The following is a 576,716-nucleotide window of genomic DNA, read 5'->3' on the forward strand; positions in this document are numbered from 1 at the left end:
GAGATGGACAAAGCATACTGGGAAAAATTTATTTTCTATTACTAACTTCACATTTATTTTTCAAACTATGAGCTCGTCTTTCATCACCTAACCAGCTCCACCTTCTAAGTGAAGTATTTGATCATGCCAGTCCAGAGATATCACTCTTCTCAACTCCTAAGCATTCATTGCCTCTACACATTCATACTTCCTTATGATAATATTTACTTTTTCCTCCCTTAAAAAAAATTTTTTTTGGCCAGGCACGGTGGCTCACGCCTGTAACCTAGCACTTTGGGAGGCCGAGACGGGCGGATCACGAGGTCAGGAGTTCGAGACCAGCCTGGCTATCACGGTGAAACCCCGTCTCTACTAAAAATACAAAAAATTAGCCAGGCGTGGTGGCAGGTGCCTGTAGTTCCAGCTACTCGGGAGGCTGAGGCAGGGGAATGGCGTGAACCCAGGAGGCGGAGGTTGCAGTGAGCCGAGATCGCGCCACTGCACTCCAGCCTGGGCGACACAGCGAGACTCTGTCTCAAAAAAAAAAAAAAAAAAAATTTTTTTTTTTTTTTGGACTGAGCCTAGCTCTGTCGCCCAGGCTGGAGTGCAGTGGCGCGATCTCGGCTCACTGCAACCTCTGACTTCCAGGTTCAAGGGATTCTCCTGCCTCAGCCTTCTGAGTAGCTGAGATTATAGGCGTGTGCCATCATGTTTGGCTAGATTTTGTATTTTTAGTAGAGACGGGGTTTTACCATGTTGGCCAGGCTGGTCTCGAACTCCTGACCTCAAGCGATCCGTCCACCTCGGCCTGCCAAAGTGCTGGGATTATAGGCGTGAGCCACCGCGCCAGGCCTACTCCAATTTTTTTGTATTGTAGTAAAATAAACATAAATTTACCATCTTAACCATCTGTATATGTATAGATCAGTGGCATTTGGCACATTAACAGTGTTGTGGAACCATCACCACCACCCATCTCCATAACTCTTTTCATCTTGCAAAACTGAACCGCCCAATCACAATTACTTTTTATGAGGCCTAAACAATTTCTTATTACTCTCATCACTCCGACATTGTAAGCCCTGTGTATGGGGCACCCATGTATTAGTTATAACATACACATAGGTTATCTACTATTAGGCATTGCTCTAAGTGCTTTGCAAATGTTAACTGGCATAATTATTTATCTTTGTATGTTCTGCAGGATCTAGCAGGTGCTTTGCACGTGAGAGCTAAAATATATGAGGAATGAATTTCAGTACCACTTAAACATTTCCCATTGACTCTGGCTGTTACTCTGGTTGGCAAGTTAGGAAAGGAGCAGGTAACTTGGGGAAAACGACTTTCGAGGCGTAATCTGATATTAGGTCGTAAGTTTAAAGAAGTCCTTTATTTTAGCCACATTTAGGCCAAGTTTCTAATAAGGGAAGCTAAGAGGGAAGTTATTCCTAAATGATAGAGAATATAGGAAGTGACTCAAGGCAGTTAAGGTCTTGGCTTTCTAGTAGCATCGCGTTCAACTCCAGGAAGACTCAGGCAACCGGGAGACCCAGAGCTGGGACAGCCTGGTAACTGTCCGCCGGGTAGCGAGCGGGGGCGGGGCTTCGGGCAGGGGCGGGGCCGGGCTGGGCCGGCCGGGGCGGGGCGCGCGACTGCTCCGGGCGGCGATGGCGGCGGACGGGGACTGGCAGGATTTCTATGAGTTCCAGGAGCCGGCCCGGAGCCTCCTGGACCAGGAGAACTGTAACGCGAGCCCCGAGCCCGGGGCGGGAGGGGGAGCGGGGGCGGGGGCCGGGGCGGGCGGGGGCGCCGACGGTTTCCCGGCCCTGGCCTGCAGCTTGGAGGAGAAGCTGAGCCTATGCTTCCGCCCCGCGGATCCGGGCGCCGAGCCCCCGAGGGCGGCCGTGCGGCCCATCACGGAGCGCAGCCTCCTGCAGGGGGACGAGTGAGTGCGGGCCCCGGCCGGGAGCGGGCGGGAGCCTTCCCTGCCCCTCGCCCGACCCGCCGGCCCTCCGGCCGCAGCTTCTCCCCGTGCCCTCCTTCCCCCTCCATGGACGCGGGATTCCCCGCCCTCTCGCCTCTCTCCTCGGGCCGTCGGCTTCGGCTAGCCCAGCAATTTAAATCCCCTGCCCCCCGCCGCCACGCGCCCTGAAAACCTCCGCCTCGGTCCCTCCCGTCCTTCTTCCTGCAAACCAAACCCTCGTTTGCTTTAGAGGGGAATCGCCCATGCAGAACCCGTAGTTAGAGACAGCACCTCCTGGGGCACGTGTGTCGCCATTCATTCACTCAAGTCGCATTTATTAAGCACCTGCTGAGTGCCAGGCGCTGCTTCGCACAGGGAACACCAAAACGACTGGGCACTGTCCCTCCCACTTAGGACACAACGTAGGATGGAAGATAGATTTGTAAACAAATATATGTATGAATGTAATTAGCGCTGCAATGGTTATATGTACCAAATGTGGGAGACTTAAAAGCGTGTGTCTTGGGGAGAGTCAGGAACGACTTTATAGAGAAATGTGCGAACGAGATCTGACTGATGAGTGGGAGTGTGCCTGGCAGGTGGAAAAAAGTCTATAGTTCTAGGTGGAGTATATTGCCTGTGCATAAGTACCAACGTGCGAGGCAGCATTTAGGGCACAGGAATCTGTGGGACCCACCCGAGAGCCCTGGTAGAGTGCGAGCCGCCACAGAGACGAAAACGAAGGGCCCTGCTTACTGATGGTAACGATCGCATGGTCTGGTGGGGAGACCAAGGCATACACAGGTAATATTAATAATTACGGAATCACCTAAGAGCAATGATAGGAGGTTCACGGGGATTTATCACAGCTGGGAGAGGGGAGGCGCAGAGTTCCTGAGGGCACTTTTTAAACCACCCTGAGCCGCAATTATAATTTGGTTAAGTAAGAGTTGTAATTAGGTACCATGGTTTTACCCCCAAAAGATGGTAAATAGGAATGGTGAGAGTAGGGACTTGAGCATGTTGTGTATATAGCGGGGAGAGGAGCCTCTCGAGAGGCTGAAGGTAAAATGAGCGGAATAAGATTGGGCGCGGTGGCTCACACCTGTGATCCCAGCACTTTGGGAGGCTGTGGTGGGAGGATGGCTTGCCTCCAGCAGTTCGAGACCAGACTGGGCAATATCGTGAAACCTGGTCTTTACAAAAAAATTTAAAAAATTAGTGAAGTCCGGTGGCGCATGCCTGTGGTCCCACGGACCCAGCTGCTCAGCAGGCTGAGATGGCAGGATGGCTTGAGTCCGGGAGGCGAAGGTTGCAGTGAGCCAACAACGCACAACTGCACTCCAGCCTGGGTGACAGAGCGAGACTTTGTCTCAAAAATGAGGACATGGGAAGGAATGGATTTTTAGAGCATTGATGGGATGGAGAGACTCTTAAGAGGTTAGGGAAGAATTTTTGAGAGACAGGGCAGTAGTCAAGGGCACGGAAAGGGGTTTCCAGCCTGGTTGTCTCCTTTCCTTTGTGAAACAAACAGATTTATCAGGAATAAGGTAGGAAGCTTGAAAAGACAGCTTTGGGAGTGGGGCCTGTAAACATGGGTGAGCAGTGGTGCAGGCCCACCTGTGTTTGGAGACCATCTCCTTTTATTGGTTCCTCTGTACAGTGTTCTGCCCAGGTGTAGAGAAGGGAAACATTTCTAATTGGATTTTATACACACATGCATGCAGTCAGTAGCAAAAGATGACATTTTTGGAAGCCTGTTCCCAAAGAGAAGATAATTTTATGTATATGTAGATTTAGATACTCTGAATCACTAAACCCAGGACACATTCTGGATTTAAAAATTAGTGTAGATTTATTATGTATTTGGGTTTATCAAGAGTAGCTGACTTAAATCAATTAGAGGATTGTACGTAGATCGTTAAGAGTCTTTGTTTCACTTAGACGTCAGGAAAGTAGGTTATTTTAGCCTTTGCTTAAAAATATTTTGTTGCTCTTGTTAATGGTATTTAATAGATGATATGATGGTAGTAATGCATGTCTCTTGACTTGGGAATGCATATGAAATCTGTTTTTTTTTTCGGGAGTTGGGAGCTGGTTGTCACTGGCATTGTCCCTTTTATATTACAAAAACATACTCACCATTGCTTGCTCCCTTTCCCTAGATATAATTGATAATTGTTTTACTCAGATATTGCTGTGCTTTAGGTCAAGGGGTCCCCAACCCCTGGTCCATAGACCGGTACTGGAACTGGGCCACACAACAGGAGGTGAGTGGCTGAGTGAGTGACCAAAACTTCATCTGTATTTACAGCTCCTCCCCATTGCTTGCATTACTACCTAAGCCACCTCCTGTCAGATCAGCCACGGCATTAGATTCTCATAGGAGCTGAACCCCATTGTGAACTGCAGAAGTGAGGGTTCTAGTTTGTAAACACCTTATGAGAATCTAATGCATGATGGTCTGTCACTATCTCCCCTCTCCCCCAGAGAGGACCATCTAGTTGCAAGAAAACAAGCTCAGGGCTCCCACTGATTCTACATTATGATGAGTTGTATAATTATTTCATTATATATGACAACGTAATAATAATAGAAATAAAGTACACCATAAATGTAATGTGCTCGAATCAACCCAAAACCCTCCCGCACCCCTGGCACTTTAACTTCTCTGAGCCTCAGCTTTTGTTTTGGTTAAATATGGATTGTATTTACCTACTGAGGTTTTACTTATAAGAGTATTGTGCAGGATTCAGTGTTGGCAGGACTTTGACCTCCTTGCAAAAGAGCTGTCCTGACCGTTGTTTACGACTGGTTGTAATACTTTATGATAAAGATGAAGGCAGTTCATATGTCTTGACTGCAGAATTCTAGAAATCTTTCACTAGAGTTGCCTCTGTGTCCTTCCAGCTACCATTGTTTTGACCTTGGTGGAGACTGTTAGTTGGCTTTCATTTTCTTGGAAGATCAAACTCACTGACAGGCACTTCTAAGTGAAGTATTCCATCCCATTTGCCTTTTTCTTATAGCCTTGTTTAAGAAGGAGCAAATAAGCAGACAAAGCAAACTCCTCAAATTCTGGACTGTCTTCACCTGCTAGTGTATCCTCCTTAAGTGCCTGACCAGGATTAGGTCTATAGTCAGTGATATGGTTTGGCTGTGTCCCCACCCAAATCTCAACTTGAATTGTATCTCCCAGAATTCCCACGTGTTGTGGGAGGGATCCAGGGGGAGGTAATTGAATCATGGGGGCTGGTCTTTCCTGTGCTATTCTCATGATAGTGAATACGTCTTACAAGATCTGATGGGCTTATCAGGGGTTTCCACTTTTGCTCCTTCCTCATTTTCCCTTGCTGCCACCATGCAAGAAGCGCCTTTCGCTTCCTGCCATGATTCTGAGGCCTTCCCAGCCATGTGGAACTAAGTCCAATTAAACCTCGTTTTCTTCCCAGTCTTGGGTATGTCTTTATCAGCTGTGTGAAAATAACCTATAGTAAATTGGTACCAGTAGAGTGGGGCGTTGCTGAAAAGATACCTGAAAATGTGGAAATGACTTTGGAACTGGGTAACAGGTAGAGATTGGAATAGTTTGAAAGGCTCAGAAGACAGGAAAATGTGGGAAAGTTTGGAACTTCCTAGAGACTTGTTGAATGGCTTTCCCAAAATGCTGACAGCAATATGGACAATAAAATCCAGGCTGAGGTGGTCTCAGATGGAGATGAGGAAGTTGTTGGGAACTGGAGCAAAGATGACCCTTGTTATGTTTTAGCAAAGAGAACTGGTGGCATTCTGCCCCGGCCGTAGAGATTTGTGGAACTTTGAACTTGAGGGAGATGAGTTAGGGTATCTGGCAGAGAAAATTTCTAAGCAGTAAAGCATTCAAGAGGTAACTTGGGTGCTATTAAAGGTATTCAGTTTTATAAGGGAAGCAGAGCATAATAAAAGTTTGGAAAATTTGCAGCCTGACTATGCGATAGAAAAAAAAAAACCCATTTTCTGGGAAGAAATTCAAGCTAGCTGCAGAAATTTGCATAAGTAGCAAGGAGCCTAATGTTAATCCCCACAACCATGGGGAAAATGTCTCCAGGCCGTGTCAGAGACCTTCATGGCAGCTCCTCCCGTCACAGGCCTGGAGGCCCAAAAAGGAACAAGTTGTTTTGTGAGCTGGGCCTAGGGTCTGCCTGCTGTGTGTGGCCTAGGGACTTGGTGCCCTGTGTCCCAGCTGCTCCAGCTGTGGCTGAAAGGGGCCAAAGTACAGCTCAGGCTGTGGCTTCAGAGGGTGCAAGCCTTGGCAGCTTCCATGTGGCGTTGAGCCCGCAGGTGCACAGAAGTCAAGAATTGAGGTTTGGGAACCTCCTCCTAGATTCAGAAGATGTATGGAAATGCCTGGATGCCCAGGCAAAAGTTTGTTGCAGGGGCAGGGCCGTCATGGAGAACCTGTGCTAGGGCAGTGTGGAAGGGAAATGTGGGGTTGGAGCCCCCACACAGAGTCCCTACTGGGGCACTGCCTAGTGGAGCTGTGAGAAGAGGGCCACTGTCCTTCAGACCTCAGAATGGTAGATCCACCTACAGCTTGCACCATGCGCCTGGAAAAGCCACAGACTCTCAACACTAGCTTGTGAAAGCAGCGGGGAGGGAGGCTATACCCTGCAAAGCTACAGGGGCAGAATTGTCTAAGACCATGGGAACCTACCTTTTGCATCAGCGTGACCTGGAGTCAAAGGAGATCATTTTGGAACTTTAAATTTTGACTGCCACTCTGGATTTCGGACTTGCATGGGCCCTGTAACCCCTTTGTTTTGGCCAATTTCTCCCATTTGGAACAGCCGTATTTACCCAATACCTGTACCTGCATTGTATCTAGGAAGTAACTAGCTTGCTTTTGATTTTACAGGCTTATTGATGCAAGGGGCTTGTCTCAGATGAGACTTTGACTGTAGACTTTTGGGTTAATGCTGAAATGAGTTAAGACTTTGGGGGACTGTTGGGAGGGCATAACTGGTTTTGAAATGTGAGGACATGAGATTTGGAGGGGCCAGGGGCAGAATGATATGGTTTGGCTGTGTCCTCACCCAAATCTCAACTTGAATTGTATCTTCCAGAATTCCCACATGTTGTGGGAGGAACCCAGGGGGAGGTAATTGAATCATGGGGGCTGGTCTTTCCTGAGCTCTTTTCGTGATAGTGAGTAAGTCTCACGAGATCCGATGGGTTTATCAGGGGTTCCTGCTTTTGCATCTTCCTCATTTTCTCTTGCTGCCACCATGTAAGAAGTGCCTTTTGTCTCCCACCATGATTCTGAGGCCTCCTCAGCCATGTGGAACTGTAAGTCCAATTAAACCTCTTTTTCTTCCCAGTCTTGGGTATGTCTTTATCAGCTGCATGAAAATGGACTATACAGTCAGTTATTCAGTGTTTGAAAATTTCTTATCCAGGAAGGTATGAGCCAGAAACCCAGCAAGTTTAGCAGTCCACAGACATTGCCTCCAATTCTACTTCATTGGCATTAGAGGAGATATTCCAACAGAGAGGAGAATAGGAATGGACTGTGCATATGGGAGCTTTGCTGGGTAGATGAGTTCTCTAGAGCTTTTTGGGTTCACATTTTTATTAAGGCTAATTTTATTTATATATTTTTAGAGACAGGGTCTTGCTCTGTCACCCAGGCTGGAGTACAGTGGTGCCATCATAGCTCAGTACAGCCTTGAGCTCCTGAGCTTAAGCAGTCGTCCTGCCTTACCCTCCAAAAGTAGCTGGGACTGTGGCACATGCCATGGGCCTGGCCAATTAAATTTTTTTTTTTTTTTGTAGAGATATGGGTCTCCCTTTTGTTGCCCAGGCTGGTCTTGAACTCCTGGCTTCAAGCAACCCTCCCATTTTGGCTTCCCAAAGTGCTGGGATTACAGGCATGAGCCACCAGGCCCATCCCTAATGTGCATTTTAAAGCCAAACATCATTTGGGATGTTATACTTTTAGCCGTTGCAGTCCTATTGCTGCTTTTTAGCGCCCAATCCCTGTTTGTTAACTATGTTATGTCTGTATTTTAAAATTTTCATTCTTGGGCTTAATGCCTAGATGATGGGTTGATAGGTGCAGCAAATCACCATGGCATGTTTGCCTATGTAACAAACCTGCACATCCTGCACATGTACCCCGGAACTTAAAAAAAAAATTCATTCTTATGTTTATGCCCCAGCCAGGATTGTTTTTGTATCCTAGTGTCTTACACTTGGAAAGAAAGGCTATTGCTTATTCACAATTAGATACCTAATAAACATTTTAGGGTGTTTTTTCTACATGACATCTTTGTGTATACCTCTAGCTAGTAAGTAGCTCATATGTTTAGTGTTTGACTTTACGTATCCCAATTAGATTTCAAGTCACTTGTATCTCTGAACTTTAGTTTTTCATAAAACATCGTGTTTTATTGTGCTGATTATTACTTTGGTATTGAAACCTGAATTTTGGTCATGAAATTTGAGTTTAGTGTTCTTATCTGGTCTGGTTTGGGACTCTCTTCAATACAGCTCATTTGAATTAATGCTTAGAGTAATGGAGCTGGAAGGAGTGTCTGCTTCTTGTCCAGGTCTCTCATTTATAGAAGGGCAGAGGATACCTAGGGAGGTTAAGGGGCTTGGCCAATGACTCGTTGTTTGAAGAAGGGTGGAGATGAGAGTTTGTTTCCCTAGTCTCAGTCAAATGCCCTTTCCATTTTACCCTTTTGCCTCCCTGTAATGCTGTTGGGTAATAAGGTCAGGTAACTGCATTGGATAGAGCCTGTGTGCGTTTTATTGTGAACTCCCTCTCTTTCTCCTTTTCGTTGTATCTTTATTACAAATTAGATTAAATCCTGTTCCCACATTGAGAGCGAATTCTTTCTCCAGAAAGGATAACAAACCTTTTGTTTGAGAGAGATTTTTCACTTTTTGAAATGGTCTGTGTGTTTGAAGTTACAGAAGAAAAATAAGTGTAATGCACAGTTGTATTTATTACTCATGTGACCCTGGAAATATTTCTTACCTGCCCTGTGTTTCAGTTTCTTCATCTGTGAAATGATAATAGTGGTTCCCCCTTCTAATGTTGTTTTTGAAGATTATATGAGTTAATACATGTAAATTGCTTAGAACAGTGCCTAGCACCTAATACAATGGAAGTGTTGCCTATTGCCTATTGGGAGTTTTCTGTACGCCTTCACCTTCCCTTAGGACTTCTTGTCAGCCCAGTTATGTGATTTTTCACCTAGTTTTTCTTTAGGAGACTCTACTTTGTTGATGTTTTTCTGAGAAACAATGTGCTTTCTGTTTTTCTCTGTTTTCTTTGACATTTGCTGTTCATCTTTCACTGAATATTTGTTTAAGAAAGACATACAGAATGTTAATTTTCATTGATTGTAGCTTTCTTCTTTTTAAGGATTTGGAATGCCCTGACAGATAATTATGGGAATGTGATGCCTGTAGACTGGAAGTCGTCGCATACTAGGACCTTGCACTTGCTTACTCTGAACCTCTCAGAACAAGGGGTAAGTTAGGAATTGAACCAATAGTGTTTGAATAACTGATGCTGATAATAGAACTGAAACAGTAGCATTTCTGCTTAACACAGATTCATTGACCTGCCTCTCATTTCTGAAACTTTAGCAGTTGGGGTGGCTCTGTCTTGCTGTCTTGGCTCTAGGGCCATCACCTTGCTGGCACGTTCCTCCAGTTCTTCTCCAGCACACTCACTTTTGTATGTGTAGCTAAATTTCCATCACAATTTTGTTTTTGAGATGGAGTCTCACTCTGTCGCCCAGGCTGTATAGTACAGTGGCTTACTGCAACCTCTGCCTCCCGGGTTCAAGCGATTCTCCCACCTCAAACTCTCAAGTAGCTGGGATTACAGGCATGAGCCACCATACCCGGCTAATTTTTGTATTTTCAGTAGAGACAGGGTTTCACCATGTTGGCTACGGTGGTCTCGAACACTTGACCTCAGGTGATTCACCTCGGCCTCCCAAAGTGCTAGGATTACAGGCGTGAGCCGCTGCGCCTGGCAGTGATGATGCACTGAAACACTCAGTAAAATTTTGATGCACTAAAGCACTCAGTAAAAATGCTAGCCTTTGGTTTAATATACTGAGGGTATTGGAATCTCAACATGGAGTTAACTTTTTAATGAGTGTAGTGCCCTGCTAGACATGAAATGTTGTCAGGAGACTATGTATTCCTGTGAATAGTGGAGAACCTTTAAAAGATATTTTAGTTCTTGGCTTTTAAAATACGGTCTTGGCTAACTTATCTTTCTTGGGGGCTCCTGTGTACGTCCTGGTATTGTAAAGTGAAGATGCCTTGACTAAGAAGTGTGAGCACGAGTGATGGGACAGGTAGGGAGGCAGAAAAGGGTTGAGAATTACCTGAAATGGAAAATCACAGTGTTAAGCTTGTTTAAATCTGATGAGAAACGTAGCCAAATTATCTAAGTTTCAGGGCCAGGCTGTTTAAGTTCCTTATCAAATAATAATGTAAACTCATGCCAGATCTTCTTGCATGCTCTATATTTCATTAAATGTAATTATGTGATTATTGGGAGTGTAGTGCAGTAGGCCTGTCAGTATTTTAAATAGTATTGTTAATGTTTTGTTAAAAGGATTTTCTTACATATGTGATCAGAAAAGCCTACTGTTATTATTTTCTAGTAAAATGTAGAATTCTGGCTATATTTCCCAGTATTCAGTAGCTATGGAAATCTTCCTGACTGTGCCAGTCATTAATCCCATTAAGCTTTGTAGACTGACTTGGCATACATTTAATGAAAAGGAGCAAAATGAGGGATCTTTTGCTCTGTCTTATGTTTACTTAAGTCCTGGCTATCATTTTGGGCTTAGTTCAAGTTTCCCTTCCTGTCTGAAGCTTCCTATTACTGTTTTAGCCTTTGCTGATCTCATGGAATTATACAATTTTAGAATTGGAAGGGGCTTTAAAGGACACTTAATCCAGCCTCTCACTTGGGGGGAATCCCCACCTCCAGCATCTTGACAGATGGTCATTTAGCCATGGCCTAAATCCCTGCATGGAAGGAAAACACACTCCCCTCTGGGGGAACTGATGGCACTTGTGGGGTTGTGAACTTGTTATCTGTGCCACGGGGTTTAGCTTTGCTGTCTCATGGGTGCTAGTCCCCAGATCACTTTGTCCCTGTCTCTAAAATTACCACTGCCTTCTCTTGTTAATCGTATGTTTCTGGGTCTGTCACTAGATTGTGACTTCCCAGCGGGTATTTATATTTGTCTTTATAGTAACTACACTGTTCCTGGCACATAGTAAGTATGAAGGTACCTGTTTATTGAGTGAATAAGTGAATAGCCTTGTCGGTGAAACTGTAGGGCCAGAGATGGTGATAGAAAGGTTTTAAAAAAATATTTTCTATATTATTTAAAATCATGCAGAATGCACTGAAACCAGTCCATGGGTACTACTTTTTTGACATATTAAAAAATAGCATAGAAGAGCTTTCATTCATAGTTTCAAAGACAGGCCCATTAGCAGCATGAATGAGACATTTTAGTCCAATTTCGTTGACTAAATGTACAGTGGGCCCACCGTATTCTCTGGTTTCACATCTGCTGCTTTAGCCAACTGCGGTGGCTCACGCTTGTAATCCCAGCACTTTGGGAGGCCGAGGCGGGCGGATCACGAGGTCAGGAGATCGAGACCACGGTGAAACCCTGTCTCTACTAAAAAATACAAAAAATTAGCCGGGCGTGGTGGCGGGCGCATGTAGTCCCAGCTACTGGGAGAGGCTGAGGCAGGAGAATGGCGTGAACCCGGGAGGTGGAGCTTGCAGTGAGCCGAGATTGAGCCACTGCACTCCAGCCTGGGCGACAGAGCGAGACTCCGTCTCAAAAAAAAAAAAAAAAAAAAAAAAAAACTTGAAAAAAAAAAACTCACAATACAATAACAACACAATTAAAAATAATGACAATAAAAAACCGATACAATGTAACAACTATAAACCATTTACCTTGTGTTAGGTATTATAAGTAATTTACATATAATTTAAAGCTTACAGGAGGATGTTCACAGGTTATATGCAAATACTACCCCATTTTATATAAGGGACTTGAGCATCTGCAGATTTTGCTATTGGGGTGTCCAGGAACCAATTTCCCATGGATACTGAGGGACTGCTGTATATCTTGTATTGTTCTTAGATTGCATCTTGGGAAGTCGCTCCCTTTTGCTGCCTTTTGAATGTTATTTTCAATGCCAGGGTAAGGATATATAGCCAAGGTAGTGATTAGTAATGCTAGTACTGACATTAAAAAGCTTTACCTGGCCGGGCGTGGTGGCTCATGCCTGTAATCCCAGCACTTTGGGAGGCCGAGGTGGATGGATCACCTAAGGTCAGGAGTTTGAGACCAGCCTTACCAACACGGCGAAACCCCGTCTCTACTAAAAATACAAAATTAGCTGGGCGTGGTGGTGCATGCCTGTAATTCCAGACACTTGGGAGGCTGAGGCAGGAGAATTGCTTGAACCTGGGAGGCAGAGGTTGCAGTGTGCCGAGATCGTGCCACTGCACTCCAGCCTGGGTGACAGAGCGAGACTCTGTCTCAAAAAAAAAAAAAACCAAAAAAAAACCCAGCCTTACCTGGAAAAACTCAGCAGATGAAAGTGAACACGTGATCATTCACCTATCATCTCTCTGTTGTGACACGACTATTCTGGTGATGAATAGAATTGAAATTAGAACTCTTGTTTCTCAGGGAGGATTAGCACACACTGAGGTTCTGAAAAACAAATGGGCAATAAGGACTATGTAAGAAGCCACCACGTCATTCTATTACATGGTATATAATTAAACTTTTTTTTTAACCTGGCAAAGTTACTGTATTTACTGTTGTCACCTGGTGCTCTATTCGTGCCATGACTAAGCTATGTAAAATTTCCCTTTTGAAAGCGTTCTTTAGATTATTTTATTTATAAAACAAAGTCTATAGAAATTTTTTTTTTGACAAAAGAAGAATGTTTTTTGCATTAAAAAGAAAAACATTCAGGAAAACCAGTTTGCTAGATTGCAGTTTTAAATTTTTCTTTGATTGAAGATTAAGATGGCACACTTCTAAATTTGATAGGTCTTTTTTAGAGTAAGGCAACTGATATCTTTCAAATTCTTAACGTGGGCACATTTTTTCCATTTGATGTGTCTTCAGTTTTATACAGGGAAACAGTGCCACCAGGTCTGTATCTAACCCTGGCATTGGAAGGAGTGATGTGAATGCTTGGCAAAGAGAAGGCACATTTATGCCGAAGGGAGGAGTGAATAATGATACCCATGACAGCCAGGGCTAGTTTGCAAAGCCTGAAAGATATTCTAGCTCTTAGCATATGCCATCTCTGTGGGGAATGGACTTGGACTCCAGAGAGAGGTCTCTCTGGAAAGATGATCTGGGATCATTTCTGTTGTCATGGAAATTTATTATAATAGTTTACTGTTATTACTCATGTGTTTTGGCCATAACCCTATTCTAAATCTGGTGCCATTCTTGAATATACTTATATGATAGAATGCTTCTCATTCATTTCAGCTTAAGAACATCTTCTGTGCTGTATTTCTCCTTCCATTTGCATTTCTTTCAGGACAGGGACTTTAGTATGCGTCTTTATACCTTTAAGAGTAGAAATAAGAAAAAGATAATAATGTCTTCCATAGAAGCAATTTGATTGATTGATTGATTGATTGATTGATTGAGAGAGTGTCTCCCTCTGTTGCCCAGGCTGGAGTACAGTGGCGCCATCATAGCTTACTGCAGCTTCCAACTCCTGGGCTTAAGCTATCTTCCTGCTCCAGCCTCCTGAGTAGCTAGGACTACACACGAGCACTGCCATGCCTGGCTAATTTTAAGAAAATATATTTCTGTAGAGATGAGGTCTTCCTGTGTTGCTCAGGGTGGTCTTGATTTCCTGACCTCAGGAGATCCTCCCACCTTGGCCTCCCAAAGTGTTGGGATTACAGGTGTGAGCCATGGCAACCTGGGCTTCCTTAGGAGTAATTTTTTTTTTTTTTTTTTTTGAGACATGGTCTGGCTCTGTTGTCCAGGCTGGAGTGCAGTGGCGCCATCTTGGCTCACTGCAACCTCCACCTCCTGGGCTCAAGTGATCCTCCCACCTCAGCCTCCTGAATAGCTGGGACTACAAGTATGTGCCATCATGCCCGGCTAATTTTTTGTAGAGATGGGGTTTCACCATGTTTCCCAGGCTGTTCTCAAATGCCTGAGCTCAAGCAATCCACCTGCCTTAGCCTCCCAAAGTGCTGGGATTACAGGCATGAGCCACTGTCCCCACCCCGGATTAATTTTAAAATTAAAACTTTTAGTATTTATAAGCCAGAAGGGGAAAAATAAAACAAAATCATGGTCCTCAAGCTGCAACATAGGAAGAGTGACTGGGAAGGGGGTGTGAAGTGTTGGAAGTGTAAGGATCGAAGAAGCTAATCGGTAGGTCTACTCCATGGTATCAACACGCCTTTGTGATCACAGTGTGCCACATTTTCATCTTCCACAATATTGAAATCATACATCCCCTCTCATCAAGAGCCTAGTCTCTTGATCTTTCTCCTTCTTTAAAAAATTAAATTATTAAAGGAACAGCTGTCATAGTTTAAAAAGTAAATTAGAATTATAGGACTTAAATGAAAAGGCAGTCTGTGCTCCACTTACCTCATCCTTGATTTCTCCTTACCAGAGGTGACCACTTTAAATGATATTAGCTATTTCTTTTAGCAGATAACATGCTCATGCCATTTTACTTGATATTATTTTCTCAATTTTAGAAATTTTATTTATTTATTTTCTACCCAGAGGGTGAAGGTTTAGCTCTCTTACTGTCCTTTGCCAATCCCTGACACCATACCCTCCCAAAAACTTCCCTTTCTCTGTCTTCCCAATATAATTACATAACATCTGGGGTTGAATTAATCTTCATCATTTATATTTACTATTTTAATGTGCACAGTTGACCCATTTTGATATATTATGTTTACATTTTCTCTTTTTCTACTTACGTTTTTCCTTAGGATACTACCTGCCTTTTTGTGGTTTATTTAGTTTATAATTAGCTGACCAGTTCAGCCTCAATAGAGCCGTAGAACTCATTTTAGTAAATGGACTGCACTAGGTAATCTATCTAGTCCTTCTGCTCTCCCTCCCCACTCACCTCTCCCTCTTCTCCATGCTCTCTGCGGTAACAATTCTAATCTGAATGTTACTCTCTAGTGTAGCTTTACAGTCATCATTCTGGGATTTTCACTTTACTATCATTATGAGAATTCTTTTTGTCACTTGTTATTAGACCACACGTCTTTTTTCTTTTTCATTTTCCTCCTGGTAGCTTTTTGAGAAAGGTATGAGAGGTAAATTTTTTCAGAACTTGTATGTCTGAAAATGTCTTTATCCTAAGCCCCTGCCTACTTGTTTTAGCTGGATATAGGATTCTAGGAGGAAATTTCTCCAAACATGGAAGTTACATTGATTATTTTCTAGCATCTATTGTTGCTATTGAGAATTCACATGACATTTTGATTCCTGATCCTTTTAATGTGATGTGCTTTTTTTTTTTTTTTTTCCAACTCCCTGGAAGCTTTTAGATTCTCCTTTTTTCCACACAGTGTTCTGAGTTCGTGATGCTGTGTTGAAGGCCATGGCCAGGTCTTTGCTAGGCTGATGGTGCAGTAAGAAATAAAATGAGAAGGGATGTCGTCACTGTGCAGGAGCCTGGAGTTGCACTATAGGGTTGTAGGTGGACCCTGCAGTGTTGATGGGGCCCTTCTCCCAGCCTCATGTTGGAAAGTCAGCATGCCAGTGCTTCTTCCCTTGGCCCTTCTCACGTTTCTTACTGTGTAGGCTGTGTTCACCTGCAAACTTCAGATGGCTCATGTTATGAAGAACTAGGGAAGCAGTAGGGACCTACATCCACTCCGTTGTGTCCTCAGCTTTAGATATATATCCTCTGCATGGATAAATAATTTTGCCAGGTAAAATTTTATCATTTTAGTTCTACACTATGTAATAGAATGACATGGTGGCTTCTTACGTAATCCTTGTTGCCCATTTATTCTTTGGAAACTCAGTGTGTGCCAATCCTTCCTGAGGGATAGAGTTCTAATTTCAGTTCCATTCAACACCTGAATAGTCATGTCATGACAGATAGGTAGATGATAGACAGATGTTCACTTGTTCATTTTAATCTGCTGAGTTTTTTCAGGCAGTTTTTACAATCAGTACTGGTACTAAACTCTAAGTCAGTATTAAGGGGCTGTTTATATTGGTGTGGGCAGGGTTAAGGGAAACTAACTTGATGTGGTGCAATCCCCCAGGGCTGGCAACAGAAACTGGTACTTTAGCAGTCCTGGGCGTGAAGAGGTAAGGAGAAGGAGAGATTACCAGAAACTGTTGAGATTGGCCTTGTGGGAGACGTCTGCTAATCAGAGCTATGGCTTTGGTGAAGAACCATAGTCAACAAATGACAGTCTGACAGGGAGGAAGACAGCAAAATACATGCCCAGCCGTCACCATCCCACCTTCCAGTCTCCCAGTGTCTGCCAATGGGGTTTAACCCACCTGGAAGCCAGACGGCAAGGGCATCCTTTGATGTCTTCCATAAAGGTCATCCTCCTGGAGCACAGAGCAGGGTGGAAGATGGTGAGGAGGTGGGTGGTGAATCACCAGCTTAGTTAGGTTTAAAGATGTTCTTGGAACCCAGGGTTATTATTTTTTGTTAAGAAGGAATGTGCAATTGGAAGGGCTAAATGTGACACTCATGGACAGATCTCGCCTTTCAGGGAGTTGATTATCTTTTCCTCAAATATTACAAGTTAGTTTGCAAGTAACTAACTTTTATGTTTTCTTTAGAATGTTAACGTCTACCAATCTTACTGTGTGTTGCTAACCCTGCCCATATTCTCCCTTCTATTCACTGTAATTCCCTATGACTTGTTAACGAATATCGTATTTTTTTCTGCATATCTGTCAGCTTTTATAGCAGTCTTATGCAGCATCTCAGCGATTTCATATTTATTCTACATTCTTCTCATTTCTGTTCAAGATGAATATGTACTCATTGCCTGGTACAGAGTGACTGTAATAATTTCTCCCTCTTGAGGGAAAGCTCTCAGTAGTTGCTTTTCTCTGCAGCCTCTTTTACTCAGAGCTGTTAACTTTGTTTTGATGAGGATGTCCTGCTTTTGATGATAGGTATTTTTGTTTTTAGGTAAGTGACAGTTTGCTCTTTGATACGTCAGATGATGAAGAGCTGAGAGAACAGCTGGATATGCACTCAATCATCGTCTCCTGTGTTAATGATGAACCCCTCTTCACGGCAGACCAGGTATAGAGGAGATACTCAGCAACGCAAGGAAAGGAGACTCTAGAGCTGAAAAACGGCTTCTTATTATGACAGTAAATGACGGCTGTTGGTTTATTTATCTTTCCTGTTTCTTTCTGGTTATATAGGCTTAATAGTTAACTCTTCCACAGAGAAAAGTAAGTATTTGTGATCTGAAGCAGAAGGGATTATGTTAGTTGGGAAGGTTTGCAACAGAGGCCTTGTTGAAGAGTATAGCAAGGTACCAAGGAAAGGTTGTTGCTTAACCCCAAACCAGAAAAATATTGTGAGTTTCCTTGTTTCTTTAGATTTACCCAAACACGGACAAACTGTAAAGTATTTGTGTAGAAATTATTTAGTATCTTTAAAACCCTGGATAAAAAGCATTAGCATGTATTAAAGTAACATATTGTGTGCCCCAGAAAGAAGTGAGCATTATTCCCATGGAATGTGCTAATAAGGTCAACCCTGTATTCACTTCAAACCAGTCGAATCAGCTTTCTCATTTTCTGAATACTCTTCCCACCTCTGTTGTATTGTTGAAATGTGATGCCAGAACTTCTTCCTGAAATAAAATGTTCCATGGCTACTCGGACTGTGAATTCTACCACACTCTATTTTTAGGCTGGAAAGACGAGATCAGTAAGGCGATATATTATGGCAAGCTTGGGAGGAGTACATTAAAAATTTACATTAAAATTGTGTTATTTGGATCCTCCTTAGTCATACTTGTGGTTGAATTGTTCTAGGCGTAGGAAGAATGTGGTGCTTAAAAAAGCAAGGTAATAGTAGGTTGGAAGGTTGTTTTGAGGTAGAGGGTAATCTAGGGATAGACATGACCTTGAGAATTCATTGTTCCCTCACTGACCTGCCTAATACCATAAACTCTCCCTTTTTTTAAGAGTGAGAATAACAGATTCTGTAGGATCCTTGGGTGGCTCATTGTACCATATTATATTTCCTGTTTTGGAGACTCTTCTTATAATTAATGTAATCCCATCTCCTTCAGATTTGCCTTTGTTTTTCCTTGGTGGAAATCTTACCTGTTAAGCTGGTTAATTCATAAAGCATGGAAATATGCTCATGATGTCTTACTCCTTCATTTAATTGTGTTTAATTTTTTTTTAACTTTAGGTCCTTCTGTCTAACTATTGAGTAATTTTCCTGGGTTTCCTTTACATTTTCGCTGAGTTCTATATCCTTCTCAACTTTTAGAATCTGGAAAAGGGCAAGATACTGTTGTAAGATTTGAGCAGCACTGCACTAGACAGTAGATCATTGTTTAAAGGCAAATGGATTTCTGAAGTTTTTCTGCTTTTCACAGCATTTTTCTCTTTGGACTTCTACTTTTTAAGTAATTTAAAAAATCCCTTTTTTTCATTGAATTAATGTATAAAATTATTTTTCTGCTGTTGAAAGAATATTTTGCTGTCACAGAGGTAATTTCCCATTTATATATACTTTTTTTGTGCTATTGTATTTTATAAATTTTATGTCAGAATTTTTGATGAGATACCTTTAAATTGAGCACTTGTATGTCTATGGTAAATTTTCTGTTATTTGCTTTCTTCTAACGATTACTGTATGATCTGGCTCTAGTGTGTCTGACGTAAATTATTATGTGTTTGTGGCACGATTTCCTAGACTTTGCAAGACATGTTAGGGCCTTCCGAATCATGATGGACATAGTAAATCCAATTCTATTTAGGTTTGTGTTTAGTATATTGTAATTTTTTCTTGATAAACCATGTTCACTCCTACAGTCAAAATTTTGATTATGTGGAGCATCCACACCTGAACACCATTGGTTAATGGAGAATTCAGTGCATTTCTGCTCTGGGTGCCTTAGGTGAGCACCGTGTTCCAGATAGATCATTTTCCTTTTGTATATTTGATTAAAAGTGGTATGTGTGTTTTCGAAGGTTATTGAAGAAATTGAAGAAATGATGCAGGAATCACCGGACCCAGAAGACGATGAAACCCCTACACCGTCAGATCGGCTTTCAATGCTTTCCCAGGAAATTCAAACTCTTAAGAGGTCTAGTACCAGCAGTTATGAAGAGAGTAAGGGAGCCTGCTGAAATCAATGATTTCTGTGCTTTTTGTCTATATCAAATGTATAGTATGATCATCTCCAGATAGCTTTGATTTCGTCCTCCTTCTGTTTGTGTCTGTGTCCAAATTTACTTTTTTGTTGTTGTTGTTGAGACGGAGTTTCACTTTTTGGCCCAAGCTGGAATGAAGTGGCATGATTTCAGCTCACTGCAACCTGTGCCTCCCGGGTTCAAGCAATTCTGCCTCAGCCTCGCAAGTAGCTGGGATTACAGGCGCCTGCCACCACGCCTGGCTAATTTTTATATTTTTAGTAGAGACGGGGTTTCGCCATGTTGGCCAGGCTGGTCTCTAACTCCTGACCTCATGATCCGCCTGCCTCAGCCTCCCAAAGTGCTGCGATTACAGGCGTGAGCCACCGTTGCCCGGCCCCAAATTTCCTCTTATAAGGACAGCAATCATATTGGATTAGGGTCTATCCTAATGACCTTATTTTAATGTAATTACCTCTTTAAAGACCATATCTCCAAATACTGTAACATTCTGAGGTACTTGGGGTTAGGACTTCAACACATGAATTTTTGGAGAGGACACAATCGAGTCTATAACAAACCCCATCATATTTGAAGTGTAGAATAGATATTCAGTAATTATTTGTCAAATGCAATTCCGGTTTGTACAAATAGTCTTGTGTGTTACTATGAAGAATTTTGGGAACCATGGATCTGTTTGACATATATGAGAATAATGAACTCTAGAAACTCTACAGTTGATTTTCATGAAAAATTTCTGAATAAATGTAACCAGCCTGTGAATAGCCTGAGGCTGATTGGAAGGTGTGTATCTAATCATTGCCATATGACTGGTCCCCTCCTTGAATAGGCACTGATGGGGTCTGTATCTGCTCAACTCGTGTTGTCACCTAGTTTTATCTTTATGGCATGCCCAGTCCGAAGCTTAATTACCTAAAGACCTTTGGGTTGTATGGCTTCAACATACAGGTGGTCAGACAGACCAAATTCTTTCAGATGGTCTGATTTGACCATGCTCCTGTAGATATGGGCTAAACAGCGTTAAGGTCCTGACTCCCAAATAACAGTCCTGATAGCTGATACAGATACTAAAATCTGTATTGGTTTGCTAGGGCTGCCAGAACAAAGTACCACAGAGTGGGTGGCTTAAACAACAGGAATTTATATTCTTACAGTTCTGGAGGCCAGAAGTTTGAGATCAAGGTGTTAGCAGGTTTGGTTTTTTTCAGAGGCCTCTCTCCTTGACATGCAGATGGCTGCCTTTTCCCTGTGTCTTCACGTGGTCTTTCTTCTGTGTCCTGATCACCCTATTTTATAAGAATACCAGTCATACTGGGTTAGGGCCTATCCTAATGCCCTCATTTAACCTTAATCTACCTCTTTAAAGACCCCCTCTCCACATTCTGAGGCCCTGTGGGTTGGGACTTTAACAGTGTACTATCTGTCACGGGGGGAGAAGTGCTGAGAAAAGACTGAAATGGGGTTTCAGGGAATATTGTTCCCTTTTGTCTTCCCAGTTTTTTTAGTCCATTCTTGCACTGCTATAAAGAAATGCCTGAAACTGAGTAATTTATACGAAAAGAGGTTTAATTGGCTAATGGTTCCACAGGCTATACAGGAAGCCTGGCAGCATCTGCTTCTGGGGGGGCCTCAGGGAGCTTTTACTCATGGTGGGAGGCAAAGCTGGAGCAGGCATCTTCACATGGCTGGAGCAGGAGGAAGGGGGCCGGGGGGAGGTGCCACACGCTTTTAAACAACCAGGTCTCATAAGAACTCTGTCATGAGAACAGCACCAGGGGGATGGTACTAAACTGTTAGAAATTGCCCTCCTGATCCAGTGACAGCCCGCCAAGCCCCACCTCCAACATTACATTTCAGTATGAGATTTGGGTGGGAACACAGATACAAACCATATCACCAATTTCAACAAAATTCACAGATCAGGACGTATGTAATTAAGTGTGTATTTAGTTTAATTCTTTCAGATCAACTCCTTTCCTGTTCAGAGATATGCCAGAGCCCTGCTGAATGGCTTGCAGTTTCTTGTCAGCAGGTGGATTCTGTACTTTCCTTGGGCTTTTGTGTTTGTTCTTTTCCATGTACAAGCCTTCAGAGTCTTGACTGAAGTATTATTCATGGAATGATTTATTTGCACAAGTAAAAACTTTTGTTAGACTTTCTTCCCAGCAAGCTGAGAAGTGACTCACCTGCCCACTTAACCTCTACTCAGATCTGCTCTCCAGAAGTTTTAGAATTCTGAGAAGATCACACACAGTCAATTTAATTGCTTGGAATATGATTTTTGCTCTTTGGCATTGATTACATAGGTGTTTATTTAGTCATTCCTAGTGACTACTCTGTTTTGCTTCCTTGAAACATTTTTGTCTTAATATCTGCTGTATTTTGTTTTTGGTCACAGGAGTGAAAAGGCTCTCAGTGTCTGAGTTAAATGAAATCCTGGAAGAAATTGAGACTGCCATTAAGGAGTACTCTGAGGAGCTGGTGCAGCAGTTGGCTTTACGAGATGAACTGGAGTTTGAAAAGGAAGTGAAAAACAGCTTTATTTCTGTTCTTATTGAAGTGCAAAACAAACAGAAAGAGCACAAAGAAACAGCAAAAAAGAAAAAGAAACTAAAAAATGGCAGCTCTCAGAATGGGAAGAATGAGAGAAGTCATATGCCCGGCACAGTAAGTGATGTTTTGCAGGAGGTGTCAAACACTGGAAACAGGTTCTGTGGTAGTCCCAGCTTTTGAGGCTGGTGGCAGGTGTGACAGGTTGTACATGGGCAGGAGTGTTACACTTCTAATCAGAGCCCAGTGGGATTTTATTCCAGAATACCACTGTGCTCAGCTTCTTCAGAAAGTTGTTTTCTTGACTAGGGTGTCCTGATTATCTGAATAATACTAAAATGTTTAGCAAGGAAGTAAGTGGAAGGAAGAGGGGGCAAAAAAGGAGAACGTCTTAAAGAAAAGAAGCTTTAGCAAGTGACCATTTTTACCACATCCAAATGTGAAGAATGGTTATGTATATTTGGCTAGTAGTTTTTTTCTTATTTTTGCTGAACTCTTATGAGTTTTGTGATAAGAAATTAGAAGGGGTTTATTTAGAGGTAGCAGAACTCTGCTCAAGGCACAAATTGTTTGTAAACAGGTTCCTCCTGATTTTTCAGCGAGGTTGGAATACAAGAAGGTAAGTGACATCAGCCATTTGGCCTAGTATTTGGCAGACTAGACTATTACTGACTGGTGAAAACAAGTTTAGAACATCTGAAACGCTGACCCTTTGATAAGGTTTTTTTGTGTCGAAGTCTTGTATATTCCCACCTTGATTTTGTTTGTGTGTGAAGAAATGTTGGTTTTATTTTTAGAGTATAATGGCTGGGTAAAGGGATCCCTTTTTCTAAATGGAACATCTCTTTTTAATTTGTGATATCAATAACATGGTCTTACAAATCACAAACTAGCTATTATGGCTAATAGTATGGCTAATAATATGAGTTCTGTTTTTGATAAAGTCTGATTTATTTATCTAAAGAATACTTAGCAGAGAAATAGATCTCATTAATTAGATGCTGATGGAATCCTGGAAATACAGTTCTAGGATGGTGGGCCACCAATAAGCAGTTAACACAAAGAGAGTCTTACCATGTAGCTCATTTATTATGCTGTTATTAGCCTATGAATAAATCCATATTTTTTTAGTGTAATGTTCATTTGTATCTATTTTGAAAGGACATCGCGGCCGGGCACGGTGGCTCACGCCTGTAATCCCAGCACTTTGGGAGGCCGAGGTGGGCCGATCACCTGAGGTCAGGAGTTCGAGACCAGCCTCAACATGGAGAAATCCCGTCTCTACTAAAAATATAAAATTAGCTGGGCGTGGTGCTGCATGCCTGTAATTCCAGCTACTCTGGAGGCTGAGGCAGGAGAATTGTTTGAACCCAGGAGGCAGAGGTTGCGGTGAGCCAAGATGGCGCCATTGCACTCCAGCCTGGGCAACAAGAGCGAAACTCCATCTCAAAAAAAAAAAAAAAAGAAAGGTCATCGCTTATACATTGACTTTGAAAAAAGTTCTTAGATATCTATTACTTTTAAGAAATGGCAGTATTGATTGAATAGGTGTTTGTTTAGTCATTCCTAGTGAGTACTCTGAAAAAAACCCAAAACCAACCCACATTTGTTTGAATATACAATCCTAGAAAATTTGCTTTAAAATATTAGGGACACTATTTTGCATTTGCATCTCATATTTTTAGAACTGGCACCCTTTAACTTGCCCTGTTATGTAAGTGAGATTAAATAAAATGCTTAGTTAAAAAGTCATAGTATGGTTGGTAATTTCTGCCTATTTGCTTTTAGGGATTACATGTAAATCCTCCATTTATTGCTGTTAACACTTGGCTGAGAAAAGTAAATTTATCCCTAGAGGGGTTTAAAGGCTTCGTTTTGTAACTCCCATGTAAAAAGGGTTAGAGTAAATCCATTGTGTAATTTTACATGGCATTTATATTGAGAAATGGATTTGGCAAGGCAGCAGTTAGGTCTTACTTCAGCCTTCATTGGTCTTGAAATAGATTCATAGTAACAGTAAATATTTTTCATAATATTGGAACTTTTGAAGTTGCATTTTGCCTGATTTACAATTTGTGTCAAAAATTTTAATCAGTTCAGTAATGGCGTGGCTAAGCTTGCAGTACTAGTTTCCTGTAGCCTTTTAAAGCCTAAAATGCGGCCGGGCGCGGTGGCTCACACCTGTAATCCCAGCACTTTGGGAGGCCAAGGTGGGCAGATCACCTGAGGTCAGGAGTTCAAGACCAGCCTGGCCAACATGGTGAAACTCCGTCTCTACTAAAAAATACAAAAATTAGCTGGGCGTACTGGCGCATGCCTGTAATCTCAGCTACTCGGGAGGCTGAGGCATGAGAATTGCTTGAACCCAGGAGGCGGAGGTTGCAGTGAGCCAAGATTGCTCCACTGTACTCCAGCCTGGGCAACAGAACGAGACTCTGACTCAAAAAAAAAAAAAATAAATAAAAATAAATAAATAAAAAGCCTAAAATGCCAGGGAAAGACCATCCTATCTGTGACACAAGTAGGCTGGAAGTGTGGTAGATTGCTCAAAAGAAACCCAAAGTGAAATAGGCAGTTGGATAAACAGATTCCAGGAGCTTGCCAAACATTTTACATCACATGCAGTCTTGGCAAGACCTGGTCTCTATGAGTTTGCTATTATCAGTGATACTAATTCCTAAAAAATGGTGACCTCCTTAGAATTGTCATATGTTACCTGTTTTTCCAATAACATCAGTCACTTTTTCTTTTTCCTACCTGAGATATTTTTGTTTTATTAGCAGGACGTGAGGTTTTTCATTAAGTATAGAATAGCTTCCTTCTATTTTTCTTCATGTATGTTTCACTGAAGCAGTACATCAATTTGTAATTGGCATACCACTTAATCTAAAATTGTTACGTTGTTCTCTTTGGTCCAAAGATCCTCTAATGAAATATTGGAGTGGGTATAGAGCAGAGTTAAACTGGGAGACAGATTTTGTTTTAAATATTTGTTGTGGTGAAAAAAAAAATAGAGGGCATAGGGATGCTATTTCGAGCATTAGAAAATTTCATTAGACCATGAAAATATGTGAAATGTTACAGAAAGTATTATCTTACAAAAGTGAAATATGATTTTGATTGGAGTTTTAGGTTTAAAATAACCATAATGCTGTATGTTGGGTAAGATGAAACAGTATTCATTCATTCAGCAAGGATTTGTGGAGTGCCTTCCTGTGGCAGGTGTTCTTCAAGATACAGTGGGCAGGATGACTCATGATGGTAATTCTAGGACTTTGAGAGGCTGAGGTGGGAGGATCCCTTGAGCTCAGGAGTTTGAGACCAGACTGGGCAATATAGTGAGACCTTGTCTTTACAAAATAAAAATTATAAAATTAGCCAGGTGTGGTGGCATGCACCTGTAGTCCCAACTACTTGGGAATCTGAGGTGAGAGGATTGCTTGAGCCCAGGAGGTTGAGGCTGCAATGGGCCATGGTCACACCACCCCACTTACAGCCTGACCCTGTCTCAAACAAAAAACAACAACAACAAAAAAAAAGAATAGAATAGATGAGGCCCATCCCATGCCTTCCTGGAGCTTATAGTCTAATGACGGAGAAAGGCAATAAACAAGGAAAAAATGAATAGATGATGGAATTTTAGTAGTAAATAAAGGCCATGAAGAAAACCAAAGGCTGGGTGAGGCGGTAGATAGTGATGCTGTTGGGAAGCTGTTTTGGAGAGTGTCACTACACCACTGCTTCTCATTGACAAGGGAGGCTGCCTAGTCCCTTTCCAATTCTCCATTTGAAGAGGAGGTTAGAGGAGTGGACCTCTTTGGGAAATGCAACTCAAGAGAGTGGCAGGCTTTATATTTCCTCTGTCCTTTTTTGCAGCATCTGGAGGAGCAGAGGATGGGGGTTAGAGAGTGGTTAAATGGCACTGTCCAGTTATCACTATGGTGACCTACATGTATTTCTTTGTCCTGACCATGCTGTTTTGGGTGACACTTCTTTATATTCAATGCTCTTCTTCTGGAATAAAATTCCTTACCTGCTTCTTCTGTCCACTTGGGGGATTTTTTTTTCCACTCATCCTTGAAAATCATGGCCAAGCATTGTCTTCCTTTCTCAGAACCTTCCTTGATGACTCTGTCTCCGATGCAGAGTTGACTACTCTCTCTTTTTAGAGGGGTTAGTGTTATTCCTCTTTAGTATTTCTATTATCACTGTTGTATCATACTGCAATTTTTTGTTTTCATGCCTATCTCTGTTTTGTGTCCCTAAGGATAAGAAATTTAACTTTACTTTCTTGGTATTCGTAGATCCAACCTTAGGTACCTAATAAATTTCTGCTGAATGAATGAGTGAATGAAAGATAAACTTGCAAATGTATATTTCTATCTTGGATCTTTCTGCCAGGTGTCAAACCCATGGACGATGAATAGAATATTGACTAAGAGCTTTGGGTCCCAAGTAGTTGGGACTACATACAGACGGCTTTGAATTTTGGAGAGATTAAATGAAATAATGTATGTAAGATTAGTAAACATAGCAAACACCATGAGTAAATGCTAATTATTATATATGTCCAACTGCCTACTAGACAGTTCCCTTTGGATATCTTGTAGGAGTCTGAAATTTATACTATTAAACCGAAGTTACCATTTTCCTAAAATTGAATTATTTTCTTTTGTTTAGCAAAACTAGCTTATCCACTCACTGAAACCGATAGAATTTCCCAGTCAAAGAATATAGAGTTTTAAATGGCTTTAAATGACCAGCTTTTCAAATTATTCTGTAGAAATGTAGCCCAGTAGAGCATAAGAGTGACCATTTTCCCACACCTCCTGCCAACAGTGGATATTAAGAGCTTTTGAATATACACTGCATAGGCAAACAATGGGTTTGATCTATTGACCATTTGTATTCTTTTATAAGTTGCCTATTATATTTATATGCCTGTTATGAGATGTTTTCATACTTATTTGTGAGGGTACACATACTTTTGATATTGAAGTACCACACTGTGTTGTAATCATTGGCTTAAACCTCTCTTCTAACAGAGTGCAAGCTCTTTAAAGGCTCATTCACACTGCTTTCCCAGCACCTCACCTAATTTCTTGTTCTTCGCACATCACTTAATGCATGTTTGTTGAATTGAAACTTCAGTGTACAGGAGATTGAATCCCGGAGGATTTAGATTTGTAGTATTTGAATTATTATTGTTCTATTGGAGATTTTTACTGGGGGAGCCAGGCTTCTGTTATATCAAACATTCACAGGTCATTGAATTTCAGTAGCAGTTCTCATGAATACAAGAATAGGTTGAACAACACCAGATTATGTTGTAATTTAGTAGTTGCTATTCATCTGGTGTTATCTGAAGTTGTCTGGGCATTATGGCCTACCTGCTTAGCATCATAACTTAGTAAACTTATATGTATGAAAATGGAATACTTACTCTCTGAGTATCTAGTAACAAATCTTTGAATTGAATGTCACATGTAAGGTTGTTTATGCTAAGTCTTATTGAGAAGATAGGAATCGATAGTCTTTGCTGTTTTTCATAATGACATTGAACTTTCAAGAGAGAATTTCTACTGTGTTACACTCATCACCATCAAAAATGCATGACTGCGTCAGTCAACCCTGAAAAAGTTTATACGGACAACTTTTGGGATATTAGCAATCAGTGACTAATGGTAGTAGAGAAAAGGAAAAACTGTAAAACGAATCACATTACCCTAATTTATTGCTTTTCGGGGATTAGGGAGAGAATTGCTTAAGGATGGGGGAGAGCTAGGGCTTAGATGATATACACTCTTTGTTGTATATATTTTCTTTCACAGATACATTGCTCCGTTTCTGTGACTCAGCTCATGTTATAATATGACTGATAGCCTTTATTTGGGGCTTCTGTTTAAAACAACATGGACCTGGCTTTTTCCCCCCTTCTTTTTAATTTGGAATTTTTTAACAGCACATTTGCTCAGATGATTTAGACCAGGGATTGTCAAGGCAGACTACTGTCCAAGGGCTAAATCAACTCTTCACCTGTTTTATGAATACAGTTTTACTGGAACACAGCTATGTTCATTCATTTATGTATCATCTGTAGCAGCTTTGGGGCTATATGGACAGAGTTGAGTGGTTGCCGTAGAGACTGTGTGGCTTACAAAGCCTAAAATAATTAATGCCTGGCTCTTTACAGAAAAGTTTGCCAATCTCTGATTTAGACTTAGTAAAATTAAAAAGTAGAACAAAAAGTTATGAACTCCAGTTAAGTGAGTTTGCATAGATAAAAAGAGTACTGTAATGTGTCTAAAATTTGTATTTAAAAGGTTACTTTGTTTTATCTTGAGATTATGTTGAATTGTTCCTTTTCTTGGGGCCCCTTCAGCAGCAGCCTGAGCGATAGTGACACCTTGGCCAGCCAATCTCCAAGCTACGTGTGGCAGCTTCTTGCCTAACAGCAGACCTCTGTGCTGTGTGTGTCTGAATCCCGGTAGCTAGGTAAAGAGAGCGAGCAGGTAGACCAGTGTTCTCTAAATATGGAGACAAACAAAAGGAATAAAAATGTTGTATTATACACAGTGATAAAATGTGGTTTTAAAAGAATGTTAGAGGAGAAGTGGAAAAGGCACTGAGTTTTTTTCCCCTTTATCTTTTTTTTTTTTTTGAGACGGAGTCTCACTCAGCCACTCATGCTGGAGTGCATTGGCGCGATCTCGGCTCACTGCAACCTCCGCATCCTGGGTTCCAGCGATTCTCCTGCCTCAGCCTCCCGAGTAGTGGGATTACACGTGTGGGCCACCCCGCCTGGCTAACTTTTGTATTTTTTTTTTTTTAGTAGAGATGGGGTTTCACCATGTTGGCCAGGCTTGTCTCGAACTCCTGATCTCAGGTGATCCACCTGCCTTGGCCTCCCAGTGTGCTGGGATTACAGGAGTGAGCCACAGTGCCCAGCCTTTTCCCCCTTTATCTAAGCAGTGGTGCTTGAGATACTAAATTCTACCTGATATATTCTTTTTTTTTTTCTTTTGAGACAGGGTCTCACTCTATTGCCCAGTCTGGAGTACAGTGGTGCCATCTGGGCCAACTGCAGCCTCTACCTCCTGGGTTCAAGCGGTTCTCCTGCCTCAGCCTCCTGAGTAGCTGGGATGACAGGCGCCCACCGCCACGCCCGGCTAATTTTTGTATTTTAGTAGAGACGGGGTTTCACCAAGTTGGCCAGGATGGTCTTGAACTACTGGCCTCAAGTGATCCGCCCACCTCGGCCTCCCAAAGTGCTGGGATTACAGGCGTGAGCAACCGTGCCCGGCTCTGATTTACATTCTTGAATGTAAATATTGACACATTTTAACAATAATTTGTTGGTGATATTTGATAGTATCTTGCTGCATTTTCTTTAGTGCAAAGCATTTACTAAAAATTACTATTAGCATGATAGAAGGTCATTGTAGGGTGGAGAGAAACTTGGATATATAATGGCTATTGTTTTAATAATTCAAACCTATGAATTATGAATTACTTTAGATGTGGAACAAATTTGTTTTTTGAAAAATAATATTACCTAGAGAAATATATGTCGTCATCAGTTTTCGATATATTTTTATCATCTACTCTTTGTTTTCTGCAGTGGTTTTTGGTGGTAGGCTGGTAATAGTGAACTTTCATGATCCAGCAGTTAATGTAGTAAAAATCAGGAGTCCATTCTTGACTTCTTTATGTCTTAGAGAGGTCATTGTTAATATAAACAAGTTCACATACAAGCTGTAATATGCCAGGAAATTGTATTCTTCTTGTATACAGTCTTGTGCCACATAGTGATATTTTGGTCAGTCATGGACTGCGTATAGATAGATGATGGAGTCAGGATTATAATGCTGTATTTTTACTGTACTTTTTCTATGTTTATCTACATTTAGATACACAAATACTTACTATTGTGTTACTGTTGTCTGCATTATTCAGTACAGTAACAGGCTGTATAGGTTTGTAGCCTAGGAGCAGTAGGCTATATACCATGTAGCCTAGGAATGGAGTAGGCTGTACAGTTATGTAGGTTTGTGTAAGTACACTCTGTCATGGTCTATACAACAACAAAGTTGCCTGACTCATTTCTTAGAATGTATCCTCGTTTTTAAGCAGCACATGACTGTACTTAGAGTATTTATGTTTCAGGAAGGAATTTCTAAAATTGCGAAGATCAATTATTATATTCTGGTTTTAGTGGTTTTGAAAATATTTGGCAATAATTAATTTAGTTTCCACATTAATATTAAGTTACATAAAAAATTTTAAAAAGATCTTCAAAGATAAAAATTATTTAATGCTAATTTTGAAGATCTTTGTATTATATTTTTTTCTGCCATAAAAATAAACTTATATAACAGGTGTTTAATATTGAAGATTTTCAAGTGTGTATCTGCTTTGGTATAACGTATATTTTCTAATTAGATCTGTTTTTTTAAAAAAAAATTTTGGTAAAATTTGCTTTTATAACTGCTTTATAATTCACATTAAAATTATTTGAAGTATTAAAACAAGATATTACTTTTACAACTTAAATAATATCTTAACTATTTGAATATTTTCACTCTAAATTTTTTACACTTGTTTCCTTGTTTTGATTATTTTAATTTATTAAAAATTAAACCTACTGTTTTATAAATTGATGTTTGAAAATCATATTCAAGCTATTGAAAATGACGTGATTTATAAGGAACAATAATTATGTTTTCATTTTGCTTTCGTTTGAACCTCCTGAGTATAAAGAATATTAATGAAGTAAGAGTAGATTAGCGTAAGAGTCAGAAATAGATGAAAAGCATTCCTTGATTGCTTTTTCAAACCTTTTTTCTGACATTGAGCTTTGATACTGAGATTTTTAGATGATTTCCTGGCCAGTTAGAAATCTGTACCAGTTGGTGTCAGGTGAGGCTGAGAAACAAGTTTGGTAGCAGGAATAGTGTAAATTTCCTGGGCCCTTTGTTATCTTGCTGTTCCCTGTCTTGGATGTTGCTTTCTGTGAAGTTGGTTGAACTGGTGAATATGCTGTGTGTAGAATAAGCTGATATATTTAGGATACCAGAGAAGAACTAACAAACTATAGCGCTGTATCTGATTCTTGTTCACTTTTATGTAGCATAGTGTTCTCTAGCTCTTTTCTTTTTTTTTTTTTTTTTTTTGAGATGGAGTCTCGCTCTGTCGCCCAGGTTGGAGTGCAGTGGCGCAATCTCGGCTCACTGCAAGCTCCACCTCTCGGGTTCACGCCATTCTCCTGCCTCAGCCTTTCCGAGTAGCTGGGACTACAGGCGCCCGCCACCACGCTCGGCTAATTTTTTGTATTTTTAATAGAGACGGGGTTTCACCGTAGTCTCGATCTCCTGACCTCGTGATCCGCCCACCTCGGCCTCCCAAAGTGCTGGGATTATAAGCGTGAGCCACTGCGCCCGGCCGCTCTTTTCTTTTTATTGTTCAGAAAGACCGAATTATTTAAATGTTAACTTGTTTTCTGTTTAAGCTTTTTTGCTGATTCTATGCTTAGTCATAGATAGTAATGTCTCTTCTTTATGTTGTTTTCAGTCCTATCAGCTAGGAACTATAATCGGGGATTTATTCTTTCTCAGCTGCAATTTTATTTATATTAGAAGAACTTGAAATGCTGTTTTTGCTGTTCTGGAGAAAAGTAGAAAGGTGTGGTTATTTCTCTTTGGGAGTTGTGTCTAAAATATTATTCTAGCCTTTTTATTTTCAGGAATTATAGCCAATACTTTTTTGAATATTGATATTTGCTGAGCACTTTGTTACGTACTTGCATAGATTATTCCATGTAACCTTCACAACAACTCTATAAAGAAGGTATTGTTATTATTTCCATTTCATAAACGAGTAAACAAAAGCTTAACAGGGACCTTAGCTCACAGAACCAGCATGCGCTGGAATGAGGATGTGGAGTTATTTAGAGGTGGATGGAAGGATCCTTGGCTTGAATTTTCCTTTTCTGAGCTTTGCAAGGATGTTGTAAATGGGCCTTGGGGATCTTGGCCCATTTCTTTGTCTTTCAGATTTTGGTGAATTTTTATAAATCTATATCCTATATACATAGGATACATTGTTGCTACTGGTTTTGTCTGAGAAAAGTTTCCAGATAAGGACTGATTTTGAGACTTTCAGTACATACTTACGCCAGGGAAGGAAACAACCACGAGGCAGTGGTGAGTATTCTCAGCGTAAATACTGGTGATGAAGCTGTGTATTGAATACCCTCTTCCTCCGTCCTTGCCACATTACTTTGGCATTTGTCAGTAGTGAGGGCAACAATGAAGTAAATACTGTAATGCTTAATCATTTTCCTGCTCACAAATAGGCTCCTATCAAAAATTCCATTCTGAGAGGGGGCATTTTATAGCACTATTAACTCCTTCCTAAAGATGTAGTGGGAAATGGATGAATCAATTACAAAATAACTTCAGACTCAGAATTTTCACCAGCTCTTCACTTTGAATTTGAACACTTGGATTCTTTATTTCAAACTTGGAAATGGTAGATTAAATGAGGGAGGACTGGGTTTTCTGATATACTGCATTATTGCAGTTATTTAAATTAAACTGTAACAAATTGTTTTTTCTTTTAAAAATTATTTACTTATTTATTTATTAACAAATCTTTAATATCCTTCATTTCATTCAGCATTCATAACCCTGAGACTTAATTCTGTTGGTGCTTTGATATGTCTGTGGTACTTTAACCTTGAGAAATGTTAACAAAGAAATGCTTCCCTCCGTTCCCCCTCCCACTCTGTCTCCCTCCTCCCCTACCCCTTCTGTCTCTCCCTCTCCTTGTCCTCCTACTTATAAAATTTAAGCATAGAGAAAATCTTCCCTCTGGCCCAGTTAAGCACCATAAGCACCTAATAATACCGCATCTGCTCTCAAGGTTGTAAATGTAGTGTTTCTAAATGAGGTGACGTTTACTAAAAAGTATATTTAACCTGCCTCTGAGGTTTTATCTTTTTAAAATTCATTTTGCCTTCCAAAAGTGTGTATTATTTTTTGGAATTCACAGGGCAGCTATAAAACAGAATGCACAGTATGCTCTACACAGCTCGTTTCCTGTTTCTTCCTGGTCTCACTGCCCTGGTCTCTATTTTCCTTTATCCTTCTAGTTCACTGATCTTCTACTTGCTACTCTTTGATTATCCTAGCTAGGGGTTTGAGATTTCTTTCTTTTTTTTTTTTTTTTGAGACAGAGTCTCGCTCTGTTGCCCAGGCTGGAGTGCAATGGTGTGATCTTGGCTCACTGCAACCTCCGCCTCCCGGGTTCAAGTGATTCTCCTGCCTGAACCTCTTGAGTAGCTGGGATTACGGACACCTGCCACCACGTCCGGCTAATTTTTGTACTTTTAAGGAGAGATGAGGTTTCACCAGGTTGGCCAGGCTGGTCTCGAACTCTTGATGTCAGGTGATCCACCCACCTCGGACTCCCAAAGTGCTGGGATTACAGGCGTGAGCCTCTGTGCCTGGCCAGGGTTTGAGATTTCTTAGTCACTCCATTGTTTTATGTTTTACAAACTGCACCAACAAGATTATTTCATTAATCTCATCTTACTTTCCTAGACTAGATTCTTCAGTGGACTTTTCCAGAACTCCATTGTTCACTCTTCTGAAAAATAACTTGATGTTCTGTCGTGTCATCTTTATTCTGTTCATACTGAACTTATTTTGGGCCTTTTTTTTTTCTTTCTCCCCTGCAAGAAGTCAAGACACCTCATGATATGGTGAAAAGATCACAGGCTCTAAGGCTCTTGGGTTCTGGTGTTAGGAGTGTCACAACCTCAGCTTATGAGACGTTTAAAAATGCCTGCTATGGCCCAGGCACTATGCAAGCTGCGGGGATGGAGAGATGCCTAAGACCTGTCTCTCCCTTCAGAATGTAGTCATTTCCTCATAAGAAAATGAAGCCACTGGACTCTGAATGTATCATCTGGCTGTGCAGTTCTGCCATCTGGAGCATTCATTTTAGTCCTATAGAGAGAGAGAGAGAGAGAGAGAGAGTGTGTGTGTGCGCACACACGCACGTGCGTGTATCTGTGCATATGTGTGTGTTTTTAATTTGCTTTCTTAATAATGGATCTTTTTGATTGAATTAATTCATAGCCTCATAGGATTTACAAATAAGAAGACATTTAAAGTTAATATGATTTAATCCTCTGTTTTACAGGTGAGGAAACAGGCCTTAGCAGTAAAGTGACTGCCCTCCTGTCACACAATTAGTGGCAAACTGGGAAAGAACCCAGATCTTCGATTTCTAATTCAGCACTTTTCTGTCCAAGTTGACTGTTTAAAAATTTTCTGATTCTAAGACTTTTGCCTTAGATATTATTCCTGATTTCATACAGAAATCTGGAAGTGTCCCACTGGTATTGGTAATGATCGCTGTAGCATTTTGCAGGTTAAGTCACTGTGACTATCAGTCAGATGCCTCCTACATACTGAAGTCTGGTTTTTGCTTTTTGGAGCATATGAAAGAAGTATCTGACTTTTTTTTTCTGTCCTTAGGGATTTTGAGAACTTGAGTTGAATTTATGAAAAATTAACGTAACCAGAATTTTCATTTTTCTTTCTTTATTGTTTCTCTTTAGATCTTGTGCCCTCTACCTCCCCATTAAAAATACCTTGATTACTTTTCTTTTTTTTTTTTTTTTTTTTGAGACAGAGTCTCGCTCTGTCGCCCAGGCTGGAGTGCAGTGGTGCTATCTCGGCTCACTGCAAGCTCCGCCTCCCGGGTTCACACCATTCTCCTGCCTCATCCTCCTGAGTAGCTGGGGCTACAGACGCCTGCCACCGCGTCTGGCTAATTTTTTGTATTTTTAGTAGAGACGGTGTTTCATTGTGTCAGCCAGGATGGTCTTGATCTCCTGAACTTTTCTTATATTATTAGGCAAACATTAATTGATCCACAGTTGTGTCCCCGGCATGGGTGTTAAGGTTGTAGAATCAATTTCAGTTTTCCAGGAATGTGCTGCCCATGGGTTGCAGATTGAGATGATGAACCATCCAATGTGCTTTAGTGCGGTGATTCTCAACCAGGCCAATTTTGCCCCCCACGGGACATGAGTCAATGTCTGAAAACATTTATTGTTGTCACAACTGGGCAGGGTAGGGAAGGATGGGGGTGGTACTGCTGGCATCCTGGTGAACAGAGACCGGAGGTGCTAGTAGAGATCCCACCCCTCTACACTGACCCCTGTGACAAGAATGATCTGACTGGAAATGTCAGTAGTATCAACATGGAGAAACCTAGGTACAGGGTGTGATAATTGCTATATTCAAAACAACTACCATGTTTTTAGTGTTTTCTGAGCCTGGCTTTGTTCTGTGGTCAAGGTGGACATATATTACTATTGCCCCTAGCTAGGTTTAGGGGTCTGGGAAGGCTGAGCTGCACCCGGAGGTCAGGTAGAAGGAGGAGGGAACAGGCACAGACAGCAGAGGGGGTGGTGTGTGCCACCATTTGGAGAGGACAGTTAGGGACATCTGGGGAAATGAAGGCTGCTCATTATGGTGAAAGCTAGAAGGTGAGGGAGCAAGAAACTCAAGAAGAGGCTATGGAAATTGCACAGTGGAAGCTGGAAAATGGCTGGCGTTGTACGACATTCTGAGGCACCTGGTTTTTGTTTAAAGGCTGTAGAGAACCAAAAATGGATTTTAGGTGAGGTAGTTACATGTTTGGGTTTGTCTGTTTTGGAAGAGAACTTAAGTGGTTTCAAGGAGAACTAATTGGAAGGAGGCAACTGGAGATATGTTAATTAGGAGGCTGTTGCAGCCATTTCATGTAAGAATTGAGCCAGGGAAGTGAAAGTAGGGATGGAAATATAAATAGTTGAATTTCAGAGATATTGGTGAGGTTGATTGGTTCGGACACCAAAGAAGGGAGGAGTTAGGGTCAGGTCATTGATTGTTGATGAGGGCAAGCATAGATAAAGCACATGTGCCCCTTCCCCAAAGGGAGGTATGTAAGTCTTGTCAGCAGTACCTGCTTCTAGCTTCAAGCCCAGCAAATGAGGGGATGTCTCTCTTTTCCGTCAACCTATGGTCTGAAAGTTAAGCCAGCCATTGCAACACATTGGCACACAATGAGGGAGAGGACAGGGTTGCTGCAATAAAATCTTATAAAAAGGAGGAGAGAATGGACATATTCCATAGATGCTGTGTTCCATCCCACTGAATGAGAATTGCAAGACTCCTGCACACTAGCTGTGGCGTGAACTCCCGAGTTGGCCAGGTTGGCTGCTTTTGGTTTTGTTCTCTGAGAAGATCTCCCTTGTCCAGTGTTCTTTGTGGCTTATCTAGGATGGGTGTATAAGTCATATTTCAGCTCAGATGTCATCTCCTCAGACAGCTTTTCTCTGACGTCCGAGTAGAAAGTAGGCATCCAGTTTTTAATCGCCTTGTTGGAGCTAAGGATAGGGCATGTGTTAGTTATCTGCAGCATTCAGTTCATTTACGTGTTGTGCTTTTTGTGCCCCCTTATGCTGGAATGTAAGGTCAGGAGGGTGAGAGGGGCCTTGGCTGATGTGTTCACTCTGAATCTCTAATACCTGGAATGGTATCTGGCTCAGGATGTTTTTTGAAAGAAAGAGGAAATGAATGAGAGAGGAGAATAAAATGCTGAAGGAGGAACTGGTTTTTAAATTTTTTTGTTTGTGTATTGGGGGAGAAGAGGACATTGAATTCAGTTGGATATGAGTTTTAGAAATATTGATATTAAATATAGACAGGAACATAGGCTTGTCAGTAGGCCATTAAACATACAATAGGTACAGATGTCCAATTGGCCATTAAACCTGCAGAGTGAAGCTCAGGGAAATTACAGTAAAGATCGCTAACATGTACTGAGCTTTGCCATGTGCCAGTCTCTGTTCTTAGCACTTTACTGATCTTAGTAATGTGGAGCTATCAGTTTATCGAAGCAGAAGCTGACGGTATTGAGTGGTAATGCCCAGAGGGGGTGCATGATAATTAAATAGGGACAGAATCCAGAGGCACAGCAGCATCTGAGACGTGAGTCAAGAAAAGAGGCACAAGATCCTAGGGAACACTGGCGTTTAAGGGATGAGTGAAGAAAGTGGCCCCTCTTTGAAGTAGCAACTAGAGAGCAGGAGGGTTGGGGTGAGGGAAATCTGGGAGAGTGTGGTGTCTCTGAATCCAAGGAAGCAGTTCAGGGAGGAGGGATTCCTGGATGTCTCAGATCTGAAAAGTGGCCGTGGTCTTCCGGATCGAATAAATGATGTTGGGAAGAGCTGTGTCAGGAAACCCTTGGGAAAGGAAATAGGTTGAGGGTTTGAGAATTTCGGGTTGCTGTCAGGAAGGAGCTAGTAGAGAGGGAGAGTTTGGAAATGCAGTGGAGGGAGAACATTGATGCTGCCTGACTTCTGGGGAGGTGGGAGTTGATGGCAACTGAAGCGTTTGATGGGGGGACGTTCTCAGACATAGATTTTAGTGTTTTTTTTTTTTTTTTCCTGTAGAACCTTCTGATTTCCTTGTTCTGTAATTTTCCAACGGATCAAGAGGCGATTGAACTGTACATGCTGCACGTTGCTTCCCTGGTTCATTGCCAGTGAAAGAGCTGGGGACAGTAGGGCCTTGTCGGCTGCAGCCACTGACTAAGCAGCCATCAGCAGCAAGGACAGAGGTTCTGCTGCATTCCTTACTTTACCTTCTTTCACTGGCATCAGCTGTTAGTTTTGTTTTTCCAGGTTACCTTGGCTTCCCATGATTGCATTTTCACTAATTTCCCCTAAGCCTAGAATTCTGGTGGCACAAAAGCCATCTTTCACAAGTAGTCAGGCTATCAGTAGTGAGATGGCTCAGTAATGTCTGCAACCACACATTTAATAAAGAAAACCTAAATTACATCTGCATCTTACAAAATTGAAACTGTATCAACTTTTGTTTTTTCTAGTGACAGGAATTGGCTTTCTGATTGGAAAAATAAAGCTAGTGTTTTTGGAATGTGCTCTCCAAATAGAAAGTGTGTCTTAGTTTCCTGATATGTGGATTCCGAAACTTTTTATCTTGCTTTAGATTTTATGAATTTGTATCTAGCTTAAACATGCCCATAGATAATGGAGCCAGGTAATACAGACTAAGTACTTAAAAACAAGTACTTTTCTGTTTGCCACATTTGAAAGAAAATATATTTTATGAAAATAATTACAAAAAACTGACTTGGTTATTTGAAAATAGTTTCTCATAATTGTTATTATATACTCTGAAGCCTAAGATGTCATCTCATTTGATAATCTGTTTAAAAAATATGAATGAATTATGATAGCATTGGAAAAATTTACAGAAATAGTTTTCTGTAGGTTTTTGTTTTATAACTAGCCTCCTCCATCAAAGCTAATAGTTATGCTTTCAGTGAAGTGAAGAGTAGTCAGCAAAGTATCTTGACTAGACGTTTGATTCTTGCTGAAGCAAAACTGGCTTGCAAATCTGGGAAAGGCTAGGTAGGGAAGATGGATGGTTTAGGAGGAGAGGCATATTTGTACAGTCTCCTGTAAGGTAGTAAAATTTGGAACTCAGATTTTCAGTAACTCCACAGAGTTACGTGACTGATAACAGAAAACAGAAGCACATAGCTCCCTCAGTGATTCAGCCTGTTGGCATTTCTTAGCTTTTTGTTATCAAGACTTCTTTACACTCTTAAAATTTATCGAGGACCCCAAGAAACTTAATATTTGCTATGTTACAAATTAAAAGTGATAAAATTAAAAATATAAATTCTTGAAAAATACCAAAAATAAATTCATTATAAAGAGCATATATTTAGGAACAATAATATTTTACAAAATCATGAAAAAATATCATTGCTGTGCATTTTTGTCAATCTCATTAACATCTGGCTTGATTAAAGACAGCTAGATTCACAAATGTGCTTCTGCATTCAGTCTGTCATTTGGAATATTTCACTGTAATTCATGAGAGAATGAGAGTAAAAAAGACAACTTATGTTTTAGTAGTATTAAGAAGACATTTTTGAACTCCTGAACTCCTGAGAGGATTTCAGGGACCTCTTGGCAGGAGTTGGGTGGGAGGGGGTCCCTGGACTACACTTTGAGAACCACTGGATGAAACTACATGTATTTCTTGATGACATTTCCTTGGTTTCCTTTCTTCTGCCCCTTGGGGCCTGGTAAAATATTCTTTATGTTGACTCCTCAAATGTGTTTACTGATTTAAATTTCCTCTATAAAATTCCAGGGGAAGGAACCATCCAGTGAATCAGGCCTTCACTTCCTTTTCACGATGCCTTTCCCCTTAATTAGTCATGCTGTAAGAATCCATCTCATTCCTTTGACTCAGCCGCCATAGAGGTGCCACCAGACGCCTTTTACTATGCCTGATGACATTGTAGACTGGTTACAAATCAAGATAAGTTGTTTAGGAAAAAAAATACTCCCTTTTCAGTACAAAGAATTCTAGGAAGTCTTGAAGGTTGCTGGGAGAAAGAAACTAGAATTGTTTCCTAGCAACGGAGTGGAAAAGTCTTTGGAGAAGTTTTTGGGGGCCTAGCTGGCACATGGGATCCACTCTGCTCTCCAGGAAGCGTATGCCATCTTCTAGTTCGCATTTCTGCACCAAGGCAGTGGCAGGTGGCCCGAAGAGTGAGTGGGAAGCAATAATCAGCTCTCCAAGTAACAGCATTTTCATTTGCTAAATGTTATGTTAATGTTCTCCAAACTGATGGTAGAATTATACAAACTTAGGCTGAAAATATGCATACTGTTCATATTACGTTTTCAGACTTCTGATAAAATGTAGGTAAATAATATCAAAAAGTATCTTAAAAATTACACAGTAAATTTTGTATAGAACAAATATGTGTACAACTTACAACATTTACATTGGAACAATTTTATTAGCTACATCAGAAAAATGCCTGCATGAATATAGTAGCATAAAAACAGTTGCTTTTGCATTTAACTTGCAAAGAAATGGAAGCAACAGCATTTTAAAAAGAGCATGAGTTTGTGTGCTTTATCTGGATAAGTAGTGGCATTTTCTAACTGCTTGCCTCTCGGGCACATAAGTCATCATGGTACATTCTTACTAATAGACTTTGAACTTCTTTCTCTGTCCTTTTCTTCTGGGCCGTATATTGCCGCCTTTAGCGCTTCAGCATGGAAGGGATCTCAAATGTCATTCAGAATGGCCTCCGCCACACCTTTGGAAATTCAGGTGGAGAGAAACAGGTGCTCGGTTATCCTTATTTTCCTCATTCTCTGCTTTTTCATTTTCTGTGTAAGTGAAGATCCTGAAAGCTGGTAGTTTACTAATTTACTAAGACCATTGCTTAACAAGAGAAATAAAAGTTTATTATAAAAGTTCATTATATTTATAGTCTTGATAATGAACAGAATTTCCCTTTGAGGAAAAAGCATTTTTCAAATTGGACAGTAGATTAAATGCATTCTTAAGACATGTTTTATAGCTCCATTTTTCACTCTTAGTTTTAAACAAATAGACATTAACATTTTAACATAATGTATTGCATGTGTAGAAAATCTGCTTGTGAAAATAACTAAACTAAAATATGTGACTCTAATTCTAAGAAGCAAGATGTCATTTTTGGGGGAAGAAGGCCAGATGTTGGTATGTTTGAGACTAGAGTTCTAGGTCAAAAATATGTATAGAGTATATCTTACCTCCTTTAAATGAAGTTCATGTGTTTTTAAGGTGTATTGCATAGTCAGCCAACTCAGTTTTCTGCCAAACGAGGCATGAGACATTATTTATACAAAATTATACATAGATATGAATATATAATCAAGTATCTAGCAATTTGCTTTTTATTCACATTTTTGTATAATGATTGAAGGAACATCATGAACATGGGAAACATTCACATTAATGGGTATGCTTAAAATTACCTTTCACTATATGAAATTTTCACTTTAAAAAAGAAAACTCTTTAAGTTAGCTCTTCTGTGCAGATTAAGAAGGTGTATAAAATGTAGCTTGTAGGAAGTTTAGCAAAAGAACGCCTAGTTCAAATGCCTGGAGATTTTACTGCAGGTAGTTAAGTGTTTCTCGAGAAGGGAGATCATTCCTATTAAAGAGGGAAGACTCACACTGACATTTGCAGCTCATCAGTGAGCTCCATGAAGGGATGTTTGAATTTTTGTTTTCATTCCAGTGCCTCTCACCTCTCTCAACCTCACAAGAAGGCAAGGAATCTTCCAAACTGTGAGTGGAGCAGGGAGGCCTGAAGATGCATCCAGGTAGCCAGAGAGCGGGCCAGGGCGCAGCCTCATGGTGCCTCTCCAGGTTGCCTGACATGTGCAGAGTGAAGCCAGGAACACATCATTTCTGGCCTTTTGTTGCTGTTCTTTACAAAGAAACATTCGATTATACAAGTGGGCATCACCTGCAGGAAATCTACATCAAAAAGACGGTGGAACACTTAAGTGTCTCAAAGATTGAACTATGCAGTTTTACCACTTTTCTGGACTTAGGGATCCAGTTATTGTAAAGCAGCTTTCTTTATCCTGTTTTTCAGTTATGGGCAGGATAAGATCACTCAATGAGGATTAGCCACAGAGCTGAGATTTAGGGCACGAGGTTAAATAATGGGTGGAGCTAAGAGATTCCAGGTAAAAACCACTGGCTTTCTGTATGAGCATATGTGAAATGCACGGAACTATTTTTTTGGTGGGATGGTAAGAACAGGAAAATCTGGACAATCATTTATGGATTATGCTTTCATGGGATTAGTTATAAGACGTGGCGCTGTTACTTGTGAGCCTTTACAAGTAGTGAACTAGGAAGTTTGTCTCAATTTCAGACATTAATTTTCATTATTCATTTCCCCTTAGGCCATTCTCAACTTTTGCTTTTCTCCTTTAATACCTAAAAACGTTTACAATGACTTACCCAATAATTTAAAATAATAGTAATAATGCATTTCTAAAACGATTTAAGTGTGTCTTTGTTAGCTTCTGAAAGAAGCTAGTGTGTGTTTTTCAAAGTTGTCATGTTATATATGTGGACCATTTGTTCAGCCAGAATAAAAATGGTCTGAAACAGAATTATTTTGCTGTTGGAAATTACTTTATTGTGCAGAACTGTTAAAACTATGTTTTCAGTTTAAATTGCTATTTTTAAAATGTGTTGAAAAATAATGCAAGTAGAATGTGAGATAATACTTCACTTCAAAAATGAACAAATTGAGTAAACCATCCTCAGACTTAGTCCTATGAAATTTTCAATAACTGAAATGCAAAAAGGTGGTTGTTTCTGTTTACACTAGGTTTGTATGAAGCAAATAGAGGTGGGCAAAAAAAAAAAAAATGAGCTCCATCTGAGATAGTAAGATACCTTTATTCCCATACAATACCTGTGTTTTCATTACCAAAGTAGTTTATGTTTTATGTTATGAAATAGACCTTCTAGTGACAGTATCAAATTTTTTGCAGATAAGGTAATTCCGATTTAAGTGACACATTTTTTTTTTTTAAACTTGGCAGTATTTGACTACAGTCATTCCTTATGAGAAAAAAAACGGACCACCATCTGTTGAAGATCTTCAAATATTAACAAAAAGTGAGCAAAGACAAAATGAAACTATTACCTGATTTCCTTTTGCTGATCGGTAAACACCTGACTTTAGTTGGCTGATTTTGTTGTTAGTTTTGTCAATTTAGGATATAAATGATGCATATAATTGTTTATTTTTATAAGAATGAAGCCAAAAATGGCTGTGACATTAAATACAACAGTAACTCTAGTGTTGATTTGTAGTTTTTCTGTTTTTCTTACCTTGAAATATTTATAGTTTTTCTGTTTTACCTACAAATATTTGTAGTTTTTCTGTTTTTCTTACCGTGGAATATTTATAAGCTAAAATTTTGGGAAAAAGCATAACTTGAATCTCCATCATCTCTTACATGTTTAAGAACATATCCATTTATCATAAATGAAATTCTTTATGGATCTTATATATCTATGACTGTCAGTAACTGAATAGGAAAGACTTAGGGTAAACACTTTTTATTTCTTACGAATGTAGAACCCGAGGGAGTAGTTACAGGTAGAACATAAATTGACAGTGATGTTTTAAGAACATGCATTCATTCAGCAAATATTTGGTGAAGGCCTACTCTGTACCAGGCCATGATCTGGGCACTTGGGATACTTTAGTGAACAAAGCAGACAAAGATAATGTACCTTCAATGGGCTTGTCTTAAAAAAAATTGTTAGATTTAAATATACATGATACTGAGTATCTCTTATAGCCGCAAATGAGCCCTGAATTCTGGTTCTCTCCCTGTTATTTTCAGGGATATTCTTGGAAGTTAACTTACTCTCTTTTGCTCACATTGAAAAACTAGGATAAAAAATATTTGTTCTATTTACCTCACAGTAAATAGATTAATATATGTATGATTTTGGCTAAGTTACTATCAGTTAGCCGTTAAAATGGAGGGATTGAATTTGCTGATCTGTTAGGTCTTTGATGGTAAATATTTATGATACTTGCTAATTAGGAGGGAACCAAATGAAAGAGCATCACATGGATGAGTATGGATGATGATATTTATTTTGGAAATTTAAGAGGAATGGGCAAGGAAAACCTGAGTAGAAGCAAGTGTCTTATTTCTTAGCTCCCTGCCTTCTAACTTGGAGCTTTTATTCTTTCCTTTGGTGAATAATTCTTTAAAAAGTTTTATATTTAAATATGGATAAATCAAGTGATGCCAGCCAGTCTGAAATAAAAAATCAAGAGATTAACTGGGTAGCTAGCCCTCTTATTTTCAGGAAGAACTTACGAAGTTATGCGTGTTCAAGATCACACAGGGGGATGGTTAATTACAGAGCTGGGTCTCTTAATTCCCAGGAAATTATACTTTTAATGATGCTGGTTTTTGGTATGTGATTTTATATAGAAGTTAGAAAATATTTTAAACATGATTGGAAGCAGAAATACTGCACATGGTAGCCCTCTAAAGAAGGGAACATAAATAAATATTGCTCACAAGCCAGGAATTACTGGCAGGCCTCAGATCAAGAACAAATACTTCATTGGTCAAACTAAAGTCATCATAATTCCAGCATCGAGATGTCTTTATAGGTTGACACAGTTTGGAATCTTTGGACATATTTGTGTCCAAAGCTCCTTTTCTTTCCAGAAGAAGAGCCCTGTGGAGACAGTCACAGTGTTTATGGATATATAGTCTTCCTCATAAAAGCTATTAGGGGATTCTGGGTGCAATAATAATAATAATCATTTAAATAATATTGTTACAGTTAATACAGAGCATGCACTATGTGCCAGGCACTATGATATGACCTTTCTATCTGAATTAGTAGCTTAGTCCTCATAACAAACCTTTGAGATTAAATCCAATTATTATTCTCATTTCACAGATGAAGAGCTTGGTGCAAAAGTGGTTAAGTAGCTTGCTCAGCTTCACACAATTAGGAAGTGGCAGAGCCAGGGTTTAAACCCAGGAAGGCTGATGTGACAGTTACACTATTTTGCCTTGTCGTATCAGTGGTGAAAAACAGTGAAATATTTTTACCAGGATGCTTTGGAGAAAATTTGAGTTGGGAATCTCTGTTAAAGTATAATATTTGTGAGTTTATCTCAACCTGAATGGTCTAGCTTAAAAAAGAAAAACATTATACTAGGTGGCTGTTTTTTCTATTTTAGTTTTTACTTAGAAGATAAAATTGTCAAATTAGAATGAGGCTAATTCTCCCAGGTTCCTCCGTAGTGCAGAGGCGGCGACAGCCAGGCAGATGCCAGGTGCTGCTTCATGGAAGTTGTTCTTCATTTGGGTCTTTTCTTTGAAAGTTTCCAAGGAGTCTGACAGATATGCTTGTTGGAGGGTATAGCTAACTGTCCATTTCTCTAAGAGCTTCTCTAGTTTGCTTGATCTACAGCACTGAGGTCTTCTTGCTGCACAGAGTTCATTAAGGTGCACATTGCAGTAACCCACTTTCCAGTATTATTACAGAGCGAAGGCTCCTTGTAAATAACCCAATTCCTCTTTTTTGCCTCCACTGTTTGGAAATTTTAAATCAGGAAAGCAACTCTCGGGTAAGTGGGATATTCTTACCTAAAATAAATTCTTGTGGACTTACTCCACTAAAATAAATTATTGGGCCTTTATTGTTGTATCCCCTTATCAGGAAAATCACATATAATTTGTATGAGTCAGTTATATCCTATAATTAAGGAAGAGTAAGGCCACAATGATTGAAATTAAATAATACTTTTGATCTAAATTTTTAATTGTTGTCTTTTTTCCCCTCTTCCATTTTGCAGTTCTTCGTGCCATGAAGGAGGACAGTGAAAAAGTTCCGAGCTTGTTAACTGATTATATTCTGAAAGGTGAGTTTTATAATGGTATAGGTGCGATGGCTGGGAGGTTTGGTTTAGTCAGTAAATATATCACCTTGCTAATACATTAGACAGTAACTTCCCAAAGCACAACTTTCATTAATCTTATTATGCAGGGTGAGGATTAGATACATGACTGACTTCTACCAACATTATATATTATGGTTTTATAAAATTTAAGTTTTATTGAGGTTCTGGGTTGGAAATAATCTCTACAGCTAAACTATAAACATCAAGGGAGGTAGTAGATGAAAATTAGTGAGATGGCGCCTAATCATGTGGGTATCAGATGTTGGCAGGTTGGCACTGGGAAATTTGAGAAGGGTGGTCTCTGTCATCTTGAGGACAGTGGAAAGGAGGACAGATCATTAGTGAGGACGGATGAAGGAAGGAAGAGTCACATCTTTGAATGGTGCCAAAGGGAATACGAAAGGGACTGATGTAAGACACAGGAAGGGAAGCGGGGAAATAAAAAGAATGGACTTGCGTAAACCCAGGACGGTGAAAAAGCAGCCACAAATCTTAGAGGCAAGGTGAGGCTCACACAGGATGGGAATATTGATGAGGCAAAAGAAGAGTGAGAGGTTGAGTTACTTTGCTGAGGAAAGAGCAAAGTTTGGATGATAAAGAAGGGACTGGAGAACTTAGAGGCAAAATTAATACTTTTCAATGAAATATTTTTTTAAAGTAGCAGGTATTCATGGACCAGATTTTGAAAGCATCACAAAGTGCATCTTGTAGTGTTTGACAGTTTTGAGAGCAATCCTCTTCTAGTGACAGTCTTCTTCTCTGGGTTCTCTCTCTTCTCCACTAAAGTTAGCTGAGCACAAGGAAGATGAAGATTTCTGAGACATTAGAAACCTCAGATGGTCTTTTCTTAAACCATAGTGTCATGAAAGGGAAACCTCAGTAGTATACACAGGGTACTCAAAGTGAATCACACGTTTCACTTGTAAGAGTCTTGATGCGGTGAGAGTAAGAAGCACGGGCTAGACACTAGTGGGTTAACACTGGAGTAGAACAGACTGAGTTGACATTTTAAAAAATAAGCTGTTTTTCTGATGGAGGACTTTTTCTCCCTATAAAATTCTGAATTTTTTTTTTTTTTTAATACCTGACATCTTTGTTTGCTTTTGTGTTGTGCTAGCATTGGTATGAAAGCTGGATTGTTCTGAGGTTTGTTCTTCTAGATGTGAAGCAGGAATGAGACGAACATAAAGAACATGTCTTAAATTTTGATTATAGTGGGTTCCTAGGCCTCTATGAGGGCCAGAGATAGAATGAGCTTCTGAAGCATTCTCTAGCTATTTTAGCATTTAACTGCATGGAAGGATGTTATGACCCAAAGAACAGAGTCCTCTGGGGAAAAATGATTTTTAATTCTTTACTCTGAAAACCTAGGACTGTAATTGTGAACCTACCTATACCGCATGCCTTAGGGAAGCAGCACCCATCTAATTCTGCTCCTCATGCTCGGGCCGCTGGCTCCTGTCTGTAAGCCCAGTTCTATCTATACTGTACCTGCTTCTGATGAGCTGTCTGTGTGCATGTGCTGTGGTTTTGTCTTGGCTTTGTATTGTGAGGACTGGGTGGAAAAGAAGCGAGGATTTAAGACTACAGCGGAGACTGTAGTCAGAGAAAACGAAGATGGGAGTGTAATGCAGAGATGTTATTTACCCAAATGTGTGTGGGAAGGTGGTGAAGTGGGGTCATTGAAAATGCTCTTTTCCACCCATCCTGAAAGTTCACAGCTGGTTAACTGTTCCTCTTCCTTGGGGACCAATAAGAGGACACTTTGCCTGGGAGGGGGATATTGCTCAAGGGGAGAATACTCCTTCCCCTTTTTTTGGCTAGTTTGTTGTTGTTTTAACACAGATGAGAGTGTGGCTTGGCTGCCTAAATACACCATCTTAGTTTTAATGCAAATGTCAGAAGTGAAAGAAGGTAGAAAAGTGGTCTCATTTGGCCTGAGAAAGGGAGTAGGGTGGGCAGTGTATGGGCTAATTGAGATTCTCTTTCTCGCACCTGCTTAATGACCCCACTGCAGCCTGCCGCCACTGCTGCCTTGACAGTAGTACCCAAGGCTCATTCTGAAGTAATGTACGTGTGGCTGCTGCCGTGGTAATGCTAGTTAGGAATAAAAATGTGTGCAGAAACTTGCACCCTTCTTTGACTTCCCTAGGGAGTCTGTTTGCTGTGTCACAAGCCTCATGGTATAGGGCAAATGTTAGGGGCTTCTATCTCCAAGTGGCACCCTAAGAGACATGGCCTTTTGGTGTCTCATTTCTGGGAAATTCTAATGTGTGTTGAGAGAACTCATCCTTGTTGGGTACAGCCTCTTAAAACCTTTAAAAAAGTGCTACTATAGATCTTTGCATTAACATTTAGTTCTCATTACTTAATGGTGTTTTTAAATGTACATGTAAAATGTATGTTTTGTGTAAATGTATACAAAATATACATTTGTAGCTAAAAGTTCTCTTTTTCTTCTAGTTCTGTGTCCTACATAGAGCAGCAACTTTATCTGCGGTGGGCTCCAAGCTAGATTTCCTACAGCATTATTCTGAAAGCTGGCTACCATTACCCTTCTTGCTATTGGAAACTCAGCACATTTGAACTTGGGTTTGATTCAGTATTAACAGATCTTGACTACACTAATTCTTTATATTATAGAACCAACGGAAATATGGGCACTATTTTGAATTCTAGAGATGGTTTTTGTTAAATCTACTAATAAACTGTTCTCTTAGTAGATTGAGAGAAGTATTAATTGTGCATGTGCAGTTATATTTCTTATTAACTGACAGTATGCCCATTTGTTTTTATGGCTTTCTTATGTAAACTGCACTGATGAACTAGATTAAAGCCTTGGGAGATTTATACTATAAATTCAGTGATGGCAAGAACCAACACTGTTTTTTGTGAGAATTGTCAGTATAACTATTACCTACCAGTATTGTTCAGAGATACTGAAACAGAATAAACTTGGGCCGTTCTTGAAGGCAAAACCAGAATATGCATTACTTTGGTTTAATACTTAGTGAACGTTGAAACTGTTGGTGATGATGGATTTTGTAGCTTGCTGCTTGTTTCACCATTGGTCAAATTTTAACCATTAAATTGCCATTCACTTTTAGAATCTTGTATTTAACTTTTGATTTTCAAATGTTCTGCTTCACGTATCTGTGAAGAATTGTACTTTAAAAGTTTGTGTCCTCTGAGGTGCTTGAGAAAGTGTACACTGCAGAACTGCCCATTCTCATTACTGTGTCATATTTTATTCATGCCTGTGTGTTTTTCTTAAGTATGAATTCTAGATATAGCCACTTATGGATTCATCAATATCATGAGCACTTTTGCTGGTTCCAATCAAATCAATGGCATTTAATAAATTTTTTAAGAAGTAAAAATACATGTTTGAGAGCCTTATATTTGGGAGTTTTGTGTTGTATTTTTTTTCCCTTACAGTGCTAGATTGTTTCCCTTAATTCCACACAGCCCATCGCTACAATATGTGAGCAGATGAAACCCTGATTCGTCCCAGAATGCTACGAAGGGGAAGAGGAGGACGTTTATTAGAGTATGCTGAACTGCTGTGGAATGACGGAAGTCCTGCTCTTTTTCTGGGGCTGTGAGACATTTCAAAAACAGCCATGCAGCCCCCTCCCATAGACGACATGAATGAAGTAAGAGTCTATATGGGACCTGCTACAGGAGGCTTTCACAATTCCACTTAAACACCGGTGAGCAAAGAAACAGGGCTATACATACTCCTCACTCCACTCAGCAACTGAGACACCATGACTGCAAAGGCAGGGGCCCGGTTTGAAGTTTAATGCCTGCTTGGCATTTCAGCTGTCATCTCTAGGGGTATGAGAAACTCGAGATAGTTGCCTTGTTTTATTAATGTTCTTATGTGGAACTTACTGGCCCTTTCCCCAGATACGTATACTTACACAGTAATATTAATAATTTAAATTAATTTGATGTGAATTTGTAAAAATGATGCCTTGTACTGAAGAAATGTAGCTTTAAAGGGTATATGATAGAGTAGAAAGTCCTTAGGGGATATATTTTTTTAAAGGAGACTCAACATTGTTCTGTTTACAGCTCATTCTTAAATTGATGATTCTAAAATGTATGAAAATATACCTATTTTTTCCTGTCAGCTCAAAGTCTCTTTGCAGTTAGGCTTCCCCTGATTTTGCTTGGTAAAGTCTTTCTTCTTCAGCATTGAACCACTGTAGGGTTTCCCACCACAATCCTCCTGTGCGTAGCAAGTTAATTTTGATACTAGTTATGAGCACGTTTCTGACAGCAGGTAGGTTTCTTGTCTCCCTAAAAACAGCACCGCTGTACTGCGTACTCTGGGAGACACTTTTCTTTTTGCAAGGATACCTTGGGAAAGACCCGCCTAATGACAAAGGCACGGGGACTTCTTGTGACACCAGAGGTTCATTGGACTGATAACCTTAAAGGGACAATTATTTGTCTTTTGGATCCCAGAGATGGAATCTTTTTGCAAGTTACACTGTGTGATTTCAACTCAAAATGTTTATTTCCTGCCAAGAATCAAGTTGCAGATAATTCTCTTACAGCTTTGTTTTTTGAAGAAAACAAAAACAAACTGTAGAACTATGGTGCACTCCAAGTGCCATATATCTATTTTATTCTTCAGGAAATTATATTTGTTTTTCTTTTACAAGAGCACAACAGGAACCAAAGTAAAAGAGTAATAGATACAGCACTCAGGATAAATCATATCTTTAAAATAATAATAAAAAAATTTACACCTTGTCCTATATCCTGTTAGTATTTTCATAATATGGCCATGATTGAAAAAACAAAAAGCAAGCATCTACAATTTTTTTTGATAAAGACTTTTTATGCCAGGAATGGATTAATTACCAACAAAATTTATACTAATCAGGCTGATGCCAATCTATTTTGGTAATGTATCATTAACAAATTTATTTTGGAAAAAGATAAAAATATTGCCCCTTGATAATAAATCTTTTTTTCCTTTGATGCAAACAGCTAGAACACCTTTTTCTTTTTCTTTTTGATATTCTAAGACAAAAAAATGGTTAATCTTCAGATTAATAAATTAGGTCATTATAATAATAAATTAATTTTTTTTAAAGTTCAGCAACCTCTGTCCAAGTATTTACAACAATACTTGAAAGTTCCTTTACAAAACAGAACACATTTTCTTTTCACATTAAGCATACTGGGTATCTGTGTCTTTCACAACAAGCATTTTTAAAAGAAAACTCAATGCACAAATGGGTTAATTAGTATAAAAGTGCTAAGGGCTGTTTGAAAAGTTAACACTATAGTATACAGTCAGTTATATTTGAGGCATACTACAACAAACTTCCAGCTTATTGTGGACAATATTCCAGTAGTTGTTTCAAACCATTGTTTGAAAAAAAAAAAAATCCAGGAGCTGATTAGTGATGCAGATAAGAACTGCCATCAATGTCTCTGGCCAGTGAGCAAATTGAAAACCAACTGAAAGCAAATCCAAATGAGGAAGATTTTAATAAAGGAATACCCTTCTCCATAGCAGGTGCAATGCTGACTGCTCAAGGCGTGCGTGCACACAAACACACACATACATACTCTCACACACACATCTTTCCAATTAAACTGCAGGTAGAATGAGATTTTGTGTTATTCAAAAAATTGGTAAGTGATCAAAAGCACGGATATGGAATGCCTGTTTATCTGCCTTTGTTCTGGTTAAAATCTCATAAAAATACATTCAACAGGAAAACATAAATTGTATGTGTATAAATATATATGTATATATATATTATATACACATGCACACAAATACTTTTGTTTTTTGAAGCATAAGATAGTTACATAAATACTCCTATAATTGCTAAAGTTTAAAGAGGCATCATTTTTTTTGAGCTTCAACAAAGGTGCTTGAATAATATACAATTAAAATGAAGTAGTTTCTATTTTGTAGAATCAGTATATAATAAGGAAAAAGAATCCCCAAACAGTCTTTTTAAAAAAAGTTTCTTCTTAAGCTAGAGCTTCAGCAAAAACTATGAACAACCAACAATATAACAGAACAAAGCAACAACAAACAGTGAAATATAGCCCCTGGAAATGCCTGGTGTTCGTCACCCTCTCCCTCCTTCCTGTCACGTTGTTGTAAGAAAAGCTCCAGTGCTCACATCAAGAAATGACTTAGATCTTGTTCATGTGCTGACTCTGCTAGGAACTGGCTGATTGGCTTGGAAGAAAATAAAAGCAGCAAAAAGTATAACTGTATATATCCTTAATAACCCGCTTTAGAGAAATGTCGCTATCGCATTTCTCTGGCTTCCTCACTGCCTACTGCAGTTGTGACTGTATAGAAAAGAAACTTGTGGCTTTCGACCTGGGATGGCTGTCAAAAGGTTCTGATGTGCTCGTCTGGTAGTTCTAAGGTGGTTATGGCAGCTGGGTCGCAAGGCCTTGTTTGTTTCCTGCTCATTCAGGCCTGAGCTTTGCAGCAACCAGTGCAGTCTTCAGAGCATAGGAAAAAAATATCCTCTGGGCCACTGAACTGCTTTTATGTTACCAGGTTTCTCCCCGAGCCAAGCTGACCAATTTTTCTTCCCGACACCACCCTCCCACCCATTTCCCCATCCAAACTCACTGTCCCCACCCCAAATATCTCTACAGCTATCTTACAGGCAAATATATCTTAGCAACTTTAAAAACTTTGGTTCTAAGAAAACACTTGGTCAGTTATCTTGAGGAAAAGTGGGAATGCTTGTTCTGCACATTGCTGTAGACAGAGCCCATCCCAGTAAGGTCTTAGCGCTGTACATCAAGTCACAATCCAATACAATCCACTAAGCAAGTGCACAAATTCTAGTTTACTTTTTAGAGCAGATTTAGTCGTCTTCTGTCTTTTGAAACCTCATCCTAGTTGCCTTTCTTCACACTGTTTGGTAGAAATTGTCTGCCTGTAGATGGTTCTGTTTTTGCATGCTGTAGAAGCCACTGAATCTTGCATCTGGTTCTGCAATTCTTAGCATTCTCTGGGAACTGTCCACCTGGACTCTGGTTCCTTTCTTGCAGTCCACAGATACTAGCTGATTATTTAAGGAAGAAGGCTATTTAATGAGAGGAGGAATAAAACCACAAAAAATTAGTTGCTTTACGTTATCTCAAATGAACAGAAATTTACTACCTAACTCAGGTGAGATAACAGTTTCACAATTCATTGGTAGACTGTATGCAGATTATCACATCTTGTTCTATACTTTTATGAGGGACACTGACAAACTGTAATTTAAGGTGAAATGTCAAGAAACTGTCAAATAGGAAGATAAAGGAACTGAAAAAAAAAAAAAGACTGGTGAAATGATTTCAAATCCTTGAAGTGCAGACCTGTGTTTAAAGGGGGTTGAAGAATGAGTGGAAGGTAGGCAGATTTTAAAAACAAAGCGATGATTTCTAACCACTCAGACTGTAGAACACTATCATAGGCTGGGCCAGCCCGTGTGTTTCTAGTCACTCCATACGTTTTATGAGCGGGTCTGTTTCCTAGCTTTGGACACAGGCAACTGTATCCCGACCCAGCATAGAGCCTGTGCCCAGTGTACATTTGTTCAAAGAAAAATTGGAGGCAGGATAACCGCAGGACAGAATTTTTACATGGAAGGGTTAACCAGATAGTAAATTATATTACATAATTGTTCAGGCTGTTTCCAATTCTTAAGGTTTATGATTAAAATAAACCAACTCAAGGCAAAAGGTAGAATTAGAGTTGGAAGGGATTATGATTTATTTCCCTTAATACAGTTTTTTCTTGTCTTTAAAATAGGCAGATTTAGAGGCCTTTTATATTTGTACTGAAAACAAACATACATCTTTTCTCCCTCAGTGTGAAATCTGCCTCTCCCTACCTTGTCTACTATTACTTTCCACCACCTCTTCATCTTCTGCGACCTTTCCATTTGGTGCTTGCCTTTGATGCATTGACCTGTCCTTTTGCCTTTTGTATACCCTCATGATCTTCCAGCCCTCTCCTGAGTATTATCTCCCTCCCTTTGCGACTTTTTTTCTCTCCCAATTGTAAGTTGACTGATGACTGAGAAATGCCAGGTGATCATGTTTTAATGTCTAATATAAGCAATGATTTAGGAACAAATCCAGAAGTATTTGTTCATTTGAAAACTTCAGAGTACATCCAGAAAACTGGATCCATGTAAGGTCAGGATTCATTAACCAATGGATAATGGATAATTCACCTTGTGATCAGTCCAGCCCTGGGCAAGTACTACATATTTGATTCATACTATAGCCTGGTATGGATTTGAGGCTATGAATAGCAAAGTAAAAATTTCACTGGTTAAGACACAAGGTTTCAAGCAACTTCAGTATGAGTGTTAAGTTTTCCTAGAGTCATCATTTAAGAAACTAACTTTTGCAAGGCAGTACCTTAGTTGGTGTTCGATACCAGCAAAGCAGTGGTATCCACTGTTTCTTCTGATTGATGAATAGGAATGCTATTATAATAGAGAGGCATATAATTATGGGAGCCACAACTGAGGCAATGGAGTCCAGTGAAGAATCTTCACTTGGGTGCAGCCTGTTATCTCTGTAATCTACCTGGAGGTGACCCATGTCTAGGAGAAAAAAAATTACAAGCATTTATTACCTAAACCAGAATTGTTAAGGATTATTTTAACGACATTGCAAATAGAGATCAGCAACTTGGTTTTATTGCTTCTCAGTTTTTTGAGGCTAAAAATGTGATTAAAATCTAATGTTGATCCAAAGAGCTCTTAGTAGAGGGCAGAGTGCTTAGGGATGAATGTTAAAAAAAAAAAAAAAAAATCAGAGTGAGAATCTTAATAATTGGGTAAGATGATGCCGGCTCTAGCTAATCAAGAAAATAAGAAGGTGCTTAGGTAGATTTTGAAAAAGTGAATTAGACCATTAAAATATTTTGATTACTATTAACATATACGGTCTTCTCAGATTTTGAAGGAGAAACATTAGCTGATCTCCTTGCTTACTGGCAAACAGGAGACTAGAACAAAGTATATTCTTTTACCTACTAATGTAATAGCTAAGACTAATTAGATCAAAACTAATCAGAATCAGGAGGTTGGTCTTTTGGTTGATACTCTGGTTCACTGAACTCTAAGCAATATTGTCTTACTTTTCATAAACTAGTTGAAAATCTTGCTTAGGCCTATTAGATCGTTTTTCTGCCCTAATGAATTATATTGCATAGGTGACTACATTTAGTTTTGCACTTATGAATGATGACCTTTATGTTCTTTTAAAATATCTCTCTTACAACAATGAATGTTGCAGACAAAAATAAGGTTAAACACATACCAATAGGGGGCACTCCCTAAAGTTTCCTTATTTTTATTCTATTTTCTTTCAAATAAATCATTGTAGTCAGGTGTTCTAAATGCATTAAAAATCAGTATAGTGAAAGACACATGACACACAATAACAAAAGGAGTTACTCTTAAATTGTTCTAGAAATTCAGCTCATGAAGTGACCAAGCTTTGTGGTATGTAAGACTGTGTTTAAAACTCAGATTTTAAATGATATGCTTTTGTGTGTTCTGGAGGGGTGGTGGGAGCAAGGAGGAATGGGAGGTAGAAAACATTCCTAATCATTTTAGCCAGTGCAGATAGCAATAAAACTTTATAGAAACATATTTTCCAGCATCAAGAAAAATGTCAAAGAGTAACATTTTATTGATGAATTCAGATTTTAAATACACAATGAATAAAAGAATGAATTTTAATTTCCCATATTCCAAATGAAATATAAAGCAGTTTTAGGAATATGTGTCATACAAGAATAAGAAGATATAAATTAAGGAAGGTCTTGGTGAGAGAAAAATGAAGCTGCAAGTGAGGTCTGTTTACAAAATTCAGTCTTCCAGTGCTGTTTCTGTGCTAAAACCAAGCCATAAAAGTTGGCTTTGAGCTTTGTAGCAGCCAAAGCCAAAAATGGAAACAACTATCAGTCTTTAATAGGATTCACAATGTCTTTTAGGTTAAAACAAATCAGTTGCCTAGGAGAAGCATACATTTTCTTGCTATTGACACGTAAGAAAATTTATCTTTAGGGGCTGTATAACATAGATACTATGCAATGCACAGGTCTTCAACATACTGTAAGTATGGCTATTCTTATGATCGAAGTCTAGCCTCTAGAACAGGGCCTGGCATACAGTAGGCACTAATAGTTATTGACTGAACGAATGTAAGCGTAATGCTAAAGCACATTCAGTTAGAACAATTATACAGAGAGCCAAAAACACTAGGTCCAGGAATTTGGCTTTCTGGTCATCAGGCTTGATCCAAGCGTAACGTTTAGAATATCTAGAGTAACAGACAATTAATCTCTCAAGCAATGAATATTGCTTCTTCCAAAAGAAATATACATTATATAGCAATGATATGGAAAATATGGTTGGAGTAGACAGGAGGCAGTATTGAGTCACGGCTAAGAGCAAGTTTATACTACTGATCAAGAAGAGGTCTACTTTTATAGAAAAGGAAATATTAACAGCTATTGGGAGACAAAATGACATCTTTATTATGCACAAACTGAAAGGATAGAGCAAGAAAAAAAGGCATGGAGTAAACCTGGTGACTAGAAAAATCAACATAGGTAATAAATGTAACTCACATGAAGTGAAAACTGCCCAGAAGTAGAGGGTAACCTAATGTATAAATGCTCAGTGCAGAATCTACAAGAGACAGTGACTAATTCATGATTACTCTCCTTATAAAGTTTATATATACATACGTTTGAGAGATGGCTTAGAAGTTCCAGATACCAAGCTCTTACGACTAGGAACATATTTATTTCCATCATCACAAAGTCTCTGAGCACAGAGGGCCAGGAAGGAGGCATTTAATCCAGTTACCTGCTGACTTATTTTATCAATGTGTGGTGTAAATATGTTTCAGCCAAGCAGGTCTGCCCGGGAATAGTTATTTGAATTTACTTCAGCAAGTCATTTTAAAAGTTACTCATAAGAAATTTTAAAAATTAGAAAAAAGCCAAGTAGACTACATAGAAAACTAGCAGATCTCACCTGCCTTCAATGCTTACCTCTAGGGAGATGGATGATATCATTTTCACTAGGCGTGGGCCACAGGGGAACCTCCAGGTCAACCTCTCCTCGATGGTTTGTCTTCTCAATGGGTATATTGGTTGGTTCTGGGACATACATTTCTAAAAGAAGGGAACATTTTTCCTAAGAGATGATGAAGCTGCTGTATTGTTGGCTTTTGTATTCTCAATCCAAATGGTGCACTCAATTCAAGACCACATTTCCTGGGACATGAAAGATGCAGTTTCTGCCATTTACATCATTCATCATTCATGCTAGAGAATCATGAGCTTTGCAGTGAGGAGAAACATGTCTTATAACATTTAAAAAACAAAAGAATTCTCTACTCCGCCAGGGTCGAAAACTGCTTTTTCCTGTCAAATGGTGTTGGTTCTAACATTTTATGGAAACTGAAGGGGACTAGCTGAAGTGGAATTATTTTTTTTTTACTTTCCAGCAGCTAATAAATGTTAGTGTTTAATAGCTGCTGCTCTTTAATATAGGGGTATTGAATAACTTACATAAAATATGTTAGCAAAACTTGAAAAAGTTAAAGCATTGTCCACTTCTTATGGACTTCTTGGCCATTTCCTCTCCTTTCCCTTCCCCTAAATGTAGGCAGACCTCATGAATATAAGTCTCAGATGTCCATTATGTTACCACTGGAACCAGTTAGATTAGAAACTGATCTTCAGTAAATATATTTACATTATCCAATTTGATCAGATAGGTATTATACTACAACATAAAACAAACTGAGAAAAATATTTATCTCAAATATCGTCTTTTTTCAAAAAAAATCATAACTTTTCTCAGCTCCTACAAATATTTCTTTATATTTATACTTCATCCAGCTAACGACAACTAGCCCCACATTTTAAAGCAATTAATTCTTGAGAACCTGTTTTCAAAATGTGACAATAAAAGTTTGTGTCATGCACATATTTCCTTTTGGTCAGATCCTGCCATATTATTCACTGATTTTTTATAAAGCAATTACTCAACACGTAGGATCCTACTCACCATAGCCTAATTTAGACCAATATAAAATATACGGTATATAAATTAAAATAGGATTAATAATCCCCTCTGCTCAGAGTGATCGTTTTCTGTCTCAAAGTTACCAGCTTTTGAGAAGTAAACCTTAAGATGACTTTGAGAGAAGAGGAAAGTGATAGAGAAGAGAGTACTTGCTAAGCTTCCCCGATGAGTTAAACGAGTACCCAGCCAGGGAAAGAAACCCAGAGAGGTTAACTTAAATCGCTCAAAATTATGCATCTAGTAAGTGGTAGAGCTGGGATTCAAATGCAGTTCTGTGATTCCAAAGCCCAAGTTTTCTTGCTGCCTCCAAGAATAGTCTTCTGCTTTCTTAGTTATATTATAAAGCCTTTAGACATAAAAAGAACTGGGAACAATTATAGTTTCTACAGGTTCAGTGCATCCCTGCAAACTCGAGAATTAAAAATAAAAGTTACTGAAAATATTACCATTTGCAGGCGCAAGGGCCTGAGCACAAACCAGTGACTCTCAAATTTTTTAAAATCATATAAGAATTACCCAAAGAGCTTAGAAAATGTACTGACTCTCACAGGTCCTGATTCGGTAGGTCTGGACTAGGTGATTCCAGGAGGTGTGTGTAGGGGGATGGTATTTAATCCACCCACTGAAAAACTCTCATGTGTGGTATGAATTTCCTGGGTGAATATGGGCAGAAAAGCCATGTCGCCATTTACTTGACACCTTTCAGTGCCACACACCCTTCTGCCCCTCCCCTGCCTAGTCCAGGGCTTCACACTGAGCCTTCCTATGACAACAGGGGCCGAACTACCACTGGTTTCTGAGGCCTCAGTGTAAAGGGCAAATGCAACACCAATTCCACCAAACCTGTAAATGTCAATGGCTAAGTAGTAAAAGTTTCTGCAGAGGCCCCAGAGCTGGGATTGATTCAGTTCCACCTCAGGTTTTTTCTTGAGTGAGAGAGGGAGAGAAGTAACTTTGGAATTCTTTTGCCTTGACCCTGCATATGGGTAGATTTCAGGTGAAACTCCACTAAGCTGAGGCATGACAGTGAGTCCTCTTCCCACAGAGGCTCTACTTGGAAACAGCAGGGAAAGTTAGAAGGATCTGTCTATGGTGAAGGAGGATGTCTCCTTCAGTGATTAATTGTATTACCATTTGTTCAACAAATATTTCCTGAGCACTTCCTACATGGCAGGCACTGGTTTTGGGCATACAGTTTTGAGTGAGACCAATCCTGGCCCCCATGGGTCTCTCCTGAAGAGTGATGCCTGACAGCTACTTCCTACTTCCAGCAGCTCATAACCTGTCCTGTGTGTTAGCTCACTCCACCACTCAGTTCAGCTCTGATTAAAATCCACCCACACCTCCTCCTTTATCACAAAACATGCACAGCTCCAGTTCACAGTCCTCAAGTCCAAGGGAAGAGAGTCATTTCCCTTTAATTTGAACATAAAAGGGAAGCTGCCTCTGAGCAGTTTTGCCAAAAAGAACAATTCTTTCAGTTAAAAAACTGCTTGTTGAAACGAAAAGAAGTGGGAATGCTATTTGCTTCCATGCCTAGACCCAGGCCTTCTTCTATGGCCAAAGACCGCCTTCAATCCAAGACTCTAAAATATAACCCTTCTGGTATTTACTAGAAGAGCCCTTTATAGCTGTTGGCATAACAGACGGACAGTGCCAGGGAGACTTACACAAAGCTACATCCAGCCCTGCCACGAAGATCATGGGCACATGGTCACAATCACTCCCGTGCTCATACTTGATCTGTGCTTTGGAGGAACTCAAGATAATTTACTGGGGATATGTTTTACTTTCAGAGGCATCTGGTCATCTGTAAGGGTTGCCTTCCTTAAAATGTCCTCTTCTGGAATATGGGGCGAGGTGCTTGGTGCTTATAAGCTGAGGTCAGCATTCTTTTGGGAGATGGAACCTGAGGTCAATTTAGGAGCAGGGGTCTCATCCTCTGCTAACCAGCTGCATGACTTTGGATAACACTCTTAACTTTCCTGAGCCTCAGTTTCTTCTGTAAAATGAAACAGGTGCTAATCACCTAACAGCTCATAGGTTCTGTACTCATCCAAAGATGGTGAAGGTGGAAAGTGTTTTGTAAAGAAAGAGGATATTCAGAATGTTAGTTGCTATGTCTAAAGGACAAAGCAAGGTTCTTGTTTGCTGGACAGACCGGGAAGTGCTCCCACACCATCATTTCTGAGATGGTATAATCCTCACAGCATTTCTGGGAGGTGGCATGTGCTATCCAGATGAGAAATGGAAGCGTGAAACTTTGGTGGTGAGTCTTGACTAAGATCACACAATGAACCGATGCAAGAATGGGACAGCAATACAGCCTTCCTGGCAGCCCATACTAGATCAAACTGAAGGTGGCAAAAGCTCAACTGATTGCAGTATTTGCTTAAAGATGGAAAAATGTTTCATCAGGAATACAGCAGATGCAGAAAGGAGAGTTAATCAACAGAAATTAAATTTCAACCCAATAGTAAATCTTAACTAAGTCACTGGAGAAATCTCTAATGATGAACAAGGATGTTAACAGTATCTGTACTCTCTCTTATGAAACTCACAAACCAAGGAGAATGAATTGACCTCTATTTCTACCACCACTACCTGAATTTGGGTCCTTGTTATCACACGTAGGACATTTGCAGTGCCTGTTACAGCTGTCCTGGCCTCTGGTCTCTCTCTGCTTTAGTCCTTCCTGCACACCACCCTGTTACACAAAGGTTACCCCAAAACATCTTTGTGATCATGTCATTCAGCTGCTCAAAAATAAGCCTTCCCATTCCCTATGAAGAACAAAAGCTACACTCTTCGTTTGATAATTAAGGTCTGAAAAATCCTGGCCAAAGCTAGTGTTTCTGTCCTTACCTACTGCTACTAGAACTCACAGCTCCAGGGGCACTGGCCTTGACTTTTCCCATCTCAGGTCTTGGTCGGGTTATCCTCTTCACTCCAATGAAGACAGCACATCTGTCCTTTAAAATCTAGCTCATGTCCTTTCTCTGTGAAACCCTCCAAGGACCCTCAACTTCACAGTCCGTCTTATTCATGAACTTTGCACTTATGGTCTGCATGAGAGTTGCATAACCATAACTCCCAATGGGAGAGGTGAATTGAATTCACCTCTCCCATTCTTTTTTGAAACCACTCTGATTAGACTTTGCCTACACCACTGTACTTCTGTGAAGTTCATTACAGCAGTGCTAAGTGCAGAAGTCCGTTCCCACATCACATCTTACTTGGCTAACAGTGGCGCTTGATTGAGCTGTTTGCTGTTTACTCTTTCCTACCAGAAACCCTTTCTCCACCTGGCTTCCATGTCACTGACCCTCTTGGCTTCCTCCTTTATTCCTGGTGCTCCTTCTCTATTTCTTTTGCTAGGCCCTCTGCACCTGCTCAGTCTCCAAAAGTTAGAAGGTCTCAGGGCTCAGTCCTGCGCTCTCTTTTCTTTTCTATTTATTCTTACTCTTGGGTGCTCTCATCTAGTCTCAAGGCTTAAAAACCTTGAGACTAGAAACCACCTATGGCTGACAACTTTCAAATTTGTAGATCTACTTTCAGTTTCTTTCCTGAATCCCAGATTAGATACTGTCTATTTATTAGCTCCACTTTGATGCTGAATGACTACTTCAAGCTAAAAATGCCCCAAACCAAAATGTCGTAGTCATCCTTGGCTCCTCTCCCACTCACTCCCCACATATATTCAAATCCTACTGATGCGACTCATATGGCATAGTCAGAACCTGCCCACTTCTCCCCACCTCCACGGCTACCACCCTGTCCAAGTCACTGTCATCTCTCGCCTGGATTCTTAAAAAAGCCTCCAAGTTGGTCTCTCTGCTTTCACTCTTCACTTCCATGCCTCACAGTCTATGTTCAACCCAGCACCAGAGAAATCCCATTCAAAGGTAAGTCAGATCCTGTCGCTCCGTGCTCCAAACCTTCCAAGGTTTCATCTCATTCAATACAATCTTGCGCTCATCTGCGAGACCCTTTGTGTCTGGCTGTGGCTGCCTCTCTGCCCCACCTCTTACCTCCTCCATGCTCACCGAGTTACCTCCACATAGCTCCTCCTGAACATGCACCTTGAACAGTGCTCTACCTTGAACGCGCACAGCACGTTCCCACTCCGGGGCCTTGGCCCTGGCTATACCAGAGGTTCTGCCTCTTCCCCATGAGAACTGCAATTCTGGGTCCCTTCATTAAATCTCATCTTGTTGGTAAGGTGCTCCCTGACCATTCTACATAATACAGAACAACCTGCCTGCCCCACTTCTCCCCAGCCTCTTTGTCTTGCTATGCCTTTCTCCAGAGCCTGATCCCCATCTTAGTGGCTGCCTAGTTACTGTTTACCTGTTAGCTGCCTGGCTTCTCCCTACTACAACGTAAGCTCCGTGTGCACTGCTATTTGGTTCACTGCTGTGTCCCCAGTGCCTAGAACAGTGCTTGGCACATAGAAGGCATTAAATGACTCTTCGTGAAATAAATAAGGTCAAGTTTCATCATTTATATCATTAAAAGCATATTACTGGGGAAATTGGTAGGAAATTTGTGAAATATAGGTGAATATATACTAGGTAAAATAATTCTAGTGGAAAACCATATATTTTTTCTTATTCTCATTTAAAACACTTAAGACTTGTTTTTTCCATACACACAGCAAGTGTGTATGGAGAACTATAAAGAGAACCCAACTGAAGGCTCTGAAAAATGGTTCCACCCCCTTACCTGGCAGAACATCCTATCCTTTTTAGGAGATAAATGGACATTTTTAGAAATGATCAATTGGGGCTAGTCTGCACAACGCCTAAACCAAAGGCCAACATGTGCAGAGCTCACTTAAACTCTTTGGGTTTAACAACTGCCCTATCTTACAGCTGCATAGTACAGATGCACTTGTGAATTGGCATGGTTCCCAGCTCCCTGTATTGAACAGAACAAGGTTCTCTAATATAATGCTACGAGAAAACGTGAGAATCGAGGTAAGACAGAAAAGCTCCTGACTCGCTCAGGACCTCAGTGAGATCCTTAGAGTGAGCCTTCACTTGGGTCTATGTGGCCTATACCACCTGGGAAATCTGTGTGTCTAGGGGTCAGTCCCCAGGGAGAGGGCTCAGGTCTTACATTTCTGGGATTAGACACAGGGGAAAGAGGAATTTGTTTTGGTAGGAGACGCAGACATGGAAACTAGGAGAAGGGCTAGGGGAGGCTCTGGGCAGCTGAGAAGGACTTAGGTTTGAAACTATGAGAGGGATAATGCAGCAGACACGAAGAGTGGGGTGTGGGGAAAAGATGCAGGCACGGGGATTCACAACAGCCAGCTGGGGTATACTCAGTGGTTGCGTTACGTGTGGAAAGAGATGGGAAGTTCAGCTGAGGGCTTGGGAGAAGGCTGCATGGATGGTATGGGTACTGGCTGGAACTGATGAACTAAAAAAAGAATGAACCAGAACTACATTCTTTAAATACAGGTCTTCCACTTTGGTTCTAATATATTTTCACAGTGTAATGGCTTTTAAGCATCTTCCCTTCTGGGTCCCATCTTGGACCGTCTTCTCTAGGCTAGTCCAACACTGCACTAAAACTGTGCTACTCTAATAGGGCAGGTGTCATTAACAGGTTGGTTATACTAAAGTTTAGAGAATGCAAATGAGAAGAAAAAAACCAGAGCAATTCTGGCATGGAACTAAAATCTGCCCCTCATCTGGATGGTCATAGTTTTCCAAGTTACCCATAGGGTCTTTGGGTGGAGGTGCTAACTGGTCCTGACATGCTACTTGGGCCATGTGAACTAATGAAAGAAGGGGCCAGGTCGATCTCTGCTTCGATTTCATCTTACATCAACATTACAGCTTGACAAATGGAAGGATGGTGGCTTAGATACCTGGACACATTGGGCAGCAACTTCCTTCCACGTTGATGGGCTCAACACAGGGCAGAGGGGGGCAGCTGACGGTCGAGCAGAGGGTCTGGCCCTGCAGGCAGTAGCAGTGGGTGCAGCTGTCAAGGTCCCACCGCTCCTCGTCGGCATAGGCCTTCCCACTGAAGTGGCACACCACCTTCTTTGGAATTGTGTCTTCTAGTGAAAAGAACAGCACATGGTGGAGTCGCTGATGTGACAATGCACACGATCTTATTATACGTGAGAGATCAAGGGAATAGCTTTGTATAATCACAGTATGCTTTAGGACTTCTGGAATTTGGTGAAACTTTTGTTTCCCTAGTCTTTCATTTTCTTAGGAGGACCCTCAGGGCTCTCATCTTGTGGCCACTGAGGCTAGCACAGGGTGGTCACTACAACAACCCGCAGGGAATGGTACCCGTTAAATAAGTGTCCTTAGATTGTCATCTAGAAAGAGATAAAGAGATTGATAAGAAGTCCAGCTGAGTTTATTTACAGAGGTGGATTCAAGAAGTTCCTGTTTTGTAAACAATACAGGGGAATGGTAAGGAGTGATAATGGCAACATCACAAGGAACTAGCAGGTTTCCTCTGCAATCCTTGAGTGGGAGTCAGCACCGAGATAACCACTTCCTTCATTTTCCAGGGATGCTGCGTAGATTTCTCTCACCTACAAGGACATTTCTCCTTTAAAAACAGCTTCATTTCACTGCAGTCTTTTTCCCCCAGAAAACTGGTTTTTGAGGAAAAAAGAGCTAGTTGTCTGTACAGTATATACAGGGATTTCAGTTTAAACATTCTGCTCCTTCTTCCCATTGTCCCTTGTCACACTCATTTCCTCCCTCTTCCAACCTTCTCCTTGAAGTTTCTCTGGGACTCAACGCCTTTTCCTGGTGTACCTGAACTTACTGACTCCCTAGTGGCCACACTTCACACACAGAAATTTCCCTCTAGCACACAAGAATGCGATTCAGAGTGAGGCCCCAAGGACCAGCAGATCCAGCAGCAAAGCAGAGATGGGCAAATCGAAACCCGGTGGTGGGGGTGTGAGCACGAGACTGATAACTGGATGACACCTACTAATCCGGGGACATTTTATGTTCAGATTCTAAAAGCAGCGCCACTCACTACTTGTCACTTAAACATGAAAAACTACAAAGGCATCTAGAAGGAAAGTTCCTCAGGAAGGCAGTCGTCCCCAGGGTTCTTCCTGGAAAGCATCTGGGAAGCTCTTGAAGGGTCAGAATTCATTGAATAGACACAAGAAACAGAACCCAGCACATCTCAGGGCACAATGAGAAGCCCATAATGGCATCAGGAGCCATTTTCTCTGAGCAGCCCCAAGCTTTGCAGCGACTGCTCTAAGGCAGCTGGAAGTGGCTCTCTATGAAGACCCAGTTTGTGCTTCAGACTGAGCTTTTCCAGAGGAAGGTCACAGACAGAAATGCTCACAGATCTGTGGTCTCTACATTTTCTTCTTACCAATTACAATTGTCCCTTGGGAGACTGGTTCTAGGACCCCCATGGATACCAAAATCCAAAGACACTCATGTCCCAAGTCCCTTATATAAAATAGCATAGTATTTGTATATACCTACTCACATCCCCCTATATACTTTAGGCCATCTCTAGATTACTTACAATACTTAACACAATGTAAATGCTATGTAAATAGTTGTTATACTATATTTTGAAATTTGTATGTTTTTAAAAATATTTTCAATCTGTGGTTATGGATATGGAGGGCAGACAATACTCAAGCATATGCACCTTTATAAATGGCACTAATAATGGCCTAATATTGTAAAATTTTTACTCCATAGATATAAATCTCAATCCACTGGGGAGTGTTAGAAACAAGCCCAAGTAAGAAACTGAGATCGAGTTTTAAATGCATCATCTCTTATGTTCTCAACAACTTTTCTCATTTTTCTCATTACTGCTGTCTAAAGTTCAACAAGGGGCATCAAGTCAAGTAATCATGGAAAGTTACAGTTGTAATCAGAAATCAATTTTTCAGTGTCTATTAAAAAATGCACTTCCCTATGTTTGTAGATGCTCCACAGAAATTTTCTGGCACACTAATTATTAGGCTAAAAACTCATTTGGAGGCATTCAAAAGAAACTCATGATAGAAGTTCTTGATAATATGGAATCCTTAAAGGAGGTGACTTCACTAAGGTATCCAAAATGCACATGTCAAACTGGCTGAACAGAATCATCCAATGATGCCTAATTTAAGTAGTACTCTGACCTTCCTTTCCCCTCTCTCCTTCCCCCTCCCTCACCTTCCTTCCTTCCTTCTCCCTCCGTCCGTCCTTCTCTCCTTTTCACCCTCCCTCCCTTCCTTCTCTCCTGTCCTCCTTCCTTCTGCCTCTCTCCTTCCTTCCCCTTTCCTCCCTCCCTCCTTCCTTCCCTCTCTCCTTCATTCCTTCTTTCCTTCCCTTCCTCTCTCCACACACATGAGAATAATGATGGGAAGAACTTAGACTGAGCGTGGACCTAAAGCACCTGGCCATGACGTGTGGTGTTTTCTGAATGATATTGACCTACGTAGAATAATTTCAACTGATGTATCAAAACCACAGAAGAAATATCAAAGATCAAATACTGAGCTACAGCATAATACAGGGTTTATGTAAATACTCATTCAGTAACTGTATGAGATCACTGTCTAAAAGAATATTTAGAAAATGATATTATGAGAAAGAACAACCACTCTGAATGCCTTGTAGGCAATGGGAAAACCAGTAACTTTTTTCTTTTTCTCAAGAGACAGGGTCTCACTCTGTTGCCCAGGCTGGAGTGTAGTGGTGAAATCATAGCTCTTTGAACTTCTGGGCTCAAGTGATCCTCCTACTTTAGCCTCCTGAGTAGTTAGGACTACTAGTATGCACTACTATGCCTGGATAATTTTTAGGGTTTTTTTTTTTTTTTTTTTTTTTTTTTTTTTTTGTGGAGATGGGGTCTCACTGTGTTGCCCAGGCTGGTCTTGAACTCCTGGCCTCAAGCTATCTACCTGCCTTAGTCTCCCAAAATGCTGGTATTATAGGCACGAACCACCAACACCTTGCTCAGTATCCTCATTTCTTTTCCTAGATACACTGTCTCCTTCAATGACACATAGGGACCCATTTGCGAAAACGCCATCAGGAAGTTTTGGAAGCTACCAGGTTTAAAGGGAGACGTGGTGGCTATTCCATGCAATTCGGGGTTCTATAAATTAAATTAATAGTCACTGTAGTCTTTTGGGGGAAACAACATAATCTAATTGAGATTACATATAAATGTACTTTAAGCACTCAGCCTGAGGAGGGATGTAGAAATAAAGACTGGGAATATCCAACTAAAAATAACCAAAACAGTTTATGTTTGGCTATCAGGGTTGTGCCATTTAACTCTAAAGGCTACATTTATTACTCCAACTGGTTTGCTTATTCTGACAATTAAGTTTTGTTCTTTGATATCTAATAATAATTGTAACTTCCACTTACTGAATGCCCACTACGTACCAGGCCCTGTGTTAAGCATGTTACCTGCGTCAATGCCATTTGATCTCCACTGCCCAATGGGACAGGGTATTGTTTCAATTCCACAGAAAAATGAGGCACAAGATTAAGTCAGTTGTCCAAGATGCACAGCTAGGAAGTGGCAGGGCGAGGAGGGGAACCACAGCGGGTCTGGCTCCACAGTCCACCAGCACCTCTGCCTGTCATGTGCCAAGCCGGATAACCCATGGAAGGGCCACTTGCCCGGACAAGATCAATCAGTGCCACACAAACAAGCTGTTACTTCTCACTGACTCTTGAAAATGGGGACTCGAATTTATCTTTGTCTTCAAAGATAAATTGTCCTTCACCTGACTGCGTCATACGTCACACAGTGCTATCAAGGAGTGGAGATAAGGAAGCGGGTTATTTAGGTAATTTAGGATTCCTGATCCTCCTTAGGAAAATCTCTGTTTAACACTTCTCTCTCCCCTCACAATCTCTCCCTCCCACTCTCTCAAAGAGGATTAGAGGAGAATGTTCCAAGGAAAACATGAGGTATGACACTAACATAATAAAGTTTATTTTTAAAACAAACAAATCAGGGGTTATATATCCAAATAAACATGATCCCCTTCTAAGGAGCCCTGGTAGGCTGTAAACGTATTGCAATGGTACTGCCGCTGCTGCACAGCTTTGGAATTTTCCTCTTGCGATGGCATCCAGGGCCAATTTTGAAACGTGCAAAGAAGATGGTTACTATTTCACAGTTACACCTTGGTTTAGATCAGCTTTGCTACTTATTTTTCTCAGCTATGGCCCCTATCTTATCCGTCAGATTCAGCTTGAAATGATTTTTGGCCTCTTTCAGAAACAAAGTCTCTGTAAGAGAACAAAGATTTACTTCTGCCATCACCATCAACTATGTCAGGGACCTGGAGCCCTTCGCTGGCTGCAGCGGGTCCTTCCATGGGGTTGCTTACCTCATGGGATGCTCAGACAAACATCTTCTTTTCTTTTGGGATTCAAATATGAGCAATATTATCTTGCATCACATATGATTACAATAAAAATATGCAATGTCTTTCAGTGGTAGAGTCTGGAAAATTCAGTGTGGGATCCCCCCTGCCTATTTTCCCTCAATTCTGGTTCATATCACAAGAGGAGGAAGAAGTGGCAAGGCCTTGAAATGCTAACTCCTTTCCAGTTAACTTCTTCAACTGTTTAAACTTCGTTATCTTACCTCTTTTTAAGATAAGAAAAGAAGTCTTAACAGGCTGTTAAGGCTGGACTTTGTTTTTACTCTTGAGCTATTTTAATTATGCCATAAAACTAATTAACAGCTAGGGGAAAATCTAGAACTGTGTTATTTTCTTCCTCTACAAAGATCCAATTTAGTATTCCAGGAGTCACTGAGGTGGTGGCACAGCCCTTGCTCTGAAACTGACCATGATGCAGGATATACATGAGCCTCTGGAAAAAAAAACAAACAAACAACAAAACAAAAAAACCCAAAAACGCATCTCCAGATTCTTCCTCCTCTTTCCTCTGTGGAAGGATATAAAAACCAAAATGGACTCTAACCTATGTTATAGTTGGATTTCTTGATTTCTGCCTAGGAGGCAACCTCTTACACAGATACTTCAATTTCTAAATCTGGTGGTCATGAAGTCAGAGTCTTGGTGTGGGAGTAACTTCCTGGGAGGAAGTCAGGCTGCTTTAGAAATTGCATCAGTTCTTTCAAATCTCCTGCGCTCTATTTAGAGTCCTGAAAAGTAATTTACTCTGGGATCCTGGTGGCCAAGAAGCTAAATGCAGCTCTTAATCTCAGAGTAAGTCTCACTGCAAAACAAGCCAACACAGTACTATAACGGGGGCATTTGTTCTTTCCACACATTGAGATCAAGGCCCCCTGACTGTCATCCTAAGTGCTGGGGATGCAGACGTGAACAAGGCATTCAAAGCCTTGGTCCTCAGGAGATGCTCCTGCACCCAGAGGGTCTCGTCAGCTTTGTGGGAGTCCATATCCAAATGGATGAGCTCAGTGTCTGGAAAAAGTCGCACAGATAGCTGGTCCTGCTAATAACATGAGATTTCAGTTTAGGTTCTTAAGTTTGAGGTTTGAGGGATTTACAGAAAACTTTAGTGAAGTCATTTAGGCAGGCATACAAAGGGGCCATGTATACGATGGGTAACATGAGATTTAGAAAAGGGAGTGGTAGAAAAGGCAGCCAAGTATTACCAGTGACATAGCTGACCTGGGCAAGAATAGGGAAAGTACTTCTAAAATGTTAGTTTATACCTGTAACAATGCATTACAGCACTCTCTAAGCCACAAAGGAATAAAATACCACTTCCATTTCACTTTCTAAGAAGACACTGAAATCCCTGGCTTGTCATGTGCTTTTCATTCTGTATTGTCGATCACATGCTGGGCACAAACTCCACACTTGGAGAATAACTGGAATGTGAGCACCTCCCGTTTGAGAAACTAGCTTCACTTGTTTTTTTTAAAAAACATAAAGAAGAGACTTAAACACATGAAAATTGTAATGATGCAGGAATCTGAGAAAATAATGTACAGGCCACTAAGAACTCATAGACAGAAGATGATGACTGATTTTCAATATGCTGACTCACCAGGCCTTTACAGACTGTAAAAGAATTAAAAGATGGAAGTCAACTGAAGTCTTGCTAAAAACAGATGCAGGGGGCCTAGACAATTTCAATGAGGCAGAGATCTAATACACAGTCATTCTGTCAGGAAATGATTAAAGAATTCTGGTTAAAAATGCAACAAATGCTTACTGATTTAATTAAATCTTTGAGTTCTTTTACTTTATAACTTTTAGCTTCCAATAAAAAAAATCTGATCTTAATCCATCTTTATTTTAAAAAAATGAGGTAAATGCTGTCATGTCGGCTGACTCCTACCTCTCCACCCTGCCTCAATCTTAATTGCTGTGAAAGCAGATTTGGCCACAGTTTAAGGCTTTTCTTAGAATTCCATTTTTGTTTTATTTTATTTCATTTATTTCTTAGGGTAGGAAGTGCAAGTGTATTTATAAAGGTTAAAAGAGCCTATCAGATTTCTTCAACATACTAGAAAGAAATAGGTGATTGCTCAGGCTTCCAAGTCCTACTTCTACAAAAAGAAATCTCACCAAACTAGTAAACACAGTCACTTTTGGCTGAGAACCAGTGCATGGAAAGAGGACACAATTTCTCAGTAATAGAGCTTACTCCTTGTGTTAAGCATTTGTTATGGGTTGATTAAGCACTTCATGGATAGTTGTTGAAGGAAACATTCTCAACTTTAAATGTGGTCTCATGTCATAGTAGGGCCTACAATCCAAGATGCATCTACAGGTACATGGACATTATTCACAGAAATAATTTTGGAAATATAAAAATGTCATTTTAAAAGGCAGGCAGAAACAACTAAAGATCAAGGTGGCCCAAATAAGGAGGAAGAAATACAACTTCTTTTAGGACTTAAAAGAAGCAATCCATGTAAAAGTCGGGGTATACCATCTTGTTAAGAAAACCTTAACGTAGAAGCCACTGGACCTTCCAGACTGGCCAGTTTCTGCACCTATAGAAGATGTTTTATCTGGTCACAGTCCAAGTCCTGTTAAGAAGACTCTGCCAGCAGCCTCCAGAGGGTTCTTCACAGGTGGGCCCTCTTGTGATGGGGTCTTCCCCCATATCCTTGACCACTAGACGGTACAAAATCAGGTTTGGCCTCCTGGACCGAAATAAGAGGAAGGCAGATGCTGTTAGATCTCTCTGGAAATAGCAGTGCAGCCTCCTTCCGTGCAGCAGAGCTCTTTAAATTAAGAATGTGGGCCGGGCGTGGTGGCTCACGCTTGTAATCCCAGCACTTTGGGAGGCTGAGGCAGGCGGATCACGAGGTCAGGAGATCGAGACCACGGTGAAACCCCGTCTCTACTAAAAAAAAATACAAAAAATTAGCTGGGCGTGATGGTGGGCGCCTGTAGTCCCAGCTACTCGGAGAGGCTGAGGCAGGAGAATGGTGTGAACCCGGGAGGCGGAGCTTGCACCCGGGAGGCGGAGCTTGTAGTGAGCCGAGATTGCGCCACTGCACTCCAGCCTGGGCGACAGAGCGAGACTCCGTCTCAGAAAAAAAAAAAAAAAAGAATGTGGGGCTGGAGCAGAGCACACCTAAAGACTACGTACGCAGCTTAGGGGTTTTCCCCAAGTTAACCAGAACGACTTGAATTTCTGTTTACACAGCCGGGGGCCTGGAAAGGATACTGAAGTGAGAAGAGAAAGCTGCTTACGGAAGAAGCAAGATCAGTTGCTTCCTAGGGCATAGGGTTAAGACCCAAACAAACTGAAATCACACGCTGCTTATTTTTGTTGTGATAACTTTAGACCAGTTCCAAAGTTAGCACGGTGCAAGACAACCAGAATGTTTTCATTCTTATACTCTCTAAACAATACAGAGAAAATCATCCTTTCCCCTTCTTTTAAATCACACCTTTCATCTTTCGTTTCAATCTTTTTAGCACTAACTGTGACAACCTAGGCCTCCATGTAGGGCCACAGTAACAGACAGCTCTGAAGAATGTGCAGGAGGTATGCATCTCCTCCCAGTGAGGGTGCGCCCTGATGATAAATGCCACGTACACTGTTCCCAGGAATCACAGTGGATCATGCACAGTAAGTTCAGACTCTTCAAATGGGACTAGCCTCTCAACATAAACAAAAATAAATGAGCCCTATTTTCTCACTTCTGATAATGTCTAGAGGTATGAAAGAACAGTGCGGTTTGTGGGCAGGGCACTGTCACAACACAGCTGAGCTACAGAAAGCACACTGTTTCTACCTGGGTTACAATGGAGTGACCAAAGTGACATGGGCTTTTTAAGATGAGAGTAGGCAGGATGAGGTACACTGCCAAAACATTATCTAAGATATTCTCGGCCTCCAAAAGCTCATCACTGAGATGTTATATCCAGGCATTTCTCTTGTAGAAAGCCAGCTGCTACATTTAACAGTGAGATACTAGAATCTATTTGATAATGTTACTCAGATCAGCTGCAATCTGTATTACAAGAGCAGCAATTCTACTGAATCAATATACACTTAAATTGTGTTTACTGTTTATAAAGTATTTTTGCATATGTACATTTTGTCATTTAATATTCTTGGCACTTTTGTGAAGCACAGGACAATATTATTATTGCCACCATCCTATAGATGAGGAAACTGAACTAGGGTTACATCAGATCACCAGGACATAAAGCTAGAGTGTGACACAGCTGTGATTGTAACGCTCTGGCTCCAAGGGAAGTTCTCTTTCCAATGTGCAGAAGCTTTTAATTTTAAGAAAATACACTGGAGAAGCAGCGGTGAAAAATGTTCCAATGAAGGTGGGCAGTATCATATCATTATAGTTTCAAAATGCATAACATTAAGTTTCATGGGTTGTATAGCTTAAAGATGCCTGAATTAAATATTTACTATATTTGATTCTTGGGCTGAATTAAATACACAATGATCAACAGATGTTCCAAAGAGATGTTATATATCTCTAAGACACCAGTTTAGTAGTTATGTTTAAATAAACAGAAATCTAGGCAAAAGGAATAATGTATAATAGATTGACTTGATATAAGGTACAGACATTTCCCTATTAAGGTTAAATATTATTTAATCATTTGCGAGTTGAAGATCACTATGGAGATCACTATACAGTGAAAGTATCACAGCCAATTGAGAAGAAATACAGTCACAACACAAGCTAAGCCAGCTCCATGTGAAAGTCCCATTTCAAATATTAGTAAATATATACATATAAAAATAGCTAACTTCTAATCATACAGAGGTATTAATACAACCTGTAAGAAATTTTTAATGTACCATCTACCTATAATAGAACTCATTTTCACAGATCCTTAAAGATATATGACACTTAAAAACACTTCAATGATACTAGATGATTAGAAGGCATGTAATCAGAACATTTTAACTTAGTTCACATGGAAGTTATGAGCCACATATATACTTATATTTATTTTATATAATGTATAAGTAAATATATATTATATATAATAAACACAAATCAATCATCCAAAATTTCTGAAGTGAGAAAGATACACTGACTCAAGAATTTCTAGCCAACAAATGACTTTAAAAATCTGACCTTGAAATATCTTCTAAAATAACACATAGTTACAAATTCTTGCCAAGTCATAATTTTCAAAACAATGTTCTACGTACTAACACTTAAGACTTGGCCAACACATGAGCTATTTATTCAACATCAGTCCTGATCACCTAGAGTGGCTTAACTGGGGGACATACCTGAGCATCTTGATTTCCAAAGTCAACGGGTATGATGCAGCAGTGAAGTGGGCTTGAAATTAACCTAAGATAGACTTTATGATCAAAGTCGTACTTTTTCTTTGTAATGTGTGATCAGGAATGACTGACCCTTGGACACACGGAGGTTCCATTGAAAAACTCATGGTCCCCCCTCCAGAAGCTGCCAGAGTCTGGCACTCAGTATGGGGAGAAGCGTCACCAACACGAACATTAGAGCAAGGGTGATGTGGTCAGGGCTCATATGGAGATATGAGTATCCCCACAGGCATGAGTGGTGTGGCATAAGGGCTGCTAATTTACTTGTCTGCTATCCTCCTTGAAGTCATGAAATAAAGACTTCATTGAAGCACTGAAATAATTTTTGCCCTGGCAAGGTTTGAGAAAGGCATGTAGCATGTAATCAGTGAAATGGCCATGGGATGCTTTAGAAACCAGTACACTCTTGCATGGCTAAATAGGTCATAACAGAGGCATTTGCTGTTTACAAGGAACCACATATCAAATCTCTTTTCACCCATTAGAATTCCCACCAGATCTTTTATCTCCACCTGATTCATACTTGTCAACTTTTGATTCTTGTTCTTCATCCTTTAACCCTTCATTATAGGCAGCTTATGAAAATAAAATCTAAGTCTGAATGTATTTACTTAGAAAACCAGAGTACAAAAAAAATTAGGGAATCAGAAGATGTTCCATTAAAATGAATGGGTAATTACTACTTAGTTTCTTTCTAGTAGAAGAATGAATTCCCTAATGATGGGTATTATAAGAAACTAGACAAAGCTGTTCACTTTTCAAAATTAATCATCAATCCTATTAATTATGTCTATATTACATCCTATTAAATTAGCACACATAATATGAGGCCTTCACACATCAAAAGAGAAGCATTATCATTGCTCATTAGTGACTTGATAATTTAACAAAAGGAACACAAATACTTGTTATCAGAAAACTATTTTTGGTAGAATCACCACTTTTCATTTTTCTTACAGTAAGAAAAAAGGATACTTCACATGCACACTTTTTTTTTTTGACCACTAATAAAAGAGGTCCCTTAATTGCGAGTCTGAGGTTTTTAGAGATCTGTATTTGACTAATTAGGGAGAACATTCATCCACAGAAGAGCCCTACAGCCAAGGTGAGGTCAGCACTGTAGGCTGGGGTGAGACAGTCTGTACATTCTAACAGTGAGATACACAAGATCCTGAGAACAGACGATAATCTGAGTTAAAACTGAGAAAGCCTAAAACAGGAAACAATGCAAGCACTGGTCTTTGGTGCCCACTGGAAAAACAACTGGGTGCTTTAAGACATGCCGCCTGATTCCGTGTTTCCATTTGCTCAGTGATCTCTGGATGGTGATAAAGGCTCTGCCAATGAAGCACAGCTGGCAACTGCCTTTGGGTGTGCTTGTGCTGGCCAGGCTTGGCACCCTTATATACGGACCAAGCTGACTGGAAGACAGGACTTCTTACTTGATAAGAGAACAAGCCCAAATGCAAACTGGAGAGTCAGACAGGAAATCCCTATATCATAGTAGTGAACTTGACTTCATATGTTTAGACACTGCAGGGCTAGATGAGAAAGGATGAAGGCCTAACAATGCTACTTGCAAAGTAAATATGATGCAGACAGCAGAGGGCTTAATGACTATTTCAATAATGCAACAGCACATATAAATTATTAAGATGAACGAGTGAATAAGGCACACGGTTACAGTTCATCAAATGTTAAGTCTTCCCAACATGGTCCGCTGAAGGTAAGTCATAGGCTTATATGATAAAATTATACATGCATCAGTTTGGGAGGGGGAGGGAAGTTGTGGGGGGAGATAGATCAGAATCAAAATGTCCACTATACCATTATGAGCTCATATGAACCACAATTTAGCAAAAGTGCTACAGTCCAACTTAAAATCAAAATCACAAATTTGAGCCAAACTGGTCCTTTTTTCCTACACCAATGAAGAATGTATAATCTAGATGCAGGAATTGGAATAGAAAGTATGAAGGCAAAAAATAAAAAATAAAAAGGAAGACTATAGAGTACTATGATTTGCAGGTTTCTCTTCATAATTTTGAATTTGTTAAATTGGTTTTGTGAGAGATGATTATCTACTACCATATGAAAACAAATTTACTAGTTGAATAATTTACTAATTACAAATTTAACAATTAAGTAGCAAAACACAACAATAAATTTATACAAAACAATCTGAGAATTTTCAACACATGAGAGATCTGCTGTTACGTTTTTCCTCTGAAGGTAACATGGAATTCTCAGACCTCCTGGGCCCTGGTTTCCCAAGTATGACACAAGTATCCCTGGTTGACTTGTGAACCATTTCCTTTAGTACTGAAGTTTTACTGCACTTGTACCTCTGAACTTAAAAAGTTAAAAAAAAAAGTTTTGATATATGACTATGGGGATATTGGCTATACTTTCCCCTTACCCAGCCTGAAATAGTAGCCTAGTTATAGCTTTCCTTTAGATCTCACCAAACGCAGTGCCATTCTGTCGTGTGAATTTTGGTCAGCTCTTTGAAAAGTAAGTAGCACTAAATTGGATACATGCCTTGATAAATTTTTGGCTCCACTTAGGAGCTAGAAAGCTTATGGGTAGTACAGAGAAGCCGGTGCTAAAATGCAGGGCTACCACATATCCAATTTGCTTGGGACACTCCTGATCTATGACTATTGTCCCATCAGAATTATTAACAGCGCCCTTTTCACTCTCAAAAGCATCATGGTTTGAAGAATAAATTATATGGATGGTAACCCTATTAAAAGAGAGAATCTAGCTTTTAAAACAGAACTTTTATTACTCTTCGACCATTACAGTAAGAAAATCTGTGTAAAATTCCTAAGAACAGGCATTTCCATCTCATAGACCAACATGCAGAGTAAAAGACTCAGAATGGCTCTGTCTAGGGGCCAGAGGTCACAAGACAAGGACAGAGAGATGTCCTCATGAGCTTGAGTTATGGCCACCATTCCTCAGCTTATCCATCAGAAATGCCACAAAACTCTGTAGCCAGATCTCCTTTATTCCCCATGTAGCACTCCAGCTATATGCAATGACTTGTGTTTAGAAAACGTGCAAAATCCCCAACAATAAATGTACAATATGTGCGATTAGTACAGACTGTAACATTTTTCATTTGCTACTCTGATTATAGGTTCACTATCTGAGACGTGTCATTGTCTTTCATTTGGCTTTGAGCTTTACTGGATACAAAAGCATTAAAAGAGAGCGAAAGCCCAGGGAACAGGGGCTGTCCTTGATAGAACTGCCAGCTGTCTCACCTTTTGGACCTCAGAACAGCATCTGGCTTATGTCCATAGGACTAGTTTTGGTCCAGATGTTAGGCGCTAATATACATAGATCCTCTGCTCACAAAGATGCATCACCACCACGGGTCACAAGAAGGAGAGGGCTCTAGAGTTACTCAGGCCTCACTCTGTGTGCCTAGGCCACTGACAGGGACAACCACGTGGCTGAAACAGAATCCATTAAGTGCCAGAAGACAGGAACAACTGGGAGATTAAATTAATATCTCATATTTAGTTGATCTCAAGGCAGCAGCAAGCTTTATACACTAAGTGGACTCTAATATGAGACATGGTATTTCTGTCTGGAAAAAAACACCACTGTTCCCGTCTCTACTAAAATACAAAAATTAGCTAGGCGAAGTGGCAGGCACCTGTAATCCCAGCTACTAGGGAGGCTGAGGCAGGAGAATTGCTTGATCTGTCTAAAAAAAGAAAAAAAAAACCCACTGTAAAAAACAGGCTGGAGAAAGAGAGTTCTGAAATTGAAAACCCTGAACTGGCAAGGGAGCCTGATAGAACATGACAGTGCTATAACATTATGACACTCTCAGAGAACATTTCTTTCTTCTTTTTTTTTTTTTTTTTTTGAGATGGAGTCTTGCTCTGTCACCCAGGCTGGAGTGCAGTGGCGCAATCTTGGCTCACTGTAACCTCTGCCTCCCGTGTTCAAGTGATTCTCCTGCCTCAGCCTCTGGAGTAGCTGAGATTACAGGTGTGTGCCACCACACCCAGCTAATTTCTGTATTTTTGGTAGAGATGGGGTTTCACCATGTTGGCCAGGCTGGTCTTGAACTCTTGAACTCAAGTGATCCACCTGCCTTGGCCTCCCAAAGTGTTGGGATTACAGGCGTGAGCCACCACGCCTGGCCTCATTTATTCATTCTTAAGGCACCTCCTCTTGGGAGTACATCTTCCATACCTTTCTTCTGCTCAATGTTGCTACACTGGATCTGTGTGACATGTCAAGCAGGAAAAAAAACAGTTTCAAAAATATTAATTGATCTAAGCAATTGGCTGTCAATACAGATTTAGTGACAACTGGCAGAGATGAAGGATTTTTTTTTCTTGGTCTTACCTATGCAGTAGGGACAACACTGCCCTTTTCTCAAGACAGGTCTTTCGCAGGATACGGAAGGGCAGGACTCAGAGAAACAGCTAATTACGCTATCGATGCAGATGCAGCTGGTACAAACGTCAGGCTTCCAGGACTCAGCTGCCAGGAATATATCCCCTTCATCATTTTTGCAGTAATTAGGTACGCTGTTATTGCGGGACAAGGCTGGCCGAAAAGGTTGATCTGGAAAAATGAACATATAGCTCAGCAAAGAAGATGCTGTTGGCCAGCAACTATGCAACATAGTGTGTTTCAAAGCACACCCAGTCATGATGGCTTTGGGTGCCTCCTTAAATAAATGACGCAGTAACAAATCAGAAAGTCTGATTCAGGAAGGGTCTTAAATTTTTAAACAAAATAACAAAGATCAAAAAAGAGGTGTCACAGTTATTCTGTTAGTTGCTTACATAACATCCACTCTTTCTTCCTTAGCTTAATGAAATCCTGGTTTTCTTTGGAGTAGTCCCAGGACTTGGATTACAATGCATGTAAGGGACAATCCTGTTCCCTGCTTTCCTAGGCTCCCTTGAAACTAGGGTGGCCCCGTCATCCAGCTGTAGCTAGTGGGACCTAATGGCTAACAAGGGGATTTCTGGGAAAGCTTTCACTTTCTTCAAAGAAGGGTAGATATGTTCTGCCATCATCCTTCCACATTCTTCCTGCCTTGATAGGAGTGCATTGATCACGGCTGTGACACCCCTATCAGAAGAGAAAGGCCTTGACCCCACTGAGCCACTGAATCAATGCTGATTAACATCTGCCTCCAAATGTCTTGTCATATACGTAAAATAAACCTCTATTTACTTAAAAATTGTAGCTGAATTTTCTGTTACTTGCAGCCACATGCAATTTTGACCAATCAATATTCAGACAAATTCTCACTGTACCAGACTACCAAAAACCACCTATATGCAACATTCCAGTGTTCAGGAATTCACATTAATGGCTGAAAGATAAGAAATCTAAATCACTCATAAGGATGCAACCACAGAGAAATCATGTGCAAATCATCTGTGTCTTTGCTATTTAAAGACTGAGACCTGAAAGTCCCCAGATCTAGTTACAACTTGCAACAGAAAATGTCACCAGAAAATCCAGATATCACTTTGGGCATTGGTTTCCATTAAAATCAATGAAAATTGTAACTTCAAGCAGCAATATGATTGAGATATCAGAAAGGAAAATGTAAGTGGGTGCGGTTTCTAGTTTAGAAATGTCATAATCCCACTGATAAAAGAGCACTTCTAATCAACTTCACCACTCAAGAGTCTAGACAGCCACGACAGTCCTACCTAGCAAACCTCTAAGAGGGCCACATTTTCTTAATGCATACACAGTCGAAAGAGTTGTCGTATGTTCTTCCCAGAACCAACTTCATGAGCTCTGTTATTTTTAGCCAAGAACCACAAACAACTGAGACATGTAGTTACCGTATGATCCAGAAGCTCTACATGCCACTTTTTCCTTCTATCCACCTCATGAATATACCCTACAGCCAATAAGTAGGATGTGACAAGAAGGGCCTTTTTGAGGACCAAGGCAGTTACTTCATTGTGGACCTTCTCCGAGGGACAGGGAAGCCAACATAATGGGATCGGCCCATACCCTCTCCTTTAAACTGGGTAACTGTATCTCCTATGACTAGTCCCAAAGACAGCAGGCATAAGTTGAAGAACAGCCATTGGTTCCACGGCTCCATATGTACTCTAAGTCCTATTTCAGATATGATTCCACAGATCCCATCCACATAGGTTAGAGATGGCAAGATGGGATGACTTTCTCAATGACCTTTTTGTGGTTATCTATGTCTAGGGATAATTTCTTCTTTAAGAGACTGACCATTGCTAACTTTTGCTTTGGCTAGAAATAAGGACAACACTCTCTTGTTCGCACTAGGCCCTGCAAATCTCCGTGAGGTTTTTGTGACTTATGTTAACTTAGCTCATGCAAGCATTGCCCAACCTTGTGTCTAAAAACTGAAAAGAACAAGAAGGGACAGCAGTGATGAAGCTATGGAATGACAGTGAAACAAATAGCCTGGAATCTGCAGGGCTCTCACTGAAGCCTGGAAAGAACCCAGAGGACATCAGGATACCCTGGCGGTGACGGCATGAGGGCTGGAGCCGAGGTAGAGTCTGCAGGTTTCCTTCCACCAGGCAGGAGGCTCCTGGCCCAAGCCTGAGCGACAATGTCATTTGGAATCTTACCCATAGCATCTCCCTTCTTTGGGCCTCTTTTCTCATTTTTCCTGCCCTAGACCCTTTTCTTTACACTTCTGTTTCCCAATGTTTACTCCTTTATTTGATCTTTACCAGTGTTTTCACTGGTGTTCTTTTATTCTTTTTATTTTCTACCTCCCTCTCTCTTCTCTGCCATGCTTTTTTCCAACTCTAAAAATAAAGGAAAAAAAATTTTAAACTTATGGAAAGAAACAAGTGCTATTTTACCCTCTCCCTTTTGTATGCTGGTGAAGTAGCTTCACTTGCAGTGATGTGCAATCTTTCCTCATTTCCTCACCATACCTTGCTTTAAACCAGGCCAGGGAAGAGGGAAAGCTGAAGAGAGGAAATGACAAGGCATCCTACAGATGGAAGCATCATGAGGGATATGACCCTTTGGAAGCTGTTATCCCACTGTGGAGCTACGACTTTTGGGCCATTTTAGAATGCAAGTGTCCTAAGATTAGAGATGGTATTTTTCTACATGTGTAATATGCCACTTATCAATGCCACTGTTGAGAATTACTGTGATGGGAAGAAATTGATAATTTGAGTTTTAAGGCTTTTTATTTTTTTATATCTCAATACAACTATGAATGAGAAGGCCCAGAAACATCCATTAGTTATAGGTAAAGAAAAAAATCCAGGCCTAAGTTAATGAACGAGAAGTCAAAGCCAGGCACGTGAGGGGTTGCCTGTTCTTTGGAAAGATGGAAAGGAATGCAGGAATACCACTGCCTTGCTTGGCTAGAACCCATGGGCCTCTGCACATGCCACCCACGTTAGCATACTCAGAGGTTCTCATCTCCACATAGCTCTCCTTCTCTTTATGGGTTGAACCTCTGAGTTCAGTAAAGTGTCCCATCAATGAATTTGAGCTAGTGGTCCTGGAGGCATTTCCTCCCCCAGTGCCACTCCCTTAGTCAATCCCTAAGTTCATCACTCAGATCCTAACACAAATAGCACCCAGGGTATTTGCTGCTTTAGTTTCCCGGATTGCCTATGTTCCTGAATCTTCCCTTTCAAGGCACGCCTCTTACTTTATCATTATTGACTTAATGTGGAATATTGGATTGTTTGGCTCTTTTTTTGGCTATTGCTCCAGGACAGGAATCATGTCTGTTTTCATTAACCTTGGAATCCCCATAGCTCAATTCAGGCATTCTACAAATATTTGTAAACTGAATAGCTAAAAGTATATAAATTCATTATCACCAAGGAAAAGATCACTCTAAGTAGTTTCTACCAAGGTGATGTAAGTAAAGTCACTGCTATATATTAACAAAAAACATCAGTAGGGTTTGAATCTGAGTGAATTGTGAGGACAACAAATTGGGAAATCATAGGTCATGCATATCCTAAAAATGTAACACATATGAACTATTTCTTATACTAGAAAAGATGTAGTGCTAATTAAGCTTCTCAGATTAACAGTTCTGTACTAAAATGGTAATACTTGGGCTGCCGTGCATGATGACAACAGCCAGTAATGTGGCTATCCCTATAAGTTCATCTGATCAATTCCAAAAATGCCATCAACATAAACCTATAAAAAATTTAGACACTGATGATGCTGCACATAATGACGGAACAACAGATTCTGGCCAGCTGACTAGATAATACAATGTAAAAAAAAAAAGTAATAAAATACAAGGGTTTATGTTTTGCTGAGCAGAAATGCTCTAAGAATATATGTTTAGAAAGTAAATGGTTATTGATTTAAGTTGAAATATGGGAATAAGAAGCAATAACAACAAAATAAAACTAGTTGTTCTGTCAATTTGGTAATTTTATATTTAAATATCTTTTGAAAAAGTCGCATCTAGTGTTAATTAAAAGTACTACTAAAGTTATATAAAACCAGTAACTTATGATTAACATCTTGACAGGTTTCCTTCTAACAAGTTTCATGGCCATACATTTACCTGCTAAGGTCAGATTATCTGAGAAATAAAAAGTAGAAAATAATAGCACTCCTTATACATATGCAGTGCTAGTCACTTAATGCTTTTTGGCATTAACTTACTAATCATCCCAACTTTGAGGGGGTGGCATTATGCATATTTCAAAGTCTCTTCACCACCCTTAGATTTCAAAGAATTTTATTTACAAAGAATTTTATTTACATCATTTATCAATAACTGTTCTTCCTATTTGTTACATACAGATGACTTTTCACATTAACAGAATCGTTTGGTTAATTTGGTGCAGTGGGACTTTCTCTACTTAGGTATACTCCTCGAGTTTGAGATGTAGGGTTAAGGAAAAAAAATGGTGAGAGAAACAGTCTCCTTTTTTGTTTCACAGTCATCTCAGGTGTGAGGCATGCTGACTGCATAAATAGGTGGTTGATAAAGAGAATACATGCAAGAAGCAGGCTGCCAGCTGTTCCTGATGGGATACTGGGTTTGGCACACTCCGATATGGGGCTGATCCTGCCCTGTGGGTCCCAGAGAATGACAACACCCAGAGCTGCATCCTTCCCCACCAAGCACCCACAAGGCAAGGTGTCACTTACCTGTACACTGTGGGCAGCAGGAATCCTGGGTGCGTGAGGGGTTCTGGCAGAGCAGCGGTGGGCACACCTCTGTCTCACACAGCACCCGTCCGCTGTGGCAGGTGCACTGAGTACAGGAGTCAATGTTCCACGTTTCTCCTTCCACAAAGTATTCTCCTCCAGGGGCGTGGCAAATGGAGGGAGTACTGAGCTCTGGCTTTTGCACCACAAAGTCATCTGGGGAATGACACAAAATCAGAACACATTATTCATCTGCAATCTTTCCAACTCTTGAAAGCCTGGTGCTGTTTGCTTTAAGGGATAGAAAAGATGAACTCTGAAGAGCATCTTGCTCTATTCTTATCAACAGAATAGTGAAGAAAATATTCCATGCATGGAAACAGAAGACAATGGCAAAAGAGCTAATATTAGGACGTGAGGTTCAAGTGGTTTAAGTCCGTCAACAGTAATAAGAGAATTCAATAAGATCATTAAATTACAGGGAGGGGACTCCCACTCCAGAGATGAGAACAAGAGCCTCTTCTGGCATTTCTGTGAATGTGGAGGAACTGTCTCGAATTCAGATCTCTCATTTACGGAATACTTGCTATGGTTCAGTTATTTCCATGCTAAGCACTTCACATGAGTTATTTCATTTATTCCTTACAGTCACCTTATTTTATGCATGAGGAAACTGAGAGCTCAGGGAGAGACGAGGGAAACTGCAACCCAAGTCTATGGTTGTTTGGATCATGGATATGTCTCCAGATTAAATAAAACTTCCAAATGATCGATGCCCTATCTGCTTTATTATTTCTGGGATCCTGAGTACTTTTATGCTTGGAAATATGTCCTGCTGTCGAGCAGGCCACATCCCAATCTAAGCCAGCTGCCAGCAAACTGAGCAGGAATGCTCCTGTAGAATCAACAGTCTGAAAACCCTCACCTGAGACTAAACATGTGCTTGGCAATATCATCATCAAGAGAGGTAAATGCTGGGAGCTGGTGATAACTATCATTTCTTTGCCCAGAGAGGTAGTTTTGGTCTCTTGGAGAGATGACACTGATAGAGAGGGAATTTAATGTTGAAAATGTCTGAAGAGGGGCTGGGAGTTGCCCTCAAGTTTTGCTGGGGAAATGAGAAGTATGAAGACATTAACCATAGTCATGTAATCCAAATACAACAAGCACTTCAGGAAGGTGTTGACAGTGTTGAATCCCGCTGAGAAACAGTCTGGAGACATCACGGCTAGCTCATGCTTGGAGCTCAGTGGAAGTCATGCCCCAGAATGGGCCCATATATGCAGAGATGCTCAGAGCTGAAATCTCCCTAAGAGTGAATTGGGGCTACGACTTTCAAAGTGGTGGTTAGCATGACAGTCAACAATACTAATGAAATTAAGTGATGTGGGCTGATTTCCAGTTAAGAGGGTAACAACTTCTAATACAGCTTTATCTCAAGGGAATTACTAAAAAGGCTGGAACTTAGACCCAGGGACAGTATCACAGAAAACTGATACTCATCAATCAATGCTTACATTCACAAGCAACTGTAACCAACTTTCCAGTATAAGAACAACAGAGAGGAAGATAATTACAATGAAAACTATGCTGAACAAGATGGTAAATGTGCATTTGTGGTTTACACAGAAACAAAAGTCACAAAGAGTATCAATAAATGAATATAGTAAAAGCCTCCCTTATTGCTTTCAAAAAGGGCTTAGAGAGGACTGACAATTACTGCCTTGTTAAATGCTGACATGTACGGAAGTTGTCAGAAGAAATCTGATGTGCGTGTTCGCAGGTATGCTTTCTTGCTCACCTTTTTGCCATAAGATGTGCCTCAAGGCAAAACACAAGAGGGGCCAGAGACATGGAGACAAAAGAAAAACTCAAATGTAGAGTGTATGGAAGACAGAAAATCTGAGAGACACTACCATTTCGTAAATATTCATTAGAAGAGTTCAGGAGATACTCATTTACCCCAAGAAGAAAAACAGCTGATCTTGGAATGAAGAGGGCAGAAAAATATTCTTTAAAGTAGGAGTCCGTGAATGCAACAGCTCTGGAGTCTCTAATCAGAAGGAGGCTTATGTGGCAACATGCTAAAGATTTGTGGAAAAAATTTACCTCTACACATCCATATACATAAATGTGTTTTCATACACGTATGTGGGATGTTGACACACCCACAATAAGGTATCAACAACAACTTCACGTGTGCTTACATAAGAACTTTCCATGACTCTGTAATAGAGAAAGATCTTTCTGGTTCTACTGATTTTCGGTTCTCAGGTCAATTATCTATTCTTAACGTCTTTGCATTTCTACCAATCTAGCTGTTAGAATTCTTCATTGAGGACATGTTTAGTAAAGACCCAGTACAAATCTCTCCTCTATGCATTCACACCTATAATTAAAGCAGGGGTCTTCATGCAAACACATGATTTTTCCCTCCCCAAAGAGTCAACACAGAGTTCTATCATATTAAAGTCCTCATCTACCTTCTTATGCAGGGGACTCTAGCAGTTTTTCACATTTAACTGGCAAGATATCGGAAAAAAGAAAAGAGTTCTGATATGGAGCACCTCTAACTGAACTACAGGAAACAAAACAAAATAAAAAGTCATATCTTCTGCATTGTAATCTGGTTTTCTACAAGGTATGGGGGCTGCCTGTCACTCTGATACTGTAGCTATTGAGCTGTGCAGAATCTCAGAGCTGAAAGGGACTTCAGGTGTCCCTCTCCCCCACTCCCCAACTACGGCGAACAAGGTCAGCTTCCCTCCCAGGCTAGTCTTGCTGCAAAAGGACCAGGCCTCAGGCTCCCGGCTACACCTGTTGCACAGGTGGACGCATGCACAGGGAGATATAGGACCCGGACTGACCAGAGGAAAAACAATCATCCTCCAAAATCTGACAGTAGACTTAACTCTGAAAGAAATCTGATACAAGATCTGAGAGACTTCATTTCTCCCAGGCCTTTTGGTGGACATACTATTTTACTCCGGGTAAGGGAGTCAATCTTTTTGTGTCTGTTTTCCAAATGAGAAACTGCCTCATTGTGTTTTTCGCTAACTCAAAGTGGCCTGCACAGAGAGGGAAATAATAGATACAAGACTGTGTTGAGCTCTTTGGATAAAAGGTACTAGATGAGGTTTATGGTTATAATTACTGTTATTGACAATCATAATTCAGATCCCCTTGAATTACAAATCTCTTCTGGTTTTCTAGTAACTTGATTACCATGATTATGATTTTAAATGTTTTGGACGTGTGGTCACTCTAAATCTCTCCATTTGGCAAGAGTGCCACATGTCTATTAATTTAAAAAAGAGCAATAGCCACAGACTTCAAAAAGTTTCTCCCTCTCAAACATTACTTTATATGTGATAAGGTTTTATGGGATAAAACTAGTACCAATCCCGTCATATTAATGAGGACATTCGGACTTAATATGCTATCAATAAAATGGAGAGCTGGAATATAAGTACATCAGCCCACAAACCTTTACAAAAATATAGTCCAAAGACCTTATATAACTGAGTCAATCATTCAAAAAGGAGGAGACCCATTTCTAGAATGATAGAATTTTCTCTGGTCTTTGGTTCTTCACTGATAGTGCCCGGCTGATTCTGTGGTGGTTGTTGACAAAAACCACACAGCGCTGAAAAGTGTTCCAGAGGTCGCCCCCTCCAACCTCCCCAGAGTCACAAACTCCTGCAAGGCAGAAATCATTTGCTTATAGAGCACACACATGGCAGCCAGCTTTTACCTGCACATGATGGGCAGCACTGTCCAGGGTGAATGGTGGGGTTGCCACAGGCAGGCACCGGGCAGGTGATCAGGGCACACATTTCCCGTCCATTGAGACAGTAGCATTCCCGGCACCCATCGTGCCAGCTCTCCTCATTTTTATGATGATGACCGTCCACGGTGAGACAAGTGCCCGACAGGATGGGTGGCCCGGCTGACGCAGAGACCTCTGGACAGACAAAAGGCAGCCTGGTAAAGAAGTGGCTGCTGCACAGGAGAAACAGCCTGCAGAGTCTGTACAGGGACTGGACCCCAGCCACCAACAATTATGTCTACACAGGACAGTTTGTGACATGGGACATGTTCATGAAAATAATTTAAGTCAATATGCTCTTGATTTTGAAAAAAGCAAAGAGAGAAAAAAGCCTGCAAATAGTTTCTCTCCAATTGGTGGGATGATAGCTGATTTTTTATTCCTTCCACTCTACTTTCTCATATTTTATACAATAAACAAGCACTGATTTTATAACAAATGTTACAAATATGTTGAATGTATTCAGAATAATCGCTCTAGAAGCTTCCTCCAGTGGGGACATCCTGGGCCCCTTGCAAATAACAGAGTTTTATTCAGTAGAACAATTAAAGCAGTTTACTCCAACCCCTTAGAAACACCATTAAGGTGGTAACTGTCCAGTTTTGAAAAATCATAAAACAAAGTTTAGGAATCTTTTATAGTTTAATCTGTGGATCATGCTGACAAGTACAACATACAGGGATAGGCAGCAGGGCTGGAGCTGGGGTAAGGGCAGAAACGGCAGTCAGGGCGCATGCTCAGTGGCTTCAAGAAGATCCCTGCAGAAGCCTCAGGCAGCAGGGATATCCAGGCTCTGTGCTTATTCACAGCTGTGGGCTGGCATGTGCTTATTCAGCCAAAGGCTAAATTCTCATGGAAAACTGTTAACTGGAAATACAGGAGCTAACTTTTGAACTATACCCACCCTCTAGAACTTTGAAATGGGGCTATTTACTGTTGCAATTTTATGAATCTTACTCCTAAACAGAGAGAGGCTCTATAGAGGTTGAGATAATTGTGCTTTAGGCTAAAGTTCCTCAAACAAGTAAAAAGAGCTAGGAAGTGATTAATTTAGTCAATGTGCTTGTCCATCATATGCTTACTTTACATTCTATTCTGAGCTTTTACTTCATAAAAATGAAAGGAAAAGGGAGTCCTGTGGGACGGTCCCACAGAGACTGACATTTGTGTCAGAATAGGCAACAATCATCGAAACCATTTCATTACAGGGTGTCCTTCTGTCCTTTGTTTCAGTGCCCCTGGCTGCTTTGAGGGGGAAGGGCCATGTGTACACACTTACCTCTGCACTTGCAGGTAAGACAGCCGTGACTGTCCTGCTGGAAACCCAAGGGGCAGATCTTACTGCATGAGAGCTCTGGACATTTCTTACAGCGACAGATGTCACAGCCGTGCTTATTCTTCCTGGGTAATTAAAATTTTGTCAGAGGTCAGAAAATCAAAAAGTCTCAAATGATGCCCAAGCACTCAGACCAAGGGTCAATAAAGTGGTATTGCTATTAAACAGAATGACTTGACTTTTGCTCTCAAAGACTCCTGGCGTGATGGGTAATTAGGTCCCTGTGGTCATTACCACCACTTACTCATGACCAAGGCTGAGAGTTGCCCAAGCACTTACGTGCTTCTATGTGGCTCTCAGAATCTCAATGACATGACTGTTGATTTAATTAGGAAGAGTGGTACACCACAATAAAAAGATGAATGTGCAACTCCATGATAGGAAAGTGAGGAGATTTTGTTGGTTTATCTGTTTATTCATTTGTTTCTCCATCCATCCACCCACCTACCCACCTACTGATCCATCCGTCCCTCTCTCCCTTCTGGAAGTATCTGCTGCATGCATAAAGTAATTCTTCAGTCAGCAGGTACACAAAAGGAGCACCAACTGCTGCCTTTATCCTGACACTCCCACGTGGTGTCTGGCCAAAAATTCTCTTTTGGTGCGTGTCCTTAAAATGTGTTCTAGCCAGTATAATATTCAGTTGTCCAAGGTGTCCAACTCGGTCCTCCCTGAATGTGCCCACAGCAATACAAAGTGAAATCTACAATCTTCTAAGAGATTTTTCTCCAACATGACGGTTGGATTTGAACACAGCCTTGATTCTGAACTGTCATGATACTGTAGCAAGTGGTTGAAGCTACTATTGTGATACAACTACCTCATTTGATATTAGCAGTTAGGCTAAGACACAATACTCTTATTGGCATCATATTCTTATTTTAGGATTAAGAATGATGATGATTCATTATTTTATTTGGGGAATTTTTAAGGAACAATGTTGCCAATTTAATTATCCAATGAAAATTATAAAGAAGACCTCTCCCAAAACTAGAATTTTTAAACAAAGAATGAAAAAGATGACTGACAGAAGATGAGAAAGAGATGATGGGTCTAAGTCCCTTATAATTACTAGCACTAGGCCAGGCACAGTGGCTCATGCCTGTAATCCCAGCACTTTGGAAGGCTGAGGTAGGCTGATCGCTTGAGCCAGGAGTTCCAGATCAGCCTGGGAAACATGGTGAAACCCCATCTCTCCAAAAAATACAAAAATTAGTTGGGCATGGTGGCACATGCCTCTAGTCCCAGCTACTTGGGAGGCTGAGGCTGAGGCTGAGGTGGGAGGATTGACAGCCTGGGAGGGTGAGGCTGCAGTGAGCCATGCTTGTGCCACTGCACTATGGCCTGGGTGGCAGAGCAATACCCTGCCTGGAAAAAAAAAAAAAAAAAAAAAAAAAAGAATCTAGCACTACATAAACATATCAAATTGGAAAGACGGATTGAAATCAAAGACAGCAAAGGAAAAAATATAAATTAAGGTGATTTTTCTAAAGGCATCAACTTGATATAAAGGCAAATATAGGTGCTTACACAGACACAAAAGAAACAAATTATCCCCCCCGGAATAATCTAGATTCTCATGGGGTTTGACTCAATAAAGTACATTAAAAAATAAAAGTAATAGCCCTTATCTCCAAGAAAATTCATAAAATCTAACACTAGATAAAGAAAAAAATATGAAACGCTGACTAGTTCCAAGGTGAGACACCTAGGCATGGCAGGTAAGGATGCACTGTATTTCAAGTGAGTGGGGGTCGGTCTTCAATTGATCTTAAAGTATGTGTTAAATAAATGATCACAAATAGACCCTGGGACAGGTGTGAAGAGTTGTAGCACTTCCAACACTGGGACCTCACAATTCCATTTCCTAATCTTGCCAGCAGCATCTAACGGACTCTGCTATGGGAAAGTCTCATATAACAGGCACAAAGGATGTGTCTGGCCCATCTCCATAAAAAATAAGAGTAAAACTTATTCTTTTCTTTGGAGATACAACCTTTTCCCTGCTTTCTGAATCACCTAACAAAACAAGTATAGACATTCTGGGCTCAATACACCATAGATTAATTCACAAACAACATATAAAACAAAATGTGTAGAAACATTTCACCAAGTTGCACTTCATAATAGCTTTTCTGAATTAAGAAATACGTACAGCAATCCAAGTGGACAATACTTGTCACAGATTATGGGTCTGCACTTCTTGGGCCTTGTGCGGCACTCACAGATCTCACAGTTTTGGGCATCAGTTAGGAAACCGAAGGGACAGTCCAAGGTGCAGCCTTGTTTACGTTCTGAGCATAGTTCCTCGCCTGTGAAGACACAGAGACGGCATGTTTCTTCCAAAGATGAACAGAGCAGAACACTTCGATGCTAAAATACCATCCCTGAATCCTCCACTCTTCCACAGATTTCAATTTCTCAGCTCCACCATGGCACTGGTTATCGTTAAAAAGCATAGACTGTGTTATTTCATGGTTATCACATGACTCCATGTTTTGGTAATAATAAACAAAATAAAGTCCAACTTTCAAATGCATAGATTTCTAAAGTGTACTCAAATCTGTTAGGCTCTGAGTGAACAGCAGGCTGATAACGATTACAATTAATGCCTGAGATCATTTTTCCACGAACTTTATAAATCACTTCAAACCACTGATGACCATTTATGTTATATGGGAATTAGAAATTTACAGTTCAATTTTCATTATATGTTTTATTTCTATTGCATGTCCATAATAATGCATGTCCTTTATTCTTTTCTTTTTTTTTTTTTTTTTGGAGACAGAATCTCTCGCTCTGTCACTTAGACTGGAGTACAGTGGCGTGATTTCGGCTCACTGCAACTTCTGTCTCCTGGGTTCAAGCGATTCTCCCACCTCAGCCTCCCAAGTATCTGGGATTACAGGCATGCGCCACCATACCCAGCTAATTTTTGTATTTTTAGTGGAGATGCGGTTTCACCTTCTCTACTAAATGTTGCCAGGTTCTTCTTGAACTCCTGACCTCAAGCGATCCGCCTGTCTCAGCTTCCCAAAGTGCTGGGGTTACAGGTGTGAGTCACTGCGCCCATCCCATAATGCATGTTTTTAAATATCCACATGATAATTACTTTTATGGGTGTTAGATGCTATCATATAATACTGCATATTGTATGCAGCATAAGGGATTTCTTACTATTCCTTTTAAAAAAGTATATCTTTTACAACATGATAGTAATTAAAATATTCAGTGTTACATTTAGATATGTTTTTTCTCTATGTGCTGACAAATACTCCTATTTGGATATACTTACATAATAGGCTTTTTAGTTAACAGGCTAAAAAATGTGTGTGTTGAAAAAATACTCATATTAATGTTTAAGTAACCACTATTTGAAGTGTTCAAAGTATCCCGTTAGCAGAATCTGGAGTGATATTTAACTGTCCTCTGCTAGTCAGTTACAATACTATTTTAGAAGAACAAAAAAGGAAAGTAGCAATGGTGACTAGCAACATTACCGAAGTTATTAGCTTAATAGAAGTCTTCTAAAATGATTTTAGAAGGTTATATAGGGCTTACGAGAGAAAAGGGAAATAGAAATGTTTAAGGTTAAAAAGAAAAAAGCATGCTTAATTATATAAAGCAAGCAAGTTGAGACCTGTGTGAATTAAATGTAGAATTTGAAAGACAATCAAATTTAAAGAGGGGAAGTTAATATGGTGATGGCCAAAGTACGGCAATGTTTGAATATTGTTCTACATGGACTGGTGAAATGGGAAGCAGAGTCTAATTACTGGAATGATGAACAAATTTTTATTTTATCTGGACATCCTTTAAGCATGAATATTGTAATAATACATAAGTCACTGGGAAAAACAGAACGCATCTGTCCCCTCAAAACACACTTATAATCTAAAATTAAACCTTAACAACAATGAATAGGTGAAATGGGTCCGTGTTTTACATAAATATTTCCAGATAGCATCTTTTGTGAATCTTAGTTGGCAATATTTGCATATTTAATTTGCTATCTTTTAAAAAGGAAAATGTGATTTACGGTGTAATTTTCTACTCTGTCATTATCATAAACCTTTTATTACACATATAAATATAACCTCATGGGCCTGTATTACACTGTAAAGCAACTGATTACTAATTTGCATCCTTAAAAGAAAAATTCTAAATGGTTCATTTAGAAATTTGTAATTATATGACTTGAAAGGTCATAATTTTTCATTCCCCATTATTAAGGGAATGGTGAAAAAAGAAGACTTTATTAGTCACGTTTCTCTAACACAGATCTAAATTGTGAACCCATTTTTCTGTCACAAGAATGCTTAGGTCATGACTACAATGGATTATGCTGGGAAATAGATGAATTAAAAACACCCTGAAAACTTCCCAGAGTCAGTCAACATCCTTTGGGATTAAATTCCCTGAAATTTTGGAGCCTGAGCACCTTGGTGCCTTTATTTTTCTGGTCCTGCAATAAAGAAGGAGTTTTTCTATAGACCTTGATCTAGAATGTGCTTCACCTTTAAAGAAAACTGTTGTATCTCCATTCAAGTTTAAACAATGTGATAAAAACTAGTCTGTAATCTACCTCTGCTTTGCAATGGAATGGAATTTCAAACAAAGGCTGGTACATTTAAATAAAAATACAGGACATTCATTAGAAGGAGACTGGCTATGCCTCCTAGGAGTGGGATGCTCTAGTGCTGCCCTGAATTGGGACCATTCTCCTGCATGTTATGCTCTGGCCCATCTACATTCGGCTTCCCAACAGAGGGAGCTCTAGGCCCAGGCCCTAGTATCTTTAGGCACACTGTATAGGGACTACCATGGTATTTGGTACAGAGTGGGTATTCAACAACATTTGCTAACTAAATGCATCAATCAATGTTCTTGTTACCTACTCCTCCACTGTCATCAAGACTGCTATATTATCAGAGAAATGACAGCATGAAAAAAACTTACTCTGATAACACTGAAATTTTCCTGAAATACTAGCACTTGCCAAAACATCTCAAAATACCATCTTCTAGTTCAGAAATAGACAATATTAAAGACTGGAAGGTAGTCCTAAATCCACATATGTCAATTATGAAGTTTTCTTAAGAGAAGTGCATCATCATGGCAAACATTTAAATAAAGAGCAGACTGACTGTGGCTGGCTCGAACCTGTAATCCCAGCACTTTGGGAAGCTGAGGTGGGAGAATTGCTTGAGGCCAAGAGTTTGAGATCAGCCTGTGCAACATAGTGAGACCTTGCCTTTGCCAGAAAATAAAACATTAGCTGGGTGTGGTGGTGAGTGAATGTAATCTCAGCTACTTGGGAGGCTGAGGCAAGAGGATTACTTGAAGCCAGGAGGTCGAGGCTGCAGTGAGAGCTATGATTGCACCACTGCACACCCGCCTGGGTGACAGGGCGAGAACCTGTGTCTAAAAAAAAAATAAATAAAAACATAGAGCAGAAAAATAGTATTCATAGAAGGGTAGGGGTTTATATGTTTGTTTGTAAAGCCTAAGTACATCACTTGAGGCAACCACGCAGAAAAAGGTGGCTTTATGTTCATAATTTTTCAGCATTATGACTTTACCGTGATCTAAAATTGCTTTCTAATCCATGGGGAGAAGTTACTATTGAAGAGAAAGTGATGAATGATGGCAAAGTACAGGGCCTGTACAGCATGGCCGGTCAATAGCAACTATGTAGTAAAACTCTGTTCATTCTGGAAAAAAAGAAATGTTAGCTCCTATGCTCAAAACGTGACACAGCTGTCGGGGGCGCCATTCATTATATATAAACACAATGTAACCTCCATGGAGAACACACTGTAGATGGTGTCCCCTGGAGAAGTGCTGCATACTTCTTTGCTGTAGTACAGCAGGTCCTCAAACAGCAATGGTTTTGTTCAACATCATTGTGTCATAACTTTTACGAGGGGAATAAAAATCAGTTCTCGGTTGGGGCCACTCTCTGTGTGGAGACTGCATGTTCTCTCCATGCTGTGTGGGTTTTCTCTGGGTACTCTCACACCCCAAAGATGTGCACATTAGGTGAACTGGGGTATCTACGTGGTCTTAATCTGAGTGTGCGTGTGTGTGTGTATGTGTGTGTGTGTGTGTGAGAGAGAGAGAGTGTGTGTGTGTGTGTGTGAGAGAGAGAGTGTGTGTGTGTGTGTGTTTGTGTCAGTGCACCCTGCAGTGGGATGGTGTCCTGTTCAAGGTCGATTCCTACCTTGCAGCTTGCAGAGCTGCTGGGATGGGCTGTGGCCACCCTCAACCCTGGACTGGAATAAGCAAGTTGGAAAATAAATGAGTGAATAAATACAAATTCTTATAAAATAAAAATTTGTTAAAGCAGGCGATAATCACACAAACGTACAACAATAAACACTGCAGGACAAAAGCGTTCAGTGAGCCTGCCACACTGGGTATTGTATGTATTTGAACTGCATGGCAGAAGGAGGTGCTCCTTACAATGTTTGCTTTGCAAACATTTATTCGTTGATTTAACACAGCACCACTACAACCACTATCACTCACTGATTCATTAAAAATGGGGAATCATCATTGTACTTGTTTTTTGTTAATCTTTCTTAAATGTATATATAACTCATGCTTACTTTAATTTTTACTATTAGAAATGTTTTAGGTCTTTATTTAGAAGCTTCATGATGTTTTCGTGACTAAAAATATACGGTAGGAACTTAACTCTTGTTTATATCAATTAGCCTCTGGTAAAACTGGTTTTGTTACATGTCATTTCACATAAAGTCATAGTTTCCAAGAATCTATAGAGTATGTTAAGTGAGGACTTAGTGTATTTTAAACTCTTAGATACTGGCAATTCCTACAAACCTATTACCAGTTCAGGATGGCCATGAAGTTCCCAAGACTATTAAATAAAGAAATGCAACATTACAAATGGTGGTCCCAATTTTGACCCTGATAGGTGTTGGTTTAGAATTACAGTGAAATAAAACAAGGAGTCTGCCTCCTTATATTTGATGCTGCAACCTTCTTGTGATGTTTGATTCAGATACATATTTCATGAAAAATATGAAGGCTCTTTCCTCTCTGCTGACTGATGCAGAATTCTACAAGTCTGCATCAGTTTCTAGAAAAAGCATTATTAACATCTAGAATTAAAGAATGTTAAAATTGGAAGAGAAGTTATAAATAATCTGATCAAATCCACTTGATTTAAAGATGTGTACACTAAGATGCCAAAAGACTGATGCTACTTAATTCATACAGATGCCTTTCATACAGTTTATGTAGTAAGCAGGTATATTATGTCTATTAGCAAAAGACACTGGTTAAAGAGCAATGTTGCTAAAAGCTTGTATCAATAAAGTGTTAGGTTACTAGTTGCTTTATATCATTTTAAAATAATTTTAGTTTTAAACTTTTGTTGCTATCATACTTTTAAAAACATTTTTTATTCTAAACAAGTTTTTGAGGAACTGAGTCAGGGATAATGTAAACTTTCTGTATGTCCTGGAGTACTACTTTTCTTAGTGTTACAAGAATGTTATTTGTTACCGATTAAAACAGCAAATTACATTATGTTCAAATGAAAGAATTCTGTATCATATACTTGCCACATACTTTTGAAGGACATGTTTCTACAGGGTTTTGATTTCAATCCTAATGTGATTGCCTAAAATATGCTAGATTATGTTGTCTCTTTACAACATATTAACATACAACTAATACTACCAACAAATTACCAATGTGAGTCAGGGGTAAGGGCTACTTTTAATCTTCTTTAAGATATAGTAGGCACTCAACAAATGCTAGATGAATAAAATAATGAGTGAATGAACAACAACAAATCAATGAAGACAGAAGAAATATTTGTGGGGTGCTGGCCTTGTTTTAAGAAATCTTGAAGGGCCAGGTACGGTGGCTCACACCTGTAATCTCAGAACTTTAAGAGATCGAGTCGGGCAGATTGCTTGAGGCCAGGAGTTCGTGACCTGCCTGGACAACGTGGCAAAACCTTGTCTCTACAAAAAAATACAAAACAAATGAGCTGGGTGTGGTGGTAGTGCCTGTAGTCCCAGTTACTTGGGAAGCTCAGGTGGGAGGATCGCTTGAGCCTGGGAGGTCGAGGCTGCAGTGAGCTGTGTTTGCACCACTGAATTCCAATCTGGGTAACAAAGCAAGACCCTGTATATAAAAAAAAAAAATCTAGAAGCCAATGGAAACTAGGCCTAATCCTTAAGAGAAAACTTAGGTATAAATGCTTAGGACTACTGTATGTGAAAAAGGTTTTGATGGGATGCAGAAAAATAATGTAAGGGTGAATTTGGGACAAAATAAATACCTATATAAAGCAGCTGCAATAGAAAAAAAATAACATATTATTCCATAGTTGGCTATAAGAAACTCCCTTCTCTAAAACCAAGGAGGAGAAAGATAATATTTAAGGGTTAAAATGAAATGAAAAAGTAAAAGGAAAGCTGTTGGTGCGAGTGTCCTTAGATGGCAGGAAGAACTGGAGGTAGGCTGATGGGGCAGGAACAAAGGGGGGCAGGGACGCTGGGGGCTTTCCATGTCGGCTAGCTTGGGCTGACTCAGAAGATGCTATAAAATAGTTACAGTGCAGAGTAAACAACGGCCATATGCCAGCCAAAGAGTTAGCTTTGCATTCATTCATTTATTTAGTCCTCGAAATAATCCATTAGTTTGTTACTATTATTTGCCCTTTACATATGTGGACACAGAGTCCCAAAGAGTAAAGCAACTTGCCTTTATTACCCATGTGGAAGTCAGCATAATTTGTGGTGGACCCAAGATTGAAACCCAGGCAGTCTGACTCCAGTCACACTCTCGGCTTCTGTGCAACACAAAAGCTGCTGTGCAGAGCCTGAGAGGAGAGTTGCATACGATTGCAAGAATCTGACAAAACCCAGGACCTGGAAATTTGGTTTGATTTGACTCACATCCCAAAGATGTGGCTTCCAAAGTTGCCAAATAACCTGGATTGCTAATACGAATTGGGGAGGTGACAGCAGAATGCTGTTTGTCTAGACTTCTGTATAGGACAACTGAAAAATTCCAATTAGTATTGAAGTAAGTCTTTAGGTATACGGTGGGGCAGTGAGTGAGATGACGAGACTAACTTTAAGAAGAATCCAAAATGAGATGGATATATTATTAGAATAGCAAGACTTCAAAGGGAGACCTCAGGCAAGAATGATATCCAAAGGCATCTCTGATCCTGAAGGTTTCCTTTTTATTCACTCAGCCAATATCTGCTGAGCACCAAGTAGAGCACTGGGAGACGGGCAGTTCTTTCCCTACTCTGGTGTGAACATAAGCCTGGGTTCTGCTGAAGGACCAAAGCTTCCTCTTAAAAGAATTTACGTTTGTACGTTATAGCCTTTGGCTTAAAGTAGTGATATTTCATGAGTGTTTATGCTACAGAAGACTTTTTTCCTTAGGGAAGGTCTTGCATTTTAGTCATCTTGGTGGCCTTAATACCTAGTATACTACCTAGAGTGTGGCAGGTGCTCTGTTTATATTAGGTGAAGAAAGAAAGGAAGGAAGGCCAGCTATCTCTATAAATGGGTAAAATTTGCAAATAATAAATTTATTGATACAAAATGCAACAGTCTCCTCCTGTACGTTTTTCTTCCTAAGTGTGAATGAAACGGAGGTGCACTCAGGTAGCACATGCTGATGATCCTTTTAAAATGCCAAACAAAACACTAACCTAAAGATAGGGTAAATATGCATCCTCCTTATAGTCTCAACTTGCCAAATGACTATTTGCCAGTGACTATTTGCCAAGGGACATATTTTGACTCTTCCTTCAAAGGCAGTTGAGGGAAACTGCTTCTTTGAACTTAGTGATGAAAGATTCTGTGTGAAGTGACCGAAGTCTTAGATAAGCATGACCAGGTGGCCAAGATTTCACAATAGCAAAACCCAGGCGCAAGTGTAGGTGAGGTGACTGGACACAATGAAATCTGTATTTTTAGACTTTTTAAAAACTCAGAAAAAATGTATTAATATATATGATCTCATGTTAAGAAAGATATAGCTTTCTTAATGTAAGAGGCATTAGAAGGATTAAAATATAAACACTTCATGACAATTACTAATTATCTTGTTCAAAAAACAAGGTTGGCCATTTTAGAAAACTTGGGCTGCCAAGGCAACTCCAGTGAACTTGGCTTTCTAAAGGGAGGTATAAAAGGCAACAGGGACTGACCCTTCCCCGAACAGAATCAAGTGTAGGAAGTCAGAATACCCCCAAATGGGCAGAGGCTTATAGGAAATTTAAAGATGGCAGTAACTACAAGCTCAACAAGAGTTTTTTTTGTTTTTTGGAAAAGGGTCTTGCTCTGTCACCCAGGCTGGAGTGCAGTGGCACAATCACAGCTAGCTGCAGCCTCGACTTCTCGAGCTCAAGAGATCTCCCCACCTTAGACTCTTGAGTAGCTGGAACTACAGGCCCTCGCTATCATGCCTGGCTAGCTTTTGTATTTTTTTTGTAGAGATGGGGTTTTGCCATGTTGCCCAGGCTGGTTTCAAACTCCTGAGGTCAAGCAATCCATCCACCTCAGCCTCCCAAAGTGCTGGGATTATAGGTGTGAGCCACCATGCCTGGCCAACAGGTGTTTTATAAACTCAGTTTTAGCACTAATGCCACTGCAGATAGTGTGATGGTCACATGTAACTGAGGAAGCAGAATGGCTTAACTCCTATTTTGTATCTTCTTCAAAAATATTTTTATAAAAGTGACAAATGATTAAGGTTAAGTGGTATGTTAAAGCCTGAGATAACTGATAAATCAGAAAGTGAGCATCTGTCTATGTGAAGTCCAAGCCTCTGAGCCATGGTAATTACACCCACAGGCCCACAGAAAGCCTGCTTATTACAGAACTACTACTGTGTTTGAGAGAGATCGAAGAGAATGGAAAGAGATTTAAGAAAATAGGCCAAATGTCAATTCAAAAGGGACAAAGTGTTCTAAAAACTACATAAATTGACATTCACAACTGAAAATTCTTCAGAAATAATTGTTAAATATATGATTTGTGACATTTAGGGGAATAAAGCACTGACTGCCAGGAGCCAGTACAGATTCTGGAAAAACAAGCCAGGCCCCTATAACTTCAGCTCATTTTAAAAATAGGGTTTCCAGCAAAGGAACGCTCTGATGTATTTTATAATATATTTTGACTTCAGACAAGATACAGGCGAAGTGTTTTTCAAGATTTCTTGTGGAGACATATGTTGTCAGCTAAATAACTCTACTCAAGGTATAAATGCTTAGGACTACTGTAAGCAGCTATGTTCAGCATCATTCTGCAGGTCTTTGTCCTTGGTTCTGTGCAGTTTATTTTAATTCAGTGATTTAGATAAGGAAATATAAGTTGTGCTTATTTAATATAAGCTGGGAGGCATAAAGTATAAGATCACATTATCGAGATTCAAAAATATCCCAACCAGTTAGAAAATGGTTTAAAATGATTCGGATAATTTCTTATTATATTTGGCCGGGTATTTATATCGTTTAAAAAAAAATCAAATGTTCTATTACAGAACACATGAGAACGACCTAACAGCAGGTGATGTAAAAAAGTTCCTAGTGTTTTTAGCTACTTGTAACCTCAACATCAGCCAACGAAGTGCAATTCAAGGAGCTAATGCAAACTTAGGCCACACAGTAGCACTGTACTCAGCAGACCAAATTCTGGAGTACCTTTTTCTGAGACAGTGCCTTGTGCTGTCATCTAGGCTGGAGTGCAGTAATGAGCTCTCAGCTCACTGTGACCTTTGCCCCACCAGGCTCAAGCGATCCTCCCACCTCAGCCTCCCGAGTAGCTGGGACCATTGGTGCATACCACCACACCTAGCTATTTTTTTTTGTATTTTTGGTAGAGACGGGGACCTCGCCATGTCGTCCAGGCTGGTCTTGAACTCCTGAGCTCCAGTGATCTGCCTGCCTTAGCCTCCCAAAGTGCTGAAATTATAGGCATGAGCCACCATGCCTATACCTGGAGTATGTTGATTGTGGGCCATATTTTATGTAAAGACAGTGACATATTGTGTGTCAAAGGATGGAAAAGATCAAGAAAGTTCTAGAAACTGTCACCCGAGGAATGGTCAAGGAGAATGAGGATATTTATTCTGGCAGAAGAATTAGAGGAATTCAAAATGGTTTTAACATATATGGGGGTGGGGTGTGTGTGTATTATTTTATTTTTTTCTGGAAGAAATACAATATATTCTTCTATACTCTAGAGGGCAGGGCCTGGACACATGATTGGAATCTACATGGAGGCAGAGCTGGGGTCAACAAAGTGAAGCACAGTCTAAGGATTATGGCTGTCATATGTGGAATGTGACACTGTATGTATGAGTGACTTCCTTGTCACTGGATGACCTGGCAAGTGTACTAAAGGGAGGGCCTTCTGGGTGGCTGGAAGGATGCACTCCAAAGCCACTCCAGGTTGCACTCCTGATGCAACTGGCCATCAAGGAAACAGAGACAAAAACCACAATAAAGCAGCAGCTCCTTTCTCCCAAATGACTATGTATTTGTTTGTGTTAAAAATAACTTTTTTCCCCTTTTTTTCAGGTTGTCAAGGGAATGTCTGAACAGAAGTGAAAAAGATATTCAATTACATAATATGCTTTAACAATATCATATTAGGCCTCAGAAAAAACTTACAGTCGTCTGTCTACTCACTGTTTATGCACTGACAGGTCCGACAACCATTGTGATCGCGTTTGAAACCATTAATGCAGTCCTTCCCTGTCAGAGTGCAGTTTGATAACTCCCCACATGCAGGTGGATCAACTGTGATGATGGTTGGTTCTAATAATAAATAGAGAAAAAAATAACCAATGAAACATATGATTACCTTTTAGATGCTATTCAATTTTTGAAATTCCACACCATAATGTTACAAAAATCGAATCAATAATTGTCATTAAATCCTAAACTTTTATGCTCTAGTAATATCTTTAACCCCTGAAACAGATATATTTGTGTTCAGATTTTTGAGAATGTGAACACTCTATTTCTTTGTGTTTGAGCAATTCATGCAGTTTTTGGTACCTTCACACAATTCTTCTCTGATGGTCACCACTACTGGAAGCAGACGAGAGAGGTTAACATGAACTCCATTTAAACTCTTAACTGCTCTTCTATTTCTTCCTGATGTTTTCCGGTTTATTTTTTGTAATAATCAGGATACAGCTGTCAACTATCAATTATCTCATTCCCATTCTGTAATACTTCTGAAATCGGTTACTTTTTTCCAAATTAATAAATCAGTTTTTGAGACTAGCTTAAAACACCTGGATTTCTTTTATCTTTTATGTGGCACTCCCTCACTTATGATAGATGATACGACAGATAACTACACACTTATCCTCAGGGCCCAGAGACTTGTGGGAGCAGAGGGAGATACACACATTCAGGAGAAAGGGTGAGCAGCCACGCTCGGAATAAAGGCACTAAACAAAGCAAGACCAGAGGTGATGCTTTACCACATTAATAAAGAATTGCTTTGGGTAATAACTACATATACTTACATAAAGCATATTATGTGTTTATATAAGGTTTAAAGTGCTGTTCATAAATGCCTTCCAGCTTTACCATATTCCAATGAGGTGGGTGCTATTATTATCCTCAATTTACAGATGAGGAAATCTAGCACACTGACTTGCCCATGGTTACAGCATTAGTTTGTGGTGGACCCAAGATTCAAACCCAGGCAGTCTGACTCCAGTCACACTCTCAGCTTCTGTGCAACACAAAATCTGCTGTAATGGTACCTGTTTCTCAACGCATCAATAAGGAACAGTTTATATAATGCCAGGTTGTGGGAACGGTGTTGCCAAAGGGAACAGAGGCACTGACATACTTGCAACATCTTTTCAACCAAAATATACTAACGTCTTCAAAGTAAGCTGTCGCTCACAATATCTTTGTGAAAGAGCTGAGTACAGAATGTCTCTACCTACATTTTCACAGATGGAAAATACGAGGTGCAGAGAGCGTAACTGGCTTATCTAAGTTTACACAGTAACCCGGTAGCAGGCTGGGAATAGAACAGAACAGAGGTTCCTAACCTCCTGTCCAACACTCTATCCATTAGTCCACACTGTCTTCTCGAGTTTCATCTCCTGTTACCAGGGAAGAGAGATCAAAATAAGTGTTTTAGCTGCCACTGCTGAGATCAAGAGTTCTAAATTTTTATCCATCTACTAAAAGGGGACAGTGATTCAACTCTTCACAGGTAGCAGGCAATGGTGACTTACTAAAGAGATGCTTAGATCAGCATTCTCCCAGTAAAAATATGTATCAAGTGAGTATAGCACATTCTCTATTCTTATTACAAAGAAGAGCATCTTACTGAACAGCATCTTACTAAAATTTTTATGTAAACTTTTCACTGCTATAGTTTCTAATTTCCTTCAATAGCCAAGGTATTCTTCCTGACAGATAACTGTAAACATCAAAAAGTAACTAAAGTTTAGCTGTTTTAAGACATCCTGAGTTAGACACAGTATTGCTGCTCCCCTCCATTCTCTTAAAATTTACTGCAAACATCTTCATAGCTCTCAAACCTATTAGTCTTTCTTTTATCACTACTTTTATTAGCTACCCCAAATAATGATTCTATTCCAATCTTCAGTCCCAAGACTGCCAATGTTTTATCAAAATTACTCTAACCACAAATATGAGAGAGCGCAGAAGGCAAGTATCAGGTTTAAGTAAACCCACCACAGGTTATCTCAGTGAGAAAGGACTTCTATGTTCTAGAGTGATTAGGCTAAAGTTGAGGGAAGAATTCTGAACGCTATGCACGCTGCTTTCCTGGACAGCTTATGGGTGAAGAAATGTCTTAAGCATATCTACACATACCAAAATCTTCTATTCTTTACTGACATTTAAGATGTGAAATTTATGAGAAATTTTTGCCTTCAGAAAATATACTATGGAAAAGTATATATTGAAGAAGATTAAACTGACCTTGAAAAATGTATAATCATCATAGGGTAGTATGGAATTTTAGCAGCAGTGAATTTTAGGGATTTGCTTAGAGAATCCATTGTCCAACTTTTACAAAGATGATCTTCTACTTCTAAACGATACTTGCTCTCAATAGTGATGTATGTGCTTTTTAAAAAATATATTATGACTAACATGCGATTAAGGTTGTGATCTGTGGCTAGAAAGTGAAAGGAACAAATGGACTGGGTTGTTTGAGGATCAGAACCACAGTGCTGACTTGGGCAGCCCCATATCAGTCATAGAAACCAAATGGCTTCAACAGTTAGGTACACAGTCACAGATGTACACCTAACACACATTTCTCCAGGAGAGGAAATATGTTCAATATGTTTTCCTAAAATATTCAGTATAACAGGTTTTGTTCACTTGAACAAATAAAATTGCATAAAAGGGCCGTTCAGTATGTGCTGGTCTTATAATGTGTGTGTTAAATATTTCAGGTAAAACAAGTCTTATGGGATACCTTCCAAGCCTCAATGCTATAGCATGCAAGAAGCAAAAAATCATTTTGTGCCTCTGAAGTTAGTATTTTCCCATTCACTTATGACCTATATTAGATGAAAGAAACAGGGAAGTACAGCCATTTCAAATTTTTACACCCTCAACATTTAACATGAAACACAGAAAAACACAACAAAATCTTTTATTCATGAAAACTTTCAATTTACTTTAGAACTATTCAATTTCCCCTCAATAGATTAGGCTGAACACAACAATAGTCATTGTGATATATTAAATATAGCTAGAAATCTAGGTTTTCTTAAGAAGACATTTTAACACTTGGCATCTCATTTTATTACATTTAACAAATACATCTCATTTTCCTACTCAGATACAAACTGGAACAAATTTTAAAGGTTTTTTTCCGGGTGGTAACACATGTGTCTTGGGTCCTTACTGCTAATACCCTATGTAATTGGCGTAACCGTTGAGTTGTACACATTTGCAGGCAACTAGTTGTTTCCTGGCATTTCAATTGAAGTCATCCATTACAGTCATTTTAGTGCTTGGTTTCCTATCATGTGAGACCATAGCCAGAGTAGTTAGATTTCCGTGAGAACAACATTACAACAAAAATATGACCTGTAAGTATATATAGATTATCTACCTATTTATAAATTATCTACAAAAAAATCTCATATTATTGTTAAACATACTTGAGAGTTTGCTTCCAGTCCAATATATTATTATATAATCTCAGAACTGGTCCTATTACTAATGTCAGGGCAACTTTTTGAGAAACAAGTGCCATGAGACAACTGAGATTCAGTTTCTTATGCTAAATAATTAGCTCCAAAGTGAGACATATTTGACACCGTTCTCAATTAAAGCATTTCAAATCAATATTATATTTATAGTTCTTAAAGAATAATGACCAAGAGCTGGTCAGATTCTTAACATAGCTTTTATCCAAGAGAGTTCCTGGTGGGAGAAGAGGTGATTCATGGTATCTCAGTATGACTGTTTCTTAACCAAAAAAATAAAGAAGCTTGAGGGAGTGTCAACAAAGTATGTGAGATATACATTCTGCTTGTCTAAAAGTTAGAGCATCCTGAAATTTGCTCATCAGGAATTGTTATTATCCCAGACTTTTCTCTAGTCTATGCAACAGTGCTTCGAATATGGAAAATACCTGTCGTGTTTTGGTCTGAAGACCAGAAGATTCTCATTTAAATCCTACATTTCTGTGCTCCTATGTTACATGGGGTATGGCACTGAAATTGTGTGTCAGAGAATACAAGCCTTTCTAGAAGGATGATGGTGATCCCCTATCTTTGGCATGTTTGGTAAACAAAGTTCAATTGAACGGAGGTCCTGCTAAGATTTCTGGAGGCACTGATGCATCCCTGTACGTGATACTCGTTGCTTGGGGCAAAGAAAACTGTCCCCCTTTAAAATGGCTGGGTAGAGATGTGTTAGTAGGCCTCTTTCAGAGGAGATAAATGGTCTTAGATTTCCTCATTTAGGAGAATGAGGAAATGCTTGTATAAAGGTGGGGTTTTGGAGAGGGGATATTCAGTGAAGTACTGTTTATAGGATCACCCTGAAATTCTATCTCATCTTGTATTGAATCAGCTGAGGAATTAAAGAAATACCTTAATGTCCTCCAAAGGAAGAAGGCTTGAAACAGCAGGAATTCACTGTCTTTGGCTACAACTATTTCTAAAGGGAACCCTCCAACAGCTTCCTTGTGGAGAAGAATTCTAGAAATAGTCTGAGCCTAGAAGCAATAAAGAACAAAAATGGGTGTTTGTTATGTCTACATCGGTTTGCTGTTTCCTACTCAGCACCTGAGTGGGAAACTTTACTCTCCTCAACCTGTTGTTTTCTTGAACAATTTTTAGAGACCCTCCAAGCACCTTACACTGTCCAGAAGAGCTATTTTTAAAAGAACCCTTGGGATTGTGTCAGGAGTGCAGATGCTCAGCCATCAATTCTTATCCCAAGTCTTAGAAAACAAAATTCTGAAAGAAAATATCTTATAACATGCAATAACATACACAAACACATGTAGATTCTCTATTTTACATTTATTAAAAATTTAGGGTTACTTCTTTCATATCCTAAAAAGCCTAACAGATGTCTTGTCAGTAAAAGTATTTCCAGGAAAATGTTAGTCTTTTTTACAAATTAGAGAGCTTCAGACCCTGTTATTGAAAAACACCATCAGTATTTTATATTGATGCTCACGTATTTCCTAGGAGCAATTTTATCTACTCAATGGCAAAATTAAGCTACTGGGATCACAATTAATTTGATTAAAAATATAAAGTTAAAATGAAAATCATGAATCTAACTTTAAGGCCATGGTACTAAACCATAAATATATATTCAGTTATTCAGGTGTTATAAATGTGTTAAGCAAATCTAAGCTCTCCACTTTCTTGCCTCTTGTTATTTCATTTTATGAGAAATTCTCCAAAAAGTGGCCAAAGAAGTAAGAAGCTGAAACTCAAATTCAACCTTTTAAGATGCTGGTATAAAGTTTTTAGATCAGTCTTATCCTCACATTATATAGTTCAACAACTCTGGGAGAACAATAAAAATGAACATATTTTGATCCTCAGTTATTTTAAAATGTATAATTATGTATATTCACTTCTGAAACAATATAATAATTAGTTTTTATATTTCAGGTACATGTAGCCTAAATGTCAATGTTAATAGATGCTTTTAACTTGCTGTCTAATCTGTATTACTCCACTGAACTTCTGGTTTTGAATTAATCCATACAAGGTTCTTAGATAGATTACTAGGAGCTGGTTCTCTCTCATAAATAATATTAATTATCTCCATTGAGAAATGTGTGAAGCACTCTTTCTGATTAGCAGCCTTGGGAAAGCTGACAACCAATTAGCAGCTCTCGAGTATGGGTGGGTGACTCTGTAAATGTACAACTGTGCAAGGCATACACAGCCATCCCTGTTGGGTCTGTGTGTAGCACTGTCTTGTCAGGAGGGTAATTAACTCTGTTTCCTGATTCTGATTGTCTCTAGGACTGCTGCCTCACTGTGCTGTCCTCTGGTGAACTGCAGGCCTGGCTGTGGAAAGCAGCTGTCTGCCAGCACCCTCCGTTCCTATGCATTCATACGCACACACACCCACACACTAAGAAAAGTCTTTCTGGAAAAACCTCTTTGTAGGCAAATTTCTAGAAAAAAATGCTTTTTTTTTCCCCTTTTTATTTTTCTTCTTCTTTTGAGATGAGGTCTCACTATGTTACCCAGTCTGGTCTCGAACTCCTGACCTCAAGCAATCTTCCTACCTCAGCCTCCTGAAGTGCTGGGATTACAGAAAAAGTACTTTTTAAAGACAGATACATTCTTACATTTCTTTACAAGTGAAAAAAAATTCAAGTAGAAGTATTAAGATAAATGAAGCTAACAATTCCTATCTGTCTCTCGTTTCTCTTATTACCTCTTCTTTCAGGCTTTAATAATGCTTTGCAGATTTCACATAGCTCTTCTTTGTAAATTCCCAAGCCTGCTTATTTGATTATGAGAGATAAAAATGAACAATTATGCTTTCTTTTCAGACTTACTTCAGGCGCTCTTTCTTAAGGTAGTTTTATTTTTCTATTTTGGGCAGGGATTGGGGGGTTGGAGGGGGCTGAACTTGGTTAAGCAATGTGAATATCCAATGAGTAGGAAAATTCCAAAATGTCACTGACTTTACATGGCAGTTCAATGGCTAAATATATCAGGTCTCCTAGACAGGGCCATAAAACTGGAGATAAGACTGGCCAAGACAGTATCAAAGCTTGTCTGTTTTGCTGTATTTTCATATGTCATGCTGTCAACACAGATGCTTTTCAAATGTGACCCATAACTGGTCAGAACACCTTTCAAATAAATCACCAAATTGTCAACATAATTGCATCTTGGGAAGGAAAGTACAGTGAAGATGAAATTTTCCCAAATGAAGCTAGAGGGAAAACTCTACTAAAGCAGACAATAAGAAAAAAAAAAATCGAAGATATAAAAATTCCCTAATCTGGAAGTGGGAATTTCCGTAGCGTTTGAATGTGTACTTAAGAAAGCCTCATTAAGTCATGGAAAAAAGTCTCTTACGGTTGGAGTTTTCAAATTCTTTTAGCCGCTACACATTTGGTTATCCTTTTCCCCTTTGTACACTTCTCATAACAACACCTACATCCTTGTAATTTCTGAAGTACTTATCTCAGAGCAGTTTATTTTATTTTAAAACGAACAGTGTGCAAATGTTCCCAAGATTTGTATTATTTTGTGATCGGAAAAGGAAGCAACCATGTATTTATTTTAGACCTATTTATTAATTTTGTATGCTTTTCCCAAGGAATCTTGGCTGTTAGACATATTAATATTTTTCTTCCTTTACCAAAACCATATTTAATAGGAAAAGATGGTAGTACTATTGAGATTATTAAAAGACAAATTAAAAAATTTTTTTTATAGAGTGGGGTATCTTTTTCCAGGAATCCAGCTTGAGACAGCTCACAAAATTATCACTGGATTCCAAGAATCTAGATCTTTTATACTTGTCTTACATTTTATTCTTACTCTTTTTATTGCTAATGTTCATAGGAATTATATTTTGGTAGCTTTAAGTGGAAATAATGTGTTATATTAACAGGTATGCGGGTTTGTGTGTGTGCACATTTAAGCAGCTATTTTCAACTTGGAGGGTGGGTCAGGCGGTCAGAATTTTGGTAACTGGAACCTAGCCTTCTGGGAAATGGTTGAAAACCAGGGAGGAAGGGTCTGCACGTTAGGGACAATACTTCATTCATTGTTTATAACCTCAGCACCTAGTACAGTTTGGTCTATAGAACTGCTCAATGAATGAACAAAACGGGAAAAAGAAAGACATCTAAACACCTAAAGTCACTGTACATTATTTGGCAAAGAAGAGCTCCCATTCGAAATTGTCCTAAGAGGCTGCTATCTCTAATTTTCTAACTTTTAGAAGATTAGACAGTAAGTTCCTTAGGGTCCACACCACTGTGGCAGTCTTTTGCACATAGGAGGTACACAATAAATGAACTCCACTGAAGCAGAAAGCCAGATCTGAAGGCTGTTGTAGACCTGACACACTTAATAATGGTGAAAATGGAGTGCAAATCCCCAAATCCAAGCCGTCTAAAATGAGATTACTCAGTGATGACACTCGGTTTCCTGAGATGGGTTAAAATACGATCATATGATCTGCATCTTTGGCTTAAGAAGGCAGAAAAGTACACAAAGCATTATAGAAGGCCTCCCATAAAATTCTTAATGTAAGATCTGACATCCCAAATTTTTAATTATCTGGAGAATTCACTTCTGGAACTACCCTACTCCTTGATGATGCCAAATAAAAAGTGTTATTAAAATAATTCTGAAAACAGCTAGGCAGTCATTCAACTCAGGAGCTCATCTTCTACTGCGTGAAGTTATGGGCACTTTTGCTGACTACTTGGCAAACTGACAACTGGGTTAATTAGAGACTGACAAGAACCACAGAAAGAAAAGGAAGAGTGCAGAGCAGAATGCACACGCGCTGTTGATGGTATCCTGGTGCCTGGCAGACTGATGGAGGCTGAGCAGCTCATGTACTCAGTGGGGACTTAAGTGCCAATGGTTAGGGCCTGGGGCCTAGAATTTGGATGGATATGAACAAGAATGGGCAGAGGTCAAGCCTGACAGGATGGGAGAGTGGGTCGGGGCTCTTGAGTTGAGTAATGTCCCTAGGTGGGAGGATGCAGGAATAAACAAGTAGAAGCAGAAAACAGATCCAGCTCTCCCAGAAGTCAAACGGCAAGGTCAAAATTCCAGTCAGAGGCTCATGAGAAGAACCCTGGATCAAAGGCTGGGCCACAGAGTTCAGAAGAACAGTAACTGGGTCTCAGCAATGGGGATGGAGCCAGGAGTGAGACTGGCTTTTGAATCTAAGCCACAATGATCAAGTACTTTGACATTCATCATCTTATTTTCCTCATCCTGTCTTCTCACAATGATCAAGTACTTTGACATTCATCATCTTATTCTCCTCATCCCGTCTTCTCACAATGGGGGTCTACTGGGAAGCAATGCCAAGGTCATGGATTTGGAGTCAGAAAACATAGCTTGAGTCCCTGCTCTCTCATTAAGCTAACATGTTATGATGGACCTCTCTGGGCTTCTAGAAAATGGGAATACTCATTATTTCTACCTCACAATATTCCTATAATGCTCAAACAAGATTGTCAAGAAAAGACTCTACTGTAAGGGTGACAGCAACATTACTTCTTGTTGTAATTATTGATGTCATGCTGATCTTGTCTGCTCAGAGCTACAACTGGTCTCAGATGGCTAATTAATGAATTCTTAGCCCTTTCACAGACCTCAAATGTGCAGCTGATCAACAGTATGGCAATTGGTTCAGCATTCTGAACCCTGCTTGTTGTAACTTAAGCATCATTTTTTATCTCCACTGATAACGTGAAAAGCATCTGAGATGGTGGGTGGGTCTGTGCTATCTTTTCACATGGTCTGGTAAGCTTTGGAGCATGTTAGTGACCAGCCAGTGGCGCCTTTCACATTTGCTGAGTAGCAGTCTGATATCATTGTTCTACATTTTGACTATGTCTATGATGTCTCCAAGAGAACAGAAATCTCTTAGTAATCAGCTAATCCAATGTCGGTGGAAACAATGACTCTGTGTGCCTGGCCCCTGTTCTTCCTCTCTCATGATGGGGGCCTGGCTAGATCTTTAGGGACAAGGGCAAACTCATCACAGAATCATTTATACTACTTTTTATCTTTGCCAGTGTTTCTGCCACTCTGAAGTTGAAAGATACAGAAGACCTATTTCCAAAAATTGTCTTTAATGAGCAGATCTCAGTGTTAGGAAGTCAGGGATCTCAAACATATGTCAACAATAAGAGAAAGTTCAACCAGTACTTTCATAACAAGAATTGTAGGGGCTCCTCACGCAATGAGTCATGTTCTTAGTATCTCTGTCACAGGACTGTGGAGCACACCCCCTGTGGAATTCGTCTAACATAAAATCTTCATGGAATCTTTTACAAACTTGATTCCCAGAAAGGATGAGAGATTTATGGCTTTGAAAAGATCTGAGCTTGCTGGCCCTCTCAGTATGCAAGGCCCGAGGCCATCCCAAGTGGATAGCTTATTATCTCCAAACATATTATAGCTTCCCTAACAAACAGAGACTCCCTGAATTGTTTAAAAGTGAGCTGACATGCAGGGCAATAGCTGTCCAATTAAGGTGAAAAAGAACATGATCTCCTGTCTTCCTACTGACAGGCAAACTAAGAGGGTTCAACCACCATGCAAGGCACAAAGGCACAGGCATGGGCAAATGGTAGGCACTGAATATACATAAAGGAGCATATAAATATACCTCATTAGATTATGTAATAGATCCAAGGCAGTCTCAAATTATATCATGAATGAATACTTTTTTAAAGTAAGGAAATGGGGATCCAGGTAAATTTTAGCTAGAAAAGAGTAAGCTGCAGTCAGGGATGAGGTAAGCACACAGAATGCACGCTTTTGAGTTCTGGTGCTGGTCGAGTGGTGGCTTGCAAATCAACTCTCAGTTTGCTCCAGCAGCCAATGTGAAAGTTACATGATTCACAGGGTCCACAAGGATCAAGTACTTGGCCTTAGAATCTTGAGGATTCTTAGTTGTGTTTCACTATGCTGCTGCAAAGTAAGAGCTGGAGCCTGGGACTGCATCTTTTTACTGGCAGCTAGCATTAAATTCTGTGATCTCAAATGGTCCATATACCTGAATTAGGCTGTGTTTCAAACAAACCAGATAAATCCAGCTAATCTCTCAGATGCGAAAGTTAAACTCCACTGAAGTGTAAACAGGTATTCTGTAGATATAAACGGTAAATAAAAATTTGGTCAAACTGCGGATCAACTTAAACTCAAAATATTTATAAAACAAAATGCATGCTTTCTGGCAAATTTCAAAAACATGTTACATGTCCCGTATTGCTCAAAGCACGTCAAATTTAGATTAAACTGATGGTATGACCCCTGGACCAAGATCTGGCTTTGCTGAGTCCCCTGGCAACAGATTTCCCAATCTGCATTCTGGGAGCTCATGCAGGGAAGTATTTGGGAGTCTCAAATTAAGAGGCTGATAGGTGGGTATGATGCTGCTCCTGCCACCACATCAGCCACCTGTGATGGGGAGACCCACACATGCGCAAGAGGCGTTCTTTAGTGGACATTTCCCCTTTTTGAATCTGTCCTACGATTTTAAAATAGTATTGCAACAGACGGTTTATATGCTTGTGTGACACTGTATCTTCAATAATCAGATAGATACAGCACAGAAAAGTTCTAATGGGGGTTTAACAGTGACTCACTGGATTTTTCACTATCTTCAATGCTAACCCTCATATATTAAGCAATGTGAAATCATTTTGTTTTTATAAGATATACTTAAGACTATACCAGGAAACAGTCTGGTATAATTAGAAGTGGAATTAGACAACTAAAATACTAAAAATAAATTATATTAGAATCACCACCTATTTTGAGCTGTTTCTATAGGCAAATTATTTTAGTCTAATTTATTTGAAAAAAATGTTGGAATAGAACACCTGCAATTTCAGAAAAATGTTGTAATACAGTATATGACCATTTTAACATATGCCTCTAATCCCTAGAAGTCATAAAAATACTATGTAGTAGGTGAATTGATTTTTTTTATAAACACACCAGGAGTTATACTTACAAATAAGTATTATTGATAAAAGTACTCACTTTTAGAGGCTATATTCTTATGCCAAAATGCTGTTCGTGTTAAAATTCTGTTTGAAACCTCTTCATAGTTGCTTTCAGAGCAAATTACTATGTCATAGAAGAGAAAGTGCCTTTATTTTACTGTCACTTTTTGCTTCCTCTAACGAGTTTTACTCAGCTAGATCAGCCACCTTTTTTTTTTAAACCAGACTTCAACATAAATGACTTTGGCTATTTCCTAGAGTCTAATAAACCTTCAAAGTCAAGGGTTTAACAAAGCTTAGGATATTCAAAAGGATGTGCTATGATCTCTAAAGTCAGTTTCAAAAGAGAGGCACCAAAAATATTCTGAATGACTGTATTCCTGAAGTAAGTATACATTTTTCCCATATAACTTGTGAAAGGAAAAACACTTCACTTGAATATGTAGATTTCAGTATGTTTAAAAATAATTTTATTATCTGGTGGGACCTTGTATTGGTGGGAATAAACAAACATGCTTCATAGGAAAAGTGTAATAAGTTGCTTTAAATACAGGAGTGTTGAGTCCAATCAATTCCTTGGAACTGAGGCAAACAGTAGAAGGAGATGAAGATGAGGATTTTAAAATAAGATGGTCTAATATAGCCATGTTAGGTAAAATGGTATCTTTTGAACACTGGGCAGTATGATTACTAATTAAAATGTTAAATTCTACTGGGTAGACAAAAGCTAAAAGTAAACCAATTCTGCTATTTATCAATGGTTGCAGCATAAAGAAGATGGAATCTTTTCTTTTTAAAGTCTGCAAGCCTTTTCTGAAGGGCATGTCTCTTAATAACCTTCATTAACTTCTGTTTGGTTGCCTAAGAGTTGTCTCATCCAAAAAAAGTTTAGCACAGTCTCAAAAGAGATTGTGTTTATTTAAGCTTGTTGGAAAAACATTCCTATCATTTCAAGAATGACTAAATATTTTTCATTCACATAGTTAGCATTCCAGACTATGTTTTCCCGCCTCTGTTGATTAGATGAAAATTAGCAGGCCCAAGTCTGATCTATTAGATGCAATTATTGTCTTAGTAGGAAAATTATGAGACTCCCAGCAATAATACCCTTTTAGGTATGGGAAGTAGACAGGAGAGGAAATAAAGAGCAACCCACCCCCTTGCACGCCACTTCAACAGGGAAATACTTAACAGCTGAGCTCTGTAAACTCAGGGGCAGAGGAATTTCTAATCATGTGTTTCAGAATTAGCTCTCAAAAATTCTGAACATTTAAGGCATTGATCAGTTTGGTCATCTAGCAAATTAAGAGTATAAGACCAACCTTCATTTTTATTTGTAAAACTTGGTTCAGTATGGCAGTCTTACTCAAAATCAAGTACAAAGTGCAAGGCATTACCGACACAAGCAAAGACATGCTGGACTTGGAGAACCAGTAGCGGAACTCCCAGGTATAAGTAAGAATAACCATTTCTTCTCTATTAAACTACTTCCACAACATTTATTTCTATACTTGTTTAACTATTAATGTAAGTGGTGGATCTAACATGTAAAGAAAGCCACTCATATAATGTACCTATTTCTATATAGCTGTGAAAAATCACAAAATCTTGAAAGTGATATATTAAGGCTGGATATGAGTGTCTTTTACATTTATTTTACCTATATTCTAGTTTTATTTTAAATATGTAAATATATTTTAAATGATCAGAGAAAAACAAAAATATGACAATGTTCATCATTGAAAAATTTCTGATGTTTATGTTAAAGACCTAGGTTAACAAATGGTCATTTGCTACGCATTTGTTACCCAACATATGACCTTATTTGGACAAGCAAAAAATAGACTGTGTTATATTTTAATTTCCATTTATGGAACCAGTATCCAGGACGTTTAGAGTTAAAGGATAAAACACATGCCTAACAGTCTTTAGGCTATTACGAATATTTTATTATTCTTGGCTTACTAATAATAGCATAGTATATGGCACTGAAGCAATACCACCCATAAACTGAGTTTTGATCCCTGTTATGTACCAGAATGTTAATAACATGTGACCCTATGGCATCTTTGACTTCACTGCCTCTTGGGGTCAGCCAAACTATGTTTGACTCCATGCCACAAAAGCAGTAGCTTAATCATTTGAGATACTGTTCAGTGAGGAAGCATTATGGGCAGGGCTGGAAACATTTTTTCTTGTTTCAAAGAATTCCCACCCAGATATGTGCCTGGTACAGACTTTTCTGGCAGCCCAGTAGAAATCTCATTAGAAGGGCAGCTTGATTCAAGCTATATCATCAGCCTTCAGGGAGAGAATATAGTGCTTCTATAAATTTGGGATTGATGAAGAAGACGACAGTACATTTGACAGCTCACAGAACTCCAGCCTTTTAGAGGAGCGCAACTTACAATATTGGGTGAGCTGAGACCGAAGTGGCTTACTAAATCCACATAGGTCAAGACATGCCTGACATCCAGTCTTCAACACTGTCCCAAGTAGGACCAAGATTCCCTAAGTAAGAGATCCAAGAAAGCCAGGTGGCAGGAAGAAAGATAGTCGATTTTTTGGTTCAACCACATTCCATCCTAAAGCCAGAATGAGAAAGAATCCATGCACAGTGAATCTCTTATTCCTCTATCCTCTACTTCAAGAGTTAAGTCTAGGTTAGCAGAATTATTAGGCCTGAAATTCAGCTGGGTATCTGATAATATGTCTGCAAATAGCAATTTTAACTTTTTATTAAGAAGAAAACTTAAAAAATACTGAATGCTATGGACTCTGATATACCTCTCATCCAGCTTTAACAATCTACAAATAACTCTTTGACTTCCTGTCAGAGATAGAACATGGATTTTGCTTTGTTTTCAGACAGACAGAAATGGTAGAGGGGAAACTACCCATTTGCCCAACCGCAAGCATGGAATTTATTTACTGGCAACTTGAGTATAATTCTGAATGCTACCTTTTAAAATATTACCTAAGTTGTTCCTAGTTCTTGAAAAGTGATACTCTGGTGTTGGCTTCAAAATCCCTAAGGTCATCAAAATCATCAGCTCCTCCCTGCAGGAGATGGTGCATATAAGGAGGCCTGAAGAACACTCAGGTCACAGTGGCCACCTGGGCAGGGTCCAGCTGCAGCCCAAGATGAGAGGGCAGATCAGGTCTGACATCAAGACTTCAAAGTCCCCAAGAAGCTCTAATCTCTTGCATCAGGTGTCACAGCTAAGCTGGCCACACACCTGTCCACATCTCTTGAATTTTTCTTATTGAGTAATCATGGGAATGTTATAGATGTCATGTAGCCAAAACTTCCCTCCCCAATACCTTATCTTACCTTCAATTACAAAACAGATTTCTAACGGAAATGGCAACCTGTCCTCAGGATCCCTCTGACATTAAGAATCAGCTTTGGCAGCATTTATACTTGGTATTATTGAAAAAAAAATTAGCAAATTATTCTCAATACCTAATGACAATGTAAAAAAAATCCTTGCCCGTGTAAGTAACTGAAATGCAGTGGCACCTACACCATGTACAAGGCGTCTTAAAAACAGTACATTAACATGGCAGCAAGCATTAGCCTTATAGGGTCTGGGAAGCCCCACTTAAACTCTGTGATTCTGGACGTCAGGGGCTGAACTGGGACAGAACCACAGAATACACATCAGTCTTGGAAGGCCCATGAGGCTGCCACAGGGATGGAGCCCAGAGCTGAGTGCCCATCGGAAGGGTGAACCATCAATGCAGGAAATTGGTCCAACAGGCCTGCAGACATGTGGGCCCACCTCATGTCACACACTTCCACAACACTCTTACTTATGTTCTCAAAATGTGTTTTCAGTGATAAGCACCCTGACATTATTCTTCCTTTAACTAGTAGATCAGGGGTCCCAATGGCCATCAGCTTTTGACACTCTCGTTAAGGTAACCCTGTATCAGGGTCTGCTCCCTCACTCAACTAAAAAGATCTGCAAGAAGGGTCTGGCTGGGACTTCCTGCTCCAGTCTTTCTTTCCTCGTCACTGCCCTCACTTATTATTTACTCATTTAAAAATTTTGAGCATCTACTTACACATCAGAAAGATGCCAAATTCTTTCTTTACAGGGGGATGGAGCCTCTTTCAGGGTAAAATGCACTGGAGTGCAGAGGCACTGTCCATTCAGGGTCCAGGGGACACACTGTGCTGTCAGTTATGAGCTGTATGACCCTGGGCAAATTACATGGCCTCTGAACTTTGTGTTCTCTGAAGGCAAACTGGGATGACAGCACCCATACTGAAGGGATGCTGTGAGGATCTCAAATTAGTTGCTCCCCTTAAAGCACTTAAACCTGACACATAACAATTGTATGAAATGTTAGCCACTGTCATTAAGGGTTACAAATAACAGTGGCCCTGCAGATGAAGACCTAATTCTGCTATCCAGTCTCTTTTTTGTTTTTAGTTTTTAAGGAGATTAAGGCCATGTCGTCTATGTATACCCTTCAACTGAAAACTTTATATGCTATTCCACACATTTCCACCCTAGCTCTTACAGGGGTCAGAAAATAAAAATAATGAGATCAATAAACAAGAGATATAGAGAAAAGCCAACAAAGCAAAATGTGAGAATATAATCAGTTACAGACTAGAAAGGCTTATCTGTATACCTGAATTGGGTGTTGACAATAACTTGCTAAGAATTCATCATGAGAGTACTTAAGTGCCAATTTAAAAAGCACTTAGGTACTTGTGAATCAAGTTAGCTGTCAAGTAACAGCCTGGTCTTTAAGGGCCCCCAGGTTCATGTCCCTAGTCCTCCAGGAGTAACCAAAAAGCACATTATCTTGTCATTTGGAAGGTATGTGTCTCCAATAACAACAGCCACAATAAGGTTCTTCCTCCCTGGAGGTCCTAACACGCCATATTTAGTGATGCTGTTAGTTTACTTAGAATTTAAAACCACAATCCTTGTGTGGGGTCCTTTCATCTAATTTCACACTCTGACGATGTACCTAGAGACTGTAGCTAATAGGGTAAGGGCCAACACTGGTTATGCAACTGTGCACAGAGGATTTTATTGTGTGTATAAACTAGGTAAATACCAGTGTTTCTGGTTTTCCTCTATTTCTGGGTGATTGCTTATTTATTGCACATTAACACCTTGCACTTTTTCTTATTTCATACAACCCTTTTGCTATTCTGAAATCATCTGAAAGTATATTTAAGTATGATACTGAATGACTGCTGAGAAAAAATGTCTTCAAATGATCCCAGAGACTTTCTTGGACCCTATCAACTAAGCGGTAAGATCCATTCACCTTATTTTGTAACTTTATTATTAGTAGCCATAAATAACCCTTTAGTATCATTATCTTAAGCTGTGCACTGTTTTTTAATCCTATACTAAAATAATCTGTTTTCTTATTATTAATACATCTTAAAATGAAAGCGTTATTGGAGAGTAAATACATTCATATGAAACTCACTACTCAACTAAGTTAAAAACAAAAACAAGAAAAGCAAGATAAATTATTTCTGAGAACCAAAAAATAAAATATTCTGAAAGGTTTGATGAGAGATCAGAGCCACAGCATGAAAGAGACAGAGAGGAAAAAAGGCCAGCAGAACTTTACGGCTGAAATGACAAGGATGCTGAGCTCTGTTGAGGTGGAGGGGGCTGCCCGGACCTGAGGCCCTAGAAGTGAACTCAGGGATGCATCTCAAAGGCATCTTTCCCCTGAGGTCTTCAAACTGCGAGGAGACAGTAGGTGGACGATCACATTCAAAATACCTGGAGTAGTTTTCAAACTGCAAATGATTTCCTCCCTTGCCTCCGCTGACTGCCCTCACTCCTCAACAGAGCCAAAAGCCAGAGGTGAGTAGAGATGGGTGAGGACACTAGAAGCAGGGCATGAGTTAGGCTGGGATGCTGTGTGGGGCAGGGGAAGCAAGCACAAATGGAGCGGAATCTGACAGACTTCAGCTGATCCTCACTCAGCCACACAATGGCAACTACACCCTTTGGGGAAATGATCTAAATCGCTCTAAATCTGAATGTCTTCATCTCCAAAATGGGATAATAAAGGCTTCAGCAGTGTTGCTGTGAAGGTTAAATGAAATTGGGTACAAATGTGATGCACTTACCCCACCATACCTCAATGGGGACATTCCCTTTCTCCCAGTTTAATTTAAAACTCAGCCTAAATAGGTTCTTCAAAGTTAAGGGTTATCTCTTACTTATCTTTGTGTCCAATGCGGTATCTGAATTCCAGGAGGTTCTTAATTTTTTCAAATTAATGGCTCACCAAAACTGTAACTCTTTTTTCAAACAGTAGATGATTAGATTACAACTCTAGGCAGATGTTGCAGAGACCAAATTCTAAGTGACCACACTAAGATTCACTCCTTACCCAAACATCAATGTGCGCTAAGAAAATAGTAATAAATGAGTTATATATATATTTACCTGTTCACCAACTGCCTGCCTTCTCCACTCTTCATGATGGATATGCTGATGAATGCAAAAGGTGGGTGCAAAAGGATCAGCCTTCCTTTCATTTACTTCCAGAGGAAAGGCTCTTTTATTCTTCAACAAGTTTTTAAAGTTTTATTTTGAATTTATGACACAAGACCCATGAGGTTAAAAGGCTGTTTCCTGGATTATGAATTTATGCTTTTCATATTCCTTACCGTGTGCCCCAAATATTCGTAATTAAATATTTCAAGTTGGCAATAGATTGTCCCTAATTCTTAGGGACAGACATTCTTATCTTCATCTGCTTCAGTAAGGCACCCTTTCCTGTAAGGCCGACTATACAACCATCATATGTATTTCTACATGCTTTTTTTTTTTTTCAGCACTGAAATGCTGCCTTTAGGGAATGGGAGGAGCATATATACATGTAGGGGTGGGTGACTTCCACAAAACTGGTCATCTGGAAGCTATAAAGTTCTGGAGTGTGGCAGCTGCATTCTGAGTACAGTAATGACGAGGGAATCGGTGATGTCAATGGAAATAGAGTCCTCAAGCTTAAACTTTTATATGATTTTTAAGGTCTTTAATAAGTCTAGCCCCTCAGAGGCTGATGAAGCTAGTCAGGCAAACTCTGGAGTCTCAGTTTATTAACATTTCGGTGGAAGCACAAGATTTCTTCGTACTTAAAAAGACTTAGTCTACTTAACTGACTTTCTGGAAAGATAAGTCCATTTTTCAATATCTGTTTTCAGAAATTCTAGAAAGATCCATCTTCTACATGGATTAATTTTTAATCCACATTAGTTCATTTTACTATGCAAATGTACTTCTTAATGCTGGACACCCTCCATTAGAAATGTCTGTATAAATGCCATCCCCATCAAGCTACCAATGACTTTCTTCACAGAATTGGAAAAAACTACTTTAAAGTTCATATGGAACCAAAAAACAGCCCGCATTGCCTAGTCAATCCTAAGCCAAAAGAACAAAGCTGGAGGCATCATGCTACCTGACTTCAAATTATACTACAAGGCTACAGTAACCAAAACAGCATGGTACTGGTACCACAACAGAGATATAGATCAATGGAACAGAACAGAGCCCTCAGAAATGATGCCGCATATCTACAACTGTCTGATCTTTGACAAACCTGACAAAAACAAGAAATGGGGAAAGGATTCCCTATTTAATAAATGGTGCTGGGAAAACTGGCTAGCCATATGTAGAAAGCTGAAACTGGATCCCTTCCTTACACCTTATACAAAAATTAATTCAAAATGGATTAAAGACTTAAATGTTAGACCTAAAACCATTAAAATCCTACAAGAAAACCTAGGCAATACCATTCAGGACATAGGTGTGGGCAAGGACTTCATGTCTAAAACACCAAGAGCAATGGCAACAAAAGCCAAAATTGACAAATGGGATCTAATTAAACTGAGGAGCTTCTGCACAGCAAAAGAAACTACCATCAGAGTGAACAGGCAACCTACAGAATGGGAGAACATTTTTGCAACCTACTCATCTGACAAAGGGCTAATATCCAGAATCTACAATGAACTCAAACAAATTTACAAGAAAAAAACAAACAACCCCATCAAAAGGTGGGCAAAGGACATGAACACACACTTCTCAAAAGAAGACATTTATGCAGCCAAAAAACACATGAAGAAATGCTCATCATCACTGGCCATCAGAGAAATGCAAATCAAAACCACAGTGAGATAGATACCATCTCACACCAGTTAGAATGGCCATCATTAAAAAAACAGGAAACAACAGGTGCTGGAGAGGATGTGGAGAAATAGGAACACTTTTACACTGTTGGTGGGACTGTAAACTAGTTCAACCATTGTGGAAGTCAGTGTGGCGATTCCTCAGAGATCTAGAACTAGAAATACCATTTGACCCAGCCATCCCATTACTGGGTATATACCCAGAGGACTATAAATTATGCTGCTATAAAGACACATGCACACATATGTTTATTGTGGCACTATTCACAATAGCAAAGAATTGGAACCAGCCCAAATGTCCAACAACGATAGACTGGATTAAGAAAATGTGGCACATACACACCATGGAATACTATGCAGCCATAAAAAGTGATGAGTTCGTATCCTTTGTAGGGACATGGATGAAACTGGAAAACATCATTCTTAGTAAACTATCGCAAGGACAAAAAACCAAACACCGCATGTTCTCACTCATAGGTGGGAATTGAACAATGAGAACTCATGGACACAGGAAGGGGAACATCACACTCCGGGGACTGTTGTGGGGTGGGGGGAGTGGGAGGGACAGCATTAGGAGATATACCTAATGCTAAATGACGAGTTAATGGGTGCAGCAAAACAACATGGCACATGGATACATATGTAACAAACCTGCACATTGTGCACATGTACCCTAAAACCTAAAGTATAATAATAAAAAAAAGACAAAAAAAATAATAAAAATAAAAAGATTTTAAAATGGTAAAAAAAAAAAAAAAAAGAAATGTCTGTATAAATATTCAAGCCCTTGTCTGCACTAACAGACATGGACACAAGATTAAAAACTAACATGAGTTAACTATGCAGAGAATCTTCCCAGGATGGAGGAAATGAGCTGGAATAGGAGTCGGGACAGGAAAACTAGTCCAGGATGCCTCAGGCTTCCTTCCACTGAACAAGAAGAGAGATAGCAAATGCAGGTAACCACGACATAAATAACAGCACTAGAGGAATTGCAAAGCCACAGCCACTGGGATATGAGAAGCAGAACAGATACTCAGTGATGGCACTAGGCAGTGCAAATTGCCTTTGATGGTTCCAGTCTTTTCTTCTAGTTGCCAGGACCCTTGGGCATATGGAAGCGTCACAAGTCAAACCTGCTAAGATTGACTCATCGGTCTCATTTTCAATTTCATTTCGTTAGGTTGACCTTTGGGTGTTAATTAGGTTCAAAGTGAACTTAATTAAAATGTATATATTCTTATACTGTAAAGTATTCAGACACGCATATTTGCAATGGCAAAATAACGACCACACTATTCTCATTTTACATGTGCAACATTTCCCTCAAATCATTAGTTTGAGCTGTTTGATAAATTTGTCGGCAACTGGTAACAGCGTGAAGCAGACATTATGCCCAAGGAAATAAACAAACAAGAACATACACTGGTAGAAGCTTCTCCAACAGAAGACATTCGCCAGGGACTCATTAGCATCTACAAGATTTACCTTCGCACACGGGGCAACACTCCCCAGGCACTTTCACGGGGTTTGTGCAGGTCTGTCCGCAGACGGTCGCAACGCAGTGGCGTTCACCGTTGACGCACTGGCAGAATGTGCAGTCGTCTTCCCGCCACCGGTCTCCGTGGGCAAGGATCAGGCCATTGGCATAGCAGCCAGCGGGATTATTAAAAGGATACACTGGATCTAAATGAGGACATGAGTTCACAGTTAGACTGAGCATATTCTAAATCTTATCTCTGTCTGCACGCAGAGACATTTTTTCCCTGGGTTCTAGTCATCAGCAGTTCTATTCCCACTGTGATCAACAGAAGCTCAGGGTTGCATGAGGAGTCTCTGGGGGTGCATGCAAACTCAGCTGTCACACTGAATTTATGTCTACTCATCCTGACACAGCAGTCCCAGAGAAGAGGATCTGTAGTCTAAAAACCAACGTGCAGGTGTTATCACTCTGTAAAGTTGGGAAGCTTTGTGGCAAGAGCTGTGGATTGGTAATTAGAAAACATGACTCCATTTTAGGCTCTGACAATGTCTTTATAGTTGTAGACATAAATGTTTATCAAACCTCAATTTCCCTACCTGTAAAGCGGAAGGAACAATGCCCTGTCTAAGTCAGAGTGATATTGTTACTTCTAGAACTCTATCTCATGTGCCTGCAGGACCATGTGGGCAACAGTGCCCTTGCTGTGGACTTGTTCATGACAAGGCTGGTCTAGACATACCATGGGTCACTGTGCCTTGGAGGAGGGCTGTGAACTTAGGCCATTTTTTCTCCCATAAGCTGGGAAGCTAAGCTGCAGCCCCAGGTGGGAGACAGAAGTAGCCAAAGCTACTGTAAAAAAAAAAAAGTTTCTGAGGTTATTGACAAGTATATAAATACTGCATATGAAACCCTCACTTATCCCTCTATTGAGAGCAACCAGATAAATTACTCAATTTTCTTTCTCAGAAATACATAAAAAACTGGCTTCAACAAACAACGACTGCTGTCCTGGGAGAGGAATCCAGACAGTTTAGAGTTTGGTCATCATTATTCTAAGGACATAGTAGGGCATTATAATAAAGTTAGTTAGAAGGTCAACATTTAAAATAATGCCATCACAGCGTTAGGAAGGCAGTCTGCCAGAGAGGGAGGTGGCCAATGGACCTGAGCAAGATAAGATTTTTTAAATTCCTGTGTAAAAAGTATTAGAATACATATTTTTCTACGTTGAGCCTGCATCTGAATTCCAGGAAGTGAGACATAACCGGATCCATGCCCAGACAACTCATTATGACGACTACACAGAGGTTCATATCTACATTTTTACAGCATCAACTGCTGCACAGTTTCAGAACTATTGCAGACTGGGAGCAGTAGGGAACAAAGCAATTAGGAAGGTTAAAAATTTGAAGTAATTCTTTTTAATTGTCAACATCACCTAAAAAATAAACTACTTTTCTCCTATGTTGGCTAAAATAACCTCTAATAGGGAAAAGGACTCACTGTTATGAACTATGTTAGGAATGCAATTTTTACACTTTAAACATTTTCAGATCTTCAATATTATGTTGCAAATATAGCTCAAATATCAAAATGAGAAAATTTTATGAAAATGAGGAAGTATGGAAAGTGGCATGACACTGTGCCCTCCCACTTTGTGCAGAGATCAGGCATAAGATTAACACATGCGACTTTAGATTGAAGATCTGGGGCCTGGTTAGGACAGGAAGGCTCACAAGACCTTCCTTTCTGGGGAAACAGTGTTGTGTTGTCAGAAGAACACTACAGACACAGTCAGGCATGGGGTTATTGTTACCGGCTGCATTATAAACCCAGGCAAGTGACTTTTCTCTTCTGAACTTCAACATCCTAATCTGTAAAATGTGTGGGTTGCAGCAAGTGATATTCAGAGCAACTGTTTTGAAATGCTTATTATTTATGAACATCAGTGATGGGAAGATGCAGCCTGTTGAAGGAACATGAACATATTACTTCTTGGAGAGAAGAGGGGAAACCAGAGAAAGCAGATTCCTGAGAGTCACACCTGACACCTGGCTGGGCCTTGAGCTGGTGTCACCACCACCTGATACCACGACCCTATGTGAACCACCACATATTTTCAGAGAAGCAGTAGCAGGTTCCTGATCTCCCTGGAGGGTCCTGGGTATTACGACAGCGGCAGAATTAGTTCCTCTCTGGGCTGGCAGGCTGAGACTGTCAGGGTGAGGCCCACATTATCCTAACTGAGCAATCTGAGGTGAGCAAGTGGAGAGCTCTAATGCCAGAGTGAAGATAAAGCTGTGCCCTAGGACTTGCTGAGAAATTGCTAGAACTGCAGGGGAGGAACGGAAAACATCTCTGGGACACCTCATTTGCCTGTGGAAAGAGGTGACCCATTGTCTACACCCAGGCATAGCTTCCTTTAGGGAAGTATTTCCACACACTACCTGGCTTTAACATGCTAAAAGACAGACCACGGTGTCCTAAAAAAGGCTAAAAAAGGAACTTCAATATTCCTTTACTTTTGGATGAGAATGAATTAGGAAAATTTTGATTTTAGAACTCTATACCATGTATACTCCTGTTAATCTGTAATTAGCACCTTTTCTTACCTTCACACACTGGGCAGCACTCTCCTTCGGGCACGTAGTACCGCTCGCAGTTTATCTCACCACACTGGGCAGTGAAGCAGATGGCAACGCCCCCTTGGCATCGACAGAACCGACAGTTGTCCATTCGAAACATGTCTCCATCATAATATTCCACGTTGTTAAATACGCAGGCTGGCTTTGTATCTGAAAAGAGTTAAAACAAACAAGACATATTTGTAGTCATTTTTTAGTTGTGTCCTTTGATGTTTTTCAAAGAGCATCTAGAAAATTTCTAATAGCAGGAGGTTATAAGTTGATGGAAATGTACTAAACTCAACTTAAGTTCATGTAACAGAAAACAATAAAGCGAAGCAAAACAAAATAAAATAAAACACACTGTTATCCAGTTTACACCAAGGAATAGAAATTCCCCCTAGGAAAATCTACACTGACTTCCTTCCATCCCAGACAAAGCTAAACTTTACGACCATGACACTCACATATCTGGTATGTACTTTAAAGTGATTCTATTTGTTTGGTTAAATCATTGTCTATCTCAAATGAATGATCCTGCCTCCACATTAGGTTTTGTTCTGCTTCAAAAATTTTATTATGGTCTTTTTTGAAGTGGTGATATTCTGTTCCTCCAGTGCTCCCTCTTAAATTCTTTTTCTCTATGGTATAAACACGTATAATTTTAATAGTGTTTGGCCTTTAACAAAATACTCTCTATATGTATCACCTCACTTAATCCCCATAATGAAGGTCTGACATAGGTATTATTATCCTGAGTTTAAAAGTGAGGAAATCCTAGGTAGTTTACTCAAAGTCATACAGCAAACAACAGAAGCCAAAACAGTAGCTCTTCAACTGAAACCTTGTGCTCTTTCCATTGTGCTTCAGGGTTATGTTCTGCTAAGGACTCATAGTCCCATATTTAGAAGTCTCATCATGATATCAATGATTTTTAAATTTTTCTCTGCCTTGAAACACTCTCCCTCCATTCATTCTTTAATTTTAGTTGATTTAAAATAACTCCCACCAAGACAAGAAAACACAACTACAGATCAGTATATTATAAATGTAGACACAAAAATCTTAAAAAAAAATTACTAGCAGACCACATCCAGCATATATACCAAATATAAACCACATATAAACAAAATTATACACTATGACCAAGTGAGACTTATTCCAAGAATTCAAGGATGGTTTAACATCCAAAATATTAATGCTAATACAACATGTCACAGAATAAGGAAAAAGAGCAACATGATCATTCGATAGACACAGTTTTTGGCATCTGACAGAATCTAATATTCTTTCATGATAAAAATGCTCAACCAACTAGGAATAGAACGGAACTTCCTCAACTGGATAAATGGCATCTACAAAAATCCTACAGCTAACCTCATACTTAATGGCAAAAGTCCAAGTGCTTTCACCCTAAAATCATGAACAAGACAATGAGGTGTGCTCTCACCACTTCAATTCAATATAGTAATGAAAATTCTAGCCAGAGCAATTAGGAAAAATAAATAAATTAAAAGCATCCAGATTGGAAAGGAAGAAGTAAAACTACCTCTAATTGCAGATGACATGATCTTGTATGTAAACAGTTTTAAGGGATCCACTAAAAAACTATCAGAATGTATAAACAAGTTCAACAAGGTTGCAGGGTACAATTGCAACTCCCCAAATTGTGTTTGTATACACTAGCAATGAACAATCAGAAAATGAAGAAAACAATTCCAATCACAATAGCATCAAAAAGTATACAATACTTAGGAATAAATTTAATAATGTAAGTGCAAACTTGTATTTTGAAAATAACAAAACATTTTCAAAAAATTAAAAAGGCCTAAATAAATGGGACATCCCGTGTTCATGGACTGAAAGACAACATTGTTTAAATGGAAATATTCCCCAAATTGATCTACATGTTCAATGCAATCTCTATCAAACTCCTAGCTGGCTCTTTTGTAGAAATTGTTAAGCTGATCATAAAATTCACATGAAAATGCAAGGGACCCAGAATTGCCAAAACAATCTTAAAAGGGAGAACAAAGTTAGAGAATTCCTACTTCCTGATTTCAAAGCATAATACAATGCTATAGTAATCAAGACTATGTGGTACTGCCACAGGGATAGATATATAGTTCAATGGAATTGAGAGTTCAGAAATAAACTATCACATTTACAGACACTTTGACAAGACGGCCAAGACTCAATGGAATTCAAAGTCTTTTTTTTTTTTTTTTTTTTGAGATAGAGTCTCACTCTGTCACCCAGGCTGGAGTGGAGTGGCGTGATCTGAGCTCACTGCAACCTTTACCTCCTGGGTTCAAGTGATTCTCCTGCCTCAGCCTCCCGAGTATCTGGGACTACAGGTGCGTAACACCATGCCCAGCTAATTTTTGTATTTTTAGTGAAGACCATGTTGGCCAGGCTGGTCTTGAACTCCTCTGGCCTCAAGTGATCCAACCACCTCGGCCTCCCAAAGTGCTAGGATTACAGGTGTGAGCCACCATGCCAGGCCTGAGGTTGAAAGTCTTTTGCATTATTTACATGCAAAAGAATAAAGAAGAAAACCCTATGTCTCACACCATATACAAAAATTAACTCAAAATGAATCATAGAGTTATGATCTAAATACAACAGCTACAACTATAGTGCTCTTAGAAGGAAGCATAAGAGTTAATCTTTGTGTCCTTTGATTCGGGAGTGGTTTCTTAGATGTGACATTCAAAGCATAAGCAACAAAGGAACAAAACAGATAAACTGGACTTCATCAATTTTGGGACTTAAAAGGACACCATCAAAAAGGTAAAAAGACAACCCTACAGATTGGGAGAAAGTATTTGCAATCATATATCTGATTTAAAAAAACTGGTACCGAGAACTCCCGTAATTAAACGATAAAAATAATCTAATCAAAACGGGCAAACCTTTGAACAGTCACTTCTTCAAATAAGACAGAAATGGCCAATAAACACATGAAAAGATGATCGAATCATTAGTCACTAGGGGAATTCAAATCTAAGCTGCAATGAACACCATTTCACACCCACTATGATGGATATAATTAAAAAATAGTAACGAGCACTGATGAAGATGTGGAGAAATTGGAATTCTCATAGATTTTTAGTGAGGATGTAAAAGCACAGCTGCTTTGGAAAACAGTTTGGGAGTTCCTTAATTTGAGTTACCATATCATCAAGCAACCCTACTCCTAGGTATATACCCAAGAGAAAAGAAAATATATACCCACATAAAAGCACTATAAACAAATGTTCCTAGCAGCCCAAGAGCCAAGAAAGAAAGAACCTAAATATCCATTAACTGATATATAAACAAAAAGTAGTGTATCTATACAATAAAGTATTACGTGGCCATAAAAAGAAATGAAGTTTTGATATGCAATATAACATGAATAACACTTGAAAATATTATGCTAAGTGAAAGAAGCCAGTCACAAAAGACAATAATGTATTAGTATTATATAACTCTACTTATATGAAACATCCATCATAGGCACGTCCATAGAGATAGAAAGTAGATTAGTGGTTGTCTAGATCTGAGAGCTTTGGGGGAAAATGGGCAGTGACTGCAATCAGTTCAGGAGTTTTCTGACGGCTTGATGAAAATGTTCTGAAACTGATTGTGTTGATGATTGCACAACTCTGAGCATACACTGAAAACAATAGAATTGCACAACTTAAGTTGGTAAGCTGCATGATGTCTCCTAAAGCTATTTTTAAAAAAAGTACTCCTAAGCTGAAGAAAGTTCTCCTGAGGTGATGAGCCCTGCTCAATCTGCCAGTGAAAGCTGGATGATGATATCCCCATCTTTCATGGGCTTTTCTGTCCGTCCCCAAATCATTTAATATGTCACCTTGCATGTCTAAAATACTTTACCGCATTTGAAGGATATTTGCATCTGCATTGTACTCGAGGAAAATTACTTTATATTTATTTTATAACAACCCCGCTAAGAAGACAGAACGAGTATTATTAATACCAGTTTTTTCGATAATGAAGATGAAACTTAAAGAGATGACATGATTTGCTTAAAGTCACATGAATGAGACAGTGATTTTATGTGTGCACAACGTAGTACATGTGAATGTTTAAACTCCTTCCTCAGTGCTACATGGATACAACATTTTTTCAGAAAATTAATGTTAAAAAAGAATCATCTTACCATGGCTCAGAATTCTTCTATATACTTTTAGCTAACAAACTAATCTGAGTTGGGATTGAAAGGAACTGTGCAGCTAGACTATAAGTTCCAAAAAGTATAGAAAACGGAGTACTTTTATACATTAAATTTGCAGGCTGTGGAGCGAGGCAAAATACTGTACTCTAACAAAATGAACATCCATGGAAACTAAGAAAAATAGACGAATCAATATTAATTATTTGGTTGAGTTGATCAACCACAGCTCCCATCTGGGTGAAGCCACAAACCCTGGTGCATGATTTGAGGAAGTGTGGAGGGCAGGTTCTGGTTATGAATAAAGCTGCTTCAAGTGGACTTGTTTTTATGGTAGGGTGGGCAGAAGCTTAAGCAGGAGGGGATGGGACTGACGAGAGAACAGTGGCACTTAGGTTTCACTAGCAAAAGCACAAGGATCAAGGGAGTAGAAGTGAGAAAGATGGAGAATCCTAAAAACACAGCCTGGAAACACAATCAATCTTTAAGGGTGAAAAAAGTCCACAACACAATGAAATCTGTTTGATGTTCAGAGAGATTTATAGAGGCTCTTCAGAAAAGTATATGATAAAAAGGCTACCTGTGGTTTTTGTGGAGCAATGACCAATTACTTCTTCACCTATCAGGGGTAGATGTGAATCTCAGAACAGTGTGGAGATTGTCACAATCTCTACAAAAGGATGATTTAAGTGGATGTGGAAGAGAAAAGTGTTATGAAGAAATAATTTACTGTGTAATTTGTACTTCCCAATATGAAGCACAGAAGTGCCTTTTTGGTGATTTTTGTATGTGTTTTGCATCTGCAAAATTAAACTTTATGTTTCTAAGTTCTGGAATCTTCCCTTCCTTCTTGAATATATTTCAGAACTCCTAAAAGAGAATTTTGTAATATAGACTGTTAGTACATGCTACTGCCTACCAAACTACACTGATTGGTGGACGGTGATAGACACACCTCAAAGATATTGTGGGTTCAGTTCCAGACCAGCTCAAGCAAGTCACACAAACTTTTTGGCTTCCCAATGCATTTAAAAGTTACGTTTACACTGTACTGTAGTCCAAACTTGTCTAACCTGCTGCCTGCGGGCCACATGAGGCATAGGATGGCTTTGAATGCAAACTTTCTTAAAACATTGTAAGATTGTGTGTGTGTGTGTGTGTGTGTGTATGTGTGTGTGTTTAAGCTAATCAGCTATCATTAGTGTTAGTGTATTTTACATGTGGCCCAAGACAATTCTTCTTCCAATGTGGCTCAGGGAAGCCAAAAGATTGGACACCCCTGCTATAGTCTATTAAGTATACAATAGCATTATGTCTAAAAAACAATGTACATTCCTTAATTTAAAATAATTTATTGCTAAAAACTGCTAACGATCATCTGAGCCTTCAGTAAATAGTACTCTTTCTGCTGGTGGAGGGTACTGCCTTGATGCTGATGGCTGCTGACTGATAAGGATGGTGGTTGCTGAAGGTTGGGGTGGCTGTGGCAATTTCTTTAAATAACACAATAATGAAGTTTGCCACACTGACTAACACTTCCTTTCACGAAAGATTTCTTCGTAGCATGTGATGCTGTTTGATAGCATTTTACTTACAGTAGAACTTGTTTCAAAACTGGAGTCAATCCTCTAAAACCCTGCCGTTGCTTTATCAACTAAATTTATGTAATAGTCTAAATCCCTGGTTGTCATTTTATCTGGTGAAGATGTCGTCACAGCATCCTCACCAGGAGTAGATTCTATCTAAAGAAACTACTTTCTTTGCTCATCCATAAGAAGAAACTCCTCATCCTTTCAAGTTTTATCATGAGACTGCAGCAATTCAGTCACATTCTGCAGCTTCCACATTTAATTCTAGTTCACTTGCTCCTTCTACTACATCTGCAGTTACTTCCTCCACTGAGGTCTTCAGCTCAAAGTCATTCATGAGGGTTGGAATCAACTTCTTCCAAACTCCATGTTAATATTTTGACACCTTCCCTGAATCACCTGTGTTCTTAATGGCATCTAGAATGGTGAGTGAATCCTTTGCAGAAGGTTTTCAATTGATTTAGTTCTGATCCATCAGAGGAATGACTATCTACAGCAGCTAATCTTATGAAATGTTTTTCTTAAATAACAAGACTTGAAAGTTGAAATGACTTCTTGGTCCATGGGCTGCAGAGTGGATGTTGTGTTAGCAGGCATGAAAACAACACTAATCTTGTACACCTCCATCAGAGCTCTTGGGAGACCAGGTGCACTGTCAATGAGCAGTAATATTTTGGAAGAAATCTCTTTTTCTGAGTAGTAGGTCTCAATGGTGGGATTAAAATAATCAACAAACCATGCTGTCATCTAGGCTTTGTTGTTCCATTTATAAAGCACAGGCAGAGCAGATTTAGCATAATTCTTAACAGCCGTGGGGTTTTTGGAATGGCAAATGAGCACCGGCTTAAACTTAAAGTTATCAGCTGCATTAGCCCCTAATAAGAATCAGCCTATTCTTTGAAGCCAGGCATTGACTTCTCTCTTGTTATGGAAGTCCCAGGTGGCATCTTCTTTCCATACAAGGCTGCTTCCTCTACACTGAATATCTGTTGTTTAGTGTAGCCACCTTCATCACTTTTCATAGCTAAATCTTCTAGATAACTCTCTGCAGCTTCGACATGCAGCTTGTCCCATCCCTCCACCAAAACAAATTAAAACCAAAGTGAAAAGAGAAGGAATATTCATAGAAGATGTTCTCTCCATCTATTCATCCAGGCTAGTGTTTTCAAAACTCAGGAGTTTTTGAGTTCTGTGTGTTTTTAAATCCTTAAGTTTTCCCTTTATTGATTATACTGATGACATGTTCTTAAAGTTGTGAATGTGGACTAGCCTCAATAAATATCTGGTCTTGCTAACTATACTCTCATAATTAATGGCTCGGTATTAAATACTATAAGACTAAAAATACTTTTGCTAGTTTCAACTGGCTTATTCCACAGGGAGAAGGGGGAAGTGTGTGTGTGTGTGTGTGTGTGTGTGTGTGTGTGTGTGTGTGTGTGTGTGTGTGTGCGCGCGCGCGCGCGCGCTGGAGGACACTAAGCATATCCTATTTCAGGAAAGGGAAGGAGAACAACCCTTATAAAGGATTACAACAATCTGTATCACTCTTTAACAAAATTAGCTTAACAAGGCCCCAGGAACACGAGGGGTGCTCAATAAACACATACTGAGTGGAGAATTTCTCTCTAAGTGCCAGAATATCTCCATTATTCTATCAGTAGAAGACATTATGTCCTTAGAAACATTACGAGCATAATTGCTATATAGACAGTGGGTTCTTAATCGATGTTTTCTGTACCAGTGTTTTTTTTTAAAATTAACAGGCTGCAGGTCTGAATTTTCTAGGCCAAAATTTTACATGAGGAGCAAGCTGACGCTGGGTATGGCTCCCCTTTAAATGGTGATTTCACATGTTATTGTCTTACAGAAAATTCTGTCAGGGCCAACATAAGATTACTTCCAGTTTTTATTAGCCTTTCGTATATGTCTGAATAAAACAGGAACTAATTACTGGGGGGGGGCACCATGACCTTCATCCAGGCTCCTCATTGTTAGTGCTGCATTTTAATACTGCCGTGAGAAGCAGAGTGCTACAGGGACAGTGCTCCAAAACAGAACTATTTCAAATGGCACAAAACAGGCTAAAAACACAGGCTAAGTTGTATTCAGATCCCCTTTCTCTGAACTTACTTCATAACCCCCTGAAATTGCTTTTGGCTAGTTGTGCCATACACAAGTAATGCTCCCATCCCCACCCCATCCACCCACCACTCTTGGCACCACTGGGAAAAGGGTATTCTTCCTCTTTTGTACTGATGACTTGTTTAGAGCTGTGAATGGGGGCTAGCCTCAATATACACCTGGTCCTGCTAACTATGCTATCAGAACTAATGGTTCAGTATTAAACACCGTAAGGCTAAAATATTTCTGGTAGTTTCAACTGGCTTATACCCAATAACAATACTATAGACTAATTGATTTACTCACTTGGGGAACATTTTATAAGTAGGTCATACAGACAGAGTCAGCTTTTGGCTACGACATTCCAACCAAGATATTCCATTTTATCTAGATGTTTGTGTACATACGTTGGACAAATGCTCATATCTAAGAAACCAAATAATCACTTGCATGTTCTACACCTAGGATTTCAAACCCAAATGCCTCCAGGAACGAGGTGGGCCATGTGTAAGACAGTAGGGGGTCCTGTGTTAAGTGGAGAGCATACACCCATCTAACAGTAGCGGCCATCGTCCAGCTCCAGCTGACTGCTGATGGGACATTTGTTTGTGGGCCGGAGCAGACATACAGCGGGTTCTTGACGAAGGTGGAGAGCTGTTACAACACTGCTTGGAGGTCCTATTTCTAGGTGATGATTTTGATGACTTCTAAGTTCACATAAAAGGAACATAATCACACCACCTGTTCCTTTGGTTTCTAAATAACAAGGATCTTGTTCAGCCAAAGCCTCCTAAGCTCTACTTTCGGCGCTTGTCAGAGAATGCAGTTACAAAGTGTCATGAACTGGTTTGCAACTCTCCCATCCCTCCGCCACAACAAAATAAAATCACTACAAAAACAAAGTAATATTTATGGAGGATGCTCTCTCTCCATCTACTCATCAGGCTAGTGTTTTCAAAACTCACGAGTTTTCGAGTTCTGCGTATTTTAAAATTGTATGTTTTCACTTTAAAGTTGATCTTAAAAAAACATAAGCATATGGATCATATGGATGGCAGCACAGGAAGTGAGAGCGGCAGTGCATAATCCATTTCCGCATGTGGGGTCAGTCATGTTAACATTCTACCCAGTCTCCTGAACTGGGGTCTTTGGATCTACCTCACCATGTTGGGCAGTTTGCAAAATTGAGAAACAATGTTCCAAGCACCTAGGGTCTAGCTGTGTGAATCTGACCTTTTGGAATTGAGTTGTATTTTAATATTTTGCCTTTGCTTTTTATTGAGAACAACCCCAGGAAACCAGTTTCTGCATTTGTGGTGTTAACGCAATTAAGCACATGATCAACTTCATCATTCAGTGGGATGGAATCCATTCCTTTCCATATGAAAAATCTCTATTAGAGAGACAGTCGTCCTGTCCAGCAGGCTTTTTTCTCTCTGAAAATAAGAGTTGCGTATTTGACCCTATCTCCTTTTTCACTTTGATGGCCAGAAAACTGGGGGCCTAATTTAACATTTAACTCCTGCAACTGCATAGGCACTGATGGACTACATACCTGTGGGTGCTTTCTGTTTGATTTTTCACTTTCAACTTTTATTTACAATGCTATGGCTGTGATTCTTCTTTCTCATAAATATTTTACCACTATGTTATGGAATCTGTTCTCACTGTAAAGTTTCCTCAAATCCTCTGTGGATAAGCAAGTGTTTTTATACATATAAAATAGACCTCTGCTTTTCTAAGTGATGATAATGAATCTTTGACATGTAATACCTTCTAATGGTGACCTTACAACAACAGATTTTTCCAGGACACTAGGTGGTAAGTATATTTATATATACATACACAAACACATTCATCTACCAATATATACGTGTGTGTACGAGTATGAATGTATATGTCAAAAGAAGTAAAATGCAGGCTTTGAGACAGAATGTTCTTAACAATATTCTGTACCATTATGAATCTTCGCAGTATTAGTTCCTAGTCTCCTCTACAGGTGAATGACTGATATATCAATAGAGACAGTTCCGCAGGATTAGGAAGTAAGCAAAGATCACTCAACAAGTTTATGGTGGCAAGAAAGAAGCAATGACCAGAGAGGTAGTGACTGTGTTTTGTCCACTCAACATCTTCTCATGACAGATGGCAAATCCTATTCCAGAAGTCAGGGCTCTATAATAAGTGGCAATAAATGAGGACAGGCCCTGCAGACTGATCCCAAGGTTGCTAAGGTGGAGGTGCGGCTATTAGTAGTTTGAGACACATCAGACTGGAGCAAGACATAAAGTCAATGTTCTGATAAGAAAGGCATGACCCATGGGTATCTAGAACCAAGAAGCAAGGAGAGAAGAGGGGCACTCCGGTTCCTCACCCATAGGAAACACCAGCAAATCTTTCTACTAGAGATGATATCTTCAGGGGACAAATGACTTAAGATTAAAGTGTAGGGCAGTAAGTAGATGGAGGATTTCTACAAAGTAACCCATTTATGGGCTGACATTTAACAGACACCTCAAGAGGGAACTAAGATGATACGAATTAGATCATTCACTGGCTCATGCAACAAAATCTGGGTGTCCTCTGTGAGGCAGATAATAGGGTAACATCCACAGACACAAGGATGAATGTGACAGACTCCTGTCCTCCAGCAAGTTCACATTTTGGAGTGAGAGACAGGCATGAGCATAAGTATTTTCCAAGTGATGAGCACTGGATGAAGCATATCTGAGATGATGGGAACCCAGTGAAGCAGTGACTATTTCTGTCTCCAGTGGTACAAGTATTCGCAGAATCTCACCTATCATAAATTAAACCGTAGCACCTCCAGAAAAAAGGTCTGCTTGGCCATTTGCTTGTGTTTAATGGATGTGATTACTGGCTAAATAATGACCGGAATGGGGAGAAGCACCGAGAGGTGATTTAAGTGCACAGAACTTTTTCTGTTCCCCTTTCCTGTATGCTTGTATTTATAAGGTCTGTAAGTCAGGAAGCTCAACCTTACCATCTCTATCCCCCACCCTCAATGTCCAGAACTGTGCCTCTGGATGTGAATAGAAAGTGTGCACACAGAAGATTATTGGCCGGGTGTGGTGGCTCACGCCTGTAATCCCAGCACTTTGGGAGGCCGAGGCGGGTGGATCACGAGGTCAGGAGATCGAGACCATCCTGGTTAACACAGTGAAACCCCGTCTCTACTAAAAATACAAAAAGATTAGCCAGGTGTGGTGGCGGGCACCTGTAGTCCCAGCTACTTGGGAGGCTGAGGCAGGAGAATGGCGTGAACCCGGGAGGCGGAGCTTGCAGTGAGCCGAGATCGCACCACTGCACTCCAGCCTGGGCGACAGAGCGAGATTCCATCTCAAAAAATAAGAATACTAAAGATTATTTACATCTGAGGCAAACTTCAAGGTAGTTCACCTATAATACCTTATTTAATTTACTGTTATTCAGTGCATTTTACAGATGTAGAAACTGAAGCCCAGGGAAATCAAGAAGCTTCCTCAAAGTTAACACAGCTAGTGAGTGGAGGACCCAATTTTCAAACTGAGGTTATTAATTCTAGTCTGTGTTCTTTCTTAACCATAAAGCCATACTGCAAGTGTTTCTTCAAAGCAAAAATAAATATTAAAAAACAATATGTGGCCACGGGCCTAAAAATCACAGAATGCAACCAAATAGGACTCAACTGCAACATAACCTTTCTTGCCTTGGGAGGGCAGGAAACCTTATGACATCTGAATTCCTACAGGAAGTATTTGATATGAATATTTCTATGTGTAATTTTGTTGTATTTTTCCAAATCCATCTCCATCTTCCTGTGTATACAAGTATTGACTAAATAATGCTCTGAATGGTTATTGACATGTAACTTGTTTGAGTTTCATTATTTTATTTTTTGTTAATGAATATTCTGGTAGAGAAGCATGTTGTAGGTTCCCCTTCCTTCTAGCACCTAAACTCAATAAACATCAAGCCACCAAACACCAAATCTTCCAATATAAAGTGAAAGAGAGAGGCAGATTCTGTCAGAAGGAATCTTGTGACCCAAGAATCCTTTTTCAGGGCCACATGGGTCAAGCCTAAAGCAGGCTGCTATCAGTGACCAACCACTGATTAAAGATGTCCTCTCCACCACCTCTCAGCCTTTTGGCTAAGATCAGGTGCAAAGATGTTCTAAGTAGGAAAATGCTAAACAAGATGAGCAATGTCTTTCCTGTTCCCAAGTGTGGCAGGCCCAATGTAGTTTTAGCCAGGTCACCTCCCGACAGCCATGGGACCAGTTACTGAGTGACAGCAGGAGAACTATCACAGGCTCCAGGATCCTTTTCCTGAAATCCCTAAGTTTTAGAAATTCTGTAACACAGCTGAGTATGACAGCTACATGCAATCTGCTATTACATTTCCAGAATCCTCTTTCTGATGGGTGGAATGATAGTTCCTAACCTAATTTTCTTTACTGCACAGTGGATCTTAAGCAAACCTTTTTGAGTGCCCTTCAGCAAGTCCCTGAAGGTAATCCCTGCTTTGTAAAAGGCAGAAGCAGCTAAGTTGAACCCTCCCTCCTCCTCCTCTTCTGCACAAATGTACACTCTCTGAGAACAAGAGAAACCCCACGTACCATTAACACATTCAAAGACATCACAGCACTTTCCAGGTGTCCCATCGCCACGAGAGACTATGCGGGGAGTGGATCCCACCTCACACATGGGGAAACCACATAAGCCAGAGAGACACTCGCATCTGAAACCAAAGAAAAGGGAAGGAAAACCCCATGAATAAACAACAACATAGAAGTCGGGAGACCACAAACAAAGTGGCAGTGGCAGTGGCTGTGGCAAAGTACCTGGTCTATATGACACTGCCTCCTTTATCTGGTGTCACTGGGAAATGGGAAGGCAGGAGGGGTTCTAACATAATTTGCTTTCAAATAACTAAGGCTTGTCTCCTTTATATACACCCCAATTTTTAACTTTAACCATTTTGACAGAAATATTTCTAAAATGCATTATCTCATTTCTCACTTAACCAGACTGGTATTGAGCATAACAAACATTTTCTGGCTGACTCAGGGACATCTTCATATGTGTCTGTTATGCTCTTCTGTGAATCGATGCTTGCACAGGCTAATACAGAGTGAGTGTTCCCGTGCTAAATGGCCCCATGTTGCTCCTTTGCTGCAACTGATGTTTAGGTGTTTTTCAGAGATTTTCTGACTCCTGGTTCAATGATTAAGTTATTAGCTTTTAGTATTTTCTTGTCAGTGTGATTGTCTTAAGTCCGCTCTCATCTTGAGCAATATTTAATTTATGATTGTGCACAATAAAAGAAACGGACTGAAGACTGAGGAGCTCTTTATAGAGGGCCTAAGCTGTAGTAAGTGAACTTTATTACAGCTATCTTGGAAGCTGAAAGTCTTAATTTTTTGGATCCTAAGCTACCACCTGAGCATTGATCTCTCTGCACGCATGAATGGGGTGTTCCATGAGCTGCAAGCTGGCTGTACTGGCTCTCACTCCTAACTTCAATGCTGCTGCAAAAATTGCTAAACACAGAAGCCTGGCAAATATGGGCAGGTGAAATAAGAGGAGACAAAATGTTGCATCTGCTACAATGAAAGAGAGGCAGGACACAGGAAACTTAGGGCAGCTGGGTGTCAGCATGTGAATGTAAGATGAGGAAAGAGCCGCTAGATTTCTGCCCTGGGACTCCCCTGGGGAGAGATGTATGGGTCAGAGGGTGGAGACGATGACAGTGGGGGGAGAGATGTATGGGTCAGAGGGTGGAGAGGATGACGGTGGGAGTTCCCAGGTTGACAGGAGTAAAAGGAAGGCATTCTAAAAAAAGACATCCTGGCAGGAAGTATGTGGGTATTTACCTACGGTAGAGGTCAAGATCAGGGGAGGTAATGTTCCCAGCAGGGAAAACTATCAACACATTCATTAATTGTGCTTTTGTCCCCCCTTCTTATTTAAGTAATTGGTTTGTTCACTTATTGTTCTTTGGATCTTTAATAAATTAAAATACGCTTATAGTCCACAAATACCTCAATAATCAGGCCCAGAGATTTAATTACATTTATAGTTAACCATGGAACTAGAAAAGAAATTATTTTAGGTTAAGATTTGCATCAAACACTATTAAAGCCACTGGAAAGGTGGCTTTAAACACCCCACTATCACCCCAAGGCAGGCTCTCTGAGGATTCTTCCATGTGGGGTGACGGTTCTATTGGATTCCTGGGAGAAGAGGGTGTTAGGTCATTCAGGTTTTGCCATAATGGTATTTCTACCAGTGGCTTCAAGTAAAGGTTTGCCTGTTTTGTGTGAGCAGAGCTTGGAGCTCTCAATTCATAGGCTATATTCCTACAGGACAACCACTTTCTAGTGCTGAGTAAATGTGAGCTGGGCTTTTAGTGCCTGATAAGGTCATCCCATACTTTTTCATGCCTATATGCCTAGCCATTATAGTGGTAAGCACATAATCATACTGCTGTGATACAACAGTAACATCATATTGTTTACATTTATTGTACTTGGCACTCTGTACAACTTAAAACTCTCTGGAGTTTATAGATGAATGGGGCTAGAGTACTGATAGGCCACACCCTGACCCCAATGTGTAGATGTGATTACAATGAAAGCATCCCGCAAGAATAGCTGATTAACTTTCTCTTACAAATTGTCTATGATCCCACATTCTTGCCTACAGATGTGCTCCCGGGCATCATTCTAAACACCTCAGAGTGTATAGTCAACCAAAAAATACCTCTTCAGATGTTGTCCTTCAACACTTGAACAACCTTTACTGAACATGTATGTGCACTTATGTGCTGGGTTCTCTGCTAGGCTGTTAGGAGTCACACCACACTGAACACCATGACTAAGTCTGCCATTAAGTCTTTTTTCCCCTTTTATGTTTGACCTATTTTCCCAACATTTGTTTAAAAAATTTACAATTTAAAAAACACATTTAGGAGCCCAAGTGCAAGTTTTTTATTGACATATATTGCATAGAGGTGAAGTGTGAGCTTTTAGTGTACCTGTCACCCAAAGAGTAAACATTATATGCATTACGTCTTCCTAACATTTAAATATTCCTATTTTATTTGTTAAAGTCCCTTACAAGTTGTCTCCAGCAGGCTATAGAAGAGCTGAAGCTGCATCCAACTACCTATTAACCCACCTAGGAAAGGAAAATGTTTTATGCTGAATCTTTACAACTAAACTGACTGCATAATAAAGATCCTGGTTTTGCTAGCTGGTGTGATCCCAGCTCCTGTCTCCTTGTTTCCTTCCCTGCAAAGCCTTCTGATCTACCTGTTGCCATCTTTTGACTTTTCACAGCTTCCCCTGAACCTGAAATTAGTACCTTAATCAAGAAAGAGCTGATGAAAGAACCACAAAAGGTGAAAGTCTGAGCTTAGGTCAGATATCTATTGGGTAGCTATCTATTAGGTTAAAACCTTACTGAAACTGCCAGTTTTGCAGTTTGAAATGGTCAAACAGCAATTCCTTATGTTCAACATAATACAACTCACGTGAGTGAAGGTATGTTTACATTCAGTCTGTCAGGTAACAAAAGGGGACCCCATCATGACCCATATTTGCCCAGGAAGTCTGTTATATCTACAAATGATATGAGTCCCATGTAATTTTAAAAAATTCTTCAGTAAGATTATTCTAGATTCTCTGGTTAACACACACTGCAGGAGGTATTCTTCCCTTTCACCGATGGGAACAGGAGTTACACAGCTTAGTCAAGTGACCTGATTTTAAATAGGGTTTCCTGTTCTCTGTGTTTTCCACTAGAAGAGACTAGATTTTCCTCTACTGAGTCATGGAGAGGAAATGCTGAACTACAGAAGAACTGACGCATGCAACCTGTACTGTCCTCACCACATTCTTTCTCTTCATTTTAATTCTTTTTGTCCTCCCTAATCTTTCCCTCCCTTTATCCCCATCTCTGGATAAGGAGCAAGCAAAGGAAAGGAGAACAAAAAAGGGGCAGAGGAAACAGCATTTCATGAGAAACGCTGCAGTGAGCTGATTTCAACACTTACCCCTCATTTCTGAAGCCCTCTCCCCAATTTCCAGTTCTAGTCCAATCTCCCCCTGCCCAAGTCTCTGTCTCTCCCAAACCATGCCACACCCATCCTAAGGCTCAGTTCCCAAACTTCCGCAGTCAAAATTTATCTTCCATTACTCCTCATTTTATGTATCACTTTCTTAGCCTAGCATTCAACACTCTGAAGTCCATATACTCCTTTTCCAATTCTGTTTCCCAGTATTTCCGTTCACTTTCCAGTGCTACGGTCATGCTCTTTTCTCCAAATAAGTCCCCACTTTGCTGTCTCTGCACTGCCTGCCCTAATGGCCTCTGCACATTCCTCATCCAGCCCTTATGCCCCGTTGTCTTTCTAGGCCAACCTCAGATAACAGCTTCTTCTCTGAACTCCCCACACACCACACTTTTCTTACAGCACCCTCTTTCTCTATTTTGTGGTAACTTGAGGACTCATCTTAACATAAGCTCTTTTAGTACTTATCATGTCTAGTCATATAAATGTTTCTCAAGTGGAAGTGAACTGGAGATGAACAAGACAGGAATAACAGTAACACAACAACACAAAAACACAAAAGAAAGTGAGGAGAGCACTGAGATTTCTATACTGTGAACTCATAAAGGCCACCCCAGGCAGAGCTATTTGCATGACACCTTGAGCAGAAGTGCTAAGATTTTAAAAAATGAAACAAAACAGCTTTATTGAGATATAATTCACTTATGATAAGTATTCACCCTTTTAAAGTACACAATTCAGTGGTTTTATACTCACAAGGTTGTATAACCATCACTAGTACCTAATTTCAGAACATTTTCATCACCTCAAAAAGAAATCTTATACTCACTAGCAGTCACTCCCTTTCCCCTGATCCCCGGCCCTTAGCAACCAATAATTTATGTTCTGTCTCTATGGACTTGCCAATTCTGGACAGTTCATATAAATGGAATCATACAATATGTGGGCTAAGGGCTTTTTAACTTCAAAGAAGATGCAACCTGTATTTGCAAGTAACCAGGAGAATAAAGCCTCTAATGTAATCCTCAGAGTTAATATAATGATCAATCGAGGTACCACATTAATAAATTTTTGCATAATGTAACCACAGCTGCAGCCAGGTGAGACTTGGTTAAGCTGTCTTTTTTTTTTTTTCCTCAAGTAGGTAATGGATTCAAGCTCAGTGGGCACCTAAGTGCCTGAGTACAATGGAACTCAGAAATCACGGAAACCCCTAGAGGGCACTCACCCCCTTAGGAGGTTCTGCTGGCTGAAGAGCGGTGAGTACACACTTATGCTTTCCCTTCATGTCCTTTGCTTCCTGGACTTCACAGACAATCCCAGGCAGACCAGAAGGTCAGAGTCCGAGCTCCTGGGCATAGCTTGCAAGGTGCTCCTAAGTCTGCCTCTACCTGTTACTAGTTTCCATATTCTACTGGTTCCTGCACACACCCTACACTCCAGCAACAATGATGATCTGACGTCACTGAACCACCTGCCCCAACCCCTTATCACTCCAGCCACAGCTCATGTCCACCCAGCCTCAAATCCCTGCCTCTCCCTTGCTCCTGGTGAATTCCCCACAACCTTAAGATCATCTACCCTAAAAGACCTTCTCTGGTCAAAAAACAAACAGGATTAATTTTCCCTCCTCTGACTTGCAACAGTACATAAGGGTACCTAACTCGAAGTGCATCGGCCTATCATACTAAATCAAAATCAGACTGTTTCTCCTGTGAATTCCTCTAGTGCAGGGGGCATGTATTACTTGTCTTATAAACAATAGTAAAAAAATGATAAAGGTACCCAACCAATAATCTGAAATAAACTTTTTCACAGCTACTGAGTCAGGGGTTAGAGCATGTATTGTTTTATATTTTTTATTTTTATACATTTTAGACTGCAAGCTTATAGGTATGGTGCTTTTCAAAATTAGTATGTGGAAGGAAAGATTATGGAATGTGTTTAAAATGCAGATTCCAGGGCGCCCACTCAAACATTGTTTTTCTGCAAGTTTGGGGAGCGGCTCCAGAATCTGCCCATATAATAAGCTCTCCAGGAGATTCTGCTGATGGGAATCTGCAATCCACTTTCCAAGAACTTTGTGCCTAGATGTGCACAGCCTGGGTGGTCACAGTTTAATTTGTACTTTCCACTGAACAAAAAAACAAGTATAACTAGTTTTAACATTATAATGAGAACAATGATTACGAGTACTTGTTTTTGATCACTTACAAAGACTCCTTCCTGCCTGAATACCATTGCTTACAAGTGAGAGATACCACGAGGGAAGAAAAGAACAGAAATATTACCAATTTCTCCAATACTGTCACCCTACGAAGAAAAATGTGTGACTGCTAGCAAGCTACTTAAACTCTTGGAGACTGTTTTCTCATCCATAAAGTGAGACAGTTGGATCATAATAAACTTTTCTCTAAATATAAAATCCTTTGATTCTATCATTGCCATTCCCATTCCCGTCACTGCTGCAAACTGACCTCAGCTCATCCTCTTCTCACTCACCTGCACCCTGTCCTTCAGGAACATCAGTCACCTTGTGTCCCTTACTCCCCTGATCCTCCTCCTCTCCAAGCACCTTAACCTTCAGGCCCAGCTCAAGATAGGGCCTTTGCACTGGTGATGTTTTGTTTTTCATGGGGGCGTAATAATTATATAACTTTTTTTTTCCCTACTAAAAAACTCTAAGCAAGGCCGGAAAAGAAACAACATGCTAGATGCTGTTGTCTCCCTACCACTAGGCATGTTTCAGACCCTACATAACTAAGTGGAAGGGTCAACAGTTTGTTTTACTACAATGACCAGAGAAACCTTAAAGGAAGGTAACCTATAGGAGATTCCTGGAGGAGGCCACAGGACTAGGAGTCCTGTTTGCCCCTCCCACAGCCCTTTCAGCAAAGAACAGGAGTGCCCCTCAACCTCTGCCCCGCCCCGTCCCCCCAGAGGTATCCTCCTGGTGTGGGTGCTGATGTTATCCTAACATAGTAAGCTCCTTCTGCAGAGCAGGCAGCTCGGAAGCAGCAAGCCATCACTCTCCTCATCTTCCCCAGCAGACTCTGATCTTCCTCTGCCCGTATCCTAGAGGAAAACAAGTCAGTGAGGTCTTCTGGAAAAGATTTCTTCCAATACTGGATTTACTACACACCGGAACTGAGTGCTTGAGGCCTTCAAAAGTCGAGACATCACTGTCTATAAATTAAAAACTAATACTTACAGGTGGGTGGGAGGTCTCCCTTTAGTCAGGAAACAAGGATAAATGAGGAACAAAAAGGGCAAAGCCCTTGTGTTACTAGGATTCTACACAGTGTATTAATGAAATAGCCTGTCGGGAATGGAAATTATAATGACATATAAAACACAGTGCTATTCTATAAAAAGTAGCTTCCACTTTAATTAAATTCGATGTGCTATCTTTCTACTGATTAAATTTCTTACTCTTTCCAGGAATGTGTAAGTTTTTTTTTTTTTAAAGGCTGCAAACAAAATATCCAAAAAGAAACAGGTTTCCTACCCAAGGGTCCAACTCTTCTTATGGAAAACAGCACTCCTCCCTATGAAAGTTCCTTAGGCTCACAGTTTTCCTCGTGTCTCACCGTAAGAGATTTAGTACTCTCTGTGTATGAATAACTAACCCTCCTTCACCCTTTCTCCCCTGTCTCAAGCTTATTCCTGCATGATTTCCTGGCATTTCCACCCCCTAACACTGACAAATGTGCTGTAGCCACAGCAAGTGCAGCCCTGCTCTGGGCGATCACACTCTCCCCCCACAGCCATCCCTCCCCTGTGTACAGTGAGCAGAAACTGCACCTTCTTTACCACTTTCCCTTTGGAGACCACCAGAAAATCACTCTGCCTTTTGTTGTTGTTGTTTTATGCTTTGTTTTTTTCTGGGGGGAGGAATCAAAGGACATGCTCCCATGTAGGGAAGGTATAAGTTAAAGACAATTAGGTTTGGGTTCAGTGTATACTGTTCAGGTGATGGGTGCCCCAAAATCTCACAAATCACCGCTGAAGAACTTACTCATGTAACCAAATACCACCTGTTTCCCAAAAACCTATGGAAATAAAAAATTATAAAATAAATAAATAAAAATAAAATATTCCTTTGCCTTCCTACTATTGGTAATAATAATAAAGCAGTCATTAAGCTCTTCTCTTCCTAGCTTCCTCCTGGAGGCTGGCATGTGGCTCCGGAAGCTTATCTTAAGGTGCTAAGTTGAAAGGAAAGTGTTATAAGCTGCAGGAGAACAGAAGTTGTAAGTCTACGTCATTCCTGTAAGAATTTAACAATTATCCTCTAGGACTCTGCCCCACACAAAGTAGGTGTGGTGGGGAGAAAACAATGGCATCTTTCACAAATTACTACCTTGATGTGACTGGCTAAAAAAAAAAAAAAAAAAAATCAGGGTCAGTTTTGAAGGGACTCAACCCCAGCGGTGGGTGGCGGGGTGAGCGGTGGGTGGCGGGGTGAGGGGTGGGGGGCGGGGGGGTGCGCCAGCAGAAACACAGCTGAAAGTAATCGCAGGGCCCGTGCCCCTGTTGAAATGTTACAGCTGGGATCTGGCAGAAATCCTGGGCCACTCAGTCCAGCTCAACAATCCGATATCACATATCGAGAGCTGGCCAAGTCCCAGGAACGGAAGGCTCCCTGCCTTCACTTCCGTAGGTCTAGGGGAAGACAATGGCATCTGCTTTCATGGCTGGTAGGATGGCTTTAGAGAGTAAGATGGGATGGGGGTGAGAGCTGCATGAAGGACTAGTTAGGAAAAGTAGGAAGGGAAATTGGCACATCACGCTGTGGAAAGGAGAACTGGGCTGGGATGTGGAGAATAAGTTTTAGTTTGGCAACATAGGTTATTCCCACTTCAGAGCTGAATTTCCAACTGCCTCAGAAAATAGATGCTTTGGAACAACGAATCAGCTTGTTTATGAACACGTAATGATTTTGTAGCTGTTTACCGAGTGTGTACACGCAGCAGGTACTAAGCTGGATTGCGGCTGGGGATACACAGGGTTCTGGCCCTAAGTTTACGGAATTTAGTTTAGGGAAGCTTTGTATATATAACCACAAATGAGAACACAATGGGAGGCTGACTATTAAATCTTCTCCCCAGAGCACACAAAGAACCACCACCAACGATGTCTGGACTAACCTTCTACTTGAAAATCTGAGCAAAGCCTCCACTGCCTGGCTGCTAACACTCCTTCAGGCCGCCAGAGCCATCTGTGGCCTGAGCTAGTGCTGAAACAGATGACTTTAAGCATGCTTCCACTTGGATTCCTTTGGGCAGTCAATTCCCAGCCTCTCATCCTTGTCATCAGTGCAAAGTGAAAGACTGTATTGTCTCTCATCCTCCAAGGAATGCACATCCCCAGAGAGCACTGCTCTGGGACTCATCCCTTCCAACTGATTCCTCTGCTTTCTCCAAACTTTCCTCTGCAGACAAACTCCCCCATCCTCTGAACATATCACACAATGCACCACTCAAATTTGTTTCTAACATTTACCTGGCTCTCCCCTAAAGATTCTATTTCCTTATAGCCATCTCCAGTGAGACGGACAATCCCCACATCCTACTCACTTATTCACCTGGGATTGAAGGGACGTCAACATTCTCCAAGTTGACCACTGGCTACTTCCACATGGTTGCTTTCCTCTCTCATGCAAACCTTCCCTTCCTGTGACTCTGTCTCCTATCCAACGCTTTAGGGGGCAGAGGTTTGGGGAATGCACTTTGACAACAACACAGTCTTAGGTTCAAGTTCTGGCCACTTGGAACTATGTGACCTTGAGTAAGTTAAGTAATTTCTCTAAGCCTCAATTGTTAGCCTATGTACAGTGGGGATGATTAAAGTACCCACATGTCATATGACTGCTATGTGGATTAAATGAACTGATGAAAAATAACCAGGATAGTGCCTGGAACACAGAAGCACACGACACCTGTTAGCTGTTTTATATGATTATAATTCGAGAGGCTTGAGAGTCTATGTGGACAAAGTATTTTCAACACTCTGGCCTCACTTGATCTTTTGGAACCCAGTGCCCCTTGCTACCCCCTCTACTTCGGTGACTCAGTCCTGCGGCCACAGCTCTCTGAACTCTCTGAAGTCACACATCCTATCTGCTGATCACAACAGTCCATCCTTCCAGTTCTCCCTGGCCCATGCTCTACCACACTGACACTTCAAAGTCACTGAGACATCTACTCCCTAGATCGTTTCCTTTTCTCTGCAGCCTGAACCTCCTACTGACTGCACCGCGTTAACAACGGAGCCCAAAACCCATGGGGCTTCACTTGAACCACCATCTTCCTAACGCTTTTACCTTTCCTGCCTCTTTATCCTCCTTCTGTATCTGTCTCCCAAACCCAACTTATTTAATCCCAGAGATGGCAAACCTGAATGTCTACAGGAGTCAGGCAGGAATCCTAAAAGAGTAGAGGGGGGCTGTAGACACCTCAAGAAGGTCTGTGACCTCTAACGGGGCATCACTACTCATTGCATGCTGAAGGGTAAACTCAATGAGGGCATACCTTCCATGTACTCAAAAGAAGCCAGATTTTTACGTGAAGTATGCCAGTTTTTAAATATCAGTGACTAATTTAAAAATGGAAAAAAAGGGGCACATTAAAGAAAACATGTCTTGGGGTAAAATTCAGCCCCAAGAACTACCAATTGCAAACTGTGATTCAACCCTTTGACTTCCTCTGTGTTGATACTCAAGCTGTTGAGAGCAGCTAGAGAAAAGTCAGAGCTGCTCTGCATCTTTTACCCTGAAGCCCCCCATCATGCCTCACAGACCTCGGTTCATTCCTGGCGATCACTTCTTCCATGATGCCTTCTCTAACTAGAGGCACAAAGATAAACAGCTGATGCTGCACGTGTGTGTGTTTGTGTGTGGTGGTGGTGGCGGTGAAGGGTGTGAGTGGCAGTTTGTGAAATGACCATCAAATGTTGGGGAGTGGGCACAGAGGGAAGGCATTCCAGATAGAGGAAAGAACACGCTAAATTTACAAAGGCAAGAAAGAACACAGTGTGTTTAGTTTAAACTAATAGGTTAGCCCACCAGAAGTACATTATGTACTGGGAGGAGGACTGGGGTTATTACGGGGGTACTGGCAAGAGTCATGGCCAGAGAGGGAGGTCAGGGCTGAGTAATAAGGGGCCTTGCCTACCATACTGAGAAGCATCTTTACTTGTAAGCAACAGGAAAGTAATAAAACATCTTAAACAAGTAATGTAGTCTTGCAATGGAGTGGTTATCTCAAGAAAACCCAATATTATCATGAATTCCCTTTTTCTTGAATCATAAAGGTAAGTGGGATTAATGTTAATGTTTTAAGCTGCAAGACACATTACAAGTCGAAAAATCAACAACAACAGCCTAGAATGCCCTTCTCTCTTTCTCCATCTGGTGAACTCTGACTCATTCCTAAACACTCAGTTCAAAAGTCAAATCTGACCGTTCTCCAAATGGGAATTAGCATGTCTTTGCTTTGCGAACTTTGTGTTTTCTTGCACACTTCTACTTCCAAAGCACACAATGCTTTAAACTACAATGGCTTATACATATTTGCCTTCCCTTTATAATATATATGCTCTTAGACATATATTTTATTCCTGCTGGGCAGCCCAATGCCTGGCACATGACAAATGCTCAAAATATTTGCTCCCTGAACAATCCAGGAACACTATGGGGTTTTGATGCTAGGACTTTTGCTGCAGACTAATTGTCTATCTAATTTAGTTAAAAGCATTCATTATTTACCCGTGCTAGGTACTGATGAGAATGAAACACATAGGGTGGGTCCTTGCCCTCAAAGAATCCACAATCTAATGTCGTAGGAATTATCATTAAAACTCTTCATGATCTAGCTATGGAAATCAAAGTCCCTGATCATATTATCATAAAAGCCATGACATGTAACTTCCTTTCTTTTCAATCAAAAGCGAAGTCAGGAAAGAATAATTTACAAAGCACTTGCCTGTATAATACATTCACAACAGACTGACCAAGGCCAAGAGAAACCAGCTGTCTCTACCTCCTGGGTTCTAATTAGTGATTAAATGTCTACCAAATATAACCCTGAATTATCTGCAAACTGTTGCAACTACAATGATGGGGAACCCAATAATCCATATCCAATGTAAAGGTGTAAATGAAGAGTAAAATATATTCCGTGATTTGGGTTGCTTTTGGTATTTTCATTAGAGGTAGGGCTTTTACATTTTAGACTTGCTTATTAGCTATGTAAGTAATTTCACAAAGCATTTTTGCAGAGCTGTTCTGTTTGCATGTGCCACGATGATGACATAGCAAATAAGGGTAGGGAGAGACCTCTGAGTTTCAATATTATCATGCCGTAGATCCCACTTTCAACTTTACTGAAAGGCTTATGGAATTCAGTTAAGTTACCTCCTCTCAGTCCGACTCAGAGGGCCACATACACAGTGTCTGATGATATCCATGACCACTCGGATTAAACTGGAAGCCACTGAGCGAGAGCCTTGCTTGTTTTTGGGACTAAGACAAATACAAAATAAGGCTAGACACTAGGTCAAATTCATGGTGAGATACAAAAAGCCTAAGGCCCTAGTACAGGAAACACAGCACGCACGCATCTGAAGTGAATTATTGACAAATCAAACACTCTATTAGGGAGATAGTTCATTTCCAATGGGCAAGGGCTTTACTTCTAGGAAAACATATTTTCTTCAATCTGGGGATAGGTCCAATAATAACATGGAATTCCTACAATTATTGTTTTAAAAACATCAGAGTTTAATATAGACTCTGGCTTTTTTAGTCATGAGTTGACTCGCTCTTTTGGGCCAAAAATTACTGTGACAGAGGGCAACAGAATAGATGTTCTTTTCTTAGTTGAGAAAGATGAGCTTCAAATACACTTCCAAATTTTTTTCTGCATGTGTTTAAAACCAGAGAGAATGCTACCATAATAGCATGTCAAGAGTCAGGAATGTTTTAAATCTGTGCTATGCTAATGCATATTTTACTTATTATATAACTTAATTTTATTTACTCCCAAAAAGCAGCTGGAGAAATTATTCAAATTAAAGGGAACAACAACAACAAAAATCAACTGAATTACGGAAATTTGTCTACTAACAGCCCTATCTTAAAAAATAAAAACAAAAACCCAAACTGTTAAGTGCCATCTCCTCTGAGACACTATCTTAGAACAGACGGACATGATAATCAATTATAAGACTCTTAATTTGATAAAGTCCTTTTGAAAATGCATATGCAGGGATAGTTAAAACTGGTTAGCTTGAGTAGGCATGATATAAGCAACTTCATTGCCTAGCAAATGGTAAAAGCACATGGATCTACAGGAAATATTATTTGATGGCCTAAAAAACTTAACACTGTCTCCAAGAAGAAAAAAAGAAGTGCTTTCTGAGCTCTGAACATGACCCTGACAGTTCCAAGCCACCCTCAGGAAGTTTCTGGCTTTGACATATTTGTTGGGTTGGGTTGATGCGCCCTGTGTTGACAGCCCCTGACCCTTGTGTGATCCTCCCACCCCCCAACACCCTCCTAAAGGCTTCAAACTGCAGAGTTATGGGCTGTAGCTCTGGAGATAAGAGTTGACAAACTTTGGAAAGCTCTACCACGGAAGGATAAGCACTTGAGCACACAGAACACTAAAGGATTCTTGATCCTGCTGCTCGTTCCATTTCTCAGAAGTAGACAGATGTTCCAGAACAGAGGAATAAGAAAATCCCTCCTGTCCTACTGAGTTTTCAGGAGGGAAGGGAGGGATAAGAAAAAATTGTCTCATCTGTTGTTCCATATGTATATGTGCTTTTTGAGGTCCTTGATTTCTCAGTTTGGATTTAGAGCTGGCATATTACTGTATGGTTTTTCTTAAATTTGGTTTTCATTGTTTGGTAGAAAGACTGTCTATTAATTGATTCTTTCCTTGAAGGCAGATGACTGTGTGTGTGTGTGTATGTTGTGTGTTTCCTTCTTATTACCTTCCAAAACTTGGGAGTCTTTTTGAAACTGGCACTGGTCATATCTGTAAGATGTTAAGACCCTTTAAAGCATGTACCACATTTTATTAACCACTACACCACACACCAAGCCCAGTGTTCTGCCTCCCATGAGGTCCTCAATGAGTATTTATTTAACTGTTTTAACTGATTGGAGCATTTTTGTATCTGTACCTTGTTTTCACTCACTGTAGCTATGTGGTTAGATTAATTTGGATTTAACTCAAGTGCTTCTGAAGGGAAGGGATAACCTGCCAAAGATTCCATTCGGCTGGCCTCATCGGGTATGAGTCAATTTCAGGCTGTGAATTCTGGAACCCCAGAAAACTTTTTCTAAATATCTCTATCTATTCACAAGAAACAGTGTGCTAGCAATCTGCTAAGATTCTATTATCATAATGCAAGACAGCATCAACAAAATGAATTTTCTTGAGAGCACAATTTCAAATTGAAGCAGCTCGGTGCAAATATTTAGATGTTATAGTGAAGGCAAAGGACATTGATGACCTTCACTCTGGTCATGGGCTGTATATTTGACATATTTTTCAGACACAATGGGACTACCATCCTTCCTTTTATCTTATTTCCTTTCCTGGAGTTACAGAGTTTGGAGCTGTGATGATAGGACAGAATATGAGTGGGAAATTGCCTTCTAAGGTCAATGTTTTATGAGAGAGAAATAAAACTGAGGTTCAAACAAGGAAAAAAGTCACTTTGAGTAGATCTTTTTTCATTTTAAGAGACATAGAAATAAATGGTCCAATCATAAAGTTAGGAAAAGAGAATCTAAAACTTGTCCATGAACGCAATTCTGTGTGTGTATGCACAATTAAGTGTAAAATACAGAAAAGAACAATATGAATATGGAGCAGCTGAAGACAGAGAAGACACACACAAAGTCAGGCCTCAGGGAAAGTGATGTGGCAACAGAAGGGGAGAAACAAGTGCAAATATGGGTCCAGGAGCCAGCAAGTAGCCATGCATGGGCTGATGCAGTTTCACACAGGTGAGCCTGTGGGGGCACCAGGAACCATAGACACATGGCCCTCTCCAGCACATTTACCAAGGCAGGCTGACAGGCAGAGATATCGACATTCTATTAGAAACCAGCTTAACAGAGTAAATCCTTATCTTGTGGAGTCAGCCTTTGGCCACATATTCTCTGCTTCTGTTATGTAGGGACTATCTATTTATAGATGTAAAGAAAAAAAAAAAGGTTAACCAGCAATAGTCAACTAACCATTGACCAAATAGGCAATCTATTTTCCTGAATTATTACTCAGCTTTCACAATCCAACCAGTTCTGATTACCCTGGCTTAAATCATTACTCTAGTAGTTTATTTCATTTTGCTGTTTCTAAGGTTTTTTTTTTTTTTTTTTTAAGAAAGTTAAAAAAAAAAACAACCCATAATTCTGTTATAACTTCCCCTGGACTTTCTCCTTTTCTTATCCCTAGGCGAGCCATATATCTCTCCCATTATTTTCTGAGCCCAGAAATTTCCTAAATTTTTTCTTTACCTGTCTCCTGTTGCTAGTGGCTTGGGTTCCTTCCCCTCTAAAGGCTTTTGGAAAGTCAAAGAATTTAGAGGTGGAAGTTACTTTTGAGACAATCAAATCCCTCCTCCCCTCCTTTCTTCGACTGGAAAACAGAGCCAGATAACGTGAGGGCCTCACCCAAACTCATGCAAAAGTGGGCCTGGATTCTAGCTTTGAACGCATGATTCGTGCCCTTTCTGAAGAGCACCAGGTGATGTGCAGAGGAGTATTCTTTAGCTACGGAATGGTTTACTCACAGGTATGCGTCTGCTTACAGACAATAACAAAGTGCATGACACAGAATGTTAGGGCTCCTGAGAGGCAGGGCTGGAGAGGGCCTGGTGGTGAGTGAGCCCAGGGCCACAGGGGACAGTGCAGCTTGGTGGTATGTGCCACACATACCTGCTCTGCTGATGCTCACCGGGTAGGACCCTTCCAGCTCCACAATGCTCCCTCTATGAAACAGGAGAGCGATACAGCCTGCCTCCTGTGTTGAGCTCTGTGATTCTGGCTTGTCAATATTTCTAGTGAAATTGTACTTAGAATTTCATGTGTCTAACATATTCTATTAACATTTTTTGGTGAAAACAGAAGTCACGTATTAGTCAACATATTAGCTAACAGATAATCTAACATTTTTAATTACCTTGAAGCTAAGGAAAAAAAAAACAGTCAAAAAAATGCTTCTGAAGATTGATTTAAAAATAAAATAGGATTTTTGGTCTAGTGTCTCAGAACACAAGAGATACACATGTTCCAGATATAGGTTCTGGAAGAGGATCAGGCCCTTTGGTCAGAGAGAGGCAGGGGCCAGGAGGGAGCTTGGGAATCTGGCTTTCTGAAATGCACACAACCCAGAAGAAACTCTATTTTAAGTTTTTGAACATTATAAACAATGACTTAATTTATTTGTACCTTAAAATAGCTGGATTTTCTCAATAACTTTTAAGAAGGGCATATTTATAAAACAAATTGATAACAGAACTTTTAGAACAAAAAGTTTGGGACAAATTTCATAAAAATAAATTTAAAATAGGTGACTGTCAATAATATGGTAAGTTCATTCATCTTAATAAAAAGATATAAAGTTACTTATCAAAAGGCGTAGGTATTTAAAAAACTCGTGACTTACAGTGAAAGTGAGTAAGGTGGAGGTATTACTGTCTAGATTTTTAACTAGTTAATGTCTACCTTGTAAGCCTGTATCTGAAACACTGGTGAAAAATTACAGAGACAAAGTGAAGAGTCTGTAAAATTAGGTCCAAACACTGGAGAGAGCAAGGAGTGGGAAGTGCAGAGAAAACACTGTGGTCTTAGAACTCTCTATCTTCTTGAGAAATAGCCCAGTTGGGCTGAGGTCTGGGCTGGTGGACACCAGGAGAACATGGACTCTCAGATGTATAGCCCAGGCTGGATCCATCCTCCAAATGCATCTGTCTCTGGTGAATCCATTTCTCTCAGGTAAGCTCAACCATTACAGAGAGGAATCTCTATTCAACACCTTTGCAAGCTTTGTTTTGTTTTAAAAATGGACCTGGATTTATCCGGCAGATTTTCTGGTATCCCAAAGTAGCATTCCCTTTTGTATGATGGGAGAAAACCTAGTTTAACCTAGGTGGTCACAGCACTCTTCAAGAAGTGGAAGGTTAAAAATAATGGTTGGCTAAATGATACTTAAAGCTGAAGTGGTGGCTCACAGGCTCTTAAATCACATGTCTGTTCCTGGGTGGACTGCCAAATGGCAAGTGAAGAAAGAAGCAGAAAAAGAGCTGCTGGGGGGCACAAGGGGCTTAACTATAATGCTGCCCGAATTTCACCTGAAGACCAGAAGGGCATGAGTTTTTGGAAAAGGGTCAGGTATCTGCAACACACCACAAAATTCCTGCAATCAGAAAATGAAAGCTAAAGGGCATCTATCTTGGTTAAATGTAGATTAGGGTAGATTAAAAATGGCCACAAATTCTTTGTGGCTTATCTCATCAAGAAGTGGAAGCTACTTTCCAACCCTTTGAATAAGGGCTTGTCCTAGGACTTCCTTTGACCAACAGAATATGGCAGAAGTGTTGTGTAACTTCCAACTCTTGGTCTCCAAAGGCTTTGCAACTTCCTCTCCCACTTCTGACATCATGTAGGGAAAGGGGTCTTTCCAGCCATCCCAGCTGAGTTTCCAAACATGGGAAGGACATCCAGTCCCAGTCAACCTGCCAGCTGGCTACAGAAGAACTGCTCAGTCAACACACAGAATCAGGACAAAGAATGAATCTTTGTCATTTTCAGCTACTTTTTTGGGGCGGTTGTTACACAGCAATGAATAACTGAAACACATATGTGGTATGCAGATAGAAATGTGTTGGTGAGATGTAAATTCATATTCCCCGATATATTTCTTGGACATAAAAATAACAAAACATTGTTATCAAAAAAGCTCCAGTGGAAAGAGCACAGGGTTTTCAATTAAAAAAAAAATAAAAAAACCTGGGTTGAAGCTTTGAACCTGCTCTGTCTCTTGTACCAAGGAAAATTTGTGATTTTCTGCAAGTCTCTTATTATCTCAATCTCCATTCTCATACCTATAAATTCCTCACAGAATTAAAGTGATGGTAAGATATGAATAGTGAAAATGCTTTATAAACAGCAAGGCACATTACACATTTAAGCTGTGACTGCTATTGCTATCTATATGTCACTTAAAGACTATCTTGGCTTTTTTCTTCCCTGCAAAGAAATAATTTGCATTAATGTAACTGTCTTGTAAGTTTCTGTTGTAAATTCTCTTATGCACAGCATCATCTGTACATGCACACACACGCAGACACTCACAAAGGGACTTTCAAGGACCACAAGGTGTCCTAAACCTCACAGGCAGTCCCATTTTCCCTTTTGGTCATTGTGTAGTGTTTAGGCCCAGTACAAGGCCCAGAGCCACTAATTCTTATCCCTCTCCACCCTCTCCTGAAGGATAGAATGCACTGCCATATAACTCATACCATGTCTTCATGCCAACAGAAGAAAAAAGGATAAAAAGAAATGGCGGGATGCCTGGAAATCTAAGCCAAGTTGAGGGAAGGAAGAATTAAATAATGGTTAAAAATTAATTACATCACACACAAGAATGATGTTCAAACAGGATGAAGTTCAAGAGAAAAGACACAAAAGAGGTGAAAATGAAAGATAGGCCATTAAACAAGACAGAAAGGCAGCAAGGAAATAAGGAACAGCCTATATTCACAAAAGCCACAGGTAGAAGGGAAAACCAGTATTTGTCAGGGATGGAAGTGGAAAGTGAAACCCATGCACAGTAAGAACATCTGGAGAGTAGTGTCTGTCACTCGTAAGAACTCAATTCATGTTTGATGAATGGATGAATGAATCAAGTGAAAACATACAATTCAAGACAAAGCTAACAAATCAAGCTCACACAGAAATGTGGCAGTTAGGGGCCCGAATGGGTGAAATAGTCTCACAGGGAAGGGCAATTCCATTTGGATGAGAATGAAGGAGAGAGGAATGTATTCTTCAAGATAGGGGAGAAAAGTCCACAAACGCACTTTCTAGCCCATGAAAGTACAATAAATTCTTATAAAAAGGGAGTTGTTACTTTCACTGAAGGTAATTCTTTACAGCTAAAGTTTCAGATATTTTACCTTACTATGTCCTAAAATGTAAATGGCTTTCTCCCCTGATTTCTCCACATAATCAGCTTTGCTCTCAAATGGCTCTAACTTCTTAACAATGCTCTTATAAGTATGCTGGTAAAAGTCAAATAATCATAATAGGATCTTATATGTTCTATAATGTTCTTCTTTATGCCTAAAAATAATGCTCTTAAAGAGTGGACATTTGACATGGCTCACACACAAGAATAAAGTTACGTAGTTTTTCTCGTAAAATACTACCACTATTATTACATGTTAGGCTTTTTTTTTTTTCCATTTTCACCTGATTATTTGGGTTGTCAGTCTCTAATCAATGTACAACCTATCACCCCATCACCCTCCTTAATAAGCAGGAATCCACTGAATATGCTAAACTAGGGTGAATGGGTCTACGCCACGGCCTGAGTATATTCTGCATTTACTGACTCATTCAGCACTAATGCATACAGAGGAAAAGAAAACATGACACAATTCCTGACCTTTACGAACATCATATAGCTGATGAGACAAGACTTCATGCATGCGACAATTCAATAACAATGTATGAAGGTCGATAATTAATTGACAGCATAGGAAAGGATATGTGGGAAGTTTCTAGGCAGTGGGACATGTGTTGGTTGAAGCATGAAGACCATGTGGATAGAGGAGAAATTAGAGTCCTGCTGGATGAGCAATATGAAAAGAGATGGAATGGAGAGAGAAAGGCATCCCATGCTGTGAGAGATGACTGCCGTGCTTGGAATGGAGAGTTTCTACAGGACTGGGGAGTACCGCACCATAAAGATGGGGACTGGGGGAAAAGTGCAAGGGTTTGAAAACGAGACAGGGAGTAGTATTACAACCCAATGGCAGGAAGGTAACTAGAAACTAAAAATATTCATTCTTTTTCTTTTCTTCAACATATAAATCATCTTGGGTAAGAGAGGGCCTGTTTGTTCATCCATTCATTCACCAATAGATGTGGGCTGACATATTATATTTAGGTAGAAGAGGCTACAAAATACTCCCTTTCCTTGAGAATCACACAGGACAGGAGAGATAGACAAAAAAACATCGATGTGTTCAATGTGTTATGAAAAGTGCTATGATAAAAAGATACACGGGGGATGGATGACAACGTAGCAGAGAGGGACTCTTAAGTCATCTTCAGGGGCCCAAAAATGACAAGACTTCAAAGAGCAGGAAATGCAGTCTTGAAGGAGAGGCAGAAGCTGCCTATATGTATGTAGAGGGGCAAGGGAGTCCAGGGAGAGGTAGTGGCAACTGCAAAGGCACAGGGCTCGTGAGAGAGCTGGAGGAGGAGACCCTGTTCAAAGGGAACAAATGAGCAGGGGATGAGTATGGGTCACTGATTATCTGACATACAGGAAACTAAAGAGCTGTGAGAACCTATCCCTTCTCTGCAAATAATTTACAGTGGGATGTTGAATGACTTCCTTCTCTGTTTTCAACGTCTTGATTAGAGGCAAATTTAACTTTGGCCATTCTTCATTTCTGAATGCCGAAGTCAAAATTATGTCGATACAGTAATAATCATCTTCAAGTTTTATTTTCTAGACTCACAGAAGCTTGAGGATAAAACGGAAGGCATCTAGTTCAACCTCCTTTCCAACCTAATATAATTCTTCTAAGCATACCGGGCAGGTGGCCATCCAGACGGAAAGAAATCTATCCAGCTCCAAGGAGCTCTGGCTGCCTCAGGAAGCAGCCAATTCACTACAGAACATCACTAGTTGTGGGAAAGTTTCTTCTTAAATTGAGACTAAATATACCTTCCTGTAGCTTCTACCCATTTCAACCCCCCAGAGTGACTGAAAAAATAGCTGACCATGCCTCCTATGTGCAGATGGCACTATGTGACATTTATAACAGTGAACTGAGAATTGTCTATTTTCCTCACTAAAGGACTTCCTCATTAACAACTGGCTTAGTTTTGATTAATTAGGTTCTCCAATATAATGTACCACCTTCCTTTTCAGGAAGACCCTGAAGGGACATCTGTTACTGTTAGTGATGCTCAATTTATCTCCTTTACTGATTAGTAATACCTTATATTTGCAAAATATTTCACCCTGTCCTAAGCATCTGCACATAAATTATCACATTCTAATGTCATAGGAAGGTTGCTGCACCAATGTATGTTATCTTCACAAAAATCTTTGAATCTGTTTTATGATACAGTATAAAGGACATGTCTTAGAGAATCCTAGGTTTGACAGAACAAAGGCTAGGAGATGCCAAAGATCTAACTTATTTTATGAGAAGAAAGAAGGAAAAAGTAATTATCAGAACAAATTCTGGATGTCTCTTCAATTACGGACAAATAACTGATACTTACCTTACCTATGGACCACATATACTCTACTCCTATCTTATCCAACCATTTGCATAATCACAGGTACTCATGCAACAAACCTAGAAGCTAAATGCCTGGCACTGGGACTGAGGAAGAAGAGGTTGGAAATTGAGTTAAATAAGGTACAGTTTTAACTCATCCTATTAAATGTAGAACGAAAGCTGAAACACATGAGATGACTTAGTCATAAAGATGGCGTGTTGACCTGCAAAAGATGGAAGGGAGGTCATGGCAGAGAAGAGGGGTGAGTAGTGGGGGGAAAACAGACTGTAAACCCTACATTTCCAAGAACAGTCTTCCCCAAAGCCAAGTACGAAGGAGGGACAGCTCTATGGTGGTGCTTTGTAGACTAAAAAGGACAGGACCCGGAGATCCTCATGTTCTAGAGAAAAACTAGTTCTAGGGGGCTAAGTGCATGCCCTGCTACTAGGGTTAAAATGACAGTGGCTCTTCCCCGCAGTCAAGCCAAAGAGAGATGTGTTTGTTATTCCAGAAAGCATTGTAAGAATTAAGACTTCTCTTGGCCTCAGCAAGAAATGGGTCTGGGTAGACGTGTGATTCCAAACATCAAGGGTCCCTGTGGAGCAGTGCTGTGAAGCATGCAATGTTTCATCACACTGAACATGTTGTTTAAGCACCTACAAGATTCACTGCAGAGGATCAAATGATGTGCCTACTCTTGATAGACACCTCACTGCCTGCCTCCCTATCTATATACAGAGGGGCATATTTGCTTATATAGGTCCCAGGCCTCAAAAGTGTACAGGCACCCTTATAGAAAGAATCTATAAGGGTTAACGACTTAACCTGATGACACCTGGTTTTGATCTGAGGAAAGATATATGTAAATACCAAGTAATGCAAACAGTTCAGTGATTTCTTCCAGAGAAACATGAAAGGACTAGCTTTCTCATGGGAAAACAAACTGCATGCTCAAAATGTACCTTAGATGATGCTAACAAACAAGGAGAAAACTTGACAAACTAATGGCAACTAACCTTGTCGGCAAAGTACAGCAACCATCTGCAGTGAGTCTGACTTGAGTTTCGTAGCTATCCGGGGGACACGCGGTCTGCTGAACAGGAGGGCATTCCACAGTCCTGCAGTCCACACCGAAAACTGAAAGGGGGCAAACAGAGAGGCACCGTTTATTGTTACATTTACTTGCTTTTGGAGTCCCTAAATGAAATACTAGCTCTTGACAAATTTCCAAAGTCTCCTTGCTTCCAGAAGCCCAGTCCTAGTGTCGGCATGTTACTCCAGTTAATGCTACAGAACTGCAATATTCCTCAAATTTTCTGTGTAGGGAAAGAGGTGGGGATGAGATATTTAAGAGTTACAATGAAGACAGAGAAAGAATTAAACCAGCAGTGGTTACATGGATAGTGACAGTTAGCCAGAGGCATTTCTGATTGATAGAATAGTTCAAGAGATGGACAAAGGATCACTTTGCTTGGAGCGTTTATCTAGCAGTTAAAAAAAAAAAAGAAAGAAAGAAAAAGAAAAACCCAAACAAAAAAACAACTGGCTGATGATTAGAAACTTGCAAAGAGGAAATCACTATAACTCAGAAGTGTTCACAGACCACATTGGAAATGCTGCCACAAGAGCAAGGATGTTAGAAATAATATAAAGCAAGAAACAGCTGGGACACAATAGTACATCAAATGTTGGCAAAGAGGGTGAGTAAACAGTCAAAGGTGACTTGGCACATGCTATAAAGTAAAGAGGGCAGATGGGGGGGGGGAATTGGCAAAGAGAAAGATTGGGGCTGAGTGTTACATTATGAAACTTCCGGCGTTTGATGCATGTATTCATCTAAAAATAACTTTGTTTTATGTATGATGATTGTTTTTAAATGTAATAATTCAAAGTGGCAGATATAGCTGCAAATAAGGTATCTGACCTTCTCTGGGGAAATGAAGCAGATTGCCATAGTACCATAAATTTTAACCCTACCTCCCCAGTCAAGCATACTTTGAAGGAAAAAAAGAAGAAAAGAGGAAAAGACACGCTCGCTCTCTAAAGGCACTTATGTACCAGTGGATGATCACTCTGGTTCTCTGACTAGAAGGCCAGAAGTCAAGCTGCCATTAGCCCAAAGTGGCAGATTCACAGGACACCGGTGAAAAGGCCCATCTTCATGTGAAAGGAGAGGCCAGGGGTGGCTGAGGAGGGATCTGCTACCCTCTGATGCAAAGGAACAAGGCTGCTGAGACAGAGCTCGTGCATACCTGGTTTGCACTCATAGAGGTCACAGCACTCTCCCGGCTTCCCTGAGGCTTTTGACACTAGTATGTTCAGGTTTCCCGGCTGGCAGACTTTGCGCAGACAGCCTGCGGGGTTGCACACGCAGCGGCTGGGTAAGGGACAGCACTCCCCGGGAGGAGCATAACCCTCGATCAGAACAGAATCTTCAGGACAACGTGGAGAGAACTGGACTTCACAGCGGGCCTTGGAGCAATCTGGCTTCTCTTCTAAATGGGAGAGAAAGAATTTAGCTTATGCCCAGGGCAGTGTGGGGCACTTTCAACAGAAGAACAGACAGTCCTGATGATCTATTTAAGTAGCCAAAGAGGAGGGTAGGCAAAGAAATTCAGTGTAAACTTTCAAACGTAGTTTAACTAACAATGAAAACCTCACCCAAGATCTACCCATGACACCAAAATATGAGCCTGAAATTCCCTTCTTCTCCGTCTTCCTACCCACTTGTGTTAAACAATGAACATCTGGAGCAATGACCAAAATGAAGAAAGCTGAAGCGAAGATGCACCCATGGCGTGGAGAATCTGAAAACTGGACCCATTCTTTCACTAACTGAAAGATCTTTGAATTCAAAAGAGCTTTAAAGGCTGTTCTTTGAAAACAGTGTACCTTAAAACACAAATAAATCACGGCTACTTCAGAAACCGGAGACAATGTGTATGACAATCAACATGGAGGAACTCTACCTGCACACTCTTGAGTATCAATGGTATTCTATTAAGAGTCTGTGACTTTATGATGTGGCAGCTTAGCAAGATGGATAATGAGCCAAATTCCCGTGTAATTTCCTGAAATGGCACCTGATGTGTTTCTATTTCTAGCAGAGCTCCATCAAACGCACCTTATTCCCCTCTCTCTAATATTATCTGCTGACCCATTTGCTGTATCTGAACTTTAGAGATGGGAAAATTAAAACAAGGTTGGTTTACTCAGATTTTACAATGGGGGAGCAAAGCCCTGGCTTCTAGAACCCCAGTCCACAGTTTAGCTTCTTGGGTTGAGTTTTAAGAGACCTATACGAACATAAGGCCCTTGAGGAAAAGATAGAAATAGACTTTGAGGAAAAGATAGAAATAGACTAAAAGACATTACCACAGCCCAGGACCTTTGGTGGGAGATGGGGAGTTCAGGACACGTTAGGTGAAACTGATGCCGGTTAGTACCAGGCAATGTTTCCATAAGTGTTAATTGGTCTTCCTAAAGTAAAACCCAAACACAGAATTGCGTAGTAGGATAAGACCCAAAAGGTCACCTAGTTTAGTTTCCTCATTTTGTAGATAAAGAACCTGAGGCTCCAGAGCTTAAGGGACCTGCTAAGGTCATTGGTAAACTTAAAGCAAGAATCCAGGTCTCCTCATTCCAGTCTACTCAGGTCTTGATATCATAGCAGTGGATCTCTTTCTAAAACCATGCCTGTTCCTTTAGTCATTTTCTACCTTGATTGCTGTATCTTTCCTCTTCCTTATCTATTTCTTGTCTACCTAAGACATAATATAAGAGACCCTTCATACTTATAGTTCTAGTAAATTCACTGAAACACTGACTGAGCACCTGCTGCTTTAGCAGCTTGGGATATGTACTAAAGAGGAAAGACACAGGTTCCTGCCCTCATTAGCTGATATGGTAGTGGAGGATGACAGAACATAAGTAACAAACATTATAAAGAAGCAAATTATATAGTAGTAAAGGGTGATATGTGCTATGACGGGAAAACAAGAACAGAGTAAGATGGAATTGGAATGCTTAGAAGAAGTGGGTAGCAGTTACAATGTGGTGAGAATGGATGGGCATGATTGATAAGTTTATGGCTGAACAAAGACTTGAAGGAGTGAGGGAATGAGCCATGGAGATACTTGGGAGAATAGCATCCCAGCAGAAGGAACTGCTGACGCAGGCTTGTGTGTCCCAGGAAGAGTAAGTACGTCAGTGTGGCTGAGGCACAGCAAGTGACAGGAGAAACAGGAGATGAGGTTGGATGAGCAGCAGGGGTACCTGGTCATTTAGAACCCTTTATGCCATTTTCAAGACTGTACCGTTCACTATGAGACAAATTAGAGCTTTGATTATAGAAAGAGGAAGAGAATAATTCAGAAAAACAGGTCCCTTCTTAGAAAGATAGGACTTTGGGAACCTGGGCAACAACAGGAAGGCGCATAATATCTGGGGAGGAAGGAGACGTGGGAGGAGGTTGGAAAGGCACTTGGCAAGAAAGAATATGGAGGAAGACAAATGCTCGCACTGTTTACCACAGCTGGGTACAGGGTGTGTTGGAGAAGGAGATCAGATGGGTTGAGTCTTAATGCTGCCTTCCTTCTGCCACCTACCTTATGACTACACTTAATTTTCCTGTTGGATAGAATACTACTTCATGGCACCTGTGCCTCACTCAGGGGAAACATTCATTTGCAGGCCTCTACCCTCCCTGTGGCTACCACCCACATGCCAATACCCAATAAGCAGCTTAAAGCAGAATGGAAAATAAAACAGCCTCTGTACTAAGAGCAGACGTCATTAACACACATGCCATGTGCTCATGTCACAATAACCCCAGAAGGTGAGTTACTATTTGCTCCATTTTACAGACGATGAAACTGAGATTCAGATTTATTTGCCCAAGGTCACACAGGTAATAAATGGTGATGTGGTGATGTGCAACTTGGTCCATCCGGTTCCAGCTGTGCTCCTCTGTAATAATAGGACTCCTGTCTCAGGAATCACTACTGTGATCCTGAGAAATCAGCTGATTTCTCTGGACACAGCTCCTTCCCTATCAGAAATGTGGTTTTTGTTAAAGCTACCAGGTTAGCTGCATCCCTGCTCCCTCTTACCAGTCTTATCTCATTGCGTGTCTCATGGGAGCTACAGCCTATATGCCACATGTGCTTGGGTCAAACAGGAGTCTCAGAGAATCCATCTAGCCCACTTTCATAGTATAACCCCCCAAGGAACTGCCGTGAGAAGAGAACATGATTAACTAATAAGGAATTCCACTCTCAGAGCCCCATCTGAGAGTGGAGGAGAATAAATCAAAGAGGTGAGGAGGAGAAGGCGAATCTTGAATGTATGCGGATTAAGTTGGAGTTTGTAAAGTGCATTTGGTAGACTGCTTATCTGGCAAACACATTGTTTTATAATTAAGAAAAGCTTTGTGACTTTGATTGCAAATAGCACTTAATTCCTACTCTTGTTAATGTGCTGTCATTAACATATTCTTATCATATTCTATTACATTTTTATTTTACAAAAAATTTAGTATATAATAATCAGAATTTTCAAACATATGCTTCAATTAAACATTTCCACTAAAACCCAACATATTAGATCTTGCTGGTTATCACACTCTTTTTTTTTGTTTTGTTTTGTTTTTTTTTTTGAGATGGAGTCTTGCTCTGTCGCCAGGCTGGAGTACAGTGGTGCAATCTCTCAGCTCACTGCAACCTCCGCCTCCTGGGTTCAAGCAATTCTTCTGTCTCAGCCTCCTGAGTAGCTGGGACTACAGGTGCGCGCCACCATGTCCACCTAATTTTTGTATTTTTAGTAGAGATGGGGTTTCACCATGTTGGCGGGGCTGGTCTTGATCTCCTGATATTGTGATCCACCCGCCTCAGCCTCCCAAAGTGCTGGGATTACAGGAGTGAGCCACCGCGCCCGGCTGGTTATCCCACTCTCTAAGTTATTTTTGACAGTCCCAACATTGTCACCTCTCAACGTGTGTTTTGCAGTTTGAGCCTGAAGAGATGGATTTATTTCTTAAGAGCTGCCTTTGTAATAAAAGTGGAATAAGGTAGGCTACCAAAGACACAGTCTTAAGTGTAAATCGATCAGAGTTTGACAGCTAGAAGGGATGTAAGAATGTTAAAAATGCAGGTTAAATCTTATTAAATGCTTTTCAACTTTTCTCAAAATGATCACACTGGCTTTCTCTTTAATTTATTAATATAATCAGTTGGATTTTAAATCATCCTTGTGTTCTAAGAATAAACTGTTTCTAAAGATCCTGTTGAATTTGACTTCCTAACATTTTAAGATTTTTAAATTTATAAACTTGAGTAATGTTCATCTTTAGTTCTCTCTCTTTTATGCTGGCCTTATCCAATTTTAGTTTCAAAGTTACACTAACTTTTTTTTTTTTTTTTTGAGACGGAGTCTCGCTCTGTCACCCAGGCTGGAGTGCAGTGGTGCAATCTCAGCTCACTGCAAGCTCTGCCTCCCAGGTTCACGCCATTCTCCTGCCTCAGCCTCCTGAGTAGCCGGGACCACAGGCACTCACCACCATGCCCAGCTAATTTTTTGAATTTTTAGTAGAGACGGGGTTTCACCGTGTTAGCCAAGATTCGATCTCCTGACCTTGTGATCCACCTGCCTCCGCCTCCCAAAGTGCTGGGATTACAGGCATGAGCCACCCTGTCCAGCCTATACTAACTCTTTCAATGAGCTGTTTAGCATTCTACCTGTTTCTCTGCTGTAAAACCATTCAAATAACACAGGAATTATCTATTCCTTGATGTTTTCATACTACTCACCGGTGAAACTATCTGAACTCGGTATGTTTTTTGAAGGGGGAAGGGACAGATTTCTTCTTTGGTTATTATTCAGGTGTCCTACCTATTTTAGAATTATCATTCCTAACTTATATTTTAGCCAAAAGCATATAATCCATCTAGATTTTCAAGTTCATTTCATACTTTATTGACCAGGCTTTCTTTTTTGTACTTTATGTTAGTGCTTTTAAGTTTTTGAATCTCTTACTTCTTTGTCTTTCAGATGATTTTGTTAGTTTTCCTCTAGGTTTTTTTTTTTTTTTTTTTTTTTTTTTTTTTTTTTGAGACGGAGTCTCACTCTGTCACCCAGCTGGAGTGCAGTGGCGTGATCTCGGCTCATTGCAAGTTCTGCCTCCCGGGTTCATGCCATTCTCCTGCCTCAGCCTCCCGAGTAGCTGGGACTACAGGCGCCCGCCACCTCACCTGGCTAATTTTTTGTATTTTTAGTAGAGACGGGGTTTCACCGTGTTAGCCAGGATGGTCTCGACCTCCTGACCTTGTGATCCGCCTGCCTCGGCCTCCCAAAGTGCTGGGATTACAGGCGTGAACCACTGCACCCAACCTCCTCTAGTGTTTTAAGATTAATGCTTGGTTCATTTCTATTTGGTTGTCTTATAACAAATACATTTCTTAGAGTTATTATACAAACAATTTTAATTATGCTTTGAATACTTCAATCAAATATTGCTTTGGTTATATTCTGATTTTTGATATCTATTGCTTTCAATGTGACTTGTTGCTAAGTAATTTATATGTTTCCTTTTTAAAGACTTTTTAGAAGAGTGATATTAAATTTCTGCATAGGTAGATTTTGGGGAGCTTTCTTTTTTAATTTATAGTCTTACTGCCTGGTTGCCAGAGAATGTAGGCTGTACAATTCTCTACTTTTGTTAACTTCTTGAGTTTTGTATGTTTTTGGTTTTTAGCACGTGTGTATGTATGTGTGGCCTCATAACCAATTTTAAAATAGATGGGTATTTGAAAAGAACATATATCCTGTTTATTACATATAATCTTGCATAGCTATTAAATCAAGCTTAATTATGACATTCTGATTACCTATACCTCACATTTTTTATATGATTTCCAAGAGGGATCTGTAAAATCTACTACAAGCCAGTAACTTATCTTCAAATTTCCAGCACTTACTTTAATTTTTCAAAGCTATGTTTTTAACTTCATGACTAGCAGGCATAAGATTCAAGCCTGCAAATTGTGAAGTTATGCTTTCAAATAATTTAGATTTCCAGTCTCCATCTTTCTTATTTTGTAATTAACATTCCTTTTTCTCTTATTTCAATCCTCTAATCACCTTTCAATAAATTATCTAGAATCCCTACTCACCCCGCATCTTCCTCTGCCCCGAACTAGTCACCAGCTTGTCACTTAAATGTAGTACAATTACCATAACATCAGGAATTGTTTTTCTGAAACCTTTTTTTTTCAGCCTTTTCTATAAATTCTCCCATCAGATTTTATTTATTCTTCTCTGTCTCTATTCTATGTTTCTTCCATGGAGAAAATAAGGATAAAACTAAAGCCACTCCATCAATTAGAAGGTTTTTCTGACATTACTTCTGAATTTTTAATTTTATCTATTTGAAAAGAAGTCTCTCCTAACTCTTTCCCTGTGGTGTCTAACAGATCTATATATAATACTTAAACTAACTTTTATGTCTGATTACACTGATAACAGTGCAACAGACATTTAAAAAAAAAAAAAAAGCCTGCCCAGATACAGATAAACCAAAGTGACAATATCACTTGCAACAGAAGTAGTTATGGAAAAATAACCTGGTTTCATCATCTTAATAATCTTTAAGAAGTTACTATTAAAATATTGACAGGCTCACTCAATATAAAATGATTTTACCATAACCCTGGAAAGTTTCTATCAATCCTGGTCACTTTAATGTGTATGACTGGATCTTGGCCATTTTTATGCCCTCTTCAGGTCCATGTCAAGAAAGTATAGATTGGTGCAAAAGCAATCGCCGTTTTTGCCATTGAAAGTAATGACAAAAACTGCGATTACTTTTGCACCAACCTAATACAATCATGATCTACAAGAGGCAAATGCATGCAAGAGTTTCTGCTTAAAAGCAAATTTAAATAAAACACAAAGACAAATGAAAAACTACTGGTGGTAAGAGGAAAAAAAAGAAGATAAAAATTATATTGGCAGATTACCATTATTTCTATTTAAATTTTGTAGAGTCCCATACATCTGACACCGAAAACTTCTATTTTGAAATCTCTTCTCATTCTTCATTCTCTCTCTCTCTCTCTCACACACACCACACACACACACACACACACACACACACACACACACACACACACAGTGAGATACACAGCCATCCTGAGACAATCCTTGGGCGGTTCAAGCTACTTCGGGGAATTCAAAGGACCCCAAATTTGGATTACATTTGATAGCAGAAAATTTAGTAGGTAGAACACAAAGTCAAGAGAAGAGTCTGGGGTCACTATTTTTTCCCACACCTCCCTCTGATGTCTTTTATAATCTAAAGCCTTAGAGTAGCTGTAGTATCAGCCTACAGTATCACAGGGGCCCTTGGTCACTCGGTAGCACAGGGAGACCAACCTTGAGAATTACAATTCTGGAGAAGACAGACAATAAAAAGCTACACAGCACCGTGCCAGGTTGTGATAAAGCTTTGCGGCATATTCAGTGATAAGGGTGCCATGTGTCAGCCAGGCGAGTGAAGGAAGGTATCTCTGACATGGCATCAGAACACAGGCTTGCATGAAAGAAGGGAGAAAGCACACAAAAAACAAAGCAAGAGTGTTCCAGACACAGGGAATGGCAAAAATGATGGCTCTAAAGCAAGAAGAAAGGGCCTACTCTTCAAGTGGAAAAACAAACTTCACGATTATTAATAAGAAATCTAAACTGATACAATTAATAGGCAGAAAATACCAACAAAGACTCAACAAGAAAAATGTTTTGATGGATAATGCTTCTTATTAAGCATTAAATTCTCATGGTCATGCTGGAGAAATGAAAGAAATCTCTACTAATTGAGCATCTCCTACGTGTGGGGCATGCCTCTACTCATTCTCACGCACCTTTGTACTCCTGTGTGAAGAAGAGATTATATCTTCATCTCTACTTGACAGAAGAAGAGACAGACCCAGAGAGGATAAGAAACTTGGCCAAGGTCACAAAGCAAGTGGCAGAACTGCCAAAGCCCACGATTTTCCCACTAGTCCATAATGCCAAAAGCAAGAAGAGCTTCAACTTTCCTACTCAGCGTTGCTGGTATCTGTATGTTTAGTCAATAGCTACATTTTTGCTTAAATACAGAGGACAAAATTAATTTGCAAAGATAAAGAGGTTCAGTGTCTTTAGCGTATCCTAATTACTTTCTTGTTGGCTGTCCTATTTCACTTGTTCCTTGGCGTTAGAGTTATCATGTGATAAAAGGAGGAACTTTCTTATATTCAGCATTACTTTGTTCTTAAAACTTTTATTACAAATGTAATACGTATGTCGTCCCTAAGTTTTTAAATTTAGAGACTGACTCCTTTAAAGTTACACTGTGAATTCTTTTCATACACATTCCATGATTTTATCATAACCTTTTTTGGCAAGCTTTGCTGTGAAGACTTGTTCCGCACAATCATAACCCCAAGGGGAAAAAATTAGACTTGTTGATACAGTCCCAGAAATATTTCATATTTCAAGCTCGTTCAGAAACACCCACTGCACTTTCCCAGAACTATCTTAGACTCTGAATTTAGGATTTAACAGCGATGGAATCTTTGCAGAGTCTTTTCTTGGTGGTTTGTCAAAAATGCCATATTAAATTGTTTTTGACTACCTAATAAAGCTAGTTTGCATCACGGTGCAGTATAACTTAGCCAAATATAAAGGGAAAAAAATGATCTGTAAGACTGTAACGTGATTCTTTAATTCAGTGGTTCTCAACTCTGGCTGAGCATTAAAATCACTCACAAAGATTTTAAAAATACCACTGTCTGGATCCCACCTCAAACCAATTAAATCAGAAATTCTGGGGGAGGAGCCTGGGCATTAGTACTTGTTTAAATAGCTCCCAGAGTGATTCTATTGTGCAATTGGGCCTGAGAACCACTGCCTTACTCCAAGCAAACAGAGAATCTTTACAATGAAGCTCCCTATTGACGGTACAGCTTCGCCAAGGGCATGTTCAAACACCCTGGCAAGCCACAGCTGGCCAAGTGCCAAAGCAGCACTGAGCCCTCCAGATCTCTGCCTGCCACCAGGTTTAAGGCATATATCGGGCCCCACCGTGCCTCTAGGAATCTCCTGAACCACACCTTTTCTTCCCAAAGGATGTTATGGGATTACATTCATAATGATGCTTTAGATTAGAGATTTGTTACTTAAAAGTGTGGCCCCTAGACCAGCAGCCTCAGCATCACCTGGGAGCTTGCTGGAAATGCAGAAACTTAGACCTCACTCCAGACCTACTGAATCAGAATCTGCATTTTACCAAGATGCACAGTAAAGTTTGAGATCAACTGCTCTAATGTGGTGGTTCGTTCTCAAACAATGATCCTTGGACCAGGAGCATCAGCATCTCCTAAGGAACTTGCTAGAAATGCAAATTCCAAGGCCCACCAGACCTACAGAATCAGAAATGCTGGGAGTGGGGCTCGGTAATCTGGGTTTGAACAAACCCTAGAGGTGATTGTCATGCATACTATAGTTTGAATATTTAGTGCTAGAATAATGACTTTCAACCCTGGCTGCCCATTAAAAACCCTAGGAGAAGATTAAAAATCCAGAAGATCAGAGTGCACCCCAGACCAATTCCAATTAAACAGAATTACTGGAAGTGGGACCCTGGTATCGATATATATTTTTTTTTTTACAGTTCCCCAGCTGACTCCAATGTGCAGTCAATGCTGACCCATTATTGTACGGACCCTCAACCCCTTCATCCTCTACACTCCCAGGAGATTTAAAGCTGCTTTAATTCTTAGGAAATCGGATCCAACTAGTGTTCCCTGGAATCTTCCTGGAAAAGTCAGAGCTTCCTGGGAGGAAGAAAAAAAGTTCAGAGTGGCTTCCAGGATTTGCCTTTTATGGGAGGTAGTGGGGTGGAAGGACTGGGGAGTGGGACAGCCAGATGCCAAATGTGGCCTGTTTGCATCCTACTGAATTTTAAAACAGTTTTCAAATATTTACTGAGTTCAGAGACATTTTATTTCATCTGTTAATTCACACCAGAAAAATATATCCAACTTACTCTCAGAAAAAATTGCCATTCAAATAACTATATTTATATATTCACACACCATAACAAATTTCAAAATGTAACAATGAATTTATTTTTAAAAAATCTGGCAATAAAATAAGGCCTAAGGATGGTTTAGATAAATGTACAAAGAACTAAAGATTGGTTTCAAAACGTTTAATTTTACCTAATAAACTACAGTCTTCTCTGAATACCTCCCCCACCGAACACATTTTGCCATAAATACTGACCCACAAAAAAGGAATCAAAATTATTAGAGAATGGGACAAATGACTAATGAGGTAAATTAAATGAACTAAATTTGTATAGCCAGCTCAGCAACATTTTAAGAAGACTATAACAGCTTGAAAATGTCACAGAGGCATAAACATTAGAAATTAAGAACTCCCCAGGTGATGTTTACTGTAAGGTGGCATCCATTTTAGAACAACAAATAAAACCTCTATCAATTTTTCCTCCACTGAGGAAGGGACACGGTAACTTGGTTCTTCCTTTGTGCAACAATGACAGCAATTTGAAAAAAGTACATAATAAAATGTCAGATTTTAAATATGTCAGAGTGAAGGGTCTGGTGTTCATCTGTAAAATGAGGGGCTGGCCCTTGTGGATGTCACATGAACATATTCCAATCAGATGTTCTGAGAGCCCTTCCTATGCGGTCAGGTTCCAAGGATGCTCAGTTCCTGCTCATTCAAGGAACACTGACAAACGCTTGCTGAATTAAAGGAGCAGCCAGTCATGTTCCTTTAAACCTCTAGCATTTGTCAACACTCTAGACTTTTTAGTAGTGTAGTAGAAAGTGTGATCTTACGTGATTTTAAAGACAAGGAACAGTAAACCAAGGGTATTATCAGTAATACTGTCAATAAATTCCTGAGTCCCTGAGGTGGCATATGGATTTTAGACGTTTTTAGAAAGACTTCAAAGAATATCATGTGTTCATCTGAGATTTCTGAAAGTGATTTTACTTATGTAATTAAAATGATATAGCAAGAATAAAAAGAGGGTGCTGAATAGAGTGTACAGGGCATAAAGACATTTATTCTACAAGACTGTCTTGGAGAGTAAAAGAATATATACTTTTTCATATTATGTAAAATATGAAGTGTGTAAGTATAAAAACATTTCATACATATATGTGTATATACATATACACATACACACACAGAGTACTCACAGGTCCTTATGTTTTCTCCTCAGTTTGTTTTAAACCTAACACCTAACGCGATGTCCCAAGGTACAGATGTAATCACTCCACGCTTGCTATGACTCATAAAGGTAAAGTTGATTCTGAAACACAGACACACACTCAGAGGCATAGGTACACACACACACAGTCCTCTTACATGCCAAAAGTTTTACTCTCAAGTGCTGTTTCTCTGTCAGCTTCCATTACTTTCTCTTTATAAATTGTCTCCACTCTGGAGAGAAGGAAGGAAGCAGCCTTATATAGGTAATTTCTCCTGAAGACTGTTCTCAGCTATTTCTACATTCAAGATGTGTGGATGGGCCCTGTTTACAAAGTTGTCAAATTGACAAGATGGCATATAATGGTAAGGAGTGCCTCCAAAAACAAACAAAGACCTCCCAGTGTTTATACCCATACCATAAAGGCTCTCCCTGGTGAGAAAGTGCTTCTGCAGACCCCTCCCAGAGGTGGGCATGCCTCTGAGAACAGCCTCATTCCGGTCCCAGGACTCCTTCTGTGAAGGCATCTCCACCCTTCTGGGCCATTCCTTTGGCTCCAGCAAACTTCCTAATCAGACTTGCACTGGGGCAAGCCCCTGATGGAGCCCCGCGTTTCTATGCCCTGTTTGTGTCCTTTGTGTATCCACCACGACTGCCAAGAGGGCACCCAGAGACTACAAATATGTGAGCTGCAGCTGAGCAAAGGGATGTGTTTACTTTCCATCCTGAACTACAACTTGACCTGTAGCAAAAACAAAAATACTGCAATGTGTATTTTTTTCCCAGAAATGATAATTATAGTACTCCAAACATTTTTCAAACTTCAACTACCAAAATAGAAAAGGCATTTCAACAAATAGTTTATTAAATAGGTACTTATATTCTTGGTAGCCCTTAGATGGAAATCATACTTTTTTTCCCCTTCATAGCCATTAAAGGGCTTGGCTTCTGGCTCAAAGCCATCTTCCAGGGCAAGATGGGGTTCAGCCTTCCAAGTAGAGGTAGGCGGAAAAAGTACTCCCTGTTCATCACAGTCAGCATGGGTTTATAAGCACCTTTTTCTATTTCAAAATACCAGCAATTTAAGCAGTAGAGTGTGTATATGGAGGAACTTCTGCACATCTGGCTGATGGGATGTGCTGGAATGGAAGCCTAAGGCTAGAGACACCCTTGGTCCCAAACACAGGAGGTACAGTACTTACACTCCTTTCAGCAGCATCATGAGAACCCCAGCTTATTTTAACAACTCTCTCTTAATGGAATGCTCCCCTCACCTGGTCCCTTACTTCTAGTTCAAGTCTTTTTGATCCCAGGACTCCCATCAGGGTATACCCTTGTAACTACCACTGTCAGGCTTCCCAACACTCTTTAGACCACTGGTTCTCAAAACTGAGCAGGCCAAACGCTTTTTTAAGCACAGATTGCCAAATCTTATCCCCAGTTGCTAAATTAGCTGGTCTTGGGTGAAGCCTCAGGATGTGCATTTCTAACAAATTCATAGGCTCCTGATGCTGCTGTCTAGGCACCGTGCTTTGAGAACTACTACTTTATACCATATCCACTTGCAAACATCAGTCTCTTGTAAGCTCCACCATCTTCTCTCCTCCCCCTAAAAACAGCTGCTTTCTCTCTTTCTGTATGCTAGTCTCTCTTTTCTACAAATGCACAGTAGAGCTGGCTCAAGGTATAGAGGACAGCAACAGGCTTGATGGACCTGAACAAGAGCCGTCCCAGCCGATCTCATCCTCTTCTATACCATACAGCAACCCACACAGAGCCCAGCATCTAGGCCTGAGAGAGAATTCAGAGAGGAGTACAATGGAGGGAACAGGCAAACTGTTGAGGCTTCCACAGCAAGAAGAGATCACGACTGCTGCCAAAGTGAACACTGTGTTTTGCGTCAGTGTTGCTCCCATATTCCAGGATTCTCTTCCATTTTCAAATGTCACAGGACATCATGATTCCACAAATAAGTCTCAACAGATTATGGTGAAACAGCTCTCACAAAGCCACATGCCAGTAGTTGGGAATTTGTGTTATTTGCAATTAGAGTGTCACGAAATTTAATTCTATAAATGTTATGGGGATTGGGCTCCACACAGGTGCTAGGGACCTAAGTTCCTTTCAGCTTTTTTGCCCATTCAATCCCTATGGTGCAGCCCTTGTCCATATGGTATTCCAACTTGTGGGAGAGGGGAAAAGTAGAAGGGGAAGGCACAACTCTAAACGGCATTATGGGAAAAGGAGCACTGTTATTTCTGCTCACTTCATGGACCAGGACTCAGTCACGTGGCCACACCTCTCTCAATGGTGTCTTTATTCTGGGTGACTGTATCTTTAAACATTTTATATCTATGCAAGAAGAGGAGAATGAACAAATGTATATGGGGACAATTAGAAACTTCTGCAACAAGTTTTCTAAGACAATGAACTGTAAGAATAATGGAAGTATTTTGCCTCAAGAGTGAATGTAAGTAAAGCATTCTGAAGAATCACTTGAGAAACACTCAAACAAGCAAAATGTGTACTTCTTACCAAAGCTCTACATCTATTTGTTACAAGATAGAAGATTCTTATTCATTAACTCCAGGAATATTTAACCAACTGCTAAATAAGAGACACTATAATAAGTTGGGTATTTTAATAAAAGCAATGATATATAGAAAACCCTTTGTCATCCACAAGCCTAGATTTTCTGTACACATGAACTTTAAGCAGAAAGCCCAGGCTTCTTTTGCAGTATTCTATAGCTCAGAATTTCCAACAAATCAATCTAATCTTTCCTACAAAAAAGATGAATTGGAGATTTGAAGCTTTAACTACAAGAGAATAGGGGAATCAATATTACATACAAATGTGGGAATAATTCTGTTTACAAGACTTAACTTGTCAAAGGAGAAGAAAAGTTGTCTTAGTTAGAAATCGTAGATATGAGTAAAGAAAACAGTGACTTAGAAAAGCCAAATGACTTGCCCAAGGGTCATTTACCTATGAATGTCAAGGCAGGGCCAGAAGCCCAGTCTCCTGGGGAATCCTACACTGCTTCCATCAAAACACAGTCATCATCCTAACCTTCTCATTTTTCAGTCTGTAGTCTGCATCTTTCCCTGATAGTTATTTGATCTCTTACATAATATTTAAAATTGCTTAGAATCTAGCTGAAAAAGTGTTTGATTACAAAGTTCCTTTATCATGAAATCGGCTAAATATACAAACCAAACCAAGACAAAAATAACCCTTTATTAGTGGAGTGGCTAAGAAAGGTCAGAAGAGCAACCTTTGGTCATAGGACAGCTGTAGTGCTGTCCACCAGCCAGGTGCTGATAGGCTACCCACCCACACAGGCAGAGCCTTGCCCGCTGAGACACAGTGAACAAACGGGCTAGGAATGGGAGGGAGGGCAGGCCTGCAAGATGGAATACAAGGGCAATCTGTCTGTACACCAAGGGTCTTGGGGCTGGAGCCCTAGACAGAGTGAGCGCCCATGAGGAACAACCTAGGGCCTCCATACCATACGGACTTCTCTGTAACAACTGAATCCCCAGAAGTTTAGACCTCCGGCAGTCTCTTTAACCCATTCAGAAGATGAAGTCCAGCCAGAGAAAAGTAGAAGCTCTTTCACCAGAGCCACTGGTAAGACTAGACAGGGTCTCTCAACATGAAAGATGGTAGAACGCTTCATGTGAAGTTGTGTGTCTGCTTCAGGTCTTGGCTTGTTATGGCTCCCACCTCTGAAATCTTTCTGTCTACAAGACCCTCTCATGCTGCCATGGCTTCCTCACAGTTCAAACAGTGCTTCTCTGCTCTTGTTCTCATCCTTGGTTTTGTGAGGGAAGTGAATTACCTGAACATCTCCTGTTGATGGTTGAAAGACTCTGTCCCTATACCGAGGGGATGTGTCTGCCTGCCTAGTCTTGTGAAGCCACTGAAGATCTGCCTAGCAAATGAGGAGGATGAAGCCAGCCTTCTCTATTTCTTCCCCATTTTCCCTCTTCCTTTTCTTTTTTTTTTTTTTTTTTTTTTTTTTTTTGAGACGGAGTTTCACTCTGTCGCCCAGGCTAGAGTGCAGTGGCGCGATCTTGGCTCATTGCAACCTCTGCCTCCCCGGTTCAAGCAATTCTCCTGCCTTAGCCTCCTGAGTAGTTGAGATTATAGGCGCACACCACCACGCCCAGCTAATTTTTGTATTTTTAGTAGAGATGGGGTTTCACCATGTTGGTCAGGCTGGTCTTGAACTCCTGACCTTGTGATCCACCCGCCTCAGCCTCCCAAAGTGCTGGGATTACAGGCGTGAGCCACTGTGCACGGCCCCTTTTCTTACCATTTTTAAAGTCACTGCTACTCTCATTTTCAGGAAAGTCATTTATTAAAATTTGGGGTTTACGTCAATGCTATCCTTTGTCCATGTTATAATTAAAAAACATAAAGATGTGTCTTGAATAGGGAAAGCACTACACATACAAAAAAGGAGTCTTGTGGGAGGTCAGATATAAACAAGGGGGAGTGGTAGTACCACAGGTTTTCTTTAGTGATACTGGGAGCTTGATGGACTGGCTCAATGTGAATATCTATTCTAAGTAATTTTTAACAACAGATTAAGAAGCCACCTTTTGTCCCTGACTTACTGCCCATTTTCTGAGCTCCAGGATCTAGGCTATTGCTCCAATTCCTAGTTCTACTTGGACATACTAGTTCTTCACTATCTTCCCTATTCAAGATAATTTCTTCCAAAGAGGCTAAGGGAATCCCATAGCCAGATATTCTACATTTAAAAAACCTACACAATGTTTGATACAGGTGGCTATTGATACATGCTAAGGATTTTACTCGATCTCAAAGACTTAAATAAGAGACTTGAGACATCTCAAATGACCTTCAAGATTAATGACTGTAACTCAAAAAGGCAATTCAGTCAAGATATCATTACTGGGTCTCCTATAAAAAAGGGATGGATCATAATTGCCCCAGAAAGTGAAATTTTACACTGGCCAGTACACTCACTGAGGTATTTCCAGAAATTGCTCTTCTTGGTTCTGGACTATGCATTTCAGAGATTCAATCTATTGCCAAATACAGCATGCTGGCTTTTTAATTGGTCTCAGATTTCTGTTTTTTGGTAAAGAACCATCACTTTCTAGAAACTTGTTATTCCTCTGCACTCCCATTGCCAGGCCTTCTTTTATAAAGAAAATAGTTTTGACTAGTTCATGACTTCCTACATATGTGATAATGGGCTAAAACCAATTGGGTGGTTGGCTTGTCACCAGCTAAGTGATTTTCCCCTGTACAGGGGCTTCACAGCACACCTGATTCAAATGACAAATCACTACATGGCATGCATCCTCTGGGTCACTGTTTCATAAATAACTGAATTCATGAATGTTAAAACAATGAATTGCAAGGGTCTACTCTGTTGGTTTCTGAGCAATAAATCTTGTATAATTCATGGTTGTTCATATTTAGCAATAACCTCATACCTAACTCTTCCACCCATTACCCACTTAAGAATGCATCAGAAGGCACCACCTCATCTAAGCCTCTGATGAGAATGTTGCTGACAATGGAACTTGTCACCAGTAAGCCTCCTTTTGAGTCAGAAAAGGATTTTTCAATTTGTAATTACAAGGGCACTCTGGAATCTAATTTCCATTCCAAATTATGTTATTGTGAAGCAAGAATTATTAAATTAAGACAATGATTCTACACTGGAAAATAACTTAGACTAACTTCCAATAATAATTTAAAAGTAAGTAATCTAAGTTTAATCTGCTAGAAATATGTAAAGCTAATAGAGTTCTTCAAGTGAGTTTTCAGTAATGGGTCTAAAACCGACCTGTACCAGTAATCCTAGTGAAATGGTTTTAACATGAAAATTCTGCTCAGCAGTTGATCTTCTGATATTATTTCTGAATGAATATATCTAACAGTTGAGGTCTTACTATCAATATGTTTAGTCTGCTAGACCTGTTTATTAAGGCTGGGAACCATATTATCTTTATATTACTCAGAAAGCCAAGTGGTATTCATTCTTTCATTTGCAAATGTTCCTGAGCAGCTACTTGACCCACAGTGAGTATGATACCCAGTCCCTCACCTCCACAAACTCACTACTGAGCTCGGAGACCAAGAGGAACATTAGCTAGCATGGATTGGTCTCAGCCATGGACTCAGTCCTGGGCCTGTCATTAACTGCTTACGTGATTTGGACAATTATTTTCATCTCAATGGGCTTCCATGTCCTCTTGTACCAACAGGAAGGGTAGCATATGAATCCTAAGGTTCTCTGCACTCCAAGAAGAGAGAACAATAAAGGAAATAATTTAACAAAAGAAAACAATAATCAAAGAGGTAACTGCAGGCAATCTGTTATATTTTGGGGGTGGGTACATATGATAATTTAATACATTCATACAATTTGTAAAGATCAAATCAGTGTAAGTGAGATATCCATTGAGGCACATGAGGGGCAGGAACAAAAAGGATTGTGACTAGAGAAAGGAGAGACTAGGGTGCATGGCAACTGTTAAAAAAATTTTTTATCAGGGTTTTGAAATACAAATACAATTTAAAGCAGGTAAAGTGAGGATGTTGGGAGTAGAGACTAAAAGTAAAAGGAGAGTGATGTGTGATGTAGCACAGTGGCCATGCTCCCGTATGTCCTACTTCCCAAGGACACAGCCCTACTGTGGATGAGCATACCATGGCCTTATCTGCCTCTGTGCTTTTCATCAGATATGTCCATCTCCTACAATGCTCTTCCCCAACATTCATCCATCTGGCCAGACTGCTACCACCTACCATCCAACATTTACTGAGCAACCATAACATCCTGGGCACTTTGCTAGAGATCTGGAGAGACAAGGTTGAACAATACATGGTTCCCACTCTAAAAGGGCACTGTGGTCATCTTTCAGCAAAAGCCTTCTCCTCTGTGAATATCCCTTTACCTCTGCCTCCCCTGCAAGTTGGATTCCTTCTTTCAGTCTATTTTCATAGACTTTATGCACAACCTACTTTATAAAATGTTCACATTGCATCATTAATTATTTACACTTATATCAGGGTAATCCATGACCAAATGTGATTTCCATGAAGACTGGGCCTGAGTTTCATACATTTTTGTTTCCTCGTAGCCCAACATAATGCCTAGACCACAGCAGGCAGGAAATCAGCTGTTACATCCTTTACTGACACCTTCTACTATTCTTAAATCTCTTTTTTTTCTCTGTTTCTTTCTATCCACCTACCTACGTACCTGTCTGTCTAGTTTGTTCTACCACTTACTACTAGTCTGTGGGCCTGTCACCTTTCCTAGCTTCAGCTTCCTCATCTATAAAATAATAAAAGTCTCTACCTCACTGACTTGTTGAGAGGTTTAACTAACACATCAACGGCTTAGACTAACACCTGGCGCATAAGTATGCATCTATTATTAGTTCTGATTATCATTAGCTGCTGACCTTTAAATAGTTACAAAAGATTCTGGGATCTTTTTATAAATCATGGAACACAGTCAACAATGTAAAGTCTAACAATCAAATGATACAAGGGCAGAGGACTCAAATACCTTAGTACCATAATCAGGTAGCACCAACCCAAAGTATGCAAAAACATATCAAGTTTACAAAGCCTTCCTATCCTAGCTACACAACAATCGCAAAAGGCCTGAACTCTTTTACTGTGTAATTGTTACCATTATCTTACTTTGGAAATGTCTGTACACAATGAATTGCACATTACTATAATACGTACTTCAACCTCATAGATCTTGTTAACAAAGGAACATTGTAAAGTGGATACGGTACTTGAGTAGCTGAGCAGAGGGTGTGTCTCAAGGTGTAATTAACTTTATGGACTATTCAAAGGTCTCCAGGTCCAGCATGGTAATTATTTTAAATAGCTAAAAATGTGCTCTATCGGAAGCCGTGGGTGGTCACGTGGTTCAACGAGTCCAAGCTGACTCTAGCTTAGGGTCCCCAGTATAGCACTACTTACCTTAAATAGTATGCTGAAATTCTTAAAATCAGTTCTGAAAACAAACTGCCTAAATTTATTTGTAATTTTTAAAGGGCTACGGTACATTAAAATGAATTTGAAAGTACCCAAGAATCTCTGATTTAGATAATTAAGAGATCACACAAAGCTGTAAAATACTCCAGTATGGAAGTAATTCCTTTCTTACCCAAGCACTCTAAATTCTGTTTCCATTATATACGCTACTTATATGCTTAAAAGCTCATTTGAAAGAAAGTAAAGCAGGCTTAGATTGGATAATGCACTGCAGTATTTCTCTAACCAGTCCTTGGTGTGACATATTTAAGGAAACTGAGGAAACAGGACAACAAAAGACAATGGACTAGAATTAAGAAAGCAAATTTCAGCCCCAGAGCCATTACTGACTTTGCAATAACAGCTCCTATGAGAACAACCATTTCCGAAGTATTAAATGAAGCATTTAGGGAGTTATAGCGTAAGCATCCCAGGAATAAAACTGGCATCATTAAATCTGGGGAATTTAATTCATGAAGCTGATTTATACCACACATTTTTAATTTTTCTACCTCAAGAATCGTATCATTAAGGAAGCAAAAACATAGTATCATAATACTATCAGAAGCAGAGCTTGCCCCTTCTGCAATGGTAAATTACTACCTAAATTCATGGTGAATCTGAAGAGCGATAAGTAGTGAAATAACTCTTACAAACACCAGCAGCTGCTGAGAGCAAAGCTTCTCAGGCTACACAGTTATTGGAATCCAATCTTGGATATTCAAGATTTCAAATGGCACTTAAAACTATTCAATTATGCAGGGGGAGAAGGGTTTACCACCCTGCCACCTTTTATTAACTACACGCTCTATTAACTGGTACAGGTATATCCCCACATATATAGTACTATACTAACAGACATTCAAATTAAAGACTGAATGCTACTAAAGTATCCTATAAAGATTTTTTTAATTAAAGAACGTTAACTATATTGAATATATAAAACTGCAAAATAAAGAGACAAATCCCCCAAGAAACAAAATAATAGGACTTACAAATTCAAATCAATAAAATTGTTCTTCAAAGTCACCTTAGGAAGCTATCTAGTATCCCAATTCTGCCACTACTCAACACTTTTCTGTAATGTTCCTTTTGACATTTTCTTTAAAGGCAGTTCATGAGATATACAATAAAATCAGCCTCAGTGCCTAATAGTTTGAGCTTGTGTTTTAGCAAAAATAGAATTCCCCAAAGTGCTTGCCTATTTTATTAATCGGGTATGACTCCATGTGCCTTTTGGCTGTTTCCCAAAATAAAATCCAACTTCAAAAAATCAAAGTTTGCCATTACCAAAGGCATTGAAAAAACTGCTGCAGACACTGAAGGCAATTAAAAACAAAAAAAGGAAGGAAGGAAAGAAAGGAGGGAAAGAGCAAGAGACACAAAAAACATTCCTCCTTCATGCAAGGGCAGCTAAGTTAGGACAAGAAAATGGGCCTCCAAGGTAATGGCTGTGAAAAGAGGACATCTTCTGGATTTTAAAATTTGTTTGAGATTTGTTTCAAAGAGTCCCCACCTAAGAATCTCAATGTGAGATACGCCTGACTACACTTTATTTTACTGCTTTTTCGCCAGCTGGTAATTCCCTTTCCCTGAGTAGGCTAGGGCAATATATTTGCAATTCCATGGAAATGTTAATGCTAATTATTTTTCTTACTGAAAGTAGAAAAGTAAGAATTTGAGTTTAAACTGGGCTCATATCTAGTCATCTTACTACCACCAGAAAACGGACTAATAAAAATGGTTTTTGAAAAAAGTCCCATCAAGAAAGATGTTTGCTTTATAAAGGTTAATTGTAATAGTGAGTAAATAAGCATTTTAAACAGTACTGATTGCAGCTTTTCAACAGTATCCAAAGCCTTTTGTTTCACGACATCATTTAAATTCTCATTTTCTCCCCCAAAAAGGAAATTTAATTGGGAAAAAGCACATACCATACCTGCATAAAAGTCATACATTTTAATTTACATTAAAAACTTCTTTGGAAAGTATCTCTGTATCCATCTTACAAGTTAAGAATATAAGCACTCATGTTAAATTTCTGCTTATGGTTTTGGATTTAACAGTAGTTACGTAGGACCAAGGATCAAAAGACTGTATGAAAACACTAGTTTTTACAATGCTACTGCAATAAAATTTCCTCTAAGCTGATCATGCAGAGGTCTCAGCTGCCAATGTTAAACACCGTGGTGTTTCCAGATCTCCAGTGGCCTCTGTGGAATGAGGCAAAACAGGCAGGAGAGACTCAAGAAGGTTATACTAGCTTCCTAAATGGCTGAAAAATGAAGTCCAAATTCTATGCCATGACACTCAAAGCCCTTGGCCACCTGGACTCAACCAACCCCATGACGTATTCCCCAACTGCCCATCTGTTCGGCTATGGCAGCACCTATGCTCCAGTCACATGAGAGCTGTTGCAGCGTCGTCTGTGCTCTCCTTTCTTACCCCATGTCCCTATGCCTTCTCTGCTTCCCCAGCTGGCAAACTCTTAATTATCCTGCAAACCTCAGCTCCACAGGGGTGAAGACCTCTCGAACTTTTGAAAAGAGTTAGGCACTGGCATGCACAGGTGCTATGGAAGAACCTCTCAAATGGCACTCAAGACCCCGTACGTATGGCAAGAGAAAGGGATCTAGTGTCTTTGTGTCTGCATTGTGCCTGGGACAACACTGGTGATCATTAGATCTTGATGGACTGAACAGTTGAGACAATAAAGTAACAGGATCAGTTATGAATATGAGATCCAGAATGAGACCATCTGGGTTCCAACCTCGGCTCTACCTCTCCCTGCTGTGAAATCTTGGGCAAGTTACTTCACCACTTTAACTTACTTCAGGGGGTTCTTGGGTATATTAAATAACATAATCCATAGAAAATGCCTAGGGACATCTGATATATAAGCATGCTCTCAATGTTAGTTATCATAACACCACATTCTCATTTTCAAAAATAGGAGATTTGTTTTTAAACAAATGAACCAAACTAATATAGGCTGCTGGTGTGCAAGGGAACATTAACCACAGAAGACATGGTTATCAAAGAGAAGATATCAGAAGAAGAAAGACGGCAGGAAGTTGGGAGGGGGAAACAAATACACCTGAGTTAAGGGCTCAAACACAAAAACAGAAAACAGTAAGAGGAAACAGAAGTCAGAAGTGACAAACATTTAAAATGAACAGAGAACTGAATGCCATTTTAAAGTCACAAGATCAACAGAACAAAGAAAACAATCACGTCACAGGGCCTTAATGCCATGTATTTGCTACAAATTAGGATTATTTATAAACTGCCATCATTTCTGAATCTCACCACTGAATATGATGACCACTGTATATAACCACGTCCCAGGTATTTCAGATGTGCTGCGTAGATCACCTATGTCAGAATATTTCCCAAAAGCCCCCTTTAAATTGATTTACTCATGCACTTCTCATTTTGAGATAATAATTGGCTTCAGGAAAAATGAAATGAAGCTTTATGCTCAGATTCTAACATAAGCTTCAGAAATAAGAGAAATAATACCAAAAGAGCTAGTCCCTCTAGGAGGCACAAGACCTCCTTCTTAAAATCAGTGCATTCAGTCTCTTCAATGTGGTAAGTAAGGGCTGTGTATCAAGAATGTGGTACATTATCAAGAACATGGAATGTGAATGGCCTGGGCAGCCTTAACAAGTAGCTAATATCGAAACTACCTATTCTGGGATGTCAATGAGTCTATTTCAAGTGGCAATAAAATGTGCTCTTGTTAATGATGCAAATAGGAGATGAGAATATTAACTAAAGTACTTCAAGGAGCTGTAGTTTTTACTGAACCATGTGTTCAATCTGATGTCAATCACAACTGTCCAAAGAAGTAAATCAAAAGGACAAAGCTACTACTAAAACTGTCAAAAGTATATGTATCTTTTAATGTTGCAGAGAGTAAGTCCTCTCTCAACCAAATTACCATGTTGTCCTAATAACAAAAAGCCTTCTTTATGACTAGAACCTTAGTTTTAAACCTTAGGACACCTCCCTCTTGAATAGGAAGCCTATAAACCACTCAGCTACTCTACTGATTGCTGGAAACTTTCTTTAAATATGCTAGCATTTAATTAGCAAATTCCACTTGTATTTATTACAGGGATAGTGTCAGGATACATCAGGCTAATGACTACAGCAGGAGAGAGGAAGGGGAAGTGGGGAGGGCAGTGGGAGGAGACGAGGAGACAGAACCGATAGAGCCTGGATTTTAAACAACTCTAAGTGGTGACACACAGGCCTAGGACACAGCTCTGGGACCATCATCTCATTTTAACAGAGAGGGCAAGGAAGGTGCCTAGAGGTTAAATGACTTGTTCAAGGTCACAGATCCATGGAGACAGAGACCCAGTGGAAACAAAACTTTTGATCAAGACACAGACACCTCGGTCATCTGACCCTGCCAACAGAGCAGTGATCTATAGATGTGATTTCCTATTGAGTGAAGGCAGCTTTACCTTGTTTCTGAAGCTGATTCCTTGGTTTAGTGGCTTTATACCACCTCTGCATTGCACAGAAAAGGGGAACCTGGACATGGCAGAATAAAGAGCTCAAGCGGCTGGGCACAGTGGCTCACCCCTATAATCCTAGCACTCTGGGAGGCCGAGGTGGGTGGATTGCCTGAGCCCAGGAGTTCAAGACCAGCCTAGGCAACACAGTGAAATGCCATGTTTACAAAAAATACAAAAATTAGCCAGGCAGGGTGGTGTGCACATGTATTCCCAGCTACTTGGGAAGCTGAGCCTGGGGAGGTGGAGGCTGCAGTGAACCATAACTGCACCACTGCACTTCTGCTTGGGTGTCAGAGCAAGACCGTCTCAAAATGCAAACAATAAAAAGAGCTCAAACATGAAAAGTGAGAGAAGCAGGACTCAAAGAAGAGTCTGTCGTGTTACCTGGGGCCTTGCACTCCTGCATGGTGCCTTGAATTTCTCCCTCTCTGCTGGCTCTTTCTATTTATAAACATGCTACATTTCTAAAATTCAGAAAGTAAACACTCCTCCTTGAGCTCTTACTTTACTTCAGGCTACAATTCTAACCTGCACCTGTTCCCTTAGTCCCAACTTCTTGAAAGCATAGTTAGTGCTCATTTAGGTGCAATGTGCCTGCTACCCAGTGCTGCACAGAAGATTGGCATGTACAATCCTCCTCCACCCACCACCACCATCACCTCCTTGGTCTAGGAAGCCCTCCTGCCCTTCTTCTCCATTTACTGAAATCCTGTTCTTCCTTCAATGTTCACAGAAAATGCCACAATTTCTGATTTTCCTAGTCAGAATATAACTCCTTTCTCAGTAATCCTGTGCATTTTCCTTGTACCTGTAAATTATGAAAGTACTTATTTCATTCTACTTTCTATTCTAGTGAGTGGTGTTCATGCCTGTCTCCCCAAGAAAACTGGAAGCCTCTTGAGTTAGGGCCATACCTTATTTATCACTCAAATGCTCACTGCATTTAAACCTTCTTTGGTTAGAGTTTAACTGACATCAATTTATTCTGGATCTTCATATTATTGTTTTTAAGATCTCAGAGATGCAGTGGAGATAAGTCTTCAGCTTTGAAGACCCTACAAGGATCCCAAACTCCAAACACTCAGATAATAGACCCCTGAAATGAAATAGATTTGAGTCTAGAATAAGGAAGAAAGAGAAAGGTAACAGAGATTGAACATATACAATCTGCTATGACAGTATTTCATATTTCAGGCCCCAAATACTGCCATGAACCACTTTAGCTTTGTTAAACTGGTAAACAGGTGAGTAAAAAATTGAAATATGTTAATATTGCTGGAAACAGGCCAATAAACAAAGCTATTTCAGTGTAAAGGGGAAAATGCAAAAGCTGAGAGGAAAGAAAGGCAAACAGAAAACAGAAGAGGTATGGTGGGCGAGATAGTAAGGGAAGAGAGAAGAGGGGTGAAAAAAGGATGTCAGAAAAAGTTACAAAGCATTTAATCACCACAGACACAGGAGCTAAGTGGTCTGGACAAAAGACAAAAGAATAAGGGAAGGACTGCAACATCTGCACCATGCAGAATGACAGCCTTCTGAAGAGGACAGAGTCCAATGTGAGTGGCGGGATTCTGGGTGGACGGCGCCGCATCTGTTACCCGCTGAAACGTCTGAACTGACCTGGATGCTCTTCCCACCTCTCTGCTTCCCCGTCCACCACCTCCGACATGCTGAGGAGCAGAATCAGAAACAGAGCCCTGGCAATGGCTTCAGCTGCACAGCTGGTCATGCTCTGAAGCCAGGACAGACTGGGCTCAGGAAAGAGGCTGTTCGACTACAGAACAGATTCTCCCATTAATCAGGAATGCTCATGGGAGGAAGAATTGGAGCCAGTCAGCTACTGGTCTGGATATGGCTAATAATTTCTGTCTTTGGTTTCTGGGGGATCTGTGCCAGGATTTCTTCCAACTGCACACAGCAAATATGATTTTCCTTCTGTATCTGAAAAACTGGCAGCAAAAATATTGAAAAGAAATGGGACTAGGGCCAAAAGGGTAAGCTTAAATGAAATTAGGCATAAACTAAAATCAAATGACAGGTCAAAAAATACTAAACCTATGATGTCTCTTCCTTTCAGAGGATAAATGCAGTGTTGCAGTAGGAGTTACATCTTGTTTTCTAAATTCTGAATGTGTTTTTATACTTACGGATACTTTCTGATAATCTGTTCACAGCACCTTTATTGATTGTTTTCAATCAAGGAACTGGTCATTCTATTCTTAACTCCACATGGCTACCTCTCTTCTCACAAACTTGCAATGGCAATAAAGTTCCCATTCTTTTAGCATACCATGAAAGTTATCTTTTATAATTTAGGTTCCTCAATGGCAATAAAGTCCCATTTTTTTTTAGCATATCATGAAAGTTATCTTTCATAACCTAGTTCCATAGTTCCAATCCATTATTATTATTATTATTAATTATTATTATTTTGAGACAAAATCCCACTCTGTCACCCAGACTGGAGTGCAGTGGCATGATCTCTGCTCACTGTAACCTCCACTTCCCAGGTTCAAGTGATTCTCCTGCCTCAGCCTCCCAAGTAGCTGGGATTACAGGCACACCCCACCATGCCAAGCTAATTTTTATATTTTTAGTAGAGACAGGGTTTCACCATGTTGGCCTGGCTGGTCTTGAACTCCTGACCTCAAGTGATCCGCCTGCCTTGGCCCCCCAAAGTACTGGGATTACAGGCGTGAGCCACTGTGCCCAGCCCCAATCCATTATTTTTTTAAATCATCAGACACTCATTAACTATCCCCTAGATGCCAGGCACCGTCTCTGCTTTCAGAGGATATTGGCAGGCACATAGGAAAATAAAATGTGGTATGATAAGCACACAGACATAGACTAAGTACAATAAGGTCCTACCACATGAGTCCTCAGTTAGGGGATGGAGGAAGAATGATTTAAACGGTATGGGCTTCTCCACATGCTCTGCAGTGTGCATGCGATATGACACTCAACAATCTTTCATTTCCCCCAGCTAGCCTTGGTTCCACTGGGATTCTAGTGTGACAATAATCATGCCTGAAACAGTAGATGCATGTAGTGAAAAACTTACAGAAAGAATCTATGAACAATTTTAAAGGGAAGCCAAACAAATTGGGATATGGGTTTTGTTGACATCCCTGGGGAAGAAACAAAAGCCTTCTCCAAAGGTCAGAGAAACACAGCCTGCAAAAGAGACAGAGGATTAGATAAAACAGCACAAGACAAAGCTGAGGAGCTGTAACCAAGAGCTACCAAGGTGGAATTTTCACAATTTTACTGATGTGTTTCAGGTAGTGAAACATTCTAACGACTTGATTTCCAAATAGCATCACCATACGAAGAAATGGACTCAGAATCACTTTTGCCTCCAGTATACTCTCAGTTTCTCAGCAGGTAATTGACTCCCCTTAGTTTTTGCCCAGTCTTACCCATCTTAGGAAATAGTACCAACTGCTCAAGCCAGAACCCTGGGGTCACTCTGAAGTCTACCCCCCAACCTCACCTCCAAATCCAACCTATTTGAGCCCTTTTAACTGTATTTCCAAATGGAACAGAGAATCTACTCCCTTCTATCCAACTCCTCTGCTAGCACCCTGGCACAGCCACATAGCAGTCTCCTGGCTGCACTCTCCTTCGGTGGCCTAAATAATCTCTCTGATTCTACTCTAGCTTCCTGCTACAATCCATTTTCCACATGGCAGCCACAGTTGATCTTAAAAAGGGCATCCTCTCATCTCCATCTAAAGCTTTAAACTCTTTCATAGATTCCCATTATACTTAGAATAAAATCCAAACTCCTTACCATGTTGTCTATGTAACTGAGCCCTTCCCTACCTCTCCAGCTTCCTCTTCTGCCACTCTCCCCAACACTCACTCAAAACGCTACAGCCACATCACAACTTTAAGTCCCTCGGGACACAAAACTCTTTCCCCCATACTGGTGTCACTGAACATGGGCAAGTTCACTCTGTCTAGAATGTTCTTCCCCGAGCTCTTTGCACAGCCAGCTCCTTCCTACCTTTCAGTCCAACTCAAAACATCAGCTCTTCAGAGAAGAGACTTTCTCAAGCTATTCTATCTGAGTCTCAGTACCCTGTAAGTCAACAGCAATCATACAATTTTATTTTTGCCCCTTAAGACTGAAAGCTCGGGGGGACTAGAACCTTATCTGTCTTGTTTGCCTTGAATCTAGCACAGTGTCTGAACAGAGCAGGCGCTCAATAAATATTTGTTGAATGAATGAATGAATAACAGATTAGGGAAAACTAAGTAGGCATTTGCTAAGGGCTGATAACTACCCTATCCAATGTAACTCTACAGAATAAACTAATAAACTTCAGACAAAACAAGCTTTTGTGGGTCATTTAACTTTTAAAGCTACTTTTGAGAGCTGCATTTAATTTTAAGGCTATAAGGATTTGTATGTAACAGCACTGCTTCCTAATATTTCCATGTCAGAACCAGATAAATGGCCCACAATCACTGGTAAGATGAGAGCAGAGATGCCAAAGCATGAAGGCCTTCAGCAGTGAGAAAGGCATATGGTACCCAACTGAATTCTCATTAAAAAAGGTGCATTAGGGTGTGCTGCTATTATTCAGTCTCAGGAAAAGCTCACACACAGAAACCTATTGGATGTAAAGCAGGGAAAACATGAATATATGAGGATGTCTCCAGCTTACTGTTATGATGTATATTTTTTAATTAATGGAAAATCAGATCTCACCGTTTCATTCTGCAAAGCTTAAAAGTGACCTTTTGCTAATGATAAATGACAATATGGTTGATATATGAATAGGGCTGAAATAGAGCACCCCCATCCAAATATATACACTTCACAAGTGTACATAATGAAACTAGACTCTCTTCTCAGCTGTAGAAGAAACACCTTCAGGCAGCTGAAAATTCAGATGAAAATCCAAAAACTATGCACAGATGAAAGAATTGGAACATGGTGATTAAGCCAACGAGCTCAAAATAAGAGATCACTGACTGCATTTTTAGTACCTATCCACTGATATGCACATGTGTAGGTATCTAATTTTATACGCAATTTGTATTTGTGTGGGATTCTGTTTGTCTGCTTGTTGGTTCTGGGCTCCCTCTGAAACAACAAGCCATTCAATTAGGCTCTGCCGTAGAGCACAGAGAAGAAACATATTGCTTTTGGCCTCACAACCGTCCTTTCCCGCTTGTGTGAAAAGCCTGTGTTGACTGTACTGTGAAAAAAATTAAAGGACAGAAAAGCCCTACTGTTGTAACTATGCCAAAAAAGTATAAAGAAACAAACCCAGATGCTAGAATTTGAGGCATTTCCTCTGCTATGAGACTATGTCCTTTAACTGAAGGTCAAAGGAACATTAAAGGGCTTAAATATTTCAAAGCGGTAAGTGGATATTTTTTGTGGCCCTCTCACTTTATGCATGCAGGTGACATACATTTCACTGACATTTAACAAGCAGAATTTATTCAGCAGCATTCAAGGAAAATCCTGGTATCGCTTTCAAACATGATTTATTTATATTTCTAGCGCTTTATATTAATACAGATTGGTTCATTTTCCTGACAGCCTGAGTCCCTCCAAAATGCCAGTAAGTGAATAAAGTCATTCGTAAGCCCATTTCACATTTACTACCTCCTAATCCCTCAATGTGTCTAGGTGTTGTAATTTTATAACCTTTTTCCTAGGGATATTCGTTTATTTTTGATGCTGCAGGTAATAGTGACTAATGTGAGATATAATCATTTTACTTCTCTTCTTAGGAAGTACTTCACATAAGATTTAAAAGATCTGAAATGTCTTCTCTGGTAATAGAAAACAACAGTACCTCAGCTCATGGGAAATACAACAAAATCAATCATGTTACATTATGCTAAGCAAACATGTATCAAATGGGCCACCATTTGTGTATCAAATTTAAGATATAAAAGATATATAAATTTAAGATGTATAAAATTGTGTATATCAAATTTAACATATAGCAAATGGGCCACTATTTAAAATCCATTTGTTTCAAATATGTCTTAAAAACTTTGATATGAGTCATATGGCAAAAATCTTGATAGAAAGGTTAGTATGATTGAGGAATACACAAATAATACAAATGCATGAAGCATCAAAGTCAGTATATGATTTAAAAATTCCTCTGAACTGAACAGTGACAGAACTGTCAGATGTAGCAAATATTTCAATAAAGAGAGCAGTAAAATACAGCCAAGAACTCCCACTGCCAATCTCTCGATGGCCAAATATGGAGGCTTCTCCAAAACACAATTTCACTTGGGCTGGGCTGGAATGGGTTAAACGCAGAAATTTGGTGACTTCCATTCTGTGTGGATCTTTACCTTTGTCCTAGGTATTCTGCGCCCCCTGCCCCCATTTGTAGAAAACTGAAACTGCAAGTTAACAGCTACTCCCCTTTTGCTTACTGGAGTTCTTGGTTATTTACTGAGAATGTTTCAAATAATTCTGTTGGGCGTCACCACAGTTACTAGTGGACATACCATCTAATCATGACCCGTAGCAGCTCTGGTCTACCTAAAGGGAGACAAGCTTTCTGACTTGTTGCTCTAGAAATGTCAACAAAAGGAAGACAGTTTTCAACTTTATCTCTCATATTTCCTTTGAATTCAATAGGGTCAGCTTCACTAGTGTGCGGGAAGCAGATAGACAACACAATTTAATTGCAAAGTTGGGTGTGGCTGTTATAGTGATAAGGGAAACGAAAATGGAAGGAGTTTGAATAATATTTATTTGAAGAGTCATAGCTTATCCTCTATAAGCTATTTACAAAGTGCATAATATTGCATCAATTCTTAGAAACGAACCACTGGAATGTATCTCACGGGTTAAGAGTCTATAACTAATGTGCACCATTAAGGAAGACCAAAATTCTCAGGAAACTCTTTTTATTATTATACTTTAAGTTTTAGGGTACATGTGCACAATGTGCAGGTTTGTTACATATGTATCAATGTGCCATGCTGGTGTGCTGCACCCATTAACTTGTCATTTAGCATCAGGTATATCTCCTAATGCTATCCCTCCCCCCTCCCCCCACCCCACAACAGTCCCCGGAGTGTTATGTTCCCCTTCCTGTGTCCATGTGTTCTCACTGTTCAATTCCCACCTATGAGTGAGAACATGCGGTGTTTGGTTTTTTGTCCTTGCGATAGTTGGCTAAGAATGATGGTTTCCAGTTTCATCCATGTCCCTACAAAGGACATGAACTCACCATTTTTTATGGCTGCATAGTATTCCATGGTGTATATGTGCCACATTTTCTTAATCCAGTCTATTGTTGTTGGACATTTGGGTTGGTTCTAAATCTTTGCTATTGTGAATAGTGCCGCAATAAACATACGTGTGCATGTGTCTTTACAGCAGCATGATTTATAATCCTTTGGGTATATACCCAGTAATGGGATGGCTGGGTCAAATGGTATTTCTAGTTCTAGATCCCTGAGGAATCGCCACACTGACTTCCACAATGGTTGAACTAGTTTACAGTCCCACCAACAGTGTAAAAGTGTTCCTATTTCTCCACATCCTCTCCAGCATCTGTTGTTTTCAGGAAACTCTTAACCAGAGAATGTAACACTATTATCGGCACTGTCATATTTAATAGCACACAGGTAACTGTACACACACACACACACACACACAAAGAATAAGATAAAAATAATCACATGGTTGCACTTATTTCCACATATTACCTATGATATCATCATGGGTGTAAATGTGCTTATATACACGTAGCTATATAAATTCATACATGCATATGGGACATATTTGTATACAATGTTCTTCTGGCACACAAAGTACAAAAAATACAAGTGACATGCATAATTTTTTTCAGAAAATGCATTATTTCCTATGCATATGAACACAGACTATTTATTATAAATCCATATAGAATACACTCTCCTGACTAAAGAGGTCTAGTTCTTGATACATCAAAAGGACCCCCAAAGGTAACATTATAATAAGACCTGTACTTAGACAGACATGAAGCCAGGCTGAGAGGCATGAAAGAATACATACACAACATTTTTGGGAGTTCCATGTTGCAATGAAGTGTTAACACCACATAATAATTGTATTTGAAGAATTCCAGATGAAACAGAAATAAGTTAGGTCTCAATCAGAAAGCAATCTGAAGGTCCTATTGTAATTAGCAATCAAAATGCCAAAGGGCACCAAGAACATGTAAGTGGAATAGTATTTTCTTTTTAGTACCACCAAGATAAATGTCACTTAAGATGTTATATGCAAGATATTTATTTAGGCAGTTTAGAACCCTGACTAGTACCCAGATCTGCATCAGACATGACTGAGAATATGAGAGTTTGTTTCATGCCTTAAAAAAGTCAGCAAGCGAGGTCCTCTGAGGTCACAGCAGGACCACCATGGAACAAGTCCCAAGTTCCCTCCTCAATGTGGCTTCAAGCATACTTGCAGAAGCCACTTTAACGCACTCTGCCATGAACTCAAACACTGAAACAAGTGTCTTTTCATGTACACTGCTGCAAAACCACAACTCTGATATTTATAAAAAGTCTGTGAGGCAGATTGGACTTTTTTTTTTTGCCAAAGCAGCAGGAACAGTAAATAACAATCTTTAATAGAATACAGATACATAAACAAGATCAGAATGTGTTTTAGGAATCTTTAAAGTGTCCTTCTATTAGAGGATAACCAGTGTTTTTACCTATCTTTGTATTTTCAGGACTTTTCCTCTTAATAACAAGAACATGGGAACACATTTTAAAGAGAAAAAAAAAATTCACTTTCTAAACTGGGTGAAAAGACAAAAAAAGAAAACCCTGACAAGGACAAGATACAATAGTAGCTCATTTTACTTATAAACAGCTTTCCTCTACGTCTGTAAAACTTGGATTTTATCTGCAGACAAATAAATGGATATATTAAGAAAAAGACACAGCAATTTTTTAACATTATTAAATTCCTGTATTGTTCTTTTGTTCTTGGAACAGGAAAAGAAAGGCTACTGATAAGGAAAAAGCACTTCATTTGCTTTTCGGGAAATTGAAAAAAAAATCCCAGTGACAGAGAAAAGAATAATGAAGTGTAGGAAAACTAGGAAGTTGTCAACCAGAAACAAAAAAAACACATCCTCGATTTAGAGGGACATTCCAGTTCCTTAAAAACTCACACAGACATTAATTCATGTTAATTCCTTCCCTTTTCCAACTTTACAGGCACCACTTACTGCTGCCACCTCCTCCTGATGCAGAAAACACTTAGCAGGAGAAACCACAAATCAAAAGCAGGAAGGCACACTGTAAGAGTATATCCCTACCTTTGCATGGATCATCAACCAATGGGAATCCCTTATTCTTATCTTAGAGCGTATACACCATTAAAAGAATGGTCTCATAGCTTTTGAAACAAATTATTCAAATGTCCCAGAACAATATGCTTAGTGAAGGTCAATATGAACTAGGGAATGAGTCAAATTTTATTATTAGAATGTTTCTTTAAAAAAACTCAAATATTTAATTTTAGTGCTCTTAAATACCTTTCTTGAGAAAGTTATACATTTCACAAAGAACAAAGAAGTGCCGATTCTAGAAGTAAACATATGTGTCTATAAATCACAAAGTAGCTTTTAACTGATTAAAGTTAGCTTTGATTCTTGTTTATCAATGTTTTCCAGAATGTCTACCGGGCATAACACTATTCAGACTGGGTATGGCTGCTCCACCCTCATTATAACTCCTTGTGTATCTGATCTCTTCCACTAGACTTCTTAGGGCAAGGTCCTTTCCATATTCATCTCAAATGCCTCTATGCAGTGGGCCAGCCCCAGGACAATCCTCCCCAAGGGAGCCAGGCTCAGTCAGGAAGGGGTATCATTGACTATAGAAATCCTTGCTCCTTCCTTCTGGATTGAATTCAATATGAATTTCACAATTAGGATTAAAATGTGGGGATGCTGGCAGAGGTAACACTCTAGGGTACAACCAATCAAAAAGGGTAAACAGTTTAAAATTTTTCCTAGATTATAGTTACTGGTGGAAACGAGAGAAAGATGATGCTGGGCTTCTGAGGTGGAAAAAAACTAAAAGAATAGAATAGGGAGGGCATAGAGGGAAAAAGACAAATTTGGCAATCTTTACAATTTTCATGTAAGGTTAGCTCCATTAACCTTCAACAAGAACTGGAGGAAAGTAGAGCTTTGCTTAGAGGTATATTTTTACATATGGTGGTATGCATTCAGCCCTGCTTCCTCCCATTAGCAAATTTTTTTCTTTTTTAATTAAAACCCTCTTTATTTAAAAGAGCTTTTTTTTTTTCTCTGAGGATCTCTTAATCAAGATACTAGTAAATATATAATACCAGCAAGACAGGAGAGTAGAAAAAACATAGTGTCTAATAGAGACTCCTTACCTATTGTGATAAAATTATAAGAATATTTGAAATGATCACTTTTTGACTGCCTGTGAGTTTATGCTAAAGTGGTTATGCTCCCAGACTCTTTCTTGAACTTCCCTTGCACAGACTTTTTTTTTTTCTCCTAAGCAGGATATAAACTGTCCAGCTTGGTTGAGTTGTCCACAATCCCAGATCGTGGTCTTGGAATACTAATTACACTAACTAACGAGGTTTTAATTGCCTGACAGCTCCTGCTTATGCAAGCCCTCTGGTTGATGGAGACAAGCCTGGGGCTGCAGCTCTGCTCTGCAGGAGGCGGAGAACCCCTGTGGACACAGAAGGGACAGCACCAGCTCCCCCTGGAGGGAAGGGAGCTCTGCCATGGGGAGTGGTCTCCACTCACAGCAGCCTTTGCCAGCAGCTCAGAAGGCCTCCTGGGCTGGGATTCCAGATCCTTTCTCATGTCAGTAAAAACCTTTGTGGGGGCCAGGGCTTAGCCGGACACAGCTGGGCAAAGCAGCAACTCAGCAGCTCTGTGTTACAGAGCACATGCCAAGCCCTGGGAAAAACTGGGAGGTCACCTACAGCCAAGTCAGAAACCACAAACACGCGCAGGAGTGCTCAGGGCTACCCCAGCAGTGAACATGTCACCCTGTTAAGGTCAGTCATTAGATCAACATTTTTTAAGCATCCTGGGTAGGTGGAGTCTTCTAGGCATGGCCCTCAAGAACACCATTTATCTGGCTCAACGTGTCAGGTTGTTTTCATCCTTGTAATATTAACAATAAGTCTCTTTTAAAAACACATAGTAAGTACATTCTACTTAATCCTGAAATAAAGCCCAGATGTAGCAAAACCTGCTCACCTATAACTTCTGGTGCTCCTTTAACCAACCTGGGATTAGGTATGGGAAGAGGACAGAAAGGTGCTTGAACTAGGCACATCTTTGGACAGAAGAGATGGCTTCAAAGCTCAGAGTTAAGAGTTGAAGCAAGGAAAAAGGTGAAAAAAAATCCATGAATGAATGGTATAGAACATTATTATGCTGTTTACAGATGACTGTATAGAAAGTATCACTCTAAATGTCAACTGGAAAATTTGTTTTTTATACCAATCCTTTTTGTAAGCTAATGTGTAGGAATAAAAAGGCTCCTTTACACTCACACTCCTATTGGTAACTGGATATAAAATATTTAATCATGACTTCTTTTTTTTTTTTTTTTTTGACGGGCACAAGAAATCACAACAACCAGAAGGTCACTGTATGACTTCCAACAGTTAAAATGCAGGTATAATTATTCAACCAACAACTGCTCCTCTCCAACTGGTCTCAGGCCAAGTTCCTTGAGTTTCCTGTTTTTATTTCCCAGATAATTTGAAACTGGTTTCTGCCTTTTGGTAACCTTTTTTATTTTCCTGGTACCAGTTATCAAGACATCAAAACAACGATTTAAAACATGTTTCTAAGGACAATTCTCCCCAAAATTTGTATCTGTAACAAAAAATTTTTAAATATTAACTGTCAACGTAAATAAAAGTATACTACTTACAAAAATATGTAACTTTGTCTACACTTTCTTTCCCAATGACATTGCTAGAATTTAAAATGAAACACATGTACTTACATTTTAAAGTCACTTTACAGATCTGTGTTTACAGATATACATACACACGAATATGTATATGTGTGTGCTTATGTATATATGCTCCAAAGAAGAAAAGACAAAGAATATTGTCAATTTGTGATTGTCTTTACAAACAGAGTGGGATAAAATTTAAAGTTGCATAATGGTCTTACTGCCTTATAAACAAGTACCTTTGATGGCACTTGGGAAGCTAAAGGAAAAATCAGCTGGGACCTTGATGATAACGAGGTCCCTGACCCACCCGGAAGGTGAGGTTAAATGTGTTTTCCTTTGGTCAAGGGAAGGGAATTCCAGATCCTTTGCTCATGTCAGGAAAAACCTTTGTGGGGGCCAGGACTTAGTGTTTCTAAACTTGATAAGCAGTGTTAACTGGATTCCCCTAAAATAAACTTTTTAAACAAATTATATGAGCTAAAGCAACACATTCACAAGCATAATGCCACTTTCAGATGTAACTAGCCTAACAAAACTAGAATCTATGATGAGTAAGTTTGATGAAGCAGCTGTGTAACTTAAAATTTAGGAATCTGTACACATGAAAGTCCTGAAGCAAAGAAGGCATGGCCCTTGCAATACAGAATGCTCGGTTTCAGGATAAGTAAGAATCAGTTTGAGAGGTTATCTTTTTTTTTTTTTTTTTTTTTTGGTGGGGGGTCAAATATCAGCAGAGTTAAACTAGTAAGACTTATCAAGTTTAGAAACACTAAGTCCTGGCCCCCACAAAGGTTTTTCCTGACATGAGCAAAGGATCTGGAATTCCCTTCCCTTGACCAAAGGAAAACACACAAAGGAAATCACCTTCCGGGTGGGTCAGGGACCTCGTTATCATCAAGGTCCCAGCTGATTTTTCCTTTAGCTTCCCAAGTGCCATCAAAGGTCATATATTCTACTATCAATGAGTATATTAACAGCAGTTTGGAAAGGCCAAGAGCTTTCCCCAAAATCCTTTCCCTTAAACTTCATAAACCTTACAAAATGTACACAACCCACCCATTTCCATCCTCCCTGCAATGGAACAATTACAGTGGTGATAATTTGTAACGACTGTCTTATTAGTTTAACTCTGCTATATAATACTCTTATAGTAAACAGCAATTATATCTTTGGAGAACATATAACTTAATTTTCAGTATATCTGATCCTGTGAATTAATGATTATTTCTAATACAGTCAACATATTAGGAAATATTTTGAAATAATGGCATTTAATGCCATATAGGAGATCAATATAATTGCCAAAAAAATCCATAGACATAAAGTTTTAGATATATTTGTAAAGTTTAGCAAAGACCAAATGGGTAAACCTATGAAAAGGATCAACTCTATTAAAAGCAAATGATTTTTCCAGCATCCGAGTCCTAGGCTTTGTTTTGTCCCTTACCATGAAGTCCTGTATAATACGAAATATTTCATTTTTAATTTAACATTTACTTGAGAAAAAATTTTTTTAATTGCATAATGAAATCATTACCGTGTATTAACATTTGAAGCAAAGCAATGTATAAGATATGCTTTTTTAAAAAAACAATGAAAGTAGTAGTGGAAATCGAAATTAGGTCCAGTGACTACTTGAAGATATGATGTTCTCTGACACCAGCACAACAAATCCATTTCTCTGTGCAGCGAAGTCGATTCACATAAACACTCTATAACTTTTCTACGCAAACTGTGGTGAAAATGGGCAGTAACAGCTTCTCCTTGGGCTTGCTGGAAATGCAGATTTCCCTAGCCCTGGTCTAGTCCTCGTCAAGCAAGCTCTCTGTGTGACCATCAAGCTCTCTCAAGTTTGAGAAACCTAGGAGACACCCTCAGTGCATGATACCCAGGCTCCCCATGGACCTTCAGCTCCGTATGGGACAGCGGGTAGGGGCAGAGCTGGGAGCCTCTGTCTTCCCTGTACTTATGCAATGGCAGCAGGTTTCTTGCTACAGCTGAAAAGTGTCTCCATGAAGTGGTTCTAGTGGCAGGAACGTTAAGAGGAAATTCTGTTGTACTATTTCAAAGGCGGCATGAATGCTAATACTCCCAGCTCCACCAGATCACATTTACTTGGGTGTTTTCTGTGAGCATTTTCCCCCACGCACATAAAAAATACCCAAAATGCTTTTGAGAAAAAAGTTATATAAATAAAAATATGGTATAATATTTCTTTCTAAATGCTAAAGATTTGTTTACTGACAAACAGTACAGATGACATAAGATTTACAACATTTTACTAGGCCACACACAGCCCAGGGTTGTACTACAGCCTCTAGACCAAGGACAAGGTAACAATCGAGAATAAAATTTAGCACGTACGCTTTACTTGTGTAAAGAAAAAAAGTGAAATAAGTGAAATGTGAAAAACTAAAAATGGAATAAGAAACTCATGATATTACCATTTCCTTAGGTAGCACTGAAATAGTAAATTTAGAGTACAGGATAATTAAGTTAATGATCTGAGGCAACTGTTATCTAGGCTTTCAAAAACGAAAAGAAAAAAGGCTATAAAAAGAAGTCTTTGTGTAAAAATTAGTTTCATTTCAGAGAACATAGCCATACAATATAAAATTAAAATATAAAAATAAAAAAAGCAAGCTCCCATAGTATATTGAAAATGTCTTGCAATTTAGGTCATTTAGAAAGTAGTCCTCAGGTAAAAGCAAACTAAGGTGTAGTGGCACATGGCATGTGCTCAACACATTCTTTTCGAATGAATACATGAATAAATGCATGAATGAGTCAACAATTAAAGCAGCTCTAAACTGAAAGCGGCCGCCTCAGAAGGTACTTGTAGAGAATACTGAGTACCTTCTGGACTGAAAGAGTCTATGACTATAATCCTATTTCTTGAACTCTCTATCCAATTACTTAATCATTTCAGTGCTTCTACTCTGAACTAGCCCTAATCCCAGGTGTGGGTCTGACCAGCTCTACTATAGTCAAATGCTTTCAAAGGCTTTTTTGAACAAGGGAGCACAAATTAGTCAACCAATCAATTAATAATTAATTAAAATAATGTATTCCATTTTATACATCTCAATATCATGGGCACTAGCAATTGTGTTTTAGACTTTCACTTGGCTAACAGTAGCAGTCCTTGGATTTTCTTTTACTATGCTAACAGAGGAGTCACTTCCTGCACCAGCTTCGCTGCATGGGGTCCTTTTATCTCACTCTCGGTGTGTTAACACTGCCAGTCACTTTTTTCCTTCATTATGCACATTACTGTCACATTAATCTTCCTAAAAATGCTCATACTCCTCACATCATTTATGTACTCAAAAGTCATTAGACACCACAGTCTCCCTTGAAGGGTGACTCATAAATTCTTATCTGCATCTCAGATCTCTCTGAGTTCCAGACCTGTAACTCTCATCCTCCCCTTGATTCTCCATAGATACCTCAAACATAACCAAACAAACAGAGTATCTACCTCATTCAACCTCCCACAAAGCTGCTCTCCTTGTATTTCACATTCTAATAAACGACACCACAATATATCCTGACTATCACCCTCCCAAAATCTATCCTGACCACCTCCTCTCCAGCATTTATCTTGATAATAGTCCTCCCCAAATCTGGAAGTCTTCCCTTTCTTCATCCCCTAAAGTCAATCAGCCACTGAAGCCCACTGATTTGGCCTCCTTAATATCTTCCTATCTGTACCTCTCTGTCCGTCCTCTCTTTTCTATCCAAGGCTGCTCTTAAACTCTCCTTCCCTTCTGTTGAGCCAATCAACAAACTTCTCAGAGTTGGACTCAATTCCTAGTTCCTCCACAAAACCTTCCTTGATTTATCCATCTTATGAATGCAACACAGCTCTTATTTGTCCACTCAATATAAAACAATGATATATAGCATCACACGCCAATTTTTGTCTATTTTTTCTCTATATATTTAGAGAAAATAACTCAAAACAGCCAAAAATGATAAACCATTCAACATTCTCCAAACGTTTTCAGCTAAAACAGAGGAGAATTATCTAAAGCCCTAAGTGTCTTCCTCCTCTTGCAAAATGTTCACTGTGCAAGCAGGACTAGGTTCCACATATTCTACACCAATCTAACCCATGTGATGTGTGATGCAGCAATGATGAAAACGCATTTTATGGATAACACAGACACCCCTTCAGCCAGTTTCTGCCTGGTGATAAATCACTGCAAAGTAGGTTATTCTTATTTTTCTATACAAACTCCCAGTGGGGTTACAACTTTTTGTGGAGAGATCTGACTTTTCTCAGGGATATCTCTTTGTAATTATACACCATAGAGCATGTATGTATGAATTCTACTTAATGAGTTACTGAATTACATTTAAAAATTGCTTGTGACAAATAGCTCTATGTGGATGTCAAATTTAATTTGCCCAAAACAAAACTCCTGAGTCCTTCCTAAATCTACTCCTCCCTCTAGTAAAGGGCACTACAATTTGCTTCAACTCCACATCTAAGAGTACTCTTTGATTTCTCTTTCGCTCAACATCCATATCAACAACTCCTGCTAATTCTACTTCCAATGGTATCTCAAATGCACCTGTTTCTCTTCATCTCCAGCTCTCAGGTATGAGTCCCCATTATCTCTTACATGAACTACTAAAAGAACCCCTACCAGCCAGCTCTGTTCACTCTTGCATCTCCCTACCCCAACCAGTCTCTTTTTCCACCATATTCATCTTTTAAAAGACAAATCATGTCAAACCTTTGCTCACAATCCTTTAATGGCTTTCCTGTGTACTCATCACAAAATCCACACACCTCATCATCATCTGCAAGGGCTCAGGTGGTCTGGCCCTTACCCCTCCCTCCCTCCATTCTGGTAGCACTGTTTCTTCTTGCTAGTCCTTCAACACACCAAGCTTGTTCTCTCCTCAGAGCTTTTGCAGTTGCTGTTCCACCCATATGGAATTCTCTCGCCTCAGGTCATCATGAGGCAAACTCCTTTGGGCCTTGAGATTTCAGTTTTAACTGCCCTTCCTTCATAGAATATGTCCCTGATATCCCTGAATAAAGCAATTTTCCAAGTAATTCTCTATCACAGCATACTGGTTATTGTTTTCCAAAGCTTTTATCATACCATATGCTATTTTCTTGTTTATTTATGTATTCATTGCCTGTGTGACCATCAGGCTCTCTCAAATTTGAGAAACCTAGGAGACACCCTTGGTGCATGACACCCAGGCTCCCCATGGACCTTCAGCCCTGTATAAAAATGTGGGTAGGCACAGAGCTGGGAGCCTCTGTCTTCCCCGACTTAGGGGATGGCAGCAGGTTTCTTGCTACAGCTGAAAGTGTCTCCATGCTAGAGTGCCAGTGGCAGGACTTCAGTCCAAGTCCCCCCTGTGGAGTTAAGCTCCATGAGAGCTGTATCCTCAACAACTACAACAGTGCCACGTACGTATCTGGCATTTCATAAATACTTGCTGGATGAAATAAACAGATGAATGATTTCCAGGGTGTTTTATATTCTTCACCAAATGTGGCGTGGTTTCATATTTCTGATTAATTCTTGAATTATGATCACTGAATTACAATAATTTTTTTAAAAGCCATGTACCCAACTTGGAATTACAGGCAAACTTAAAAGTTCAACTTATTCACTGCATCATGGAAACCTTTGGTATTGACATTACTTACGACCACTGAGCCCAGAGAGACCCCTAGAACACCCCTGTGGCAGGTGCAGGGGCTGGCACTATAGAGGCTAGCACTGCTTTTACTACTGCATCAAACTGATGTGCCCATGGCGCACTTATTTCGCTTTTGTGGTGCTTAGTCTAACGTATACCAAACCACTGATGAATAAGTAGTAAGGCACGGAAGTATAAACTTTGTTAAGATCACGGTGGGATAACTTGTGGGTCATTCCCTTTATGAGACTTCTTCCTTAGAAAATACAGATCACTCTGACAAACTATTCTGCACCAAGCCATGGCTGACTGTTATCCAGTATCCTATTTCCTTTATATTTTTAACAAACTGATTTTATGGTGATATGTTCAAGTATGTTAGAAAAGAAAGCAGTGAGTAAAATTGAGGACCAACTCCTTCTAAACAAACATAAGTAATACACAGGAACTTTTTCAATGCCCAGAAATTTCCAGTATTCTCCATAAGTCTATAACATTGAAATGCCCTGCAATGACTTCCACACATTTTTAAAAATGTTATAGCAACATTTCGAATCCATTTTCAGCATCACCACCAAAAACATAGAAATGGAGACCCATGTTTTCTCATTATGCTCTGCCAAGAATACGATTCTTCTTGCCCTATCCCCACCACTGCACACCCTTAATACTATAAACTACTCAAAGAAGAGTCCCTAAAAGGAGGCTTTAACTGACTATTCACCTTCCTGTAAGAGATTCGAGAGCAAGTCTAAATTCGCCAGGTCATCCATCATCACTGCACTCTTAACCCCTCTTGGCTTTACAAAATCACCCATGCCCTGTACAAGCCTCCCTCCCAAATCCCATTCTGTGCCTTCTAGAGCTTATCAACAAAATCCTTTCTGCCCTCATTCTTCCCTCTGGATGTTCCCTTCACCTTCTTGTGTAAATTGAAACCTAGGTAGTACCTGATTACTCTTTTTCCCTTGAAGTCTTCTCAAATGGGAATGCCTTTATCTCCCACATTCCATAAATCCTGGCAGGGGCATAGGTATCCTCTTTGTTCTCATTGCTACTTTAAGATCATAATTCCTTTTCCCCTTTAAAAAATAAAACTTTGTCCACTTGAAGCATATGCAATTAGATATCACCAGCCACACGGAGGTGTGGCATTTACCTGCAGAACTTCTGGCTCCATGTCTCTTCCCTGCTACTATTCCTTGGCATCTTCATCTTTGGTAGAGGCACTCCATCCTGACTTGCCTATCTGACCTCCCACCCCCAGTGATGTTGTTCTTCACCCCTCTTCAATCAACTACATCATCCATAGTAATTTCTAACCCTCATTACAACCAATAATAACTTTCTCTTCAAGTATTCATTTCCACTTGCTTCCTTAGCTATCTCACTCCATTAATCTTCAATCCCACTAGAACCTCCCCTCTACTCTCCATATCACTGACTCCCTGATTTTGTCTCCTCCTCGGTGTAGATTACATGGTCAAATCACTATAAAGCTCTCTTATATAATCCTCAATCCCCATGACTCCCTCTCTCTCTTTCTACCAGAATGGTCAAAAAAAATACCCAACCTGCTTCCTCTCTACCTACACTGCACACCTACCTAAGAACTAGAGAAAATCACGCAACTGTGCTGGCCAGCCTCTTTTCAAAGGCATAACCACTAACCTCAAGTAAGCTGTCAGCACCAGTAGGTGACCCTACTGCATTTCCCTAGTTAATTCATTTGTCCTCTCCTTTAAAGATGTCTGTTTACATTTTCCTCTTTCTCTTTGATTTTCCACACCCTTTCTTCCATCTCAATGTCAGATGATGACCTTCTTTTATACTTCCCTGAGAAACAAACAGTTTTGTCCTTTTTATTCCTCAAAGTCTTTGCTCCTGCAATTGCCTTTCTTACATTATTGGCTTTTCCTTCTTACTAGATCATTCCGGTCATGATCCAAACATGCTGTAGTATCTCCTATATTTTCTTAAGCTCTTCTTGACCTCTACATTCCCCTAAAACAATTACCCTATTTTCAGTACCATTTTATCACGAGACTCCTCAAAAGTCTTCCTACTTCTACTACTTGCACTATCATTCTATTTCAGGTTAGAAACCCTAGAATCATCTTTGTGTAATTTTCATCCTTCCCTTTCTTGCTAGCAGATACCGTAGGATCTTCCATCAAAATGGTGTATATCCATCTCTCCTTTGCTGTTTTCCTGCTGCCTCTCTAGTCCAGTTTCTTGTGGTAACACATCTAAACAGCTGAAAAGCTCTCCAACGAGCCTCTTCACTGCCATTATCTCCCTCTGCTAATCCAATTTGCATTCCACCACAACCAAAGTCTGCCTAATACTGACTTCACCATCTTCTTTCTGATTCTGTCTGTTCATAAACCTACAATGATTTCTGATTGCTCATATTACCCGGCTTAAGCTTGTTGCACAATGTTTACGACATTTCATAATCTGGTCCTATCCTGCCTCGAATCTTTATTTCCTATTGTCCACCAACATAAAACTCTGATCTTTCAGACCAGTTTCCCAAGTGTATTCCATGTAAGTCATGCAGATTCCCACTTCCACATTCTCTTCTTTCATCCATGTTGGCCTCACTCCTGAAATCTACCATCATCACTATTCTAAATCGTTCAGAGTCTGCCCTCCATGATACCTTATCATACAATTCCAAATCATACTTTCTTGGCACTGAGGTCCTATAGCATTCCAAGTCTCTGTCACTATTAATGACCTATTTATTAAGTATGATTTCATCACTAATTCTTTCATATACAATATATACCTGAATATAAGTACGCTTTTTCCTTCAAAATTCCTTCTCAGAAAAGGGAAATCCCCTAATCCTGACTTCTTACAAGATCTCGCATACTGCCTGGTGCTTTATTTTGAATAACAAAGCACTGTTTGTAGAAGATACATTAACCTTAAATGACCTCAACTAATTCCACATTTGGATTACATAGAAGCCATCTGAAATAATAAGTTGGAAAATAACAAGTAAAGAAAATCAATCAGATATGGTAATTATTCCTGTGGGAATGATCTCAAAATTGGAAATGCTGGATCTCACAGCCTTTTTAGAATCACTTTAAAAATCAATAAACTTAATCTCCACATGTTAATCTCCACATTGCAAAGATCATAATAAATACACGCCTAACTAATTACAAATGCAATTGTCCTAATTTTATGTGACGAGATACTGGGTTTTGGGACAAAACTTCCTGTGATAGCATCATCCTTAGATGCAAAATCTGCTGCATCTCAAACAACTTAGGTGGCAGTGAAGAAGGCATGTTTAGGAGCAGGGCATTAAATGACCTGGAAGGGGGCCTGAGTAGAGACAATGACAGCAATGGTGAGGCACTCACCATTTAGGACAGCTTCCTGAAATGTAAGAATAGCAAAAAGTAGTAATTCTAAATTGCTGTATGACTTTATATGAATAAGTTTAAATGTGTTTGGGTAAATTATTAACTATGTAAATAGACATGTGATCACGTCATCTATATCCCTAAATGTTTACATACTGAAGTTGGCAAAATACTCTTTTGTGGCAGGCAATGGGTGTGGGGAGCAAAGAGCAACCGAACAACAGAAATGAGTTAGGTAAACCAATGGTATTGTTTAAGTCATGATGTGACAGGAAGGATACTTGGTGTGATTAGTACTAGCAGTGATACTCATCAAATGCGTGGAAGCTCAGTTTCCCAATGTTCAAGTTCAAGGACTGGACTAAATGTTCTCTAGGATCCTCTGCAATTTGCAAATGCTATTTCTATTGTTTTCTACTCTATTCTTTTCTAATGATTCAGGAGCAATGGTAAATACAAAGAGAAATGTTATTTTGTAGGCTATTGCAAATTTCTTCTTCCTTACCATTTAACTCAGAAACTAAGTACATTTCCGAAACTTCAGTCCTGCTTTACTGCCCTTGTAAGCTTGATTTTTGGACTTTAAGAATCCTTGGTATTATATTACCAACCATTCCATCTTACAGTGACATCATTTTTGAGATAAGAGGTATATTTAAGAATGTCTCTTTCAGTATTTTTTTTCCCTCAAGAAGAAACTGGGGCTACGAGAGTTTAATGCTGGTTAGCGGCAGAGCTGAGACCCAAACCCAGGCTTTACCCCTTTTGAATTTTTGCTATGAGCCATGGCACCAAGCTCTGGGTTACTGTGGTCATGAGTCATAGGTTCAATTCTTGAAGTTTTTTCTCGGTTGTATGTATGAATGTACAAAAGTTATGGGCCATATCAGTATAATTTTCTTGTTACTTGAATGCAATTTCTGACTTCTCTCCAGAGGTGAAGAGCCTAATGATCCCTCCACGCCCTATGTGATTCCTGCCCTCCAGCAAAACCAACCTAAGCCTTCAATCATCACTGCATAATTCTCCCATTTCTGCTAAAGAGATAACTCTTTCACGCCAGATGAGCCACATTTCTAATTAGCAGACTCTCCTCATGGAGCACCATCCTACGGTAAATCAAACAGAATGGACCTGGTGACAACAGATGCTGATCTCAAGCACACCGCTTGTGAAATCATCCATTATGCAGAGGTGGCCTAGGAGGGCTGGCACAGAGGGCCCTGTTCACACCACCACAGCACCGCCATTCCATAGCGTCTCGGAAACACACACATCACATCAGCACCTGGTAAACTTTATGCATCTTAGTTGGGATTATACAAACTACCCCTCTTTGTCAACTCGTCTTTGCCTTTTCTAGCTCAAATACTATTACTACTCAGAGTTACATAATGCTAAGGCTTACGACTGGATGGTTAACAAAAATTAATGCTTACCTTCAATTCTCTTTAAAGCTGAAAGGCACATATCCTGACTTGGAAACTCAAAGGGATTGCTGCAGGTTCGAATGGTGTTACATTCACATTTCCCATTGATTATATTGCAGCCAGCAATAAGGTTTTCATTGCATGGTTTAAAACCAAGCAGTTGGTCATCAGTCCAGTTCTCATCTGTAAAACAATTAACAACCAGATAATGTGTGTTTGCAGCTTCATTCAAAGGCCTGTTTGAGGGCAAAAATGCACTGGGATGTCAAGATTAACATTCAATTTTGACAAATCAGTTTGTGAAAGGCAGTCTGGCTGAAACTTTACAAATGAATGAAACCCAATCTCTTCATAATAACTGAGAAAACTGAAATAATAGACATCCATGTAGGCATTAAATAGCTATATGCACAAAGGTTTGAAATAAAACACTACTTCTCTTATGTGTTATTACAACAATTGAGATGCCTTTAAAAATGTTTAATATCAAATAAAGATTCCTGGGTTTTTTCATGTTCAATACAATTGCAAGAGTCACATTTGTCAATCTACAAAATTATTTTTTAAAAAGCTCTTTTTTGGCCAGGCACAGTGGCTCATGCCTGTAATACCAACACTTTCAGAGACCAAGGCAGGGGGATTACTTGAGCCCATGAGTTCATGACCAGCCTGGGCAACACAGTGAGACCCAGTCTCTACAAAAACAAAAACAAAAAAATTAGCTGGAAATGGTGGTGTGTGCCTGTGGTACCAGCACTCAGGAGTTTGAGGTGGGAGGATCACTTGAGCCCAGGAGGTTGATCATGCCACTGCATTCCGGCCTGGGAAACAGGGTGAGACTCTCTTTAAAAAGCTAATTTTTTACTCTATTGATAGAGACCAACTTTGGGTTTAAAACAGCTCTTCAACTTACTACATTAAGGCAGCTAATAATCAACATCAAAAATCAGACACCACCAAAAGAGTTACAATGGAGGGGATCCCCTCTAATGCGTTTGGGGAGACTGATGGTATCCATCACTGCCAACCCAAAGCCAGAAACAACAACAAAACTAAAGGGCTGCAGCTTAGTGACAGGCTGAGGTAACTGAATACCAAGGCTGAGACCAAATCAGGTTCTGATCATGGAATGGAGCAGACCACAATAAATAAAGTAGATTTTAAAAACAGCTATCAAGGGACTCAGCTCCAAAAAATGCAACGAATATGACAGAATCATATGCAGGCTCAATTCTTAATAATATTCCTCATAGGAAATTAGACTATTTCTCTCTATGAATCCTTGGGCCATTATATGGGTTTTTTCCACACTTAACATTATCTTTAACAGATACTTTACCCGCCTGAAATGGGAACTGACTGTTATACAGTAAACATGTTTCTGATAAGCATATGTGAAGAGAATTTTTTAAAGTACTTGAATTTAAGAAACGTTAAACCTCTTGCTCAAACTAAGGCAGGCATAAATGCCATCTTAAAAATCTGTTTTTGGCTGGGAGTGGTGGCTCATGCCTGTAATCCCAGCATTTTGGGAGGCCGAGGCGGGCAGATCACCTGGCCATCAGCCTGGCCAACATGGTGAAACCCCATCTCCATTAAAAATACAAAAATTAGCTGGACGTGGTGGCACGTGCCTGTGGTCCCAGTTACTCAGGAGGCTGAAGGGGGATAATTGTTTGAAACAGAGAAGCAGAGGTTGTAGTGAGCCAAGATCGCGCCACTGCACTCCAGCCTGGGCAACAAAGCGAAACTCCGTCTCAAAAAAAAAAAAAAAAAAAAGACAGTACAAACCAATGGCTCTTATTTTTATAGGGTTAGCTTTTATTGCTGGCATCATTACTCAGTGCATAAGTGAAGCAAAAGTCTGCTCTTCCTGACTGAAATAAATAATTTTCTCATCAAGCGGTCTTTACAAGAATGTCATCTACTACATAAAGAGCTTCAGGGCGGTCCTTTGAAAAGGGAGAATAGAAAATCTCTTGTGTTTTGATTTCGGGAGATCAGGCTAACTTATTTGATCAAAGCCTCAGCTTTTAGTAAAATGATTATCTTTCGGATTTGAAGTTTATACCGACACACAATTTATGTTTTATTTAAAATCTGTTCTCCTATTTAGCCTATATTTGGTTCTGAGAAACAACATATATATATATATGGTAACATATGTACATATATATACACACAACATATATATATACAACATATATATACATATATATACAACATATATATATATAGAGAGAGAGAGACAGAGAGAGAGAGGGAGAGAGAGAAGCAATACACACACACACACACACACACACACACACACATATAACATAGACAAAGGGACATTCCTATCTTCAAGACAACAATGAAATTAGTAAAGTACTCAGAAAGGAAAATCAGAAAAAGAAGAAAAAGAACACCATATTGAAAAAATTCAACATAGAAAAGGTGATATTGTCTTCAGTTATAACAAAATGTGCATCCAAGTGATTTCTTATCTCTGTTTAACTGTTAACATGCCAGTAGTACTAGCATTTTACTACCGTTCAGTCAGATTTGCCATGAAGGAATTTTTGTGACTACATATGCAAATTTATAACTGAAAGACAGTTTAGCCCTAGGAATTAAAAAAACTTATAAGAAATTAAAGTAACATTTGAACTACTGAAAAACCACGTATATTTGTCCTCCTTTCCTTCATAGTTTTAAGAGGAAATCTTTATTACTGTTCTTATAAATACGTGCAGTTATTGAGTTGATTCTACTGCAGAATTTTTCCCACAGTAAACATCCCTTCCCACCATTCTAATTGGAACTCCCTGAAGACACCACTCTCCTGAACTACCACAATGTCTTCTAACCTGGCTCCCTGCCACTATTCTCTTGTCTCTCCACCTCATTCCCCACAATGTCCCCAGATCTATCTTCCTCAAAAAACAAACCTGCACAGTAATTCTCTCTTGGCAATAAGAAAATGTCCCAGCTTCTTACTGCTGAATATCAGCTTCTTCATGGCATGGCTTGTAGCTACTTCTGCAGACTCGTCTTTCACCAGTCCCTCTCACATCCTAATGCTCTAGGCACACTGAGGCTCTTACCAGACACCCGCAGGAACTGCTCCCATGCTTTACTCGGGAGTGTCGTCTACCTGGAATACCTCCTTCCCTTCTTCCTCTGATATCTCCTGCTCATCCTTCAAAACCTAGCTCAGATGTTACCTCTTTTGAGAAGCCTTCTCTACCTGCCCCAGGAGAATAGGGGGCTCCATCCTCCGTGCTCCCGCAAACATCTGCACAGACCTGTTGTCCCCTACCATAGTGGTTTTATGTAAGCCATAATTCCCCAGTAGACAAAGAAGCCTCACATATGTATATCTACACATACGTATATATATGTATTATACATATATGTGTATATACACACACACATATATGTCACTGGTATGGTCAATGCAGTTGTGTCTTTAACAAAAAAGTGCCTAATTAAAAAACATCACAAGGAAAACTATGTTTCAAGAATAATATAAAGAATATGTTTAAACAATACAAATCCTATTTTAAAAGCTTATCATTACAGCACTGTACAAGGCACACATTTCAAAGAAATGCTTGGAATACTGGGCACATTTCTCACTAGGCATCATCTATCATTACTCTCTTCCCCCCGTTCAGCTCTAAGACTTCAACCTCTTATCACCTGGCTGGCATCAACAGTCCTTCCAAGCAACCCATCTCACAGCCAATTGGTTTTCACTGCCAGATGCTTTTCTCTTCCTCCCCACAGGAAGACCATATCCCCCAAATCTGGAATCACAACTAAAAGGCCTTTGATGAGGCCACTGGCCCCTTGCTGTTTTCTGCTGCTTTCTCAGCAGAAGTTTCCTGGCAGCAGCAGCAGACTCACCTGAAGATGCTCAGGTGAGGACTACACCTGAAGATGCTCAGGTGAAGGTGACCATCCCCCTCAGAAACATTGCTGCCACTATGTCCAGCCAGGAAGCATCTCTGACTCTAAAGCTAACAACATCGTAGACACTTTTATTTTCTTTTTTTGAGAGTAAACTCTTTCAATTCTCTGCCCGCTCCTAATCAATACTCTTGTTTTTCTTCTTGGGAAATGGTTTCCCTAGCAACCACTGCTTCATAGGATCAAGTACAACATGCTACTGAGACAAATGCTTTTCTGGTATTCAATTACAGAACATTATATTTTAAAATAATTTAACAAAATCAACAAGGACTGAAAGCAAAAATGTAATGAGGTTTGATTATAGAAATCAAATCTGAGCCCAAGAGTTCTGCTAACAGCAGTTGGCAAATTATGTTTTAAAATCTCTCTTTTCCTAAGTAAATCCACATACACAGCACAAGAATCAAGGTTCTGATTCTTTAACAGTTCCTGGTTTCTCCTTGGACTGGTCAGGAAAAAAAAAAGTTAAAAACAGAGGTACTGGTCTTTAACTATATGAAGTAGGTTTTTTCCTGGTACCTTAATGTGACAAGATGTAGTCTCCTAGCCTAAAAGGTGAAGACAACTGAGGTACCTCTGCAAACGTATTTTTAAGTTTATAATTTCTGCAAGATGCCAAATTAGGATATTACATAAGTTACTTTCTCTAAGTATAAAATAGAGAAACCTAATTTCATAAATATATTCAAATTCATATATTTTCAAATATGTCCAATATTGAGTACTACTAAGTGCCAGGTATATTAAACTGCTAAACCAACACTTCCACTTGGATGTTCAGAAGACATCTTGAAATATAACGCTTTTTCTCATGACAAGCTCTGTACTTCAGTAGGCAGCAGAACTACTTTATGTGTATTTCCCATTTAATCCCACAGAACATTAATAAGATGTGTAACTGAGGGCTGAAATGTAATAAACTTAATAATTTGTATTGCTTCAATCAAGGACATTCAAGGAAACTAATTTTTATTTTATTATTTTAATTATTTACCATTTTGCTTTACTGAAAGTACACGGTGAATACAATAACTTACTAGCACAATTTAGTGCCACAACCTCTATTCATACTAAAGTATCAGGAGTTTTATGTACCATTTTTTTTTTGCACCATTAGTGCAAAGCGGAAAAAAAAAAGCAAATAAAATGTTAATATGATTATGGAAATAGTTTTGACCTGATTTACCACCCAAAAAGGGCTTGGGGCTTCTAAGCAGTCTGTAGCCCACACTTTGAGAACTGCTATTCTAAAGAGCATGTCCTGCAGGTACACCCAGGCCGAGGAATAACAACGAATGCTGGGTACCTCTTCTAACAGTTACCGTGGAACGATAAAAATGAATGTTTCTTTAATGTGATTTAGCTAATATGTAACTGGTAAATAGGAAAATGGTGTCAGTATAATACAGCTGTTCTGCTGGTTCTCATGTGATTTTTCCCAGCACATTAATGTTCTAAAAAAATCAAAAGCGGGCCGGACGCGGTGGCTCACGCTTGTAATCCCAGCACTTTGGGAAGCCAAGACAGGTGGAACACGAGGTCAGGAGATCAGGACCATCCTGGCTAACATGGTGAAACCCCGTCTCCACTAAAAATACGAAAAAAAAAAATTAGCCGGCGCGGTGGCGGACGCCTGTAGTCCCAGCTACTCAGGAGGCCGAGGCAGGAGAATGTTGTGAACCCAGAGATGGAGCCTGCAGTGAGCCCAGATCGCGTCACTGCACTCCAGCCTGGGTGACACAGCAAGACTCCAACTCAAAAAAAAAAAAAAAAAAAAAAAAAAAATCAAAAGTGGGCCAGGCGCAGTGGCTCACATCTGTAATCCCAGCACTTTGAGAGACTAAGAAAGGCAGATGACTTCGCCCCAGGAGTTCAAGACCAGCCTGGGCAACATAACAAAACCCTGTCTCTACAAAAAACACAAAAATTAGCTGGGTGTGGTGGCGCGTGCCTATAATCCCAGCTACTTGGAAGGCTGAGGCATGAGAATTCCTTGAACCTGGGAGGTGGAGGGTGTAGTGGGCCAAAATCACACCACTGCACTCGAGCCTGGGAGACAGAGCAAGACTCTGCCAAAAAAATAAATAAATAAAAATAAATATGAGGAGCAAGTTTTCTCACAGTTAAAAGTCTTACCAGTATACGGAAGACCTGAAGAAAAGGCTGAAAATTTTGCTTAAATTCCTTTCTTTAGTGCAAGAAATGACTGCTCTCATGGTTAAAATGTCCTCTATATTAAACTATCCGGGGAAACTGCAAGCAGAAATGAGAAGGCTGGAGACACTTGCCCCTGTATTAAAAACAAAACAAACAAACAAAAAACCCCACAAAAATAATGATGAAGAAACTACTGGATGTTATGTTTAATTCTGATAACACCATTCTACATGCAAAGTAAACATCTTCAACACCCCGTGCCCTGAAAGGAGGCACAATAAGCTTCGGAGTGTGGAGGGCTGCAAAGGATGGGCTACCAGAGATCCAGGTGCAAATAAACGCCAGGGGCAGCTTACCTGGGCCAGTATTTTTATTTGAGTTCTTATTGTTTGCATTTATCCTCTATGCACACAGTTGCATAGGTCTTGAGTGACCTTCCCCAACCCTATTTTTTCCCAACAGCTCTCTTATTTTTAGCGTAATGAATGATTTTGCAGAATATGAGGGTTTTTTTATTTGCTTTACAAGAGTGAACGACATATGTTGCCCAGGCAGAAAACCCCTGTACTTCCAATAGCTACATTCAGTCTTGTCCTGGACTTAGTCTTTCTCCTCTAAGAATATCTTTCAATATTCTTGGTGATGCCTGAAATTCTTTCCTTCTACATTTGACATGAAAGATTTTCAATGCAAAGGCTAGTTGGAGAGAAGTTTCCATCCTGAGGGCAGGAAAGTGGGCACTGAGAAGGATATGAAGGATGAGGCCTCTTACAAGGTGTGTGGAGGCATAACCAACACCAGATCTGTGAAGCAGCAGCTCCAGAGGATACAGCCCCCTGTGCTAAGGAGCTACAGTAACCAGCTGTGGCAACACTAGCCTGAGTGGTCCTGGATTCAACCTCTATGCCCTTCAACATATCTTTCCATCTGCTTGCTGGTGTCTGAAATCCCACTAACACGGAACAAAACATTTCAGGTATGAGTGCCCTTACTGGACAAAGTACTGTGTGTTCCTATGAAATTTCTGCCAGCCTGAAGGTGGAAGGCATTTGTATACTCAGATTCTTACCTTTTCCACCTTGTATCTGTTTAGGTTAATAGAGTTTACTCCAAACCAAGAGATGGCTGTGCCCCATTATATGGCAATCCACTTACCAGAAATATGCTTTAGCAGATATTAAAAAGCAAGAAACGAATTCACAGTACACACTCAGAAGCTCACAGTAATGGAATTCTGTTGGCAGAAGAGAAGCTTCTGGGAATATATATCAAATTAATTCTCCAGCTGTTCACATATCCCTGTGGCTACAGGAAGATGCAAATAGCTAATACTGGCATCTCTTTTCATGCCAGCCTAGAAACTCCAGTGTAATGTAAAATTGCTGCTCTTAACTCCCCCAGCTCCTGGCTGGCTGTTATCAGGCATTCAGTTCTGCTCGAGGAGGAATCTAATACAGTCTGCTTTCATTCTCTCTGCTTCAAGCTTAAGGCCTATGTTCCCAAAGCTGATGCTTCCTTCTCTTTCTCTTCCTTGTGCCGTAATCAGTGCAAAGCAGGAAGGGCAAATTTATGGTTATCAGTAGAAATGATTCATCTTACAAAAATGTATTTTACAGACATTTCTACAAAGTGAAACAATTTTAAGCATATGTAACTATAAACCAGAGTGGACAAAGCCTGAATCTTTCAAACAATGGAATACTAAAGTGTGAACACAAATATTTGTTGAAGACTAACTCTTAAACTGATGCAAATGTCTAAACGTATAACAAACAACAAGAACACTGATTTGTATTATGTCCAAGTGAGGAAATCACTGAAAAACAAGCAGTACTGATCCAATATAATAAATCAACTTACAGCAAAATATTTGTTAATAAGCATATGTCCCATTGCTGTACTTTTCATCATACATCTCAGCAATACAACAGAGAAGTACCAGTTTCCTGTTTCACGAAACAAGAAATGATAAGGACAGGAGAAATTGGGGCTACAGGACACAACTCTCCTACTTCACAGTTCTGCCTAACCTAGAAGCCATCTTAAACTGTATACGAAGAAACAGCCCAGAGGGGGATGGTGTAATGGAGAGGGTCTTGGCCCAGGAGGCCACAACCTTAGCTCTGTCACTCATTCACAACAGGACCCTGAACAAGGCATTTAGCTCTCTAAGCTCCAATTTTTTAATTACAAAAAGAACATGGAATGGATAATTCATGAGGCCCCTTTAGACTTTATTCTCATGTTTGATTCTAGCATCTTTATTGAAATTGTACAATGCTAACAATTTACTGGGAACAGTGCCAGAGAATCACATGCCTATGGCAGTCATAATTTAAATTTAAAATAATGTTCCATTATCAGACCAATTTGACTTCGTTTTGAAAACAAAGTCACTATGCGGAGTAAGGCAAGTCAAAGGTCTTTTAATGTAATAAATACCACTTTCCAGGACCTTTCCAGCATCTCCATTCTTAGAGGATTCACTAGCTGAGGTCTCAGTAAATCTCCTCATTGAATAAAACAGGATTGGCTATGAACTGACAATTGTTGAAGCACTCTGTCATTACACAACTGTCTCTACTTCTGTATATATTTGGAAGTTTCTATAATAAAAAGATTTTTTAATGTGAGGGGTTTATAGGGAACTTACCAAATACTTAAAAATGAAGAACAATGGAAGCACCACATGTCAACATTGATGGGGACACAGTTAAGACAGTGTTTAAAGGGAAATTTCACAGGGCATAAGACAGGCTAAAAAAAAAAAAAAAAAAAGAATGAACTAAGCATCCAATTTGAAAAAAGAGCAACAGAGTAAGTCCAAAGAATCAAGGAGGATGGAAATAATACATCTATGGAGAAAGTAAAAGCAACAAAAACAGTTAACATAATTAAAAAACTGGTTCTTGAGAAAGATTACTAAGACATCTTATAAATGGCTTTTGATGAGTAGTCTCACACAGCATGTTAACTCATCCAGATACTCTGATGTCTCTTTTTTCAATCACTTTCTCTTTTGAGGTTTTACCAGGAAGTTACTCAAAGTTAGACACTGAATGGCTCCATTTCCGAAATTTTTTAAATAACCAAGGTATTTAATGCCAATTTACATGTTTTCCTAGCTGCACTTTGTGGCACAGAACTTAACTCTCTTATATTCCCTCTGCTTTGAGAGTAAAATCCAATAGTTTCCAAGGAAAATCTCAGGTTTTCTCCCCTGGTCCATGTTTGTGCTGTGCTAGATCAGCCTTCTATCCAGACACATGCCATGATTAAGCACCGCAGCTGTCTCTGAACTTGAATGTCCAGTAAAAAATGTAACTGCATGTTTATCCAGCTTCAAAGGATATCAATTTTCGGTTATCAAACACACTCTTACTTAAAAATTAATAAATCTTGGTTGAGGAAAAAAGTATTTTGGAGAAATGTCTAATTATTTCCTATTTGATCTCTTCATCAGGAGACTCTAAAAAGACATTCTTGGATTAAGCCAGGTCATTAGCTGTCTCTTACATACCTGGTTCGGAGTGTTTTATCCTCCTACAGAGGTGTTTTAATGTAAATAACACCCAGCAAGGAGTGTTAAGAGAACAGCCCAACCAAACTTCTTAAGGATATGGAGTTGCAAAGCAATGGTCTACAAAATGAAGTCCAACATGCAGTCATTTGAGTCTCCGGCATGGAACAACGCAAAGCCAGTTTAGACTTGATCCCAACAAACTTCTTCAACTTCATCTCTGCCATGCCTTCTTCTTCCTCCAGTAAGACTTAGTGACTATGAATTGCCTGAATGTCCCATGTTGTTTCATGACATTCATGGCTGTTCTCTTGGCCTAGAAAGCTACTTCTCTTCATCTGCACTGGAAACTCCTCCTCAGTGGTTAATACTTTCTTTAGGTTTCCCCACTCTATAGGGACTGAATTAAGTACTATTTCCAATGTAGGACTTCTACTGCATATCTATTAAAATTACTTCACTTATAGCAGCACAATGAAATTGTTCGTCTAATCTCCTTTACCAGAAGTGGGTTCTTTGAAACTAAGGATCTACTTTTTACTCTTCATCACTGAACTATCATAGAGCTTAGCAAATAGTAGCTTAGCAAAATAAATACTGCAGAAGGAATAAATAGGGATAGAGAGGACGAGCACATGAATTTAATCGAAGCAATATGAATCTTTGAGCAGCAAACTTTTTCTGGAAAGTACGTTTGTTGGTAAAGGAAGAAAGTCAATTATTTAGAAATAACAGAGAAACATCTTTGAATCTCAGTCTTCCTACTTGTGAAATATTAATATTAACTCAAGTTTTCTTTTAACCTCAATATTGTATCAAGCAACACTTCCATAAATCAATATTTATGACATGTCGAAAGAGTGAATGAATATAATATGCCTCAACCATGTTAGATAAATAAATAATAACTTAAATAATAAACTTTTAATCTCCCTTTCTGCCACTTCTGTATATTATGACAATAATTAGCTAATGTGACACACATTAATGCTTCTTGCCAGAATGTGACTTGAGGATATGAATAATGCACAGTACCATTTTATAAATATTAATGGATGCTCTAACCTAAAATCTGTTAGTCAAATCACCAAGAGTAAACCAGAAGACTAGGTATGGGAATTGCACACATCCAAAAGTGTGAACCACTAGAGTGAAAAGAAATGTGACTAGACCTTCTAACAATTAAAATACACATGGTGCTCTGAAAATAAGCACTGTGAAGCATATACATTTTTCATTATACTAGGTGAAGAGGTAGCACAGATAATAAAACACATTTCACCCCCTGAGACTAATCTTCTGATAACAGCTAACAGTCACTGAGCACTTTCTATGTGCCAGAGACTGGAATAAGCACTCTCCATGGATTAATCAGTTTTACTGAGGAGGGAAGCTGAGCAACCTAGGTCTAAATCCCATATAGGCTGTCACTCAGCAGGGGACACGAGGAGCTGAAGAAACAGGAAAGTGAGGTAGTCAAAGGCTGAGAAAAATTTCAAATTCATGTCAATCCAGAGGACCTGAGCATCAGGGAAAAGAAGGGTAGGAACACCACTAATTCTCCCATCTCACTCTGGTGAGGTCCGTCTCCAGTAATATGGCCTGGAGACCCCTGCTGATGGTCCTATAACCACCAGGACAAGCAGAGGCCCCTCTATGACACCTTGCAGCCAAGGAACAGAGCTGCAGAAGCACCTTTGGAGCCATCAGAACTGAAAACCCACCAATATAAACACGATCTCAACTAATCTATCATCGAGGAAAACAAGAGGTTCTTTGCTAAGACCTTCATATACAGCAATACTCCTGAAAAGCAAGTAATAGTTTTTAAAATGTGTAATGATCTGGAAGTTGCAATAAGGAATCTTTTCAGGATAACTTTGTGAAATCAGCTAGCAATCATTTTTGCAAGGAATGTTTTTACAAATCAACTTCATCACTGCTGTGCACTTTACCTTAATAATTTATCTGAAGTCTTCAGAATAAACCAAGTGGAAGATAAATGAGAGTGATATAAATTCCAACAATTATATGACTGTTCCTTGCCATTAACTGTAATACTGGTCTACAAAGAAATATCTTCCCTAAATATCTTGCCTAAAAACCCAAACCTTTGATTTTTTTTTTTTTTTTTTTTTTTTTTTTTGGTGAAGCAAGATTATGTTTGGTCTTATTTATTCCTACTACACACTCCAAGAATCTGGTCCCAGCAACAAAACAAAATTTGCCACCAATGTTCAATGAACATTGCTTCATATGTACGGCATACCATTTCCTAGTTGCTCAGTTTCATCTTAAGTGGAAGTCTGGCGTGTATGTCAAAACCTTTTTTCTTAAAACATCATTAAGAACCACATGATTAGTGTATGTTTAGGTGGACAGTAGTGCTATAAATTAGAAATGAGAATCACAGAGACAACTGTGGCCTATTAAGAAATCTCGCCAACACAGGGCCTGATCCACTGATTTTAAAGGCATCAAATCCTTGAAATTCATTTTAAAACTCTCCAGAAAGAAGCAAATATAAATTAGGGGACAATGAAAAAGCAGGACTCTTGCCTTAGGCCATGTCAAGAAATGAATATGAATACCTTGAGTGGACTATTACTTACACAGCAGTGATCTGATCCCTAACATTCATGGGAAATAAACCAGACAACAATAACATAGAAAGATTAAGAAGTCTTAAGAACATGTTTGAAAAACATATTTACACATTTCTCACAAAACTGGAGTTTCCTTAGTGCAGTATCTTACCTCTATACCTAACAGACACTCAGCTCCAACTCACTGGGTCCTCACTTTGGGGGTCCCAGAGATGACAGCACAAGCTGTATCTATAAATCTATGATGGCACTCTCCTGACTACAGGGTCAAGTCTGACCCCTCACACTGATAAATGAGGCCTGTGCCTAGCCCTAGCTGACCGTCCAGTTACCTCCCACTGTGCAGACAGCTGTTCTTCCCCTCCCCAGCTACTGCAGCCTCAAGGCTTTGGCACTTGTGTTCCCTCTGTCTGGAATATCCTACTCCAGGTGTGTGCATGGTTCACTCCAGCACACCTTCAGGTCTCCAATCAAACTCAACTTCCAGCAAGACTTTGGCAGACCATTAAAATTGCAAACCAGACACCACTGTGGCCATCTCTGTCCCCTTTCTCAGCTTTATTTTTCTCCACAGCACTTCTCTCCTCTTGTATGCTGTATATTTTCCTTACTAATCTGGCTGATTCTGTCTATCAGAAAGCTCCAGTTGGTAGGAATTTTTGTCTTGTTCACTGCTGTATCTTCTGCACCGGGAATAGGGCTCAGCACATAGTAGGGCCTTCATAAATATTTACTCAATCAGCTGATTCTCTGAGTTTACTATGCATGTTCACTCCAACGGGCCTTTACAGATCCCATTTCTCTGCTTAGGAACACTTTTTTTTCCTCCTGTCTACCTAGAAAGCTGCTATTACCATACTGTGCCCAGCTTAAATATGTTTTCTTCAAAGAAGTCTGATTTCCAATTTTCTCTCACCCATCCCTCTCTCTTTCCAGCACACCCGCCCCCAGCACTTCCCTTATCCTAAGGCATTGCTGAGCTTCTTGGGAGCAGAAACTGCTTCCCTCATTTCTATACTCACTCTGTGCTGAACACACAGGAGGCCACAATATCCACTTGCTGAAGTAAATAAATGGTAAACCTGAGTAAGTGACTGCTCTGTGAGGTAACTAGTATTATACTCTACTAACAATACTGCATGGAAAAAAAGCAGCAGCTTTAAAAATGTTCTGCAGGTATCAAAGTTTCAGGTTTGTTTATTCACTACTTATGCATTCATATTTAAAATCTTTTGGGAATGGTTGAGATGCAAAGAAATAAACTTTATAATAATTCAGGCCTTCCAAGGACTAGGAAGCAGGTAACTTTCGGATATTTTAAAACATAGCAGTCAAAGTTAAGGAAAAATTTTTTACAGATTTCTACATTTCAAATTAGAACACATGCAGGCATAAACATACACATGTAGAAAATAATTTGCTTCTAAAAGAAAATGTAAATATAACAGGTATGCATCACTCAGTCCTTTTTCCACATGCTACAGCAATATGTATTCCCATATGCAGTTAAGTAGGTAGATTTGTCAAGATCATGATTCTGTCATATTATTCTATTTAAAGTTGGTATTTAGGGTGGAAAAGAAGTCTCAAAAAAACTATACAAATGACAAAGCTTACAATTTGTGGAAATACCTCTAATTACTATTTTATTAGGTTCAATACACCTTTCAAGAACTAACAGCTTTTCGGATATAAAAGGAAATACCAAACGCAGATAATTCCCAAACGATGCTCTGATCAAATCCATATCCTATGTAATGAACAATAATGATCACCAAGTTTCAAAGGATTAGAATATACAGAGATGCACAGCTTTAAACTTATGTGTATGTGCTTGTTCTTTCCATTGTTCATTCCATTGTTTTGAACTTCCAATTTATGGAAGACTGGTAAGGTCTTAAGGCAGACCAGAAGATGTACCCCTTGAGCCGGGAGACACAGGCCAACTTAGCTGCAGCACTGCCTGCAGCATCGCACCGGGCCTCACTTGGTGTCTTTCTTATCAATCGGGTGGAGGAAAGGGATGCTGCACACCTGGGCTGGTAGGCCCAATAAATTAGTGCCATAACCATGACATTTCTATTTAGCACCAGGACCACTATTCCTAGGACTTCATATAATGTCTTGTGAGAAGAAAGGAAAGGACATTAGCACCCTTGCTTCAGACAGGATGTGTGGCATGGCCACAGAGCACTAATTATCATTCAAGACTACCCTGGGCACAGAAGTTAATTTACTCAGCATAGAGAGATTCCAGCTGCACAGGAAACACAAGCCCTTCAGGTACGGCAGCAGTTACGATCTCTCTCCACTTAAAACAGGTGTTTCAGAAACACTCTGCCTATAGTTTCTATTCGTTTCCCAAGAGCATGGAATTTAATTTTAAACATCCCCAACGAAAAGCTGGCTTGCCAACATGCGCAGTTTGGAAACAGCATGATCTGCTAGTGGTTCCACAAGGGTTTACTGAGGCGGTTCCAGGCCCTGGTTCTGCATCCTGATTCTGCCAAAGGCTTTAATTGGGAGGAAGTGGAGGATACAAGGTTCCCTAATCCTGGAGAGGAGCAAAGAGCTGCTGGGCATATCATCACCCTGAGGCTCGTCCTCAGGTTTTTTTGAAAACCTCTTCGAGGGAGGTAACAGACCCAAGTGTGGTCCAGGTGGGTCCACCAATGACAGAAAACAGAAAGGGACAGGTGAGTAACAGTTGGCCTCACACTTGCATGTGCACCCACGCCTTTCACTAACCCCAGTTACCCTATCCTTGCCAAGGCTGAGCGTGTTAAAAAGCACTGGGGTATCCAAATGGGGTGTGCTTTACTCTAAAATAAAAATGGCATGGAAGGTTTTTTTTGAGACGAAGTCTCACTCTATCACACAGGCTGGAGTGAAGTGGCGTAATCTTGGCTCACTGCAACCTCTGCCTCCCGGGTTCAGGCAATTCTCCCGCCTCAGCCTCCTGAGTAGCTGGGATTACAGGCGCGAGCCACTGCACCTGGCTGGAAGTTTCTTTAGGAGGGTCTTTTCTGCTTTCTAACATACTTGGTTTCTAAAGTGAGAAGTGTGTCTAGTCCACACAGTCACTGGACATTCCTTATCTATCACCTTTGTCCTCTCCTACTACAATTTCCTCTGCATTCTGGCCTGCTCTTCCTCCTTCCCCTCACATCCTTTCCTCCTCACCCCAACTGCTCTGACAGCTGACCTTCCTCAGCCTGGCTCTGCCAGAGGCCCTGGGCCACAGGCCTGGTCTGAGGAAACCTGCCAGCTCCCTGCCCTGCCAGCCCCGCCCCTAGTGTGAGAGTCTAGCGGGAGCTGCCTGTGGGGCCTCGCTGGGCAGCATTTCCTTTCCCTCCATCCCACCTCAAGGCCATGGGGCACTCCTTCCCCCTCCCCCGAGTCCTTCCTGTTTCCCAGGCCAGGTCCATCCAGGACACTCAACTGCCAGAGGTCAGAGTGCCACATTCCAGAGGCTTCACACCACCACTGGGAGGGCTCTAGATTCCTGAGTGGGGGGTAGGGGCGGGGGCAAGGAGGTGGGCAGGGAGGCTGGCAGGGAAAAGTTCAGCAGAGGCTGATACAGCCCACTGTGTTCTGTATTCTGGGACAAAGTCATGGGGCAGGGAGGGCAGCGGGGGGCCCCAGGAATTCTCTCAAGAGTGGGCAAGAGAAAGCTCCTCGACCCCTTTGGGTTAGGCAGGAAAAAGAGGCCATAACTGCAGACAAGGTCGAAATTTCTTTTAAAATAAGAGAACATGACAAACTTTTATGGGTCTCAGTTCCTTAATCTGTAAAGTGCCTAAAGGTGCTTTTCTGAAGAAACTTCCAATGCCACAATTCTGATTGCTGGTGTGGCAACAGTCCTCTGACCTCAGTCATTTTCAAAGTCTGATGATTTTTTGGCTAACGAACAGAAATACCACTTTCATTTGGAGGGCAAACAAAACTTCAACCTCCCAAAGCAAAATCCTCCCCTTGCAATACTGGATTTCTTTGCCTTGCAGACTCAGTGTCTCCCAAACTTTATATCCTTCCTTTGATTTCTTTGTCCTGTAGGTTTTAACTCTGTAGACTCTGGGCTCAAACCCACAGGATCTGGCCTCTCAAGGGCTTCCAACTCCTCCGGCTTGCAGGCCCCCAAGGCTTATGAAATTAAGCTCCAGGATGTGCATCCTACCAAGGTCACCCTCTGGAGCTTAGGGCTGCAGCATGATGGGACTGGACAACTCTGGCCCCATCCAGACCCAAAGGGAGCAGCCCAGAGTACCATGACATAGTGGGCAGCGCTGAATCCCTCTGACACAAGAGTACCACTCCGCCGGAACTCAAAAAAGGGAAGCCGGCAAGGAATAAGGAAGGAGCTTGAGCTCAAACTGTGTAGCATCAACAGGTGAACAGGCAGACTTCAGCCTGGTCTTGTGGAGGAGGATGTGGAGCTGGCCTGGCTGGCCTGGCACTCTGAGGACAGGAGTACCTGACTGATAAGCGCAGACTCTGGCAGGGAAGGAAACAGAACATGGTGCTGGGGAGACTGGGGAGAAGGAATAGGTGAAGAGGAGCCCACTTAAGGCTGCCATTCATGCATCAGAGTCATAAGAAGCATGTGCAGTTAGGCTCTGCCTCTGTAAGACAGTCCATGGAGAAAATATCCCTGAGTGGTCAAAGTCTATCAACTGTACTTCAACTAAATGTCGACATTCCTCCCATACACATACCTTTTTTTTTTTTTTAACCAAACCATTGCTTTAATAAATCCTTATGAGTAAAGTTCGACCACAAAGTAAGTCTGTGGGTAAGATGATTAATATGATCCTACAAAAACATACCCTGATATAGATTCATCTCATTCTAAGCAATTGCTTTTCTAAAAAAAAAAAAAAAAAAAAGAAATAGAATCCCTGACCAATTATGACCTCCTTCCTCTCAAGCAAGGATTCAACACAGAACACACTCATTTACTAAGACCCAACACTAGTGAGAGGATGTTTTCTGGAATTAACTAGTTTGGACCCCAAGTACATACTACCCTTCATTAAAAACCAGTTCAGTGCTCTGTTTGGAAGACTGCACATTACCTCTGCGTGCTGCTCTTCTTATACTTTGGGAAGGCCGCACTGTTGTCAGGGCTGAAATAAAAGTGCCTGATTTTTGTACCCCAGCAGAGTGTGGAATTATAGCAGAAGCAAATCAGATGGCTCATAAATCAGATGTCCTGTGACAACTCTTCATTTTATGAAGATCAGATTTTAAATGGACCACTTCAGTTTGGGTGAGAGAAACATGAGAAAGAAGGAAAGCATTTGTATATTCTTTTAGTCTTTTAATAAAATGATGAATCCTTCAAACCACCTGCATAATTTTGCCACAAGAACCACAGTGTACTCATTTGCACTGATAAATTTATTTCATTTTAAGTTGAATACAAGGCAAGGATTTCATAGTTACAAAAAAAATCTGGAACACAGAGACCTAAAGAAAGGAAAGACAAGTTATTAAAATTTGTACAATGGACAACAGAAACATTTATTTAAAACAAGACAAGCTGTTTCATTTGAATGAGTATGTGTATATGTTAGCTGAAAGCTCTAAATTTCTCCATAAAAAGGATTTTTACTACTGTTGGTATCCTGTTACAGAATTCATTTTTAAAATCAATAAATATTTTTAGAATGAGAAGAAGCACTTACAAAATGCTGATAACAGGACTGCAGTTTCATGTTCTTGTCACCTTTGTAGATATGATCACCTGCACTCCAGCCTGGGCGACAGAGTGAGACTCCGTCTCAAAAAAAAAAAAAACAAAACAAAAAACAAAAAACCACACAAAAACAAACAAAAAAACCCCCATCTTCTGCAAATTTTAATCTCTAGCTTGATGTCTTTTGTTAGCCAAAAAGACATTAGACTTTGAAAATGACTGAGGTCAGACGATTGTTGCCACACCAGGAACAATCCAATTTCTGGATCAAAATCTCTTACCTTTAGGATAGCAGTCCCCACCAAGAGAACACAGGACATATACCCTTTAGTCTTTGCTATATGAAACAGCATCAGCATAAACTTTCAAATTAACTTTCTTAACTTAAAAAAAAAAATGACTTACCGCCTTATGTTAGAGCTGTGAGCTTCATCCAGAGTATGGCCCAGGCACCTCAAAATGAATGGTGGCACTCCTTCCCCTACTGTCGCATCTGGACCATTTGGGGGACCATTTGTTCCTCTTTGAGATGAGCAGTAATGCTGAGAGCTGCCTCAAATTCAATACCCCACAGCTAGAGAGAAACATGTTAGGTGGCGCCTGCCTAGGAGGAAAATCATGAACAAAACTTCCTCACAAGCATCTTCAGTGTGATGTAATGTGAAGAAAAATATCCCATCAATTACTCATTGATTCAAAATACATTTACTGAACACCTGCTACTTACACAGTGCTGTGCTACACAGAAGCCCAGTAGGCTATTCAATTATAGAGCATCTATCTATCCATCTATCGCCTTAAAAGCAAACATAAGTTACAATGCAGAGTAAGCCCCTAAGTTTAGAAAGGGTAGGGTCTCGTTAATATGTCCACTGCACATGTTGGAGTCTGAAATATCCCAATAATGCTTATTGAAAACAAATCACCTGATGGCTTTGTCCTTTCAAAATTACCTTGGGAGCCAGTAAACATTACTGAAACACCTGACAGACTGAGTTTGTTAGGTATGATTAACGAATCATAGGCACCCGGTTACCAGCATAGAATTTGGAACATTCTACTCCCCTGCCAGCAGCTAGGGAGTAAATGTCTTCAGGTCTATGATGCCTTATTTCAACCAGATATAACCCTTATTTTATTATAAGAGAGAAGGAAATCACTTTCCCATCTTCTGAATATTACATTTACTCAACAAACCATGAATGAGTATGTGCTATGTATAAACCATAGTTTTAGATGTTAAGGTACAAAGATACAACGACAATGTACATTTACTGTGTGCTTACTGTATACAAGCCACTATTCAAGTGCTTTACATGAATGAATGAACTTAAGTATTCCTTATAACCACCCAAAAGAAATGGATACTGTTGTTATTCCTATTTTACAGAAGGAAATCATGAACAAAGGTTGGGGAGCTTTGGCCAGGGTAACGCACCATGCCAAGTCGCCAGGCTGGTCTATGCACTGGCTTCCGAGCCTGAACTCCCACTAGTGCACGATTTTGTCTCTCATTAATAAAACATGATTTCTTCCTATGGAATTTATCATCTAAATTTCTCCAGAGGAAGTAATTTCTACTGGGCAGGTTTTCTTGAGACTGTATCCCTAACACTCCTTGGCAAGTAGATGCAATGTGTGTTAGTCATACAGGTGGGCAAAATACCCCAAGACTGGGGTGACTAATCCTCCAAGGAGGAAGCAACAGGGCCAAGAGGGCAGAGCCAGCACTGGAGTGAGACCAGTGCCACCAGTGAGCTGGTTGGACAGTGCCCCTGAGCTCCGAACAGCAGAAAAAAACACCTGTGTGCAGGGCTGGGGGTTGACCAAGGGCAGCTGTTGGATGTGGGCCTTCCGGAACCCACATGGGGGGAGGCAAGGGAAAGGCATTCAGACCCTGAAACGGGAAATCAGTGACCAACCCATGAAGACACAAAAGATAGAGCTCAGGAACTGCTGCTCTGTCTCTCTACATTAGAGATAGTGATACACAGACACATGGGGGTCACAAATTCCAAAATCCCATAACTCCATCCCCCAAATGCTATAAGCTTATAGTATTTACATACCTGTCTTTTCCCAAGAAGCTTGGTGTTCATTATTTTTAAAAACCCTCACGGCAGGTCAGGAAGTCAGGCATTTGAATACAAATACCAAAAGAAAGGGAAAAGAACTGCTGTGGTTGGTGCAGCAAAGAATTCTGAGATACCCACTAAAGGAGATCCAGACAATGAGCATCACCCCTTGGACGCACCAACTCCAGAGGTAAAAGCGTGAAGCAGCCATAATCAAATCCATCCATAAACAAATCCATCCAGCGTTTACCCCTGGCAAGAACCTCCAAGTCTACGACCTCCCTCAAACTATATTTACACCTTCTCCCACATTCTCATATCCCCACAGCCAGAAATAAACCCAGGGCTCTCAAAACTGAGCCTCTCCTCCTCCCGTTCATGCGAGTTGGCCCAGCTCCAAGGCTCTGTAAGCAAGGAAATGCAGTCCAGGGACACTGGATGAATGCTCGCCTACTGTTTAAACATTCGCCTCAACCTGCAGCTTACACAGGTCACGGAGGCTTCACTATCTACTGTAGAGCAAGGAAGATACAAATCCATTTCATTATAAATGAATTTAAACATTTATAATCACATTGGTAAGAAGCTTTTGGCCATAAATAAAAATAAAAACCACTTGAAGCTTTGGTTGATAATAAAGATCAACTGATTAAAGAGGAACTATATAATACTGGAGACAATCTATTGATTCCCACCTGGAAGTTTTATAAATTGGTTCCAATAGGAGCTACAGGCCCTATGCTGGGGTGAAGCTTAGGAAAGTCCAGGCCCTCTCTCCCTTTCTAAACGTTTTTTCTAATGGGCTTCAGCTTGCCTTTCACCTCTTTATTCATCCTGGAAACACAATTTCAGCATACATATTTTGGTACTGGTGGTTACGGTAGGTGCCAAATATTTATTACTGTAGAACATAAATAACTATTAAACTTCAAAATGTTTATTTTACATGCTTGCTGACTTTAGCAAATGTCATTATCCTATGATCCAACTAAAATTCTACAAATACACAAGGTTAAACTGTTAAATGTGATGTGATTTCACCTTCAAATTAGTTTTTCAGTACAAAGTATGCTCCCTTAAGTCAACATGTTGGTCCAAAAAGTATTTGTGAAAGTGTAATAGTGCATATTAATCACTTAGCCACATACTGTGGCTTAGAAAGTCTAAATAGGTACTCTTTCCAACTAATAAGCAGCCAGGTTCAGTGTTTTCTGAACTATGTTGATTGATATATATCTTACACTAATTATATCTTCAAAGATGTATAATTCAGAAACACAAATTTAGTATTAAAGAGGTAATCAAGATGTTTGTCTTCCTTTTGCTAATCCAAAGAGCACTTAACATTTATATAAAATATATTTGAAGCCTGGTAATTTGATTTTGTATACCATTTATACAATTTGCTTTGAGGATTTGTATTTTTAAATAAAGATTGCAGAAATCAACCTGAAATATTATAACAGATGCTATATACCTTCTGAATATGAAACCAGTATGAGTTGCATTATATGAGTCAATAATAATACAAGAAAAAGTCTATTTTCCTGATAGAATTTCAACAAACTTAATCCTGATAATGATCCAAAGTATTTTTCGAATTTTGTAGGTGCCTTGCTGGGTAACGTCTAGCTCTCTGGTTTTAATTTGTAACATGGTGGAAGTGGAAAACTGCTTTAAATCCTTGGAAACAACAGCATATGGCATATGCAAAGCATACAAGTTGCAAATTCATTTTGAAGTTAATATCTAGTCCCCATTTACAACTCAGTTAATTATATCCATTTTTCATACTAAGTAAACATTTGCAATCCAGTAATATGCTACAAAAAAAAGCAACGGAATTAAAATGTCTCTACCTAGAGAGCTGGCTATTTGCATAAAACCTACAAATCGTTAGTTAACTTTACAAAGCTTCCATAGTCTTAGAGTCAATACAGTTCTGGTGATACTAAGGACATCAAACAAAAACATCAAGAGCCACAGCCCTCATGCCATGAGCCTAGGGATCAGATGCACAGGTAGTGAGTGGTCACATGCTTAGTAAGAAGAGATGACACAATCACAGCTATCTGTTTGGAGCACGCCCAGGCACTCAGGAAAATAAATTCCATTACGACTACATAGAATTTTCTCTTAAATATAATTTTTTTCCTTTCTTGCTTTTTAAGTAGTATGGAAAAGAAAGGGGGAAAGGAAATGAGGAGTAACACTGCAGTCAGTACAACCCAATTACTTGACAAATCATAATAATGAAGACAAGGCAGCAACATAGGACAATGTATTTGATATAATGTTAGGTGGGGAAAAAAAACATGATACACGATGGGTGGGTGGGGGGAAGGATGTCTACAGAGTAAGACTAGGCAGGGATATATACAAAAACATGAAGCTAGTTTTTGTGTTTGGAACAAGAGCATTTTAGATAATAGTTCCTTCTATTTCCCAAACTGTCTAGTAAAGTTATGTTCCCTTTATAGTAGTATTCTTCAAAAGATGGCAGTGGGCACAACATTTGGCTCCAGCACACACAGCTAGTGATGGAGAATACATTCAAGAAATAAAACTACAAAGAGAGAATTTAGATAATACCTTTTTCTGAGTGACCCCTTTAATAAGGGGCTTCGGTCTCTTTTTACAAGGCAAGGTCCCTTCCCTCATGCAACTAAGCTCCGAGAATCTTTGGGCATGAAAACTTCTAAGGAATATCTGCATCAATCCTTTTTGATAGTCTACCTTTCTTGACACATAGTATGGGTAGGACATCAGCAACTATAAACCTGGTAGGGGCCTTAGGAACTGCAGAAGAGAAGACACAGGAAAAGACGCCCACAGCTTTCTGTAAGCCACTTAGTAGACAGACTACATGTATCTAATCTATGTAAATTAACGAATGATGGCCAGAGGCAGATTTTTTTTTTGGTTCTGTTGGAATTAACAGAACCTAACAGCTTCAGTTTGGAAAACATACTCCTATCACAGAAGAATGGACATAACAGACTACCAGGGCATGCACATGACCCTGTGAGCAATCTTTTTTGCATGTGTGCATGTTGTACACATGGATGTGCATGCACAAGTATGCGCACACATCACATAATCTCCAACGTGTGCACAGCTGTCCACTGTAATGACATTTTCTCACTGTGACAAAAGACTGACAGAGAATGCCTGCATTTCCATACATACAGGCTCAGGGATACCTTCCCATGGCCATTCTGCTGGTCCACTGGCTCCGCAAATGATGACTTCATTTCTACCTCTCAAAATGCCCCATCGGTTTGCTTTCTCTATCACAAATGTGACCTTTTCTCCCCAAGTGCCATCTTTGGGTACAGCTATAGGCACGACAGGCCAGTCAAAGGCTGGTTCAAGCAACTGATTTCCCCAAATAGCTTTGAGAGGTTCTTGTCAGGACTCAGGTTAACCCAACAGTCTGTATCACTGAAAATGGTACTTGCTGGTTGCACTTCACACCCACTTCTCTGGTTCTCTCCTTCCAGGAAGTCTATTTTTCAGTTACAAGAACTGTTTACTTTGGCTTACAGGCTGATGGGCACTCCCTCCTTCAAGAGTGCTTCCCAATCCTCTGCCTCCATTCATTTACTCTACTAATGTCTGAGGGTAAGTGTGCTAGTCCATCAGCAAGAACAGCTCTGGGTCCTTTACCTACACACTCGATTTAACTGTGGGATCACGAGTTTTGAGAAACACACACACTTCTCATTTTGGCAGCATTTGCCATCAGCTCAAATACTCCTTCTGCTGATAAAGTCTTAGAGAAGGCAACACTCAAAAGAAAACATACCTGCCTAGGAAGTCTGGGAACAGATTTTTAAGCTTTCGATAGTAATGAAGCCATATAAAAGTTTTTAAAATATTTTTAACGAGTTATAGGAAAATCATCCGTGGACCCTCAAAAAATAACCTTGCTTAAATCTTCACTGTTCATTGCCACTGTTCATTATGGACAACCAGAAGTCTACAGCTATAACTTTACTTAGCCATCAGTTCCAGCTTCTCTCCTTCCCTTTCCTAAAACTTTTGTAACTGGTGATGATCAATAAAAGGATCTGAAGTGGGCTACTGGGAAAGCCACCAACCATACACTAACATTATCAACAATTTCCATCAGGTACGAGATAAGCATCATAAACTTGGGAAAGCTGAAGGGCCATGCTGCAGCAGAAAATTAAACCTGCCCTAAGAAAATGGGCACATTGACTAAAGTGATAAAATGACACAGGTACCTGAGCTTATATCCAGGAGAGTTCTGCATGTGTCTTTGACTCTATATACTTTATCTTGGCCAAAACTCTCTATCTTTAGCAGCTGAAAAGCTTAGCACCAAATGCATCAAGGTTTTAATTTGCTATGTATCCTTAAGTTTCGAATGTCTTATTCCATCTTAATTTGTAAACCTCCTTAAAACCTTTAGAAAGACAAACAAACAAAGAACTTATAACTAGTGCTACAGAAAAAACAATTCCACACTGAATGTGGAATTACTAAATAACAAGTTGGGGCTCCAGCCACTAATCATCAAAAATTCCTGTCTCTGAAGTCATAGGGTTTGGAGTAAATCCAAACGGAATTTTGCTTTCCTAAGTGCCTTAAAGTGCATTCCTATGGAATTCCTGCTTGAACCATTGTGAGGCATTTTAATTATTCCCAGTCACACACTTCCACCCTCAGGTTGTTGGCTTAGGATTTCCTTCCCCAAAGAAGCTGTACAGTTAAAAATTCCTTAGGATATCCGGAGATTACCTGAAGCAGTAAACAGGTTGCATCATACTGCACTTGGCACTCACATATTGAACATTCAATATATGTTTCTTAAACTAAACAACCTCCTGATTAATCAACATAAATGTTTATTAAGACACAATCCTGGATTAGCTGAGAATCCGGAAGTCTATTTTGCTATCACCAAGTCATGATGATATGGTCATCTGCAGTGTGTTGATAAAGTAATTTATAACCGACTTATCAGTTATTGTTTACAAGCAGCTGATCACCACAGTATCTCAACCGTTTAGTACATCAGATCCCTGGCAGTCAAGAGAAGGTTACAAGCAACCACCCACGAGGAAAATTCTTACAAGCTGATAAGGGGTTAGTGAATGAAAGATGACACCTTTATGACAAACTGACAAGAAGAAAAGTCCACACAAATAAAAATTATCTTTAAATATTTGCCAAAAAAATACAGCTGAAACTAATTCATCATGGAAACATCACAAAAAATTCTAAGACTAATCGGCATGAGCAAAGTTAACCAGTTTGAGCTTCCTCCTGCAATGCTACGGCTTCTCACTGGGATTCTCTTAACGGGGTGTGCCATTCGTTTCAGTTTCCACAATGCAGACCAAATGGTTCGAGGAAAAAGTTTTTGTATAATACCTTGGATGACCCTGAGTCTAGATTTAGTCAACAAATGCTCATTGAGTTCTTCCTGTGTGCCAAGCGCTAGAATAACACACAATCCTGGCACTCAAATAGGTAACAATGAGGCAGAGAGACAGAAACGTGAACTCTAACACAGTATTAAAAGTGCTATAACAGGGGAAGGAGAAAGTGCTATTTATGGTCACTGGGGGATGGGGGATGGGGGATAGAGGATGGCATTACTTTTTGCTGGGCAGGGCAGAAGGCTTCACAAAGGAAAGAGCATAAAGTGGTAGGGCTTGAGGGATGCAAACACATTTTAAAGGATGTGAAGACAACTATGGGGGAGTCTGAAACCTGACACCACGCCCATTTTCCAGTTGCTGGCCTTACCGAGTCTTTGGTGGCACTAGATATTAAGAAGAATGTGTTGACCACATCTTCTAATTTTCTGAGCTCTCAAAGGATCTTTGTCCAAGATACACTGGAAATAAAGTCGGAAAACCTAAAACTTTAGGAGCAAGATGGTCAGGTCTTTAATTTAGGGGTCTAATTTTCCCTTACCTGTGGGCTTTTAGTAATAACATGCAGACTATTAAGGTCCTATGGGAAGTTAAATGCCTATTATACTCAGATTAGAAGTAGAGGTGGAATAACTATGCATATGAAATATGTCCCCTCTAAAGAAAAAAAGTTCACTGTTCCTTCTTCACTAGTGGTCATCCTTTATCCCTTCTCTCTCTCTTTAGCTCCTAATACCGTCTACTTTTCCATTCTCTCAAGAAATATTATCACCCAAGCATTTCTGACTCAAGGGCATTCGCTTACATATTCACACACAATTGTAAAAATATAATACCTGGATTATTTTCAGCACCAAACATAGCTGTAATTATGTATTTCTTTTGGACATGCTTCATGTTATTAAAGCATGTAAATACTTTATCTCCCTCAAGTTTTCCAGCCCTCAGTTAGCAGAAAGTCTTTTCTTTTTCCTTTCTCTTTCCAAAGCATCTAATACAATTTCCTGAATAAATAGTCAATAAACGTGGTTGCTGAGGGCTCACCTTTTCCCAGGGCAGTGTTTGAAAATAATTTCATCTACTGCCAACAAAAAACACCTCTGGCTTCTTTTATTTTACTTATTTCCCTACAGACGTCTTCCATTTCTCACTCTAAATTTCTGCTGTTTCCTTCTGCTGTCACATCTAAAGTTTCTGTGTAAGGTCAAAAACTGTTTAATGATGGCCTACTATTAAAAAAAAAAAAAAAGGTTTTGTCCCAATCACTAAGAAATAAGTCAGCCAGTATTCAGAAGCCCTACTTGCCCACTTATAGATATCCCAATTAACAGGCAGTTTAAAACCCAAAGCATCTTAATTAGAACTGTTTTTTCAAATGCAATAAGTAAAACAATGTGCAACCTTTTATTGAGAAGTCATTTTCAGTTTGCTGATCTACAGAGTCAACTTGCTTCAAGCTGGGGCGTTGTTTCCAGCACATCCATAATACAATGCACGGTATTCTTTGTCTGTGTTGTGCCCTCAGCAACTGAAAAAATATGCATGCACGCGCACACCCTACATTCAATGGCACAAAGTTAACTACACATTCAAAGAAGGAATTAGCTTCCTGTCTCTCAAAGAGTATTCCCATTCAGGGGCCCAGTGTTTGATGCTACAGAAATAGTTTACTATCCTGGGTACATCTTTTTAGGCCAGCAAATCTACCACAACCTTGTACAGATCCTTGTTGTATAAACTTTTATCACTTTCCTCACATTTATCATCTTCTCGAATGTTCAAATTCGAATTTCATATGTTCCTATATGGCAAAAAATTCTGTAGAAATGTTTGCAGGTCAAAAACCCCCCCTGCAAACATTTTTACAGAACTTTTTGTCATTAGTGCAGACACTGTTATTGGAAGGGATCCTCACAGAGGAACTGACTCTTGCACCACCTTCTGTCAATGGCTGGATTGACCAGTAGCTGGAAAGCTGTGTGCACCCATCCTTGCTGGGAAGAACATGGAGGCAAATGTTAAGACTGCTGGAAAGCATCTTTCCAATGGCTTTCAGGACACTTGAGATCCAGCAGGCACTGGGCTGTGGTAGGGATTCACCAGAGGAGGAGGGCCAAACCACAGCACACAGATGTGGGCAAGTGGGGTCTCTAACTGACCTTCTCACATAGACCTCTCACTACAGCAAACACACATGCACTCACGGGCTGCTTTATAGAGAAATGCTGGGCCCCTGGCATGCAGATTCTCATTACTGCCGCAGAGGTTTAAAAGTTCTTAAGCTAATATGCACCAACCAACCTGGAAGAAAAGCAAATAAAGACCTATTTATATACCAAAAGAAGAGTAAAGGAGACCCTAGATTGGGCAAAAGCTCAGGTTAGTAAATTAACACCACCCCATCCCAGAAATCTAGCCTGGAAGAGAGACGGTAAGATCTGGAACAGGATTTAACTTTTGATATTATCTTTTTAAAATGGAAAGAAACAGCAAGCCATAGTACAACATAAAATGTTTATCCAGTTATTAGTAAACTTTTAACAATTTCACAGATTGGAGTGAAAAAAAATTTTCTGGGGCAAAAAGCAAAGTATTACAGAAAACTAAAAATTATGTAAGTTTACATACCTAGGAATTGGTGGCTTAGGTAATTGCACTGAAAGTGAGACTCATGGAGGAGAGCTACGTAATAATTAGCCACTGAGTTTTCTCATATGACATACTCCCAAATGGAATATTTCACATTCAGCAGACTTATTAATGAATAAATGCCCAATGGGAATTAACTAGTACCTCATTCTGGAAGGCTGCTTTTGGCAAAAAATGTAATAACCACAAGGCAAACAAGCTGATTGCTAATATACACTGGAAGCCGTGCTGGGCATCATTGTCTTTCGAATAATGCCTATTACTTTAAGTTTTAGAGCCGCAGGTTCATACTACCTAACCTCGCTCAATGTCCTGCCACTGGACAACATGCAAAGGAAGGGTGAAGTTTCTGGACAACTTTCCAAGCTTCGCAGTTGGCTTGTACTTGAAACATATTTAGTGAATATTTGCTGTCTCACATACAAGCAAAGAGCTTCCCGGTCAGTGGCTCAGCCGTACACAGAGGTGAGGGAGCTTGCGCAGTGTGCAGCATGTCCCTCTGCAGGAATCATCCTTTCATCCTCCCAACATGAGGCACCAACATGCCACGTTTGGCCAGTGACCCCACACCCCCTTTCATGCCCTATTACTGCTATGTTTCTTTAAATTCAGTCTGCTCCTTAAGGAAACTCCCTGGCAAGTGAAAACAGCAGCAAAGGTAAAAGAATGTGGAGAATTTGGCTTCTGCCTGCAGTATTAGGAAGAACAGCAATTACTCAACTCTCTCCTAGTGTCAGAGGCAGAAATGAGCATGTGAATTTGGGCAAGTTTTCGCCTGTCTTCGCTCTAGCTTCTCCCTTTGCAGTCTCTGTCACCTACCTACCTCATAGTCTTAATAATTAATGAAGTACGTAAGAAAATGGAGAAAGGGAAGGCCGCAAAGGCATAAGAGAGGTTTGAGTTCTACCCTGAATCCAGACTCAGCCACAGTGAATATGATTTAAAAGACTTCAGGCATTTAAAAGCTGTCACTAACTTCCCAATATTATGCTTTGCTGTCTCCACTGCCGCTTGATAAACATAACCATGGAGGAACTCTTGATCTTTTCCTCTAAGCCCTTCTGTCTACAGCACCTGGCAGTCATGTAGACACTATCACTTTTTCCTTCCCTGGCTCTGCAAACACAAGGTAATATCTGACTCCTGTCTATCACTTCTAGGTCATAAAAACATAGATCTTATGACCAGTAGGACCTTAAGATATCATCTGATTCAGTTCCCCTGTCTTCAGGTAGGTAACTATTTAATTCCCTTTTGACAAATTAAGGCAAAGTGATGCCAAGGGAAGTTGAGGGGTTTTATTTAAGTCACTGGGCTATTAAGGGATGAAGGGGGGTTCAAAAGCCATGGCTGTTTTTTTCTCCTTTATCATGTTATCACATACAAGAACTCTGTAATAGTCACTTTTCTGGGCAGCCTCAAACCCTTTCTGAAACAAGCTAGGATATACACAAATACAGTCACACTCTTGCTTAAAATACATAACTTTATTTGGTCTTTCATTTTTATGTGATAGGTAGTGGTAATAAATCTTAAAATCTGCCTGAAACATAGGAACTCAGTGGTTCTGAAAAGCACATAGTATGCCCATTCTGTCTCCAACTGTTTAAAAATCCTTCTACTTTGACTTCCACAGATAAAACTGTCTGAAATCCATCCCTTTTCCTCATTCAGACTGTAAAAGCCCATACTTTTCAAAAAAAGCAAAGCTCCCACCTATGGGAAGTGAGAAAAGGTTTTCGAGATCTGTGTTTGCTAACACGATGGAATATTCTGTCTCTACAGACTTACAAACACACACACAAGGGTCCAAGCCTATGCATCCCACATTCCTCACACTATAAGGCCTGAAGTGGTCCAACTACTTCATAAAGTCTAGTTCAGGTCAAACATCCTCAAGGTAGCTTTGCCTTATTTTGGCAGGTCTTTTGCAGTCTTAAAAAGAAGTATCACAATTCTCCAACAAAAGATGCCTTTTGTTTAATCACAGCTGTGAAACGTTTTGCTGTGGCCTTTGGATAAGGAGCTAAATAAGTTACCTCTTGTAGACTGGGACTCTGCAGTCTCGGATTTCATTCCGCCCTGCCAGAAATTCCTTTCTGTTTTGAATCTGAGATGTTTGTTTATGGTTTTTGTTTTGAAATGCTAAATAAGACAGGCACAGTTTCTAGTTACAGCCTATGGACCACCATCCACTCCCCCTCCTTTTTTTTTTTAACCTTTCCATAGGCAAGGTAGCTGGTTGCTAAAATTTCCAAATAGCAAACTGTTCAAATTCTCTTCTCAGGAACTTGAAACATAAAATGATAACACCCTACAATATAATTAACACTTAATTTTTTTCTTAAATATGCAGAAGATAAATGTTCTCAGGATAGTCTGAATTAGGGTGCTATTTTGACATCTTTCTCATTTTGTTTGTAGGTTACATGTCTGAATACCAGCACTCTTGATAGAAGTGCTACAAATGAGAGGTACTAAAGGAGTTTCTGGAAGAAAATCCAATTTCTACTATGTGATAATAAGGTTTGGTCATCAAGAAGGGAAAAAAAAAATTGTAAACCACTGATTCCAAGGATTTTCCTCTTCGTCAAGTTCTTTCTCCTTGTTCCACAATAGCCAATTTAAAGCATCTGCCTTATGAATTATCAGCCAATATTTACTGGATAAAAATGATACTTATTTTCAGGCACAAAGGAAAGAGTCACAGTTAAGCAAATGTAGTTCTGGGCTGGGCGCGGTGGCTCACACCTGTAATCCCAGCACTTTGGGAGGCCGAGGTGGGCAGATCACGAGGTCAGGAGACCATCCTGGCCAACATGGTGAAACCTGGTCTCTACTAAAAATACACAAAGTAGTTGGGTGCGGTGGCACATGCCTGTAACCCCAGCTACTCGGGAGGCTGAGGCAGGAGAATTGCTTGAACCAGGGAGCCGAGATCGTGCCACTGCACTTCAGCTGGGCAACAGAGTAAGACTGTCTCCAAAAAAGAATACATAGTTCATAGTTCTGTTCTCCTAAAATGGGACCATACCTACACTAAGAACTAGAGAGATAGTAACATTAGATATTTTGATTCTAGGTGTTCTTCCTACCCCGCACTGTATCACAAAGACTCCCTAGAGACAGTGCAAATCCATGGCCAACCTGAAGTATTAGTCCACGTCAAAGATGGCTAGAATGACTGGGAGCGAGAAAAGCAACACAGATGGCCTCTGGCCCTCACACCCTCTCCTGCTCATTCCCAAGCCCGCTGTGGTCTCTGAACCGGCTAGGCTTGCTGCTGCTTCCTTCTGTAACCTCAGTGAGATATATCAACCTGGCCTGGCTATATCCTTGGGGTCTCCAACGTCTCCAGTGATGTCCAGAAATCCTCAAAAAGTTCTAATAATAAAAGGAAATTTAATTCACTGTCATAAAACCATATGCCATTAATATTAAAAGGCCATTTTTAAAATAAATATTAATTTGAAATAGCTCTTTGGATGTAGGGGCTCAAACCACAAAATAAGCAAGTTTTCACATTCTGCTGAAATGCCAAAGGCGCTGGGAATTGTAGCTGCACTGGATCAAACCAACGCATGTTTCCTTGGTCCATAGACCCTGTACTCCCAGCCCCCTGTTCTCAGTACTTCATGGTTCTTTTCTCTTTGACAAACATCTGACATTTGAATTCCCCCTTGAAACCCCCACCCCTTTGAAGAGATTTAGTTAAGTATGGAGGAAATGTGAGTCCACAAAGTAAATTTTTAAACTTACAGAGAAAGCTAACAAAGAGGAAAATGAGAAAGGATAGAAAATAGAATGGAAATTAAAATTAATATTATTTTTAAAAATCTATTTGGGACTAGAAACTAGCACATACACACACTATACATACACACACATATAATCTTATATATACATCGATGTAATCATATACATAAATCTCTAATCCTTACTATAATATTTACTTAATAGAAAGCTATTAATATTCTAGTTTCACAGATGAGGAAACTGAAGCTCAGAGAAACTAAACAAGCTGATCTCACAATTAAAAAAATAACAGATTTACGATTTCAACGCAGGTTTGTCTAGCCCCAAGCCCTATTTTCTTTTTCCTAAAACATCCTGCATAAGAAGTGCAGGAAAAAAGGAGAGAGGAGAGGAGACCCTCAGGTCTTTCTTGTTGCTACATCCTCCACTGAACTTTTCCTGGTAGTCAGATTTGGGTTAGAGTCCCTCTTACTTGCTCCTGACATGCTTGGCACTTCCGTTATCTCATGGCTTACTGAACTGGATTGTAATGAATTGTCTGCTTTTCCAATTTACCATCAGACCATGGCCTGTGTGAAAACAAGGCCCATATCTCATTCATTTTGGCTGAAAAATAATGACTATAATAGCAGGTAACATTTATCAGGTCTTTTAATATGCCATACTCTGTGATACATGCTGTATACATAGGTACTAGCTTTGTGCTACTCAAAAGTGTGGTCCTGGCACCAGTGACACTGGCACCAGCTAGGAATTTGTTAGAAATGTAGAATCACAGACATCACCCCAGACTAACTTAATCAGAATTTTCATTTTTAAATACCTAGGTGATTTGTGTGCACACTAACATTTTAGAAGCACAGTTTTATCTCATTTAACCCCCACAGTGAACCTAGGAGGTACCGACGACTAACAGGGAAACTGGCTTACACAAGTGGTATCACTACTGTAAAGAACAGAGACACGACCCATAGGTGATGCTCAATAAATATTTGCAGGCAGAAGAATGGCAGGAAAACAGGTAGAGCTAGAAAAAGAACAGAGGAATGGATAATCCTCTGACCTCTGGTTTTGCCTAGTTTATACCAACTGCAGCAGCAGGTTGGAACCATAGCCCCCATGGCATCAAGCTGTGTCAGTACAAGCTGTTTCTTTGCTCAAGACAGGCCAAATCCTGCAGTGGTCATCAGTGTGCACACTCAGGAGCTGGGAGCAAAATTTCCTCCCAGAAGATAATGTGAAGCAAAGTGCACGCTGCTGATTATAGTACATCTAGGTCCCCACCTCCTCCCCAAATTAAATATTTTAAATTATTTGCTCACAGATAAATGGTTACATTTATAATTCCTACAAATCAATGCAAAATAGTATCAGGCCTAAAACATTACTCAAAATGTACGAACTCTGTAGAAATTGTTTAGACAAGGTATAAAAAAATATTCATGGGGGGGCGGCGACGACTGCTCAATTCAGTAACAATTTGCTCCCTTTCTAAGAACCCAACCTCCTTAACTGCTTACCATCAATGACTGAGGTAGATGAGGATTAAGCAGAACAACAGACTGAGCCCACCTAAAATTGTTTCACTTATACTGGTTAGTAGCCTTGTTAGTAAGCATGTTCCATGTGCCAGCCATTCTTTTAACTGCTTCTTAGGGATGCTTCGAGTCCTTATAGCAACCCTATTATTAACCCAACTACACAGATGAGAAAACTGAGGCACACAGAAGCAGAGTGCAGATTTGACCCCAGAAACCAAGTTCTTTTTTTTTTTTTTTTTGAGACAGGGTCTTGCTTTGTCGCCCAGGCTGGAGTGCAGTGGTGCGATTTCAGCTCACTGCAGCCTCCACCTCCTGGGTTCAAGCAATTCTCCCACCTTAGCCTCCTCAGTAGCTAGGATTACAGGGGCCCGCCACCACATCACACCCGGCTACTTTTTTTGTATTCTTAGTAGAGACAGGGTTTCACCACGTTGGCCAGGCTGGTCTTGAACTCCTGACCTCAGGCGATCCAACTGCCTCAGCCCCCCAAAGTGCTGGGATTACAGGCAAGAGCCACCATGGCCGGCCCCAAGTTCTTGAACATTATACTTTTCTACCAACATATAGGTATTTTCACATGGGGAATTAACTGGGGCTGGAGGAGGGAGGTAAGGAATTGATACCTGTTCACTTTGCAACTAACAAAGGAAAACAGGTTCTTTAAAAACATTTATTCTTTTCATGTGGGCCCAAGACAAAACACATAAGAGTTTAGTGTTTACCTTGAGGGTATTCTTACATAGAGGTATATGCAACCATTCCTCTGTCTTGACTTAGGAGGTCTTGACTAAACAGAGGTTTTCAAAGATGTGACCAGGCTACTGCCCAGGGCAAGCAGCAGGGTAGGTGAAGCCGAGAGGTGCTGATAAAGGGACACCTCCCAGTTTACTGCCCATGCTTATCCGCCTAGTAAAACAAGCTAGAACAAAGAGAAAATCACTCTCAAAAGGAAACTTGCCATTTTGAAGCACAGCTACTAAAGCATTAAGAATGCAGCTTCATTCTTAGATGTTGAGAAACACTCCAAGACAAATTGCACAGGCTCTAAGGAGAATGGGTAGGATCACCTCCCCTGCCAAAAGAAAGGGCTACTACTCATACTTTTTAAACCTAGTTCAAATTCAAATTCCCCTTTCTGCTTTGCCACCAGAGCCTGAAGAGATCACTTCAGATGCTTTAATTCCTACAACTAATTTTATCCATATATTTCACTAGCCAATTAATCATACACAGACTTGCAAAATCACTTCTACTTGGCTTGAATTTATATTATTATGTAGACTTTTTGCAGTCTTGCTGTCTTTATTTCTTATCTTGATTAAGTGTACAGAGCAAAGAATACGTTGGAGAGGTCCCCAGGCTCCCCAGTTTCCCCCTCACCCCAGCAGAAGGCCTTGTACAGCATAGAAGACCAATGAATGAGTGACTGATTTCCATGCAAAGGCAAGTCAGATCTTTGAAAATGCAGCTTTGCAGAATTAGACCTCTGAGAAGGAAAGCTTTCAATGTGTTATTCATGCATGCTTGGCTAGTCTACTGTTTCTCCCTCAAATAATTAAATGAGCTTTACTGGGGTGTCTCCAAAATCCTGATACCCAATGTGCCATACGGAACACAGTGTTACAGGAACCCGCTTCACTAAATGTATTTCCCTTCCACTCATTTTACCACCTCCTACCCTCTTGTATTTACAGGCTAAAGCAACATTATCATCTCTGCTTGCACCATAGCCTGGGAGATGTTAAGCACACCCACATTTTTCAGGAATTTCACAATTAATGTTTGGAATGTGTTTTGGATTATTCTTCAAAGGATGATATACTTGCGCTAAGATGAATTCAATATTTTCCCTTCTCCCATTCGTCATTCTTTAGTCCACCCCCTCATTACCTCCTTAGGGTCATCTGTTTCATCTACAATATATCCCCCAACTTCATAATGCCCATCCCCTACCTCACCCAGTTGTTCACTCATTCATCCCGGTCATCGCATCTTCAACAAGCCACACAAAACATAGAAACCTGTATCAAGTCACCAAATACCTCCTACAAATGGATGTAATGCCCACACAGATTAAGGACTGTTCAGTTTTCTTCATATATTAATCTGACTGCTTACAACCCTACTGCCAACCTCTTGCTTGGAGATTTTCCTGGTCAGTGTTCAATATGTGTGAATGGCAGCAAATATCTCCAGACTTGCTATTTTTACCATTCTGATAATACCCAATCCATTTGCCCTTTGCCAAGTGTTTTATGTGACAGGACTCCTCAATAACAGTGAAGATTATATAAGCCTGGCAATCAAAGTGAAGGTCACTGAGTCCTGTCATTTATTTAAGTGCAGCGAATAGTTGGTCTCTCCATGTTTTGTCAATATTTACTTTCGGGAGGAACTAATTATTTCCTTGTTTACTTCGTTGGTTTCTCTTCCCAGTCCCTGTTAACATAATGTTATAGGCCCTCTGCTTGTTCCTCTCTGGGATCTAAGGGCTCCCTCTCTACCTAAGGACTTCTGAGAGGAAAAATGAAACCCATTATTCCAAAACAAAGCCAAGAGCTTAATTTTTCTAACTATAGAAGCTGATATTTTGCCCCCCTCCTGTTACTTAATTAGTGAATTAAAATTCGTGGACTCTTAACTTCAGGCCCTACTACAGGTGGTGAGAGTAGTTTCCATGCGGCTTGTGCAGAACGAAATGTTTGGGTTCATTATCTGGCCTCCTGCAGCCGGCTCTCTGGAGCAGATCCTGCACACATTTTCTTCCAAGCAGCCATCATCTGCACTCACTGTCTTCCAGGGATAAGCAAAGAAGCTTTGCATGGCAAGTTTCAGGAAACAAAATTCTGTTTTTTGCTGTAAGTACCCCATTACGTATAGATAGTTCTCTTACACACTGCCCAGTGAAAAATGGGTAAAAGGAAAAGTTAAAATTCCTGGGGGAAATAAAAGGAGGATTGCGTTCTGAAAGAGGTCGTTTTTAGATAGCAATGGTGAAAAAAAACACGGAATGCTAAGTTCAAAAATATGAAGCTACTGAGTAAATAGTCACAAGGAAAAAAGTTGGTGCTTATCTGATCTAGCTATCACCTGAATCTAATACAACAGAGTCCTCGGAACAGTGACTCAAGTAGTCTCCACTTGGTTCCTCATCACTCTGTACAAACTGCCAGAACAAGTCACCATCTGCACTTTAACTGCCCAGAGAGGTTGGTCATGCTCTCTCACCTTGCATCACTCCTTATAGAAGCATAAAGCGCTATTACGCATGGGAGAAGAAATGGCTCTCACCCCCTTAGCTCAAAACATAATTCTCACTGTCCAATCAAAATCTTCTTTCTAGAAAATCTCACTTCATTAATTTTTCAAAACTCTGCCTTCGATCCTCCAAAGAAGTCTTCCATCCAGATTTCTTTCTCAGGGGTTCAGGATTCACACTTGTTTCTCTGGCTTCTAGGTGATTTTCCTGGAGGCAGGCAGCCTGGCCAAGAAAACAGGCCAGTTAGGATGCTGCAAAGAGCAACAGGAGGTCTTAGCAGATGAATGGAAAGAGGAAAGAGACCTGCACCCTCCCAAGTTCCAAAAAGCACTTTCTAGACTGACAGAAAGTAGGAAAAACTTTTAGGTATCAGGCTCCATGCTCATTTTTTCAAATGCACTTACCACCCCCAGCGCCCATCACAAAAGGAATAATTCAATTAGAATTTATTTAATAACAATCTAAACAATGCTGAAAAATCCAAGTGTACATCTCACATGGTGCACAGGACACAACTCATCACATTATTTAATCATTCAGAAAATATTTTTTTTTCCTTCAGCATTCTTTCTATGGATAGGATTGTTCTTCCATTTATTCAATGTACTTTTTCTGAGAGCCAACTGGGCCAGCATGCCTTAAAAACCTAAGGCAGTGAGCCACAAGCTGAAAGGGGCCCATTTCTGCCCATGATTTATCTAACTCATTTTGTGAACTGCAGTTAAGAACGTAATTTTTTTCCCCCTACAAAGCCAGTATGAGAGTAAACACAGCTAAAAATTACTGCGAGTTGGCAAACAGAGAATATAATTTGTATTTAAATTATGTCATCGAAAGCAGAGAGATTAGTCATGATAATATTTCTATACCATGCAATATGTTTTTACAATGTAGCCAATTAAGTAAGTTTTCAAGAGTTTTCATTAACAGATACAACCAGTAGGGGTCATTTTAGTGCAAAAATTGCAGCAAGAGACTTTAACATGAATAAAATATATTGATTCCTATTCATGTTAGTTATGATAACCATGCTTCACCACGTGAATTTCTGAATAAAAATGGAAACTGAGGGAAACACTGGCCATTCCAAAATTTCTTGTAAACTCACAGAAAAACAAGAGATAATCAATACCTTCTAGGTAACTGCTGACATCTAAAGACTCCTCTTTTTTTAAAAAATGGCGGGGGGGGTGCGGTTGGGGTATCACTTATCCCATGCTTTCCATAAATCTTGTCGTTAAGTGAAAACACTGAAATTGTGAACACACGATTGAAAACATCTGTCTAAACCCAACCATTGTATCATGCCAGGTAACACTGTCCTTACTTTGGTTTCACAGATTTAGAATGCAAGTTGACTGCTGTTTTCAGTATTTTTTTTTTTTAAAAGGAAGTGCCCTGGACACACAATATTGATAGTTGAAAACAGGCCTGCAAAATAAAAAGTGTTTCTAGAGAAACTAATTGAGATATAATCATGTCAACAAACCCTTCCAAGCATTTCAAAGCGAATACCAAGCACACAGGGTGTTACCAGAAAAAAGGAAGCTATGAGTGATCACATCATTTCAGAGGAATGAAAGCCTCACGAAACTGCCAAAATAACTCTATACTGTGACATGGGATATGGCTGCCAAAACATTCGATTACTGTAAATGTTCCCTGAGCATTTCCTTCACCAGAAACAGACTGAGAAGAAACAAAACAAGGGTTAGAATCTTCAGAACCTGCAAAAGTCCTTCTTGGAGCACAGCAGTTTCCACTGCATTTAACTGTGTTTCATGTCGCTTGTTCTTTTCAGATTTACGAGAGGCCGCATTAAGTTATAAACTTGAAGCGGCAGGGTTCAAAGATGCATCTTTTAGTCTAGGTCATTCAGAATTCCCAAAGTCAAAACACATAAAATGGTATCAGAAGTTAATCTCATGGCCATTTTTCCTGAGGTAAGGCATAAAAACAAGTTATAAAAATGGACAATACCAGGTGAGAGGCTTTTTTGTACTTCAGGCAAATGAACTCTTCTAACCCAATGTCTTATGGGTGCAGCAAAGCAAGTCCCTCCCCTCTGAGAAGAGTTCCCTTCACTCATCACTGCCCACTAGCTTCCAAACCAGAAAGGCCTCCCCTATTTTCCTGAACTGTCCAAACCCCAAAACTATACAGGTATAAATAAGTACCTATGTGTGTGTCTGTGTGTATTTAGAGAGAATCACAGCACTGAAGCCTTTTAATAGATCCGTTTTTATCCTTAAGGCTGTCACCTCCTTTTTCAGTATCCCAGCATACTAAACAAACATACACAAAGATGCTTCATAATAAACCGTTCCCTGGACTGTGCTGGCTGTGAGTAGTGAGGAAGGCACGCCGGGCAGAGGGCGCCTGTCCCTCCTCGCCGCCTCCCCAGAAACGAGGCTGCTGCGTGCGCTCTGCTCACTCGCCAGGATGCCCCCGAACAGCATCATCAGCCCAACGTCAGCCCGAGCAGGGATCCCACTTTTAACTGATGCTCACCGAACCCTGCCCCCGTTAGCCACATCAAAATAACTCACTGCCTCGCTCTAGACCCCAAACCAGACCAGGCACCCTGAAGGCCGTGGCAAGCGGGCAGGGATTAAGGCCAAGACGCACTAACATTGGCTCCCCAACGAGAAAGACTCCACTAATCGAATCTCTTTCTCCCTCCGTCAATCTCGACACCGCGGAGCACAATGCGTGCTGGAGAAGCCAGCAGAACAATCCCCGCTGTCAAACAAACAAAAAGGAGGAACCGGCAACACGATAGGAAACACGCGGATATCTGACATTAAAAAGCAGCCACTAATAGCAACAACTTTTCACTCCCAGGTGCAACCCCCACCCCCTTTTCCTTTCAGGAGAGAAAGCCTTTGACCGTTTTCAATGGGCAAATAAATGAGTAACCACCGTGTGTAACTTCCCCTGGGCTGACATATTCCGAGGCTGAAACTGATTTATGTGCGGAGGAGGAGGAAGGGGGTGAAGAAAGAGCTCAAGGAAAAAATAATAAAAGAGTCACTCGGGGAGTGCGAGCTGGAGACACGTCTCCTCCGCCAACAGAAAAAGGACTTTCGCGGCCGGTGTGCAGCTCACGGTGCCACACTGCGCCAGTGCGGGGAGGGCGGTAGGGCCGGGCTCCCCGACGGGCTCGCGCGCGGCAGAATCCGCAGTGCCCCCCGCCCGCGGCGCCCCCACCTCGGGGTGCAAGGCCGGGCCACCCAGTCCCAGCAAGAACGGCCACACGTGTGCGCGTCTGCGCGGGGACAGGGGCGATCCTCCACTCGCTCGCCCCCACCCACCTTACCCAACCTCGCCCGCGGCTGCGAAGCGTCGGGGAGCAGGGAAAGGGAACGCAGGGCCGCTGGGGCACTCTCCCGGGGGCGGCGGCCGCCCCTCCTCCTGCGGAGCCCTCTTTCCTCCAGAAAGTCTCAGCCAAACTTTGTTCGGCACAACCAGCGCCGAGGGGGCGGCGCAGGCCAGGTGGGAGGGGGCCCGCAGCGGGCGGCCGTACCTTCGCAGACGCCCGCTTCGTACTCGGTGAGGGAGTCGCCATTGAGCGGGGGGCGGATAACACAACGCAGCCCCCGGTCGCAGGTTCCGTAAATCCCGAAGGTGCCGCCGCAGCTCTCGTTCCTCTGGCTGGCGCACGTGTAGCAGCAGCCGCAGACACCCTGCACGATGCTCCCCGGGCAGTTCCTGGGCTCCTCGCACTTGGACTCGTCACAGGGCAGGCAGACCAGCGCCCGGGTGCCGGAGCGCGCCAGCAGCAGCAGCAGCCCCAGCAGCGAGACCAGGAGGTGCCCGCAGCCGGCCAACCCCCTGCCCCCCGCCACCAAGTACATCCTCCTGCGCCGCCGCCGCCTCCTCCTCGCAGCCGGGCCGGGAGCGGGGCGGGCGCCCTCCCCTGCGCGGGGCACACGCGCCGCCGCCGCCGCACCGGCAGCCCGCGGTCCTCACCGCCCCTCTCGGGGCCTCCGGGGCGCGCCTCCCCTCGCGGGGCAAGGCCCCCGCCCCTTCTGCGGGCCGCGCCGACCCCGAGCCCACTAGCGTTGGCGCCGGCGGCAGCGACGGCTTCCCCTCCTCCTCCTCCCGGGAGGGAGGAGGAAAAAAGAAAAAAGTTTCCTCCCGGCAGCTCCGGTTCAACCCAAACTTCTGGCGCGGCGGCGGCGGTGGCTGCTGCGCTCGGCTCCAGCCCGGGCCGGCGGCGCCTCCTCCCTCTCCTCCTCCGAGTCGGCCGGCCCCGCAGCGGCGCAGCCTCCGGGCCGGTCCCCGCCTCCCGAACTGCCGAGTGGGCGCGGTGGCGCAGCACAAGATCCGCGGCGTCCGCTCCGCGCGCCCCGCTCGCCTCACTCCTGCGCCGCTCCTCCGGGCGCTTGTTTATGGCTGGAGCCTCTGCCGCTCGGGCTGCGCCCTCCCCCATCGTACCTCCTCCCCGAGACCTTCCCCCCACCCCCCCGTGCCGCGCGCCGCTCATTGGCTGCCCCCCCGCCCCCTCCCAGGCCCGGCCGGCCCCCTCCGCCTCCCCCTCCCCCTCTCGGGCGGCCGGGCCTTTCCTCCCTCACACGCCTCCTCCTCCTCCCGGTCTCCTCCTCCCCGAGCCCGGCGCACCGAGCCGGCCCTGCCACCGAGCCGCGGCTCTGGCCCCGGCACCGCGGGCGCGCTGCGGATGAGCTTGGGGCGCACCCAGCGAGCAGCGAGAGTCGCGGTGTCCCGGGCGCCCGCTGGCACCGTGGCCGCAGCGGCCGGCCTGGGAGCCAGGAGGGCGAGGCGGCTGCACCTTCGGGGCCAGATTGGAGTTCGAAGAGTGGCGGGGACCCCAGAAGCTCGGGGCCGGGGCGACGGCTGCAGCCTCGGGAGGGTATCGCCGGATCGAACTCCGGGAAAGGGAAGCAAAGGCAAGAAACCTCCGCACACTGGATGAGAATCCATCTTCCACTCGAGCTGGGAATAGACTTTGTAAAAGATATTATGTAATGGAGTCTCGGGAACCCTGAGACCTCTCTAGCGAAGCTGAAGTGAATTAATTAAGTGCTTTAAACGGTCTTGGTAAATATTCCGCGGGAGCTGGGGAGGACTGTTGGGATGGCTGTAGCTTGAGTTGAATTTTAACTGTCCTCATTCTGGGTTTTGTCGCTCTGCTGTCTGTGCCAAGGTGCTGTGTTACGGGAGGGAGTGACTGGAAAGTAACAAAGCTGAATCTTTCTCCCTGGAGTAAGGCTGAAGACTGGATTACTACACGCCTTGACATGACACTACACCCGTAGATCTCATGCATTATTAATGCCATATGACATTGCCATTTTCTTTCTCAGTTCACGGACAGAAGTGGTGGGTTTTCACTGTCTTCATTGATTGTCAATGCATTAATAAAGAACATGTGTGGTACATAGTCTTTGTGATAAATCAGGTAAAGAAGCAACGGAAGTGATGCAAAACGCACAGTGTGGTGATGGTTTCTCTTCAGTGGTTGTCAGAAAAGGTTCTCGTAATGATGGCTCTGTCATTGATGGGATATGAAGTAGTAATCCGCTCCGTAGTGGCCTACCATTCACAAGATGGGTACCAAGTGAATAACATTAATTAATTGACAAAAAGTGACTGTGGTCAATGGGGGGAAAAAATCGATCCCGTGGCAGGTGTGAAGTGGGAATGGCTGGCCCACCCTCTGATCCAAGATGGTCTGGCTGCAGGAAGGTGGCAGCCAAGTGGATTCTGAAAATCGTGACTAATGAACCGAAAGTTAATAGCTGGCAGTGCAAGGAAAGAGGAGACAAAGCTACCTTTGAAATGTTATGTTTGTGGAACAAATTTATACTTATGATAAATATTTTAGTTTAACCACTCTCTCTAATCCTGAACCCAAAAGCCAGAGTTACCAGTGGAATATTCCCCCATGATGGGCATCAGCAAGCTAAACATTTCTCCTATCATATTTCTTTGTGCAAGGAGAGGAAGAGGCTCATTAATTATCACTGATTATTATAGGGCCATGAGGAAGATGTTCAACCGTGGAAAAGGGGAGTGAGCACTGCATTTTCTAGAGGAGTTTAAAGAGTTGTTGCAATGAAATAATTCCTGCAGTTGTGTGGGAAGTCAGATTAGATGATCTCCAAAGGCCCTCATACCCTCTGGGTCCATAGTAAGTGTTAAGTGGCAAAATCATTTAAAATATGCTAGGTTTTCTATTAGAAAAATCGAAGAGACTGGGCATGGGGGCTCATGCCTATAATCCCAGCACTTTGGGAGGCCAAGCTGGGCAGATCACCTGAGGTAAGGAATTCGAGACTAGCCTGGCCAACATGGTGAAACATGGTGAAACCCTGTCTCTATCAAAAATACAAAAATTAGCTGGGCGTGGTAGCGCATGCCTGTAATCCCAGCTAGTCAGGAGGCCGAGGCAGGAGAATCACTTGAACCCAGGAGGTGAAGGTTGCAGTGAGCCGAGATTGTGTCATTGCACTCCAGCCTGGGCGACAGAGCAAGACTCTGTCTCAAAAACAAACAAACAAACAAACAAAACTGAAGAAAAATAAAACACACATTGTTAAACATTATTCTTTCTTGTCACCGAACAAGGCACCAGCACTTCACCGTGGGATTTGCCAATAAACTGTCATCATTGCTCTGTGTTAAAAGATCCCTTCCACTGTTGCAGAGGAGGTTATCTGTATTTCTGTTCAAATGCAAGTATAAAGACATTAAAATGTAGCAGATAACATTGTAGGACCTGCAGGAAAAGCCAAGGTCAGGTGATGAGAAAAATGCAGAAGTGAGAAAGCTACTGTGGGTAGGAAAGAAGGAGGTAATAAACATTGTCAAAGTTTAGCTTCTATTTATTTTTAAGGGGATATATTAAGGATTAAGGAAAGCTACAGATGAGCACAGGCAAAGGATAAGTTGGAGATGACTAATCATTGTTCCTGGGACTTCAGAGGTAAAACCACCTGGAAGGTAGATGGACAGATACAAAATGAGAAAGGTTGACTTCCTACAGGAATTCAAGTCAGGTTTAGAAAGGACTAGGGAGATTCTTTCAGACGAAGATCATTGTATCAGCTCAAAAAGAAAAAAAAAGTTACATTACACATGCCCTTTGCCATAGAATTAATAGTCATAGAAGCAATAGAGAAAATAGGATTCCTTGAAGCCAGTAACTAGTGGCAAATGAGAAACCTGCAAGGTCCTAGCAGCTTTTCTGAAACCAGTGTGTGAATCAGGAGCTCAGTTATAAACAGCTCTTTCTTCTCTGGGATCCAGGAGATGTGATAATGAGGTAGTGAGAAACCAAGGCAATGATATTGAGGCTCAAATACCAAAGTATTTTCTTATATTCAGAGACCAGACTATGGTTACAGAAAGAGTTTGGGTGAGCCCAACATGATGACAATCAGGTGTCACGGGTGAAAGTGGACTAGGAAGAATTACCCTGAAATTGAATGGAACCTGAAAGTCATGAACGAATGTTAATTAGAGCCACACGTGAAAGGCCTCCCTTTCTGGGAAGCCTTCCGGAGCTTCTTTATCTGTTCTACAGCATTTGTAAGTACCTCTGCTTGTAGCATTTATCATGTTACATTATAGTTGTTTAAATAACTCTGAACCCAATTAGCTTGTCAGCTTATTGGAGAGGGCAGGATTTATAAAAATGCATGCAGGAATGAGTTGAAAAAGGGAGAGTGAAGAATTACAGTCAAAATGATATTTGAATATTATTGTCTGCAGCCCTTCTCTCTTGGTTTTAGTAAATACCTCAAAATCAGTACTTGAAAGGGATGGTGGGGCAGGAGGGAGTCATCGAAGCTTGGGGTGGCGGTGGAGGAGGAGGGGTTGGGGAACAGGTCTGGAAGGAACCAGGAATTATGAAGTATTTCTGATGGAGGTCTAGAAGAAGAGATCGTCTGCCCTCTATTGGCCATCCTGGGGATTAATAAATTGTTGAAAATGTCGAAAATCAAAGTGCCCATTTGTTGGCCTAAGCAGAAAGTGGAAATGAGAGGGCAATAGACAGAATGGTAGTGTTAGACCCCGCCTTTCCGATACAGTGTCTAGTCCACCTATAGTCACACTCTCTGTATTTTCTCTTCCTGAAATGAAAAGAAAAATGTAGAAGTTGCCTTTGAGTTTGACTCATATACTCTTGGAATTGAGTTGCACTTTGTATTTTCTCTTCCTGAAATGAAAAGAAGAATGTAGAAGTTGCCTTTGAGTTTGACTCACATACTCTTGGAATTGAGTTGCACAAGAGAACAAACCTTGTTGTGTTATGAAAATGTTGCATATGTATTAGAAAGTGCTACGAATAAACCAGGTAACAGGTCTGGCCCGTTTTACCCTCTTAGGCCATCTCTCTGGTCTCCTCAGCTGGGATCACCTGTATATGGGTGCTCACTTAATCTAGGCTTGGCCACTGCAGTGATATAGACAGACCCTAGTTTGGATGCTCGACCATCTGGATGTTGGGCTCTGAATCTGAACTTGAACTCTATTATCACCACGTAATACCTTATTTTTGCTAAGTGGGTTCTTATTTACTCTGCCTGTGAATGATAGCTGCTGCAGAACTACCACAAGGGTTACAAGACATCTGCACAGAACACAGGTTCTCTTTGATGTTTGGCCTAGGATCCTGACACACACACACACACACACACACACACACACACACACACACTCTCTCTCTCTCTCTCTCTCTCTCTCTGTGTACAAGTTTAAACAAGGTATTTATCCTTTCTGAATCTGTCTTCTCTGTAAAACAGAGACAAGAATACCAACCATACAGGGTATCGTGTGGATAAAATGATTGTTCTCCTGTTCTATTGTTATTTTTAGAGTCCTTCTAATTGAGTGTCTCCTCAAGTTTTATGCTTGAGCTGGAATCCCTGCTCTCTGTTATCTCAGCATCCATTGCTGTGCAACATCTGCTGGATCAGATATTTGCTTTTTTTTTTTTTTTCCTTCTTAGGATCTTCTGTTGGCCTTGTTTTGACAGTCTGTCTCATCTTGGCGTTTTAGCCTCTGTGATATTTTCTCAAACCCATTTCGGTCTCTGACTTATTTTAAAGAGCAGTAATTGGTAATGATAATAGTAATAGCTAACACTAATAAAGATCTTATTAATTACTAGTCAACATGCTAAGTGCTTCATATAGGTTATTTTAAGTAATCTGTGGAAGAGCCCTGTAAGACCAATGGTTTCTATTATCTCTAGTGCCTTATGTTGTCTTCATTTTTTACAGGTGAGGAATCTGAGGTGTAGGAGGTTGCGTGGCTTGCCAAGGTCTCAGAGCTATGTGTATGGATATTAAGCTTAGAACCCAGTCCTATTCTGCCTTAAGGGCCTGTGTATTTAACTACCTCAATTCAGTAAGTTGGGTAATGGTGAGCTGCTTTTCTTTTCAGTTTTGTTGTTTTTTGTGGACCTCATTTAAAATTGCTAACATCTATGACAATATCTTGTCTTCTTTGCTAATTTGCATATAAGAAGATTAAATACTGATTAGCATTTTCTCAAAATGGAAATAAGACTATTGCTTTCCTAACTACTGAATAACAAATATTTATATGTTTGCCATGTGCATATTTTTTAATTACCTTAGAATATTACCACATTTAATTCTCCATATAACCTGATGAGGTAGGTACTGCATTTTACAGATACATTTACACCTATTTAAAAGGAAAAATTGGGCTGGGTGCGGTGGCTCGTGCCTGTAATCTCAGCACTTTGGGAAGCCAAACTGGGTGGATCGCTGGAGCCCAGGAGTTTGAGACAAGCCTAGGCAGCATAAGGAGCCCCCATATCTACAAAATAATAATAATAATGAATTAGCCAGGCATGGTGGGGTGTGCCTGTACTCAGGAGGCTAAGGTGGGAGGATTGCATGAGCTTGTGAAGTTGAGGCTGAGGTGAGCCGAAATTACACCACTGCCTTCCAGGCTGGGTGACAGAGCAAGACACTGTCTCTTACTTTTCCAATAAAGGAAAAATTGGATTTCAAACCCAGGCAGTATGGGGACAGAATCCACTCTATGCAATATTACTTCTAATGTATGTTTTTAAACAAATACATGCTCACTGGGGGAAAAAAATGAGAAAAGACAGACAAGTAAAAAAGAAAAAAAGAAGAAAGAAAACCATCACCTATAATGGTTTTATCTCTGGTGAGATAAAACCGCTGATAACATTTGTGACACATCCTTGAAGGTTTATTTTCCCCATACAGTGTAAAATATAAAATGGGATATGTATCTACCTCATAATTGGCTTTAACTTTCACATATACATGGCATATTGATCTTTAGAATCAATAACTGCATCCTTTTTACCATTGATTATTATTCCACTGAATGTACATATTGCATTATATTTAACTGATTCCATATTAACATAAGTTTAGGGGTTTTATGTGCTTTACATTTTCACTGTTATAAACAAAGCTGCAATATATTTCCTTTTAGCCAAATCTTCAAACACTTGTCCAATTATTTTCCTTGGCAAATACCTAAAGTGAAATTATTGTTTGTGGGTCAAAAGTTATGCCCATTTTGACATGCATTGCCACATTGCCTTCCAGAAACTTATTCACACAAATTTCCTCAAACACTTAATACAAGTTCCCATCTCTCCAGTGTAGAGGCCCTTCAGGTTAAAAACCATTTCTTCTTGCTTTAAAAGCACCTTACATTGTAAAGCTTTAAAATTTTTTTAACATAAAAAATTGCTTTCACATTATTTCATTCCATCCTTTAAAATGTTCAACATTAGGAGAGTTTAGCTGTGGATCACCAAATGTTTTAACCTTACAAATTGCCAAATCATGTAACCTGGCAGATTATTTGCTGTGTGGTTTTTAAAGAAAGTGTTATGTACTCAATTAAAGATTTCTCCTAAGAAGGAGTGTTTTTTATAAAACTGAACTAATAAAAGGGAATAAATTATCGAGACCCTCCACAGGTTAAGGTAATTTATACTGTGCTTATAGACATTTTTCTGGAAAGCTGGAAAAAACAAGTGTAAGAAAATTGAGAAGAGAGGACCCAGTCATGCATTATAGTGAAGAGGAGGAATTTCCATCTGTTGCAATGCTACCCACCTCTCTGTCTTCTCTTTCTACCCCACTGCCTGTTCTACTATGTGCTTTCAATAACCTGAAGAGTCATACATCCAAATTGTAGAAATTCTTCCCCAAATCTGTGTGGCATCTGTGTTAAGAAATACAGGTCAATTTATTTCAACAATGACATCATTGACATACACATTTGTGTAATGTTTGTTTTGGAATTGCCTTGTGTAGTCTCTTGAGAAATAAGACACATTGTCCTATCTGACCCAACATATAATAAACTGAAGCAGATTATCTTCATTCACCAAACTGGCTCTAATTTACTTCTTATAATCTTTATCAAATTCACCCACAAACGAAGATTTACCACTGTTGAGAGTATCATAAAGAACGAAAATATGTTCTAGAGAAAGTAGCAAAAGAAGAGTTTTTAAATAAAAGTAGGCATTGATGGTATCCATGGAACAAGCAGACAGCTTTTCCAAGTAACTGCTGGCAAATGGACATCACTCATTTGAATGCAAATTCTGGTATTATGATGTTCTTTAGAATACTGATATTTTGTGCTCATGTCCTATATATCATGCAACTGCTGTGTCATTCAAATGAAAATTCATTACCTATTTTCAGGTGGGAAATGGTGGTGCTCACCAGTATGTCTGTTCCTTCTCTTCATTTCTGACACACAGCTAGATGACACTTACCAGCTTTCTTGCAGTGAGCTGGAGCCATGAAATGTGGATGGAAGTGATGGGGATCTTTTCCAGGGCTGGCCTCAGAACCCTCTCCACAATCCTGCATATTGTCTTATTCCCTTTCTGCTGGCTGGTGGCAGGGCTTTGCATAGAGGACTCTGAAGCATTAGAAGAGTCTAGAACCACTAGATGGATGGATCCTGGGTCCTTGAATGACTGCATGAAGTGGACCTCTCACATACATACACACACCTCATTCAATTTCAGTGGTCTCTGATTTGAGTGACAAATAAATATTTACTGTGATAAGTCACTGAGAGTTGGGGCTTGTTATAGCAAGTAGCCTCCCCTCACACAATTTTGGCTTAAATATAAATAACATTGGCCGGGCATAGTGGTTCATGCCTGTAATCCCAACACTTTGGGAGGTCGAGGTGGGTGGATCACTTGAGGTCAGGAGTTTGAGACCAGCCCTGGCCAACATGGTGAAACCCCATCTCTACTAAAAGTACAAAAATTAGCCGGGCATGGTGGTGCACACCTGTAATCCCAGCTACTTGGGAGGCTGAGGTGGGAGAATCTCTTGAACCCAGGGAGTGGAGGTTGCAGTGAGCAGTAGAGATCGTGCCATTGTACTGCAGCCTGGGTGACAAGAGCGAGACTCTGTCACAAAAAAATAAAAAAAGAAATAACATTAAACATTTATTCATGTTCTAGGAAAAAAATGCAATTTAACGTGTACTTATAACTCACCTGCATTTGTTTGTTGACTATGTAATGAATGTGTAAAGATTAGGTTACCAATCCTGGCATTTAAATTATTTTCAGTATCATAATATTCCAAGTAGGGCTTAGCATTTTATTAGTACTGATTAATAGAAATTAAATAATATAAAAACCTTTCACTTTACTCAAATGGGAGAATGGCCATCTCTATTATGCTACCCAGTGGGTTTTAGTTCCTGAACATTCACACTCTCAGACCATCTCTGCTCATGACTTTATTGTAGTAACCAAGATCCTATAAGCTCAAAAGAGAATGAGACTCTTCAAACCCCCATTTTCTCCCTTTCACAAGTCCTTCATATCCACAGGGTTATTATGAACTATAAAATCAGTACCACTTCCTATTTATCATTTAAACTTAAAGAATATTTTGATATTTTGATATCAGGTTCTAAGGTTATCATATCCATATTCCTTATCATTATCGTTGATAGCTTCATGTGTCTTGATCATATTATTGACTATATTTGTTGTACTTCACCAACTTTTTCAACCTCAAACTAAAGTTCATACAACAAATCAAGTTCATTGCCTAAAAGCTAGTTGCCAATGAACTATGACTGGGTAAATGACTACTGGTTTGAGATTAGCCAGAAAAGATGGAACATTGAGCTCATAAGGCATGAAACCATGCAGAAAAAAATTATAAGAAATAGATTCCAAGAGTGTTTCCACCACCAGCTGATTATTGCCAAAGACCAGGTCATGTTTCCCATTTAGATTTTGCCAGGAAGAAAAGCTAACCAGCAATGCCAATCACAGGTGTTTGAAGAAGAGGATTTTTCTATTTTTCCTTGACAAGCAATTATTAAATTGGGAATGTCTTCAGTGATGATGAGGCATTGTGCTGCAAAGTGCTCTAATAGAAAGAACAAACTCTTGGAAATCAAGTTGACCTGGGATCAAATTCTGACTGCGTTTGTCACTGTCTCTATGAGTTTGAATATGTTATTTGTTTGAGTTTCCTTTCTCTCTAGTCACTTAGGAAATTAGTACCTACAGGATTCTGAGCATATAATAGATGCTCAATAATTCTCCTAGCATTTCTTATGATTGACTTTTTAAAAATTGTAATAGGGTTAGCTATTCACTGAATGTTTGCTACTTTCAAAAAGTTGGTGAGATGGGCTCTAGTCTGGTTCTAAAATATAGGGGTACTTCTCGTCTGTGTGAGAATCAAAGCAAAGGACTTCACTTCATAATCACTATGCTCCCTTGGCAGTCTGCGCTTATCCTGTCATCTCACCTGTCTCCCCACTTAGGGTGCATGATTTCTTATTGGGCAGGATAGGAACTCTGAAGCCAGGAAACTGAATCCTACTTTCCTAATCATTAGACTGACTGCAAAAATGAATGTCACTTTCCTTACACTCAAAGGGCCTACTATCTAGTGTGAGCAATTGGTAAATCAATATTTTCAACATAGTGCAGTAGAAGTTTACTAAATCAGGTCTACATGAGGAAATTGGGGAAAGTTTCACAAAATTCCCTTCTACAAAAGAAAAGATAGTTGGATTGGATCTTGAAGGAAAAATAGATATTTACCAGGTTTATAGGGTAGGGGAGGAAGAGGAAGAGATTCCAAGCCAAAAAACAAAACCAAAAACAAACAAACAAAAACAGTGAAGTGCCTAAGATAGAGTTTGGAACATAGTAGGGATTCAATAAATGTTGAAAGAAGAAAGAGAACATAGACTTTTGCAATGGAAGGAAAAATTAACTTTGAGGCAACTGGTTGCTCAGTGGTAAATGTTAGGAGAGAGGATGGTAATGTTGGACTGGATGATGAAGACCCAAAATCTGCAGCAGAGTTTAGACTTCATCCTGTAGGGTTTCAGAGACAAGTGGAACTTTTAGAGACAAGTGACCTCATCACATTCCCATTTGTAAAGATATCATACTGCACTGATTTTAAGACATACTTTTAAAATATTTTAACAGTTCTAAAAGTAAGATGCATCCTTCATTTAATGGCATATTATAGTTTGACAGTGTTAATTTTCTTTCTGGGTAGCATACAAAGTAAGATTTTTGCTTAGAAATGATGCCGTTTTTAATAGAAAATTGAAATTATGACAGCAGAGTAACAGAAGAACAACGAGTGGAAACAAGGTAGCCCATTGGGAGACTTATCAAATACCATAGCTATGGGATAATGAGCAGTGGTGTAAAACCAAGCATGCATTGATAGATTTTAAAATTCCAAAATAGATTAGGAGTTCCTGAGTTTGATGGATTAAATCTACCTTTTGGTTTTCCATTTTGTTATTTACTTTGCTTTGCTGCACAGCTAGAACCTGAAAAAAGCTCCTAGCTTTTCACTAAAACCATGATTTTCAGGTGAATAACTTAAGTATAAATAGTATTATTTAATATCTGTTAGGTATCGAAATTTTGGGAGGAAAGTACAAGCCCTTTGTACAAAGAAGGACTACTTTTAATACTGTATCCAAGCGTGTCTGCTTTTTTCTCTGAGATTTCTTGTAGAAATACAAAAAGTTTAAAAGCAATGGAAAAGCCTTCAGATATACCCAGATCCAACTCTTTCATTTCGTAGATGAGGAAAATGAAATCATGGAGTGCTGGTGACTTTAAATTTGCTGACTCTTAACAGCAGGTGTAGTTTGGAATAGTTTGGAACCCTCCTCCACCATCCTGTGTATCAGCAGGTTACTTGTTTATCTATCTCTGGATTAGCTCAGACTCCAGTTCTAGTCTTGAGCAGACAGTACAAATTATCTTCTACCTCCAATTGCCACTATTTAAAGTTAATAAATTTGTTACCAGTTCTCCTCTCTTTCTACTGTCTCATTATTACTTTTGCATGGACACCGGGTTGTGTGCATTCTAACCTCTGTTGATTAGATGATGGTGTTTGGGATAGGGCTCTGTGGCCTGGGCATTTGGTGACTACCTTATCTTTTCCTTCTCCCCTCTCCTGCCCTCTCCTGCCCTCCCTCCCCTCCGCTCCCCTCTCCTTTCCTTTCCTTTTATCCTTCCTTTCATTCTTCCTTCCTTTCCTCTCTTCCTTCTTCTTCCTTCCTTCCTTCCTTCCTTCCTTCCTTCCTTCCTTCCTTCCTTCCTTCCTCCCTCCCTCCCTCTCTTATTCCCTCCTTTCCTTCCCTTCCTTTCGCTTCACTTCCTTCCTTTTCTTTCCTCTCTTTCTCTCAACAGGGCTCAGGTGATCCTCCCACCTTAGCCTCTTGAGTAGCTGGTACTACAAGCATGTGCCGCCATGCCTGGCTAGTTTTTCTATTTTTTTTGTAGAGGTGGAGGTTCACCATGTTGACCAGGTTGGTCTCGAACTACGGAGCTCAAGCAATCAGCCTACCTCAGCCTCCCAAAGTGCTGGAATTATAGGTGTGAGCCACTGTGCCCTACCTAGTGCTTGAGTTTCTGATGGGCACCACCTGTCTTTCTGTGCACCAGACACTATCATACTACCTTGAGGCACTTTGCCTGGTACCAGAGTAGCAGTCTCTAGAATACAGAACTCTGCCATAGTACTATTTTTTACCTTCATCTGATTTTGTATGTGGCATGCCAGGTGTAGCTCTATTGGATATTTACTTTTTTCTCCATGTCCCAAATTCTGTCATCCTTATTCAACATGAAAACCCCTTCTTATCTCTAAGAAATAGTATGTGCCAGTAGGGTATGCAGGGCTGTGGTCCTTCTTATTGGTTGGGCCAACTTTTTTATTCACCAGGAATCCTTTCTAATTGACCTCATTGGTCAGGCATCCGTTCTGATTAATCAGTGCTCATGCATTTTAGTTCTTAAATATTTTTACTGTCTCCTCTGCTTCCTAGCAACCATTAATTGAGCACATGAAACTGACTGTATGCTAAATGCTTTGGATATCTCATCTCTTTTAACCCTCATAGTAATCTCATCATAAGGTGTGATCAGACAGATTTTTACAGATGGGGAACTGTAAAAAAAAGGTTCGCAGAAATTACATAAATATTCTGAGGGTGGTGGCCATTTACCTTATTCAGAACCATGAGTTCACCTAAGGCCTACTGACCAATAGAGCTTTTAGGTCTTTCCCATCTCCTTGTCTTCTTAAATGCTGAAATGGCCAGGGAAATGAGACAAACTGGTCTAAAGTGATAAATTGATTTCATCATTGTCCTGTTCCTCAGCTATCTAAAACCTGTCTAGGTGATGCAGATACTGCATGTGTCAGTGTCAGAACTGTGAAAATGCAATATATCCTTGTAACAAACCTGCACATGTACCCCCGAATCTAAAATAAAAGTTGAAATTATAAAAAAAATTTTTTAAAAAAGAACTGTGCAAAGATATAAACATCTTTCTTCTTGTTACATTCTGGAAGCCACCAAAGGAGTAAAGGGAGAGTTCCTTTTGGTTTGTTTCTCATTCTAAACTTTTTTTTTTTAAGTTCCTAAAATAAAATTGTGGGAGTCTAAGCATATCATCAGGGAAGCTTATCTGCAAGTAGAGCAGTAAAACACTCATTTTAAAAGTGCCTTAGGCTGGGTGCAGCGATTCACGCCTATAATCCCAGCACTTTGGGAGGCCAAAGGGGGTGGATCACCTGAGGTCAGGAGTTCGAAACCAGCCTGGCCAACATGGTGAAACCCCATCTCTACTAAAAATACAAAATTAGCTGGGTATGGTGGCACATGTCTGTAATCCCAGCTACTGAGGAGGCTGAGGCAGGAGAACCACTTGAACCTGGGAGGTAGAGGTTGCAGTGAGATGAGATGGCACCATTGCACTTCAGCCTCGGCAACAAGAGCGAAACTCTGCCTCAATAAATAAATAAACAGATAGATAAATAAAATAAAACAAAAAGAAAGAAAGTGCCTTAAAGTACACTTGGTGGTCTAAGTGTGAACAGATCATGATTCTAAAATATTCCAATTTAATATTTGCTGAGCACTTGAATTGCTCCCAACTCTTTTCTACATACTTTATGTGCATCCTTTCATTTAATTCCCCAACAACTCTATGCAAGAGGGACTATTATTATCTTCATTTTAAAGATGAGGAAACTTAGGCACAGCGTAGTTAAATAATATGTCTTAGATAACCTAGATTATATGTTGGAGGCTCAGGATTTGAAGATAGGCAATTTGATTCCAAAGCACAAGCTCTTGATATAACCTAAAGAATGATAATGTTGTATTTAAACAAATATACAAGAATCAGATAAACAGATGATTGTTGCTTTTCAAAGGACTAGCATTGTCACCCTGGAAAAGTATACCCTTTCTAAGAATGTTGACATTTCTCAAAATGTTTTTGCAACTGATCTCTTATCTAATTACAAATCTACAAATTAGACTTGTTAGGTTCATATCTTTGATTTGATGAGAAACACTATTACCTTAGTATAAAGATAGTTTCTTAAATAAGTAAAATTGATGAATATTGCCCAACCCATGGAAATATACAAGATTGGGTAACTTCTCAAAGAAGAAATATAATTCACCCATGAACTTATAAAAAGATGTTCAAGCAAATACAGTCAAAGACACACAAGTTAAAACAATGAGAAAATGCTTTTTATCTATCAAATGACAAATATTTCTAAAGACTAGCAATATCCAGGATTGGCAAGAATGGGGGCAATAAATACTTTCATGAATTATTGGTGGTAATATAACTTGGTACATTTTTTCTGGAAAGCAGTTTGGAAACATGTATCAAAATATTAGCTGGACATATCCTGATTTAGATATCACAATTCCAAGAAAAAAATTCTTTTTCCCAGAATACTTATTCTAAGACAATTTCTTATTCTAGGAACTCTTTTTCAAAGAAGATAACGAGGGCCTGGCACAGTGGCTCACACTGGTAATCCCAGTACTTTCGGGAAGCAGGCCTCCCTGGCTTGAGGCCAGGAACTCGAGAACAGCCTGGGCAACACAGCAGGACCCCATGTCTACAGAAAATTAAAAAATTAGCCAGGTGTGGTGACGTGTGCTTGTAGTCCCAGCTACTCAGAAAGCTGAGGTGGGAAGATTGCTTGAGACTGGGAGGTTGAGGCTGCAGTGAGCCATGATTGTGCCGCTGCACTCTAGGTCAAGGGCACAAATATCTAGGAGTGAGGATGTTCATCATAGTGTTGTTTATAGTTGAAAATTTGGAAATAAGCTAAATGTTGAGTAATGGAGTGTTGACTAAATAAGTCTATGTAATGGAAAATTATAGTTATTAAATTGATGATGTGGTTCCATATTTATTGTTTTGCAAAGATATCCGCAATATATTGTTGATGTTAAAAATGCAGATAATAATATAATAATTATGGTATAATCTCATCTTATATTATTTTATTTATATCTGTATTCATCTCCATATCTATCTACACAAAAACAGACAGATAATCGACACAGTTCTGTAAAGATATTCACCAATACATGAAGAGTTACTATCTTTGTGTGTTAGGATTTTACACAATTTTTATTGTCTTCAATGTATTTTTATATTGTTAAATCTTTATTTTATAGTATATTTTCTCTTTATACTTAGGAAAAACAAAAACTCTGCATTTTAAAAAATTACTGTTATCTAGGTGAATCATTCACAATCTTTACTGGACACAAGTCACAATAATTTTGCAGTTTTCAAGAAATGAAATACACTCACAAACGAAATGAACTTGCCATATCTGAAGACATTCTTTTGTCATGTGAAAGATCAGTCTCAAAAGAGAATTTACAAAATTGTTTCATAGCAGTATGGAAATAAGAGTCTCCAAATGATAATGATACTTAAATTCTCAACATTTATTTGGAGGTATATTTCTGGACTATTTGTTAACAACACCATCTCACTGCTTTTATTATTGCACTTCATTTGCTCTGTTTATTCACGTCAGCTTTCATAAAAAATTTGAGAGCTGAGGCCTAAAGAAATTCTCTCACCCGGTAGATGAACAAGCTGTAATTTTTTTTAGCTTTGGCATGCATTGGTAAATGAATGCATATTTTTACTTGCTTGACCAAGCTCAGGAATCTGCAAGTCTGCTAACATTGCATTATGTGGATGATGCCCTGAATAATACCATGTGCCCTGTTGCAAAAGCTGAAGATGCGCTTGTGGAATTTATTTTATTCCGATTTATGAGGACTGCTGCACACAAATAGATTATTGTAGTGTCTGTGATTAATGGGACACCACACGGCTGCGTGGACTTCATAAATCATTTGATGCAATGTCTGAGTGAATTTTACTTGCAGAATCAGTTTCAATCAGCTTGACTTGAAAACTAGGTAAAGCAGAAGGAGGCATCCGATGGTGGGAGGTATCTAGGTGGTGCAGCAGTCAGCACTGTGTCCAGTTTTATGTCTCTTGTTATCAGTGATGTGGAAGAGTGAATAAGCAGCACGTTAATTAAGTGTGCAGATGGAATTAGAAATGTCACAAATGCTGAGTAGTCCAGGGAAATGATACAAATTGGCCTAAAGTGATGTGGGGCTTGAAATAAAGGCCAAAAATACAACAGACTTAAGTGTGTGTGCACACACATATACACACGTGAATCAATAAGTGATTCGAGAAGTCGGTTAATTTTATAACTCTCTTAAGATTGCAAATATCATATGAAAACAATTTGGGAATAGCGAATGTTAAAAAATGGCTGTAGGGTTTTATTCTAAGATCAATATTTAGCATTTGTTTTGTTTTTAAAATAATGATTTCTTTGCTTTTTTGATACATAGTACGTATTCATTATAGAAGAATAAGAAGATACAAAACAACAGCAAATAAAAAGTATCACCTGTGATCCCACTCTTGGTGGTATATATAATCATATACGTATATAAACAAAAATGAGAAAATGAGATCATATTGCATATTTAATTTGGTATCCAACGCTATTCATGTAAAAATATTTCCTTTTAAAAGGCCAGGTTTCTGAGAAACTTGCTTGATAGTCACCTTTCTCTGGCTCATTGAGTTTATTACCTTTAATCTTAGTAATTGGAAGCTCTGAGAAAATTACAAAAGGCTAATTATTTGTAAAGGCAAACACTGAAGAGGAAAAAAGGAAAAGGAATTTTCTTTGAATTCTCTACCTACTACTCAGAAATTCCTGACATTGCTAGCTAACCATCCATTTATCTTAGCCCTAATGAGTCAGTCTTTCACCAAAAGCACAGTCACAGAACCTCCTCTGTCTTTCTTGACACTGTGGGGAGGATGGCCCCTGATCCTGAGAATTATTGGCAATTCAGTAGAACTGTTATTATGAACCAAGAAACACTACCACTTCCATAAAGGATTTAAAAGAAGAAGGCAATTCTCTACATGATTATTCACAATTGTCAAAGAAGATAGTAATCTAAGATAAATGTCCTTTATAGGGTTGGGTCAGAGGAAGGATGAAGGAGGGAAAAGGAAGAGAGAGAAGGGGAGGGTGGCAGGAAGGAAGGAAAGAAGGGAAGAAGAAGTCTGCTTTTTTCCCCCTTTGAAATGTTGCTCTGAGCATGCATGAATGTGTATGTTAAGATGGAATTTTGTCTCTAAGGAAAACTGAATAAATGAAATAAAAGCCTAATTTAAACTAACATAGGCAGAATCTGAATCCACTATGAATCAAACCTGAAAGTATAGGGGAAAGATTAAGCATCAAGAGAGACGAAAATTCTTCTTGGAGTTAATTTAGGAACATTGAATTTGGCATCAGGTAGGCTTAACAGGGGTTCAGCTTCCTCTTTCCTGGCTATCAGTTCTCAGTGATGAGGATCACAGCCAGGCTGACCTTGGCTAACCTGTTCTTGTGGTGGCCAGATAAAAGGGACAGAGCTATGAGCAGGGGTCAGGGTACCTGGGTTTGGTTTTTCTGTCCACCACCTGGCTGTCACCAAGCAATTCCTATCACTTATTTGAGCCTCAATTTTCTCACTTACGAAATGATGAATTTGCCATGGATCATCTCTAATGTCCTGTTCAACAAGACCTGTAGTTCCGAATTTTAGCTGCGCATTAGAATTACCTTGAGAGCTTTTAAAATCCACCGGGCAAGGGCCTCGCTCCAGACCATTCATTTATATCAGAATCTCTGGGGTAGGTCAAAGAGACAAACATCAGTATTTTTATGCTCCCCCAGTAATCCCAATGTGCTACCGAGGTCAGACATCTCTGAACAACACCAGACTATTTTTTATTCTTAAAAAATTAAAGAAAAATAGCTAACATTTATTGGATGCTCACTATACACCAGCAGCACTTTATACACTATGCTTCATTTAATCCTCCCAAGGACCCCAGGAGTTACAATTTACTCCAATACTATAGCTACAAAAATTGAAGCACATACGATAGCTACAAAAATTGAAGCACAGAGTTGTTAGGTAATTAGTCTGAGGCTACCCAGCTAGTAAATAGCAAGCTAGAATTCTAACTTAGGCCAGTTGATTCCAGAAGCCATGACCTAGTACCCTACACCTTCCTGCCCACTAAGCCATGCTGAAAATACAGAAATCTGAATGGCCTCTTGTAAGTGGAACTCAGCTTTTCATGTTTGGTAGTACTAGCATTTTTTCCGTAATATAAAACTGTGTGAGGATATTTCATTCTGATTCTATTTCCTGTCTCTACTTCCAATTTTACAATTTATTTTAATTTTCACTTAGAGTGAGTGTGATATGGGCTGGGTTGTAAAGCATCTGCACAAGTATAGCCTCATGTAATGTTAACTACTGTTTATTATATAATGCATGCTATGTGCTAGCCACCATCCTAAGTGCTTGCGTTGTAGTATATATTATATATATATTTGTATATATTTATATTTATATATATATATTTTAAATGACCACAATATATTGACTCTCCTATCGAGAAGTAGTGTCTATTACTTTACCTCTTCACTCTGGACTTGGTCATATGGCTTGCTTAAACCAGTGAGATATTAGCACATGTGACGTAAGGCTTGAAAAGTGCTCAGGCACGGGTGTGTGACCTTGCGTTTCCAGCCTTTAGAACCCAGTCACCTCGTGAAAAAGCCCAGTGAGGCTACTACATGCAGGTGAGACATGGCTCAGCCACCCCAGCCAAGTGCAAGACATATGAGTGAGACCATGTGGGGCCAGCCAGCCCAAGCAGACCTGTGCACTGACTCCCAGCACATGAATGGATCTAGGAGAGACCAGCAGAGGAACTGCTTGGTTGAACCCCATGCAAACTGTCAGTACAAAAGAGGTATGAGCTGATAATTATAATTGTTGCCTTAAATTATGAAACTTTTGGGAAGTTTTCTATGTATCAAAAGCTAACTGATACACATAGATTAACTTCATAATTTCTCATACAATACTATGAGGTAAATTTTGTCATCATATCCATTTTATAAATGGGGAAACTGAGGTACAAAAAGGTTAAGTAATTTGTCCAAAGTCATTTAGCTAGGAAGTAGTTGCATGAGGATGTGAACTTAGGCTGGCTTTCAAACTCATGTTTTTAACATCCATGTAAGTGTATATCTTATAAGTGCATGCTTTACTGCGTTCATGCTCAATGATTTGGATGAGGAACAGCATCAAAAATCAAAACAAAACAAAGCGAAACAAAAATAGAAAGAAAGAAAGAAAGAAAGAAAAAGAAAGAAAGAAAGAAAGAAAGAAAGAAAGAAAGAAAGAAAAGAAAGAAAGAAAAGTCATGACAGTGATGGTGTGACAAGCTTTGATTTCCCTGATCCCTCTTAAGGAAAGCTGTTCATTTTCCCGCCTGCGCCATGACAGTGCTTTCTAAAAGCCTGTGTACTGGCACTTCTCACCCTGTGCTGTCTCATATCGATATAGTTGTTTCTTTTGATAACCTGGGATCTCCCCACTGGTGGGGAATGTCTCTGATTTATATAGCCCTAGTGCCTGGCACAGAACCTGGGAAATAGTATAAGTTTAATAAATCCTGATAGAACAAATGGGTGAAGAAAAAAGAGAGAAGTAAACAAATGAGCAGCTTTCCTTAAGGGGGATCAGGGGAGTCAGAGCTTGTCACATCTCCATTGTCATGACTTTTATTATTTTTTTCATAGTCTCCTCATATGTTTACTTTAAAAATGTGGGGGAATGCTCCTTTATTAACATTTATTTTACATAGTTCCTTTGTCTCTCTCTTCCCTCCCTCCCTCCCTTCTTTCCTTCCTTCCTTCCTTCCTTCCTTCCTTCCTTCCTTCCTTCCTTCCTTCCTTCCCGCATCCTTCTATTCTTACAGCTCAACTACTGTGGAATATTCATCACAGCAGCAATTCATTGACACTTCCAATCTGTTGACTTTCCCCTTCCTCGCTATGTCTGACCCACCCCTATTCTTTCCCATCCCTCCACCTCCACCTCCCACCATGTTCTCTTGTCTCTAAGCTTGTTCTCTTCTCAGCTTAGGGCCTGGTGCACGCTGTTCCCCTTGCCTGGCATACAGTTCTGCCTCATACCTGAATGGCTCACTTCTAATCATTAGTATTTCAGCCTAAAGATTACCCTCTCAAAGAAATCTCCTCTAACTACCCCATCTAAAACAGCCATTTGGTCTATCTAGCACAACCAACACATAATCCTTTGCAATTCTCTGTAAAACGTTTATTACTAACAGGAGTTTTTCTTCTTGCTGATTTGTGGTCTGTCTTCATTAATTTCAGTTTAAGCTCCATAAAAGCAGAGACCTGGTCTCTCTTGTTCATTGAGAAACTGTGCCTGACAACAAAGTAGTTACTCAGTGTATATCTTAAAAATGGAGGACAGAAAGAAAGGAAAGAATGCATGAGAATTGCTGGAGCCGGGGAGGCAAAGTCTACAGCGAGCCGAGATCGTGCTACTGCACTCCAGCCCGGGCGACAGAGTGAGACCCTGTTTCAAAAAATAAAACAAAACAAAAAAAACTGTACATAGTAATTATTTCATGTCAAGTAAAGCTAAAGGGGAAAAAAGATGCCCCTAGTTTCTATTCAAATAAATGTCAACACTCATTAATTTGTATATATATATAATAGTCCTCCTTTATCTGTAAGTTCATTTCTTCAGTTTTAGTTACCTGCAGGAAACTGATATCTGAAAGTGTTAAGTGAAAAATTCCAAAAATAAGTAATTAATACATTTTAAAAATAAAAACAAACAATCTGTACATATTTTCTTCAGGAAACTTGTAGTTTAACCTCAAATAATAATTGGGAATAATGTTTTGAGCTTAATTTTAATTCAAAAATTGAAATGGTTATGAGTTGGAACTGGTGACAATGGAGCTTAAAGTTTTTTTTTCCATAAGGCAACAATTTGAAGAGGGAATGTACAACCTATGGCAGATGTTCTCAACCATTTAAGACCACATTGTCCCTTTTAATAACAAATATTTTGTAAGGTCCTTTATACTTTCTTTAGATGTAATTTATAGCTATACCCATATATATAGCTATATATACATGGGTTAGCTATAAATTATATATATATATAGCTACTATATATGTATATATATATTTATATATACATAATTTTATATACAAATTTATATATACTATAACTATATATATAGCTATCTATATCAGTATAGTTATAAATTTATATTTATATGTTTAGATATACATATATAATCTTAAAAATTAATATAATTCTCTAACTAAAACAAGGATGAATTAAAAGAAAACAATTTGTAATAAAATATTCTGTATTTCAATATGGAAATGCTTAGACACAATTCCATCAGAAGACACAGAATAGCAGGCATATGCTTGCACCCCTGCACAGCATCTCCTGTGACTTTAACAGCTACGAATGCAGACTGGTATAGGTGCTATGTTGGTGACCTAAATTCTACGAACAGCATTTCTTTGAGTGATCTATTTTATTTTTTTAGAATGGCAAACAGTCATTTACCAAGAACTCTTGGTAAAGTTGTAAAGTTAAAAAAGAACAACCTTTTATTTACTGGATTGTTGCATTCCTGAAAAACTCAGTACATATTAGGACTGTAAAACTACTTTGTGTTTATATGTAAAACAACATTAGATTCTAGGCCAAGATAATTATAAACAACTCTTTTTGCTTTCATAAAAAAGTTAGCAGGACATTAAAAAAAAAGGTGCATGACATAGACAATTCTTTGTTTAAAGGACTGGTCCATAAAGTGTTGGAAGCATGTCGTTCCGGTGCCCTGCCTACCGTGTGTCAGGAACACCACTCTGCTACAATCATTGTAGCCATAAAGCACTACCCTCTAAAAAATCATTGCTACAGGGGACGCCTGACTAAGAGCTAGGAGAGAACTGTTTGTGATGAAGGATAGACCTTTTATTTTACATGAAGTCATCAAGAATCGTTGTGTAGGTAGGGAACTGCATAGCCCTAGAGGGCACTAGTTACAAAGACTGTGAGGCACCCTTCACCTATCAAATAGAAATCATAAGCTTGCTGGTGGCTCCGGTGATGCTACATGTGAGAATACAGTAGTTTTCTTTATCCATGGTTTCACTTTCTGCAGTGTCAGTTACCCCCAGTCAACTGCAGTCCAAAAATACTAAATGGAAAATCTCAGAAATAAACAATTCATAAGTTTTAAATTGCATGCTGTTCTAAGTAGCATGATGAAATCTCACACCTTCCAGCTCTGTCCCACCCAGGATGTGAACCATCCCTTTGTTTAGGTACCTATGCTGTATACACTACCCACCCATTAGTCACTTAGTAGCCGTCTAGGTTATCAGATTGGCTATTGTGGTATCACAGTGCTTGTGTTCAAGGAACTCTTATTTTACTTAACAATGGCCCCAAAGCACAAGAGTAGTGATGCTAGCAATTCAAATATGGCAATGAGAAGCTGTAAAGTGCTTTAAGTGTAAAGGTAAAGGCTGGGCACGGTGGCTCACGCCTGTAATCCTAGCACTTTGGGTGGTCGAGGTGGGCGGATCACCTGAGGTCAGGAGTTCGAGACTAGCCTGGCCAACATGGCAAAACCCGGTCTCTACTAAAAAGACAAAAATTAGCTGGGCGTGGTGGCAGGTGCCTGTAATCCCAGCTACTCGGGATGATGAGGCAGGAGAATCACTTGAACCTGGGAGATGGATGTTGCAGTGAGTTGAGTTTGCACCACTGCACTCTAGCCTGGGCAACAAGTGCGAAAATCCATCAAAAAAAGAAAGAAAGAAAAAAAGAAAAGAAAAGGTGAAAGTAATTGACTCAATAAGGAAAGGGAAAAAATCAGTTGCTGAGGCTGCTAAGATCTACAGTAAGAACAAATCTATCCATGACATTGTGAACAAGGAAAAAGAAATTTCTTCTAGTTTTGCTGCTGTACTTCAAACTACAAAAGTTATGGCCATAGTGTGTGATAAGTGCTTAGTTAAGATGGAAACGACATTAAATCAAATCATAGATATGTGTGTATAGGAAAAATAGTCTATATAGGGCTTGGTACTATCTTCCATTTCAGATATCCAGTGGGAGTTTGGGAATGTATCCCGCAAAGATAAAGGGTGACTATTGTATCATACACATATTATAGATGACATGGAATTTTCTTTAAACAACTTGAATTTAGTAGTACTTAAAGTGATTTAGATTTTTTCATAAAAACCTACAAAATTGCATAAAAACCCACAAGATTTATTTCATATATTAAAAATGAAGCTTTTAAACATTTTTTAAATTTAAAATTCCACGCACTCACAAGTCACAACTAACATACATTCTTTGTATTTTTCTAGGAAACCCTAGTCTATCAGAAGTTGGAATAAAACAAACCTTCAGGTACCCAGAATAAGCAAGGAACTTTCCAAATTAGAAAGCCAGTATAAATTGCAGATATGCTTGAAAAAATAATAGGTATGCTATTATATTAGGATAATAATAGATATGGAAATACTATACAGACAAATCAGGGATTGACTATTTTATATTGCAAAGCAATTTATTTCTTTACAAAATGGATCTCTGATTTACAAAGGGGTTTACCTCATGCACATTTATAAAGCAAGCTCCTAATTACAGCATTTCCTTGGGGCACACTTCTTTTTTTTTTTGTTTTTGGGACGGAGTCTCGCTCTGTCGCCCAGGCTGGAGTGCAGTGGCACACTTCTTAAGAATCTGAATATTCATTTGACAGTATTTATTGAGTTTCTACAACATGCCCCTCACCATGTTAGGCTCTTAATTTCAATTAAGACAAGACACTCTCTCTGTGCATGAACAGTTTCCAGTTTGTGAAGAAGATATATAAACTGACAATTCAAGCACAATGTCACAAGTGATGAGATAAAAATTGTCAACCAAGTGCCCAGGGGAGAGTGCATGTAACTCAGCCTGAAGGAGGTGGTGAGAGCCTTACTGAAGGGATTGCATTTGAATTGAGTCTTAAAAAACTAGTCACTGGCGAAGTAAGAAGAAGAGCAAATCAGGCAGAGGAAATAGCAGGTGCAAAGGCACTGAGGCCTTACAAGTAGATTGTCAGACATGAGAGGCTGACATGAGAATTGGCAGAGGTGTAGTGCTGGGGGTAAGAGGGACAATAGCAATGAAATTCAGGATATAAATTAGTTATAGGCTGTGGAGGGTTTTGGATATCACGCTAAGGAATTTGAACTTTATCCTGCAGAAAATTGCGCCTGTAATTGCAAGTCTGCAAGACTTTTTTAGGGGACGATAATATCGATTTTGTTCTTTAGGAAAATAACTGGCAGCTGTGTGGAAGATGGGCAGCAAGGGGGAAAGACAGATGGCACAAAGAACTTTTTGGATACCTGTGTTAATGGGAATCATGCTCTGGTAGCTTTAATGTGTAGATTTCACCCTCTCCAGTAAGGTCAGAAGAGGCGAGTTGTAGGCAGGAAGAAAGGTTGGAATTGAAGCATGAAGGTAGCTTGCATAAGCAGACAGGTGAGAGACTGAGCTCAGAAAAGTAAGTAAGTGCAGGAAAGAGCCTGCAGATACAGAGTTCAGTCCAGAGAGGTCAATGGAGGCTGGAATCAGTAACTCTCATCTAGGGGAAACAGTGACAGGGGCAAGATACAATGGAACAGGTATTCAGGCCATAGGGTCTGAGAAAGAGGTGAACAGGCTTTAGGCAAGAGGTCAGAATGTGAAGAATGGCACTGAATAACAAACATGCCAGGGCCTCTCAAACTTTAGTTAGTGTCAGAATCACCTTTAGGGCTTTGAAACGTTCAGATCTCTGTGCCCCACCCTCAGAGATTCTAAGTCGGTAAAAGTCTGGAACAAGTCTAATAATTGGCATTTCTGCATTACTCAAGTGATGCTGATGTTACTGGTCTCCGGACTAAACAAGGCTCTAAGCAGCCTTCCAGATCTACAGTCCTCTGAATTGGTTTCAGGATTTAAAAACATTTCAATGTTCAGATGTACACATTTACTTACCAGACTGGAGAGAATTCTGAGTTGGTGGAGGAAGGCCAGTTCCTGATAGATCAAACATGCAATCTGAGAGGCCCAACAGCAAAGTAGGCAGCTTTCCATGAAGACCAAAGTGAGGGTTGATTAAAAAAAAATTGTTTTTAGTTCCTCTGCAGGCAGCTGCTGGAAAACGGGACTGATGGTTGTTTGAGGAGTGAGAGAAAGGGGCAGGCCCAAGCAAGCACTGTGCTCGGATACTGTCTCTCCTGAAACTGGGTCTGCCAGTCTGGAAGCTGGGGGCTCTGCCCACCTAATTCATTGCTCAGGTAGTCACACATGGAACATCTAGGCCTCTCTCTGTTTATACCTGCCCTTATGCCAGTATCACATTCTTCATTTCTGCAGTTTTATAATAAGTTTGAACTCAGCTCAGCATGAAGCCTAACAGTTTCTGAGGCTTTTTTAAAAATGGGACTGAAGGATTTTGTTACACTATTAAAAAGAAAAATATATAGGTACAGATAATCAAACTCTTGAATTGATTACATTATTGTGCATCTTTTAATATGGCAGACTAAATAGGCCTCCAGAAACTAGGCCACATTTTCTGGATAGCTGCCAGTAATTATATGTCAGGAATGCCTATATAATAAGCAAGATGGTAATGCTCAACAATTATTCCTTCTTCTTTTTTCTTTTTGACTTAAGCTGCAAAGGTAACAGTAACACTGAAGCCATAACCAGTGCAACCTGAGCAACAGATGGCAATTTGCTTAAATTTGCAAGAAGGATTTGAAATTTGAATTGATTAAAATACTGGTACCTATAGTAGATGAAGAGGAGTTGATTCATGTTTCAAGATCCTTCAAATATGGAAATTAATCAATGAGTCTGCTAGTTTATCACTAGGTATTAGCACATACAAACACCACATTCCTCTAACATTCTTAGAGGATGTGTGACATAAATTCCTTTGGCTGCATAAGCAAACACACACTCCATTTCCATGTCAATGAGTAAAAACAAAAAATTAATCAGAGCAACAGAGCAACTGGCACAGTGTGGGGGTATATATATTAGGTGTTCATAGGTATTGATTGAATAAATGAGTGGATGAATAAATGAGTGCCAAAGCACAGAGTAGAGGTAACTATCAACCCTCCACTAGACCAGGACAATAAAAACAAAAAAGTGTGCATTGTTTGGCTACAGAATTCCAAATTTAGAAAGCAGAAGATGTAGAAGGACAGGAGAGACTGGAGAAGAAGAGGGGTCTGGGACATAGTAAAGGCTGGATTATTGGTTAGGAAGGGCCTGGAAGACGAGGAAGATGAGTATAACACGGAATTGAATCACTTAACTCCTAATGAAAAACACTTTAGCAAAATAGCTCTTCAGACAAGGAATGGAATAAAATCAGCATTGACATAAACAAGCTCTTGGTTCTAATTATCTGGCAAGCAACTGCTGCAGATCTCAAAGAAGCTGAGTGGGTGAGGCTGGATCTGTGGTTTTGGAGTCTACTCAAGCATACTGAAGGCTCTTAGGGAAACATAAGTGTCAGAAAGCTTGGAGTGTTGGGGATATCAATTTATTCAACAAGGGTTTATTGATCTCCTACCAGGTACAAATATTTTTCTTGATACAAGAGTAAATGGCATGTGATTCTTTTCCTTAAGCATCATACAATCTATATGGGGAGGCCATACATGTTCAGAAATAATCATATAATAGGGCAAACTTTGATAAATGCCTAGAAGTGTGAGGATGATTTGGAATAGTCATTCATGCATTCATCCATTCATTCATTTTTTAATGAAGTGTGCAATCCAGTGGTTTTAATATTCATAAAGTTGTGCAACCATCCCTATTATGCAATTCCACAAAATTTTCATCATCCATCAAAAATCCTGTAAGTACTAGCAGTCACCCTCCATTCTTTCCTCCCTCTAGCCCCTGACAACACTGCTAATCAATTTTCTGTCTCTATGGATTTCACTGTTCTCAATTGATTCCCCAAAATAAGCTGACCATAAATGTAGGGTTTATTTCTAGACTCCCAAATCTATTCCAATGATGTTTATACCTACCCTTATGCCAGTACCACACTCTTCATTTCTGCAGTTTTATAATAAGTTTGAAGTCAGGAAATTTGAGTCCTCCAACTATGTTCTTTTTCAAATCTTTTAGCTATTCCGAGTCTTGCATTTCCATATAAATTTCAGGATCAGCTTGTCAACTTCTGCAAAAAAAGTCAGTAGAAATTTTGACAGAGACTCCATTTAATCTGTAGATCAACTTTTGGAGTATTGCCATTTTAACAGTATTAAGCTTTTAAATTCATGATCATGGGATATCTTTGCCTTAGTCTAGATATTCTTTAATTTCTTTCAACAATATTTTGTAGTTTTCAGAGTACTAGTTGTTACTCATTTTATTAAATTTATTCCTAGGTGTTTTATTCTTTTTGACATTGTAAATGGAATTATTTTCTTAATTTCGTTTTCAGATTATTCATTGATAGTGTATAAAAACACACTATTGACTTTTGTGTATTGATCTGTATTCTGCAACCTTACTGAACTTATTAGTTCTAATAGTTTTTAAAGGGTTGTTCGGAATTTTCTATGTATAAATTTAAGACATTTGCAAATAGAGATGATTTTACTTCTTTCCCAATACGGATACCTGTTATTTCTTTTTCTTGTCTAATTGCCCTGACTAGAACCTCTGGCAGAGTGTTGAGTAGAAGTATAAAGAGTGGACATATTTTCTTAGTTTTGATTTAGAGGGAAAGCTTTCAGTCTTTTTCATTAAGTATAATGTTACCCGTGGGTTTTTCATAAATGCTGTTTATCAGGTTAAGGAAGTTCCTTTCTATTCCTAAGTGATGCAGTATTTTTATTGATGAAATGGTGATGGATTTTGGCAAATGCTTTTTTCTGTCTATTGAGATGATCATGTGGTTTTTGTTCTATATTCTATTATTATGGTATATTACATGGTTGATTTTTATATACCGAACCAACCTTACCTTCTTGGGATAAATCTCACTTGGTTATGGTGTACTTTCTATATGTTGCTGGATTTAGTTTTCTAGAATATTTTTGAGGAATTTTGAATTTGTATTCATAGGGATATTGGTTTGTAGTTTTTGTTTCTTGTGATGCCTTTGTATTTTTTAGAATCAGGGTAATACTAGCCTCATAGAATACGTTGAGAAATATTCTCGCTGCTTCTAAATTTTAGAAAAGTTTGTGAAGGACTGATATTGATTCTTCTTTAAACAATTGGTAGAATTCACCAGTGAAGCCCTCTCATCCCGGGAAGATTAAAAAACCTTTTTAAAATTGCTGATTCAATCTCTTTACTTGTAATTGGTGCATTCAGATATTCTGCTTCTTCTTGAATCAGTTTTGATAGTTTCGGTTTTTCTGTGAATTTGTCCATTTTATCTAGATTATCTACTTCATTAGAATACAATTGTTTTTTGTCTTCCCTTATAATCCTTCTTATTTTTGTGAGGTTGGTAGTAATATTCCTTCTTTCATTTCTGATTTTAGTAATTTTACTCTTTTTCTTGTTTCTTGGCCCAGTCTAGCTAAACATTTGTCAATTGTATTAATCTTTTCAAAGAACCAAATTTTACTTTTGCTTATGTTCTCTATTGGTTTCTTGTTATTTATTTATTTACACTTCAATATTTATCCTTTTCTTCTTCCCGCTTGCTTTTGTTTGTTCTTTTTCTAGTTTCTTAAGACAAAAGGTTAATATATTAATTTAAGATTTTTCTTCTTTTTAAATATAGGTATTTACAGCTATAAATATCTCTCTAAGTACTGTTTTCATTGTGTTCCATAATTATGATATGCTGTATTTTCATTTTGATTCATCTCGATGCATTTTCTAATTTTTCTTTTGATTTTTTACCCATTGGTTATTTAGGAATGTGTTGTTTAATTTTTACATATTAGTAAATTTCTCAAATTTCCTTCCGTTATTGACTTCTAATTTCATTTTATTGTGGTAGGAGAACATGCTTTGTATTATTTCTCTTTTTAAGAATTTATTGAAGTTTATTTTATGGCCTAACATATGGTCTGTCCTATAAAATGTTCCATGTGAGCTTGAGAAGAAAGTGTGTTCTGCTGTTGTTGGATTCTGCTGTGTTCTATAGATGTCTGCTAAATTAAGTTGCTGTGCAGTGTTGCTCAAGTCCTTTATTTCCTTGCTGATCTTCAGTTGTGTTGTTCTTTCCATTATTGCAAGTGAGGATTAAAATCTCCAATTATTCTTATTGAATTGTCTATTTTCTATTCAATTCTGTAAGTTTTGTTTCATGTATGTTTGGATCCTGTTATCTGGGAATTTTATGAGGGTATACCCACCAGGAAATTCGTGTTTCCTCAGACACACACCGTGTGTGAGTGCACTCACGCAACCCCCACACAGATGTCTTTAAACAGCCTGTTCTTCTGCATTCTGTGTCTCCTCAAGAAACACGTAGGAAACAGGCAACAATCAAACAAGCTGCCAGCTAAGCACCAGGTGATTCTCTGTTTGAATTAGGCAGGTTGGAGCAGAGAATCAGGGAGGTGAGAGGAATGGAAGACAGAATCACGTTATCTTTCAGCTGCATGGAAAATTGTATTGCGGCATCCATGGATAAGGAAGGATAAGGAAGGGAAGTATTACCTCAGTGGCCAATAAAGCTAGAAGGTTGTTTGAACTTGTTGTATATATTCAAAGTCACATTGGGACCTTGAATATAATATTCCTAAAGAGAACAGTGCATGTCAATGGAGGAAGGAAGAACATTTGTCTTCCAGGATCTGATATCCTCCAGGCACACCAGGATTCTTTACCTGTCAATGGCAGATAAATTTGATACACACACACACGCACACACACACACACACACACACGTATTCACAGTTGCCTCTTTATATATTTATTTTTCTTCCATGATTTTACCTCAAAATTAAAAATATATTCCAAACTTTTCTAGTAAAATAATTCTAGGAATATCTAAACTTTTCTTGTATTGTTTTATATTTTAAATTAATGTCTCTTCTTAGAAATCAAGTTTTCTAAATTTACTGTTTTATTTTTCTTAAGTTATCTTCTTGATGCAGGAAGAGGCTCATAGGTTTTTTTCTGAAGAATTTCTGTATTATCTTTAACTCAACTTTTGATAAATATTGAATGACTTTGAATTCAAATTGCTCATTTCTGATGTAAAAAGCACTAGGTAGAAGATTTTGTGCATATTTTAAAAGAAATGAGCTGAGTGTTCTTCCAATCAGCAGAGCTGGGGATAGGGATTAAATTATCTGAGGAAAGCTGAAGAACCTGAGAAGGAAGGACACATGCCCACAATGAAAGGCCACTTTTCCCCTGACACCTTTCCTGGAAACATGCACAAAAAGGTGAGGAGTGGGACTCCTGGTTTGGGCCAAAACTCTCCTCAAGAAGCGGTTTTGTTTTCACTCCAGTTCATTGAAGAATAATATTCAAGACCCCAGAACTTGGGTACTTAATCATGTCCACAATGTTATCAGTCTAAAAATATTTTATAAGAGGTATAACCAAATGCGCATATGGGGTATACAATAATGTGGTAAAACACCAGTAGAATGTATTACCTTGGGCAATCTAAGAATTACCTACAAATTGTCCACCTAATTTCTTGAATGAACTACTTTTCTATAGGTTTTTTTTTTTTTTCCTACTGTTTGACTGTAACTCTTTGGTGTAGAAAGTAGGGCCGACTGTCTATCAAGACCACTAAATGCATGACAGTAGAATGAAGCCATCTGTATGTATGAGAATGCTTATCTTTATTATTTTATTTTATTTTTTGAGAATGGGGAGTACATGCATCCAGGTCTTTGAAAACAAAAATAAAAAATCAACCACCGTATGATGACTTTGATTAAAAGGACCATCAAACCTATACTCATTTTACCCCATTTGAAATTATTTCTTCAAAAAGATCTTTAAAATAACATTATAAATGTTGCTAACAACATAAACCTAACCATATGGTAAGACACAGGTTCTGTATTCATTTTATCTTATTTTACTTATTGTTACTTTTAATATTAGATTCAGGGATTATATGTGCAGATTTGTTACAATGTATTCACTTAAAAATGGTGAATCTTTATTGAGCTAATGCAATGTAGGGCAGAACTGACTGGTCATGGAGTCAACAGTGCTCTAAAGGGCAAATTTAAAGGTGACAAAAACATGAAACTATAAAAAGTAGAGAAAAAATGTATGTAAACTTATGGGTTGAACAGGTCTGATTCTCATTAAAAAAACTGTAATGCATTTTGGGGTTGAAAAACTTACGAAGTAATGGGTTGGGAGAGGTCTTCTAAGTCCAACCAGGTAGAGTCATGCCTGTAGAGATGACGAAGAGAAACACATTTGTCAGTCGTCAGAGTCCACCTTTCAATTTTGTGGACAGCAAGTATTCTCTGGATCCTACTTGGCATGAGCTTTTAAAATCAATTATAAAATGTAATGAATTGATACCAGGTCTCAGGTAAAAATTGGCCTGGTACTTGCAAAGTTTGGGGCCAGTTAACCTTTAGTTTATAAAGCTGGGAAAACCAATTCTCCCAGGTTTCTACTAGGATGTGTATCGGGTGAAATTCACCCCTGATATTTCACGTAAGTTCTTTTCTGTTTTCCCTAAGTGTCGGCCGGTCTGAGAAATAAAGGGAAAGAGTACAAAAGAGAGAAATTTTAAAGCTGGGCGTCTGGGGGAGACATCACATGTCGGCAGGTTCTGTGATGCCCCCTGAGCCGTAAAACCAGCAAGTTTTTATTAGTGATTTTCAAAAGGGGAGGGAGTGTACGAATAGGGTGTGGATCACAGAGATCACATGCTTCACAAGGTAATAAAATATCACAAGGCAAATGGAGGCAGGGCGAGGTCACAGGACCACAGGACCGGGACGAAATTAAAATTGCTAACAAAGTTTCGGGCACGCATTGTCATTGATAACATCTTATCAGGAGACAGGGTTTGAGAGCAGACAACCAGTCTGACCAAAATTTATTAGGCGGGAATTTCCTTATAATAAGCCTGGGAGCACTACGGGAGACCGGGGCTTATTTTATCCCTCTGCTATGACTGTAAAAGACAGCCATCCCCAAAGTGGCCATTTCAGAGGCCTCCCTTCAGGACGCATTCTCTTTCTCAGGGACGCTCCTTGCTGAGAAAAAGAATTCAGCAATATTTCTCCCATTTGCTTTTGAAAGAAGAGAAATATGGCTCTGTCCCACCTAGCTCACCGGCAGTCAGAATTTAAGGTTATCTCCCTTGTTCCCTGAACATTGCTGTTATCCTGTTCTTTTTTCAACGTGTCCAGACTTCATATTGTTCAAACACACATGCTCTACAAACAATTGTGCGGTTAACACAATCATCGCAGGGTCCTGAGGTGACATACATCCTCCTCAGCTTACGAAGATGATGGCATTAAGAGATTAAAGTAAAGACAGGCATAGGAAATCACAAGGGTATTGATTGGGGAGGTGATAAGTATCCATGAAATCTTCACAATTTATGTTTGGAGATTGCGGTAAAGACAGGCGTAAGAAATTATAAAAGTATTAATTTAGGGAACTAATAAATGTCCATGAAATCTTCACAATTTACGTTCTTCTGCCATGGCTTCAGCTGGTCCCTCCGTTCAGGGTCTCTGACTTCCCGCAACAGATGTAAGCTAATTTATTTTCACTTCTCCTACCAAATTCTTTCCTCCAGTATTATTTTCCAGCATCTACTCTTATTACCTGTTTTGGTGGCCAAACTCAGTCATATTTATTATAATTTTTTGATCCCCCAAATGGAATTTATAAGATTTAAGTTTGATACCTTCTAGTTGGCCTCCCTCCATTTTCATTTTGTGTGTTACCTGAAAAGAAGTTCTTGTCAACGTAGGTCCTTGGAAGCCAAATTCAAAATTTTCTGGAGCCTTCTTTAGAAGATAATCTATTGGTAGGAGGAAGTACAAACACCTCTCTTAATGTACCACGGAGGAGTTTTCCAGTGGTTCCTGGAGAGCAATAGATTACCAGGATAAGTTCAAATTTCCCAAGTACATTATACACTTCTTGGCCCCTTAACTTCTCCGGTCTAACCAGGAGTACAGATGGGCTAGTCGAAAGGTTCACCGGGTGAAGTGTTAAAGGCAGAGTGGGATCTTGTGGAGATGAACTCTGGCATAAACTCAGAAGAATCCAACTACAGAAGCCCCTGATTCTTTGAATTCTGATGGATTGGATACTTTGCTTTGTTGCTGCCTTTTCTATTCCATATTTAGACAAAATTATTGCTCTCAAACATCAGAATCATTGTTCCTTTCTAGTTGGTGACATCTATGGGCTGCTCAGATATTAAATATTAACGGCCAGAAAGTTGTGGTAGTGGAATCAAGACCAATTAACAACTCAGTTTTTTCATAGTTTAGGAATCTGAAGGAAGAAGAAAGGATGCTTTGCGAAGCCTGAAACACATACACATACACATTCTTCTTACTCTTGCTACTAAAGGAGTTCTGGAGACCACTAGGTGTCAGTCTGCACAGATCCCTACATTGGTGGAAGCAAAGGCAAGAAAGAATTCTATTCTTTGGAAAAGCTATTCTTTTCTTTGGGAGACAAAGGCACAATACCACACACAATGAGTTTGATTTCCTCTTCCTTGCCAGAGAAAGTCTTTTATTTAGATCAGAAAGAAAACGTTCTTGGGTCCCTTTTCATATCAATCTTCTTCTTCTTCTTCTTTTTTTTTTTTTGAGTTTAGAGCAAGGAAAAGCTGTTTCTTCATGAAGAAACACATGTTGAAAGCTGAAGAGTCACGTATGGGGTCTTCCTCTAGGAGTCACACCCAGTCAGGTGCAGCATCTTCTTAGATTCCTGAGCTCTTCTCAGCAGAGCAAACTTTAAGAGAAAAAGGCCACTTTCATGGTGTAATTTGGAGCTATGACTGCAAATATTTCCCCCTGCCTCAAATATCCACTCATCAGTGGGCTCTTCCTACCTGGAATGATGTTTGCTGTTTGCACCAATGAACTCTTACCCCTGGATTAGGTACATTATGTAAGTAAAAACATTCTTACTTAGATGTATGTGTTACATGGTGCTCCTCAAGAGCATGTTAACATTAAATCCAGTTATGTCACCATATTGTTTCAAGTTATATTATCTATATATCCCCTTGAAAGACACAGAGAGTATAGATTTGAGGGTGTATGTTTCAATTAATAAAGATAATGGGAAGAGGGACAGGTCTTGATCAAGGCAATCAAATTGGACAAGATTAGGCTATAGGAAACAGAGAGACCAATTTGATTAGGGAGCAAAGAGGGACACTATTCTCTATCCTTGTTCAAAGTTACTTATCTTTCTATCTTTTTTTTTTTCTTTTTGAGACAGAGTCTCGCTCTGTAGCCCAGGCTGGAGTGCAGTGGTGTGATCTCGGTTCACTGCAACCTCCGCCACCCAGGTTCATGCCATTCTCCTGCCTCAGCCTCCAGAGCAGCTGGGACTACAGGTGCCCACCACCACGCCCAGCTAATTTTTTGTATTTTTAGTAGAGACGGGGTTTCACTGTGTTAGCCAGGATGGTCTCGATCTCCTGACCTCGTGATCCACCTGCCTCGGCCCCCCGAAGTCCTGGGATTACAGGCGTGAGCCACCGTGCCCGGCCATTTATTACTCTTCTGTGGGCACCCCTTTTCTCTCAACTAATTTGGAAGATCCAGAATCATCCCTATTTGGGATTATTTAATTCATGAAGTAGTTGATAAAGTGCACAAAAAGGAAGGGCAATATGTGTTTTCCATGCACTGGGCACTACATTTTGTTATGCAGCAATAGAAAACGAATGCGCCTGGTGTATCTGAAGCTTATGGAAAGTGATTCGTTTATACCCTTATGAGTTTAAACATTTTTATGGTATGTGTGTATTACTTTTGTTTTATTGTATATTTTTAAAATTTATTAAACTTCAAGTGGACATAATTGAGTTGTGGTTCTCAGTTCACAGTTAATGTTACTGTTAATTGTGAAATGTCCCTATTTTATTTTTTTATTTCCTCTTCATCCTGTGTCTACTTCTCCTACCTGAGAGACATCAATTTATATATTTGTATATATATAACATATATACAAATAATATATTTTATGCACATATATAATATATACAAATATATATATTTGTATATCTATATATATTTGTGTTGTATATATTGATATACAAATCAAATATATTATATACTTGTTTACATATATATGCAAAGATACACATGAATCTTTATAAAATATATAGTAGTATTGGTGGATGTGTTTTTAATATACATAAGCAAAAATTTGGCTATAAGTTTCATCCTGCTTCTGATTTTTCTGTATTAACTAGGCTTAAATATCTATTAATGTTGCCTATCAGTCAACATATGCCCAGGAATGGGACTGCTGGACTGTATGTGTTATGTTACTTAATTTCACTAGGTACTAACAGATTGTTTCCCAAATGGCTATAACACATGCCAGGCCCACAGCAGTGCACAATGATTCTCCCAATACTTGTGTGATCTGACTATATGAATGTTATCTTACATTAAAACCCAAGTTTATCATCTCCAAAATTCATGCTCTTATTATACTTGATAGTCATGCAAGTTCTGCAGATGTTCAAAGACACATTTTTAAAGATGAAAAGTGTAAATACTCAAAAGTACCACATATTACTGTAAGAAGTAAAAAGACAGGTCATTATCTGAATATTTTTTGGTCCATTACTGTTTGTTGTTCTCCCTCCACTTCCTCTGACCTGATTGTGAGAGAAAAATAGGGGTGTGGAAAGAGATACGCTTGGAATATTGCACTGAAATATCAGGGAAACAGGCATATGTGTATATAGACATAGACACATACACACAACAGGGGGAAAGGAAGAGCGGCTATGAGTTTAAAGTAAAAAGGAAGCAAGAGTGACATGTAATAACAAAAGAGGATGTTTTCTTTTAAACATTAAGAGTGAAGGTGGTGAGAGTAGGATATATGGAAGGGATTAAAAAATTGAAATATAAGAGATGCACAAATTTTCCGGGTATTTGTGATAGTTTGATACATTTATATAATGTGTAAAGATTTTCTTTTTTTTTTTTTTTGAGACAGAGTCTTGCTCTATCGCCCAGGCTGGAGTGCAGTGGCGGGATATCGGCTCACTGCAGGCTCCACCTCCCAGGTTCATGCCATTCTCCTGCCTCAGCCTCCCAAGTAGCTGGGACTACAGGCGCCCGCCACCACGCCTGGCTAATTTTTTTTGTATTTTTAGTAGAGACGGGGTTTCACCATGTTAGCCAGGATGGTCTCGATCTCCTGACCCCGTGATCCGCCCGCCTCGGCCTCCCAAAGTGCTGGGATTATAGGTGTGAGCCACCACGCCCGGCCTGTGTAAAGATTTTCATATCAGGGTAACTGAGATATTCATCATCTTAAATATTTATTTTTTTCTTGATGCTAGGAACATTTGAATTATTCTTTTCTAGCTATTTTGATGGAAGGGATTTTTAACATGAGTTTTTATGTATGTATGGTGTGAGGGGGAGGCAGAACTTATGCTTCATTGGGTTGCTGAAGCCATCTCCATATACGGAGCTTAACATTGGAAATTTAATACATCTGCAGAGCAGTAATTAGTACTGTTGTTCTTGTGTGTTTGGGGAGATGAGGAAAAGGTAGAATACACTGACTGAATTAAGCTTTAGGGTCATGTCAGCATGACCAATTTCTTCTTTGCTTTTTTCCTTTTGGGCTAAATTGTCCAGGTGTTGGAAAAGAAACTTGTAACCAGAATCTACTCAATACCAAATATTATGTTGTAATTACTAGGCATGCCAAGTTTAAATAAATATCACCAAATCTGCTTATCTGAAGCACATAAAATGTGGGCTTTTAAAAGAAATTAAGGTCTATATAGGTTTTTCTTCCTGAAAAGTCTTGTTTAAAAATGTATTTTAAAATAGCAATTTGTCTTTTACCAATTTGATGACTGATTTAAGTGTAACTGTCTTACGTAAATCAGTAGCAAGAAGTATGCATTCTGTGTTGTAGTTAAATGATAATCCATGCTAATGGAAGGGACTGAAATTTAGATAATTGCAACCAATGATTAACCAAAGGAAAAAAAAAGTAGACACCTTTTTGAAATGCAGTTACCTAAACACATACTCACACCTTACAAGCACCAGCCTGACTCTCTCAGGGATGTGGTCTCCTCTAAGTCACCTGGGGCCTAAAAATAAGGCCCATGTCCACTGTCCCCTGCATTAGTGTTGCTGATGGAACAATAGAGGCACTAGAGGGGAAGGTTAAAGGTGGACCTGGAAGTTCACTCCATTTCAGCTCCATCTGGTGGTTGATTCTCCTCAATTTCTTGTCATGTGACCGTCCAGATTCTATTTAAATATCTCCAAGGATTGAAAGTTCACTGCATCTCAAAATAGCCTATTCCACTTTCAGACAACAAATAGAAAGATCTAAGGTTGCTATATTTAAGCATACATTTGTACTCATTTGATATCCTACAATTAGTACTATTTTTGACCATTTGGGTGACTCAGGAAAAAATATTTCTACTTATTTCTAGTGATAGCATTTGGAAGGCATCTGCCATTTCAATCCCCAAGGTTTCCCTTTGTTAAGCAAAATATTGAGATTTCACAAATCTCCTGTGTTTGAGGTTTATTCGCTATCTTGGTTATTGTTCTCTGGACACATTGTTTTTTGATAGTCCTCAAAGTGTAGCACTTAAAACCAAGGATAACACCCAAAGAATAATAAGAAACTGAGAAGAGGGGAAATCTCTCAGAATAAGGCAGGGTCAGGGATGTGGGTAAGTATAAGTCTGGGATGTTAAATTGTTTTAGTGTATATTTTAAAATCAAAGATGGTTCTTATAAATAGAATGAGGTTTTTTAAAAAGGAAAAGTGATATAGGGCAGAATTAAAATGTTGAGGTCCTAAAACAAACAATGACAACAACAAAGAGAAAACTAACCATAGAAAGTGGGAATGAGGTCTTTCACAATGTCAAGGACTTTTGAGGTCTAAAGTCATATGAAAGACCAGAAACAAGTTGGGAAGAGCAGAAGAAATCCATTAGTCTTTGCCTATTCTCTCTCTCTCTGTTTTTTTTTTTTTTTGAGACAGGGTCTTGCTCTGTCACCAGGCTGGAGTGTAGTGGCGCTGTCTCGGCTGACTGCAACCTCTGCCTCCTGGGTTCAAGTGACTCTCCTGCCTTAGCCTCCTGAGTAGCTGGGATTACAGGCATGTGCCATCAGGCCCAGCTAATTTTTGTACTTATAGTAGAGACAGGGGTTCACCATGTTAGCCAGGATGGTCTTGATCCCTTGACCTCTTGATCCACCCACCTCAGCCTCCCAAAGTGCTGGGATTACAGGCGTGAGCCACCGCGCCCAGCCGCCTATTATCTATTGATTGGATCTGTGAAATAAGCTCCTTGCTTTCACTCTGGTGTCTCTTCATCCATTTTCCACACTACAATCAGAGGGATCTTTTCACAATTTAAATTCCTTCCATGGCTTCCCATCTTTCCTGGCTTAACTATCAATGTTCTTAATCTGACTTGCTAGCCCTGGCATGATCTGCATTTTCCTTCCAGCCTTACATTGAACCACTTTCACTTCTGCAGCCCACATTGACTCTTGTCCAGCTCTTAGAACACACCTTGGTCCTCTCATTGCCATGATCTTCTTCCCTTTGTCTAGTTAACTCCCACTTGTCATTGAAAATTCAGCTCAAATGCCATTTTCTCAGGAAAACCATCCCTGACCCTCCATTCTAGGTCAGATCCTTTTCTTAGGTGCTGTTGAAGTTTTTTTCCTTTGGAGCACTCACCTCAGTTTGTAATTGCATATTAGCATGATAATTAAGTTATTGTCCATGTAACGGGTGTGTTTAATCACTGCCCCAGCTTGAGGAAAAATCTCTCACCAAGATTGGCCATGGATTCTCTTTCCTTCCACACCTTAAACACTCCCTATATTATCAGGATCTCACCTTGTATCTGGGGTGTGTGTGGACAAGGAAGGTATTGTTCTTGGAAGATGGTTGGAAGCAGATTGATCAGTTTTTCTTAGATGGTTACAAGCTCAGACGGAGGGCTACTCTTTCTACTATCCAGTCTTCTTCCAAAGATCAGAAGTAAAGCTAACGAGGTAACTTAGCAGACAGAGGGTGGTCTAAATAGAATAAAGACAAATGGTATTTGTCTTACAACTTACTGATGCTTTAAAACCTGAGCTACCACTGGTCAGGGGGATGGGGTGGTAGTTAAAGGTAGTAAAATCTGTAACTTGATTTGATTGATTCTGGTATTACTTAATTTCCTATACTTTAGACTCTCAAATACATTACTTTGTGCAAACCTACATTCCATGCAGGTATACCTGATTATCTCTGCAATCCACGTGGCTCCTGAGAACTGCCTGTCCATTCACAGGGGCCATTCTGATTCCCATGTGTACAGCTTGGGATGTTCGCCTATGTCTTTTCCACCAGTGCTGATGAGAACAGGGTACAAACTCAATTCAGTTAATTTCTGTATGTGTCTGGAACCGATGGCCATGTGAAAACTGAGCATTGGTGGGCCAAGGAGAGGTGGAATTGCAGGGGGTTGATGGCTATGAACTGACAAATTGAGAAAACAGGTCATAGAGAATGAAGAACAAATGAATCAGGCAGGTAAAGAGAAGCAGAGATGAGAAATGAAGAAAACACCTCTTCTAGGTTCCTAATGTAGTTCTAGCTTCCAATTTCACTTCTATCTGGAAGCCTAACTGCTTTTTTGAGAAACTAGCTGAAGTTCGGTTTGGTTATTTACATTCCAAAGTGCCTTAAGTGAAGCTCCTGTTCAGTTGTGTGTTGGCCTCATTTCCGACTTTTGGAGGGTGCTACGGTCTGAATGTTTGTGTTCCCTCAAAAGTCACATGGTGATACCTAATCCTCAATGTGATTGTATTAAGAGGTGGGGGCCTATGGGAGGCTATTAGTCATGAGGCCTCATGAATGGGATTAATGTCTTTAAAAGAGACTCCAGAGATTCTGTTCCAAGATGGCCAAAAATGAACTGCTCTGGTCTGCAGCTCCCAGTGTGATCGACGCAGAAGACGGTGATTTCGGCATTTCCAACTGAAGTACCAGGTTCATCTCATTGGGACTGGTTGGACAGTGGGTGCAGCCCATGGAGGGTGAGCCGAAGCAGGACAGGCATCGCTTCACCCAGGAAGCACAAGGGGTTAGGGGATTTCCCTTTCCTAACCAGGGGAAGCCATAACAGACTGTACCTGGAAAACCAGGACACTCCCACCCAAATACCACACTTTTCCAACAGTCTTAGCAAATGGCACACCAGGAGATTATATCCCACACCTGGCTTGGCGGGTCCCAAGTCCACGGAACCTTGCTCACTGCTAGTGCAGCAGTCTGAGATCGACCCGTGAGGCAGCAGCCTGGCAGGGGGAGAGTTGCCCGCCATTGCTGAGGCTTGAGTAGGTAAACAAAGCAGCTGGGGAAGTTAGAACTGGGCAGAGCCCACCGCAGCTCTGCAAGGCCTGATGCCTCTGTAGACCCCACCTCTGGGGGCAGGGCATAGCTGCGCGAAAGGCAGCAGAAACTTCTGCAGAGTTAAACGACCCTGTGACCCTGTCTGACAGCTCTGAAGAGAGCAGTGGTTCTCCCAGCATGGTGTCTGAGCTCTGAAAACCGACAGACTGCCTCCTCAAGTGGGTCTCTGACCCCCGTGTAGCCTAACTGGGAGACACATCCCAGTAGGGGCCAACTGACACCTCATACAGGGGGGTGTCCCTCTGGGATGAAGCTTCCAGACAAAGGATCAGCCAGCAATATTTGCTGTGCTGCAGCCTCCACTGGTGATACCAAGGCAAACAGGGTCTGAAGGGGACCTCCAGCAAACTCCAACAGACCTGCAGCTGAGGGACCTGACTGTTATAAGGAAAACAAACAAACAGAAAGGAATAGCATCAACATCAACAAAAAGGACATCCACACCAAAACCCCATCTGTAGGTCACCAGCATCAAAGACCAAAGGTAGATAAAACAACAAAGATGGGGAGAAACCAGAGCAGAAAAGCTGAAAATTCCAAAATCCAGAGCGCCTCTTCTCCTACAAAGGGTTGCAGCCCTTGCCAGCAACGGAACAAAGCTAGATGGAGAATGACTTTGATGAGCTGATAGAAGTAGGCTTCAGAAGGTCAGTAATAACAAACTTCTCCGAGCTAAAGTAGGATGTTCGAACCCATCACGAGGAAGCTAAAAACATTGAAAAAGCATTAGACAGATGGCTAACTAGAATAACCAGTGTAGAGAATACCTTAAATGACCTGATGGAGCTGAAAACCATGGCACGAGAACTACATGACGCATGCACAAGCTTCAATAGCCGATTCGATCAAGTGGAAGAAAGGGTATCAGTGATTGAAGATCAAATTAATGAAATAAAGCAAGAAGAGAAGTTTAGAGAAAAAAGAGAAAAAGAAATGAACAAAGCCTCCAAGAAATATGGGACTCTGTGAAAAGACCAAATCTACATTTGATTGGTGTACCTGAAAGTGATGAGGAGAATGAAACCAAGTTGGAAAACACTCTTCAGGATATTATCCAGGACAACTTCCCCAACCTAGCAAGGCAGGCCAACATTCAAATTCAGGAAATACAGAGAACACCACAAAGATACTCCTCGAGAAGAGCAACTCCAAGACACATAATCGTCAGATTCACCAAGGTTGAAATGAAGGAAAAAATGTTAAGGGCAGCCAGAGAGAAAGATTGGGTTACCCACAAAGGGAAGCCCATCAGATTAACAGAGGATCTCTTGGGAGAAACTCAACAAGCCAGAAGAGAGTGGGGGCCAATATTCAACATTCTTAAAGAAAAGAATTTTCAACCCAGAATTTCATATCCAGCCAAACTAAGCTTCATAAGTGAAGGAGAAATAAAATCCTTTACAGACAAGCAAATGCTGAGAGATTTTGTCACCACCAGGCTTTCCCTACAAGAGCTCCTGAAGGAAGCACTAAACATGGAAAGGAAAAATTGGTACCAGCCACTGCAAAAACATGCCAAATTGTAAAGACCATCGAGGCTAGGAAGAAACTGCATCAACTAACTGGCAAAATAACCAGCTAACATCATAATGACAGGATCAAATTCACACATAACAATATTAACCTTAAATGTAAATAGGCTAAATGCCCCAATTAAAAGACACAGACTGGCAAATTGGATAAAGAGTCAAGACCCATCAGTGTGCTGTATTCAGGAGACCCATCTCATGTGCAGAGACACACATAGGCTCAAAATAAAGGGATGGAGTAAGATCTACCATGGAAATGGAAAGCGAAAAAAAAAAAAGCAGAGGTTGCAATCCTAGTCTCTGATAAAACAGACTTCAAACCAAAAAAGATCAAAAGAGACAAAGAAGGCCATTACATAATGGTAAAGGGACCAATTCAACAAGAAGAGCTAACTCTCCTAAATATATATGCACCCAGTACAGGAGCACCCAGATTCATAAAGCAAGTCCTTAGAGACTTACAAAGAGACTTAGACTCCCACACAATAATAATGGGAGACATTAACATCCCACTGTCAATATTAGACAGATCAATGAGACAGAAGGTTAACAAGGGTATCCAGGACTTGAACTCAGCTCTGCACAAAGTGGACCTAATAGACATCTACAGAACTCTCCACCCCAAATCAACAGAATATACATTCTTCTCAGCACCACATCGCACCTATTCCAAAATTGACCACATAATTGGAAGTAAAGCACTCCTCAGCAAATGTAAAAGAACAGAAATCACAACAAACTGTCTCTCAGACCACAGTGCAATCAAACTAGATCTCAGGATTAAGAAACTCACTCAAAACCACACAACTACACGGAAACTGAACAACCTGCTCCTGAATGACTACTGGGTACATAACGAAATGAAGGCAGAAATAAAGATGTTCTTTGAAACAATGAGAACAAAGACACAATGTACCAGAATCTCTGGGACACATTCAAAGCAGTGTGTAGAGGGAAATTTATAACACTAAATGCCCACCAGAGAAAGCAGGAAAGATCTAAAATTGACACTCTAACATCACAATTAAAAGAACTAGAGAAACAAAAGCAAACAAATTCAAAAGCTAGCAGAAGGCAAGAAATAACTAAGATAAGAGCAGAACTGAAGGAGATAAAGACCAAAAAAAAAAAACCCTTCAAAAAAATCAATTAATCCAGGAGCTGGTTTTTCTGAAAAGATCAACAAAATTGATAGACCGCTAGCAAGACTACTAAAGAAGAAAAGAGAGAAGAATCAAATAGATGCAATAAAAAATGATACAGGGGATATCACTACAGAGCCCACAGAAATACAAACTGCCATCAGAAAATACTATAAACACCTCTATGCAAATAAACTAGAAAATCTAGAAGAAATGGATAAATTCCTGGACACATACACCCTCCCAAGACTAAACCAGGAAGAAGTTGAATCTCTGAATAGACCAATAGCAGGCTCTGAAATTGAGGCCATAATTAATATACCAAACAAAAAAAGTCCAGGACCAGACAGATTCACAGCCGAATTCTACCAGAGGTACAAAGAGGAGCTGGTACCATTCCTTCTGAAAGTATTCCAATCAATAGAAAAAGAGGGAATCCAATTAGCCGGGCGTGGTGGTGGGCACCTGTAGTCCCAGCTCATTCCATGCTCATGGGTAGGAAGAATCAATATCATGGAAATGGCCATACTGCCCAAGGTAATTTATAGATTCAATGCCATCCCCATCAAGCTACCAATGACTTTCTTCACAGAATTGGAAAAAACTTCTTTAACGTTCATATGGAACCAAAAAAGAGCCCACATTGCCAAGTCAATCCTAAGCCAAAAGAACAAAGCTGGAGGCATCACGCTACCTGACTTCAAGCTATACTACAAGGCTACAGTAACCAAAACAGCATGATACTCGTACCAAAACAGAGAGACAGATCAATGGAACAGAACAGAGGCCGAGTATACTGAGTATAAACGAGAACATGTGGTGTTTGGTTTTCTGTTCCTGCATTAGTTTGCTGAGGATAATGGCTTCCAGCTTCATGTCTCTGCAAAGGACATGATCTTGTTCCTTTTTATGTCTGCATAGTATTCTATGGTGTATATGTACCACATTTTCTTTATCCAGCCCATCATTGATGGACATTTGGGTTGATTCTATGTCTTTGCTATTGTGAACAGTGCTGCAGTGAACATATGTGTGCATATATCTTTATAATAGAATTATTTACATTCTTTTGGGTATATACCCAGTAATGGGATTTCTGGGTCAAATGGTGTTTCTAGTTCTAGATCTTTGAGGAGTTGCCACACTGTCTTCCACAATGGTTGAACTAATTTACATTCCCAGCAACAGTGTAAAAGTGTTCCTATTTCTCTGCAACCTTGCCAGCATCTGCTGTTTCTTGACTTTTTAATAATTGCCATTCTTACTGGTGTAAGATGGAATCTTACTGTGGTTTTGATTTGCGTTTCTCTGATGATCAGTCATGTTGACCTTTTTTTCCATATGTTTGTTGGCTGCAAAAATGTCTTCTTTTGAGAAGTGTCTGTTCATGCCCTTTGCCCACTTTTTAATGGTTTTTTCTTTCTGGTAAATTTGTTTAAGTTCCTTGTGGACTCTGAATATTAGACCTTTATCAGATGGATAGATTGCAAAAATTTTCTCCCACTCTGTAGGTTGCCTGTTCACTCTGATGATAGTTTCTTTTGCTGTGGAGAGGCTCTTTAGTTTAATTAGATTCCATTTGTCAATTTTTGCTTTTTTTTCAATTGCTTGTGATGTTTTGGTCATGAAATCTTCACCTTTGCCTATGTCCTGAATGGTATTGCCTAGATTTTCTTCTAGGGTTTTTATAGTTTTGGGTTTTACATTTAAGTCTTTAATCCATCTTGAGTTACATTTTGTATAAGGTGTAAGAAAGGGGTTCAGTTTCAATTTTCTGCATATGGCTACCCAATTCTCCCAACACCATTTATTAAATACAGAATCCTTTTCGCATTGCTGATTTTCATCAGGTTTGTTGAAGATTAGGTGGTTGTAGATGTATGGTCTTATTTCTGAGTTATCTATTCTGTTCCATTGACCTCAGTGTCTATTTTTGTACCAGTACCATGCAGTTTTGGTTACTGTAGCCTTGTAGTATCGTTTGAAGTCAGGTAGCGTGATGCCTCCAGCTTTGTTCTTTTTAGTTAGGATTGTCTTGACTATACGAACTCTTTTTGGTTCCCTATGAATTTTAAAGTAGTTTTTTTTCTAATTCTGTGAAGAATGTTAATAGTAGTTTGGTGGGAATAGTATTGAATCTATAAATTACTTTGGTCAGTGTGATCATTTTCACAATATCGATTCTTCCTGTTCATGAGGATGGAATGTTTTTCCATTTGTTTGTGTCCTTCCTTATTTCCTTGAGCAGTGGTTTATAGCTGTCCTTGAAGGGCCCTTCACTTCCCTTGTTAGCTGTATTCGTAGGTATTTTATCATCTTTGTAGCAATTGCAAATGGGGGTTCATTCATTATTTGGCTCTCTGCTTGGAATGCTTGTGATTTTTGCACATTGATTTTGTGTCCTGAGACTTTGCTGAAGTTGCTTATCAGCATAAGAAGCTTTGGGGCTGAGATGATGGGGTTTTCTGATGACAGGACCATGTGATCTGCAAACAGAGACAGTTTGACTTCCTCTCTTTCCATTTGAATAGGCTTTATTTATTTCTCTTGCCTGAATGCCCTGATCAGCAGAACTTCCAATTCTATGTTGAATAGGAGTGGTGAGAGAGGGCATTCTTATCTTGTGCCGGTTTTCAAGGGGAATGCTTTCAGCTTTTGCCCATTCAGTATGACATTAACCGTGAGATTTTCATAAATGGCTCTTGTTATTTGAGCCAGTTTATTGAGAATTTTTAACATGAAGGGATGTTGAATTTTATCGAAGGCCTTTTCTGTGTCTATTGAGATTATCATGTGATTTTTGTTTTTGGTTTTGTTTATGTGATGAATTACATTTATTGACTTGCAAATGTTGAACCAGCCTTGCATCTCAGGGATGAAGCTGACTTGATCTTGGTGGATAGCTTTTTGATGAGCTGCTGGATTCAGTTTGCCAGTATTTTATTGAAGATTTTTACATAAATGTTCATCAGGGATATTTGCCTGAAGTTTCCTTTTTTGTTGTTGTATCTCTGCCAGATTTTGGTATCAGGATGATACAGGCCTCATAAAATGAGTCAGGGAAGAGTCCCTCCTTTTCTTTGGTTTTGAATAGTTTCAGAAGAAATGGTACCAGCTCCTTTTTGTATCTCTGGTAGAATTCAGATGTAAAGCTCTTTGGTTCTGGGCCGTTTTTGGTTGGTAGGCTATTTATTACTGCCTCAATTTCAGAGCTTATAATGGGTCTATTCAGGGATTCAACTTCTTCCTCATTCAGTCTTGAGAGTGTGCATGTGTCCAGGAATTTATCCACTTCTTCTAGATTTTCTAGTTTATTAGTATAGAAGTGTCTATGGTATTCTCTGATGATTGTTTGTATGTCTGAGGGGTCAGTGGTGATATTCCCCTTATTTTTGATTGTATCTATTTAATTCTTCTCTCTTTTCTTCTTTTTTAGTCTAGCTAGTGGTATATCTATTTTATTATTTTTTTCAAAATCTACCTCCTGGATTCATTGATTTTTTAAAGGGTTTTTTTTGTGTCTGTGTCTCCTTCAGTTCTGCTTGATCTTGGTTATTTCTCATCTTCGCTAGCTTGGGGTTTTCTTGCTCTTGGTTCTCTAGTTCTTTTAGTTGTGATGTTAGGGGGTTGATTTGAGAGCTTTCTAGCTTTTCGATGTGGGCAGTTAGTGCTATAAATTTCCCTCTTAACACTGTTTTAGCTGCATCCCAGAGATTCTGGTACATTGTCTCTTTGTTCTTCTTGGTTTCAAGAACTTCTTGATTTCTGCCTTAAGTTCATCATTTACCCAGGAGTCATTTCAGGAGCATATTGTTCAATTTTCATGTAGTCATGTGGTTTCAAGTGAGTTTCTTAATCTTGAGTTCTAATTTGATTGCACTGTGGTCTGAGAGACTGTTTGTTATGATTTCTATTCTTTTGCATTTGCTGAGTAGTGTTTTACTTTCAATTATGTGATCGATTTTAGAGTAAGTGCCATATGGAGTGAGAAGAATGTATATTCTGTTGTTTTTGGGAGGAGAGTTCCATAGATATCTATCAGGTCCACTGGATCCAGAGCTGGGTTCAACTCCTGAATATCTTTGTTAATTTTCTGTCTCAATAATCTAATATTGACAGTTGGGCATTAAAGTCTCCCATTATTATTGTGTGGGAGTCTAAGTCCTTTTGTAGGTCTCTAGGAGCTTGTTTTACGAATCTGGGTGCTACTGTATTGGGTGCATATATATTTGGGATAGTTAGCTTTTCTTGTTGAATTGAATCCTTTACCCTTCTTTGTCTTTTTTGATCTTTGTTGATTTAAAGTCTGTTTTGTCAGAAACTGGGATTGTAACCCCTACTTTTTTTCTGCTTTCCATTTGGTTGGTAAATTTTCTTCCATCCCTTTGCTTTGAGCCTATGTGTGTCTATGCATGTGAGACGGGTCTCTTGAATACAGCACACTGATGGATCTTGACGGTTTATCCAGACAGCCATTCTGTGTTTTTTAATTGGGGCATTTAGCTTATTTACATTTAAGGTAAATATTGTTATGTGTGAATTTGATCCTGTTATCATGATGCTACCTGGTTATTTAGCATACTTGTTGATGCAGTTGCTTCATAGTGACATTGGTTTTTGTAGTAGGTGGTAATGGTTTTTCCATCCATATTTGGTTCTTTCCTCAGGAGCTCTTGCAAGGCAGGCCTGGTGGTAATAAATTCCCTCAGCATTTGCTTGTCTGAAGAGGATTTTATTTCTCCTTCACTTATGAAGCTTCATTTCGCCAGATAAGAAATTCTGGGTTGGCAATTCTTTTCTTTAAGAATGTTGAATATTGGCCCCCAATCTCCTCTGGCCTGTAGGGTTTCTGCAGAGAGGTCTGCTTTTCATCTAATGGGTGGTCTGGCCTTTCCCTGTGGCTGCCCTTAACATTTTTTCCTTCATTTCAGCCTTGGAGAATCTGATGATTATGTGTCTTGGGGTTGTTCTTCTCATGGAGTATCTTGCTGGGGTTCTTTGGGTTTCCTAAATTTGAATGTTGGCCTGACTTGGTAGGTTTGGTAAGTTCTCCTGGATGATATCCTGAAGTATGTCTTCCAACTTGGTTCCGTTCTCCTCATCTCTTTTGGTACTCCAATCAGTCATAGGTTCGGTCTTTTTACCCAACCCCATATGGAGGGTTATTTTTTGGAGTTGGAGTCTTGCCCTGTCACCCAGGATGGAGTGCAGTGGCGCAATCTCGGCTCACTGCAACCTCACCTCCTGGGTTCAAACAATTCTCCTGCCTCAGCCTCCCAAGTAGCTGGGATTACAGGCACCTGCCACAATGCCCAGCTAATTTTTGTATTTTTAGTAGAGACAGGGTTTCGCCATGGTGGCCAGGCTGGTCTCAAACTCCTGACCTCGTGATCTGCCCCCCTTGGCGTCCCAAAGTGCTGGGATTACAGGCATGAACCACTGCACCTGGCCATTCTTGGAGGTTTGCACCCGGTCATTCTTGGAGGTTTTGTTTATTCCTTTTCATTATTTTTCTCTAATCTTATCTGCCTGTCTTTTTTCAGCAAGATGGTCTTCAAGCTCTGAAATTCTTTCCTCTGCTTGGTCTATTCTGCTGTTGATACTTGTGATTACATTGTGAAGTTCTCATGTTGTGTTTTTCAGCTCTATCAAGTTATTCTCTATCAACTGGTTATTCTGGCCAATAGCTCCTGTAATGTTTTATCATGGTTCTTAGCTTCTTTGCATTGGGTTAGGACATGCTCCTTTTGCTTAGCAAAGTTCGTTATTACTCACCTTCTGAAGCCCACTTCTGTCAGTTCATTCATCTCAGCCTCAGCCTAGTTCTGCGGCCTTGCTGGAGAGGTGTTTCAATCATTTGGAGGAGCAGAGGCACTCTGGCTTTTTGAGTTTTCAGCATTTTTTCATTGATTCTTTCTCATCTTCATGAGTTTATCTAGCTTCCATTTTTGAGGCTGCTGATCTTTGGATAGAGTTTTTGTGGGGACTTTTTGTTGATGTTGTTCTTGTTGTTGCTTTCTGTTTGTTTTTCTTTTAATGGTCAGACTCTTCTTCTGTAGGGCTGCAGTGGTTTGCTGGGGGTTCATTCCAGACCCTATTTTCCTGGGTCTTTCCTGCACATGGAGGTGCCACCAGTGGAGGCTGCAGAACAGCAAAGATGTCTGCCTGCAAGGAAGACATTTTTATTCTCTCTTTACAAATGAGAAAATGGAGGCTTGGAGAGCTTAAATGACCTACCTATGAAAATTCAGGTGCCAGGGATGGAACCATGACTTTGGGCAACAGTTTTCACTCTTTTTGCCATATAATGATACATTCTTCCTATAATGTATAGGAAAGTGTCCGGGAAGAAGCCACAGATGAGAGGTAACACTTTCATAAAAATATGCATGATTAGGTCAAGGTAATGGCAAGTAAAGTATCCAAAAATAATTGAGAACTATAAAACAGAAGTATAGTTTGACCCAATGAAGTAAAGAGTGAAAGTATCAGATTAATTCCATCCAACATCTCTGGCACTAATGAGAAATGAGACGCTCATCAATGTTACTTGAATTTAATTAAGAAATTCAACAAATACTTATTGAATGCTTGTCCGCCCCATGCCTGGTATTGTGCTTGACATCAGAGATACAAGCTGAAAACACATGGATGCAATTCCTAGTCCTAAAGGGCTCATGAACCAGAGGGGAGATATATTTATAAACAATCTCAGTACAGTCACTTAAGGGCACTGCAGAGGGTATGATATATGCAGGGTGCAACAGGAACTTAATTGTCAATCGTGCCTGTGTAGTGAAGCTTCCACAAAAATCCAAAAGGCCAGGGAGCTTTCAGATAGCCAAACACGTGGAGGCTTACACATCCACATGCTGCCAAGTCCTCAGGGACAGAAGCTCCCACACTTGGGACCCTTCCAGATCTTGCCCTGTGAATCTCTTCATCTGACCATCTGTTTGGATTCATTAAAATATCCTTTGTAGTGAACTGATACATGTAAAAAAAGTTTGTTTTTGCTGTGGTGGGTGGGTGTGGCAGGGTGGGAAACACTGAAGATATCAATAAAAAAGTAGCAATTGGGCTGGGATGTTAAGGATGGGTAGAATTTGTTAGGTGGGGAAAGAAGTATTGTTAGCATGAAAGAAAACACTGCTTATTCTTTTTATGTTAATTTTTTTGTAGAGATGGGATCTCCATATGTTGCCTAGGCTATTCTCAAACTTTTGGCCTCAAGAGAGACTCCCAGCTCAACCTCCCAAAGTGCTGAGATTATAAGTGTGAGCCACCATGCCTGCCCCTGATCACTGCCTATTCTAATTGCTTTAAGAATCCATGTGAAGGGGCAGAATTTGGAATTTTCAAGCCAGTTCCTCCACCAATATGTGAGTCAATTTTTTTTTGTTTTTGAATGAACATGGACTAGAAGAGGAAGTTGAACAGCGTTGGGAAGTAGTTAGTTCTAACCATGCTACTGTAAAATTTCCTTTCCTGAACTTACCATATATAGCTCTTCTACATGCAGGGGTGTGTGTGTGTGTGTGTGTGTGTATCTAGACTTATATTTTTCTTCCTTTTGCTATTGGAAGATGGAGTACAGTATTACTGTGACAATATGTAATTTGATAAAGCACCAATCATATTTCTGATTATATTTATCATTTACCATAATTAATCAGTATTTCATTAGCATCACATTACATATGTGATATATATAATTATTGTTTACATGTTTAACTGCTGTACCAGCTGTGTGCTTCTTGAAAATGTATTGTTTAGTTTTTTGTTAAACAGTTGTTGTTTCCAGATGGAAACATATCGTCAATATACTTTATTAGAAATTTTAATTTGGCTGTGGCATTCACTAATCAGTATATAGTCAATTAATATTTAACAATTTTTTAAAAATTGCATAATTGCACTGAAATGCTCAGTAATATCTTGTTGCATACTCTGAGCATTGCTTCAAGGAACACTTATTCAGACAAGAAGATACGGGGTCATATAAAATGCCTGGAACAATTGCATGAAGTTTGTGATTTTTAGAAAGTCAGGTTTTCAAGATCGTCAAGAGTATCTGATGCAATACTGATTTAATATGACATAATTTAATAAGTGCATTAATAGTTGGTCACTGAAGAGCATGTTAATTGATTTGTACATTTGCCCAACACAATATAAGGCAGGCAACTAACATGCATGTAGATCATGCATGGACAAAGACAGGATGTTCTCTACATGTGTCTCTATATGTGTTATGGCCAACATAGTCCCAGTGGGAGCTATTCTTTGATGTTATAATTGAAGTCACTGGGACACGTTATTAGCTTTTAAAGTAATTGATTTACATAAAGCCTCAGAAAAACACTGAATACCTAATGCAAACCCATAGCCGTAGTGATGTTAAATGTAAACAGCCTCTGGGAACTCAGTTCATATAGAGTTTGACACAAAAAGTTACCAAGAAACTTGTGCATATCTGATGTGGGATCATAAAAGAATAAAAACTTTAGTTGATAAATATACGGAAGACCTGAGGATACTCCATGGTCATCCCAGTTATTCTGTGAAAAGCTGATCATGTGAGAAGACTAGTTTCCTTTGGGCAATGTGTGGAAGAAGAGAGTAATACAGACAGCATATTTGGATTCTAGTGGGTTTTATTTCATTCCACATGGCATTAACATCAGCAGGAAGTACTGATGTTATATAGAAGCCCTGATGTTCATATAGTAGTACTGACTTAATGTCTATCCACCTGGGTTAACTTTGTCGGTGGATGACACTGGCTTAGCATTTTATTTTTTAATCACTAATCTGGATAATGTAATTATGAGCATTATTGTGTGTGGACAGCACCAAGATGGAAGGACTTAACACTTCACAGCTCACATACAAAGAGCAGAGCATAATCTTTTGTGTCCAAAAACTTGAGAGCAGTTGCAAATCCTCTTCAGTGACCTAACAGTAGTCTGTGGGTTATTATTAAATGAGAAAGTACAAGGTGCTACCTTCTGCAGGACCCACTGAGTTGTAAGAATGACCTGCACAACATTTTGTTCCAACTCAACAGATTTGTACTTAGTCAACATGTAAAGAGACAATAAAACATTGTTCAAAAGTCTTGAACTGGCCCCCAAATTTCGGCTGTGTTTTGGTAAGCCTATGAATATCTTTTTTCTATTGCTCTTTATTTCTTTCATAATACTTTGTCTTCACTAGTAATTACATATTTGTGTTTTGGATTTACTAGTTTTAAAAGCGGTGGGACTATGTCTTTTCAAGAAAAATTATCAAGATATTCCCAGTATTCAACACTTAGTTTGTGTTCTGAGTTTTTTGAAGAATAAATGAGCTACATATTTACTGGCTCTTTCGCAGAAGCCTAGGATTCAGCAGGTTCCTCTTCAGGGACTCTAGTTTGAACTTGAGCCATGCTGACCACTGGGTTCAGACATGTCAGGCATGACTCATTTTTTGGATGTGGGGGAAGGCAGGTGGGAGACCAACAAGAGTCTGTGTCTATTTTATTGGGATAACTTACATGGGAGGAAGAGCGAGGGAGACATGGTCCCTAAGCCCTGTTTCCGTGAGGGCCCTGTGAGACATAGGACATACATGATGTGTAATGTAAATAGGCAAGAGACAATCACTCCTTCTTTCTAGAGCTGTTTAGGCACCTCAAGGCTTGGCATCTCTTGGGAGGGTATAAGTATCACAGGCATGAATGTCTCAATAGAGGAACGGTACCAGTGATGAAAGACACACATTCAATGAAGTGGACATCAAGCAGAGGGTGAAGGAGAAGCACGTGGCAGAAAGTGTGCATCCTAGACTGTCTCCTGATCCTGACACACTTTTGGGCTTTCCCAGATATAAGTAGGGGAGGCTTTGACTTTTTAAAGCAGGTGGGAATAAAAGCCAAATGTGCTGTGCATTATTTCTGTGTCCGTGACATTATCTGTACCCACAACTTCATGAAGTCTGGGGAAATGTAGGCTGCATTTCTGCCAGAACATTTTTTTAATGCCTTTCTAGCTCATTGGTTGGCAATCTTTTACTTAATAAGGCCAACTGACATCTTTGATTGTAACTAATTGTCTTCCAGACTTTTGGTCAAAAAGAAGTTTTGGGTTGGAGATTCCATGAATTATAGCAAGTTTATTTCTAATTTTCCATGTTTGTTTCTTGAAGGAAGAAACAATAGCCTTGACTTTGTACTCAAGAAGAATGTAGATTCTGAGTGTGAACTCCTATCCTAGCTGGGAAACTCCAGGAGGGCAAGGTTTGTGTCTTACTCACTTCTGTATCCTCAGTGCCTACCCAGCTCCACGTCTGGTACACAGGAGATGTTCAGGAAATCTTTATTTTTTTTTTTTGAGATGGAGTCTCGCTCTGTCACCCAGGCTGGAGTGCAGTGGCTCAATCTCTGCTCACTGCAAGCTCCGCCTCCTGGGTTCACACCATTCTGCTGCCTCAGCCTCCCAAGTAGCTGGGACTACAGGCGCCCCGCCACCACTCCCAGCTAATTTGTTGTATTTTTAGTAGAGATGGGGTTTCACCGTGTTAGCCAGGATGGTTTCAATCTCCTGAACCCGGGATCCGCCCGCCTCGGCCTCCCGAAGTGCTGGGATTACAGGCGTGAGCCACCACGCCCAGCCAGGAAATCTTTTTTGAACACTGTTTCATTCTGCTTCATAACCATCACAAGGCAGAGTACATAGAATCATTATTTTCATGGAAAAAGAGAAATAAAAAAACAAATAAGGGACTCAACAGATCCCACAATGCTAGATGTCTGAATTTCTAAAAAATCATTTTCCCACATCTCTGCTCTCCACTTTAACAGCTGATACTCTGACTTGCTCCCACCTGTGCTCTTGAAGATTCCACCCTACCTGTCAGCAGGGTTCCTGTCAGCAGGCAATGTAGCCCATGCAGGGAACATTCTGAAACTTGCTAAGTGCCTTTTTCCTCTACACGTTATTCCTCGTACTAAGGATTTTAGGTTTAAATTGACTTGCGTGGGACACTCACTGAGATTTGTAGAGAGAAATCCCTAGCTAGGAGGCAGGGATGGTACTTGAACCCTGGACCCTGCCCCTCTCCCTACTTCCTCTCCCTCCCTTCACATCATCCCAGCCTGCATCTCCTGGTAATTTGATTCTTTCTGGAGGAACACCAAGTATTTAGAACATCACAAACTGCCTTTCTAATGGATGTTGTGATGTCCATCTATAATTGTGATGACAATTTCTGGAAAGAGTAAAGACTGAAATAATGACACAAAATGCCATAGATTTCATTGGCCTAGTTAAGCCTGTAGTGTCAGAATAAGGAATGTGTCGATCTCCTGCCAAAATTGTAATGGTGTCATGCTGTCACGTTTTGTCAATGGGAAGGACCATCTGGGCTATATGCTCCATGGGAATGGAGCACACACGGGCAGGCCTCCCAGAAGGAAAACACCATTAGGGGTTGCCCGAGACTCATTGATTAACTGGGGGGGAAGGTTTTCCTCTTCCTAGATGTTAGTATCCAGGCAGTGGTGCCATCTGAGTTACAGTATACACTTACCCACTCTGAGCCAAGGCTTGGGCAAAGACTGTTTTTTTGTCCTCAATGTCATAGATACATTGAAAGCTCCGTTATATTTTAGTTCTATTGATGTAAAATATTTCAAATAAGAATACCATATGTAATACTTTCTTTGACCAAGATATGTAAATTAATACAATGAATTGATGTATTCAGTTGATGCATATTTATTGAGTGCCTACTATGTGCCAGACTCTCTTCTCAGCCCTGGGAATACATGAGTGAACAAGTCTTTAAATAGCTCAGAGTTTGCCAATTCAGTTTTATTCCATTTAAGTCTTCATTGTTTTAAAGGGGTATGTGCTCTAAGCAGGGTCTTATATTGTGGTGTTTTTTTTTTTTTTTTTTTTTTTTTTTTGAGATGGAGTCTCACTCTGTCACCCAGCAGGCTGGGGCGCAGTGGTGTGATCTTGGCTCACCGCAGCCTCTGCCTCCTGGGTTCAAGTGATTCTCGTGTCTCAGCCTCCTGAGTAGCTAGAATTACAGGCACGTGCCACCATGCCTGGCTAATTTTATTTTATTTTTTGTATTTTTTTTTAGTAGATGTGGGGTTTGGCCTCACCATGTTGACTAGGCTGGTCTCGAACTCCTGACCTCAGGTAATCCACCTGCCTCGGCCTCCCAAAGTGCTGGGATTACAGGTGTGAGCCACTGTGCCCGGCCTTGTTTTCTATTCTCATTGTTTACTGTTTCTGTAGAAACATGACTCAATTATATTCTAGATTTCTTTTTCCTTTCCTTTCCTTTGCTTTCATTTTCTCCTCCTTCCATCTCTACCTCCCCAGCCCCTACCACCCCGCCACCATCACGCAGTGTTAGTCTAAGTGTCACAAGTACATAAAAGACAGTGACTGGCAATTTAATAACAGAAAATTAAGGTCTTGAGATGTCACTTCCTAGTGAGGAAGTGGAGAAACAGGAAGCTAGAGGCGCAAATATACTGCCATGTAAGAAACAGAGCTCTATCTGCACTTGTTGATTTTTTTAAAGCAGTTTGGTGACCTGTAAATTCAGAAAGTATTAGGAATGCACTGACTGTATTAGCTAAGTGATAAATGGTCTTAGTGATGCAGTAGCTGTTAAGTGGAAGTTCCATCAGATTCCTCTTTTCTGAGAGTCTCCTATCTTAAATCTACCTGTCAATTAACATCTACAGATGCATGCATCTTTCTTGACAGGGAGCATGTTATACAAGAGCAGGTTGACAGGGACCAAGCCTGACTTTATTTGTAGGAGATGTTGCTTTTGTGTAGGCTTCTCCTGACCTCAGGGAGGGGCATAGTGACAATGTGCAGAATCTGAGAAACCTCCAAACAATCCCTGACTCCCACAGGTGGTATGTAAAAGTAGGCTTTCCTGATTTTTGTTCTAGTATATGATCCCTTTCTATTTGGGATATATGCCCCTCCTTCACTTGGTCTCTTTATTACCTCTGAAGGACATCACTGAGGCTGGGCAATTGCTCTGGAGGAAACCAGCATCAGAATGCTAGGTGGTTGAAATGGTTTGGCTTTGTACCCCACCCAAATCTCATCTTGAATTGCAATCCCCAGGTGTTGAGGGAGGGACCTGGTGGGAGGTGACTGGATCATAGTTGCAATTTCCCCCATGCTGTTCTCATGATAGTGAGTGAGTTCTCATGAGATCTGATGGTTTTAGGAGGGGGACTTCCCCTTATGCTTCTGTCACATGCTCTCTGGCCTGCTGCCGTGTAAGATGGGCCTGCTTCCCCTTCCGCCATGATTGTAAGTTTCCTGAGGCCTTCCTAGCCATGTGGAACTTTGAGGCAATTAAAGCTTTCTTTATAAATTACTCAGTCTCCGGTATGTCTTTATAGCAGTGTGAAAACGGACTAATACAGTGGTGGTGTTTGCCTTCTGAGGACATGTGGTCTGTGGAGGAAAGTGGTCCTCCGGGCAAAAAATTAGACTGTTCTGGATGCTCAGAGGGGCTAGAGGCTCTGCCTCCTTCTTGGCCAGTGAGATCATTGCCCAAGTCCAACCTCTCAGAGTGATTCAGTTGCTGACTTGAGTTCTACAATCACTGCAGCAGCCCCTGGCTTGGCAGAAGTGAAACAGGTTTTGCATACACTATTTTTGATTCTTGGTTAAGTTCATGTTTCTTTAAGATCCCATAGTTTCTTTTATTACTGTCTTTTTCTGTCCCTATTCAGTTTGAATGCCACATCAGGGTTGGGATTGTATTAGTGTTTCCACATTTCAACAAACACAAACTAAGTATTTTTCCAGTGTCAGTCACAAGAGGAAAAAAATTAGTCTTGCCAATTTTGTTTATTTACTTGTTCATTTGTCATTCATTCAGTCAGAAATATCTTTTGAGCACCTACTTTATTCTATGCATTGTTGGAGGCATAGGAATATAATAGTGAACAAAAATAGACAACTTTTCCTGCAGTAATATTCTGGAAGGGAGAGAGAATAAACAAACAAAGACATGATATGTCATGTAGTGAGGAATGCTATGGAGAAAAATACTGCAGGAACAGGAGGGTGAGATTTCTGGTTTTGTTTTGTTTTGTTTTGTGAGGTGGAGTCTCACTCTGTCGCCCAGGCTGGAGTGTGGCGGCAGGATCTTGGCTCACCACAACCTCTGCTTTCTGGGTTCAAGCGATTCTCCTGCCTCAGCCTACCAAGTAGCTGGGATTACAGGCATGCACCACAATGCCTGGCCTTTTTTTTTTTTTGGTATTTTTAGTAGAGATGGGGTTTCACCATGTTGGCCAGGCTGTTCTCAAACTCCTAACCTCAAGTGATCCACGTCAGCCTCCCAAACTGCTGGGATTACAGGCGTGAGCCACCATGCCTGGCCGGGAGGTTGAGATTTTAAACAAGGAGGTCAGAGAAGGCTCTTATGGGAAGGTGATATTTAACTCAAAAATGGAAAATGTAACTGTATTTCGTATTTTCCTGGAATGCATTGTCCCCAGTCTCCATGACAATTCATATCCTACCTGCCCTATAAACCAAGCCACAATGGTTTTCAAGGTTTAGTGAAAAAATATTTGTTGTTTATCTGAAATTAAAATTTAACTGGGCCTTTTGGCTGGAACTGCCATCTTTCAGTAATTTGCCAAAGTGATGAACATGGAGGGAAAGAGGAGAGGCACCTGATAGATGTTCTCCAGGCCTTTCAGAAAATATTGAGTTTCTCCTATAAGAAAGGTAATGTTGTAGACATCAAGAGAATGGGTACTGTTCAAAAAGGAAGGCCCCACAAGTGTTACCACGGCAAAATTGGAAGAGTCTACAATGCCACCCAGCATGCTGTTGGCATTTTTGTAAATAAACAAGGTAGGGGCAAGATTCTTGCCAAGAGACTTGATGTGTAGATTGTGCACGTTAAGCACTCTGAAAGTCAAGATAGCTTCCTGAAACGTGTGAAGGAAAATGATCAGAAAAACAAGGAAGCCAAAGAGAAAGGTACTTGGGTTTGACTGAAATGCCAGCCTGCTCCATTAGAGAAGCACACGGTGTAAGAACCAATGGGAAGGAGCCTGAGCTGCTGGAACCTCTTCCCTCCGAGTCATTGCATAATAGACGTAAAAAAAATAAAAGACCTCTGGATGTTTCTCTTCATTGAGTAGAAGTGTGATGTCCCCTCCCCCAAAGAAATCTTTAAAGCCAAAAAACAGATTTACATGTGTGTCCTGTGTTTTGTCTGGCAAACCTATCATCCCAGTGTCCCCCGCTCCCAGCTGGAAATATTCCATCTCCCTTAGGCACTGCCTTGCCACCCTCTTCCTCTCTCATGGCACTGTTGGCTCCTGTGTCCTCACAGTTATATGGAGACAAATTTTATCACTCTTGCTCTATGAAAGCAAATTAAAGTCAAACCTTACCTGATTATTTTTTTAAATTTTTCATTTTTAAGTTTTATTTTTTAGAGACAGTATCTCACACCATCACCCAGGCTGGAGTACAGTGGCATCATCCCAGCTCACTGCAAACTGTAACTCCTGGGCTCAAGCTATCTTGAGCTCAACCTCCCAAGTAGGGACTAAAGGCACATGCCACCACTCTTGGCTAATTTTTTATGTTTTTTGTAAAGTTGGTGTCTCACTTTGTTTCCCAGGCTATTCTCGAACTCCTGGCCTCAAGCAATCCTCTCTTCTTAGCCTCATAATGTGCTGGGATTACAGACATGAGCCACTGCGCCCAGCCTGACTTATCTCTTTATCTCCTCAACATGTAGCAGAGAACTGGCACTTAGTAGGTGCATCTGTATTTGTTTAATGGATGCACAGGGTGCTTATATAGACTTTGAGATGAGAACATTTGTGAAATAAGCAAGTTCTTCAGGGTCACAGCCTTTTACCTGAGAGCAGAGTCATCTGCCACCTCAAGTTTGTGTTTCTCAAAATACTAAGTAGGCTAAATGTCTCAATTGTCTGCTCCCATATTCTTTTCTGTTGAAGTATCAGGTGACACCTTGCTCAGTACAAAGTATTTAGGCTGCTCTTGCAGTAAGCACACACAAACACAGTTGCTCATTGACTGATATATATGCATTTGAGAGGCCTCCCAAAGCTGGATAGAACTAGATACTCCAATGCTTGGTGATTGATCTGAATCGCTAGGGTGGAGTCTCTGAGGATGTTCATCTGGTTGGAATTCCAGGGATCCTGAAGAGTTATGTAGTTCAAACCTCCCCAGATTTGCAGCGTTTTCCTCTAGATGTTTTCACCCTGTTATTTGTCATCCAGCAGGTACCAAGCATTTCCGATAGCATGAACCCTGTGACTTTCCAATACTCCTTGTGACTTTTAGTTCCTTTCCTCACCCATTCCACGGTCTTTTTCTTCCCAGAGTGTAGAGCTCTGGGCAAGCCAGATCAGGTTTCCGTCGGTGTCCTTTCTGCAAGTGTTTCTGGGGCAGCTGCCTCTGCCCTGTGTTACCTGTCACTGCTCCATCTGCTTTCTGTCTCAGAGAAATTTGCCAAAATCTATCATCCTCTGATGGCTTTCCTCCCCTTGTTTCTTGCTTTAGGTTTATACATTTTTTATCATTTAGTTTTTTTTTTAAAGAGGCTGTCTGGAAGGAGAGGAATTAAGCATGTGAGTTTATTTTGCTATCTTGCAGAAGTCTGCAATGCAATCTTAAATATTCCGTGTGACCCCTTTTTGCCTTAAAATGCCTCTTAAATCAACCACATCTAGTCATAATATTCTCACTTCCTGGGAATCATGACACTTAGGAAATCACTGTGAATCCTGCAGTAGCCAGGGGTGTGCTGGAGTGCACTCATACCAATATATGAGAGCCGATTCTGTGGATCTCTTCCTAGCTCTGCCATGTTGGTAGCTTGGCATTGGCCATGGTGGGAGAATTTACACCATGGAAATTGGCAAATGCTACAAATCTTGCTTCCTCCAGCCCCTACACAGAGCCAGTCATCTGAGTATATTTTGTGGGAGCAAGGTTAATGTGGAATAAAATCTTTTTCCCACAACACTCGGGCACTCATCATCCCTTAGCAAAATTCCTTATTAACCTGGGTAAGCAATCCCTTGACAGTCAGGGAGTGGAATTGGAGAGAATGTGGTACAATTCAAGACACAGGAATTTTAATTGCAGAAAATCAGGTCATAAAGGCCCAGGGCACAGCAAATTTCGAGAGAGCCATCCTAAAGAGGTATCGCTAAATGAAAGCAGGAGCAAGTGCCAATGCTAACTTCAAAATTAGCTGAGGATTTTATAGGATGAACAAGGAGCGTGCTTGATGCAGAGACAAAAGGTTTGTTTTTTCTTCTGAAAGGAGCTGACCTTGCTGGAGCTAGGGTGAATCATTTATTTCCCCTTTATTTCTCCCTGCAACGGGGACCTGACACATATGCTCAACTACCAGGAACAGCAGCAAGTGCAAACACCTGCTGGCACTGCTAATTACCAAACACCCCCCAGGATGAGGGCATGGGCTTAACACCTGGGCAGAGGTAGCTGACTCTGTTAGAACTAGAGAATGTTCGCTTTGCAGTTACTGCAGATATCTGGATCATTAATCAGAGAAATAGTGCTTAGTACCTGAGAAGCAAAGCCTGAGAGAGTCTTTTACTTTCGATTAGCAGGCATTTGTTACAAAAAGAGCACAAACAGATTTCCTTAGCTTTCCTGTAGCAGAGAACATTGACACCTTAGAAGAGCCTGATGTGAACTCATTTTTATTTAGGTAAAATTTGTTGCCTGAAACATTAGCGAAAGGTGTACTTACCAGATTGCCCCCTCTGTAAATGATCATATAGTACTTCTATATGATCAGGTTGTGCAGCCATTTATTTTAAACCGAGGCACTTCACTAATGTGAGTAATGTAATGACTGTTAAAAGACTTCTGAAAACACTATTTGACTATTTCCCTGATATAGTTTGGCTCTGTGTCCCCACCTAAATCTCATGTTGAATTACGATCTTCAGTATTGGAGGAGGGGCCTAGTGGGAGGTGATTGGATCACGGGGGCAGATTTCCCTCTTGCTGTTCTCCTGATAGTGAGTTCTCACAAGATCTGGTTGTTTAAAGGTGTGTAGCACTTCCCTCTTCACTCTCTCTCTCCTGTTGCCATGTGAAGATGTGCCTACTTCCCCTTTGCCTTCTGCCGTGACCGTGAGTTTCCTGAGGCCTCCGCAGCCATCTCTTCTGTACAGCCTGCAGAACTGTGAGTCAATTAAATCTCTTTTCTTTGTAAACTACCCAGCCTCAGGTAGTTCTTTATAGCAATGTGAGAACGGACTAATACATTTCCTTTCCTTTTTACTATGCCCTGCAGCCTTTTTAGTATTTCTAACTTATTTGTTGTTAGAAAATTAATAATTGCAATATTTTTTGAGTATTTTCTACATCCCATTGTACTGGGCACTGTGCTAAGAACTGCATAAAAATGATTTAATCCTTATAACAACTCCATTAGAAAGGAATTGTCTCTTATGTCCCCTGTCTCCTACAGCCAATTTACAGATGAGGAAACGGAGGCTTGGAAAGGTTAAGAGAGTTGACTAAGGCCTCTTTCCATCTATCTGGCCTGCCCATTTTGATGCTTTTGAGGGCAACATGCAGGAGAGAGCTGTCTCTTGGCACTTATCTCAGAATGGGATATTTTGACATTCTTTCAATTTTGAGTCTCTGTCACAACTCAAGTTTTTCCTCACTCAGCTGATTTGTGACAAGGGTCCCCTCTGCCTTCCTGGGACTATGGGTCAGGCATATAGCCTGTGCTTTCTAGAAGGGCAACTAATGTTCTGTGGCCTGGAGCAAATGTTCACAACCAGCCTGTACAGGGGACTCGTATCAAGATTAGATCTGGGTTTTGAGATTAAGTGAAGTCATTGTTTTTCTGGTTCTGTGCATATACTTTATAATTGATATTATTGTACACTGTGTTGTAAATGTTAGTAATTTTCGACTTGTCTGCACTGCAGATGTTTAAAGGATTTTTGTAGTTATTTTAGAATAAAGAAAAATGGGAAAGTCTGTGTCTTCCACTCATGAACCTGAACATAATTTCTACTTTCAAGATAATGTAAAAGGAAGTATATTTCATCTAGGCACCATGGCTAGAAAACAAAAAGCAACAACAAGAGCCCTTTGAAGACAATTAATCTTCCTCAGAGTGGTATCTCTATTGCAGACATAATCCAAAAGGGAGCTTGGTTATTTATCTGCTGCCATTTGAGGAGATAACAAAAGTTAAGATTTCTTCAAAGCAAGTGCTAATCACATAACTTTTACTTAAACATTTACAAATTAACATGAAACTATCATTCTAGGAAATACTTGGACTTATTTGAACCTCTTTTATATTCACCAGAATTGAAGGGATTTCAAATCAAGGTGAGATAAATTGTACCGATTACTGCTTCTCAAAATGTAAGCTAAACCACCTGCATCAGAATTAAATGGGCTGCCTATTAACACGTAGGTTTCGAGGCCCCACCTGGACTTATTGAACCAGAATCTTTGTGTTTTGGGCCCAGGAGTCTGACTTTTTAGAGTTTTTCAAGTGACTCCCCTCTTCCCACCCCATACACTAATGATTGAGAGCTACTGGAATGGAGGAAAATACCTCAGCTTTATTATCTTACAGACCTGAATCTTGGCTATGTCATTTCATAGTGGAATGACCTTGGCAAAATGCTTAACTTCTTGGTCTTCCTGTTTTCTCATTTGTAACATGAGAATAATACTACTTTCCTATAAAGGATAGATGAAATGTATAAAAACCGCCTGGTACAGTGCCTGGCATACTGTAAATTCTCAACACATGCAGCTATTATTACTGCTCTTGCATCACTGTGGTGAAGTAGCCTCTCTGGATGCCAACAGAACTGAGAGTCTCATAATACATCATTTCATACTTTGCATCAATTAACTTTTCAAGAGGTTAACTTGAAGTGGAAGGAAGACTTGATGGAATGGAAGAATGTGTCATTCAGGAAAGCTGCGGTCACCTGTGGTTTGAGAAGTGCCTTCTCCCAGAGCAGTGGTTCCTGAACCTCAGAAACCATCGGACACTCCGGGAGTACTTATTACACATGCAGATTCTGGGGCTCCACATGGTGCCGGCCAAATCAGAGCTGTGACATGGAGACCCAGAATTTGTATATATAATAAGCTTCTAAGTTGATTCTTAGGAAGCATAGACCAATTTTGGGGAGCACAGCCTAGAGAACTAAGTGTTTTATCTCCCCGATGTTATAGAAATCTTTCCTTCCTTCCGATCCAAACACTGAATCCAGGGAATATGACTTCACTTGGCAATGGTGATACTAGTAGTAGTAGTAATAATTAGTAAAAATAATAGCTAACACTTATTGAGTCCTTCCTGTGAGCCAGGTATTGTTTTAAACTTTAGATGCATTGATTATTTAATCCTCACAGCAGTACACAAAGACAGGTGGTATGATTATCTACAGAGGGAAAATAGGCACAGTTGTCAAGTGCAGAGCAAGGCTGGGGAGCCTGTGCCCTTAACCACTAGGCTACACTGCATCGTTCTACTTAAGCAAAGAGAAGATGAATTTGAGAGTGGGTTAAGATACATTGAGTTCCTTCCCTCTGCATTTCCAAAGTAAGAAGAGAGCTTTACGTCTTTAGTTTAAATGAGAATCAAGTTTTGCTAGTTAGGAGGAGGGGAAGGGTTTGCAGCCAGGTCAGCCTTCCGGGAAGTTGGTGTGGGGAAGGGACCAACCCAGGCAGACACCACAGATGTTCTGGAACAGTCTTGTCAGGTAGCTTGAACCGGATTATGGGATCATGGTTAGACAGAGGCACTGGCCTGGCCTTCTCCCCATTCACTGCAACACACTGGCACACTGCGGGATTCACAGGGAGGGGCTGCGCGGTGTTTCCTCCCTAAGCATGACAGTGAGCGGAGAAAAGCTAGCCTTAAGGCTCAGCACTGTACTCCTGCCAGAAAAGCAAGCATCTTCCTGCTTGGAATCCTCCAGGGCTTATTTGTCGGTTCTTGGAGGCTATTTCCTTTTTTTGCCCCAGGCCCAAGACTTCATTTTTTTTTTTTTCCTATTAAGTCACTCTCCCTTCAAAAATGGCTGGTGTTTCCATCTTCAGTGTCCCTGAAGATAAGCTTGCAAACTCTTTTTATTATAACTGTCTTACTAATAGTTGCTGGAGGGAACTAGGAAATGGCAGAAACCAAACCTAATGAGCACAGTCAGAATACACAGAAGTGGAGAATCAAATAGTGTTTTCAATACAGCCGATGTACCTGGGATTGTTCCTGACTCCCTTTCTCCTTCAATCAGGTTATCTTTTATTCATTTTATCTCTGCTAACCTCTACAGTTCTGGTGTACCAGAGAGGACTCCTTATCAAGCTCAGTCTGTTCACTGAGCAAGCAGGCCTGGTGACTTTGCTATGTAGAATGAATGTTGTTAATACTATGTACTAAGTGCTGTTTCTAGGGCTTCTAATGCTCGCTTTCTCCAACTTGAGTGTACAGTAGAATCTCCCAGAGATTTTGGTATAATTGCTGGACCCTACCCCTGGAGTAGGTCTGCTATGGGAATGAGAATTTGCATTTCTTTCTTTTTCTTTCTTCCTTTCCTTTCCTTTCCTTTCCTTTCCTTTCCTTTCCATTCCTTTTCTTTTCTTTTCTTTTCTTTCCCTTTCTTTCTTGACAGAGTCTCACTCTGTTGCCCAGGCTGGAGTGCAATGGCACAATCTTGGCTCACTGCAACCTCTGCCTCCTGGGTTCAATCGATTCTCCTGCCTTAGCCTCCCGAGTAGCTGGGATTACAGGTGCACTCTACCACAGCTGGCTAATTTTTTTACTTTTAGTAGAGATAGCATTTTGCCATGTTGGCCAGGCTGATCTTCAACTCCTGACCTCAGGTGATCCTCCTGGTTTGGCCTCCGAAAATGCTTGGGATTATGGGCATATAGGCATGAGCCACCACGCCAGGCCTTCTTCTTCTTCTTTTTTTTTTTTTTCAAGACGGTCTTGCTCTGTCACCTAGGCTGAAATTCAGTGGCCTAATCATAGCTCACTGCAGCCTTGACTTCCCAGGCTCAAGTGATCCTCCCAACTCAGCCTCCCTAGCAGCTGGGACTATAGGCACCTAGCTAATTTTTGTAGAGATGGGGTTTTGCCATGTTGCCCGGTTGGTCTTGAACTCCTGGTCTCAAGCAATCCACCCGCCTTGACCTCCCAAACTGTTGGAATTATGAGCGTGAGCCACCACGCCTGGCCCGGATAATTTGCATTTCTAACAGCTTCTTAGCTACTACTGCTGCTTCTGGTGAAGGAACTGCACTTAAGAGAATCACTGCTCTGCTAAACCCAGGTATGTAGATATAACTCAGACTGAAAGATCAGTCATTCCAAGGAGTAAGGGGACCAGATAAAATGCAAAATGCCTATTTAAATTTGAATTTCAGGTAAACATGAGTTTTTAATGTACAGATGTCCCGAATATTGCATGGGACATACTTATACTAAAAAATTATCTGTTGTTTATCTGAAATTCAAATTTATTGGAGTGTCTGTGTATCCCGCATGTTTATTTAAGTCTGGCAACTCTATTTCAAGAGCAGATTTGTGAGCCTCTTGATAGTATAATAGCTATCCTGGTGACTCAGGCTATCTTCTTTGGTATTTTCCTTCCATCTCTCTAGCTTTCAGACTCCTGGCATGGATCTCCTAACTTTGAGATGGGTCCTTCCTGTCCCAATCTTCCACTGAGACACCCTCTAGGATCCATTATTATCCCAGGGTAACTGTAGTAGTGTCCCCTGGAGCTTAGTATGACCATGTGTCCCCAGGGGGACATTCTTCTTCTGTATCTGAATCTTACAATACGCTTTAATAGTGAGGATTTCCGGTCAAGGCAAAAGGTGAAGCCCCCAAAATACACAGTCAGCTTCCTACTTTGTTAATGCCAGGATCAGCTAAGCTGATCCACCGGAGGACTCCTTATCAAGCTCAGTCTATCCACTGAGCAAGCAGGCCTGGTGACTTTGCTATGTAGAATAAATGTTGTTAATACTATGTAGTCAGTAACTTGGCAAGTTAAAGATTGCCAAGGTAAAGATTGGAGTCTGTGTTTGCTTTTAAAATCCCAACATTTCTCCTGTAGATGCATTTCTGAAGTTTGACAGGCTTACGTGCTAGCATATGTCAACTTCAGAATGTTGTTTGTAAAAGTAGCAGGAGGTTTTATTTGACACTGATTATAAAAAAGGATGATAATGACAAGAAAAATCCTAAAATTATAGAATGGAGATCAATCTTATGAGACTTGGGTTCAATTAGAGTTTAACATCCAAGGCCCTGTCTTCCACTTCTGGTCATTTCCAAAAGGAACACTGTATTAGAACTCACAGCCCATCATCATGGTGAAGACAGCAGGGTTTGGACCTCACAATTTTCTGGAGTTAACATTTTTGTTAACTCCAGAATTTTTGGAATTAACATTTAGAAAGACGACATAGTTCTCTTGTTTCAGATACTAATTATTCTGATTCAAAGAGCAGTATCTCGAAGTGTTTTTCCAGTAATATAGTCCCATTTCTAGCACTCCAATAAAGCTAATCCGAGCCCTGAGGCTTTATTTTTGTTTTTCTCTGAGGAATGGCTTCCTGTTAAGTATTTGTGTCATAATTCTATAACCTACCATTGTTTGAGAAACAGATGTTAGAGGATAATGCAGTCAAAAGTGAGAAGAAATGACTAGCTGAGAACAAATATTTATTTTTGCATGCTATGCCCATCTATCTAGTGCCTTCCCATAATGATTCGTCAATGAATGAAAAGTCAAGTAATAAATGTGTCTGTTGTTTGTGTGCAAAAATGTTATTACTAACGCACCATTAGCAGTGGCATACATTTTGAGTGTTTTTCCATTAGTCGTGATGTATTTGGTTAATGCCGCTCATAGGCTGTTGCCTGACCATACTGGCAATCAGTAGCTGGCAACTGCAAAGTAGATGGCCAAGAATTTCTGGTGTTTTCTGTGGCCAAGGAAAAGTGCCAGATTTTTGCTTCTGAGGAAGAGTGAGCCCATTTTCTCAACCCCGTTAACATTGTGTCTCTGCACTGCATAGCACATGCTGTAATACTACATGGCAACAGATGGGGATAGCAGAGATTTGGAGGATTTAATGAAGTTGAAAGGTTTTATACATTTTCTTACCAGGAAAGCCAACCTCCTCTATTCCTGCTATACACTCCATGTGCTAACTAACGACCAAATATAGCAGCAGGAAAAACAATAGCCAGTTAATGAGTTCTCTATTTACATTCCAAACAAATAAACTAATTTTTTGTTTGTTTGTTTGGCTGAACAGATTGTGCTTTGTTTACAAACCATTAACCAGCCATTAATAAATGAAACAGTTTGGATTTCATAAATATTTTTTAAATCACACAACACATTTAACATTTTAATACTCAGAAATAATGTCTGTTTTAGGCGAAATCCAAGATTTAACTGAGATCCCGTTACCTGCAAATAGCCCAGACATTCTGATGCAATCCAATGGAGCACTGGGAGTGGACTTCATTTAGGTCATGACTGTGCCATTTACTAGTGTGTGACCTTGGGCAAGCTACCCATGTTCTCTTTGCCTCAGGTTCCTAATTTTTGTCAAATGGAGGCAATCGTTGTTACCAACCTCATAGGAATGTTTCCGGCATTAAATGAAACAATGCTTATCAAGTGCTTAGCACAGAGTGAGCACTCAATATATATTAGCTGTAAATACAATAAAATAAGACAAAATGTAAACTCTGTCCTTGGCTATGCCTTGATAAATCTCTTATTACATTTGTAATTATTGCATGAAGGAGAGACTATATTGGCTAGTTGCCAAAATTCAGCCAGTGGTTATTTAAATTTTGGAATAAACACATTTTATACACTAGAGATTCACTGGATACCACCAGTAAATACATTAAGGGAACACCTAATAAATTCAAGACCCCTTATATTTTAGGTCATCCTTCTAGAATAAACTTTTATCTAAAGCTGGAGGAGACAGTATTAAATAAATATAGTTTCATTTGACTTCATTAAATATAGTTGTTTCTAATATCATTTTCTCATTTATTAATAAGCTTTAGTAATTTAAAATTCTCTTAATTGCTCTTCTCTGTAATAATATTTCAACTGACCTGGATTGTGAAATCATATATTAATTATATGCTTTACATTGAACAAATTTAACACTGATTTTCAATTTCTGCTTGATGAAATGTTATGTTTTTCATATCACATGTGCTTGAAGAGTAAGTTTTTTGCACTGCAAGTTATTGAAATACAATAATCCAATGATAACAATGACATACAATTCAATAAATGTACATACAATAACACAGTGCCATATTTGTAATTTGTTTTGATTGATTAAATTGATTTTATACTAATTGTTTTGGATTTGGCCTTGGCACTTTGATAACACATACATTTGTAGTTTGGTGCATTTTCTGTTAGGGGAAATGAGGAGGGAGAGCAAGTGTGTTTACGCTGCTAAGAAAGGAGGATGTTTACTTGGTCAGTGTAATGTCGGATCCATCAAACAAAGGGGACCAGCTTCATTTATGCAGACTCTAACCTTTGCCTGTTATAGTCATTGCTAACATGAGGACAAAAGCTACAGTTGGAAAGATCTGAGAAGAGAAAGCTTGAAGTGGAGGAAACTCCAGTCTTTTGAAATATATCTTATGGTTGTGAGTGTGGTGTGGTTGTTATTTGTATGGAGAAACGTGACCAACCCATTAGACTTCAAAGTTATACTTTTACACATTTGTCATAATTTCCCCTGTCATAAGTCATGGTGTGTGTAATCACTTCTAATTCCAGAGGCTGGTTATTGTTGTTGTTTTTAATTTATTTGCATCATTTGTTTGGTTCATGTCATTGTTTGTAGCCCTCCTTGTTGAAATCTTCCAGGAAGCAACCCTTGTTTACAAGAGGAAACAAACAAGCTTTCCTCTTGTAAAAGCTCCTGTAAGTCCAACTTTCTTTTGGACATACATCCTTCAGTACATTGGGTGTATCATTCCACTGACTCTAACACCAAGGATTTTCATAATCACTTTTCACCCCTGGCATATCATATTGCAGGAAGTATTTTGAAGGTTTTGTTTTTCCCCCGTTGAAGTATTGTTTCTCAGTCTATGATTTTTGGATTTCGGCAGAAGTACCACTAAGTCCTTGGAAAACCAGCGAGTGGAAACTGCACTCTCTTTAGAGCTTTGGATTCTGTGGTTCTGGCTCTCCCTGCAGCAGTCATGGCTTGGCGATGAAGGATAGTAGTGATGGAAGAGAGTTGGACAAGTTAGATGAGGTGGCATCAGTGGTAGTATGGGTGCTTAGATCATTCAGATTGTGAAAACTTAGTGTCGATGATTTCCTGGGTGCAACCATTTTCTTTGGTGTGGCCCCCAGTTTCCATGATGATGCTCTCATGAACCACAGAGGCCCAAGAATCAACAGATAGGGGTGTGGGGAAGGAAGGGCATTGGCTAAGGAGACACACAGAACGGCAAATCTTCTGTGTCTTCTGTTTGCTCTCCCACTTTGCTTGAGGAACTCAAGAATCCCATTGGGGGCTATTTTTGAAACTACTCTAATGTTACTAACTGGATATGCACCCCTACTCTACTTTCCTCCTCTGTGGTCATCGATCAAGATTTCACTTCGGTGGTTGTTTTTTCCATGAGGGACTCTATATAAGCTATGAATGTTCTTAAAAATCATCTCTGTAAAAGTGAAATACACATTTTCTGGTTCAATTATTCGGTGAATTGTTCTGATAAAATCAATTCCCATTTTATATCTTAAATGTTTTGCAGGACTTAGAAGAAGAGACAGAGAAGCATTGCATCGTACCCAGCATATGAGCTTGGTCTTTTCCCAGTATTCACAAAGGCCTGTGCTTATTGTTTTGTCTTGATTCATTTCGTCTCCTTTTGTTCAGTTAATGGCTGATGTCATCTCTCTTGGCTATTCCTGAAAGATGAGCTGGGCTTGCTTTGTTTATTTTTTTACATACTAGCACATATCAAGTCATATTCAACAGAACTAGCATTATTAGTCACTTACTGTATATGCTTTATATACTGAGCCTTATTCAGGATACCTTTATATGTTTCCTCATTTAAATCTTGACTCAAGGCTACAAGATGAACATTCCTTTCACTTTCAATAAGAGGTTCTGAAACTCAGGAAGTTTAAATAATATGTTCAAGGTTAAATATCTAATGAATTGTAGACATATATTCAAAACCAGTTCAACTCCTAATTTCATGTTTCTTCACTAGGCTACAGTAAAAAACTTTGAACTGTTATGGTAAAGACTCAGAACTTTGCTTTTTGAGTGCTGGATTATTTCATATATCGCTCAACACTGTTTTTATGTTATTTGGATTTCTTTCCAGATAATGTTATCCTTCCTACACTCTCACTGAATTTCAACACTCACAAATCAAGATTCCTTTTTCTGTGTTTCAAATACATAGTATCGATTCATTCTATTTTCAGCACAGTGCAAGGCACTGTAGGGGATACAAAAATAAATGAGCTGTTGTCGAGAATCTTAGGAGCTTCCAATTTAATAGCAAAGGAGTGAGTATAAGACCTGTGTGTAAGTGTCCACAATGTGGAAGCAGAATAAAAGTGCCATTATTGAGACGCAACCCATGGTAAGGAATTCACAAGGAGGAGAAGGCAACCGCGGAAACCTCTCATCTGTGGATCTTTGTTAAGGTTTGCCTTATTTGCTGTGGTGCTTATGAAGGGTGGGGAGCAGAGAGAAAGGTTGTTGGTTCCATTTAATAGTTCATTGTCATGGCTATTTGGTGCAAATGGCTTATATTTAGTTAGAAATAATAAATGCAAAAGAGAATCTAGGCAGGAACAGGACATGCAGATATTCCTTTATTTTGATGAAATTTTCTTCAGGGTATGACAGTGAAGATAACTTCTAACAAAGAGTGGAAAAAAAAAGCCTACCCCTCTCACCACAGTTACATTCAGTCTGACAACCAACAAGTTCTTCATTCAATTTAATGCTAAATATATGAAATTTATTGAGTCAGGAGGAACAATGATGAACTGAAGCTTATATTCTACAGACAAAATAGAATGTCTATAAAAATAAATACCCCATGGTAGTAAGTGATAAAAATCATTAGAGAAGGACAAAAAAAATCATCATTCTATTTGGGAGAAGGAAGAGGTTATTTTTACTAGAGGGATCAGGGAAGACTATTAGAAGGAGGTGATAGTTAATATGAATAGTCAACTTCTGTTAATTGCTAACTAACCAAATATCAGGCTTGGACTATCTTAATCATTTATTAGCTCATTTAATTCTTGCAAACACCCTATAAGGTAGATGCTATTATTCTCTTACTTCTTCTGCCCCGATCCCCATTTTTTCAGGAAGGAAAACCAAGGCATAGAGATTAAATAGCTTGCAGTAAGTGGTGCAGTTTGGCTCTAGAGTCTGGCCATTAACCATAGAGCTCTATTCCTCACTAGACTGCATCATGGAGGATGAATGTAAGTGGATTTCCAACACAAGCTAATAGAGCCAGTAGATAAACAGTGGGAGGAAAGGGTGAGGAGAGGATGGGGAGTAAGGTCACACAATTTAGGAAGAGTGATGTACAAAGGGAAGTACTTGTACAAAATAAAAGGGAAGGTTATGTAATGCCAGAGTAGAGCCAGGCCATGGAGGACATTGATTAGCTCTTTAAAGGGGTTGTACTTTAGTTTTTATTGTTGACAGTTTTTGAAAAGTCTCATCATATAACATAGGTTGGCTGCTAGAGGACTAATCTGATGTTCATATACAAGATAAATATGAAGGTTATCTAGAGGTAGCAAGACCAGTGAGGAGGTTCTAATCAATAAAAGGGAACGTGACTTTGGGTGATGGAAGTGAAGATGACAATGAGAAATTGCAAAAGTGGCAGTGAGGAATTACACATGGAAGTAACGGAAGTGCAAAATTGTGAGATAGATTTTACTTTTTGAGAAAGAGAGGGATTAAAAGAGATACTTTGAGTTTTGAGTGTGGGTTATTGCAAGGATAGGGGTGTTATCAAGACAGCTTTGGAAGAGAGAGGCCGTGAGGTTTGAGTAACAAATAGGTTAATTTTGTACACAGAGTGATGAAGATGAGCTGTCAGGAGGCTAATTCTTAGACAGCAAGTCTGATAATTAGTCTGATGATATTTGACTGCATTCAACAGGGTTTAACCTTTTTACCCTAGACCAAAGTCAGAGCCTGATAGGGAAAGAGTGTACCCTGAGATTTGGGATGATATCTATGTAGATACATAAGAGCACCCTGAATTGACAATTTCTCTGAACCTTATGGACTTTCCCCTTTATTGGAAGATAGAACCACCCCTCTCCCCTTTACTTGAAGACAATGCAGAAACGTCCAATAAAGTAGGTGCTTTATAAGACAATCCTGGCTTTCTTAGGATCTTCCCCTATTTTCCTCCTGGCCACCAGACCAATTACCAGGGCTATATCTCAGCAAGACTCAACTGGGTGGGTATTGGGATGACCAAAGGAGCAGATGGACCTGGTTCACCCAAATCAGTGAGGAGGATGACTGAGAGTGGATATGGGGGTTCTGGATCAAGGGGGGAGACTAAAGGTGGGTAAGGAAGAATTGTCAATATGGGGGCATGTTCTTGTGATACAGCATTTAGCACTCTGGAAAGGAACCCAGGAGATGATTTATAATGTACCACTGGGATAGATCAGGAAGCTTGGAAAAAGTGATGGTCCACATGAAATGAAGTAGAGATGCCAGAACAGCCAGGGCAGACTGTGGAGAAAAGGAAAAATGAGTACAGAGAAGCAGGCATGTAAAGAGTACTCTAATAAGGGAGACTTGAACACTTACCAGCTGACTGTCTTCCTTGGGAGGAAGCACTCTGCCAAGGTCATAAGGGATACACCATTCAGAGGGGACATCAGCATTGCTAAGAAGTTTGCCTTTTTCTGTGGGATGACAATAGGAGATACTATTTTAGAATTGAAGAATCTAGTGGCAGGGTTTGGTGCAAATAAAAAATGTGGGATTCCAAAGGAATATAAATTATTCTGTTATAAAGACACATACATGTGTATGTTCATTGCAGCAGTAGTCACAATAGCAAAGACATGGAGTCAACCTAAATCCATCAATGATAGATTGGATAAACAAAATGTGGTATATATACACCATGGAATACTATACAGTCATTAAAAAGAATGAGATCATGTTCTTTGCAGGGAAATGGATGGAGATGAAGGCCATTATCCTTAACAAACTAATGCAGGAACAGAAAAACAAATACTGCATGTTCTCACTTAGAAGTGGGAGCTAAATGATGAGAACACATGGACACATAGAGGGGAACCACACACACTAGGGCCTTTTGGAGGGCGGAGGATGGGAAGAAGGAGAGGATCAGGAAAAATAACTAACAGATACTAGGCTTAACACCTGGGTGATGAAATAATCTGTACAACAAACTCCCATGATACAAGTTTACCTATGTAACAAACCTGCACATGGACCCTTGAACTTAAAAGTTATAAAAAGTGGAATTCTTGTTTAAAAAGTAAGAGAAAACCATTTTCCTTTCTTTCATGGTCTATTTCTTGACCTGACATTTTAAAAAATGTACCATTATAAGTGTTTCTTGGAGTGCACAATACTTGCAAATTTAGAGTAGACCCTTGTATTAGTCAGGGTTCTCCAGAGAAACAGAACCAATAGGTTTAATTGACTGATTGATTGACTGGAATTGGCTCAAGTGATTAGAAGGCTGAGAAACCCCTTGATCTGCAGCAAGCCATAGACCCAGAAGAGCCAGTGGTATAGTTCAAGTCTGGGTACAAGTCCAAAGGCAGGAGAAGACCAAAGTTCAACGTGAAGGCAATCAGGTAGAGAGAACAAATTCTCCCTTACTCAGCCTTTTTGTTCGATTCAGTCCTTCAATGGATTGGATGAGGCCCACACACATTGGGGAGGCCAATCTGCTTTATTCAGTTTACTGAGTTAAAAGTTGATATCGCCCAGAAACATCCTCACAGGCATACTCAGAATATTTTCTAATCAAATATCTGGGCACTCTGTCACCCACTCAAGTTGACCTATAAAATTAACCATCACAGGAGCTACAAGTAGCAAGCACTCTGGATGCCTTAGTAAGGTGGTTGTGCTTCAGAGAGTGGGAGTTAAACTCTACAGATTTGGGGGTTCACCAAATAACTAGGGAAGAAATATAAAACTTGGAAAGCCTCCTCAGATTTTGGAGGCAGCATATCTTGCACTTGTAGATACTACTCCAACCATTTTATGGGGTGATGGGAAAAACAGTTAATTTTAAGTGGGGTCCAGAGCAAGAGAGTTCTCCATAGCACATACAGGCTGTGGCAAAGCAGACATGTTGCTTGGGCAAAATGATCTGGAAGACCTCACAGTATTAGAGATATCTGTGGGAGACAAGGATGCTGCACTGAAGCCAGTGTCAAGCTCCAACAAGAGAGTCATGGAGTAGATCCCTAGTCTTCTGGAGCGAGTGCATGCTATCTGCAACAGAGAACGACATATCACTTGAAAAACAGATCTTGTCATGTTATGACCCTAGCAGAAGACAGGAAGTACAGAAAGTGGTAGGCTAGAACTTCCTATCATGTGCTAGGTACTGCCAGACTCACCAAGTTGGACTCAGGAATAATCTATCATAGTATGAAAGGAGTACATCTGGTATCAGGCTTTGGAAGGAAGAGAGTACAGGTAGGTTGCAAGAACAGAAACCCAAATTCCCATGCCACCCATCACAGTTGCACCAGCGCCTTCTCTCTGGTTCACATCTAGGTCTCATGGGGTTTCTTATGACCAGCTGACAGGTGACAAAAATCCAAGCTTGGTTCATGGATGGGTTGTCCTGGCACATTTGTGAATGTCAACACTGACTGCTGCTGCATTGCAGCCCCATTCCAAGTGTCCCTGAAAAACAGTGGGGAAGATAAATTTTCCCAGTGGGCACAATTTTGGGCTTTATACTTGGCAATTCATTTTGTGTAGGAAGAGAATTTGCCCAAGGGAAGAATGAATGTGGACTGATGGGCAGTGGTAAATGACTTAGCTGGTCGATTGTGTTCTGGAAGGAGCAAGATGAGCAGATTGGGGACAAAGAGATCTGGGGAAGAGGCTTGTGGATGAATGTATGGAAGGAGGCAAGAGTGTGAAGATATTTGCATCATGTGTTAATATATACCAGAGAGTTTCCCCTGTGGAAGAGGCACTGAAACACCAAAATGATGACTTGGTCAGTTCATGTCAGCCATGAATATATTTTGAAGTTAGAGCCGAAAGAATTTCCTGATGGATTGGATGTGGGGTGTGATAGAGAGGAATCAGGGATAACACCAAGGTTTTGGCCTGAGCAACTAGAAAAATGGAGTTACCATCAATTGAGATTGGTGGAGCAGATTTTTGCATAAAGCTAAGGAGTTCAGTTTGGGACACATTGGTTTGAGATATTTATTAGCCACACAAATGGAGCTATCAAGCAGACATTTGATATGAGTCTGAGGTTGAGAAGAAAAGAGTTCAGCTTAGAGTGGAAGAGTCGTGACATGGAAAAAATCACAGAAATGATTAAAGATATCCTCTCTGATGTCGTGAGAGGACCCAGGACAAGGCCTTTCTTCTTACTTAAATTGCTAAGTATATCAAGAGGGGACAGAAGTGTGAGAATGATAAGTTTTGTCACCTTTACAATTGAGATTCTGGGCAAATTTTGCAGAGTAAGAAAGGTTGAGAGCTTGGGCACTGTTTAGTTAGGACTAGTATATCAAAACTTCAGTGCCCACCCATTTCTGATGCTCCTCTTCTGGGCACATGAGAGAAGGACACTTCCCTGCCACCCGTGCCGTGGGTTCTGGCCTTTGGGTGGTGAGATGACTGTCGCTTCCATGCCGAAGCATTTCATGGAACCCTCCCGTGTTCTCTTCCCCTGATGTTGTGAGTCTTGGAATGTGTGAGAGGGAGTATCACAGGGTGGAAGCAGGCAGAGCCCTGAGCCATCTTTGAGCGCTTGCATTGAGGATATTGTCCAGACATGCATCAGACCTTTGTGTGTGTCAGGCAATTGAGATTTTGGTGCTGTTTGTTATTGTGGCAAGACTGTTGGTGACAGACCTGTGGGGGGCATTCATGGAATTAAAGACCTAATATTTAGAGTAGTGTGTGTTAAGAAGAGGAAGTCTAAGAAAGCCAAACATTGGCCAGGCATAGTGGCTCACACCTGTAAACCCATCCCTTTGGGAGGTGGATCACTTGAGGCCAGGAGTTTGAGACCAGCTTGGCCAAGACAGTGAAACTCTGTCTCTACTAAAAACACAAAAATTAGCTGGGCATGGTGGTGCATGCCTGTAATCTCAGCTACTTGGAAGGCTGAAGTGCCACAGGGGCAGAGCTGCCCAAGAACAAGGGAACCCACCTCTTGCATCAGCATGACCTGGATGTGAGACATGGAGTCAAAGCAGATCATTTTGGTGCTTTAAGATTTGACTGCCCTGCTGGATTTTGGACTTGCATGGGGCCTGTGGTCCCTTTGTTTTGACAAATTTCTCCCATTTGGAACAGGCTGTATTTACCCAATGCCTGTACCCCTATTGTATCTTGCTTTTGATTTTACAGGTTCATAGGCAAAAGAGACTTGCTTTGTCTCAGAGGAGACTTTGGACTGTGAACTTTTGAGTTAATGCTGAAATGAGTTCAGACTTTGGGAGCCTTCCCTTCCCTTCCCTTCCCTTCCCTTCCCTTCCCTTCCCTTCCCTTCCCTTCCCTTCCCTTCCCTTCCCTTTCCCCTTCCCTTCCCCCTTCCTTTACCCCTTCCTTACCCCTTCCCTTCCCCCTTCCCTTCCCTTCCCTCTGTGGCCCACGCTGGAGGATAGTCAGCTCGCTACAGACACCCCGCCTTCGGCTCCCTGTCATTCTCCTGCCCCGGCCTGCGGACTGCCAGGGATTGCAGGGATTGCCGGCGCGCGCCACCAGCCCTGCCTCCTTTTTCTCCTTTGGCTGGAGGCGCGCTTTCGCCGTGTTGGCCGGGCTGGTCTCCAGCTCCTGACCTCGAGTGGTCTGCCCGCCTCAGCCTCCCGAGGTGCTGGGACTGCAGACGGAGTCTCGCTCACTTGGTGCTCGGTGTTGCCCGGGCTGGAGTGCGGTGGCGTGGTCTTGGCTAGCTGCAGCCTCCGCCTCCCAGCCGCCTGCCTTGGCTCGGGTGCTGGATGCAGACTCTGCCCGGCCCCCCCCCGTCTGGGAGGTGGGGAGGGTCTCTGCCTGGCTGCCCATTGTCTGGGATGTGAGGAGCGCCTCTGCCTGGCCACCCCGTCTGGGAGGTGAGGAGCGCCTCTGCCCGGCGCCCGCGGGGGGGGGGGGGGGGGGGGGGGGGGGGGGGGGGGGGGGGGGGCGCCCGTCTGGGAAGAAGTGAGGAGCGCCTCTGCCGGCCGCCCTCTGGGGAAGTGAGGAGCGCCTCTGCCTGGCCGCCCCGTCTAGGATGTGAGGAGCGCCTCTGCCTGGCGCCCCGTCCGGGAAGTGAGGAGCCCCTCTGCCCGGCCGCCACCCCATCTAGGAAGTGAGGAGCATCTCTACCCGGCCGCCCCATCTGGGAAGTGAGGAGCACCTCTGCCCGGCTGCCCCGTCTGGGATGTGGGGAGCGCCTCTGCCTGGCGGCCCCGTCTGGGAGGTCTACCACGGAGGCCAGAAGCAATGTGGGGGCTGGTGGTGGTGGCTCACGCCTGTAGTCCCAGCACTCTGGGAGGCCGAGGCGGGTTGATCACTTGAGGCTAGGAGTTTGAGACCAGCCTGGCCAACATGGCGAAACGTGAAAAATACAACAGACAAACCAACCAACCAACCAACCCAGCAACAACAAAACAGGTCTATCCTAGAGTCATACTCTAATTTTTTCTATTTTCCTCCCTTTCTGATCCTTTATCCCACTTTCTTTTTCTTCCTCTTCCTTCTCCTTCTTCTTTGTCAAATAGAGGATTGAGTTATTATCATTGATCCATACAAAGTCCCTCTCTCATTTATTTTCTTTAATTCCCACCCCCCATTTCTATTCCCCATCTTCCCATGTGCAAACTTCCTAATATGTTTGATATGCATCTTTTTGTTTGTATGTATTTTTAGAAAATGTTAATTGTTTTGTGTGCAAAAAAAAATAATAAAAAAAGAAAAAAAATAAAATAAATGCACCCATATGAATGGAAGAAAAAAAAGACTTTGGGGGACTGTTGGGCAGGCATGATTGGTTTTGAAATGTGAGGACATGAGATTTGGGAGAGGCCAAGTGGAATGATATCGTTTGGCTGTGTTCTCACCCAAATCTCATCTTGAATTGTACTCCTAAAATTCCCACGTTTTGTGGGAGGAACCTGGGGGGAGGTAATTGAATCATGGAGGCAGATCTTTCCCATACCATTTTCATGATAGTGAATAAGTCTCACAAGATCTGATGGTTTTAAAAATGGGAATTTGCCTGCACAAGTGCTCTCTCTCTTTGCCTGCTGCCATCCATGTAAGATGTGACTTGCTCCTCCTTGCCCTCTGCCATGATTGTGAGGCTTCCCCAGACATGTGGAACTGTAAGTACATTAAACCTTTTTCTTGTATAAATTACTCAGTCTCAGGTATGTCTTTATCAGCAGCATGAAAATGGAATAATACAGCAATTGTGAATAAAACTGCTATAAACACCTGTGTGTAGGTTTTTATGCAGACATAATTTTTCAGCTCCTTTGGGTCAATATCAATGAGCATCATTGCTAGATCATGTGGTAAGTATCGGAGAACCAGCCCCCAATATTTCAACGTAGGTTCTTTTCTATTTTCCCTAAGTATTGGCTGGTCTGAGAAATAAAGGGAAAGAGTACAAAAGAGAGAAATTTTAAAGCTAGGTGCTCGGGGGAGACATCATGTGTTGGCAGATTCCTTGATGCCCCCTGAGATGTAAAACCAGCAAGTTTTTATTAGCAATATTCAAAGGAGTGCATGAATAGGGTGTAGGTCACAGAGATCACATGCTTCAAGGGCAACAAAATATCACAAGGCAAATGGGCAGGGCAAGGTCACAAGGCCGGGGTGAAACTAGAATTACTCATGAAGGTCCGTGTCCTGCTGGGCACACATTGTCGTTGATAAACATCTTAGCAGGAAACAGGGTTCAAGATCAGAGAACAGGTCTGACTAGAGTTCACCAGGCTGGAATTTCCTAATCCTGGCAAGCCTGGGGGTGCTGAAGGAGGCCAGGGCATGTTTCATCCCTCATCTGCAACTGCATAAGGCAGACACCCCCAGAGCGGCCATTTTAGAAGCCCCCCCTGGGAATGCATTCTTTCCCCAGGGCTGTTAATTATTAATATTTCTTACTGGGGAAAGGATTCAGCGATATTTCTCTTACCTGTTTTCGGTAATAGAAATATGGCTATGTCCTGCCTGGCTCCCAGGCAGTCAGACCTAATGGTTATCTCCCTTGTTCCCTGAACATCACTGTTAACCTGTTCTTTTTTCAAAGTGCCCAGATTTCATATTGTTCAAACACACATGCTTTACGAACAATTTGTGCAGTTAACACAATCATCACAGGGTCCTGAGGCGACATACATCCTCAGCTTACGAAGATGACGGGATTAAGAGATGAAAGTAAAGACAGGCATAGGAAATTATAAGGGTATTGATTGGGGAAGTGATAAATGTCCATGAAATCTTCACAATTTATGTTCTTCTGTCTCGGCTTGAGCAGGTCCCTCTGTTCGGGGTCCCTGACTTCCTGCAACATGAATTCGATTAGTTTTGGGGGAAGCCACCAAACTGTCTTCCAAAGTGGCCATATCGTTTTCTATTTCCATCAGCAATGAATGAGAGTTTCTGTTGTTCCACATCCTCAACAGCATTTGGTGTTGTCAGTGTTTTGAATTTTGGCCATTCTAATAGGTGTGTAGTGGTATCTCGTTGTTTTAATTTGTGTCTTCCTGATGACATATGCTGTGAGGCATGTTTTCATAAGCTTATTTGCCATCTGTACATCGTATTTGGTGAGGTGTCTGTTCAGATCTTTAACCCATTTTTAATTGGGTTGTTTGTTTTCTTATTGTTGAGTTTATGAATTCTTTGTATATTTTGGATAATAGTTATTTATCAGATATGTGTTTTGCAAATATTTTCTCCCAGCTGGTGGCTGTTTTCTCATTCTCTTGATGATGTGTTTTGCAGAGCATAAGTTTTACATTTTAATAAGTCCTGCTTATCAGTTACTTTTTTCATGGATTGCGCCTTTGGTGCTGTATCTAAAAGGTCATTACCATATCCAAGGTTACCTAGGTTTTCTCCTATGTTACCTTCTAAGCGTTTTATAGTTTTGTGATTTATAATTAGGCCTACCTTCCATTTCGAGTTAATTTTTGTGAAGGATGTATTCTTTTCAGTTTTTATTTTAGTTTATACATTGTTTCTCTTCTTTTCCTTTATGCTGCCGTAAAGAACCATGAGACTTATTTTGTTGACAAAAATCTATAAATATTTACAACCTACCTTCACAAGTTTTAATAAACCAGGTGATTAGAGGAAACCCCTGCGTTGCTTAAAGATATCACTCAGAGTGAAAGTTTGCTTATTGAACAGTTAACAATTAAACCACAGATGGTTAATGGTGTTTCCAGTGTACTTAACTAACATTTATTAATGACAATAATGGACTTATGTTTTAAAAGCTTGTCAGTTAGATTTATACTATACCACACACATCTCTATCTCAGTCTTTTTTGCCCCTAGTGAGTCAGGCCTGAGAATAAAAATCTGTGTGCATTTGGTGGAAGAAATAATTTTATGATGCATGGTTTCACTTGTGTGGTGTCTTATGCTCATTTGTCATTTGTCCTCCTGAAATGCCCTGGAGGGAATATACTAGCGAGGTTTGAATTAAATAAGTTAAGTATACAACACTCTGTGGAGTTCATAGTTGATGCTTGATGAACATTGGTCCGTGTTCAATTCACATAAAAGCTTAGCAAAAGCAATAAAATAACAACCACAACAACATCTAGAAACAACAACAAATAACAAAATCTACTGATTACATTTAAATGGAAAAAGAATTCTGGCAGCAAGCTAAAGAATGAAAATATCACCCAGTGTGACGGTTAATTTTATGTTAATTTGATTGGGTCATGAGATGCTCAGCTATTTGGTCAGACATTATTCTGGGTGTTTGTATGAGGGTGTTTTTGGATGAGATTAACCCTGGAATTGGTAGACTGAGTAAAGCAGATTGTCCTCCCTAATGTGAGTGGGCCTCATCTAATCAGTTGAAGGCTTGACTAGTTTGAGAAGGCTGATCCTCCCTCAAACAAGACAGAATTATTCCTGTCTGACACCTTCAAACTAGGGTATCATTTTTTTTTTTATTTTCCTGCCTTTAGACTCAAAATGAAATACTGGCTTTTCCTCGGTCTTGAGCCTGCTGCTGCTGAGAACTATACCACTGGCTTTCTTGGTTCTCAGGCTTTCAGACGGGCTGAAACACCATCGACTCTCCTGAGTCAGTCTCCAGCTTGCTGACTCACCTGAAGATCTTGGGACTGGCCTGCCTCCGTAACCACATGAGTCAATTCTTTATTACAAATCTCTTTATATATATCCTGTTGGTCCTGTTTCTCTAGAGAACCCTGGCTAATACACATGGGCTTGCCAGTCTTTCAATGCTAATAGCTGTATTTTCTTTGAAATCTGTAAAATTGGCCAAATGATAATTAAAGAAAGCTCATTACCAAGCAAATACAAAAAAGCTATTCACCTTTGAAAGATAGCATTTTTATTACAGAAACCAGGGAAAAGGACTTAGGAAACTAATGAAAAAACATAAAAATGCAAATTACTACAGCTAATTGGTTATGTCTTCAAACATATTCTGAATTATTAATTCATAAAAGGATAAATATCTCTTTCTAAATATCAGATAAGGAAAATGATTATCTACCCCCCGACCATGATTAGCATTCGGATGATAATGTTCCATTTTCCTTAGTGAAATTGTATTAAAATTTTGTTGAGGGGAAAAGAGGAAGAACCAAAGAATTCAAATTTCTACCAGAGTTCTAAAGTGTTAGTTACATGTTCAATTCCCAATTGCTGTATGCAGTTAATAAAGAACCAAACTGAAGGCACACATATTAGACTGTAATTTCCAAGAGGCTGGGTGTTATTACTTCTGCTTTATTCACAGTGGCATTCCAAGCACTTTTTGAAAACTAAAGGTGCTATTTATTTTAGAGCAAATTTAGGTTCACAGCAAGATTTAGAGGAAGGTACAGAGATTTCCCATATACCCCCTGCCCCACTTCTCCCCGTCACAGCCTTCTGCATTATCAATATCCCCACCAGAATGGCACATTTATTACAACTGATGAACCTACATTGACACATCATTGTCACTCAAAGTCTATAGTTCACATTAAGGATCACTCTTTCTGTTGTGTGTTCTATGAGCTTGGATAAATGTACGATGACATGTATCCACCATTATAGTATCATAGAGTGTTTTTACTGTCTTAAAAATTTTCTGTACTCCATCTCTTGATTTTCCCTCTCTATAATTCCTGGCAACCACTGATCTTTTTACTGACTCTATAGTTTTGCCAAGCATTTTTCAATGTCTGGCACGGGGCCATTTACACTGCACTTATTAAGGTAATCAGTGATTTCTACCTTGACAAATCATTGGCAAGTTCTCATTCTACTTCATACCTGGCACAGTTGACCATCCTCTCCTTTTTGAAATGCCTTCTTCTTTGGGCTTCTTACTTACCTTCTTTCATCTTCACTAGATATTTTTCCTTAATCTCTGCCTCCTTCACCTCTTTTTAACATGTGTAGGACCCCAGGACTTGATCTTTCATTTTTTTCCTTTGGTGATATCACCTAATCCCATGGTTTTAAATACTATCTAGACTTCAGGATTTTTTCTCCTGATCTGATCTTTGCCTTGAACTCCAGACTTGCACAAAAAGTCCTCACTTAACGTTGTCAATAGGTTCTCGGAAAGTGCAGCTTTAAGCAAAACAATGCCTAATGAAAATAATTTTACCATAAGCTAATTGGTATAAACAAGAGTTAAGTTCCTATGACATATTTCTGGTCACAAAACCATCACCAAACTTCCAAATAAAGACCAAGACACTTCTAATATTAAGTATTGAGATAAATATGAGCTATACATACATTACAGAAAGATTAATAAGACAAGTAAGATAATTATTTACCCACTTATTCCAGTTGAGGATCGCTGGTGGCTGGATCCTATCCCAGCAGCTCCAGGTGCAAGGTGGGAGCAAAACCTGGACAGCTGCCCTTCCATTGCAGGGCACACTCAAACACACACACACTCACTCACTCAGACTTGGGACCATAGAGATGCGCCGATTCACCTACCATGCACATCTTTGGGATGTAGGTGGCAACCGGAGTACCCAGAGAAAACTCATGCAGAAATGGGGAGAACATGCAATCTCCACACACACAGTGGCCCTGGCTGGGAGTCACATTTTTTTCTCATTAATTTTAGAATGAAACAACATTGGATGAAAAGACGTATTTGAGGACCTGCTGGATATACTTTTTTCTCCCAGCTTTATTAGAGTTGTCAAGTAAAAATTATATATATATATGTACACATATATATACATATTTTATATATATTATATATTATACACACACACACACACACACACACACACACATATATATATGATCAACATCTCCCCATTTCCCTTACCTCCCAGCCCCTGGTAATGCTGTTTCTATAAGTTTAACTTATGTAAATGTTCTATTCTGTTTCCATACGTTCAACTTTTTACGTTACACATATGAATAAGAACTTGCAATATCTGTCCCTCTGTGCTTGGCTTATTTCACTTAGCATAATGTCCTCTAGGTTTACCCATTTTGTTGCCAGTGGCAGGATTTCCTTCCTTCTTGAGGCTGAATAATATTCCATTGTGTATATACACCCATTTTCTTTATTCGTTCATCCATTGATGAACACTTAGGTTGACTTTGTATCTTGGCTATTGTGAATAATTTTGCAATGAACATGGGGGTGCAGATATCTCTTCAAGATACTGATTTCATTTCCTTCGGCTATAGAACCAGAAATGGGATTGCTGGATCATAGAATGGTTCTATTAATCATTTGAGGAGACTCCATATTGTTTTCTGTAATAGCTGTACCAATTTACTTCCCACCAACATCGGTTTCCTTTTCTCCACATCACTGTCAATACTTGTTATCTTTTGTCTAGTCTTCTATATTTAGCTGCTGAGTCAACACTGCTTGTTAGATATCCAGTAGAATCTCAAAACCAACATGCAATGAGACGGACAAATCTCAGAAGCATTATGCTAAGTAAAAGAAGCCAGAAGATTGCATATTGTGTACTGTATGATTTGACTTATTTGACATTCTTTATGATTCCATTTATATGACAGAATTATAATGTTTTCCAGTGGCTTGTGATTGACTGCAAAAGGGCATGAGGCAACTTTTTAGAGTGATGGAAATATTCTATATTTTAATTATGATGGTGGGGTAGTGGTTACCTGACTATACACATTTGCTAAAACTTATTAACTGTATCTTTAAAGTGGGTGCTTTGTGTGTGTGGGCAAATGATTCTTTAATAAACCGGACTTAAGAGCATCCTCAGATGTCTTCTCATTGCAGTTAAGATAAAATCAAAATACTTATCATTTTCTTCAGCCATATATATATTTTTTGTTACTCGATGTAACTAAAATCATTGTCATTTCCATGCCTTTACCCTAATGCTGTCTACCTGGAAATTTCGTTCTCCAAGTATTTGAATGGCTAACTGTATTGATTTCAGAAGCCAGTTTCTCAGAGAAACTTTTTCTGTCTTTGATGCCTAAAGTAGGTCTTCCCTCTCCTTCAAGTCAAACTGTATCTCATTATTCGGTTTTATGCACTTAGCAATACTTGAATAGTCTTACAAATGTATTTATTTGCTTCCCTGTTTATTTCTTCTCTGTCATCACCAGTCTGCAAATTTCTGGAGGAAATGGAAACTGTCAATTGGATACACTGTTAAGTCTCCCAAGCTAAGGCCAGTGCCTGGCATACTGCAGGCATTGAGTGAATAAATAAATGCATAGCAGGAACTTAATAAATGTTTGTCGACTGGCTAAATGATTGAACCCGAAGCCACAATTGCAAAATACTGCCACTTCATGTTTAATTGAAGTGTTATGGTACAAAGAATGTGGAACAGTGATGCTAATAGAATATGTACTTAAAATATATACATCCATCAACAGGCATTTATTAAGAAGGGCTTTCCCTGTGAATGGCACTGAGCTATATGTGACAGTCATTTATTTTGAAGGAAACATTCTGTCAATCATTTTCACCCAATCGTTCAAGCTTTTCAAATGAATAATTTTAAGGAAAAGGCTTCTTAGTTCTAACTTCTGCAAGAAACCTGTGGAAAGTGTGGAAGTAAGTTATTTTAGTCATTTTTTTCTTGTTCTTAAACTTGTTAGAAGTGTTTGAAATTTTTGCTAGATTTGAGAAATTCTGAAACCAAATGTCATTTTCTCTATCAAATTACAATTGACATAGTAAAAATTCACTATTTTGGGCAAATAGGTAATTCTAAAAAATGATAATGTTGCCAACTCTATTTCCAGGAACTGAAAAATGTGGCCCTGTGCAAGTAACTGGGCAGTAAGTAATCACTCCACTGGCATTTAACCAGGTGATTCTTTCGATATATGCTTATTAAAATACATCACAAATTAAATCTGAAGACATATATTTTTATGTGTAAACAAATTTGAAGCCAGAGTATAATGTTCTATGGGAACATAGCTGCAAGAATAGTACTTAAAGAGAGCAGTTAAATCACCAGCAGAATCTCCCCTCTTGACACACACACATGTACACACAGTAGAAAACTCTTTTTTTTTGAGATGGGATCTTGTTCTGTTGCCCAGGCTGGAGTGCAGTGGTGCGATCATGGCTCACTGCAGCTTTGACCTTCTGGGATCAAGTGATTCTCCCTCCTCAGCCTCCTGAGTATGTGGGACTGGAGGCGTGTGCCACCACACCAGGCTAATTTTTTTTTTTTTTGTATTTTTTGTAAAGCTGGTGTTTCGCCATGTTGGCCAGGCTGGTCTCAAACTCCTGAGCTCCAGCGATCTGCCTGTCTCGGCCTCCCAAAGTGCTAAGATTACAGGTGTGAGCAACCATGCCTGGCTGAACTCTTCTTTATGATAGCTGTGGTCTAGTATTTATTCTAGGACCTTATATTACTTCTTTGTTTTTGTTTTTATTTCATTTTTGATGCACATATTAAGCCAAACAGATCAAGAAGAGAAAAGTGTCTTCCTAGAGTTCAGGGTTGCAATGCACTGAGCCCAAATGACTCATTGCAAGAACATCACTCCCTTCTGGAAGGAGACAGTGAGGTGGAAGCAGGTGATGGCAGAGTGTAGAGGTGCAAGGGGTTCAGTGATGCTGACTGTCTGGCTTTTTTGCTCCAGATTTTCGAACTCCCCTTCTCAAAAGTGAATAACACGTACTTAGTGACAGTGGCAGTCAAACGTTTCTGATAATTGTGTCTTCTAAAGTAGCACCGGTTCAAAGGAAGTAACAGTAATTGAGCAACTTCACTTATCAAATGATGGTATGTGAATTAGAGGCTTAAAAGTGTCAAATCTGAATCTTAAGTGTTTTGTTGTAATTCATTTTATGCTGTTTACTATAGAGTCTAGGATTTAGCTTTATTTAGTATCATTTGAAGAGAAACAAGCACATTATTTTATTTAATAATTAACATTATTATTTTGAAGTTGATTGACCTGTATAATTTCCTTTTCCTTCTTTCTTCAATGATGAAATAGCATTTACTACGTAGTTTATATTGAACCCTCTACACGGGGTATTTTAAAGATTCTGATGTCTAATGTTCTTGGGTCTAAAAATTGTAGTAGAACAGTGGTACTTTTGCTATGCCTTCCAATAATCATCACCGGCCTCCTGGACTCTTACAATTATCAAAACAAAGGCTGAGAAAAATAGTGAAAACCCCTGCCATTATTTTCAATAGCATCCCAGAACAAGCACTGGTTTGTTAGTCCACCTCTATGGAGTAGGATTTACTTACTCATTTTGCTTCCTGACTTTGGAGATATATCTTTAACTCTGGATTTACAAAGAAAACTTAAGCATATTTGAAAGTAACTGAAGTGACACTAGAGAATGAGAACCATGAAAAAAATCCTATTCATTTGTCTCAAAAGAAGAACAACTATAACAACAGGATAAAGAACATAATAAAAATAGGTACTACTTGCTGTCCACTTACCAGTATGGGCTTTCAAATAACTGCATGTAATTTTCACAGCATGTGAAGTAAGTGCTACTGAGACACAGGATGGTTAGTTTCCTGTTTCCAGGATCAAATAGAAAGCGCCAGAGCCAGGATCTGAGCCAACTCTGTCTGCTCAGTGCGCTCCGTCCACCACACTACAATACCTCCACTTCAGGATACTTGTATATGATGAACAATAATATCTTGTAACTAATATTTTTGTCTCTTTTCTGGCTGGGCTCAATTTGTGTCTTTGTTTTAGCTGGCCCCGGTCTAGAATAATCTTCAGTATGTCTTAAACCATCCTTGTCCTGTGCTGTCTTTCATGGGGCTATACCCCCTTCTAGATCCAGGCCCTTATTACTAATCACAAAAAAGAAAAAAAAAGATCAGGCCATTGGTATACAGTAGCTTTAAATCTAAATTATAAATATACTGCTCACTAACCCGTTGAAAGGGTGCAGCTCTTCTGTGATTTCTTTCTGTTATCTGCTGGTCTCTAGTATTGATAATTTACCACCTTGGGAGTGACTTCCTTTTGAGTTTTCAGATCCTGAAGCTCTGTTTTTTGAGCTCTCTGCATGCTGTCTTTGTGTTCTTCATGATCCACATTCTGCCTGCCTAGGGGTCTGGGGAGGCTTTTTTGATGGAACAGGAACTCCTAGGTTGGGTCAGAGCTGAAAGCGAATGATTGCCACTGCTCCCCTTGAGAAATGCAGTTAAAATCCTTTTCTGGGTATAGCAGCTCTTGTTTCTGTACTTACTTGAATTATTTTATGTCCACTGGTTGTATGAGGTATACAATGAATGTTGATTTTTTTAAAAATATGAACAATCCAAACTGATTGTCTACAATTTTTCAATGAAAAGTCCCTCTTTGACTAAATCTTTCTGCATTTTCCCTCATATTTAACAAAAAATTAAAGACTTAAAGCCCTTAAGTTTATAATGAAAATATACATCTAAGACATCATCAGAATAATTGAGATTAAATATAAGCTGCTACAGTGTATTATATTTTACATTTCTGAAAGTCAGATCTCCTGAAGGCATTTTTCATACATTTAATCAGATATTTTACCCATCATAATTCAATTTAACAAATATTTTGGACTATCTGCTATCTTCTTTGTTCTGAGCTGAAAACTAGTATATGTCAAATCAGTATAAAATCATTTCCCCACTCAAGAAATTTACAATCAAATTAGAATATACTAACATACAGGTGTAAGTATGTGTGTGTAAGTATGAAACAATTAGATAAAAATCAGGACAATATATGTTTTTGTTAAATTAGCATATCTAGACAATAAGTACAATAGGAATTCACAATATTGATAGCATTTAAGATAGTTTCTTCAAGGTACTAGCCGTTTTTCTAACTTTTTCATCTCAGTGGTGAGGCTTGATTCAGTTTGGAAAAAAAATCCTCAACAAAACAATTTTAAACTTATGGCTCTTTGGTATCTGCTATTATTGCTTTTCTTTCCATGTAATAAAGGGGCAATGTGTACTTTTATCCTCCTCTTACTCTGGAGTTACTGAGCCACTTTTTTTTTTTTTTCCTGCAGTGTCTTCCTGCCACTTGCATCTCATTTCTTATTTTGTTTTTCCTGACTGCATTCCACAAGGTTGACCTAAAGTCAAGTTATTTGGTTTCCTGGGAAAAATAGTATCTTTTTTTACCCTTGTCACTTGGTTCTCCAGCTTCAGGTTTAAATTTTAATTGACTAACATTTGTATAGTTCCATTATGTTTCCATTTAAGGATGGCATTAGGTACCAGTATCTCTTTTCTTCAAAATATTTTTTATACTTAATAATTCTAGATTTATAAGTTGCCAACATTAGTGTAATATATTTCTTGAGAAAAGACATGGGGAAAGTTGACACAAATCTACAAATATAATATTCAGGATGTGGACTATAATAAAAATTGAAATTGCATCCTTAGCTGAAAATTATTACTTTTGTGACAAAGTCACAAAACTCCATCTCATGCTATATTTAATGCTTTTGTGAAGAGTAAACTTTGGAAAAAAGAACCTGAAAGTGCACCTAGCTGGAATAATGAAAATGGAGCATGGTATATCATGAATCAATATAAGTTTATGTTTGAGGAAAGCAAAATGACCAGCACGGACAATGAAATGTTTCAAGCACTATAAAATGTATTGAGTTCCAGAAACCAGACAATTTTGTGTAAAATGCTCTCCAGATTCATTTCCCCATGATAATAAACAGTGGAAAAAATGTGCCAAAATAAAGAAAAAATGTTCTGAGAAGCATATTAAATCAGAGAAATGATACTGTCATAATTGATTTCATAAAGACACTCAGAAAAGTAAACTTGATATATCTAGCATCAAGCTTAAAATGGCACATCCAGCTGTCAGTGGTCAATGAGAAACAACTGAAAAACTGCCTCACGAAGTTTGGAAAAAAATCCCCAAATGAAACTCCTAAAAATAAACCGTGCAGTCACACTGGCATATATGATCAATATGAGATTTCATATTGTGCACCCGTTTACTCAGAATGTGCTTGCTAATGGTTCATGCATACTTCACGGCTCTGCTCAAAGCCACTCCTGCAAGAAGCCCAGAAGCTTCTATCTGGAGGCTTGATCTTTTAATCTAATTTAGATTTTTTTGTCTTGATATTTTTAATTCATATATTGATATTATTTATTTTCTTTCCTGGAAGTCATTTTAAATCTTTGTAGAATAAGAGAAGTATTTATGAATACATTTAAACATACACGAATACACATTTTAATCGACCTGAGGAGGGTGATATATGGACTACTGCTTTATAGTCTAAATGGTCAGAGAGATGTACACCAGTCAGGTTTTGCTTTATCTAGTAAAATAACGTTCTAATTGAGAATTACAAGTACAAAAACAACAAATAATTATACATGAAGTATTCATTTAGAATATTATTTGAAATATAAAAACAGATTAACAGACTATGATAAATAAGTCTATGATTTAAGGTAATAATACTAAGGTTAGGTTAAATGATTTATTTGCATCTTTTGCCTTTTTTTGAGAGGTGGCTCCTCCAAATATTAGTTTTGTGATGTTAGGCAGTTTATTTAACGTAAGCCTCATTTTTTCCTATCTGAAAAATTGGGAAATTAATTATACCTACCTCATAGGATTGTTTTGAGGATTAAATAAGTTAATACTTTTAACGGTTGGAACAGTAAGCAAATATAGACATACCTCATTTTTGCTTTATTGAGCTTCACAGATATTGCTTTTTTTTTTTTTTTAATTGAAGGTTTGTAGCAACCCTGCATTGAGCAAGTCTATTGGCACAATTTTTCTAACAGTATGCACTCACTTCATGTCCCTGTATCACATTTCGGTAATTCTTGCAATATTTCAATTTCATTATTATCATGTATTTTATGGTGATCTGTGATCAGTGATTTTCTTCTATTGTGTGGGTTGTTTTTTCACTTTGTTGATAGTGTTCTTTGAAGTACAAATGTTTTAAATTTTAGTGAGGTGCAAATTATCTACTTTTCATTTGCTATTTAGGTTTTGCTGTTATACCTAGGAATCTATTGTGAAACCTGAGGTCATAAAGATTTACTTTTCTGTCTTCTAAGAGTTTTACAGTTTAGCTCTTATAATTGGGTCTTTCATCTAATTTGAGTTAATTTTTATATATGGTATGATAGGGGTCTAACTTCATTCTTTTCCATGTGGCTATCCAGTTGTGTCAGCACCATTTGTTGAAAAAACTGTTCTTTTGCCCAGTGAATTGTCTTGGTAGCCTTGTGAAAAAAAATCAGTAAATGTGAGGATTTATTTCTGGACTCTAAATTCCATTGTCTATTCTTATGTCAACACCACTTTATCTTGATTACTATAGTTTTGTAGTAATCCTTCTAGTACTCCCATTATGTATGTGTTGATGACTTAATATCCCATATTTTTCTGAAGCTGTTTTTATTTCTTCTTTTTTCCTTGAATTGCATAATTTTTATCAATCTATCTTCAAGGTTTCTAATTCTTTCTTCAGCCAGTTCAAATATACTATTGAGCCTCTCTCATAAATTTTTCATTTCAGTTGTGTTTTTCAACTCCAGGATTCTGACTTCCCCCCTCCCCTCCTCCTCTTCCTCCTCCTTCCTAGTAATTGTTACATTCTTTATTTGATGTGACCTTGTGATTACACATTTCTTTACTTGTTTAATTGTGGTTTCTTTTAGTTCTTTGAAGTTATTCACAATGGCTTCTTTTAAGACTTTATCTGTTAAACTTAACATCTGGTTCCTCTCACAGGCAGTTTCTTTAGCCTGATTTTTTGCCAGTGTATAGGTCACGTTTTCCTGTTTCTTTGCATGTGTCATATTTTTTTGCTGAATCTGGACATTTTATATAATATAGCAACTCAGCACTGGTCACCCCCTTATGGGGCTTGTTATTGTTCTTTTCTTTCTTTTTTTTTTTAATTTAACTAACTGACTGTATTACTACAGCGGCATCTATTCTTCCCATGCAGTCCAAAGCCTTTCATATTGCTCTTCAGGCTTGGGTGTGCTCACAGCCACTCTGGGATGACAGTAGTTTTGGTAGTTGATTTATGTTTTCAACAATGCCCTGGGTATAAATTGTGTCACAGACTTATCCAGTCAAATTTGATCACCTTTAAAGGAATAGTTTCTGAATTCAGTGTTTGAGGGTTGTTGTTGTTGTTATTGTTTGTCACAAGAGGGCTCCTCCCAGCTGTCTCTTTCCGTGGTTCTCTCAGGCAAACTAGCTAGCTGACAGTGTAGCCTGTATGCACAACGCATCTGCCAGTCTCCTCCCAGTTGCCTTTCACCACAACTTCCACTGTTTCTTAGGGTGCTTTTAGGCCTGAATTTTTCCACACTCTCTTGATAATGAAGTCCGTTTTTTTCGTGATGGGAAAGAGGCTAGGGGATATCTGTTTTTCTGCCTGCTCTCTCCCCTTAGGTAAAATCTCTGGAGTCGGGGGACAATGGGGTGCTTCTCTTTGATTCACACTCTCACTTTAGGAGCTGAGCACTCACTGGAGGCAGACAGAGGTCTCAAGTCTTTTTGGTTTGCCTCTCCCTGTGTATAAACTCTACCTCTGAACCAGGGTAAGGGTGATTAGGGGCTCAGTATTTTCAGTGGCGTCCAACACAATATAGAGCCTCCCTCCTATAAGTAGGGACTGGACAGAAGAAGGGAGCACGCACCTCTTGGCTATACTCACCTAGAACTTAAAATCAACTACAGGTAGCTGGGGGAATGATGAGAAATGCTGACACCCTGCCTTTCCTGGGAACAGAGCCCTCTGACTGGGAGCTGGGTGGGGGAGAGAACCCTGTGTTCTCAGCTGTCCCAGCCTGGAGAGAAGTTTCCAGCTCACAGAGCTGGGGGGATGAGAGGATGGAAAGAATGGGAAGAATAGGTCTTGGTTGAAATAACCACAGGCTCTTGCTGTTCTTACCACATTTTAGTAGATTTTATTGAACAAATATTTCTTCATTTGCTGTATGCCCTTAGGATTCTTTCCAGAGACTTTAAATGGTTGCTCTTTCTCCATAAATTTTTTTTTTACCAATTTTTCTAGCATCAGGGAGGGGGGACTCCATGGAGCTTCTTAGGCTGTCATGCCAGAAATGGAACCCATGTATTTACTTTTACATGATATAATAAATACATGTGATAGAAATGATATTATAAACACATGTGGAATGAAACAACACATGTTCACATATCTCTATGTGCTATTTGTTTATACGATTCCCCTACATTCCCATCTCTCAGAGGGACCAAGTATTTTTTCCTTTTTGTTTTATTTTAATTGACAAATAGTAATTGTATATATTTATGAGGTACAATGTGATGTTTTGATATGTGTATACATTATGGAATGATTAAATCAGGATAACTAACATATCTATCTCTCAAATACTTTTTTTTTGTGTGTGAGCATTTAAAATCTGCTCTCTTAGGAATTTTGAAATACACATTACATTATTGATAATTATAGTCATCATGCTGTGCAATAGATTTTAAAAACACATTCTTCTGTCTAACTGACATCAAAGGGAACAAGTTTTGACATTTTATGTTTATTATTTCCTTTACCTTAAAATTATTTTATCAAATAATTATTCACATATAAAATATATAATATTTAATATTAATTATTTTTGAAATTACGTGAAGACTGTTGCTTCAATGTAGCCTTCATGGACACAATTTTTTACTCACATTATCAAGATTTTTCTACATTGCACTATGTGGCTGTAATTAATTCATTTTTACTTCTACATGACATTTCACAGGGTGAATTGATCATATTTACAAGTGTATTCTCCTTTTGATGGGTACTGGGTTGTTCTCAGTTTTCTTTTCAATCAGTGTTTAGCCCACTCTATTATGACTTTCATCTCTAGCACTTGACTGAAATTGGTGACAGTAAGTCATTAATTATTTCTGTGTTGCCAAATCAAACAGAAACTTTTAAGTTGCAGGGAGCCGAAGGCGGGTTACATTAAGTTCTCATGTTACAAGTAAGTCTACACATTACTATTCATCTAAGTTGGCCTCTTTCTCCTTGAAAAAAAACCTCATTTTCTTGACTTCCATGACACTTGTCTTCTGGCTTATCTTCTGCCTCTGATGCCTTTTTTATAACCTCTCTCGTCCTTTCCATCTTCTTTACATGGCCTCTAAATGATATTCCTGAGGGTCTGATCCTGGGAACTCTTCTCTCATTTGACTTTCACTTATTTAAGGTGGAAAAGTATCACCTTGAGGTACTTATTAAAATACAGATTCTAGGTTCCTGGCCCCAAGAGATTCTAATGTAGTGGATATTGGATTAAACACAAGAGTTTGCACTTTTAATGAGTACCCATCTCTGAGTGAATTTAGGTAGTTCTTTTAGGTAGTTCTCAGAATTTGTTCTACTCCCTCTTGTCCTGCAAAAAATTCTTTGCTTTGCTCAATTTGTGAAGTCTTTTAGCAGTTTTACAAAATGTTTATTTTTTGCAGAAATCACTGGCATGAATAACACACTTAGAAACGCCTGCATTTAAAATTGCCTTTAAACAAAGCATAATAGCTGTCAAGAAGACTATACTCTTTTCTATACCTTGGCGATAGTACCAGCAGAGGGGCTGGCTGTGTGGCAGATCCATCCTGGTAACCACCAGGAGTGATGGAATATATTTTATAGTCAGTGATGCTAGTCAGGCTAAACAACTGTTTGAAGCAAAGGGAACTCAAGAACCATAGCCACCTCATAAGGAAAAGTTGATTGATTAAAAAGGATTCCCCTGGTATTTATAGGTTTGGGCAGTGTGGTGTCGATGTGCAAGATGGTGCTAATAGATAGGCAGGGGTCAACAAATTAGGATCTATAGGCCATTTTAAGCCTGTTTGTCTTTATGTAGCTTGGTATAAGGTGCCACTGGAGAGTTTAAACATAACGTGGTGGCAGAAGGTCCCGTGATTTTAGATATACATTGGAAAAGATCGCTCTGGTTGCATGTGTGAATAAAATAAGTATGGGGTTTAATTCTGCTTATTGGTTTAAGGAGAATAATTATGAGGTTATTGTTGAAGTCAGGGAGGGATATATGTATCTGGAATCAGAGTAGTGGTATTTGAGATGGAATTTGATTCCAGAGATAATTATGATTTGCCATCAGCTGGACTTGTAATTAGATTGGATGTAGTAAATGATGGAAAAAGAGATTTGAGGTGCTTTCAGGTTCCTAATACCATTAGATGAATAGAGGCGCTATTGACTGAGGAATGGAAAGATATCAGAAGAAGGCCTGTTGGGCCTCTGTTCTTATCAACAGTGGTGTCGTTAGAGCTGGAAGATAAGGACCTACATAGACAAGTCCTGTCTGGTGGTTTTCTTCTTTTAGTGGAAGGACAATGAGGAATGTTTCCTTTATAGTTCATGTTTATTCATTTCTCTTATCACTAACAGTTATTGCACATGGATGAAAACATAGCGCTGATAGGTGCTAGATCCTGAAGGGACAGTGTCTTGGCTCTCTCTGGTTTCAAGTCCAAACATCCAGGGAATGAATTCATTGGCTTGACTTCCTCAGATGGCTATCTCAGCAGTGTCTTTGGGAACCATGAATGGAACTGAGTGGAAAGAAGGGAGGGATTGTGGGCATATTCTGCAGTAGGAGTCCATGATATACTTGTTGAGAAGAGAGGAAAAAACATTTCCCTCTCCACAGGCCAATGCTAGTTTAGTGATGTTTGCCTAATCTTGTTTCAGGTGGGACACAAGCACCCATAGTCCTTGCCTTAGCATCATAAAGTACTATAAAGTGCTCACATTGTGTGCTGAAATCTGGAATGAATTGTGCTTTCTGAATTAAGGCATAAATATTTTATTTTTCTACATTATGATTTCCCTTCTGTAGGGCTCCACTTCCATAAAGTTGACAAAAAAAGAAAGTTGGATATAGTAAACATGGTAAAATGCCATCTTGCCACACCAAGCAATGATCAGTTCTATAAGTATATGGATTTTATGTACTTAACAATTACAAGAAACCCCCAGCACTTCAGTCCCTTGTTCCAGTGTTCTGTGGCCTCCCTCACCCCATCCTCTCAAATCATATTCATTTTACTTCAGGAAATGTTAAATGATTTCTTTGAGCCAGAACTGATTCACTTGGGTAATCATTCTACCATTCCACTGGGGTTAAATGAGTATAAAGATTATGATGATTCCTAAGAAGGAAAATGAAAAAATAAATTGGTTGTGACTAAGAAGGAAAAAATTGAAACACAATTGCTGGACTAAAGACGGCTTAGGCAAAGGGGAAAAGCCAATTATCCTATGTTGAAAGATTATAGGCAATAATTTTAAAAGCTTTTCTATTTGCATAATCATTTTGCATCAGTGCAGGATTGTTTATCTCTCTTTACATGCTCATATTGATAAATTGTAAATTTTACTTCCTATAATAGTGATGCACATAAAATATTCTCTTTTCTTCAAGTAAACACACCATTTTATGACTTTTTTTAAAGGCTTATATCATTTTTTACTTTGGTTTTTAATTACTACATTGCTCATTTTTCTGTTGCACTTTGTTTTCTTGGGGAAAATCAAGGTGCTGTTTGTTATACAGTAACACTGAAAATAAGAGATTTAAAAATGTCTTGTGGTTTAGAAAAAAAGAGCAGTAGAAGGCTCACATTTTAATGTTTCAACAACTTTGAGATTTTTCTAAATCATAGCAATTCTGTGGCTTGCACTTGTAATCCCAGTGATTCTGGAGGCTGAGTTGGGAAAGATCGCTTGAGCCCAGGAATCCGAGGCTGCAGCAATGTATGATCATGCCACCACACTCCAGCCTGGGCAACAGAGAAAGACCACATCTCATATATATATCTATATATAAAACATATATACTCTGTGTGTGTGTGTGTGTGTGTGTATATATATATATATAACATATAGAGTCGTATATATGTTGTATATATATATACAACATATATATGACATATATATACAACATATATATCTGATATATATGACATATATATACAACACATATATATCTGATATATACACAACATATCACATATATATGTTATATATATAACATTAAAAATTATAGCAACTTCTAATTAAACATATATAATAGATATAGATAGCTGAATAACAGAAAAAAGGAAAATCATTAGCTAGGATTATTTTGCTACTCTCATTTTATCATGGAGTATAATATAAATCTTTTCAAATGCCAGATTTAAATAAGATAAGCCATATTGCATGTATTTTTTATCACTCTCCCATTTTTCATTCACTGTAGTTGTAGGGACATTTTGAGTCAACATACTCTTAAAAGTTTTTGAAATTATCCCTTGAGTTAGAAGCAATTTTTGAACAAGGAGGAACTTATGGACAGTTCCCTTATGTATCTTTCATAGATACTGGGAAGAGAATGATAGTGGGGAGAGTGATTCAATACTTATTTTTCTCACTGTTGATACTTTAATTCTCTCATTCATTCATTCATTCATTCATTCATCAACATTTGTCGTGCACGTATTATGTCTCAAGGACTGAGGAAACAGCAAAGAAATGCAATCATTGCTCTTATGGAACTCCCAGCTAGTGTGAAAGAAAGAGCTACAAACCAGTTATTATACAGTGACTAATGCCATGCGGTGGGATGGAAGTACAGAGCAGCAATCTATGGGCATTCTGGAGGATAAGGAGACCACAGTCAGCAGGAGTAGCTTGGGAGAAATGTCACTTGAACTCAACATTGAGGGATGAGTTGCTATCCTAGTGAAATGTTAGGAGAAATCACATGTGCACAGGTGTGGAAAAGCTAAGCTCGATGGGGGGTAATGAGGGTGGATTTCCATGGCTAGAATTTTGAATGCTGTTGATGGGTGTTTAAGTGAAGCTGGAGAGGAATTCAACAGCCAGAGAGTATTCTGAAGGTGACAGGAAGCAGTCTATCTGTCTTACCCATAAAATACCATTATTAACCTTTTCTTAATTTTGTGCAACTTTCTCCAAAGCAATTATCTACCTTGAAAGTCATTATAATTCAGATTTGTACAGCTTTGAATTTTCCTGATTAAGGATCAGTTCTCCATTTCAGTTTGTAATGTGCAGGCTAGGCCCAAGTTTCATGACTATTTCTTTAAGTTGATAAGCCAGATACAATTCCTTTTCTTTGGTCTTAAATACCAGTGAGTGCTATTGTGAATTGATGAATCCCTGTTATTTGTGAAATTACCTCTATTGTTACCGTCTGACAAATTACTAACAGATACACATCACAAAACATCAGGCAGTTCGGCTCATTTAACTGCTTTCATTGCTATTTTATTCTTTCCCCCCATGATTACTGTCATTTTTATTTTTTTTAGCTCTGTGTTAAATCACTGTCTAATTATGCATCATCACAGCAACTCATAACAGTTCAGCATTTCTTGCTCCTAAATTCTAAAAGCAACTCTTGAGTCTGGCTCACAATGAAAGTATTGTCCTTTTTATTGACCTTGCTTTACCATTTGGGTGCTGGAACTTTTCAGTTCCATGCTTGTGGGGGGAATCTGCAAAGAGAAAATGTTGCAGAAAAGTTCACTGGTCACTTGGGTAAGGTGAGAGATAAGGAGCAAAGCAGAAAACCATCTCCCAGTTGTTGCACTGCTAAATTCAAATGACTTGACTTGTTTTCTAGTTTCTAAGCACCGTTCTAATAAAAAGGTATTGACAACTGATGGGAAGCTGGAAGTTGAACCTTGAGTTTTTGATCAAATATGATCATTTAGGTCAAAACGCTTAGTATAGTTTCAAGTCAATTAATTTCTGTTTCCTTACTTGTCAAACGAGTAGAATCCCATTTTCCTGTCTCATAAATTATTGCTTAGTCCCCATAGTTAGAGGCAGACTTTTCAACATGAGTTTCACAAAATGTTGCCTTTTCATGTAGTAATGATTGGAATTTGAGTTTTAGAAATTGCCCTATTGCTACTAACTAGAAATTTTCAGGTGGTAAATTTAGGGAGTGAGGCAGAAAGAATATTAGTTTTGATCCTGGTGAATTTCCATGTAGAATGTGGTATCTAAGTGGAGTGGGACATGCAGGTAAGCCATTACCCTAGGGTCCCCAGTGTATTCCAGGGGCTCCATGAGTTCCTTTTTCACTTTTTATATATTTTTATTTTGATGCCTCTATAAAAATAGTGAAGAATTTCAATACGTTCATTTATAATCATAATCTCTTTTGGGATCATCACCTGTTCCCATTTATTAGCATTGCCAGGGAAAAGTGGTACATTTTTATTTTTATTTAATGAATAACCAGCTGCTTAAACAGATGTTTCATAAATTTAGAAGGTGCCCTGAACTTCATCAGTGAAAGAACACCAAAATGCTATCTGCATGTGTAACAACTGACAGAAGTACTTGGCTTTCTTGACCAGTAAATTTTTTGGAATAAGTAAATTCCAAATTACTCAACTCCCCAAATCAATAATCAATATATAATGACAGATTACAAAGACACATCTGGTTTCCCTTTGTATTTTATCTAGAGGACCATTGTTCAAAAATGGAAGGCTATAATATGTTAGTGCTTCTACAGACCAACTTAATATATAACACATCAGTGTTAAGTATTTCAAGATGAAGAGCTAGAGGCTCGGAGATTTATCCAACTAGAAATAGCAGAGTCAAGATTCAAACTCAGGTCTCTCTGACTTCTAAGCACATGATTGTTTCATTCCCACTGGTTTTTTGTCAGCCAGGCATAGTTCCATGCAAATTTTCTAATTCTTAACATATTCTTTCATAATTCTCTAAAGACATATGTTGTTCAAGGGATTGAGAGAGGCTCTGTTAATAATCTCAGGGTACTGACATTGATTAGAAAGAGAAAGAACTAGAATTTGTATAGAGGCAATAGAGACAAAGAGGATTTTCGATGTCACGTATTCTTAGGAAGGTAATATCCAGTCAGAACACATTAGGTCCTGGGGTCACTTTTCTGTGAAGGAAAGGGAATCTGAGATATGCTGATTGGGGTGACCAGGTAATATCAGGGGTTTCTATGGTTTCCGTAATGATTTTTATGGATTGAAAACATCCTCCCTCTTTGAGAAGAGTTCCCTATGCTAAAAGTTAGTCATTACTTTTAATGCCCAAATCTTCTATGTTACTCTGCATCTCTGAAGCAGTCACTAGGCTGGGATGCGTGAGATGAGAACATAGTTTACAATTTAATTTTAGAAACATCACCATCTGATTCCCAGTCAGCTTCATACTGACACTTGTTTTATTCCAGCAGTCATGAGTGTTTTGCTTTGTGAGAAGGGAAGCTTTTGTTGATGCTTCCTATATTCTAATTCATGCTATTCTCTTGAAATTAGTTAGAAAAGAAACAAAACATGATTTTCAACTGTTTCCTTCAATTAGCTTTTTTTTCTATCAGAGTTACTTTTCTGATGTTGTCCTGATTATTCCACAGAACCATGTAACTCTGTTTTCCCATTTGCCCCTCTTGCATATTTACCACCTCTTGCCAAGTACCTACTCATTCAATATTCCTCTGATCATCCATCCATCCATCCATCCGTCCATCCATCCATCGATCATCCACCCATCCATCCACCCATTCATCTATCTATTCATTCACCCACCCATTCACCCACCTATCTATCCATCCATTCCTCCATTAATTCATAGAGCCATTTATTAATTTCTTCATAATTCATTCAGTCATCATTCCCCATTTAACTCTCACTTCCCTTTTGGTCATTATATCTATACTTTATTGAAATATTTTTTGGAAATACCAATAATTAAAATGGCTATGTTTTTCATGTGCATATATTAATATTTCTTTTATTGCAATACTAAAGAAGCTATTGTAGAAAACTTATAACATATAAGCATATATATACCCTGATAATGTCATTGTAAATAGATGCACACTAATAAAAGGCAATTTGGTAATGTCATTTAAAATTTAAATTGTACATACTTTATGACCCAGTGAGTCCACTACCAGTAATTCATTCTAGAGGCACGTTACACATGCAGGCAACCACATATGAATAAAAATGGAAATCGATACATCGTTAAACTACAGATAAGCTAGATATCCACCAATAAAAGTCTGCTGAAAATAGCTATTTATATTCTTTTTCCTTTTAAAGACTATTTTCAAACTCTGTTTTAATCTTTCTTTAGTGTTTCCCCTTCAATATTAGTTTTGTGTGTTAATTAAAATTGACAGAAAATAATGACTTCTCCTGTTTGATAGTTGACTTGCCTATTTCCAAACAAGACACTTTTCTGCTCTATTCTTAACACAAATTCATATATTCATTTAACAAATATTGTATTAAGTCCTTACTATGTGGCAGCAACACTTGAGGTGCCTGCAGAGAAAAATTCCATCCTTCATGGAGCTTATGTTGTAGAGAAAGGATACATAAAAATTTGCAATACACATAATAAATAAGCAAACTGCATAGAAGGCAATAAGTGGCTTGAAAAAAAAATGCCCACGGCAAAGATATTTGGAATACTGGGGATAAGAGGCATGGTGCGCCTTTAAATAGGATTTTTAGGAGAGATTTCATTGAGAAGGTAACGTTTGGGCAAGGATTTCAAGGAGGAGAGAGAGTTCGCTAAGCAGATATCTGGAGTGTGTAAGGTCAATGTGCTGGATTGAGGAATGAGGGAAGAATGATAGGAGACAAAGTTAGATGAATAATGGAAAGCCAGATCATATGGGAATTTGTAGAACATTCCGAGGGCTTTCACTCCTGAGTGAGAAAGGGAGCCATTAAAGACTTTGAGCAGAGGAATGACACAGTCTGATTTATGTGTTAAGTGGGGGCTGTGTGGAAAGGAGATTGTAGGAGGAAATCCAGTTAGGAGCTTATTGCAGTCATTTAGGTTAGTGATGGTGGTAATTTGAATGAGTGTCATAGCGAAGGCAGCGACAAGTAGATAAGGTTGAAAGTGAAGCTGATCAAATCTCAGAAGAGTGAGATTTAAAAAAGAGGAGTCAAAGATTATTCCCCATCAATTAAAATGAGGACTGAGTGGGTCATTCTGGGAAGGAAGATTAGATGTTCAGTTTTGAGTTCAGAAGAGAGATCTGGTCTAGAGATTTAAATTTGGTACTTATTGTCATATAGTGAGCACTTAAAGATAGAAGACTGAATGAAATCATGAAATGAGTTGGTGTGGGTCTCCCAAAATTGTGAGATTGGGCAGGAGTGTGGAGCTAGCAAGGAACATGAGTAATCAACGGGGAGAGGACTCCCTATTCAATAGTGCTGTAATAGCTAGCTAGCCACATGCAGGAGAATGAAACAGTACCCCTGCCTTTCACCATATACAAACATTAACTCAAGATGGATTAAAGATTTCAGTGTAAGATCTGAAACTATAAGAATCTTAGAAGAAAACCTAAAAAACACCATTCTGCACATCTGCCTTGAGAAATAATTTATGACTCAGACCTCAGAAGCAATTGCAACAAAAACAAAAATTGACAAGTGGGACCTAATTAAACTAAAGAGCTTCTGCACAGCAAAAGAAACCATCAACAGAGTAAACAGACAATCTACAGGAGGGGAGAAAATACAAACTATGCATCTGACAAAGGTCTAGTATCCAGAATCTATAAGGAAATTAAAAAATTCAACAAGCAAAAACCATATTACCACATTAAAAAAGACATGAACAAACAAAAGACATGGCAAAAGACATGAACAGACACTTCTCAAAAGAAGATATACACGTGGCCAACAAACACTGAAAAAATGCTCAACACCAGTAATCACCAGAGAAATGCAAATCAAAGCTACAATGAGATACTATCTCACACCAGGCAGAGTGGCTATTATTAAAAAGTCAAAAAATAACAGATGCTGGTGAGGCTATGGAGAAAGGGAATAGTTAAAAACTATTGATGGGAATGTAAATCAGGGCAGCCACTGTGGAAAGCAGTTTGGCAATTTCTCAAAGAACTTAGAACTACCGTTCAACACAGAAATCCCATTACTGGGCATATGTCCAAAAGGAAACAAATCATTCTACCAAAAAGACACATGCACTTGCACGTTCATTGCTGCACTATTCACGATAGCAAAGACATGCAGTCAGCCTAGATGTCCATCAGTGATGGATTGGATAAAGAAAATGTAGTACATATACACCATGGAATACTATACAGCATAAAAAAGAATAAAATCATGTCCATTGCAGCAACACAGATGCAGCTGGAGGTCATTGTCATATAGTGAGCATTTAAGTGAATTTAAGAGCATTTAAGGGCGTCTAAATGAATTAACACAGGAACAGAAAACCAAATACTGCACGTTCTCACTTCTAAGTGGGAGCTAAACATAGGGTATTCATGGACAAAAAGATGGCAACAACAGACACTGGGGACTACTTGGAGGGGGAGGGAGGGAGGGAAGCAAGAGTTGAAAAACTAACAATTGGGTATTATGCTCACCACCTGGGTGATGGGATCATTCATATCCGAAACCTCAGCATCACACAATATACCCATGTAACAAACCTGCACATGTACCCCCGAATCTAAAATAAAAGTTGAAGTTATATCAAAAAAACTTTCATCAATAAAAACAAATACAAAAGTAAAATGCTACAATTTTATGATCACAAAAGAGTTTTTGTTTTAAAGTTGAAACTGAGAAAATTATGGTTAATATAAATATTAAAAATATTTTATTAGGAGTATAATTTTAGAAAAAATTAGTCATTGTCAGTCAATAGACCTTTAAAATTATTTAAATGATTATACAGAGAAGAATAATATAGATTGCACAATTTCTTTTTATTGTTTCCAATTCTTTACATCTAAAGAATAATGTATGATTGGAAAAAGTATACTAAATGTGTGCTTTTGAAGTTGCTTTGTGTGGGAATTGGATGTATGATAAAGGTAAAATCTCAAATCACTTGGCATAAATATGGGCTTTTTAATGAATGGAGTTGAGACCTATGGGTAGCCATATGGTAAAAGTTCAAATTGTTTTCGTACCACGTACTAGGGCAAATTCCAATGAATCAATAATGTACTAGAGGCAAACATATCAAGTTTGCTTTACTCCTGTCTCTGCCAGTTCTCCTACCTCTATATCTTTTTGCATGTACTTTCAGTATTTCTTATTGTAGACATTAGCAAATGCAAATATACATTCTTCTGTAATTTATTACTCAGTGGGTAGCATACTGTAAACACGTAAACAGTCATTCTTTACTAAACAATATAACCTGAAGGTCTCTCTACATCAGTATGAAGAGAGCTTCCTCATTCTTTTTTTAATGGCTAGGTATTGTTCCATTAGGAACATCATAGTTTGTTTGAACAGTTTTCTTTTGGTGGACATTTGCATATTTTCTTAAATTTTAAAATTAGATAATGTATAATCTTATATATTTCAAGTATTCAAGGACAAGTTCCTAAATTGCCTGGTTTAAGTTTTTGTAAATTTTTCATGCATTGTCCAATTTCCATAGGGATTGTACCATTCTGCATTTTCATTAGCAAGATATGCAAGCACCTATTACTGTAAAGCCTTTCCAACATAATGTATTGTCAAATTTTTTGATCTTTGCCAATAAATAGATGAAAAATTGCACCTCTTATGTTTGAAGTTGAGTACATTTGTGTATATTTCAGAACAATTTGTATCCTTTTTTCTTCATGAGACTTCTTATTATATCCTTTATCCATTTTTCCATTGGGTTTTTATTGCTTTTCTTCTAGATTTTTAAGAGCTTTTCATATATTAAGAAGATAAACTCATGTCCATTATATGAATCATAAATGCATATATATTTTCATTTATCTTTTAGCTTGGATTTTTTGCTGTGCAGAAGTTTGTTTTTTAATGCAGTTATGCATTTGAATTTACATTTTATTTTATAGCTTGTAGATTTTAAGTCACAGAAAAGTCTTTCTCATTCCAAGATCTTGAAAAGATTTGATGTATTTTCTACTATATTATTGATTCATTGGAGTTTGCCCAATTTGTGGTATGAAAACAATTTGATCTTTTACCATATGGCTATCCATAGGTCTCAACTCCATTCATTAAAAAGCCCATCTTTGTGCCAAGTGATTTGAGATTTTACCTTTATCATACATCCAATTACCACACGTATTTGAGGCTACATTTAGATTTCCTATTTGATTCCTTTAGTCTGTCCACGTAGTCCTCCATTACTATCCTGCTGTTTTAATTATTGTGGCTCTAAAGTATGCTTTAATTTTTGGTTCATCCTCATTATCTTCTCTTTAATAGTTTTCATGGCTCTATACCATAATTTGAGTACTGTGGAGTTGTTTGGCATACTATGATTTGTAATATTCAAAATAAACTTTAGGCCAGGCACCATAGCTCATGCCTGTAATCCCAGCACTTTTGGAGGCCAAGGCGGGTGGATCACCTGAGGTCAGGACTTCAACACCAGCCTGGGCAACATGGTGAAACCCCATCTCTACTAAAAATACAAAAAATTAGCCAGGTGGTGGCATGCACCTGTAGTCTCAGCTACTCAGGAGGCTAAGACAGGAGAATCACTTGAACCTGGGAGGTGGAGGCTGCAGTGAGCCGAGATTGCACCACTGCACTCCAGCCTGAGCGAGACAGAGTGAGACTCCATCTCAAAAATAAACAAATAATAAACTTTAAGAACCGTTTTTAGTTTGTAGTTATTTAAATTCATTTGACCTTCCATTTATTCCATCAATGCTTATTGGGTGCTTATTATGTGCTTATTACCACTTTTCTACATACTTGAGACCATCAGTGAACAGAATAAATTTCTGCTCTCTTGTAGCTTTGTAGCCACATGCATTAGTCCTGTCTTTCAAGAAAAAAGTCTATTTGATTATTCTTCACATCATCTGAGGTTGAATTAAAGCAGAATGTCAACTTTTCCATCTTAATATTTTATGAAGAAAAAAGTGTTCAAAATCTTGTTCAACAACATCTATAATAAATCATCTTTGATTTAGAACTGTAGAGAGTATGAAGAAAAGAAATAAGTGCTGGGGAAAAGTGAGACACCCAAGAGATATCTTGTTCTTCTACTTATCTTGGTTGAAATTAAGTGTCTACTTAGTATCATAAATTTACAGTACAGTGACCACAGAAGCATTTCAGCCATTGACAAGGCTAAGAAATGATTATTCCTGCACTATATCCAGCATTTAAAAATCGACTCCTGAACTGTTAATAATAAAACTGTAGTAATAATTTCTTGCTAAAATTTAAGATTTATTGTCAAATCCCAGAAGCTATGATGAATTTGATATTCGGCATCAGCTACAGCTTTGGCTGAATATTGCTTTCGGCACTTGACCACTTAGAATGACATAAAATATACATATATTTTCTGAGTTCCTTCACCATCAATTATTTTTTCCAAAGACAGAAGCCAAAATGTGAGAATAATAGAGACACAGTGCCTGCATGTCAGGAGCACATCAAGCTCATGACAACATTTTCAACAGTTAAAAGTTTTTCAGCCCCAGATAAATTGTCCAGTGAGCAGAACATATATGGAGGCAACTTACTTGGACTTTGCCCTTCTGCCATATGCGATCATCTCATGTCCGTAGCAATCGCCACACAACTAGAATAAATTCTTTTAGGGCTTGCAGTTACAAGCCCAACTTACTCGAGGACATTATTAAAAAAAATCTCATTTAAACAGGATACAACAAACATTTAAACCTTATATGCAAAATAATTTCTTACAGGTTTTTATTTATCCCATTGATTTTTGCCTACAACTTCCTTCCCAAGTCACCTGCCTCACTTTTCAAATCTGGATAATCACCTCTGGAAGTGTGTGAACTAGTTCCCAAGGAGGACTAAAGAACACATCATTAGTTATTCATGGTGTGGTGACTGCCTTGAAGTACATGTGTTAATACGGTGGTGCTCAAATTTGGTATTCATTAGAATCACCTAGGGAATTTGCTAAACTACAGATTGGTGGGTCTGCCCTGCGATTGCTAATTGAGAATGTCTGAGGTAGGGTCTCAGAATTTACATTTTTGGCAAGTTCCCTGGTGATGCTGATCTGGGATCACTCTATAAGGGCCACTAATATAATAATGGTTTAACTTTTTGTTGCTCCTCTTGTCTAGGAGTTTATTGGAGGCAAATAAAATTCAGTTTCATTGACAAGCCTAAGAAATGATTGTAGTAAAGTACCAGGCACAGAGTGGATGCTTAATAAATAGCTGTTGACTAAATGCATAGAGAGCTTTACTCAGTAGTACTAGGTTAGTTGCATAAATGTTCACAGCTTTTGTACTTGTAAGTTACTTTTTCCTCCAGTAGTCACCCATTGTCTTCTGGGAAACTAAAAATTCAAAGATTATTGATAACTTTAAAATCCAAAGCACCTATATGGGGAATTTTGAATTATTTATTAATCACTAGCTAATATAAAATACAGCCTTATATGAATGTTTTACTTATAGAAAAATTGAAATAAATACTTATGACTGTTTTGAGCTTATTTATATGTACTCTCAGAAAAAAATCTCAGCAAAGATTTCAGATAACAATGATCACTTTTACCACTGCCTTAGATTGAATGCATGTATAACAGCATTCCTTGCATAGAATGCATGTACAATAGTATTCTTTGATGTCAATTGTTATAACCTATTGCATAGTCCTATGGGACAGTGATCTAGGAATAGAGTTCCCTGAGCTGAAATAATAAAAGACAAACACGTATTTAATTCAAGTATACAAAAAGTGCCAGTTTTCTAAATTGCTACCAACAGTCACACATTCCACAAAGAAAATAACATGAACTAAAACAAAACAAAACAAAACAAAAACCATCATATTTTTATTTTACAAATTGGGGATGGAGAGGGATGAAGGTGAGAACTATTTACAATTTTATTTCATCTCAAAGCAGCACATTGCTTTAGTATTGGTGTGCAGAAAAATGAGGTTCCCACTGAAGTCTCTTCTCTCTCTTCAGCAACACTTCTCCCACTCCGCCCCAAGGCAACCTGTAAAGCAACAGCAGGCTGGGCTGAGTTGGACTTGCCTTTATAACGCAGGCAGATTACTCCACTGTTTCCCTTGCCATGTGAAACTAAAAAAGCTGAAGATAAGCCTGGACAAAAATTTGGCCAATGGACTATTGAGTCAAAATACAGATTGGGATACAATATTCCAAAAGCAAATATTTTGAAGTATCTGAAAGCAAAGGTTAAACATGTCAACAATAACCTACGCATTGAGCTTTAGTGCCCATTTTCATTTTTTTGCTTTCAAGATTGTCTTATTCTGTCCACATATTTGTTGACTTGGGAACTGATGAAAGTACAGAGGTGAAATAAACCTTTGCCTGTAACCTTACCCTTTGGCTTATGGTCATTAAAATGATAAAACCAAATGATATAATTTTTATTCTGCTTATTTTTTAAAACTCTTTTCGGTTACTCTTTCCCTTACCTTGTTTTCTCTAGACGCATCTTCCATTGTTAGCACTATCTGTAGTTCAAAAGTCTTTTCAGATGTTAAATTCTCTCTTGCAGTTATTGTCTGGCTTTAATTTTTAATGCTTTTCTTTCTTCCCCCCACACCTACTGCTTGTATTTTTCTTTTCCATGGATTTGATCTGCTTGGCAGCTGGCATTGTCTCCATTATTTCATCCTGCTCACATAAATATTGTCAAAGCACTTACCTCTCTTTTCCCCCAGAGGAGGAAGCAGTCGATAAAGAATATGCTACACCTTTTCTTTCTTTCAAAGAACAGGTAGCTATTTTTCATGAAATGTCTCCCTTGTAAATTTCTTTATATTTCCTTTTAATAATTAATCTAGTCTTTGTTATTTAAAAAGCAGTGTCATCCTCTTTGGAAGATTTGTTCTATGTTACAATCTCATGAATTCTTACCACTCATAGAAAGGGAAACTATTATAAATAGAGTTGAGAAGGACCAAAGTCGAGGAAAATAACACAACTTTATCTCTTGTATTTCTTCTCTTTCATTTAGGACAACTGTGTAAGGTTTTACATTTTATATAAATATCTCAATTCTATGTTAATATGGTTCTATATTTCATGCAACTCAAAACACCTAAACAAGTAGGTAATAATACTAGAACATATTTTCTAAAATATAAAAATAGATATTTAAGAATAGATATATATTTCAAATTTACTGAAATTGGTTTATCTCTAGGAGATATGTTATCAATGTGTTTTCTGCAAATTCTTGGTCATTAAAATTTTCTATTCTGGTTTTAAAGATAATTTTTATTTCTGGCATAAATGAATATCTTTCAGAACCTATGCTTCCTAGGATCCAGTCAAAGTATCTTAAATAATAATTCCACTTAGACTTTTCCAGCAGGCAAGAAAGGGTAATATTGGTGGCTTATAAAGTTTTGGGCTTATTGATATAGTTTGTGGACTGGAACAAAAAGGAGATTTCTTTATTTAATGAAGTTGATCTCAACTATCCCTGTGCCTCAGGGATAGATTTTTAAAAAAATCTGGAGAGTTTTTAAGAACTAAAGGTGTTGAGCCCAACTTTTTGAGATTCCATGTCAATTGGCTGGGTGGGTAGGTGGGGAGAGAAGTGAGTATTTTTACAAACTTCTGAGTAGATTCTAATGTACAGTCATAGTTGGGAACCATTGGTATGTCACCAAAATGGTAAGCTGGGGGTGCATATACAGGTCCAACATCATCTTCAGGAAACTAGGCAAGCCATAGCTTCTTATGTCTTTTGCGTGGTATTTCCCTTGGAGTCCTAAAAAAAATGGCTTAAACTTGAGCCTCACAATGGGTAAGGTTGCCTCTGCTTTTTCTTTTGCAAAGCTGTTATATAAATGTCCAAATTATTGATGAAGATCAGGGTGAGAGGATTAAAGAGAGGGAAAGGCAGAGAGCATCTCTCACAACGTGGAACAATGAAAGAAAGCACATGTGCTTTTGTTTCGGCAAAGTATGCCACTAATCTAGTTATATCCATCATGTCAAGCTTGCTTACAAATGTATTGTTGTCTGTCTGTAGAGATGTGACATTAAGTAGCCCATATACTGTGTTATTTATTTGTTTATAGGTTAATTGTTCAGAATATTGATCTCCTGGGCTCATTTTCCCATTCTTTCTGAAATACCCTTTCAAATCAACAAACATAAAATAGAACAGATTCTTCCACACAGGGGACTCTTAAATGATGCAGATTCTTTCTACTTGGTACCTGTTAAAAAATCACTTTTGTAAGAAAGCATAATCCAGTATACATATTGCTACTACTCCAGAAGTTACTGCATTATTTTAGGCCCTAACTTTTGGAGGAATGGAAGAAACTAATTAGGATGCACTAAATTTTTGACTACTTACTGTTTTTGTTAACTTAGCTATATATATATACACATATGTACACATATATACACATATATGTACACACATATATACACATATATGTACACACATATATACACACACACACATATACCTTTAAATTGTAATAAAGTTCTATAAATTTGAATTCAAAAAACTATTTAATGATGAATTACTGAGTGAGAGCTGCTGAGACAGTATGCCTGAAAAAAATGCAATAAAAAATAAAAGCCTAGTACAGCCATTATGGAGAAGAGTATGGATTTTCCTCAAAAAGTTAAATATAGAACTACCATATGATCCATCAATTCCACTTCTGGGCATATATTCAAAGGAAACAAAATCAGTGTCTTAAAGGGAAATCTACATTTCCATATTCATTGCAGCATTATTCATATTAGCTGAGATATGGAATCAACCTGTGTCCATCAATGAATGAATGAATAAAGATAAGGTGGTATATGTACACAATGGAATACTATTCAGTCTTAAAAAAGGAAATCCTGTCATTTGTGACAACAAAGGCAACTATGGCATGATCTTGTACGAAATTCCAAAAAGTCAAACTAATAGAAGCAGAGAATATAATGGGGGTTTACAAAGGGCTAGGATGGGTGGGGATGGGGAGATTTTGGTTAAAGGATAAAAAGTTGCAGTTACACAGGATCAATAAGTTCTGGAGCTCTATTAAACAGCATATTGACTCTAGATAATAACAATGTATGTATATATGAGTTGCTGAGAGAGTAGATTTGAAATGTTTTCATCACTAAAAATAAGTATGTGAGGAGATGGACATGCTAATTAGCTTGATTTACTCACTCCACAATGCATACATATATCAAAGCATCATATTGTACACCATACATAAACTTTTTAAAATCAATTACAAAAAAATTATAAAATTAAATAGAAAGGAAAAAAAGCTTAATTCTGAGTAGTGGGGATGCAGGCTGTTACGTGCCACCATTTTCTACTTCCCATAGTTGTCATTACACAGTAACCTCTGCCTTAATTTTGTAATGTATTTTTTTTTTTAATTAACAAAAAAGTACATTCAAAGCCAGTTGCTTGGCTCTTGGGTGGGTATGTGAAGAAAAGCTTCCTCAGGGTCTGGCAAGGGAATTTTAATGCCCTTGATGAAATTATGTGTAAACGAAACACTAGATCAAAGAGCACCACAGGAGATATACCTAATGTAAATGACGAGTTAATGGGTGCAGCACACCAACATGGCGCATGTATACATATGTAGCAAACCTGCACGTTGTGCACATGTACCCTAGAACTTAAAGTATAATAAAAAACAAACAAAAAAACAGAGCACCGCAGGGTAGGCAGAGCCAGAGGCAGAATCACGCGGGAAGGCCAACATCTAGAAGTCCAAGATGGCTTCTCAGAGTGAGTGCAGAGAGACTCTGAAGAAGATCTGGAATCTTCTTTCTCTTCATATTTAATTTTCTAGGGTGTATCTCATCCAAAGAAAATTCTGTACATGAGAAAAATGTTTCTGGAAAGCACTGGTGCAGCCTCTGTCAGGTACGGTTTTTTTTGGGGGCCGTATTTCTTAAGTATAACTTTAGTTTTCCTCATACCACAAATTTAGGTATCTCTAGGATCTTATCTACATGGATGTGCTCTTGTTGACTGAAATGTGTTTTTCTAGCCATGAACAGGGCACAGGTAAAATGGTAGAGGATGAGTGAGGATTTTGCAATTATTGGAAACAGATGTGCATACATATTTTGATATTGTTGGAAGTATTTCTTCAGTGTAAATTCCTAGAAGAGAGATTGCTGGGTTCAGATGCAAACGAGTACTCCATGTAATTTTGTCAGGCATTGCCAAATTCCCCTCCGTTAAGATCACGTCAGTTTGTATCCTGACTAAAAATGTGTGAGAGTTCTTGTATCCCCTGCTGCCTCACCCACAGAATGTATTGTCCTACTTTTTAATTTTTGCCAGTCTGACAGGTAAGAAATGGTATCTCAGTGTGGTTTTCATAGGTATTAGTCTTGTTATGAGGAGGATCATTTTTTCATGTGTTAAACAGCCATTTGCACTGTGTGTGTGTGTGTGTGTGTGTGTATGAATTGTATTGTTTTTTGCCAATTTTGCTATTGGCTTACTGAAATCCTTTTGATTTTCTTACTCTCCTGCCAATAGCCACACAACCTGAGGAAGGGAACCTAAACATTACATGCAGGCAGAATCTCCCAAGTGCTTGATTTGGGTTTGGAACCAGGCTGGTTGCTTAGGAATTAGCTAGGTAATACAGATTAACTATATCTTTCTTCAGGTTTCTGATTCAAAACGACCAGGGCAGTCCCAAGATCCTGTGTTTTTAGCAACTAATCCTGGTGGTTTTGGTGCCCAGCCATGTGTGGGAATTATTGATAAGACTGCACTTCTTGTAAGAACACCAGCTTCAGGGTCCCTGACTGGGAAGAGAAAGAATGTACTAGAGGAGAATGAGCTAGAGGTGGCTGGAGAAGGCTGCTCATACTTCAGGAATCATCAGAACATTTTAACTTACTTAATTTTACCTGTCAACTCTGTCCTACCTGGGGAGAATGGAGGTGCTGTTCAATCCATTCCTGATCCTCCAAATGCACTTGGATCTGTGTTTGTTATTACTCATTCCTGGAGTCTCATCTTTGCAAATGTATCGCAATTGAATTATCTTTAATGTTTTCCGGAAGCATATTCACCTTGTGTGTCATTTTGGAAATACTATTGTGAAATTAGCATGGCATTGTTAATTAGATAGAATTGATAGTTTGGTTGTTTTCTGTTCAAAAGCAGGGAAGAATAAAAATACATTCTTATATTTTAGTTAGTATATTACAATTAGGCCTATTATATGGAAACAAAATACTAACATTTAGTTTGTAGAAGCCACTAGTTCTTGCCCTCTTACGCTTCATTGTTTCATGGGGTTAAACTGAGGGTACTGTATGAAAAAAAGGTGTCATACCCAAAAGGCAAAGTCGTTTGGATTTGCTTCAAGGAAGTCCTGTAGTTGACCCTGAGAACCTTTTAAGATAAGAGAAAATTGAGTTCATGAGGACCTCCAAATTTTGAGTCAAATTCAGCAATATGTAACAAAAGTCTTTAACTTAGGATGCACTTAGTAAGAGGTAGCTGTGTAAGAAAGGAGGTGTTGCTTTTCTTAGCTCATTTGAGAAAGATTATTTTTAATTTCCACTGAGTAAAGAACAAGAGGGGATGTGGTTAGGTTCGATGACAGAAAGAGTTTCCTTCTGGGTGGAATTTCTTTTGTGGTTATGAGCTCTCTTTTCCGTACAGGAAGTGGTTTTTAGAGTGTAGAGGCAACTGCAATTTTTCTTCAGGTGATTTAAATGCATTTTTACCTATACTATGAAAAGGTTTGTATTTTCCATTCTACTAAGTGTAAATAATTTACTTGCAATTAAAAAATTTAAAATTCCAGTAAAATTTTGGGGACTGATAAGTGAGAAAATATGGGATAGATGACCTGTAGGGTCTTTGAAATCTTTGATGACCCCAGTGATGTCATGGTCCAAAAATAAGATGGAAAATCTTTTCTTAAAGGGATTCAATTTCTGATGCAAAGTGAGATTATAAGATGGATTTTTAAAAGGCTATTTTATTTGTAATGAAATTCAATAGAAATAAAACCATGCATAATATAAATAAAGTTTAGTCAAAATCCTTTTCTCAGCTGTTAAGTGATTCTCTATGGTGGGACCTAGGACTAGAGTTCACTGGGGGCTCAATTTCTTCAAGTACTATGTCCCACCTTGCTGAAAAAGTCTGAGTGATGAAGATCCAAGGGTAGCCCATATAAGCTTTGGCTGCTATCTCTTGGTTTAGAACGAAAATATGAACCAGTACCGTTTTCTCGCTTGTTTCTTTGAACTAAGAAACATGAAGGGAAATTGCCAGTTGGTCGTGGAACCTCAGGTCAAAGAGTCAGGATACTGAGTGTTGTAGCAAACTTATGGGCCAGTATAAACCATGACAGCTTAAGAGTCTCTTTAGTAAAAAGCTGACAACGGAACAAGAATCCAGAGAGAAACTGAGAGGCCCCAAGAGAGGGATTATAGGGCTTCCTTGCTTCTAGGTTCTTGAAATCTCTGCAAAATTCTCCACCGGTTCTGAGATTCAAGATTTCTTTTGTATTCTTAAAATACACTTCACTTTTCTTGCAGTGTTACTTATTCTCCTTTAGTCAAAGTAGCCACACTAATCAGTTATACCTAGACACAAATAATTTTTGCAAGGAAGTCATAAAGAAGCAATATTTTTTACATTTTGTATTTCATTCCTTCATTTTACTTCTTCAATGAATGTATTTTTTTGAAATATAGTATTTATTATTAATGTGAATATTTTAAAGGATATGTTAGTGACATTTTTGGAAAACTGAAAATAAAGTACATTTGAATATTTTTTATCCAAACCAATCCATTAAAATCAATTTTTATTTTAGGACCTTCAGTATATGCTATGTGCTCTTTTCTAGTTATAATAAGTCATATTCAGTGATTAACAGAAGGATGATGACAAACAATTTGATGAAAGGGAAAAAATGCCAATTATCTTGATAATTGTTGAAGTAACCAAACATTTGACGCAACTTTTAAGTTTCTGTGTGTATAAGCGATCCTGCTACTGGGTATCTACCTAAAGGGAAATAAATCATGATATCAAGAAGATACCTCGGCTGGGCATGGTGGCCCATGCCTGTAATCCCAGCACTTGGGAGGCCAAGGCAGGCGGATCACTGGAGATCAGGAGATCGAGACCATCCTGGTTAACATGGTGAAACCCCGTCTCTACTAAAAATACAAAAATTAGCCAGGCATGGTGGCAGGCACCTGCAGTCCCAGCTACTCGGGAGGCTGAGGCAGGAGAATCGCTTAAACCCTGGAGGCGGAGGTTGCAGTGAGCCAAGATTACACCACTGCACTCCAGCTTGGGCAAAAGAACAAGACTCCATCTCAAAAAGAAGAAAGAAGAAAGAAGAAGAAAGAAGAAGAAAGAAGAAGAAAGAAGAAGAAGAAGAGAGAAGAAGAAGAAAAGAAGTTACCTGTACTCATATGTTTATCACAGCACTATTCACAATAGTAAAGGTATGGAATCAACCTGTGTCCCCAAATGGAGGATTAGATAAAGAATTTGGCATATGTATACCTTGGAATAGTACTCAGCCATAAAAAAGAATGAAATGTCTTTAGCAGCACTATGGATGGAACTGCAAACCATTATGCTAAGTGAAATAACTCAGAAACAGGAAGTCAAATATCCCATGTTCTCACTTGTAAGTGGGAGTTAAACAATGGGGACACATGGACATACAGAATGGAATAATAGACATTAGCGACTCTAAAATGTGGGATAGTGGGAGTGGGGAAAGGGCTGATAAGTTACCTATTGGGTACAATGTTCACTGTTTGGGTGATGGGTACACAAAAGGCCCAGATGTCACCACTATGCAATGTATTCATGTTAGAAATCTGTACTTGTACCTCCTAAATATATAAAAATTACAGGAAAATTAAAATAAGCCTGTACATGTGTAGGTAGCAACTAATTGACCTATACAAGAAATTATTTTATTTTATGAAATAATGATCACTAGTTGGAGACTTAAATGTGTTTATTTTAAAACTTTACTATTAATCTGAATCAAATCTCATCTTCTCCTCAGCTGTTGCCATGGAAGCTGGATGTGAAGGAGGTGGGGCTGAGGCCTGGTGCTGAGTCCCCTCTCCCCAGAGTCCTTTCTTGACTTCTATGGTGTGGTAGGCAAGATGGAAGCAAGCATATGGGGAGGCAGAAGTGTTTTTACTTGACTGCCCATGTGTGGTGGTTTCACATCTTCCCTTAGGCCAATCTGGTTCCAGCTGAGGATGTTGATAGCGTCTGCTGGCATTAAGGTTTCCAACCAGATGGTGTGCTTGGTCTTCACTGGGTGGCATTTATCATCGCCCCAGCCTTCTCTGTCACTGAAACATTCCCTCAAGGAATAGCCATGTATCCCTTCACTTCTCCAGCAGTACACTTCTTTGGATTAGACATCCTATCTATTGGCTCAGAAACTGCCAGGGTATTCTCAGCTCATTTCTGTACTCTATTCTATGAAAGTGGAATGCTTTTCCACATGCTCTGAGGGCTGTGAAGAGCTGGGAAAGGCTGCCTAGGAATGCCAAACCCTTTAATTTCCATTGGCATGGGCTGCTCCAGTGGTCTCTATCCCTTATAAGTCTCTAAGCCAGAAATAGGCAGCCTTCTTTATATTCAAGAATGACCTATAAACTTTAAGATAAACCTCTGAAACACTTACTTCCTCCTCTCCACAGTTGGGGAAACAGACCAAAAAATAACACCAACATACCTTCAGAGTTCTAGAACTCTCTCCTAAGGATCCGTTAGCATGCTCGTCTCTGGGGCGTTGCCAGCATGGACCTAGGGGTACTGCAGCTCAGCAAGCCCCCAGCCAGGGAACCAGTTGTCAGTAACTCCATCTTTCTGGAACCTCCAGGCTTCACAAATAATTATCTTGGCTTCTCACAGGGGAGCATCTCTTACTCCTTTATCTTCTTTTCATAAACACTGTAGTACCCACCTCATCTGGCCCCATGGTTGACTTTTTTTTTGATGTGGGGATTGGTGGAGGGTTGAACAGTCGGTGGAAATTCTGCACTGGGCCGGCCTCTCAACAAGTCTTTCAAGGAGGTGTTGGTTCCAGTTCCAACTGAGAACAACTTCTTGTCATTATGGGATAACTTTTGCCTTTTCTTCAAAACAGCATGGAAAATCTCACTCTACCTATAAATCAGAGACTATATTTGTCCTTAATCCTCAATATTTTATTCAATGCTTTTCAAATAATAGAAACTCAATAAACATTTGTTAAAGAAGAAAGGCAAGAGCAGTTTGAGTAAGTTTAACTTTAATTTCAAAAAAATTTAAGAAGCTTCCAAGAGAGATGGAAAATTTCTGATAGAAAGGAAGGCTATATAGAGGTTAGAATGGATTTATGAGAAAAAATCTGGTCCAAGTAATCTGACATAATTCCTTGCTGACATTCTCTGATGAAAATTAATGATTGGAAGATGATGTATTAAGATATTACATGCAATTTAACTCAGGCTAAGTTGTGTATTATATAAAATAGTAGAGAAAGGGATTTGAGAATCAATATTAAAGCAAACAGACAACAAAGAAATAAATAGGTTTTAGACTGTGCCTGTAAAGGATGAAGATAGCAACCATTTCAGTTTGTGTCTTTTTGTCTTTTAAAAACTCATTTGACTTTTTATTTGACTGACCTGACCAAATTTACATGTTGTTTTGGAGCCATGGAAACAGAGTCATGATGTGCTATTGAATGAGACAAAATAATTACAGACGGGCTTAGGTGTTAATGAAATTTTTTATGTTTCATATGATTATTTGTGGGATTAGCTTGTATAATATAATTACTAGTTCACATTTCCTTTAAAGTTTCTCTCATGACTTTTTTTCAGATGGAGAATTATATCTGGAGTATGGCAGATTTTAGAAAAATTTGTAAAGAGGGAGTTATTAGTTTCTGCTTACTGTAGACACCCATGCCCTCCTAAATTTGGAGAGATCCTCACTCCATTTCAGAAGCATTCCCTTCTGAAATTGTCATGTATTGACTCTTCACTATCTCTCCCGGTAGACGTGGTAAGCTGCTTAAAGACTACATCCTATTTGTCTTTGTGTTAGCAGCAATGATCACAGAGTGTAGGACATAATAGGTACACAATAATGGCTTAATGCACGAATAAATAGTTATCAGGAGCCCCTGCACTAGTCTTACAATCCTAGCCCTGGTATTTCCTATATTGGTGTAAAATCCTAGTTACCCAAATGCTCCTGAAATTGCTTGTTTCTCCCTAACCCATGATGAGATCACTCAGTTCTTTACTGATAGATGACTTCCCAATTTCCATTAGGATTTTCTCTGAAATGCATCTTGCTTGCTGGGGCACTGCTAACTTCCCAGGCCTTGCAGGCCTATTATCCAGAGACTAAACCTTGCTCCCACAGAGACCTCCATCACTAGCTCGAACTCTCTGGGGTTAAATAACCCTTCAGATTATGTTCCAGTGTTATTAGCAATCCGAGGGTCTAAGCAAGTACTCTTCATTTATTTTCCTCCAATTCTGCCTACATTTATCTAACAAATTGAAAATGTTATTCTTTCCTTTTGCCCATTGTACCTCTGGAAGATCTGCCAGGAAGAGTTTAATAGACATTAGACTGGGGTTCATCCTTTAACAGCATAATATTTATTTCTTCACCTCAAGGTTAAGAGGGTTTAATCTTTAGAAAGAACTATTAGTTTCTCCTCCTGCAGTACAGTTGGGAAGAGGTTGCAATTCTAATCTGGGAAAGTTAAATGATGGGAATGGGTGCTGGTCATATTTCTTTAAGGTTGGGCTAAGGGACTCTTATGCAGAAAAAAAAAAGTCTCATAAAAGTAGGTTAGAGTTCCAAGTGTTCTAGCTCTTTCAACATATGTCATGCTGCTGCCTGGGCACATATTCTTCTGATATCAAAACTGATATTAATGTCAAAGATACAATGTGTTTTTGTGGAGGAGAACAGTGAGTGAGGTTTGGGTAACAGGTGTAGGGATTCAAGTCAGAGGAATAAGAGAATGCCACTTATGCCTCTTAAGCTGTAGCCCAAGCTTAGTAATAATCTCCTTTGAGTGTGTGTGTGTGTATCTTTAATTTGAACAGTCCCAGGGTGTGCTGTGGCTTTATTGGGGAACCAGAAATGCCGAGCCCTTCTCTTGAGGTTAAGAGCTGCTGCAGAGCTGCTGGCCTCAGATAATGTTCTGACCTGGGAGACAGAGAGGACCTTCTGCGTTCACACCCAGGATCTCATTTGGAGAGTAATGTTTGGGTTCACCCCAATAACATGCTCATTGCTGCGATTTCCAGCACTATTAATATTAAGGAACTTGTGTTTGGGGGTGGGGTTGGGGAGGGAGGAAAATAATTGGCAGGCTGAATATGCTGATCTTTTCACACAGTCCTCTTTTGCTTCCTCTCTGCGGCTGCAGTTGGGTTTGCTGTCTCCACCGAGCTGACGTGTGATGTCTGCAGCACATGTCAAAGCCGCCTCGCAAAGGCAGCCGTGTTCCCTGCCTTGACATCTCATCTCTCATCCTTACTCAGATCTCGTCAACCTACATGGTCTGCTCCTCCAACAGCTAATAGCGAAATGACTGCGGGGAAGGCAATGACAGCAATCGCTGTTCAGCATTTATTTTACTTTGATTTTTTGCTGCACATAAAATTCCAGGCCTGAGCTGCAGGGCAGACATAGAGGAGAGTGGGGGGGCTTGGAAGAAGGTGGGACTCTGAAATCTGCCCCTCCTCCCCCTTCAGTACAACGTAATGTGAGCTGAGTGGTTTCTGGCAATGATTTAATGCCTCCTTTGGACATTTGCCGGTTAACATAGCAAGATTGACAGTGTGCATGGTGAGTTGTATGTAGTTACCAAGGCTCAGAGGCTGTATATTTCCCTATCCTGCGTGTCATTCCTGAGACCTTTTATAAATTCAGAGGCAGGACAGCAAGCTAGGCTCCTACCATCATCTGTGTTCTTGCTTCTTTATTGTTCTCAGTACCAAACAACATTCCACAGCACCTGCTCATACCGCTTAGAGCTATATAAGGAGAACCAGGTAGGAACACATGCTGCCCTGCCCTCCAGGAGCTTGCAGTTTAAGGCAAATGCCCAGGCAGAGACAAATGTTATTTCTGAATCTTTTTCCTCTCTGTTACTGGCAAACAGCTAATGATATGGTTTGGCTCTGTGTTCCCACCCAAATCTCGTCTTGAATTGTAGCTCCCATAATTCCCTTGTGTTATAGGAGGGACCTGGTGGGAGATGATTGAATCATGGGGGGCAGTTTCCCCCATACTGTTCTCATGGTAGTGAATAAGTCTCATGAGATCTGATGGTTTTATAAGGGGTTTCCCTTTTCTCTTTGCTCTCATTCTGTCTTGTCTGCCACCATGTAAGATGTGCCTGTTGCCTTACACTATGATTGTGAGGCCTCCCCAGCCACATGGAACTTTGAGTCCATGAAACCTCTTCTTCTGTATAAATTACCCAGTGTCAGGTATGTCTTTATTAGCAACGTGAAGATGGACTAATACAGCTAGCAGCAGTGGACATGTTACACAGACTTTATACTCAAGAGCTTCATCCCAGTCCTGTCTTGGCCATTTAATAGCTTTGTGACTTTGGGCAACTCATTCAACTCTTTTCAGTCCCAGCTTCCTTATCTGTAAAGCTGTACAACAATGAAGCCTATGTCCTGGTGTTGCTGCCAGATTAGACATAGTGTTTAAAAACCAAGCTGGCCTACAGTAAGAGTTTAATTTCTGGTAGTTGTTGACATTTTGGAGAGTGAATCTAATGATATGTGCGTGGACATTGTCACATTTCCCGTGATGTGTATGGATGGATTAGGAGCTCTGAATAAGTACAAAGGAATTGTTTTTGAAACCTGTCACTTCACATTGTCAGTTCTCTCTTCCTCCTCATCTGTATTTTTTCCTGTTGTTGAACCAATTCATGGAGCTAGCATGGAATTCCTATTAACTTACCCCACATAGATATGATGTTATCTGGATAGGTTAGCCTGAACATAATTTCTCAATTAAGTAAATTCTGCTTCTAAGCGATTTACAGCGTAGTGGTCTTTTCATTCATTCCCTTCAACTTGGGGTAGTAATGGATGCAGTTATTGCATTGAGCAGTCACGGATAGTGGTCTACATATATACCATTTTTCTTTTAACAAATAATGTACCTTTAAATATAGTGTTCTATGGTGCAGTTATGTATGTAATAATTTGTTGATATTTTTTATTCATATATACTAGGATCATCCATTATAATCTAATTGAAAAACACTGTTACAGATTAAATGACAATTACGTTTGATCCTTTTGTTTAACCAGTTAGTATAAGCATAGCTTATACTGGATATAGTTCACATGGAATGATTGATAGGTAAGATGAGATTATTTTATATCAAATCTTGTAACCAATCTTGTAACTCCACAGGCCAATTTTCTATTACAGGCTTGGGTAGATGCTCCTGCAATTTTTTTTCTGAGAAGAAAATGATCCTCTTGATGTTGTGTTTTTGTTCCTGCCTTTAGACAATCATCTAACAGTTTCTTACACTCATATAGCTCTTTGTATTTTTCAAAGTCCTTTCTCTTGAATTCCGTGATATGGATCCCATTTCTGGTTTCCATCTCCTTATCACCATATATAAAGATAAATGCCAACTGCCCAACGATGTGAAGGAAAAGTGGGGATAATTCTTTGGAATGTTAAGCATTATTCCCTCAGGGCTTGACAATCCAGCATACTGTGAAAACATAGGGCCATTTTTGGAAGAAGAGAAGGAAGATGGAATTTACAGTCTTGGAATCCTTTCAGCATTCCACAGTGTAAAGTGTGTGTGTGTGTGTGTGTGTGTGCGCGTGCACACATGTGGGAGGGATTTCTTGGTTACGTTAATAATTTATGACATCCTGTGTTATTTGCCAGTTGATTTATGAGTTACTGCAACAAGATTATAAGCAACTTGAGGTCAAATAATCTTTTTTACAGCTTTATAGGTCTCAAAATGCTTAGCATAGTTCAGGGAAATTGTAAGTATACTGTGGATTCTTGCTGAATGGAATTGAAATGTACTTCCTGCTTCTCACACGTACATAACATTAGATTGCATGAAGTCAGTGCAAGGGGACTTGCTCATTATGCCTGCTCTGTGGATAGTAAAGCAAATGCTTACTAGAAGGAGGGTCAATAAGATACAAACAAATTCAGGTTGGAATAAATGGACCATGCCCTTTTTTGATACCTAATGACTCCAAATTACTTTTAGCAATGAAAGCTCATTAACTTTTTCACAAAGTGGTAATGTGAAACCTGTTACAAAATATGTGAATTGCTTTAAAATAATGTCTCATAGAAGTTAAACTGAAAACAAGAAAAATTCCTGAGACAGAGCTGATGTCTGTTGCATGGTAGCACAGAGCCATTTGGGAACTATTTTAAGAATGGAGACCCTCCTAACCAAAGTCAGCGTTGGGGATAAATGGAACTGGCAGTCACCCATGATATGCTCAAGAAACACACTGTGCAAATGAGGTTTGAGAATTTTTGCTGCAGCCTTACAACTGCTGATGCTAACCCTTAGTGACTAAAGAGTGCTGATAAGCAAGGCGCTGTAGGAGAAGAAATGGATCAAGAATTTGAAAATAAACACAATAGCTCATTACTAAATATACCATGTCCCTACTTATTAGGCCAAATTCTCCTCTTTGAGCCAAGGATGGTCATGGAAATTGTGGTTTCTCTTGAGGTCAGGTGATTTGTTCATTTGGTGCTTCTTGAGTTTCTCTGAGGTTGTCTGGGATAAGCCTGATCACCTTGTAGGATTTTCTTGAAGCAGTTGTCATGGAGTGAACAATGGATATACGGATTAGTTGCCTGTTTCAGTGGGTTTAGTAGGAATTGGCAATATCATTGACATTTGGTTCTTGGTTCTACCTCTCCTGATGCTTTTCTCATGACTAAATAATGGAAGACTTGCTTTTCTGACACTGTTTACCAGCACCTAACTGCCAGGCAGACAGATTCTGCTCTTGTATGAGGAAAGAGTGTAGTTATGGAGATTGGTGTGAAACAGTAAAATGTGACATGTTTATGACTAAAAACACATGTTGGCAATGCCATCTCCAGAGTGGGAAAGTTTTATTTTATAATTTCCACAATTCAAAAGACTGGTGATTTTTACTCTAAGTTTTAATTTATTGTGGCTCTACACCTGTTTGTAAAATGCTGACCCTCTGGGAAGTCTACTTTGATGCCTACAGATAGCTAACAACCAGAATTCATAATTTTCTAACTAGAGTTTTAAAACCCCTGTATTTATAACAATCTTACGATGAAGCAATATACTGAAGTAATCAAGGACTTTGCAACTTCAGGAATGGGGAATATCAATGAAGGTTTAGGAATGCTACAAAATAGAGCCCTTTTGTTGGGATCTCTTTATTTGCTTGTTCATCTCTGTACAAGCAAAATTTGTCTCTTTAGCTTAAATATTGTCTCAGCATACATTTTAAAAAATCTTGTACTCTTGAAGCTCATTATAAATACCAAATTTTGACTCAAAATATAATTCACTAAAATATAATAGTTTTAACATTATTCAATTTAAAACCTTTTCCACCTCACATTTTATAGATTTTTCTAAAGATGCAACTATTCAACATAAAACAATAACCTAAAAAATTCTACTTAGAAGATCTAAGATCTTTTATCATACCATTTATTTTACTGAGGTTATTTGCTAATAATTCTTATTTTTAACATTTATTTTGAGTGTCAGATTTCATTATATCTCAGCCATTCCATGTACACCTCCCCCATAGAGAAATAATAACCCAATTCGCACATGGTAAACAGTAAATTCATACATGAAAATATAAAAATAAATTATTATTTCTAAAGTTGAATAATATTAATACATTTGTCCTCAAGAATTCATGTTTCTGCAAGGACTTTATGGGTCATAGGTGTGAACCCAGTTGCAAGCATGTGGTTGAAAAGGCCTCTGCCAGTATACTAAAAATTTGCTAAGAGGGTAGATCTTATGCTAGGTGTTCTTAACACACATAAACACATACAAATACTAAAAAAATAAAAAGGGCAGTAGGAAACTTTGTTGATAGTTTCACTGGTGTATACTTATATCTAAACTCAACAAGTTGTATATATTAAATACGTATAGCTTTTATATGTTAATCACATCAGACTCAGGCACAAAATATTTCTGAGACACTCAGGCACTCCCCTCCATGGTTGGCTTGATTCTCCAATTTTACTTTTTACTTTCTAAGGCTGAACCTGAGGTTTTCCCTCCACTCCTTAACTTCACCCCTGTACTTCTAACTCGAGCTTATACCCAGACTTTCAGGGCTACTGTACGAGCCTTTGAGCTGCTAGAGATGCTACCCTGTCAGATCCCAAAGACCAGGTTTCCCAAATCAGCAGGTGTCTTGACCTGAATGCTTTATCATCACCGCTTGAATCAACTGAGCTTGGAGTTTGGATGTGATCTCTGTCCCAGTTTCACTAAGCTCCATCAGAGCAGGGCCTGGCTCCTTTTCAATGCAGTCTAGCACTTTCAGAAATTAGCTGGGGAAAGCAGAGGAAGCTTCCAAAGGAAGGCTAGAGTGAAAACTTGAGTACAGTTGATAATACCTGCACATTTTCTTAGCCTTTAGTTTTCATACCTCCTATTGGGTTTACTTAATGGAGTTTTCTAATTTTTTTCTAGGATTTAATTTGCAGAACAAGACATTCTAGTTCTCCATATTTTTGGAAAAGAATGGGATACAGTGGTTGAATTGAAAGAAAAAAAAAAGAATCATTATGAAGTAACCTAGCTATTTGAGGATATGTAGCTTTGATTGAAGCCCAGTTTGAAAGAGGATGACTCACTAAGTACTACAGGCAAATCCCATCAGTGGACATTTTATTTTGTTCATAAAAAAAGAGTCAATCAGTATCACACCTCAGGGAATATTCACATAAAATCACATTCAAACATAGCTAATTAAAAGGAATTTTAAGAGTAACCCAGCATAATGCCAAAGTAAAGAGCAAAAGCACCTGAGGAGCTATAAGCAGTAACAGAAGCTTAGAGATTCTTCAGGAAGAAGCTGTGGTTCCCTTGGCAAATGAGACAGAAGGCCAGACATTAGAATCAAGAATAAGTAGATGGGGCTGGGCAAGGTGGCTCATACCTGTAATCTCAGCACTTTGGGAGGCCGAAGTGGGCAGATCACTTGAGGTCAGGAGTTTGAGACCAGCCTGGCCGACATGGTGAAACCCCATCTCTACTAAAAATACAAAAATTAGCCAGACATGATTGCGGGTGCCTGTAATTGCAGCTACTCAGGAGGCTGAGGCAGGAGAATTGCTTGAATCCGGGAGGCAGAGGTTGCAGTGAGCCAAGATGGTGCCATTGCACTCCAGCCTAGGTGACAGAGCGAGACTACCTCTCCAAAAAAAAAAAAAAGAAAAAAGAGATGGATTTCACTAGTCCCCCCACAAAATTCCCAAAGACAGGTTGAGAAATCAAGAAGAATAAAAGAAAGATATGTTGAGTGTTCCAGGTATGTGAGTCCTGCTTGTGCAGCTAACTGGGTGGGACCTGTCTGTGGGTGAATATGGGAGGGAAGGATTGGAAGCCACTGAGGGCCAGACGCAGGGAGAGCGGTGAACATGTAGCCAGCAGTGGAATCTTAGACTGCAAGCTGAGAAGAGCTGGGTTAACTGACAAGCTGGCAGGACCAGGAGAAAATATAAACATTGGCTGGGCATCAATGTTAGTAGTTAGAGGAGTTGAAAAATGTGGGTTGAAGTTTGGGTGAACTCGGGTGAATCCTGAAGGAGCCATACAGAACTCCAAGCATGAACACTGTGAGTGAAAAGTGGGTATACCAGTTCTGTCCACAGATGTGTTTTGAGCATCTACCATATTTGACAATCTGAAGGAATATGCAGAGGTGAATGAGACATATCTCTTGTCCCTAAATTACTCATGATGATTAAGGTAAAGCCCAGCACCTAATAGGCACTTAAGACATGTTTTCTGACTGTCTTTTTTTGTGTCTTGTTCACAGCGGAGTACTGGAACAAGCCATACAACCAGCCAGTGAGAGCCGTTAGTTAGCATCTCTTCCCAATTCCATGTTCAGACATTACGTTGGAAGCATTAACCATGGTGCAAGTATTTTCACCACAGAAATCTGCAACACTACAAATCCAGGGCTTTTTCTGCCCTCCACCTCTCCACCCCGGTTCTTAAATTTTTATTAACATACTGACACTGGATCAATTTAATCTATCAGTTAAACTTAACAAATATTAATTGAGCACTTCATAAATGTAAAACTATTCTTAGCGCTTATCATTTTGTTTTCAAAAGACATTTTCCCATTTGCAATAACTTGATTATTTAGGTGGTTTGAAGCTTTCCTTATTTAACCCGTGTCACACTTTAGAGTATTGGTTTGCTTCCACTTTGCTATAGAATGAGAATGCAAAGCCAACTCAAGCTTGTGAGTTTTCTCCCTGGATTTGCAGTGTTAGTGATATGCACAATGGATATCCCAGGGAAGACCTTCTAATTCTCTACCAGGGATTCAGTTCCTGATAGGAATATACTTACATTAATAAAGCTGAAAAATACTGACCTGGTGCTGTTCTTTGATTGGCTATTCTGACAATGATGGAGGATGGATGTTTGGGATTAGTAATTATCTAGGGCATATGGATCACCCTTTTGTTATTCTTCCTATGAAAAGTAGAAGGACTGTGTTTTGTTTCCATCCTTGGTAAACCTATAAAGTGTTCCCCCCATAAGAATATTCGAACTTGGTCTCAGGCCACCACTTCTGAGGTTAGATGCTTAGGGTCATTTTATATCTACAATTTTAGGTACACTAATTCACTAACATTGAGATTAGATTGGGAATCACCTCAGTGCTCTGTTAATGCCAATTACCTCTGAAACAGCCAGACTGGAGACAGATAAGAGTCCCCTGATGACTGATTAAAATATGGTATCTTGAAAATTAAGTGTCTAGTTTTGAGTGCAGATGTAGCACAAAGATTTTTTATCTCAATTGATTCAGATTGAAGGCTAACATTGGGAAAATTCGCTAGGAATAATATAACTGTTATACCCTCACAGTAGGAATAAAAAGGAAAAAATTTCACACTTCTGGGGAGTGTTAAAGTCAGGGAAACTGGGATTGAAATCTTTTATAATGAGCTTTTAAGTCTTAAAGTCTACCAGTAAGAGGATAGAAGTCAAAATAGCAGAACTAAGGACAACGTAAAAATTGATATGATGGTATCCCCTTAGTCTAATTTTACCATTTGATTTGTGCTTTTAAAATAATATTACATGTAACTCAAAATTTCCAGAAGGGAACAAAAAAGCTTTCTTGCAGTGGGCTCATTTAATTAATTTTGGCCAATATTTCCGTCTCTAGGTGCCTTCCAGAATTTAGATAATGACCTCTTTTTGAGGCATAAAATTGGAAAAGATTTTAAGAGATTAGAAAATGACTGGTTTAATAGAACTGGTAACACACTCAAAGGTAGACTTTAAATGATCCAAGTCCTATTTTGATTAAGGAAAAATTAACATATGGATAATGTTGAGGAATGGAATAAAGAAGTAGGAAAGAAATTTTTGAAATTTTTGTTATTTTTAAAAGCTAAATAAAAGATGATAAATTAAGATGATAAATGTAGGAATTATCTCACTTTCTAAAGGTTATGTTGATATCAAATACATTTATTTATTTTTAAAAATGAAGTTTATTTTTATACTTTAAATTTAGAAAGGTAAAAAGAACAAAATAAGCAAAATCTTTATTTTCAGAAAAACTCTATGCATTTAAAAAAATAAAGTTGTTTGTATGTGCATTTGAGTATACACACACAGATAGATGTATTTAATTTAAAAAAACTTTATTTTTTAAATATACAGAGTTTTGCTTGATATGTATATATGTATGTATGTATGTATGTATTAGGAAATTCAAACAAGTTTTTGTGGTTCCTGTAAGATGGAAGACTAAGATAATGCAGAATTAAATTTTGATCTGAACCCATAAGATAGAAAATTAAATCCTTGGTCACCAGAAACAGATAGGGGTTTATGAAAACCAGAACTCTAAGATGTTCTGATGTCGTACCATTTTATGTTTCCACCATAAGTATGAGTGATCTAGTGTCTCTACTGCCACACCATCATTTGGTGCTATCATACTTTCTATTTTAGTCACTGTTATAGGTGTGTTGTGACATCTCATTGTAATTTTAATTAGCATTTTCCTAATAATGGCTAATGATGTTGAAAATCTTATGTGCTTATTTGTTAGCTTTATATTCTGTTCAGTGAAATGTCTGTTCAAGTCTTTTACCCATTTTCTAATTGAATTATTGTTGACTGTTCATAATCCATTTTGAGTTAGATTTTGTATAAGATGTAAGTTTAGGTGGCAGTAGTTAATTTTTTTTTTTTTTGCAATGAATGTTAAAAAGCTCCAGCACCATTTGTTGCATTAATTTTAAACCTTTGTTAAAAAATCAGTTAGGCACATTTGTGTGGGTCTATTTCTGGGTTTCTTATTCTCATCTCATTGCTGTGTCTATCAATATGCCAATATCATACAGTCTTAAACACCGTAGCTATATAGCAAACTTAACAGCATGTAGAGTGATTCTTTCTACTTAATTATATTTTGAAAAATTGTTTTTAGCTATTCTAGGTCTTTTGCCTTTCCACATAAAATTTAAAATATACTTGTCTATTGTACAAAAGCTCTGCTAGGATTTTAATAGAAATTACATTAAAATTATAGATTGATTTGGAAAGAATTGATATCTTTGTGGAGTCTTCTAATCAATGAACCACACAACGTCTCTTCATTTATTTAGGTCCTCTTTGATTACTTTCATCAGCATTTTGTGATTTTCAGCATGCAGATTCTGTACTTTTTAAAAAATTTATATCCAAGTATTTCATTTTATTTGTAATAGTTAAAAATGATACTGTGTTTTTAATTTTGGTTTCTGCATTATCATTGTTAATATCATTGTCAAAAACCCAACTGATTTTTATGTGTTCACTTTGTATTCTGAAACTTTGCTAAACTCACTTAGTACTAGGAGGATTTATTTATTTATTTATTTATTTATTTATTTATTTATTTATGGATTGCTTAAGATTTTCTATGTAGTCAATCATGTAATCTGTAAATAGAAAGGGCTTTTTATTTCTTCTTTTTAAATCTATATGCCTTTTATTTTTTATTTTCTTTCTTTTCATTTTGTTTCCCATATGTGCTGGCTAAAAATCTCAGTAATATGTTGAGTAGGAGCAGTGAGAGTAGACATCCTTGATCTGTTTCTAATCTTAGAAAACATTTAATCTTTCACCATTAAGTATGGTATTAGCTGTAAGTTTTTTTTAAAAAATGATTTTTATCAAGGTGTGGAAATTCCTCTCTACTTCTGGTTTGCTGAGAGTTTTTGTCATCAATAGGTATTGGATTTTGTCAAATGTTCTTTCTGCATTCGCTGATATGACCTTATTTTTTTTCTTTTTATCCTGCTGATATATTAAAATGATATTCAAATGATGAAACTGCTTTGCATACCTGGAATAATTCTAACTTGGTCATGGAGCATAATTCTTTTTACACATTTGTGGATTGTGTGACCATTTCATTTTTCTTTTTATTGCTACACAATATTTATACATATTTATCTTTTACATGTGATATTCTGACACAATATGATATGTTTGCATCTGACACAGAATGTCATATGTAAATGCAAACATATCATATGCAAATAATGTGTAATGATCAAGTCAGGGTATTTAGTATATCTGTCACCTTGAATATTTATCATTTAATTGTGTTGGGAACATTTTAAATGTTCTCTTCTAGTTATTTTTGAATATATAATATATTGTTGTTAACTGTAGTCACCCTACCATGCTGTCAAACACTAGAACTTTTTCCTTTAAATATTATTTTTAGCTTCACTTTTTTTTTTTTAAATCTCGACTCCTTCTTTTCTCCTTATTGGACTCCAAAAATAAAAACATTAGATTTTAGGATCTCATCCCATAGGTCTCCAGCGCTCTGGGGTTTTATTTGTTTATTTGAGGTTAAATTTTTTCTCTGTTGTGCGAATGAGCAATTTCTATTTATTTCACTTCAGTTTCCCTGGTTCTTTCCTCTGTTGTTTTAAATCAGGTATATTTTAACCTTTTTGAAAACTTAGTATTTTTAATTGTGGTTAAATACACATAAAATTTACCGTGTTAATCATTTTTAAGTGTACAGTGAGTAGTGTTAAATATATTTAAATTGTTTTGCAACCAATCTCCAGAAGTTTTTCATCTTGCAAAGTTGAAATTCTATACCTATTAAACAGCCACTTTCTATTTCTCCATTATGGGATGAATTGAGTCACTCCAAAATTTACATGTTGAAGTTCTAACCCCTGTATTTTAGAATGTGACTGTAGTTGGAAATAGGGTCTTTAAAGAGATGATTATGTTTATATGAGGCTGTTAGGGTGGGCCTTAATCCAATTTGACTGGTGTCTTTATAAGAGGAGGTAAATTGGACACAAAAAGAGACACCAGAGTTGCATACATACACACAGAAAAGACCATGTGAGGACACAGCAAGAAGGTAGTCATCTGCAAGCCAAGAAAAGAGGCTTCAGCAGAAAGCAAACCTGCTACCTTATTCTTTGACTTCTAGCCTCCAGAACTGTGAGAAAATAAATTCTGATTTTTAAGCAGGTCAGTTTTTAGTATTTTGTTATGGCGGCCATAGTAAACTAATATATTGCTTTATGTAGCCCCTGGCAACCAACAATTTAACTTTCTGTCTCTATGAATTTAACTATTCTAGATACTTCATATTAATGCAATCATATAGTTTTTGTCTTATTGTGACTAGCTTATTTAACTTAATAGAATTTTCTCAAGATTCATCTATGTTATTGCATGTGGTCAGAACTTCCTTCTTAAGGCTGGATTATAGTCCATTGTACATATACCAATTTTGTTTATTCATTCATCTGTTGATGGACATTTGATCCACTTTTACATTCTGCCCCCACATGCATAACCTTCCTCATTAATATCCTACATGATAGTACATTTGTTATAATCAATGAACCTGTCTTAATTTATCATTATCACCACCAGTCCATAATTTACAATGGAGTTTTGCATTTGGTGTCGTACCTTCTATGGGTTTTAACAAATGTATTATGATATGTATCTACCATTATAGTATCATACAGAGTAGTATCTCTGTCCTAGAAATCCTCTGTGCTCTGCAATTCATCTCTCTCTTTCCCTTAACCCCTGGCAACCACTCATCTTTTTGTGTCTCCATAGCTTTGCCTTTTCCAGAATGTCAAATAGTTGGAATCATGAAGTATGTATCCTTCTCAGATTGGCTTTGTTCACTTGGTAATATGCATTTAAGGTTTCTCCATGTCTTTTCATGGCTTGATAGTTCATTTCTTTCTAGTGTAAATAAAATTCCATTGTCTGTGTATATCACAGTGTTGTATCCATTCTTCTACTGAGAGATACCTTGGTTGCTTCCAAGTTTGGGCAATTATGAATAAAGCTGTTGTAAACACTGGTGTGTGCACTTTTGTGTGAACACAAGTTGTCAACTCCCTTGTGTAAATACTAAGGAGTATGATTGCTGGGTCGTATGTGGAGTATCTCTAGTTTTGTAAGAAGCTGCTAAACTGTCTTCAAAGTAGCTGTACAATTTGCATTTTCACCAGCAATGGATGAGAGTTCCTGTTACTGCATATCCTCACCAGCATTTGGTGGTATTGGTATTTCAGATTTTAGCCACTTTAATAGGTATATAGTAGTGTCTCATTGTTGTTTTAATTTGCAGTTCCCTAATATCAATGAAGTTGAGCATGTTTTCATATGCTTATTAGCCATCTGTGTGTCTCTTTTTGGTGAGGTTTCTGTTCAGATGTTTTGTCTCCCACATTTTTTTTTCTTTTGAGACCTGTCTCACTCTCACCCAGGCAGACAGATGATTGCTCAAGCAATCCATGCACAATTGCCCATTTTAAAATCATGTTGCTTTGTTTTCTTATCGGTGAGTTTTAAATGTTCTTTGTATAGTTTGGGTAATAGTTCTATGTCAGGTAAAAGATAAATATTTTGGCAAATATTTTCTTCTAGTCTGTGGCTTGTCATCTCATTCTGTTAATAACGTCTTTTGTAGAGCAGATGTTTTCAATTTTAATGAAGTCTAGCTTATCAATTGTTTTGTTCATGGATTGTGCCTTTGGTGTTATATCTAAAAAGTCATTGCCATATTCTATAACATCTAGATTTTCTCCTATGTTATCTTCTAGTAGTTGAGTTTTAAAGTTTTGTGTTTCACATTTAGGTTTATAATCAATTTAGAGCTTTTTGTGAAGGATTTAAAGTCTGTGTCTAGGTTCATTGAGCGTTTAGTTATTGCAGTATCATTTGTTAAAAAGATTATCTTTTTTTTTTTTTTTTTGAGATGGAGTCTCGCTCTATCACCCAGGCTGGAGTGCAGTGGCATGATCTCAGCTCACTGCAACCTCTGCCTCCCAGGTTCAAACAATTCTCCTGCTTCAGCCTCCCGAGTAGCTGGGATTGCAGGCATGGGCCACCACACCTGGCTAATTTTTGTATTTTTAGTAGAGACGGGGTTTCACCATGTTGACCAGGGTGGTCTCAAACTCCTAACCTCAGGTGATCCTCTTGCCTTGGCCTACAAAGATTATCTTTCCTCCATTGTATTGCTTTTGCTTCTTTGTCAAAGATCAGTTGATTATATGTGGGCCTGTCTTTGGGTTCTCCATTTGGCTTCATTGATCTGTTTATTTTTTCATTAATATTGTATTGTCTGGATTACTGTAGCTTTGTAGTAAATTTTGATGTTTGGTAGTGTCAGTCTTCTGACTTTGGTCTTCTTCAATGTAGTGTTAGCTATTCTGAGTCTTTTGTCTATCTATACAGAATTTTAAATCAGTTTGTTAATATTTATGAAATAACTGTTGGGATTTTTGACTGGGGTTGCATTGACTCTGTAGATAAACTTGGGAAAAACTGATATCTTGACACTGCTGAGTCTTCTTGTCCATAAATACGAAATGTCTCTCCAGTTGTTTAGTTTTTAAATTTCTTTCATTAGACTTTTGTAGTTTTCTGAATATAGATTTTATACATATTTTATTAGGTTTATGTAAATGGCATTGTGTTTTTAATTTCAAATTCCACTTGCTCATTGCTGGTATACAGGAAAATGATCAGCTTCTGTACATCAACCTTGTATCCTGTAACCTGGCTATAATTGTGTATTAGTCCAGATTTTTTTTGTGTGAATTCTTTTGAATTTTTCTACACAGACAATTTTGCCAACTGCAAACAAAGATGGTTTTATTTTTTTCTTCCCATTCAATATATCTTTTGTTTTTTCTTCTTGTCTTATTACACTGGCTAGGACTTCCAGTACAATGTTGAAAATCGGTGGTGAGATGGGACATCCTTGCCTTGTTCCCGATCATAGTGGGAAGAGTTAGGTTTCTCACTATTTAGTATGAAGTTAGATGTAGGGTTTTATAAAAATTTTTTAAGATATTTTTTGTCCAGTTGAGAAAGTTCCTCTCTCTTCCTGGTTTGTTGAGATATTTTATTGTGAATGGGTGTTGAATTTGTCCAGTGCTTTTTCCTGTATCTATTGATATGGTTAAGTGACTTTTCTTCTTAGCCTGTTCATTTTATGGATGACATTAATTGATTTTGGACATTGAACCTCTATTGCATATCTGGGATAAATCCCATTTGGTCATGTTGTATAATTCTTTTTATACATGGTAGGTTTCAATTTGCTAATTTTTTCAGGATATTTGCATCTATATTCATGAGACATTTTAGTCTGTAGTTTTTTCCCTTGTATTATCTTTGTCTAGCTTTGTTAATGCTGGTCTCATAGAATGGGTTAGAAAGTATTCCCTCTGCTTCTATCTTCTGGAAGAGATTGTAGAAAATTGATTTAATTTCTTGCTTAAATGTTTGGTAGAATTCACCAGTTAACCTATCTAGGTCTGGTCCTTTCTGTTTTGGAAGGTTTTATTTACTGATTCAATTTCTTTACTAGATATTTGGCTATTTAACTTGTTTATTTTTTCTTTTGTGAGTTTTGGCAGATTGTGTCTTTCAATAAATTGGTCCATTTCATCTAGGTTATAAAATTTGTGGGCATAGAGTTGTTCATAATATTTCTTTATTATCCATTTAATGTCCATGGGATCTATAGTGATGTTCCTCTTTCATTTCTGATATTGGCAATTTGTGTCATCTCTCTTTTTAATCTTAATTAACCTTGTTAGAGGTGTATCAATTTTATTGATCATTTCAAAGAATTATATTTTGTTTTGTTGATTTTTGGTATTAATTTTCTGTTTTCAAATTCACTGAGTTCATGTCCTGTTCTGATAGTGATAATATTGCAGATCCAGTCAACAAACCAGATGACAATTTGTTCCTGTTCCTGACCTTGAGGTCAGATCTGTCTCCTTTAGATATACAGGTTTACATAAATTATGGCCCCAGGTAGTTTTAAGTACAGGGTTTTTCAGGCTCCTTTCACAGGTGTTGGAGTCTTATTCCAGTCTCAGCTTTGAACAGTAAAGCTTACATTGATCTTGTATTCATGAAGCACTTCCATTCCTTTTATTCACTAAGATCCAAAGCAAATGGCTGCCTTTGCTAACTTCTAGTCCAGTAACTCTGCAGATCTGGAGATTCTCTTTCTCTCTGTCTCTCTCTCTCTCTCTCTCACACACATGCACACACACACACACGACACCAATAGATAGATACAGATATGAGTAGGGATACACATTTATATTTGAACACTATTTTGATCTTTTTCTTTTCTTTTTATCATTTTTCTCTTTCTCTGATATATTTTCAGAATTGTGGGGTCTATTTGGTGAAGACTCAAAGTGTGAAATTACAAGACCACATTCATTTGACGTCAGTCTCTCTGCAAACCATTCTCTTGACTATTAACTCCTTGAAGGCAAGATGTCTTACTCATCTGTAAATCCCTAGCAGCTCTTAGCAGTGTGCATGGCATCAAGTAGCTACATATGAAATATTTATAAGATTGAGGTTGATTGTCCTTGGTTACTAACTTATCACAGAAAAATTTTAAACTGTATTGTTTTCCAAATGAACTTTTTCTTTATTGAGCCTTGTAATTCTATGTTTAGCTAAAATTATACTGAAGCAAACATAATTTTATGAAGATAAATTTACTTTTATATTGGCAATCCAAACTCTAATCTTGGCCTTAAATGAATTAAAATGTTTGTTCTAGATTTTTAAGATTTTAAACAGAGTTTGAAAGAATCAATAAAGGTATTAAATAGCACACTTGCAGGGTAAAATTTCATTGTGTGAAGACATAAAACAATATTTGTTTAGAAAATGTTTTTGATAAATTGACACTAATCTGTTAGTAGCTAGTGATCAGACTTCTGAAAACCTCAAAAATACGGTAAATGACAACAAACTCATTGAAAGTTAAGCAAAATGCTGTTAAAAAAGGGAAATGATACTTGCGAAGCCATAAACTTTACCCCACAAAGATAGAATGCCCTTTGCTGTCTAATACTGATTTAAAGCAAATCTAGTTTTAAACTTTAAATATGTGGAGCTTTGTATTTAATACATCTATGGAAAAAATAGATTAGAAAAGTTGAGGAAAGGAAAGGTCATAAGGCACTTTGACTCTTAAATAATTTGTGATGCATTAATTTGTCTTGAATTAATGAATTATAAAAATAACACTTTTATCAGTGATAGTGTCGGAAAAGAGCAAATACTTCCAGTGCAGTTATAACTGCAGTGTAGTCTGGAGTCAATTAGAAATTCTCCATATGCTAAGAGTCATGAGGACATGACTATATCAAAATCAAATATACTGTTGTGTTAGTTTCTCAGGGCTATTAACAAATAACCACAAACTTAGTGGTTTAAAAAAACAGAAATGTATTCTCTCACAGATCTGGAAGCCAGAAGTTGGGAGGACCACGCTCCCCGCAGATGCTCTAGAGGAGAGTCTCTTCCTTGCCTCTTCCAGCTTCTAATGGCTGTGGGCTTTCTTTGACAGATCTCTTCATACTCTCTTTTCTTCTGTGTGTCTTTAAACTCCACTTGTTGCTCACTTATAAAGATACTTGTAATGGCATTTGGAGCTCACTCACATAATCCTGGATCTGCGTTTCTCCCCGTTAAGATCTTTAACTTTATCACTTCTTTGCCATATAAAGTACTATTCACTCCTTTGTTATGTAAGGTATTATTTGCAGGTTTCAGAAGTTAAGACATTGTATTAGTTTGCTCAGGCTGCCATAACAAAAGACCACAGACTGAGGGTTTAATCATCAGAAATTTATTTTCTTATATTCCTAGAGGCTAGAAGTTAAAGAACAAAGTGTAGGCAGGTTTGATGTCTTCTGAAACCTCTCTTTTTGGCTTGCAGATGACCACATTCTTTGCTGTGTGAGAACATGTGCTTTGCATGTGAGGACATGGTCTTTCCTCTGTGTGTGCATGCATGCCTGATGTTTCTTTGTGTGTCCAAATTTCTTCTTCTTATAAATTTGGGTTAGGGCCCACCCTAACAGCCTCATTTTAACTCAATCATCTCTTTATTTATTTTTGTTTATTTTGAGACAGAGTCTGGCTCTGTCGCCCAGGCTGGAGTACAATGGTGTAAACTTAGCTCACTGCAACTTCCACCTCCTGGGCTCAAGCAACTCTCCTGCTTTAGCCTTCTAAGTAGCTGGGACTACAGGTGCACACCACTGTGCCTGGCTAATTTTTGTAGTTTTAGTAGAGATGGGATTTCACCATGTTGGCCAGGCTGGTCTCAAACTCCTGAGCTCCAGCGATCCATCCGCCTCAGCCTTCCAGAGTGCTGGGATTACAGGAGTGAGCCACTCCTTCCAGCTCAATCATCTCTTTAAAGACCTTATCTCCAACTACATTCACATTCTGAGATACTGGGGGTCAAGGCTTCACAATATGAATTTTGCAGAGTCACCACTCGGCCCACTGCAAATATGTAACTTTCAATTGAAACCATGAAAATAGTATTAAATATAATGTACTAAGATTTACTCACAAATATAAGCCAGTTGAATACACTTAAGGGGTAGTGTCATAAAAATAGTTAAGATTTCAAAGAAAGCAAACTCTATTAGGAGTTTCTGACAATTAACTAGAAAAATCACTTATATGGAATAGTCATTTCTCAATTAGGCAAGATTGAATGTAATGCTAGCATACTGCAAAATTTCATGCTAAAATTTATTTGGGAATATTTTTTAAAACTCTTCCTTTCGCTTATGGATTTATAGATAGACTTACGAAGATTACAATAGGAAGGAATTCTTCCTTGTTTAAAGGAAAATATGTAATTTAAATGGAGGCATAATTTATACTCTACACTGCAATTGTCTGACTTTAATGAGAAAATAGAGTAAATTTCAATATAGTTTCTCGGGAATCATTCCAGCTCTCAATAATTTGCTGCAGTGGGATGCCAGGAAATGACTGTTCATAGAGAGATTGCCAAGAGTCCACATTTATAAACAGTAATAGGTTACTTTCTTGGTAGCATTGTCTTTGATTACAAAGAAAGCAAACTAATATTAACATATCTATTATACATGGTGCCATGTAAGTGGCATCCAAGAATATTAAAATTACGGTTATAAAAAATCACACCAGTTTTACAGAAGATCTCGTACTTTGCTTCTGTCTTGTACTTTGCTTCAGAAGAATCTAAAGCATAGTTATCCACACTTATTTCTGCTCCTCATCTCAAGTTCTTCTGCATCTTCCGTATACAGTACTTATACTTTCTCTTCCATTTCCAATCTCTATGGTTTTTCCATTTACCTTCAGAATTATGGGTGTAAGATTGGGCTTCAAGTACAGCACCAACTCACTCAGAATAAAGTATTCCAAAATTCCTAATTTCAACATACGCTGGATTGAATAGTGTTCCCCGCCTCAAAAAAAAAGGTCTACCTGGAACCTCAGAATGTGACCTTATTTGGAAATAGGGTCTTTGCAGATGAAATTGCTTAAATTAAGATGCTGTTATCCTGGATTAAGACGAATTCAAATTCGATGACTGGTGTTTTCATAAGAGTAGACAGAGACACAGACATACAGGAGAGAAGGCCATGTGAAGTCAGAGGCAGAGATCAAAGTGGTGCATCTAAAAGCCAAGGAATGCTAAGGTTTAACAGCAATCATCACAAGTTAGAAAACATAGTAAGCATTCTTCCCTGGAGCCTTCGGAGGGAGCATGGCCCTGACAGCGTTGTGATTCAAACTTCTAGCTCCTAAAACTGTGAATCAATACATTTCTCTTTTAAGCCACCCAGTTAGGGTAGTTCTTATGGCAGTCCTTGGAAACTAATACAGAACATGAGCATGATAATTTGAATCTACGAAGAAAGGGTACTCCAGATAAAATTTCCGAGAACAAGCCTAGACACTATATAGTTAGCACAACACTAAAGTACAAGCGTTCTTTTCACAGCGTCTTTGTGGGTCACCTAGCCCCACCCAGAGATGGGGAGTTAATTACCTCATAATGACTTACTGCATTTTGGGGCAGCTGTAATTGTCAGAATTTCTGATAGTGACACAAAAATCTGCCTCATTATACTTCCACTGATGCTGGTTATATCCTTTAGTTAAACCTTTTGATTCCTTTGCTTAATGTCATTTAAAATATTTGCAAAGTCTTAATCACTCTTTGATTTATTCTTCACTGTGTTCATCAGTTCAGTTTCTTTCAACTTATGAAATAGATTTGAAACCCCTAACAATTATGATTTTCCTTCCTTGCATACACCTTACTTTGGCAAACATTCTTCTGAGGATCAAATACATTTTCCTGATGAGGTTTGGTGAGCTCAGTGCAGGACAGGGCTAATTCTTCCCGTAATTTGGGCATAAAAATTTTACCTTGAAGCATAAGGTGAAATTCAAAGTTCTTAATGTGCACTTTATATACTTGATTAATTAATTTTTTATTATACAATTAATACATAAAAATTCTTTCTGTAAAAGTTTCATAACTAACAAATATCTAGAATAAAATAAGAGACTCTTTTATTTCACTGCACTTCCAAAACACTCCTGTTTATAGCTAAGCATTCAACAGTTTAGTGCTTATCTTTCTGATCCTGTTTTCATGCATTTACACACATGCACACACACACGTATGTATACACACACATATCTATGCTCTTATAAAAATAGGAAATTGTTTTCTATGTTCTCTATATCTCAATTAGTTTCCTTATCCCTTGCTAAGTTAGATTGTTTGCCTTGAACATTTTGAAAACACATGTATTGTCATTGGAATTTTGGTACTAAATTTAAGATTTTAAAACAATTCACGAAATTTGAAAATGTCATCTTTTGTTTTTAATTCTGTGTTAGTGCCATTTTAAATTGTAGCTTGTGTCTCACACATTGGTTATCTCTTTCAGTTTTGTGCCTCTTTAATTTGAAAAGGACACTTCCTATGCCTTTGTCGAGGCCCTGAAAAAATTTTTCACCAAATATGAGTAAGGAAAGTTACCCTATTAGAGATTTACTTCTAAGTAGCAAGGCAACATTAATCAACATTATTAGCATATAATTATTTAAGTAGTATCGAATCCAGGTAACATGCACTTTGCTGTGTAAACTGAGGCTTCTTACTTTTTTTTTTTTAAATTTAATGTTTTATTTGGGAAGAAAGAATTGCCATGTGAGTCACACATACAATCTGGGTGATCTTTGGTATGTCTGAAGAACAAAGAGAAGGTTCGAGGTTTTGCTGAAAAAGAAGAAATGTTACATACTGTGCTGGGAGAAAGTTTTTTTTTTTCCTTAGTATTTATTGATCATTCTTGGGTGTTTCTCGGAGAGGGGTATGTGGTAGGGTCATAGGATAATAGTGGAGAGAAGGTCAGCAGATAAACACGTGAGCAAAGGTCTCCGGCTTTCCTAGGCAGAGGTTCCTGCGGCCTTCCGCAGTGTTTGTGCCCCTGGGTACTTGAGATTAGGGAGTGGTGATGACTCTTAAGGAGCATGCTGCCTTCAAGCATCTGTTTAACAAAGCACATCTTGCACAGCCCTTAATCCATTTAACCCTGAGTTGACACAGCACATGTTTCAGAGACCACGGGGTTGGGGGTAAGGTTATAGATTAACAGCATCCCAAGGCAGAAGAGTTTTTCTTAGTACAGAACAAAATGGAGTCTCCTATGTCTATTTCTTTCTACACAGACACGGTAACAATCTGAACCCTCTTTGTTTTCCCCACATTTCCCCCTTTTCTTTTCGACAAAACCACCGTCGTCATCATGGCCCGTTCTCGATGGTCGCTGTCTCTTCGGAGCTGTTGGGTACACCTGCAGAAAGGCTGTCACTTCACACCTGGAAGGTCGCACAGCGGCCAGGCAGAGGCGCTCCTCACATCCCAGATGGGGTGGCGGCCGGGCAGAGGTGCTCCTCACTTCCTAGACTGGGTGGTGGCCGGGCAGAGGTGCTCCTCACTTCCCAGACGGGGCGGCCAGGCAGAGGGGCTCCTCACTTCCTAGACGGGGTGGCCAGGCAGAGATGCTCCTCACTTCGTAGACGGGGTGGCGGCCTAGTAGAGGCTGTAATCTTAGCACTTTGGGAGGCCAAGGCAGGCGGCTGGGAGGTGGAGGTTGTGGCGAGCCGAGATCATGCCACTGCACTCCAGCCTGGGAAACATTGAGCACTGAGTGAGCGAGACTCCGTCTGTAATCCCAGCACTTCGGGAGGCCGAGGCGTGCAGATCACTCGAGGTCAGGAGTTGGAGACCAGCCTGGCCAACATGGCGAAACCCCGTCTCCACCAAAAATACAAAAACCAGCCAGGCATGGCAGCGCGTGCCTGCAATCCCAGGCAGGCTGAGGCAGGAGAATCACGGAAGCCCGAGGCAGGGAGGTTGTAGTGAGCCGAGATCACACCAGTACACTCCAGCCTGGGCAACCGAGGGAGACCGTCTCAAAAAAGAAAGAAAGAAAAAGAAAAGGCAGGCAGGCAGGCAGGCAGGCAGGCAGGCAGGCAGGCAGGCAAACTGAGGCTTCTGAGACAGTGAGATTTTATATTTGTGAGCCCTGGTCTGTGGGGCAGTGCAGGAGGACGTTGATTTGTATTCTTCCTTTTCAAAATATGAATGGAAAATTTCTCTCCCCAAAATTTAAATGCCACAACAAATTGTGAAAAGTCTAGTAAGTTTTACAAATCTTTACCTGTGGCTTGCTAGAGTGAAATGAGGAAGAAGGCAAGTCAGAATGTATATCCGGGTGCGGTGGCACATGCCTGTAATCCCAGCACTTTGGGAGGCTGAGGTGGGAGGATCACCTGAGGTCAGGAGCTGGAGACCAGCCTGGGCAATATGGTGAAACTCCGTCTCTACTAAAAATACAAAAATTAGCCTGGCGTGGTGGTGCGTGTCTGTAGTCACAGCTACTTGGGAGGCTGAGGCAGGAGAATGGCTTGAACCCAGGAGGTGGAGGTTGTAGTGAGCCGAGACACTCCAGCCTGGTGACAGGGCAAGACTCCATCTAAAAAAAAAAAAAAAAAAGGCAGCAATTTATATCTACCTTCTCCTGAAATGCTTTTTCATTTTGTTTTGTTTTGAGAAAGGTAAATAATATTTTTATTTGTTACCCCATTAGTGAACACTTTCTCCACCCTAAGTTTTTTTTTCTTTTTTCTTTTTTTTTTAAATTTACTATACTTTAAGTTTTAGGGTACATGTGCACAACCTGCAGGTTAGTTACATATGTATACATGTGCCATGTTGGTGTGCTGCACCCCTTAACTCGTTATTTAACATTAGGTATATCTCCTAATGCTATCCCTCACCGCTCCCCCACCCCACAACAGGCCCCGGAGTGTGATGTTCCCCTTCCTGTGTCCATGTGTTCTCATTGTTCAATTCCCACCTATGAGTGAGAACATGCGGTGTTCGGTTTTTTGTCCTTGTGATAGTTTGCTGAGAATGATGGTTTCCAGCTTCATCCATGTCCCCACAAAGGACATGAACTCACCATTTTTTATGGCTGCATAGTATTCCATGGTGTATATGTGCCACATTTTCTTAATCCAGTCTATTGTTGGACATTTGGCTTGGTTCCAAGTCATTGCTATTGTGAATAGTGCTGCAATAAACATATGTGTGCATGTGTCTTTATAGCAGCATGATTTATAATCCTTTGGGTATATACCTAGTAATGGGATGGCTGGGTCAAATGGTAATTCTAGTTCTAGATCCCTGAGGAATCACCACACTGACTTCCACAATGGTTAAACTAGTTTACAGTCCCACCAACAGTGTAAAAGTGTTCCTATTTCTCCACGTCCTCTCCAGCACCTGTTGTTTCCTGACCTTTTAATGATGGCCATTCTAACTGGTATGAGATGGTATCTCATTGTGGTTTTGTGTTGCATTTCTCTGATGGCCAGTGATGATGAGCATTTTTTCATGTGTCTTTTGGCTGCATAAATGTCTTCTTTTGAGAAGTGTCTGTTCATATTCTTCACCCACTTGTTGAGGGGGTTGTTTGTTTTTTTCTTGTAAATTTGTTTGAGTTCATTGTAGATTCTGGATATTAGCCCTTTGTCAGATGAGTAGGTTGCAAAAATTTTCTCCCATTCTGTAGGTTGCCTGTTCATCTGATGGTAGTTTCTTTTGCTGTGCAGAAGCTCTTTAGTTTAATTAGATCCCATTTGTCAATTTTGGCTTTTGTTGCCATTGCTTTTGGTGTTTTAGCCATGAAGTCCTTGCCCACGCCTATGTCCTGAATGGTATTGCCTAGGTTTTCTTCTAGGGTTTTTATGGTTTCAGGTCTAACATGTAAGTCTTTAATCCATCTTGAATTAATTTTTGTATAAGGTGTAAGGAAGGGATCCAGTTTCAGCTTTCTACATTGGCTAGCCAGTTTTCCCAGCACCATTTATTAAATAGGGAATCGTTTCCCCATTTCTTGTTTTTGTCAGGTTTGTCAAAGATCAGATAGTTGTAGATGTGTGGTATTATTTCGAGGGCTCTGTTCTGTTCCATTGGTCTGTATCTCTGTTTTGGTACCAGTAACATGCTGTTTGGTTACTGTAGCCTTGTAGTATAGTTTGAAGTCAGGTAGTGTGATGCCTCCAGCTTTGTTCTTTTGGCTTAGGATTGACTTGGCAATGCGGGCTCTTTTTTGGTTCCATATGAACTTTAAAGAAGTTTTTTCCAATTCTGTGAAGAAAGTCATTGGTAGCTTGATGGGGATGGCATTGAATATATAAACTACCTTGGGCAGTATGGCCATTTTCATGATATTGATTCTTCCTACCCTTGAGCATGGAATGTTCTTCCATTTGTTTGTATCCTCTTTTATTTCACTGAGCAGTGGTTTGTAGTTCTCCTTGAAGAGGTCCTTCACATCCCTTGTAAGTTGGATTCCTAGGTATTTTACTCTCTTTGAAGCAATTGTGAATGAGAGTTCACTCATGATTTGGCTCTCTGTTTATCTGTTATTGGTGTATAAGAATGCTTGTGATTTTTGCACATTGATTTTGTATCCTGAGACTTTGCTGAAGTTGCCTATCAGCTTAAGGAGATTTTGGGCTGAGACAATGGGGTTTTCTAGATATACAATCATGTCATCTGCAAACAGGGACAATTTGACTTCCTCTTTTCCTAATTGAATACCCTTTATTTCCTTCTCCTGCCTAATTGCCCTGGCCAGAACTTCCAACACTATGTTGAATAGGAGTGGTGAGAGAGGGCATCCCCGTCTTGTGCCAGTTGTCAAAGGGAATGCTTCCAGTTTTTGCCCATTCAGTATGATATTGGCTGTGGGTTTGTCATAGATAGCTCTTATTATTTTGAGATACGTCCCATCAATACCTAATTTATTGAGAGTTTTTAGCATGAAGCATGTTGAATTTTGTCAAAGTCCTTTTCTGCATCTATTGAGATAATCATGTGGTTTTTGTCTTTGGTTCTGTTTATATGCTGGATTACATTTATTGATTTGCGTATGTTGAACCAGCCTTGCATCCCAGGGATGAAGCCCACTTGATCATGGTGGATAAGCTTTTTGATGTGCTGCTGGATTCGGTTTGACAGTATTTTATTGAGGATTTTTGCATCAATGTTCATCAGTGATATTGGTCTAAAATTCTCTTTTTTTGTTGTGTCTCTGCCAGGCTTTGCTATCAGGATGATGCTGGCCTCATAAAATGAGTTAGGGATTATTCCCTCTTTTTCTGTTGATTGGAATATTTTCAGAAGGAATTCTTCACCCTAAGTTTTGTTGCCTAATTGGTTTATTTTGTAATGGATGGACTTTCTATATCAGCTGTGCTTCCTGGTTGAAACTAACAGAATCAAATCTTAACTAGGGAACTTACTGGAGGGATGTTGTCGGGGAGGGGAATAAAAACAAGAAATGAGGCAGATGATAGGTGGGGGTGATGTCTAAGAAGTTAGGGAGCATAGCAAGCTGTTCAGAGCCAGAATGAGCCTAGCAGAACGCCAATGTTGCTACCACCACTGCTACAACCATGAATAACCTCTGCAGTGCCCCTGTCTGGATGACTCTGGGATTTTGTGTCTTGAGAACTGTCTTCTGATTGGTGGGGCTTAGATCATGTGCCTGCTCCGCAGTTACACCTGGGAGTGTGAGGGAAGGATCTGTTCCTTTCTTTCATAGTGGGAATGAGAAAACTGGCTGTACTCTAGGGCTACCCCAGCAAAATACCACAGACAGAGAGGCTTAAATACACTATTTTCTCATGCTTCTAGAGGATGGAAGATCCCGATCAAGACGTCAGCAGGGCTGGTTCCTTCTCAGGGCTGTGAGGGGAGGATCTGATCCACGCCTTTACCCTGAGGTTGCAGATGGCCACCTTCTGCTCCTGTGCCTTCACATGGTCTTCCCTCTGCAAGTGTCTGTGTCCTGATTTCCTCTTCTCATAAGGACACCAGTCACACTGGATTAGAGCCTGCCCTAATAACCTCATTTCCACTCAGTTGCCTCTTTAAAGATCCTATCTTCAAGTATGTATATATTTTGAGGTATGGGGGGTTAGAACTTTTATTATTATTATTATTATTATTATTTTGAGACACAATTTCACTCTGTCACCCAGGCTGGAGTGCAGTGGCGTGATCTCAGCTCACCGCAACCTCTGCCTCCTGGATTCAAGCAATTCTTGTGCCTCAGCCTCCAGAGTAGCTGGGTTTATAGGTACGTGCCACCACACCCAGCTAGTTTTTGTATTTTTAGTAGAGACACGGTTTCACCATATTGGCCAGGCTGGTCTTGAACTCCTGACCTCAGGTGATCCACCCACCTCGGCCTTCCAAAGTGCTGGGATTACAGGTGTGAGCCACTGTGCCCGGCTTAACATAAAAATTTTTGTGGGGGAGGGGGAAGACACAATTTAGCCTAAATGCTGGGGTTTCTCTTTCATTGATGGTACAGTGTGCAAGAGAGATGATTCTCTCAGAAAACAAAACAAAACAAGACAAAAAACAGAGTGCTCTTACAGAAAGAAATGGATTCTGTGCAGTTAAAAAAAAAGAAGATAAATGTCATTCTACAGTTTTTTGTAACAATAGTTATGGAAGTTTATATATATATTTAAACACAAGAAAATACTATGCATATTTTTATACTAGTAAACTTGAACATCTAAAGAATAATACCACACCCACATATCATAATATTCAATGTTGGTAAAGGTGCAAGAAAATGAAAATGCTTTTTCTGTTGGTAGGAATGCCGGCTTTTTTCCACTTTCCTGTCATTCTACTTTTATATACTGTTAAAGTGGAGTTGTATCACTTAAATCTCTCCTCGAGAAAGAATTTGCTAGTCAGCTGCAGGGAGTGTAGTCAGCGGACCATTTGTTGCTGCAAATGCTTTCAGGGCTCGCCTCAGCTTTCAAGCCAAGGCTGCACTCATCTCTGGCAGCCCCCAGTCAATACTTAAGCATGGCAGGGGTGCTAGGCCCTGGTCATTTCTATCCAATGCTGGCTTCCTCTAACAGGCAGTCTTTGCTGCAGAGCTTCCGTTTAGTTTGGCTGAGATTTGGTCGAATCTACATTGTGATCTGAGCTTTGTCCTTCCCAATCCTACTTCCTCCTCCTTTTATCTTTCTCAGGTGTTATCCTCTCAAAAACTTCTTGCACCTCCTAACTTCATCTCTGTGTCTGCATCCCAGAGTGTCCAATACCCTCCTGCTACACCCCCCCATATATTTAATAATATTTTTCTTGTTTTTCTACTGTTTTCATTTTTCATAAGTCTTTGCTATTCCAGTTAGGAATGTGCAAACTGTTGTGCTTTTCAATGATGTAAACCCTGTGGTTTTAATATAATATCTTATTTCTTATTTTATCATCACATCCTTAAGGATGTCATGGAAATTTTGTCATATATTTTTCATGAAATCTGTTAAATTATATTTATTATTGGCAGTTCACTATCTTCAAGCCTACTTAGGGGTTACTTAATTCAGTGACTCATTTAAGAGTCTAAATAGAAATTTGGATGGGAGCAGAGAGAAATAGGGAGTTATGTCTTTCTGAGTATTCGTACTATAGAGTGTAAAACTAAGTGATTATCGGTGGTCAGGGTCTATCCTATAAACTTATGAGCAGAAGAATGTCTGCAGTTAGAAAGAAGAATGAAGCAGATAGAGAAAAAAAAAAGAAATAAATTACTGTGAGAAGAGAAATTTTTTTCTGGTTCCCTGGGAAAGGATTAATGCACTATTTGGTCCTTCTGGGTCGGAAGATGCCCCAGTCCCAGCTGTATTCCTGAGCTAGTCTGAATCCTTTATTCTGGCTTCGGTGCAACCCTTCAGAGGTTTTCCAATAAACTCCCTTGACTTTGCATATGTTAGTTTAAATTCTGTTGCCATTATGTGCAACTCAGAACGTTTTCATCATCACAACACTTAAAGCATTTTGCATAACATAGTAGGGCATTCAGAAAATTTTAGTAAAATATGCATCTTTTTGAATCTTTTAGGTGAGTCTTTTTTCTGTTTCTTCTCATTGGTAACAAAACCTCTTTTATTGTTTGAATTTGTGACACCTTAAGCTGCAGATATATGGTATTGCTAAGCACTGTCTTCTTCAACCTGTTGTCACTTACACAGTATTATGTAGAAAAAGTAATAAGAATTAGAGAGAGAGGAGGAGAAGAAGATGGAAGGTGAGGGAGAGATAGGGTGCTTACTTTTGTTGGACTAAAGAAGAAATTTTCATATTCATTAAAATAATCACTAAAACTAAAAAGTTTTACTTATCTAAAGAGTCCAATTACTGTTTACTCTTCAATAGAGCCAGATTTTAAGTTTACAGCAAGGCAAGGGAACTAGACCGAAACAACTTCCTTGATTGAGCCTTAAATTTGGGCTTGTCACCAGAGTTTGAATTGCCAAGGAGGAGGATGAAGATCTTTTATTTGGGTGAGGTTCCTAGATCATCTGGAAACATGGATTCCTACTTGTAGTCTCCAAATGGGCCCTAATATCCCATGGAGGATACTGAAGGCAAAAATTCAAAGGGTTAAAATTGGTTGATATGAATGACTCCCTTCTAACAATAATGTTTTAATGGCCCATATGTATGGACTCAACTTGGGCCTCCAAGAATAAAAGTGCTTGGTTTGACCTTAGATACCATGAAAGCAAATTCTGCCTGAGACAGCAATCCAGGGTATCCTTCCAGGTGTCTCGTACTCTTATGCCAACCCAGAGCCTTCATCTTGATCCTTGGGGATGACCTCATCTTGCATCTGGACCAGGGAAATTGACTAGAAGTCCATGCTTTGACCATATGTCTTGGAGTCACTTTCCAAGTTTTCTGAGATAGTTCCTCTCCTTAGCAGCAATGTCTTATCCTTTTTAATCTTTTCACTGTCAGGAGTAGGGCAACAGGGTCCTGAAACTTGGTCTCCTGATCAATTTGTTGCCATTTGGAAATGAATGAGCTCTGCTTTTCTGCTGTCATTTGTAGTGATTCCAGATTTCCTTTCTGATCCTGTAGCCTGTAAATGGAAAATATAAGACTATAAAGAATACAAACAGTGGTGTTTTCCAAGTATGTGTGCAGACTATATTTCATCTATTAATTCATGATGATGGTGCCCACAATGGCCAGATGAATCTTTACATCATCTCCAGGCCATTTATACAGCAGATGAAAACAAGATTTTATAAGTAACAAAAAAATACAGGGCTTTACATATATAGCCTATACAACTTATACTGAAGGGCTCATGAGATTTCTAAGAGTTATGTCTCAGTTATTATATCGAAGCTACATGGCTAATGCTGTCACTTGCACTTCAATAGACAAATGGGTACTTGACTAGATTCTTAAGTGTAATGTTTAAGACAAGATAATTGCAAGCAAATCTTACTGATTCTTGATTACCTATTAATGGAAGAGAACAAATGGATGGCTTATTCTGGGAAAGAAAAAGTGAATAATACAGCATCTTCCAGTGGCAGTAGCTCATACAAGCAATAGGAAGTGGTGATAGGCACTGGGCTTTGGAGTTTCTGTCACCTGGATTTCAGTTCCAGTTCGGATCCCTTCAATGGTAACCCCTTTAAACTGGCTATAGGAATACCTATCTCATAAGGTTTTTGCTGGAATTAGATGTGATTATACTTTGTAATATTATATACATCCAAATATTTATAAGATATCCAACATAATGTTTGGTGCCTCATAGACACTCATTTATTCATAAAAATGTATTGAGCACTTACTAAATGTAGGTACTGTGCTAGGTGTTGGGGATTAAAGGACAGATAAGTCGAAGTTCTTACCTTCAAGAAGGTTATAGTCTAATAGAAGAGACAGGCATATAAATAGATAGTTTTAATGCCATACGGTAAAAACGATTATAGAGAGAGACATAGGAAATACAGAAGCACAGAGGAGACTCACATAACAAACCTGGAGATGGAGGTGGGATCAGGAAAAGTTCTGCGAATAGGTTACATTGGAGCTGAGAATGAACCAGAAAAGAATGAATGAAGATCTGCAATGCACACATTTTCAAGATATAGTGACTTCAATATGTCTGAGTTTTCTTTACCCTTTTCTTTCATTCACATTGAATCACCAACACTTATGTTTCTAGTGGATTATTGGTGATTCCAGGGTTCAATTTGTTGGTGGCAGAAAAGGAGGAACCAAACATATGGACCATTGTGGGTTTATAATTGCGTATTAAAATTCCTCAGATTGGCTGTAAAAAACTGGCCACTTAAAGACTCAGAAAAAAAAAATACTAGAAAGACATTAAAAGTGCAAAATATCAGGTGTTATAAAATTAGACTCTTAGAGTATAAACAAGAGGGAAAATTAAGGCAGTAAATATTTCTGATGTGTCCACATGTTTTAAATCTTGCTTTCCTGAGGTGTAAGCTGCCTAGCAACAGAGCCTCCACAGGCGCTACTCCCAACAGCTGCTCAGCTCTCCAGCCTGGAGTTGCAGAGATCGGGGTTATAGCTCAGGGGGGCCCCAGCTCAGAGCAGAACTGGGAACTAAGGGAACTAAGTCTCTGAAAGTACTAAGACATGCAGGACCCAGAAGAGCTTTGGAGTCATTTAACAACATGGAATTTTGTTGCCAGTTAAATAGTTTTTTTGTGGACTGGCCTTAGTCCTTTACCATCTTTTATATAATAACTTTATGCCTTAGCATCTTACCAGATTTTGTAACTTTTTATAAACTTGATCTCAAATAGGATAAGCCCCAAGATGATTCCACTGAGACATGTTATAATCAAATTCTCAACACTCAGACAGATTTGAGAGCAGCAATAGAAAAGCAAGAGAAAAACTCATAACATGCAATGGAACCATCACAAGGCTATCAGAAAATTTCTTAGCAGAAACCTTGCAGGCCAGGAGAGTGTGGGATGACACATTAAAATGCTGAAAGAAAAAAAACCCTGCCAACCAACAATACTATACAAAAGTGTCCTTTAGAAATGAAGGAGAGATACTTTCCCAGACAAACAAAAGCTGAGAGGGTTGATTACTGCTAGACCTGCCTTACAAGAAACGCTAAAATAAGTTATTTAGGTTAAAACAGAAGGATATTAATTAGTAACATGAAAACATATAAAAGGTTACAGCTCACTGGTAAAGGTAAGTATATAGTCAAATTCAGAATGCTCTAATACTGTAATGGTGGTACATATCTTAAATTTAGTGTTAAAATGAAAAAACAAAAGTATTAAACATAACTAAAGCTATAGTAACTTGTTAATGGTTACACAATATAAAAGATATAACTTGTGACATCAATAAAATCTGGGGAGTATGGAGAAATACAAGTGTAGAGTTTATCTATGCAATTGAAGTTAAGTTGTTATAGGCTTAAAATAGACAAATATAAGATGTTTATGTAAGCCTCATGGTAACCACAAATGCAAAAACAAATGAAAAACAATAAAAACAATCTTGCAGTAGATACACAAAATAAGAAAAGAAATCAATGTATACCACTATTTAAAAAAAAAATCAAATCACATAGAAAGAATGGGAAGAAGAAACAAGGGAAGTATAAATGAGCAAATAATTGATAAAATGGCAATAGTAAGTCCTTACCTATCAGTAATTACTTGAAATATAAATGGGTCAAATTCTCCAATCAAAAGAAATAGCATGGATGAGTAGATAAAAAAACAACAATATCCAACGCTATGCTACCTATAAGAGATTCATAAACCAAAAGTGAATAAATAGAAAAAGATATTCTATACAAATGGTATCAAAAGGGAGCAGAGGTGGCTATACTTATTTCAGACAGAAAAGACTTTAAGTAAACTTGTCAACAAGAAACAAAGAAGGTAATTATATAATGACAATGGAGTCAATTCATCAGTAGGATATAACAATTGTAAGTATATATGCACTCAACATCAGAGCATCTAAATATATAAAGCAAATATTAACAGAACTGGAGGAAGAAATAGATAGCAATACAATGATGGTAGGGGATTTCAACATACCATTTTAAACAATAGTTGGGTCATCCAGGCAGAAAATCAATAAGGAGACAGTGGACTTGAATAACACTAGAAACCAAATGGAAATATACACAGAACACTCTATCCAACAGCAGCAAAATCCACATTCTTCTCAAGCACATGTGGAACATTCTCCAGGATAGACCATGTTCGGCCACAAAACAAGTCTTAGCAATTTGAGAAGGTTGAAATTATGTCAAATTTATTTTCTGATCATATTGGTATGAAAATAAAAATCAGTAACAAGAGGAATCTTGGAAAATTCACAAATATGTGGAAATTAAACAACATGCTCCTGAAGAACCAATGCATCAAAGAGGAAATCAAAAGAGAAATAAAAGAATACCTTGGCAGGGAGCGGTGGCTCACGCCTGTAATCCCAGCACTTTGGGGAGGCCGAGGTGGGCGGATCAAGACCACGGTGAAACCCCGTTTCTACTAAAAATACAAAAAAAAAAAAAAAATTAGCCGGGCACGGTGGCAGACACCTGTAGTCCCAGCTACTCAGGAGGCTGAGGCAGGAGAATGGCGTGAACCCAGGAGGCGGAGCTTGCAGTGAGCCGAGGTCGTGCCACTGCACTCCAGCCTGGGCGACAGAGCAAGACTCCATCTCAAAAATAAATAAATAAATAAAAATACAACATCACAACTTATGAGATGCAGCAAAAGCAGTTCTAAGTCAGAAGTTTACAGTAATAGACACCTATTTATAATCTTTGACAAGAGTGTCAAGAGCCCACAATGGGGAAAGGACAGTCTTTTTACTAAATGGCATTGGGAAAGTTAGATACCTACATGCAAAAGAATAAAATTGGACTCTTATTTCATGCATATACAAATATCAGCTCAAACTGGAATAAGATTTAAATGTAAGACCTGAAAGTGTAAAACTTCTAGAAGAAAACATAGGGAAAAAGCTTCTTGCCATAGCTACAGGCAATGATTTTTTGGACATGACTCCAAAAGCACAAGAAACGAAAGCAACATTGGACAGGTGTGATTGCATTAAACTAAAGAGCTTCTGTACAACAAAGAAAACAGTCAATAGAGTGAAGAGTCAATGTATAGAATGGGAGAAAATGTTTGCAAACCATGTATTTGATAAGGGGTTAATACCTGAAATACATAAAAATTCAAAAAACAAAATGACATATAACAACATCCCCCACACAATCGACTGATTAAAAAATGAAAAAAGAACCTGAATAGAAATTTCTCCAAGTAAAACATACAAATAGCCAACAGGAATATGAAAATGTTTTCGACATCATTAATCAGAGAAATTCAAATAGAAATCACAAGATATTACCTCATACATGTTAGAATGGCTATTATCAAAAAGACAAAAGATAACAAATGTTGGTAAGGATGTAGAAAGAAGGGAAGATTTGTACACTGTTGGTGGGTATACCAGTTGGTACAGATATTATGGAGAACAGTATGGAGGTTTCCTCAAAAAAACTTTAAATAGAACTATCATATGATTCAGCACTTCCACATTTGAATATTTATCCGAAGGAAGTGAGTTTAGAATCTTGAAGGGATATCTGTATGCCCATGCTCACTGTAGCACTGTTCAGAATAGACAAGATAGGAAAACAACCTAAGTATCTATGGATGCATGAATAGATGAAGAAAATCTGGCGTATATATACAGTGGAATATTATTCAGCTCAAAAAGAGGGAAATGCTGCTATTTGCAGCAACATGGATATACCCAGAGGACATAGTGCAATATTAGATAAGAAAGATAAATGCTGTATGATCTCACTTATATGTGAAATGTAAAAAGGAGAATTCATAAAAGCAGAGAGTAGAATGGTGGTTACCAAGGGTTGGGGGTTGCGGGAAAAGGAGAGATATTAATTCAAGGGTGCAAAGTTTCAGTTATGCAGGAGGAATAAGTTCTGGAGATATAATGTACAACATGAGGACCACAGTTAATAATACTCTATTGTATATTTGAAATTTGCTAAGGTGGTAGGTCTTAAGTGTCCTGCTCTCTCCCTCCCACACAAATGGTAACTAGGTGAGCTAATGGATGTGTTAACTGGTTTAATTGTAATCATTTCACAATGCATACATATATCAGAACATCTTGTTGCACACCTTAAATGAACACAATTTTTGTTTGACAATTATATTTCAATAAAGCTGGAAAAAATGAGAAACTATACATAAAAACTAATAAAGGGGGGTAGTCAACTATGGCAAATATTTTATTCCAGTATAATAGAGCAAAATTGATTCAATGAAAATTGATAAGAATAAAATAAATTGAATCTGAGACATCATCTTTAAACACTGTAATTTTCAAAGTAATGCCAAAGAAATCATTTGTTACTGATGTCAGAACACTCAGGTATTTGGGGAAAACGCCATTTTAAAAATTATGCTTCTACCATATACTGGTTATGAATTATTCAATAAATGTGTGGGGGCAACATTGTTTACAACACATTTCTTGCCAACTTCTGTTTTTCACTAAATGTTAACAAAAAACAAACTTGAGGCAGCTTCATAATATAATCAGTAATAGAAGCAGATGGCACTTCTTTGACCCTTCATTTTAGCTTCTAGGCATTTGCAATCAGTTATATGCAAGATATAAGGACAGACAATATGCATTAAAATTAGCCCTATCTTTTTTAGCTGTCAAAATATAGACTTGGTCATAAAATTTGAGAGTAAAGAACCTGAGATATCATCCAGTCCAATTCTTGTATTTTATAAGTGAGAAAACTCTTGGTCAGAGAGGTAGTAAATTGACCAGCTCAAGGTCACACAAGTAGTAAACGGGAGCAGATCTCAGGTACTTGACTTAGTGCCAGAGACTCTTTGCTCCCACTTCCAGTATCAAGGCTGTCTTTTCTATCAGAGGAAATTTGAGTATATGTATATTATTTAAAATTATAAAACATTTCAGGCATCCTGAAAATGAACAAGAATAATACTCGAGGGTACCTTGCCACCCAGTTCTGTCAAAAGATAAGACATTGCCATATTTATGTCAGATTTAAAAAAATCATGAGTTTAAGTATTCTTTAATAGATCAGAAACATTACATTCAATTTACAGTGAAATAACAGCACATTAGCCATGGATTCATTTGCAACTTTTAAAAAAGTCAATTACATAAATACTCCTAATACCCTCAAAATGATAATAATGATACAAACATTATTACCAATCATAATAAGTAACCATCATTGCTCTTATGATATAACAGGCACTTATTTACATATATTGTATTATTTTATATAAAATTACATTTTTGTTATTGTCCTAGATTTCAACTCATTTTCTTCTGGACAAACTATTTCTCTTTTGTCATTGTTCTTTTTGGTTGAAATAGTAGTAGTAAATGTGTCAGATAAACCTGTTTTTCTCTGGTGAGTCCTATAACTTCTAGTATCCTAAATAGTTTCTTCATATAGGAAAAACCAGATGCTGTATTTGTGAGGTGTACACTGCCTTTTTTTTCAGACTACACAACTTCAAGAGCAGAGCTGGTGCTGGACTTTAGCCTCCAGTTTTCTTCCCTGTTGCACACTCTTGTTCAGGGGCAATGAATGGCAGGTCTGATGGTCAAAAAGAGGTGACTCTTCAGTCTGGTGAGTGAATAAGTTCAAGACATGGCCAATCTAAAATGAGAAATATTGTGAAAGCATTTTAATTTGGCTTTAGATGGGTTTATTGAGCTCATGTTTGAATATTGGTTATATCTGATGTTCTGAAAATTCATGATCAAAGAGAATGAGGAAACCGTGCTGTGAATGAAGGCTAGACTGAGGAGAAGCTGGGAATCCATCCAGGTTTTTCTCACAGAAATCAAACCTTCCTTGGAAGAGATCCTAAATTGAAGTGATTGGATTTCAAAGCACATTCCTCCACAGAGTAACATTAACTGCAAAGCTAAAGTGACAGGAAGAATGAGTGTAATATGAGGTATAGTACAAGTCCCACCTGACTTCAGCTATTTCTACATCATTTTCCTCCATGACCAGAAAATTCCCCACAGAATAAAATAAAGATGGCGACTTTGTAATCCCCAAGCACCACCTCCTCCACTTCATGTTCCACCCACTTTGTACATCCTACCTTTCCCTAAGCAGATAGAGATCTTTCACATTTCAGGACATTTGTTCATACCACATATTTCCTGGCCTGGCATTCCTTTTCTTTTTCTATCTGGAAAACCCTTACTAGGTTAAATTTCAGGATATATATCTCAGGAATATAGGTAGTTACAAATAGGTGCAAATCTAAAGAGGATGAGCAAAAATGTATATTTAGACTATTAGAATTTGAGTGGAATCTCAAAATCCTAAACTTGAAAAAGTGTCTAGTACATTGTGTGTACTCAAGAAATGTTAGTTGTGTGAATCAAGTCAAAAAGGTACATGTTTAAAGGTCTCGATGATTTTTGCTGGGTTGAAAGGTCATCTTCTGTAGCTTTTTATTCACAGGATAGCCCTTGTTTAGAGCTCCATCCACAAACTGCCACGCTCAGTGCCTTATATGAAGGAGATTCATTGGCCTGTGGAATCACAGATTAAATATGTTACCGGGGAAGTGGTGCACCTGGGAAGAGACTTAGGCATTCATATACCTGACGTGCATTTCTTTACTCCTGTTGCGCTGATTTACTCTTGTGTCCTGCCCTGAGTCTGTTTCTTGCTTTAGCCTTCCAGCTCCTGGATGAGATTTGGAGTCTGCCCTGGACCCTAACACACTTAGCTGGGGCCTGGGTACACTTGGTTGTGTCTTGCTCTTCCGCGGGGGTGCAGATTCTAGCCCTTTCCTATGTAGCCACTAGCTAAGGATCATGCTTCCAAAAACTGGCCACTGGGAATTGTGATGCTCCTCCCTCTCTGGCATGGGTTGTTCTTATCCTGTACCACAGTGGCCAAGGGCATGAGCCCTAGAGTCAGATGGACCTGGGTTGCCTTCCAGCTCATTTATATCTAAGTTTAGTCGAGGTTCTCAACCTCTTATTTGTAATTAGAGCTAACAATAAATCTTTATGTTGGGAAGATTAAATAATAATGTAGAAAACACACAATATGGTCCACATAGGAGTGATTAATATCTCTTTGACTTGTAAGGATAAGAACACTGGCCCAAAGACATGAGCACTGGCTACTGGAATGGATATTGGTCTACCTGGGTTCTGGTTACTACCGTTTAGGGGTCAGATCTGTTGTTGAGTAGGCAGCTCTCCTTGCAGTCTGTCTTCCCTTTGTATTTCTGTTCTCCTTGAGCCAAATTCTAACAAGGAAGGAAGAAGAGGAGCATGGAAGAATCTGTCTCATAATTTTACCTTGGCCTTGGTATGCCAAAAGAAATTTATTATTTTGGAACACGGTAATCAAGTAGGCAGAATATAAACTGTTAATAATATCAACAGAGCAATTCATTCAGAAGAATAGGTGCTTTAATTAATAAATTGACTTCAAACAAAAGTTTGCCATGCGTAAGCCAAAATCTTGCATAATTCACTGAAAGAAAAGGACGAGTTGACTTTATTTTTCAAGTGTTTCTAAATAATATTCATAAATGATGTGGAATATATATTCTTGGAAATAAATCAGGATATTTATCTAGAAATTATGACATTTATTTATTTATTTTTGAGACAGAGTCTCACTCTGTCACCCAGGCTGGAGTGCAGTGGCAAGATCTCGGCTCACTGCAACCTCCACCTCCTGGGTTCCAGCGATTCTCCTGCCTCAGCCTCTCAAGTAGCTGGGACTACAGGCGCATGCCACCATGCCCAGCTAATTTTTTTTTTGTATTTTTAGTAGAGATGGGGTTTCACCGTGTTAGCCAGGATGGTCTCGATCTCCTGACCTTGTGATCCGGCTGCCTCGGCCTCCCAAAGTGTTGGGATTACAGGCGTGAACCACTGTGCCTGGCCAAATTGTGACCTTTAAAATGATGCCCAAATTCTGGGGAAATTGCATTTATGTTCAGCATTTCATTGTCTCATTCTAGTCATGTGGTAAAATGGCCATAGATTTTGGAGTCCGACGAACATGGTTTTGAATTTCACTCTAGTTACTTAATATCAGTGAGCTTTAACTTTCTCTTAGATGAAGTAGGTTTAGTTTCTTTTTTTTTTTTTCAGGATGTCTGTACAGATTAAATACGATAATGCACGTCAAATCCCTGTGTCATGCCAGAATCAGTTTACATCCTTGTCTTTTCCTTCCAAACCTCTATGGAAGCACGCTTATCTTAAATGAACTTAGTGAGAGTACACATCTTCTCATGTGAAAACTACTCTGCATTCATCTTCTCATACAAGAAATCAATGTAATCTAATATTCTAAAACAGAACTCGACAACTCTCTGATCTTTTCTTCTTTTGGGAAGGGATAGAGGAAGTGAAGTGAGTGAATTTATTGACATGAAAAAATGGAAAAAGGGCTGCTACTGAGCGTATGTTATTATGAGTGTTATGAGCATGTGTCATTATTCATTGCACAAATAATTATTGGGCTCCTAGCACAAGTACAGCACTATTCTAGGTGCTGAGGATACCGTAGTGAACATAACAGTCAAGTCCCTGGCCTCATGAAACTTAAGTGCTAGTGAGGGGTTACGGAAAATAAATACATCAAATATAAATGCTGCTATAGACAGTGATCGTGATGTCATGAAATAAAACAAAATAAGAGGGAAAAGAAGTGCTGGTATGGATATAGAATTACTGATTTATATAGCTTTGATAAGGTAATGTTTGAGCAGGGATTTGAAGGAGTGAAGGAATGTTTGGAGATTAAGGCTAAAACTGTTCCATGCAGAGAAACAGTAAGTTGTAAAGACTCTTGAGGAAGGAGAGAACATGGACTGTTTAAAAAAATCCCAAGAAGTTTGGTATAATTCAAGCAAAAATGAGAGTTTAAAAGATGAGACCTGATAAATAAATTATAGAGATCTGCTGTAGAACTTTGTGCCTACAGTTATTGTACTGTATACTTAAAAATGTGTTAAGAGGGTAGACTTCACATTAAGTGTTATGACCACGGTAAAAAAAAAATTAAAATTAAAAAAAGAAGCACGTGTTGGCTGGTTGGCTGTTGTTCCCAGAGGGGCAATTTGTAAATTTGTGGAGGATTTTTGGTTGTCAGAATGATTGGGGTGTGCTATTGTCATAATGAGTGGAGAATAGGGACGCTAGATGTACTGAAATAGGTGGGACAGTCCTGCAGTGAAGAATTGTCTTATATCTCATGTAACTTTCAAATATATGGATGAGTATTTGTGTACTATAGAGGTGCTACATATACTTGTGCAGATGTGGATGGCAGAATTTTTGGAAGCATCATTGATAGGGATCAGCTGGGCATGGTGGCTCTATGAGATTGTGTCGAGCACAATCTATATAGCTGTAAGTGGAATCCCTGAATGCAGGTGAAAAACTAAAGTTTTCTGAGTCTAGAACCTAACTGTATGTTACATATAAACACAAAGGGGTTTTTTTTGGTAGTATTTTATAATTATGGAGTTTCTTAGGAATGCAACTACTATGCATATAAAAGAAAATGGTTTTATTTTCTCAGAAACTTAACTAAGAGTTATTCACAATTGTACATGTCAGAATCTAATCAGAAATAAATCACATGGTAATTTAAACGGGAAAAATTTAACATAATTTATTATTAACTATAATATGGAATTAGAATAATAAGGGACATATTAGTAGGAAAAGAATCTTAAAGAATACAGGAATGACAGATATGATTACCACTATCCCTAAGGCTGAGGGAGAACATGCAAAGAAGGCCCACCCACACAGGCTGGATGCATGCTGAGAGCCAGTACTTGTTGGAGAGGGCATGGCCATGGCTCATCAGATGGTAAAGAAGTTGTTGGGATTCAGCACTGAAAATCCACCCCTTGGGACATTAAAAAAAATCGGGTGTTAGGGAAAGCCAGTCATTGGGAAATGTTTCTCAGAAATGATCGACTATAAAATGAGTGAGAGGGTGGGGTACAGTAGCTTGTCCCCAGGATACCAGCCCTTAAGGGGAGCTGAGACAGGAGGATCCTTTTAGGCCAAGAGTTTGAGACCAGTCTGAGCAACATAATGAGACTCCTCTCTACAAAAACTAAAATAAGTCCAGTGTGATGGCACACAGCTGTAGTCCTACCAGCTTGGGAGGCTGAGGTAGGAGAATTGAGCCCAGCAGTTGGAGGCTGCAGTGAGCTATGATCACATCACTGGGATACAGCGTGGGTGACAGAGTAAGACCCCAACTTTACACACACACACACACACACACACACACACACACACACACACGCACACACACACACTGAGTGAGGGGTGTGCTGAAGGAACTATTGGCTGCTAGGTGCTGCTGACCACTATTCATTGCAGAGCTGGACGCTAGAGAAGCGGTCATGCTGCAGGAGTCTGGTACTGGAGGAGCTACAGGCACTTCAGGAGTTGAGTGATGAGGAAACTGCATGCACTGCAGGATCTGGACCCCAGAGAAGCAGTCATGCTACACGAAGCTGGCACTGAAGAAGCTGCCCATGCTGCAAGAACTATGTGCTGTAAAAGCCAAAACACTACAGGATCTTGCAAAGAGTAGCACAAGGGAACCAGGAAGGAAATCCCTTACCTGCTGTACCCTCTACTGACATAGGTTAACATTATAAAAAGAAAAAATATTTAAAGGACTCAGCTTTACTTTCATGGAGCAGGCAATGAAGGATAGATTTGGAACTGAAAGGCAATGAACTACTAACTGGCACAACCATATAAGAAAAATCATGTCACTGATGGCAATCCATTTGTCTTTTGCCAGTTTGTCAGTTGCCATTTATGTCTGTATTTGTTTTTGGTGGTTCTACATATGGGTGCAACCTTCTGACCACTTTATTTTGTCTTCTATTGTAGTCGTACTTGAGTATTTTGAAACTGAAATTTATTTTATTACAAATGTTTTTCTTTTATTCCTCAGGCCATTATATTAATATGTTTTGAAATTATATATTTAGGTATGTTGCATAATATGTGAATTAGTCTGTTTTCATGCTGCTGATAAAGACACACCCGAGACTGGGCAATTTACAAAAGAAAGAGATTTATTGGACTTATAGTTCCACATGGCTGCGGAGGCCTCACAATCATGGTGGACGGCAAGGAGGAGCAAGTCACATCTTATGTGGATGGCAGCAGGCAAAAAGAGAGCTTGTGCAGGAAACTCCCATTTTTAAAGCCATCAGATCTCGTGAGACTTATTCAATATCACGAGAACAGTACAGGAAAGACCTGCCCCCATGATTCAATTACCTCCCACTGGGCTCCTCCTATGACACATGGGAATTGTGGGAGTTACAACTGAAGATGAGATTTGGGTAGGGATACAGCCAAACCATATCAATATGTGCTTTCATTTGATGACAATTAAAACATTTGTTCTATAAAGTTGTGATTGGTTAAATAAGGTTGAGATAGGGACCATATGTCGTTGTCAGGAGTCTTGGTGAGAGGAGAAGCCACTGGAGTGTGTTGAGCAAAGGAATGACATGATGCAGCTCATGTTTTAAAATGATATAACTTTTTAGGAGAATGGCAACAGTGCAAGCAGAAAGACCAGTCTATTAGCCAGAGTCCTGATAAGAAATAGAAGGTATATTTAACAGGGATTTCAGAGAGAATTCAATAAAGGAGCAACTTACAAATGTGTGGGCAGGTTTTAGGGAACTACTAAGGGATGTTTAAGCACCCAGGGAAGAGCAGCAACAGGAAATTGTTACCATCCTGGGACTTAAAGGAGTAGGGAAAGGAATTTTTGTTACTGGAACAAGAGGCTAACTGAAGCCACAGGGGAGGAACTGGGTGATTTATCAAAATTGATTTGCCCAGGCAGGATAATAAATCACCCAATCTCATCTCCCCCCACTTTATTATCTTCTATAAGGGTCTGCCATTGGCCAAATCCAACCAGAAACCAGAGGACAAGTGATCTTGCGTGTTGCTGGCCATTGGGGTTAGCCTCCTGGCTAAGACCTCCTGGGTTAGCCTCCCAGGATAGCCTCCTGGGTTAGACCCAGCCCAGAGCAGAGAATGGCCTGGAATGGATTTGGTTGGAAGTAAATAGAAAATATAGATTTGGGGCCAGGCTCGCTGGCTCACTCCTGTAATCCCAGCATTTTGAGAGGCCGAGGCGGGCGGATCTCCTGAGGTCAGGTGTTTGAGACCAGCCTGGCCAACATGGTGAAACCCTGTCTCTACTAAAAATACAAAAATTAGCTGGGCATGGTGGCGGTCGCCTGTAATCCCGGCTACTTGGGAGGCTGAGGCAGGAGAATCACTTGGACCCATGTGGTGGAGGTTGCAGTGAGCTGAGATCATGCCTGGGCAATAGAGTGAAACTCCATCTCAAAATAAAAGAAAATAAAGATTTGGGCCAATTCTTAAAACAACAGCAGTTACTTCAAAGTCTTTGGCTGCTATGTATTGAATATGAGATAACTTAACAATGGGGCTGATTTATTCTAGGACACATTTTTGAAAGGTAGCCTCTTTGATCTTACACAGTTACGAAGAAACACACTGGAGCAGGTCAAGAGCAATTCTGACTTGCTTTTCTCCTGGGATGTGCTATACTTCCTACTTCCTAGGGTCTCTTTTCTCCTCCCTTCCCTTCATTATCCTGGTACCTGCGCTGTAGGTTATTTTTACAGGGACCTCTAGTACCTGGGAGATGTCTAGGTCTCAATCTTCTTCCATCCTCTTCATCAAAAGAATGTCATTACTGCAGCATGAAAACGAACTAATCTGAAGATGAGATTTCTATCAAGCCACTCAAGACTATCTTGAGAAGCAGTGAGTTCCCACTCATCAGAGGTGTTTGGCTATTAATCTTGGAGCAGATTTAAGTTTTGGTTGTGTGGTTGGCCCTATTACTTTTAAAATATCCTCTCCAATGCTCAAACTATGCAATAGTCTGCAGTTGAAAGTGTTTGAATAATGGAAGCACCCCCATCAGCTTTGGCTTCTGCTGCTGGGTTCAACTAAAATGGAAAGGAATTGAGGCTGAGAGGAGAAAATGTGAAGAGGGGAAGGTTAGGAGGAAGAAAAGCAAGAAGCAGCATGTTTTATTGCACATTTGAGGTTGTGTTTTATTCATTTCAAAGGTAACTTTTCCTGTTGGAACTACCTTTGGAGTTGGAGCTGCTTGTTCTCCCAGATCAATAGGTTTGAGTGCTGGGAATGAAACTCATACTTATCATATGTAGATGCTGCATCTTTGCAATAGAGCTTCAGGTCATCTAACCTTGCCCATTCCAGGCTCTGACTGTCATCTGATCCTCTACATCTTACATCACATTTTCTGGGACATTGTATTCATTTCCAATTGCTACTGGAACAAATTGTAGTTCTGGAGTTCAGGAGTCTGAAATGCTCTAACTAGTAAAATCAAGGTGTAGGCAGGACTATGTTCTTTTGGGAGGCTGTATTCAAGAATCTATTTGCTTACATTTTCCAGGTTTTAAAGACTATCCGCCTTCTTTGGATTCTAACCTTTTCCTCCCTCTTCAAAGCCAGCAGTGCAGCATCTCTCAATTTCTCTCTTATTCCGACTCTGTCATCACATCTCCTTCTCTGACACACAGTCCTGTCTCCCTCTTCTAAGGGCTTTTGTGGATTACATGGGGCCCACCTGGATAATTCAGGATAACCTCTCTGTCTCAAGATCCTTAATCACCCCATACAAAGTCCATTTTGCAATATAAGGTAACATAGTCACAGATTCTGTGGATTAGGATGTGGACATATTTGGGGGTGGCATTATTCAGCTTATCAGAGAAATTGATACTTAAAATCTATTCGCAGGTTGAGGAGAGGACTGAGGTCAGGTGGTCAGGTGAGGGTGGCAACGCCCGAGTTACTGTTTCTTGTCTGTTGAATTACTGAACTGTTCAGCCACACTATAATTTCAGACCCACCCCCGCCAACCAAGAGCCATCCTAATGAAGTATACATTTTGGTAGTCATTTGTGCTGTTTATGAAATATTTTAGCCCTTCTTTTGGATACGTGGAAATATTGCACTTCACTGCCCCCATAGGGCCACATGACATGCTGTGGCTAATGAAATATGAGCAGGAATGACAAATATCCCCTGTGGGCTGAAGTTTTTTTTTTTTTTTTTTTTTTTTTTTGAGATGCCTCACTCTTGTTTTTTCACTCTTGTTGCCTAGGCTGGAGTGCAATGGCATGATCTCGGCTCACTGCAACCTCTGCCTCCTGGGTTTAAGTGATTCTCCTGCCTCAGCCTCCTGAGTAGCTGGGATTACAGGCACCTGCCACCGTGCCTGGCTAATTTTTGTATTTTTAATAGAGATGGGGTTTCACCATGTTGGCCTGGTTGGTCTTGAACTCCTGACCTCGGGTGATCCTCCTACCTCGGCCTCCCAAAGTGCTGGGATTACAGGCGTGAGCCACTGCACCTGGCCGTGGGCTGAAGTTTTAAGGGCTGGTGCATGATTTGCCACATTCTCCTATTCTTGCCACAGCGAGTGTAGCAGCACACAGAGGAAATCTCCCTTGGTCTCGGTCCTTGAATGAGAATGAAGTACAGTGCTTCTTCCTGTGCCCCAGCTAACCCCCAAAGGACATACAGCCTGCATGAGAAATGAACTCTGTTCTTTTAAGCCATTCAGATCTTGGCATCGTTTTTGCCACCTCATGTCCTAGCCTTCTCTGATGCAGGCATCTTCCATAACAAATCAAATGAAGGCTTGTTCCCTACTCCAATCCTTCCCACCAGGGGCACCATATCCGGATGCTCTGTATATCTAGGAAAACTCCTGGATCCTAAGACAGCCAGGGACCACTTACATCCCAGTTTGGAGGATGCTTTTCATTTATGCTTCCATTCACCTTTCCAAAATTTGCAGACTAAGGACGAGAGCAAGCCTATCAACCTGATCTGAGAGGAATACGTTCAAAACTATATATTTTAAAGGTCACATGACTGGTCCACTCAGCAGCCCTTGTGGATTTCACACAAGAAACTCCACTGCTTTTTAATCTCTTGGGTATCCCTTCCACTTCCTTCTGTACCTCCGGGTTTCACCATTACTCTGGCAGTTGCTAGAATTTCAGCTCACCCTAAAGGCTCTGTGACCTCTTTCTTCTGACACACAGACACTACCTGCTGGGGGCCAAGAATGAGTGTGATGTACCTGTGGCAGCTGACTCCATCGCTTTTCCTCATGTGCATCACAACTGTGGTTTACCAGCCCCTGGCCTCACTGCTGAAACCCTACTAATTCCAATAGAACCCAGTAATTCACATCTACTTCTTAGGGGCAGCTGGAATATGCTTGAAATAGTTCCTTGGATCCCATTCATCCAGGACCCAGAAAGAACACAGCCTCAATAACAGTGTGAGATCGCATCTCTGATTTAGGAGTGTACTCCGGTTTAGGTAAACTCAGCCCCAATAGGGGAGAGGGTCTCATGGGGCAAGTTCAACTCCAACCATGAACCTCTAAATAAATCTAGCCCATCCATACTGTACACCACTGAGAATGGATATAATCCTGTTGATGCAATTTTCCTAAACACCCTCCTTTGCTCTCTCTTTTTTCCAGGTCCTGTTTCCTACCCCAGGATCTCTTTACCTAGACGATGTGTTCAAATGCATGTCTCCAATTAACCTGAGCCATTTTTCTTAGGATATGAGCTCATACTGCTCCTCTGGCTCATGCACCTGCAGCTTCTGCCTCCCACCCTCACCCTGGGAGACCTGTCCTTGCAGAGACCAGCTTGTGTGATCTCTCTGCCAGTGTATGGACATCACCTCCTGGAAGTCTCTAAACTTTAACTCTCTCCTCAGTAGTGTCAGATATGATCAGTGTTTGCTAATAGGATACGATAGAATTTCTCAATTTTTTAGGTTAGCTTGACATGCATTCAAGAGTTCAGATGTGTACTAAAGCTTGTACTTTGAACTATTACCTTTTAGAAGCTTTCTAAAATAACCCAGGAGTTCCCCAAAAGGGGCAGGGCAGTGACACTAATACCCTCTGAGAACATTTAGGTCATGGTGTTCATGTTCTAAATCATATCAGGGCAGCCACGATTCTTACAAACAAATGACGAAGAAATTGCCCTGCTTTTCAGTGACTTTCCAGTGTCTTCCTCCAGGCAAGTGCATAGAGGTAATCACAAGCAGATGGGAACCCCAGGCCTGATTGTTCGTTCCTCATTTATTATAGAGCTCTGTGCAATGGGAGGCGGAAGAGCGAGTGTGGGGAACGGGGCAGCATTCATGTCCTCATGCTGCTACCCACAAATGGGATAGAATTGCAGTTAGGACACTTGGAAATTGAACAAAGAGAGCTCATCCTCTAATATTAAATTTTGAGGTGATTTTATCACATGTGGCGGGATAAAAGCAGGACATTTTGAAGATGTGGTCAGGTAGGAATATTGGTATGAGGTCTTCTAGAGCAACTTCTTTAACTGGGAGAGTGCCTGAGAACTTCCTAAGAAATAGCAGGATGTCTCAAAATATTGTTTTATTTTTGCCAATTTTTTTCCTGTGAAATTTATCATACTTAAACTTTCAAAATAGATATAAAAAGAATGGGACCAGATTTTTTCTTCATTTCAGTCAGTTATTGAGACAGAAAACTGAGATTTAAATAATGCTAGATTCTTAAAATGCAGAAATTCAGGAGTAATTTTATTAGGCAGGCTCAGACTATGGAGAAACATATAAAACAATAAAATAAATTAAATTACTAACTCATTAATACACTCTCTTGTTTGGTCCTGTCGTTTGCCTCTCCTGTATTTTGCAGGTGTTAATCTAGAATTTTTTCAAAAAATATTATTATACTGATTCAAGGCCCACAGAACAGTTCAATTTAAAACACAAAGAAAAGAAGTGACGTGAAGCAGCAGCAGGAGCAATAACAAAAAGTATTTCCTAACAGTGCAAGTATGATACTGCATTTTATTTTGACTTCAAACAACACATTGAAAATGATCTAATTTCAGTTTATATCTCTTCACTATGCAGGGTGTAACAGAACAAATAAAGATAAGATGCTTTATTTGTTAAATGACTGACTAAATTATACTTCTTTATATTTACAAATAACTCGTGTGTGTGTGTGTGTGTGTGTGTGTGTGCCTATGACATTTCTGTCCCCCCACCACCAAATTACTCTATAAGATGGATTTTCTATTGATAACAACTTCAGTTCCAATGGAAAGAAGTGCTTGTCTGTTAAACCATGGAATATTAGGATGACTAAATGAGTAACAGGGATTTGTAGAAAATCAGAAATTGTGGATTCAAATTCCAGCTCTAGTATTAATTATTGCTAATGTTTCACAAGTTACCAAGATCCTTGAACCTCAATTTCTTCATCTGCAAGGGAGCGGTGGTAACATTTCTTGTATATGCTCTTCCTAATCCCATTGGTTCAGGCTCTCACTATTTTTCACATGGATGTTTTGCACTTGCTCTCCTACCCTTAGAGAACAGCCTTACCATCCTCCTACCAGCTTCTTCCCAGCAAGCTCACTCCCAGCTTGAAGACTCTGGTGAAACAGCTCCTCCTCCACCCCAGCATCCCACATAAACTTGATTATACCCATCTTAGAACCACTCAACAACTTTGCCTATTCTTTTATTACAGGAGGTTTTCAGACATCCTGGAAGTCTCTTTACATGTTTGTCTCCTCCACTGATCCCCACAATCCTGGAGGTTAGGGACCATGCCCTACTCCTTTTTCTCCACAATGCCTAGCAAGGTGCCTGGCCCTCAGTGGCACCTGGTAAAATGTTTGTAGCCCTTGTCCCAGGGCTGCTGTTGGTTTCTTTGAAAACACAAGAGAAATAGATAATTACAGAAATAATAGGAATATTTTGAAAAAATCTTTGTTGCTTCTGAATTTGTTTCTGCTTGTACACCTGTGTGGATGGGTCATGGCAAATCTCACCCTCTAAGTTTCAGACACATGAATCTGGTGCATTCGTGTAGCTTTTCTTTTCAGGTTAAATAACTCCCAATTCCTGTAGTCATGATTTATAGATCCCATTTTCCAACTCTTTAATCATTTTCATTGCATTTTTCTGGAACTTCTCCAAGTTCTCTATTCACTTATGTTTCAGGCTCCAAATGACATGGTATTGAAATACTGAGTGAAAGAATTATCTCCATGTTCCTATATTCCATGTCTTTATTTATATATAAGTGCTTTTTCCCTCTAATCAGTCTACAAATATTAATGAGGCACTTATGCAATACCTGGCACTGGGCTTCAAAGTTTTTGGCAGTTTCAAATAACATGATTCTCTCTCTGAAACAGCCTTTTCTTTGGTGGTATTACATGAAAATCACTATATTCATAAGCATCTGTATCATGGTCTAAGTGGAGTGCCTTTCCATGTCAATAAACAATACTGTTTCTTAAGAGGTTTGGCTTCATGAAATTAATTTAATAGTTCATCTGCTGCATGGATATAGCAAGTTGACTTCTCATTCCAAATTTGTACTGTAAATTAAAGAAGCAGAAAATGATCTAGCATTTTTTTGCATTATGCACATGCAGTAAGCTCAAATTTTATTCTCATTTATAGATTTCATTCTATTTCAGGTGCACATTATGTTTTCTCTATTGTCCTTGAAAATGTTTCAGTCAATACTAAAATATTAATAACATGTAACTACTTAGACACAGTAAACTGTTTTTTTATTTTAAAAATTATATCTATGTTTATTCATCTATGTTTTTAATTTAATTATTTAAAATTTCAATAGATGTTTGGGGAACAGGAGGTGTTTGGTTACATGAATAAATTCTTCTTCAGTGGTGATTTCTGAGATTTTTGTGCACCCATCTCCTGAGCAGTGTACGCCGTACCCAATGTGTAGTCCCTTACTCACCCTTTCTTCTGAGTCCCCAAAGTCCATTGTATTATTCTTATATCTTTGCTCGACACAGTAAATTTATGTCACTATTGTATACTTGCCTTCTTTAAACGCATTTTCTATATTTCTTATCTGATTTGATCCTCATATAAACCCTATTGGCAAAGAAGGATGAGAATGATCACCATCAACATCCATTTGATTACTCCAAGGTATAAGTAGAGTTTAAGATCGATCATGGTACTACAAGTTAATGGGGAGCTAAGTGCTCTGACCGGTGGTCCAGGTTTTTCCACCAGAGTTTTTCTAGGCTTGAGAAAAAAAATTGAACCATTGCTATTATATAACACTTCTAGGAATTAAAACTTCTATGGAAGCCAAAATAAGGTTTCAAAAATTGTAAGATGTTATATATATTACTTTAGTGAAAAACATTTTCAACACTCATAGACCACTAACACTATATAATGTGATGTAATCACACTACTAACAATATAATCAAAGGATTGACAACAACATTTATTCATAGACTATTGTAAGAATTGTGATCTGGTAGTATAGCAGAAAATTAAAAATGTGTATCAGTCAAGTTTCTCTAGAGAAAATAACCAATAATCTCTCTCTCTATATCCTATTATTTTTATTAAAATAAAAATAATCATCCTATAAATAATGGTATTTAGTATAAAAAATTGGCTTACACAATTATGGAGGCTGAGATGTCTCAAGATCTACAGTCAGTAAGTTGGAGACTGAGAAGAGGCCATGGGTAGTTCCAATCTGAGTCTGAAGGTCTGAGAACCAGAAGAGCCAATGGGATTAGGTTCATCTGAAAACAGGCAGCCTTGAGACCAAAAAAGAGCTGATGTTTTAATCTGAGTCTGGACATCAGAGAAGTCCAAAGTGCCAGCTCAAGCATCCAGGCATGACTTCCCTCTAGTACTTCGCCTTTTTGTTCTATTCAGGTCTTAAGTTTATTGGATGGGGCCCACACACATTAGGGAAAGCAATCTGCTTTACTCAGTCTACTGATTCAAATGTCAATCACATCTTGAAACACTTTCACAGGCTCAGCCAGAATAATATTTGACCAAATGTCTGGCACCTTGTGGCCAAGTCACATTGATATGTAAAGCAAATCATCACAAGATGCACGATGAACATTCTTTTGATCCTAACAGTGTGCTTTCATACTTCCATGACTGTGTTATAAACTCGGAGGTAACGTAAAAATTCTAATTTTTAGGCCGTCTTAGAATATAAAGTGTCCTTTCTGAACTTTTACCCTGAAAGGCCCTGCTTTTTACTGCACAACCTGATGCCAGCTCATTCATTTCTCAAGATAGAGGTCTAAGGAAGCTACAAAACAGTTGACATGAACGAAGTATATTTGTTAATCTGCCACTTTCTAGTGTCATTGTAGAATCAATTCTCTTTGAATTACATAACTTCTTTCAAGCATTGCATTAAACATGTTTAAATATATAAGAAATAAAAGCCAAAATTTAATTGTTGTAGTCAGTTTGTAAAAGATTAAGCTAAATATATATTCCTTTCTCTGGCCTTCTGCAAAATTACTGAAAATTTTGTCCATTTATCTGAGCAAGTATTGTTAAGTTGTATGAGAGAATATTTACATCTCCAGGTTGTTTTAAACATTTAAAAAGTGATCTTATTTAAGAATCCTGAATTGCTGTGTATTTTAAACAAAAACAGAAGCCAGTTTTATTGTATTATAATTTGCATACCATAAAACTTACCCCACGTGTACAATTTAGTGGTTTTTAATATATTCATAGAGTTGTGTAGCCATCCCCACAATACATTTTAAGACATTTTTATCACTCCAAAAGGAAACTCTATACCTATTATGTCATTCCTTATTTCCCTCAACCCACCCTATTGTGTCTTTCTATAGAGAGTGCATCTTCTGAAAATTTTGTATTAATGGAATCATACAATATGTGATCCTTTCTAGATGGATTCTTTAAGTTAGCATTAAGTTTTCAAGGTTCATCCATGTTTTGGCGTGTATAAATACTTCATTACTTTTATTGCTGAATAATATTCCAATGCATGGCTGTACCAAATTTTATTTATCCATTCATCAGTTGATGAACATTTTGGGTTGTTTCCAATTTGGGACTATTATAAATAATACTTTTATGAACATTTATGTACTAGTTTTTGAGTGGACATATGTTTTCATTTCCTTTGGGCATATACCTAAAATTGGAATTGCTGAGTCATATGCTAAATCCATGTTTTACACTTCAAGGAACTGCTAAACTGTTTTTCCCAAATGGCCACACTATTTTACATTTTTTATTATAGCTATGCTAGTGACTAAGAATTGGTATCTCACTGTGGTTTTGATTTGGATTTCCTTATTGCTAATGATGTTGTGCATGTCTTCATGTGTTATTGGTTATTTATATATCTTTTTTTAGAGAGCTGTGTGTTCAAATGCTTTGCCTATTTTTATTGGGTTATGTGTCTTTTTACTGCTGAGTGTGAGTTCTTTGTATATTATAGATACATGTCCTTTGTCAGATATATGATTTGACAAGTATTTTCTCCCTTTCATTTTCTTGATGGTGTCATTTGAAGTGTAAACAGGTTTTTTGTTTGTTTGTTTTTTTTAGAGACTAGGTCTCATTTTGTTGCCCATTTGTGGCCTTGAACTCCTCGTCTCAACTGAGCAATCCTCCCACCTCAAAACTTGCTAATTGTGATGAAGTCCAATGTATTTATTTATTTTCTTTTGTTGTTTGTGCTTTTGATGTCATAGCAAAACACACATTGTGGGCACGAATTGCTCTACTGTCTGATTCAAATAAATTCGGTCCCCTGTAACAGGGGCAATCCTTGAGGCCAGTTTTGAGGCTTGTTTTGACACCACAAAGGCTCTTCTTAGATGTCTCTTTCCCTGGTTCTTTTTATTAAACTTACAGTGGTATAAGGTTTAGCTTGTTGCTACCATGGAGCTTCCAATCCCTCCTAGTTGCTTACAACCAAAATTTCCATTGTTTTGGACATTTTCCTTAGACTTGAACTTTCCCATGCTCTGTTCCAAGTAAAGTCACTCCTTTTAGGAATATCTGCAGAATGCTTTCTTCTTGAGACCTTCCTTTCCGGCTGAGAAAAATATTTGCACCACTGCTTTAGAGATGGAGGTGAGAACAGTGGTCTGATCTCAGAGTGATGATGCTGCTTTACAAAAGGGATATTGGATTGGAGTGATAGCATCTTATCTTACTGGTACGGAGACTCTGCCCTATGAATAAGCTCAGTTGAAGTTGATCAGGGCTCACTATTCCCATTATGGTATGCCTAGGGGAGGGCTTCTGCCTTATAATGAGGGGTAGAGTTTAGGAAGGGAATTCCAGATCTCTCAGCTACTCTGGTCTGGATTAGAGCTTCTGCAGCACAGAGCTAGGGAATATAAAAAGGCTGGTGGCTTCTCCCTTTGGGGGAGATACTGTCACCTTAGACTGGGAGCTAAGGGAAGAGGAAATCCTATGTTCTTGGCTGCATTTACCTGTGTCCTGCTGATCTGGTATGGGTAAGAGCTGGTTATGGCTCAAATGTTACAAAATCACTGTTCTTATTTTCTCAATAAATAGTTCACCATGTATTATATGACCTTAGCACTATTTGCAGAGATTTAAAACGTTTTTTAAAAAATAATTCGAGCTGGTTATGGTTGTTTCACTGGAAAAAGGGTCATGGAGTCAGCATTCCAGATGATTATCTCCCCAAGTTGCTCTTAACTTCAAGAAAAATTAGGAAACTTGACTGGTCTTGGGGAACAAAAGTCTGGAATAGAATTTTGGCAGTCACCCATCCTCCCAGTTTTAAAAACAACAAAGTAGGATATCAACCTCATCCCAATGATGAGATGTCAGGTAGGACCTGGAAAAGCTTGCCAAGCTCTACGAGACATCTTCCCACACAACTCTTTTTGCCAATAATCATTGCAAATACATTGTTATTTTTTGTATTATCAGCTTTCTTCACTCATTATATTATCTGCCTCATTCCTATGGGCATTTTAGTTTGCAATTCCTGTTAATCAAACATCTTGGAGTTAACTAGAACAATATGACTTCTCACAGTCTGTTCTGCTTACCAAACAACAGGTGCTAACCTTTTTATGAACATCATTGCCTCTGTTGATTTTTGCTTCAGCACTTTTTGCTTAATTTCATTTGACCAAAAATAGGTCAACAAGGTTTAGTGAGTGCTGTCTTTTGTATTACATAATAGTAAGTAGTCATTCCCTACCATCTGCATTTTTATCTTTTTTTCTTTTTCGCTTGCTATTCTTTTCAGCATCTCTAAGCATAAAGCGTATATAAAGCATAAAGCTTATATAAAATAAATAAAATAAATGATGTTAGAAGGGCTAATACACACACATGCACACATATATAATTTAAAATGATCTTTTAAGTCAGAGAATGCAATATTGGAAACGATGGTTAAGCATGATTTCATTTCCTTATCATTTAAAACTTTCCTTTGTTTGAGTAAATATTTCAAAAAATACATAACTAGACACTCTATAGGATTTGATTGTAATACTACATATATAAACAATTTTTGTTGAATATTTTTGAAAAGGGCAATTTTTTCATTTGATCTACCTTCTAAGTTACTTAACTGCAAAATATGCTTTTTTTCTCCAATAACCTCTTTTCGTTCTTTAAAAACATTGTATTGCAAACAAGGAAAGGATCAACATGCTAGGTATACAGAAAGGACACAGTAGGTTCTTTTATATGAAAAATAGTTTTCATCTGCCTTTTCTGTCTCTTCCTAGTTGCATCCATATAAATATATGTGATATTTAGGAAATTACCTGTTTGACTCACACCATGGCAAGTCACTGACACACTTACCAGGGATATGACACAACCATTGGCCCAAGAGGCGGAGCCCTGGCTGTCAGTCTTGATGGCTAGAGCATCAAAGACTCCAACCAGAAAAAGGTCTGACTAGGTTTGTGTGGGAGTGTAGGGAGCAGGCAGGAATTGCTTATGGACAGGGCTGGAAATGTTTGAATTAGATTATTCAAGGGCCTGAATTTCTCTATCAGGAAAATAAAATGCTCCCAACTTTATGCAGACCATATACAAACTCCAGGTAAGCTGTTTATGGCTTATGATCCATAGTTTCCACATCATAGAGCAGGTTTAGAGGAATGTATAGCATGGGCTTTAGAATCATCCAGCCGTGGTATTAAGCCTGCCTATACCACATACCACTTGTGTGATTTGGGCAGCTTTTCTGACCTGTAAAGTAGTGATAACAGTAATACCTATCTCAAAGGTTTTTTTGGTAAATTATACTAAAATATGTAAAAATCATCCTGTACAGTTTCAAGAAAATAGTAATGTCTGTAAAGAGCTGCTCTTATGATAATTATCAGTCATCTAAGTCAGTAGTTTCTAATGCTTTTTTAGCACTCATATCTTTTACAAGTACAATAATGCCCTATTGGTAAATGTTTTGTAATATGCAGAAATTCTCAAATGTGTCTGTGTATGGAAAAATACTCATAGCAAATCTGATTTGCCTCTCCTTCCTCAATCCAGTTGAGAATTGCTGGCCTAATCAAAATCCTATTAGTTCTTTCGTTATGCTTCCAGGCTCAGGGAAAGAAAACTGTGGCCCTTTCTGTGGGGGCACATTATTTGCTAGTGAGATTGGGCTTCTCTGGAGAACCTGGAGAGAAAAGGAGCCCCACCTTCTATGATGGGACAAAGCTCAGGTCTTTCTGCAAGCAAAGGGAATGGTGTAGTCTTACAGAGCTGTTCAACACAACTTTCTGCAATTATGTAAATGTTTTATGCCTGCAGTGCATGAGAGCCACTAGCCACATGAGTATTGAGCACTTGAAATGTAGCTAGCATGAGTGAGGAACTGAATTTTGTATTTTAATTATGTTTAGTTAATTTAAATTTAAATAGCCACCTGTGTATAGTGGCTACTATAGTGGACAGTATGGATCTGGGGAATCTTTATGTGTGTGTTGTGGGAAAGCATGGAGGGCAGTCTGGATGGTTGAACAAATACCTAGATAGAATTTTTTTCCAGGCTAGTCACTTGCCAGTGGGTTTAAAAAAAGTTCTGAAGCTTGATCTTTAAAAAAGTGTATTTTAAGAAATATTCGAAAGAATTTCAAAAGTACTGATCTTTATAAACCTGTAAGCATAGTTACGCATCTTAATGTAATCATCTGCCCTCAAATAAGAATAGAACTAAATTTATTCCTTTTAAATTGACTTGAGTTTCAGATGTATTATCTTTGAGAAAAGGATGAAAGTCTAGAAATTTCATCCTATTTGCTAACATTTAGAGGAGATTAGTCTTTAATACCATGTTTTCTCTTTTGCCTTGAGAAAACAATGTGCTTTTCTTCAGTGTTAGTTGATGGTCTTTCAATATATTTCAAATAAAGTTTTCAGGGATTTTGAAGAAAGGTCCTTGTTCATAGGCTCTTAGGGGGAATTGCCATTATGGTTGATTTTCTTCCCATTTTTGAATCCCCTTGAGCATCTAAGGAACAACGTCGTCTGAGAAAGGCTGCGGTCGTTGTTTAGTCATTGGCCAATGGAAGAGTTAAGTATCTACCTGGCTTTGGCAGCACAAGGCTTCAATCTTGTCTGAATTCCACTGTTCTTTGATTTCATCAAAAGGCATATTTGCATATGGACTGATAAGGCATCTTGGCACCAGGATCCTAGATTTCATACAGGCACAGATTTGGCACAGGCCTGATGAAAACTCAATTATGATTTATGTCTATGCAACAGAGTTTCCTATTGATTACCTGCCAGAATCATGATAAAGCAACATTAGGCATGAAGCCAATCTTTTCCAGCCATCATCTTTCCTCAGGTTTTCATTCTATGCCCTTGCTGGAGTTTTCTGAACATTTGTGAACAATAAGCGTTCAAAAAAATGATAATTGGATATAGAAATTTGTTTGCAATAAAGAATCCTCTTCCTACTACTTAAGTTTGGTTTGTATTTACCTTCCAATTATTTGAGATTTACCCAGCACTTGCTTATGTGCATCACACTCCTGTAAGTTTTATAGGGTGTAGAAGAAATGGAAAACAAGCAAGTTTTGGGGAACTTTCTTATGGTAATCTGGAGGAAGCAAGCTGTCCAGAGATGAAGATATTAGTCTAAGAAGCAATTGCCTTCTAATATTGATGTATTGATCAAATTGAGCAAGTTGATCAGAGTGAGGTGGAATGAGACTGAGAGACTTCTTTGTTATAATTTTTAATTGAGGAAGGGCATAAAAAAAGGAATCACAGTTGAGTAGAGATGATATGAAATGAGAATCATTAAGGGGGTGCCTGGGGAAATCTAGCTTCTTTGATAATCAGTCTCCTGTTGAGATGGTAAGCATTACTCCTCATAATTAAAAATAATGTCTTTATTTAAACTGTTTGACTTTAAAACACCTACATTAGCATTAATTGACTGTGTGCCAATTTCTGTTCTAAATACTGTATATATATATGTAAATGCTTCTCTCTATATATAGACATATATATCTACATAGGTATATCTATCTATATATAGATCTATATGTCTATATATAGACATACATGTAGATATCTAGATATCTACATAGATATATAGATCTATATATAGATATATATATACACATATGTATATACATATACATATATAGATATCTATATATAGAGATCTCTATATATCTATATAGATATATACCTACCTATATATCTAGATCTATCTCTCTCTATATATATCTATCTCTCTATATATCTATCTCTCTCTATATATATATATAGATATATCTCTATCTATCTATCTATCTATCCATCTATCTGTCTATAGAGAGAGTCATTTACATCTCACAAGATCCCCAGGAGGTAAGCTCTATTATTTCTATTTTGAAGACTAATTAGGTGCAGATCAGAGATGATAAAAGACTTATTGAAAGTTCCACTGCTAATAGGTAGTGGTGCTGGAATTTGAACCCAGGCCTCGTGGCTCCAGTTTTTCTGCCTGTCACAATCCCATACCACCTCTCATCTGTGGAAAAGAAAAGAAGGGCACATATCACGTTCATATCAGCTCCTAAAGCAGCGACAGAGCTATCCTTTTCTGGTGGGGAGCAGAGGGGTCATTGTCCTTTGTTCTTTAGTTTCAGGATCACTTGTTGTTGGATGGGCAAGGTCTCATCACTGCTTAAAGCAGTCTGTTCTGAAGAATCTTTTTCGATCTTGCAGAATAGGTCAGTTGGCATTGTGTTGTTGGTTTCATTTTCAAAAAAATATGATGAATTCTTAACCCCAGTATCTCAGAATATGACCTTATTTTTAAACAGGACCTTTATGGAAATAATCAAGTTACCTTGTTATGGCAGCCCTAGGGAACTAATACAGGTTAAGAGTGGTTTTTGAGTGCGTGAAGTGGCCTCTTATTAGCTGAGGACTATTTAAACTCTCAAGAGGGTACCTCATTTCCAATATCAGCAGAAAGTGGAACAACTTAAACCCTCTGCAGTGAGGTTAATGAGGTATCACATGAAACAAAAATCTCATGTGACCACTTGGAAACTTATACAATTGAAAACGTTTTTCAAGTTTATCACTACCTCAAAATACTTACCTAAAAATATAATTTATGTCAGAATCTGAGCTAAGTCATTGCATTAGGCAAGGTTGTTAGATGCTAGGGAAGATTTTTTTCCTCCAAATCAAGGACCACTTTCACCAACTTTCCTACCGTTATTCATGCTACAGGGACAGCCTCATCTGATTAAATGAATAGTTTAATTTATTCTATATTCTAAAAGGGCAATACCTATTCCAAGTTATAGCCTTTCATTATTGGACAATGGCCCTAAATTGTATGCCAGGTATTTGATTGTCAAATTACAAGTTTAGTTTTCATAGGCCAGTGTTTTGTATGAGGAGCAGAAAGCACAAAGCAAAGCTTACTCTTTTATAGCCTGCTGCTATCCTCTTTATTCCCTTCTAGAGAAACACACTGGAAATATCACATTGTTACTGAATTTATTGACAGTTCCTTGGTCTTGATCCTTGTGTACAAGATTTGGCTGCTTGAAGAGTATGTGTGTAATCTAGACAGAGCCCCAGGTTTAGTTGTTTTCATAAAACTGACCCTATTATGATTCTTCTGGGAGCAGAGCCAATAGAAATAGTCTTTTGACACAGCAGACCATTGTCTTTGGGGTTACAAAGGATTGTGTGTAGGTTTCCCTCTTTCAGACTTGGTTCTTAATGATCTGGTTGAGCTAACTTCAACCCCTCCCTCTCCTGGTATTGAGAAAAGTAGCACATTCTTTTTTCCATGAATATTATGGTTCTATTATTTTAAACAAGGAGTGACCTCAGTAGGCCTCTGACCCTGCTGGCCAATTATTGTCCAAAAGAAAGGCCACTGATAAGCCTTTTAGCCTTTTCTTCTTTTTTTCTTTTTCCAAACAAGTGATTGTCTTTGCTAGATATTCTCATCTTTTAGCCGGCTTATAAATAACTAACAATCCCATACAACTTATTGCTATTTCCTTGATGTGCATTTCATAATGGCTTATCTTGAGACACACAATAGGAAATATTCTGCTCAAAGATAATGATATTTTCAGTGCTATGTTGATTTTTATTTTGGCCAGAGCAGTGTCTAATTACCTTTGGCTTATTCGGGCTAATACTTGGGCATACTAAATGGGTATATTATTTGGGGATACTAAATGGAATAGAATTTTGGGGCCTCAACTACTGTTTATCTGGGTCTGCAGTGGGTTCAAAATAACTTTCTAAAAATAATCCTAAGTAGTCTCTCTGCTCACCTCATGGTGGGTGGCCCAGCTGTCCATTGGATATGTGCCTTTATGAACTCCCCAGCTTCTGCAAGAGGATAGAACCCTAGCCCAGCTCTTGGTCTATTCAGATACTGGAGGATGGACTCAATGGCACAGGGAACAGCCATTTTCAATGCATTTGCCACATTTAATAACAAGTTTGTCACCAAAATAGTATTGATCAAAAGCTAAGAGGAACAATATTAGGAGAAGACTGCTAAGTTTTATCTGCCTCCATATATTCTAAATTATATAGCTAGGTCAAAGCTGATCATTGGAAACTGGAACATTGCTTTGGTTGTATGAGTCATTTCTGTCTTTCCTTCTTTCCAGAAAAACATCCTTTCCCTGTACAGTGTTTGAGCATGTGCTGCCAGTCTACCTCAAGAATCATCTTAATAATCAGCCCTGTGGATCTTGTATGAACAGTGAGGAAGCTGTGGTGATTGTTCATTACGTCACCCACTTATGACGATCTCAGGGAGAGTTTTTGTCTGGTCTGAGTACAAAGAATAATTAGACTTCCTTGGGAAATTTGGATCGTTAGTGTATCATGGTTGCTATGAATTGTATAACTGATAAGATTTCTCTTTTCTGGCTGCCAGAAAATTTAGGGCCGGATTTATGGCCCACCCATTGGACATATGTGGGCTATTGTAATATGCATTTTTAGATTCATTCCTGGCTCTGTTTCATCTCTACTCTTGTTTTACTTTCTTCTCTTGCCCCACTTTTAACTGATGCTATTGGGTCATCTTCTACGTGTCTTATTATTGTCTACTTCAAATATTTTGGGGCTAGATCAAAGTATAAAAATAAACACATATACATAAATGAAATAATCTCAAATAGGGCTTTGAAGTGAATGCTGCTGCTATCGGTGAAGGAAAAAATAGGGGCTTCCAGGTGCAGGGAGCAACATGAAAAACATAAAGGAAGAGTAAATGGTTTTGACAAGGGATCTGATAGAAAAAAAATCTTCCTTATCATAGTTAAGGTGATATAACAAAACAGCTCAACTGAGTTCTTTAAAATAGAACATGGAAAAAGGAGCATTGTAAAAAATAAATTGATTTTTAATGTCTTAGCCTGATACATTTTATTTTAGGTATAAATTTGTGAAAATATTTTCATTGATTTACTTTTTTTTTTTTTTTGAGATTGAGTCTTCCTCTGTCACCCAGGCTGGAGGGCAGTGGCGCGGTCTTCGCTCACTGCAACCTCCATCTCCCAGTTTCACGCCATTCTCCTGCCTCAGCCTCCCGACTAGCTGAGACTACAGGTGTCCGCCACCTCGCCTGGCTAATTTTTTTGTATTTTTAGTAGAGACGGGGTTTCACCATATTAGCCAGGATGGTCTCGATCTCCTGACCTTGTGATCTGTCCGCCTCGGCCTCCCTAAGAGCTGGGATTACAGGCGTGAGCCCCTGCTCCTGGCCTGATTTACATTTGAGTGAAACCTAGAAGATCTCTGGAAAAAAATCATTGCAGTGAGAAAATCATATTAGTATCTTTTTGCTTAATACATCTTTATGTTATTTAAATGTTTCAGAAAGAGTTAAATAACAGCATTGTTTCAATTTTATTCATGCCTTCCAGGGGTTATGCCTATATCTGTTTGAAAAACAAATGTGGAAAAACTTTATACCTTATGATAAGAATAGGTATAAATTGGGAATTTAGGGGAATAAGGATGGCAAAAACTCAAATAATTCAAAGATAAACATTATGCCTACCTTATTTACCTGGAAATATTTTATTTTCAAGGCTCTATTTTCATTGATTAGTTCCATGAAGTTAGGGGTTTATGTGTAGTTGATCACCACTGTATCCTAAGTATTCAGCCTGTTGACCAGCATGTGGTAGAAAATCAGTATATACTTGTTGAATGAATGAATTAATTAAATGAATATGAGGTGTAGACTATATTTTTGTAATAAAGATGAAATTGAATTGACCTTGTGGAGGCGATGACAAGGACTGATATCCTATTCAAAGAATGTAAGTAAAGATAAAATGGCTTTTAGAGTCAATATCCTAGATTAACAGTTTTACAGATAATTTGAAAATTTACCTCCACAGCGTGAAAGTAAATGCCAAGACGACTATTTTGTTGAAAAATGGTCTTCCTTTTGGTGCTAGAATAATAAATACTGGTGCTAAGAGGACACGAAAGACCATCAGCTCCTTCCATTGGAGGTCAGCGGCCAGTGATTGAAAGGTGTCCTTTGACCAAAATCATTTGTCCCCTCATTTCTACAAAAGCTGTGTGGCATGGTGGTTATGCACACTCACTCTGGAGATAGTCCCTGCTAGAATTCTGGCTCATCTATAAGATGAGAATAACAGTTCCTACTTCATAGAGTTATTTGGAGAGTATGATAAAATAATGAATGCAAAGTATTTAGAATAGTGAATGGTATTAATTAAATCAAGAATTCCAAACTATGACCAAGTGTACGTTATTAGAAAGTGATGCATAACTAGCTTAAGAGTTCAAAGTCAATTTCCCATGTTACAATTACTCAAACTAGTGGATTGCGTCCCTCTCTAAAATACCTAGACAGAGTTTCACATGCACATCATTCCCTACCTCTCAAATAGTGGCCCTTATGAAGACAGAGTCTGCCTGCGTGTTGGTAGGCACTAAAAAATGTCTGTTCATTTTACTTGAGTAATTATCAGTAATATCCTTCAATGAAATTAATGTAGTATTCTGGGACCAAGGCATTGTATATGCAGATGCCTTTATTATTCCAGGTACTGAAACTATGAATCTTTTGCCCTTACTCAACTGTTTCAGAGAGGAATAATTTAGCCACATCAGTTATTTGTCTATATCAGTATTTTTCAATCTTGGCAGTTTTGACATTTTGGGCTGGATATATTTTTACTGTGTGAGTCTGTGCTGTGTATTATAGGAGGTTTAGCAGCATCCCTGATTTCTATCACTAGACATCAGGAACACCTGCCTTCCTCACCAGTTGTAACAATAAAAAGTGTTTTTAGACATTGCTATATGTTTCCCAGAGAGCAAAATCATCCCCAGTTACAACCATTGGGATAGATTTATATCAAATAGTACTGCTCTTCATTATATTTTATAATACATCTCTTGACTATACTTTGAAATGAGATCATAGTCTTCTTTCTGAGGCAATCAAAAACAGAGAACGGTAATTATCAGTTCTGGAATGGTCAGAGAGTTTGGTCAAATTACCTTTTGAGGTATCTCTGCATTCTCTGGATTGAAGACACAGAAGCCCTGCATGCCTCCTTGGGGAAGCCCTCCTCCTTGCCTGCATGTATAAATACTTAGCCCACAATCTCCACTTTTGTCTTTCTATGATGTATTATAAAAGGACATTTTAGTCAAATTACTGGTGAATATACAAATTTTTAGTCAAAATTAGTAATGAATAGTCACAAATCTTGCCTCCTTTAAAATGTTTTTATTTTGTTTACGAGTTTCCAATTTACCCAGGTTTCTTTATCAATCCCAGCTGCACAAACATTGTGAGTCACTTTCTAGGTCTGTTAACTATATAGCAGGACAGAAGGTTTGCAGGGACAGTGGCCATACACACATCTCAGAGCCTCTCCGCATGTTAGCAGTGGCTATTACTAATGGTGCTTGGAACTTATTCTAGCATGGCTGCTATAGCAGACTCTAAGCACCCACTCCCACTCTTTCTAGCTGCCCCACCCCACAGACAATCAGAGCATTGTTCAGAACAATCCCAGAGCTGTTCAAAGAGCATTGCCCAGGGCCCAAGCATTGCTGTTTATTTGTGGCACTAGATCAAGAATGATATGGCAGTAGCTTTTTTGGATGTGTTTAGGAAAGACTTGTACTAACAGCACCCGAGGCTCTGGCCCTTCCTCACAGCCTTCTACTGTCACTGAAAACAATGCCACATGGATTTGAGGAGTATGGACGTGTTCTGGGAAAACATGCATCAGGAATGCACCCAAGCTCATAGTGGCCCCGGGGTTTATTGGCACACCCTTTAGTCTTTTCCTGTTTCAGGTGTACGTCACTGCATATGTGGGGAAAAGTCAAGGTTGTGCATGCTTTGTTAGGTGCCTGTTGGGCTTATTGGTCAGGGTGGGAATGGGGAATCAGGACAGAAGATGAAGAAGCTAAGAAAAGCTCTAGAAGAACAAGATGCTTCCTGTCTCCACAAAGTGCCCCCTAGCTCCATCCAAAAAAAGTTTGAATGAAGACTCTTTCCAAATTATTGTCAAACTTTAATAATTTTAAACATGTGCAATGTGAATGAATTAAAATAAATCACACTTAAGTAGTGTGGTGCAAAAGGATCCAAATTCAGAATATCTACAACTTCACAAAAATGGAAAAATACTAGTGACAAAGAAGACTGGCTAAAGGAAGGGCCAACAATAAATGAACTCATAACCTTTTGCTAGGCTTATGGTTCTGACTTAAACACAGATAAAGCAGAATTGTGAACAAGATTTAGAAAGAACTCACAAAACAGGGCTCCCACTTATTTAAACATTCTTTTAGCACCAAGTTTATATGGAGCATGGAAGAAAATTTATTTTGAACATAGTGACTCGTGTTGGCACAATGTTTTTATTGACTATTATTCCAAGCTATGGCTTTTATGTTTTCCCATTCTCTTTGATATTTAATGAGTACATTTTAAAGAACATTTTTCCTATTTTATAGTCAGGGTACTAGCTCTAACAACTGAAAATTTGTAAAACTGTGCAATATAGCCCTTCCAACATGGTTCCATCAGTTATATGCCAATAAATAATAGTGATTTCAAGGATGATTAATCATAATCATTATAAAGCACTTTGGCCAAACCAACATCTGTTTCCATGGATACGGCAGCCGGCCATCACGGTTCTGTAATTTATATGTTTTAGTTATTGTTCCCAGATGACTAAAAGGACCATTCTACACAACATGACCTTTTAACTTTAGGCCCCAATGGGTTCTGTGGTTTGCATGCAGCCTGGATTCCTTTTGAGAAATTTTTGTTGAAAATGTGTGGAGATCTGAGGAAATGAAACAGAATTTCAAAGGTCTTCCCATCTTTGTTTCCTCGAAGAGGCAATGTGAAGAAAAGGACAGTGGTGACAACGTCAGTAACAAGTAACTAATAGTGCTGATGATATTATGAGGAAATCAGAGATCTAAAGAACTCACAAGGCACTGGGGAGGCTGAGGAGCAGAAGTGGAAAGCTGGTTCACACCCAGGTCTCCTGACTTTCAGGCATGGGCTCATCTTTTCTTCAATCATTTTAGACAAACATATTTTATTTTCTTTATTGAATGAATGCTTATTGAACCTTACTATCTGCCAAGCTCTCAGCTCAATGCTGACGAGTTACTGGAAAGTCAATGGGAAGTCAAAATCTGTCCTTGTGCCTGCTCACGTGGCTGAGAAAGAGGCTAGTCACTAAGCTCACATTAAGCAAGTAATCACACATGCCAATGGACGGTTAAGCTGTGACAAGTGTTGAGTAGGTGTGATCTATTGTACCCTGAGGACCTGTCACTGGGCATTAGCTCTACTTCCAGAGGTAAGAGCAGACTTCTCTGGGGCAGTGTCACCTGAGCTGAGATCTGAGGAATAAATTAACTATGTGAAAATCAGAGAAAAAAGCATGTCACGGATCAGCATGTGCAAATGCCTCATGGCAAGAGGAAGCAAGGTGAGCACTAACACTAAAAGGTGTGACAGGAGTATAGAAATCCGGGACAAGATGGTTATATAGGATCTGTGTAGCCCACAGTGAGAACATTCTGTCTCTGCAGTAGATCCAGTGAGAATTCACCTGCAGCAGCCTCGCTTGATTGAGTTGTATCAGAATCAGAAACAGTAGGTGGAGACTAGTGTTTAAAATCTCTTTCTAGGTTGGAAGGCAGAAACATGCTTTGCTTTGATGATTTAATTTTCTGAACACCTATAATTTGTTTCACCAATTTCTTCTGTGAATGCTAGATCCCATGGACAAGACCTGAGGGTGTTCAGGTCTTGTCTATCATGGACTAGTCTGGTTTCACATACTGCAGACTCATCTGTCTAGGATTTTGGTCTCTTATCTGCAGAGCAGAGAGGCTATGCAGTGTTTTGCTGTTGTGGGGCTGAAAGAACCAGCGTGGTATGAGCTTTTTCTTTCTGTATATAAGATTCAAAAATTATTTTTTACTGTATTGGATGTGTAAGAAACCACAAAGGAAGTGCACCCACCTGCATTAATTTTCTATGCTGTGTAGCAAATTACTATATATGCAACAGTGTAAAAAAGCACATATTTATTATCTCACAGCTTTTCTGGGTCAGGAGTCCACAAAATTGGGTCCTTTGCAAGGCTGCTATCAAGGTGTCCATCAAGGCTGCATTCTCATCTGGAGGCTTAACTGGGGTTCTGGAGGCTCTGCCACTTCAAACTCAGTTAGGTTGTTAGAATAATTCACTTTCTTGTGGCTATAAGACTGACAGCAGCTTGCTTCTTCAAAGCCAGCAAGGAAAGCAAAAACCCTAGAGAAAGTTGGCTAGCAAGATGGATTCTTATGTAACATAATGTAATCACAGGAGTGACATCCTGTTACCCCTGTCATATTTTATTGGTCACAGATCCTTTCCATACTCAAAGGGAGGAAATAGTACAAGGCTGTGAATACCAAGAGGCAGGGGTCATAGAGCCAGTCTGTCTTCCATACTCTCTATGCCCTAACTTTACAGACACATACACAAATGTCTAGGCAAAACCTGGGTGGTTTTTGTGCTCTCCCTTACTCATTGTGCCAGAGAGATTCCTGCACGTGATTTGGTTGCCACCTAAGAGGAATGTGAAAGTTCAATAGTAATTGAAAATGCTCTGGTGCAGTACATTCCCCAGACCCACATCTTCTGCCTCACTTCCCGATTTCACATGCTGTTCTTAGCTCTCACCTGTCATATGAGCAGTCTTGCATTTTCATCATGGTTAAACACTGCATCTCTTAATAGGTAAAGCTACAACTTGCCCTGGTTCCTCTCTTCTGAGGCAGGTGGTCTCAATATGCTTTCCCTAGAGCACCATCTGTCCATCATCTTCCCACTGTGGTCATCTGGTGGTCATCTGTCTTCTCCTGACCAACCAGACAAGCTCCTGTCCTCAATCCATCAGTGGGAACAGCAGTACTATTTTAGCATCTGTCACAACAGGTGAAGGGAGAAAAACCAGTCTCATATCATGCAGCAGTATAATTTATCTTTTCTGGAATGTCATGTAAGTGAAGCCACATAGTAAGAATTCCTTTGAGTCTGGCTTCCCCTCTATCCCCACTTACCATAATGCCCTTGTGGCTTATCCAAATTGTCACATGTCAATAATTTGTTCCTTTTAATTGTTAACTAATATTTTATTTTATGGATGTACCACATTTTGTTTTTTCATTAAGCAGTTGAGGTGTTTCCAGTTTGGGGCAATTATCAGTAAAGCTGCTTCCAAGTTTACATGCAGGTTTTTGTGTAGACATGTCTTTATTTCTCTTGGATAAATGATTGTTAAATAATAACCATCAAAGTCGTATTTTGGAGGTCCAGTAATGCACTACCACATACCAGAAATACTCATGGCATGTTGAGGAGATGGTATTTTGAGGGATGCTCTAAGAGATGGCTAGAATGTTGGTATATGCCTTTTCAAATATGTGTATACTTACAATTTTTCAATGTGCACAACTTGGGAAAAATAACCTATAGGATTTCTTGGGCTACACTAAGTTCCCTCTGTTTCCCTATAGTAGAATTAGACCAAGGGGTAGAGGTGATTGCTCATGGTCTAATCTTTGACTAGACAGATTAATTTCAAGGCCATATTTCTTTTCTAAGCTGCTCTCCATAGACTTGTAGATTTATTGCTGCTCTGTCTCTGGTGCTGAACCCTCTGGTATATTTTACCCCTCTTCAGTGAAGGCTCCTCACTGAAGATGCTGAGGCTTTCTAGAAAACCTTCCACTAGCTGCTATTGTCTCATTCTCTGTTGCTTGTATGGACTGAAAGTCTTCCATTAGAATAATTGATATAATAAAGTTCTACCATTTATCTCCATGTCTCCTTTACTTTGGCAGTACAAACTTAAATATGCTATGTTCTTTTTGGTTCCACCCTTTTGCATATGAAACCCCCTTTCCTGTTTTTTCCCCAGTGGAAGGACCCTCTTCTTCCTTTGTAAAGTAAAGCTTTTGCATTCGTGTAGTGCTCTGAACATACTGCTTGACAAATTCATTACAGTAATCTATACAAATCACATTTTCATGGATTTTCTCTTCCCTGGTAGAACCTGTGTCTTACTTAATTCTTTGTGTCTTTGTGTCTCAAGGGCCTAGCCTAGTTCCTTGTGGAATTAATGACAGATGGAGCACCAACTGTTGTGGGTGATGGGGAAATAGAACGGTGTCCTGGGATTTTCCCTAGTTCACCTGCTTCCCATAGAGGGGATCAGCAAAAGGTGGGTAAACTGACACCAAGGAAGGTACAGGGAGCCTGGCTGTAAAGGGAGGAGGAGGGCAATGGCCGAGTCTTACTGAGGCCATGATGGAGCCATCTGACTCCCATGGGGTGTGATAAATAAGCAAGCAATTTGAGACAGGTAATGGTTGTGTGAGTGTGAGTGTGTGTGTGAGACACACACACAGACAGGTGGAGGCCAGCAGACAGGACCAAATCCTGAGCTTAGCTAGAGGTGAGGAAGGGAATGCTAGACCAAGAGAGTCATCAAGTCCTAGATTATGGCCTTTGGCATCATTTTATCCTTTCATAAAAAAGAAAAGACTCAGCAGAAAAAATGTTTTAACCAAGGTGTTGCATTATTTAATTTACCAGGAATGCTGGCCCCAGGGCTAACATCTGATTTCTAGTTAGTTTTCTTATTTCACCATGGAGTACTAGGCTAAGGAGGGAAGTTTCATGGTGCATTAAGGAAGACAGGAAAAAAAAAGAAAGGGGAGATGTGCTTGAAGTAGTATTATAAGAACCCAAATTATAAACCAGGCCCATTTCAAACTTTTTTTTTTGAGACAGGATCTCACTCTGTTGCCCAGGCTGGAGTAGTGGTGCGATCATGGCTCACTGCAGCCTTGACCTTCTGGGCTCAAGTAATCTTCCTGCCTTAGCCTTCCAGGTAACTGGGACTACAGGTATGTGTCACCACGCTGGCTAATGTTTTTTTTTTTTTTTTTTTTTTTTTTTGTAGAGACGGGGTGTCACCATGTTGCCCAGGCTGGTGTCCAACTCCTGGACTCAAGTGATCCACCTGCTTTGACCCCCAGAGTGCTGGGATTAAAGGCATGAGCCACCATGTGTGGCCCCATTTCAAACTTTTACTTCAGTGAGGCATGCTGGTGCCTACTGCTTTGAACAGAACATTTCTATGTTTTCAAATGTAACTCTTGGGTAGACAGTTATACTTAGGCTGCTCTTCACTCTGTCACTCCACACAGGAGGCAAGTTCTTTGCTTCATATTTTTATGTGACACTGGAAGACTTGCTAGACATAGTACATTGTGCAGGACTTTTTTGGAGGCTGGAGATCTTACTCTGGCACCTCTTTGAGCCTGTGGGGGTATGCAATCCACCATGACACAAGTTCCTGCAAAGACAGAGCTGCTGACAATGCTGTCATCTCTTTATGTCATGGTCACGGAGGCTTTCTTCACTCAGGCTTCCTTACTGGTGATCGTGGGGATGCAAATGGAAACAATAATTAGTCACATTTTTCACCAATCAGAGTATCACAAAATGAAAAGTACTGAAACAGTAAGTGAGGTATAAAAGATACAGCCATTTTGTAGAGTGATTTGGAAGTTTCAAAACAAATTAACAAACATGAAAAAGTATACATGTGTTTTACTTCTGTGTCCTAAAGAAACTCTTCTTTCTAAAAAAGATGTTTTTATTTTTTAATCACTGAAGAAACTCTTCTAATGCATGAGTGGGTCTTCACAAAGCTGCCTCTCATTCAGAAGTGTTTGTGAAAGTACATCTTTGAAACCATCTAAATGTAAACAATAATAAAATATCCTAAGAGAATAAATATCATAGAGTTTGTTCATACACTGCAATGCAATCCAGTGGTAAAAAGGAATGAATACAACCTCTCCACCTAAATCTGGATGGATCTCAAAAAATACTATTAAGTGAAAATATCACAAAACAATATGATTTTATGATGCAAAGTGTTTTAATGTTAAAAATCAACACAAAAGTAACAGTTTGTAGTATTTATGGATACATGCGTATGTATCCAAGTATCAAAATGGACTGGGAGGTTAAAAAGCAAACCACTGATAAGAGTTGTTTCCAAGAAGGAGGGAAGAAACCTGGTTAGAGGGTAGGTGAGAAAGAGGCTTTAATTTGATTTAGAATGTTGATTTAAAAAACCCCCATATTTATAAAATGTTAACATATTGTGTGTGTGTGTGTGTGTGTGTGTGTGTGTGTTTGAGAGAGAGAGAGAGGGGCAGGAACAGATTTTTTATTTTATTTTTTGAGTTTTTTTTTAAGTTCTCAAAAAATATCATTGACAAAATAAATCACCATTACTTAACAAATGGAGAAATTTGAAACATTTTAGATCAACCTTCCTGTATGGTGGTGTAAGGGATAGCTGAGCCTAAAAGGGTTTCAGAGGGTTAACTTCGACGGAATGTGTGATAAGACATGCAAGGGCATATAATATGGGGCTATAAATGGATAGCAGCATCCAGAAATGACTCCTTAGCAACACATTCAAATAAACTTGGAACTGCAAAATGTTTTTAAACAATGTCCCCGAAGTAGATTCTAAGTAAAAATTTGCTGAATTGGATATGCACAATGATTGCGGCTAATTGCATTTTTAATAGAACTATGGAAAAGCACGAAACAAATTACTTTTTGCATTAGGTCTAAATTTCAGATTGGTCCCAAGTGTGACAGAAATCACCTTTTTGAAGGTTTTTCTGCTGTTCAGATGTGTGGCCATAGAGCAAAAGCCTTAGTGGGTTAGAAGGGAATCACTTGAATTTTGAAAGCAAGGGCTGGATTTACTAAAGTAAACACTTCCATTCACTGATGTTCAGAAAGCCAGACCGCTTGCTGCTGTGATTGCCAGAGTAAAAAAATGTCCAAAGACACTGTTGGAAATCTTTGATTTCTTTTCAACTGAAATGATTGAGATAGTTAAACTATGCTATGATCATAGATTTCTGTATCCCATAAACCTGTTTAGACCTTATCAAAGCTAAGTTTCATTAGTAAATTATTCTGTTTATTAGTAGTGATTTTGTGTGTGATTTTGTATGCAGTGTACATAATAGGTACAGAATCAACATTTGCTGTACAGTAAGGTATTAAATAAATACTTCCCATATAGGAAACTGGATTAGTCTCTTACTTATTTTCCAACTACCTCTTTCTCCCCTGCAATCCACCCCTCACTCTGGTTCCAGATTAAACCTCTCAATAAATGTCTGATGTCATCACTCCTTTTCTTGGAAGCATTCAAGAATATCTCACTTTCTACTGGATTAAGAACAAAAACATTTTAAAACTTTTTTGTTGTTTATTGAGATCAGTGGTTTTCAAACACTTGTTTTTATAATTGTAGTAAAATAAACATAAAATTTACCATCTTAACCATTTTGAAGTATGAGGTTTATTGACATTAAGAACATTCGCATTACTGTGAAATCTTCACCACCATCCATCTCCAGAACTCTTTTCATTTTGGAAAATGAAAACTCTGGAACCCCATAAACAACAACTTCTTATTCTCCCTTCCCCACAGTTTGTGACAACCCCCATTCTACTTGTGTCTCTATGAATTTTTCTACTCTAGGTATCTCATAAAAGTGAAATCATACAATAGCCGTGTTTTTGTGACTGGCAGTTTTACTTCGATGTAAAATACAACACACACACACACACACACACACACACACACACACATTAGGTTAGCCTTACACAGTCTCCAGCCTTGGAAATGACATTTGAGGGCTGTATGTAAAGGCCTTCCCTGTTCTGTAGAGAATATGGGGACTGAAGAACAAACTTTATCAGTCTATGCCAATGTTCTTCCCTAATCTTACTCTCCAGCATTTTACAGCATGATGAGCCAAGTGCTTTACCTTTGGGCTGGCTACCATTTGCTCATTCTTTCCCCTTGCCTGTCATACTTCTGTTTACCTGCTAATATGCTATACACATTACAAGAATTCTCCCAAAATTCATGGCTTCCATGAAATCTTATTCCACTTAATGGAAGCACTTTACACTTCTTGTATAGCATTTGAAGAATGAGTTATCTGTGTAATATTTATGGGCTTTTGAGTATTCATTTACTCTTTGTCATTCCATTATAAGCTTTTCAAGTGCTGTACTTATGACATATTTATATTTTTTCCCGTACAGCGGCTTGCAAATCTTAGAAGCTTAGTTAATGTTTAATTATTACCTGACAGAGTACACGTTTGTTACGGAATAGTTTACCCCAATCAGCTATTAACCGGCTTGAACTCAATTGTCAACTTTTTTTTATTTTTTATTTTTTTGAGTCGGAGTCTCGCTTTGTCACCCAGGCTGGAGTGCAGTGGCACGATCTCCACTCACTGCAACCTCTGCCTCCCGGGTTCACGCCATTCTCCTGTCTCAGCCTCCCAAGTAGCTGGGACTACAGGTGCCCACCACCACACCCAGCTAATTTTTTGTATTTTTAGTCGAGACAGGGTTTTACCATGTTAGCCAGGATGGTCTCGATCTCCTGACCTCGTGATCCGCCTCGGCCCCCCAAAGTGCTGGGATTACAGGCATGAGCCACTGCTCCCAGCCAGTTGTCAACTTTTTAATTGTCTTATCAAATTAAAAAACTAAGCAAATGACTTTATAATTTGAGACTTGCGTTAATATGGCAACTTTCTTGGAAAAGGCTCTGGTGCAAAAGTGTACTCATTTTCTTGTGGTCATCTATGGAGACCAATTCAATAACATGGTAAAACCAGAGCTCGATGACCTCCAAGAGCTCTTGTTGTATGGAATTCTACCAATTTCCTTGGGAGAAAAGGGATTTTTTTTTCTGGTCAATGTTTCCAACTCTGCAAAATAAGGGATATTTTCCAGAGGAGTATTGTACAGGATCTGATTTGTGGTGGGAAAACTACATAGTATTAGGCTGGCATGTCTGGACAGGCAGGCATGGTGCAGGGTGACATAGACCTTAGGAGTGAAGTCCTTAGAATACTTCAAGGCATTCACTGTTTGTCTGAATTACATATAACTTGGATTTCTATTTTATTTTTAAATTTATTTTAAATACTCAGGTATTCTTTGCCTTGTTCCATAACTTATTTTAAGTTGCTAATGAGAAACACATACCTCAAAACAATGAGATGTAAATAGGAGCGGCAAAAAAATGTTAAAATTAGGGCAAATATAAGCGCAAGTAAGAGGAAAGTTAAGACTGGGATTGGGAGATGGGAGGAAGGAGAAGATCATAAGACCCATACATGTTCTTATTGGATGGGTCTTCCTAGTTGTTAGAGATGAAGAGGAAATTGGACTCTACCTTTTTTTGGCAGCCAAAGTGACAACAAAAAGTTGGCCTGGAATATAGTTTTAATGTCCAGGGAGGATAATCATACCAATTTTGGTGAGAAACAAATACTTCATTAGATTAAAATCTAAGTAAAGATTCAATGCCATCCCCATCAAGCTACCAATGACTTTCTTCACAGAATTGGAAAAAACTACTTTAAAGTTCATATGGAACCAAAAAAGAGCCCGCATCGCCAAGTCAATCCTAAGCCAAAAGAACAAAGCTGGAGGCATCACGCTACCTGACTTTAAACTATACTACAAGGCTACAGTAACCAAAACAGCATGGTACTGGTACCACAACAGAGACATAGATCAATGGAACAGAACAGAGCCCTCAGAAATGATGCCGCATAGCTACAACTATCTGATCTTTGACAAACCTGACAAAAACAAGAAATGGGGAAAGGATTCCTATTTAATAAATGGTGCTGGGAAAACTGGCTAGCCATATGTAGAAAGCTGCAACTGGATCCCTTCCTTACACCTTATACAAAAATTAATTCAAGATGGATTAAAGACTTATATGTTAGACCTAAAACCATTAAAATCCTACAAGAAAACCTAGGCAATACCGTTCAGGACATAGGCGTGGGCAAGGACTTCATGTCTAAAACACCAAAAGCAATGGCAACAAAAGCCAAAATCGACAAATGGGATCTCATTAAACTAAAGAGCTTCTGCACAGCAAAAGAAACTATCATCAGAATGAACAGGCAACCTACAGAGTGGGAAAAAATTTTTGCAACCTACTCATCTGACAAAGGGCTAATATCCAGAATCTATAATGAACTCAAACAAATTTACAAGAAAAAAACAAACAACCCCATCAAAAAGTGGGCAGAGGACATGAACAGACACTTCTCAAAAGAAGACATTTATGCAGCCAGAAAACACATGAAGAAATGCTCATCATCACTGGCCATCAGAGAAATGCAAATCAAAACCACAGTGAGATACCATCTCACACCAGTTAGAATGGCCATCATTAAAAAATCAGGAAACAACAGGTGCTGGAGAGGATGTGGAGAAATAGGAACACTTTTACACTGTTGGTGGGACTGTAAACTAGTTCAACCATTGTGGAAGTCAGTGTGGCGATTCCTCAGGGATCTAGAACTAGAAATACCATTTGACCCAGCCATCCCATTACTGGGTATATACCCAAAGGACTATAAATCATGCTGCTATAGAGACACATGCACACGTATGTTTATTGCGGCACTATTCACAATAGCAAAGAGTTGGAACCAACCCAAATGTCCAACAACGATAGACTGGATTAAGAAAATGTGGCACATATACACCATGGAATACTATGCAGCCATAAAAAATGATGAGTTCGTGTCCTTTGTAGGGACATGGATGAAACTGGAAAACATCATTCTCAGTAAACTATCGCAAGGACAAAAAACCAAACACCGCATGTTCTCACTCATAGGTGGGAATTGAACAATGAGAACTCATGGACACAGGAAGGGGAACATCACACTCGGGGGACTGTTGTGGGGTGGGGGGAGGGGGGAGGGACAGCATTAGGAGATACACCTAATGGTAAATGACGAGTTAATGGGTGCAGGAAATCAACATGGCACATGGATACATATGTAACAAACCTGCACATTGTGCACATGTACCCTAAAACCCTAAAGTATAATAAAAAAAAAAAAAAAAAAAAATCTAAGTAAATTGCTAGCGTGGAACTTCCCGTAAGGGCAGTGGATGATGTTCTCCAAAACACCACATGCAGCTGTGTGACTCTAGTATCATTCCTCAGTAAGTGACAGAGATGAGTCCCATCTCAAAGGCCAATATTGTTCAGGCTGAATATGTCCTTTTCTGAGGGGTTATCTTGATTCCAGGGTAAAATCTGAAATGCTAAAAAAAATGGAAAGACTACATCCCAAAAGGTCTTCCATTAATATCTTGTTCTTCCAGCAGGCTTTGGATATGAAGTAGAAAGCACAGAACTCATGCTTGCATTTTTTATGAGTGATTCTTCATTATTAATTGAGAGTACATTATTAATTATTAATTGACTCTTAGTCACATAGCGTGCTGCATTATTCTTATCTTTAGCATCTCCACCAACATAACTTCTGTCCTCAGAAAATATCTATTTAATGCCCACAGTGATAAGCACATGGTCAATGATTAAACATGAGTTGAACGAACAGTTGAAAATAAGCCCCAAGTTTATTTTTCCCTGGAAGTTGACCATTAAGTAAGCACCAAAAATGTATTCAGAGATAAGCAGAATTTTTTATAATCAAGTGCACACACATGAAATACCTTGTTTGGCAGCTGAGGGGAAAATGGTTTTAAGAATTGTATCCAGGGGCCGGGCGCAGTGGCTCACGCCTGTAATCCCAGCACTTTGGGAGGCCGAGGCAGGCAGATCACGAGGTCAGGAGTTTGAGACCAGCCTGACCAACATGGTGAAACCCTGTCTCTACAAAAAATACAAAAATTAGCCAGGCATGATGGCATGCGCCTGTAATCCCAGCTACTCAGAAGGCTGAGGCAGGAGAATCGCTTGAACCCGGGAGGTGGAGGTTGCAGTGAGCCAAGATCGCGCCACTGCACTCCAGCCTGGGTGACAGAGCAAGACTCCATCTCAAAAAAAAAAAAAAAAAATGTTGTATCCCGGAAGTGGAATTTCAGAAAGTTTTAAAATGGCAGGATGAAGGGATGGTCATAAAATGAATTCTAGACAAAGAGCAGTGTTTAGGAGAAGTCTTGATAGGGAAAGCATGTCTAACCTTCTTATTTCAAGAAGTCCAGGCCCACAAAAATGATAAAAATGGACATTTCCACAAATTTTATCTCATTTTATCCGAAGGTGTCCCACCTAGTAGAGATTGTTATATGATTATGTATGGAAAGCATCCAAGAGTAGCTCCAGAAAGATTCTAATATCACAGAGCCAAGACTAAGAATGTTTTCTAACTCAAATCGAAAGCTTTAAGAGATTTATTCCCCGATCTCAAGTCTGCCAAAGACACATCTAAAACCCGACTAATACTAGACACGGAAGAGAGGATCCAGCACTTCTTGGCTCTCTTCTTCCTCACTACCGTATCCAGCTACATCCTTTTTGTTTCGAAGTTCCTTCTCATCTTGTTTTCCCTTCATGCCAATCCATAAAAGTAGAGCATAGGGCCAGGCACGATGGCTCACGCCTGTAATCCCAGCACTTTGGGAGGCCGAGGAGGGCGGATCATGAGGTCAGGATTTTGAGACCAGCCTGGCCAATATGGTGAAACCCCGTCTCTACTAAAAATATAAAAATTAGTCAGGCGTGGTGGCATTTGCCTGTAGTCCCAGCTACTCGGGAGGCTGAGGCAGAAGAATCGCTTGAACCCGGGAAGTGGAGGTTGCAGTGAGCCGAGATCATGCCACTGCATTCCAGCCTGGGCAACAGAGTGAGACTCTGTCTCAAAAAAAAAAAAAAAAAAAAAAAAAAAAAGGGTAGAGCATGGGATAGAACATCTAGTGGGTACTGGTACTTATCGATTAATTCTTCAATTTGGGAAACCAGGTAAAAAAAAAACCCTGCATATTCTCTAAGGAATGTTATAACAGTTATTGATAAAGCTAGAACAAAATAACTTATATTTGATATGTCAGTTAAGAATTGCGTTCAGCTGTAAGTACCAAATACTAGAAATAGTTGTAGCTTAAGCAAGACAGATGTTTACTCTGTCTCATGTGTAGTGGACATCTAGGGGTAAACCATTCAAAGCTGGTAGAGCACACCCATGGAGTCATCAGGTTTGAAGATCTTTTCAGCTCCATCAGTTCTAAAACTGGCTACTAGTCATTTTGTCAACCTCATGAACTGAGACAGTTCTTAAAATTCCAGCCATTATACCCAGTGCAGGTTGACAACAGGGGAAACTGAGGAAGGGTGAAGGTCTACTCATGCCTCCTTTTTAAGAGAGGTATAAAGAGGGGTCCAGTGGGTCATAAAAATCTTTGGGTTATATCATATTACCCTGAGCTTAGCTACAAGACTGCAGGGGATACTGTTTCTGGTGTCATGTGCCCCACTAAAAACAGGAGCTCCGCCACTGAGGAAGAAATGGAGGATGGATATGGATAGTCTATGAGCTACGGATACATAATTTGGGACACATAATTAGAATTTCTAGTTTCTGATGATTACAGGTTTAGGAGATATTTTTCCAACTTAGTTTTCTCACTTAGCCTACCCTTCTTGGGTTGCACCTACTCTTGACCTCAAATCTAAATAAGTCTCATCTCATATGTTCTTATAGAAAAAAATAAAAGAAAAATAAATTATTGACATCTCATTTATTTTGTTCACTCTAATTATAGTTGATTAAAAACTCAACATGCTTATAATACATTTTACCACGAAATACAGTGGCATCTGTTCCTTTCCTAATAATACTTTTTTTTTTTTTTTACATTTGTAGTCTTCACCGTTTACTTGTATTTTGAAAACTAAGGAGTATTTTTTACCCCATGTAAATTTATATCATTGTTTTTGGCAAGATTTTTGTATAACACTAAAACTACTTTCAAATCCCTCATGCCAAATTTAATTATGTTTAATTTGGAATCACTTTTAATGAAAGGTGATCAGGAAGACAGTCACTTAATTATTTTCAGTTTCTAAATTTTTCTCCATAGCACAAGATTCCTGATCCTTTTGAAGTTAGATTTAAAAGAAAACTACATCCCACAAATCACAAGGTAGATTAGGAAACATTTTGAAGTCCCCTTTCCCTTCACTCCTCTTTCTTGCTAAAAATAGACTCCTTCCTTTAGAATTCCTTCCATACTCTTCCTCCTAAAAGAAGGCTTACTCACTGAGCATGACACTTTTTTTACAGATGCGTAAACCTCTAGAATTTTCCACCACCTGTCAAAAGCATTTAAATCTATCTATTCGTTATTCTTTAAAAGTTATTGCTGAAAAAAATTTAATTTTCAACAAAGGCAAAATGAAACACTTAGAATTTCTCAAGTTTAACACAACAGTCTCATGTTTGCATATTTTCTTCTGGTATCTTTCATCTACTCTAAGATATATCATTATTTTATCACCACTAAGAAAAAGTTCTTCCAATTAAAACACAAGTCTATATTGATTGTAAGATGTATCCTTATTTCATAGCTGTTGACATGTTAAAAATATGCCTTTTAGAATTGAGAAAATGTGGTATATTTCTACACAAATAGATATTTTTACAGTTACATTCATAGAACACATGCTTCTCTATATTCTTTTTTTACTCAAACTGTAAACCATAAATATTTTCTGTATTTCTACATTTACTTTATAATAATTATTTTAATGACTACACAATTTTCCATCAAGTTGATGTACTATAATTTACTAAATCATTTTGCTGTTGTTGTGTGTTTAGGGTGTTTCTAGGTTTTTGAAAATAAATATTTTATGCATGTAGATTTTTTAATGTTGTTGAATAATTTATTTCTTAATTCCCAGGAGAAGAATTTTTTGAATCAAAATTCTCAAAAATTTGTATGGTTCTGGTAATTTTCCTATTGCTGTCTAAAAATGGTTGTACCAATTTCCAGTGCCAACCAGCAGTAAATGAGTATTCAAATTCTACAGGAACTACCCTGAAAGTTGTGAGCTATTAAAAAATCTCAGCCTTTTTCTTATTTTAAAATGCTTCATAAATGTTGCTTCAATTTATACAAACTAGTAAGAGTGAACATTTTTCCTTGTGCTTATTTATTAAATTTTGCCTTATTAAGGTTTATTTACCAACCACATATTGTTTTAGTTTCTATTACTTCCTTCCATTATTACTTGTCACTGGGAGTTTTAAAAATAATTGCCCTGATAGTGTGACAGAAAAAAAATCTAATCTTTATTTTAAGCTCCGAGATTGTGGTAGTGGCAGAGTGGGGTGGTATAAAAGAGAGGTGCTGTGACCCCTGATTTAGTGGGAAAACTGGAAATTTCCTGAATCTGCATTTCTAGCATCTTTATATGGGGTCCAGTGGCTTTGTTTTCTGGTGTCTTTGAAGAACATAGGGTGACAACTGTAGAGAGCCATTGTGGAATGAAAATTCTAGTGTTAGGTCTATTGCATTTTTAAAGCAGCTTTATTAAGGTATGATTGATATTAAAAACCTGCACATATTTTAATGTGTACAATTTAATGAGCTTGGATGCATGCATAAACCCAAGAAATTAACACCACAATCCAAGTAATAAACATATTCATAATCTTCAACATTTTATGTGTCCCTTTTTTTAAATCTGTGTCCCCTTTTTTTTGGTGATAGGAACAATACCATATTACCATGTAGTGCCACAATAACAGTGCTACTAAGATAACATTAAGAAGGTAGAAACCGGGCCAGGTGTGGTGGCTCATGCCTGTAATCCCAGCACTTTGGGAGGCTGAGGCAGGTGGATCACCTGAGCTTAGGAGTTTGAGAACACCCTGGGCAACATGATGAAACCCTGTCTCTACTAAAATACAAAAAACTTTAGCCGGGCGTGGTGGCACGCACCTGTAGTCCCACCTACAGACCCCTTAATTTTGGCCAGTGAGACCCACTTCAGATGGTAGATATCAAAATTGTAAGATAATAAATTTGTGCCTTTTAAGGCACTTGGTGGTAATTTGCTGCAGCAGCAAGAAGAAACAGAGATGACACTTATTGCAGGACATTTAGAAAATATAGACAAGACAAAAGAGGAAAATAACAACCACTCATATTTTTTACTAGCTCTGTCTTCTAAGAGAGCCCAGAAACTGTGAAAACCCAACAGCAACAAGCATACGTGCCCTCAGATCTTGGTATAGAATGTGAAAAATAGTACATTTACAGTGGAGATACCTGGCAGATCTCATCTCACCCATGTGATCATGGTTAATATCATGGGGGATGAGTCATGTTGAGGTCTTATATCCCCTGATCTGGTGCACTGAGAAAGACACTTCTCCTCTGTGGTATCCATCTCAAACACCTATAATCCCAGTCTAATAATGAGAAAAAAAAAATCAGATAGATCCGAACAGAGGGCCAGTTTACAAAATATCTGAACAGTAACTTCTCAAAACGATCACAGCCGTGATAAACAAAGAAAGTCTTAAAAATTGCCATAGATAAGAGGAGGTTAAGGAGACATGGCTACTAAGTGCAACGCAGGATCCTGGAAAAGAAAAAGAACATCAAGTGGAAAAACTGGTGAAATCCAAATAGTCTGGAGTTTAGTTATTAAAGAGGTAATGATATCAATCTCTTAGTTTTAAAAAATGCACTATAGTTACATAGGATGTTCACATTAGGGGAAATTAGGTGAAAGGAATATGGAAACTTCTCTCTACTATCTTTGCAACTTTTCCATAAATCTAAAATTATTCACCCCCAAAATTCACATCTCATCACTCAATATTGCTATTATTTTATTAAAATGCTGTCTAACTCTATAATTTTGGTTAAGCTGCTTTTTTACTTGTCAATATGTTAGGACATTATTCCACTGTTAGAGCTGCTAAGAGACATCTCCCTCTTTCCGGTCACTGTGGCCCTTTAAGTTCCTCCAACTAATTAAAGTGAGACAGTGATTGGTTGGCTGAACAGTAGATTGCACTGGCCGTATGACATGTACCATATTGTGGGAGGCAGGCTCTACCTAACCTTGGTTTGGTGTAAACTTCACTCTACTTGTGAAAGAGACATGCTTTCACAAAGATTTCAAAAGCTTTAGTGTTCATTACACTTTAATATGCTTTCCACTCTCTGCACAATTGTGCCCCTCCTAACACTCATAGAACAAGAAAGGCATGAGGAGAGGTTCCCGTGGTTTTAACACAAGAAATGCATTGTCTTCCTTTATAATCCATGATTTATGATGCCACCCGTAGATTTGACATTGCACTTTGAAGGAAAAAAAAAGCCAAAAAACTATTTACTACTTGCCACCTACTAAATGTTTTATGTGTATTATCTTATTTAATCCTCAAAGCAATCCTCTGAGGTAGGAGATATTCTTTTTTTTATGAGTCAGATTCTCTTTTTTATTTTTAAATAATTTCAGATTATAAGATCCTCATTAATTATATTAAGATCATAAGACAATGCAAAGCTAGTACAGAGAGATCCTTTACCCAGTTTCCCCCAAAGATTGTATCTTTCATAAATATAGAACAGTAATATCAGTAAATTGACATGGTGCAGTGTGTATGTGTATTTCTATGCCATGTTTTGATGTATAGAGTCCTGTAGCAATTCTCTGTTTCCCCACCCAAATCTCAGGTTGAATTGTAATCTCCACTGTTGGGGAAGGACCTGGTGGGAGGTGATTGGATCGTGGGGGTAGAGTTCCCCCGTGATATTCTCATGATAGCGAGTTCTCATGAGATCTGGTTGTTTGAAAGTGTGTGGCACTTCGCCCTTTGCTCTCTCTCTCCCTTTCTGCCGAGTGAGGAAGGTGTTTGCTTCTCCTTCACCCTTTCACCATGCTTGTAAGTCTCCTGAGGCCTCCCAGTCATGCTTCCTGTACAGCCTGTGGAACTGTGAGTCAATTAAACCTCTTTTATTCATAAATTACCCAGTCTCAAGTAGTTCTTCATAGCAATGTGAGAATGAACTAATACAGATTGTTTGATATTTTACTGTTGAGTTTGAAAGTTCTTTATTTTTTTAGAGTTGAGTCCTCAGAAATGTGGCTAGTAAATGTTTTTCCCAATCTATAGCTTGTCTTTTAATCCCCTTCACAGAGTTCTTCACACAGAAAAACTTTGTGTGAAGTTTAACTTTTAAACTTTTAATTTTCATAAAGTACTATTTACTGATCTTTTATGAATCTTGATTTTGTAGACCAGGGTTTTAGCTTATCTTACAGGCAGAATAGGGAGAAATGTGTCTACTCCATTCTGTTCAGAATCAGAAGTACTCATAAAATTTGTGGGTTTTTTTTATTTTTTATTTTTGAGATGGAGTCTTGCTCTGTCACCCAGGTTGGAGTGCAGTGGCACAATCTCGGCTCACTGCAACCTCTGCCACCCAGGTTCATGTGATTCTCCTGCCTTAGCCTCCCGAGTAGCTGGGACTACAGGTATGTGCCACCACACCTGGCTAATTTTTGTTTTTTTAGTAGAGACGGGGTTTCGCCATGTTGGCCAGACTGGTCTCAAACTCCTGACCTCAAGTGATCCGCCCGCCTCAGCCTCTCAAAGTGTTGGGATTACAGATATGAGCCACTGCACCTGGCCTAAAATTTGTTTTTTATAGGAGAAATTCTGATCCCCATTTTATGCATCTATAGAGAACAGTTAAGAAACTTGCCTGAGAACACAGTAAATGGCAGAGTCAACTTTCGACTTTCAACCCAGGCAGCCCAGATCTATCCATAATATTTGGCCATTGTACTATGTTGTCTCCTTGAGGCACAGTTACTTAAGTTGGTAGTTTGGGGAGAAATCACAGAGCTTACTCTATGGAAAGTAGTTATTGTGGTACAACAATGACAACTAGGGCAAAACTTTTTTGCAATTGCCTTGTGTTACTGAGCCATTTTATTTGAAGGAGTTAATGTCAAATATGTAGCAGGAAAATGCAAGAAAGAATTAACTAGAAAGTTCTCTGCCATTCTGAAGGGTCATTCCTACTCTAATATTAACATCCATATGATTGTGTGCACAAATATTCTTCTACAACATCATTTTTGATGACATTATAATATTATAGCATCACGCCAATGTAATAGCCCTAAAAGTTTTGTAGGGAGAGTGTGGCAACACCTGTAAAATGCTTTATAAACTGTAAAATACTATGCAAATATGATGCTTCCTAATATATTTGTAAAGTTAGAATTCTTTTTATACAAATATTCATATGTATCCAGATAGTTAATGCTAAAACTAAACAAAACTTAGATGTAATTTTCTCTTATCTTTGTCTCTGTCTTACACATTCCTTTGTGAGTAGAATTAAATTACAACCGAAAATAGAAATGCATTTATTAGCACCTGGTACCATTGTTCCAAAAGAAAGATATTTTCTCCATGGTGGCAAACCTTCCTCAAACTCAGTATATGCGATTGAATTTGCATGTTAAAAATGTGTGCACCATTTTTTTTATAATTAAAGATAAGATTAACCTGTGTGTTGAAATTTCTCCAACAACAACTTGAAACACTTTAGTATTAATTTTGCTGAAAACAGGGTGAGGGTAACGGGTAATTATTTTCTGCTGACACTCTTTCCTATTAGATTGAATGTGCATTTTGGGACTGAGCTGTCAGTTTTGGTTTCAGCCTAGTTTTCATGTATAGTTGGTACATTGAGATTATTTTCCCATTATTGTTTAATATGTGCTTTTATGAGAGTAGAAGTAATTTTCGGCCATCCTGTCAATCATTTCTGCATAGTTTGGACATACGTATGAGAAATATATATGGAGAGACTTGAGTCATCTGTTTCAAACAGTCTAATTTACTTACTTATATAAAAACCTTTATTTTGTGCTCTTTGTTAGAACTAACCATAATTTAATGAAAATCTTTATAGTGCTAATGTCATGGACATAAATCATTTTATCTGTTTATACAAATGAATTCATTCATTCAGTTTTAATGCTATGCTCCTTTGTATATTGCATTGACTGAGCGGTATTTATCTAGGTAGCTTGGAATATAATGTCAGCTGACCTAATCTTTTTTTAGCATTCTTAAGAATTTGAGGGTTTTGGATCATGTGAAGAAATTCTGATTAATATAATTATTAATAGGGAAAGCTTTCTGTTTTTATTTTATAGGCTGATGGTTTCATAACACTGTTTTGTATTTATTATTCATTCTTCAAACATTTATTGTGTTCCTGCTTTATATAATTACCCTGTTAGGTGGAAAGAGTGATACTAAGATCTATAATACAAGATCTCTGAGCTCCAGGCCCCAACAATTCAACTGCCTATAAAGGTGTGTTTGTAATGGATACTGGGCTTAACACCTAGATGATGGGTTGATGTGTGCAGCACATCACCATGGCACACATTTACGTATGTAACAAACCTGCACATCCTGCCCATGTACCCTGGAACTTAAAATCAAAGTAGAAGAAAAGAAAATGTATATTTAAGTTTTATTTGATAAATTTTGGGGAACTACTGAATATTTTTGATCAGAGGCACCTTTTATTAGCATGACGTTTTAGAGGATGGAATTGGCTGTGGTATATGGGCTATACAATTTAGATTATAGGCTGGTACATCTGGTGCTAGGATAGTGCAGCAGTACTGGGGGTAAATTAAGATGTTGGCATTTAGATGGATAGGACAAAATTGGAACAGATACAGCTGAGAAAGATAGTCTAAACATCCTAGCAGCTGCCTGGCTAACTCTGAAGGTTTGCATGAGCAAATGGATGAATTACTTTAGAGACATAATCACACTGAGAAGAGTCTCTGGGTTGAAATGAAGGTGGTAATCGAAGAGCAACTTGAATTTAGGAGTTAGTGGGATATTCAGCAGGCAGATGGGCATACAAACTGAGACATGGAAAGAGGATAGGGGAGGAGATACAGTTTCTGGAATCCATTTTTTTTTATATAAAGAAGTTGGAATTCAGTATCTATCAGAGTTGATAGGATTCACTAAGGCAGTTGCTTTCAAACATTGTTGACTAAGACCCATATTAAGAAATATATTTTACATCATTACTCATTATAGACATGTGTATGAATATTTTCACAATGTATATTCGTATACATTTATATATAATTTTCATGTAAGCTATGTTTTTCTCCAAATTTTACCCTCATTACATTTAATGCACTCATAATTTTTCATTCCATTTCTTAAAAAATTAATTTTTTGTTGCATTTTATTTAAAAAAGATGTGCTGGTCAAGACCTAATTAGTTGATTTCACAATCTACTGAACAGTCATGACCTGCAGCTGACAAACGATGCTGTAGATTCAGTACTGTATTCTTCCTTGTTGTCATACCTCTGCATTCTGCAGAGAAAGGAGGGCCAGCTGGAATTGAGCTGGGGACAAGGCATCCCTCTACCTGGTGCTCCCAAATTCCCTACTTACTTGGAATTGAACTCAGAAGAGGTAACAGCACTTGATTAAGGTTAAGTCTTCTGATTTTTCAGGATTCAGGATGTGTAGAGTGTGGCTCTGTTTTCTACATGACAAAAAGAAAGGCAAAGAAAGAAGAAGTAAAATCTAAATGGGCAAGAAAGGAATGAAGGAAAATTCACTTTGATCTTATGTCTTCAACTTTCTTCATATATGTGCGATGTCAAATTCTTGGTGATTAAACTGTTTTAAGGTCTACAGAGTTGCTAGAGATCGTAAATGTATTCTTATGCAGAAGATAGGAGGATTGAGATGTGGTGTATAGATTTCTAGTTGTGTACATGTCTGTATATTGTGCACTTCTATGTGTATGTGCACCTGTGTATTTATGTGTGTATGTGTTTGTGTGTGTTTGCTATGTGCCATTTTATTACTTTATTTTAGGTAAATAGTTTTACTTTCCTGACTTTTGGTTTGCACAGGCTCTCTGACATACCTGCTTCAGACTATACCATCTACTACCCCTCCATGTTGGAATCAACAATTCCCCTCCGAGACACTCTCCCTAATTCATTAAATGTTTATATGCCTGGTTTGTCTTTTTTCTCCCACAAATTCTGTCATCTTCTTGGTAACATCACTATTTACATAGACAATGCACTCCCGTGCCCTTCCCTCTACCCAGGATTGATGATCTTGCTTCCACTCTACGTCATCCAGTTACTACCATAGTCACATTTATTCTTTCTTTATGAAACCTTCACACTCTTTGAATCAACCTCACTCTTAGCTGGTCATCTGGGATCTTATTTCAGTTTTGAAAATAGAAGTTATTGGTAGAAAGCTTCAACATATCTTCTCACTGCATTTTCCAACCTACCCACATTTTGCCCATGTGCTCTGTCTTCCTCCTGCCATAATGGGCAAACTGTTATTAAAATTGTCTAAGTCCCTCTGTTACACTGGACCCATGTTCTCTCATCTGCACAAGTGAATTACAACTATGGTTATATTTTCCTCAACATAAACTCTTGCCCCCTACACTAGATTACTTACATGAGCATACAAACACACTGAAATATCTTCCATCTCAAAAAATTCAATTTTCTTAAATAGAGTGGTCAATTCTTGCTGTCTTCATTTCGTAATCTCCTGCTCTCCCCTTAATTCTCTTCAGTGAGGCTTTCTTCCCTACACCTACCCTGAAACTGTCTTGGCAGTATTACCATTGACCTCTATTAGAACCCACTGGTTGATTCCAAGTTGTCTCCTTACTCAAATTCCAACAGACACATCATTAGTTATTATCTCCTCCTGGAAGTGCTTTCTTCACTTGGTTTCTGGATTATACAATGTCCTATTGCTCTTCTCCCACCCTAGATACCCTTTGTCAGGCTGTTGGTGGGACCTTCCTCTTCTTCAGACCTCTAAACAGTGGAATACCTTAGGACTGAGCTCTTGGACCTCTTCTCCAAATCCTATATTTGGTTGTTTTACTAATCCTTTGACTTTAATTGTCAATTAAATGTCAATGACACTAACATTTATATTTCTAGACTAAACTTCTTCCCTTAGTTCACCAACTGTATTTATCTTTAGATTTTCATTAGTCATCTCAAACTTAGCATGTCTGAAGAAGTACTCTTTACTCCTATCCTCTTCCACTTGCCTTTTCCTCGGTTTTACCCATTCTATTACTGGCAGCATCATAAATTAAATGATGGGGCCTGAGCTCCAGAAATTAAGGGGCTCAGGCCTAAGAACTAGGAGTCCTCATTGATTCGTCCTTTTCCCTAATGTCTCATGTCCAGTCTGCCAGAAAAATCTTGATAGCAATATTTCCAAAATCTGTCCTGAATTCAATCATATTTCAGCATCTCCACAACAATGGTAGTCTAAGACCTCATCATCTCTCAACTGGACTGCTGCTAGAGCCAAATCCCTGCTTCTGCTCTTAGCTCTTTCAAGCCCGGTTATTCATGCAGCAGCCAGAGCCAGAGGAAGTCACTTCCCTCACTTAAGGCTTCCCATCATAATTAGAATAAATTCCAAAACAAATTTCCATGATGATGCTAGCCCTACAGGATCCTCATTTCTTACTGACCTTTCCTCAGCCCATCTGCTGTTCCTCAAACACAAGAAGCTTGTTTGGGGCCTTAACATTTAGTTTTTTTCTCTTGCTGTGGCAAATTTCCTCCAGATCTTTATTTCTTTCAGGTCTCTGTCAAAAGGTCATCTCTTCAGAAAGGTCTTTTCTCTGATATCCATATTCAAGTGGCATCCCCTTCCACAACCTGCCATTGTTCTTTCTTCTTACTTTGATTTTCTTTTCTTTGCAGATACAGTTGCTGCAACTATAAGATACATTATTAATTATTTTGTGTTCTCCTTAATCCCTACACCCACTCCCCACCCAGAAAATAAGCTCCATAAAGCAAGAGCTTTATCTGCCTAGTTCATCTGCATCTGCAGTACCTAGAAAAGTGATGTCTGGCACATAAAGTTGCTTACGTATTTAAAAAATTTAAACAAATCAATTTTAAAAGGAAAATAGTAAGACATCCAAGTCTTGTCATAGTTTGATCTCTCCTGTAAGGCCCTTCTATGTTTGCTTATTTTAAAAGAGGACTCCTTTCTGATAATGCCCAGAGCATCTCATTAATTCTACCTCATGTAAAGTACACTCCCCAAGGCCAGTCTTATAGCTAAGTGCCTTTGTAGTTGTTTGAGAAACGACTTCTTTTTTTGTAAAAAAAAAAAAAAAACACCCAAAAACCTATGCTTTATTATTATTATTTTGCTTTTTATCTATATTTTCTATTATTTCATTTACTTTTTTCCTTTTAACTTTTATTTAAGGTTCAGGGCTGTACAGTTTTGTTATATGGTAAACTTGTGTCATGGGGGTCTCATGTACAGATTATTTCATCAGCCAGGTAATAAGCATAGTAAGTATTTCTCTGATCCTCTCCCTCCTCCCATCTTCTACCCTCAAGTAGATCCCAGTGTCTGTTGTTCCCCTCTTTGTGTCCATGTGTTCTCATTGTTTAGCTCCCACTTATAAGTGATAGCATGCAATATTTGATTTTCTGTTCCTGTGTTAGTTTGCTTAGGATAATGTCCTCCAGCTCAATCCATGTGGCTGCAGAGGACATGTTCTCATTCTTTTTTTTATGGCTGGATAGTATTCCATGGTGTATATATACAGCACATTTTAAAAATTCAGTCTACTGTTCTTAAAGTATAATAAAAAAATCAGTCTACTGTTAGTGGGCATTTAGACTGATTCTATGTCTGCTGTTGTGAATAGTGCTGTGATGAACATATGCATACGTGTGTCTTTATGGTAAAATGATTTATATTCCTTTGGGTATATACCCAATAATGGCATTGCTGGGGTCAGATGGTAATCATGTTTTAAGTTCTTTGAGAAACTGCCATACCACTTTCTACAATGGCTGAACTAATTTGCACTCCCTACTAGCAGTGTTCCCTTTCCCCCCATACCCCTGGCAACCTCACCAGCATGTTATTTTTCTACTTAACAGTGGCCATTCTGACTGGTGTGTAATAGTAACTCATTGTGGTCTTGATTTGCATTTTTCTAATGAATAGTGGTGTTGAGCATTTTTTCTTGATTGATTAAAATTGCATAGTATTCCGAGATGAATCATAGCAAATAAATACGTGTTCTTCCCCTGTTATTGAGTTCTGTCACTGAGTGGCCTGAGAGTGTACAAGCCTTGCTGGCAGGACTAGTAGATAAAAGAACCAGGAGGCAAACAGATACGGTTTTTAATCCAACTATTATTAGTAAACAGCAGTAGGAATGTGGGTGAGTCACCTAATGTCATAATTCTTGGTGCTCAATTTTCCTTTTCAGAATTGGGGATTGTATTGGAGGCTTGATGGTATCTCTGGCACCTTCCTGCTCTAATATTATACAGTTCTTCTCTTGACCAAGACTCTCCAAGATGAGCCTTAGACATAGTTGTCAGGTACTTTATTCAGCGACTTCATGTGTAATATAAGCATGGACTAATTTAATCCCTGCGAAATATTTAGTTTCTTCTGAGAGAGGACAATCTGTAGTCACACTGAACAATCCTGTGCTGCTGGTACCCAGAGCTGTCTGATAAATGGAGCAGCAGTGTGCTAGAGCCAGAGCCCAAGAGCCAGTCATGTGCAGTGCTTCCCAATCGTTGTTCACTGATGTCACCCTTTGCTGGTGGCTTGAAATTTGCCACGGAGGGAGTATTTACACGATAAAAATGCTACAAATCAGGGCTTCTCTATCCTCCACCCCCAAGGGCCAGTTACTGAATATTTACCAGCACATCAATAGATAAATGTGAATGGGTAGTGAAGCTCATCACCACCACTAGAATAATTAATCAAAGGATGTCTTTGATTCATAGTGGTATGTGGTACCATCATAGTGCATAGAAACTCACACCTGCTGGCAACAATAAGCACTGGGGACTAATTAGAGCGGGGAGGGTGGGAGGAGAGCCAGGGTTGAAAAAATAACTGTTGGGTACTATGCTCACTATCTGGGTGACAGGATCATTTGTATTCCAAACCTCAGCATCATGCAATATACCCATGTAAGAAACCTGCACATATACACCCTGAATCTAAAATAAAAATTGAAATTATGTAAAAAAAAAGAAACTCACATGTATAAGAACTGCCACCACCACTACCAACCTCTTAACAAACTTGATTAAGAAGTTACCTATTCAGATATATACACCATGGAATACTACTCAGCCATAAAAATGAATGAAACAATATCTTTTGCAGCAACTTGGATGGAGATGGAGGCCATTATTCTAAGTGAAGTAACTCAGGAATGGAAAAACCAAATATCGATGTTCTCACTCATAAGTGGAAGCTAAGCTATGAGGATGCAAAATCATAAGAGTGATATAATGGACTTTGGGGACTCAGAGGGGAAAGGTTGGGAGGTGGGTGAGGAAGAAAAGGCTACATATTAGGTACAGTGTACACCACTGCTCACGTGACGGGTACAATAAAATCTCAGAAATCATCGCTAAATAACTGATCTATGTAACCAAAAACCACCTGTACCCCCAAAACTACTGAATTTTAAAAAATTACCTATTCAGGCACAGCAATAAGGACTTTTTTGTTTGTTTTTGAGAGAAGGTTTCACTCTATTGCCCAGGCTGGAGTGCAGTGGCATGATCATAGCTCACTGTAGCCTCTAGCTTCTGGGCTCAAGCGATCCTCTCACCTCAGCCTCCCAAATAGCTGGGACTACAGGTGTGCACCACCACACCTGGCTAGAATTTTATTTTTATAGAGACAGGGTCTCATTATATTGTTCAAATAAGGACTCTGAGTGATCTATTTAATACTGACAATAGCTCATGAAGTTATTGTTACATTATCATTTTTATCAGAAGGGAAACAGAAATGATGACAGGTAAAATAACCTATCCACAATTATGCAACTAGTAAGTGACAGAACCTGGACTCATGCTAAGCTTTCTCTGATTCTACTCATAATACACACAGGCAGATTCATATTTATACGTGCGTGCATTTGTGGGTTTAAAATATTTGTTTTCTTCACTGTGGTAATTGTTTATCTCCTTTTTTTACAAAGTGCAAAAATATGATAAATTCGACTGTAATGCCAGAGATTTGTTTGTTCTCGGAAACATTTAAAAAACTCCCTCAGGCCTATTTCAGAAATGAGACTGAGAATCTCATCTGAGTCAAAATGAGAGAGGCACAGTGGTATGGAAGATGCACACATTTATGTTCTTAGAAAGCATTATCTCTTCTTGCTAGCAAAATAGCTGAAAATGAAACTGCTTAACCTAAGACAGAGCACTCTGCCCTCCAAATAAATTGCTTCTAAGAAAAGTGGTTGCATAATCTTTAATTTAACATTCCAAATCTACAGAGAAAAACATTATTAGTGCTGCATTAGGTTTAGAGGAAAGCGTCCATTAGCTCTCAGAGCATGCTAAGGAAGCTAATCTCGGGATGGGAGGAAAGTCACAAGAGTGACGTCTCGGCCTTTGATCCACTACTCATGTGGCATTCTCAACAGGATTATGTAAATGACTTTAAAAAAGCATTTTGGAGCTGGAAACATTTATAAATTTCCAAATTTGAGTATCTAATCAGAGGAGAGGAAAATTAAACTTTTCTCCATTTACTTCAATTTGAAGCTCCCTTTTCTAAATTTTCCTTGAATAAGAGACTTCAAAAATGACAGTTGCTGGAAAAAAATGAATGCTGCTAGAAGTCAAGAAGGGGAAAAGAGAATAGCTGGGATGTAACTCTCTCAGTTCAAGCATATTGATCAACTCTGCCTCCCAGGAGATTTGGTTGCAGTGGCTGGCAAGGGGTTTGGGAAATTAGGTTAGGGGTCTCCACCAGGTAGCAGCACTGGAACCAACTGTAACACATGCATCTAACGGTTTGTAAGAAATTAAGTATGCTAGCTAATCAAGCAGTTGTTCTATGGGAAAAAATATTTCTCATCTGTCTACACCTCTACGCACGATAAAGGAGAGCTATTTTCAGTGTGACCTTGAGTTATTGATGGATTGAAGTTGCTTGTCCAGACAACAAATTTTGAGAATCACTAGTCTGTGGTTTTCAACTCTAGCCTCGTGTTAGAATCACTGGAAGCCTCAAAAAGGGTAGGACAGTGTGTAACCTACTTTAGATCAAAATATTGGGGAGGAGCTGGAACATGAATGGTTCTTATAAGCTCTCTGGGTGATGCTCATGTACAGCCAGGGCTAAAAGCCATTGATCTAGATTCACCTTTTCATTTTACAGGTGGAGAAATTTAGCTTCAGAGATGTGACTAGTGCAAGGTTATATTTAATTTAGTTTAGCCGGGCTCGGTGGCTCATGCCTGTAATCCCAGCATTTTGGGAGGCAGAGGTGGGCGGATCACTTGAGGTCAGGAGTTTGCGACCTCATACTAAAACTACAAAAATTAGCCAGGCGTGGTGGTGGGCGCCTGTAATCAGGAGGCTGAGGCAGGAGGCTCACTTGCACCCAGGAGGTAGAGGTTGCAGTGAGTGGAGAATGCGTCACTGCACTCCAGCCTGGGCCACAGAGCGAGACTCCATTTCAATAATAATAATAATAATTTAGTTCAATTCAGCAAATGTTTATTCAATCCTAACTATAAGTTGGACACGGGTTATAAGCTGAGGGGTGTAGAAAACAGGGCATTGCTTCCGTGGAAAAGAGTAGGTCTGTGCTTCCCCAAATTGGCATTTCCTGCATTCTTTGCAGGCCTCATGGGGCTCTTTAGCATGTTTTCATTATTCCAAAAATCCTATAGGATATTTCATGTTCACCTTTAATAAATCTGCATAGACTAATCATGTGATCTAGTTTGTTTGCTATTAGTTGGAATTATATTAATTAGATCGAAATACTCGCCCCAGATGTGATGGTATTAGGATACGGGCCCTTTGAAAGGTGATTAGGGCATGACCGTGAAGTTCTCAAGAATGGAGACAGGAGAGAGTGTGCTTGCTCTCCTCTGCCATGTGAAGTTGCAAAAGGCAGCTGTGCACAAGCCAGGAAGCACGCCCTGGCCAGACACTGGCTCTGCCAGCACCTTGATGTTGGTCACCCCAGCCTCCAGAACTGTGAGCAATCAGCGCTTGTTGTTTAAGCCACCAGTCTATAGTATTTTGTGATAGCAACTCAAACTGACAATGACATGAGATGTGTGGTAGCTCCGGTGTTCTCATGATAACAAGAAGCTCTGATTCTGGAAGCAGATAAGATGTCGTGGTCATAAGCATTGACTTCTAGAATCAAACTGCCTGGTCAAGTCCTGAATCCTCTATTGACTAGTTATTTGATGGTGGTCAAATAATTTTTTTCTCCGTGCCTCAATTTCCTCATGTGTAAATGGGGTGATGATAACTCTTTAGGCATAGGTTGTTTGAAAATATCTGTAAAATATCATGAGGAAAATAAAACACAATAAATGTCAGCTATTGTTACTAGTGTGTATTTAGTTCTTCATTTTCTTCTTCTATAAGCTTTTACTAATCTTTGACTCTAATGCTAGGGAATGCATCAGAATGCCCATCACTGTACATTTCTAACCTTCAACTCTGATAATTATCAATGTGAGCTAGAAAAAAAATAAGCCATGAATTTTATTTCTTCTCTTTGTTGAAAGCTATTAATTAATTGGAGTGGTCAGGACTTTGCACCCCTGAGGTGGAACAGGGCAGTGGTTGGGAAGGAAGGGGAATTTGGAAGGAAAAGCAGTGGATTCAGTAACACTGAAAGTGAATGGCCTTTCCTTACTTTAAAGAGATGTTTGCTAATAGACAACTCTAACATATTATAATTAGCATAAATGAAAACCCTTGCAATAAATTACCTCTATCATTGTCACACACAATTGGGAAAATTATAAAAATAATAATTATCATTTGGATTTTTGCAATTAGAAAGCTGCAAAGAAAGGAAACCTGGAAAGAGGATTAACAAGAAGGGAATCATTTTGAGCAGGATTTGTGTTTGTTGATCCTTTTTAATTTGACATTAAAAGCAAAAAATATGCAGAATATCCTAATCTCAAGTATATCTCATCAATAATTAGATCATACCTTGGTGGTAAGACAATATAGTCTCTGGTGAGAAAATCTTTTATGTGTTGTGCTCTGCATATGTGTGCATCTCTCTAGGAAAAACTGAATTTTGTCTTTCACACACACATACACACAAACACACACACACACAGGCGCCCACACACACACACACACACAGAACCCATGGATTACAGTAACCTTTATAGCCTTTTCTTTATCTGAATGTCTTTGATAATCTGTAAAAACTATATGCCCTATTTCCAGGAAAATATTTTTCTAGATGTGTCTAGATGCATGTGCATGGTTTTGCATGCATCTATACACTATTTTGGGTTACAATAAACCATGAAGCTTCATCTACCAAAGTTTGTGATTCCCAAACTCAGATTTACCAAAATAAACAAAAAAGGGGTGGTGGTAGTGGTGGTGGATATTTCAGGATCCTCCAGTTCCTCTCAATATCTGAGGCAGGTGGCTTAAAGGTGCTGCTTCTTTTAGCTAGCAAGAGATGCTCTCCTGAACCATCCCTCGTTCCTCCAAAAGTAATTTGTTGGAACTTTGTTAAAGCTGAAGAAATAGTCACTGCTTAACTATGTAGAGGGAACTTTGGAGTGAATTCTCTAGAAATATAACTTTAGTTAGTCTTGGATAACTTGGTGATTCAATACAAGCTGCTGAAGTCAAACTTGGAAATGCCACAGGTGGCAATGGCTACATAATTTGTGGTGCATCCCACAAATGAAAGTGCTGGGCCTCCTGTTCAGGAAGTATCTAGAATTTCAAGATGGTAGCAGAAGAGTATTAAACTATGTGTGGGGCCCTCGTAAGCATGGGATCCTGTGTAACCACACAGGTCATTCACCCATGAAGCTGAGCACAGGAGATACAGAGACAATGAGAGTCTCAGTAACTAACACAAAATCAAAAGTTGCTTAGAAAGAAAGAGAGGACTGGTCTTATTTTTGGTGGGAGAGCAGAGGCAGGAAACAGAAGAAAGATGATGGGAGAGAATTTGTGAAGTTCTCTCTTATAAATAATTCTTTTCTTTCCTTCATATTTTCCTGGTGGGGCTGAACGTGGAAATTCAATGTGGGGTCACAGCAGTTTATTGCCTCTTCTCACACACATAGCGCAAGTTAACAGGAACTTGTCACTGTCTTTCTAGGGTGGAGAGCCCATGGCAAGGGAATCAGGTAGGCGAACTGGCCACTGTGTGTGCCCTCCATTCCTACCCCATCCTCTTACACCAGGCAAGCATAGCAAGGGGTGGCTGCCCCACTGATGCTGAGAACAGTGCCCAGGGAAGGCATCCTGTGAGACTGGGGGCAACAGGGAACTTGGGTAGCCGGACTGGAAGAGCTGAGTCCAGACTGCAGCACTAGAAGTGTATTCTGCCCCAAGGCAACTCCCCGGCACCTCCAGCCTCTGCAGACACCCAAGCTAGTGCAAAGCCACTGCCTAAAGGAATAAAAGAAGTGCTCCCAAGGAAAAAAAAGATTAAATGTTTCTAAATAAGAATGATAACTGAAGTTAATAGGCCTTTCCGGAGAAAGCAGAGCTAATGAAACAGAATATGAATGTAAAATGGTCCTAAATGAACATTCTCAGAGAGATAAGGGGAGTTTTTGAAAGCATGCAGCAGGAAAAAGAAGAATTAATTAAAAAATTTGACTTGAAAACATAACTTTTCAGATAAAAAAATTAGAGGAACAGTTGAAATTGCAGAATGGGTACAGCTGACATACAAATTAGTGAACTGAAAGGCTGGGTCACAAAACTACCTGGAAGATACTCGGAAAGGAAAATATCAGGAAGAGTTGGAACCCATGAGAAGTGTTGAGAGTCATGAAACACAGAAATAAATGTGTCAAAATCCATAAAATAGAATTCTCAGAAAGTGAAAAAGGACCAACAGAGGAAGAAATATGAACAAGAATTTCTCAGGATTAAAGAAAGATAAGAGCTCAGGATAAAAAGGCTAACAGTGTACTAAACAAGACTGTGAAAAACAAAAATGAATATCCAGACAGTTTATAGCAAAATTTAAGAGCATAAAAACAGAGAAAATTTTAAAAGCTTCTAGGTCAAAAGAAAAGACCCTAAGAAATGCCAGAATATGTCAGGCTTCTCAACATTTAACACCGAATAATGTCTTCAGTGTTTTCCAGGAAAAACCCACCCAGATTAACTACCATTTTAATAAAGAAATTCTCAAACCTACAAAGTTTAAGAAAGTTTCTCACTCAAAGATTCTATTTGAAAGGAACAAGATCATGTCCTTTGCAGGGACATGGATGGAGCTGGAGGCCATTACCCTCAACAGAGAATGGAGGAACAGAAAATCATACAACACATGTTCTTACTTATAAGAGGGAGCTGAATGATAGAACACATGGACACATGGTAGGGAACAACACCCACTGGGGCCTGTGTGGGGGCTGGGGGAGGGAGAGTATCAAGGAGAGTAGCTGATGGATGCTGGGCTTAATATCTAGGTGATGGGTTGGTCTGTGCAGCAAACCACCATGGCACATGTTTACCTATGTGACAAGCCTGCACGTCCTGCCCATGTACCCCGGAACTTAAAATAAAAGTTGAAGGAAAAAAAAGTAAAAGGACTTATTTGAAATGCTACTGGGAGACGTGGTCTGTCAAAAGGCAAGATCAATGTCTTAGTAACAAAGTACCATAGACTGAGTGGCTTATAAACAATACACACTTTTTTCTTATTGTTCTGGAGGCTGGAAGTCTGAGATTAGGGTGCCAGTATTGTCAGGATCTGATGAGGGCCCTCTTCTGGGTTGCATTGAGAGCTTCTTCTTGTACATGCATATGGAGGAAGGGGCTTCCTAGCTCTCTGGAGTCCTTCTTATGAAAGCACTAATCCTATTGATGAGTGCTCCACACTCATAACCTAATCACCCCCCAAAAGCCCAACCTCCTAATCGCACCACCTTGGTGAAGAGAATGTCAACATGTAAATTTTGGGGAAATACAAACATTCAGTCCATTGTAGTCAATTTGTATGGAGAAATGGATATGGGAAATAAAACTTTTATGAAGAAGTTGATCGAGCTTATTAATGTCTGAAGGAGATATGGTTTTTAAAAATGATTTTTAAATGATTTTTAAAAAACTGTATCATTTTACCAGTAAAGAATCAACATGCTAGATAATACTACCAACGCAAGGGCAAAGGAGATTTAAGGAAATATGTGCTCAAGTTTTTTACTTGTTTGGGAGACATGGATATCAATAAACTTAAACATAGATAGAGAAAACTATGCAAAAGAATAGGACTTAACAAGTTAAGAATAATCTCTGGAAGGAAAAAAGCAAAAGATGTAACGTTCAAGTGGCAGAAAAAACTTTCCTCTATGTCAAGGAAGTTAAAACACAGACTTACAGATGAATACACCTGGGTCTAAATACTGATTATGCCACTTATCATTGTGTGACAACAAGCAATTAAACCCTGTGAATCTTGGTTTCATCTCTGTAAAACTGGAATGATAATTCCTACCATGAAGGATTTAAGTGAGGGTGCAGTAAGATACTATTCTTATTGTACTTAGTGCTGTGCCAAGGAATTGTAAATGCTCAATAAACGACAGCCAGTCCAGTCTAGGTTCATATTTCTGGTGCTAACCTAGCTCTGCCCTGGTTTGGAATCAAGGACACAGATTAATGTTGAGATATTTTTCGCCCCAAGATATCCTGGCCCCACCACTTAGAGTGACTACCTTTCAGTTTCTTTAATTGTAACATGGCACTAAAATTGCCACTATTTCATAAGTTTATTGGGACGATGAAATAAGTTTATATATATGAAGTACTTAGGACCTATTAAGTGCTTTACATGTTACTATGATGATTTTTAAAAATTAAATTAAATTTTTTTTTTTTTTTTTTTTTTTTGAGACAGAGTCTCATTCTGTCACCCAGGCTGGAGTGCAGTGGTGCAATCTTGGCTCACTGCAAGCTCCGCCTCCTGGGTTCATGCCATTCTCCTGCCTCAGCCTCCCGAGTAGCTGGGACTACAGGTGCCCACCACCACGCCCGGCTAACTTTTTGTATTTTTAGTAGAGACGGGGTTTCACCGTGTTAGCCAGGATGGTCTCAATCTCCTGACTTCGTGATCCACCCGCCTCGGCCTCCCAAAGTGCTGGGATTACAGGCGTGAGCCACCATGCCTGGCCTACTATGATGATTTTTATGCTTAGTCTTATACTGAAGTCTCCAGAACATATCATTTGCTCCTTAGAAAATTCCCTCAGTATGAGAGTACAGATGTAGCCAATCTTAAAACATTTAAGGCATAATGGTAGTGAAACACGCCGGAATGTTTGCCTAGTCTCTTTGACATGGAAGTCATTCATCAATGAAACAACTGCAAGGTGCAACTCTGTGAAGAAGCATTCTTGGTCTTGAACTTTGGCATATACTTTGTTGGACAGAGGAATAAAATAGCTTTAAGAAAGATGGTTAGTAGCTGGTTATTACTTTCAAATTCCAAGATATCTGTCTTGCAAAGCACACAATAGCATACTAGGATTCTCACTAATTGCATACTTTGGTAAAATAGTATTGTAGAGGTGTGATATTTACATGCTACTCTTCATGAATTAAAAATATTTGTACAGACTTACAGTCAGTAAACATGTGCTTTTTGTACATTTGACAGGAATAGTTATCCCATATCTCCTCTCATGCAGACACAAGATATAACCTTGTAGTTAATGTGAGTGTTAAATCTATCCTGACCTGGTTTTATGTTTCACTTCGTGGATTGCCAAGTCATTTAACTTTAATATACCTCTGTTTCCTCATACTGCGTCATGCACTGTGGTGCTGCTGACAGAACCTATATCTTAGAATTATTTTAAGGATTAAATGAGATTAGGCATATAAAATGCCAGAAGTGGAGAGATGCTCAGTAATTGTTGGTGCTGATTGCAATTAAGATGATGATAATGATGATTATGGAGTGGAGGAGGGGTATGCGTTCTATGGCTGTGAGGACTATTCTCCTCTAGCCTCCCTCCCATTCCTGCAAAGTTAAAAATACGACGTTGAAATTAAATCTAACTAGCTTAATAAATGAATGTAAATAAACAAAATGCTTCAGAGCACAATGTAGCATATTAGTTTCTCTCTTGCCTCTAATAATGATTCACATAAATAATTTCGACTTCACGCTACTGAGAGATCAGGGTAGGTCTTTTTTCTGTTTTTAGATTGGATGAGATGTATCCAGGGGCACAAGACTCCGGCAAGAATGACGATCGTGTTCCTTACGAGACCTGGAACACACCCCTTTTTTCACCATTTCTTTGATAAAATGTGGCTCCATTGTAATTTTTATGTAAGATTTATTAAATTGTCACAAAGAGTCGTGCATATTCTAGCAGAAGACACTAATGACTATTCTAAAATGCATTCCTTTGTAACTTTCAGGCTGTAATAGGCTAGAAACCAATGCCTGACATGAAGATATGGAGACAGAGTCATGTGTCACTAAAAGTCAAGCTGCAGATTCATTTTGGTGTGCTCTTTAACACTTTATTGTATAAAGCGACTCTGAATGGTGAAATGGTACTCAGTGTACTTGGCTGGAGGCAACTTTATAAAAATACTGAAAATAAAAAGCCAGTGTCTGAAGAAATAATGGGTAGACAAAAATGCCTAGGCAATAGTCAGAGCCCAAAATAACCAGTCACATCAGCACAGAGTACTTAGTCAGAAGGGTTGCCTGACCAAACAGGGAGGATAATCAAGTATTTACAAGTGGGCAAGACTGGAAGGCACCCCTCACCCATGATATGTTCTCATGAAGAAAAAGATTGCTAAAATAGACAATATATAATTGAGTGTTTACACTCAAACTGATTGACTAACTAGTTTACATTTATTGATTCACTTATTCTTCATAATCTTATGAATCATTTTCAAATTTTATTGTCATTTTAGAGATAAGGAAACTGAGACTCAGAAGGCTAAGTGACTTTCCAAAGTCACACATCTCAGAGACGAAAGTGCTGGAATTTGAGCCCAGGAGATCTGGTTCTATAGCTGGGAGATAGGACGGCATCGTTCAAAAGTTATGGGCAGGTGATATGGTGGTGGTGGGCGGGGTGCCGGGGCCCCAGTGCTTAACAACTATACTACACTGTCTTTAGCTGATGTAATGTAAACAGGCCTGTTTTGTAAGTCCCCTGAAGGAAATAAATGTCTTGCGGATGATTTTATAATATCTGAGACATAGGAGCACACAGCTCTGCTTTGAATTCCCAGTAGGGTTGTCATATGCCCTAGTTTGTCCAAGACAGCCCTGGTTTATGCCTGTTGTTTAGGCATAATCAATAATAGCTCTCTAAAAAGTATCCCAATTTGAGAGATAAAGTATATAGTCACCCTTACATAGACAGCCAAATGGTTAATCCCTGGGTAAGACTAAACCCACTTGAAGGCCCTTGAAGCACTAGGCTAACGATTTCTTATATCCACAAGAGATGAATGGGGTTGAGGAGAACTTGTTCTGCAATAGGAATACTAAGGAAGTAACACCCCTCACATCCAGAAAAAAAGGAAAACAGAGAAACCAAATAGAAAACAGCAGGATCCACAAACTAGGCAGCATAATTAGATTGAGTAAAAACTACTCCAAAGCGGGCATTTCATTGAGCTTACTCTGCCAAAGGCAACAGCTAGGATAAAAGACTGATTTCCTCAGAGAAAATTTGAGGTGAATTCCAATCATGTCTGGATTGCTTTAATATCCATCCAGGCGCTGGAACCCAGCCCTAAATATTAGGAATTGCGTGACATGGAGTGGAGTTAATTTAGTAGAATTTGTTCACAGCTTATTGTAGTCAACATGAATCCATTTTGCCAATATCAATATGTCAGTTCTCAGAGGGAGTTCACGCATGGGGTTGGTCATCAATGAATGAGTCCATAGCAGCTATTAAATTAATGAATTGCTGATTAAATTACCTCCCGTAAGGGAGCTAGTCCTTTCTTAGCTATGTCTTTCCTCTGCATTTTTCCTGAAGTATGTGTTGGGTTTTGTCTTCTCATGTTAAAACAACTACAGCTACATACATGATGATGTGGAGTCCTCTCCAATATCAATGAACCATGTTATAATGCATAAAGCTCAGCCGTTCTTAGTCAGTCCTCTGAAGGCTGGACCAGAGAAGGCAGGAAGCTACAAACTTCCTTATGTAACTTGCCACAGTGAGGGTGGCAACATTTCTCTGCAGGCCCACTAAAAATGCTCAGTGTTTGCAAAATATAGACATACTAAATGTGAGAATCGTAGTCAGTCCAGAAGTTTTTGGTGAATTCATTCTTGTTGGTCACAAGTTCTTCAAGGTCAGAGCAAAAAGCTTGTGTCTTTGGGATATTCTCAAGGACATGAGAGGAGAGGGAAGCCAGGATGGACCTCGGTGTTGACTACACATGAAACTTCAGCAAAATAGAGTTCCTATAATTAAGTCTCACTATACAATGAAATTAGGAAAAGAATAATGTTCTCAGTGAAATATAAAGTGTTGAGGTTTGATCACAAAAACTGGGTTCCTATTGTTAATACAGCAGAATGGGGCTTTTTATGGGATATATGGCAATGGAAAAGCACCAACTCTTGATGAAGTGGAGTTGTGGAATGTCCCTCAGTTGGGGTTTGTCTGATGTTTTCTCATGATTAGACTGGGGCTATGAGTTTGGGGAAAGAATACTGCAGAAGTAAAGTCCCTTCTCATCACATCATATCAAGAAGTACATGATATCAACATGACTTATTACTGATAATGCTGTCACCTTGATTACTTGGTTAAGGTGGTGTCTGCCAGATTTCTCTGCTAAAATGCTGCTATTTTTTTTCCCTAACACACTCTATTCTTTGGAAGCAAGTCTCTAAGTCCAGCTCACATTCAAGAGGAGGGGAATAAAGAAAGCGCCACCTCCTAGACAAAGTTATATCAAAGAATTTGCAATCCACTAATTATAAGCTATTTGGATAGAGCTTTCAGACAGCAAGATAAAAGCTTCCAAATGCCTGGAGAAAGTATTTTCAATATCAATATGTTAACTCTCAGAAGGTGTTCGTATGTAGGGTTGTTAGAATTAATGTCTTTACAATGACCAGGTAGGCAGTTTCTTAGAAAGCTATAGAAATCTAGTCAAGTATCTCAATTTATGTTTCACTAAGTTTAATTATGCTTTATTTCCTATCTAACTTGCCATTGGTAAAATTGGTGCTGAGATAAAAAGATTTTTGTGCTATTAATGCACACCAGAGTGTAATTGAAGAATACTTGAAATAATTGCTACTATGTTGGCTCAAAATTGTGAATCAGAAACCTCTGGGAAACTTTCATTTAACCTGAGCTGTTTTTAAGCCTGTTGCTTCTGCCACCATTTTCTTCTTCTTCTTCTTATTATTATACTTTAAGTTTTACGGTACATGTGCACAATGTGCAGGTTTGTTACATATGTATCCATGTGCCTTGTTGGTGTGCTGCACCCATTAACTCGTCATTTAGCATTAGGTCTATCTCCTAATGCCATCCCTCCCCACTCCCTCCACCCCACAACAGTCCCCGGAGTGTGATGTTCCCCTTCCTGTGTCCATGTGTTCTGATTGTTCAATTCCCACCTATGAGTGAGAACATGCGGTGTTTGGTTTTTTGTCCTTGTGATAGTTTACTGAGAATGATGGTTTCCAGTTTCATCCATGTCCCTACAAAGGACATGAACTCATCATTTTTTATGGCTGCGTAGTATGCCATGGTGTATATGTGCCACATTTTCTTAATCCAGTCTATTATTGTTGGACATTTGGGTTGGTTCCAAGTCTTTGCTATTGTGAATAGTGCCGCAATAAACATATGTGTGCATGTGTCTTTATAGCAGCATGATTTATAATCCTATGGGTATATACCCAGTAATGGGATGGCTGGGTCAAATGGTATTTCTAGTTCTAGATTCCTGAGGAATCGCCACACTGACTTCCACAATGGTTGAACTAGTTAACAGTCCCGCCAACAGTGTAAAAGTGTTCCTATTTCTCCACATCTTCTCCAGCACCTGTTGTTTCCTGACTTTTTAATGATGGCCATTCTAACTGGTGTGAGATGGTATCTCATTGTGGTTTTGATATGCATTTCTCTGATGGCCAGTGATGATGAGCGTTTTTTCATGTGTTTTTTGGCTGCATAAATGTCTTCTTTTGAGAAGTGTCTGTTCATGTCCTTTGCCCACTTTTTGATGGGGTTGTTTGTTTTTTTCTTGTAAATTTGTTTGAGTTCATTGTAGATTCTGGATATTAGCCCTTTGTCAGATGAGTAGGTTGCAAAAATCTTCTCCCATTGTGTAGGTTGCCTGTTCACTCTGATGGTAGTTTCTTTTGCTGTGCAGAAGCTCTTTAGTTTAATTAGATCCCATTTGTCAATTTTGGCTTTTGTTGCCATTGCTTTTGATGTTTTAGATATGGAGTCCTTGCCCATGCCTATGTCCTCAATGGTATTGCCTAGGTTTTCTTCTAGGATTTTTATGGTTTTAGGTCTAACATGTAAGTCTTTAATCCATCTTGAATTAATTTTTGTATAAGGTGTAAGGAAGGGATCCAGTTTCAGCTTTCTACATATGGCTTCTGCCACCATCTTCAGTGGAATTTTATCCTTCCATTTTTTTTGGTTGGTTTTTTTTTTTTTTTGCAGGTAACCTTTGTGAAAACTTCATAGAAAACCAGGTGCAGAGTTTAGCTGTACTTATTCCTGCAAACCAAATACCTCTCTGTAGTGACGCAGGATTTGATATTCTCTTTTCTTCATCTTCAAAGGCATTTAGGTCCCATCTGTACATGGGACTGTGCTAGGCCCTAGACAAGCAATTTAGTGGAAACAAATTCTACCCTCTGGGGACTTCCATCTATTTAGGTCAGGTGAATCTGATGGCTATAACAAACAACCCCTGAATCTCAGTGGGTTAACAAAAGAGAGCCTCATTTCTCATTCACTTCATAGTTCAATAAGGGTCAGCAGGGACTGTGGTCTTTGCAGCCATTTGGGGACATAGGCTCTATCTAGCTAGTGCCTTCTCCCTCCCATAGGACCTCAGAGGCCTCCAATGAAGCTCCTAACTTCAGTCAGCAGACAAGTGAAAAGGAGGGAGTACACAGGAGGTTTTAGAGGTCAGATCTGGTATTTATGCTCCTATCTAACTATAATGGGCTGGAAAGTTTGGTCTCTCTGTGTACCAGGGAGGAAAAATCATAAATAAAAGAATTTTATGAACACACAGCTGTCTCTCCCATACCCCATACCTGCCATCAGAGACATATGCTTACCTTAAACAACATAGTTACCCTATAGCATTGCTTTTTTTTTTTTTTTGTCTAGAGATTATTTCATTGGTAAAGTTGGTGCTGAGATAAAAGTATTTTTTGTCCTTTTAATACATACCACAGTATAGTTCCAAAATACTTGAAATAATTATTTCTATACTTTCCCAATATTAGCTTGTACGTCTTTTTGGTAAGTATATGGCATACCTGGGATTTGGTCAATTATCAAGAGTGTTTACAGGCTCAGTTGAAGTCAAACATTTATTCTGTCATGGTAGATAATTAGGGAACCCAGAGTAATGTATTTGAATACTGCCTCTGGGTATTTGGAAGGTTTCTTCTTGCTGTCTGAAAGCTCCATCCAAATAGCTTATAATTAGGGGATTACAAAATTCTTTGATACAGCTTTGTCCGGGAGATAGAGTTTTATTTTCCTCCTCTGGAGTGTGGGCTAGACTCAGCGACCTGCTTTAAAGAATAGGTAATGTAAAGAAAAAGAATAGTGGCTCTTCAGTGGAGGAATCTGGAAGATACCACTTTAATCAAGTGGTCAAGATGACAATATCACCAATAATGAGTCATTATCAGTAACAAGTCATGTTGATATCATATATTTGGTATGATGTGATAAGGGTACTTCATCTCTGCAATATTCTTTCCCCAAACCCACAACCTTAGTTTAATCATGAGAAAACATCCAACAAACCCCAACTGAGGGTTATTCTACAAAATATCTGACAAACACTCCTCAAAAGTGTCAAAATTGTGAAAGTCGAGGAAAGACTGAGAAACTGTCACAGATTGGAGGAGACTAAAGAAACACGATGACTAAATGTAATGTAGGATCCTGGATTGGGTTCTGGCACAGAAAATGACATTAGGGAATAAACTGGAGGATCTGAATGTGTTAGTCAAGGTCTTCCAGAGAAACAGAACCAATATAATATTTATGTGTCTAAAATGAGAATTCACTCAATGCTATTATGGGGGCTGAGAAGTCCCACAATCTGCCGTCTGCAAGCTGGGGAACCAGGAAAGCTGGTGGTGTAATTCAGTCTGAGTCCAAAAGCCTGAGAAGCAGGGAGCAGATGGCATAAGTCTTGGTCCAAGTCTGAAGGCCTGAGAACTAAGGGGTTGGGAGTGCAGAAGTCTAAGTCTTGGTTTGAGTGCAAAAGCCTGAGAACCAGGAGCATCTACGTCTGAGGGCAGGAGAAGACGAATGTCCCAGCTCAATAAGAAAGAGAGAATGTGCCGTCCTTCTATCTTTTGGTTCTATTGGAGCCCTCAGTGGATTGAATGGCCATCCACATTGGTGAAGACAATCTCCTTTACTCAGTTGAATCTACTGATTCAAATGCTAATCTCTTGCAGAAACACCCTCACAGACACACCCAGAAGCAATGTTTTACCAGCTCTCTGGGTATCTCTGAGCCTAGTCAAGTTGATGTATGAAATTAGTCATCACATTGAATGAAGCCTATAGTTGAGTTTACAGTATTGTACCAAGGTTAGGGGAATCTTGGTGAAGGATATATGAAAACTCTGCATTAGTTTTGAAAATTTTCTGTATATCTAATATTATTTCAATATTAATAGTTAAAATCAAAACAAAACAAAATGAGATTTTTCAAAAAATGAGGTGATAGCCTCAGGGAGGAAACAAAATTAACGATGGAAACAGAATTTCAAGGGTAAAAGAGACATTTTACATAATCCCAATTTACCAACTCATTTTTGCAGAAAAGGAAAATAAGGCTCAGAGAGGCAAATCAAACTGCCAAATATTTTAGAGGAAATAAATAGTACTTGCGTCAAAATGAAGGGCTTATAATTCCTAATCTAATATTCTTGCCCTAAATTATTGTTGAGCTATTATCAGGTTGGCAAGAAGTAACTGAGCTTTGTGCCATTAAAGTTAATGGCAAAAATTGCAGTTACTTTTGCACCAACCTAGTAATTTTGGGGGAGGGGTGAGAGAAGATATGTAGCAATAACACAATAACAAACAGAATTCATTACTTATGTAGCACGTACTAGGACTATTAATCCTATTTTTGTTCTGGCAAATCTCTAGTTCATTATCTATAATCTCTCCCCAATACTACATACACCTACCTACACTGATTTGTAGATAAGTAGAATGAGATTCAGGCAAATTACGTAACCTGTCAATGTTTCATGGCCAATAATTTAAAAAATCTGTATTGAAACTCAAATCTTTCTAATACCAAAGGTCAAGCCCTTTCCATTACATCATGGTGCTTCCTTCTCTGACCAGAAGAGTAGCAAAGCCCGTGGAAAAGATGAGGGAAGAAATATCTAGAAGCTGTCAGGTGGGTGGATGGCAATGATCTGTTTTAAAATATTTCTTGGGGTACCAGAATTGTAATCTGTGCTCCTAAATTTCAGAAAAGAAATTAGTTGCTAAGCAAGTGAGTGAGCCTGAGGCAAAATGTAATTTTAGGGGCTCTCCTTTGAGAAAAGGATTCAAATGGCTTATTTGATCCCTTTGAATAACTTTTAGTATGATCAAAATATTTAGTTAAGTGGTATGTTAGTCTGGTGAGACAGTGATACTCTATCCTTCAACCCTTGATGTATATCATAACATTAACCATTGACTACACCCTTCGTCTGTGTCTGGTGCAGTGATATATTACATTTATTATTTCTACTCCATATCGCAACATTGCAAGGGAACTATTATCTCAATTTCACAAAAGAAATGACTGATGCCCTTTTACCTGTCCCTGCCAACATGCCAAATATAAAACAAATACAATTTATACAAAGAAGTTAATATAAAATGTGTGCATATTAATAAGCGTTGTCAAAGGCAGACATCTCTCTTCTAATAGAGTTCCCTCAACAATCCATTTCATACATTGTGCTGCCACTTCCAGGCATTCTGTAATGAAACTTCTATTAAATTTGGGGCATAGTCAACAACTTGTTTAATTGCTGGAAACTTAGTTTCTAGAAATAGAAATATCAGGAAAGCAATGAACTGCAGTTCAGCTTGCGGAATTCTTCTCTATTCCATTCCTCACTCAGTCTCCTCTTGATGTTGAGGTTGTGGCTTCTGGTTCTCTTAGTGTCTGTTGGTGTCCAGTCCCACCCACCTTGGTGGTCCCTGGTGATATGAAGAAGTCTCACAGAGTGACATGGAGGCAGTGTCTTTTTCAATTCCTGATGAAGGCCCTGGCACTTCACAGGATCCCGGTCTTTGGCCCATCAGCAATTAATATGTCCCTGACTCATTTCTTTGTCTTTTCCTTATCAACCAGAACTCCATCAGTCATTACTGGAGCCAAGTGAGACCACGGCTGATTTCCAGACTTTCCTCACCAGGGCTATGTTTTTTTAAAAGAGTTCTGAGTCCAGAACCCCTGTTAATTCATGTGTATCTATAAATGCTTCTCTCTTTAATAGTGTATTAGCTGACAGTGTTTCCCATAGGTTTATTTTTATTATTATTTTGTATGACATTCTTTATAATCATATGGCTATCACTGTTCTCTATGACAGGGGAGTCACAGGGGAGGCCTCTCCAAGTCAAGTGCTAAATAGGAATGAAACAATTTATTCTAATAAAACACAGTTTATTTTTCCCTCCCAGTTGAGTGTTCAGTTTGAGTAAATTTCTCGCTGATAACAGCTGATGTAGTGTCTTCAGTATTTCTTTGCTCCCTTTTACAGTTGCAATTACAATTACAGTTGTAAAAAGGAGCAAACCAAATGAGAGAAATTAAACAAGGCACAACCAAGTTGACTGCTTCAGGTACATTAATGAAACTGTCTAATATATGTAAGTTGGAATCAAGCTCTGAGCAGCAGTGGGGCACCTGCATTCTATTTCTTAGAGTTATTTAGCAAAAAGCAAGGTGCAGTGAAGGAAAAGGAAATAGCTGCCTCTATTTAGTGACCAACATTCTTCTCCATTCTTTATGGTGTGGCTCATGCTTATGAATGTTAAAAATATGGTATAATCAACTATAATCAACCAGCATTTATTCAGCTTCTAGTGAGTGCCAGTTGTCATGCTAGGAGTCAAGGAAATCAATTAGACACAGTTACTGCCCTTTTTAGGAGCAAGAACCAAGTAAACAGAGAAGTTATTCATCAATACAAGTTTATAAAAACAACAGAGAAGGGAGTAATTCACCAGAGAGGCTGGAATTTGAAGATTGGATAAGATTTTACTTAGAAGAAAGTCAATTGAAGTGCATTTTACATGCAAAAAGTACAGCATTATGTGGAGGCATAATGTTGAACCAATAAGGTATGTTTAGGAAACTCTAATGAACTTCTTCTAGCTGCTGGAGGGGCAAGGGCCAGGGATGTTGGTGGAGATATGGTAGGAAACATTGTTGAAGAGATAAGCAGAGACTAAATTATGAGGAGCCAGTTAGAATTCATTAAGCACTCAGTACTTAGGCACTACGTGTGATACGACAGATATCTTGGACACTGTTGCTGCTCTTAAAGAATTTATGAGCAAGCTGAGAAGGGAAACCAACATACATGAAACAATTAGAACACAATTAAGAACTCAATGATGCATTATTGACTCTAAGTGCAGCTGGAATTCAAAGAAGGTACAGAAATCAATATAGTCTCGAACAATCAAAGAAATAAAGAGAAGGTGGGATTTGAGCTGTCCCAGGAAGAATGGGAAGCCTTGGATCAATAGTTCTTAACTGGGATCGGTACTACTCCCCAGGGGATGTTTGAAAATGTGTGGATTTATTTTTAAATGTCTCAATGGGAAGGAGGGAGGGTCACTTTAGGCATTCATTGAGCCCATGATGCTAAATGCCTTGCAATGCACAGGAGCTACTCAATGAAGGATTACCTTTCTCAAAAGTCTCACACCCTATTCAGCAACATTAATTATATAAGTAGAGGGCAGAAAGAGTAGATTCCAAGTAGAAATATAAGAATTATAGGTACGCATCACTCTTGGTCATTAAAGAGACTTAATTTGATAATACAGAAATGAATTTTATTCCATTTTAAACCTATTAATCTTCTCAGAATCTTTCAGAAATTCCACGATTAAACAGGCTTTTTTTTTGGACAGGATTGCAATCAAGTACTATTTGGGGTTAGACAGAGAAGATAAATATGGAAATTGGCAATTTAACTAGAACCCCAGCTTAGCACCTGGCTATCTCATTCCCTCACCAAGCAGCATGCACCCATTCTCCTGCCTCTTTCCATCCACTATGGGATGACTCCAATTCTGTCTCAACTCCATCTGCTCCTGCCACTCTTCTGCTTATGTCATGGCTTCTGCCCACTCTTGGTTTCTGTTTACTGCTTTCTCTGAGAGTCTCTCAGCTTCTTCCCCCATCAACAACTGCCAAATCTCTACATCTCATATTCAAGTTGCCCAAGAATGTATTTCTGATCAGTTGGGCCCATGGGCTTCATTCCCTGAAGGCCAAAGCCCTAGTACTAGCCCACTTGGTGGGCCACTGGCTGACTTGAAGGTTGCTTGCCTTATACCCTTGAGTTAGGTCCTTCTCCTTTCAGTTAGTTGTGGACATAAAAATGTGGTCATAAGCACAGAGCAGGTGGACCTATGCAAGACAAACTGGGCCAAAGCTTCAGCAACAAATGCAGTGGATTTTCAACAATGACTCTGGCTGAAATAAGAAGGTTCAATGGAAATGGAACTACAGGATCTGCTATTTACAGTCACAGTTAAAAAAAAAATACTGGCTGGGCACGGTGACTCATGCTTGTAATCCCATCACTTTGGGAGGCCGAGGTGGGCAGATCATGAGGTCAGGAGATCAAGACCATCCTGGCTAACAGGGTAAAACCCCGTGTCTGCTAAAAATACAAAAAAATTAGCCGGGTGTGATGGCACATGCCTATAGTCCCAGCTACTTAGGAGGCTGAGGCAGGAGAATTGCTTGAACCTAGGAAGTGGAGGTTGCAGTGAGCCAAAATTGGGCCACTGCACTCCAGCCTGGGTGACAGAGCGAGACTCTGTCTCAAAAAAAAAAAAAAAAAAAAAAATCAAATACCAATTTTGGTAAGTAAACCATGTGGAGTAAATAAATAACCACTTAGAACACTTGCCATCACATTTATACATATAGATTATGTCACGTTTAAATTCAGGTGGTACTATTTTCAAATATAAAGGTTAGTGGGCCTACTCTCACTTCAAATTCAACAACTACAAAATTTAACTCAGATTTCTTTTTCTTTTTTTTTTGAGATGGAGACTCCCTCTGTCACCCAGGCTGGAGTGCAGTGGTGTGATCTTGGCTCACTGCAACCTCCGCCTCCCAGGTTCAAGCAATTCTCCTGCCTCAGCCTCCTGAGTAGCTGGGACTACAGGCACCTGCCACCATGCCCAGGTAATTTGCCTGGGTAATTTTTGTATTTTTAGTAGAGATAGGGTTTGCCATGTTGGCCAGGCTGGTCTTGAACTCCTGACCTCAGGTGATCCACCTGCCTCGGCCTCCCAAGGTGCTAGGAATATAGGCATGAGTGACCGTGCCCAGACCTCAGATTTCTTTCAGCACTAAATTACCCTCCAAGCCTTTATTTCTGCTCATAGTAATAGAGATTTTATAGGAAGTATAGAACTAATTTGTTAAGGGGAATAGATCTTGGCTGTGAACTGCAAATATTCCAGGCCCTACTTGCTAGAATGCATCAGGCTCAAGATTGGTGGAGAGAAATAGCTTAGTAATCATATGAAACAAAGTTCATGACCTGGTGGTCTGCTAGCCAAACTGGGCCCACAAAAAAGTTTTTCATTTTGGCAAACACTGTGTTTTATACGCACTTGAATTAGAATGTACATAGATGGGAGACGTGAAGCAGAGATTTTTAAAGCCTCCACCAATCCAGATGTGCCTACTCAAAGAAGAAGTCATAGATGAGTACCAGCTCCCTGGAAAATTGCAGATGTCACAGCAGAGAAGGGTGGGGTTATGAGGTCAGGTGGGGAATGGTTTGTTTGCCTTATAATTTAAAATACTTACACTTCACTTATTTTAAGGTGGCCGTGCTGAACAACAACTGTCTGACACCTACAATCACGTGGCTGTCTCTTTCACCTGCATGTAGGACTGGTCTAGTGGGAAAAATAAATGTGCACTTAGAAGTCTAATTAAAACACACACTGTCAGCAACACCGTGCTGAAAGCCCCATTAAGCATCTTATGAATGCCCAAGAGCACCCCTGCCCACGTTTGGAGTGACACATTTTGGCTCAGCTGGTGACAATTAGAATAAGACCCAGGACACTGGAGAATATGCACTGCATCCCATATGGCCAAGTCTGTAGGTGGATTGTTCCCCTGGTGGCTGAAACTCAATGAAAAAGCTCTGGGTAAGAATTAGACAAAAATGATGGAGAATGCAAATTAGTATACTATGGATGGATCTGCATCATGTATGGCTGCATTATGGATTGGATTCAGCTGTCACAGATGGTTATGTATTATTCATGATCAAATTTAGGGTAAAGACACCAGATGGCAAAGGCATATTCATGGTCAGATCATAGTTGTTAGATTAATTATAAATCTACATAAGAATTGGATAATAATAATTTAGACTGCCCTCAAAAGGGTACTCTGCAGATCATCTAATCAAAAGTATTTTTATAATAAGATGCATAGGTTATTAGGTGACATTAAGTATTTTATATTGCCATAAGTTACTTTCCAAAAAGACTGTATGGTAACATACAAATTTTTCATATTTCACTAACGTATGGTTTATTTGATATAGCTGGTGGTAACTTTGCCATTTCTTTGAAGGAATTGCAAATGATTTATGCTTAACTAGAATGTCAAGGGTCTGGCAAAACTCAGACAATAAAAATGTTTTTGTCTGCCTTATTACAACTCATCATGTGCAAAAAGACTCTCTGAACCCAGGTTCTATCACTGTGTCATCAGCATCTCTGGATGCTGTCATCTTCTGATTGTCCCTCTCTAGCCTCCTCCACCTGTATTGTGCTCTGTGTGGCTGACCTTATGGATTGCATCAGTGAGCCCTCTTGTTCTCTGGATTCTATTTGGTTGGCTAATGAGGAGCCCAAATGGGAGGTGGGGGCTGGGCGTGTGAATAGTCCCTTGACTCCCTCCCTGGGGGATCACCGCAGCCTGGCTTCCTCCATGCCAAAGCCACTGCTATTGTCGGGGGACCCTTCCCTTGCCTGCCTCTCTGGGCTCTGGAAAGTGAATGAATGGTGGAGGTTTTCTGCCATTACTAGCCCTGGGGTTTACATTATGCTTTGTGGTCTCCCTACATCCTGCCAACATTTTTATAAATAGTCCTTTTATTAAATTCTCCTCAAATACCTACTTTGAGAGTGCCATCTGTTTATTTGGCTTTTTTTTTTTTTTCTAGAATTCAGACTAAAATATACCCCAAGCACAGGATCACAGAATCAAAGAATATTTTAGCTGCAAAGGAACATAGAATATGATCTGTTCAATCCTTCAGATTTTACTGATGATAAAACTGAGGTGGAAACATGTTAAGGAATTTGTCCAAAGTCACCAGCTACTATGTGACAGATCAGGGACTAGAATACAGATCTTTGCATCTCTCAGTGCATTTGCCACAACAGAATCCTCCACAACAGTCTGGAGACACAGAAGGTATTCACTAAAGGTGAACATCCAGTTCAGTTAGCCCCAAGGGGTTGGCTAAATACAGACATCTTCTACATACAACAACTTCTGGTCAGGGTATCAGCAGTAGCTCCAGAAACAGACTCAGGCTCCAGAAAAGGACTCAGCCTCTTCAGAGGCTGGTGATATTTAAAATCCAGAAATCCATATAATTTTTTTTGAGAAGTTTCTAAAGATCTTGTCTAACTTGGCTCCCAGAATTTTACCTTAGTCAGTAGCGATGGCCAAGAGGAATGCATAAGATGTTCTCAGTACCCAGGTGTTCTCCCTAGACAGGAGGAGGGGATGGGCAGAGGAATGGTTGTAATTAGGTGAGACAGGTGTCACTATACAGGCATTAGAGAACAGTGCAAAGGGTAAAATGTTAGGTTGATGCAAAAGTACTCGCATCAGCAGAGTACTTTGCCATTACAATTTCAGTGGCAAAAACCGCGATTACCTTTGCATCAACCTAATAATTAGCATGAATGGGATGCTTACATGCCAGGAACTGCACTGAGGGTTTTATCTTCATTATTTCATGTAATCCTATCCATAACCTTCATTTCACAGATGATCAAATTTAAGCAAAAAGAAGGTGTACATATAGTGAGTGAAAAGCCAGCCCCAGAGGAGACCTAGAGTTCAATACACGTTGAGAACACAGTAATGGTGGCAACAAAGATCATAAAATGTTTATTTTTGCCCGTCACTGAATAAGATCTGGGGATAAGCAAGAAAAGAAAAGATCAAGAAATAAGCACCATGAACTAGAAAGACCTAGTTGCTGTTGCAGTGTTTGTAGCCTATGGGATGTGGGGCTGTGTTCCTAGGAAAGAAAACAGATGACTAGAATATAGTTTGAAAATTTATAGTCTGGAAGGACAGGGTATTATAGGGACACAGGAGAAGGACCAGCAACATTGGCAAGAGAAAGCATGAGGTAATGAAGGTTTAGCAGAGAAAGGGAGGTAAGAACTGAAGGTTGAGTTTACAGGATGGGAAATGTGTTTCAGTTAATGTGAAGAGCATGTGCCCAAATTTGCTGTTCAGAAAATGTTTGGCAAAGAAGTTCGTTGGGGATAATTGTAGAGGTTAGATGGAAGCCGAAGAGAGTGAGACTGAAAAGCTAAGTCAGGGAGTCAGGGAGAGTACAAGTGGAGCTTGTAGGTCACGTTAAGGCATTTGTATTTCTTTTTCCTAAGAGTATTAGAGAGACACTGAGAGTTTCAAATAAAGAGACGACATGACCAGATTTTCAGGGGTCACCGACCCTCCGACAGAGATTGATCTTTGCTCTGGTTTTATTGGGTGGATGAAAAGACTGTGCTCTGGTTAGGGTAAGTGTACAAGACAGCCAGCATGAGGTTGAGCTCACAGTGGCACATGGGTGTTAATTATCATTGCCTGAGAGCTTGGCCCCTCTGGGGATCCCAGTAGTTCCGTCACTGAACAGTGCTTTGCTATTTGTCGGTCTATTTGGCATTCTCTGCCTAGTTCCAAGTAATTTGAATTTACTTTTTTATCTTGTTTTCCTTTAGTTTCTTTGTCCTGATTTAAAGGAGAACCTGAGATGTTGTTCAGCAGACATGAAGAATTATTTTCATAGTATGATATTATAAGTAGTTGCCATCTCTTTTAAACTGATCTCCTCTGTGTTTTGTTTGCTTTCCCTTTTCCCATTCAATAAACTCCAGCCCTCAGCTGCGACAATGTTTCAGGATCTTTAATGGCCTTGGATGGACGTGAACAACTTGACCCAGAGTTTGGATCTATTAATAGCTGTGTGGTACAATCAGAACTTGCTGAACTTTAAGACCCACATCTTTCATAGGAAGGATATTTCTAGGCAGGGGGGGAGGAAGAAGAGATATTCCTCTGTAGAATGTGAATGGATACAGGATTCAGACTTCAGTTGCCATCTGTATGTGCACTAAACTGTTTAAAGGAGTTACCTAAAATATGCTTACTGAATGAAAAGGTGAAGTGCTTGATTATTCTTTATAACAGTCAAAAGGTCCATGAAATAATGCCTACACTTACGTGTGCATTTTAGCCTTTCCTCTTCTCTTCTTTCCTTTCCTTTTTTTGTTCCACTCTAATTTAAAAGAAAATGCTGATTACAAACCACTAAATTGATTTCAGAACTCACTAATAATTGAGTTATAACCTGCAGTTTGAGAAGCATTGTTATAGAAGATTTAACAAAATATGTATTTTTTCTAGCATTCCCACTGTATCAAAGAACCTAATTTCACCTGAACTGTGGAGTTACTAAGTCCTGTCTAATTGCTTGGGGTGTCTGAGGATTGGTAAAGATATCTACAGAGATTCTTGCCTCATTAGATGGGTAGCGATATTATTATTGCTTTTAAAAAAAGCCATGTCTTTATGTGTCTGTGAGATGATAAACTCTTGAATCTCACTGTATTTGGGAAGGGGTTTAGTAGTGTTTGAATCTCTGTAATGGTTTCTTCCCAACAAGAAATCTATTTTCAGCTCAAACTCTAATCAGCGAGTTACTCTTCTAACCAAAACAAATGACATGGTAGACATAATGCTGATCACTAACTTCAAAATAGCTGCCTAGAATTCAGAATGCTGAGATCAGAGAGAACTGCAGGGCTAGGCACATCAGAAAAAGTGTCATTGTTTTGTGTTCTAATGTAATTGAAAACATGCATTTTTTCAGAGTCTATTGAAGGGTCCAATTGCACTTAGAATTGTCATTAAGTATATCTTAGTCCTGGAAACAAGTGGAAGGACAGAGACTTGACAATTTTCCGTGTGCTGTGATGGAAATTTAAAAACTTTTTCAGTGCTGGCTGGCGTGGAATAAAACCATGGAAATGATGTGAGCCTGAAAAAATAATCACAACAGCAAAGGCAAGAAATGACTGGAAGAAAGACATCTTCTCTTAGTGGTTCTGGGATAAGAGGTTTCCCCCAATTTTTTGGTGAGGGAAAAATTAAAAATTGATTTCAGAGATTCAAAATGTATGTTGTTTGTTATTACAATCATACTTCAAATAGATGAGTGGTTGACTATGTGGCTTTCCTTCCAGACTGTGATCTTAGTCATTCTCATCAAATGATTTGTGTAGGGTTCATAAGTCATGTCTATGACTCAAATCAAAATAGTCAATTCCATTCTTTACTGAGTTCTGTCCTTGCTCTACATATCACTAACGAATGTAGTTTTTGCTGTCATTCAGATATATAATTTTCAGAAAATGTTTTCCTTTCCTTAGGACTTGAGCTATTGGAAGTCCAACAAAAATTGTCAGAATGGAAACTCACAAATGAATGGTCTTCCTGCTTATTCTCTGCAACATTTTGAAGTAGACCATGCTTGTTTGTCAAATCTACTTGCTGTCTTTTTGTAGGAATCTTTTTCCTTTCAATATTAGCTTCCTCAGGAGCCCAGTTCTTCAAAGGTTCTTTCCCTATTTTCTGGCTGTTGACTGTCTTTCCTGCCAAAAGCATACCTCTATGTGTTGTAATGTCTCAGACCTAGAGATAATGTCTTAAGAATTTTTCTAAAATGTTAATAAATTAAGGAGGATACCTCTCCTGAAAAACATTTTCACCTTAACTGAGTCCTATGCTCTAACCCATAGGTTAGACATAATTAGGTCAATGCTTTCATTTTTTAACCTAGTTGAAGGATCTAAGGCTCAAGAAAATTAACTAGTCCTGGTTCCTCCACAGAAGGACTATTCTACCTGCCAGATTTTCCAGAATCTTGATCCATAATTGGGATATTGTTTTTCTTGAGGGAAAGATGGCAAGGTTGTTTTCTGAGCTTTAAAGTTATCCACAGAGGGATGGAGTGGCCAAGGTAGTTAATGAGAAACAGGTGCAGTTCACGGCTCTCATGGAGAATAATGAAAACAGTGAGTGAATTCAGCACCTTTAACTGAAATATCCAGGTTCTCGCATTGAGGCTGACTAGGTAGATGGCTCCATCTATGGAGAACGAAGAAAAGCAGAGTGGGCGATGGCCCACCTGGGAGTGGTGTGGAGCCAAAGGAACCCTCACCCTCGGCCAAGGGACACAGTGAGTGTGCAACCCCGCCAGGCGAAACCAGGCTTCTTCCACAAATGTTTGCAACCCATGGATCAGGAGATCCCCTTGTGAGCCCATGCCATCAGAGCCTTGGGTCCGATACACAAAGCTGTGCAGAGTCTCAGCAGAGCAGTCACTCAGGTTCACACAGCAACCCAGGAGTTTTACAGACTCCGGTCGTGGGAATCCCGGCAAGGTGGGAGAGCCATTCCTACACTCCCCCAGGAAGGGGGCTGTATCCAGGGAGCCAAGCAGCATCATTTCTGTGGGACCTACTTCCACAACACCTCACAAGTTAAGACCCACTGGCTTGAATTCCAGCCAGCTGGAGACTGCCTGAGATGGACAAGTTCCCAGGGGAGATGCAGCCATCATTTCTGCAGTTAGGTCGACTTAGCCATTCCAGCCAGCTGGGGAGTCCAGGTGGTCTGGACGAGGAGGAAACACCCGCAATGCAGCACAGCTGTTATGCCAGATTGCAGCCAGACTGCTTTTTTAAGTGGGACCCCAATCTATCTTTTCTCACCGGGAGGGGACTACCTGTGGGAATTTCAGCAACTCCAGCCAGGGATATATGGAAAGAACTGTGATCTTTCCGTGGGATGAAGCCCCAAAGGGGAGCGGCAGCCTCCATTTCTGCAGTTTAGTCAGCTCAGAAGTTCTAGCCTCCTGGCTCCAGGGAGGCCAGGTGGTCCTGACAAGGATGAGTTCCCCACAATACAGAACAGCTGTGCCAAATCGTGGTCAGATTGCTTCTTTAAGGGGGATCCCAATCCATCCCTCCTCACTGGGAGGGCCCTCCCTGTGAGAATTTCAGCAACTCCAGCCAGGGTTATACAGACAGAACTCTGATCTCTTCCTGGGATGGAGCCACTGGAGAAAAAGGCAGCCGATGTCTCTGTGGCCTTTCCAGGGTGCTGGCTCTGGAGAGCTCAGGTGGTCTGGATGGGGAAGGGTTAACTCCAGTGTAGCACATCTGCTCTAGCAAAAAGCAGCCAAACTGCTTCTTTAAGCAGGCTCCTGATCCCGTCCCTTCTGACTGGGTAACACCTCCCAACAGGGGTCTCCAGACACCTACAGGAGTGTCCAGGCCGGCAACAAGTCAGTACCCATCCTGGGATGGAGTTCCCAGAGGAAGAAGCAGGCTGGCATCTTTGCTGTTTCACAGGCTTAATTGGTGATACCTCCAGTTAAGGGAAAAACCAAGGTGTAAGGAACATGGCTGCGCTGCAGTCAAGCAGGATAGGCCGAGGTAAACATCCTGCATGACTCAGGGAGTTTGTAGCACAGGTGCACAGTTCTGTGTATAATGTAAACACAGCTATGTAGCCATAACATGGGAAGGCTATCACTTGGCTCTACACCACTATTGTTTGTAAAAGGTATAATTGCCCTGCTGACACTTTACAGGTGTGCTTGTGCCCAGGGAAAGAGAGAGAGAGAGCCAGAGCTGTCTGTCTTTGCAGATGGAAAAGGGCCATAGCTTGGCTTGCTTGCATCCAGAGGGAAACAGTTGAGCTGCTGACCCTGAAGGGAGACCCAGAGAGTAATGGTAAATGTTCAATTCGACAAGAAAATCTAACTATCCTAAATATATATGCACCCAATATAGAAGCACCCATATTCATAAAGTAAGTTCTTTGAGATCTACAAAGAGACTTAGACTCACACACAATAATGGTTGGAGACTTTAAAACCCCGCTGTCATTATTAGACAGATCATTGAGACACAAAATCAATGAAGATATTCAGGACCTGAATGCAGCTCTGGATCATGTGAAGCTGAGAGATATCTACAGAACTCTCCACCCCAAAACAACAGAATATACATTCTTCTTATCACCACATGACGCTTACTTTAAAACTGATAATCAGAATTAAAACACTCTTCAGCAAATGCAAAGGAGTTGAAATCATAAGAAACCATCTCTCAGACCACAGTCCATTCAAATTAGAACTCAAGACTAAGAAATTCACTCAAAACCACACAACTACATGGAAATTGAGTAATTTGCTCCTGAATGACTCCTGGGTAAATAACAAAATGAAGGCAAAAATCAAGAAGTTCTTTGAAACCAATGAGAAAAGAGACAACATACCAGAATCTCTGGGATACAGCTAAAGCAGTGTTAAGAGGGAAATTTATAGCACTAAATGCCTACATCAGAAAGCTGGAAGGATCTCAAATCGACACCTTAACATCACAATTGAAAGAACTAGAGAAGCAAAAGCAAACAAACCACAAAGTTAGCAGAAGACAAGAAATAACTGAGATCAGAGAGGAACTGAAGGAGATAGAGACAAAAACATCCTTCAAAAAAAATCAAAAAATCCAGGAGCTGGTTTTTTGAAAAAATTAATAAAATAGACTGCTAGCTAGACAATAAAAAAGAAGAATCAAATAGGCACAATCAGAAATGATAAGAGGGATATCACCACTGATTCCACAGATGTACAAACAACCATCAGAGAATACTAAACACCTCTATGCATATAAACTGGAATATCTATAAGAAATGGATAAAGTCTTGGACACTTACACCTCCCAAGACTGATCCAGGGAGAAATTGAATCCCCAAATAGACCAACAATGAATTCTGAAATTGAGGCAGTAATAAATAGCCTACCAATGAAAAAAAAAGAAAAAGCCCAGGACCAGGCAGATTTATAGCTGAATTCTACCAGAGATACAAAGAATAACTGGTATCATTTCTACTGAAAAAACTGGTATCATTTCTACTGAAACTATTCCAAAAATAGTTGGGTAAATATAGCAGGGCTGATTTCACAAATAAAACATATTTCTGCTTAGGGAGGCAGAGAGCAAAAGAGTATTTCTCCAATTCTTATAATGGAAAACAAAGCTAGACAACTTGCAAATTCATGACTTTTCTTGAATCTGCCAGAGAACTGTCACAGGATAACTACCTGTCCCAAAGTATAAGAAGGGAGAGACCACTTTAGGGAGAGACAAATGAATAATGACTTGCCTGGTGTAGACACAAGTAGATGTTGGTAAGAAGAGATACACTGGGGTGATTAGAGAATTGGCAGAGGCTGGATATGCAGTGGTGAAGCCACTAGGAACCACAGAAATTGGGTGTATCCACAATCTCTGCAGGCTTTGTCTCCATAAACCCTACTGAGCACTTGCAGAAGAGGCTGTAGAGAGTCCTAGGAAAGTGCCCTTAAAAGTGAAGTTATGAGAAAAGCAGCTGCTGGAGGAGGGCTACAGAATCCCATCTGGTCCCTTCTCATTAATGTCTCTTCTGAAATAGAAGCATCAATCTGTATGGTAAAGGGCAACAAACAGTTGTTTATTGTACACTGGAAAAACCCATTACAGTGGGGGGAAGAGAATGGTGGTGGGAGGACTGCGTTCCTGGGGCATGATAAGGTATAAGGAATATGCTGGGCTCATAACTACAGCCAAGGAGAAGTATCCCTGAGAAGCTTAGTCTACTGAGAGTTTCTAGAAGCAATGACACCCAGTAGCAATGAGCACACCTAGTCCTCAGATCCTGGTTTCTAAATACTAATCTTCAATAAAAGAAACAATGGTTAGTTTCCTAGAGAAGTGGTCCATTCCAGTGCTAGAATAGGAAAAATACAGGATGACCCTGGAGTATCTTGGGGTAATATAAAGCAAAGAAGTAAAAAAAACAAACCAAAAAAAACCCAAAAAAACAATGGTTAGGTTTACGTCTAAATGGCACAAGAACCCAAAGAGTTCCCATTGGCCAAATCTGCAATAATTTGAGCAACAAAATAATGTTAATATTGGATTATAACCCAAAGAATAAAATAAATATCCTTATATTAACAAATAGCTGAATAAATATAACAATGGGGGAGAAGGGACATAATTTCCTTATAGAAGAATTCCAAATAATAAATATTAAAGGAATGAAGGGAGTAGAAAAATTACCATTAGAATGAGTAAAAATCAAATTAAAAATTGCCATAGTTGAGATCCACTAATGGGTGCTAAAAATCAGTAGATGAAAGTTTGAGGGAAATAGAACATTTGTAGGGTCGCAAAGTATCTTCCTCTGAAGATACAATACTTACAAAGGGAAAAGTAGTGACTTTACAGTGGAGAAACCTGGGGACACCACCTTAACCAAAGAAGCTCCAGTAACATGTATCAACATCATGTAATCCCCAATAGGACGCATTGAAGGGGGCTCATCTTCTCTATGATGTTCTTCCAAACAGCGCAATGCCTCAATCTAATCATAACACATTTCTTAACATCTCTAACCATATAAAATGTATCTCTAAGCATATGGCAAGCTATTTGAAGATAAGGATGTCACATGTGTTTATTTTTCTTCATTTTTAGTCCTTCTAAAAAGAAGATAAGGAGTAAAATCAAGGTCTTGAAAAGGAAGAACAAATGCTAGCCATAGACGCTCACATAATGTGCTACTGAATATCATATGTAGCTTTAAGCTTCCTTGTTCTCAAGACAAAAAGAATCATAAGAAATAAATACCAAATGTTATGAGAAGGGACATTTATCATACTTATATATTTTTTGACGCCACTCAAAAAATGTATTTTTAAGAGGAGAAAAGTCACCTATAATCCCATTCCTAGTACATTGTTTACATTTCAGTGTTCATTCTAGTCTTTTTTGAATATATTTTTTATACATGTGCTCACAATGGAGATGTCATTTTGTATTGATTTAAAAATGACACTTGTGTTATAAATATTTTCCAGCTTTTAAATAGTCTTCAAAATTATCACTTTAATACCTGTATAATACTCTGTCATGTGGAAATACCATAACTTACATATGCATTGTCCTGTTGTTAGACATTTAGGCACTTCATGTGTCTAGGTACTAAGATGATTTTTATGTGGGAACTCCAAAAGGGGACATGGAGTGATAAAAAATAAAATGTCATTGACAGCACTTTTATAAAATGCAGAAGAAAATTTCATGTGAACAATTCTCATTAACATTCTTTCTACGAGGTAAGGTGAGGGCAGGGTCTAAAATATAATCCAGAGATGTGAAAGGCTCAGCTAGTGTAGAATTGATTTCTAGCTGTTGTCTATCTTTTAATGTCTTTTATTTTTCAGTATCAAACCTTAAACCTACTGAGCTACATAGCTGAGCTACATAACTGAAGCCCAGTAAATACATGTTGATGCAAACATATTTTCATCTCTGTACCTGCCTTTGCTTTGGAGGAAAATCAACCTCAAAACCATGTTATTGCTCAGCTTTGATGTCAGAGGCTTGTGGTGGTAAGAAACAAAGTACTTACATACAACAAAGGGAATACTGGAATGCCTGTGGTGTTAGAAAGAAAGCAAAAACATAAAGAGAGAAAAAACATAAAGAAAGTAAGCAACTCTCAGCAGCTACAAACCACAACAAATAAAAATATATTTAGTAGTGGATCAAGTAACATTCTTCAAGAAACCAAGCTTTTTCACTTCTCCTCCCAAAACTAAAAGAAAAATCAGCAAGATTTTCAATGTTTTCAAGTTGATTTGTAGGTAATTTAAAATTATTTTATTGTTGGGCTATGAGAAACTCACTCAGGACTAACAACAACAAAAATTCTTCATAAAGGAATCAAGCTGTCTAAAGGACTAGGTGTCTACTGAGTTATATAAACCTACATTTTTGAGCACACTGAAACTGAGTTCATCAAAGAGTTGTCAGTATTCACTGGATATGTTTCTTTTTTAATATCTTACTTTTTTATTCTTAATTATGTTATTCATAATTAGAGTGATGATTTGTAAAGAATAGTGAAAACATTTTCATTTTCTGTAAATATTTTCACTTATAAATTCTTTAGTCATGAAATTATATTTTTCCATTTTTTGAAGTTTTTGTTTTCTAATTCCTAGAATTCGGCTGTGACTTAACTCAAAATTTACACTTCCTTACTGTTGTAAATTCCATGATGATATGATAATGTCTTGGATGTTCTGTATTTCAATGTAGTTTATTATAGTAAACTAAAAAGCTTCTGCACAGCAAGGGAAACAACCAACAGGGTGAAGAGACAACCTGTAAAATGGGAGATAATATTTGAAAACTATTCGTTTAACAAGGCACTGATACCCAGAATGTACAGGGAACTTAACAGTAACAATAACAATAAAAATAATAACAATAATCCCATTCAAAAGTGGACAAAGGATCTGAATAGACATTTATTAAAATAAGACATACACATGGTCAACAGGTTTATGAAAAAATACTTAACATCACTAATTATTAGGGAAATGCAAATCAAAACCACAATGAGATGCTATTTTACCTCAGTTAAAATGGCTATTATAAAAAAGATAAAAAATGCTGGCAAGGATGTGGGGTAAAATGAACTCTCACACACTGTTGATGGAAATGTAAACTTGCACTACCATTATGGAAAACAGTATAGAAATTTCTCAAAAAACCAAAAGTGGAACTACCATATGATCCAGCAATCCTACTTGTGGGTATTTATCCAAAGGAAAGGAGATTAGTATATCAAAGGGATGCTTGTTTCCCATGTTTACTGAAACACTATTCAGAGTAGCCAAGATGTGGAGTCAAACTAAGTGTCAGTCAATCAGTGGATGAATGGATAAAGAATTTGTGGTATATATATGCAATAGAATACTATTCAGCCATGAAAAGAATGAAATCCTGTTATTTGCAGCAATGTGGATGGAACTGAAGGTCATCATGTTAAGTGAAATAAGCTAGGCACAGAAAGACAAGTATCTCATGTTTCCCACTCATTTGTGGGAGCTAAAAATGTTTATCTTGTAGAGGCAGAAAGTAGAATTATAGCTCCCAGGGGCTGGGAAGGATGTGGGGACTGGAGACATGAAGACAGGTTGGTGAATCGGTACAAACATATAGTTATATAGAAGGAATAATTTCTAGTGTTTGATAGCACAGTAGGGTGACTATGGTTAACAGCAATATGTTATGTATTTCAAAATAGCTAGAAGAGAAGATATGGAACATTCTTAACACAATAAATATTTGAGGTGATAGATATCCTGAATATCCTGACTTGATTATTACATATTGTACATACGTATCAGAATATCACATGTATACCATAAATATGTACAAATATGTATCAATACAAATTTTTTAAAATGAAAGACACATTCTACTAATCTGCCGTAACCAGGAATTGAAGAAACTAGACATTTTGCTAATAGTATGCCCTAAATTGTTTAGAAAGCCCCTAATTCATAAACTAGGAAATGTTTATCCAGGCTCCTGGCTTTCTCCCAAATCACATGTGTATCATAAATCATGCATAACCTGTGCATATTCTTACACTCTAAAAAAGCTCACTTACCAACTAAGTGACTTGCTCCCAACAGTTTTGCCATGCAAGATTCAAATTAATGCCTTAGAAACATGATAAATTATTACTTGTCATAGATCTTTCCAGTGGGTTTCAAACTGTCAAAATCATAAATGTGAAAAAGATGTGATCATCATGGTAATAATGTGTTTTGTGGAGCACTGTGTTTTTTGAGTTCCAGGGTTCCTCTGAAGTGTTTCTAAGGCCATTGCGAGAGTAGAGCTCTCCATCCCTGATTGAATCCAGGTAGACCAGCCTTTACTTGTGGTATGTGTTTAGCCTTTACGAAATATGCCATTTAAAGAAAGTATTCTGCTATTAAGAAATAATTTAAAAACCAATAATTTGGAAGCATATAGGCTTTGGTGTGAGAAAAACCTGTCATATCCTGGTTTGAACACTAGCTCTTGTGTAAATATAGACTAGTTACTTTACCTCTCTAAATCTTCTTTTCTTAAAATGAGAAAAAGAGATTGTAATAGAACTGTTTTTATAGACTTGTGAGAAACTATGAGATAATTAATAAAAATTGTTTAACCTAGCATCTGGTACATAGTAAATAAATAATAAATATTAACTAATGTAATGATTATTCATTTAATGTTAAAAGTAACCGAGTTGATTTAATGATTAGTTGAATTAGTATATTTGTAGATTTTATTCTGAGTCAGCAATGAATGTACTTTATCTCATTCAACCTTCACAACAATGTGCTGAAGTCAGTGTATTCTTTTTTTTTATTATTATACTTTAAGTTTTAGGGTACATGTGCACAACGTGCAGGTTTGTTACATATGTATACATGTGAATGGGTGAAGTCAGTGTATTCTTATTCCACAGAGGAGGAAGCTGAGACTTGGGCAGGCGGGTAAGCCGCAGTGTCTATGTATCTGTATGTGGCAGAGTAGAATTTTGAACTTGGGTGTCACGAGTACAAGTATAATATTCTTTTTATTAAACTATTTTCTCCAGAGTCAACAGGGAGCACGTTGATCATGATTTATATTACTTAGATTTTTAGATCTATAGATTTTGTAGTTTTGCAGAGAAGTCACCTTATTTAATAATTACACAGTGTCTTCTGAGAGTCAGTATTAATGTGAGTAATATAAGGGATCTGAAGACTTTTTGAAGGCCTTTGTTTCAGGTGCTCTCTGATTACTTACTTCCTGGACTCCAGAGGACTGTTGCTTGCTACGTTCATCAATGTAGCCTTTAGGAGCAAAGGAAAGCTTCTTGTCACCTCACCATTTGGATATTTTTCCATTACTTTCCTAAAATCATTTCTGTAGGTTAATGACATCAAAAAGCATTCTGTAGTGGATAAAGTTAGCTTCTTTTGAGAAATATTCCATTATAGCAAATCGTATCGAGTAAGGCTTTTTTTCTATGTTGCCAAAACCCACAAAAGACCTAGGTATTAAAATATTTTATAATTAGCACATCAGACTCTCCCAATCATTGGGAAGGACAACATAGAATCACTTCACTAGGAATTTTCCTCTGCTTGCTGAACTGGCATGAATTTGAAACATTATTTATTTGCTTGAATTTCCTTTTTTTTTTTTTTTTTTTTTTTTTTGAGACAAGGGCTTGCTCTGTCCCCCAGGCTGGAATGCAGTGGCACGATCTCAGTTCACTGCAAACCTCCACCTGCAACCTCTGCTTCCCGGGTTTAAGCAATTCTCATGCCTCAGCCTCCTGAGTAGCTGGGACCATAGGTGTGCGCCACCACTCCCAGCTAATTTTTGTATTTTTAGTACAGACAGGGTTTCACCATGTTGGCCAGGCTGGTCTCAAACTCCTGGCTTCAAGTGATCCTCCCATCTCTGCCTCCCAAAGTGATGGGATTACAGGCGTGAGCCACCATGCCTGGCCTTGAATTTCCATTTTAATATATCCCAGTAAAATATCAATGGAATAGTTGTCCTTATTCTTCTTAGTTTCTATAATATTGTTTGCTGTTTATGAAACATGATTTTGTGTTTGGTACTTTACACAGATTATTTCACTAAACATTTATTACAATCCAATAAGACAGGTGTTATTCCATTTTAAAGATGAAGAAACTGAAGCAAAGGAAATTTAAACTGCTCATCCAAAGTTTCACTACCTGCAAATGAAGAAGCTGGAATTGTTTCTCAGGTTTTGTTAACTCTGAAGCTAAAGCTCCTTCTCGGCATAAATGCAAGTAAACCCAAATCTCAAACAATTCCAGGAATGATGTCCATGTTCACTGGCATATAGGAAAGCATTAGTTAGAGTGCAGTGGAAATTAATTTGATAAATATGGTTATAGCTAACATTTACTGAAGGCTTATGAAGGCTTATCATGTGCTAGGCACTGTATAGCACTTTAAAAATATCAGCTAACTTAGCACCCACAAAAACCCTTTAGGTAAGTATGTTTTTATACCCAAATTACAGATGAGGAAACAGAGGTGTATATGATTAAGAAACTGATTAAGTGAAGGAGCCTGGGTTTTGACCAAAGTCCTCCTCTTCATCCCTAGATAATGCAGTGAATTGGTGTCTGGTCATTGCCTTACTTACTGTTAGTATCTTTTCAGGTTCCGATTCTATGCCACATTTTGGATGCTGATAGAAATTGTGTATGGATTTAGTCTAGGTGGATTGATGTCTAATTTCTCATCCAGGTTTGTTATGCTCATATTTGCTGGAAGTAAGGAAGAATGTCTTCCTTACTAATTCTCTGTTAATCCAGTAGATTTGCCACATAGGTTGTAAATAATGCTTATTTTTAGCATACAAAATACATTTTCTATCATTTAAAACAAATAATCTAGATTTTCTTTTTAGAAATATATATTATTTTCCAGGTACTTTTCATTTTATGTATACATTATTTAAAAGTTTTATGAACTCAAACAAATTTACAAGAAAAAAACAAACAACCCCATCAACAAGTGGGCAAAGGACATGAACAGACACTTCTGAAAAGAAGACATTTATGCAGCCAAAAAACACATGAAAAAATGCTCATCATCACTGGCCATCAGAGAAATGCAAATCAAAACCACAATGAGATACCATCTCACACCAGTTAGAATGGCCATCATTAAAAGGTCAGGAAACAACAGGTGCTGGAGAGGATGTGGAGAAATGGGAACACTTTTACACTGTTGGTGGGACTGTAAACTAGTTCAACCATTGTGGAAATCAGTGTGGTGATTCCTCAGGGATCTAGAACTAGAAATACCATTTGACCCAGCCATCCCATTACTGGGTATACACCCAAAGGACTATAAATCATGCTGCTATAAAGACACATGCATACGTACGTTTATTGCAGCACTATTCACAATAGCAAAGACTTGCAACCAACCCAAATGTCCAACAACGATAGACTGGATTAAGAAAATGTGGCACATATACACCATGGAATACTATGCAGCCATAAAAAATGATGAGTTCATGTCCTTTGTAGGGACATGGATGAGACTGGAAACCATCATTCTCAGTAAACTATCGCAAGGACTAAAAACCAAACACCGCATGTTCTCACTCATAGGTGGGAATTGAACAATGAGAACACATGGACACATGAAGGGGAACATCACACTCTGGGGACTGTTGTGGGGTGGCGAGAGGGGGGAGGGGGGAGGGACAGCATTAGCAGATATACCTAATGCTAAATGACGAGTTAATGGGTGCAGCTCACCAACATGGCACATGGATACATATGTAACAAACCTGCACATTGTGCACATGTACCCTAAAACTTAAAGTATATATAAAAAAAAGTTTTAAAAACCTCTCTATGAGAAAAGCTGGTTTTACATTTCAAAACAGTTGTCATAAGTTTCTAAAACCAAAAAGAAAAAAAGCTAAACTTCTATCTTATAGGCCAATTTTTAACTACTTTCTAAATCTTACTTTTTATTTTCCTTTTTTTTTGGCCATTTAAACAATGTAAATATCTTTTGTTTATGCATTTAATATTCTGCCAGGCATTTTTAAGTAACCTTTAAGAACATGGTCCATTTTACATTTCCATTGTTCTTATAGCCATCTTCATTTGGGGATCAATATGGCATCAACAGAGAACAGATTATAGGACAAGCATAAAGGCACTTCTGTTGCTACGCTGGCCACTTTCTGTGTCTCCTCCGGTGTCTCCTCCGGTGACTTAAGTTCCATTTAGAACAAATGTGACACTTGGGAGGAATCACGCACAGCCTTGAGCAATGCATGATCCCCAGATGTGAGTGGGAAGTCTCAGTGTGTATGTGTTGCTATGGTGAGCCTTAGACAGTCCTGCAAGGGAGGGATCAGGGTTTCCGGCTGCAGGGCCAGAGTGGAGATGATGCATACAACACATGCAGAGGCTCTGGAGTCCCCTCTGCTTAGGTTTGACGTGACAACTTATCCTCTACTGAGGGTAACTTTGAGATAGACAGCATTGAGACACTATTGATATCACACGGAAGTGCTGTTCAAAATTGTGCCCAGACAGCAGGCTTAGACTGGGCCATCTTGTTTACTATTCTGTCTCCTTCCTAAAACATCTTATCTTTCAAGTCTATTCCTAATGATCAGGGAGGAAAGGCAAGGCTCTTGTTTAAAAATATCACAATGATAATAATAATAACTTTCAATTATACGATGTGTCTGTAAGTTGTGCCAGGCATGATTCTAACTGATTTACACATACTGTCTCGTTTAATTTTCAACACAACATACGACAGATGGGGAAACAGAAGTGCAGGAAAGGTAGTAGCTGCTCAAGGCACACGGTGAGTAGGGGAGAGCCTGGATTTGAAAGAAGACAGGCTTCCTCTGAACTCTGTCCTCAACAATTACATCATATAATATCACATATTAATCTATTGACATGAATGGAATGCATTAAAATCAGTTCATGATGTTTCTAATTGTAAAAGGACAACCTAACATTAATAGGATCTAGTTTGTTTTTATAGATGCAGTAATTCATTCCTCCATTTAGCAAATTTTTATTGAGCTCTTGCTGTGCACTTGTCACTGTGTGAGGCATACATGGTGGAAAATAGACAGGGTCCTTGACTTCATTCAATTCTTTTGAGAAAACAAACCTCTAAAGGAGCAATTACTGGGGAGTAAGCATGTTATGTGATATGATGAGGATGCTCCAGTGAACAGATGATCTAACCATGGTTATGTATCAGAGAAGGCTTCATTGAGGAGATGATATTTGCACTGAGACCTGAAGGGTGAGTAGAAGTTCATTAGTCAAAGTGCATGAGATAAGGTGTTTCTAGGTTCAGGTAGCAGGAGATAGTGGGAGGTTGGTTATAGGACAGAGAGAACCATCTGGGGCCTGCAGATGTCGGTTGAGTATACAGAAAGAGCAGTAGTGTGTCTGAAGACCTAAGCAGACTCAATTACGGACAGCTTCGTTCAGATATTTTCTCTTTAACTCAAAGGCAAAGGAAACCCATATGAAAGACTTAAAAGCTGTGGAGTCACATGATTAGACTTGTATTTCTTTATTTTATTTTATTACTTTATTTTATTTTACTTTAAGTTCAAGGTTACATGTGCAGACTGTGCAGGTGTGTTGCATAGGTATCCATTGGCCATGGTGGCTTGCTGTACCTATCAACCCATCCTCTAGGTTTTAAGCCCTGCATACATTACGTATCTGTCCTAATCCTCTCCCTCCTCTTTCCCTGCCACTGACAGGCCCTGGTGTGTGTTGTTGCCTTGCCTGTGTCCATGTGTTCTCATTGTTCAACTCCCACTTATGAGTGAGAACATGCAGTGTTTGGTTTTCTGTTCCTGTGTTAGTTTGCTGAGAACGATGGCTTCCAGCCTCATCCATGTTCCTGTAAAGGACATGATCTCATTCTTTTTATGGCTGTATAGTATTCCATGGTGTATATGTACCACATTTTCTTTTATTATTATTATTATACTTTAAGTTTTAGGGTACATGTGCACAATGTGCAGGTTTGTTACATATGTATCCATGTGCCATGTTGGTGTGCTGCACCCATTAACTCGTCATTTAGCATTAGGTATATCTCCTAATGCTGTCCCTCCCCCCTTCCCCCACCCCACAACAGTCCCCAGAGTGTGATGTTCCCCTTCCTGTGTCCATGTGTTCTCACTGTTGAATTCCCACCTATGAGTGAGAGCATGCGGTGTTTGGTTTTTTGTCCTTGCGATAGTTTCCTGAGAATGATGGTTTCCAGTTTCATCCATGTCCCTACAATGGACATGAACTCATCATTTTTTATGGCTGCATAGTATTCCATGGTGTATATGTGTGACATTTTCTTAATCCAGTCTATCGTTGTTGGACATTTGGGTTGGTTGCAAGTCTTTGCTATTGTGAATAGTGCCGCAATAAACATACGGGTGCATGTGTCTTTATAGCAGCATGATTTATAGTCCTTTGGGTATATACCCAGTAATGGGATGGCTGGGTCAAATGGTATTTCTAGTTCTAGATCCCTGAGGAATCGCCACACTGACTTCCACAATGGTTGAACTAGTTAACAGTCCTGCCAACAGTGTAAAAGTGTTCGTATTTCTCCACATCTTCTCCAGAACCTGTTGTTTCCTGACTTTTTAATGATGGCCATTCTAACTGGTGTGAGATGGTATCTCATTGTGGTTTTGATTTGCATTTCTCTGATGGTCAGTGATGATGAGCATTTTTTCATGTGTTTTTTGGCTGCATAAATGTCTTCTTTTGAGAAGTGTCTGTTCATATCCTTCACCCATTTTTTCATGGGTTATTTTTTCTTGTAAATTTGTTTGAGTTCATTGTAGATTCTGGATATTAGACCTTTGTCAGATAAGTTGGTTGCGAAAATTTTCTCCCATTTTGTAGGTTGCCTGTTCACTCTGATGGTAGTTTCTTTTGCTGTGCAGAAGCTCTTTAGTTTAATTAGATCCCATTTGTCAATTTTGGCTTTTGTTGCCATTGCTTTTGGTGTTTTAGACATGGAGTCCTTGCCCATGCCTGTGTCCTGAATGGTACTGTCTATGTTTTCTTCTAGGATTTTTATGGTTTTGGGTCTAACATGTAAGTCTTTAATCCATCTTGAATTAATTTTTGTATAAGGTGTAAGGAGGGGATCCAGTTTCAGCTTTCTACATATGGCTAGCCAGTTTTCCCAGCACCATTTATTAAATAGGGAATCCTTTTCCCATTGCTTGTTTTTGTCAGGTTTGTCAAAGATCAGATAGTTGTAGATATGCGGCATTATTTCTGAGGGCTCTGTTCTGTTCCATTGATCTATGTCTCTGTTGTGGTACCAGTACCATGCTGTTTTGGTTACTGTAGCCTTGTAGTATAGTTTGAAGTCAGGTAACATGATGCTTCCAGCTTTGTTCTTTTGGCTTAGGATTGACTTGGCAATGTAGGCTCTTTTTTGGTTCCATACGAACTTTAAAGTAGTTTTTTCCAATTCTGTGAAGAAAGTCATTGGTAGCTTGATGGGGATGGCATTGAATCTATAAATTACCTTGGGCAGTATGGCCATTTTCACAATATTGATTCTTCCAACCCACGAGCATGGAATGTTGTTCCATTTGTTTGTATCCTCTTTTATTTCATTGAGCAGTGGTTTGTAGTTCTCCTTGAAGAGGTCTTTCACATCCCTTGTAAGTTGGATTCCTAGGTATTTTATTCTCTTTGAAGCAATTGTGAATGGGAGTTCACTCATGATTTGGCTCTCTGTCTGTTATTGGTGTACAAGAGTGCTTGTGATTTTTGTACATTGATTTTGTATCCTGAGACTTTGCTGAAGTTGCTTATCAGCTTAAGGAGATTTTGGGCTGAGACAATGGGGTTTTCTCGATATACAATCATGTCATCTGCAAACAGGGACAATTTGACTTCCTCTGTTCCTAATTGAATACCCTTTATTTCCTTCTCCTGCCTGATTGCCCTGGCCAGAACTTCCAACACTATGTTGAATAGGAGTGGTGAGAGAGGGCATCCCTGTCTTGTGCCAGTTTTCAAAGGGAATGCTTCCAGTTTTTGCCCATTCAGTATGATATTGGCTGTGGGTTTGTCATAGATTGCTCTTACTGTTTTGAGATACGTCCCATCGATACCTAATTTATTGAGAGTTTTTAGCATGAAGCATTGTTGAATTTTGTCAAAGGCCTTTTCTGCATCTATTGAGAGAATCATGTGGTTTTTGTCTTTGGTTCTGTTTATATGCTGGATTATATTTATTGATTTGCGTATGTTGAACCAGCCTTGCATCCCAGGGATGAAGCCCATTTGATCATGGTGGATAAGCTTTTTGATGTGCTGCTGGATTCGGTTTGCCAGTATTTTATTGAGGATTTTTGCATCAATGTTCATCAAGGATACTGGTCTGAAATTCTCTTTTTTTGTTGTGTCTCTGCCAGGCTTTGGTATCAGGATGATGCTGGCCTCATAAAATGTGTTAGGGAGGATTCCCTCTTTTTCTATTGATTGGAAAAATTTCAGAAGGAATGTTACCAATTCCTCCTTGTACCTCTGGTAGAATTCGGCTGTGAATCCATCAGGTCCTGGACTCTTTTTGGTTGGTAAACTATTGATTATTGCCACAAATTCAGAGTCTATTATTGGTCTATTCAGAGATTCAACTTCTTCCTTGTTTAGTCTTGGGAGGGTGTGTTTGTTGAGGAATTTATCCATTTCTTCTAGATTTTCTAGTTTATTTGCATAGAGGTGTTTGTAGTATTCTCTGATGGTAGATTGTATTTCTGTGGGATCGGTGGTGATATCCCCTTTATCATTTTTTATTGTGTCTATTTGATTCTTCTCTCTTTTCTTCTTTAGTAGTCTTGCTAGGGGTCTATCAATTTTGTTGATCTTTTAAAAAAACCAGCTCCTGGATTCATTAATTTTTTGAAGGGTTTTTTGTGTCTCTATTTCCTTCAGTTGTGCTCTGATTTATTTATTTCTTGCCTTCGGCTAGCTTTTGAATGTGTTTGCTCTTGCTTTTCTAGTTCTTTTAACTGTGATGTTAGGGTGTCAATTTTGGATCTTTCCTGCTTTCTCTTGTGGGCATTTAGTGCTATAAATTTCCCTCTACACACTGCTTTGAATGTTTCCCAGAGATTCTGGTATGTTGTGTCTTTGTTCTCGTTGGTTTCAAAGAACATCTTTATTTCTGCCTTCATTTCATTATGTACCCAGTAGTCATTCAGAAGCAGGTTGTTCAGTTTCCATGTAGTTGAGCAGTTTTGAGTGAGTTTCTTAATCCTGAGTTCTAGTTTGATTGCACTGTGGTCTGAGAGACAGTTTGTTATAATTTCTGTTCTTTTACATTTGCTGAGGAGAGCTTTACTTCCAACTATGTGGTCAATTTTGGAATAGGTGTGGTGTGGTGCTGAAAAAAATGTATATTCTACTGATTTGGGGTGGAGAGTTCTGTAGATGTCTATTAGGTCCACTTTGTGCAGAGCTGAGTTCAATTCCTGGATATCCTTGTTAACTTTCTGTCTCGTTGATCTGTCTAATGTTGATAGTGGGGTGTTAAAGTCTCCCATTATTATTTTGTGGGAGTCTAAGTCTCTTTGTGGGTCACTCAGGACTTGCTTTATGAATCTGGGTGCTCCTGTATTGGTTGAATATATATTTAGGATAGTTAGCTCTTCTTGTTGAATTGATCCCTTTACCATTATGTAATGGCCTTCTTTGTGTCTTTTGATCTTTGTTGGTTTAAAGTCTATTTTATCAGAGACTAGGATTGCAACCCCTGCCTTTTTTTGTTTTCCATTGGCTTGGTAGATCTTCCCCCATCCCTTTATCTTGAGTCTATGTGTGTCTCTGCATGTGAGATGGATTTCCTGAATGCAACGCACTGATGGGTCTTGACTCCTTATCCAATTTGCCAGTCTGTGTCTTTTAATTGGAGCATCTAGCCCATTTACATTTAAAGTTAATATTGTTATGTGTGAATTTGATCCTGTCATTATGATGTTAGCTGGTTATTTTGCTCGTTAGTTGTTGCAGTTTCTTCCTAGCCTTGATGGTCTTTACAATTTGGCATGTTTTTGCAGTGGCTGGTACCAGTTGTTCCTTTCCATGTTTAGTGCTTCCTTCAGGAGGTCTTTTAGGGCAGGCCTGGTGGTGACAAAATCTCTCAGCATTTGCTTGTCTGGAAAGGATTTTATTTCTCCTTCACTTATGAAGCTTAGTTTGGCTGGATATGAAATTCTGGGTTGAAAATTCTTTTCTTTAAGAATGTTGAATATCGGCCCCCACTCTCTTCTGGCTTGTAGAGTTTCTGCCAAGAGATCAGCTGTTAGTCTGATGGGCTTCCCTTTGTGGGTAACTCACCTTTCTCTCTGGCTGCCCTTAACATTTTTTCCTTCATTTCAACTTTGGTGAATCTGACAATTATGTGTCTTGGAGTTGCTCTTCTCGAGGAGTATCTTTGTGGCGTTCTCTGTATTTCCTGAATCTGAATGTTGGCCTGCCTTCCTAGATTGGGGAAGTTCTCCTGGATAATATCTTGCAGAGTGTTTTCCAACTTGGTTCCATTCTCCCTGTCATTTTTAGGTACACCAATCAGACGTAGGTTTGGTCTTTTCACATAGTCCTCTATTTCTTGGAGGCTTTGTTCATTTCTTTCTATTCTTTTTTCTCTAAACTTCCCTACTCACTTCATTTCATTCATTTCGTCTTCCATCACTGATACCCTTTCTTCCAGTTGATCGCAATGGCTACTGAGCCTTCTGCATTCTTCACGTAGTTCTCGAAACTTGGCTTTCATCTCCATCAGCTCCTTCAAGCACTTCTCTGCATTGGTTATTTTAGTTATAGATTCGTCTAATTTTTTTTCAAAGTTTTTAACTTCTTTGCCATTGGTTTGAATTTCCTCCTATAGCTCGTAGTAGTTTGATCATCTGAAGCCTTCTTCTCTTAACTTGTCAAAGTCATTCTCCGTCCAGCTTTGCTCCATTGCTGGTGAGGAACTGCGTTCCTTTGGAGGAGGAGAGGCACTCTACTTTTTAGAGTTTCCAGTTTTAATGCTCTGTTTTCTCCCCATCTTTGTAGTTTTTTCTACTTTTGGTCTTTGATGATGGTGATGTACAGATGGGTTTTTGGTGTAGGTGTCCTTTCTGTTAGTTTTCCTTCTAACAGACAGGACCCTCAGCTGCAGGTCTGTTGCAGTTTGCTAGAGGTCCACTCCAGACCCTGTTTTGCTGGGTGTCAGCAGCGGTGGCTGCGGAACAGTGGATTTTCATGAACTGTAAATTCAGCTGTCTGATCGCTCCTCTGGAAGTTTTGTCTCAGAGGAGTACCTGGCCGAGCGAGGTGTCAGTCTGTCCCTACTGGGGGGTGCCTCCCAGTTAGGCTGCTTGGGGGTCAGAGACCCACTTTAGGAGGCAGTCTGTCCATTCTCATATCTCTAGCTGTGTGCTGGGAGAACCACTACTCTCTTCAAAGCTGTCAGACAGGGACATTTAAGTCTGCAGAGGTTATTGCTGACTTTTTGTTTGTCTGTGCCCTGCCCCCAGAGGTGGAGCCTAAAGAGGCAGGCAGGCCTCCTTGAGCTGTGGTGGGCTCCACCCAGTTCAAGCTTCCTGGCTGCTTTGTTTACCTAAGCAAGCCTGGGCAATGGTGGGCGCCCCTCCCCCAGCCTTGCTGCCACCTTGCAGTTTGATTTCAGACCGCTGTGCTAGCAATCAGCGAGACTCTGTGGGCATAGGACCCTCCGAGCCAGGTGCAGGACACAATCTCCTGGTGTGCCGTTTTCCAAGCCCGTTGGAAAAGTGCAGTATTAGTGTGGGAGTGACCTGATTTTCCAGGTGCCATCTGTCACCCCTTTCTTTGACTAGGAAAGGGAACTCCCTGACCCCTTGCACTTCCCAAGTGAGGCAATGCCTCGCCCTGCTTTGGCTTGTGCACAGTGTGCTGCACCCACTGTCCTGCACCCACTATTTGGCACTCCCTAGTGAGATGAACCCGGTACCTCAGATGGAAATGCAGAAATCACCCATCTTCTGCATCGCTCATGCTGGGAGCTGTAGACCGGAGCTGTTCCTATTTGGCCATCTTGGCTCTCGATTTCCTGTACCACACTTTCTTTATCCAGTCTATCATTGATGGGCATTTGGGTTGGTTCCATGTCTTTGCTATTGTAATAGTCCTGCAATAAACATATGTGTACATGTGTCTTTATAGTAGGATGATTTATTCTCCTTTGAGTATATAGCCAGTAAATGAATTGCTAGGTCAAATGGTATTTCTGGTTTTGATCCTTGAGGAATCGCCACACTGTCTTCCATAATGGTTGAACTAATTTACAGTCCCACCAACAGTATAAAAGTGCCCCTATTTCTCCACAGCCTTGCCAGCGTTTATTGTTTCCTGACTTTTTAATAATGGCCATTCTTACTGGCATGAGATGGTATCTCATAGTGCTTTTGATTTGCATTTCTCTAATGATCAGTGATGATGAGCTTTTCTCATATGTTTCTCAGCCACATGAATGTCTTATTTTGAGAAGTGTCTATTCATACCATTTGCCCACTTTTTGATGACGTTTTTTTTTTCCCCTGTAAATTTGTTAAGTGCCTTGTATATTCTGGCTATTAGACCTTTGTCAGATGGGTAGATTGCAAATATTTTCTCCCATTCTTTAGGTTGCCTATTCACACTGACGCTAGTTTCTTTGGCTTTCCAGAAGCTCTTTAGTTTAATTAGATCCCATTTGTCAATTTTGGCTTTTGTTGCAGTTGCTTTTGGTGTTTTAGTCATGAAGTCTTTGCCCATGCCTATGTCCTGAATGGTGTTGCCTACATTTTCTTCTAGGGTTTTTATGGTTTTGGGTTTTGCATCTAAATCTTTAATCCATCTTGAGTTAATTTTTGTATAAGGTGTAAGGAAGGGGTCCAGTTTCAGTTTTCTGCATATGGCTAGCCAGTTTTCCCAGCACCATTTATTAAACAGGGAATCCTTTCCCCATTGCTTGCTTTTGTCAGGTTTGTTGAAGATCAGATGGTTGTAGATGTGTGGTGTTATTTTTGAGGTCTCTGTTCTGTTCCATTGGTCTATATATCTGTTTTGGTATCAGTACCATGCTGTTTTGGTTACTGTAGCCTTGTAGTATAGTTTGAAGTCAGGTAGCATGATGCCTTCAGCTTTGTTCTTTTTGCTTAGGATTGTCCTGGCTATATGGGCTCTTTTTTGGTTCCATAAATTTAAATTAAAGCAGTTTTTTCTAATTCTGTGAAGAAAGTCAATGATAGTTTAATGGGAATAGCATTGAATCTATAAATTACTTTGGGCAGTATGGCCATTTTCACGATACTGATTCTTCCTATTCATGAGCATGGAATGTTTTTCCATTTGTTTGTGTCGTCCCTTATTTCCTTGAGCAGTGGTTTGTAGTTCTCCTTGAAGAGGTCCTTCATGTCCCTTGTAAGCTGTCATCCTAGGTATTTTATTCTCTTTGTGGCAATTGTGAATAGGAGTTCATTCATGATTTGGCTGTTTGCTTGTCTATTGTTGGTGTATAGGAATGCTTGGGATTTTTGCACATTGATTTTGTATGCTGAGACTTTGCTGAAGTTGCTTATCAGCTTAAGGAGTTTTTGGACTGAGACAATGGCGTATTCTAAATATACAATCATGTCATCTAAAAACAGAGACAATTTGACTTCCTCACTTCCTATTTGAATACGCTTTATTTCTTTCGCTTGCCTGATTGCCCTGGCCAGAACTTCCGATACTATTTTCAATAGGAGTGGTGAGAGAGAGCGTCCTTGTCTTGTGCCAGTTTTCAAAGGGAATGCTTACAGCTTTTGCGCAATCAATATGATATTGGCTATGAGTTTGTCCTAAATAGCTCTTATTATTTTGAGATATGTTCCATCAACACCTAGTTTATTGAGAGTTTTTAACATGAAGGGATGTTGAATGTTATTGAAGGCCTTCTCTGCCTCTGTTGAGATAATCATGTGGTTTTTGTCATTGGTTCCATTTATGTGATGGAATACGTTTATTGATTTGTGTATGTTGAACCAGTCTTGTATCCCAGAGATGAAGACAACTTGATCGTGGTGGATAAGCTTTTTGATATGCTGCTGGATTAGGTCTGCCAGTATTTTATTGAGGATTTCTGCATTGATGTTCATCAGGGATATTGGCCTGAAGTTTTCTTTTTTTGTTGTGTCTCTGCCAGGTTTTGGAATTGTGTCCAGAATTGGTGGGTTCTTGGTCTCACTGACTTCAAGAATGAAGCTGTGGGCCCTTGCGGTGAGTGTTACAGTTCTTAAAGGCAGTGTGTCTGGAGTTGTTCATTCCTCCTGGTATTCGGATCTGTTCTGAGTTTCTTCCTTCCGGTGGGTTCGTGTTCTCACTGGCTCAGGAGTGAAGCTGCAGACCTTCGTGTTGAGTGTTACAGCTCATAGAGGCAGTGCGGACCCAAAGTCTGAGGAGCAGCAAGATTTATTGCAAAGAGCGAAAGAACAAAGCTTCCACAGTGTGGAAGGGGACCTGAGCGGGTTGCCACTGCTGGCTCAGGCAGCCTGCTTTTATTCCCTTATCTGGCCCCACCCACATCCTGCTGATTGGTCCATTTTATAGAAGCTGATTCGTCTGTTTTACAGAGAGCTGATTGGTCCGTTTTGACAGGTTGCTGATTGGTACATTTACAATCTCTGAGCTAGACACAAAAGTTCTCCAAGTCCCCACTAGATTAGCTAGACACAAAGATTCCCCACTAGATTAGCTAGACATAAAGATTCTCCAAGTCCCCACCAGACTAGCCAGATACAGAGTGCTGATTGGTGCATTTACAAACCTTGAGCTAGACACAGGGTGCTGATTGGTGTATTTACAATCCTTTAGCTAGACATAAAGGTTCTCCAAGTCCCCACCAGATTAGCTAGATACAGAGTGCTGATTGGTGTGTTTACAAACCTTGAGCTAGACACAGGGTGCTGATTGGTGCATATACAATCCTCCAGCTAGACATAAAAGTTCTCCAAGTCCCCACTAGACTCAGGAGCCCAGCTGGCTTCACCTAATGGATCCCACACCGGGGCCACAGGTGGAACTGGCCGCCAGTCCCGCGCCGTGTGCCCCCACTCCTCAGCCCTTGGGCAGTCGATGGGACTGGGTGCTGTGGAGCAGGGGGCAGTGCTCGTCAGGGAGGCTCAGGCCGTGCAGGAGCCCATGGCAGTGGAGAGGCTCAGGCATGGTAGGCTGCAGGTCCCGAGCCCTGCCCTGCAGGGAGGCAGCTGAGGCCTGGTGAAAATTCGAGTGCAGCGCCGGTGGGACGGCACTGCTGGGGAATCCAGTGCACCCTCCACAGCTGCTGGCCCAGGTGCTAAGCCCCCTCACTGCCTGGGGCCGGCAGCTCCAAGTGCGGGGCCTGCCGAGCCCACTCCCACCCAGAACTAGTGCTGGCTCGCAAGCACCACATGCAGCCCGGGTTCCCTCCTGCACCTCTCCCTCCACAGCTCCCTGCAAGCTGAGGGAGCTGGCTCTGGCCTCGGCCAGCCCAGAGAGGGGCTCCCACAGGGCAGCGGCAGGCTGAAAGGCTCCTCAAGCGTGGCCAGAGTAGGCACTGAGGCCAAGGAGGTGCTGAGAGTGAGCGAGGGATGCGAGGGCTGCCAGCACACTGTCACCTCTCAGAATCAGGATGATGCCGGCCTCATAAAATGAGTTAGGGAGGAGTCCCTCTTTTTCAGTTGTTTAGAATAGTTTCAGAAGAAATGGTACCAGCTCCTCTTTGTACCTTTGGTAGAATTTGGCTGTGAATCCATCTGGTCCTGGGCTTTTTTTGGTTGGTAGGCTAATTACTGCCTCAATTTCAGAACTTGTTATTGGTCTATTTAGGTATTCAACTTCTTCCTGGTTTAGTCTTGGGAGGGTGTATGTGTCCAAGAATTTATCTGTTTCTTCTAGATTTTCTAGTCTATTTGCATAGTGGTGTTTATAGTATTCTCTGATGGTAGTTTGTATTTCTGTGGGATTAGTGGTGATATCCCCTTTATCATTTTCTATTGTGTCTATTTGATTCTTCTCTCTTTTTTCTTTATTAGTCTAGCTAGTGGTCTATTTTGTTATTACTATTATTATTATTTTAAAAAAACAGCTCCTGGATTCATTGATTTTTTTTTAAAGGGTTTTTTGTGTCTCTATCTCCTTCAGTTCTGGTCTGATCTTAGTTATTTCTCGTTTTCTGCTAGCTTTTGAATTTGTTTGCTCTTCCTTCTTTAGTTCTTTTAATTATGATGTTCAGGTGTTGATTTGAGATCTTTTCAGCTTTCTGATGTGGGCATTTAGTGCTGTAAATTTCCCTCTTAACACTGCTTTAGCTATGTCCCAGAGATTCTGGTACATTGTTTCTTTGTTCTCATTGGTTTTAAAGAACTTCTTGATTTTTGGCTTAATTTTGCTATTTAGCCAGGAGTCATTCAGGATCATGTTGTTCAATTTCCATGGAGTTGTGTGGTTTTGAGTGAGGTTTTTAATCCTGAGTTCTAATTTGATTGCACTGTGGTCTGAGAGTCTGTTTTTTATGATTTCAGTTCTTTTGCATTTGATGAGGAGTGTTTTACTTCCAATTATGTTGTCGATATTAGAATAAGTGCCATGTTGCACTGAGAATAATGTATATTCTGTTGATTTGGGGTGGAGAGTTCTGTAGATGTCTACTGGGTCCACGTGATCCAGAGCTGAATTCAATTCAAGTTCTGAATATCCTTGTTGATTTTCTCTGTTGTTGATCTGTCTAATATTGACAGTGGAGTGTCCCACTATTATTGTGTGAGAGTCTAAGTCTCTTTGTAGGTCTCTAAGAACTTGTTTTATGAATCTGGATGCCCCTGTATTGGGTGCATGTATATTTAGGATAGTTAGCTCTTCTTGTTGCATTGATTCCTTTACCATTATGTAATGCCCTTCTTTGTCTTTTTTGATCTTTGTTGGTTTAAAATCTGTTTTATCAGAGACTAGGGTTGCAACCCCTCCTTTTTTTTTATTCACTTTCCATTTGCTTGGTAAATATTCCTCCATCCCTTTATTTTGTGCCTATGTGTGTCTTTGCATGTGAGACAGGTCTCCTGATTACAGCACACCGATTGGTCTTGACTCTTTATCCAATTTGCAAGTCTGTGTCTTTTAATTGGGGTGTTTAACTTATTTACATTAAAGGTTGATATTGTTAACTATGAAGTTGATTTTGTCATTATGATGCTAGCTGGTTATTTTGCACACTAGTTGATGCAGTTTCTTCATGGTGTCATTGGTCTTTATATTTTGGTGTGTTTTTGCAGTGGCTGATGCCAGTTTTTCCTTTCCATATTATTGCTTCCTTCAGTTCTTGTAAGGCAGGCCTGGTGATGACAAAATCCCTCAGCATTTGCTTGTCTGGAAAGGATTTTATTTCCCCTTCACTTACGAAGCTTAGTTTGGCTGGATATGAAATTCTGGGTTGAAAATTCTTTTCTTTAAGAATGTTGAATATTGGCCCCCACTCTCTTCTGGCTTGTAGAGTTTCTGCCAAGAGATAACCTGTTAGTCTGATGGGCTTCCCTTTGTGGGTAACCCGACCTTTCTCTCTGCCTGCCCTTAAAATGTTTTCCTTCATTTCAACTTTGGTGAATATGATGATTATGTGTCTTGGAGTTGATCTTCTCATGTAGTATCTTAGTGGTGTTCTCTGTATTTCCTGAATTTGAATGTTGGCCTGTCTTTCTAGGTTGGGGAAGTTCTCCTGGATAACATCTTAAAGTGTGTTTTCCAACTTGGTTCCATTCTCCCTGTCACTTTCAGGTACACCAGTCAATCGTAGGTTTGGTCTTTTCACATAGTCCCATATTTCTTGGAGGCTTTGCTTGTTCCTTTTCATTCTTTTTTCACTAATCTTGTCTGCATGCCTTATTTAAGCAAGGTGGTTCTCAATCTCTGATATCCTTTCTTCTGCTTGATCAATTTGGCTATTGATACTTGTGTATGCTTCATGAAGTTCTCGAGCTGTGTTTTTCAGCTCCATTAAGTCATTTATGTTCCTCTGTAAACTGGTTATTCTAGTTAGCAGTTCCGGTAACCTTTTAGCAAGGTTCTGAGCTTCCTTGCATTGCATTAGAACATGCTTCTGTAGCTCAGGTAAGCATTATCTACCTTCTGAAGCCTACTTCTGTCAATTCATGAGTCTCATTCTTTGTTCTGTTTTGCGCCCTTGCTGGACAGGAGTTGCGATCATTTGGAGGAGAAGAGGCTTTCTGGCTTTTGGAATTTTCAGCGTTTTTGCGCTGGTTTTTCCTCATCTTCATGGATTTACCTATCTTCGATCTTTGAGGGTGATGATCTTTGGATGGGGTATTTGGGGTCTGTTTTGTTGATGTCATTGTTTTCATTGCTTTCTGTTTGTTAGTTTTTCTTCTAACAGTCAGGCCCCTCTTCTGCAGGTCTACTGCAGTTTGCTGGAGGTCCACTCCAGACCCTGTTTGCCTGTGGAGGCTGCAGAACAGCAAAGATTGCTGCCCACTCCTTCCTCTGGGAGCTTCGTCCCAGAGGGGCATTGGCTTGATGCCAGCTGGAGCTCTCCTGTATGAGGTGTCTGTTGACCCCTGTTGGGAGGTGTCTCCCAGTCAGGAGGCACAGGGGTCAGAGACCCACTTGAGGAGTCAGTCTGTCCCTGAGCAGAGCTAGCTCACTGTGCTGGGGGAGTCCCCCTTGTCAGGATCTGCAGTTGTCTTCAGAGCCTGCAGGCAGGAAAGATTAAGTCTGCTGAAGCTTCCACAGCAGCTGCCCCTCCACCAGGTACTCTGTCCCAGGAAGATGAGAGTTTTATCTATAAGCCTCTGACTGGGGCTGGAGCCTTTCTTTCAGAGATGCCCTGCCCAGTGAGGAGGAATCTAGAGAGGCAGTCTGGCCACAGCTGCTTTGCTGCACTGTGGTGAATTCCACCCAGTCCAAACCTCCCAGTCTACTTAGCACTGTCAGGGGAAAACAGCCTACTAAAGCCTCAGTAATGGTGGATGCCCCTCCCCCTACCAAGCTGGGTCATCCCAGGTCAACTCCAGACTGCTGTGCTGGCTGCGAGAATTTCAAGCCAGTGGTTCTTAGCTTGCTGGGCTCCATGTGAGTGGGACCCACTGAGTGAGGCCGGTTGGCTCCCTGGCTTCAGCCCCCTTTCCAGGGAAGTGGACGGTTCTCCTGTCTCTCTGGAGTTCCAGGTGCCACTGGAGTACAAAAAAACCTCCTGTAGTTAGCTCAGTGCCTGCCCAAACAGCCGCCCAGTTTTGTGCTTGAAACCCAGGGCCCTGGTCGCGCAGGCTCAGGAGGGAATCTCCTAATCTGTGGATTGCAAAAATCCATGGGAAAGGCCTAGTACCTGGGGCTGGTAGCACAGTCCCTCACCACTTTCCTTGGCTAGATTTGTATTTCAAAATAAATATTCTGGTTTAGCGGAGTGGCCCATGCCTGTAATACCAGCATTTTGAAAGCCTGAGGCGGGCGGATCACTTGACGCCAGGAGTTCCAGACCACCCTGGCCAACATGGTGAAACCCTGTCTTTACTAAAAATACAAAAATTAGCTGGGGGTGATGGCACATGCCTGTAATCTCAGCTGCTCAAAAGGCTGAGGCATGAGAATTGCTTGAACCTGGGAGGTGAAGTTTGCAGTGAACCGAGATCGTGCCGCTGCACTCCAGGCTGGGTGACAGAGCGAGACTCTGTCTCTAAAACAAACAGACAAACACCAACAATGAAAAAGAAGGAATATTCTAGCTGCCATGTAGAGATTAGACTGAAAGTTTGTGTTTGTAAAGGGGAAGTCTGGAGGCAGGGAGGCCAGTTAGAAGACTGTAGTTTAGAAATAATGGTGGAGACAGAGAGAATTGAACAGACTTAGGAAAATATGTAAAAGGTAGGAGCAGTAAGACTTCTTGATTGATTAGATTCAAGTTGGAGTGGATAGGGGTCAGACATTTCTGGCTTCAGCAGGGGGGAAGAGATCATGGCATTTACTGAGATAGAGAATGCTGGAAGTGTGCATAGGCTATGGAGGAGAGGTTAAGACAACACCATTATCTCGTGTGTGTTGAGTTTTAGGTGACTTAAAGACATATACATGGAGTTGGTAAGAACCTGGAATAGTGCACACAATGAGTAGCAGGTGAGCAGTAAATATTGCTGAGTCGAATAAATGTACGACAGACAGTGGGGTGTATGTTTTTGGAGCTCAAAGTCAGACTTGCAGAGATAGAGATAAAGATTTCTAAAATGTTAGCATAGAGATAAGAATTGGAGCCAAGGCAGTACTGAGATGTGGGAGTGTGAAGAGTGAGAAGAGCAGAAGGCTTGGGACTGAGCCTTTAGTAGTGCCAACGTTTGAGAAATGGCCAAAGGAAGAAGAGGTTGTTAAGGAGGCTGAGAAGTAGCCAGAGAGGTAGGAGGATATCATGAGAGTGCTGTGTCATGGAAGCCAAGGGAATAGGCTGTTTTCAGAGGCGAACGTGTCAAATGCCTCAAACAGATCAAGCAGCATGAGGACTGAAAAACGTCTTTTGGATTTAGAAATAAGGAAGTCATCCATGACTTGGTCACATTGGAAAGGCATGAGGGCTAAAGCCAGATGGAAGTGGGCTAAGGAATCAGTAAAGACTGAGAAAATGAAGTCAGCAAATATGGACAAATAACTTGTAAGAGAATATTGGCTGTGAATGGAAGAAAAGATGCCAAAAAATAAGATAAGTAAAATAGTACAATTCTTTCTTTTTTCTTTCCTTTTCCTTTCCTGAACAATTCAGTACCAAAGCCATTGGGTGGGCTCAAACAGGAAAAATGTGCACATGGAGGTCTGGTCTGGTGTGAGATGTTGGCACACAAGCAGGGTAAGGAGTGCATCTGTCACACATTCAATTAATATTCCTGTGTGTGACTAATCAGCCATCACCACCACCATCCATTCCTCTCTGTGGATGCCCTTCTCACATTCCATACTAGGTTTCCCATCCCACATGGACACCTTCCTGTTCACCATGCTCAAACTCGGATACACCACTTGTATACATTGATGCCATCTTCACCCTAAGGCCCTACGTTCCACGTGTAGCCTTCCCTAGTGTGGACGCTGTTCATCCCGCCTGGGCTCTGACATTCCTCACCAAGCCCTTTCTCTGAATGGACAGAGTCCTCACCCAGCCCATGCAGTGACACCCATGCCAGACCACTCCCATGCATGGATGCCCTGTTTGGGTTCCAACATCTCACTTGGGGCCTTCCCCTCTTCCACATGGACATACTCCTCACCCTGCTTGGACTCCAACTTCTCACAGTAGCCTGGTCTTCCATGTGGATGTCTCCCTTGCTTTGCCCCACCTAATGCCTTTGGGATGGAATTATTCAGGAAGGGAATTCACAGAGAATGTTCTCTTAAACTTGTCCATATTTGGGATGTGTGTGTGTGTGTGTGTGTGTCTGGAATAATAGGTATGTTTCCTAACTCTCTCCAATAAGAAGGTCTTGGAACAGCAATCCCCACTCCAGCAAGCAATACAGCTAGAGCCGATACGTTGGCTTCAAAACATCATTCTCCACTCAAAGCACTAAAAGGAACAAGGTTTACCATGCAGAAATAACTGACCCAGAGCTGGGACAAGGGAAATATAACATGAGCCTGAAACAGATTTTTGGACCATAAAGTAAGGAATGCAAAAAGAAGAGAAGCATATTAAAATGACATATTTTGGCTTTCACTGGCCAAATGTCGAGTTACTTAAGCCTCAAAATAAACGAGACATTGAATAAAATAAGAAATCGTTAGTTCAGAGTGATATAAATAAATAAATAAATTGCAACTTTGATGAGACAGTAAGTTTCAAAGAACCTCTTCCGCAAAGAACTTTCTCCACAAAATACGTATTGATGGTGGGAGTGGGAAGTAAATTCACAGTGAAAAAGTAAGTTCACCACCTTAATGAAGTGATCAAAGTTAACATCATTGATAAGGGGACAAGTAAAAATCATGCACCCCTAAGAGAATGCAATGAGAAAAATGCAACATCACTTCTGTGATATTTCTACCAAAGACCCATATCCAGAATCAAATCATGGAGAACAACAAACTGAAATTGACAGACCTTTAACAAAATAACTGTTCATTAACCTTCAAGTACTTCAATGTCATATAAGTAGACGAAAAGCTGAGGAACTGTTCTGAGTGAAGGAGATTAAAGAATAATGGCAACTAAATGTAATGTGTGATTCTGAATTGGATGATTTTGGTATAAAGGACATTATTGGGACATTTGGAGATGCATGAAGGATCTGAGAATTAGATGGTGGTAACATATCAGTGTTAATTTCCTGGTTTTGTTGGTTGTATTCTTACTATGTTGGGCAATGTTCTTGTTTGTAGGAAATATACACTAAGTATTAGGTTGTGATTGGGGCGTAAATTTGGCATTATTCTTTCACATGGTTCAAAAAATGTTCCTTGTGCTATCCTTGCAATTTTTCTTTAAGTTTAAGGTTGTCTTAAAATTATATATATATTACACACACACATACACATACTTTCATACAACAACCACATTACCATGTGAGTGCTCTTCAGAGTTTTTAACATAGCTTCATATATAATATATTAATTAATTCTTATACAGTACACTGAAGTATGAGGATAGTTATTATTGCTCACATATTATAAGTGAGGATCCATTGTCAGAGAAGTTAAATGTCAAAGACCATGCAGTCAATAAGTGGCCAAGCATGGACTGGGTGGAAGGGGAGAAGCAGAGGCAAAGTCCTGGGGCACAGGGTGCTCTCTAAGGAAAACAGGTGTAGACGAGAGTGTCAAGATAAAAGTGGGACGGGGGGAGCTTGACAGTGTCAGGATAGAAGGAAGGTAGATATGCTTTAGAGAAGAGTAGATCAAAGAGATATAATTACTAGCACAGAGAGGTTAAATAACTTATTGAAGATCACATAGCTAGAAAGAGGCTGGGCTAGAGCTCAAAGGGATTTGACTGTACATTTCACAGCATTCAGTTTGTCAATCACCAGAGAGGCCTTGGTAATTCTGAAAAAGCATGTTCAGATGAAAGATGATGGAAGCCTGAGGACAAAAGGTTAATGGGAGAGTGATTGATGGAAGGATGGAGAGTGGAAATGTGTGAAAGTGAGAGGTAAGACAGAAAACTGGAGTGGTGATAGAGTTGACTGAAGAGTCCTGAGCAGATCTGCACATAGAAAGCAAAGACCAGGGAAGGGGGAAAGCCTGGAGATACATAAGAGCAGTAGGTAGGAGTTCCATTAAAAAGAGCTCTGAACACTTTTCTGGGGAGCCTGCTTTTATGTCTGTGAGTGATTGGCAGCCACTTCAAACAAATGAAAGCCAAGAACAGGTAGTGGAGTAGAGTAGTTAAAAGCTTAGCCAGACTGCTTGGATTCCTAGTCTGCTTCTACCGTGTTTAGATGTGATATTGGGCAAGTAACTTAATCTCTCTGCCTCATTTTTTTAATATTTAAAATAGGGAATCATAAAAGCACCTATTAATATGTATAAGAAACCTGGAAAGTACCTGAGTCCTGGTAACACTCAATAAATGTTAACTGCTGTTACTTTAGAGGAGCTAATGTGTGAAGACTGAAAGCTTTTTCAGTAGTTGAAGTGAGAGCTAGTGAGTTCTTGAACTAAGGCTGTGGTAGAAGGATTTCGAGCAGGGGCAGAATTTGAGACTTTTGAGGAGATAAAACATGGCAGGGCTTGGTAACTGATGGAAGGTTTGGAGAAAGGGAGAGGATTTGTCGTACTGGGTGGATGATATTGCCATTCCTTAAAATGGGAATTGGTGAGTTGAAGATACTGGATTCAGTTTGTGATGCATTCGGATTGAGGTGCCTGTGTATGTCCAGGTGGAGATGCCCCCCAAACAGTTGGGTACATGAGTCTGAATTATTAGAGGAAGTGATTGGCTATAAACTGTAGATAAACCATGAAACTGAATGAGGGATTAGGACAGAAAGTAGAGCTGAAGATTTGAGGGATGGGAGGTAGGTTGGCACAGATTTTATGAAAATTTCACTTAGAAATAAACTAAAGAAAGCCAAGGAGAGAGCGCTTGTGGGTTAGGATAAGGTAGAGTCCAACTTAGGTAAGGGGAAAGACACAGTGTTCCAACTGCAGATGGTAACATGGCCATTGATAGTGAAGGGAAAGGTCATCGTTACATGGTGGGAAATTTTAGAAACTTTAGATATAATTTCCATCGGGTTGACCCAGACACTAAACCTTTGTAATTGATTATGTCCACACACAACAGCCATAATGTTTTATTGAAATATTTTGCCCAGGGCTAAACAGAAAGTTGGACTGGGCAGAACTATTGTTGCAGTCAGCATGGTTTATGTCTAATCCCATCTTCGGTTGATTGTTCTGCCTCAAAAGTCCTGGTGGAGCACATCTATGTGGCACTGTGCCTCCCTAGCAGATGGGGATAAATGAATTTATTCAATGATTTGGTATGTGCATCAATTTTAATGATCAAGGCAGGATTTTCTGTGCAGAGTGTCTAGGCATGAGGGTTAAAGGATAAGATGCCATTACATCTCCAGCATGAATATGGAATAATGCCAAAAACTTAACTATTGCTTATGCAAGTTAAAAACTTGTTAAATTTCACTCTGGATTTGTGTTCATCTGGAAACCTATGATAATGAAGATTTCCTGTACCAATTCAGCTTTCTAGAGCAGAACATATACAAATCCATTTAATAACCTAGACTGACTTCTATCTCTGAACATATGAATCTGGTGCAAAAGAGGGGAATGTAGATCTTTGCATGTACCTTATACCCCTGTAGGAGATAGCGCAATTTTGCAGTTGCTTTAAAGGTAAGGGGAAATACAAAATTAAAGGAAAATATATCGTAAATGTCAGTACATCAAATATGTTGAAGTTTAAAATATATAAACTATTATAAAAGCTTGACCACAGAGTCAGAATTCTATGGCTGTATCTACACATCCAAGGTGAAAATGAGAAAACAAGAAAATTTTCAAATAATTCCAGGAAAAAATTTTACTCAATTATCCTGATATTTTATTAAAATTCTATTCTGCATAAAGCATTTTTTATTTTGTTTTCAGCGTATAGGTTTATATATATAGATATTTATAATTATGTATGGTAGTATATTTCAGTCATTTATTACTCCATGACAAATGACTCCAAGGCTTAGGACTTGAAATAACCATTTATTTTGCATATAACTTTGTGCGTTTCTGCGGAACATGGTGCCCACTGGGGTGGCCAGAGTGGGAGGATCCACCTCAAAGCCTCTGAGGTGGCATCTTATCTTGTATATGGCATGTTAGTACTTGGTAGTCTGTTGTTGGTTCTCTCTCTCTCAATCTCTCTCTTTCTCCCCCCTCCCCCACACCCACATGCTATCTTAACCTTAGGGGCCTTTCTCTGTATTCTGGGCTTCTCATGGAATGATGGTGTCAGGGTAGCCTTTTGGCTTAAAGAGACAGGAAGCAAATGATTCCAGACTATGGTTGGTTATGCCTGCATCTAGTGCAACACCAGTTCTACTGTATTCCATTGGTCAAAGCAGAAGGCATTTCCAGTTCAAGAGGGTACAGAAATAAATAAGAAATTGCCTCCAGGTGATATGTGCACTGAAGCTAGTGAAGAGTATTTCTGAGCATGGCTCTGGAGACAGAAAGACCCGGATTCTAATCTGACTTTGACATGAGCTAGCTGTGTGGCTTTGGGAGTGACTTCATTCTCTCAGCAATAGTTTCCTGATCTGTAAATTTGCCTAGTGTAATTCATCGATTTCATTGTGTTGTTTCTGAAAATCATACACCACGTGCAAATCCTATAGCATAGTGTCTAAAACATTGTGAGCAACATTAATAATAAAGGTTTAGTGAGCTAGTTGGTTCATTCACGTAACAGGTGATGGCTGTTGAGTGTGCGTTGAGGCTTTATCCACATAAATGGCCCGGACTTGAATTGTGGCCACAGTTAAATTCACCAGTGTGCTAATCTGCCATGGATGCATGTACATTTTCTCACTTCAGAAGAGCAATTGTGTACTTTTCTATATGTTTAGAGGGTTGGATTGATTCTTGTATAATAGAGAACTAACTTACTGAACAGTAAATATCACACTAGCTGACAATATGCTTGAAATTGAAAAACAGTTCAGTGAAATGGTGAGTACAATTTGGGTAGTAAGACATGTGGCATTCCATGATTAGGCAAATTTCAAGTGTATGTTGTTTATAGAGACACGACCTCTATGAACTCAAGGTCAGATATTACAGGGCCATGCATTTGGAAGGAGAAAATAGAGGGCTGATCTGGTAATTGGCTAAATTGAACTAAAGTTTCAATATGACACAGTTTTAAACTTTTTTTGTTATACTAGAATTATCATTAAAAACATTAAGCGTATACAATTATGAGTTAATTCTGAGAAACCTAAGTTGTTCTTAAAAAGTTTCATGCTTAACAAAAGCCTCAGAAAAGACTCTTAAGAGATCTGTTTCTTTTCTGTATGTCAGCTGCTGTGGATAGGAGATTGTAGCATCTGAAAAATGGGCACTGTGTGTTTGTGACAATGAAAGAAGAGCAGACTGTTCAGACAAAGATGAGAAGCACCCAAGTTCTGTTTCTCATCTTGCTGTAGTCCCCGAAGAGCTCCCGAAGTGAAGTTCTTCTTTGGAAGTCAACACATGTGAAGTCCTGTACTTAAATGTGCTCTGCACAGCTCAGAACGAAATGAGAAACAGGCCCTGGGAGAGGTCCGTTTAGAAAGATAGACTGAAGTTTTATATACTCTGTGAATTTTCTACGTGTTGTCCCTTAAGAACAAAATAACCTCTCATTTATGCAATCAATTTTCTTCTAGAGCACTCAGTGCCTTATGGCTGACATGGACCTATACTTACCTATTTAATAAAGTTCCAAAGCATTCCTAATTACCTAATTTCTATTTCTTTATATGTCCTCTTATCTTTTTTCCTTTTCATCTTCCTTTCTAAAATTTTCTCAAATATCTCTTCATATTTGTCTCTTTATCCTCTTTTCTCTCTATTTTGTTTTGACCGCCATCTACTCAACTTACCCAGTACTTACCCTCGGTAATGATGACAACCAACCAATGATCACAACAATAACAAAAAAAAAGCAATTGATATTTGTTGAGTATTTATTGTGTATAGGCTACTATTACTTTCTCTCTTCTTCCCCTTTCACCTGTGCTTTGCCCCCCTGGACAGAATATTTCTGTCTTACAGTTTGAACTGTGGGCATAAGTTTGTCTTCTTTCATGATATATCACATTCTTATCAGAGCTATGAACATAAACTATGAGTGTACTCTCTCATTTTGTCCTCATGTTCAAAATGCAGGAGGAAGAAACCTTCTTGGAAGCAGAGGACGAATACTCTCAGTGTATGAACAGTTCATCTCAGCATCACATCTAAGAGTCTATTAATCCATTGTTTAATCTCATCGTTAATATTTTGTAACCAAGAAAATGAGAAAATTTTCCCTGTGATTTATTCCTGCATAATCAAGATACCAGAATAATTAACTAGGCAGCATGGAGCACCTTTTATAGATTCAGATGAGGCCAGGATAAGCTCACTCTGTGCCCTTCCTTTTGCGAAAGTGGAAGTCTAAGCACTGTTGGGTTGAAGGGCCCTTGATGAACACTTGAGGAAAGAACTCCCAGACTGAATTTCTGCCATCTTCTGGATGCCCTGGATGTTGAGAATCTGTTGCAGGAGGAGCTAAGCAGAGGGACAACCCTTCTTTGTGCTACTTGCATGAATGTGGGTGTTTTAATTCTTTAAAATCAGGCACAACACTTTAGTATCATATTGGAATGAAAACCACAGAAGTGAGAACTTTCTGTTTTTCTCTTAGAGAGCCCATCCTTGATATTTCTGTCATCCCTGATATTTTTATAAAATATACTCAGGAAATACATTTAGATCTCTTCTGTGCAAGTATAAATTATAGGACCAACAAGAGGTTTTTTTTTTTTAAAACAAAGCTTTAAAAACTGAAACGGAGGTAATAGTTTCAATAGTTTTTTGAAAATAGTACAATTAAGCCAATTCGAGAGATTGCATTTTCTTTGCTGTTGCCTGGGCACAATCCACTTCTCCATGAAACTTTTATCTTAGCTGTCAGGACCAGACGTAAGTGCCACTCAAGCAATTTGTATCCCAGGCAGAAGCACAAATTCATCTTTAAAGAGTCAGAAAATGGAAGGAAGCTGCAGTGAAGGCGCCCTGAATGAAATGAACAAGAAACCACGTGGGATGCCTCTTAACACACAGACTTGCTTGGGACCAACCACTGCCATAATTGATCCTTTCGGAGGCTGAAAGAGCTTTGCTTGATTTCAAAGCAGGGAAAAAATGGAGGAAGGGAGATGGAAATTAACATGAATTCTATGAGGTGTTTTCTACCTGTTACCTTTACTTTAACCAATGAAGCCAATATAGTTATCCAACATTTACAACCAGTGAAGTCATATTCTCACTAAGTAGTAGAGGTGGAGTTTGAAGCCACATCTGCCTCTGATGCTTGTGTTTATTCCACTACATCTTGTTGGTTTGCTGAGAAATGAGGTGTTTAGAATTTCTTCCTTAAAAACTGCAGTTACTATAACATAGAAGCAGGTAATTTTCTAGCTCTAGTTGGAGCCTAGAGTAGTTCTCACATTTTAAATGTATGCATGTAACCCAATATATTAGGCTTATTCATTATTAGATAAACATGTAAATTGGACTATATCGTACCTAATTTTGCTAACACATATAAGCTTGAATTTTAACTTTGTTCCTGTATGATTTATTATCCTACAGAAGTTTCATGTTTTAAAGGCATTTTTAGGGGGGTAGTGTTTTAGATTCAGTTATTATTTTAGGTGTGTCATTTATTGCATCAGAAATTCCCACCTAGCGGAAACTTGACAGCCCCATCCAAGGTCTACAGAAGCTGTCAGCTTGCCTGCGCAGCCCTCTACTCTGAGTGAGCATGGGGTTTCTACTCTTAAAAAATGGTTCATCTTCACTTTGGTCCACTCTGATTTATGATGTAACCACCCAAATAAAGGAGTACGGCTGTTCACTAGAATCTGTGCCAGCCCCTATCCATATCATGTGGTTCCTCTATAATGATGACCTGTCACTTAAAATGGGATTTTGCATGAGTGCATCATATAACTGAATTACCCTGTTGCAAACAGCTTATTTTCTCCAGATCTATCGTCCAAAAAAAAAATGACACAATAAATAACATGTTAGAAGCCCTAGTACCTTGACTTCATTTTTGGCTTTACCACAGTTTGCATATGATTACAGATGGTAGAAAATTAAAGTGCCCAGCTTTCAATTTTTTTGATGATTATCATCTTACATGCGCAGAAAGGGACTTACTGAGACACCAACACTCCTCTCCTCTGCACGTCATGAGAATGAATCAAGGGCATGGGAGTTAATCTTCAAGGCTGAGAAAACCTGGGCAGCTAAACCTGTTCACAGCATCCCTGGGCTTTAGACTTCTTGAAGCACCTGAGTTTGGAGCTGTGGATGAGTTAATATTAAAATATGGTGTGATCTGTCAGCCTATGTTGTGATAAACTGCTGTTGGAGGAATTGACAAGCAGTCTAAAAGCTTCATTTCAGGAAAAACTCCAGTAACCCTCCTCTATTTTAGCAACTCAACATTCGGCATTTGAACTTACTGGATACTTAACTCTCTGCTTTTTATAGCTTCCTCTTTTTATGTATTATATTGTTTCTATTAGGAAATCATTCTTTATCAAATTATTCTGTCTAGAGGAGACTTCTTTTTCACTTTTTGTCATTTCAAACTCACAGATGGGCAGATTGGAGACAGAGAAACAATTTGCAGTGCTCACTTTCTTTTTCGGCATTAGAATTGAGCTAGCTGTGGTTCGCATCTACTGCTTTTTTATCTATAGGTGATAATAGACATACAACATTAAAAATTCTGATGTTTGTTTTCAAAAATATTCTTTAAAAGCCAGTTTTCTACAATACACATAGAACAACACTCCCTAGAGTCAAACAATCATCATGCTGCTTTTCAGAACCATTTATAGTGTGACCTCTATTCTTCATCCCTACCCCTTCTTCCAACTTTCCTACACCTTAAGTCACTGTTTGCCTGATTATCGCCATAGGTCCCCATACCTCGTTTCTCCATCAATACTAGTACATCTTCCTGAGAAACAAATCCGATCAGGCTAGTCCCCTGAAATACCCATGAGGATCCCCTTTGCCTATAGGTTATTTTTCAAACTTCATAGCTTGACCTAAAAGTTGCTCATCAACTGGCCACAACCTGCCTTTCTCTGATTTTTCTTGTGTTTTTATGTCATTATATTTTGGTGGCTCTTAGAAATGCATACAAACTAATAAGCTAAAAATGAAAGAAGAAATGAATCAAATCAAAGGGATTGATGATATTTTATTTTCCCTTTTACTTTGCCAAGTAGATGAAATTGCCCTGTCAAAGTGGTATGAAATTCATTGCTATGTTGATGGAGGCAGCCAAAGGAAATTTTACATGAGTGCTCTGTAATTAAATAGATATGAGAGTTTACTTGCCCATTTTTCCTTCTCAAATCCTACTTTCTGTCTTGGAATCCTGTTGATGGTGTAGCATAATTTACATGCAGATGTTTAAGTTTTTATTAGGATAATATCAGCATTATTATGCAGGCATTGCTTTCATAGAAAATGAGGAAATATATTTTAAAACTTGAGAAGTTTAGAAAAAATGTAGGCAGCTTTGATCGGGTTCTGGCAGAACCAGAAATTAGATTAGGCTAGTTGGGTCTGATGTAGATGCAGGTAAAAGCAAGACATGGTATTTGATGGGTGGACATAATCCATATGGGGCAGGGAATTTTAAGCAGTGGCAGCAGCATAAAAATGCATGAAAACTGAAAAACATTGTATATGTTTATATTATTGTAAGTAAAAATGGGTAAAAAGAAAATCGTATCTGGAAATAGAAATCAATATAGCCAGCCACGGTCTTGAGGACAGTGCGTATATAGAAAATCAAAAATGTCAGGGTAAGAGGTCTGAAAATCATTGAGTGGGCAACGGGATGCTATCAGAAGAGTCTCTAAAAATTTAGTTTGAATTGCTCCTTATACATATGGGTGGGTAGGATGCTGCCTATCTGGATTTATCTTGAGCCCAGTCATTTCTAGGATAAAGTGAAAAATTTTGCAGACTCCATATTCCATTAATGGGGACCTCCACTCTGAAGAGAAATGGAATCTGCAAAATTCGACTCTTGAATAAACAAGCTTGACAATTAACTGACACAAATGTAAATTCTACCTGAGATGATGCACCTGTGTGACTTTGCCAGCGAGCCCATCATCTGTGTTTTCATTCATAAAATGAGCAAGTAGGAGTAATGCATGTGGGATGTGAGTAGATCACAATATTACAACTGAGGGGCACTGCACAGTTTAAAAAGCTGGTGTCAGAAGCTTCCTGGGAGCTTTCTTAGGCAAGCAGAAAACCAAGGTTTTCAAGCATACATTTTCTGAATGAGGAGGTCATTGGTGGGAGGCTGGGCAACAGCCCATATTTACTACCTTGATAGCTTTTATAATATGTACTGTATTAATTGGTTAAAATAATGGAAATAACAATTTGTGTTAAAAATTTGGAAACTGCAGGATAAATATTAAAAATAAAACAAAAATTGTATGTAACTCAACTATCCAGCGATAATCACTGCTAACATTTTGGTGTGTACATATACATATACACATACATGTACGAGAGACCTTATGCAGGTCAGCTTACTTCCTGCATAAGCAACTTCCTGCATAAGCATCATAATTTGAGTATTGACTGAAAATTTTACCCTATTATAAAATCAAAGGTTGGAGCATGCCATTACACTGCTATAAATAATGCTGTGATAAATATAAATTCTTTTGTGTATTTCTTTGCTTCTTTAAGGTGAATTCTAAGAAGTAGAATTTCTGGTTCAAATAGACAATTTTAAGGATGTTAATGAACATTTGCAAATTTCCCCCCAGGAGGTTACTGTAATTTACATTCCTGTATTTCCCATGTGCAGGTTCATCTTGAAATTTGAAGGATAATTACTTAATGGATTAATTTATAAGTTCTGTGGATGTGCAATGGCACTGTAATGTATTAAGCCTCAGGGCTGGGTTGTTTGCTCTGCCTGGATGCAGACGGTCACTTCCTTTCATATTTTAGAAATATTTAAGTTGATGCTTAATAGACGATAAATAGCATGCATCATACCTTTCGATTAAACATTAAACATTTAGTCTAACTCCTGAAGGTATTGGAAAAATCAGCAAAGCATATGAAAATACTTAATCTAGTTAGTTACACATTTATAATGTAAGAGGTAGTTTTCGTGTGTTTATTAAAGTGGAATCAGATTGCAGAATTCTCAATAATTTAAAGGAAATGTTTCCATGGAAGGCACCATATGCTGCCATCTGAATTTTGTATGTTTTACTAATTTAAGGGGAAAAATCTTAAGAGCCACAGGCAAAGCACAGTTGAGTGTAACATTTATTTTTTTGGCTCATTCAAGGAATATGTCCTTATAGGCACAAAATAAATATTTTTGAATTAAGTTTTGAAATCTAGGAAGAACCCAAAAGGACAAGGCCCACTTTCTGAAATGGAAAAAGAATGCAAAGGGAATGCAATCTCTTTACAGAAAATGGATTATGTGGGGGATGTGACTAACTCAGGATTTTTTTCTTTTTTGGTGTGATAGTAACTATAGACTGTACTATTGGTTAAGAATACCTCATGACTAAATTGATGAATTTGTTCAGTCATATGACAAAATTGCTGCTATTCAGGAATCACTGCCACACAGGAAAACCCTAGAGTATCTGAGGGAGCAAATAAATACTTTCCTTCTTTCTGCTGACAACACTTGGCAGCAGAATTCTGGAAATTGTGGTCTAGAGTGAAGAGTCTCTATTGTTTAAATACTGAATTTTAAATATTTATTATGTGCCTAACTATTAGATTAATTAATAGGCTGGATTTTTGTAAGCATGCCTTGTTGGATTTTGAGGGTCTTAAGAATATATGCTTCAGTTGGAAACTGAATTCTTGTTATTTGGAAGGAAAGTGGAGTGATCATATGCACATGACACTTCCAGAGCTGTACTTCTGTACTGCAAACTGTCAATGTTAGTTGTTTTGATTTACAAGTAATAATACTTATTGTTGATGTTGCTTGGTTGTTTCATTATTATTGCTGTTACTATGATTAGGAAAGTAGAGTCAACTCTTCTATCCTTTTGGAGAATTGCTGACTGATCGAATTTAAGAATGTTAATGAATATTTGCAAATTGTCCCCCAGAAGGTTTCTATAGTTTACATTCCTCTATTTCCCATGTGCAGGTCAATCTTGAAATTTAATAATTACTTAATGGATTAATTAATAAGTTCTGTGGCTGTGCAATGGCACTGTAATGTATTAATGCAATTATTTACATTAACTAATGTAAATAATTAATGTATTTATCGTCTATTAAGCAGGTTAGGGAACTACTTCAAATCAGGGCAGGGGAGAAGTATCTTTGGAGCATTGTTCTAAGAAATTTTATTATGTTAAGATCTGCAGCAATAGGCCTCCTGCTGTCTCACTCCTCCAAATAAAATTAACAAGGATAATAACAATAACAACAATACACTGCCTCAAACGTTGCTTCTCCCACTGGCTATTGGAAACATGGAGGATGCTTCTCTGGGATGGTGTAATCAGCGGAGTGCCGCACCATCTCTTCGAGTTTATCTTCCTGAAACTAGGGCCAAGAAAGTGTTATCAGCGACCCAATATTTTCCTGTTCCTATTTTTCCTTCATGACAAGAAGAAGTTAGACTCCCCAAAACAGGAAAGGTAGGCACATAAACACAAGTATATTATGTAATCTCTAAAAGTAACCCAAATGTCCTCATTCTCTTCCCTCTAAATTTTAAATTATGTAAAATAAGGAAATACCTAGATTCTAACACCACATCTGTTGGGGTTATCTTCCTCTTTAAAGGGTAAACTGGTCTTTGGTTTTATGTAACATTTAGAATGATTGCTAAAAGGACATCTATGGAATTATTTCTCTAGCAACCCCCTTTTTTTGCCTAGTCTTTTCTCAATGAAATTTCAATGTAGCTATTTTAGAGATGTCATTTTCTTACCTGGCCTTGTTCTCCAGGATAAATTTTCTCATATTTGGAGAAAAATGGTCTGCAGTGGGAGAGAAGGGATCCAATATGAGAAAGACACAAAGAGCACAAAGAAAAGAGAGAAAGAGAAAGGGAGGTTGGGGGGGTGGGGGAAGAGAGAGAGAAGTTCATGACATTATGACATTCATGATCCTGGTTCTAGCCCTAGTTGTTCCTGAGGCCCAAATACATCCCCAGTCTTTCTAGTTTTTGATTATTCAACCCTACCTTGGATTCCCTGAGTGAACCAACTTCCTTTGGATGTTTAAGCTGGTTTGGGTTTGCCTTGGATTTCTAATAGTGCAACAAAATGAGTTCCGACTTCTCACTGTCACTATACTCTCTGACTCCTCCTTGACATTTACATTCAGGCTCTTGTGAGACTGAGACTAAGAGTTGTCCATCACATGAGCTGTACTTATTCTGTCAAGCATTATACCCAACACTCCCAGCCCAAAAGACTGATTGGGCTCATTACAGTACAACATGAGTTGTATATTATTGATCAGTCCAGCCCTTGGTGCTAGCAGAGTTAAGTGCTCTAATTCAAACACCACTGCTTATCCAAAGGAGAAGTCACACCCTAACCTAGTCTATATTTCAAAAGTTGAAAGGCTATATATTCCAACAAATGATCATATGTTATATGTGCCCTTTTGATTTCTGCCAATTCTCCATTTACTTATTATTCTCTTCCGTTGGTCGTATGGCAATAGCACTAGCAGTTTTTCCCCCTGTAAGATAATTATTACTTCCATAATTTAGATGAAAAATTGTATTTCAAATTAAATTTAAAACCCATAGGTCAGGTCAGGTACTGAAATTTGGAAGTATCTTAAATTAAGTCTGCTGGAGATGTGATTACTTTGGGTTTGGAATCCTTTAACATACTCAAGTTAACTATCCATATTTTCATAGTTCTTAGCCATAGGGGCTCCATCTCTGTTTTGCTAATATAATCAGTATTCAGGAAAAAGTGATGAATTAAGTAACAGCTTCATTTTATATATGTTTGTTGTTTTTTCCTAATAATCTAAATAGCTGGCTCCTCAATTCTCTATCTTGACCTGTACAAATAAAGCAGGCACTGCAGTTTGTTAGATGTGTTAAAATGCAGGGCTGGGTCTAATGTGTGGTGAGTAAGACAGCTAAGATGCAAAATTTAAGGAGACAGTCACTGTTAGGATCATATAAGCATCTCTCTTGCCTCACCCTCATATTGACCCTGTTGAAATGCTATAAGCTGGTTTAGAAGTACACAGTCATCAAATTAGAAAATTAGACAGCATAGTACCTACTCAGGGATTAAAAATAAATCAGAAAAAAACCCAAGAACTGATTCTTTAGCAGAGCTGCTAGGTTTACCTCCTTTCCTCCAACAGGAAGTGCATCCACCTACAGTGTCCAGCACAGGTCTGTCCCAAGAAGTATCATATGACATTAGAAAGAGCACCGACACTCAAGCTCATGTCCTCAAGTGAGTTATTTTTGACTCTGCAAAATGAAAATACACAGATGATCTCCAACGTCCTTTTCAGCCACGTGGTTCTGAGTCTAAGAAATGTCTTAAAAAAAAAAAAAGAAGAAATGTCTTCATTGGTGGTTACTCATCATCAGATTTTTGATTAGTTTTGGGAGCAACATAGAGGAGCCTGCTCTGGGTAATTCTGTGAGTGAGGTTTGCTGCCAGCCTATCCTCTTTATTTTGGTTCCCTTTTTCTTGTTAATGAGTCTTTCTTTCAGCTCTTTCAAACTTCAGGTGCCTTTGTGGGCTCCTTATTCCGTTACTCTTGCAAGGGATCTGAGTCCTGTTTTCATCAGTATAGACATGACAAATGACAATTCGAACTTGTATTCGTCTACAAAGAATATACAACTTGGAAGGCAGAAGTAAGTTAAGTTATTAATCAGTGGATGGAGTGGTGGGCAGATTGGACATGGATTTAGGACAGGTGAGCTCAGGACAGGCTGGCTCAAAGTTTAGCTCAAAATGATAGCAATTTCTTTTTTCTTTTTTTTGACTGGATCTTGGTCTGTCACCCAAGCTGGAGAGTAGTGGTGTAATTATGACTCACTGCAGCCTCGATCTCCCAGGCTCAAGGGATCTTTCTGCCTCAATCTCCTGAGTAGCTGGGACTACAGATGCATGCCACCATGCCAGCTAATTTTTTGTATTTTTAGTAGAGATGAGGTTTTGCTATGTTGCCCAGGCTGATCTTGAATTCCTGGGTTCAAGCAATCCACCTACCTCAGCCTCCCAAAGTGCTGGGATTACAGGCATGAGTCACAACTGGCAAATAGCAACTTTCGATGCAAGGACAAAGGCTAGATCCCCTCTGACCCAATCCCAAGAAATGGCAATAGAGCTCTGGTAGGCAGAGAGGTGAGGCTCACCTCAAATCTCCACAGGGATTTGTAGTAGCTTACTGGGAGGAGAGCTGCTAAGATCACCATATTGTCTCATGTTTTGACAATATAGTATTCAATTTTAGCTCTATTTTATACAGTTAAATCTTGTTGACAGGATTTCATTCTTTTGTGTGGCTGAATTGCATTTTATTGTGTATATATACCACAATTAAATCCATTCATCTGTTGTTAGACATGGGTTTATTCCATATCTTGGATTGTGAATACTGTTACAATAAACATGAGGGTACAGATGTCTCTTTGATATACTTATTTCCTTTCCTTTGGGTAAATGGCCAGTGGTGGGATTGCTGGAGAATGTGGTAGTTCTATCGGTAGTTTTTGAGCAACCTCCATACTGTTCTCCCTAGCTGTACTAGTTTACATTTCCACTACAGACAAGTTCCTTTTTCTCTGCATCTTCACCATCATTTGTTATTTTCTGTCTTTTTAAAAAATAATAGCCATTCTAACTAAGGTGAGATGATATCTCACTGTGGTTTTGATTTGCATTTCCCTGATGATTAGCCATGTGGAATATTTTTTCATATACTTGTTGTCTATTTGTATGTCTTCTTTTGAGAAATGTCTGTTCAGGTCACCTGCCAATTTTTAAATCAGACTGTTTAGTTTTTTTCTATTCAGATGTTTGAATTCTTTGTATATTCTGGATATTAATACTTTTTTGAATGAATAGTTTCAAAATAGTTTGCAGATATTTTCTCCTCTTCTGTAAGTTCTCTTTTCATTCTGTTGATTGATTCTTTTTCTGTGCAGAAGCTTTTTAGTTTGTTTTAATGACATTTGTTTATTTTTGCTTTTGTTACCTGCACTTTTGAGCTCTTATTCATGAAATCTTTTTCCAGATGAATGTTTTGAGGTGTTTCTCCCGTTTTCTTCTAGCAGTTTTATAGTTTTGGATCTTACATTTAGGTCTGTAATCCATTTTGAGTTTATTTTTGTATAGGGTGAGAGGTGGTGGTCTAGTTTCATTCTTCTGCATATGGATATCCAGTTTTTGTAATACCATTTATTTACAAGACTATCCTTTCTTTAATGAATGTCCTTGAGGCCTTTGTAAAAGTTCCGTTGGCTATAGATGTACAGATTAATTTTGGGGCTTTCTGTTTCGTTCCATTGGTCTATGTGTGTTTTTATGCCAGTATCATGCTGTTTTAGTTACTGTAGCTTTGTAATATATTTTGAAGTTTGGTATGCTTCCAGCTTTGTTCTTTCTTCTCAGGATTACTTTGGCTATTTGGAGTCTTTTGTGGTTGCATACGAATTTTAGGATTTTTTTTTCTATTTCTGTGAAGAATGTCACTGGTATTTTGATAGGGATTGCATTGAGTCTGTAGATTGCTTTGTGTAGTATGATCATCTTAACACTATTAATTCTTCCTATTTGTGAATATGGGAGGTTTTTTCATTTGTTTATATTCTCTTCAATTTATTTCATTAGTATTTTATAGTTTTCCTTATAGAGGTCTTTCAACTCTTTGGTTAAATTTATTGCTAGGTATTTTATTTTATTTTAATTTCTGGTAGCTATCGTGAATGGGATTGCTTTCTTGTATTCTTCAACTAAAATAATAAGCAAGATGAGGTCATATGTCTCTTTTCTCACCTGGCACAATGTCGGGCAGGTAGCATGTGGTCAATATTTGTTCACGTTCATTGAATGTCATCATGGTTGATATGGTTTGGCTGTGTTCCCACCCAAATCTCAACTTGAATTGTAGCTCCCATAGCTCCCATATGCTGTGGGAGGGACCTGGTGAGAGATAATTGAATCATGGGGGTGGTTTCTCCCATACAGTTCTCGTGGTAGTGAATAAGTCTCATGAGATGTGATGATTTTATAAGGGGAAACCCCTTTCACTTGGCTTTCATTCTCTCTCTTGCTTGTTGCCATGTAAGATGTGCCTTTCACCTTCTGCCATGATTGTGAAGCCTCCCCAACCACGTGGAACTGTGAGTCCATTAAACCTCCTTTTCTTTATAAATCACTGAGTCTTGGGTATGTCTTTATCAGCAGCATGAAAACAGATTAATACAATGGTCTATCTCAGGTATGTATATGTCTCTTATATAGTATACTATACTGTTAATGTTTTTCTTGCTTATAGATATCATAATATTATTCATTTAACACTTATTTTTCTTTGAAGGAAGGTATGTTTGAATTTATCTCTCCTTTAAAAAAAATCAATATTGAAAGAACTCTACCAGCTCATGAATCCTGTGCCATTCAATTTAATGATCTAGAGATTTTACTCTCCATCCAGAGACAATCTAATGTGTCTTTCCCAACCTGCTGTACCTGTATTAGCTGGCATTTGATTTTTTAAAATGGAAAATATGGTTTCTTTAGAAGCTATGCTTGGGCCAGATTTCACACATCAATATCAATTGACATTTCAGTTATCAGCAGGGTGATTCTCAACAACTCCAAAAGTCACACCCCTCTTTTGCCAAAAATAAATTAAGAAAAAAAATGAAATAACGTGAACAAAAGTATTTCCTAACATAGGGCTTCGGTCACTTTTAAAGTACCATGTGGAGTTATAAACACATGACCAGATGTTCCCTCCAGTAAATAACTTGCAGCAGAATTGAGTTCTGAGTGTTTGTTTCAACCATGCAGTACATATGCCATCTGGCACATTTCACATAAAAATGAAACTGCTTTCATGGCTGAGTAGATGCCAAAATGGAATTGTATAACAGTAATAAGGCCTTTTCTGGTTCATGAATATACCGTAGGTGATGTTTCAAGCATGAAACTATAGGTGATGCTAAAATAGTCATGTTTTCTCTCTTCAGAAGTGAAGCATATCGTGAAGAAAAGGGTGAAGTTGCTCACCTTTATGAGCTTAGATAATAGATATGATTTTTAATATGGAGAAAAATAATCATAGATAAATTCTTTGCCTATGATTTTTGAAACATGATTCAAGGCTTTAATTTAAATCTGGGTTTATGCCTCTTCAAAACATCTGGGTGGTGAGGGAAATAAAAAATTCAGACTAGAGACTGGATTTTTTGACTTCAGAATGCAAAAAAAATTTAAATGTCTAGAGGTTTTCTGTTTTGAGAATATATCAAGCACATAGATGATTGACAGAAATCCCCCTTCATTTCCATTACTTTAATGTCATGCTGCCAAATCCCAAGCCAAGATGACTCCTTTTCTACCTTCCCTAAGTGCTCTATACACCTTAAAATGAACCTTCCCGATGCTAACCTCCAGGGTGCTGATGTAGGTTTAAGAAATTTTAGAATGCTGTATCAATTCCAGAGGAACATATCACATTGATTGAGGAGTTGCCAGGGATGGGAATAAACCTTCATAGTTAAAGATATTTGTAGAAAATGTTGTGCATTTCTGCCATGTTGTACAACCTAATGGTATATTCTCCTGTCTGTAATAATTTACTTTCTGGCAAACTTGGGACCCAACATTTGTCATGGTTGATGTTCAGCTTTATACTAGAATGTTCTGTTAATACATCTTCATGTATCTCATACATATTTGCATTCTTTCCAGCATAATTTTAGGCCCAGTAGAGTTTAGTAATAAACCTTTTCCTATGTTATCAGCACCAATATCTATAGCGTCAAAGCAATTTTCAAATCATTCTAGTCATTTATTCCAAGAGCTTGCTGTAGTACAATCATAAATGCAATCAGAAATGGGCACACATTTACCTTTCTGGTCAACCTGCCTCCAATGTATACATACTCGTCCCTTTGCATGCAGTTGCAAAGTCATTAATATTTGAAACAGCACATTCTTATACGACATTGTGGAAGTTTGTGTCATATAGCTGTGAAAGATGCTTGGAAACTTACACTTGCAAACCAGGTTTCTTATTTGCTTCATAGTCGAACACTGAGAAGCTTGTTGAGAGATTGCCCCACAACACTTATTTGTTTCTTTCTAGAGAGGATATTTCACCCCTATGTCTGCAGGCATTTTCTGGTACCTGTTGCTGGAGAGTGCTACACATGCTGGTTCTCTCCAGCACTTGTCCACACAGTGTTTGAGACTGTAAACATTATTAAAAATGTCTCTGAGCCGAATACAAATGGACAGAGGCTTTTCTTAACTGGCAATCAAATTTCAAACTGTGTGAAGCAACTGGGCTGTGCGTGAGTAAAGAACAAGAATTTAGTAAATGTTCTGTAGGAATTGGTTTAAATCTCAGAGGTCTTTGAAAAACTATCGCTTGGACTTTATTATTATTATTTTTTATTATACTTTAAGTTTTAGGGTACATGTGCACAACGTGCAGGTTTGTTACATATGTATACATATGCCATGTTGGTGTCCTGCACCCATTAACTCGTCATTTAACATTAGGTGTATCTCCTAATGCTGTCCCTCCCCCCTCCCTCCACCCCACAACAGGCCCTGGTGTGTGATGTTCCCCTTCCTGTGTCCATGTGTTCTCACTGTTCAATTCCCACCTATGAGTGAGAACATGCAGTGTTTGGCTTTTGGTCCTTGCGATAGTTTGCTGAGAATGATGGTTTCCAGCTTCATCCATGTCCCTACAATGGACGTGAACTCATCATTTTTTATGGCTGCATAGTATTCCATGGTGTATATGTGCCACATTTTCTTAATCCAGTCTATTATTGTTGGACATTTGGGTTGGTTCCAAGTCTTTGCTATTGTGAATAGTGCCGCAATAAACATACGTGTGTATGTGTCTTTATAGCAGCATGATTTATAGTCCTTTGGGTATATACCCAGTAATGGGATGGCTGGGTCAAATGGTAATTCTAGTTCTAGATCCCTGAGGAATCGCCACACTGACTTCCACAATGATTGAACTAGTTTACAGTCCCACCAACAGTGTAAAAGTGTTCCTATCTTTCCACAGCCTCTCCAATGCCTGTTGTTTCCTGACTTTTTAATAATGGCCATTCTAACTGGTGTGAGATGATATCTCATTGTGGTTTTGATTTGCATTTCTCTGATGGCCAGTGATGATGAGCATTTTTTTCATGTGTTTTTTGGCTGCATAAATGTCTTCTTTTGAGAAGTGTCTGTTCATATCCTTCACCCATTTTTTCACGGGTTATTTTTTCTTGTAAATTTGTTTGAGTTCATTGTAGATTCTGCATATTAGCCCTTTGTCAGATGAGTAGGTTGCAAAAATTTTCCCCCATTCTGTAGGTTGCCTGTTCACTCTGATGGTAGTTTCTTTTGCTGTGCAGAAGCTCTTTAGTTTAATTAGATCCCATTTGTCAATTTTGGCTTTTGTTGCCATTGCTTTCGGTGTTTTAGACATGAAGTCCTTGCCCGTGCCTATGTTCTGAGTGGTATTGCCTAGGTTTTCTTCTAGGGTTTTTATGGTTTTAGGTCTAACATGTAAGTCTTTAATCCATCTTGAATTAATTTTCATATAAGGTATAAGGAAGGGATCCAGTTTCAGCTTTCTACATTGGCTAGCCAGTTTGCACAGCACCATTTATTAAATAGGGAATCCTTTCACCATTGCTTGTTTTTGTCAGGTTTGTCAAAGATCAGATAGTTGTAGATGTGTGGTATTATTTCTGAGGGCTCTGTTCTGTTCCATTGGTCTATATCTCTGTTTTGGTACCAGTACCATGCTGCTTTAGTTACTGTAGCCTTGTAGTATAGTTTGAAGTCAGGTAGGGTGATGCCTCCAGCTTTGTTCTTTGGCTTAGGATTGACTTGGCAATGCGGGCTCTTTTTTGGTTCCACATGAACTTTAAAGAAGTTTTTTCCAATTCTGTGAAGAAAGTCATTGGTAGCTTGATGGGGATGGCATTGAATATATAAATTACCTTGGGCAGTATGGCCATTTTCACGATATTGATTCTTCCTACCCATGAGCATGGAATGTTCTTCCATTTGTTTGTATCCTCTTTTATTTCATTGAGCAGTGGTTTGTAGTTCTCCTTGAAGAGGTCCTTCACATCCCTTGTAAGTTGGATTCCTAGGTATTTTACTCTCTTTGAAGCAATTGTGAATGGGAGTTCACTCATGATTTGGCTCTCTGTTTGTCTCTTATTGGTGTGTAAGAATGCTTGTGATTTTTGCACATTGATTTTGTATCCTGAGACTTTGCTGAAGTTGGCTATCAGCTTATGGAGATTTTGGGCTGAGATGATGGGGTTTTCCAGATATACAATCATGTCATCTGCAAACAGGGACAATTTGACTTCCTCTTTTCCTAATTGAATACTCTTTATTTCCTTCTCCTGCCTAATTGCCCTGGCCAGAACTTCCAACACTATGTTGAATAGGAGTGGTGAGAGAGGGCATCCCTGTCTTGTGCCAGTTTTCAAAGGGAATGCTTCCAGTTTTTGCCCATTCAGTATGATATTGGCTGTGGGTTTTTCATAGATAGCTCTTATTATTTTGAGATACATCCTATCAATACCTAATTTATTGAGAGTTTTTAGCATGAAGAGTTGTTGAATTTTGTCAAAGGCCTTTTCTGCATCTATTAAGAGAATCATGTGGTTTTTGTCTTTGGTTCTGTTTATATGATGGATTATGTTTATTGATTTGTGTATGTTGAACCAGCCTTGCATCCCAGGGATGAAGCCCACTTGATCATGGTGGATAAGCTTTTTGATGTGCTGCTGGATTCAGTTTGCCAATATTTTATTGAGGATTTTTGCATCGATGTTCATCAGGGATATTGGTCTAAAATTCTCTTTTTTTGTTGTATCTCTGCCAGGCTTTGGTATCAGGATGCTGCTGTCCTCATAAAATGAGTTAGGGAGGATTCCCTTTTTTTCTATTGATTGGAATAGTTTCAGAAGGAATTGTACCAGCTCCTCCTTGTACCTCTGGTAGAATTCGGCTGTGAATCCATGTGGTCCTGGACTTTTTTTGGTTGGTAAGGTATTAATTATTGCCTCAATTTCAGAGCCTGTTATTGGTCTATTCAGAGATTCAATTTCTTCCTGGTTTAGTCTTGGGAGGGTGTATGTGTCAAGGAATTTATCCATTTCTCCTAAATTTTCTAGTTTATTTGCGTAGAGGTGTTTATAGTGTTCTCTGATGGTAGTTTTTATTTCTGTGGGATCACTGGTGATATCTCCTTTATCATTTTTTATTGCGTCCATTTGATTCTTCTCTCTTTTCTTCTTTATTAATCTTGCTAGCGGTCTATCAATTTTGTTGATCTTTTCAAAAAACCAGCTCCTGGATTCACTGATTTTTTGAATGGTTTTTTGTGTCTATTTCCTTCAGTCGTGCTCTGATTTTAGTTATTTCTTGCCTTCTGCTAGCTTTTGAATGTGTTTGCTCTTGCTTCTCTAGTTCTTTTAATTGTGATGTTAGGGTGTCCATTTTAGATCTTTCCTGCTTTCTCCTGTGGGTATTTAGTGCTATAAATTTCCCTCTACACACTGCTTTAAATGTATCCCAGAGATTCTGGTATGTTATGTCTTTGTTTTCGTTGGTTTCAAAGAACATCTTTATTTCTGCCTTCCTTTTGTTATGTACCCAGTAGTCATTCAGGAACAGGTTGTTCAGTTTCCATGCAGTTTAGCGGTTTTGAGTAAATTTCTTAATCCTGAGTTCTAGTTTGATTGCACTGTGGTCTGACAGACAGTTCGTTATAATTTCTGTTCTTTTACATTTGCTGAGGAGTGCTTTACTTCCAACTATGTGGTCAGTTTTGGAATAGGTGTGGCATGGTGCTGAAAAGAATGTATATTCTGTTGATTTGGGGTGGAGAGTTCTGTAGATATCTATTAGGTCTGCTTGGTGCAGAGCTGAGTTCAGTTCCTGTATATCCTTGTTAACTTTCTGTCTCGTTGATCTGTCTAATGTTGACAGTGGGATGTTAAAGTCTCCTATTATTATTGTGTGGGAGTCTAAGTCTCTTTGTAGGTCTCTAAGGACTTGCTTTATGAATCTGGGTGCTCCTGTATTAGGTTCATATATATTTAGGATAGTTAGCTCTTCTTGTTGAATTGATCCCTTTACCATTATGTAATGGCCTTCTTTGTCTCTTTTGATTTTTGTTGGTTTAAAGTCTGTTTTATCAGAGACTAGGATTGCAACCCCTGCCTTTTTTTGTTTTCCATTTGCTTGGTACATCTTCCTCTATCCCTTTATTTTGAGCCTATATGTATCTCTGCACGTGGGATGGGTTTCCTGAATATAGCACACTGATGGATCTTGACTCTTTATCTAATTTGCCAGTCTGTGTCTTTTAATTGGAGCATTTAGCCCATTTACATTTAAGGTTAATATTGTTATGTGTGAATTTGATCCTGTCATTATGATGTTAGCTGGTTGTTTTGCTCGTTAGTTGTTGCAGTTTCTTCCTAGCCTCGATGGGCTTACAATTTGGCATGTTTTGCAGTGGCTGGTACCAGTTGTTCCTTTCCATGTTTAGTGCTTCCTTCAGGAGCTCTTTTAGGGCAGGCCTGGACTTTAGACTAACTTTTCTTTCTTTCATAACATTCTATGCAGGAAGGAGATAGTATTCTTCAGCTTGTAGCATTTAGAAAAGAGTGCAACATTGTGTAAGGCTTCTTGCATAGGCATTTATAGCTGGGCATGAAAAATGGCAATGCCAACTTTTTAGTAATTTAGTTACAATCTTGTCATACATATCTGACTTCTGGTTATCACTCTTGAGTTTTGTAGTTCAATTAGGTTTTCAGGGTATAACGATTACAGCTGATTTGCAGAGCCTGGTCGTTATGTCATTTTTCTAGGATTCTATCCATTTCAGAAAATCTATTCCATTCGTTTGAACAGAAATGACCCTGTTTAAAAGCAGGAGCACTGAGAGTCCATTATACATATGCAGAGAGCTGCCATTTTGCCTCCTTTTGTAACTTGGGGGTAGCCTTGTAGATTAAACGCCCAGCATAAAGTTGATCATGTGGGATGGCATCATATCTGTGAATCTGTAGATTGCCGTGTAGATGAAATGGCTGGGTTTTCAGCTAATTTGTACTGATGGAATCACATCTGCCTGAGCACCAGAAAAAACTAACTGTGGACAGAGGAGAGTAGGCATGCAATATACAATATGGCATGAACTGAAAGTGATTTAGCAGTGAAAATTATTTACTTATTATTTTCTTTGCCACCTCCTCAGCTGATATGCTGCATTAGAGATAAGCTTGGGCTAATCTGCTAGGATTGATAAAGAGTTTTCAAATTCTGAAGACTGCATCAGAGCCTCATTCACTAACATTTACAAATTTTAGATTCAGTATCTCAAAATGTGCAGGGAGTGTGGGAGATGAAACAGATTGTGGAGGTGGAGTATTGCTTGAATTTTGTCAGGACAACATCTAAATAAGGGCATAAGGAGAGAGAACCACTGTCAAACCATTCAGTGATGTGCAGAAACTCAAATCTCTATATGTCAATCTCTTGGCATTTGGCATTGGGTACAAAAATTATTTTCTAGTGGGCTGAATCTTTCATTTTTTTAACTAGATGCTTTAGAGATGTGTATTCCCAGAATTAGACTAATGTCTCCAAATATCATTGTAGGATTTCTACCAACTATTGTTAAATATGTCATTATTCATTTATTCACTCATTTGGTTAACAAATGTGTATTGAGCACTTAACCAAAAACTATTTGCAATGCTGGAGATCTGCTGGTGAATAAGTTACACCGGTCCGTTCTGTCTTGGAGCTCACACTGTGAATAAAAGGAGCCTCCAGGGAGAATTTTTTTCTGAGAGGATGCTTGATAAGCTAACCTCTAGGAAAACTCTCTTCTCTAACATTCTATTGGTAGTAATCTGGGATAGCCAGCTTTACATGCATAATTCTATTAATCCCTAATTTTGTTGAGTACTTTGTATTTACTCTAAAAAGTACTTTTATATGTGTTTTCCCATTTGTGCCTAATCTGCTCTTTAATCCATTTGTTGATTTTCTAATTTCAGTTTTTAAAATATTTATGATTTTTTTCTAGAAGCTTTATTTAATTCTTTCCCAAGTATGTTTCATTATTTTCAGTCTACTGTCTCTATTATACTTGAGACAGATACTTTAATTTTTATAACTGCATTAAGGATAATATTTAGGCTACCCATTTGATAATCCTAATATTGGCAGTCTTTCTGAGTCTGCTGTTTTTGTTTTCTGTGAACACATGTTTTATGGAACATAACCTGTAGGAGTTTTTTTGAGGACCAGTTTTAAGCTGCTTTCCTCTAAAGTTAATTTTCTTTTGTTTATGAAAAGTAAACACTAAGTTCAAACTAAATTTTAAGCTTTATATCCTCCCCATTATACTAGTAGTGTATATTCTGGCTATAACCCATGTGAGTTCCAGTTTGTAAATATAAATTTTGAGGGAAACTTTTCTACCTCCCAATTTATTTCACCCAGAGCTGAGATGAGACCAACTGTCCTCCTTGTCTTCTTTAGCAGAGACTCCCCGCCTTGGTTTATCTCCTTTCACTGAGGTTCTTGTGTTCTGCAGGAGCTGGCTTGATGTGAGATTGTCCTCTAAAGCTGTAACATCCCTCCTTCAGGTCTTTACTGGTTTTTGTATCATCATGCTTCAATTCAGATGTTACCTCTTTAAAAAGTCCTGCCCTGGCTGTGGGAAGTACACTTCCTGGTCATATGATCCTATCTTATTGTCTTCATGCCCTTATTCATTCCTGACACTTGCTAGTTATATAACTGATTAATTTTTCTATATTTTTGTCAGCTCTCCCCATCAAGACTATCGGCCCCAGGAGTGCGGGGCTATCCTCTTTTGTTCATTGTTGCTTCCCTGGTGCCAGAGATGGTGCTTGGCCCTGGAGGAATTTATACTGAATGATTAAAGGGCCATAAGTTTTGGCTGGTTCTTAGTTCTCTCCAAAGTTTAAAGTCCTGTCTGGTTCTTAGCTCTCTCCAAAATTCTTGAAAGAAATATGAAGAAAGAGACAAAATATGAAGACTCAATGAGTTACATATGAGATGTCCCATGCTATACCAGGGTGTTGCCTCCTCTTCCTTTCCTCCTTTTCTGGTCTTAGAGCTAAGTTTCTGTTCCTCTTTCTATCTCTTGGTGGGCTAACCTCAGTTTGTAACTTTGACCTATAACAATAAACCTGCAGCTGTGCTTACTTGCTTACTTGCTTTCTTATCTCTTTATGGCAGCTTCCATATCTGATCCTAGGTGCCCAACTTGAATCTTCCTGTTTTTGACCCTTGCTATGCTTTGCCTTGATCCTCTCTCATTAGAAAAAAAAAAAGTAAAAAATAAATTTAAGAGGAAAAACAAAAACAAAATCAGCCTTTTTGTCAAATACTTTAAAATAGAAGCATATTCATTATCAAAGCAGCATAATCTCATTAAAACAAATGTTGAAAATAAATAGAAATATAGACAAAAAATCACTACAGTCCAGCTACCTAGTCACAGTTACAGTATATTTCTTTTTACACATGCTTAGTTTTATTTTTATACAAGCTTAATTTTATTTTTTCCACTACATATACAATTATAGCATATATACAATTTTGAATACCGATTTTTTAAAATTATTATTATATTTTTTAAAATGTGTTTAAATATAATCTGTGATGGCTGTATAATATTCCATCTAATGAATGTATAGTTTGCTAAGCCTTTGATCTATACTGAATGTTTGCACTGTTTCATAAGTCACATTTTAGTAAAAAATTTGTAGACCTATTACATGAGTCAGGTCATGTGTCATGTTGAATCACACTCCTGGGAAATGAAACAATCTAGCAAAATCTGTTACTAGTTGAGGCCAGAGTTGCCTGTGGGACGCTCTTAGGGAACTGCCTGGGAGGCAGGCTGAGGACTGAGATGGTCACATATGCTGAGCTGACTGTGTGAGACATAGGCATATGCAGAGAGTCTTCCCCTGTAAAGATTCATTTGCGACAAGCAATCACAGAGTATAGTAGGAATTCATTCTTTGGGGCAAGGGAAACATATCTGTACTTTCCTAAGCAAAATTTTATAGTCTAGACAAATTCCAAAATTCCAATCTATTGTAATGTTCAAATGCAAATAAAACGAAAACTGAAAGTAACTGCAAATTCCTTTTATGTCACTAGTAAGATCCACAAGTGTTATGTTCATACTTGCAAATTCGTCAAGGAATGCAATATTTTAAAGTAACACTACTTCTGTATCAGGGACATCATTGTTGCTTGAATGTTCATTTAAAAAGTAAAGATTTATGATTCCTAAAAGTTTGGCACTGATTCTCCTTTGTGTGGTACATCTATTTCAGTGACTAAACTTCATGGGATGCACATTGTGAGAGTAAGATTAGATTCATTTATATTTATCTTGGGAATGTTCTTCAGGGTGCCGTTAGTAAACATGAGTTCTTAAAAATGAAATCATTTTAGTATTTCTCTGAAACTCTGCTAAAAAGTGAAAAATTAATTCTAGAGAAAGCAATAATTTGGTCCTGATGGACATAAAGGAATACAATTATGTATTATGAAATATCTTTGCTATACCGACATGGAAGTGACATCATATTCCTTTTAAAATACCCTTCTGGAGTAGTATAAATGAAAACATATTTCCTTCTGACTTCTTTCCTTTTCACTGCACTTCACCCTGGCTTTGGTCTTTCTGCTCTTATCTGCCATTTCTTTTGTCCCTTCTTCTCCCCTCAACCCTGTCACTTTGATCTGCGTTTCCTCACAATCTCCACTCCATTCTTCTTTAATTTGAAACTTCCTGCTTTATTTCTCTAGCATCTTTATTCTACTGCACTTGAATCCTCTCTTTGAATCAAATAGTCACATTGACTGTGAAAAAGGAAAACAATGTCAGATGTTGCCCTCTGCCCATAAAGAACAAAAACCACAGATTGAAGTATTAAAAACTTTTTTTCATCTTAAGAAGAGTTTTGTTAGATGTCTTTGATTGGTGTTTTTTTTTTCCATAGACTATCTGCTTTTGAAGAATAAAAAAAGATGGTGAAACATAGTACTGTTTACACTTATTGATATTTTTATTTAAACAGGTTCTCATTGAGTAAGTAAACTTACAGATCTGATTATTATATTAAGGGAGCAGACTGATTAGTTTCGATGAATCATGAAGGAATGAGATGACACCTGAGATAGTCCTTTGAAAGTTAAATAATAAATAATACCTGATATCAGGGATGGCACTTATGTGTCACTCATATTCCCACTCCTGGGCTTGGCCACGGCTCACATTCTTTCTAAGCTTTACAGGTAGTTATTGTAATTTAACTAGATGTGTTCCTTGAGTTGAAATTAATTTGTCCTCTTTGCTTTAGACTGTATACCTCATGACCTCCAATTTCATAGCTGGTATGATACATACAACCTATGAGTTAGGTCTTATTTTAAGAATTTTACAGGAACTAGTTTTGAGACTCAGAAGGATTTAAGTAACTCACCAAAGTCACGTAGCTGGTAATAGAAATAATTCAGGTTTTCTGATGGCAAGATCAGAATCCTGTTTTCTATATCCCAGTTGCGGAAAGAGCTAAGCAACTGAGCTAAGTGTGCCTCAGATATATTCTAAAGAAATAGCTAGCAAATGGTAAAAGAATAATCCAATTGTGTTAGGAAAAAGTCTTGTCCCAGAGTCACAGCAAGGTTAAGTAAAATGGGCCACCATCTACTTGGGGTGCATAGGAAATACCAAAAAAGAAAACTAATATTTCTCTGAAATTCCATCCCCCATCAACACATACTCTTTGCATATATACCTCACCTTTGTAATTTCTGGAATCACACACACACACACACACACACACACACACGTATATATAGAGATTTTGGAGACTTCCTTCCTTCCTTCCTTCCTTCCTTCCTTCCTTCCTTCCTTCCTTCCTTCCCTCTCTCCCTCCCTTTCTCCCTCCTTCCCTTTCTCCCTCCCTCCCTCGTCTCTTCTTTCTTTCTTTCTTTCTTTCTTTCTTTCTTTCTTTCTTTCTTTCTTTCTTTCTTTCTTTCTTTCTCCCTTCCTTCCCTCCCTCCCTGCCTTTCTCCCTCCCTCCCTGATCTCTCCTTTCTTTCTTTCTCTTTCTTTTCTTTTCTTTTCTTTCTTTCTTTCGTCTTTCCCTTCCTCCCTCCCTTCTTCCTTTCTTTAGCTTCTTCCCTCTCTTCTTTCTTTATCTTCTTCCCTCCCTTCTTTCTTTACTTCCTTATTTCTTTTTTTCTTTCTCTTTGTTTACCTCCCTCCTTCTTCCTTCCTGCCTTCATAAAAAATCTAGCCACCATTCATGAAACAAGAACCTAATTCATAGTACTTGATGGAAATGGGCATATCAGATTATTTACTGTTACATTAGAAATCCACAACAGCAACTTAAGGGAGGGAAAGAATCAGAAAAGGGACATTATTTTAAAACTGGGTTGGCGGGTGGTTACTGAGAGAGTGGGTGTATATCTGAGTGACTTAACCCAAATGCCCATAAATGATAGACTGGATAAAGAAAATGTGGCACATGTGCACCATGGAATACTATGCAACCATAAAAAAAGATGAGTTCATTTCCTTTGCAGGGACATGGATGAATCTGGAAACCATCATTCTCTGCAAAGTAACAGAGAACCAAACACCACATGTTCTCACTCATGATTGGGAGTTGAACAATGAGAACACATGGAAACAGGGCAGGGAACATCACACACCAGGGCCTGTCAGTGGGTGGGGGGCTACTGGAGGGACAGCATTAGGAGAAATACCTAATGTAGATAACAGGTTGATGGGTGCAGCAAACCACCATGGCACGTGTATACCTATGTAACAAACCTGCACGTTCTGCATATGTATCCCAGAACTTAAAGTATAATAAAAAGTAAAAAAATAAAAAGGCCACTGTAATGCATCTAAGAGTCATGGAGTTTTTGAGTTTAAAAGAGACTGGCCCTATAGCAATCCAGTGAAGATTCTCCACTCCTGATCCTTTTTTCCTTTTCTATGTCCCCTTTTCCTTCTGCTCTTCTCACATAGTAAATAGCAAAAAAAAACACTACTTTTCCAAACTATCTGGGCAGAGATTTTCCCCTCCAGCATTTAGAGTAAATGGTTATTGGATTAAGAAGTTATTTGACTCTGAAATGGTGTTGAGAATTTATTTTAAAAATTTTGTCTTGATGGGAATAATGACTACCTAAGGCTGCAAAATATCCTATGTAGGCTTAAGTAAGACTGCAAAATATATTTTATGCTAATGAGTCAGTACTATTTTCATGTAATTTAATGAATCTTTTATCAAAAATTATTTGTAGAAATGGGTTGTTTAAAAATCAATTATGTAAAAATTAAGGTCCTTTCTGCATCTCATTCTCCTTGAAATCAACAAATTTGGAAATCAATATCTATATTATTCATCATCTTCTCTTAAAGAGATGGAAACTAAAATCTAATTTTAGAAGATAAGATTTACTAATTGATCTCTTGAGTAAACTATTGAGGAAATTAGAATACAAATAGGCTTAAAAATGACTTATGTTGTAATATTCATTTATGAAAATAAATATTATCCATAACTCTTATGGATTTTAAGAACTCATATTATTCATTCCTATAGCTTTGAAGCTCTATTTCAAAGTAAATATCATATTTTTATATATTAATGGGAAATCAGAATTAAATATTCTTTTGGAAATAAATAATTGTTAGGCTTTCCCAGATTTACAGATGCTACCACAAGAAGACAAAATCCAAGGCTTTGCATGCTTATGAATGCATCTAAGTCTTTCATTTCTGGGAGACTGAACAATATCGAGTGAAGGGAGCAAATGTTTATTTTGTTTTTTCAAGGTCCTTAGCTGGGGGAGTTGGCACATATTCCTCAGAATCAGAAATGTCTTCATCTCTCCCAGAGGAGATTCCTGTTCTTAAAGAGCAGAGGCAAGAGAGGTAAATACGCAATATGCACAGGTATTGGAGAGCCACAAAAATAATGCTTTAGACAGCAGATAGGTCAGTAGATGTTTCTTTTGTTGATGAACAGTCTAGATATTCTCTTTATTTTCTATATCCCTTGGGAAAAACAAAAACAAAGACAAAAGCATACCCAAGCTACAGCTGCTTAAGTGTCTTCTTGATCAAATTGAGAGTTTGTGTTCTTATTTTCAAGACTCTCTAGCTTTCTATGGAGAGTGTCTGTAAAGCAGATGTTCTGGTATAAATCCATGTGCCTGGAATTATTTTACCCCCTCTAGTAAATCATCCTTCTCCAATCCCTTTCCAGGATGCACTCCCTTTCAGAAATGTGAACACATTTGATCACTATATATTGGGGAAAGCAGAAGGCACCAGCAGTAGAGCATTTCCCTGCAGTCTCCAATGCCCATATCCTTAATCTTTAAAATGAAAAAGTCTTCAAACTGATCTAATAAAAAAAACGAGTTCACAGAAAATTATTTCACAGTGAAAAAAATGAAAAGTAAGAAAGTCCTTGAGTTGCAACGTAACATATAAGGTACTTTAGGATAACATCTAGAACTGGTCTGTTTTTAAGGAGCTGCTGTGACCTCCCTGATAACTGTCTGTGCCTTTCAGGCACTTTCAGCAGAAGGGGTATGAGATGACAGCTGCCATCATTTCTCCTCACTGGCGGATTGATCAAAAAAGTATGTCCTGCCTATCCCTGGTTTTGCCATACCAGCAGCCTTGCCATTCCTTGGCTCACACTACCATTCCAGTCTCATATAATCCAATTTTTAAAAGGATTTTTCTTTAGGGAATATAATGAAGAGTGTCTATTGAAAAAGTTAGAACTTGTGGGAACAAAAGTACTCTCTTGATTGGCCAGATACACTTCTCACTTGCTAGACAACGATCTGACTCTTAATTTCACTTGCACAGCATGGCTGTTGCCACTGTCTGCCGGGTGCCCTGGAAAACCTAATTAGGCACACAGGGGTGAACATTTTACTTTCAGTCAAGGGAATATTCCTTCTGGATAAATCACTGTGGGGCCCTGAAAAATAATTGTGTTTGGCTTGATTTTAAAAGAACTGAATGAGACCTCAGGTTGTTGGATTTCATTTGATACTTTAACACAGAATACAATATACTAGATATATGATGAGAAATCTCTTTTTTGAGGGCAATTTTTAAAAAAGTGTTCTAAACAACAAGGTTCTGTTTGACTAAAATTAGAGGGTAGCTGTGTATCCTCTCTCACTTTTCTGTAGTTCCCTTTATATGATGAAAGAAATCAATCTTCCCCCTTCCCTTCTTGTAAGACTGAGTATTTTACAAATGGTACCATCTGTTCAGCAGGAGATACTCAGGACACATATTTTTTGAAAATCCAGCTTGTGTCTTTATTTGCCCAAATCTTACTGTATATTCATTTCATGTAAGTTTCTTCCATAGGAGTGGGTCCTTAGGGAGAGCTATAGATATGCCTGGCCACAGAAACTTTCTAATCTAATTCACTTTGTCTGCTTGGGACTCGTCCTTCTCTTGTGCGGCCACAGGCCCTGTTCGCTAGCCCCTGACTTCTCTAGCCTTGCTCAGCTGTGGATAGAGAAAGCCTCTTTCCCTAGGCTTGGCCCTACCAAGCATCTGATCAGTGCTGAGCAGACCAAAGAACACATGGGGTTTCCAGCTAACTCTGGACCTCCAGCAACAGGCAGGGTCCAGGGTTAGCTATGTTTATGTAGTCTGATATTTACTGTGACTGAAGTAAACTCACAGCTGCATCTTCACAGAGCCTGGCCTTCAGTAATCCTGGTCTGGTCTCAGGTTCTGGTTTAGTATTTCAGTTCTCCTGCAGGAACTGGAAGGCTGATTCAACTCGGGTGTGCTTGCATAGTGCTCTCACCTTCTCTGGTCCTGCTGATCATCTCCCTGAGAAACATGGACTTTGCCCTCACCATACTCTAGCCCAGATCTCAGTTAGTTGGCTTCCACATCCTGTTTTTCTGCACTGAATGACAATGTTTTCATACCACTTGCCTTCATCTGTTGCCTGGAACCCATGTTTATGCCTTTAAGCTTGTGTATTAAACTGAATTGACTTTAGATTTTTGTGACAAACTTTCTCAAGCCCAAGTTCACCTAACCTCGGACAACTGTGCTGGGCAGGTGGATAATCTTACTCAGCTTTTCAGACTGGTTTCAAGTCATTTGCTCTTGTTCCTCATGTCAAATTCTGACATCCCAGTGTGCCTGGAAGCCAAACTCTTCTAGCATTACTAATTCTTAATTTTTTTTTTTTCACTCCTGACATTGCCTCAATGTCTGGATGAGACTGATGGTGGAATGGCTGGTGATGAGAGAGGAAAGAGGACAAATGCATTTAATGATTTTATCCAAAGAGCATCACAAAGAATAAGAGAAAATGGCTGACTAGACACAGCCAGAAGGACCTCCCAGCTGGGACACTGGGAAGACTGCCACCCACACTCCAAGCAGATATTCAGAAGGAAGGCATCAAGAATGGATGGAGGGAGGACACAGATGCTAGGGTGAAGTGGGAGGAAATGAGGAACCCAACAGGGGCTACCAAGCACCAGGATTTGTTTCTGACCCCTAATGAACACCAAGAAAGGGAGAATCAAAGAAGATAAAAGCAAAAAATGCCATCCAAAGGATAGCAACTTCAAAGACTGAAGGAATTTCAGCCCACGCAGATAAGAAAGATCCAGCACAAGAACTCTGGCAACTCGAAAAGCCAGAGTGTCTTCTTAGTGCAAAACAACTGCACTAGTTTCCCAGCATTGATTTCTAACTAGGCCAAAATGGCTGAAATGACAGAAATAGAATTCAGAATATGGATAGGAATGACGATCATTGAGATTCAAGAGGAAGTTGAAACCTAGTCCAAGAAATCTAAGGAACACAATAAAATGACATAGGAGCTGAAAGACAAATTTTAGACTTTAAGAAATAACAAAGCTGTTAGAGATGAAAAACTCACTTCAAGAATTTCAGAATTCGATCACAGGTATTAACAGCAGAATGGACCAAGGTGGGAAAAGAATCTCAGAACTTGAAGACTGGTTCTCCAAAATAGCTCAGTCAGACACAAATAAAGAAAACACAATAAAAGAAAGAACAAAATTTATGAGAAATATGGAATTACATAAAGAGACCAAATATATAATTCACTGACATCCCTGAAAGAGAGGGAGAGAAAGAAAACAACTGGAAAACATGTTTTAGAATATCATCCATGGAAATTTCTCCAACCTCACTAGAGGGGCCAACATTCAAATTCAGGAAATGCAGAGAATCTCTGTGAGATTCTATACAAGATGACCATCCCCAAGACACATAGTCATCATATTCTCTAAGGTCAAAATGAAAGAAAAAATGTTAAAGGTAACTAGAGAGAAGGGACAGGTTACCTACAAAGGGAAATCCATCAGCAGACCTTTCAGCAGAAATTCTATAAGCTGGAAGAGATTGAGGACCTATACTGAGAATTCTTAAAGAAAAGTAATTCCAACCAAAAAATTTCATATCCAGCCAAACTAAGCTTCATAGGTGAAGGAGAAATAAGATCATTTTGCAAAGAAGCAAATTCTAAAAGAATTCATAACCACCAGACCTGCCTTACAAGAGGTTCCTAAGGGAGTGCTAAACATCTAAACATGGAAAGGAAAGACCATTATCAGCATAAATAAAGGGAGATATTTATGGGCATAAATAAAGCCACACACCTACAACCATCTGATCTTCAACAAAGTCGACAAAAACAAGTAATGTAGAAAGGACTCCCTGTTCAATAAATTGTGCTGGGATAACTGGCTAGCCATATGCAGAAGACTGAAACTGGACTCTTTCCTTATACCATATACAAAGCTCAACCCAAGATGGATTAAATACTTAAATGTAAAACCTAAAACTATAAATACTCTGCAAGATAAGCTAGGAAATATCATTCTATACATTGGCTCTAGCAAAGATTTCATGATGAGGACTCCAAAAGCAATTACAACAAAACAAAAATTGACAAATGGGATCTAATTAAACTTAAGAGCTCCTGCACAGCAAAAGAAACTATCAACAGAGTAAACAGACAACCTACAGAATGGGAGAAAATATTTGCATGCGATGCACGTGAAAAAGGTCTAATATCCAGGAATCTATAAAGAACCTAACTATAAACAAACTAACAAGCTAAAAACAAATAACCCCATTACAAGATGGGCAAAGGACATGAACAGACACTTTTCAAAAGAAGACAAACATGCAGCCAACAAGCATATGAGAAAATATACATCACTAGCCATTAGAGATATGCAAATCAAAATCACAACGAGATAACACCTCACACCAGTCAGAATGGCTATTACTGAAAAGTCAAAAAATAACAGATGATAGTGAGGTTGCAGAGAAAAGTGAATGCTTGTACACTGCTAGTGGGAATGTAAATTGGTTCGGCCAATGTGGAAAGCAGTTTGGTGATTTCTCAAAGAAATCAAAACAGAACTACCATTTGACCCAGCAATCACATTATTAGGTATATTCCCAAAGGAATATAGATTGTTCTACAATAAAGACATGCACACATATGTTTATCACAGCACTATTCACAATAGCAAAGGCACAGAATCAGCCTAAATGCTCATCAACAGTAGACTGGATAAAGAAAATGTGGCACATGTACACCATGGAATACTACACAGCCATCAAAAGAAAGACATAATGTCCTTTGTAGCAATGTGGATAAAGCGTGAGGCCATTATCCTAAGTAAATTAACACAGGAACAGAAAACCAAATACTGCATGTTCTCACTTACAGATGTGAGCTAAATATTGAGTACACATGAACACAAAGAAGGGAACAACAGATAACGAGGCCTAGTTGAGGGTGGAAGGTGAGATGAGGGTGAGGATAGGAAAACTACCCATGGATAACTATAGGAAAACTACCCATGGAGAACCCATGGAGAACTATTATGGAGAAATAATCCGGATTATTTCTGGATGGAGAAATAATCCGGATTATTTCTGGATGGAGAAATAATCCGGATAATTTCTGGATGGAGAAATAATCCGGATTGTTTCTGGATGGAGAAATAATCCGGATTGTTTCTGGATGGAGAAATAATCCGGATTATTTCTGGATGATGAAATAATCTGCACACAAAACTCCTGTGACATGCAATTTACCTATATAGCAAAACTGCACATGTACACTTGAACCCAAAATAAAAGTTTTTGAAAAAACAGAAACATATAAAAGCACCACAGTGGAGGTAAGAAAAGTAGATTCTCATTCCATATCTCTTACTTAATAATTGGGGATCTTAGGCACACAACGACTGGTCCTTCACTCCCAGGGCTGGCCTCCTTAGAAGCAAACATGCTTCCTGTCTAATTGACTTACCTTCTTTGGGGGAATGACAAACATGATGATTTTGTTTTGTGATACTATTCAGGCAATGGTATAACATGGGTATATTATAAGTTAAAAGACTTTTACAGGGGACATAGGGAATATTGCTTCTCCAGTTCTACCAACTGGTTTACAAACCAAGACACTCATAACACAAGGATTTTGAGATGAGCATTGCTGGTAGGCAGCTGACTGATCATTTAATCTTCCTCGAGTGCCATAACAAAATATCTTATACTGGCTGGCTTAAACAACAGTCATTTATTTGTCATAGTTCTGGAGGCTGAGAAGCTCAAGATCAGGGTGCCAGAGTGGTCAGGTTCTTGGTAATGGTCCTTTTCCTGCCTTGCAGATGGCTGTGTCTTGCTGTGTCCTAACATGTAAGAGAAAAAAAGAGATCTGGTCTCTTCTTCTTCTTCTTCTCCTTCCCCATGGATTTATCTAAATCTAATTATCTTCCAAAGGCCCCACCTCCACATACATCACATTAGGAGTTTGGTCTTCAACATAGGACTTTTTGGGGGGAGGACACAAACATTCAATGTTTGTGAACATGGATCTAAACCACTCATCGGCTCTGTTGTGTACCAGCTGCTGAGGGACACTACTATAGGGAACCTTAGTACTTTTTCCCATTTGCATGGTCTGTGCAGAGTTTGTTTTGCTTGATTATTCTATTTTTTTTTCTATTTATCAGGGAAACTTCCTTGCCTTGTAGACATAAGTAAAACTCACCCATATATTGTAAAGTAGTGTAGCCTACTCTTAAGTCCTTCCTCTCCAGTATTCCCCTATAACACGCAGCCAGCAGTGACCTCACCTTCCTCTGAATTACCATTTGATATGATTTGGCTGTGTCCCCACCCAAATCTTGTGTTATAACTCCCACAATTCCCACGTGTGGTGGGAGGTGATTGAATTATGTGGGTGGGTCTTTCCTGCACTGTTCTCATAATGGTGAATGAGTCTCACGAGATCTGATGGTTTTAAAAACGTGAGTTTCCCTGCACAAGCTCTTATTTTGCCTGCTGCCATCCATGTAAGATGTGACTTTCTCCTCCTTGCCTTCTGCCATGATTGTGAGGCCTCCCCAGCCTTGTGGAACTGTGAGTCCAATTGAACCTCATTCTTTTGTAAATTGCCCAGTCTCAGGTATGTCTTTATCAGCAGTGTGAAAATGGACTAATATACCATTGCACTCAGTTACTGGTCTAAATCATATAGTATGCTCCATGCCATTTACTTCTTTGTCCTTGGTGCATGGCAAAGTGGTTGTAACAATATGAACATTAAAAAAAATGTCTGTTGAATGAATGAATGTTCTATTTTTAAAATAAGCTTTTACTTTTAGAATAGTTTTAGATTTACAAAAAATTGAGAAGCTAGTATAGACAGGCATATACCCTATAACTGGTTTCTGCTCTTATTAACATTATACATAATATGGTACATTTGTCACAATTAATGAACTGATAACACAATTTTATCAATACCAGCCCATACTACGGTTAGATTTCATTTTTTTCTGTTTTCCCTCAAATTTATTGAGATATGATTGACAAATAAAAATTATATTCGAGGTATACAAAGTGATATCTTGATATACATATACATTGTAAAATGATACTACAATCAAACTAACATATTTATTGCCTCACCTAGTTACCATTGTGTGTGTGTGTGTGTGTGTGTGTGCATGTATGTGTGTGTGGTGAGAAGACTTGAGATGTACTCTCAGTACAAAGAGTAGATCTTTGCAAGAGTGTAGACCTTTGCTAAAGGGGAGATGTTGGTCAAAGGGCATACACTTGCAGTCATAAATTTATAAGATGAATCAGTCCTGGAGACCTAATGTACAGCATAGTGATTGTAGTTGAAAACAATTACTTATATACTTGAAATTTGCTAAGATATCTTTAGGTTTTTTTATTTTTGAGATGGAGTCTCACACTGTCACCCCTGCTGGAGTGCAATGGTGTGATCTCAGTTCACTGAAACCTCTGCCTCCCAGGTTCACGCGATTCTACTGCCTCAGCCTTCCGAGTAGCTGGGATTACAGGTGCCCACCGCCACGCCTAGCTAATTTTTTGAATTTTTAGTAGAGACCAGGTTTCACTCTGCTGGCCAGACTGTTCTCAAACTTTTGACCTCGTGATCTGCCCACCTCGGCCTCCCAAAGTGCTGGGATTACAGGCATGAGCCACCGTGCCCAGGCCATCTTTAATTTTTATCGAATGTCTTTTTTGTCTTTTAGCATCCCATCCAGGATAACACATAGCGTTTAGTCATCATGTCTCCTTAGGCTCCTCTTGAATCTGATAGTTTGTGAGACTTTCCTTGTTTGCTATGACCTTGATTGTGTTTTGAGGAGTACTGGTAAGGTATCTTGTAAAGTGTCCCACAATTTGGGTTTGTGTGCTGTTTTACTCATGATTAGAAGAGGGTTATCGGTTTTGGCGAAGGAAACCACAGAAATAAAGTGCTATTTTTATCACATCATGTCACGGGTACATACTGTCAATGTAACTTACCACTGTTGATGTTAACCTTGATCACCTGTCCTAGGTAGTGTTTGTCAGGTTTCTCCACTGTAAAGTTACTCTTTTTTAAAAACTCCCCATCTTGTCACACTGTACTTTTGGAGGAAAGCCATGATGTGTAGCCCATATTTAATGATTGGGGAGTTACGCTCTACCTCCTTGAGGGCAAGTATGTCCACAGAGTATTTGGGATGCTTCTGCACAGAAGATTTATTTGTTCTCTTTATTTATGGATTGATTCAGTCATTGATTTAAGCAGTATAGACTATGAGTGTTTTATATCCTTGTTAGTAACACAATCTGTTTTTTTTTTCACAACTAGATCAAAAGTTCCTAGGTGCTTAGAACTGATTCATGCTTCTACGTCCCCCTGCTTGCCTGACGCAAAACAGATTACCCCCAAAATAGACATTTGTTGGTTGATAGAACTAAAGTAAGAATTAAGTTCCCAATATCTGTAGTGATGTCCCAAAGCAGTCTAATTGATCTGTTGACATTGTCTTACTATATTTAACTGCCTTTCTGAAAATGTTATCTGAGGTTGAAAGACCCTTAGAAATCATCTAATACTACCCTTTCATTTACAAAGGTAAAACTTAGGACTGGAGAGGAAATCTATGGACCCATATGTGAGATGAGAACCTACTTTCCTAATCTTCAATGTGATGCTCTTTAGACATAATGCATGCTGCGATAACTACTACAGTATCTAGTGGGTGTAATGTGCTCACTATAGGCTAGTTGAATTTGTAGCTGCAGGCAAAAGTGAGCCATCAAAGAAATTTTGTCAGTTCTGTTTTTGTTTTGCAAGGTGGATTTATACTTTTAAAAGATCTCTGAGGCATAAATGCCAGAAGAAGAGTGGATAGGTTTAAGAATGATGATGAGGTAACCTGCTCAGATAAGAGTAGGCCAGATAAGAAACTCTGAGGACCAAGTCAGTGGCAGTGGAAAGAGAAGAGCAGATATACCAAGAGACATTTTGGTAGCATAACAGGTGTATTCTGGTTACCAAATAATTAGAGGGTAAGGAAGTAAGGGGTGATGAAGGTGACTCTGAAGTCCTTGGTTTGGGCTTTCCATTACATGGGGAGTGATGTCACTAATAAAGGCATAGCACGTTTGGAAAGAAATAAACTTGTTAGGTGTGATGCCTGGTAGGCTCTTAGTACTTTTAGTAAGCAGTAGGAGATTGTATCGAGATTAGGAGGAAAGCTAAAGCCCATGTGATTAATCTAAGAGTTAATGTCAACTGGTTGATGAGCTATTGGAAGTGATGAGATCACCAAAAGAATGTAGAAAAAAAGAGAACAGAATTACCTGAATTTACTAAGGATAGAGGACAGAAAAAGCAAAAGGAAGTAAGAAGAAACAATTAGAGAACCAAATGTGGAGTGATTGGGGAAGCTTGGTAAAGAGGGAGGGTGATTTGTGTTAAGCTCTGCAATAAGATCAAATAAGAGGAGAATTCAAAAGAGGCTGGCAGTATTCAGCCTCTTGGGTTTCATCCTCAGACATCTTTTTCAGAAAGGCAGTTAAAGATACTAAGATAATGTCAACAGATCAATTAGACTGATTTAAGGTATCATTACAGATATTGGGAACTTAGATCTTACTTTAGTTCTATCAACCAACAAATGTCTGTTTTTGGGGGCATGTACTCAGGTAAGTGGTGACCTTAGCAAGAGTCCTGTCTGTGTAGAGCCAAAAGAGCTGGATATTGCACAAATAGAGGGCAAGATAGATATACAGCATTTTCATTATGGTTCTTACTGGCTCAATTTCCCTTCATTCCAAAGGTTAGAGATAGTTGTTTGAGAAAAGATTTAAGTTAAATAAGAAGAATGTCTTGTTTTTATGAGACATAGGGATAGGTTAATAGGATATTTGAATCATTTGGGAAACTTTCAAGACTAAAGATGTGGGCAATTTAAGCTGGAATAAGCTAGTCTTTCATGAATAAAGAATGTCTCTAAATTTCCCTGTAAGTCTTTGGCTTATTCCATAAAGTCGTACATATAAGACTACAAGGGGATAGTTTTTACTTTTGCATGTACTTATAGGATAAATTTGCCCTGTCTGAAAATATTGAATTTTCTAACTGGTTGATTTATTCGGAGGTTTCTGAATATTTCAGTATGCAATCAATTGCACTTTTAATAAACCATAAACAATGTTTACTGCTTTATTTATTGAATTTAATTAAAGTGACTTGATGGCTAACTAGTACAGTGATTTTGACAGGCCCCAGACACTGGGTCTAATTACTGGAGACAACAATACAGAAAGATGATAAGATGATTGCATTCTTAAAAAATGTAACAAAACAAAGCAAAATAAATTTTCGTTTCTTTGTTTGGAGGCAGAGTTTGCCTGAAAAATAGAAGGCCAATGTTGTGAAGACTTTCCTGTGGCTGTCCGTGTTTTCAAGCAGGTGCAGGTGACACAAGACTCCTTTTAGAGAATAGCCTTCACAACTCCTCACAGCCTCACTGCTGGTTTTGCCCAGAGGTGTAAATAGATTCAAAGGTCATCTGCTTCTTAATATCTTATTTCTCTCCTTTTGGAGTGGTTTCAGTTTGAATTAGCATCATTAAGATGAGGCATCTCCCCAGTCAATCTGAAAGAATCAAAAGAGCCCTTATACCCCCTACAGAGCCTTTTGCAATCCTCTGGGTCTTAACACTCCAAATGATTTGATTACGTTTGTTTATATAATAGTTGCAATATTGATTCAAACTAGAGGTGGCCAGGAAGGGTCAAACTGTGCTTTATGTTTCCTTGTAGTCATATAGATCATAGCCTATTACTTCCACATCATCTAGAGGAAAGAATTGCCATCAGCTTTCTAAAATCAAAATGCATTGCAAAAATTTTTATAGACCTTAAGAGAGCTTTGACAAAATTGGTTGGCACAGTAGTAATTTGGTTTTCATGAAGAAGTTTTCTTTCATGAATAAATAGCACTGTGTTTACACACAGAATAAAGCTCACTGAAAATCTTTCTATTTGTTTTTGACAAATTCACTGAAAAATTGACAAAGCAAACATTTATTTTAGACACTGCTAGCCAATCCAATAAAGATCCTGGTGAACTAAACTTTTAAGATTTTTTTGGCCAACAGACTGAAAGGTTGTTTTCAATACTTCTTTATGTTTACACATCAAACACCCATAGATGTACTGCAATCTATAATATATAACCCTCACGTTAAAGAAACCCTGTAGCATGAAGGACCAAGTCGGTCTTTTGTACTTGCACTCGGTGTGAGTCCATCAGTACTGGGGGAAAATTATGCCCTAGTAAACAGCTTTGGGTTCATTCCCATTTGCAAACACTCAGTATAATGTTCCACAAAGAAATTCAATTAAAAGAATCCACACAATATCATATGTGCATGTGATGATTAAATGACCCAAAGCTTTTCCATTTCTGGGGACCTACAATGTGTGTCATCTTCGGATTTTTCACTACCTCTAGAGAGAGCAGGAGACAAGCATGTCCCTGAAGCACTAGGTTTTCAGCAGGAATGTTCATGACTGGGTTGCCTCTGACTCTGGCCAGGGACTCATTGGTTGTTTTCGGTAGGTGTTTGTGCTTGTGTACAGGGAAGGGAGAGATAGGCAAATGACCCTGAGAAAAATTAAAGAGAAAAAAATGCAATGTAGCACTTTGCTGGAAGATCCATACATAGGGAAAGTCAAAGGATAAAATAAAAATGAGTTTTATGTCATTTTATTCTGAAAATGCAATTTTTGTGTTTACTAACTTCCACAATAATGCAATAGTTTTGACATGACAGTTATATTACAAAAAAGCAAATATGATTTAACTAAAATGGCATTGTACTAGCTTTAAACAAAGCAAACATTTGACAAAAATGGAGAAAAGAGAAAACCCTCTTTTGTTGCCCCACATAAATCCTAATACACTGGAAACAGAAAATCCCTTTAGCAAGAGGGTAATGAACTAATAAATGAAAAAAGAATCCTCATTGAACTGGAATAGTTTTATAAGTATAAGCATTGCAAGGATAGAAATTGTGTCTGAGCTCATCTTACTTTGTATAGTAAGTGTAGTACCACATGATGTGCTATATATTCAATAAATAGTTTTATTTCTTTTCTTTTTTCTTTTTGAGATGGAGTCTCGCTCTCTTGCCCAGGCTGGAGTGCAATGGCGTGATCTCAGCTCACTGCAACCTTTGCCTACCAAGTTCAAGCGATTCTCCTCCCTCAGCCTCCTGAGTAGCTAGGATTACAGATGTGTGCCACCACGGCTGGCTAATTTTTGAGTTTATTTATTTTTTTTAGTAGAGACAGGGTTTTGTCATTTTGGCCAGGCTGGTCTTGAACTCCTGACCTCAGGTGATCTTCCCGCCTTGGCCTCCCAAAGTGCTGGGATTACAGGCGTGAGCCACTGCGCCGGTCTCAATAAATATTTTGTGAATGAATAATTTTCAGTCCAGAAAGTTTAAATGTTTTTTTCCTTGTTTAGATGGACTTTTCCAAGGCAGATTCCTTTCATACACTGAAAGGGAGATTGGAAACCAGATGATAGAGTTCTAGGGAACTAAGATCAGAAAAGGGGAGAGGACCAGGGCCAGGGAGTACACAGCAGGCTGGGTGTTCTGAAAGACTTGTTATTTTGGTGGGGTAGCTCTAGGTCTAAGAAACTCCTTGTGTGAAACCAAGTGACCCTTGGCATGTGATGCCTAGACCCAAGCAGCTCCAGCTTTGGCCCCACTTTGTTCTGAAGAACACTTCCAAGTTCTCAGTGGTACTTTCTGATAAAGATCAGTTTGGGGATCCTATCTAATCCACCACTCCCTAAAACTACTGAACTTTAGTGCTGGCTTGGGGAAAATTTTCGGTGTCAAGGGGAAAATTTTCCAACATCCTCCCGAATCCCATCTGCAATTTTAAAAACCTTTCTCTGGCATTTAAGTTTTATTCAATAGGACTTCATTAAAGTTAAATATCTGGCAAAACAAACTTGCCGAGTTGGAGTGAAGCCTGCATTGTTTCATTGCAGCCACATGCATAAATGATGCTTGAGACCATTTGCAGGGTGAAAAGAAATCTGGAGAGTTTTATATTATTAGAGAAGTGCAAGAATAAATGTGAGGGCTCAGAGAATTCAAAGCTTTCCAAGTTTTGCCCAGATCTCACCATAAATATTGAGAGGGATAACAAGACAAACCACGAGGAGTCATTTAGGCTTAGTAGAGGAAGCTAAACAGAACTTCCTTTACACTAATGTGCTGCAGGTTTCTTAAAGTTCCCACTGATCTGATAAAGAAAAAATAAGTTTGCTTTATTCTCTAGGGGGTGCTTGCAAAAGGGAGAAAAAGCTCTTCATGCCTGTCTTCAAACTATAACCCACCGTCCCTTCCTCCCTCCCTTCCTTCCTTCCTTCCCTCCTTCCTTCCCTCCTTCTTTCCTTCCTTCCTTCCTTCCTTCCTTCCTTCCTTCCTTCCTTCCTTCCTTCCTTCCTTCCTTCCTTCCTTCCTCTTTTCCTACCTTTCATTAATTCCTAAACACTTTCTGAGAACCTATTGTGAAGATGTTAGATAGTCTGAGGCATATAGGACACAACTCATACCTTCATGGAAATAAATATGCAAATGATATTCAAAGTATTCTGGAATGTGTAATGTCCTTCATTCAGAGCTTGCTTGCAGGCGAGGCCACGGAGAGGGGCCCTTGGGGTGGGAGCTCCTGCATGAAGTGTTGGCACATGGAAAGTGCGGCAAGAGGGCAGCTGGACCATAATGTGAGTGAGATTCGGTATTTTTTAAAAAGAAATGAAATAGAACACTAAGTTCATGACTCTTGCGTCCTATATGAACTATGAAAGCTTATGGTGAGTATATTTCAAAGGAAAGAAAATTCAACATACAGAGAATGGGAAGCTAACATTACCCTGGTGGCTGTGCAGATTTCATCTTCATTATTTCAATTAGCCTTCACAATAAGCTTATAAGGCATGCATTTTTCCTATTTCCTTTTTAGTTGTAGAAACTAAGCCTCAGAGAGAGATTCCCAAATTGTTTAAGCTAAACTGTGACTGTAAATACTGTTCTGCCTGACTCTCACATTTCTTTGGGATTGGAGAGGCTACAAAACATGTTGGAGAATCTGAAAAAAAATTAAAAAGGATTAGACAAGGATCTCTTTTGGTATCTTCTCACAATGTTGGGAATATGATGAAAATGGCTTTCTTATTTCTGGTGCTCTGTTGCACACAACAAATCCCTTTATAATAAGAATTAGATGAGTTCCTGTAATATCTTTCAGAGTAGCCAAATAATTATTTTCCATGGCAATCTTCAAACTTATTAAAATATCAACCATCCCAGGGAAGATTCAGATATAACTAGATAACTTCAAAACAGAAAATGAAAAACAGTCAAAGAAACATTGTTATGAATACCATATAAATCAAATGTCATATATGCCTTTTATTAATAAATTACGTGAACCATTTACTGCCTTCTCAAATAGTTCAGTGAATATTTTAGAAGACTTTCTAATTGCAATGTCATTGCCTTTCCATTCCTTAGTGCTTAGCCCTCTAATTTGAGATCTACTGGAGGGCAACATTTGCAAATTAGAAACATAATTGAAATCTACTGCTGAATAAATTGATGTTTACCACTACATAAAATTAGTGCAATCGTTTTAAATGGTATGGAGTCTATTTTCTTTTCACTTCACTGGCTTCTTGTTTTTCTATGATGGAATTGTAGCTGGAGATGACTCTCAGAAAAACAAACTTTCCCCTTTGATATTCTCCCAAATGAGTACTATGAGGAAAGGAATGGTGACATTACTGGGGAAGCACAGGATGCTGTGGCCTTCCATGATGATGGGTCCTCTCTTGTTCTCTTAATTTTGAATCAAAGTGGACTAAAGATATTGTTGGGAGACTAACTCCATCTGAACAGATGACAAAAACATGAATAATTGAAAGATGTGAACAGAGTAAATTTACATTAGACCAGTACAAAAATAATACTGAATTCATAAGTGTTAAATTACTCATTAAATTCGAAGTTTTTAAAACAAATGACTCTGCAAGACACACTATTAAGAGAATGAAAAACATAAGCCATAGACTGGGAGAAAATATTTGCAAATCACATACCTGAGAAATATCCAGAATATTCAGAATATATATATCTAGAACATACAAAAACTATTAAAATTAAACAAAAAGAACAAACAATCCAATGAATAATGGCAAAGATCAAATAGGCACCTACCCAAAGAAAATATACAAATGAAAAATAAGCACATGAAAAAGATACCCAACATAATTTGCATTAAGGAACTGCAAATTAAAACAGCAATGAAAAATATTACACATATATTAGAATTACTAAAATCCAAAATCTGACAATATCAATTACTGCTAAGGATACTGAACAACAGAAAGTCTCAAACATTGCCGGTGGAAAATAAAAATGGCACCACTGCTTTGGAACACATGTTGGTAGTTTCTGCCAAGACTAAAATCTTACCACATATGCTCTTAGATATTTACACAATTGACTTGAAAATTTATATGCAGGGATGTTTATAGTAACTTTATTAATAATCACCAAAACTGTAAGCAACTAAGGTGTCCTTCAATAGGTAGGTAGATAAAGTATAGTTCATCCATACAATGGAATATTATTTAGTAATAAAAATAAATGAATCATCAAGCCTCGAAGAGACACAAAGAACCTTAAATGATTACTGTTAAGTGATAGAAACCAGCTTGAAAAAAACCATATGCTCTATGATTTCATTTTTTATAGATATTCTAGAAAAGACAAAAGCTTAGACATTAAATAGTTCAGTCGTTGCCAGAGCTTTGGGGAAGTAGTAAGATTGGCTAGATAAAACACAGGGGGTTTTAGTGGTGGTGAAAGTATTACGTATCATATTGTAATAGTGGATATATGAAATTATACATTTGTCAAAACTCATAAAACTGCATAACACAAAGAATGAACCCTAATGTAAACAATGGACCATAGTTAATAATGTATCAATATTTGTTTCTCAATTGCATCATACTAAAGAAAGATGTTAATAATAGGAGATAACATGAAAACAGTGAGCAGGCAGGAAAAGAGCCATATAGTGGTTGTCTGTAATTTCTGCTCGATTTTTCTGCAAACATAAAGCTTCTGTAAAAATAAAATTTATTAATTAAAAGAAAAGGTGCTGACCTAAATAACTTCGGAAATGAGTGGAGACTAAGAGTAAAGACAAAAGGAACTATATATACATACTGTAGTCTAGTTGATAAAGTTGCTTCTCCTGGCACTACAGATGAACAATTCTGAAACCACTATGCATGTATACTAGGATTGAACAAATAGGTAATGTATGTCTGGATGGCAGGAGAAAGTTTCTTACTGTTGTAATAGGAAGTTACAAGTAAGCAAATGAGGAAGACAAGAATAAATCATTTAGTACTGGATTACAGTTGGATACCTCAATATGAACTCATATTTAGTTCAATATAGATACAAATAACTAAATATAGAAATAATAATAGATATCTACGTATACATGAGTTAGTGCATATACATGTATTTCTGAGCTCCATTTACTGAGAGGGCCTAGAAGCAATGACAATGCAGATGCAATGAGGACATCCAGACCCCAGACCTTGGTTTCAAATGCCATTCTCTACGTAAGGAAACCAGGCCTCCTTGGAGAAGTGCCTAACTCTAGAGCAGGGCCAGGGAATACACAAAATAGGCTTAGACTATATTATAGTAACAGAAAATAAAGAAAAGCTAAAGAGAAAATCTAACGGAGATATGTCAAAGGATCCAGAAACCAAGAAAGAACTCTTGATGGCTAAAGTTGGAACAATTTGAGCAACAAAATTAACAACATAGTATTAGATTGTAATCAAGGTATAAAATAAATACCTATGAGTTCATACTGATATAAATATATGATTCAATAAACAAATGAGAGGCAATAAACAAATCTTATTTGTAAAATTTCAAATAATTTATGTAGATACATTGCTCTCAAGAAGGTGAAGCATAATTCTCCCACTCCTTAAATGTGGTATAAATATAGTGACTGTCTTCCAAAGAGTAGTACAGTATGAAAAATGTGGAAAAATAGTTCCTTTGCAGTGCAGAAACCTGAGAAACACTATCTCAACCATGTGATCAAGCTTAACATCAACATTGATGTCACATTGATAATAGGTGCCCTTGACATGATGTGATAAAATTGACACTTTACCTCTGTATCTTTCTCCCCAAAACCCACATCTCCACTCCAATCATGAGAAAAACATCCAACAAACCCAAATTGAGGAACATTCTACAAAATATCTGACCAGTCTTCCTTAGAGACACCAAAACCAAAGAAAGCCTGAGAAACTGTCACGGTCTAAATAAATTTGAAAATTAAATATAATGTGGTATACCAAATAGGATCTTGGAAGGGCAGACATCATATTAGATAAAAACTAAATAAATATGAATACAGCATGGACTTGACTTAGTGACAATGTATCAGTGTTGGTTATGATGTTACTTGTGAAAAACACACCATATGAGATCTTAACAACAGAGGAAAATGGATGCTGGGCATGTAGGAAGTCTCTGTAATATCTTTGCAACTTTTCTGTAAATCTAAAACTACCCTAAAATAAAAAGCTTATTTAAAAATATATTTTAAAAAACAAAAAAGAAGAGTATGAACATAAGGATAACCTGAATCTGGGACATAAAATGGCTAGAAAGTGATTGCGATAATATCAACACAAAGGAAAATAAAAAATGTCAAGATGGAAGTATTTACAGAATTGTGGAGTGACTGTGAACACTTTGGTTTTAAATCTATTTGGGGATGTATGACAAGTTTGGGAATTATCCTTGGTATATGTTAAAACAGAGTTTAAATGGCATTCTCTTTTTTTAAAAAAATGTATTTTATCTTGAGGGAGTGCACGTGCAAGTTTGTTACCTGGATATATTGTACGAAGTTGAGGTTTAGGGTATTAATGATCCCATCACCCAGGTACTAAGCATAGTACTCTGTAATTAGTTTTTCAACCCTTGCCCTCTCTCTTCCTTCCCCCCTTTAGTAGTCCCCAGTTTCTATTTTTGCCATCTTTATATCTATGAGTACCCAATGATTAGCTCCTACCTGTAAGTGAGAACATGTGGTATTTGGTTTTCTGTTCATGTATTAATTCACTTAGGATAATGGCCTCCAGCGGCATCTATGTTGCTGCAAAGAACATGATTTCATCCTTTCCATGGCTGTGTAGTATTTCATGGCATATATGTACTACATTTTCTTTATCCAATCCATCATTGATGGGGACCTAGGTTGATTCCACATCTTTACTATTGTGATACATTCCCTTTTTTTAACACCATTACCCTATTTCTGGTCTTTTTACCTTATATATTCCAAAATTACATTTCCATTTTTATCTCTCACTCATTTAAACAAACCTATCTTCCAGGCAAACTGGTCTACTCACCACCTGTTAATTATGCATGAAGATCCATCTGCTTGAGTTATTCTCTTCACTTGAATGTGCTCTTCTCTTGCAGTTCCAATCATCTATCCTGAAGTTCTAACCATCCACAAAGAATTAATGGGCTTGCCTTGATTTCCCCAGATAAAAGGGACCCCTTCCTTCTCTGACCCATGAAGTCACTCTGTACTGCTCACATCAGCTGTATATGGCTTTGTATTGTGGTATATGTTACCTAGCTCCCCTACTGGCTATTAAATACTTAAGAATGAGGACCTGGTTTTTACATCTTTGCAGTTCCTTTGGTTCTCTTCATAGGTATTTACAAACTACTGATCTAGTGAAGGTTATCAATGTTGGACAGTCATTTTCAGTTAAAGAAAAAAATGAAACTGTATCAATTGGACTAAATTAAATATAAAAATTTTGATTATTCGTAACAGAAGCCATTTGATGGAAAGGGACTGCTACATTTCCCCCACATCTGTTATTATTGTGGTTTCTCCATTTGTAGTTGAAAATGCAGAGTCAATGCGTGTCAGGTAATGCTTCTTGTGTGTGAGCCATTATTACAATAATTAATAACAATGGCAGCTCAGTTGATAGGAACTTGGCAATGTGTGTATCCTTATCTTCAAAGCTCCAAATGGTTTGGAATTTGGCTTTTTGTAAAACCGTTTAATAAGAAAGTGTGTGTTTAGAATCTATTCCCAAAGACTGACCCTTATCTCTGAAGTCCTTAATGAGAAAGCACCTGACAAATTGACTGGCACACTCCACTCCTCCACATAATTTCCCTTCCTACCAAGTGAGTTTCTTGCAGTCTCTACTTCTAACTTAGAAAGTGTTGAATGATGAATAGTCTGAGGCCAATGTCTGACGATTCAGAAAGCTGTCTTCAAGAGGTGATTTCACAAAGTAAAATTAACTTACTGAAAAAGTGGAAAACCAATCAACCTTTTTTTCATTGGAGTAATTAACTATTTGATGAATTTCATTGGACTGAATTGAATGATGGTTTTAGTACTTCCTAGCTGCCTCAAAAAGGAATCTTGAGGGCGACTGCATTTTTTTTTTTTGTTTAATGAAATATAGTTCCACAAAACAGCAAATGCAAATAGACAGAAATCAAATGTATTATCAATCAACACAAGTATTATTTAAGTCTATTCGTAAAACTTATAATTAAAATTTATTAGTTATGTATTTATTAACAATAAATATTCAATAAGTAGCTAATGTTGGTAAGGTTAATATTGTGACAAAAATGCAAAAAATGTAAATGAAAATATCTGGCCTCATTTCACTGGGAATATATTTTAAAATATAGGCAAACTTTTTCATGTGAAAAGAACTCACCCAAATGTTGCTAGAAAAATTATAATCGCTGACTCCACTGTTATTATCAAGAGAAATGATTAGTAGTTTATTACACTACAAAAATATTTCTATTGTGGGAGATGGAAATTTCAAAATGACGTGAAAGTTTAGAACATGTTAGGTAACTTTTAAATCATGTGTTCAAAAATATTTATTCTTTAAGGAAAATGCTCAAAAAATAAGTTTAAGGGGTTAAGAGTTTAATGGGAAACGGAGAATTGATAATGTGAGGACTACTCATTCAAGAAGCTTGGCTGAAAAGAATGAGATCAGGAGGACAGTATGTAAGAGGGATCACAAAGTAAAGGAAACTTAAAAAGGTGAAAACAAAAAACCTGTAAGATAAGCCTGATTATTTTAATAAGCTGAGAGATAGTGTCAGTCGTGAAGAATTCTGTGAGAGTAGGAGAATGGAGCAGAGTGGAAGGTGTCAAGAGCAAAAATAGACAAGCTGTCCTTGAATAAAATGATTCATTGTCCAGGAGACTGGAAGGAAGAGGAAAAGATGGATGGAAACGTGGATCCTGTTAGAAGTTAAGTACTTGAGAGGAAAGTAAAGATTTGGAATAAAGGGCAGCCAGATGAGAGAGGCAGAAAAACAAAGGATCACTAAATAAATACAGTGCTGAGCCAGATTGGAAACCCCACACATTGTAGGGGCAGTAATATGTATGGTGTTTTTATGATATCCTTTTGCCATGCTTAACAATTTGGGTACAATAATGGTAACAGTAACTTACTATTATAAGAACTTTACTTAGATTAGCTCATTTAGTCTTCACAAGTAGCCTCTGAAATAAGCACAGTTATTATTTTCATTATACCAATGACGAAATTGAGGCTTTCAGTGAAGAAATATGCTTAAACGTACATAACTGGTGAGTATTAAAACCAATATTTATTTGAACCCAGGCAGTCTGGCTTAGAGAGTGGGTTTATGCTGGCTTGCTTATATTTGTAGGTATATTGTTTTAAATCAGGGACTTGAGTCGTCAAATGCAAACAAAAAAACAACCAAACAAAAACACTGAAAAAACAAACAACTACAACAAAAACCAACCAGTAAGGCAAGGGGATTCAACTGTTATGATGGCTCATAGAACCGTTCAGGGGACTAACAATGCAACCCAAGCTGAATAAGGAAGGATTCTAGGAAGGATATCTCACTGGTAACCTATCGAGGACCCAGAAGATTATGAGCAGAGGACTGGATGCTGGAGGTTTCCAAAGTGATACATTTCTAAGTGGTGATAGGGTTCAGGCTGGCACCACTGGGTATGAGTAGTTGGAGTGGATGATGTAGAGAGGAAATGAAAGACTCAGGAGGATTTGAGGAGCTAACAGAGTTATGATGAATTCTTATTTATAAAGAAGACTATGTTCTAAGGAATATTTATTTCTGAAAGATTGCTTTCATTTAGCTGATATTTATGTACCTGCTTATAACACAGGCAGAGTTCTAGGTGGTCAGGATACAATAGTGGGCAAAAAAAACAAAGCTGTTGCCTCATGGAGTTTACATTCTAGTATTTATATGCCAGGTAGTGGTAAGTGCCTAAGAGGAAACATTAAGCAGAGAAAGTGTGATGGTTAATTTTACGTGTCAATTTGACTGGATTATAGGATGCCCAGATGTCTGGTTAAGCAGTATTTCTGCATGTTGTCTGTGAGGGTGTTTTTGAAAGAGATTAGCATTTTATTCAGTGGATTGAGTGAAGTGAAATTGTTTTCTCCAATATGGATGGGCATAATTTAATCAACTGAGGGTCTGAATAAAACAAAAATGGTGGAGAGAGAGGGCATTTGCCCTGTCTTCCTGATTGCTTGGACTGGGACATTAGTCTTCTCCTGTTCTTGGAGGTCCTGATTCTCAGGCCTTCAGACTTTAAACTCTTCTGCACCATGGACTCTGGCTTTCAGGCCTTCGAACTATACCACTGGCTTTCCTATGTCTCCAGTTTGCAGACTGCAGATCATGAAATTTCTTACCCTTCATAATTACATGAGCCAACATCTTATAAGAAATTATCTCTATCTATCTATCTATCTATCTATCTATCTATCTATCTATCTATCTCTATCCATATATATCCATCCATCCATCCATCCATCCATCCATTTGTTCTGTTTCTCTGGAGAATGTTGATTAGTATAAAAGAAGAATAGGGCTGAGCATGATGGCTCACTGTAATCCCAGTACTTTGGGAGGCCAAGGGAGGAGGCTAGGAGTTTGAGACCAGCCTGGGCAACAAAGTGGCACCTATCTCTACAAAAATAAAAAATTAGCCAGATATAGTGGCTCATGACTACAGTCCCAGCTACTTAGGAGGCTGAGGCAGGAGGATCACTTGAGCTTAGCAGTTTGAGGCTGTAATGAGCTATGATTGTGTCACTGCACTCCAGCTTGGGTGACAGAGTGTGAGAGACTGTTTTACACACAGACACACACACACATACACACACACACATGCAAATAGGTATTGTCAGGGTAATGGGTGTGACTGCTATAAAGGGTGATCAGGACCCAGTGAGAGACCTGTGTAGCTTAAAGGATTGAGTAATTATTTAAAGAGGTGTTGAAGAGTGTGGGGGGAGATGTGCTGTTTTGTTGGGGTCTGAGAATGAGTGAGATCTGTGATCGATTAATTTCAAGATGCTCTTCAGATATCCAAGAGCAATATTGACTGTTAAGTAAAAGTTGAATATAAGATTCTGGATTTCATAGAGAAATTCATAAGTCTGGGTTTGAGATATAAATTTGAAAATCATACAGATGATACATAAAATCATAAAAAATGAATGTGATCCTTAAGGACAAGAGGACAGGTAGAGATGAGAGATACTCAGATGACTGTATGCAGAGACACTACTGAAAGACAGGGATATAAGCATCCAGCAAGAAGACTGACTGAGAAAAAGTCACCAGAGAAAAAGGAGAAAAACCAAAAGAGTGATGTCAGAGACTGTGTGAAGAATGCATTTTAAGATGGAGTGATTAATATTCAAATATTGCTGAGGAGTCAAATATTGCTGAGGAGTCAAATATTGCTGAGGAGTAAACGAAAATGAAGACTGAGAACTCACCAGTGAATATAGCAATGAGCAGGTCATTAATGGCTTTGACAGAGCAGCCTGATTGGTGATGGGTCAATAGAGAATGGAGGAAATGAAATGGAGAAAGTACCAACACATCTTCCTAGGAATGTTTCCATCAAGCAGAGCAGAAAAATATGACCGTTGGGGAGAGAGGTGAGACCCCAGGAATTTTTTAAAGCTTAAGGTGAAAAAAATTGCAGCATATTTGGGGGTTGATGGAAGCTAACTAGTAGAGAAGGATAAATTGATGATGCAGGAGAGAGAGGGACAATTGTTGGAGCATTGCTGAGACATAAATGAGAGACAATGAGATGCAGACACAGGTAGAGGGGTTGCCCTTGGGAACACAAACAATCCATCTATAGTTGCAACTCTAAAGTTGTGAAGAGGCTGGAATGCTAACTGATTGGTGTCAGGGACACTATTTATTCTGGACCCTCACTTAGTGCTGCTAAGCATAGTATAAATCTCAGTAAGTAATGGTTAATAAAGTTGAACATAGAAACTTTATACAGTGAATTGCATTTCAGCTGTCAAGGAGAAGACAACTGAATCACTGAATGAGCAATGCTAATAAATCGTGACAATTAAAAATCTGTGTGGTAAGCTATGAAATCAGTATTTAGTGTGACTTTCACTTTCAGAAGTGAGATTCCTTTACTGAAAACTACAGTCTGTGAAATTGGGGTTATTACTTCCCCCCAACCTCCCATCTCTTTTGCTGATGGAATAAATCTGTTTTTCACCCACACTGGTGTTCTACTAATTATATTTTACGGTTGTTTAAAATTTCTACCTTGTATCTTACCTCTGTACATAGAGCCTACTTTTGCAAACAGAGGAAAACTGTGTATTCTTTTATCTTTTTATTTTCAGAAAATGAGGTGTGTTACAGTGGAGAGATATCTGAAATAGGAATCAGGACTGTGTTTCTTGCCCTGGATCTGCCACTAATTCACTGGCAATTGGCTTCCTCTCTGGAAAATGAAGTAGTTGGTCCAGAGGATCCATAAAGTCCCTCCTGGATCCAAATAATGAAATCATAATAACAATCTAAATAATTCAGAAATTCACAGCTGATGCCCTTTATTTTTATATGCCCATAATATTCTATGTCAAGAAAAGTCACATTTATATTGTGATGTTACCAATCACCCACGCATTAATGTCTTACAGGGTTGTCGTGAAGATTAAAGAGAAAATGCGAAAGAAATTCACAAACTGTAAAGTGAAATACTGTCAGTCATTAATAACACGTAGGCACTGAAATATTACATCCATTACTATCTTCCAGACTCTGCTTTTACTATTTGGCTTTTGGGACATCCAATAAAGTTCATATCCAAGGAATGCAAATGGGGAAGGAGGAGGTTTTATTTGAAGAAAGCCTACAATTGTGTTTTTTTACTTTCTTGTCGAAAATAGCCTTAAGCTACCACAGGAGTAAGAAGATTTGGGGAAAGGCATTGAGATAAGTGTAAGGACTGGATGTACTGGTGTTAGTTTAGCCTCAAACATATCTGCATCAAAGTAGCATGGAAAGCCTATTGTCAGGTTTTATAAAATGTCCAGCACTATTTGAAAAACAAAAACTAGGTAAATTAAAAATTATAGTTAATTAATGTGATAATTTTAAGTTTTAAGGCTAAATTAACAATCTACCTTAATCTATTGTCATAGCTACACTTTTGATTCCTTCCCAAGTTATTCCTTTCTGCATATGTCTCATGTATTTTTCTATTTGTATACATTCCTTTATTCATTTTTAGGAAGAAAATTTAATAATGAGCATAGATCTGGCAGTCTGTATTTTTTTTTTTTTTGGTAATAAGAATCGTGCCTACCCGCCAGATAAATTGTTGAAATGGGTATGCTATCACACGAATGATAACAATGACCATAGATTTTAGATTTGTATGGCACTTAATTTTTTCAGAGCAGCTTTATAATTATCTCTTTTTTTCCAACAATACCATTTATGAGCCATATGACCAGACAAACCACTTAACCTCTCTGTGCCAAAGGTTTCTTACCTTTAAGATACGAGTCATATTACCTTTAAGATACGAGTCATATTTCTTACCTTTAAGATATGAGTCATATCACAATACTTCTCTCAGAATTGTGTGAAAATTAAATAAGTTAATCTATAAAAAATATTTAAGAGCGTGCTTAGCATATAGTAAGCACTCAATAAACATTTATCATGAGTTGTGAATGTCAAAAAATGTTGATGATGATGATAATGATGATGATGATGACTTTCTACCAGTGGTTTAGAGATTATAAATGTATTAGGTCCAAGTGCCATTTTGCACACTGATGAATAGTGCCACTGATTCACCAACCATAAGGGTTATAAACTGCGTGCCTAAAAGCTGTCCAGCAATAATATGAGTAAAATGTATTAGGACTGATTGTGGCAAATCGAGTAGACTGCACCTCTAAAACCAGCAAGCCCTACTCAGCCCCAGGCAATGTTGCCATATGGAGTACAGTCCTAATATTGCCACGTTGTCCAATTTCTCTAAAAGGTAGAGATTTATATTTTTATTTAATCTTCTAACTTAAAAAAGATTGGCAAGTTATTTGAGTTTTTTATAAAACATGGTGTGGGCCAAACACACACCAATCCATGGAAGGACTTAGAACTACGACAGGCAGCTTCCTGATGGGTTTTCATCACTGTAGTGCACACAGTAGGCCCTTGATGGAATCTTGATTGACTGTAAAAATTGAGGAATCATAGTTAATTGAAAGATTGAGGCAATATTCTAAAATAGATGTGAAATCAGTATGTTGAAGAGATATCTGCACTATTCCAGCTGTTCATTGCACTGTTCATTGCAGGACTATTTACAATAGCTAAGATATGGAATCAACTTCAATGTCCATCTATATATGAATGGATAAAGAAAATATGGTATATATACACAATAAAATAATGCACAACCTCAAAATAGAAGGAAACCCTGTCATTTGCAGCAACATGGGTGAAACGAGGATATTTTGCTAAGTGAAATAAGCCAAGCAAAGAAAGACAAATACTACATGATCTTATTTGTATGTAGATTTTAAAAAGTAGAACTCACAGAAAGAGATAGTACAATGGTAGTTACCAGAAGTTGGGGATGGGGTGGGGGATGGGAAGATGTTGGTCATAGGGTAGAAAGCTTCAGCTAGCAGGAGAAATAAGTTTTTGAGATCTATTGCACAGTATGGGGACTATAGTTAATAATAATGTATTATGCATTTCAAACGTGCTAAGAGTAAATTTTAAATATTTTCGCCACAAAAACTAACTATGTGAAGTGATGGATATGTTAATTAGCTTGATTTAATCATCCCACAATGTTTACATACATCTAAACATCACATTGCAGCCATAAATATATATAATTTTATTTGTTAATTAAAAATAATAAGAAATGTGTTAGTTTCATAATTTGAAATTTTCCAGATATCATCCTGTTTTTGATTTTTAGTTTTTTTAAATTATGGTCAGAGAAAATGTTTGTATGACTGGAATCCTTATAAGTTTGTTAAGATTTGTTTTACGGGCCAGAATATGGTCTTTCTAGGTAAATGTTTCATGTCTACTTAGAAAGATTGTGTATTTTGTTGCTCTTTGGTGTAATGCCTTATAAACAGCAATTAGGTGAAAAAAAATAGCCATGTGAGACCCTCAAGGGGAGTTGGTAATTGACAGATAGGAAAATATAAAATAATAGCTAAAGATCAAAGAGGCACCGTCTGGGTAATGTGGATAGCATCCCCAGAGGGGCCTTAGGATACAGTAAATTGTGTTCTTATAGATTTCCTGATTCTTTGGGAGAAAGGATGATGGGCAGGAAAGTAGGCAAGAAGATGGGAAGTGCCGCAGGAGGAAAGAGCAAACCCCAAAATAAGAGAACAGTTCTTCCTAGATCCCTAAGTCATGCTTTTCCATTTTACCAGGCTATTTCTAAATTAAGGTAACAACTGCACAGCTTTTTACAATATACAGAACATTAGTTGAGCCTTGCTTGCAGGTGTCAATATAGTATTTGGCTCTACTGCAAATCCAGGTGGTGATTATTGATGTTCTGCCTGTGATTAGGAAAGTAGTAGAGTTTGAAGCTACCATTTTAGAGCCGAATAAATGTGGTTCTCTGACTTCATTGGCAGGAAAAAAACTTGTCAATGATGCAGGCAAATGACTCACTTTTGATGTGATTCCATTTTATGGAACCTTCAATTCTTTATGACTTAAAAAAAACCGTTTTAAATCAGTTAAGTTCTATTTCTTTGATGATTTCTTTATCACAGAGGGAGACCCTTAGATAAATTGCAAAGGGATGAGTCATAATGAGTTTTCATTGATGCATGTTGCCTCTCATCACCAATTCCACTGATACCCTATAGGGAGAATAAAGAGCCTCTCATCTCGCTATTTGATGGCATAAAAGGGCCTACATCTGACACCTAGAGCTTTAGCCCGCCCTTTCTGAACCAGATAGACTTGCCTAGAGGCAGAAAGGAAAAGGGCTTTGTTCCTTGACCCCTCCTCCCTAGGAAAGCTCTAATCCAGTCAATTTTATTCCTGATGGATTAGAGAATACCCAGACACCGTGCTGCATCATTATCCTTCCAGACATTTGTCCCACATTTGCACCTGCTCTCAGTTCCTATTCCATTGAGACAGAAGACTTAAATGTGGTCCAATCCTACGTTTACTGTGAAGGGTTTCTTTGTTCTTGTAATATTAGCTATTCCATCATCAGTTCACCTGGGATTTAACCGTAAGACAGAATTTTACCCTTCAGTTCCACAAGTAATTGAGAAATGAGTGTTTAAAAATAGTGTCAACGACGTAGGGATTTTTTTCCTTCAATTTTTGAATCCTCAAATCCTACAGCACCTAATGACTACAAAGCACTCAATAAATGTTTGCTGAACCAGGCAGGGGACTCCAGAAATGTTTGTGTATGTGTACATATATGAGTTTTGAAGATACACTTATATTTAGATAACTTTATGGATTTGGAGGAGTCTGATGAGGATACTATTGAATTAATACAATACTCCACTGATATAGAATAGTGAATTCTGGTAACTATAACCATCTTCCAGAATTCCACAAGTAAGTGAAAAGAGGCTTTTAAATAACAGGAGAGAGAAAAAGCTGTCCCAAAGCCTATGCACTTACAAGATATGTACACAGTGCCAAAATTACTGAATTAAAGAGCTTGGTCTTTTAGTTTTGCTATTAATATTTACATTGTTTTATTTATCTGGATTACTGAGAGTTTCTTGATTTCCCCTAAAATTTTGCGCTAGATACTTGTTTATGAGCCTAGCGTGTCAACTGCTGAGCCCCAATGTCAGTAAGCTGCTATAGAGTTTGTGTAACTAATGCTTTAAGTACCTGATGGTACAGATGAGCTGTTGCATTTGTAAACTCATCTTCAGGAATGACATTCTTGAAAAGAAGCTTTTTAAAAATGGTTTTTGCAGTTTTTACTGCTTTTTACTTAGAATTAAGCATCCAGTGCCATCATACTATAACTGCCATTGATAAATATTATTATTATTATTATTTGTTTCTTGGAGACATGGTGTCACTCTGTCAACCCAGAGACAGAGCCCTTCTCCTTTCTGTCTCTATGCAAGCCCATCTGGTTCAGAAAGGGCAGGCTAAAGCTCTAGGGGTCAGGCATAGGCCTTTTTACACCATCAAATAGTGAGATGAGAGGCTCTTTGTATTCCCTGCAGGATTTATCGTGGAATTAGTGATGAGAGGCAATATGCACCAGAGGAGTGCAGGGCACAGTCATAGCTCACTGTAACCTCAAACTCCTGGGCTCAAGCAACTCTCCCACCTTCACTTCCCGAGTAGCTGGGACTACAGGGACATGCCACCATGCTTGGCTAATTTTTTTTATTTTTGTAGAGACAGGGGTCTCACTATGTTGCCCAGGCTGACCTTGAACTCCTGGCTTCAAGTGTACCTCTATCTATCAATGAGTTTTCATTGATGCTCAAAATCAAAGAGGCACTTGGCCTCCCAAAGTACTGGAATTACAGGCATGAGCCATGCCAATGACTGATAAATCTTAAAATGAAAATCACAAACATATATCTGCCAGAAAAAATAGGTGGATGGAATTTGTCAATAACTGTTTAATTATTGATTTCTATGACTTTGATTTTATTTTGCTACCTAGTGTGCTTTAGGCAATAAGTTCTCATTAGTCATCAGCATTTGGGGGTCAAAATATCAGCCCCATTAACCTTCCTTTTCAACTACATTGAAACATATATAATGCCAGTCCCTTTGGACCACTATATGATAGTGTTTTTAAACAAAATATTTGCTACCAGAAAGCAATATATTTAGTTACTATTTTACAAAAGTCACATTTTCCACAAATTATTTAGTTCATAGAAATGTTTTTACTTTTTAAATTGTAAATACCTCTGAATGCTTTTAACAATTAATGGTATTCAGTGGTTTAATCACGTGGATGAACTTTCTGAAAGTCTACAGACGTGGATTTTTTTTTTCCCTTTTCTAGTCACAGAGGTCTAGTAGGTAACAGTTCAGTGCTGGCTAATTGTGCGTCAGGAAAGTCAACAGGTTAAGGGAGTTAAGGGATCAAGTTCAGAGAGCACAAGCATTCTCTGTAGACTTGGGGAGGTGAAGTTAGAGATCTTGCTGACAAAAAGTGTAATGTACTAAAATAGGCACAGGTCATGGCAAATAACAGAGGCATATTTTCTTTCCTTTGTTGGCTTGTTTGCTTTGTTTTAGGGCTACTTTCATACCCCTAGAGAACATGATGATTTGTGTCATCTCTGTTGTAGTGGAAGAGCATATGTTGAGGACTCAAAAGACCTGGTTTAGCCAGATGACTCTGCCAGTGTCTCTATGACCTTGGGGTAGTCACTCCATCCTTTCAGACTTGCTTTCCTTATTTACAAAATTAATGCTTTAAAAAAAAATCCCTTCAAATCTAGACTTACAGAGAAGCCCAATACATTTAAACAGATAAAAGCAGAGCTACTCTGTTGGAAATGAGGTAGGAAGTCATCCCCAAACCTGGCCCACTGAGTTCTTCCCTTAGATCCTATCTTACTCCCTCAAGTTTGGCTGAAAAATCTTTAGGCCTTAGGTGAGCATCCTTAAAGCACATGAGGGAGAGAAAAGATTGAAAGCCATGAATACAACCTTAAGGGATGAATCAAAATTCATTTTGTTTTCATGTTCCTTCTATCTCTCTTGCTTCTTTTGCCTTTTCCTCTCTTTTTTCTTTTGCTTCCTCAAAAGTGCCGAGTAATTGCTTTTATGCAATTTTGTTTATTTTATTCTAATTACTTTTTCTCTATGTGTCACATTCACTCACTCTCATTGGCATGTATATGCAAAGTCTGTGTTGCCAATTCTTTTTTAAAAAACTACTTTTTTTTTGAGACCGAGTTTCACTCTTGTCGCCCTGGCTGGAGTGCAATGGTGCGATCTCAGCTCACTGCAACCTCCGCCTCCCGGTTTCAAGCGATTCTCCGACCTCAGCCCCCTGAGTAGTTGGGATTGCAGGCATGCGCCACCAAGCCTGGCTAATTTTTTTTTTGTATTTTTAGTGGAGACGGGGTTTCACCATGTTGGCCAGGCTGTTCTAGAACTCCTGACCTCAGGTGATCCACTCACCTTGGCCTCCCAAAGTGCTGGGATTACAGGCCTTTGCCACTGTGCCCAGACTAAAAAAATACTTTTAATTTTTATGGATACATAATTGTTGTACATATTTATGGGTACATGTGATATTTTGATACAAGTATATAATGTGTAATGATCAGATCAGGACAATTGGGATACCCATCACCTCAAGTATTTATTATTTCTTTGTGTTAGGAACTTTCCAATTCCATTATCTTAGTTATTTTGAAATATACAGTAAATTATTGTTAACTATAGCCACTCTATTGTGCTATCAAACACTAGATCTGATCCCTTCTATCTAACTGCATTTTTGTACCCATTAACCAACCCCTCTTTATTCCCCATGCCCCACTACCCTTCCCAGAATCTGCTAACCATCATTCTACTCTCTCTCTGAGTTCAATTGTTTTTTAAAGCATCCACACGTGTGAGAACATGTGATATTTGTCTTTCTGTGATGAATTTAAAAACACTTAACATAATGTCCTCTATTTCATCAATGTTTCTTTGAATGATAAGATTTCATTCTTTTTTATGGTTGAACAAGATTCCATTGTGTATCTGTAAACAACCCGTCAGATTTGGTATTTGCTGGGGTCTGCTTTCTGATTTATAGATGGAGCCTCTAGCTATGTCCTCACCTGGTGGAAGGGGCAAGACAGCTCTCTGGGGTCTCTTTTATAAGGACACTAATCCTGTTCACAAGAGCTCTACCCTTGTGACCTACTCACCTCCCAAAAAGCCCCGCCTTTTAATATCATCACCTTCAAATTAGAATTTCAACATGAATTCTGAGGAGGACACAAACATTCAGACCATAGCCATAATTTAGTTTAAAATTTTTTTCTGATTTAAATGGCAATTTTTTACATTGACATATGGCTTATTTTGGAACTGTATTTCTTAGTTTCAAAATATGATTTTTCTAGCTATCTTTTGTTATTAATTTCTTCTCCTTCTTTTTTGAGACAAAATCTGGCTGTGCCACCCAAGTTGGCGTGCAGTGGCATGATCATGGCTCACTGTAGCCCCTACCTCCTAGGCTCATGAGATTCTCCTGCCTCAGCCTCCCAAGTAGCTGTGACTACAGGCACACATCACCAGTTATTAACTTCTAATTAAATGGAATTGTTGCCAGAGACCATAGACTGCGATTTCAATTATTTAAAATGTGTTGAGGCTTGTTAATTACCCAGAATATAGTTAATTTTTACAAATGTCCTATGTATTTTAAAAAATAGTTATTCTGCAGTTTTTGGGAAAATTGTTCTACACAGTATATGTTTAATTGATCAAATTAATTATGCTATTCAAATATTCTATATTTTTACTGAATTTTGTCACCTTCTTCTATCAATTGCTGACAGTGATGTGTTAAAAAAATCCTCCAATATGATTATAGAATTATTTATTTCTTCTTTTAGTCCTATACAGATTTTGCATTAAAGAATGGAAGCTTTTTTTTTTTTTTTTTTTGTGACAGAGTTTCACTCTTATCACTCAGGTTGGAGTGCAATGGTGCGATCTCAGCTCACTGCAACCTCTGCCTCCTGGGTTCAAGCGATTCTCCTGCCTCAGCCTCCCGAATAACTGAGATGATAGGTGCCTGCCACCACGCCTGGCTAATTTTTGTATTTTTAGTAGAGGCAGGGTTTCACTATGTTGGCCAGGCTGGTCTCAAACTCCTGACCTCAGGTGATCCACCAGCCTCGGCCTCCCAAAGTGCTGGGATTACAGGTGTGAGCCACCAACCCTGGCCGAAGCTATTTTATTAGGTGGCGAAAATTTAGAAATTTGATATCTTCCTGGGAAATCAAATATTTTGTCTTTATGGTGTGTACTTCTTTCTCTCTAGTAATGCTTTTTCTCTTAAATTTTACTTTGATATTAATGTAATGACACAAGCTTTCTCTTGGTCATGATCTTCTATTTGCTTTTCAAGTTTACTGTATCTTTATTGTCCTATGTAAGACATATAAAATTATTTTAAAATGCAGCCTGACAACATACGTCTTTGAATTGGAATATTTAGTTCATTTGCTTTAATTACTGATGTACTGTGGTTTAAATTTGCAATCTTACTGTTCTACACAGTCATGCATCACTTAACAACAGGGATATATTCTAAGAAGTTTGTTTGGCCATTTCATCATTGTGCGAGGTGTGCTTACACAAACCTAGGTGGTATAGCCTACTACATACCTAGATTATATTGTATAGCCTATTGCTCGTATGCTACAAACCTGTACAGCATGCTACTGTACTGAATACTGTAGGCAATTTTAACACAATGCTATCTGTGTATCTAAACATAGAAAAGCTGCAGTAAAAGTATGGTATAAAAGACAAAAAATAAAAAGGTACACCATATAGGGCACCTACTATGAATGGGGTTCTCAAGTCTGAACATTGCTCTGTGTGAGTCAGTGAGTGAGTAGTGAGTGAACGTGAAGTCCTATGATATTACTCTATGCTAATACAGACTTTATAAACACTGTATACTTAGGCTACACTAAATTTATAAAACTTATTTTCTTTATACTGTAACTTTTAAAATTTATATATTTTTAATTTTTAGAAACTTTTTGACTTTTAATAACACTTAGCTTAAAACACAAATATGCTGTAGAGCTGTACAAAATTATTCTCTTTCCTTATATCCTTATTCTATGTGCTTTTTTCTATTTTTAAATCCTTAAATTTATTTTTTGCTTTTCAAACTTTTTTGTCGAAAATGAAGACACCACATACATTAGTCTAGGCCTACACAGGGTCAGGATCATCAATATCACTGTCTTCCACCTCCGCACCTTGTCCCACTGGGAGGTCTTCAGGGGCAGCAGCAAGTATGGAGCTGTCATCTCCTCTGGTAACAATGCCTTCTTTGGAATACCTCCTGAAGGACCCGCCTAAGGCTGTTTTGCAGTTAGCCTTTTTTTTTGTGCAAATACAAGGAGTATACTCTAAAATCACAATAAAAAGAATAATATAGTAAATACATAAACCAGTAACACAGTCACTTATGACTATCAACTACTATGTACTGTACATAATTGTATATGCTATACTTTTATGTGACTGGCAGTGGAGTAAATTGATTTACACCAGCATCACTAGAAACACATGAGTAATGTGTTGCAGTATAATGTTACATTACCATTATGATGGCTACAATGTCAGAAAGAAACAGGAATTTTTCAACTCCATTATAACCTTCTGGGACCACTGTTGTATATACACGCGGTCCATCATTGACTGAAACGTTATTATGAAGTACATGACTGTATTCCTTTTTCTCTCCTTTTTTATCTGTTTGTATCATTCTATTATTTTTCTTCAGTGTGTTTAGAGGATGTACACTCTTACACTATCTTCTCAATAGTAATCTACAGACAAGAGCATATGTATGTATATACACTCTTGCATATGTATCTACAGACAAGAGTATATGCATGTATATATGTATGTATATACACTCTTGTATATGTAAGGACATATACTCTTATCTGTAAATAACTATTGACAATGCAGTCTACTTAGAACACTTAATTCTCTCCCCTTCCAACCTATATGCCATTTTTGTATTGTATTTCATGTTAATATATATTTTAATTTCAAGACATTATTAATATTGATGTGCTCAATCAATATCAATTTATATTTTCCTGAATTTCAGTGCTTTCTTTTCCTTCCTTTATTGAGGATTCCTCATCTGAGATAATTATTTTTCACTATTTACTTTAATGTACCCTTCACTAAAAAGTACTCTTTACTATTTACTTTAATGTGGGTCTGATGATAATAAATTTTATCA

At 39.1% G+C, this 576,716-nt stretch overlaps 2 protein-coding genes and 1 long non-coding RNA gene across 12 annotated transcripts; 2 read left to right on the plus strand and 1 right to left on the minus strand.

Moving 5' to 3' along the window:
• The first annotated feature begins 1,596 nt into the window (after positions 1 to 1,596).
• Positions 1,597 to 48,764, plus strand: FEZ2 (fasciculation and elongation protein zeta 2). 5 transcript variants are annotated; one of them, XR_004027096.1, is made up of 10 exons: positions 1,597 to 1,924; positions 9,354 to 9,462; positions 17,189 to 17,305; positions 19,225 to 19,366; positions 21,806 to 22,074; positions 40,121 to 40,201; positions 42,476 to 42,551; positions 45,280 to 45,345; positions 46,756 to 46,848; positions 47,848 to 48,764. XR_004027096.1 is itself a non-coding variant. In XM_030800647.1 (10 exons), exons 1-9 carry the CDS (start codon positions 1,647 to 1,649, stop codon positions 46,510 to 46,512), a joined length of 1,149 nt encoding a protein of 382 aa, XP_030656507.1. In that variant the 5' UTR covers positions 1,597 to 1,646; the 3' UTR covers positions 46,513 to 46,530; positions 47,848 to 47,929. The 5 variants fall into 5 exon arrangements, 3 of the variants coding, with proteins under 3 accessions (XP_030656507.1, XP_030656505.1, XP_012356967.2); XM_030800647.1 differs by lacking the exon at positions 46,756 to 46,848 and adding an exon at positions 46,502 to 46,530 and having other exon boundaries at positions 47,848 to 47,929; XR_004027097.1 differs by lacking the exon at positions 46,756 to 46,848 and having other exon boundaries at positions 40,121 to 40,250.
• Positions 48,765 to 49,890: 1,126 nt separating this feature from the next.
• Positions 49,891 to 247,036, minus strand: CRIM1 (cysteine rich transmembrane BMP regulator 1). Of its 6 annotated transcripts, XM_030800639.1 has the most exons (17): positions 246,138 to 246,980; positions 205,992 to 206,165; positions 159,913 to 160,155; positions 158,677 to 158,797; positions 136,655 to 136,776; positions 124,129 to 124,311; positions 121,522 to 121,719; positions 100,298 to 100,426; positions 89,753 to 89,909; positions 87,541 to 87,662; positions 86,187 to 86,396; positions 82,433 to 82,648; positions 77,657 to 77,878; positions 63,388 to 63,582; positions 56,465 to 56,587; positions 53,809 to 53,996; positions 49,891 to 52,478 (listed from the first exon to the last, which is right to left on the minus strand). In XM_030800639.1, the coding sequence occupies exons 1-17, from the start codon at positions 246,466 to 246,468 to the stop codon at positions 52,302 to 52,304; spliced, it is 3,111 nt and encodes a 1,036-aa protein (XP_030656499.1). In that variant the 5' UTR covers positions 246,469 to 246,980; the 3' UTR covers positions 49,891 to 52,301. The 6 variants fall into 6 exon arrangements, with proteins under 6 accessions (XP_030656499.1, XP_030656500.1, XP_030656502.1 ...); XM_030800640.1 differs by lacking the exon at positions 205,992 to 206,165 and having other exon boundaries at positions 49,894 to 52,478; positions 246,138 to 246,547; XM_030800642.1 differs by lacking the exon at positions 159,913 to 160,155 and having other exon boundaries at positions 49,894 to 52,478; positions 246,138 to 246,547.
• Positions 247,037 to 247,169: 133 nt separating this feature from the next.
• LOC100606098 lies at positions 247,170 to 248,011 on the plus strand. The gene has a single exon (XR_004027019.1). It is a non-coding gene; the product is annotated as an uncharacterized LOC100606098 (long non-coding RNA).
• Positions 248,012 to 576,716: the final 328,705 nt, after the last annotated feature.

The sequence above is a fragment of the Nomascus leucogenys genome, chromosome 19 (assembly GCF_006542625.1).
Source record: "Nomascus leucogenys isolate Asia chromosome 19, Asia_NLE_v1, whole genome shotgun sequence".
Taxonomy (NCBI): Eukaryota; Metazoa; Chordata; class Mammalia; order Primates; family Hylobatidae; genus Nomascus; species Nomascus leucogenys.

Bases quoted from the DNA above. Each gene is read 5' to 3' on its own strand.
- CRIM1 (XM_030800639.1), bottom strand. From the start codon at position 246,468: ATGTACTTGGTGGCGGGGGGCAGGGGGTTGGCCGGCTGCGGGCACCTC. The intron at 158,798-159,912 runs GTATGCACGAGC...GCCCCCTTTCAG, and splicing joins CCTCTATGAGTGCAAACCAG to TTTTCGGTGTGGACTGCAGG. The intron at 87,663-89,752 runs GTACGTATTTCT...TTAATTACCCAG, and splicing joins TATTGTCCACTTGGATTGCT to GAAGAATAAGCACGGCTGTG.
- FEZ2 (XM_030800645.1), top strand. From the start codon at position 1,647: ATGGCGGCGGACGGGGACTGGCAGGATTTCTATGAGTTCCAGGAGCCG. The intron at 40,202-42,475 runs GTGCTCGGTTAT...TAAACTTGGCAG, and splicing joins ATTCAGGTGGAGAGAAACAG to TATTTGACTACAGTCATTCC. The intron at 42,552-45,279 runs GTGAGCAAAGAC...TCCATTTTGCAG, and splicing joins TCTTCAAATATTAACAAAAA to TTCTTCGTGCCATGAAGGAG.